This window comes from Bos mutus, chromosome 9, assembly GCF_027580195.1.
Source record: "Bos mutus isolate GX-2022 chromosome 9, NWIPB_WYAK_1.1, whole genome shotgun sequence".
In the NCBI taxonomy this organism is placed as follows: Eukaryota; Metazoa; Chordata; class Mammalia; order Artiodactyla; family Bovidae; genus Bos; species Bos mutus.
In genome coordinates this window covers 80,073,646-80,650,361 of record NC_091625.1, presented here as the reverse complement: position 1 = coordinate 80,650,361, position 576,716 = coordinate 80,073,646, and the positions used below count along the sequence as shown (strand labels likewise).

Genomic DNA, 576,716 nt, shown 5'->3' with positions numbered 1-576,716 from the left:
TAAACAGAAGCTATGGCATGGGAAGGTCACTGGTAGCAGCAGCAGAAACCATAGCTGGTCTGGGAATAGAAGTCCAACCGGCAGACAGAGGAGCAGAGATGGAAGAGCTGAGTATTGAACTTGGGAAGCTATTAGAGTTGCTGTCGAGTTTCTAGAACCACCTGCAGATGAAGGAGCTACTGTCCAATCCTGGCCTTAACAGTGACCTATATTCGCTTCTCTGTGAGGCTGCCCACCTGGTTTTATGTCTTCCCTCACTTCTCCATGTAGCCTCCTACTACATCTATGTGAACTTCAGCAAAAGAACTTGAAACCCAGCCTGTGTGTCCCACTGGTGTCAACAAATACTTAATAACTAATTATTCCACCAGTGTCATACTGACAGTGCACTGAGGAAATAGCTGCAAACCAACCCTTGTCCCCAAGAAGAGACATGAGTCAAGGACATTTTCATGCCTAGCAGTGGCTTCAGGCTTTCATTCAGTTGTAGGCATTAACATCCAGTATGAAAACACTTTAAAAACGGCAGTGTATTTGTAAATGACAATTAAATTACTTTGTGGTACACTTGCCCTAATTTTAAAAATATGCATTACTATATAATTAAGTGCTTAACTTTCAATTAACATTAACAGCCTCTCTTACAAACCAAAATTAAATTAAGTGGGGATTGATCATTTCCCTTCCCTTTAAAGAATGAACCTGCTTTAGATGCTGAAAATGAATATTAGATGATAGATTGTCCTGTTTCACATATTTTGCAAATTTTTCAATGGTGGCATCCTTTTAGCTCTATTATGCTCTTGACATTTGTTGAGCCTAAGAATCTTTGTGGAACTTTAAATATTTTATTTTAAATTTGTTTATTTATTTTTGGCTGTGCTGGGTCTTCACTGCTTTCATTGCTGTGCGGGCTTTTCTTTAGTTGTGGCGAGCAGGGGCTACTCTCTAGTTGCGGTGTGAGGGCTCCTCACTGCAGGGGCTTCTCCTGTTGCAGAGCACTGGCTCTAGGGAGCATGGGTTCAGTAATTGTGGCTCCTGGGCTCTAGAGCACAGGGATCAAACCCATGTCCCCTGCACTGGCAAGTGGATTCTTTATTACTGAGCCACCAGGGAGGTCCTGGAACTTTAAATACATACTGTTGTTGATGTCTTACCCTGGGAGACTCTGATTAATGAGGAATTCAACTAACTGATGAGAGCTGTAGGAAGTGGGGGTGGGTTACATGTACTTTTTGCCTTGATTCAAGTTCAATCGACTGAACTCATATAGCTTGACCCCTAGCCTGGTGATGAGCAGGCCATGTACATCAGCACGGTTGATATCTGTGGGTGGGAGAGGCCCGCCCCTTTGGTTTTCATCAGTGATCCCTTTGTTTACAGTGGTTACTCAGGAAAGCTCTTCTCTGAGGGTGATGGAGTATGGCTGTCCTCCCACTGCTCCCTTCAAAACCCTCCAGGTCTGACAAGCAACTGAGATAGGGTTGAGAGGAACAAGCTTTAGCCTGGTATGTGTAACTACATCCTAAATTTCAGAGTGCTAGAGACTAAGATCATGGCATCTGGTCCCATCACTTCATGGCAGCAGATGGGGAAACAGTGGAAACAGTGTCAGACTTTATTTTTTTGGGCTCTAAAATCACTGCAGATGGTGACTGCAGCCATGAAATTAAAAAATGCTTACTCCTTGGAAGGAAAGTTATGACCAACCTAGATAGCATATTCAAAAGGAGAGACATTATTTTGCCAACAAAGGTCCATCTAGTCAAGGCTATGGTTTTTCCAGTGGTCATGTATGGATGTGAGAGTTGGACTGTGAAGAAAGCTGAGCACCGAAGAATTGATGCTTTTGAACTGTGGTGTTGGAGAAGACTCTTGAGAATCCTTGGACTGCAAGGAGATCCAACCAGTCCATTCTAAAGGATATCAGTCCTGGGTGTTCATTGGAAGGACTGATGCTAAAGCCGAAACTCCAGTACTTTGGCCACCTCATGCAAAGAGTTGACTCATTGGAAAAGACTCTGATGCTGAGAAGGATTGCGGGGAGGAGGAGAAGGAGACGATAGAGGATGAGATGGCTGGATGGCATCATGGACTCAATGGACATGAGTTTGGGTGAACTCCGGGAGTTGGTGATGGACAGGGAGGCCTGGCATGCTGTGATTCATGGGGTCGCAAAGAATCGGACACAGCTAAGCGACTGAACTGAACTGAACTGAGAGACATCAAACTGTGACCTGAAGAATACAAGAGGAAGCATGCTCTTACATGTGCCACTGTGATGCATTATATGCAAACAGGTGGCTCTAGCACAGCTTTCATGAAGACACTCATAGCATATGACTAAAACACCTTCCCTACTTACATGCATACATGGGTCAGTTGGTAAAGAATCTCCTGCCATGCACGAGACCCAGGTTTGATCCCTGGGTCGGGGAGATCCCCTGAAGAAGGAAATTGCTACCCATTCCAGTATTCTTGCCTGGGAAATGCTATGGACAGAGGAACCTGGTGAGCTACAGTACATGGGGTCGCAAAGAATGAGACACGACTAAGGGACTAAACCACCACCACTGGCAGCACATTTTTTCCCTGTAGAAATAACACAGCATTATTAGCTTCATAGATTATATTATTTTTAGGGCTCATAAAAACTCCGTTGACTCTTACTAGTCATAAGAGCGTCCCAGGAAACCACGAAGGTGCACTTTCCCCTGAGCCAAGCACAGTTGTACGTGCCAGAAAAAGAACCCAGGGAGGGGTGCTAGCAACTTCACTTGCCTTCAGGGGTATAAGGAGCCAAAGAAGAGTCTTTTAGGTCAGTGGGGTTCTCATGTTTTTGTAAGGAAAAGTCAAAGGGACATGGTGAGACCAAGAACTTTTGAATCAGACCCACCTAAGTACAAATTTAAATCCTACCATCTATCAGCAGTCTGATCTCAGTAGTCAGTGAACACAGCAGCAGGCAGTGAGGGGTAATGTTTACAGATTTCAGGGAGAGACTGCCTGGATTTGAATCCTGGCTCAAGTTTCTAAACCTCCCTCCATTTCAGTTTCTTCATCTATGAGATGGAAATATTCACAATGAAGAATTAATCTACCCAAAGAGAGGTCTAGTCTTTGCTCTCAGCTACTAAGAGGTGCTCTCTAGACCCCTGGAATATCCTACCTCTGGGGGAGTGTCTTTGCCTGGGAGCTTTGGCCACCAACCAATCTAAGAATGTGATTTTATGATGATGGCTTTGGCTCACATGGTAGCAATTGTGTCCCTGGGAAGGACTAGAGACTGAAGGTCAACCATGCAGGCAGCATGTGATTTGAGCCCCAGTAAAACTCTGGACACCGAAGGTTCTGGGGAACTTCCCTGGCTGGCTGTCCATCATGCACAGGGTCACACACCCTCACCAGGAGGAATGAATGCTGTTTTACTGGAAACCACCTGTGGATCTGTCCTGGTCTCCATTCCATACCTATTCCTGTGGCTGATTTTTATCCCTATCCTTTTCCTGTGATAAATCATAAGGATGAGCACAGCATCATTCAGTGAGTTCTGTGAGTCCTTCTAGTGGATTTTTGAACCTGAGGATGGTTTTGAAAACCCCTGAACTTGCAATTGGTGCCAGTAGTGAGGCTAGTCTGGTGTAATCTTGTAACTGGCTAACTCTCACATGAGTTGAAACTCCTGCATTCCCTCATATAGCATCAGTTTTGACATGCAAAACATGTAGGACAATACATGAAAGTGTAAGTAAGTGAAAGTGTTAGTTGCTAAGTCATGTTTGACTCTTGCCACCCTATGGACTGTAGCCTGCCAAGTTCCTCTGTCCATGGGGATTTTCCAGGCAAGACTACTGGAGTGGATTGCTATTTCCTTTTCCAGGGGATCTTCCAAACCCAGGGATTTAACCCAGGTCTCCTGCATTGGCAGGTGGATTCTTTACCATGGATAAGTTGCTCTGTAAATGCTGGCTATTATTTTATACACTTTACACACATTTACAAATCACTTTAAAAATGAGCATGTATTATGTGCCCGTTTCTGTGTTGAATGGCTCAAATGGATCATCTCATTTATTTCCCAACTAACTCTATGAGGAAACTGAATGACACTTACCTAAGTTAATTCAGTGAGCTGAAGCCAGGACTTAAACCCAGACCTTTCTGCCTTGAGGACAGACCCAGATTTCATGAAAGTCTACCCTACTGGTTGATAGGCTAAACTGCCCCATAAGACACCTCTGTTGAGGGTTTTCACGGACTGCATTGCTAGGATTACAGATGATGTTTGCAAGTCCCCAAGCAGACTGATCAATAAGTGGACCCAAAGCCATCAAGTTTCACAGTTTGTCCTTCCTGCATAGAAACACACAAATAGTTCTGCAGGAAAAATCTGGAAGAGCCACACTTTTGAAATTGCTTCATTGGCCAATAGCAGAGAATAGCACCGGAGAAGGCAATGGCATCCCACTCCAGTACTCTTGCCTGGAAAATCCTATGGACAGAGGAGCCCGGTAGGCTGCCGTCTATGGGGTCGCACAGAGTCGGACACGACTGCAGTGACTTAGCAGCAGCAGCAGCAGCAGCAGCAGAGAATAGCACCCTCATCCCAAACTTGTTATTTCTTTTCCAAGCAATTATCATTTTGTATATTTGTAGCTCTGGGAGGGGCAATCTCTATTCTTGATTGGATTCTGTACTGTCATATGAAATGAACAAACATTTGAAGTTTCTGAATGTATCAAATTCTATTATAGTATCGATAAAACAAAAGAAGCAATAAATTTAGCGTAGAACCCTCAGGGGGAAAATCTAATCACTATGAAATTCTACACACTTAAAATCTCTGGAAGCTGTGTTTTTCTTTCCCACTCTTTTTTTTTTTCCTACTTTTGTATGACTAGGTGCCATTCAGTACACTTTGCTGCTGCATATATCCAATGTTGTCTAGAAAAAGAACTGACAACAAACCCTGCAGCAGCTTCTCTCCTTTCGTGGGTCATACGGATGATACAGTCATCATTTCACCTCTCCTTGGCAACTAGAACCCCGCCTCTTTCTCCTTTCCAGTCTTGTTCATTTCAATTTCCTTTTTCTTCAGTTTCTTAAAGATTTGACTTTGTTTTTCTTGCTTTCCAGGGTACACTCTGTGCTTATGAAAATGTGCTATTAATAGCAATGTTTCAAATTGGGATAATTCCTCAAATTGCATGTTGCCAGGTTGCCATGGGACCCAATTTTTTATTAGATTCACTTGGTTCATCTTTTGGGTGCCTACTCACCTTGACAAGTGTTAAAGAGTTCTTAAAAACCCAGGGTAACCCTCCTATGATTTAACTGGTATGGGGTGGGAAAGGACCAATATACCTAACTGTCCCCAAGTTCTCACTGAAGATAATTATTCAATCCTCTGTTTCATTCTGTTTATATAAGTATTTGGTAAAAAATACAGACCTAGGATAATGGCAATACTTATACTGCTGATACTAAAATATGCTTAATACCTTTCCATCCACCTTGAATGGTACTGTCAGCTTCAAATGATATAACGTACATCAGAGAAAAGTCCTTTGCCAACTGTCCTTTACAAATGCAGGAGATTATTATAACATTAACTTGGGTAATGAGGGCTGGTTATTCGATATTTTGACAAATAAACTGAAAGCTTTGTTCATTAACTGGATTTTGAGAGGTGTGAACCCCAACTAAATTGATAATGCTTGCTGATCCTTAACGCTGCTAATTTAGTCATAACAATGTTACAGACTGTGTCTTCTTTCAAGGTTGAACTATTTGGCAGATTAATGGCTGAGCATATTTCCTCTATAGTATTTATTTAAATATAATTACTTCTCGGAGAATGAACCTAAGTTTAAGAAAAGGCTTTAGTGGGAACACATGCTATGAGCTTGTGAACCCAAAGTAAATTTATGTATTTGTCAAAAAAAAAAAAAAAAGAATTAATCTGATCATGTAAAATACCATAAAAGCACTTGAATAGATGTCCAGGACTCCCAAGCTCTTCATATTTCCCAGCTTGCACAGGTAGTGCATTTTCACAATTAAACTGATTCTCCAAGTCAGAACCCCTTAGGTGCACAGAGTTCGGTTTGCGGACTTCAGACTAAACTCTTGAGGGTGAGAGCCTTCTTTCCCTGTGTCTTCTGCCTGTAGCATATGGTGCTTTCTTAGCAGTGATGTTATGAGTACATACTCACATGACGCACTTACTGCTAACGCAGGCTATTCAGTTTGCTGTGAATTCATGGAGCCCTTGTAATAATTCTATGGTCCCCAAGGGGGCCACATGCTGCAAACTGGGAATTTTTCTGCAAGAAAGTCCTCCGACATCTTATTTGGCAATTGAGGAGGGACAGCCCCTGACCTGTGGCTGCCCCCATCCCACAGCCTTGGCATTCCCCAACTCGGACCCAAGGCTGAGAAAGCACCGTCACAGATGAAGCTGTCCAGAGCCCCCATGCCCATCCCGTTTCCTGGGAACTGAATCTCTCCTCCTTTCAGTCTGACTCATGTTCCTTTCCTCAGGGAAACACTCCTTTAGTTAAGACAGTTACCCCTCCTTCCGTGTTGCCACACCACTGAAATATAATTCTATCATTTCATCTCAAAATACTGTAAGTCCCTGTTGCCAGATCTGTTTCCCTTAACAGCCTGTGAGCTGTCTGAGGTCAGTTGCCACGTTTTATTCATGTTTGCATCACCACTGTGTGTGTGCTGAGTTGCTCAGTCTTGTCCAACTCTTTGTGACCCTATGGACTATAGCCCACCAGGTTTCTCTGTCCATGGGATTTTCCTGATGAGAATACTGGAGTGGGTTGCCATCTCTCCAGGAGATCTTCTTGACCTAGGGACAGAACCCATGTCCCTTGCGTCTCTTGCACTGCAGGCAGATTCTTTACTGCTGAGCTACCGGGGAAGCTGACTGAGAAAGTAAACAGCTTTCAAGTGCCAGCTGTCATGGCACACGAGAGGATCTGCCTGGAGCACTGGGGTGTGGAGGATTTTGATGCCAAATCCTGGCTCGGCAGGGAGAGTGCTATGATTGATTAGCTATGTCTGTGCTGAGAGCAGGAGGGGAGAGCTAAGAGCTTTCCCATAGAGGTGTGAGTGCGATAATGTCTGTGGCATGGATGGAGAATGCTTTCTGGTTCAAACTCAGTAGATATCTAGTCACAGAGAAGCCTGGCAAGAACAGATTACAAATACTTGTTTATCCCTCTCTTAACCTCAACTCTCTCCAGAAAATCTCCATTTATTGACTCTTTCCTGCCCCCACACCTTCCACAAGGGATTTCTCTTCCTACTTCACCCTCAGTGATAGTATGGCACTGAAAGTGAAAGTGAAAGTCGCTCTGTCGTGTCCAACTCTTTGCGACCCCATAGACTATACAGTCCACGGAATTCTCCAGGCCAGAACACTGGAGTGGGTAGCCTTTCCCTTCTCCAGGGGATCTTCCCAACCCAGGGATCGAACCCAGGTCTCCCACATTGCAGGCAGATTCTTTACCAACTGAGCCACAAGGGAAGCCCAAGAATACTAGAGTGGATAGCCTATCCCTTCTGCAGTGGATCTTCCCAACCCAGGAATCGATCCGGGGTCTCCTGCATTGCAGGCGGATTCTTTACCAACTGAGCTAATACTTCTGAACCATAGCCAGGTGGAAATAAGAAAATTACTTCCCTTCTTAAACAAGCTATAGGAAGTCTCCTTCCTCCACTGTCCTGCATCAGTACTTTAATAATACCTATGTCATCAAGTAAAATGTACAGGTTGATCTGGGGTGACTTAACATCAGATACCTTGAAAGATGAGACTTCACCTGGTCAAAAGATTCCTGGCATTTTGGAATCTAGGATACTTTATCTGCTTATTTATAACTGGGAGGTCATTCAAAGAGAGAGAAGACTAAGGCACCAAGCAAGTATATAATTATTGGGATGCACCCTGTCAATTCCAAAAGTGCATGACTTTCTTACTTTCTTTTTGAAATGCCTATCAGTGCTGTTTGCACAATTTCACTTGGCATTCCGAGAACATCACTCCTGATGACCCATTCTGGAATGATTTGGCTTTTATTACCTTCTTGAATTGCCTTAGATAAACCATGGGTGTCCGAGCTAGAATTCCAGTTCTGCACTCAGTAAGGCTTTAGCATCTATGTATGTGACTGTGAATGTTCCCACACAATCAACTGATTGTTTATCACAAAGACTGAAAAGAAGCTGGAATGAAGATTTCTGTAAACGGAAGGGAATAAATTTATACAAGCCCCATGGGGTAATGAAAACACCCACTAGTCTGGTCTCAGGGACCAACTCTATCTGCCAACAAACTCTATGTAGATCTAGGATGGAAATAACCTTGGCAGAACTCCAGACCTCCAGTGGGTCACCCATCCAGGGCATCAGATTGGAGTCAGGCTCAGTAACACTTCACCTTCCACAGACCACACACAACTCTGTGTAGGGATAGGAGACAGATCCCCTTGGAGTTTCCATGAGGTTGTTGGGGGCACAAATTCTCAGTCATCATGTGGGATAGTCCTCTTGCTAGAGGCTAAGATGTTCCACTTCTAGGAAATAGAAGTGTTCTGTCTCCAGTTAATGGGGGCCTATGCTTATCTTTCACGGATTTTTCCAATTGAAAACAAACAAGCAAGCAACTGGTTTAGATTTATCTTCTGAGACTTGGACACATGATGACTGGGCACACAGTGCTAGGGGTCCTCTGTTCCATCCGCTCATGGAATGGGGGGCGGGGCGTTACTCAATCTGGTGGTGTGGCTGAGTAACAGCGACCTATGGTTTGGAGTCAATATAAAACCAGATAGAAATTCTGACTCTACCAGTCAGTATCTGTGAGATTAACAGCACGTTATTGCATCTCTTTTTCCCTTTATCAACTTTGGCATTTGAAAAAATGGGCATAATACTGTTTTTCTCATAGGATTGCAAAATTAAACAAAGTTACATACATAACTTGCCATATAGTGGAGATTCTAAATAGCTAACACATATGTGGAATCTAGAAAATATATGATCTTATTTGCAAAGCAGAAACAGAGACAGAGACATAGAGAACAAATATATGGATAATAAAGGGGAAAGGGGGGTGGGAGGAATCGGGTGTTTGGAATTGGAATATCAGTGACATACATACACTACTGATACTATGTATAAAATAGATAATATAAGAATAATATATAGCACAGAAAACTCTACGTAATGCACTGTGGTGACACAAATGGGAAGGAAGTCCAGAGGGAGGGATGTATGTATATGTATAGCTGATTCATTTTGTTGTACAGTTGAGACTAACACAGCACTGCAAAGGAACTCTACTCCAAAAAAATTTAATTTAAAAACAAAAAGAAAAACCAAAACAGCATAGCCATTTTCTTAGTATTGTTATTGCTACAGACGTGTCACCATATCTTTGATGTGAGTTTGGTTACGATATACACAGGATTTTGGTGCTACTTTCTCATATTACATCCCAAACCTGCCACTCAGACAAAAGTTTGTTTTCCCTTCCAGTGACTAGAATCCCTTTTTGTTATTTCTGAGACATGGCTGCTTTCTCATGGCAAAAAGCCTTGTTTCTCCTGGACTGAGGCTCACTTCTTCTCACAGTGCCATTACACCCACTTGTTCTAAACTCTTCCATCTACTTTCCTTCTTGGGCTTCCCTGGTGCCTCAGTGATAAAGAATCTGTCTGCCAATGCAGGAAATTCAGGTTCGAGCCCTGGGTTGGGAAGATGCCCTAGAGAAGAACCTGGAGGGCTACAGTCCATGCAGTCACAAAGAAAAACCTGGAGGGCTACAGTCCATGCAGTCACAAAGAGTCGAACATGACTGCTGCTGCTACTGCTGTTAAGTAACTTCAGTTGTGTCCGACTCTGTGCGACCCCATAGATGGCAGCCCACCAGGCTCCAACGTCCCTGGGATTCTCCAGGCAAGAACACTGGAGTGGGTTGCCATTTCCTTCTCCAATGCATGAAAGTGAAAAGTGAAAGTGAAGTCACTCAGTCGTGTCCGACTCTTAGCAACCCCATGGACTGCAGCCTACCAGGCTTCTTTGTCCATGGGATTTTCCAGGCAAGAAGAGTACTGGAGTGGGGTGCCATTGCCTTCTCCAAACATGACTAGTGAGTGACTAACGACACTTTCCTTTTTACACTAGATGAGGAGATTCACTGACGCGAATAAAAACCTGGCTGTGTGACTTTGAGATATTGCTTAAATGATCTGTGCTTTAGTTTCCTCATTTATGAAATAGGAAGGATAGCAGAACCTACCTCATAAGATTGTCATGAGGAATTTGTTTGTAAATTCCTTAGAACAGGGCCTGAAACACAGTAAGCACACTGAAAATATTTGTTACACAAAAATACAAGGAAACAAAATAGAAGTAGAAATCTTGATAGAAGGTGTAACTGTACAGCTGCAGGGAATAAGCTCTTTTTACCTGGCTCCTTTCTTTCTGTTTGTCTTTTAATACCCCCATGCCAGAACTGGGAAGACGGTGACAGCCAAATTTGAGTTTGAATTTGAAGCAAGTTTGACTTGAGTCAGGGGTACAGGCTGCGAGGTAAAAGGTGCCTCATAGCCCTCATTTGGCTCAGTCTCACTCGTGAGGCCTGGGCTTCATGGGGGATTTGCATTAATTCAGAGTTAAGATGGTAAAGAATCTGCCTGCAATGCAGGAGACCCAGGTTTGATCCCTGGATCAGAAGGACCCCCTGGAGAAGAGAATGACAATCCACTCCAGTATTTTTGCCTGGAGAATCTCACGGACAGAGGAGCCTGGTGGGAGATAGTCCATGAGGTCGCAAAAGAGTTGGACACGACTGAGCCACCAAGCATGAAGGAAAAATAAAGGCCCTAAAACAGGGTTTCTGAGTACGCCCAGGGCCTGTCTCTTAGCAGCTCTCTTGAACGTGCTAAACATGACTTTACCTTGTGCCCAGCACAGGCAACTGTAGAGTTTGTGGGGTTCTTGTTTTTGCTGTTTTTCAGATCATTTTTCTCATGGCCTGTGAGGATGGACAGAAGTTCTCTGGGTGGCCTTGCCAACATCAGGTCAATCAATGTACATATAGGAAAATCTAGAGATCTGAGGAATGTTGCCATGAAGAGCAAACAGGAACGTAAAACATTTCCGCCCAAAGAACGCAATGGCACCCCACTCCAGTACTCCTGCCTGGAAAATCCCATGGACAAAGAAGCCTGGTAGGCTGCAGTCCATGGGGTTGCTAAGAGTCGGACACGACTGAGCAACTTCACTTTCACTTTTCACTTTCATGCATTGGAGAAGGAAATGGCAACCCACTCCAGTGTTCTTGCCTGGAGAATCCCAGGGACACTGGAGCCTGGTGGGCTGCCATCTATGGGGTCGCACAGAGTCGGACACAACTGGAACGACTTAGCAGCAGCAGCAGCATGGAAGTTCTTTTAATCAGACACTCAGAGTGTGGTCTCTGGACCAAAGATGGCTGTTGGTATGGATCCACAGAGATGTAAGCACAAAAACAAATGCCACACTAGGGAGAAAGGCATGTTCTCCTATGGTTTCCCTTCTGCTCGAGACACAATTATAAGAAAATAATTCTGGAAACAAGAGGAACTATCCTGTAACCACAAGGCACTAACTTTTAAGGCCAACATAGTAAGGGCGGCAGTTCAGAAACTTAGAAGGAAATGAGGTCCTTGGTGACATCATTGAACAACTGAAATAACATCAGAAATACTTCTTCTTTGACCTCTTTATGTGAAAAAATAAATTCCTAATTTTTCAAGTCATTGGTCATGTTTTCTGTTACTTGAAGTGAAAAGTTTTCTGATTAATTCACTTCTTGACGTTTTTTCCTGCTTTTCTCATGAATCTAGACTTACCCCTTTTCTCTTTCCCCACCATTCTAAACCCTAGCTTTCCTGCAAAGCTAAGTTCAGTCAGAGAAGAGATTCTTTTCCCAGAGCTGAAGGTAACTTTACCTTGTCTCTCTTTAATAGATGAAGGAATCAAGGGAGGGAGAAGTTCAAAGATTTTTCCAGAACATATATTGACTGAGTGCCAGAACCTAGTTCTTCTGATTCCTAATCCTGGAATTGTAACTCCCTGAGAGTTCTGCTATATGGGAAATAACTCTGAGTGAAATACGTTGAGGGATCGTATCATTTTTTATTTTATAGGCCCAGTCTCTAGCACAGTGACTATACACCAAAGGTTTGTTAAATAAATGCAGCCCCAAGTATATCATAAGCTCCATGAGATGACTTTTCCATAATTGGCCCCTCAGGACCCAGGATGGTGCATGGCACACAGTAGATGCTCAATAAAACATTTGAGTAGATGAATGAAATTGCTAATGAATGTGATGCCATCTTTAAGGAATGAGGCAAGACCTCCCTGGCGGTTCAGTAGTAAAAAATCCACCTGCCAATGCAGGGGACATGAGTTTGATCCCTGGTCTGGGAAGATTCCACGTGTCCTGGAGCAACTAAGCCAATGAATGCACTACAACTACTCAGCCTGTGCCCTAGAGCCTGGGAACCGCAGCTACTGAGCCCAGATGCCCCAACTACTGAAGTCTGTGTGCTCTAGAGCCCGTACTCCACAAGAGAAGCCACTGCAATGAGAAGGTCATGCAGGGCAATGAAGACCCAGCACAGCCGAAAATAAATAAATAACATAAAAACAGAGTGAGGGGTTAACTAGTCAAAGGCACTGAAATTCAAAGCATTAGATACTTAAAATCAAGAATGGGGCGGTACACACAAAAAGTTAAACTCTTGCACTCAGGAGCTAGTGGGTGGGGTTTAGATTTCAGCATGGTCACTAACTAGCAGAACAGTCATGGACAAGTTACATCACCTGTCTGAGCCTCAACTTCCTTACAGGCAGAAGCAGAAATAGGAACAGTATCTCTATCATGTTTTTGTTTTTTTCTGAGGATAAAATGGAATCATGTGAACATGAAAGATGTAGCATGGTGCCTGGAATGTAGAAAAACATTAATACATATTCACTATTATTATTGTCTATGCTTTTGGTGAAAATAACATTGCTTAAAGAGGTGTGAGAAAGCAATATAGTTTAGTACAGACAAAGCAGCGCCATCCGGGTTGACTTGATGCAAATGGGTTATAATGAGGGCGTGCTTTTTTTGGTGTAGGTACCTCATTTTATTTACAGTTTGAAGAGGGAGAAAGCTAAGCAGATGGCCTGGTGACACAAAGGGCTGCAGCCTACTGTTGCTGGAGCTTGTAGAAATGGAACCCCATGGCTGCCAGCTTGGACGAACTTCAAACAAGTCCCACAAAAAGCGTAACTCACCCAAGAGGGGGTGAGGAACTTGGTGTGAGGCTCTCGAAAGTGCAAAGAACACGATCATTACGCTCATGGCAGCTTGACTCAGCACTGGGGTCTGGCCCGAGACCGGATGGGAAGCTGGTGTCAGAAAACTGCAGTCGGACAGCGACTGCACCCCGTGGAGGGACTCCAGGGATGGAAGTCTTTGAAAACCCCTGACTCCAGAATAACGACAAATTACCAACAGATGGCGTGAGTCACGGAAGCGGAGTCCTAGTGGAGCATCTGCAAACTCACGGCCAAGGTCCTGCCCTGCTGGGCTGAACGGGCAGACGTGGTCCCGGCCCAGATGGCCACGAAGGTCACCGGGAGGGACACCAGCCGTAGGGAGGGAGCTGGTACAGCCTGTAGGGCCCACAGAGGCTTGCCAGGGTCAAACACACCAAAATATCCTGGCCAGGTAAACTTGACAGTTTGGGGGGTACTTATTGGTTCAAGAAAAGAAAAATGTATCAGGGGAGGAAGGAAGGAAGATGGAGAGTCTGGGGAGGCATTTGGCAGAAAAAAAAAAAAAGCTCCTGGTCATCATTCTGGGAGCTTATGGGAGACACTTTGTTTCTCACACATAGGCTTAGCTTCCAATCGGAATCGTCCTGTGGATGGATATGTCTATTTCCTGCCTATTTTCCCTGCCATTATTTTATAAAATAAAGCCAAATGCAAAACCCCATGCAAAAGTATCCAAGTAAATCATGAGAATTTTTCTCTTTCCAACAACATAGAAATGCATAACGTGTGCCCGGATGCAGACATGCAATGATGAAAAGAAAATACGAAATTCTATTTTAAAAAACTCTTGCACGGAATAAAGTCCTCACAGAATTCCATCTGAAGACAAAGCCTGTAATCTGGGGTGCCACCTTCTACATGTTCTACTCCATTGCCTTTTCTGTGACCATTCCCTAACCCACTTCTGCTACTTGAATTTCAGCTCCTCTAAAGTCAGCATCATATACCACCTACCTAACATTTAGTGGGTCCTCAATGAATGACTGATGAGTGAATGGATAAATGCATGTACACAGGGCAGTGGAGTAATCATTAACTTATTTCCGCAGAAATGGCAGCGGAGTTTTTAAATTTTTTATTTTTAATTGGAGGAAAACTGCTTTACAGTATTGTGACAGTTTCTGCCATACATCAACATGAATCAGCCAGAAGTTTACATAAGTCCCCTCCCTCTTGAACCTCCTTCCCACCTCCCTCCCCATCCCACCCCGCTAGGTGGTCATAGAGCACCAGCTTTGGGTTCCCTGTATCATATAGCAAATTCCCACTGGCTCTCCATACATATACATATGTTCATGTATATGTTTCAATGCTACTCTCTCAAATCATCCCCCCCTTTCCTTTCCCCACTGTGTTCAAAAGTCTGTCTCCTTTGCTGCCCTGCAAATAGAATCATCAGTATCATCTTTCTAGATTCCACATACTATGCATTAATACATTGCAGAAGTCTTTCTCTTTCTGATTTACTTCACTGTATAACAGGCTCTAAGTTCATCCACCTTATTAGAACTGATGCAAATACATTCCTTTTTATAGCTGAGTAATATTCCATTGTATATATATAACCACAACTTCTTTATCCATAAATCTGCTGATGGACATCTAGGTTGCTTCCATGTCCTAGCTATTGTAAATAGTGCTGCCATGAACATTGGGGTACATGTGTCTTTTTCAAATCTGGTTTCCTTGGGGTATAAGGGTAGTGCTTTTGAGCTCAGCATGAACTAATCCTTTTGCCATGTTCTCAGCCAATCTGATTGCAATTAATGTCATTTTTATCCCTCAACTATTAAAAGCTGTATGTATCACAGAACACTCACCCCCAGGAGTGAAAGGCCACTTTCTAAATTCATGGTTGAAGTTTTTCTGTTCTATCCAGTTATCACTGGTGTTGGTTTTGGCTCTTGAGTCTAGTTTGGTCTATTCTTCCTTGATTAAAGGATCTTAACTGGGATTTATCTGAGGAATCCTCACTTACCCCAATCAAAAAAGAACATGTGAAAACCTACCTGAAGAGAAAGGAGGATCCTGAGAGGTGACACTAGTTGGTTTAATTCTTTTTTTCCCTTCCTGTGATATTTCGCTAGCAATTAACATTCACCTTCCCCCACTATATAATGAAGAAGGAAATGGTAAACCACTCCAGTATCCTTGCGTGAAAACCCCATGGACGGAGGAGCCTGGTGGGCTGCAGTCCATGGGATCGCAAAGAGTCAGGCATGACTGAACAACTATCAGCCCACCAGTTCAGTTCAGTCCAGTCACTCAGTCATGTCTGACTCTTTGCAACCCCATGGACTGCAGAACGCCAGGCCTCCCTGTCCATTACCAACTCCTGGAACTTGCTCAAACTCATGTCCATCAAGTCAGTGATGCCATCCAACCATCTCATCCTCTGTCGTCCTCTCCTCCTCCTGCCTTCAATCATTCCCAGCATCAGGGTCTTTTCAAATGAGTAGGTTCTTTGTATCAGGTGGCCAAAGTATTGGAGTTTCAGCTTCAGCATCAGTCCTTCCAATGAATATTCAGGACTGATTTCCTTTAGGATTGACTGGTTGGATCTCCTTGCAGTCCAAGGGACTCTCAAGAGTCTTCTCCAATACCATAGTTCAAAAGTATCAATTCTTCAGCACTCAGCTTTCTTTATAGTCAGAATCTCATATCCATATATAACTACTGGAAAAACCACAGCTCTGACTAGACGGACCTTTGTTGGCAAAGTAATGTCTCTGCTTTTTAATATGCTGTCTAGGTTGGTCAAAGCTTTTCTTCCAAAGGAGTAAGTGTCCTTTCATTTCATGGCTGCAGTCACCATCTGCAGTGATTTTGGAGCCCCCCAAAATAAAGTCTCTCACTGTTTCCACTGTTTCCCCATCTATTTGCCAAGAAGTGATGGGACCAGATGCCATGATCTTCGTTTTCTGAATGTTGAACTTCAAGCCAAATTTTTCACTCTCTTCTTTCACTTTCATCAAGAGGCTCTTTAGTTCTTTGCTTTCTGCTATAAGGGTGGTGTCATCTGCATATCTGAAGTTATTGATATTTCTCCCAGCAATCTTGATTCCAGCTTGTGCTTCATCCAGCCCAGCATTTCGCATGATGTACTCTGCATGTAAGTTAAATAAGCAGGGTGACAATATACAGCCTTGACGTACTCCTTTTCCTATTTGGAACAAGTCTGTTGTTCCGTGTCCAGTTCTAACTGTTGCTTCCTGACCTGCATATAGGTTTCTCAAGAGGCAGGTCAGGTGGTCTGGTATTCCCATCTCTTGAAGAATTTTTCAGTTTGTTGTGATCCACACAGTCAAAGGCTTTGGCATAGTCAATAAAGCAGAAGTAGATGTTTTTCTGGAACTCTCTTGCTTTTTCAATGATCCATCACCACCCCCCCAACATAAAGACAAAACCTCCAGGTCAGCCCTCAATCAATATTTTCTTCTCTTTTGAGACAAAGTTCCTAAAAGGTCTCAGAGGCTCCAAAGCAAGTAGGAAAATCTCAAGGATTTTCTCTTTTTTGGGGGAAACTCCTTAAGAATACCATCTGATTATCACTAATCACTCCAATCCACCTTTGTAAGAAGACTAGTAGGTGACAAAGCAATAGAAATAGAGTGCATGCAGTTTTCCAGAACATAACTACTCTTTCTTCCTTTTACGAGTGAGCAGAATGTGTCAAGAGATCATAAAAAGAAATCTTTTACCTTTAAAAAGGCGTATTGCCTAGTGTTTTATTTATAGTAGGAAAAACTGTCACTGTCACAGCCCAGGTTTTCCTCTCCTCCCTGTTACCCACTTCCACTAAGCCCCTGGCCACACCGGTCCCACAGGACTGGGCAGAGGTGTGCTTTAGGAGGGCTTTGGTGTGGTTAGAACATCATCCCTGTTGCTTGAGCACCATGGACAGATGCCAGGCAGGCACTGGAGCTGGCCTCCAAGAACATCCAACTCAAAATGCAGATCATTAGAAAAAGCCTGTTCTAATGATTCATTGACCTAATAAACCATGGATATGATAAAGAACAGCAGTTATTCACAACTAGTCTGGCAAGGCTGAAGAGGCTCCCTGAGCACCCAAACAGGGTTCACTCCCCTCAACCTCTGTATTATCTCCTCAATTTCCTGGGCTCCCATTTGAGCAAAATCAATCAACCACAGTCACGTGATCCAAGGCCTTGGATTTGAAATTTAAGAAACTGTACATGTTAAAATTTAGGTTTAAAATATAAGATTTGAGAAACGGCTGCAGCGTCCGGCAGAGTCATTGCTATGGTCCAAACCCCAAGGTGTTATACTGAATGGAGTCAGGCAGACAAAGACAAATGCCATATGAAATCTAGAAATGGGTACAAATGAACTTACCTACAAATCAAGAACAGAGTGACATTTGTAGAAAACAGACTTACGATTACCAGGGGGTGAGTGCTGCGCTATGCTAAGTCACTACAGTCATGTCCGACTCTTTTTAACCTCATGGACTGTAGCCCACTAAGCTCCTCTGTCCATGGAATTCTCCAGGCAAGAGTACTTTATGGGTTGCTATTTTTCTTCTCCAGGGAATCCTCCCCACCCAGGGACTGAACCTGGGTCTCTGGCATTGCAGGCAGACTCTTTACCAACTGAGCCACCAGGGGAGCTGTGGACATTAGGGATCCTTTAAAGGATTTTAAACCCAGAAGTGACACCATCAGGTTGACATTTTAGACTTCAAGAAGCTGATCTTCTAGCCTGAGAGGGAAAGGAAGGAAGGTTATTGGGATGGGGACTCTATCGAACAGTAAGTTAAGAGAAGTTATGTGAGTTTGGAACCACATTTTTAATTACCTTTAAATAAAATAGACACTAAGTTCATGAAATATCAAGTAGGATCTGATGCCATATCATTTTCTACCTCTGAGTGAGGCTCTGTAAATGGGGGCAGGCTGCATATGAATTAGTACCACAATAAACCAGCAAAGTTCTTCCACAACTGCAGTCAAAAGTCATTTATTTCTGGGGATGCCAATCCCAGAAGCACCCAAATAATGAAACCATTATAAAAAGATTAAGAAAAAATTAACCAGTGGCATTGGCTTGATCACTTTCTGTGGAGGGTGGTTTGCAGAGATGGTGCTATCTGCTGAAATGAGAATGACAAGTTGGCGAGGCCATGGTGGCCCAGGCCATGTGAGTGACCCAATCAGTAACACCACAGTAGTCTCTCTGTGAGGCAGGGGTGGTGGCACGGGGGGTCATCTATGTGTTCTGGTGGATTTTAAGGCACTAACTTGCAAATGCGAAAGGTATATTACATCATACAATATCTTTTTTCCAACTGCCAACAAGTACCCCCTATGTATTCAGGGTAGAACTGCAGAGATGGTGGAAGAGAGCTGACAGCAGGTTGTGGGAACACTTTGGTGGGATTCCCAACCTGGGAAACATTGCCTGTGGGATGTCTCTTTCACAGAAAGAGAAAACAAGAGGCTAGGCAAGTGGAACTCCGTTACACCATAAGCCGGTGCCAGTGCCAGAGTTAGAACTGGAGTCTCTTCAGACATTCTGTTCTGGAGGCAAAGGTCTTCAAATGTGAGTAGTTAAGTACCAATGGTTTTTAAGCACTTTGTTCAAATTGCAGGAAACAGAGCTGCTTTCTTCACAGTGCCTTCTCGCCAAGTCCAAGGGCACTCCTGGAGTCGGGCCTTCGCTCCGCTGGAGGTGCTGGGCCCGTGGAGGGCCATGTCCAGCTTCCTCTGGCTGAGATCACAGTTCCTCCACCTGGTTCTAACCTAGTGCTGGTGTAATCCAACCGCCAGAAATATCTCAGCCTGGTATCCTTTAAAATAGTGGCTCTTAGGGCCACAAAAGCAACTTTTGACTTTTTCCCAGGAATAAGAATTGAACTCTTAAGTTGAGAGTGAGTTGGTGTTTTTATATTTGACATGAACACATTTAAAAAAGCTGGCTCCACACCTACATAAAGAGGCAGATGAAAAGTTACCTTTGTTTTCCCTGCCCCCCAGATCACACCCATCAATTTGGTGACAATCTTTTCTATATTGGTTTTGAGTTTCCAAAAGTTCCCTGAGTCCAGAGCCCTCTGAGTCTCTCATCTGTGTAAGGAAAGGAGTTTCAGATCCCTGTGATGGCTGCCCAGACCCTTTATTGCTCCTTAGCTCTTCTCGCCTTCATGTTGGCCAATGACTGTTCAATGTTTCCACCTTCCCACATAATCTGCTGGTTCGGGTGCCAGCAAGGCTCCACTCACACCGTGCACTAGAGGGCAGTCATGGTGCTCGCCACACACACAGTCCCTGCCCAGGGTCACCATCTTATCTGTCCTTGGTTGGAGGGACAGACCCTCATAGCCACATTTGGTACCACTTAACCCATGACTGAGCAACTTCACTTCACTTAACCCCACCCCTACCTTGGCCTCAAATGATTGGTGCAAGGATGACCACTTCATTCTAGAACAGTCTGCTCTGTAAACAGGCCTAGTGCAAAAAGTCTTGATACAGCCTATTAGCTTCTCTCTTGGGGACCTACAGTGGTTATATTAGGTGATGGGGAAAAGTAAACGATGGGACCTAAGGATGGGGGGAGGTCTGAGTGGGAGGGGCCAAGCCCATACCCACTTTATTTGGAGTATTTCCACTCTCATCTGCTTTAAATATAAGATGCTACTTGAAGACAAGAAAGGTTTTTACTGCTTAAAAGTGTTAGCAAAATCATAAAGAAGAGAAAAAAACAGGACCACAGAAGCTTACGGAAGTTAGAAAATAGTTATCTAACAGGTGAAAGAGGAGGTAGTAGGTCCTGGGAGAAAGACAGAGCCCATTAATGTAGACCACGGACTCAAAACCCAGGCACTTCTGTTTTTCTGGGACCCCAGCTCTTCCTGGATGCCCTGGGGCCCATGCATGTGTATATTTACAGTAAACAGCCATGCCCTCCTCCACCACTCCCCCACTATCCAATCCCTTCAGGCGGCTGAGTGTTTGGTTCTGTGTCTGAAGGGCTGTTATTAAAAGAACCCCTAAAAACCCAAGAGGGTGGTCCACAATGAAAAAGATTTTAACTCAAATAGATCATAGCTCTTGGCCTATACTTAAAGGACTTGATCTCTGCATCATTTTTCAGGTATTTTAGGCCTTAAAGTTGGCCTATTTTTTGTTTTTGTTTTTTTTAGTCCCATAATCTCTGAGGTCAAAAAGTTTAGAAGTCTCCAGATCCCAGATTGGAGGACCCTTATCAGATAGCTCTCAGTGTTGCTTTTTAAAGTTCTCCTCCTGCTGCCAGGATGGAATAGGATGGAGGTGAAGGAAGGGCCTGGGGCAGAGGCACAGATACTGCTGTGACAGCTCCTTTCCACTAGTCAGCATGCTCCATGCGACAGGGCAGCGCCTGGCTTCCCTCTGTATGCCAACACCTAGCTCGGCGCCTAGCATATGGCAAGTACTGAATATATATTTACTGACAGGCTGGCTGACTAATACACATTTACCGACAGGCTGATTGACTGACTGACTCCAGGTAAGATTCCTGCTTTCTGGGACAACCCTCACACCTCTGAGAAGTAAGTCTAGATTATCTTTCTTCAAGAGTCTTAATTCAATGGCAGAAATTCAGACAGTTAATTATTTTCCATGGGGCACTAGGTTATCTTTGGAAATAGGATGCTTGGTGGCCTGTCCTGACATCCCAGAGTCTCCTCAGAGGGAATGTGAATTAACCACTCCTTTGTAATTCCATTAATTTTTTAATGGTTACCTAAGTTAAGTAGTTTCTACATAATTTTCATAAAATTATGCAAATTCTGAGACCTAAGCATTTCAAATTCAATGAAAGTTAACTGCCTTTATTTTCATTTCTGAAAACTCATACTGAGATAAAAGTCTTGGGTAAAAATATTCACAGCAGTTGGCAGAATTACACGAGCAATTATTTAATGCAAAGAAAACGATCTCGAATTAAAAAGTTAATGGAGAATGGAATCGAGAACTGTCATTTTAAGGTAAGCTTGTACAGGTGTGACTTTTTTTCACTACACCAGAACACTTTTGTAAGTCAAACAAGTGGATAAATATCAGAATAGAAGTCAGAAACTTATGACTGAGCTCCTGTTACCACTATTCCAAAGGGTCTATTTTCAGACAAGCTACTTTCTCTTAAAGAGAATTCGAACAAAAATTTTAAAAAATTTTTGGGTGGATAAAACCAATTCTTCCCATTCTTTAAACTACAGGTGCATGCTTTTATTGATTATAATATAGTTATACAAACAAATATGCCAAAAGAGATAGTAAAGCCACGTTACCTTAGAATAGATAAACATTTGCTTCCCAAATTGGGACAGAACAAGGAAAAAGCAAGACAAAGCTGTCCCACATATTTTGGAGTCTGGAGACAGGCAGTCAAAAAGATTGATTTTAAGTATTTCACAATGTCCAAGTTGTAAGCAGATACCTGACTTTTACAATATGCATGTGTAAAATTTCCTTCTTTGGCCAAAAGTTTAAAAAAAAAATCAAATAATCTCTTTCTGGGCAAATCAGACTAAACGAATCAATATGAAGAGTCAGGGGAAAGTTATGTGCAGTTTTAGAGTCATTACTGTTACAGACTTAATGGTTTTAATCTCCCAGTTCTTAAAAAAATAGCAAAGTCAATGGGAATTTCTGCCATATAGTTTAAGGAACTTTTGACTCACTGAGGAGGCAGTGGCATTATTTAGCTATTGGCAGGGCAAAAGTGACTTTCATTCAGTCAGTTATTCATTCAAGCAGCATTTACTGAGTTCCTCTTCTGTGTAGATCATCTAAGGGAAAGAGGTCTGAACCAGATATAGCTGCTGCCTCCTCTCCCCGCCCCCTACTGTGGGATGCCTAAGGCATAAACCTTCAATACAGACAGAAAGCACCTGAGGCTCTAGAATCAGAGGAGCTGGAAGCAGAGGCATGAGGGAAGACTGGGCAGTTGGGAAGATGCTTGGGTTTGCCAAGAACCGGGTATAAATAAAGGACGGGGCTTGGGATTAAGTCTGAACAAATAGACTGGACCCCAAACAGGAAAGCTCTTCAACGCCATGCTGGGCAGTTTTACCTCCATTAGGTGGGCTGTGGGGGAAGCTGTTACAGGGTCTTGAGGCAGAGAATGGTTTAAGAGAGGCAGTTCGAGAAGATTCATCTGGTAACAGTACATAGAATACAGCAGAGGGGAGAAATGCCAATCGAGACAGCATTACTACTCTCAGAGACAGGGACTGAGGACAGCTGAGGATACAAGTGAAGGCAGATCCAGAAAACACTGAAGGAAAACGATGGGATGACGGGAAGGGCAAGGGAGCTAGTATTTATAGGGGACACACCACACGTTACTCTAACACATAATAACAACACATGACACAGGATGAACACATGTCCTGTTTTTCTTGGCACAGTCTGAGTTTATGCCTTTCTTTCTTTCTCTCTTCATTCTTCCCTTCCCTTCCTCCCTCCCTCTTTCTTTCTCTCTCATGGAATAATTATTAACAACGGCCTCTTTCATTCTCAATATGTTCTGGTTTGGATAATATGTTACACAGCCATGTTTCATATACTTTTCCTTCTTGATTCCTCAAAAGAATTCTCTGGTTTACACATGAAGAGACTGAAGATTTGAGGCATGGAGCCTCCCAAAGGCATGGAGCCAAAAAGTGGTAGAGCCTGGATTTGACCTCCGATCTACACAGTCCCCAAACCCTTGAACTTTCTCCTGTGTCACAACTTTCCTGCCCCGAATGGGCTGCAGAGGGCAGGGCGGGGGGAGGTTGATTAAAATAAACAGGGACATCAGAAAGAGTCAAATTCAGGTAAAAGATGACGTGTTCTGGTTTGGCTGTGTGGTCTTGTTAGGTCTTTAAGGTGCTGGAAGGATATGGAAGCAGTTGGAGGTATTGGCTGAAATTTGGGAACAAAATCACACTCCAGTTACAGATCTGTGAGCTTTCCAAATCAACAGATGCAGGGCCCTGGGATTGCATGACGTCGCCAAGCAGGAGACTGCAGGACAAAGGTCACAGCTCAGATGCCTGCAGGGGCCAGGCAGGTAACACGAATGAGTGAGGTGGCAGTGGCAGAAGGAGGCATTTGTGAGGATTATCTTAATTTCTTCCAGAAAGTATTTGCAATTTTATAGAAATGATACAATCCTTAAAACAGTAGTCCATTTCTTCATTGAAGTTGGCAACTAGAGCAATTTCTAGTACTTTCATTAAAATCACAACTTATTTATAAAAAAAAACAGTAATTTTGTTAACCATAAGACTTAACAGAACAGAAAACTATAAATTGTAGTCATTCAATTTTTGTCCACAGTTTTATGCTAGGAGAGGCCTTAAATGAGAAGGTTTTTTTTTTTTCTTAAGTGCAGTTAGTCCTTTATCAGAATCACGAGCTAAATGCCACATACGTTAAAACAAAGTGCAGTGCATTTTTACCATCCTAAGTAATAGCCAAGCGTAACTTAAGCCACTATTGTTAGGAACCTGTGAGTGGAGGTTGGGAAGAGGGTAGAGGAAGATGGGGAGAGAAGAGGCGTGGGGTTAAAGAGTAGAGCGCATTTCAAAAAGCGATATGCCAAGGTTTCAATTTACCAGTTCGTTTATATTAGAAAAAGAATGATTAATAAGAAGTTACCAGTCTTGTTATTGCTTCATACCCTTAATTCAGAGCTAACAAGCCCTGTAGCCTTCACGGGCCTCACCAGTGGTTCTCAAACTCTTCCCAGCATGAGATTTCCCTGGACTTGTTTACTGGGAGGACTCATTACAACACAGACTGCTGGGCCACCTCTGAGGATTTCCTGATTCAGTAGCTCTGGGATGGGTCGTGAGAGTTTGCATCACGACCAGCTGCAAGGGGATGGCAATGCGGCCGGTCCGGGGACCACACTTTGAGAACCTCCGGTCTACATACCAGTGAATATGCTAGACAGAGACTGGCTGGCTTCTGCCCTTTTCAGAATTACCGTGGAGCACAAACATGCACTCAGGCTCTGTTTCTCATGGCACTCTGGAAAATGATTCAACGACATGGCTTCAAACTGAGGTCCAACTTTTTGCCTCATTGTCTGTGTTCTGAATCCAACCTAGTTTAATATTTTGGAAAATGTTACCCTTTTCTGTACTGAGCAAAGTAAATATTTTGTCAGTTGTTAAGGATGAGCTGCAGAGTAAGACCTAAAGATGTATCCAAATTCAGCAGGAAGGCTTGGAGCTGGTTCGGAACTTTCTCCAGATTGTGATTTGTAATGTATTTCAGAAGCCAGCAGAAATACCAACCACTCGATCTATTAAGAAAAGGCTGAATGAACCTTTTCACAGCACATTTTTTTTTTCCACGCCAACTCTCATTATGCTTGGCAAAAAAAAAGAGAAAGGAGAGACAAATGCTTTTCTGCCCATAGGATTTCATCTGAGTATTGTCCTCATATAAAGAACTTTATAGCAGAGTTTTAGAATCAGAAGAAATTTTTAACAATCCCTTTGCAACGGTTGAAATAACTAAGGCCCAGGAAACGTAAATGCCATTTGCCCAAGGATCAGACAGCGTAGAACTGGAGCTGGAATTAAATTCAAAGGCTCTTGATTCCTGGGCCAGCACTTTTCTTATGACAACATACCACCTCCATGCAGACAAGTTGTAAGAAACTGATTTCAAAAACACAATACTACCAATAATGTGTTTTGCACTGCACTTTCCCTGACAACTCCTAAACTAAGCGGTTACTGATGGCTTCACTTATGGTGAGAGGGCTGGGGGGCAGACAGAGGACATCTTGGGGGGTGCTCTTCTCACCTTCCTGCCTAAGAATTTCCAGAAGCATCTCCCATTATAGTGCTTCCCTGGTAGCTCAGCTGATAAAGAATCTGCCTGCAATGCAGGAGACCCTGATTCAATCCCTGGGTCGGGAAGATCCCCTGGAGAAGGAATAGGCTACCCACTCATTTTCTTGGGCTTCCTTGGTGGCTCAGAAGGTAAAGAATCTGTCTGCAATGCGGGAGACCTGGGTTTGATTCCTGGTTTGGGAAGATCCCCTGGAAAAGGGAATAGCTACCCTCTCCAGTATTCTTGCCTGGAGAATTCCAAGGACAGAGGAGCCTGGCAGGCTATAGTTCATGGGGTTGCAAAGAGTCGGACATGACTGAGTGACTTTCACTTTCATGGGCTAAGATGGTAGAAATATATAGCCATTAATATGGTGACATTCACATTTTGACAAAGAAATATGTCGGTGGAGGATTACAGAGGGCAAGGGATCTTAGAGATCATCAGGGTCACATATCTTATGTGTAGATGTGAAATCAAAACTCTCAGGACTTGAGGAACTTGCCTGGGTGCTCGGTCTATTGAGTGGCACAGCTAGGACTTCCCTGGAGGTCCAGTGGTTAAGAATCCACCTTATAATGCAGGAGAGGCAGGTTTGATCCCTCGTGGGGCAACTAAGATCCCACATGCTGCCAAGCCACTAAGCCCTCGCAGCACGACTACTGAGGCTATGTGCCACAACTAGACAGTCCATGTGCTGCTATGACAGCACATTTCTACAATGTCAGCTACACCAGGCACACTGTTTTAAGAACTTTACATGGATTATTGCATCTAATCAGTCATGTCATTGAGGAAGTTAGAATACCATAGGGTAACAAATGGAAATGAAGGATGAAATGAAGTAATGAATGTGAAGTACTTAGCACAGAACCTACGCTGTTTTCCCAGGACACATGACTGTCTATTAAATGCAATAATCCAAGGTAGGGATTTAGAACAGCTCTTGGCTCACAGAGCACACTAATACTAGCTGCTATTATCACATTTTCTCCTATTTCTTCATATGGAACAGACCACAGAAATTGGATCTAGATGAAAGTTATGAGCCATGCAAGATTCAAACATAGGTAATATCCCTGGGAACCAGTTGCCACCGGTGAAGACCACAGAGACCACAGGGTAGCTTGGACCAAAATGCTCCTGAAGGCCAAATGCTGAAGCCAGAGACCACAAAAGAACAGAATTAAACAGGTTTGTATTGGGCACTGGTTTCAAAGAGCTCAGGGGGTTTACCGCCCATCTCCTCATCAATCTTAACCGCACTCAAGTTGGAGAGGAAGGCGAACAGGATGAAAACCTCTTTCATAGGAAGGCAGTTGCAAAGACAAAACTAATCACTCAAAGCTGGTGGGAAGGACCCAATTTCCTTAACAAGAATGTACTGATCTACCGGTGAAGGATAAGAATATCACCATTCATTATGATGAAACAACACTACTCATTAAAGCACTCACAGCAGGTAAACTGCCTTGTTAATTGCCCACTTGAGAGTGTCTGACATACCAAGTGCTTGCACACTGGCGAGAAATGGAGGGAAATCCAGACGGAGTCCCACTACTGCTACTTACTTCTCTCCACCCCGGCAGTTAGAAAGGATATGCATCTGGTTTTGTTACAGAGGGATAAATGGGGATCAGTGAATGGAAGCTGCATGCAGGCAGATTCTGGCTCAAGATAAAAGAGAGAACTTTAAAAAAAAAACCTAAAAGTATCCAACAACGATCATGCTGCCTGCTCAGGTGGTGTGTGCTCTGTGGGTGACTAAGGAGAGGAAGCCCCAGGAGACACTCACAGGGTGTACCGTTATTGGGACCACAATTTCTTTTGTCCTTGTGATCATTATCTTGTCAGCATTCCATCACATAGATAAGGGCACTGATTAGAGTTGAAAACATTTTCACCAAGAGAGGCCAAAAAACAGGTGAGTTGTTCTTAGGCCAAATTTGAGTCTGAACCCAGGTTCTGTTTTTTACTATTAATAAATAGTTATGTGGGTAAATAGTTACATGGGTTAATATTAAGTGGTTAATTACCCACTTCTGGTTAATTAATTTTGAACACTATAGGATCTATATTCAGTGACTTGCAGTTCACAGAGGTTTCCTCAGAACCAAAAAACATGTACCTTAGGTTGAGGAGTGAAATTTGACGGAATAAGATTAAAGTAGCAACTTCTGAAAAGATTTTTAAAAGGCTGAATTCATCTTTCCACCTGAGAGAAAACCAGAGCTGACATTGGTAAAAGAGTAAACAGAATCAGGGGTCAGGAAGCACTGGTGGTTTAGGAAAACAAGAAAAGACGTGATTTGCAAAATACTGAGAATGAATAAGGGAGCCTTCAGAACACCTATTTTTTAGAAATCACTCCCTGATGTAAAGGGAACAGTTTATGTCCTGTTTAGACTCAAGTTTTTGTACACAGGGGGAACACCTGGCTACTTTAAAACACTGGAAACAGGTTTAGCAGAAGGCAGAAATCTGCAAAGATTTGTAAAGACATGCATCAGACACCTCCTTCAAGGACAGGAAGTTGGGCAGGAGAGATGAACCGTGCATGCATGCTAAGTCACTTCAGTCGTGTCCGACTCTGTGTGACCCTATGGACTGTAGCCCGCCATGCTCCTCTGTCCATGAATTTCTCCAGGCAAGAATACTGGAGTGGGTTGCCTTGCCGTCCTCCAGGGGATCTTCCCGACCCATCCCCATAAGAGATCAAACCCACGTCTCATGTCTCTTGAATAAACAAGCAGGTTGTTTACCATTAGTGCCATCTGGGAAGCCTGGAGATGGGTCAAACAAAGGCACATTTCCTAGCTGGAAGAGGACAGTAACACTGGGAAAACATAGGATACTTTATTCTACTTTTGACCATGGAAAGCAATACTGGGAGGTAAGAAAAGGTAATTTAAGGTGTTTCCTGGATTGGCTGACAGCAGTCATGGATACAACAGAGGATGAGATGGTTGGATGGCATCACCGACTCAATGGACATGAGTTTGAGTAAACTCTGGGAATTGGTGATGGACAGGGAGGCCTGGCGTGCTGTGGTCCATGGGGTCGCAAAGAGTCAGACATGACTGAGCGACTGAACTGAACTGAACTGAGTCAGTTAATGCTGACAGTGAAGGCAAGATGACAAGAAAAGGCTCACAGGCTGCAAATTTTAGAGCTCAAGGTACTCTCAGAAGAAGGCTAACAGGTTCAAAGGAGAGTAAGGATGTTCCAAAAAAAAATCCCACAACTGCATAGAAAAAAAAAACATAAAAAGTGAGAACAATACTAAGCAATAAATATGTTACCATCTTCACTCTATAGAGAGTTCCTTCAAGTAGCTAAAGTCAGTGAATTCAGGAATAAGAAAATGCAATTAGTGAAGACACATGTGAGAAAATATTTACACTAAAATCACTGTACTTTTGCTGCATGAGTGCTGACAAGGATGTAGTGAAACTGTGATCTCACACATCACAGGGGGCTCTGTAAATCAATACAGCCCTTCTAGAAGAAAAGCACTTTGGCAATGTATTGAGCCATAAACATGGTCATACCATGTGACTGGTAATCCCGCCCTGGAAATCTATCTTACATTAAAAAAATATGTGAAAAGCTATATCTGTAAAGGTGTTTGTTGGAATAGTGTTTAAAAACATTACAAACTCAGAATGGGCAATGGATTTTAATTCAACAAATGATAACTAAATACTTCTGAGTAGCTGGGAATAATAAAGCAGAATTTCTTTGCTCTAGAGCCTATGATACAGAGTGAAGCGAGTCAGAAAGAGAAATATAAATATCGTATACTGATCCATATATATGGAATCTAGAAAGATGGCACTGATGAATTTATTTGCAGGATAGCAGTGGAGAAACTGACATAGAGAACAGACTTATGGACATGGAGGGATGGGAAGAGGGAGAAGGGGAGATGTATGGAGAGGGTAACATGGAAACTTATATTACCATATGTAAAATAGACAGCCAGTGGGAATTTGCTCTATGACTCAGGGAACTCAGACAGGGGCTTTGTGACAATCTAGAAGGGTGGGATGGAGAGGGAGATTAGAGGGAGGTTCGGGAGGGATGGGACATGGGTGTACCTATCGCTGATTCTTGTTGATGTATGACAGAAAACCACAAAATTCTGTAAAGGAAATGTCCTTCGATTAAAAAAGTAAAGTGGAAAAAAATAAAGAAAAAAAATTCACAATCACAACTTAATGCCTGTACTCTTTTCAATATTATGAAACCACTGAAAAGAAGGCCATGGAAATACATTTTAAGTGATTAAAATGTGTGTGATATATTAAAGTTTAGAAGTTGTACACCAGCATTATATTTACCACAATGTTTAGGAGAAAAAAAGCAAATGAAAAAGTCAAGAAGGAAATAAACTAAAATGGTAACAATGATGGAATAATGGGTTTTCTTTTTCTTGATTCTAATGTGGCTATAATACTTTCAAATAAAGGACAATTATAAACAAGAAGAGAAACAGAAAAATAAGGTGGTGAGTGACTAAAGATGAAGATTAATGAAAAAAAGTACTAAGTACAGTCAAGAATTTTTATTTATTTAAAAACTGCTTTTAGTTGTATATCTTTAGCAGTTATTAGCACTAATGATTTGTTAGTTCAATAAGCTGTTTTATTTTAGTAGAAAAATTATGAGGATTCTAAATCAGGGATTTATTGAATCTCACTCATGGAGGTCTTCAGAATTTCACATAAATAAAAGTTACTATAAGCCACAAGCTTACAAAATTCTGCTACCTAAAAAATGAGAGGCCAAAATTCACTCCAAAGTGAAGAACAGATAAGATTCTGGTGTCCTAACCAAGGTGGGAGAGGTGGATTCCTCCTGGAAAAAGCTCCTGCAGGCAATGTAGCAGAGCAAGGAAGAGAAGCTATGTCCAAGGGTGATGGAGGCCCATGGGGGCAGGGGTCTCCCACGCATTCTGAGTCCCCAAATAACTGCTCTAGTTCCTTGGACTCTGTTCTTTCCAGGACTTGAACACACTGAATTCAACTAACACTGTGATTCAACCCCACAGCATCAGAACTTGTGGGAATTAAAAAAAAAAAAAAGCTCTGATCTGAGGCTCCAGAAAAATCTTTTTTCATGGCTACTGAAAGTTCTTGGATTTTTCTTGAACTTGATTCAAGTCCATTTGGATTTGCACCCAGAATTCTACTTCTCACCTCATGGCCCTTGAACCCCTCAGATCCATTCTGCTCTTCTATGACAGTAATAATCCAAAAGCTTGCCTTCTCTCCATCACCTGATGCCAGCTGCTCAGGTGAGCGCAGGTGCATTTAATTCATGCCCTGGCCACTGGGTGCCATGAGCTATTGGAATCACATTCCTGTTATCACTAGGACTTCTCTGCATTTTACCTAATCTAGGTTAGATAAGCAGTTCCCAATTCTTCCTGTTTCCTGAATGCTTCCTGAACCCCACTCCCAGGATCCATTTCCATATCAACCATAGTTCTGGTCTGCAGGCAATTGAAACTGACTCTGATCATCATTAACCTAAAGACAACAAAAAGCAATTTTTGGAAGGTAATCAGGGGCTCCCAGGACTAAATGGAATCTGAAGAATTAGGCTCGTAAAGTGCCAAGAACAGGAGGTCTCGATATGCACGTGGTCACGGGAACGAAGCAAGATCCCACTGACAAGCTGGTTCAAGTTTTATGTTAGAAAGAAATTACAAAAAATTAGTGAAAAGTGTAAAAAGATCTTAGTTAAACATGTGTGAAGTGAAGTGAAAGTCCCTTGCGACCCCTTGGACTACACGGTCCATGGAATTCTCCCGACCAGAATACTGGAGTGGGTAGCCGTTCCCTTCTCCAGGGGATCTTCCCAACCTAGGGATCAAACCCAGGTCTCCCCCATGGCAGACAGATTCTTTACCAGCTGAGCCACAAGGGAAGCCCAAGAATACTGGAGTGGTAGCCAATCTCTTCTCCAGCGGATCTTCCCGACCCAGGAATTGAACTGGGGTCTTCTGCATTGCAGGTGGATTCTTTACCAAATGAGCTATCAGGGAAGCCCATAAATATGTGTAGTACTGTATAATGAAAAAGTCCACTGTTGACGAGTAATTGTGGTGTTACCACTAATTAGCTGTGTAACACTACATGAGTCACTTTACATTTCTAAGCCTAATATCATCCTCTGCAAAATAAAGAACCAGGTTAGAGGTAGTTTAAACTATGACTTCCTTCTAGCTTTCATGATCCTTGAGTATATTTCAAGAGAAAGAACCTATCTAGCCCCTCCTCTCCAGCTCCCATGCACCTGAGGAGAACCACTATCAGGGAAGATGCAGAGACCACTTCTACTAAAACACTGAACAACCACAGAAGCCTTCTCAATACTGCAGATGTCTACTGCCCATGGGCTGGAATCTGCATGGAAGGGAAAATCAATCTGCCATTCCTTGTCTGTAGTATATTGTTCTACTTTCACAGGGTGAGCTAACCCAGAAAAACCAAGATATCCTAAGAACATCAGACAAAGTCTTTGCTCAAAAGAATCTTCAAGACCAGCTCTTGTCGTGCTGCTAAGCATCAGTTCAGCTTGTATGATCTCCCTGGTAACCAAGTACAATACGGTATCATCCCGTCAGCCTGAAAGTTTTGTTGTGTACTTCAAACATACTTTAGGAGCGCTCAGCATGATATTTCTCATTCAGTTCCTACAGGCCTTGCCTTGTCTTCCGTTCTCCTTGTCCACACACCTGATGACTGTCTATTTTTATTCCACTGGAATCCTCTAAACGGAACACAATGAAATTGAGGGAAGCCCAGAAAAGCCCTGAGTCCAATTCAGTTGGTCTTTTTAAAAAAAAAATTTTTTTTGACTGCACCGCCTGGCATGTGAGATCTTAGTTCCCTGACCAGAGATTGAACCCACGCCCCATCCCCACCCCATACTAGAAGTGAGGCGTCTTAACCACTGGACCGCCAGGGAAGTCCCCAGCTGGTCTTAATAATCAAAAGAGTATGGAAACAGCAATGTCAGAACTTTGTATAATTCAATCAGGAGAAGGGAATGGAGAAAGTCTTCTGAAAGAAAACATTAAAAAAAAAAAAAAAGGGTCATGGCAATTTCTCTCCTCCAAATCAAATGTTTCATCTCACCCAACAGGATGTATTAGTTAAGGTTAGATTTGGCTACACATATCATAAAGACTTAACATCTCAGTGCCTCAGAGCAGGGATTAGCAAGCCGCAATCTCTCTAATTATGTAAACTAGAATTTTATTTGAAGACAGCCACTCATCTGTCGGTGTGTTGTCTAGGGCTGCCCTGGCACTCCAACAGCAGAAGTCAAGCAGCTGTGGCAGAGGTTACACGGGCCACAAAGCCTAAAACACTTACTGTCCCTTCACAGAAAATGTGTGCTGACCACTGCTTTCCAGCATCAGTTTAGTTCTCTCTCATGAAAAGAAGCCCACAGGCCAGGACAGCGGATTAACAGTGTCTTCAGAGAACGAGCCCACTCATGTGAAGAGATGACTCATTAGGAAAGACCCTGATGCTGGGGAAGATTGACGGCCCAAGGAGAAGAGGGTGGCAGAGGATGAGATGCCTGGATGGCATCACAGACTCAATGGACATGAGTCTGAACAAACTCCAGGAGACGGTGAAGGATAGGGAAGCCTGGCTGCAGTCCATGGGGTTTCAAAGAGTTGGACACGACTTAGCCACTGACCAACAACAGAGAACGGACTCTTTCTACCTTTCTACTTTGACATCCTAATTTACAATGTCAAGTGCACCTCGTGACCCAAATGGCTTCTGAGACTCTCATGACCATTTCTAAAGTTCAGGCCAGGAGAAAAAGGACAAGCAGAAAGCCAAGGGAGAACCCCCTCCCCTGGTGAGTCAGCTCTTACTAAGAATCCTTTCTGGAAGTTCCACAAAACACTTCCACTTCCATTTTATTTGTCAGAACCTCACCATGTGTCTTATCTAGCTGTAAAGAGGACTGGGAAACACAGGTTTTGTGCTTTTTAAAAATTTCTGGTGGCCCTGTGTGCAGCTAAAAATAAGAGTCTCTTATTTTGGAAAAAAGTGAGAGTGGATGCTTGGAGCAACAACGTTCCAAGCATGTTGTGAGGCAATGGCCAAATGCGATGGTCCCTGGTCCCTGCCTTTGAAAAGTCTGAGTCAGCAAGGGACATGCATGAGCTCGCGGACAGTAGTATTTCAGGGAGAGAAGTTTACTAGGGAGGTAGATAATGGCATATCATGAAAAGCACAAGGGAAGGTGTTAAGACTTGAGCTGAATGTTGAGGAACTCATTGGAAGGAATTTGTTAGTGAAGAAGCAGGGTCAAGGGCACTCCAATATGAGGGAACAGCATGTGTAAAGACATGGAGGAGGAAGAGAGAATGAACACGGTGAGCCTGGCTAAGCACTGGGTGTGCCAGGGGCCACCAGAGATCAGCTGGGGAGATGGGCACACCTCATCCCCAGAAAAGAAGGGACCTGGGCTCCAAGGTGCTGGGTTTCCTCTGGACAGTGGTGAGCAGACACCTTAAGTGTGTCACTTGGGAGAGTGATATGATCCCTCTGTGTTTTATAAGATCATTTTGGTCATAGTGAGGATAGATCAGGGTGGGGTGAGGAGGTAGGAAGAGGCAGAAGGCTTCCATTTACATATTTTGTAATTATGCTAAAGTTAGAGTATAATCTTGAATTGATGCATGAGAAGATCCATTCACCCAAAAGCTAAATAATAGATATAATGGCTAAAAATAACCTGTACTTCATTGAGTCCTCACAGTCTTCCTGTAAAGCCCCACCTTACATAGGAGGTACCTGAGGTTCAGAAAGGTTAACTGGCTCATCTGAAATCTTGGCAGCTAGTAAGCAGCAGAGCAGAGCCGGCAGTAAGGACCCAAGTCTAGAGCTCTTTTTACTGCATGTTGAGAGCAACAAGCATTCCAGACTCAACCTGTCACCCCTAAATCCAGGCCAGGCAGGGCTATTTGCATATCTTGGCAATAACATATCTTAGTGGCATTAAACGTATGAAAACATGGAGGCATTTCCCTTCAGTTACTTTATGAGGCAAGATATCAAGAGGATTTTATTAGGTTTTGGCAAATTCTCTTAATAGGAAAAATCAACTGTATATTTTATTATTCTTTGTTCAGTGCTGTGGCAATTATTCAAACATTCATGAAAGAGCTCTGTTGCTCCACAGTCCCCACTTTCTATTTGATTATACCGCATCTTTCCTCATTTATGTGGGGAGCTGAAAGCATTCTTTAAAAAGACTTGTTCAAAGTCCTGAATCAACAAAATTAAACCATTATTTTTATTTTTTAAATTTGTCTTCTCAGAAGGAATTTTCCAGATACTGTTCTCATACCGCACTCTGTCAAGACACTAAAAATCGGCATTGTGACTGTTAAGTTTCCTGGTCTTTTTTTCCACTAGACAATAAGGGCCTTGAGGTCAGCAGCAGAGTATTTATTTATTTGTATATCTCCAGGCACAGTAATTGGCACTTGATGGCTCACAATAATTGTTTGTAGATTAAGTGGATCAATGATGTAATTAAACACATACAATTATATTTTAAATGTATTCTACTAAGAGATGGGAATACCAGACCACCTGATCTGCCTCTTGAGAAATTTGTATGCAGGTCAGGAAGCAACAGTTAGAACTGGACATGGAACAACAGACTGGTTCCAAATAGGAAAAGCAGTTCATCAAGGCTGTATATTGTCACCCTGTTTATTTAACTTCTATGCAGAGTACATCATGAGAAACGCTGGACTGGAAGAAACACAAGCTGGAATCAAGATTGCCGGGAGAAATATCAATAACCTCAGATATGCAGATGACACCACCCTTATGGCAGAAAGTGAAGAGGAACTCAAAAGCCTCTTGATGAAAGTGAAAGTGGAGAGTGAAAAAGTGGGCTTAAAGCTCAACATTCAGAAAATGAAGATCATGGCATCTGGTCCCACCACTTCATGAGAAATAGATGGGGAAACAGTGGAAACAGTGTCAGACTTTATTTTTCTGGGCTCCAAAAGCACTACAGATGGTGACTGCAGCCATGAAATTAAAAGACGCTTACTCCTTGGAAGGAAAGTTATGACCAAGCTAGATAGCATATTCAAAAGCAGAGACATTACTTTGCCAACAAAGGTTCGTCTAGTCAAGGCTATGGTTCTTCCTGTGGTCATGTATGGATGTGAGAGTTGGACTGTGAAGAAGGCTGAGTGCCAAAGAATTGATGCTTTTGAACTGTGGTGTTGGAGAAGACTCTTGAGAGTCCCTTGGACTGCAAGGAGATCCAACCAGTCCATTCTGAAGGAGATCAGCCCTGGGATTTCTTTGGAAGGAATGATGCTAAAGCTGAAACTCCAGTACTTTGGCCACCTTATGCGAAGAGTTGACTCATTGGAAAAGACCCTGATGCTGGGAGGGATCGGGGGCAGGAGGAGAAGGGGACAACAGAGGATGAGATGGCTGGATGGCATCACTGACTCGATGGACGTGAGTCTGGGTGAACTCCGGGAGTTGGTGATGGACAGGGAGGCCTGGCGTGCTGTGATTCGTGGAGTCGAAAAGAGTCGGACACAACTGAGCGACTGATCTGATCTGATCTGATAGTAGAATATCGAGCACCTTAAAAAGATCTACCTTCACTGTAATTTTACTGCAAGAAATCAAAATCTCTAGGTAAAACTTCAGGAGTGTGGAATTCAGAGGGGCTATTTAGGGGTCTATTTTGCTATTTGTTAAGACTTAAGGTCACAATGCCTTTTAACAAATTGATCTGGAGATGGCTGCTTCTGGGTTCCTTCCCTTAGACCCTCCATCACACCATCCACACGAAGCCTTGGCTTTACAGATTAAGGCTGCTTTTCTTGGTTTAAAAGCAAAGCCTTTCTGCTTTCTCAAGTTGCTGTCTTAGGAGACCAGATGTTATGATGGGCATATATGCCTTTAAAATTCACTTTGATTTCTATTCTCTGTCTGCTCTCCATGTTGGTACTCTACAGTAGGGAGTCTCTGAAGTTTTGGTCCAAATGGGAGCTAAATGCAAGGAATCTCTTGTCCTAGATGCGTGAGCTCTTCTCGACTCACACAGAGGAAACTTCTTTCCACAAGAGCACAGCACCATAGGGTACCATGCTTTCATTTCACAGTTCAGTTTTGAGGACCGAATAGGTATAATGACAAAGTAATGAGACATTTTCATCAACAGATCACAATTCATCTTCTGGTCAGTCCTTTGCTCAGCACATGTCTGGAAGCCTTCTTTCAGAACTGTGTCAGACCCTGTTCATACCCGTACCTTCAAACAGCCTCTAAATTTAGAATGGTTCCTTCCCATCCTGACTTTTCTCTTTCCTTCCATTTGCTTTGTTAACCTCGTGCTAAGTTGCTTAAGTTGTGCCCGACTCTTTGTGACCCTATGGACTGTAGCCCATCAGGGCTATCCATGGGATTCTCCGTGGCAAAAGTGAGTTGCCATGCCCTCTTCCAGGCGATCTTACCAACCCAGGGATCAAACCCGTGACTCTTATATCTCCTGCATCGGCAGGCAGGTTCTTTACCCCTAGTGCCACCTGGGAAGCCCAAAAGCCCCTCACTGTGTAGCTTTTATCCTTAAAACAGAATTCATAAAGTCTCAGATTTGTTTTTACCCACCTGGAAGGGAAGAATCACCCTCCAGAGAATGCCAGGAAATATAAAGAACTTCAAAGAGACTAGAATTACATTCACACTTTCTGTGAAAGTAGCCATGATGAGCACTCATTTTTTTCATATATACCAAATTAAGTTACTTCTTGAGCCATGTTGCCCAATAAGAGCCAATGAAACTGGTATCAAACTGGAAGCTATTTTTCCTTTCCTTTTCTCAAAAATCATTAACCTCAGTTTTCCCATTTTCTTCTGCTCTTGGGCCCCCAAACCTGCACACCTTCAAAACCCAGGGAGGCAGAGGGGAGAGTCTGTGGGGCAGAGTGAGGAGGAAACCCCAAATTAAGCCTTGAGTGGCGCACTGGGGAGATGAGGGCAGGCTGAGTGCCCTGGGTGATGAGGTCCTTCCCATCCTCAGGCAGCAGGTGTGGAGGCTGGGGATGGCTGGATATAAGAAATGTAGCTGCTGAGTTTCTCAGACTATCCAGGGTTGCTGAGAAGAGAGGGTGGTAAGGGGAATGGCCGAAGCATTCAGCCAGATAGATGGTCTTCAAGGACTGGTGGGATCTGAATTACCAGTGCTTCTCAGAAGTGAAGTGAAGTGAAGTGAAAGTCACTCAGTTGTGTCTGACTCTTTGTGACAAATTTTCCAGGCCAGAATAGTGGAGTGGGTAGCCTTTCCTTTCTCAACCCAGGGGATCTTCTCAACCCAGAGATTGAACCCAGGTCTCCTGCATTACAGGGAGATTATTTACCAGCTGAGCCACAAGGGAAGCCCAAGAATACTACCAATGCTTCTCAACCAGGGCTCTTTTGCTCTCCAGGGGACATTCAGCAATGTCTGGAGACATTTTTGGTTATCACACTTGGGGGTGGAAGGGGTCATTGCTAAGCATCTGACACAGCACTCCCTCCCCCACAACCAAGAACTATCTGCCTCAAATATTCAATACTGCTGAGGCTGAGAAACCCTGAGCTAGACAAAAGACATTCAGAACAGGTGTCATACTGTAAGAAGGGAAAAAAAATGTAGAGAATTAACTTACTGTTGGAATTTAAAAAAAATCATTCAGTGTGTAAAGTTTATGTAAATTTATATAACATGAATGTAAATTGCTAAGCATGTATTTGACTTGTACATTCCTTAATAATCTATTTTCCTTCCAAAAAAACAACAACAACCCCACAGAGTATCTGTGAAGTGCAATAAAATGAGGCAAACCTGTAAAAAAACATCATTCAGATCACATCTCATCAACTTCCACCTCACCTAACATTTGCATATGAGGCACTTAAGGCTATATTTTTCATTACAAATATTCATTTGCTCTTGGTACAGAGTAATACTAGCAACCTGCAGTGTGACAGCCCCTGGTGCTCCCAGAACTGGGTCTGTCTACCCTGGTGTTCACTCCTCAGCATGCTGTGCGATGGTCTCCTTCACTAGTGATATGCCTCTCCTCCTAGAGGGTAAGTCACGTGAGGCCAGGGGCTGATACTCGCCTGTCTATTCCAGGACCCAGCCCAGTGTCTGGTGGGAAGATGGGCTGAGGGGCAGCTAAGAAGTGGTCTGGACTCTCAGCTAAGAAAGTGGACTGCCTAGGCAGAAACCTGTGCTCCACCACTGACTCACTGTCTGACTCACTTTTGCAAAGACCTTGTCTATAGAAACAGGGCTTCCCTGGTGGCTCAGCTGGTGAAGAATCCGCTTGGAATGCGGGAGACCTCGGTTTGATCCCTGGGTTGGGAAGACCCCTTGGAGAAGGAAATGGCTACCCACTCCAGTATTCTGGCCTGGAGAATTCCATGGACTATAAAGTTCATGGGGTAACAAAGAGTCGGACACGACTAAGCAACTTTCATAGAAACAGGGATACATGGTACCTACCTCACAGGCAGAATTAAATAATTTAATCATTAATTATTAAATAATTTAATATTGAAATTTAATGTTTAAGTGCAAAGTGATTAATATTTATTGATGGGTGAAGCATCAAAAAACAAAGATAGGGTTAAAAATCTGCCTGCAGGGTGGTTGGGGGAAGGAGTAAATTAGGAGTTTGGGGTTAAAATACACACATTACTACATATAAACAAGATAACCAACAAGGACCTACTGTATAGAATAGGGAACTACATTCAATATCTTATAATAACTTACAATGGAAGAGAATGTAAAAAAGAATATATATACATATATACACACATATGTATGGCTCGGATGGTAAAGAATCAGCCTGCAATGCGGGAGACCTGGGTTCGATTCTTGGGTCAATAAGATCCCCTGGAGAAGGGAACAGTTACCCTCTCCAGTATTCTTGCCTAGAGAATTCCATGGACAGAGGAGGCTGGCGGGCTACAGTGCGTGGAGTCACAAAAGAGTCGGACATGACTGAACGACTAACACTTTCACTTTTCATTGTTCAACTGAATCACTGTGCTGTACACCTAAAACCAATACAACGTTGTAAATCAACTGTATTTCAATAAAAATTTAAAAAAGATGTGCCTACAAACCACTAATGAAGAAAAGCACGTAAAACACCTTGGCTTTTACTTTCGGGAGCTTTTAAACGTAAGGTTTTTCTTCTTTCTGATGTAACAAACATGGAAAGCAGTTTGTTAACATTTACAGGCAAAGGCAGTGAAAGCCTCAGCAGGATATACATTTCTGACATATTGATTTTGTTTCACAATTAATGTTCTACCCAGTTTCTCTGCCACATCTAGTTTTTCTCTCTGTATTTATTGCCATAGGTGAATTTCATTTTCTATTGTCTCCTGATAAAAATTGATTTACAGCACTATGGTAAGTCAGTCTCAGAAAGGGTTTTAACAGTTTTCTGTGGTTGAACACCACCAGTCTTCTTCCTGTATGAATGCTGCTTCTTTCAACAGTCTTACATTCTTCTGTAGCATGGGACTCTCTCAAGCACGGAGGATTTAAATCTTAACTGTTTTCAAATTGATATTTTCTGCTCTCCACATCTACTCTTCCTCCGGGTCTCTGATCCCTCGCTACTCTTTCATTTTCCTTGGTTATTTCATATGTATATATCTTGCAGAAGCTCCAGAGAGAGGCATGATTTCTAAGCATCTTTTATGTATGTAATCATTCACCAGACAGTCAGGAAGCATTTATGGAGCGCCAGTGTATTCCAGGCTCAGCGCCCAGCTCCTGCGTACAGCTGGGCCAGGTACGCCAGACCCTGTCCTCCTAGAGGGTGCATTCTTGAGCATGAAAGGAGACCAAGAGAAAACAAAGAAGCATACGCAAAAGGCAATTTATGACACAATACAAAGGAAATCAGCAGCATAATGGCACTATTTCTCTATGCCTCCTATAGAAAATTATCATAAACTCGGTGGCTTAAAACAACACAACTTTCTTATCTTCAGGAGGTCAGAAGTCTGACATGAGTCTCGACAGGCTAAAACCTAGATGTCATCAGACTGCTGTTCTTCTGAAGGCTCTAGGGGAGAATCTATTTTCTTGCCTTGTCCAGCATCTAGAAGGGGTCCACATTCCTTGGCAGGTGGCCCCTTCCTCCATCTTCAGAGTCAGCAGTGGCCAGTTAAGCCTTCTAAAATCATCTCTCTCTGACATTCACTTTTCTGTTTCCCTCTTCCGCATTTAAAGGACATTTGCATCTACCTGGATAAACCAGGATAATCTCTTTATCTTAAAGTCCACCCATTAGCCATCTGCACTCCGTCTACTCTCTTAACTCTCCACTCTAACATATCCATAGGTTTCTGAGATTAGGGTATAGCCTTTCTTGTGAGGGGGCACTAGTCTGCTTAGCTTAACTGTATGCTGCTATGGCTAAGTCACTTCAGTCGTGTCCAACTCTGTGCGACCCCATAGACGGCAGCCCACCAGGCTCCCCCATCCCTGGGACAACTGTATAAGGAGGGACTACAATTTCAGTATCCTCTTTTCTATCTACATAGAATAGCTGTTTAACAAATTCAATACTTAGTAAATGAATCATAACTACACATGTTTGTTTCTTGTTAAATGAACACAAGATCTGTGTTTTCTGTGTTGCAGGATTGAGACATGAGCTGTGTTTTTGGTTCTAGTGAACTGAGGTATTGCAGAGGTGAAGGGTGGGTGGTTTCAGTCAACCTTCCGGATTACCCCAAAGTCAATGCAGACAGACCCCTGCCACATCAGACATTGGAGGAGAAGCTCCCTCTGCGTTTTTCTCGCTCTCCTTTGGGGCTTGCCCCTCCTGCACCACTAGGGCAGGACCCCTGGTGGTGATCTTCCTCTCCTCCCAGGAGTCTTCTTTCTGCAGTTTCCTGAGAGCACCACTTTTATTTCTGTTGGCTGTGGCAATTTTCTTGAATTATAAAATGCAGGGGGTTTTTTTTTTTTTTTTTTTAAGGATCCTAGGATTCAGTTCCAGGTAAGGAAACGGAATTTTAGAATCGCTGGGGAAAAATCTTAAATGATTTAGAGGGACGTCCCTGGGGAAGCCTGGTGTGCTGCAGTTCATGGGGTTGCAAAGACTTAGCGACTGAACAACCACCCTGGTCGTCCAGTGGTTAAGACTTTGCCTTCCCATGTAGAGGGTGTAGGTTCAATTCCTGGTCAGGGAGCTAGGAATTGGCCACACGCCCTGTGGCCAAAAAAGCAAAACAGAAGCAGTACTGCAACAAATTAAATAAAGACATTAAAATGGCTCACATTAAAAAAAAATCTTTAAGAAAAACAATATGATTTAGAAAGACTTTTGCTTGGTGGCTGTGAGATGAGACAGTTTTAAGGGTTTGCTTTCAGGCAGTATGGATATGGTGAGTTTAATTTTTGATTTCTGCAGAGTTACTGATTTTATGATGCCACTATTTTGCTGGATGAAGCCAAGGCATGCGATTCTTCCTCTCACTAAATTATACCCTTCATTCCTCAAAATGTCTCGTAAGAATTAAGCCTTGACAACCTAACAAGACCATGCATCAGTGACCCTTCCTGCCCCCTGATTATATAACATAGTTGGGTGAACACGTGTCACTTTGCTTCTTTTCTTTGTATCCATCTATTTCACTCTGGATTCAGGGCTGTATTCTCCATGCAACTGTAAGCTCTCAGCAGGAAGAGAGGAAGTGGTACATTGCTCTTATTTTGCTTGTCCTTCTGCACAACGGCTGCAGAGTTCTGTGGCCAAAAGTTGCTATGGATTATTTTAGTAAAGAGCACTGCTTGAAAATGCTACAGAAAATATTAATTTTCTTTCCCAGCTAGGTTTTTACCTGTAGAACTGAACACAGGCCACATCTATCAGAAAGATTTTGGAATGCATTTTTCAGAGAAAATCTATAATGCCAAGCCACATTCGGACACTTTGAGGCCAACCCAACTCCCATGAAGATAAAAACTCAGCAGTGACTTTCTTAGCATCGTTTCTCTAAATGTTCTCATGTCATTTCATGCCGAGTGAGACAGAATTAGAAATGACCATTCATACAGACTTTTTTATTTCTCTATAGAACAGTCACTGAAATCTCTGACCTAGAAGACAGTAAAGCAAATCTGAGGTCTCCTAAATTAAAAATATGGTTCTACCAACTGAAATCCTGAGAGCAAAAAACCTTTTAGGCAAAATAAATATCATAAGGTTTATGCTGAGCAAAATGAGCTGCGGAAATCATGATTTTTTTCTTTGTTTCCTATTTTTTATTTTCCTTAAATCCACCCTAATGCTTAAATATCAATACAAACTCATTTATTTTATATTCTACTCCCACTTAGAATAGAGAGCAGGAAAGAATCCACCTTGCAGTTAAGAATGTGAGTTGCCTGACCTTTTATTCTGTTACAGAAACCCAAAGAGCTAGTTACATCTCAGTTCCATGGACAAGAGGATTTAGCCAATTATACTGTGTTTATAACATAAATTGGAAGGGGTGTATGTGTGTTTTGTGTCTGTGTGTGTGTGTGTGTGTGTGTGTGTGTGTACTGTAATGGTTCTAGGAAATCTAAACTGAAACTCTGCTACATGGAGCTATAATGTTCACTTAGACAACTGCTTTTTTGTAAACATAGTTTCTTGCAAAATCTTAGCTCGCTGCTATGGAAGCAATGACATTAACAGAAATAACAGTGGTGCCACAAATCTTCGGGGATTTTTTTTAATGGAAAGGAAAATTCTAAAACTAAAAATACACTTTTTATTTGCAACTATGGGAATACAAACACCAGAAAAACACAAGAGAACTTTATAATTGGGACATGGGAGGCACTCGATCTGGTGGTTTTAGGGAAAGGACAGTCATGGGATGGAATCTATGTCTTAGGTCATTACAATTTGGGCAACAGAAAAAAAAAAAAAAAAACCTGCGTTAACAAAAGAGATGATATCTAGAAGGGAGTGACAATTTCTCCACTCTCCTCCTGCACCACTTTACAGAGCAGGGGATGCCTGCCCCAGCATCTTTTGGGTTTATATTACTTATGACATCCTGAGCCCTGTCCCTTGGCATGTAGTTTTATTTATTTATTTTAAAGAACACTTCTAGAAATTTATTACAGCTAAACTCTAAATGAGAAGCATTATTTACCAACAATAAACTTGTATTCAAATGTTTACTTCCATTAAACAACTCTTCAATACTAAGAAGGTTTTTAATTTTCTTCCCTATAGAACTCACCCTCCATTTTCATTTGTTTCTAGTAAACACTTTTGTAGCTACAAATTTTGCATGGAATATCACTTTAAAGTGCCACATATCCCAGCTGTTAATATGCAGTGATCTCAGTGTTATTCACATTTTAAATTTTGTAAGTTTACAATTTAATCTTTATCTGAAAAATAAAAGATGTTTTAAAATTTTCAAGGTAGGCTCTTTTCTGTTCATCCTTTCCCAATTATTTTCTTTTATTTATTTATTTTATTTTTTAACTTAACAGTATTGTATTGGTTTTGCCATATATCAAAATGAATCCACCACGTAGTTTTAAAACCCAGATAATCACTCACCAGAGGGGCTCTCTAGTGGCTCAGACGGTGAAGAATCTGCCTGCAGTGTGGGAGATTTGGATTCGATCCCTGGGTTGGGACGATCCCCTGGAGGAGAGCATGGCAACCCCTCCAGTATTCTTGCCTGGAGCATCCCCATGGACAGAGGAGCCTGGTGGATTACAGTCCATGGGATCACAAAGAGCTGGACACGACTGAGAGACTAAGCACAGCACAATCCCTCACCACAGAGATACCATCCCCTATTTTAATTTTTAATTCTCAATCTAAATTGATATCTTATAGAATCAACTGAATAAAAAAGTCCAGATCTAAAAGTATACAAATATAAGAGAAATACTCTCTTCTTTATTTCAGCTATGACCATCAACAGCAGTTGGACTTGTAGGCGTGTTAAGACCAGTTATCTACCTCATTTCAATTGGCTTCTGTTAGCACTATTAGCAAACAGCAGGATGTTTTCTGCATGCTTGTACTTAATGATCTTATGATCATATCTGAAAATTATTCGTATCAAGTGCTGATTCATAAAACTTGCTTACATAAAAACTGTCTTTCTGTTAGGGAGCAATCATACTTTTCCTCATTGGTTTGTTTTCACATTGTTTGCTTTTGTGCAGGTGTTAAAAAATTTTAGGGGGTTTAAACGAGAGATGATACCTTCTGTATTTTACATAGGCTGTAAGACTAAAATAGGTTAACACTAAAAAAGCAAACCTTGCTGTGTTTCTTTTATCAAATTAAGTTTGGAAATTATGTGTGTGTGTGTGTGTGTGCATACATGCATGCGCTCATTCGTGGCTGACTCTTTTCGACCCCATGGACCCTAGCCCACCAGGCTCCTCTGTCCATGGGATTCTCCAGGCGAGAATACTGGAGTGGGTTGCTGTCTCCTCCTCCAGGGGAAACAACAATACCCCGGGGTCAAACAAAAGAGTGGAGTTGGATTTATGCCCTCTGTTACAGGCAGGACGCAGTAGCATCTTTATTTACAAAGTGGAAGATATTGTATCAAGAATATTTTTATTCAGTTAAATTTTACATCAGTTAATTGATTTAGAAAAATACTATTCCAGATTTTGTGATAAGAAAAAATGATAAAGATCGAAAACTACCTTGAGAAAGAAAAAGATAGTTGTTACTTATAATAGGTACAGAATGACTCCATGCCAGAGTTACATCAGCTCTGCAGTGAAGAAGGCTGTCTGCTAGCTATTTACAATGAGCAATGAAGAATTCCATTGTAATTTTTGTATTTTGAGCTCTGTTGCACATGTGGCTGTCAAGTCCTCATTGAAGTTTTGGATCCAACAATAAGGATTATACAAACACTGGAGCAAGTGGAAACATAAAAATATAAAGAGAAGTTGTGGAACAATGTTGTCAGATATTTGGGTCATTTAAAAACACATGCAATAAATGAATAGATATAGATAATGTCTAGTGATTTAGAGGAATGAAATTATATAACAATTACACTGTATTTCCATTGGCAAGTCCACCAAAAGTTGATTCTTCAAGTACTTTTGCTATCCATAAATTCTCAATGTTGATTTTTTCCTTTTGCCCTGCAATCTGTATTTTATTAAAAACTTTAGTCTGGGGAATTCTTTACTGCTGTCTAAAAGAACTCATGCATGCCTTAGGGTGTTGTAACAGCACATTAATGCAATATTACATTAATCAATGGCACCAGAGACATATACTATTTTAAAAAGAAAGCAACAGCAAAATCCACATGTGTGTTGTCTGGGCAAGTGAGATATTGACTTGGCAAAATGTTACATTCCAAATTCAGCTATCCTGAAACAAATCCAGTTTGTGGACTTGAACATCAACAACAGCAAACACTGATTGAGCAAAGGTAATGTATTTATGCATCCATCATTTATCACTGGAATATATAATGTGAAAAGAATGAGACACGATGCCAAAGAGAAATACTCCTTTAAAATTAATTAGCAAGCTTCTTAAAAAACTTATTCAAAAGTTACATACAAGCAGACCTGCATCAAACAACCCAATCCAACTGCTCTGTGCATACAGCCAAGCCATGACCACTCCCGCTTTGAATACCTGCCAGCATGTCACCCTCATGTGGCTCTGCTTTTTATCCAGAAGGGGCTTGGGAGAGATTATCTGGATAATTTGTAGAGAGCAGATTTCATGTTTTGTTACACGAGCCTGGGTTCACGGCTAGTCTGCTCAATCCCTTAATAGTGGACTGGGAATGAAGCCACAGATGGGCTTGCTTTCCAGGGAGACCAATTTACCTGTCTCACAGCCCTGGACTACAACAGACTTTGGTGTGTTGGATGAAGAGCAATGAAAACATGAGCTCCCAAATCTTGCAGTTAGTGGCTTCAGATAGAAGTCTCTGTGATACATGCTTGGTAAAACCAGTGAAGATATATTATTAGAATGAGGAATCCCAGAGGTAATATATAGAGAGAGTGGGTGGAAGGTGTAATCTCCATTATGTGAAACTCCTCTTCAGCTAGATAGCCTTGGGTTACTTATTTCCCTGAGAAAAACTCTTTCTACCATCTCTTGTTTCCATCTCAAAGTTTCTATCTCCATGCCCTGGAAAGCTTTTTTATTAATTAAAAATTTTTTCTTAAACTAATTTTTATTGGAGTACAGTTGCTTTGCAATGTTGTTAGTTTCCACTGTACAGAAAAATGAATCAGCCATATGCTCCCTGGAACGCTTATTTCTGGTCCTTGTCACCAAGGCAGACATGTCCCCCTGCTATTCTAAGGAGAACCCTTTCACTTTTGCTGTTAGCTTGAACTCCCCACATGGTTCAGAATACTGAGTCATTTTCTCTATGAGAGATTAAAGATGGCTATACATTTTTTACTATTCCTCTCATTGAGAGGTGGCATGAAGATCCTTTCCCCTTGAGTATGACCTGGCCTTAGGAACATGACTGAACAATGGGATGCGGCAGAAGTGATGCTTTAGGCTCCTGAGGCTAGGCAGTAAGAGAACTTGTAGTTTTACCTGGACCTCCTAGAACACTTCTCTGGGAGCATGGAACTGCCATGTAAGAAGCTAGACTACCAAGAGACTATGAGGTCATATGCAGATGCCTTGGTCAACAGTCCCAGCAGAACACAGCTTTCCAGCTATCCCTGCCAGGACACAGGACCATGCCAATTGAATACACTGAGTGACTTCTGCAGATACCATGTAGAGCAGAAAAACCACCCAGCTGAGCTCTGCCTCAATTCCAGAGCTACAAAATCCCGAGGGAGAGTACAGTGGTTGTTTAAAGCCACCAAGTTTAGGGGTTCTCCTGGTAGCTCAGACGGTAAAGTGTCTGCCTGCAGTGCGAGAGACTCGGGTTCAATCCCTGGGTTGGGAAGATCCCCTGGAGAAGGAAATGGCAACCCACTCCAGTACTCTTACCTGGAAAATTCGGTGGACTGAGGAGGCTGGTAGGCTACAGTCCATGGGGTCGCAAAGAATCAGACACAACTGAGCACCTTCACTTCACTTCACTTCATGCAGCTGTAGATACTAGAACAGAACTCTAACTTGAAATTTTTCATGTTTACCAGTTTGTTACCTTCTCCAAGAAACCTGCTCAGTTCTTTCCAGTGTTATAATCTTCCCTCAATCCTACCAGATTATACAATAAAGCACTGCTTCCCTAAATGGTAACCAGCTCCAAAAGACCAGTCTACTGTCCATGTCCTCTTTTCACTCTTTAAATATAGAGCAATCTGGCGATCACAATCTCCATTCTAAAATGGCAAGATTCCAAAGTTGGAAGGGACCTTAAAGACTGCATCAACTGACATATGTTCTCCATTGAATTCCCTTCCATAAGGTCCCATCCTAGCAGTAGGCGTCTTGATGATGCTCTAACATCTCAAGGGATGTGGTGCTTGGTGCCCCTCAAGGATACTCCTTCTGTCCTTGGATAGCCGAGATTACAAGGAAGTTCCCTGATTCTGCACAACATTCTGTTTAACATTTTTCATCCAATTTCTAGTTCTCTCACTCCTCATTATATACATAACGCCTCATATCTCTAGTGTGGAGGCACTGGGCAATCACCAAGGTAAACACATGGATTAGGTGGTGGTAGCAGAGATGGAGAGGCGAGAGTGTATCTTATACCTCTTCCATCTTAGAGTTTATGAAAATGTGTATACATCTTAAAACTGATGTCTAACATCACAGGGTGAGTGTCACAATCACCCTTCACGTTTCTATCATGTAACTTAATGTAGGTCTTGAGTCATCATTCCATTTAGTTATGGTAAACATGGAGATAGTACAGAATGATACGGCATAGATAGTGGTAGAATCCTGATTGCAGTTCTTTCTTATCTCTGTGACCCTGAGTAATTCAGCTACTAAAACCACAGCCACGCCTAGGGATACTCAGCCATGTTCACTTATGTCAATCAGATTCAGAACTTAGACTCAAATTAGGGTTCTGTCCTTCCTTCTCTTTTTCCCTGGGCTAGCATCTGCATTCTAAGAAGGCTCATAAATGCCATGGCATCAAGGAAGAGACATCCAATCCATTAGTTTTCCCCCACCCATCCCTAATCCTGCTAATCTGTTCCCCCACCTCCCCACACCAATCCCTCACCCAACCCCACCAACTCTGCTAATCTTTTCTTGGGACTTTGACCCACAATGCTTCTGCTGCTGATTTTGCTTCTGTTTCCACAGACTCTGAAACGTGGAACCTGCATCAAATATGCTCATTGGTGTTCCTTCCATAAGACACCAAGGCCTTTTGGATCCCCTCCCAGGGAAACCTCTAGGGACACCAGGAAATTTTAAGATACTTTCCATGTTGTGTGGACATCTCAACCAGCAGCATCTTCCCCTCCACCACTGAACTGCTGCAAGAGATGCTATTGGGTGTGACTCCCCCTGGAGAGTACATCATGAGAAATGCTGGACTGGATGAAGCATAAGCTGGAATCAAGATTGCCAGGAGAAATATCAATAACCTCAGATATGCAGATGACACCACCCTTACGGCAGAAAGCAAAGAAAAACTAAAGAGCCTCTTGATGAAAGTGAAAGAGGAGAGTGAAAAAGTTGGCTTAAAACTCAACATTCAGAAAACTGAGATCATGGCATCTGGTCCCATCACTTTCTGGAAAATAGATGGGGAAACAGTGGCTGACTTTATTTTGGGGGGCTCCAAAATCACTGCAGATGGTGACTGGAGCCATGAAATTAAAAGACACTTGCTCCTTGGAAGAAAAGTTATGACCGACCTAGACAGCATATTAAAAAGCAGAGACATTACTTTGCCAACAAAGGTCCATCTAGTCAAAGCTATGGTTTTACAGCAGTCATGTATGGATGTGAGAGTTGGACTATAAAGAAAACTGAGTGCTGAAGAATTGATGCTTTTGAACTATGATGTTGGAGAAGACTCTTGAGAGTCCCTTGGACTGCAAGGAGATCCAACCAGTCTATCCTAAAGGAAATCAGTCCTGAATATTCATTGGAAGGACTGATGCTGAAGCTGAAACTCCAATACTTTGGCCACCTGATGCGAAGAACTGACTCACTGGAAAAGAGCCTGATGCTGGGAAACGTTGAAGGAGGGAGGAGAAGGGGATGACAGAGGATGAGATGGTTGGATGGCCTCACCGACTCAATGGACATGAGTTTGAGTGAATTCAGGAGTTGGTGATGGATAGGGAGGCCTGGCGTGCTGCAGTCCATGGGGTCGGAAAGGATCGCACATGACTGAGGGACGGAACTGAACTGAACCCCCTGGAAGGATGGCTGGGATCTCAGCTGGTGCTCTTGTACTGTGAGATTCCTCCATGTGCTCCTGGGGCTCCATTATCTCCCATCTCCAGAGGCACTGGAGTGTGGATCACCTTCTAAGAGTCCTTCAGCATCTTAGCTGCAGATTCCTCTCCTGCCAACAACTAAAATGCTATCTCCACTGGGACACGAAGCTTCTTAGATACCATCCTTCATTCTCTGCAACCTACCAAATTGTCAGGCTTTGGCTCTTAACATGCAAAGCAAACCTTGAAGACATTTTTTTGAAGTCTATCTTAAAAACATTGTATCTTGTAATTAAACAAAACTATGTATGGATGTGAGAGTTGGACTGTGAGAAAGCTTAGTGCTGAAGAATTGATGCTTTTGAACTGTGGTGTTGGAGAAGACTCTTGAGAGTCCCTTGAACTGCAAGGAGATCCAACCAGTCCATTCTAAAGGAGATAGGTCCTGGGTGTTCTTTGGAAGGACTGATGCTGAAGCTGAAACTCCAATACTTTGGCCACCTCATGCGAAGAGTTGACTCATTGGAAAAGACTCTGATGCTGGGAGGGATTGGAGGCAGGAGGAGAAGGGGACAACAGAGGATGAGATGGCTGTATGGCATCACCGACTCGATGGACGTGAGTTTGAGTGAACTCCGGGAGTTGGTGATGGACAGGGAGGCCTGGTGTGCTGCGATTCATGGGGTCGCAAAGAGTCAGACATGACTGAGCTACTGAACAGAACTGATCCTTTATGAATATCCAAATTATCCTTTATGAATCAGAAGGCCCAATCTTAGAACTCAGTCACCAAGAATTTGCCTCTGTTTTCTGCAATTAGTCTGTGTATAGGTAAAACGGAATTACCAAGGATAAAAAAAAATTGGTCAGGCTTTTAAAAGATAGTCCTACTACAATGACACTTGATTTGGTAGTGCTTACTTTATTCCTGAAAACTGATATTAAATTAAGATGATGGTACATCTTACATCAATGGCATGATACGAATGAGGGGAAAATGTAATTCAGAGGTAGTTTAGTTTCCATGCAGTTTGGTATAACAGAGTGGTTAAGAGGATGCAAGCTTCCGTGATGCCCTAGAAGGGTGGGATGGGGGGTGGGTATGGGAGGGAGGTCCAAGAAGGAGGGGATATATATATACATATAGATGATTCACTTAGTTATACAGCAGAAACTAACACAGCATTGTAAAACAATTATACTCCAATAAAAAAGAGAGGGTGCAATTGGACTCGAATATCCTGAATTTAAGTCCTAGAGTCACATTAGCTGGGTGTCTTTAAGCGATGTATTAACTTCCTATGCCTCACTTTTCTCATACATTAAACAAAGACAGCTAGCTCCTAGACGGCTGTGCAGATGAGATGAATTCATACATGTAAAGCATTGGGACAGTGTCTGGCACAAAGGAAATACTCAAGGAGTGTTATTTATTGTAACATGTTGGATATGGAGGGAGTGTATAGGAAAGAGATAAGGACAACTCTACTAACCAGACTTACAACTAATTTTCTGGTCCTAGAGCTGGAATTAGAAGGTTCTCTTTCCTGCAAATGACTGTGCTTTTCCACAGAGAACATGGACTCATAAGGCGAAGATAAAACACAAGCTGCCTTTAAGTTCATCTTCTCGAGCCTTAGGTGGGAAAGAAAGAAAAGTGTCCCCAGTTCTTCACCACAGAGGATTAGAGATATTGTTTTTCACCACTTGGGGCAGAATAAAGGATGGTGAAGAGGTCCACAGCCTACAGATTTCTGCTCTGGTTGAGAAAGGCATGTCTTGGATGCTTTGTGGGGTCCTATCTACTTAGGACGGAGAAGGCAGTGGCACCCCACTCCAGTACTCTTGCCTGGAAAATCCCATGGACGGAGGAGCCTGGTAGGCTGCAGTCCATGGGGTCGAGAAGAGTCGGACATGACTGAGCAACTTCACTTTCACTTTTCACTTTCATGCATTGGAGAAGGAAATGGCAACCCACTCCAGTGTTCTTGCCTGGAGAGTCCCAGGGACGGGGGAGCCTGGTGGGCTGCCGTCTATGGGGTTGCACAGAGTTGGACATGACTGAAGTGACTTAGCAGTAGCAGTATCTACTTATGGAACCCCCTGGAACCAGTCCTGAGTCTAACCAAATGCGGTCAGCTCAGAGAGCTTGGCTGCCCAGTATAAGCAGCCCACGAAATCCTCTAAAATATGTAACTTAAAGTCAGCACAAGTTTAAATTTAAAGCTAGCACTGGTGCCTGAATCAAACTGCTCTGTTACAATGAAGCTATGTGAGAAAGCTTTATTTTTTACAGCTTACACACTTTCACTATTTTAGGGAACAGTCTGGGGATCAAAGGGCATTTCATAAAGAGGTCGTGTTTACTTGGGCTTCCTAGTGGAACTGTCCTGTGGATCTTTTGCAGACAAAACGATTCACTTTATCTGCTCGAACAGCAAAGTAGATGGTGGTGATACTGAGATGTACAACAGGTCTGGGAGGAAGGTAGGGGTCCCAATTTCAGTCTGAATCTGTTGTGTACGAAACATCGAGAAATCCGAGTGGAGGTATGAGGTAGGTGCAGGACTCAGATGAGACACCTATGTGAGAGCCTTGCTGATTTTTGATAAGTAAAACAGTGGAACAGGAAGAAACCTCTTTAGGAGAGACTGTAGGAAGAAAAGAGAGTCCAGCATTATTGGTCCCAAGGCAACACAATACATAAACGTTCTGGAGAGGAGATGCCTGCACAGAAAATGAGAAGCAAGAGCCAAGAGAAAACCAGGGGCCAAGAAGAGAGAGGAAGAGGGAGTGGCTGGTTGAGTCAAAAACTGCTCAGAGAGTCAAGGAAAGTGAGGAGTAAACGATGTCGGTGGACCCAGAGGTGACTGCAAACCCTCAGTGTGGAACTGAAAATGGTTTCAGCAGAGTGGTGCAGCAGGCTTCCGGGTTAAAGGGTACATGGAGGTCAGGGGTGCAGACATCTTGAGGGGACAACTCTTTGGGGAAGCTTAAACTAAAGGAGAGCAGAGAGATTAAGTAGAGATAAGTGGGCTCTGGGAGGGTAAGAAAGTGCTGAGAACTCAATGGGTGGGAGGTTGCGAGGGGGGAGGGGGGCAGAGAGGAAGGACATGGATCTTGTTACTCCAGAGGCTCATTCTGATTTCGTATCAACTGAAATCATCATGTAGTTTTCACAGTGATGTTGCTGTCACAATCACCATCCTTTACTCTACTGAACTAGTCTTTAAAAAAAAAAAATCTTTTTTCTCCTCTCTTTAGCAGTAAAGTCATTATCTATCCACAGTTTCAACTATCCGTTCATGCAGCTGACTACCCACACAAACCCCTCTGTGTACCCCAACGCTGTATTTGAAGATGGACACCTAGCATTTCACCAGGGTCTTGAAGACAACGTGCAAGTGTGCTCACATCGCTTCAGTTCAGTTCAGTCGCTCAGTCGTGTTCAGATCTTTGCGACTCCATGAACCACAGCACGCCAGGCCTCCCTATCCATCACCAACTGCCAGAGTCTACCCAAACCCATTTCCATTGAGTCGGTGATGCCATCCAACCATCTCTTACTCTGTCATCCCCTTCTCCTCCTGCCCTCAATCTTTCCCAAAGTCAGGGTCTTTTCCAATGAGTCAGCTCTTTGCATCAGGTGGCCAAAGTATTGGAGTTTCAGCTTCAGCATCAGTCCTTCCAATGACCAGCCAGTACTGATTCAGTTGTGTCCAACTCTTTGCGATCCCATGAACTATAGCCTGCCAGGCTCCTCTGTCCATGAGATTCTCCAGGCAAGAATACTGGAGTGGGTTGCCATAGCCTCCCCCAAGGGATCTTCCCAACCTAGGGATCGAATCCACATCTCTTATGTCTCCTGCCTTTGCAGGCGGGTTCTTTACCACTAGAACCACCCGGGAAGCTCCTCAAAGATAAGATGGCTCTATAAAGAATATAAATTTTCTTGGCCAGGTCCTCTTTACTCCCTGATTTCCTTTAATGGGACATCCAGAGACTCAACGCCCAAAACTATTTCTGTCTTTCCTGTCACAGGGAACCATCTCACCATCTCTGGCTTGGAGCCTCGCTCGTGGTGGTCCCCTGTCTAGACCATTCTACCCACCACTCCCATCTGCCAGAAAGCTTACTCTTGTCTTTAAAGCTTATGATAGCAGATTCAGGAAACTTTTGCCAATCCTTCCAAGTTGGTGTGACCTCCTAACTTTTAAACCTCTTTGAATACTTCTCTTAAATTAGATTTATTTGAGAGACTATCTTATCTGCTCGATTAGACTTTAAACTCATGGGCTTTACCTTATTCATTTTTGTGTTCCTTGTGTTACTAGATGCAGCAGGCACTTGCCAGAGTTTTGTTTAATTGGCTCAAATTATTAATGAATTCTTTAGATGAAGTGAATTTTTCCAGTTGCATGCATGCAAAATAAATAATAATTCACTGAAAACTTAAGAGTGTACTTAACTGGAGTACAGAAATGAGCTCATATATGAATATCCGGGCACGGCCAAAAATTGCTTTTCTTTCCTGGAACAAGTATTTATTTAACTTTTTATTGTAGTATGGAATATTTCAAATATACATAAAAGTAGAAAGAATAGCATAATGAACCCCCATGAACCCATCATCCAGCTTCAACAACTCATAACATTTTCCCAATCTAATTTTATCTATTCATCAAACTTACTCCCATTTTTCTTTCCTGGAGTATTTTAAAGCAAACTCCAGACATCATACCATTTCACTTATATATCATTCCACTTATATATCTCTAGCAGATGAGGTTTTGCTTTATAATTCAACCAGATGTCAGACCTAATGAAATTCTAATTACCTCACATGATTTAACAGCTAGTCTTTGTTCATATATCCTCCATTTGTTGTAATCATTTTATTCAAAGAATGCTTGATTTAATAGTTATAGCCTATTTTAAACAACTTAGTGCAAGACATTAACTCTCGATTCTTTTAGCATATGTGCTGGAAGAGGTTAAGGAGAGAGGAGATATTCAATTTCTGAATTATACTTCGTTTGCTTGATTCATTTCCTTCTCTGTTCCAGCCACTGCTGTTTGGGATCCTTCTCATTAGCATGTGTGTCAAAGAATGGGAAGGGAAAGGAGGTGGGGCAAAAGCTGTGACTTATCCCATCAACCCTCCTGTCCCTTTTTTCTGTAAGAAAAGAAGCCCTGGCACAAGGCAAAGCCCTTAGGGATGACATTTCCTAGACTCTCTTGCAGTCAGATCTCTTGCAGTCAGCGACTTTTTGAGCAAAAGTGATGCGTACCATTTCTGGGTCAGACCTTTAACTGAAAAGATGTGTGCCCTCTCCTCTCTTGGACCCACTTCTTAAGGGCTTATATTCAGATGCTGTGTGGTAAGCCATCTGCCACCAAGCCAATGAAGAAAAGCCCTAGAAGATCCCAAGGCAACCAGGTAAAAGAGCCTGGGGCCTGAGTTGACCTCATGAGGGAGAGCTAGCCTGCCAACTTCCAGACCATTGTCTTTAAACTACAGTTATTTTGGTATCTGTTACAATAGCAGTTCTGATATCTTAATTAGGATAGGAGGTAAAATTCAACAATGTCAGTATTATAATTTTCTAAAAATCTAATAAGCGTTTCTACAGCCAGCATCACAGATAATCCAGGATTCTTTGCATATGTTTTCAATTATTGCTAGCTGTCTGTTTTGGAGTATGATGATTGACTGACACTAGTTAACTGAATATACACCATGAAAGTCCAGTGTGGCTGGATTTGGTTCCCGAGGACCTTTTATTTGAATCCTCCCTGGCTTCTCCCTAACTATAAAGAAATTGTTAAAACTATATGACACTTTTAAAAATGAGAATAACAGCGTTCCCTAGAAGATGAATTATAGAGAATAAATAATGTATATTAAAGGACACACAGAAGTTTCCAGAAAAGGTTAATTCGATTTCTTTTTGTTCTCTGTGCACATAAGTCAGAAGGATCTAATGATGTTTTGTAATTCTCTACAGCTGCAGCCATTCAGGTAGCACTTGCTCAAAACAGCAAAGTTATCACTGGACACTAATTAGAGACCCCACAGCAGTGGAAGAAGTTGTAGAAAAACTTGTGGATGAAAAATCAAGGATTCTATGACTGCTTAGAAGAAGTGTTGATTAGCAGTATATTAGTTAGAGTAACACGAGCTGATATAACACACAAACCTCACATCTCACAGGGTCTGTCTCTTTTCCAATAGATGTTTCTGGTTGGCAGGGAGGCTCCGCTCCATCTAGTTATTCAATGGTCCAGATCGGCAGAGTCATCAACCAGCCTGATAACAAGTGATGGAGAATAAGGGGGAGGTACTTATGAACCACATCTGGAAGCTGATATATATGATTTGAAGCTGATGTATGATTTCCACTGCACCATGAGTCTTATGGTCAGACCTAACTGTAGGAGGTGCTGGGACATGTAGTTGGCTGAGCACCCAGGAAGAAGAGAAATGAATGTGGGATCGGCCAGCAGCATCTACCATCAGCAGCAGTTAGCCTGAAAAATGATTTACTGAGCTATTATATTTAGCTTCAACTTAAGTAGTGGGAGAATATCCTTGGAAAATCTTACTCAACACCTCTATTAACAGCGTCTCACAAAAACCCTTCTATGATGTACGAAACTAATTTAGGAAAGATAGTATTTTAAAGAATTTATCAGAAAAAAAATTTCCTGAAACCTCCAAGTGACTTTAGTAAGTAATAATAATTACTTTAAAAAGTTTTAATGTCAGAAACACTAAATTATTTTAGTTAGAAAAAGACTCAAGCCCTGGATCATTCTCCTTGAGGAAAAAATAAGCACTTTTGTTTAGGGAAGCATTTAAACTTTCAAAGGATTCTCAGAGTCATTAACTTCAAGTTGTCTTTTCCTAAACAATGATGTCCTAGTTACTGAGTCAACAGCACACAGGTGGCCCAGAAACCACACACACATTCATCACAGCTACTGTCAGAATCTCTGAGATATGTGGTGAAACTTGCTAAGAGGCTGCAAACTATTGTGTTTTGCGATAATGATCTTTCCAGAAATAAAGGGGATTGCACATTAATAAAGCAATGAAACTATGCAGGTAACCATGACAATGGCTACAAATTCATAACATTTTATACTCCTGGAAAGTTTTTTTTTCTTTTTCTTCTATTGCCAGAAAGATTAGGGAAATTATGAGAAAGAACTGAAAAGCATTTATGTCTCATCTGAACTATCGTACCTCCAAGGATGTCATGCATGCTCAGCCCATTCTAACGTCAACTTCACAGCAGCAACCTGAAATGCCCACCCCGGTTCATGACTACACATTTATCTTGAGAAATGGACAAAGCAAGGAGTCTCAAGTTCAATGTCTTCAAATGACATTGGTCAGCAAATGATTTCTCCAATTCAGGCCCAATTTTATCTATTTTTTAAAACACATTTCTCATTTTGAATTCTCACTGAAACAAATGGCTTATCTCTAGGTGCATGTCTACAGAAATTTCTGAAGATTCTTAAATATCTGAGTCAAATTTCAGAATATTTTAAAGAAAGACATAATCTAAATCATTCATGCTTCCAATTAATCAAATTAAGTTTTTGTTTTTCTGGTTTCTGATGTGTTGACAACTGAAACATCACAAATGGGAAGGATTAAAGTTTCTCTTCCCCACCTCTCAAGAAGTGCACAAAACTAGAAAATTCTTTTCATCAAAGTTTCTCATATTCTCCTATGATTCCTTCTTATTATGTATATACTGGTGTATATATTTTGTACACCTTATTCATCCTTATTATGTATATACAAGGTGGTGCTAGTGATCAAGAACCTGCTTGCCAATTCAGGAGACGTAAGAGACGTGGGTTCGATCCCTGGGTTGGGAAGATCCCCTAGAGGAGGAAATGGCTTCCCGCTCCAGTATTCTTCCCTGGAGAATCCCATGGACAGAGGAACCTGGCAGGCGTCCATAGGGTCGCCAAGAGTTGGACATGACTGAAGCGACTTAGCATGTATGTATAGATTAACACTGAGATCAATATAGGAAAAACGCTCTGGATGACAATACATTAAGTGGTAGACAAAGACACCGAAGGCCATCATCCTCTAGCCAGGAAAACTGACCTGCAGTGGGGTCAGAAATAGCACCTCTTTCACCTGGAGGAAGTGCAGACTCACAAGAAGGTGAGGCCAGGAATGGAAAAATTTCTACTCAAATGTTGATCTGCCCTTATTTCTGGCTCAAGAGGAGGACAAAGTGATCTAGCTTCCCTCACCTAAAGAAATGCTACATGGATAAAAAAAATTTTTATTGCTTTTTGCATTTCAGGCAGGCTCCTCTTATCTCCATCCTTTGATCCCTTGTGATCATTTTGCCACTGTCAGCACCCGTGTGGTTGCTGTCCTTGTCTGATGAGACCTCCATGTGGCCCAGGATGCTGCCCACCTGTCATCTCTGGAAGTGCCCAGCAACATCCTGGAAGTGCTTTCCTCTCTTGGTTCTTCATCTCCACCTTCTCCCACAACTATCCCTCCACCTCTGTGACGGAGCCTTCTCAGTTTTTCCCCAGTGTAGTGTGGGCATTGGCCAAAGCTCCACTCTCTCTTCTTACCTCCTAAATGCAGGCTGTCCCTATCAATTCTTCTCCCTCAACCCCAAAGAAGGAAGTAGCTCTCTGACTCCACTTTCCCCCTGAAATCCTTCAGCCACTCCCCAAAGCCATTAGAATCAAGTTCGGTCCCCTAGGCCAGGGTACCTGGTGTTTCTGGCTTGGCCCTGGGTGAACCCATTGCACCTTTTCTGCAGTCAGATTACTCTGCATGTATCAACATAAGGCGGCATATCCTGCCTCCGCTGCTCCTCTAGCTCAGACACCCTTCCTTTCTGTTCTCACCTTTCCCATGTGTAAACCAAATCATTTTCTTAATGCAAAACTTTGCCCTGCTTCTTGTTTCCTAAGAGATAAAACCAAAACTAGTGTTTGGTATGGAGGCTTTGCCCACATCCGAGTCCCTGCTGATTTCTCTAACCAAAGCTCCAGTTATGCCCATATTTTTGACATCACTTTCAGACACATCCAATTACTTCAAGTTCCTGAAGCTCAGTGTGAAAGGAAATTTTCCCCAAATCACTGCATCTACTTCCAATGTCAGCTCCTGAAAACTGGTCCCTGGATCTCTTTCATTCTCTTTCCTTTCTTGGAGCTTTAGTTTTTTCCCCATGATTGGCTGCATTCTTTCTCAAGAAGAACAAAATCAGTGCCCAGGACAGTCCCAAGCAACAGCGTGTTGAGCAAATATGCACGAATGGGTTCATCTCTGACTTCTCCTCATTCCCTGAGGAAGCCCCAATAATCCTGCCTCTCCTTCTTTCCTCTTTCTTTGTCCTTCTGCTATGAAGCTCCACACAGGTCCCTGAGGACCTGAGCTGCTGCTCCGGGGGCAAGAATGACCGCAAGAGTCTTGGGGTCACTACCCAGAAGGTAAAGAGATCAAGCAAAGCACACATTCAGTTTCTCCAGAGACCCTGAGGTTATAGCAGACTGGGGGCCCACAGAAAAGCAAGGACCAGCCCAGAAGGCTACAGAAGACCTTAAGGTTTCTGTCCTACATTAAACTATATAACTTGAAGCTAACCAAATAAATAAGTGGATTAAAGAAATTTCTAAGATCAGCATCCCACCAAGTTAGGAGAAGAGAATGTCTCATATATAAAAACAGCCATTTGCATGTGACTTCTTCCTCCCCAAGGTTAACAGAGAATGGGATGGGTGGTAAGAATAATTCTCTTCTAAATAACTTACATTTCTTCCCGGCCTTCTACATTTGACTAATCATGCAAGCATGCTAAGTCACTTCTGTCGTATCTGACTCTTTGCAGCCCTATGGACTGTAGCCCGCCAGGTTCCTCTGTCCATGGGATTCTCCAGGCAAGAATACTGGAGTGGGTTGCAATGCCCTCCTCCAGGGGATCTTTCCAACCCAGGGATCAAACCTGTACCTCTTCAGTCTACCTGCATCAGCAGGTGGGCTCTTTAATACTAGCACTGCCTGGGAAGCCCCTGACTGATCATATCTGAAGCAATTTATTGATATTTCTCTTGTATAATCCTTTCTCCTTCCCCATTCTTTTCTCCCATCTCTTGCTGATTTATCAGGAGAAAGGTTATTTCCCTGTTACCCATTTAAATTCTCTAGTCCTCAGTTTCTCCTTCTATAAAATGGGAATAATGATAAGGTTGGGAGGATTGAGTAGACAATATCTATAAAGAGCTTAGCACAGTAGGAGTGGGATGAACGCTGGCGGTGATCATTGTCCTTTATATTCCATTTATGAGTGACAAACACAAGACAATGCAAGAGACAAGTCTCAATTAAGACAAAGGAAAGTAGGAAGTCTTATGATACAGTTAAAATATACGGCCAGAGCCATCAACTTCTTCAAGCTCTTTAAAATAGCCAGAGCTGGCCTTAGGAATTGCTATGATCAGTTAACAATGAATCAACACTTATTTCTCACTCCTAAGTGCAAGGCCCTATTCCAAGTCATGTAGAGGATACCAAAAAAAAAAAAGCACTGAGGAATTCCAGAAGTCATAACAATTTCTTTTTTTGTGTTTCTCAAAAGGACAAGGCAGCTTGCAATGAAACACTCAGGGTAGTGGAAATCCACACACAATAAAGAATGAGACAAAAATACAGTGGGAAAAGAGAAAACCATCCTGGAAGCCATAGGTGAGCTGGCTATGGCGTGAGAAGATAAAGTGTGGCATCAGAGAAGTGGAAATGGCTCACATTAATGAAAAGCACCAGGACAGACAGCACCGTTTCCACTATTAAATTCTAGGAGGGAGATTATTGCATGGATACCTATATAAAAAATACTGAGTTGAACAATAGGAAATATCTCCAGAGTCATTTTGCAGAACAGGCAGCTGAGACTGACATAAAACGCCTGGAGTCAGACACACTTGGTTTGCATCCAGGCTCAGCTGCAGCATGTCCTACCCTCTTTGACACGTTAGCTTCTGTGAATCTCAGAGATGGTGATAATGATCCCTGCCCTTCAGGGTCACTCTAGATGAGACAGTGTCAGTAAGTGGCTGGTCCATGGCAAGTATATGACAAAGACTTATGTCCCCCGCCCCCTATACAGGTATACCCTATATGAGTCATCATTCCTTATAAATATGTATAGACTTCAAAGCTCATATATAATTCTTCATAAAAACAGGTGAATCAAAAGTCATCTATTTGAAAAATTATTTGTCTCTCCTAATAGATTACAAGCTCCACAATAAAAGAGGTACTTGCGGTTTCTGCTTCTGGTACAAGTGGCAAGTATTTAAGCACACACAAGTATGTGATCCACTAGTATCTACTGCTTCCCTGATAGCTTAACTTCCCTGGTGGCTTAGACGGTAAAGTGTCTGCCTGCAATGAAGGATACCTGGGTTCGATCCCTGGGTCAGAAAGATCTCCTGGAGAAGGAAATGGCAACCCACTTCAGTACTCTTGCCTGGAAAATCCCATGGGCTGAGGAGCCTGGTATGCTACAGTCCATGGGGTCGCAAAGAGTCGGACAGGACCGAGTGACTTCACTTTTCCCTTTCTGATAGCTTAGTTGGTAAAGAATCCACCTGCAATGCAGGAGACCCCAGTTATACTCCTGGTCAGGAACATCCCCTGGTGAAGGGATAGGCTACCCACTCTAGTATTCTTGGGCTTCCCTTGTGGCTCAGCTGGTAAAGAATCCACCTGCAATGTGGGAGACCTGGGTTCAATCCCCAGGTTGGGAAGATCCCCTGGAGAAGGGAAAGGCTACCCACTCCAGTATTGTGGCCTGGAGAATTCCATGGACTGTGTGGTCCATTGGGTCACAAAGAGTCGGACACGACTGAGTGACTTTCACTTTCAATATTTGCTGCAGGAAGGAAAGAAGGCATTTTCAGTGAGAACTTACTAATAAGGTCTAAACGTGTTGGTTTTTGGTGGCGAATGCATGGCTGCAGAGACCATCAAGAGAGAATGATTTCTGCTCCTTTGACTGTCACTCTCAAATATCCATGTTAAATGTTCTGAACATGCTCCTGCTGCTCCAGCTAAACCTGTTTTCCCTCTAGCATCAATCAACATCCAAGTGAAAAGAGAAGGCAATTGATTTCATTGCTTTTAAGTTCTGTAGCTGTACACGTTTCCAACAGTACAGCTGTCTATTTATTACTGGGAATGCACAATCAGTTTTCAAACAGAACGAGGAGTTTATGAGCTAGCTACAAAAATGAATTACCACTTATAGAACAAAATCTTCATGTGAAAATATGTTCCCAGTTCCAAATGACTAGCTCATGAATAAACTTCTGAAACCCAAACCCAATTGTACTTCAGGGGGTCTGATAGACACAATGAAAGTTTCACCTGTATAATGCCATGAAGTTAAAATAACATAATCTAAAGTATTTTGTACCTTTCCTTCCTTTTCTCCTCCCTCCCTCCATCCCTTCCTTTCTCTTTCCATGTTTCCCAAACACATCTCTACGAAAATTCCCATATTCCAAGCTGCACGGGCAGAAGCTCCAAAAAAAGTGTCAAGACAGCGTGACTCACCTCATTGGAATTCTCCTTGTAGGATTTATGGAAAAGGAGTGAAATCCAAGAGAATACAATAAAACTTAAAAAAATCCCACTGACAAGTACAAATCCATTTTGTAGGAAATAGAGTTATATAAAAGATTTATATTTTGTCTCATAAAATTCAAAGGAAACTAATATCCCCTGTTAACTGCCATCTCTAATTAGTTACAGACCATTTAACTCCATAAATATTTTCAAGGATTAATGATAATTGACATGTATTATGCTTTTAATCTTTTAAGTAACATTAATATTGGTTCATTTTTCTTAGAGTCTTGGGGTGGTGCCAACCGAGGCACCTTGTGACCAATCCATAATGGTTAAGTTGATTCAGTTATGCATGTTTATCCAGGTTTGTCTCTTTGCCATGCCCTCTACTCAGCTTAGCTCCAGTCATCATCACGGTGATGTGGTGATGTTTGGCTTCATGTTCTTCCATCAACCACTTTCATCAAGCCCCCCAAAAGCCTAGAGACCCATGGATTCAAGGATTCTCAAACTTGGCTGTACCTCAGAACCATGTGCTGCTGCTGCTAAGTCGCTTCAGTCGTGTCCGACTCCGTGCGACCCCATAGACGGCAGCCCACCAGGCTTCCCCGTCCCTGGGATTCTCCAGGCAAGAACACTGGAGTGGGTTGCCATTTTCTTGTCCAATGCGGGGAAAGTGAAAAGTGAAAGTGAAATTGCTCAGTCATGTCCGACTCTTCGCGACCCCATGGACTGCAGCCTACCAGGCTCCTCCGTCCATGGGATTTTCCAGGCAAGAGTACTGGAGTGGGGTGCCATTGCCTTCTCCCAGAACCATGTGAGGTGCATCAAAAAAAAAAATTACAGATGGTGCACGTGCAGACTGAATCAATCAGCAATGACTGGTTGGTCTCTGAGCCTGAGATCTGAGCCAACCTGGTTGACCAACTTTAATGCAATTTTGATGACATGGAAAGAAGGAAGCATTATTCAGACCTCTATACATGGAGCAGTTTCTAAAGGGAAAGAGGAATTCTCAGTGGGAATCTGTAATGGTTAATTATGGGTCAACTTGACTGGATCACGGGGTGTTCAGGTATTTAGTTAAACATTCTTCTGTGTCTGGAGGATATTTCTGGATGAAATTAACACCAGAAGGCTGAGTAAAGCAGATTGCCCTCCCCAGTGGGGGTGGGCCTCATCCAAATCCACTGAAGGCCCAAACGGCCTGGCAGGCTGCAGTCCGTGGGGTTGCAAAGAGGTGGATGCAACCGAGCATGCGCACATACACAGAATCAAAGGCTGAATAGGGGAAAATCTGTGCCTCTGCCCATCTGTCTTCTGGCTGGGCCCTTGGTCTTCTCCTGCCTTTGGACTCAGACTTGGACTAGAACCTACACCATCTGCTTTTCGGGTTCTCAGGCCTCTGGATTTGGACTGAAATGATTAATAAATGACTGGCTCTCCTGGGTTTCCAGCTTGGTGACCTCAGATCTTGGGACTCCTCACCCTCCAAAGTTACGTGAGCCAATTCCTTATTACACTGTTGTTGTTATTTTAGTTGCCAAGTTGTGTCCGACTCTTTTGCGACCCCATGGATTATAGCCCACCAGGCTCATCTGTCCATAGGATTTCCCAGGTAAGAATACTGGAAAGGGTTGCCATTTCCTTCTCCAGGGGGTCTTTCTGACCCAGAGATTGAACGTACGTCTCCTGCATTGTAGGTGGATTCTTTACCACTGAGCTACAGAGAAGTCCTCCTTATTACATACATACATCCTATTGACTCTGTGTCTCTGAAGAACCCTGACCAACACAGGATCATAGTTCTTTCCACTGTGTATCCTAGTATAAATATACATGAAGGTACACCAAAACTATTTGAGAGAAATTTTGCAATGAGCACAAAGTGTTCATTTTTTTTCTTTGTGCAATGAACACAAAGAGGACAAAGTGCCATCACATTAGAATAAAGGTTATGAAAATCCCTACCTTTGGAGAAAATGCCCCTGTTCAACTGAAGGGAGCTATGAGAGAATGCAGAATAAATCAATACATTTTTGATAAGAAAATGCATTATATTCTATTCACATACACATAAATAATCTCATTTGATGCTAAAAAAATAGGATGGTGAGATTGTGAATATAGCTTAAAGGTGAAGGTATTGTCTGACTATATTGAATGATGATAAGCTCCTACTTCCTCAGATCTAAAATGTTTACTGAAAAGATAAATGAAAAATATTATCAGGAGGAGAACAGCAGAGCTACGTGCTGAATTCAGCAAGACAAAAAGGACACAAGATTTCTTAGGGGTCAAAAGCTCTTTGGCCTTGACCTTCTCTTTTTAATTCTGGCTCTCTGTCCCTGTGGTCTGCGATCTACGATGCTGAATGCCACAAGTCACAGTGTTCCTTACATTTGATGCTCCCTGCTGCACTTCCCTCTCCTTTTATCATTCCTCCTTCAGTCCTTTATTCATTTTTGTCATCCCTACTTTATGTAAGAAGTTGAGAGATGTTTTAGGAAGCACATTAAAAATCAGTCATGTTAATATGAGACAGCATAGGGGTTAGGGCTATTGGAAAATGATGTCCTTTATTTTAAACTTTTAAAAGTGAAAAAAAAAAAGTGTAGTAGCTGCAATTTAAAGCAAACTATCCTAAATACAGACAGATAAAGAAAACAGGATAAGATAATGGAATCTTTCTAAGTTTCCTATGCCAGAACTTTTCAAGCAAACTTTCCAAATACAGGCAACTGGGGAGAAAAAAAAAATTCACAAGCAAATAATTTAGCATATGACACTAAGCAAAATCTAATGAAAAATCACCAAACATGATTTCAATATAAACTGAAATCATGCAAAAACTGTTTTGCAAATATATTTCTGGTTTTAACATTAGTTGGATATGTTGCAACTGTTATATTTTATAATTTACTTTTAGCTCAGTTGCATGGCTTACTTATGTAACTGTACAAAATGATGAGTCTGGAAGGTTTGAGCTTATAAGGAAAAAATGCCTTCATTTTAGTGATTCCAGTTTACACTTGCAGAAATATCAAATTACTTATTGAAAAATCCCAGATGAAGTAAGAAGGAATGTTCTGGGAAGTTGCTGTTGACAGTATGTTGCCCTGATCTTATAGATGTATGTTTCCCAGGATTACTTAGTGAGGATTAGCAGCATTTTAAAAATGAGACTGGCCAGAGGTTTTTTACAGTTTCCTTAGAGCATTCTAAAGGAGTTGAATTGATAGTCTTTTTTCTTTTTTTTAATAGAAGTGTAGAATCTGATTTTGCATAAAAGTCTGAGAGCTAGCTTCAGAGAAGTCATGAAGAATTAAGAGAATTAATTAACAATGCATTAAGAGAAATGACTTGCTTCCCAATGCCCTTCCAATAGCCCATCTTGACTGCCCTGCCTTTTGACTGTCATAACTGTTCCTTGCTGAAGTGAAGTCACAAGAGGAGAAGCTGAAGGGGACCTTTCCAAGTTGTACCAGTACAGCAGCTTGATCACTGACTTCCAAATAAGGTGAAAGCACAGCTTCATTATCCAGACCTGAAATGTCAGCCAACTGCACCAGCATGAGAAGCGCCATCTAGAGACACTGGGCACTAAGATAAACAGATAATTCAGTAAAATGGAAGCCATATAGTAACAACTGATGTCAACATCAAGGAACATTTTCAAACAACTACAACAGATTACTATATGGATGTGTACTGAGATCAGAGAAACACTCCCCGCCTGGAGTCTAAATCCCAATGAAATGAAATCCTATCAACTGGGCATTTTTCAAGCACACAGTTACTTCTTCCTACTGTCTTTTCTCTATCCACCACCTGCATCTTCACCCTTGTTTGCAGGTTACCCTCCATTTTAAGCTCCCATCTCCCCACTTACAGTTGGACCTTTTGAGCATCTCCTTTCCTTCAGCAAGTGTTTGAAAGGGAAAAAAAAAAAACACCTAAGAGAAACAATAGTGGGAAGCTGATTCTCAACATTACCTAATTTTTCCAACCTGTTACAAACTGCAACTAATAAAATCAAGAGGGAGTATTATTCCTTAAACACTCATGGTAAACCAATACCAAATGAAAAGGCCAGGTTTTGACAATGCAGTGAAGACTGCATTGGCAATGGCTGGTGAAATGGGCACTCCTTGAAGGCCCATATTTCACTAACTTGGCAAAACTTCGTTTCAAGGTCATTTCCAAATGCTTGTCTTGTGCAGAGCAGCATGCGTGGAGCTACACTAGCGTGGCACCAGGTCAATCCATTAGTCATTGCTGGAGTGAGCCTTCTGTGGAGAGGCAGCCTGCTTCACAGTCAGATGGGCTTCAGAAGAGCATGCCAAGAAAACTTTAAGATTTGAAATGTTACAGAAAAGAAGGTCGCAGCATCTTTTAATTGCCTACTATCTGTGCAGACGGTGGCTTTTCATATTTTTATGCAAAGATTACACATTACCCAGTGTGAAAACCGGGTTAAAAAATGTGGTAAGTGAGTCTGTGCATATGTCTTCAATTGAGTACAGTGCTGAGTGCCAAACTTTGACCAAGCTGATCAGACTGGAGGTCTGTGTGAGAGCCTAAAGTGGTGGAATCTAGTTGCTATAGCTGCAAATTAAACAAATAAATGAGACACCGTGGAATGCAGCAAAATAGCTGTGGTCTGATGAGTTCATATTTGCCATATGTGTGAATATTAGCAGTCACATTCTGAGTTTCAGCAAAGTTCTTTTCAAGAAGTGCAACAGAGGGCACATGCTTTAAAATAAAGAAAGAAGACCTGAAGTCTATGTCCAAAGATAAATATTTTATGTTTTGTAGGAGCTATTAAGACATATCATTAACTTTTTAGGTTAGGAGTATACACAAATTCTGTGTTGCTATAAATACAAGATTTCCACCCAGGCACTTTCCCTGGATGCTTTAGATAGAGCTTGACACTAACTTATTACTTAGTATTTGATAATGAATTAAAATCATTAGCTAAAGAATATTTTCATTTTAATATTTTATCTTATCCCATCCTATTTTATTTTTTAATTGGAGTATAATTGCTTTACAATGTTATGTTAGCTTCTGCTGTACAACAAGGTGAATCAGCTAAATGTATACATATGTCCCCTCCCTTTTGAGCCTTCCTCCCATTCCACTGGATTTCCCTTGTGGCTCACCCATCAAGAATCTGCCTGCAATGCAGGAGACCCAGGTTCAATCCCTGTATCAGGAAGATATCCTGGAGAAGGGAATGGCTACTCCCTCAACACACCCCCCATCCTTCCCCTCAAGGTCATCAGAGAGCAGCAAGCTGAGCCCCCTGTGTTATACGGAACTTCCTACCAGCCGTCTATTTCACACATGGCAGTGTATATATGTCAATGCTGCTCTCTCAATCTGTCCCACCCTCTCCTTTCCCCACTATGTCCGCAAGTCTGTTCTCTACTTCTGCATCTCCTTTCTTGCCCTGAAAACAGGTTCACCATTTTTCTAGATTCCATATATATGCATTAATAAAGAATATCTTTCCAACTTACTTCACTCTGTATGATAGGCTCTAGATTCATTCACATCACTACAAATGACCAAATTTTGTTCCTCTTCATGGCTGAGTAATATTCCATTACATATATGTACCACACCTTCTTTATCCTCCATCCTATTTTAGAGGATTTGCATTTGTTTGGCCTACTGTGTGGTAGGCACTGGGGCTCTTTCCTTCCGCTACCATCTTATGAATTCCCACAATAAGTTAAACATTCCCTACTAGTGGAACTCAACAGAGAAATATAGACAGACTGTTAAGCAGAGAATTCTATTCTCACTAGCCTCTTAAATTATGTACACTACACTGTGGCAACACTTTACAGAGAAAGGTCTGCATAGTCAAAGCTGTGTTTTTTCCAGTAGCTGTGTATGGATGTGAGACTTGAACCATAGGGAAGGCTGAGTGCTGAAGAACTGATGCTTTCAAACTGTGGTATTGGAGAAGACGCTTGAGAGTCCCTTTTACTGCAAGGTCAAACCAGTCAATCCTAAAGGAAATCAACTCTGAATATTCACTGGAAGGACTGATGCTAAGCTGAAGCTCCAATACTTTGGCCACCTGATGCGAAGAGCCAACTCATTGGAAAGACCCTGATTCTGGGAAAGACTGAGGGCAGGAGGAGAAGGGAGTAACAGAGGATGAGATGGTTAGATGGCATCACCGAATCAATCACTGACATTTCAACAGACATTTTGAGTCAGTGATGCCATCCAGCCATCTCACATCAGGTGGCAAAACTATTGGAGCTTCAGCTGCAGCATCAGTCCTTCCAATGAATATTCAGAGTTGATAAAAGGAATTGATAAAAGGAATGCTGATAAAAGGAACTTATAAAGATTGATAAAAGGCATGTTTATCAATCTTTTCACCCCACATATATAGATAGTGGCAATGTGAACAGCAGGACTTGGACATATAAGATAATTGGATCCATTACCAGGTCACATGAATTAATGTATTTGATAAGGATGAAAAAGTTTGCATTAAAAGGAAACATTTCCACCAATCAGGGCTAATCTTTGCACTTGGGTTAAAACATACTTTAATTAGATCATTAATTACAAGCTTCTTCTCTGAATATGGATATGGCAGAACAATGGGGAAAAAAATCACTCTTGCTCAGATGAAAAGGAAAATAATTTAAAATGCCAGATATGTTTACCAGTGTCTTGATGAAATATGTTTGTGAGTTATAATGACAATGCATGTTGAAAGACATCTCTTTAACTTGTTGTTGACGCTCCATGGGGAGAGGCTCTGGGGCCAGGAAGTGCCATGGGGTCGGGCAGCTCAGCATTCTACCCCTAGCTAGTCCACTCACCAGTGGTTAGCCTGGACAAGTGGACACCATTTTCAGTAAGTTACTGAGGCTTGCTCTTTCGTTCTGCCACAGGTATGGCAGTTTCATTTAAATACCTGTCTTGACCTTAGGAAATCAACCATCCTTTCCAAGCACAGTTACAATGTGGCTACAATTTACTGCTCTGGCAAATCAATTGCTTTGTTACTGACTTTACTCAGTGTTGTCTCCAAGGCAGCTTCAATGCAATGGCACAGACTTAGGCACTGCAACTCAGAACAAAGATTCCATCATTTTTATTAACTCCCAGTATGTCCGTTCAATGATCCTCAAGTTCTTAGCCCTGTAGCCTCCCCTATCCTATAGTCACACTGCATTTAACAATAATAACTTTAAATCTTAGCTTAAGCACATAGCAGTCAGGTAAGAACGATGTGGAAGTTTTAGTGTAGAGTATACAGTGAAACTGGGCTTCCCAGGTGGCTCAGTGGAAAAGAACCCGCCTGCTGATGCAGGTTTGATCCCTGGGTCAGGAAGATCCCCTGGAAGAGGAAATGGCAACCTACTCGAGTTCCTGCCTGGGAATCCCATGGACAGAGGAGCCTGGCGGGTTACAATCCATGGGGCTGCAAAATGGTGGGACCCGACTTAGGGACTACACAACAACAACAGCAGTGAAACTGCCAAAAAAGTTAATGGAAGCATGGACAACACTAATAAACAAGGACTCACAAGCAAGCACTTGCAACTCATATAAAATTGTCAAAACAAATGTAGACGAGCGGAAGCCTGGTCACGGAAGACAGTGTGATAAAGGGCTTGTGTACCTCAATAAACATTGGTTACTGAGTGTGCCCTTCACCTCAGAGCCTATGCTAGATTTTGGAGGAGAGGATGAAATTTAAAAGTTGCCGTCCTTTTTGGCCTCATAGCTCATTGGAGGAGTAACAAGTGAGTGAACAGTAATCACACAATGTGATGAAAGAAACCACAGGTGTAGGAACAAGTGTTACGCGTGCAGTCAGAAGACCCACTCGGATGCCGAGGAGCCTCTGGACCACTTGACTCATAGGTGATGTCTGAGAAGGAAATGTATAAAGAGGGCTGCAGAACCTCAGTTCTCCTAGAAAATTAACAATATGGAGAGAGATGTGGGGAGGAGACAGTGGGGAGGCAGAGAGATGAACTGAGCTCGATGCCTCCATTCAGTGATTTGATGATGACGCCCTGATCTAAAGAAGGATGGTGGAGGTGAGAAGGCTGGAGCAGATAGGCAGCTACTTTGAAGGTACGGATGACATGGCTTGCCAACCTAGTGTGGTGGGTGTGGTAGAAAGAGGAATTTTAGATGTATCTGGCCATCGTTGAGAAGGCAACGTAAGATGCATTACAAGATTTAGAGGAGGGGTTACATGAGGTTGTTTCAACATATTTATATGGTTTAACATATTTATATGTTTTTCTCAAGGTCGTGATGTCAAATGCAGAGTGTCATTCCCAATGAGAAGTTGGACCAAGAAGTACAGACTTGGGAACAATCCATGTAGGGCACAGACTGAAGTCATGAGGGACAGTGACATCCTCATGAAAGGGAACATGAGGAGAACAGACAGGACTGCTGTTTTGATCTTAAATAATGGATGAAGGGACTGGGCAGATGGGTACTTAAAAAGAACTGAGTACCTTATGAGAGTTTTTCCTAAGCTAAAGACCCCAGGGTCTTGGTCCACTGTTAAAGTTTCATCACCAGAGATGCTCAAGCAGAGCCTGAATCTGCCAGGATATTGTTCAAGTGATTTAAATATCACATGCAGTATGGACCAGATGATCTTTACAGTCACTTCCCAAGGCTAAGATTCTGGAATTCTGTGCCTCTGTGATAGAAAATGCAGCTTTTTTCCACTTCACTTTCTTTGGCAGCCATCACTGATGCTTGCTGAGGTTGGAGCTTCAATTAAAAGGGAACTGGAAAGGATATAGGGATGGACTTCTGCCAAGGAGTTAGGTCTGTGGCTAATGAATGATCTGTCTGTGGTAGTGAAGAAGGAAGCCAGTTCCTAGGACAATACCTTTCCGCCTGTCTCCACCCCTCCCCCAACTATGAAGCGCTAAGGGCAAATGAATGGGAAACACATGAATGAAGTTTACTTTGAAATATCTATGGATTTAAGGATTAGGGGTAAAAACACTTGAGTAAACCACACGTTGGGTTTTGCTGACCCCAAAATATCTGAATATAATTTATAGACCTTTTGATGAACTCACACTACTGCTGGGCCTGCTCATCTATTAAATGTTGCAAGGAAAAGAGTAGGGTGTAAGCCAAGTAATATTAGCCTTGAACTCTACCCTTGCATGGAAAATCAGTTTTACAAAGGAATTTGTGATGGCAGGAAGTTGCTTTAAAAAGCATTGTCTGACTATTACCCTAGAGAAAAAATAACCAGTACCCAGATAAAATAATCAATATACTGAAGAGCTTTTCAATACATTTGATCCAAGCTATTATTTATCTGGCCTATTGCTCTTAAATGTTCCAAAGACCCATGATGTGTTCTTCAGACATCAATTCTGGCTATTTCAGGCAGGAAGAACAATATATGTACAACCAAGAAGACCCTCGGGGGGACAGCAGGCCATGAACATAAGATTTGGCTGCAGTGAAAATGAGTTTGAAAAGTGAAGTGAAATACAAGTTAGGAATAAAGTAAATGGTTTGGAATCATACTCTCTGTCAACAATTATGGAAGGGAAAAGAAAAAGAGTGGGATAAAAGAGAACAAGAGAAAGCATGGACATAGAATATTGATAAAGTTGATTCATTTATGCAACAAATCAGGCACTGTTCTAGGGGCCTGGGATAAATCAGTCCCTGAAACAAAGATCCCTGCCTTTATGGAAATTACATTCTAGCAGAGAGAGATAGACAATAAGCCATAAATACAACAAATAACAAAGCCATATAATATGTCAAGGACATTTAATGCCATGAGGGGAATAGACAGCAAGGTAAGGGGGTTCCGGGGGGTTGGGGGAAATTGCAATGCCTAATAGGCTGCTCAGAGTAAGTCTTACTGAGAAAGCGAGACTGAGCAAAGATTTGAGGGAGGCAAAGAAGTGAGTCAAGCAGATCTCCAAGGGAGAGCATTCTAAGTCAAGAAGGGTGTCTGGTGTGTTCTATCTGTGTGAACAGAATAGAGGCCAGCTCAGACTACAAACATCTATTGATTCATCAGATGATTACTGGGTACCTATACTATGCCAAGGGCTATGCCAGGTACTACAGAGAGAAAAATTAATCCTGAAATTCAGAAGCTATGAAGGAGACATGGTATAAAAAGCCATGTGATTTGGCCTTGCCATCGTGCCTTCTTTACCCTAGGGTATTTTTAACCCTCTTTCCCCTCGTCTTCCTCTCTCTCATCTCCTTACTCCATGGCCCCCCTTTCTGTAGCCATCTCTCTTCTCAGTCACAATGGTCCCTCCTTTCTTTTCTCTTCTCCCTATTCTGCCCCTTCCTCATCCTAGCCTCTGTCTCCTCCTTTCCACTTCTTTCTTGCTTCTTTCAGGATTTTTTTTTTCTTTATCTTTGATTTTCTGTAGTTTAACAATGATACTCCTAGGCATAGCTTTTTTGGCATTTATCCTGCTTAGTGTTCGCTGAGCTTCCTGGATTTGTGGTTTAAGGTCTGAATTTAATTTGAGGGAAATTCTTCATCATATTTCTTCTGTTTCTTTCTCTTTCTTCTCCTTTTGGTAATCCCATCATGCATCTGTTATACCTTTAGTCATTATCCCACAGTCCTTGGATATCTGTTTTTTCAGTCTTTGTTCTCTTTACTTTTTGGTTTCTGAGGATTCTATTGATACGTCTTCTAGGTCATAGGTTCTTTCCTCAGCTGTGTCTAGTCTACTAATAAGCCCATCAAAAGCATTCTTCATTTCTGTTACAGTGTTTTTATTGCTAGCACTTCTTCTTGGCTCTTTCTGAGGATTTTCATCTCTCAGTTTATACTGCCCATCTGTTCTTGCATGATGCCTACTTTATCCATTAGAATCCTTAGCATATTAATCATAGTTGCTTATTTATTTTAAAATATTTATTCGGCTGTGCTAGGTTTTCGTTGTGGCACCTGGGATCTCCAAGCTTCATTGAAGCATATGGGATCTTTAGTCGGGCATGCGAACTCTTAGTTGTGGCATATGGAATCTTCAAGCTTCATTGCAGCATAGGGGATCTTGAGCTGGGCACACGAACTCTTAGTTACAGCATGCGGGATATAGTTCCCTGACTAGAGATTGAACCTGGGCCCCCTGCCTTTGGAGTGTAGAATTCACTGGATCACCAGGGAAGACCCATCGTAGTTGTTCTAAATTCTCAGTCTGATGATCCCAATATCCTTACCATGTCTGGCTCTGATCCTTGCTCTGTCTCTAATTGTGCTTGTTGTCTTTTGGTATGCCTTGTGATTTTTTTTTTTTTTCCTGATAGGTGGACATGATGTACTGAATAAAAGGAACTGCTATTAAAGGCCTTTAGTAATATGGTGGTGAGGTGTCAGGGGAGGAGAAATGTTCTACAGCCATATGATTAGGACTATAGAACACTTCAATCTTTCAGTGAGACTGTGCTTCTGGATCATGAACTTCCCAAGTGTTTCTCAGGCTTCTCCCCTCCTTACCGTAGGCAGGACAGAAAGGCTAGAGCCAGCTGGAGTTGGTTATGTCCCTCCTCTCAGGTCAGTTAGGTTCTGATGATACCCCAGCAGGTTGCTGCTGCTGCTGCTAAGTCGTTTCAGTCGTGTCCGACTCTGCATGACCCCATAGACAGCAGCCCACCATGCTCCCCCATGCCTGGGATTCTCCAGGCAAGAACACTGGAGTGGGTTGCCATTTCCTTCTCCAATGCATGAAAGTGAAAAGTGAAAGTGAAGTTGCTCAGTCATGTCTGACTCTTAGCAACCCCATGGACTGCAGCCTACCAGGCTCCTCCGTCCATGGGGTTTTCCAGGCAAGAATACTGGAGTGGTTGCCATTGCCTTCTCCAACCCCAGCAGGTTAGGCTCTGGCTAACTAGTTTCTCTTGAGGTCAGGCTTTGTCAAGAGCTGAGTGTTCCGGTGTCTCTCACAATAGTTCCTTTTCTTTTCCATCTGCTGGAAGCATGAAGGAATGTTTCTCTGAAATTTACTGTGGGAATCTGGTTGAGCTCCTGCAGGTACATCTCAAAATACTGTGGGAACCTCTCTATACCCAGGCCACCCTGGATTTTTTCACTCCCAGGTTATCCTCACTGAGCCTCCAGCAATCTATCAACTAGAGTTCAGGTTTCCCTCCCACGGTACTGGTTCCTATGGTGGTTTCCACTCAGGAGACTCTGCTCCAGTTTATTTGCTATTCTTTGTATCTGATGGTTGGTCTCACTAACCTTGGGGCAGCAGCATGGTCTATGTTCTCCACTCTCACAGGGATCCCAGAAGAGTCGATGATTTCTCAATCTGTTCAGCTTTTTACTTGTTATGATTGAGTTGCAAATCCCAAGTTCCTCATACATGAAACCAGAAAAACCTCTGTCTCTCTACCTTACAAACTTGTTTAAATGTCTCAAATATCATTTAAAAGAATATATTCTTCTCAATTTACAATATTTCTGTTTGAAATGATAAATAATAAAAATAATGATAAAAGCTAAAATTAAATATCTTAAAATCCATTACTGATTTAAAGAGATGGAATAATCAAATCTTCAAGCCAAAATTTGGACTGACAACATCTGATACCCCAAGCCCAGTGGCCTGGCAGAACTAATGATCACAAATGAAATTCACAGTGGAAAAAGCTAAAATCAGTAACATTGGTTATGAAAAAAGCTTACACACAAAAACAGAATTTAGTAATTCTGTACCTCTCCTTGCTCTTAGGGGTCTTTGTTTTCTTTGGGAGGTCCACTGGGAGCCTTAGAAAGAGGTTCCCAAGAAATTTCTAACCTGTGCTTCAGTCTCACTTTTATTTTTGAAAATTTCCAGATATCTTCTAGTTACTTTAGAATATATTGGGAAAATTGAGAAAGGTCTGTTCTTTTTTATATGAAAAAGAAGGTATTCTTTCAATCAACAGCTTATTTTACGAAATATACAATGTCAGTGTGGCAGACTCTATGGGCAATGAAATGCATAATCCTTGTATCCCAGAAATGGAAAATTTCCATAAGCTTTATTATTTACCAAAAAGAAGAACATCAAATCTGAGTTTCTACAACACCAATGATCATCCAAGCAGTATTTAATGCCTTCTCTTCTGGGAAAGACAGATGTACAAGAACTTTAGTAATTACCAAATGTCAAAATTATATTGAAAAGAATAAACATTTGCCTAAATTAAGGTTCTCTTGAGGATCAGTTACATATAACAAGAACGACTGACAAATCAAGCATGAGGAGAGGTGGGACTTATTTTCTGTCTCCTGATAAATTATATAGGGAATGAATAACTCCCGCTGTGATGATAAGAGCATCCAGGTCATGTCTGCTTAAAGATCTGTGGGATAATAATAATATCCTAAACTTTTGCAGTGCTTGACATTCTCAAAGCACTTTATAAACATTCATTAGGTCTTCCATAAGCTAGGAGACTGTCTTATTGTTGCTTTTTCCTATTATAGCATCTCTGAGAGTCTGCAATCTTTCTAGAGTTTAAATATTTATTTATTGCTTTTAATGTATATTTACTCCATTGACAATACTTTAAAATTATTCTCAGCAAAAGAGAAAGGTTCACGGTTCTATTTTTGCATCCAAGAAATAAGCCAGAATCGCAACAGTGCTTCTCCTAGGGTAAGTGAATACAACCTACTGGGGACGCTCTGTTGGTCTGGGAAATCGTTTTCTTATTAATAAATACCTTCATCCACTTCAAACATGCCTTTCCCATCCTTTAAAATTGCACGTGTTGTTCTTGTCTGGTAACTACACAGTGCCTACCAGGGTGCTTTGCATGTGGAAAGTTTTCAATAAATGCTAGCTGCTGCTGCTGCTGCTGCTAAGTCGCGTCAGTCGTGTCCGACTCTATGCGACCCCATAGACGGCCTCTCACCAGGCTCCCCCATCCCTGGGATTCTCCAGGCAAGAACCCTGGAATGTGTTGTCATTTCCTTCTCCAATGCATGAAAGTGAAAAGTGAAAGTGAAGTCGCCCAGTCGAGTCTGACTCTATCAGCCTCCATATGTGGCAGCCATGAAGATCCTACCACAACATTACATTTTGGAAACTCTGATTCATTTGCTGATATCACTTCTGTTTTCTCTTTGTCTGATTATCAGTGGACTGAGAATAAAAGGTGATAGAAAGAAATAATTGTAAACTTGACATTCTTCTAAGTTTCAAAAGCAAATACACAAGCATCTTTTTTATCATCGACACTAAGTGAAGGTCTAATAGGCTGTTTGAATTGCTGGGAATACAAAGGGAAATAGGGTTGCAAGGACAGAAACATTTTTGATTTTGGATACTGAGCTGACTCTATTTGAAAGAGCCATACGTTATATGCTTGTATTTTTCGTTGTAATAAATTAAAATTCTTTGCGTGGTGTGCATGTGTGTGTGCATATACTGCTATTTAAATGGGCCTGGAGACAACCTAGTGTTTGCACAGCAAGGGTATATTACCCTTCCCATCAGCCATTTCCTCTTCTCTTCTGCAAATAAATTCTAGGATTGCTGAGAGCAAACAGAAAGACAATGGAAAAAAAGAGACAGAATATTTTCCTTTAGTTCTAATCACGTCTAACTTCTGGCAACTTCAGTGAAAATCAAAATTGAAACCCCTGTGAATTTCAGACCCTGTAAGTGTTCTCTTATGCCTATTTGAATGCTGTAAATTCAAGACTGACTTGATTCTCCTGAAATAGTGCCATGATAGACTTATACACTGCATCTCAGTTCTGTGGTACAGCACTCTGGATCCCTAGAAATGATGTTGAGATCCTTCGAACAATGAATCTGATTCTATATGTAAGAACACAGTACATTCTCTCTTGGAATTCTTGTAACAACCTAAGCAGGCAATAATAGCAAACAGGCCTGGAGGGCTGTAAGCCATTTGCAGAAATACGTGAAAGCTACAAATTAAACTTAGAAAGTATTAAACAAAATATATTCTATCCTTCAACGTTATTAGATATATTTTTGTAAAACAAAATTTAAAAATATGGTTGAGTAGTAAAACTTAATAATTACAAATATAAATATTCAGTACAATGCAAATACTCCCAGTTTTATTGTCTTGCTTTTATTTCAGCAAATTTGTGCATGTGTGCTAAGTCACTTTAGTCGCGTCCAACTCTCTGTGACCCCATGGACTGTAGCCTGCCATCCTCTGTCCATAGGAGTCTCCAGGCAAGACTACTGGAGTGGGTTGCCACACCCTTCTTTTTATAATGGAAATTCTCACAAAAGTTGAGCTCTACTGACAGTATTAACAAAAACATCAATTAAAAATAGAATATAATTGTAACTAAAGTGTATATAATTTGAATGTTTTCATCAAAATATGAACATCAAATAAATGTAAAAATTGTAATGAATTATTTTCATATTTTTATAATTAGATATTCAAAAGTAGCTATTAAAATTAAAGGCAAATACAAACTATAATTAATTAAATACAATTTAAACAAAGCTGAAAATGCTGACTTAATTTTTTGATGTTTCATAAATTGTATTATACATTTTTATAATAATCATGAATTAAATTATTCATTATTCCAGTATTTAATGTTCATATTTTAACTGCCAATCCAAAGAATCAGCATCATGTTTTATGTATGTTGTATTTACAGTTTCATCTATATATATTTAGAGTAATATAAATTGTTTAATATTACAAAATATTCCTTAGCCACCAGATGTAACTTCTCTGTTAGCAATTCTTGAACCATGAATTGGAACAAGAAAAAAAGCCAAGAAATGATCATGACTTTTCTGAGACAAAATTCATTGAGAAGAAATCTACTGAGCTTATGTCAAGAGGATTTGACATGTTCATTAATTTATCTTTTCTCTTTACTAAATATTTGTGTCACTCAAATCCTCCTTGCATTTCTAAGTAGTATTTCCTCCAAGAGTCAGAATTTTAACCCGTTAAGGTGAGTCAAGGGAAAATTAGAAGTGTCCAGCTGAAGTTCTAATAACTGCATACATATTGAACAAACCATTCACTCCAAACATTAAGCAGCACCAGGATCTGCAAAGACTGTGATTTATTCTCTGGCTAGAAGGTATCACTATAGTTTAGGGATGTAGACAACAGGCCAAATTGCCCAGGACTCTATTATACTTCCAAAGCCCTTCCGGTGTCAGAAACTTTCTAAGCTTCAGTTTCTTCTTCTGTAAAAGGGATAACTTCTTGTTCATAGAACCACTATGGAGATTAAATTATATAGCCTGGCACACAGTAGGTTCTCAAAAAATAGTAGCTATTAATATTTACTGGCAAAGAATTGTGGGCACTGGCTGTACTGAATTAGTCGTCAATCTAATGAATATGTACTGGTCCTCCTATATGTCAGGTGGCTGGGCAAAGACTCAGGATTCAAAGGCTACCATTTTGCAGTAACCATATAACATATTTGTGGGGGATACAGACATGTACTATGGAGATATAAAAGTGCCAGGCAAGCACAGCTAATAGCATAGTGAACTTGGCTTGTGAGAGTGGGCAAAGGCTCCATAAAGAAAACAGTATACACGCAACATGAGCACATGAGCAGGAGATTCCCAGTGAAGAATGGGAAGGGCATTGCAGGCAGAGGATTGCAAAGACTTGGGAGTTATGAGAGTATTTCCATATTTAAGAAAAGAGACATGTTAGAGAGAGGAAGAGCAACCATGTCAGGCTCTGGAGATGCTTACATTCAATTGACAAGAAGCTCAAACTGGTTAATTTGTTTTTAAATAGACCTGAGGTGCCATGTTAATCCTTCTACAGTGTGGCTCGAATTGGACTCAAGGAAAATTCCAGTTCTCTGAGATGTGCTACTTTTGAGGAGTTGGCTTACAAAAGATTTGATCAACGCTCGCTCCACAGTACAATAATGTTTGTTCGTTACTACACACCAGTTTTCTTAAAATATACCAAAACTGGCGGGGGGAGGGAAACACTTATTTTGAACCTCAGACACATGATTTCCAGTTCTTCATTCCCCTATAATTTCTGCCATGGGTTGCCCTTTTCACTAGGAGCACCCAGGGACATATTCTAAAAACTGATGCAACCAAGAAATGTGAGCTTCTTATGTTAATAAATGAAACAGCACTCAATTCCAGAGCTGGATAGGGAAGACAACACAAAATTCCTCTGCAGAAAATATATCCTCAAATTTTGTCAAGTGATGTGCAAACTGCATGAAGTATTTTATTTGAAACTTGTGAAGGTAATATCAAGTCTAAAGTGTTCAAAACAATTAGACCGTGAAGAAGGAAAAGACGTCACAGCCATAGGCAAAAACCTGGGATGAACGGAACCCAACAAGACACCTCCAATGTCTGTAGCAGCCCTCCCAGGGAAAGTAACAGCCTGCCACTCCTCCAGGGGGAAATTCTCCAAGTACATTAGCTACTTTCAACACAATCTCACTGATGTGATGTGGAGGAGGCATGGGCTTCCCTGATAGCTCAGTTGGTAAAGAATTGCCTGCAGTGTGGGTGACCCTGGTTTGATTCCTGCATTGGGAAGATCCACTGGGGAAGGGATAGGCTACCCACTCCAGTATTCTTGGGCTTCCCTTGTGGCTCAGCTGGTAAAGAATCCACCTGCAATGTGGGAGACCTGGGTTCGAGCCCTGGGTTGGGAAGATCCCCTGGAGGAGGGAAAGGCTACCCACTCCAGTAGCCTGGCCTGGAGAATTCCATGGACTATGGGGTATCCATAGTGGTGCAGGTGGGAATCAATCCTCCATCTCCAATAGCGGACAAGCCTTTGAATGGTACAGAAATTAAATCCATCCTGGAATGAGCCAACTGTATTATAACTAACACAACTGACACCTCTCATAAACCATGGATTCAGTTTCTACAGTTTTAATAGTGACTCAGTGTCATGAGAAAACATTTTTTAAATTTACATTCAATTTTCTTCTCTAACTACAGTCTCATTATAATTTCCATTTCACAGCTACTTAGCTAGATTTTATGGACAGCTTGAATTAGAAAACAGCTCTTCAGTAGATTTTTTTTTTAAATAAAAAGAAATCATTTGTTTTTGTTCACTTACCATTCCGTGATTCAGCCACCCTGGGATAAAATTATCAAGCAATTTCGGGTAAATCATCTCTCTGTCATAGGCATAAATGATCCAGAACACCGCTACAACGAACTGGAAGGGAAAAGAAATCCTTTTATTTCAAAGGCACCAACTGTCCACAGCATACAATTGGTTGGTTTTCTACTGTTCAAAGAACCCAACAAAACTTTAATTTACAATGAAAGATAAATCAGTAAGCCAGCTAATAACTGGAAAGATCATTCTAACTTCATCCCATTAGTGGTAACTGTTGGGGTTCTTCCTCTCTCCTTGATTTCCCAACTATGTTCTCAGGCACAGGGCTGTTTGTGAGCGAGACAGAGAGATGGTCTGTCTGTCATCTGGAACAGCTCCCTTCCAGGGCTAATTGTGTTGGTTTGATTCCCCTCAAGAGGGTTTAAAAGTTCATTGGTGGTTTTTTGGATCCCATTCCCCATTGTACATTAGAACACATTCAAGAAGCTGTAGTGTATTTTCCTTGAACCCATCATGTGGTTTAAATTAATCTTCACATTCTCAAGTTTCTATTTCACCACTAACAGCATTGAAATCACTGCTATAAAATGTCCTAAAGTCACATTTCCAGCAAATGTATTAATTTATATAGCTTAAAGCAGGGGCTTTAGTGGCACTGAGAAGCAGAGTGTACGGAGAGGAAAGGAAGATTCCTAATTCTCTTGGAATAGCTCATAAATTCATCTTGATGCCAGGGGTTTATTTTGACCCATCAGCAACCTCATCATCAAAAGTGCACTCAATTGATTATTTTACCTTTCCTCAAACTAATGGAGAGAGAAGAAGCTTAGATAAAATAAAGAAACAAACGGCCCAAGGTCTTAACTTTCACCATAGAATTTTTTTTTAAGTGAATGCTTTTGTAAATAGTCTTTAAATGTAGCATAGAAAAGAGAATGAACCATCTCAGAGGGAGGTCTCAAAGTCTCTTCAGAGTTATGTCTCAAAATAATAAATACTACAGAATGATAAAATGCAGCATGAATATTAAGTAGGAACAATTTTAACTCATTTCTCATAAGGCATCCATGCCCTGACATTTTATTAATAATATCTATTTTATTGCCACTTTGTATAAAACTCCTGCTGTTTATAGCTCAAGGTTATAAACCAGAAGGGTTCCAAAGTTTATTTCCAAGTACATCAGTTATCACATGGATAATCTTAGCTTGAAAAAGTTCACCCTTAAAATCCAGGATGTTATGAACATTTACTGTTTCATAAAACACACTGAATGATAATTACAATAGTAATTGTAGATAACACACGTAGTTTAATACCAGATTAAGACAGTTATTTATCTTGCTTTTGGGGCAACTGTGTTTATTCAGTGGATAAATGCACAAAAAGAAAAAAGAAAAAAAACCCATGTATTATTAGCTTAATGCTAATTATCATCAGGAGCTTTCCAAGTACAACAAACAATTTTAGAATTATCCACAATTTGGGTTTGTTCACTCCACCAGTAACTTCATGTGTACTGAATATCAGGGTTCCCTGTCCTCAGATCTGGGTGGGTGCCATGCTTTATAGCTTTGTTACTCAAAGCGTGGCCCCTGGATCAGCAGCACCCATGCCACCTGAGAGCTTTTTAGCAGAATGCCAGGTCCCAGCCTGATAGGTTTTGATCGTGGATTTTGATAAGATCCTGAGGTCACTCCTGTGCACATCAAAGTTTGAGATGTTCTGCTTTGCAAGGGTCTGCTCCAGCCACCTGGAACCTTCCTCTCTCCCCGTGGAGTGAGGCAATCCCAGGTCCACATGGCTGGTCTACCCAGAGCCTGCAAGCCCCTCCTTTGCTAAACCACATCCTGGGAAGCCATGACCCTGGAATTTCCTGCCTGAATAGGCACGAGTATGCCTCAGGGCCTGTGTGGGTCTCTTTCTTGAGTCTGACCCTGGAGGTAAGACTGTGCAATAAATGTGTGTACTCTTGACCAGAGAGATGGTTAGAGGTATTTGTTTCTGTAGGGTGAGAACCAAAGTTTGACAACTGCCCGGGCGATCCATACCATCCGTACAAAACCATTTCAAATCCTGGATGGAGTCATAGGTGGAAACCTCTTTACTTTTGCCACATAAGGTACTTTAATCAAGACAGTGACATCCCATCACTGTCACAGGGCCCCTCCCACACGCAAGGGGAGGGGACTGTACAGGCCTGTGTAGAAGGGAGCAGAATTTGGGGGCCATCTTAGATTCCTTAGATTTCCATTTGCTTTCTACTCTTCTTTTCCAAAATTGTTTTGGCTATTTTAAGTCCTTTGCTTTTTCACTTAATTTTTCAGAATCTCAGCTTGTGAATTCATATAAAAACATTGTCCTCAAATTCTGACTAGAACTGTACTGAATCAATATATTCAATATGAAGAGAAATGATGACATCTTAACTGTAATGAGTCTTCTATGAGCACAACTATGTCTCCATTTATTCAGATTTTTAATTTCTCACTGCTTATCATTCTGGGTATACAGCTCTTGCACATATTTTGTTTTATCTATCACTAAGCATTTCATGTTTTTTCTGCTATTGTAGATAGCTTTAAACTTCTTTTTTACATTCTTTGTTGGTGGCATATTAAGAATTCCCTATTCAAATTTCTCTATTCTATACAAATGATTTTTGTATATTGACATGGTATCCTGTGTGTATTCAAAATTCACTTAGTAATTTGAGTAATTATGTCATAAGTTACTTTCAGTTTTTATATGAACATGATCTGCAAATGACAGTTTTTTCTTCTTTCTTTACAATTTGTATGCCATTTTACTTCTTTTTCTTTTCTTATTGTACAATGTTGACTAGAAGTGATGAAGACTGAGCATCTTTGCCTTCTTCTCTACTTAGGGAAAGTGTTCAGTTTTTCAGCATTTCAGCTTGATATTAACTGCAGGTATTGCTTAGATGTCTTTTATCAAGTTGAGGAAAATCTCTTCTATTCCTAATTTATGCATGTAATGAATGAGTGATGAATTTTTTCAGATAACTTTGCTGCATATTTTCAGGTGACCATATTTTTTTTCTCTTTTATTCTGTTAATATGATGGATGATAGCAATCGATTCTTAATGTTAAATCAATCTTTAATTCCTGGTCATCATGTATGATCATTTTTATACATTACTGGATTTGACTTGCTGCTATTTCGTCCATCTTTATTCATAAAGTATATCGATCTCTAGTTTTTTTTTAATTTCTCATAATGTCATTTTTTAAATTTTGGTTACAGGATAATCCTGGCCTCAAAAAATAAAGTGGAAAAGTGTTCCCTCCTTTACTTTGTGAAGGACTTTGTGCGAGATTGGTATTATTTCTTCCATACCTATTTGATATACTTTCCCAGTGGCATCATCTGGGCTTGTAAGTTTTCTTGTGAGAAGATTTAATTGTGAATTAAATTTCTTTAACAGATACAGATTTTTCTGCTTTTCTAATTTTTTCTTTAGTTATAGTCATTTGTGCCTTTTGTAGAATTTCTCTATTTCATCTAAAGTCTGAACTTAAAAAGTTGCTCTTAATATTCTACTATGGAAATTAGCAAATGCTACACATCAGATAGCTTATCTTTAGAGAGCCAGCTGTTAATGTTGGCCAGCACACCACTGTGGAGAGCTCCTTTCCGTCACCAGGAACGATCATTTGCGGTGTCCCTATCACATAGAAAGCACTGTGGGGTCAATATTTAATCATGCAATTCGGCCAATCCTCTGACCCCCACCATACCTGGAGGGAATTATATGGGTTATTAAAAACAAAGTGACTTTTAGGAAAGGGTTAGTCCCCTTCCTTAGTGTAACACTAGAAGGTCAAGAGGTACAGCTAACTGAGTAATCAGCCTTCTAAATAATTCTTGAGATTAAAAACACAGCACAGATGGTAGCTTCTTGGCTTCCTGCACTGACATCCTCCTGATGGTATGGTCATCAGCAAACCCAAAATAAGCTTGAACTCTACTAGCAGGGCATGGATACGAACAAAAATAGGTTCTCTTGGACAGGCGAAGTGATTCTGAAATGTCCTACGGCTGTGAAGCTTCTTCCCCAGCCAGGCCCGGTGGCCAGCTCTTCCTCAGCACACACCTGCTGGCACTGTGCTGCCAGGACCAGAACACTGTACTTGGACTGACAGGGGGAGCACCACAGTCGCTGTCCAGCCCTTCCAGGTTCCCAGACAAAATACTTGTGTTACAGTGGTTCCTGAGACCTCATTTGAACCCCTCAGAAGGATTAGAAACCAACACAAAAGAAAACTGGATTCACGCTCTCTTTTTAGAAGGAATTTCTCATACGGAGTCCAACAGAAGCTGAAGCAAATGTTTTAGTTCACGTCTATGAAGAAGCTTTACTGACCGGTGATCAACTAAAGCTGATTAGAGTTTAGTAACACCAATTAGAATGCAAAGCAAGTTGCCAAGACATTTGCCCTGAAGGATGAGAAAAAGTCACTGATCTGTTCAGTTCAGTTCAGTCGCTCAGTCATGACTGACTCTGAACTGCAGCACACTAGGCCTCCCTGTCCATCACCAACTCCCGGAGTTCACCCAAACCCATGTCCATTGACTCGGTGATGCCATCCAACCATCTCATCCTCTGTCATCCCCTTCTCCTCCTGCCCTCAATCTTTCCCAGCAGCAGGGTCTTTTCACATGAGTCAGCTCTTCACATCGGGTGGCCAAAGTATTGGAGTTTCAGCTTCAGCATCAGTCCTTCCAATGAACATCCAGGACTGATCTCCTTTAGGATGGACTGGTTGGATGTCCTTGCAGTCCAGGGGACTCTCAAGAGTCTTCAACACCACAATTCAAAAGCATCAATTCTTCGGCACTCAGCTTTCTTTATAGTCCAACTCTCACATCCATACATGACCACTGATCTGTAGATTGGTTCAAAAAGGCCTTTTATCACGATCTCAATTATCCACCATTAAAGAAGGGAGGGAGGAACTAAATGAATGCATCTTTAAGTCTTCAGCTTCAACATGACATGAGCCTATGAAATTGCTTTCCCCCTTAAAACTAATCTATTAATACTAAGACTTGACCTTTTACTGATTGGAAAACATTTAGATTCTCTTTTGGGCTCAACTGCTGTGCTTCTGGGACTTCCGAGGTGGTGAAGAATCTGCCTGCCAAGCAGGAGATGAGGGTTTGATCTCTGGGTTGGGAAGATCCCTGGAGAAGGAAATGCCAACCCACTCCAGTATTCTTGCCTGGGAAATCCCATGGAGAGAGGAGCCTGGCAGGTTACAGTCCATGGGGTTACAAGAATCGGACACGACTGAGCGACTGAGCAGCAGCAGCAGCAACTCTGCTTCTAGATTTCCTTTTCATGATTTTCTTTCCTATCGATTCTTTCCAAGGTCATACTCTTGCTGAGCGGTAATATCTAGACATGTTTCCAGTTGTGATTTCTCTTTGCAAACACACATAGCCTGGGAGTAAATTGTGTGTTCCGGATGATAGCTGGCTTTATCCCTGATGGCCTCCAAGCAGTGAGTGAATGTCTCATTTTGAAATGGCTCTTGTCTTCCTACTTCACACATCTAGGAGATCCTGGGTGCTCTCTTTTTGCCTGACTTCCCTCAGCCATACCTTTAACTTCAGCAATGCACAGTGAAGTATAAGCACTCTGAAATGGTGCAGCATCTTTTGTTTCAGTGTACAATGTGTTACTAGTACTGATTCAAAGAAGTGTGATAAAGAATTCCTCTACTGTAATGATGAGATTGTGAGTTACCTTATATATATATATATATATTTTATATATATATTTTATTCTGCTCAAATTACTTTAAAACCAGAATCTCCATTTAGAGTTTGTAAAGCACATGTTGATGTTATACCTTTTTCATGGCTTCCATCTTTCTGATAGAATTTATCATTTCTCCATATTTATCCACACTTAGGCCTTAACTAATAGGCTTCCCAGGTGGTGCCAGTGGTAAAGAATCCACCTGCCAAGGCAGGAGATACAAGAGATGTGGTTGGATCCCTGGGCTGGGAAGATCCTCTGAAGGAAGACATGGCAACCCACTCCAGTATTCTTCCTAGAGAATCCCATGGACAGAGGAGGCCAGCAGGCTGCAGTCTATGGGGTCACAGAGTTGGACACGACTGAAGCAACTTAGCACAACACAGCACACAGGCCTTAACTATCTTTTCTGAGTAATAAATGTGAGAATAAAAAAACCCAACTCCTACAAAATCTATGAGTTGATGCCTGCCTTGATTTCCAACCTTCATTTATACCATATTCTTTCTTGCTCCCTAAGCCAACTGGCAATTTGATTGTTCCTAAAATTCTTTATGAGTTTTCCTGCCTCAGAGCTGTAGCATTTTCCACTCTACACCAGGAATGTTCTTTCCTTGTTTTCATGTGGCTGGATTCTCTGTTCCATCAGCCTGAGGTAAGCCACCACCTCTACATGGAAGCCTCACCACTGGTGCATTATTTTCTGTCAGAGACCCTGATAGAAAATAAGCTCCTTTTGCTGGTGTTCAATTGTTCACTGTCTGGATCTTTTATGAGAAAGTGAAGTCTTAGGAAACAGGAACTTCTTTGTCATGCTCACTGCTGTTTCCCCCTGCCTGGTACCTAACATGTTAGTGGTGTAAAAAAAAATTGTTGAATAATGAATAAAAGTGGGTTGCTGCTTGTATGTATCAGACCACATCTTCCAGAGAAGCAAATACCCTTTTACTCCTTCAATATTCTTACTGACCTAAAATTTTTCTATGTTATCCACAATTTTTGCCCTCCTGTCTGTAAGGAGATAAGCCTTTCTTTCCAAGGTTTTTCTTCTAGCCCATCTCTTCTCAGATCTTCTATCCATTAGCTCCTCTTTACCTGTTTAAGTCCTTCTATTATCTTGAAATGATCTTTCCCTGAACTTCAAAATTAAGATGGAAGACTAAAGGCTCTCTTTCTTGAAATCAACCAAGAATAAGAGGAATGAGAAACAAAGAGACCAACGGGAGAAGGAAACGTCCCTAATCCAAACATCACTCTACTCAACAGGCTGCCAAGTGTTAGGAAACTTGAACTGGGCCAGGAAGAGACTCTGACGTAAGAAACAAGATCAGAGGGCTCTGTGGTCCAGTGAGCAGAACAGAGAGATCCTACAGGTGGCCCACTGTAAGAGACATGCAGTGACCTTTGCTGGGAACCGGAGGTCTGAGGTGCATGGGAGCCCTGGGGAATGTTCAGGGGTCAGAGGTGATGATGTTCAGTGTGGAAGTGGGCCAGTATGGTATCTCTGCAAGAAGCAGGATGTGGTCATGGGAGGTAAACAAGACAGGATCTGTGATAACCAGCCTGAAGGGAGTGCTCCTGCTCACCTGATGAAGACCAAGCTTCCTATAACCAACCACGCAGCAGGACTGGGAGCAATATGCGTCAAGGAGAGAGAAATGACTCTGGCCCAGAAAGAAGCCATTTTCCAGGGGACAGCAGTGGTGGGAAACAGAAATTCAAGCTGCCCTTTGTAAGTTCCTAGCCTGTCTCCAGTTCTAGCTTTTCATAAAAAGCTAGACAGGAAGGACAAACAGATTTACGGATGAGTAATCATTAAAAAAAAAGAAAAGCATGAAACATATTCATAGATAGCACAATAAAAAGGACAGAGATAAAGCTGAATATGAGCAAAATGGGAGAGGGCACCTGAACAATGCAAACCAGAAAATGTATTCATTAATTTATGATCAAATAATTCTGTTTAAAAAAAGCAGTTAAAGAGGAAAAATTGGGACTTTATAAAGAAGAGATGTTAGAGCAAGAGGATAAAACCGAATAGATAGAATTATTGAAAGAAATAAAATATAAAAATTAAAACCACATAAAACTGAAAGTCGCATTATAAGCAGTAAAAGGAAAAACTGCCTTTGGTGTAGACAGTGGGGGTTTAGCTCTCTGCAGTCTAGAGGACTAGATACACCGAGAAACCTTTCTGCTGTGAAACGCTAGGTCCTAAATAAATTATGACAAATATACTTTCAAATATATTGCTGAGCAGACAAGAAAGGAAGGGAAATCACTAGGAGCCGAAAAACCCATGCAGACAAAAAAAGAACAGGAAAAACCTGAACAGTAGCAAACACAGAAACTGAGCCTGCCCCAGAGGCAAATGGCAACACTAAAATCTGAGCGTTCCGTGAACTATGGCCACAGAGACGGATGACAGTGGCCTTAGGCCCATGCAAATCTGTGGAGTGGGTCTTGAACCTGAAAGGCCTGGCCCACAGAGGGTCCATACCTTCTATGAAGGGATAGGGTACAGAAAGTGCCCTTTATCAGTTCAGTTCAGTTCAGTTGCTCAGTCGTGTCTGACTCTTTGAGACCCCATGAACCACAGCACACCAGGCCTCGCTGTCCATCACCAACTCCTGGAGTCCACCCAACCCACGTCCATCAAGCCAGTGATGCCATCCAACCATCTCATCCTCCGTCGTCCCCTTCTCCTCCTGCCCTCAATCTTACCCAGCATCAGGGTCTTTTCAAATGAAGTCAGCTCTTTGCATCAGGTGGCCAAAGTATTGGAGTTTCAGCTTTAGCATCATTCCCTCCAAAGAAATCCCAGGGCCAATCTTCAGAATGGACTGGTTGGATCTCCTTGCAGTCCAAGGGACTCTCAAGAGTCTTCTCCAACACCACAGTTCAAAAGCATCAATTCTTCAGCACTCAGCTTTCTTTATAGTCCAACTCTCATATCCATACATGACTACTGGAAAAACCATAGCCTTGACTAGACGGACCTTTGTTGGCAAAGTAATGTCTCTGCTTTTTAATATGTTGTCTAGGTTGGTCATAAATCTCCTTCCAAGGAGTAAGCATCTTTTAACTTCATGGCTGCAATCACCATCTGCAGTGATTTTGGAGCCCAGAAAAATAAAGTCAGCCACTGTTTCCACTGTTTCCCCATCTATTTGCCATGAAGTGATGGGACCGGATGCCATGTCAGGGTTACATAAATTACTTTCTAACTGCTAAGATTGTTTTAATCAAAAGGCTTCATTGAAATTTATTCTGCACCTAGATCTTCCATTTACTTCCTTTATCTTTGTATTCATGGAAGCTACATGCGGTAACTAAGCAAGTTTTGCAAAGTCAGAAAACAAATTTTATACTTATATCAATTAACTGTAGTGGATACTGTAGTACTTCTCCCAGATTCCCTCTTCAGGGCCTGTGCATCCACCCTGCAGATGTTGGGAATATCCATTGCTGGCCGCTGTCAGCTGCATCCCTCATTAGAATTGCCCTCAGCTGCAGGGAAAGGTCTTGCCTAAAGCCATGACCCCTTCCCAGGGGCCTCAATTTAAGGCTGCTCTAGAGCAGGGATGACCCTTCAGAGTTGCCTTAAATTGAGGCGAAGCGGCTGGATCTCTATGTCCTTGGATTTAAACTGCCCCTGGGAAGAGAAAAATGGATCAGAGATGGAGAAAAATTGCCAAAAATCATGGATCTAACACGACATATATGTGATACTACAGGACAGTAGAATGGAACAAGTTGGAAGACTCATTCTTCCCTTCAAAGTTAATAAGCACATTCATGGAACTTCAAGCATCTCAACAAGGTTGATGTGACCAGGTACACCTTCCTTCTGGCAAATTCACATCCAAAGGCCAGAGAAGCAATACTTTTTTAGAATATTGGCTGGTCCTAACTGATAATTGGGTCTTATCTTGCCTCATGGAGCCATGCTACCTTCCATACTCAAAGTTTAGTTGACAGGATCTCTGATTCTTATGTCATCTTTGAGATGCATGTTTTTCCCTACAACACCAGCTTGTGGGGCTGGGGCCCTCTGACCTAGAGTCTCCAGACTCTCTATCCAGGGTCATGCCCTGTATAACCCCTGTGCCTACAGGCTGCAATGGCACCAATCACATGGTTCCCTTGATTCCGGCTCTTCCCCCGCGACTCAGGCATCTCTGCCTGGCCTGTTTGAAACATGAAAATGATCAGTTTTTTTAAAGTTTGCTTTTCTTTCCCACCAACAGAATCCAAATTGCCTGGGGTTGGCCCCTATTCGTGGCAGTCTTCTTTTGTGAAGAGTGATGTTTGGAGGCTTATTATCACATTGGATTGAGAGCATCCTAGAGGTGGTGGGCCTGGCAGGAAGGTGGTGTGCACTGTGAGAGGGCAGGGCACAGAAAAAAGGAGGCTCTGTGGGCAGACACTCTGCGTATCCCACTTTGTGGTCATCTGCCAAACTTACAGAAATAGGGACAAAACACAGATCGCCTTATAATTGTGAAATCAGGTCAGAAGTTGAAATCTTCCCATAAAGAGTATGAAATAGACATAGATGGATCACTGATGGTCTGTCTCCAGGCTCACACTCTTTTGCTATCTGGTCACCTTATGCCTTACGCAGGTGAGGTGACTCCAGAAGGTGGGTCATTTTAGCATTCTAATAACTAATCCTCCTTTACGGGGTTCAAAGTTGTAAATCGATCCATTTTAAACTGAATTCCATACCTAAATAAACTGAGCAAGGCTTCTCTTCCTCTCTGTCAAGTGATGGTAAATAGGATAATTAAACAATCCAGGAACCTCACACAAGACTACCTTATTATGTTAGAAAACCACTGCCAATCGATTAGCATTGATATGCGTTTCTTTCTTGAAAAACAATTTGGACTTTTTGTCATAAAATCCAACTCTTGCCATCTCTCTCTTTTTAATAAAAGGGGATTATAGTCTAGTTATTTAATGATTATATTAAAATGAATATTCACAGATAGCTATTAGTACATAAGAGAGACAGCCAGCTAACTGCAACTTGAATTTAAAGTTCCACCTGAGAATAAAGAAACATCTAAAGTAATCTAATTGAATGAAAGTTAATTATGTAAGTAATTAGCACATCCTTTTGCAGAAGCATCCTAAGTTAGGTGGCTATGCGTCAATGATTGCCTGTATTCAGTGTCTCGGGTATAGTATCAGAATGGCCTGACCAGAACACTACTGAACACTGGAAGACAAAGCCTGAACAAGCAGATTAAAGATGCCCAAGAAGAATTTGTTAACAGGAGCAAACTGGTCATCATAGTGTTTAGGCTTATGGGTATTAAAGAATAAGAATTGTCTTCACAGGGCACCCAAAGCTGATGCTCTTAGACAATTCACATAGAGTGAAAAGGGAGGTGAGAGGCGGGTTAAGGATGCAGGGGGCACATATATACCTGTGGCTGATTCACGTTGATGTATGGCAAAAACCATCACAATACTGTAATTTTCCTCCAATTAAAACAAATTAATTAATCAAAAAAAAACTAAGTTAAAAAAAAAAAAGACTTGTCTTCAACTCTGTATAGAGGAGGGGGTCCTCTGGCCACCCAGGCCAGCATTCCAGTCTACCTAGCAAGTCAATCCTTGGGATACAAAAGGATGGCTCAGATCATAGTAATTTGACTACCCACCACTATCATCATCCAGTTATCCCCTGTGCCTTGATTTTGAGTTCGCTCAAGATTCTTCTGGCTACTCTTTGTTATCTTCAAAGTTGTTCTGCCCCTAGGAAAAGCTTACAGAGACTCCAGTTGGCCTGACAACCTTTTATAAGTATAAATGACTTAATTACCTTTCTGAGCTACACTTCAGTCTATATTCATTTAGTTAACATAAGTTCATTTACTGAAAGAAGAATTCCTGTAAAATAGACTCACAAAATTGAGTGTCTGGGTCTTTGGTCCCTGGCTATAATGGTATTGGAGTACTGTCCCAGCTGGGACACCCACAAATGGCCATTCACTGCCTTTGAATTGCTATAGAGATAAGAGAGGGAGGAAGCCAAGGTTTTCTGTGTTTTGTTTATTTTAGATTTATGCATGAACAATGAAAACATGCAGCAAGTTCTATCCACAGTTTGCAATGGGAAAAGACCCTTTGCAGAGGTTGGTGTGTTTGTTTTTTAGTATCATAACAACATGCCAATGTTCCTTCATTTTCCTGCTATGAACAATTTATCCATTAAATTCAGAGCATGACCATCCTAAATGAGAATATATCTGCAAATGAGAACACATGTGCAGCTTTCCTATTACAAAAGCAACAAATGCTTGTTGTGGCAAGTTGTGTGGATTTTCGTTTTCACCTTTAAATCATTCTGTGATGATCTATGCTGTATAAACAAAGAGGAAGGAGTCAAAAAGCAAATCATTTTTGGAACCGAAATGGCTCAAAGATGCTTGCATGCAGCCAGAGCGTCAGCAATCCATCTGCCTGACAGCACTTCAAGAGTTTTTTTTCTTGGCATTTGGTCTACCTGAACTCCCTGTCATCTGCTAAGGCCCTCCTCTAGCACAGCTGACCAATTACGGACTTTTTGCCGGGGGCGGTTCAAGAACCCTTCTCGTCAATTAAGAACCAGGAGGTTCTACTAAACTAATTACTTTGAGGATCAGCATCTCAGGAAGGTGCCAAGACTGGGGAGAAACATCTGTTTTGATGCTGATCTGCTCACAGAGCAAAGAGACCCAAAGAAAATCTACTTCATATGGATGATCCCCCAGCCTCAGAGCTTTCTTTCTTTCTCCTCCTTACTGTCATTTTTGCTTGAGACTCTTCAGGCACAGAGCATCAGACATTTCTGACCGGATCCAATACGACAGGCATTATTCTCTAGACAGGACTGAGCAAAACGAGAAGGGGCTCTGAAGGCCAGCACGGCAGCAGCTTCCCCTCCTCGGTGCTCCAGTCCTCTTGCCAGCATCACTGTCTGTAGGGATGAGGGCATGGCAACTGTCTACTGCCGTTTGTTTTTATGAGATCCCCTAATAGAGTAACGGCTTCCCAGGTGGCTCAGTGGTAAAGATTCTGCCTAACAATGCAAGAGACACAAGAGACGCAGGTTCAGTTCCTGGGTGGGGAAGATCCCCGGAGTAGGAAATGGCAACCCACTCGTGTTCTTGCCTGGAGAATCCCATGGATAGAGGAGCCTGGCAGGCTACCGTCCAGGGGGTTGCAAGACATGACTGAGCCTGCAATGCATTTATGCACTAACAGAGTAAGTGAAATGGTGTGAGAGCATTTAACATAGTATCTGGTGTATAGCACTCAATAAATGTTAACTGAATTTGCCAGAAGATCTAGTTTCTCCCCATTTTCCTGGCTTGCCTCATTTTTTTCAAGAGAAAGTACATAAGTAAGTTGCTCTGTGTACCCTGCAGCGTAACACAGAAGACACTTATCCAAATAGGCAAAATGATTTACAGGTGGCCTTGCTGAAGGATGCCGAGGCCGAGAAGACTGGGCCGCTTTGACGAAGTGATTCGACTCAGACCATCTCAAATTCTTGTTGAAAATAGGAGGGGGGATAAATCATAAATTTTAAAAAGGAAAGCAGTTTAACCAAAAGCTCTTGATGAAGCTGAACAAGATGGCCCTTAGGAATCCTTAGTCAAATATTTCACTGGGTAGGCGCAGTTGATTCATTAGGCTACCCATGCAGAGTGCATTGGATCATTTCTTCTCAAAAATATTCTTTTGCAATTGTGTACCTCTGAACTACATATGCCTTCTTAGAAACCCAGAGATGGTTTACAGATGCTAGATATATTTAATAGTCATTTTTTTAATGTAGCTAATTCTACTGACAAAACCTTATTTTCACATATTAAAAACAAACATATTGGGTAAAATATATGGTAGCTTAAATCTGGGTCCAATTGTTGAAACAAGAAGACAAGGCAGGAAGACGTTCTTTCCTTGCCAAAATTTATACTTTATAAATTAGCCCATAAAACCGTATGAAACCATTGGCTCTATGGTGCCAAGGAAATAATATATCACAGGGAAACAATAATAAGCACAAATGAACAGGCTTTTGTCAAACAGCCTCAAAGAAAAGGATAAACAGTGATTTCTGAGTCACATAATGCCTAAGTCCCTTTCTCATTTTTGATGTATTATCCTAAATGAGAAACTGTGGCCAGCTTGGAGTTCACGTATATAGCTGAAAGTGTCTATCAGGTGAATGATAAAAAGCAAGATTGGGTCTGGATTGTCAAAAAATTTAGAGTACTTGCGAAAAGCTTCACGATCAGAGTGCTTGTGTTCAAGCCCAGATGGCACCATTTCCTAGCCATGGACTTCAGGCAAGGGACCTAGGAAATGGGAACCCTGTCGGTCAAGCTGTACGACAGAACCCTCTTCTGTGGAGTAGGAATGACAGACATTCCTACCTTTGGGGACTCTGAGGATTAAATAACAGACTACAGCCCTTAGTCTGGTCCACAGCAGTACGTAGGAGAAGCAAGTTCTCATTCATAGACTTTTCAGGCTCTTGAGTTGCTATGGGTTTTGTCACTATGGGAAGGGAGACGGCGAGAAGTTTCAGAAGGTAAGCTATAAATGGAACTGCTGGTCCCCAGCAACTGAACAGCTGGAAACAAAGAAGAAAGGCGACAGCAAATGTCTCCAAGTGTGCGGCAACTTCTTTAGAACTCTACGGTAATCTGAGAGGGAAATCTACATTCTACAGGTAGAATTTCTCTTTTTTTTAACTTAATGAAAATGATTTTTGGTGCTTCCCAGGTGGAGCTAGTGGTAAAGAACCTGCCTGCCATGCAGGAGACATAAGAGATAATGGGTTTGATTCCTGGGTTAGGAAGATATCGTGGAGGAGGAAATGGCATCTCACTCCAATATTGTTGCCTGGAAAATCCCATGGACAGAGGAGCCTGGTGGGTTACAGTCCATGGGGCCAAAAGAGTCAGACATGACTGAGTGACTGAGCATGGCAGCACAGCACAGAAAATGATTTTATTGTAATGATTATATGTTTATTTCAATGTGCAGTAGAGAAATATAACCAGCATGTCAGTTCCCATCATAGATATTATGGTTAGGACAAAGCTAACCCTGAGTATTTAAAGCATTTTTCAAATGCAAGTTGATTAAAGGTAAACAATGCAGGTCCCAGTTGAGACTCTGGTTCATAAGTGATGGAGGTCGGGGAATGCCAGGTAGGGGCTTTCACCTGCCTGACAGTGCTTTGGGCTTTTGTTCGGGGGCTGGGGATCCTCAGGATTCAGGGCAGGTAGACATGCAGGGACTAGGGAGCGAGAGTGTCAGGAGCAGCATGGGAACCTGAAGGATGCTCTCTGGCCCTTGGACCACTCTTCCGTCTCTGCAGTCAGAGACAGCAGCCTGGGCTGCAGGTGTGATTTAGGAAGTAGCACGGCCCAGGATGTGACCATGGGGAGTGGTGGACCAGTCAGACAAAAATATTACCCTATCAATGATTCTAGGGACCATCTTCTTTTGTTGACTCCATGCTAATTTTGACAGCCATCTCCTGGGCGTGAGCACTCGTGTTATTTTCTTGGCATGGGAGCGCTGAGGCTGTTTCTGTTAAGTTATTTGTGTTTGTAGGAAGGCTATCATTCTAATTTCATAGTTGACTGTGAAGGTGAAGAAAGGGGAGGGGCCCTTCTTAGGATTAAGAGGTGAGGTGATAAAAATGGGCCCAGAAAACTCTTCTCCACACGTGCCTTGCTACCTGGGCACACCACTCATCTATGCTGAGGATTCTTTCCTATTTCACGTCCCTCCCCAGCCTTTCCTTGGGAAACAACACGCAGTGGTGGGAACTCAGAGAAGCAGAAGAGCAGATGGGATGGAACGGCCTTTTCTGGTTCCCTCTGGGACACAGCTCCCTTCATTTCCCTCATGTTGCACCAAACCTCTGGGGCCACCACAGCCCAAACTTCTGGTACATATTGGTCCTCATGGGTAAATGAAGCACAGACCTAAGCAACAGGGTAAAGGGACATTTTGAAGAGGGAAACTTCTTGGGAAAGTTTTTTCATCAGTGCTTAGCAGACAGAGGGCAGGGCCACCTGTGAACTGTGGGTACACACAATCTCTCCCCTCACCATCTCTCATCTTCCCACCTTCCCACCTGTGTCTCCAGGACACATCCCCCTAAAGCCAGAATCATGCCTCCACTTTTGTTCCCAGGAAAGTTTGAAAAAGGCAGGATGAATGAAAGTCCTATCTGGGACTGGCTTTGTGGCAAAATAAGCAAATCATTAGCATGGTAATTGCACAAGGAAAAGTTAATACATTTTGTGTAGGTGGAAAGTCTACTAGCTTCTTCCTTGGGGGGAAATGTTCCTTTTCATATTGGCTGATTTAACCCAGCACATTTTGATCCAGCTAAAACAGGTAAGAGTTACCTCAAAACGCCCACAGGGGCTGTGTAGTAATTTCAGGAACACCCACACAGCAAATTGTTGTTTCTTTTTCTACAAACAAGGAGATGGTTCTGAGGCAGAGGATGGCGGGGAAGGGTTAAGAGAGAAACTGAACTAGAGGGGTAGGGAGGGAGGGAAATATGCAGAGAAGGAAGACAAAAAATGAAAGTGTTCCTTTTTTCTTTCCTTAAAAAAACAAAAAAGAAGATATTACTGCATCTTGTTCTTGGTCTCCCAAACAACAGCATACAAAAGATCCTGGTTTGGGGCAGGGGGGCTCATATTTTTGAGAACAGGAATCATATACATTATTAGTGTAACTGAATTAACATTAATTATGATAATTATTTGGAGAAGGCAATGGCAGCCCACTCCAGGACTCTTGCCTGGAAAATCCCATGGACAGAGGAGCCTGGTGGGCTGCAGTCCATGGGGTCGCAAAGAGTTGGACACAACTGAGCGACTTCACTTTCACTTTTCACTTTCATGCATTGGAGAAGGAAATGGCAACCCACTCCAGTGTTCTTGCCTGGAGAATCCCAGGGACAGGGGAGCCTGGTGGGCTGCTGTCTGTGGGGTTGCACAGAGTCGGACATGACTGAAGCGACTTAGCAGCAGTAGCAGCAGCAGCATGATAATTATTGGGCTTCCCTGGTGGTTCAGATCGTAAAGAATTTGCCTGCAATGCAGCAGACCTGGGTTCAATCCCTGGGTTGGGAAGATCCCCTAGAGAACGGAATGGCCACCCTCTCCAGTATTCTTGCCTAGAGAATTACATGGACAGAGGAGCTTGGCAGGCTATACGGCCCTTTGGGCTGCAAAGAGTTAGACACGACTGAGTGACTAACCAGAGAAGGCAATGGCACCCCACTCCAGTACTTTTGTCTGGAAAATCCCATGGACAGAGGAGCCTGGTGGGCTGCAGTCCATGGGGTTGCTAAGAGTCGGACAGGACTAAGCAACTTCACTTTCACTTTTCCCTTTCATGCACTGGAAAAGGAAATGGCAACCCACTCCAGTGTTCTTGCCTGGAGAATCCCGGGGATGGGAGAGCCTGGTGGGCTGCCATCTATGGGGTTGCACAGAGTCGGACACGACTGAAGTGACTTAGCAGCAGCAGCAGCAGAGTGACTAACACAATCAATGTTAATTATTAATAGCATAATTAACTAACAATTCTACTTTTTCTCGATCATATATTTCAAATCTATATTTTGCTTATGGATATAAGTATGAGAAAAAGATATCTTCATTTTCTAAGATATATCTGTGGCCCTTTTGCCCAGAGAGAGTGGGAACTCTATGAGTTGGTCCAGAGGACATGATACTTCTCTATAATTTCTAGGGGACTATTATTTCTTTTTAATTGGAGGATAATTACTTTACAATGCTGTGTTGGTTTCTGCCATACAACAACATGCATCAACCATAAGAATACATATGTCCCCTCCCTCCTGAACCTCTCTCCCAACCTCCACTCCATCCTATCCCTCTAGGTTGTCACAGAGTACCAGGCTGAGCTCCCTGTGTTATAGAGCAACCTCCCATTAGCTACGATTAGAGGCAGATTTTACTCACTGAACCTGGTATCTACATATCTGAGTTGCTGGACTAAAGCAGGGCTACCTGTGACGAATTTTGTATGGACTTTCAGAAAATGAACATAAGCCATTTAGTCAATCGTGTAACATAAGTGATTTTCTTTGAGAAGAATTTCAAATGTCAGATTTAGATAACTGTTCATGATAATACTGCTGAGACTGCACCCAAAAAAAAATGGTATTGGCAGAGACTGAATGGAAAAAAAAAAATCTGCCTTTCTTGGCTCAGAAAATATCCATGATTAGTTGCATTGGTTTTATAGTATATATTTTTATATCAACACAGATAAACAATAAATTACCTGAAATTCTATTAGTTTTTACCTATTTTACATGTAGTTATTAGTCTCAACAATTGTTAATTCTATTTCTTGAAACTAGCGATTTTGTTTCGGCAGCAGTATGACTAACCCATAAGGCACATTAAGATAAATCATGAATAAGCCCTCATGGTGACCTCATTCCTTGCTTCTCCTGCTTGCTTTCCCAGCATTCTATGCAGCTGGCTCGAGCCACATGACAGTCCTCACCAATGAGACCTATGGGGATGCTGGCTGATGGAGCTTCTGAGAAAGGTTTATTTGTACGACGAAAAGACAAACCCTTTGAGGAGAGCTCCCTTAAGAGTGTCTTCCTCTCTCTGCCTTGAGCATGGTTGCAAAGCATATAGTATGTGGTGGTTCATCAGCCCAGAGATTGAAAGTAGCAAGTTCAAAGAAAGTCAGCACTCCAGAGATAGAAAAGTAGAAAATAGAAAATACATAAGCTTCAAATGATAATACTGAGCCATACTACCCTAAAACTTCCTGCTTACAGACTTCTTATTTTATGAGACCCTGAATATATTTATTGTTTAAACCACAGTTGGTTGGATATTCACTCAAAAAACACTAAATTATTTAGACATTGCTTCTGATGCTTGGGTTATAGCAGTAAGCCAAACAAACAAGCTCTCTAACCTCACAGAGCATGTACTAAGTCAGAGAAGACAAACCAAATAAAATAAACATATAATGTGCCTGGCAGCAGGAATCATGATGGAGAATACAAAGCAAGTTAAGGGGACAGAGAACGACAAGGGCTAATTTATAAAGTTTATTCATGGGAGCTGTTCTGAGGTGAAATAATTTGAGCAGTCTTGAATGATGTAAAAAAGTGAGCCAGGTGAGTATCTGGCAATACTCTGTTTCTAACAGCTGAAAGCATCACTAACTTACACGTCCAGTAAGTTTTTAGTCATTATTCAAAACAGAGCTCTGATATCATCGTTTCTGGGAAGTCTTTCAGGACTTTCTACTCACTAAAATAAATTCCTTCTTCTTGTAGGTTGCTGCTGCTGCTACTAAGTCACTTCAGTCGTGTCTGACTCTGTGCGACCCCACAGGCGACCCCACAGACAGCAGCCCACCATGCTCCACCATCCCTGGGATTCTCCAGGCAAGAACACTGGAGTGGGTTGCCATTTCCTTCTCCAATGCATGAAAGGGAAAAGTGAAAGTGAAGTCGCTCAGTCGTGTCCGACCCTCCGTGACCCCATGGACCGCAGCCTACCAGGCTCCTCCGTCCATGGGATTTTCCAGGCAAGAGTACTGGAGTGGGGTGCCATCGCCTTCTCCATCTTGCAGGCTACTTCTATACTTATATGTATTGTTATACTCTTCATGTCTTCTTTTAATTCACTTGTTGAGATAACTTATATAAAGTCACCTTCTCTAGACTGTGAGACCCTGAAGGGCAAAATCAGTCACTACTGTCTTGGCTCCTAGCACTACCTGGGAAGCTCCATACACCCATAAATAACTACTGATTTGAACAGAACTTCCGTTCTTTGAATGCTCTGCCTATAAACGAGTGGGTTATAGTAAAATTTTGTTAAAAGTGAAGTCACATTTTGTGTTGAAGGAATTTGTTTTGCAAGCTGACTTTGCTGTGTTAGCATGAATGTGTACAAATTAAATAGTTCAACTACGCAGAAAATCTTTGGTTTTCATTTAGCAGAGAATATATAAGACGGTTAAGAAGCAACTCAGTTCCTTATCAGGTATATCTGACTGGTCATATTACGTCCTTGGTCTTTTGAAAAGACTATCAAAAAGGTGATCATAGGCAACTAACCTAGGTTAGGTAATGATCGTCTTCTGAGCATTTCTCCTGGAATGGGAGGAAAATGCTCCTTTTGCTTACTGATCTTGAATGAATCCTCATCTCTAAACCTTCCCCCTTGCACCACTCAATGCACACTCATTTCAGCACAGGAGTAAAGCCTAAGACTGGCTCAACATCAAAGAACAAGGTTTAACCATAAAATATGACCTAGCAGATATTATGGTTAAACCTAGTTCTTTGATGTTGAGTCAGTCTTAGGCTTTACCCCTGTACTGAACTAGGTTTAACCATAAAATATGACCTAGCAGATATTATCGGAGAAGGCAATGGCATCCCACTCCAGTACTCTTGCCTGGAAAATCCCATGGGTGGAGGAGCCTGGTAGGCTGCAGTCCATGGGGTCGATAAGAGTTGGACACGACTGAGCAACTTCACTTTCACTTTTCACTTTCATTCATTGTAGAAGGAAATGGCAACCCACTCCAGTGTTCTTGCCTGGAGAATCCCAGGGGCAAGAGAGCCTGGTGGGCTGACATCTATGGGGTCACACAGAGTCGGACACCACTGAAGTGACTTAGCAGCAGCAGCAGCAGATATTATATTCTTAACTTCAAAGTTGACTAGAAAGGGTATTGGAAGAAACTTAAAACATCAATGAAGGCTTAAAGAAAAAATAGAAAAGTTTGATTTTAGGTATTTGTGTGAAAATTTAATACAGAGAGGATCAGGAGATATTAAGTGTATTTAATCCCAAGTTTTCCCTTAATATCAAAATAGAAGAAAAGACATTTGCTTTTATTTTCAATCTCAAATGGAACCAAATTTCCTTCCTTTGTGTTATGTTAACATACATTGATATTAGTAACTAATATTCATTAATAAGTTTGTTTTCCATTTAAGCCAATCTCTTACCTCTGAAAATCAGAAATGAACATTTTTTTAAATTGTAGAAGTATTACAATCTAAATTCACATGCATCAAAAAATTTTTCTGAAGGATGGCTTAGTTAGCTAGTGTATCAATAAATGAAGAATTTGAAGAATCTTGTTTTGAAAATAATTTCTAGACACTTTTTCTTTGAGTATGCACCTAAAATTTCAATTTCCATTTTCCATGTTTCCCAAAGAAGCAGGTACCATACAGTTCCCATCATAAGCAAAAGTGAATTTTACAGGGATCTAGACTAGGTTGTTCCATGTCAAATCTTCATAAAATCTTTATAAAAACATGATTATAACACCAGAAAAGAGTTACTTAACAGCTCTAAAACTAAACTCCAATGAAAGCCTCAAATTCCAGTAAAGCTCATCCAGGCACATGCTGGTTTGCTCACAATATCTTGGATCCCACCCTAGGTTAGACCAGATTCAAATTTACAGGACTTTCTCAGATGGTTCCCTATTTTTTGAGACTGGTACATCCTCATCGTCACCCACCTGCAAAAATTAGTTAAGCAGCAATCTCACATTGGGTAGAGCTACCTAAGTGAGGCCAGGGACAAAGGTGTACCAAGAAGGTGGTGAGAGTGGATTATGTGCATCCTGCATGCGGAGCAGCTGTGGATGAATGGGATGCACAGACTTGAACTGATGGAAAATATGATTGTTCTTCATCATTAAATGAGCTGCTTAGGCCTACAGCTGGGGACCTATTTAGGACTTTTGAAAGAGGCAATTTAATACTCATCATACTCATTTTTTACTACTCTTATTTTCTTTTTATTTTTGGTTGAAAGCCTTAGCCTGTTCTCTTAACTAGAAGAGTATCTGCCAGCATGAAAGTCAACGGAACTCACGGGAGACAAAAGACATTCTTGGTTTGATTGCTCCTAATAAACTTCAGTGCTTCCAGACCACATAATGTCATAGAATTATTTGTAATGCTTCTTTAAAAGGGTGACAGGGTTCAGAAATGAACTGCACATGGTAAGATGAGCCTCCCAGGGGTTGTCCCTGCAAAAATGAGCTGCAAGGCTTTGGGAGTGGTGGTGGTTTCCGGCCATTAGCATCACTAATCAAGGCCAGCTTTGCATTTATGGGAATCTACACAAATCAGGATGATACATGCTTTGTTCACTCAAGCAACCCTGCCTGGTTTCTTCAAGGTTATGCTGAAACAAAGCTTCACCTCAGTTATCTTGGGTTGGAATGCTTCATTACTTTTATATATCCTTGAGAGAGACAGACTGCATGAAGTAGAGGCATCAGGTCCATGGGTCACAGAATCATACTTAGCGCTTCATGCGCACATAAAACAATTACTGTAGGCTCTCAATTAACCTCGTTATTGGAGGAAGCATTAGTGGAGAAAATACAAGTCCTAGATAACCTACCCGGGTCTTTCTTGCTGCCACATTTGCAGCTGAGGTGAGAGAGACAGAAATAATGGAAATGTCCGGAAAAGCCTAAGGTGGAGAGGTCTCTTTGGGAAACTTTGAGCAGCAGTAATACATTCAGCTGCCATTCTGCCCTCTTTTCAGGCCCACTGCCTTTTTGCTTTGTATGCTAAAAGTCTCTTCAGTTTCATGTCCAACTCTTTGGAACCCTATGGACTCTAGCCTGCCAGGATCCTATCCTCTGTCCATGGGATTCTCCAGTCAAGAATACCAGAGTGGCTTGCCATGCCCTTCTCCAAGGGATCTTCTCAACCCACGTTGAGATCGAACCCATGTCTCTTATGTCTTCTGCATTGTCAAGTGGATTCTTTACCACTAGCACAAGGGAAGCCCTTTTGCCCTGCACCAAGAAGCAAAAATGACATTGCTTTCCCCTTCAAACTTGTGGTTGACAAAAGTGTGGAGCTGAGAAAGCTGGAGAAGGCAGCAGAGGAGGTCTTCTGTGAGGCTGGCAGTCACCTGGCAGTCAGAGCCTGGAGGCCCTGGGGACTGACCACAGACTTCTAAGTGGAGTCTCTGCATCTTCCTTCTTCAGAGGTTCAAGCCACGTCCCAGGCTTTCTGGGTGCAGGGAGAGTGCTGGGATTTTCCCTTTAGCATTTTGACTGTGTCAACCAACATGATACAAGGTGTTCAATTACAAACGTTATAACCAGTCATTTGCATACATAGGCATTCTTACACTACAGATTCCTACAAGTCATGGGCATCACTGCTATTTCCATCTGTCTGATGTAACGAACCCTTTGGGTTGGTTACCTCCCTCTCAGGCCAAGAGCCACAGGAAGAGTAAAGATGACATCTCTTCAAGTGATTCCCAGTGATGCTGCTTCAGGAAGGGCTCATATGTTAACAAGGAAGAAAGTCTGAAACTACTGTGGAATTCCAGATCCTGGGGGAGATATAGAAGGGCAAGGGAACCTCTGAAGTCACAGCAGAGACTAGGGCTCATTTGAAAGGAAAGTTGGGAAGTAGAGAGAAAGACAAGGGAAATATCATTAAACTGTATGTTTACATGCAAAAAAAATTGGATAAAAATGATTGTTAGTGTCTCATTGCTCAGTTGTGTCCAACTCTTTGCAACCCCATGAACTGCAGCACGCCAGGCTTCCCTGTCCTTCACTGTCTCCTGGTGTTTGCTCAAACTCATGTCCACTGAGTTTAAAATTATATAAAAATGGTTATAAAGAGTCAAATTCATATCCTCTGAAAATATGACTTTATAATAAAATTAGTGGAATCTAGGAAGAAGGCATTTATCAATCTTTTTTTTTTTTTGGCCTCAAGGAATTTCTGTGTGTTAGTTCAGTTGCTCAGTCGTGTCCAACTCTTTGCGACCCCACGAATCACAGCATGCCAGGCCCCCCTGTCCATCACCAACTCCTGGAGTTCACCCAGACTCACATCCATCGAGTCGGTGATGCCATCCAGCCATCTCATCCTCTATCGTCCCCTTCTCCTCCTGCCCCCAATCCCTCCCAGCATCAGTCTTTTCCAATGAGTCAACTCTTCACATGAGGTGGCCAAAGTACTGGAGTTTCAGCTTTAGCATCATTCCTTCCAAAGAAATCCCAGGGCTGATCTCCTTCAGAATGGACTGCTTGGATCTCCTTGCAGTCCAAGGGACTCTCAAGAGTCTTCTCCAACACCATAGTTCAAAGGCATCAATTCTTCGGTCTCAGCCTTCTTCACAGTCCAACTCTCACATCCATACATGACCACAGGAAAAACCATAGCCTTGACTAGACGAACATTTGTCGGCAAAGTAATGTCTCTGCTTTTGAATATGCTGTCTAGGTTGGTCATAACTTTCCTTCCAAGGAGTAAGCGTCTTTTAATTTCATGGCTGCAGTCACCATCTGCAGTGATTTTGGAGCCCAGAAAAATAAAGTCTGACACTGTTTCCACTGTTTCCCCATCTATTTCCCATGAAGTGATGGGACCAGATGCCATGATCTTCGTTTTCTGAATGTTGAGCTTTAAGTCAACTTTTTCACTCTCCACTTTCATTTTAGAGTGTGAAATTAGGTAAAGAGACACAAAAAATCAAATGCCAGAGTAAAAAACAATGGAAAATGCAAGGCAATTACAGGCCAGGATTCTTCCTTATATTAAACAGAGAGACAGAAAGAGAACAAGAGAAGGGCAGAGGAGAGGGAGGCTCCAAAAAGCTCAGGAAAAATAGAATGCTAGTGACTATGAAAAGGAAAGTGGCTCATTTTAACAAGGAAAATTATGACCCAAATATTGACTATAAAGTATCAGCAGGCAAGAAAAAAATAAGAGTTAAAGAAATTAGTGAAACAGCACATCTCTGATTCATTATTTATTCTTTATATTCCTCTGTGAAGTTCATCGGCTAGGAAAGGTGTATACATTATATCATGAAAATATGATATTACGACTTTTGGCTCAAAAAGGAGCATAATAAAGGCATTATGATGTCTCCTCTGTCTTTTAAAATACAGAGAAAACAACAAACATAGTGAAACACGGGAGAAAATATTGGATATACTCAAATCAAACAAACAAGCAAACAAAAAGACTCCCATTCTTTTTACAAATCACAAAGCATGCATGGACTAAATTCAGGAAGGACATTGAAAGTGGACAAATATCTCAAGTCTCAAACAGGATAAAATGTTTTAGGCTAAAGTAATGTCAGAGGCCTATATGCAGATCAGGAAGCAACAGTTGGAACTGGACATGGAACAACAGACTGGTTCCAAATAGGAAAAGGAGTTCATCAAGGCTGTATATTGTCACCCTGCTTATTTAACTTCTATGCAGAGTACATCATGAGAAACGCTGGGCTGGAAGAAGCACAAGCTGGAATCAAGATTGCCGGGAGAAATATCAATAACCTCAGATATGCAGATGACACCACCCTTATGGCAGAAGGTGAAGAGGAACTAAAAAGCCTCTTGATGAAAGTCAAAGAGGAGAGTGAAAAAGTTGGTTTAAAATTCAACATTCAGAAAACTAAGATCATGGCATCTGGTCCCATCACTTCATGGCAAATAGTTTGGGGAAATAGTGGAAACAGTGTCAGACTTTATTTTTTGGGGCTCCAAAATCACTGCAGATGGTGACTGCAGCCATGAAATTAAAAGACGCTTACTCCTTGGAAGGAAAGTTATGACCAACCTAGACAGCATATTCAAAAGCAGAGACATTACTTTGCCAACAAAGATCTGTCTAGTCAAGGCTATGGTTTTTCCAGTGGTCATGTATGGATGTGAAAGTTGGACTGTGAAGAAAGCTGAGACCGAAGAATTGATGCTTTTGAACTGTGGTGTTGGAGAAGACTCTTGAGAGTCCCTTGGACTGCAAGGAGTTCCAAGCAGTCCATTCTAAAGGAGATCAGTCCTGGGTGTTCATTGGAAGGACTGATGCTAAAGCTGAAACTCCAGTACTTTGGCCACCTCATGTGAAGAGTTGACTCATTGGAAAAGACTCTGATGCTGGGAGGGATTGGGGCAGGAGGAGAAGGGGACGACAGAGGATGAGATGGCTGGATGGCATCACCGACTCAATGCACATGAGTTTGGGTGAACTTCAGGAGTTTAGTGATGGACAGGGAGGCCTGGCATGCTGCGATTCATGGGATCGCAAAGAGTCGGACACAACTGAGCGACTGAACTGAAGTGAACTGAATGTTATAAATGTCTAGAGGGCATATGCAATGAGCCTTTGATTAGAGTAGCAAGACACACAACTTAAGCTCATAGAGACACAGTCTGACACCACATAACAGAAGCGGGCAGAGCAAAGAGGAAAGGATAATATTGTATTTCTATTTGACTTTGTATTTTGTTACTACTGTATTCCTTCTAATCAAGGAGGATCCCCAGAATTAGTGACATGCCTATAGAAATTCCAAGGCAGTAAACTGGAAAAGGGAATGCCTAACCACTCCAGAATTTGGTGGATAGGTCCATGGGGTTGCAAAGAGTCAGACATGACCGAGTGACTAACACTTTCACTTCAAGCAGGTAAAAAGTAACAGAAAACACACAAACTTGGATTTTCTAGATAATTCTTTCAAGTAGAAAGTGTAGGTCTTTATAGTTTATGGCATTGGAAATTTTCTCTTAGATAAGTATTCTCATAGAAGGTGTTTGAATTTTATAAGGCAAGTCTAAAGAAGGAAATATTGAATAATATATAAGGTATTTAACTCTGTTATGTTAAGTAACCAGTTTTGAGAGATCTGCTAGATGGCTTTAACCTGAGCAAACATCTAGATTTTTGGAGGGTAAGGATGAATGAGGAGACATACAACCAGATCATACTACTTTCCTTGTCCTGTTGTTAAGAGTTTAAGGGTTACTTCATTCCAAGAAGACACAACTCAGTATGCAGAAAAAGCAATTCAGTAATAGTCTTGGTGCCCACTAACTGGTCTTAGAACAAGTGTATAGAGGCTTCAGCCAGGTATAAATGTGGCAAATATGAGTAAGAGCCATTGGAAAGATTTAAAAAGCAACTTTCTGAGCCTACAAAGGACCGTGACTTGGTACACGGGTTTCTATTTCTCCGCCTGATTTCTATCAGGTGGCCGATGAAAGTTCTGTATTTGAATTACACAAAATGCTCTTAATTGTTATCACAATTTACAAGTGTTCTCTCATTCTTCTGGCTCTTCACAGGTTAAAATCTATAGAGTCTCATGGTGCCCTGGCCCTCTATGTAGAGATGATGGGCGATTAACAAATCAGTGAAGGAAGTTAAGCTAGGGAGGGAATCTAACTGAAAACAATGGAAATCAATGGAGCCAGAGTAGAATCAAACATTAAGCGGCATTTACTTAAGTGATATTAGCTAATGGCACCACTGAGTAAGTGAAGAAGTATGAGCTATTACTGACTTCCTCTCCCAAGTTCAAAAATACAAGAATGATCACAGACCCATACATTTTAAGTCTGGGCTGCTTAAGAAACCATTACAGGTTGAATTGTGTCCCCCTAAAATTCCTCTGCTGAAGTCCTAACTCTCAGTATCTTGGAACGTGATTTAAAGAGGCAACGTCTTTAACGAGGCAAGTGAGATTAAATGATGTCATTGAGGGCCAGTATGACTGTGTCCCTCTAAGAAGGGGAGATTGGGACAGGGATACACAGAGGAAAAAGCATGTGAAGATACAGGCGAAGGAGGCCATTTGCAAGGCAAGGAGAGAGACCTCCGAAGAAATCAACCCTGTGGACACCTGGATATCAGACTTGCAGCCTCTAGAAATGGGAAAAACTAAATTTCTGTTGTTTAAGCCACTCAGTCCGTGGTGCTGTGCTATGGCAGCCCCAGGGCAGAAGCCTATAATTAGCCGTTTTCCCTCTGAGAAGTCTAATATAAGACTCATTTCTTTTGTGGTTAAATGCGATTTACTTCATACTCACAACCCCAACAGGAAAGGCCAATACAGCTAGCATCCAGTCCCGGAGAGAGATGAGCTTCTTGAGCTGTCTTTCCTGTTCTTGGTTCCCACTTCCTCTAGTCAGAAGACTGGAAAGATCAGTCAGCACACAGATGCCAAAAAAGACAGCTTGGATAACCTGGAGGGAGACAATGATTGGTAGTAAGTCAATAAGATAGAAAGAGACCCAACCTGGAGAAGAGCAAACCAGCTATACCTCTGCAACATGACATAGGGTAAGAGAGGATGAGAAGCATATTTAAAGACCTGGCCCTGCAAACAGAGAAAGACTCAGATATTTACAACTTGCTATCGTAGGTGAGAAAATCCATCTTAAAACACTACTTCCATTTTTGCTAAGGACAAATGCAAAACATGCGCGAGCAGAAACTGGTATCAGTTCTCAAAATGACATATTCCTTATTTTAAAACATCACATCTGTGGTTTAGTAATATTGACTAGTGCAATTTAACAAACATCTAAAAAGTGCAAAGAAAAAGATATAATAAATGAGACAATTAAGTCTGAATGTGAAGAAACCTTCCTATGATTTAGTCTCTTAGGGTCAAAATTTTTTCTACCAAAGGAAGTGGTAGAAAGCTTCTAGTCCTTGAGTCACAGAGAAATCAACTGAAAGCAATCAACAAGCCTGAAACAGAGCAATTTTCTGTTTTCAAACTTGAACTAAATGACCTCCATCTGAAGTTTTCAATCTTTATGAAATAAGATCTTTCCGAAGTAAGGTAAACTTACCCATTTTCCCCCAAAACGTACAACAACTTGTACATTCCAAAATCAATTACAAATTGAATTACTTGCATAGCTATGTTTACTTGGACCATCACAGAGACCATTGAAATGCTAGAGCCCAGATATTCGTGAAATTCCTAAAGTGAGGGTAAAAGTGTTGGTGATCCAGAGGTACGAGTGAAGGCAAGCAGAATACTGTAACATAACTTGGCAGATGGTAATTCTAATTATGCAAAGGGCAGAAAATATATTCCATGGGCTCAAAGTCATACCCATTTAGCACCAAGAACATATTCAGGGGAATTTTTCTAGTTCCATTTACAAGAAATAATTTACTGATGATGTATTTGTACAAGATACAATTTTGTTCATTATGGTTAGAAAACATAACAAAATAATTTTCTTGGTGGATTATCATCTTGGCAGTGGAACGAATCTGTGAAAGTTCTGTTCCTCATTGAGGCACAGGACAAAGGGGGAGAAGGACCCTCAAAATTACTTGGTTCTATCTCTTGGAGAAGCACAGACACACTCAGTTTTGTTAACCATTCTGGTTAAATTTTTATCTAAGCTGCTTGAAAAATTCCCAAATATGAAGATTCCATCACCAGGTAATATACCAGGCTCTTTTGAAATCAGCAAACCCTATAGTTATTAGTCATTCTTAGCCAGAATAATGTTCTATTCTTCTTCATAACTTGGCCTACTTTTGCCTTCAATGACTTAAGATTTCTTGCTTTTCTACAAACGAGAAAAACCAGAGAGGGAGAAGCTAAGACTGCCATATTGAGCATGGCACAATTAAAAGTGTTGGCAAGAATCATGCTATGATGACCAGAAATAATTTAAATGACTCAGGGAATAATTTGCCACTTGGGAAAATTTTCCATCGCACATCTTAATGACTTTAGATGTTAGACCTTTATGTCAACCCTAATGGGGTTTGAGAAATTGGGGAATAATACTGGAGAATAATAATTTCTATTATAATCTGGTAGTGAACATATTAAAAAGTGTCATCCCTTATCAATAATCAGAGAAATGCAAATTTAGATCACAATGAGATAGCATTTTTCTCATCCATGTAACTATCGACTACTGTAATTTAATTCTGACAGTACCAAGGGTTATAAGGATGGAGAATAACCAGAATTCTTATGGTAGGAATGAAAATTGGGAAAACCACTTTGAAGAAAAACTGTTAGTGGCTAGTGATCTAAAAATTCATTTACTCTTTTATCTAGTGACTTCACTATGAAGTCACATCTACAAGAAAGTTAATTTCAGCATTCACTGCTTCAATAAATGAATACAATCTAAATCTCTTAATAGTTGACTAGATAAATCATGCTAGTCATACAATGGAATTCTAAGCACACATCAATTTTTCAGTCTCACAACAAAATACTAAACAAACAAAAAAGGAAACAAAAAACGCTGCATATTGATACCATTAAAACAAATGTCAAAAAATGCAAAGATAAATTCAAAGATGCATGCATATGAGGTAAAATATGAAGAAACACATGGAATTAATAACACGAAAATTAAGTACCTCTACAAGGAGGATGAGATTGAAGGAAGGACAGAAGGGCCTCAACTATATCAGTATTTTATTTCTTAAGTTGATTATTGGATACGGAAGTTTATTATAGTCTTCTCTATATATTTCATTATTATGAAACATTTCCAAATAACTTTAAAAAGAATGGTTTTCTTACTTTTGGAATATGGTTAACTAGTTTCTTTCAATTCCCTTCCTTCCAAATCAGTTTCCTCTAGTTTTAAAGATCAGCTAATAGTAGCAGAATTTAGTGAGCTCCTACTCAAGTGAGTTAGGTGAATTTTAAAATTCCATGGTCAAGTAACAGGTACCATATTTGTCTCCTACCATAAACTAGACATTTGTACTAAATATAGAAATCAATTTTTCATATATTGGGCTTTTCCCCTCTGTAATCAGCCAGAGGAACCTGTTTCTTAAAGGGCTCACATGATGAGATCAGGCCCACTGTGGCTAATTCTCCTTGGTCATATAAAGTAATGTAATTAAAGGAGTGATCAAACTCACAGGATCTTCCAAAACCCAGTGGGAGGAGATTATGCAAATGTGAGTATCACTGAGGGTCATTTGAGAATTCTACCCCCCATAAACCCATTCTCAAGAGCCCAATTAGGATATACAGGTATTCAAGTTCTGACCAAACACAGAAGCCTTATAGACTACAACAGGCATTCAGTAGAGACCCAAGACACTTAATACTTAAACAGCAGTGCTAAGATGGCCCTGGAATAAAGGTGACTCTAGATCTAACCCAGCAATATTTAAAAACAAGCCTCAAAGAAAAAACAATCAGGCTGATCTATGAATAACTTAAATACTTGCAAATATAAAATTCTATACTCCTTAAAGGAGGAGAACAAAATCCAAACATTTAACAATATCCAACATCCAATCAAAAATTACTAGACATGCCAAGAAACAGTCCTTTAACCAGGAGAAAATGAATTAAATAAAAATAGGTATAGAAATGACAGAAATATTGGAATTAGAATACAAGAACATTAAACAACTAAATTAAATTAAGAAGTTAAATGAAAACAATGAGAGGAAAAAAATGTAAAGAATCAAACTGAACATTAAAAGTGAAGAAGATATTACCTGAAATTAAAAAGTCACTGCATGGGAATAATAGATTAGCTACTACAGAAGAGAAGATTTAAAATTGAATACACAGCAAAAATAAACCATCCAAAATGAATCAAAGAAAGAAAAAAAGACTAAAAATTAACAGTACCAAAGACTCTTGAGAGTCCCTTGGACTGCAAGGAGATCCAACCAGTCCATCCTAAAGGAGATCAGTCCTGGGTGTTCATTGGACAGACTGATGCTGAAGCTGAAACTCTAATACTTTGGCCATCTGCTGCGAAGAGCTGACTCATTTGAAAAGACCCTGATGCTGGGAGGGATTGGGGGCAGGAGGAGAAGGGGACGACAGAGGATGAGACGGTTGGATGGCATCACAAACTCAATGGACATGGGTTGGGTGAACTCCAGGAGTTGGTGATGGACAGGGAAGCCTAGTGTGCTGCGGTTCATGGGGTCACAAAGAGTCGGACATAGCTGAGTGACTGAACTGAACAATGAACTGTGAGAAAATATCAAGCAATCTAATATACATGTATTAGAGCCCTGAAGACACAAAAGGTCATGTAGAAAGAATATGTGAAGAAATAATGGCTGATGTTTTTCCAAATTTATTGAAAACTATAAACCCACAAGTACAAGAACCTAAGTAATGGAGCATGTACAAAGAAAACTACATAGGCATAGTGCAATAAAATGCTGAAAATCTGTGAAAAAAGAGGAAATCTTAACAGTCACTACAGAAAATGGCATCGTGTACAGAAAAATAAAGATTAAAAATATCTCAGACTTCTAAAACAAAACAAGCCAGAAAACAGTACAATGATATCTTTAAAGTTCGTAAGGGGGAAAAACCCTTAAGTCAAAGGTGAAAGACTTTTTCAGACAAATAGACAAATAGTCAACAGACTTTCACTAAAAGAAATGTAAAAGGAATTGAGAATATGATACCAAATATAATTTCAAATTTAAACTAAGCAATGACAATTGCTAAAATAGTAAATATGTGGATAAACATAAAAAAATCTTATCTTCTGATTTGTTTTATTTTTAAAGATAAATGACTACTTAAGGCAAAAATATAACAATATATTGTGAGGTTTTAAACATATTTGGAAATAAAATTATGACAATCATAGCACAAAAGATAAGAAGGGAGGAATGGAAGGCATACTGCTGTTCAATTCTTAGTTACATATAAAGTGGTATAACATTATTTGGCAGAAGACAGTGACAAGTTAATGATGCATATTATAAACCCTAGAGCAACCTCTCAAAGAATAAAATGGAGATCTTCAGCTAGTGTATTGGTTTTCTGTGCTGAAAGACAAATAACCACAAACTTAGTAGCTTAACACACAAATTATTAGTTTACAGTTCTTTAGGTCAGAAGTCCAGGTAAGTTAGTCTGGCTTCTATGCTCAGGGTATCACAATAGCAAACTTACAGTATTGGCCAAGTTGGGCTTTTATTTGGAGGCTCAAGAAAAGGATCTACTTTCAAGCCTTGAGCCTTAGCTCTTTTACACTATAAAACTGAAGTTTATATTCTCTTGTTAGCTGCCAGCCAGAGTCACTCTCAGCTCCTTGTATCTGCTCTCCAATCCATGTACGATGGCTCCTTCCATACTCAAATCCAGAATATCAATTACTCTTTATGCTTTGCTAACTGCTAAGTCACTTCAGTCGTGTCCGACTCTGTGCGACCCCACAGACGGCAGCCCACCAGGCTCCCCGTCCCTGGGATTCTCTAGGCAAGAACACTGGAGTGGGTTGCCATTTCCTTCTCCAATGCGTGAAAGTGAGAAGTGAAAGTGAAGTCGCTCAGTCATGTCCGACTCTTAGCGACCCTATGGACTGCAGCCTACCAGGCTCCTCCGTCCATGGGATTTTCCAGGCAAGAGTACTAGAGTGGGGTGCCATTGCCTTCTCTGCTTTATGCTTTAGATCTTTTTAAATCTCTCTTCTGTTTTCCTCTTCTGGCCAGAAAAAGCTTTCTAATTTTAAGGGCTCGTGTGATATTAAGATCAGGCCCACATGGATAATATTCTTTCTTAAGGTCAACTCTTTGTATATCAGTGTAATCAGAGGAGCAATAGCTCATTCATTCACAGGTTCCCAGGATTAGAGTGGGACATCTTTGGGGGCCAATTTAGAAATTCTAAATTCTATCTACTGTAAATAATAAACAAATACTAGAAATAAAATGGAATATTAACAATATCAAAGTAATCTAAAAGAAGTCAGAAATTGGGGGAAAGAAACAAAAAACAGATGATACAGAGAAAAGAAAGTAAGACAGCAGACTTTAATCCAACAATGCCTATAATTACATTAAATACAAATGGTTTAAAGTTTCCAATTAAAAGGCAGAGATTGACAGATTGCATTTAAAAAACAAAGAGCACTCCAAGAATAAAGATGTGGACTTGTTAAAAGTAAATGGATATGAACACTAATCATAAGAAAGATGAATAGCTATATTAATATCAAAAGAAGGTTTCAAGATAAGCAATATTACCAAAAATAAATCATGATAAATGGATCAATTCACTAAGAAGGCATAATGATCTTAAATGTGAACTACCATAGTTGAGCTTCAAAATGGAGGGAGCAAAAACTGATTTAACAGAGGTTTAAATTGCTCAATAAGTTTTTTAAAAATAAATAAATGATTCACTTGTTCTTGGAAAACATATGCTTTTATGAAGATTTAAAGTGCAAATGAAAGGAGAGAGATAGAATCTCATATTCCAGAAGAGAAAAACAAAAGTTCTGCAAATATAAATGTAATAGTCTAAACATTTTGCCAAATTTAGATTAATGGTATTATGAAATCTTATACATCTCTACAGCTGATTCCTCTTCTTAGCCACTGGTGTTGCTAACACAGCAGTGCCCTTGCCATTACCTGGTGGCCACCTGTCACTGTCTGTAGGTCTCTCCAGTGGCTCTCCCCTGCTTATGACCACACTATGGCTGCCATGCCTTAACTGCTGTGGAAGACCTCCCCAAAGAATGTGGGAATCAGAGAGAGGAGATACCACAAAACAATTTTCTCCCAATTTCCAAACATCGGGAGACACAGAGGGATGTTGGGTATTGCTATCTTTTTTTTAACTCACACTGGCTAATACTCAAAAGATAATACCTAAAAATTATGGAACAGTCCATCATTTCCTGCAGAGAAGCAAGGATTGACTTTTGGTTATTTGTTCATTTAAGAAGCAGTTAGTCAATATTGTTAAACTATTTATATTTCTGCCACTTTGTTAAAATCTGACTTGTGCTGAAAGCTAACAAATCACATTAGAAACATTTCACTCTGCTGCCTATATGTATCATGCTGTCCACTGCAACTTAAAATTCATGAAGTTAAGAATGTAAAAGTCACATAAAGATGCACAAGTGAATCTTAAGTAGGATTCCCTTGAAGCATTATTCAGCTCCAGCCATTCTGCAGAGCTGGCATTTTCAAACCATCAGCTCAGCATGACATACATATACACCATCTGGCTTTGAGTTCTTAGCAGGCTGCTTGATCTTATTATTTTGTATCACGTGTAGAAATGAAGTGGTCAAATGTATCATATCTCTCCAAAAAATATAAATAGAAATCTATCAGAATGGGGAAAAAAAAAATCCCAGGATATTTTGCAGTCATTCCAGCATTTATTCCTCTAGAATGTTCTCTACTGTTTAATTCGTTCTGCATCTTCCATCCAACTCCTCAACTTTCCCTGGCAGAAAATCACAGCTTATTTACTGAGTCATTTTATGTTTAGGATTCACTTCCACAAGTGTGGAAATGTACCCAAATTCCATTCATGTCTTCATCTTTCTTGACATGAGTATCTTTATTAAATTAACATTATTTTCCTTTTTCTCTGGAATGCACTAAACTATTACAATTCTGTTTGTATTAGAGGGAAAATTCATTAGACTTTTAACATTTATTCCCAAACATATAGGACATAGTTTATTGAGAATGGATTTTATTTCATTTCACTAGGTCAACTTCAATATCCCTAATTACATGTAATTGCACCAAAGCTATAGTCTCTATATCAGGTTATGTCATTACTTCAGTTGCTAATTTTTACATTTCTGAATAATTGGCCAAACTCAGGCAAGAACCAAGGATGCACCAAAACAGGAAAAGTAGCATAAGAAATGGAATCATATGAACTTTAAGACCAGTAAAGGTGTCTTGACCTTTGGGAGTAAGATTCCTTATAAATCAACGTATTGCATTTTTCTCATATTTTACTTTCATAAGATTAATGCAAAGAGTACCATAGTGCTTGTTTTGAATATTTTGCTTATTTTGAAGTTAATTTTTAGACACAGCAGACAGAGGAAACAAGAAGATGGAACTCTGAGGGGTGGCAATGAAACTGGAGTGATGTGGATCATGGAATGAAGGAAAACTGTGGAGAGAACAGATGGAAAGAAGGCAGTGAGATTTATAGGTGTCATAAGGGAAGGCCTGGAGGAGTCCTCTATATGAGGACAAGAGCATTAATTAAAGGGGAGATGATAAAGAAGAAGTGAAAAATCTATCTAAGCTCTTCAGTAATCAGAGAATAACATTACGTAAACTCTAGTAAACCAGGAAAGAATGGAATAGACAGACAGATGGAACATGCCTATATAACATACATGGCACGTGGTGTGTTTGTGTAACTTCTCCTATGCAGAAGGGTGAATGACACATTTGGAGAAATGGTGCGAGCTGAAGGCCTTTCAGTTTCTCATACATCATGTGGCACTGTATAGTGAAGAGTGAAAGTCGCTCAGTCGTGTCCGACCCTTTGCGACACCATGGACTATACAGTCTGTGGAATTCTCCAGGCCAGAATACTGGAGTGGGTAGCCTTTCCCTTCTCCAGGGGATCTTCCTAACCCAGGAGTCGAACCCAGGTCTCCTGCATTGCAAGCAGATTCCTTACCAGCTGAGCCACAAGGGAAACTCAAGAATACTGGAGTGGGTAGCCTTTCCCTTCTCCAGGGGATCTTCCTAACCCAAGAATCGAACCCAGGTCTCCTGCATTGCAAGCAGATTCCTTACCAGCTGAGCCACAAGGGAAACTCAAGAATACTGGAGTGGGTAGCCTCTCCTTTCTCCAGGGGATCTTCCTGACCAAGGAATCGAACCGGGGTTCCTGCATTGCAGGTGGACTCTTTAACAACTGAGCTGTCAGGGAAGCCATGGCACTGTATAGCATAAACAGTTATTCTGTTTTCAGTTCATAAAACTTTCAATGTAGTTCTTGCTCAAAACCAATCCATGGCAATAAATGTATTCAATAAAGAGTGAATCTGAAGGAGTGAAATACCATGTTGAAAGAATACAAGAGGTACAAAATAGCAGTACCATAAAACACAATCTTCTAAGGGACTCCCCCTTCATTCCACAAGTGCCTTACTTTTTAATAGTGCATAACTCCTTCTTATTATCAAGAGTGAATGCCAAAAGTAGTTTGGCACCAAGGGACAGTGACTCAATATGAAATCAGATGAGTGAATTCGGCAAGGATTTCTTCACACGGGTTTCCAGTGCCTTCCTTGCTAGAGACATCTGAACATCTCTGGCAATTCTACAGAATGGAGCCCATCAGGTACATGGAAGGCATCATTAGTTACATGTTTGAATGCTACTCTGTAGAGAAACCAATGCATTAAAAGGTACCACAAGCTCCTTCTGCCTCCTTCATCCTCTGAGACTATTCCCATCAGACGTACTGCCTGGTGAATTTTCCGCCATACCCTTGGAGAGAGTTAGCCTGGACAAGCCAAAATGGTTCTCTCACTCTAATGACTGTAGCTCATTTTTCTAAATCCGCCATTTAAGTGATGTGCTTCAAGCCCGAGTATTTTCAAGGAATCTTCACCACAAACATTTTTGAGGAGATGGACTCATTGCATCATCAAGCCCGTGGTTTTCAGAATGCGATTTAGAGCCCTTGCCCATGTACACAGACATTGACCTCATACTGCTCTATCTCATTACTGAAAATCGATGAAATCAGCTGAAAGTCACCACTGGCAAGCAATCTATTCAGACGGAAAGAAAAATAAGCTTTTCAGTCAGAAATAATGCACTTAGATAAGCTACTTTGGAAAGGAAATCTTGTCCACAAAATTTGTTTACAAACATCACAGAATTGTTTTCAATAAGTAGCAAGGAGAGCAGTCATCTGAAGAAAGCCTTGCATGCCCCTTCACAAAGTAATGGGTGCAATCATTCCATGTTCTAGCAACATCCTGATAAGAGCACTGCAGGGTTCCTTCTGGGGATTCCATTGTAATCTGCAAATAAGGACAGAAAATTCCCCCTGGGTGTTTCCTGTGTTCCACTGACTTCAGAAGCTACCCCAAACTTTTTACAGGCTTAAAGATTTTTTTCAACTATTAATATTAGCATGAATCTGAATTAAACACACTATTGATTCATTTAACAAATATTTATTAACTACTACATACAAAACACTTAGTAAACTATTAATGCAGCAACACAGACCATTAAATGATTGCACGCTGTGAGCAAATGTGAATGTACCTGGAAATGTCTAGCCTCTAACTTAGTGGCATCTGCGTTTACTAAATGCACAGTAACAGTGGTGAACAATTATTTAAAGAAAAAAGATGTTGTATCTTTAATAACACAAATTTGTTTCAAAGTGCATTAGTTTTCTAACACTGTAAAACTGGCTTTATCCAAGTAAATGTTTACTTGTGCAGCAAAATATTATTAAGTGGCAAACATAATCATTAAAGAACTAGATAATTCTGAAATCTAAATAAAAGGAACTGAATTAAGATCAAACCAGATGCTAAGTTATGACATGAAAGTGTTAGCTACTCAGTCATGCCCAACTCTTTGTGACCCCATGGACTGTAGCCAGTCAGGTTGCTCTCTCCATGGAGATTTTCCAGGCAGGAATACTGGAGAGGGTTGCCATTCCCTTCTCCACAGGATCTTTGCGACCCAGAGGCTGAACCTGGGTCTCCTGCATTGCAGGCAGATTCTTCACTGTCTGAGCCACAAGTGATGACATAAAATCAGATAATCATACATAACCCATGCGCAATCTATATATAACAAGCTAAACTATGTGCATTAAGAGCACATACTTCTGCAGGTAACACTGTATTAATTAAGCCCATTAGAAAAACATGGTCCCTGTCCATAGATGTTTCTGCTTTAAATACTTATCAATCTATTGATTTTGGTCTAACACTGAGTCTACACAAAGACTATGTCTGCATAATTGTAGACAAATACTTGACAGGAAACTGAATGGTTAAAATACTTACGAAAGTGGTTCACTGTGTCAAGATGCTGACTTCTGCCTTCAGAAACAGGGTCTTCCTAGACAAAAGCTTCTAGATGGGCTCTGAAAGGTCTTATTCCCTATCAGACAGCATTTTCCATTTTAAACCCAAACTGGCCACTGTTCTACCACTTTGAAGTTAACTGCTGCAGAGCATAAGAGGTATGATGAACCATTCTTTTCACTTCTATTCTCTACTAGTTCATCTATGACTTCATAACATTGTACCTCTTTGTTAAGAGTATTATAAAATCCCTGGGTTCTTATAGCTTGAGACGGTATGAAGCTAGTGCTGGAAGGGTCCTACCAGTAATCAACTTAAGTGACAATGTAAAATCTCAGAAAAAATGACAGGTCCCTGAGACATTTTAAAATTCATTAATGATTCAGAAAAATCTGACAATACCAAGTGAGGAAGATGGTGTGGAACAATGCTAAAGGGAGCATACTTTGGTTCAATCACTTTGGAAATAACGGCATAGGAAAGCTGAGGATGCATACACATGTTAGTGGTCTTATGCCTGTCTCCTGGCACCTAGAGTGCGTAACCTGAAATGAGATTGTTGCTTTAGGTATATGCTTCTGTCCTTTAGACGAGTATGAAATTTTTAAAAAGTCAGAAATGGTACTGCAATTTATTACATTAAGAAATTAAGAAGTACATTACAGTTCTCAATTACTCAGGTAACAAATTAAATACAACCATTACTTTCTTCACAAAGTTATCACCTTAAGTTTCTACTAGGAAACAAGATATTCTTATGCTTAAAAATAGAGTTGACCCTTGAACAGCACAGGTTTGAGCTGCATGGTTCCACATACACATGGATTTTTTTCAATAGTAAATACCATGCTACTACATGATCTGTGGTTGGGTGTGTACACAGATAAGGAACCTCAGATATGAAAGGCCAACTATAAAATTATACACAAGTTTTTCTACTGAATGAGGGTCTCTAACTCCCACCTATTCAAGAGCCAACAGTAACTTAATGGACATAATTTTGAGTCATAACTAAACTGGAACATGATTTTCTTGTGCTTAAAAACTGGTGACAGAGCAGCTTCTCACCAGCTATCATTTTACACACAGCGGTGTACATACGTCGATGCTACTTTCTCCACTCGTCCCACTTTCTCCTTCCCCCACTGTGTCCCCAAGTTCATACTCTGTATCTACATCTCCATTCCTTCCTTGCAAATAGGTTCATCAATTCCATTTTTCTAGATTCCATATATATGTGCTAATATACGATACTTGATTTTCTCTTTCTGATTTCCTTCACTCTGTATAACAGCCTCTAGGTTCATCTACCTCATTAGAACGGATTCAAATGCTATATAACACAGGGAGCACAGCCTGGTGCTCTGTGATCAGGAGTGGGATGGGGGCAGAGGAGGGACTCAAGAGAGACCTGACGTATGTATAATTATGGCTGAATTGCACTGTTGTACAGCAGAAACCAACACAATGTTTTAAAGCAATTTTCCTCCAATTAAAGAGTAAATAATAACAAAATAAATAAACCAAGACTTTAGATCATGCATAGAGAAAAAGAAAAAAATTGGTGACATTTAGAACACTGGATGTGTAAGTTTATGTTAGGTTTTAGATTTCACTTTTTTTTTTTTAAGCAGGGTACATTTAATACAAAGATTGATTAGGTTATGATAGGAGAGTAAGTATTACATGTAAAGAGGATGCTAGATGGTGCCCTGGGGCTCAGGGAGAGCAGCCAAGGAAAGAAGAACTTGGAAGAAGTCCCCTACCCAAGGATGGGCTTCAGACCTCACTGAAGACGGTATGCTGGCAGTCAGGGAGATGATGGAGGTACAGGTGAGCCTCTGCCAATGGGCAGGTACACAGAAGGAGTTGAGTGACCATTGTGGGCAGGAGACCTGGAGCAGGTGGTGGGTGCCCAGGTTGGGGGGGAGGGGCTGCAGGGACTGTACACCCCCTGCCTGTAGCTGGGGCTGAGCAATACTAAATGTTCTTCTACCCACACAGCTGACCACTGGGACAGCAGCTTGAACCAGTAAGTGACGCCCTATCCTTCTGCAATGTCCCTTCAGTGTCCTTTACTGAGAAAGCTCAACATCATCTTCAATGTAAAGGAGAAATGCTTAAAAGGTTATGGAAGAGCAAGTGTTACAGGGTGAATTTGAAGCTGAGAGACAACAGCTATCTCGTTTAACTCACAATGACTTAACTGATATTTTAAGAGCACCGCTGACAATACTGTAATTATTCTAATGAAATGCTAAGAAAGAGGGAAGGACATTTGCAGACAGACAGTCTGACCTGTCTCTTGACTTTGGGTCATTTGATTATTTTATGCCACCTTCTATAGATAGTATAACAGGAAAAGATGATGGAGATATTATCATAATATTTTAAATATGATGCAATATTCAAAGTGGTCAAATTTGCTGCTACTTTGTGGTTGCTGTTGTTTAGTCACTCAGTCATGTCTGACTCTCTGCGACCCCACGGACTGTAGCCAACCAGGCTCCTCTGTCCATGGGATTTCCCAGGCAAGAATACTAGAGTGGGTGGTCATTTCCTTTTCCAAGGCATCTTCGTGACCCAAGAATCAACCCCTCATCTCCTGCATTGGCAGGCAGATTCTTTACCACTGAGCCACCAGGGAAGCCCAATTTGTGGTACTTGTGTTAGATAGATAAGGCTGAAGCGAAAGACCTAAACTAAAATTTGCATGCGTATTGAAAATTAACCAATCTCTATCACACCTTTCCTGTTTATATCTGAATTGTTTATAATAACAGAAAGTACAAAACAATCCAAATGTGCACAAAGCAGACTCAACCATGGATAAACAGAGGTATAAAAGAGTAACATGCAGCAGTGAAAATTAAGTACCTAGAGTTACATAGATGAATACAGATGATCACACAAGTGTAACACTGAACAATAAAAGCAAGTCTTAGAAGACCAAAAGAGTATCACACCATTTAAATAACGTTCCAAAAGAAAGGGAAAAAAAACCCCACAATATCAGTCCAGGCACACACATGTGGTAAAACCATAAGGAAAAGCAAGACAATAATCACAATAAAATGCTACCTAGAGCCAAGTTAGAGTCTCCTTCTCCCTACCCCAGTATGCATTTTAGGTTATCTCTTGTTTTTTCCCCCTGGATTCAAGTGTAATAAAATCATCATTAGTGCTGCTATTTTATAAAGGCCTGACTCTCTTGCAGGCACATGGGGGCAGAGAATGGTTTTTGTTCGATACTGTATCTCTAGAGATTGGCACAACATCTGGGGTGTAGTATCAACACATATCTATATTACAGAATTAATGACATCTAATTGCAGAATTAATGACAGTGGCAAAGACAGCTGAGTAGAGGAGGGCTGGTAGGAGGATGGCCAGCAGATGCAGAGGGCCCTGTTACGAAGGTGACTGCACAGACGTATTTCAACTGATCCGCACTGTGCAGGGTTCCCCACTCTCCAGCAGTAGAGCATTCCTATGAAACCCTTCACAAGCTGGTAAGGGTAAAGCAGAGAAGCAAGGACCTTAGGACATATCCTGCTAACAGATGCACAAAATAAACTGACATAAAGCATTAAGCTGCCACAGTTTTCAGCTGAGTGTGGTTCCCAAGGAAGGAGCGTGGTGACATCCCTGTCACTGCGCTGAAGCACATACACTTCACTATAAAGCAGAAGCTGAACTCCATCTTTTCCTTTCATCTTTTATCCATGTAAAAGTGAAAATCCTCTATGGATTTCTTTCAGTTGGCAAAAAGATACTAATGTAGGTCTTTTATAATAAAAGCCAAGTGGTATATAGCAAGCTCTGGAAAACTGGGGTGTGTGTGGGGGGTACCTGCATTTGCTTCCAGTCGTGCTCAGCGCCCTAGTGAAGGGCATGCAGGTAGACCTAGCGGGTGTGAGGGTCAGCAGGGAAAACCCACGAGGCGCTAGGACAGTGATGGCATCAGGAGGTGAATGACTACAGAGCTAGATCGTGGGGTTTAGAGTGGCTAGAGAAGAACAGGAAGTCAGGAGAGTGACAGAGAATGAGGGGTTTTTTTTTGGGGGGGGGCGGTCACAGATCTAGTGGGAGCAAATAAACTGAATGGTGGGAGCCTGTGGTCCAAGAATGGCCTAGAGAGGTCAAGCTGTTCTCAGCAACCATGAGATCCAGGGGTGGCTACGGCAAGCAGCTCCTGGGAGGCTGTGATAAAAGTCAGCAGAGTTGGGGAGAAAAAAAATATCATGAGGAGTGAATTTTATGTACTAATGGGATTGTAAACTTCTGGGGCAAAAAAAAAGTTAAAAAAGAAATTGGAACCAAAAATACAAAGAAGCATAGGTTCTGAAACATTATCACAGATATTTTAGAAACCTGTCAATTAAGTATATCAATATAAAATATATATTTATAAACGATGAATATTGAGTGCCTTGCATCAATAGAAATACAAAGAATACCATTTTTCCTTTCAATTACATTAGAGTAATTCATCTTCTTTTGACCCTGCCACATTCCTGTTCTCATAGACACACAAAGTATGTTTAAAAGCCAATAAATAGCATACACACACATACACACACAAACCCAATGCTGTCATGGACAGAGCAATTAAAAATGATAAATATATTCCACAAAGGGATAAATCTCACCACTTTTATTATGGGTAGAATAAAGAGGGAAAACCAAAAATCCTGTGAAGTTCCAGAAGATATTCATTTAAAATATTCATTTCTTCTTCAAAATACTATTCATCCAGGAACTTCTAAGAGACTCTAATTTAATACTACCCATTATGAAATCAAAATACATTTGAAAGTATAAACTCAAGAAGAAACAACCCAAGAGTTCTAGAACCTCAGAAAACAAAACAAAAAAATACATATTTTATGTTGCTTCATAAGGTACATTAACTTTTAAAGCTAGCAATAATTTTCTCACCAGGATAACAAATAAATGAAAATAATCTGTTGTTGGTTAGAAATCAGAAAGTATACTAACTTTTATATTAGGAAGCATACTAAAATTTATACCAAATTTTAAAGACAGCTGGGAAAGCCAACTTTATGAAAAACTGTAAAAAAATTTTTTTAAACTTTATAAATTTCTAAGTGATTCCAAATAAGATTTTTCTGAGCTTTCAAAAATCAGAACGACTAAAAATAACTCTATTTGAAATAAATACCACAGGTTTTAGAAAAATCAAATGTTTACTTATGTTTCTAAGAGTTAAAACGTGAACAGTACAGCCTTAGCCACTTGCCAGTGAGAAAGCCCAAACTGAAGACCACACTGGAGTTGATCCTAAGAAAGCGGTTTTAATAGCTTCTCCAAATAACTAGTTGTTTAGTCGCTAAGTCGTGTCCAACTCTTTTGTGACTCCATGGACTGTAGCCCGCCAGGCTCCTCTGTCCATGGGATTTCCCAGGTAAGAATACTGGAGTGGGTTGCCATTAGTGATATTTTAATGGCAATTCTGGTAGGTGAAGAAGGAAGAAAATAGGGGGTGGGGGAAGAAGGGAGGAAAACAAAAACATGTTAAATTATCTTTGGGAGAAAAGATTTATGTAATGTTGTCTCTGTCTGTTTGGGCTCTGTAATAGAAGCAAATAGATGGGGAAACAGTGGAAACAGTGTCAGACTTTATTTTTGGGGGCTCCAAAATCACTGCAGATGGTGATTGCAGCCATGAAATTCAAAGACTCTTACTCCTTGGAAGGAAAGTTATGACCAACCTAGATAGCATATTCAAAAGCAGAGACATTACTTTGTCAACAAAGGTCCATCTAGTCAAAGCTATGGTTTTTCCAGTAGTCATGTATGGATGTGAGAGTTGGACTATACAGAAAGCTGAACGCCGAAGAATTGATGCTTTTAGACTGTGGTGTTGGAGAAGACTCTTGAGAGTCCCTTGGACTGCAAGGAGATCCAACCAGTCCATCCTAAAGGAGATCAGTCCTGGGTGTTCATTGGAAGGAATGATGTTGAAGCTAAAACTCCAATTTTTTGGCCACCTGATGTGAAGAGCTGACTCATTTGAAAAGACCCCGATGATGGGAAAGATTGAAGGCGGAAGGAGAAGGGATGACAGAGATGGTTGGATGGCATCACCAACTCAATGGACATGATTTTGGGTAAACTCCAGGAGTTGGTGATGGACAGGTAGGCCTGGCATGCTGCAGTTCATGGGGTTGCAAAGAGTCAGGCACGACTGAGCAACTGAACTGAACTGAACTGAACAGAAGCACCATACACTGGGTGGCTTGTAAAGCAAAATTCATTTCTTACAGTTCTACAGGCTGGGAAGTCCAAGACCGAGGTGCTGGTGGATTTGGTGTCTGGTGAAGCCCCGCCTTCTGGTTCACACATGGCAGTCTTCTTGCTGTGCTCTTACAAGGCAGAAGGGTCAAGAGACTTCTGTGGGGTCTCTTTTGTAAGGGTATAATCTCATTCACTAGGGTTACACTATCATGACCTAATCACCTCCCAAGGGTTCCACCTCTTAATACCATCATCACCTTAAAGATTTTAACATATGGATTTGGCTGGAGGGGGGCACGGAACACAAAAATTTACTCCACAGAAAACATAAAGTTGTAATAAGCTCACATGTTCTGAAGGAAAAGTTTATATATGCACTTCATCCTTAATATTGCATGGATGTTAAACTTAGAGTCAATAACTCTCTTGATCAGAATGCAGTAGCTGAAGGTTAATGTTTCAAACTAGTAAATGCTAGAAGAAATGACGTAGCTGAGAATACAGGGTGGGCAAAGAAGACCTAATCTAGCCATCTTTTCTATCTTAATTGACATCAGATGCTACGATTGAACTAGTATCTAGAGATGTTCATCAGATTACCTCAGATTTATAGATTGACCATGAGGAATATATATATATATATATATAAGCTTGCATGTGTGCTCAGCTGCTTCAGTCATTTTTGACTCTGAAATGCTATGAACCTTAGTCCTCCAGGCTCCTGTGTCCATGTACTGGAGTGGAGTGCCATTTCCTTCTCCAGGGGATCTTCCTGACCCAGGGACGGAACCCATGTCACCTTTATCTTCTGTACTGCAGGCAGAGTCTTTACTCAATGAGCCATCTGGGAAGCCTATATATACATATATATACATACTTATATGTGTGTGTGTATGAGGAGGTCATGGCAACCCACTCCAGTATTCTTGCCTGGAGAATCCCATGGACAGAGCCTGGCAGGCTACAGTCCATGGGGCTGCAAAGAGTCAGCCAGGACTGAGTGACTAAGCACACACACACACACACACACACACACACACACACACACACACACAATATTTGCCTCAGCTATTGTTTTAAACATCCATTACTGATACTGAATCCAGGACAAATGTTTTGGTCAATACACTTTTGTGACATCAAAATATCCTGAATCAAATCTCCCCAAATGCTGGATCTGAAAACTCTCTCCTTTTAGTGGCCTTCTTTTCCTTCCTTATGCTGTGATGGTGCTAGTATCAGTGCACTGACGAGGATTTACAGAAAGGGATAAAGGCTTCTGTCCAAGATCCTTTATCCAGGTAGAAGCCCCAGATCCCAAACACTGGAGGAAGAAGGGATAAGCCACTTAAATAACTAAGTTCGAAGTGTTCCTGAGCTACTGCAAACACTTAACTGCTTATCTCTTTATCTTAAGTGAAGGCTCCACTTCCAAAACCCCACCTTCCATTGGGAGTATACGAGGTACAGGGCTTTAGCATCATTCTCTTCCACGCCCAGCATGTGTATCTATTATGATATGGACCAGCTGCCTGTGTGTTTTAGATCCAGTGGCTGTTACCCATGCACAGAACTGGGCTTTACTCCACTTAAGTATTATTCTACACACGGATACCTCTTGAGAGTGGAGCATATTATGAAAATTATTCCCTACTTTTGAATTTCTTAGTCTTCAAAACTCTTTGACTTAAACATATATGTGGCAAAGTTTATGATGTGTTTGATATTTAAATTGAGCACATCTGGGAAAATATCTTAACGTCTTCTGGTAGCCAGAATGCTTCCAGACATGAGCTTAGAGACGTGTTAGTAAGTGATAAAGTGCTATGAAAATTCTTTCTTAGGAACACTCTCTAGAAGTTCCCTATAGGAGCGTCTTTGGCAATGTTTTTACTTAAGTCTCTCAATTCCCTCTTTGTTATAAAACTCTTAACAGAATATTATGATTTGCTTACTTATTAACATAATGCAACATAAATTATAGACCTTAGGCTATGTCATTAAATTCGTTTCTTTAATTCATTTTTATTTTTTATTTTATTGTAGTAAGAACACTTAACATGAACTCTACCCTCATCAAATTTTAAGGGTATCATACAGTATTATTAACTATAGGCAGAATGGTATAAAACAGGTCTCTAGAATTTATTCACCTTACGTAACTGAAACTTCGTACCTGCTGATTAGCAACTGCTCATTCCCCTCTGCCCACCCCCTAGCAACCACCATTCTATTCTGTTCTCTGAGTCTGATTATTTTAGAAAGCTTGTAAGTGGAATCATGCAATATTTGCCCTTCTGTAACTGGCTTCATTTCATTTAGCAAAATGTATTAAACTACTAAATTCTTTAAATTGAATAAATCTAGTCAGATGTGGAAAAGCTCTCTACAGATACCTGATGATAAAAGCATGTTTACACAACCATTTTGTGGAAGGTGTCATTAACATAAAAAAATTGGTCCCTGTTTTAAGTCCAATCAACAGGTCTGTCTTACCTTAATTTTGAAAGCACATTGTAAATAATGTATATCTCTATTTTAGTAATACTGTAATTATGGACCCAAATCCTTTGGTGTTTTTCCAAATCACTGTGTTTTTAGGTAGTAAATTTAGAAGCTAAGGTTACTATTTCTACTTGAACATTATCACGAAATATTCTGCACGGGGTTGCACGTAATCAGCTCCAGTGATGCCCAGATCATCTTCGTGCCTGAATAAACCCCTGATGAGAAAATTCTTTAAATCTTTCAGGCCATGAGGACAACATTTAAAAAAAAAAAAAAAAAAGCTTTTGGTAGTCACCACAGTGTATAGGGTATAAAGGCTATACTTGAAATACACCCCAATGAATTCGTGCATTAAAATCATGATATATTCCATTTTTCCAAAAGGATGTTATAGCAATGATCATCCAGTCTAGGCCTCCTCTGGTGGCTCAGCAGTAAAAATAATCCACCTGCCAATACAGGAGACGTGGGTTCGATCCCTGGGTTGAGAAGATCCCCTGGAGAAGGAAATGGCAACCCACTCCAGTATTCTTGCCTGGGTAATTCCATAGCAGGCTCTAGTCCATGGAGTCACAAAAGAGTTGGACATGACTTAACAGCTAAACAACAATATATGGTCATCTACGACATGTAATGTGTGTTTATGTAGTTGTTCTGCAAGTTGGTTTGTCCCCCTTTCCCACTGAATATTCCGTCTGTCTCTTCGCTGGTTTCTTCCTACCTCCTCTGCCTCTAAACTCTGCATACCCCAGGGCTCAGACATTGGAGTGCGTCTGTTTTTCCAGCCTCATCCACTACCTTGAAGATCTGATCCAGTCTGCGGACTTTGGATACTATCTCTGTGATAAGGGCTCCTATTTACATGACATCTTTAGCCAGACCTCTCCCTTGAATTCCAGCTATCTATTCAACGTCCTCATTTAAACATTTCAGATAGGAATCTCCAACTTCACAGGTCCAACACAGACCTTCCTGCATTCCCTGTCAAATCTCCTCTCACAGCCATCCTCATCTCCATGGATGGAAATTCTGACTTTATAGTCATGCGTCCCCCAGCTCTGCTTGTGCCATTCATGTGCAGGTCCTGATGGCTCTCTGTCTAAAAATCATGTCCAGAATCTGACACTTTGTACCACTTCTCCTGCTCCCTCCGTGGTCCGAGTCACCACCAACTTTCCCCTTGGTTGCTGGCAAAGCCTCCTGCCTGACCGTCTGGCTTTTCTGCTTGACTCCACTCTGTTCTATGCAGCAGCCAGAGTGAGGCTATGAAAAGTCAGATCACGTCACCCTGCTCAATGCCCTTCAAAAGCTTCCTATCTCATGTTCAGTAAAAGCCAAAGAGCCCTTTGCAGCACATGCCAAGAGGCCCTTTGCTGTTTCCTGCCACTGTCCCCCTAGCTCGCCCTGCTCCAGCCCCACTGGTCTTCTGTTTGGGGCCTCTAAATTTGCTGTTTTCTTAAACCACTTTCCCACTGTCTTCATGCAAACCTTAGCTTGTAAGGAGGCTCCTCCCCAGTGATACTCCCTAGCTCCTATACTGCCTTTTTTCCCTTCCCAAGCAACATTTTAAAATATACTTATTCATTTTTAATTGGAGGATAATTGATTTACAATTTTGTGTTGGTTTCTGTCATATATCAACATGAATCACCCATAGGTATACATATGCCCCCTCCTTCTTGAACCTCCCTCCCACCTCCCATCCCATCCCACCCCTCTAGGCGTCACAGAACACTGGGTTGAGCTCCCTGTGTCATATAGCAAATTCCCACTGGCTACCTATTTTACATATGGTAATGTATATGTTTCCATGCTACTCTCTCAATTCCTCCCACTCTCTCCTTCCCTGTGTGTCCACAAATCTATTCTCTATTTCTGCATCTCCATTCAGATCAGATCAGATCAGTTCCTCAGTCGTGTCTGACTCTTTGCGACCCCATAATCGCAGCACGCCAGGCCTCCCTGTCCATCACCAACTCCCGGAGTTCACTGAGACTCACGTCCGAGTCAGTGATGCCATCTAGCCATCTCATCCTCTGGCATCCCCTTCTCCTCCTGCCCCCAATCCCTCCCAGCATCAGGGTCTTTTCCAATGAGTCAACTCTTTGCATGAGGTGGCCAAAGTACTGGAGTTTCAGCTTTAGCATCATTCCTTCCAAAGAAATCCCAGGGCTGATCTCCTTCAGAATGGACTGGCTGGATCTCCTTGCAGTCCAAGGGACTCTCAAGAGGCTTCTCCAACACCACAGTTCAAAAGCATCAATTCTTCGGTGCTCAGCCTTCTTCACAGTCCAACTCTCACATCCATACATGATCACAGGAAAAACCATAGCCTTGACTAGACGAACCTTTGTTGGCAAAGTAAGGTCTCTGCTTTTGAATATGCTGTCTAGGTTGGTCATAACTTTCCTTCCAAGGAGTAAGCGTCTTTTAATTTCATGGCTGCAGTCACCATCTGTAGTGATTTTGGAGCCCAGAAAAATAAAGTCTGACACTGTTTCCACTGTTTCCCCATCTATTTCCCATGAAGGGGTGGTACTGGATGCCATGATCTTCATTTTCTGAATGTTGAGTTTTAAGCCAACTTTTTCACTCTCCACTTTCACTTTCATCAAGAGGCTTTTTAGTTCCTCTTCACTTTCTGCCATAAGGGTGATGTCATCTGCATACCTGAGGTTATTGATATTTCTCCTGGCAATCTTGATTCCAGCTTGTGCTTCTTCCAGTCCAGCGTTTCTCATGATGTACTCTGCATATAAGTTAAATAAACAGGGTGACAATATACAGCCTTGATGAACTCCTTTTCCTATTTGAACTAGTCTGTTGTTCCATGTCCAGTTCCAACTGTTGCTTCCTGACCTGCATACAGATTTCTCAAGAGGCAGGTCAGGTGGTCTGGTATTCCCATCTCTTGAAGAATTTTCCACTGTTTATTGTGATCCACACAGTCAAAGGCTTTGGCATAGTCAATAAAGAAGAAATAGATGTTTTTCTGGAACTCTCCTGCTTTTTCTATGATCCAGCAGATGTTGGCAATTTGATCTCTGGTTCCTCTGCCTTTTCTAAAACCAGCTTGAACATCAGGAAGTTCAGGGTTCACATATTGCTGAAGCCTGGCTTGGAGAATTTTGAGCATTACTTTACTAGCGTGTGAGATGAGTGCAATTGTGTGGTAGTTTGAGCATTCTTTGGCATTGCCTTTCTTTGGGATTGGAATGAAAACTGACTTTTTCCAATCCTGTGGCCACTGCTGAGTTTTCCAAATTTGCTGGCATATTGAGTACAGCACTTTCACAGCATCATCTTTCAGGATTTGGAATAGCTCAACTGGAATTTCATCACCTCCACTAGCTTTGTTCGTAGTGATGCTTTCTAAGGCCCACTTGACTTCACATTCCAGGATGTCTGGCTCTAGGTCAGTGAGCACACCATTGTGATTATCTGCGTCGTGAAGATCTTTTTTGTACAGTTCTTCTGTGTATTCTTGCCATCTCTTCTTAATATCTTCTGCTTCTGTTAGGTCCATACCATTTCTGTCCTTTATTAAGCTCATCTTTGCATGAAATGTTCCTTTGGTATCTCTGATTTTCTTGAAAAGATCCCTAGTCTTTCCCATTCTGTTGTTTTCCTCTATTTCTTTGCATCTCCATTACTGCCCTTCAAATAGGTTCATGGAGAGTAGATTCTAGTAGGAGAAAGGAGAGGATTAAAAAAAAAAAATGTTGCTCCTTCACAAGCATCATTTTTTATATCCTACCCTTTCTCCCACTAGAATCTGATCTCAATGAGGCTAGTATTTGTTGTATAAGTTATTCACTGGTGATTCCCTGGTGCTCAACAAATACTTGCCAAAAATGAATGAATGATTAAATTTTACCTCTTTTTGTCTTCTCACTTAGAAGACAGGAGCCTGCCCTGCTCAAAATCATTCAACAAGTATGTTTTGAAGGCTGGCTGTCAACCCGGGTCTTTTGATGAAAAGATGAAAAGCCCATCCTCTTTCTATTAAGACTTGCTAACTAACTTGTAATATGACTTCCCTGGTGGCTCAGATGGTAAAGAATCTGCCTGCAATGCAGGAGACCTGGGTTCAGTCCCTGGGTTGGAAAGATCCCCTCCAGAAGGGAATAGCTACCCACTCCAGTATTCTTGTCTGGAGAATTTCATGGACAGTGGAGCCTGGCAAGCTACAGTCTATGGGGCTGCAAAGAGTCAGACAGGACTCAGTGACTAACACATTACCATAGTCTTATCATTTCAGATAAGGAGTACCACCTCAGGCTTGGTTTTCTTACTGAAATGAAGTGAAGTCGCTCAGTTGTGTCCGACTCTTTGCAACCCCGTGGACTGTAGGCCACCAGGCTCCTCTGTCCATGGGATTCTCCAGGCAAGAATACTGGAGCTGGTTGCCGTACCTACCAGTTCATGTCCCAGTGGAAGAGCATTAAAACATGTTCACTAAATATTGTAAAGTAATTAGCCTCCAATTAAAATAAATAAATTTAAATTAAAAATCAAAAAATAAAACTGACCCCCAAAAAAGAACTATAATAAAATAAATAAAAAGTACAGAGAAGAATTTTACCCAAAAAGGATGGTAACCACTTCTTGTCAAGACTGTGAACCCATCACGGATAAAGATTATATTTTATTCATTCCCCAGTCACCAGTGCTTGGTTCAGAGTTTAGAACTAGGCTGGAGCTAAACGTATGTTCAGTTAAGGAAGAGAACTGTATTAAGCTAACCCTAAGCAGGACCACTAGTTAACCAGAGATATTACTTTGCCAACAAAGGTCTGTCTAGTCAAGGTTATGGTTTTTCCAGTGGTCATGTATGGATGTGAGAGTTGGACTGTGAAGAAAGCTGAGTGCCAAAGAATTGATGCTTTTGAACTGTGGTGTTGGAGAAGACTCTTGAGAGTCCCTTGGACTGCAAGGAGATCCAACTAGTCCATTCTGAAGGAGATCAACCCTGGGATTTCTTTGGAAGGAATAATGCTAAAGCTGAAACTCCAGTACTTTGGCCACCTCATTCGAAGAGTTGACTCATTGGAAAAGACTCTGATGCTGGGAGGGATTTGGGGCAGGAGGAGAAGGGGATGACAGAGGATGAGATGGCTGGATGGCTTGATGGACGTGAGTCTAAGTGAACTCCGGGAGTTGGTGATGGACAGGGAGGCCTGGCGTGCTGCGATTCATGAGGTTGCAAAGAGTCGAACACAACTGAGCGACCGAACTGAACTGAACTGAACCAGGATCACTGAAGTGGCCAACTGAAAATGCTGACAGTGAAACTGACAGGTGTCATGGAATTCTGCCCTCTGCTCACTTGTGAAGTAGCCAGAGCGCCTGATGGGAACTCTACTGCTTTATGAATGAGGCAATAAATGAGGAAGGCTGAAGGCGCGTTCTTCAGCAAAAATTATATTCTTGGTCAGTAACACTGTGGTCAACCACAGGTGCTTACTTTGTGCCAAGACCTCTGCCTGGTGCTTAACAATCTTATTTAACCACCACAAGAGCCCTTTAAGATAGGACTGCACCACCATTTTACAAACTATAACTAAATAAATATGGGAGGTAGAGTGACTTCCTCAAACTCGTATACATTCCCGTATTATTGAGTCTTGGGATTAGACCTCTTGACTTCTATACAGTGCTTTTATTTATATACAAAAAAGCTATTATCTATACAAAAGATTCTTTTAAATATGAAAGATAATAGACATTAAATTTACCTTGCCTTCCATGGTATAAATGAATGCAAATATTCTGATTCTGAAATTCACAGCCTTCTATTACATTTCCCCACATTCTTTTACATTTACTTAATTCTTATTTCAACACTGTAATAAAATTCTTATTTCAATACTCCTCTGTTTGGGGAGTTCCAAACAGGTACAATATTTCAGGGGTATAATTTGAACAGATGAATCAAAAGTTTTTCAAATACTTTTAGAAATGCATCTTACTGGCTCACAGAAACTTACAGACAAGAACATTTATTTCACTGTAGTCCATATATTAACAATCTGGAAATGGTTAACCTGACCCAAATGACATATTTAAACCTTGAAGGAATGGGGGGATGTTTCTATATCCTTGAAATGTCATGTCTTTGAACAACAGTGAACAACTTGAGAAAATACTCACATAATCAATGTGAAAAACAAGTAACAGAAAGTAACCAGAGATGACTATAGTTAGTAATACTGTATTGCTTATTTGAAAGTTGCTAAGAGAAGGACATAACTGAGCAACTGAACTGAACTGAATTGAACTGAAGAGAAGGATCTCAAAAAAATTCTCATCACACACACACAAAGTAACCACAACCCTGAACACTGACTGTGTGCCAGGCACTGAGTTGAGCTCCCTCCTGACCCATCTCATTTAATCCTTACAAAAACCTCAGAAGCCAGAGACTCCAACAAACTTGATTTTACAGATTAAAGAATACTGGCCCAGAAAACTTTTATATACAGCATGATCTCAGTTTATGTAAAACATACAAAGAAATAATGACCTAAAAATATAGTTTTTAGCCAGGATACTTGAAGCAGTTGATGGACATTTGACGTCCATTGATGGACACTACAAGGGGATACAGTACACTGGGATACTATGTTCTAGTGATTGATAAGCAGGAAGCTGACATCCGCTGAAAATTATATCATAGTGTAACTAGCTTTTTCAAGTGGAAAAATACACACTTACAACCTGAACATTTTACTCAAATTATAACTTACTATGTCTAATCAGTAATCAAATAAAAACAGTGCTGGCTTCTTCCTATTTGCTTGTATTCTCTTTCCCTCCCTGCCACCACTTCCAATTTTGTGCATTTTCTTTCCCACATATTTTAAAGTGGAGTCAGAAAAGTTTTTTCCATTCATATTTCTGAGAACTTGCTGAAAACTTTTAAAGAAAACAGCAAGCTAAAGCATAAACAAGCATTAATATGTCAAAGTTTCTTGAAGTATTTCCCCTTAGGAATTACCTACCATTATTTTATACTACTTTTGCTGTTTTTCAGGAGAAAAAAACAAGCATTAAATTTAGTATCCCTAGAAGAGTTTTGAAAATGATATGTTTTGATCGTTTAATTTGAAAATATACTTTCTATGAACTTCCCTGCTATTCAGGGCCATGAAGTAGATGAAGCAGTTACCTGTGTGTTTGGGTTAGTTGTTAAGCTGAGATTTTGTTTGCATCTAGATTAGGTTAGGAAAATGTTTACAGTGGGTCTCTGTCCTAAGAGAACTTACAGAATCAAAAAGTCCTAAGTACATACAGTGTGAAGGACACACATATTGAATTAGCCATGGGGGAAAAATTCTTAAAAAAAGGAAAAAAGGCATTTAAAATTGTGGCTACTGTACAGCCTGGACTACTACTTTCTGGAAGGAAACTGTAGATTTGTTAATATATGTAGAAACACATAGGGTAGAACCTGATTCTCCCACTTACCTCTTTCTAAAAGCTGTGATATTTATTTATGTGTTCACTGTTTCAAACCACTGTCATTTCATTGCAAGCAGAAAACTAGCTCACATCTATGTTTTGTAAATGTTTTTCCATCAACCTGGTATGCTTTTTAATTCCAGTCCACCGAGTCAACTTATCCTTGCATTTATGTCACTGGATTTAAGTATCTGTTTCTATCTGGCTGCCCCAGAAGACTGTGAGCTTAAGACTGGGAGCATAATGTTCTATCCATCTTTAGATCCTTAGGTTCAGTTCACCTGCTTGAGTATTCAGTTGCCCTTAGGAAAGTATTCTTTACACTCTGAACTTGTTCTCTTCTGTAAAATGGTCATAAGAATATATACCACACAGATTTACTGTGAAGACTCAGTGAGATCTTGCACATGGAAGTGCCTGCAACCTAGGTTGTCATGACCACTGACTAGAATCTGAACCACTCCATCAGTTCAGTTCAGTTCAGTTCAGTCACTCAGTCATGTCTGACTCATTGTGACCACATGGACTGCAGCACACCAGGCTTCACTGTCCATCAAAAACTCCCAGAGCTTATTCAAACTCATGTCCATCGAGTCAGTGATGCCATCCAACCATCTCATCCTCTGTTGTCCCCTTCTCCTCCCGCCTTCAATCTTTCCCACCACTCGTGACCCCATGGACTACAGCACATGAGGCTTCCCTGTCCCTCACCAACTCCTGGAGCTTACTCAAAACTCACATCCATCAAGTCAGTGATGCCATCCAACCATCTCATCCTCCATCGTCCCCTTCTCCTCCCACCTTCAATTTTTCCCACCATTCCATGCATCGCTGCAACACATGTCAAAAGAGTAAGTCAGCAGGCAGCAAAATGCCCAAGACCTAGATCCTCCATACATGATTACCAAACGAATAAATACAATGAACAGAAACCAAAGGGTGTAGACCAGTGGTTATCTGAGTTACAAGAACTTCAAGGATACGATGAAAGCTATGGCCTTTCTCCCCCTATGCACACATACTCAATTTTATGTGGAATTTCAGGGACTCTGCAAACCTCCTGAAGTTTAGTCATGGCCCCTCAAGTCGACAGGCATCAGTACAAGGCATTCAGTTCAGTTGCTCAGTCATGTCTGACTCTTTGTGACCCCATGAACCTCAGCACACCGGGCACAAGGCACTACTGAAGACAATCCCATATACAGACTAGATGACTCTGGTCCAGATTAATTCAGATTCCTTCTCTGACGGCTAGTGTGAGTTCACCCTGCACTGCATAAGGCTCTGGTCATTACCCTTGGGTCTGGAAGAATACCTATGGAACACTCAACCATAAAGTGTCCTCTCCTGGGATGTGGATGCAGGGAAACCAAAATATAAAGATCCTGCTTTTCTGGATTGTTTTCTGTGATTTAACAGTATATCCGAAAAAAGAACCAGATGGAACCTTTCAAGGCTTTAGGTTTTTCTCATTGATTGTCAAGGCAAACATTTAGAAAGTCAGGGTGGACATCTGCCTCAAGTAGTGTTAGGGTTTTGGTCAGAGAGTTTCTGAGCACACAAAATAAGATGCTGATTTTCTTTCAAGTCTCCACTAATCTTAATGCATATACCTCTCCAATTAAAATACAGCTGAATGCATAGATCTCTGCATACAAACCTCATAATGTCTATTTACATGCTTCAATATCAACTGTAAATATTTTAACTCCCATACAGTCCTCGGATCCAACCAGTCCATTCTAAAGGAGATCAGCCCTGGGTGTTCTTTGGAAGGAATGATGCTAAAGCTGAAACTCCAGTACTTTGGCCACCTCATGCAAAGAGTTGACTCATTGGAAAAGACTCTGATGCTGGGAGGGATTGGGGGCAGGAGGAGAAGGGGATGACAGAGAATAAGATGGCTGGATGGCATCACCAACTCGATGGACGTGAGTTTGAGTGAACTCTGGGAGATAGTGATGGACAGGGAGGCCTGGCATGCTGCAATTCATGGGGTCGCAAAGAGTCAGACACGACTGAGTGACTGAACTGAACTGAACTGATACAGTCCTCTTCATGTGGAGACCTGAGGGAACACTCAAAGGAGAGCAACTGGTCACATAGGCTGCAGGGCTGTCAGGAATTTTCCTGGAGATGATCTTTACTCGGTGGACTATTTCTCCACATGTGATTTCTCTAGAGATCCCTTCTGTACACTTTAATAGAACTCTCTTGGACCCAGAATCAGGTGCTGCTTCTTCCTTGTTTTAAAAACACCTGTAACATGGTACACATCAAATCACACCATAACTATCTGTTGATGCTTCTATTTCTCCTTCTCTACTGTGGGAGCCCCATGGGCAGAGATAATGTCCTGCTCATCTGGGCACCCCCAGGGCTTAACAAAGTGCTCATTTGTAAAAGCAGCCATGGAGGAGGAACACAAACATGAAAGGCATGTTCCTTGCCTTCAAGAAGTTCACAGTGGGGTGACCAAAATAGATAATCACGATGTAATTTAACAGAGTCCAGACTGGCAGGGGAAAATGAGATAAGGTCTCCCTAGAGTGTGTCCTATCTTGAGTTCTGGAGAATGAGTAGGAGGCGGTCCCCAGGAGGAGGGCGATGGATGAAGACAAGGGTGTGCCTGTTTGGGCAGAAGCAGCAGCGAGTGATAGAAGGAACTGCAAGCAATTCTGGAGAACTAACATCAAGAGATGAGATAAGAGAAGCTGAAAGGAGCTCCAGTATGACTAGGTTTAGAACAACACGGTGAGGAGTTCGTCCTTTATGTCAAAGGAAAATCAGCGCCTCTGTACAATTTTCAATAGAGGAGCAGCATATTCAAGAGAGCTCACCCTAAGAGCAGATATAACAGACTAAAAAGTGAGAATACTGAAGGCAGAGGAGCCCGTGAGGAGGCTGTTTAGGAGGGCCACGTGTGAGCAAATGTGGAAACAAAAAAAAAGCAGTTGTTAATAATATTGAAGGAGTTTCCCAGGTGTCGCTGAGCTTAGTCGCTTCAGTCATATCCAACCCTTCGTGACCCCATGGACTATACAATCCATGGAATTCTCCAGGCCAGAATATGGGAGTGTGTAGCCTTTCCTTTCTCCAGGGGATATTCCCAACCCAGGGATCAAACTCAGGTCTCCTGTATTGCAGGTGGATTCTTTACCAGCTGAGCCACAAGGGAAGCCCAAGAACACTGGAATGGGTAGCCTATCCCTTCTCCAGGGGATCTTCCCAACCCAGGAATCGAACTGGGTGCTCCTGCATTGCAGGAGGATTCTTTACCAACTGAGCTATCAGGGAAGCTGGCCGTGTGCAAAATCAACATTTATGGGACAAAGAGAGCTTGGAAAATGGCCCAAGGAAGAATGTTAGAGAGGGAGGAGAAAGAGGCAAGGATGATGAGCATCAAGGAAGCCATGACAGAATAGTTCCACAGAGAAGGAATATTTCAATAACCTCAAATATTGAAAAGAAGCTGGAGGAATACAAATGTTTTCACTGAATCTGACAATGAGGACGTTTTGTGTCTTGAATACAGTAATTTCAACAGACTTCAGGAATCAGGAACCAGTGTGAGAAGTGAGCTGGAGTTGAGACACTGAAATCAGGGAATAAGAAATATTCTTTCCCAAAGAATGTCTGGGAAAGGGAAGAAAAATAGACGAATAATTACAGGGACCCTAAGAGACTTCAACTCTGAAACAGTATGCTTTCACTGACTCATGAATGATTTATGAAATTTTGAAGTATTTTTTTACTTAATGGGAAATCTACTTGATAGTAAATCCAATGAATTTCTCCCTTACTCAGTCACCTGAATATTTTAATCATTAACGGTAAAATGTTTAATCTCTGGCAATTGGTGAAGAGAAGTCAAACATTTAGGAAGGAAGGTCCAGGATGTAATTTATTTGTTTAGAATGGGCCTTTGTTTAATGTCAATGAATGTGGTCCAGATACTTAAAATACACATTGGTTTCTTCATTCAACTATGCAATTACCCAAGGCAGTAAGTCAGTATGCTTTTCAATTCTCTGTCATTCTTCCCACACCCATCTGCTGCTTTTAAGATTTCCAGAGACTCCATCTGGACAAGACATACTGCATCTCACCTACCTCAAACCACCACCCAAAAAAACCCCACACCTCCTCTTCAAGGCACAAGGGCACTTCCTCTTTTCAGCTTCAAAATAGTTTCTCCATAACATTTTGCTTAAGGTTGTGAGTCTAAAGGAAGATTTTGCTTTTATACAAATTAGAAGCAGCTCTCAAACTACAAAGAAGGCACATTACCGGAAAAAAGCTAAAGAAAGATGTGTAAGACCACCACATAGAAAAACCACAAAACTTTACAGAGATAAGGTTAAAAGGAGCCCTAAAGAAACGGAAGAATATACTACGCTCCCAGAAGGTACAATATTACAAAATGTGAACTCTCCCTAAATTGATGGCACTCAATGTTATTTCAATTAACAACCTAATGTTTTTAAAAAAAAAAAAATGGATGGCAAGCTGATTCTAAAATTAAATAGAAATGCAAAAGGCCAAGAGAAATCAAAACAATCTTTAAGCATAAAGTTGGAGGACTTACAGTATCAGATATCAAGATTTAATTTATGGCTACTGTAAGTGTGTGGCAAGGACAGATAAATAGACCAATAAGACAGAAGAGAATCCAGACACAGACCAACACATAACAGTCATCTAATATAGAACAAAGCTGCCACTGCCATTCTTTAGGTGGAAAAACAGACATCCATGTGAGAGAGAAGACTCCTACCTCACACCACACACCAAATTCACTACCAGATGGACCATAAATGTGAGATGTCAAGTGACAAAACTAGAATATAGAATAGGGGAATATCTTCATGATCTTGGATTACATAGCTATTTCTTAAAAGGGCAAAAGTAATCATGTACAGCAGTGGAACAGATTAATAAAATGGCTTTGTTGAAAATAAGAATTTTTTTTTTAATTGGAGGCTAATTACTTTACAATATTGTAGTGGTTTTTTGCCACACATTGACATGAATCGGCCATGGGTGTACATGTTTCAATTGCTCAAAAGATGCAGCGTAGAGTTATGACAAGCAATATTTAAAAATATATATATTTGTAATACATGTACTTCTGAAATAGTATCAATTCAGATCAGTTCAGTCACTTAGTTGTGTCCGACTCTTTGCAAACCCATGGACTGCAGTACGTATGCCAGGCTTCCCTCTCCATCACCAACTCCCAGAGCTTACTCAAACTCATGTCCATTGAGTTGGTGATACCATCCAACCATCTCATCCTCTGTCATCCCCTTCTCCCACCTTCAATCTTTTCCAACATCAGGGTCTTTTCAAATGAGTCACTTTTTCACATCAGGTGGCCAAAGGATTGGAGTTTCAGCTTCAGCATCAGTCCTTCCAATGAATATTCAGGACTGATTTCCTTTAGGAAGGACGGGTTGGATCCCCTCGCTGTCCAAGAGACTCTCAAGAGTCTTCTCAAACACCACAGTTCAAAAGCATCGTTCTTCAGCGCTCAGCTTTATCTTTAGTGCCAACTCTCACATCCATACACGACTACTGGAAAAACTATAGCTTTGACTAGATGGAACTTTGTTGGCAAAGTAATGTCTCTGCTTTTGAATATGCTGTCTAAGTTGGTCATAAATTTTCTTCCAAGGAGCAAGCGTCTTTTCATTTCATGGCTGCAATCACCATCTGCAGTGATTTTGGAGCCCTCAGAAAGAAAGTTTCTCACTGTTTCCACTGTTTCCCCATCTACGTACCATGAAGTGATGGGACTGGATGCCATGATCTTAGTTTCCTGAATGTTGAGTTTTAAGCCAACTTTTTCACTCTCTTCTTTCATTTTCATCAAAACGCTCTTTAGTTCTTTGCTTTTTGCCTAAGGGTGGTGTCATCTGCATATCTGAGGTTATTGATATTTCTTCCAGCACTCTTGATTTCAACTTGTGCTTCATCCAGCCCAGCATTTCCCATGATGTACTCTGTATATAAGTTAAATAAGCAGGGTGACAATATATAGCCTTGAGGTACTCCTTTTCCTATTTGGAACCAGGCTGTTGTTCCATGTCCAGTTCTAACTGTTGCTTCCTGACCTGTATACAGATTTCTCAAGAGGCAGGTCAGATGGTCTGGTATTCCCATCTCTTGAAGAATTTTCCACAGTTTGTTGTGATCCACACAGTCAAAGGCTTTGGCATAGTCAATAAAGTGCAGTAGATGTTTTTCTGGAACTCTTGCTTTTTCGATGATGCAGCAGATGTTGGCAATTTAATCTCTGGTTCCTCTGCCTTTTCTAAATCCAGCTTGAACATCTGGAAGTTCAAGCTCACATACTGTTGAAACCTAGCTTGGAGAATTTTGAGCATTACTTTGCTAGCGTGTGCGATAAGTGCAATTGTGCAGTAGTTTGAACATTCTTTGGCATTGCCTTTCTTTGGGAATGGAATAAAAACTGACCTTTTCCAGTCCTGTGGCCACTGCTGAGTTTTCCAGATTTGCTGGCATATTGAGTGCAGCACTGTCACAGCATCATCTTTTAGGATTTGGAATAGCTCAACTAGAATTCCATCACCTCCACTAGCTTTGTTCATAGTGATGCTTTCTAAGGCACACTTGACTTCACATTCCAGGATGTCTGCTCTAGGTGAGTGATCATACCATCGTGATTATCTTGGTCATGAAGATCTTTTTTGTACAGTTCTTCTGTGTGTATTCTTGCCACCTCTTCTTAACATCTTCTGCTTCTGTTAGGTCCATATCGTTTCTGTCCATTATTGTGCTCATCTTTGCATGAAATGTTCCCTTGGTATCTCTAATTTTCTTGAAGAGATCACTAGTCTTTCCCATTCTATTGTTTTCCTCTACATCTTTGCACTGATCACTGAGGAAGGCTTTCTTATTTTTCCTTGCTATTCTTTGGAATTCTGCATTCAAATAGGTATATTTTTCCTTTTCTCCTTTTCCTTTCACTTCTTTTCTTTTCTCAGCTATTTGTAAGGCCTCCTCAGACAACCATTTTGCCTTTTTGAATTCCTTTTTCTTGGGGATGGTCTTGATCACTGCCTCCTACAAAATGTCACAAAGCTCCATTCATAGTTCTTCAGGCACTCTATAAGATCTAATCCCCTGAATCTACTTCTCACTTCCACTGTATAATCATAAGGGATTTCATTTAGGTCATACCTGAATGGTCTCATGGTTTTCCCTACTTTCTTCAATTTCAGTCTGAATTTTTCAACAAGGAGTTCATGATCTGAGCCACAGTCAGCTCCCAGTCTTGTTTTTGCTGACTTTATAGAGCTTCTCCATCTTTGGCTGCAAAGAATATAATCAGTCTGATTTCAGTACTGACCATCTGGTGATGTCCATGTGTAGTCATCTCTTGTGTTATTGAAGGAAGGTGTTTGCTATGACCAGTGATAAAAAGTGTAATTTTATACCCTAGAGCCAGGCTCTGGTTCCCATCCAGCTGAAGTTGTTAAGTAAGAATTCTCTGAGCTGCCCTTCTAGTTGGTATTTCTAGAAACAGAGGTTAGATCAGTGAAAAGGGAAAGCAAGGAATTCTATTTCGCTTGTTGTGCTATCAAATAAACACCACGAATGACCATCACAGTCAAAAAATCTGTTAGCCTTTGACCTGCTTTGTTTTGTACTCCAAGGCCAAATTTGCCTGTTACTCCAGGTGTTTCTTGACTTCCTACTTCTGCATTCCAGTCCCCTATAATGAAAAGGACATCTTTTTGGGGTGTTCATTCTAGAAGGTCTTGTAGGTCTTCATAGAACCATTCAATTTCAGCTTCTTCAGCATTAGTGGTCAGGGCATAGACTTGGATTACCATGATATTGAATGGTTTGCCTTGGAAACAAACAGAGATCATTCTGTTGTTTTTGAGATTGCATCCAAGTACTGCATTTCAGACTCTTTTGTTGACTATGAAGGCTACTCCATTTGTTCTAAGGAATTCTTGCCCACAGTAGTACATATAATGGTCATCTGAGTTAAATTCACCCATTCCAGTCCATTTTAGTTCATTGATTACTAAAACATTGATGTTCACTCTTTTTTTTTTTTTTTTTAAGTCTTAATTTCAGAGTTTTATTGTATTGCACTAAAGGAACAGCAGGATGGTTATACAATGTTCTCTCTCATTTGGTTTTGAAAATCTGAAGTACTTGCAAATTCTTAAGAATACCTTTACCACCAGATTAGAACATTTAGTAACCAATTTCTTAATAAGTAAAGTCTCACAAATTAAAACATTTAAAATAGCTTTAAATGCATTCTTCACAAGTAAGTCAGCGTATATTTTTATATCATGTTCACTTATGCTTAAGAATTAAAGCAAGTATATTACTCTGGTGGAAATACGGGGAAGTCTCTCATTCATGCAATATACAGGGATAGTATTTCAAGTCCAAGGGGAAAAAAATCCCACTCATTTTTTTTAATGCATCCATATATAATCACCTACATGATAGATAAGGAAACCCATGAAGTTTCCCACAGGTCAGATACATATTTTCAGTTCATCAGAAGCACCTGATATCTATAGCTAATTTATAATTAAATGGCATTTCAATAAAACCAAAATGAGCCCTACAAGTTCCTATAAACGAAAGCTTCCAATGGACTAAGGACAGTCAATAATTAATGCAATCAATCATTCAAGGGATTATGGCTGTTCCTTAAGGAGTGCAAGTTCAAACCTGTCAACACCAGAGGTATCATTTTATATTAATTTATACGTAATTCCATTTAAATTCTTTATCCAAGTATAACATATGAAAACAGTCTTTCCACAAGCAAAAAATGTGGAAACATTTAAAAAATAAGGAGTCATTTTTAAAGTAACTGATCAGATTCCATAGGCTACTCTTGGAAACAGGATCTTGCTGGATAGAATCCCTTCATTGGTGGCTTTTTGCATGCACTTAACTGGACCATGATGTTCACTCTTGCCATCTCCTGTTTGATCATTTCCAATTTGTCTTGATTCATGGACCGAACATTCCAAGTTCCTATGCAATATTGCTCCTTATAGCATCAGACTTTACTTCCATCACCAGTCACATCCACAATAGAGTATTGTTTTTGCTTTGGCTCCATCCCTTCATTCTTTCTGGAGTTATTTCTCCACTGATCTCCAATAGCATATTGGGCACCTACTGAACTCCCACTGAACTTGGGAGTTCATCTTTCAGTGTCCTATCTTTTTGCCTTTTCATACTGTTCATGGGATTCTCAAGGCAAGAATACTGAAGTGGTTTGCCATTCCCTTCTCCAGCAGACCATGTTTTGTCAGAACTCTCTACCATGACCCATCCATCCTGGGTGGCCCTACACAGCATGGTTCATAGTTTCAGTGAGTTAGACAATGAAATGGATATATACATATATTTTTTAAGCTTCCTACAAATCAAAACAGAGAGAATATGCATTTTTTAATAGCAAAGGACTTTAACAGGCATTACATAAAAAAGGCTAGTGAAATTGTCAATAAGCAAATAAAAAACTTAACATTATTATTGATTAAATACATTAAAAGATAATGAAGTGTTAATTATAACCCTTCAGTTCAGTTCAGTTCAGTTCAGTTGCTCAGTCATGTCCGACTCTTTACGACCCCATGAACCTCAGCACGCCAGGCCTCCCTGTCCATCACCAACTCTTGGAGTTCACTCAGACTCACGTCCATCGAGTCAGTGATGCCATCCAGCCATCTCATCCTCTGTCGTCCCCTTTTCCTCCTGCCTCCAATCCCTCCCAGCATCAGAATCTTTTCCAATGAGTCAACTCTTCGCATGAGGTGGCCAAAGTATTAATTATAACACTTAGAATAGCTAAATTAAAATAATAAAATAATATTTTAAAAATTGACACTACAAAGTGTTGGTAAAAACTGAAAGTGAAAGTTGCTCAGTTGTGCTTGACTCTTTGTGATGCCATGGGCTATATATACAGTCCATGGAATTCTCCAAGCCAGAATACTGGAGTGGGTAGCCTTTCCCTTCTCCAGGGTATCTTCCCAACCCAGGGATCAAACCCAGGCCTTCCGCATTGCAAGCAGATTCTTTACCAGCTGAGCCACAAGGGAAGCCCAAGAACACTGGATAGGGTAGCCTATCCCTTCTCCAGGGGATCTTCCCAACCTAGGAATTGAACCAGGATTTCCTGCATTGCAGGTAGATTATTTACCAAATGAGCTATCAGGGATGCCCTATGTGTGGGTGAAGACACAGGATAACTATAACTTTTAAACACTGCTGGCAGGAATGTAAAAATTTAAAGCCACTCTGGAAAACTGTTAGGCAGTACCTACTAAGCTAAACATGGGTGTATTAACAGTTGATGTTAACCAAGCAATGCTACTCCTGGGCAAACACACTCATTCACCAAACACATGCACCAGCATGTTCACCGATGCATTATTCCCAAAAGCTTAAAATGGAAACTAACCCCAAAGTGTGCCAGCAACAGAATGGAAGGTAAATTTTTAAATACCTAAAACAGAATCTTACACAGTAATGAAAAAGAAGAAATCACTGCTACATGTAAGCACATGGATGAATCGTGTAGATTACAATACTGAGCAAGAAAAGCTAGACAGAAACCCTAGCACAAATGCATGATTCTGTTTCCATAGAAACCAAGAAGAGGCAGCACTAGTCCATAGTGATGGAGGCCATGATAGTGGTTACCTCTGAGGAGGTGATGACAGGGGGGTACACAGGCAACTTTGGACTGCTATCTGAGATCCTGATCTGGGCGTTGGTTACACAGACATGTTCCCTTTGCAGAAGTTTTCTGAGGTACTCACATAAGATCTGTGCATTTCTCAGTATACCTGTTGTGTTTATAAAATAAATAAATGAGTGAGTTAACGAGTGTGTGAATAAATGCATATATACATGGGATATATTAAGGAGGTGTGGTCAAATGTATGGAATTATAGCATTCCACACTAATACATCTATGTGTGTTAGTCGCTCAGTCCTGTCCAACTCTTTGCGACCCCATGGACTATAGCCCACCAGGCTTCTCTGTCCGTGGAATTCTCCAGGCAAGAATACTGGAGTGGATTGCCATTCTCTTCTCCAGAGAATACATCTATAGCCCCAGGGCTTAAAAGGCATTTCTAATAGTAAATATCTTAGAAAGTTAGATATCTATGAGTGTACCATATGTGGTGACTCCCAGGTGGCACTAGTGGTTAAAAAACAAACAAACTCACCTGCTAATGCAGGAAACAGATGCAGGTTTGATCCCTGGGTCAGGAAATCTGCTGGAGGTGGGCATGACAACCCACTCCAGTATTCTTGCCTGGAGGATCCCATGGACAGAGGAGCCCAGCAGGCCACAGTCCACAGGATGCAAGGAGTCAGGCATGACTGAGTGACTCAGCACACTTGGCACACACATACATACCACATATATGTGTCTGTCTGAAACCGGCAAAGGCAAGTGTTAATATCCACACATACAGTTAAAAGTGTAATTTTATACCCAAGAGCCAGGCTCTGGGTCCCATCCAGCTGAAGTTGTTAAGTGAGAATTCTCTGAGCTGCCCTTCTAGTTGGTATTTCTAGAAACAGAGGTTAGATCAGTGAAAAGGGAAAGCAAGGAGTTCTATTTCGCTTGTTGTGCTATCAAATAGACACCACAAATGACCATCACAGTCAGAAGATGTTTTTCCTTCCAAGTTCTTTTGCTTGATCTTAGGTTTCTCAAGATACTGTCTTAAATTGAGTAAATTTTTCTTAAATGCTGTGTAGTAAGTGGGAAATCTTGCAGAAAATTTTTATCTTAACCACTTTTGGTAGAGTAAATCTGAAATGTTTTTAAACTAGATCTGAGTCTAGAGCCTCTAATTCACATTACAATAATCTTACACAGCAAACATGGTAGACAAAAACCTTCATGGAGTCACCTGTGACCACATGGGATATGACCTTCCCTGTATTCTGAAACGAAACTGTAAATTGAGAGACACAATTCAGCGTGAAAGTTTTTGTGCAGCCATTGTGACAAGTCTAAACGTTTAAGCAAAATATATTTCTCCAGCTAAAACAACAATAATTCATGCAGATGAATTTTCAGAGGGAAGTCTTCTGTAAAAACCATGTTGTCCATCATCTATATATCCAGACCATGAACCTAATGAAAGTGTTTGTTCTCTATTTCCCTCCTTTAGAAGAAATACAATGAAACAAACACAAAGAACCACAGAAACCAAAACACACAAAAGATGTGAAGTAGAAACATTTCCAGGTTATCATGATGTAAGGATATTTTAGTGATTCCCAAGTTTTCAGAAAAGATTTGTAACTCAGGAGTTCTAAGAACTAATATCACAGAAACTATATGCCTCTGATTAAGAGTTCTTCTCCCCTTCCCTGTGTCCATCTGAGTCATCTCGTTCCCTCGGAGTCTTCAGTAAACCTCCTTCCCCTCTGCACTTTAGCCCCCTGAAAGAAAGGTTCAGTGCTAAGTAGATGGACGCTGGGGTGTCCATGCATGCCCAGTTGGCATAGTTTCATTGCTTGCACTTGGAAGCGGGCAAGTTTTCCAGTTTATTCTTGAGGACCTGCATTTTCACTTCTGGTTTGAAAATATCTCAGTTCTTCACATATCACTAGAAATCAGTATAGCTAGTTCCCACAATCTAGATGATAGATGTCTAGTCTGTGGCAAAGTTTTAGATAAGCTATCACTTTGCTCTGTCTAGATAAATTGTTCCTGCAGTTTATTTACTGATGAGACATCTCTACAATGTGTAGGCATCTTTACGCTGAAATGAATCTTTGACTTTATTTGTACATCAATAAAAAAAAACAAACTGCTTTTTTCCCCTCAAAAAAAATTCTTGACTGAATGTTTGACACAACCTATAGAAATTTTATCATAAAGGAAGGCTTTCTTATTGTTCAATCACCAACTTATGTCTGACTCTTCGAGACCCCATGGGACTATAGCACACCAGGACTCCCTGTCCCCCACATCTCCCAGAGTTTGCCCAAGCCACTGAGCTACGAGGGAAGCTACAGAAACTATAAAAATTGATATATTTAACTTTTAAAATAGAGAAATGCCTGAATTAAGTGCAGAAGTAGGATCTGGGGAGAAGCAGCAGCAATGAAAAAAAGCCACTCTGAACCTAAGCCAATGTCAAAAATAAACAGGAATAAGTTTGGGAACTAGGAGAACAGAATAATTTCTTTCCTAATTGAGAGTAATCCAAATGCTTATCAGTAGGAACCAGTATATTTACGTATACATTCAATAAATACTTCGGGCTTCTCTGGTGGCTCAGGTGAATTCCTGGGTTTGATTCCTGGGTCGGGAAGATCCCCTGCGGAAGGAAACAGCAACCCACTCCAGTATTCTTGCCTGAGAAATCCCATGGACAGAGGAGCCTGATGGGCTGCAATCCGTCAGACTGCAAAGAGTCAGACAGTGACTAAACCACCATCACTACCAAGCGTGCTGCTTGACACTGTGTTATGGGATGAGGTTTTGGAAATGCCCAGATTGTAGCCCCTGACCTCAGTGAACACAGGGTGAATTGGAAGAGACAGACAAGAAACAATAAAACATCTATTCATCTTCTAGTACCAAAAACGGAATGGCTTAAACAGCAAAAATATCTTGTCTCACAGTTCTGAAGGCTAGAAGTCCGAGATTAAGATGTTAGCAGCCTGGTTCCTCCTGAGGCCTGTGAGAGGAACACTGTATTATGCCTCTCCCCAACTCATGGTGGTTTCCTGGCCATCTCTGGCCTTCTTTGGCTGTAGAGGCATCACCCCAGTCTCTGCCCTCATCTTCAGAGTGCTCTCCCATGTGTGTGTTTGGGCAAAATTCTCCCTGTTTACAAGGATGCTGATCATGTTGGATGAGGGGCCCACCCTATGCTTCAGGATCTCAACTAATTACATCTTGCTGTTCAGTCACTCAGTCGTGTCCATCTCTTTGCTACCCCATGTACTGCAGCACTCCAGGCTCCTCTGTCCTTCACCATCTCATGAATTTCGCCCAAATTCAGGTCCATTGAGTCAGTGATGCCATCCAACCACCTTATTCTCTGTCATCCCCTTCTCCTCCTGCCCTCAATCTTTCCCAGCATCACAGTCTTTTCCAATGAGTGGAATCAGGTGGCCGAAGTCCTGAAGCTTCAGCTTCGGCAACAGATTTCCAATGAATATTCAGGGTTGATTTCCTTTAGGATTGACTGGTTTGATCTCCTTGCTGTCTGGTTTCATTCTTAGGTACTGGATGTTAGGACCTCAATATTAGAATTTGTGCTGCATGCTAAGGCACTTCAGTCATGTCTGACTCTGTGTGACCCTATGGACTGTAGCCCACCAGGCTCCTCTGTCCAAGGGATTCTCTAAGCAAGAAGAATTTAGGGGCGGAGTGGGGCACAATTCAGTCCCTCATTGTACAGAGAGAAAAGGCATTCAGTTTCACTGTACTCCCCTATCGGACTTTGAGGATCCTTGTAGAAAGGCTACCATTTCCTTAATGGCCTCCATTCCTACCACCTTTCCCCCAAAATCAACCTCCTGTTCCCACCATCTGCCCTGCTTGGAGGCTGGCTGCCTGTAGAGCTAAATTCTCAGGAATGACAACTACTGCGGCTGGTGTGCCCAAGAATTGGGAAGCTCTGTGAAGGTCCTCATGTTCTATTGAGGAAAGCTTCCAAAGCAAAGCCCTACGTCTGAACCCAGGCTACTGAAGTTTCAGAAAACAAATCAGAGAACTCAATAACACATTCCTCCACAGTAAACGATCCATTTCACTTGCATTGCCAATTCAAGGGTAGAATTGTGCTTGTGCACATGTTTTTTCTCTGGAGCTGTGGAAAGGATATTGACATGGTTTGACACTTTTCTCTCAGAAAAACTTACACTTTATAGTGTTTGTGGCCAACTTGAGGAAGCATTCCAGCTATCAACTCCTAGGCAAGTATTTTAGATTTAAGGAGGTAAGTGATATTAAAATTATGATACTCAACAGGTGGCTGTGCTTCCTGATTTTTTTTCTCTGAAGGTCTATGCTCTGATCGCTCACCATTCACAGCTTTATCAGTACCTTCACCTTGAACATGACTCACAGGTCATGCCTCTTCTGAATGGCATGGAGGACTCTGTCTTTCCCCCTCAAATGCTGCTCAGTACCTCTCACTCTTCATGTTATCTTGAATCTTCTCTTTGGGCAACCAAACTCCTTAAATTTATCTGGCCTGACCACATCCTCAGTATTCTGCTCTGGTCCTGTTGATCTGTGACATGGGCTCTTACTTTAAATGAAATTTTGTAAAATATAAAGATACAAAATGGAATATTACTCAGCCATAAAAAGGAATGGAACTGGGTCATTGGTAGTGATGTGAATGAACCTAGAGTCAAGTAAGAGTGAAGTAAAACAGAAAGAGAAAAACAAGTATCATATATTAATGTATATATATATATATATATAATCTAGAAAAATGGTACTGATGAACCTATTTGCAGGGCAAGAATAAGAGAGAAGAGATGCAGATGTAGAGAAGAAACTTGTGGACATAAGTGGGGACAGGAGAGGGTGGAATGAACTGAGAGACTTGCACTAACAAACACACTGCTGCTGCTGCTGCTGCTGCTGCTGCTGCTGCTAAGTCGCTTCAGTCGTGTCCAACTCCATGCGACCCCATAGGTGGCAGCCTACCAGGCTCCTCCGTCCCTGGGATTCTCCAAGCAAGAATACTGGAGTGGGTTGCCATTTCCTTCTCCAATGCATGAAAGTAAAAAGTGAAAGTGAAGTTGCTCAGTCATGTCTGACTCTTCGCAACCCCATGGACTGCAGCCTACCAGGTTCCTCCGTCCATGGGAGTTTCCAGGCAAGAGTACTGGAGTGGGGTGCCATTGCCTTCTCCACTACCGTGTGTAAAATAGATAGCTAACAGAAACCTGTATATTGTCCCCTGCTTATTTAACTTATATTCAAAGTACATTATGAGAAATGCTGGACTGGATGAAGCACAAGCTGGAATCAAGATTGCCGGGAGAAATATCAATAACCTCACATATGCAGATGACACCACCCTTATAGCAGAAAGCGAAGAAGAACTAAAGAAAGAACCTCTTGATGAAAGTGAAAGAGGAGAGTAAAAAAGCTGACTTAAAACTCAACATTCATAAAACTAAGATCATGGCATCCGGTCCCATCACTTCATGACAAATAGATGGTGAAACAGTGGAAACAGTGACAGACTTTATTTTTTGAGGGGCTCCAAAATCACTGCAGGTGGTGACTGCAGCCATGAAATGAAAAGATGCTTGTTCCTGGGAAGAAAAGTTATGACCAACCTAGACAGCATATTAAAAAGCAGAGACTTTGCTTTGCCAACAAAAGTCCATCTAGTCAAAGCTATGGCTTTTCCAGTAGTCATGTATGGATGTGAGAGTTGAACCATAAAGAAAGCTGAGTGCCAGAGAATTGATGTTTTTGAGCTGTGGTGTTGGAGAAGACTCCTGAGAGTCCCTTGGACTGCAAGGAGATCCAACTAGTCCATCCTAAAGGAAACCAGTCCTGAATATTCATTGGAAGGACTGATGCTGAAGCTGAAACTCCAATTCTTTGGCCACTTGATGCGAAGAACTGACACATTTGAAAAGACCCTGATGCTGGGAAAGATTGAAGGTGGGAGAAGAAGGGACTACAGAGGATGAGATGGTTGGACGACATCAACCATGCCATCATGACATGGGTTTGAGTAAACTCTGGAGTTCGTGATGGACAGGGAGGCCTGGCACGCTGCAGTCCATGGGGTCACAAAGAGTTGGACATGACTGAGCAACTGAACCAAACTGAACTGAACAGAAACCTGCTGTATAACACAGGGAGCTCAGCTCGGTGCTCTGTGATGACAAAGAGGGATGGAAGGGTGGGGGTGTCAAGGGAGGGGATACGTGTATACTTATAGCTGATTCATGCTGCTGTACAGCAGAAACTAGCACAACATTGCAAAGCAATTATCCCTCAACTTAAAAAAGTTTTAAAAATATAGAAATGTGGCCATGAGTTGAGAGGTACTGTAAGAATCCTATCTTAGCTGAGCTAAACTGCTAATATGCCATTTTTCTGCCCAGGATAAACATCCCTAGTTCCGGAGTTTACTTTCAGCTTACAAGCTGGAACTGTGGGACACACTCGGGATCTTCTATGGCTTTTCTGGTTTTCTCTCTGATGCAGCACAGAAAAACAAAAACAGAAGGGCTCAAACCTCGGACAGGCTAAGAGGTCTATGGTGAACCAAATGTCACATGCTCCAAGGTCTTTAAAAGTACAGAGCACCAAGCTGAGACAAAGGACCACTATGCTGCTGCAGATGGCATCTTCAGGATAGGGACAGAGGCCTCCATGGAGAAGAGTCCCTCACTAAGATGAGGTCAGAGCAAAGCTCCACCCTGAACATTAAGAGACACCAGAGTCCTACATTTATTACTATGAAGGGAGTAGAGGAATACAAGGCCAAGGGCTGTAAGTGCCAGAAATTTTCAGTGTTAGTACTTTTTATCTTGGAATCTTGTTTGTTTCCATGGAATGATTAGTTGTAAAACCCTTAACAATTCGAAAGAGGCATTAGAACGGCAGCAAAGAAGATTCTCAGAAATCACCATAGACCAACCCTCAACTCCATATTTGCTTATCTCATGGCTTCTCTGGAACACCTCTGGGGTTGATTAAAGTAACAGTTGATTCATTTCACTGTACAGCAGAAATTAACACTGTAAAGCAAATATACCCCAATTTTAAAAAATGCATTCCAAAATACATTAGGTACAGATGAACACTGTTGATTCCACTTATAAAAGTATTTACAAGAGTCAAACTCAGAGTCAGAATGTACACTGGTGAATGCCAGGGACTGTGGGGGTGGGTGGTAGGGGTGGGGAGGGGAGATGGGGAGTTAGTGTTTAATGGGAACAGTTTCAGTTTAGGAAGGTGAAAAAGCCAGGAGATGGATGATGGTGAGAGTTGCACGACAATGTGAGTATACTCAGTGCCACTGAACTATACAGCCAAATATGGTTAAAATAGTATCTTTTATATTATGTTATTTTTACCACAATAAAAAAAAACCGTCTCTCTGCATCGTACCCACAAGTGTCATCACCAGCAGCAGCAGTAGCAACAATAACAATCAGAAATACCATCAATTCCTTCCTTGGAGGGCACAAAGGGCTGGCAAAATCTTTTGATGGGGCAAGTACTTTTCATTCAGTTTTTAGTAAGAATCCTGGCTAGTGACCAAACCCCGTTCCATGGCCCTAGTAATTCTCCTTTAGTGAATAATTTCGGGTTTGAACTTATCAGAAAAAAAAAGGAGGTTCAGCAGCTTGTTTTTGAAGGCTTCTATATTTATCATATCTCCCGTTTTCCAGTATTATAAATGAGACCTCAATGTGCTAAGACAGTGTACTTCTAAACACAGTCATAGACTTCACCAGGCAAAGGAAGGATCATATATACTTTCTACCAAGCACTGGGGTTCCGGATGTAGGTGGACTTAACTTGACTAATCAGGGTCACCTTAGAAGCCAACCATGATGGTAAGGAGTAGACCTTTCAACCATTCACAAGATCCTGTACATCTCTTATTCACAATTCTTCTACAGTGTTTTATAAGTGTTTGGGTCTGATGCTCCCATTACACAGCAACATTTTTGAAGGCAAAGGCTGGGTGTTACTTATCATTGTATTACCACAACTTATCAGAGCAATGCATAGTAGGTGTTCAGGAAGTGTTTGCAGGTAAGTCAGTCCACTAATAAAAATGGCCAGTTTTCATTGCCTTTGTGTTGATTTTAAATGTACACTCCAGCAACACCCTCCAAAAGTATAGATTCACTGCTAATGGCCCAAGTCCTATTTGAATACTAGATACTTGTGCCTAAAGTGTACACAAATCTTCAGGACCTTGGTCAGGACTTTCCGACATTATAAAAGATAAAGTGGTGATCAGATGTATGGAGTTTGGGGTTTGTTTCTTTATTTAGTTTGGATTTGGCTTTGATAAAAATATCAATAATGACTTCAGCATGTCTACACCTGTCTGCTTCTAAGAAACTTTTGGATTCTACTAAGTCAGTTATCTGTTAACTAGAACAGGAGGTAAAGATGTATGATGTGGTGAAAGATATTAAATATCTTAATATCAAGCGATAATATTATTTTACCTAGAACGCTTTTACATGCAGGGATCTGAATGTTAAAGTGAATGCAACTAATGTAATTTCCCATTGGGTATGTTCTGTGTATGAGCTTTAAAAAATATCCAAAGAGACCTGAAATAATGACATTTTCATTTAACATGTCCTGGTTGCTTTAAGTCATTCTTCTGACTGTAAATGTTTCAGTTCAGTTTACTCGCTGACTTATGTCTGACTCTTCGCACCCCATGGGCTGCAGCATGCCAGGCATCCCTATCCATCACCAACTCCTGGAGTTTGCTCAAACTCATGTCCATTGAGTCCATGATGCCATCCACCCATCTCATCTCTGTCATTCCCTTCTCTTCCTGCCTACAATCTTTCCCAGCATCAGGGTCTTTTCCAATAAGTCGGTTCTTCACATCAGGTGGCCAAAGGATTAGTCCTTCCAATGAATATCCTGGGTTGATTTCCTTTAGGACTGACTGGTTTGAACTCCTTTCTGTACAATGGTTTACTCAGACACTAATTAGGAAGTCACAGTAGATGGTGTCTATGGTGATCTTGTCTGACAATCCACTCTGGATTTGTTCTTCCTAATTTTGGGGGCCCCACCCTTCACATGACCTCCAAAGACACCAGCCCCTGCAGACCTCTCCTATTCCATGCTCCATTCATGCCCTTGAACAAGGTCTTCCTCTCCCCAACCCTTCCAACTTGCTCCTCTTTCTTCTAACCAACAATTCCCTAGAAATTAGACTAAAAGGCTGGAATGCAAACAATGTATCACCTAATTAGAGTAATTCACACAATGTTGTCCATAACTGATCTGTACCACCCTATGGGCTATTTGTGCTTTAACTGATAAAATGTGCTCCCTGGGATTTTTGAGCACTGTGTTCAGTGGTCTCCCAGCTGCCTCCATTTGTACCATCTCACTATCATACTTTTTCATCTTATTCCACTAAAATAAAACTTGCAGAATGAAAGCCATCAACACAGCATCTCATGTTTAACTATGTCTGCTACTTAAAGCAGTCTGACATCAGTACAAGTTCAGTTCAGTTCAGTTCAGTTCAGTTGCTCAGTCCTGTCCGACTCTTTGTGACCCCATGAATCACAGCATGCCAGGCCTCCTTGTCCATCACCAACTCCCAGAGTTCACCCAAATCCATGTCCATTGAGTCGGTAATGCCATCCAACCATCTCATCCTCTGTCTTCCCCTTCTCCTCCTGCTGTCAATCTTACCCAGCATCAGGGTGTTTTCAAATCAGTCAGCTCTGCGCATCAGGTGGCCAAAGTATTGGAGTTTCAGCTTCAACATCAGTCCTACCAATGAACACCCAGGACTGATCCCCTTTAGGATGGACTGGTTGGATCTCCTTGCAGTCCAAGGGACTCTCAAGAGTCTTCTCCAACACTACAGTTCAAAAGCATCAATTCTTCTGCGCTCAGCTTTCTTTATAGTCCAACTCTCACATCAATACATGACCACTGGAAAAACCATAGCCTTGACTAGACGGATCTTTGTTGACAAAGTAATGTCTCTGCTTTTCAATATGCTGTCTAGGTTAGTCATAACTTTCCTTCCAAGGAGTAAGCGTCTTTTAATTTCATGGCTGCAATCACCATCTGCAGTGATTTTGGAGCCCAAAATAATAAAGTCTGACACTGTTTCCACTGTTTCCCCATCTATTTCCCATGAAATGATGGGACCAGATGCCATGATCTTCATTTTCTGAATGTTGAGCTTTATGCCAACTTTTCACTCTCCTCTTTCACTTTCATTAAGAGGCTCTTTAGTTCTTCTTCACTTTCTGCCATAAAGGTGGTATCATCTGCATATGAGGTTATTGATATTTCTCCCAGCAATCTTGATTCCAGCTTGTGCTTCCTCCAGCCCAGCGTTTCTCATGATGTACTCTGCATATAAGTTAAATAAGCAGGATGACAATATACAGCCTTGATGTACTCCTTTTCCTATTTGGAACCAGTCTGTTGTTCCATGTCCAGTTCTAACTGTTGCTTCCTGACCTGCATACAGGTTTCTCAAGAGGCAGGACAGGTGGTTTGGTATTCCCATCTCTTTCAGAATTTCCCACAGTTTATTGTGATCCACACAGTCAAAGGCTTTGGCATAGTCAATAAAGCAGAAATAGATGTTTTTCTGAAACTCTCTTGCTTTTTTGATGATCCATCAGATGTTGGCAATTTGATCTCTGGTTCCTCTGCCTTTTCTAAATCCAGCTTGAACATCTGGAAGATCACGGTTCACACATTGCTGAAGCCTGGCTTGGAGAATTTCGGGCATTACTTTACTAGCGTGTGAGATGAGTGCAATTGTGCAGTAGTTTGAGCATTCTTTGGCATTGCCTTTCTTTTGGATTGGAATGAAAACTGACCTTTCCAGTCCTGGGGCCACTGCTGAGTTTTCCAATATACTGAGTTTCAGTACAAGTAAAAAGAGTTATAAGGAAAACAAAAGCTTCTCAGATACACATATAAAAATGATACAAAATAAAATTCAAGCTTTAAAACCAGCAAGCTTAAATTAATTATTTAAGGCATTAAATTTCACTGTGACCATCTTATTCTACTCCCCATTTGTTGTTGTTGTTTAGTCTCTAAGTTGTGTCTGACACTTTTGCAACCCTGTAGACTGCAGCCCACCAGGCTCCTCTGCCCATGGGATTTCCCAAGCAAGAATTCTAGAGTGGTTGCCACTTCCTTCTCCAGGGGATCTTCCTGACCCAGGGATCAAACTCACAACTCCTGCCTCTTCTGCATTAGCAGCTGTATTCTTTACCACTGAGCCATCTGAGGAGCCCTATTCTCCACTAGCATCTTATAAAATCTTAGTATAGAGGCATGTATATATCACTTGCCTTTTAAAACAAAGGTTTAAAAGATTAGAATATTAAGGGACCCATTTTAAAATTAGGAAGCTTTAACCAACACATTTTTATAATACTGGCTCCTACTATTTCCTAAAGTAAATGAAAGCTTTTTTATTTTGAAAATTAAAGTTACATCCAACTTCAAGTTTCTTCTTTTTTTGCTTTCTTTATAAAAATAATTGATGATAGCATTTTCTACTCTAATCACATTGAGACAAACACTGAATTCAAAAGAGTATTTTTAATGAAAACAAAACTCCTACGATCTCTGAGACCAAGGTAAACACCCTGGCTCAATGAGTAGTACATGTTGTTCCCTAAGCAAAAAGGGAAGACATCTTTACGGAAATCTTATGGTTCAGAGGCTCCACTTGGCAGTTGATGTTGGAAGAACAGAAAGGCCTCGTATGAGCAGTGGTAAAAGCCAAGCTAGTGTAGTCAATGAGTGGGTGACATCAGGCCTTATGGGTTATATTCAGGCGTGCTCAAAGTTTCAACAGCACTGATCAAAACTATAGGAAAGATAAATCCATTTTAAAATCAGTCCAACACCACTGGCAAACAAACAAAACTGTACTTGAATGGAATTCAACTTTGGCTGAATTTTCTTAAAAAGCTGGCCACGGGGCTACCCTTGACATGCATGTTTCAGTTTGGCACTGGGCCTCCCAAACAACAAAGCAGGTGAAATTCCTCAAATATACGCATCTAATAAATCATTCTGTCAGTTAGACAGTAACATTTACATATCACCCTTCCAGTTCCTAACTGGCTAATCAGTTGCAAGACCAAATTACACAGCACTGAGGCAATAAGAAACACAGGCGTGTAAACATCACAATGGCTCATTGTCCTGTCGAGTTTACCCGACTTAAAACATGCCATTTCTATTTAGATGAAGAACGCCTCCATAACGACACCATTTTTGTAAAGGTCCTAATCAAGCAAAACTAACCAACACAATATATTGTTTAGAAGTACATACCATCTTTTAAAAAGAGGGAATTATAAACACAAAATTATAGCAGCTATCCCTTGGCAAGAGGCAGAAATATGGGATGGGAAAGGAACATGACGTAGAAAGCAACAATAGCAAAATCAATTTTAAAACTGTACGTAATAACTTTTGCACAGACCTATTATACCATTTTATGTTTGCCATTTTTTTTTCCATGATTGACTTTTGAAAAGTCTCTATCTTTCCTGGAATATGGAGCCCTCTGTGTAAGACAGCAGAGGCTGAGATGGTTACACAGCATCACCGACTCAATGGACATGAATTCGAGCAAACTCCAGGAGATAGTGGAGGACAGGGAGACCTGGCATGCTGCAGTCCATGGGCTTGCAAAGAGTCAGACACAACTTAGCGACTGAACAACAACATGGAAGACAGCATTGCAAGCCCAGATTATGCAGAGTATTTGTATTTACTGTTTGGAGAAGGCGATGGCACCCCACTCCAGTACTCTTGCCTGGAAAATCCCACGGACGGAGGAGCCTGGAGGGCTGCAGTCCGCTGGGGTCGCAAAGAGTTGGACATGACTGAGCGACTTCACTTTCACTTTTCACTTTCATGCATTGGAGAAGGAGATGGCAACCCACTCCAGTGTTCTTGCCTGGAGAATCCCAGGGACGGGGGAGCCTAGTGGGCTGCCGTCTCTGGGGTTGCACAGAGTCGGACACGACTGAAGCAACTTAGCAGCAGTAGCAGTAGCAGAAATTCCTTTGAAAGCTCCTTGATCTTTCCAATATTTCCAGCTGAAAAGCAAAATTTTCTGCAATAGTAGCATCATATAAGGACTTCCCTGGTGGCTCAATAGTGGAAATAGCCTGCCAGTGCAGGAGACGCGAGTTCAACCCCTAGGTTGGGAAGATCCCCTAGGAAGGAAATGGCAACCCACTCTAGACTGCCTGGGAAATCCCGTGGACAGAGCCTGGTGGACTACAGTCCACAGGGTCACAGAGAGTAGAACATGACTTAGGGACTAAACAACAACAACAAAAGAGCATATAAGAAGAGCTAATAATGTACTTTTAGTTCTTTGATATTTACCACTTCTTTTTAAATTTAGGACTTTAATTTTTGTAATTTTTATTTTATATTGGAGTATGAAGTGAAGTGAAGTGAAAGTTGCTCAGTCATGTCTGACTCTTTGTGACCATGGACTACACAGTCCATGGAATTCTCCAGGCCAGAATACTAGAGTGGGTAGCCTTTCCCCTCTCCAGGGGATCTTTCCAACTCAGGAATTGAATCCAGGTTTCCCGCATTGCAGGCAGATTATTAACCAACTGAGCCACAAGGGAAGCCCACACTGGAGTATAGTTGATTAACAATGTTGTGTTAGTTTCAGACGTACAGCAAAGTGATTCAGTTATACATACACATGTATCTATTCTTTTTTAAATTCTTTTCCCATTTAGGTTATTACACAATATTGACCAGAGTTTCCTGTGCCATACAGTAGATCCCTGTTGGTTATCTAGTTTAAATATAAAGGTATGTACATGTCAATCTTAAACTCCTAATCTATCCCTCCCCTCACTCATGCCCCCCAGTAATCATAAATTCATTCTCTAAGTCTGAGTCTGTTTCTGTTTTGTAAATAAGCTCATTCTTAGCATTTTTCTTAGATTCCACATAAAAGTGATATATGATATTTGTTTCTCTCTGACTTACTTCACTTAGTATGATAACCATATGATAATCACTAGGATCACCAATGTTGCTGCAAACAGCACTATTTCATTCTTTTAAATGACTGAGTAATATTCCATTACACATATGTATCACATCTTCCTTACCATTCATCTGTCAATGGATATTTAGGGTGCTTCCATGTCTTGACTATTATAAACAGTGCTGCAATGAAGGGGGTTCATGGATCCTTTCAAATCATGTTTTTCTCAAAATATATTATGCCTAGGAGTAGAATTACTAGATATTATGGCAGCTCTATTTTTAGTTTTTTAAGGAAACGCCATACTGTTCTTCACAGTGGCTACACCAATTTATATTCCCACCAACAGTTTAGGAGGGTTCCTTTTTTTCCACAGCCTCTGAAGCATTAATTATCTGTAGATTTTTCGGTGATGGCCATTCTGATCGGTGTGAGGTCATACCACATAGTTTTGATCTGCACTTCTCTAATAATTAGGGATGCTGAAGATCTTTTCATGTGCCTCTTGGCCATCTAATGTCTTCTGAAAGATGAACTCCCCAGGTCGGTCGGTGCCCAATATGCTACTGGAGATCAGTGGAGAAATAACTCCAGAAAGAATGAAGGGATGGAGTCAAAGCAAAAACACCACCCAGTGGTGGATGTGACTGGTGATGGAAGTAAAGTCTCATGCTGTAAAGAGCAATACTGCATAGGAACCTGGAATGTCAGGTCCATGAATCAAGGCAAATTGGAAGTGGTCAAACGAGATGGCAAGAGTGAACATCAACATTTTAGGAATCAGTGAACTAAAATGGATTGAATGGGTAAATTTAACTCAGATGACCATTATATGTACTATTATGGGCAAGAATTCCTCAGAAGAAATGGAGTAACCATCATAGTCAACAAAAGAGTCCAAACTGCAGTACTTGGATGCAATCTCAAAAACGACAGAATGATCTCTGTTTGTTTCCAAGGCAAATCATTCAGTATCACGGTAATCCAAGTCTACTCCCTGACCAGTAATGCTGAAGAAGCTGAGTTGAACGGTTCTATGAAGACCTACAAGAACTTCTAGAACTAACACCCCAAAAAGATGTCATTTTCATTATGGGGGACTGGAATGCAAAAGTAGGAAGTCAAGAGATACCTGGAGTAACAGGCAAATTTGGCCTTGGAGTACAAAATGAAGCAGGTCAAAGGCTAACAGAGTTTTGCCAAGAGAACGCACAGGTCATAGCAAACACCCTCTTCCAACAACACAAGAGATGACTACACATGGACATCACCAGATGGTCAACACCGAAATCAGACTGATTATATTCTTTGCAGCCAAAGATGGAGAAGCTCTATAAAGTCAGCAAAAAACTGGGAGCTGACTGTGGCTCAGATCATGAACTCCTTATTGCCAACTTCAGACTGAAATTGAAGAAAGTAAGGAAAACCACGAGACCATTCAGGTATGACCTAAATCAAATCCCTTATGATTATACAGTGGAAGTGAGAAATAGATTCAAGGGATTAGATCTAATAGACTGCCTGAAGAAGTTCGTGACATTTTGTAGGAGGCAGTGATCAAGACCATCCCCAAGAAAAAGAAATGCAAAAAGGCAAAATGATTGTCTGAGGAGGCCTTACAAATAGCCAAGAAAAGAAGAGAAGCAAAAAGCAAAGGAAAAAAGGAAAAATATACCCATTTGAATGCAGAGTTCTAAAGAATCGCAAGGAAAGATAAGAAAGCTTTCCTCAGTGATCAGTGCAAAGAAATAGAGGAAAACAACAGAATGGGAAAGACTAGAGATCTCTTCAAGAAAATAAGAGATACTAAGAGAACATTTCATGCAAAGATGGGCTCAATAAAGGACAGAAATGGGATGGACCTAACAGAAGCTGAAGATATTAAGAAGAGGTGGTAAGAATACAGAGAAAAACTATATAAAAAAGATCTTCATGACCCAGATAAACACGATGGTGTGATCACTCATCTAGAGCCAGACATACTGGAATGCAAAGTCCAGTGGGCCTTAGGAAGCATCATTACAAAAAAAGCTAGTGGAGGCGATAGAATTCCAGTTCAGCTATTTCAAGTCCTAAAAGATGATGCTGTGGAAGTCCTGCACTCAATATGTCAGCAAATTTGGAAATTTCAGCAGTGGCCACAGGACGGGAAAAGGTCAGTTTTCATTCCAATCCCAAAGAAAGGCAATGCCAAAGAATGCTCAAATTACCGCACAATTGTACTTATGTCACACATTAGCAAAGTAATGCTCAAAATTCTCCAAGACAGACTTCAACAGTACGGGAACAGTGAACTTCCAGAATTCAAGCTGGATTTAGAAAAGGCAGAGGAACCAGAGATCAAATTGCCAACATCTGTTGGATTATCAAAAAAGCAAGAGAGTTCCAGAAAAACATATACTTCTGCTTTATTGACTATGCCAAAGTCTTTGACTCTATGGATCACAATAAACTGTGGAAAATTCTTAAAGAGATGGGAATACCAAACCAACTGACCTGCCTCTTGAGAAATCTGTATACAGGTCAAGAAGCAACAGGTAGAACTGGACATGGAACAACAGACTGGTTCCAAATTGGGAAAGGAGTATGCCAAGGCTGTATATTGTCACCCTGTTTATTTAACTTATATGCAGAGTACATCATGAGAAATGCTGGACTGGATGAAGCACAAGAGGGCTGGGAGAAATATCAATAACCTTAGACATTCAGATGACATTGCCCTTATGGCTGAAAGCGAAGAAGAACTAAAGAACCTCTTGATGAAAGTGAAAGAAGAGAGTGAAAAAGTTGGCTTAAAACTCAACTTTAAGAAAATGAAGATCATGGCATCTGGTCCCATCACTTCATGGCAAATAGATGGTGAAACAGTGGAAACAGTGACAGACTTTATTTTGGGGGCTTCAAAATCACTGCAGATGGTGACTGTAGCCATGAAATTAAAAGATGCTTGCTCCTGGGAAGAAAAGTTATGACCAAACTAGACAGCATATTAAAAAGCAGAGACATTACTTGTCCAACAAAGGTCCATTTAGTCAAAGCTATGGCTTTTCCAGTAGTCATGTATGGATGTGAGATTTGGACTATAAAGAAAGCTGAGCACCGAAGAATTGATGCTTTTGAACCGTGGTGTTGGTGATGATTCTTGAGAGTCCTTTGGACAGTGAGGAGATCCAACCTGTCCATCCTAAAGGAAATCAGTCCTGAACAGTCATTGGAAGGACTGATGCTGAAGCTGAAACTCCAATCATTTGGTTACCTGAGGCAAAGAGCTGACTCATTTGAAAAGACCCTGATGCTGGGAAACATTGAAGGTGGGAGGAGAAGGGGACGGCAGAGGATGATGTGGTTGGGTGGTATCACCGACTCGATGGGCTTGAGTCTGAGTAAACTCCAGGAGTTGGTGATAGACAGGGAGGCCTGGCGAGCTGCAGTCCATGGGGTCGCCAGGAGTCGGACATGACTAAGTGATTGAACTGAACTGAACTTATGTTTTCTTTGGAGAAACGTCTATTTAGATATTCTGCCCATTTTTTGATTTTTTTAATATTGATTGGCATGAGCTGTTTGTGTGTTTTGGAGACTAATCCCTTGTTGGTCCCTTTTATTTGCGAATACTTTTCCCCTTTCTGTGGCTAGTCTTCTCATCTTATTTTGCAAAGCAGACATTTTTAATTTTAATACAGTCCATCTTATCAATTATTTCTTTCATGGATCATGCCTTTAGTGTTGTATCTAAACTGTCATCACCATAGCCAAGGTCATCTAGGTTTTCTCTTCTGTTGTCTTCTAAGTTTTATAGCCTGGTGTTTTACCTTTAGGCCTGTGATCCATTTTGAGCTAAGTTTTGTAGAGTGTAAGGTCTATGTCTGGATTCATTGTTTTACATGTAGGCATCCAGGAAAGACTATCTTTACTCCTTTGTATAGCCTTCGTTTCTTCACATCAAAGATCAGTAGTCTGGGTTTGTCTGGGTTTATTTCCAGGCTCTCTATTTTGTTCCACTGATTTACTCATGTATTCTTTCACCAATGCCACACTGTCTTAATTACTATAGCTTTACAACAAGTCTTGAAGTCAGGCAGAGTCAGTCCTCCAAATTTGGTCTTCTTCAGTCTTCTGTTAGTTTTCTGGGTCTTTGGTCAGAATCAGTGTTTTGATATCCATAAACTAACTTACTGGGAATTTTGTTTAGAATTTCATTGATTCAAATTGGGAGGAACAACTTGAGTCTTCCTATCCATGAACATAGACTCTCTCTCCATTTATTCAGTTGTTCTTTGGTTTTGTTTATCATAATTCTCTAGTTTTTCTCATATAGATCCTGTACATATTGCTTTATATTTATACCTAAGTATTCCATTTTGGGGCATCCTAATGTAAATGGCATTTTTAAATTTCAAATTCCGTCTGTTTAATGCTAGTATACAGGAAAGTGAGTGTATCCTGCAATCTTGCTATAATCACTTATTAGTTTCAGGATTTTTTTTGGTCTGTTTTTTCAGATTTTCTACATAATATTTACCTCTTTTTAGTCAAAAACAACCGTCGCCATCTTTGGTCAAATCAAAAAAATGATTTATGGTTATTTCTCTAAACAATAGGTAAAAATTGATTTTTTTCAGCTTTATTGAAGTACAATTGACAAAACTGTATATATTTAAGATTCATTACTTATATTTTATACATGTATACACTGTGAAATGATTACCACAAACAAGCTAATTAACATATCCATCACTTCACACAGTTATCATTTTATTTCCCTGCCTCCTTTTCTTCCTTCCTTTCTCTTTCTTTCAACGTGCTCAAGATCTACCTTTTTAGAAAATTTCAGGTGTACAATATAATACTGCTCCAGAACTTATTCATCTTGCATAACTGAAACTTTTCGTCCTTTAATAATCTCCCTATTTTCCCCTTCGCCCAGTTTCTGGCAAGTACCACTCTAGTCTCTGCTCCTTTAAGTTTGACTATTTTGGATTTATCACTGATTCAATGGACATGAGTTTGAGCAAACTCCAGGAGTTGGTGATGGACAGGGAGGCCTGGAGTGCTATAGTCCATGGGGTTGCAAAGAGTCAGACACGACTGAGCGACTGAACTGAACTGAACTGAACCTTTTCATATAACTGGGTTATTTATATGTCTTCTTTTAAGAAATGTCTATTCAGGTCCTTTACCCATTATTTTTTAAAAATTTTATACAATTCTTAAAGGTTACTTTCTACTTACAGTTACCTTAATTTTTATAATATTTGCTACTTCCCTAAGAACTAGGTTAAAAACTGATTCTTTTTTAAAAAATCAAAAACCCTTTGCTAAATAATCTCCAAGACCTAAAACTGGTTCAAGATTTTTTGGCATAATGTGTGTGCTTTGGCCAGTATGAAGATTATTCCCTGATTTACGGCAATTTCTCCAACCAAGGTATATTAGTTAGCAATTTTCATCATATTATTAGTATAGTAGCTGCTTGGTTCAGTTCAGTTCAGTTCAGTTCAGTCACTCAGTCATGTCCGACTCTTTGCGACCCCATGAACTGCAGCATGCCAGGCCTCCCTGTCCATCACCAACTCCCGGAGTTCGCTCAAACTCACGTCCATTGAGTTGGTGATGTCATCCAACCATCTCATCCTCTGCCATCCCCTTCTCCTCCTGCCCTCAATATTTCCCAGCATCAGGGTCTTTTCAAATGAGTCAGCTCTTCACATCAGGTGACCAAAGTATTGGAGTTTCAGCTTCAACATCAGTCCTTCCAGTGAACACTCAGGAGTGATCTCCTTTAGGATGGACTAGTTGGATCTCCTTGCAGTCCAAGGGACTCTCAAGAGTCTTCTCCAACACCACAGTTCAAAAGCATCAATTCTTCTGCACTCAGTTTTCTTTATAGTCCAACTCTCACATCCATACATGACCACTGGAAAAACCATAGCCTTGACTAGATGGACCTTTGTTGATAAAGTAATGTCTCTGCTTTTTAATATGTTGTCGAGGTTGGTCATAATTTTCCTTCCAAGGAGTAAGCATCTTTTAATTTCATGGCTGCAATCACCATCTGCAATAGATTGAAAATTTCAAGAGCTAGATACTGATGCTCAATTGTTTACTTTTTTAAGCCCATTATAAATAAGATGCCCACTGGGGAAAACACACAGAAGATGCAAATAAAAATTCACTTAATTCACAAGAACAATGTAACCTGGATTTTCACAACAGTGCAGTCCTGGGTGATGGTAATAATTACTGAAATAGAGAACAATGAGGTGAACACAGGTTTGGAAGGTGAAACCAGTCATTTTTTTTGAACATAGTTTGAAATGTATATTAATCCTCTAAGCAGACACACAAATCAGGCAGTTGGATATAAGAATAAGGTGCTCAGAAGAGACTGGGGCTCAAGATATAAATCTGGAAGATCATCAACAGAATATATTTAAAGTCACGATATTAGATGAGTTCCCCCAGGGAATGAATATGGACTAGACACAAAAGAGAATCTAGGGCTGATTTCTGCGGCATCTGAAATTGAAAGTTTAAGAAGAGAAAGAGAATTAAGAAAGGAAGACTGAGAAGAAAGAGTCAGAAATGAAGGTGGAAGGTCAGGAGAATGTACTTTCCCAGCAGCCAAGAGTTAAGAAATTATCACCAGGAAGAGAAAGTGACTGGCTGGAACAAATGTTCTTGAGAGTTTAAGTTAACTGAAGACTCAGAATTATTATTGCTACTGTATTTGTCAATGAGGTGGTCCCTGGTGACCTTACTCAGAATGGAGTTGGTACAAGAAACAATGGCGAAGAGGAAACTGGAAGCACAGACAGTTCTTTCAGAGTTTTGCTGGAAATGGAACAAGAGACACAGGGTGGATAAAAGACCGAGATACATTTTATTTGTTTTGTTTATGATAAGAGATAGCAAATGTTTGTAGATTGATGGAAATGAAGAAGCTGAAATGGAAAATTGAATAAAACAGGAAGGAGAGGAAATAATCTCAGTAATGGAATCCTCAAGTCGGCAAGGAGTTCTGGAGTCCAGGACACGCATGGAAGAGTTGTTCTTAGAAGTCCAGGCAGTCCACCCGGCCACCCTAGTAGGAGGGAACACGGAGTACCGCTTCAGATGAAGGTGGACTGGCAGATCCGACGGTGGAAGAATGAAGAGGTTTCTTCTGGTTGCTTTGTTTTCCTAACTGAAACAAACAGTGAGTTCACCATGCTCTTTGGCCGGTATGAAGACTTCTTTGAGTGAGAGGATCAGAGAAAGGGTGCCCAAGATCTGAAGACAAAAGAACACAGGGGAAAGACGTGCTGTGAGAACAGGAGAGTCAAATGGTTAGGGAAATGCATTGTTAGGCAGTACTGAGAGCCCACAGGATATCTGTGGTCACGCATATGAACGAAGACCATACAGCATACTTCCATGAGTTACTTTGTGTTCAACTGCTCAGGGGCAAGAATGAGTACGTAGGTGGTTGAGTTTAATCAGAATTACAGATTTTCTAGGCGAACGAGACTGAGGGCAGAAAAGGATATAGTAGCTGATGGTTTGCAAGGGTGTGATTACAATGTTGAACCACAGAATCTATGCTAAAAAAATGAGGAAAGGAGGGGGGCGTAAGGACTGGAAAAGATGCTACAGCAGAATGTCTCTGAGAAATTATCTTACTGCAAAGTAACAGAGCAATCCCAAATTCAGCAAAAAGCAAGGGATGTTACCTCCAACAGGCATTCCCCTAGAAAAAAAAAGTCTCACTTTTCCTTTATAATTTAGATCTTCGGCAACAGTGCTGCTCCCCTTTCTAGTTATGCCTAAGGTCATTGATGGCAATTTTTTAAATATCAAATGAGGTCACATCATAAATGGCTCCCTGTGGCAAACAGAAATTGGCTCAAATGTGTTTATTACAGTCAAGAGTTTAACTTCTTTAACGTATGAAGAAATTTTAAATATTAGAAGGAAAATTCATTTAGAATGATAATTCTAGGTTGCTCTTCAGTAAAAATGTAAAGTAGGAATGAAGCAATTGTGAATGTGTTACATAGTATCTATGATATAGGGCTTTTCACGTGACATAGTGGTAAAGAATCTGCCTGCCCATTCAGGAGACCTGAGTCAATTTCTGGATTGAGAAAATTCCCTGGAGAAGGAAATGGCAACCCACTCCAGTATTCTTGCCTGGCAAAATCCTATGGACGGAGGAGCCTGGCAAGCTGCAGTACATGGGGTTGCAGAGAATTGGACACGACTGAGCACATATGAACACATGTAATAAACTTAATTTCTAACTTATATTTGATAGAGACCATGTCTAGATTGAAGGATATTCCTTTTTAAAGTTACTTTTTGAAGACAGGGAAGTCATTAAGAAAACTTCCAATCAATTATTATTATATAGTATTTGTTGACCATTATATAGTATTTATAGTGCTATGGTAGTATGCACAGAGGTGAAATCTTAGTCCAAGGAAATTTATATAGTGAGGCTTCAAGATTAAGTTTTACTTACAGACAAAACAAGGATCTTCTTTTTTGGTTTGTTTTTTAATTCATTTGAAATCAGAATTTAAGAGTAAAGAGAGGAGCAATCTGGACAACAGAGGTCTCTCATTTTAGGAGAAGGCAATGGCACCCCACTCCAGTACTTTTGCCTAGAGAATCCCATGGACGGAGGAGCCTGGTAGGCTGCAGTCCATGGGGTCGCTAGAGTCGGACACGACTGAGCGACTTCACTTTCACTTTTCACTTTCATGCATTGGAGAAGGAAATGGCAATCCACTCCAGTGTTCTTGCCTGGAGAATCCCAGGGACAGGAAGCCTTGGTGGGCTGCCATCTATGGGGTCGCACAGAGTCGGACATGACTAAAGCGACGCAGCAGCAGCAGCAGCAAGTAAGACTATACTTATTTGCCTTTGAAACTGACCAATGGAAAGCATTATAAAGACTTAGAAAAGGTGATTTAGCCAGTTTAGGTATATCAATTTACATTCATTCGCATAAACTGCAATGGAAGCAGCAAAACCAACACTGCTCAGTTTAGCACTTTCAGGAGCTAATTACAATTTGGATATACTTATTAATGTAGTCTCTCTGCTTGGAGTATTTGTCCAGATTAGCATGTTCAAACCCTGGTCAGGGAGCTAAGATTCCACATGCTTCATGGTCAAAAAACCAAAACATAAAACAGAAGCGATATTGTAAAATAATTCAGTAAAGATTTATAAATGGTCCACATCAAGCTCCCTGACCAGGGTTCGAACATCCACCCCAGGCACTGGAAGGTGAAGTCCTAACCACTGTGCCACCAAGGAAGTCCCTCTAATGCTACTTTCTGGATTAGAGTGTCAAGAACTAATCTGGACAAATACTTCCAAGCAGAGAGACTACTTTAATAAGTATATCCAAATTGTAATTAGCTCTTGCCATTAAAAAGAACTCATTTGAATCAGTTCTAATGAGGTGGATGAAACCGGAGCCTATTATACAGAGTGAAGTAAGCCAGAAAGAAAAACACCAATACAGTATACTAACGCATATATATGGAATTTAGAAAGATGGTAACGATAACCCTGTATGTCAGACAGCAAAAGAGACACAGATGTATAGAACAGTCTTTTGGACTCTGTGGGAGAAGGTGAAGGTGGGATGATTTGGGAGAATGGCACTGAAACATGTATAATATCATATGTGAAACGAATCACCAGTCCAGGTTCGATGCAGGATACAGGACGCTCGGGGCTGGTGCACTGGGATGACCCAAAGGGATGGTACGGGGAGGGAGGTGGGAGGGGATTCAGGATGGGGAACACTTGTACACCCGTGGTGGATTCATGTTGATGTATGGCAAAACCAATACAATATTGTAAAGTAATTAGCCTCCAATTAAAATAAATAAATTTATATTAAAAAAAAAAGAAAAATATATAATTCAGACTTCATTAACTCAGGCTAGATTACTGGCCATGTCTCTCTTAGTGACATTTTAGCTTTTAACTATTCCACTACTCCTTGCTACTTTAGAAAAACTAACAAATTTTTTAAACTTTAAAATTCATCATTTTCAAGGACAAATTTTATACTGTGCCTACTTCATTCCTGAATTTTACATTTTTAATTCCTCTCTCAAAGGCAGCAATAAATAGAATTTAAAAAACAAGAAGAGGTAAATAGGGGTAGGATTTTATGAAATCTGACATAACTGATAATAAATGTCAACTGCCAGAACTTGAAAAGATAACTTGGTTGAACATGAAATTTTACATCACATCATTTTCTCCTCAAAATTCTGTAGGTGTTTCCCTGTTACTTTCTTTAATCCACAGTCTAAATGACAGACGCTAAGTTTAGATGACTCAGAGTATCGTAATATTTGCTCCATAGCAGGTAATTTGTTAAAAGTACTCTTTATATTTTATTTTGTTTTTCATGCATGGAGATTTACATGATAGTTAATAACTATCTTAAATCACAAACTTTGCCAGGATGAGTCCAGGTGTGTGTCATTTCTTACCTATTTCGCTTGAGAAATATGAACATTTCAATCCATATACTCAGACCTTTTTCCTCTCAGCTCTGGGAATTTTTTTTCTATTTTGCTTTATTATTTCTGTCCTAATTGCTGTGTTTTATTTTTCACAAATAACAATTGTTATTGAATTTCCATTCTTTCCACCTTATAGCCTCATTTTCATTATTTTAGTTCCTTTTCCTTTTTCTTTTGAATTCTGAGAGAATTTCTTTAGCTTGTTCTCCACCACACTGATCTGATTTTCCACAATATCAATTTTGGTTTTTACTGGCCCTGCTGTACATCTAATTTTGCCACTGCATTTTTAGAGTCTTGCAATTAATGTTCTGTCACCCACCTTCCTTTTCATTTCTGTTGTCTTTTCATTTCTCCATTCTCAACTTTCGATCTTGTACTCTGTTTCTTAGATACTATTCATTCTAATGAGTCTGAGGATTTTGAACAGTTTTATATTAACCACATTTTTGGTTTCCTAGCATAAAAAAACTTTATTAGCATGCTCCTCTTGTGAGTTTTTAGGATGATATTCTGTTTCCCTCGTAGCTCAGTTAGTAAAGAATCCGCCTGCAATGCAGGAGACACGGGTTCGATTCCTGGGTCGCGAAGATCCCCTGGAGAAGGGATAGGATAGCCACTCCAGTATTCCTGGGCTTCCATTGCAGCTCAGCTGGTAATCTGCCTGCAACGCAGGAGACATGGGTTCAATCCCTGGGTTGGGAAGATCCCCTGGAGAAGGGAAAGGCTACCCTCTCCAGTATTCTGGCCTAGAGAATTCCAAGGGGTCCATGGGGTGGCAGAGACTGAGTGACTTTCACTTTCACTTCTGCTTCCCATGTTGCTGCTAAGTTGCTTCAGTCGTGTCCAACTCTGTGTGACCCCAGAGACGGCAGCCCACCAGGCTCCGATGTCCCTGGGATTCTCCAGGCAAGAACACTGGAGTGGGTTGCCATTTCCTTCTCCAGTTTCCCATGTTACGCAATAATTTTCAAGGGTTGTATATAAGTTGTTTCTCTATTTACTCAGCTTGGAACAACAACAAAAAGATTTATCTAAGACTAATATTTTTCCAACAGATAATATATGTAGATTAATCTGAGGGTCACTCTTTTTCTTCAGTGCTCCTCTAGTCCCAGAATTATGGCCAAATACAATCTATAATTATTATTGTATTGATCCAACCAGTCAATCTTAAAGGAAATCAGTCCTGAATATTCACTGGAAGGACTGATACTGAAACGCCAATACTTTGGCTACCTGATGTGAAGAACTGACTCATCAGAAAAGAACCTGATGCTGGGAAAGATTGAAGGTGGGAGGAGAAGGGGACAACAGAGGATGAGATGGTTGGATGGCATCACTGACTCGATGGATATGAGGCTGAGTAAGCTCCAGGAGTTGGTGATGGACCGGGAAGCCTGGTGTGCTGCAGTCCATGGGGTCGCAAAGAGTCTAACACGACTGAGCAACTGAACTGAACTGAATAATGTATATGTATAATTTTAGCTCAGTTCAGTAGTATTTTGTAAGCCTTCCAAGTAGTGAGCATTTGCCCATTGAGAAGGCATTTTGCTGCATTCATGGGTTGGTTCTCTATCACTTTGAAGTAATGGAGTTCATGAAAAAGAAACTATAAATCCAAGAGCACACTACTGCTTATTAGTTGAAACCTATACCACTTGGTTTGTGTATATGAATTTCTCAGGATGCAATGCACTTCTGTTAGTCTTTCTCCTACTTCCTTCTTGCCTACTTATTTTCTGGGTTCTACAGACACCAGTTAGGCCTCACTTTGGCCACTTTTCAGATCCACACCACTGGAATAAAGAAGTCCTTCCAAGGTGCTTTCAAAACATTACAAACTGTATGCTTCTATTTCTATGACATTTTTGAAAGGGTAAAAATATAGTGATGGAGAAGGGAACAGTGGTTAGGAATTGGGGGAGGGTGGACTTCAAATAAATAGCATGATGGAGTTTATGGGACGATGGAAGTGTTCTGTATCTTGATCACAGTGGCAGGTACACAAATCTATGCATGTGTTAAAATAGAACTATATACACAAAAAATCAAATTTAGTGTATGTTAATTAAAAATAAAATAGAAAAAGTGAATAAAAAAAGAGAAATCTTTCCAGACACTTTTATCCCTGAATCAGAAACAGGAAAACAGCTTCAGTACTATTATCTTAGGTTTTACACCAGCAGATATGGAGGGCTATTGATTACATATTTGTAGATAATTTCACTAGCTTTCATGGGACTTACCCATTCAGATTGTGAAACCAGGCTGACTGTTAATTCTAAATTTTTTATATTATTATGAATTTTCATTATAGATACATATATATATATATAATGAAAATTGAGGATGATATACATATCATCCTCAATTTTCTGATGAAGAAATGAGGTCACCAAACGTGGCTTCTCCAAGGAAAGACTCAGAAGCAGGACTAGGCTGCCGACCCAGGAGATTTTACTCGAGAGCCTGTGCACTTAATCACTGAATTCTCTATTCTTTCCAAATGCTAAATTAAACAATTAGTGACAGATTTTATTTGCTTGGGCTCCAAAATCACTGTGGAATTTTGGACTGCAGTGATGAAATTAAAAGACACTTGCTCCTTGGAAGGAAAGCTATGACAAACCTAGACAGCATATTAAAAACCAGAGACATCACTTTGCTGACAAAGGTCCATATAGTCAAAACTATTGTTTTCCCAGTAGTCATGTACAGGTGTGAGAGTTGGACCATAAAGAAGGCTGAGCACTGAAAAATGGATGCCTCTGAACTGTGGTGCTGGAGAAGGCTCTTAAGAGTCCCTTTGGAATGCAAGGAGTTCAAACCAATCAATCCCAAAGGAAATCAACTCTGAATATTCATTGGAAGGACTGTTGCTGAAGCTAAGGCTCCAGTACTTTGACCACCTGATGCAAAGAGCCGACTGACTGGAAAAGACCCTGATCCTGGGAAAGACTGAAGGCAAAAAAGAGAGGCAGAGGATGAGGTGGTTAGATAGCATCACTGACTCAACTGACATGAATTTGAGCAAACTCTGGGAGATGGTGAAGGACATAGGAGCCTGGTGTGCTGCAGTCCTTGGGGTCCCGAGGAGTCAGACACAACTTAGTGACTGAACAACAAGAAGAGAGCATTTATTAACTAACTGATATGTGCCAGGCATTGGGTTGTGCAATTAACAAACATTAATACATTTAATACTCACAACTCTATGTGATGGATACTATTATCATTCCCATTTAATAAATTAAAACCAACAGCAATAACAATGTTAGGCCTTAGAGATGGGAATAAATTTACCTAGAGTCAGATAACCGGCACATGAAAAGGTTGGGATTCAAATTCAATCTGACTTCTAAACACAAGCACTCATCTCTTATGCTATAACACCTCTACTTAATAGGTATAATATGTTGCATATACTCCAGTAAATGTATGGTGTATTTTGCTAAGAAATTTCATATGTCAAGAATGATCATTTTCTATATTCAACTATAAATTAATACCTTCTGAGACAAAAATTTTCCTTCATTAAATACAAAAGGTTACATATTAACCTGAGACATCTGAATGCACTTGTGGTAGGGGGTTTAAATTCCATAATTTTTCCTATATGCACCCTGGTAGATAGCTGTACACTGCATCAAGAGGCTTTCTTACCCTTTGACTTCCTGTAGTGTTTAACCGACAAGGAGTACTGGCAGAAAATCAGACAGAGAAAGAAAAAGAACCTTGGGATATTTGTTCTGTTTTGCAGGCTGGATGAGAAACAAAGGTCACTGCTCAGGCCTTGCAGTGGTAACCTACCCTTATTACTAGGCCACAAGTTTTGTGCTGTTGTGTGTGACTTCGCTATACCCTGTCCACCCTTGTAAACCATTCCTTCCCTAAATTCACTTAAATTACTCAGTTTAAGCATCCCATCTCTTTTCTCTGAAGGGCCTGGGCTGATACAGAAGTTATCTATTCTGGTATAGAACAATGCTTTAATATTCTAGAAGAGGATATTTTCCCATTCTATATGAATTCTTAATGTTCATGTAGGGCTTCCCTGTGGCTCAGATGGCAAAGAATCTCCTACAATGTAGGAGACCCGAGTTTGATCCCTGGGTCAAGAAGATCCTCTGGAGAAGAGAATGGCAACGTACTCTAGTATTCTTGCTGGGAGAATTCCATGGACAGAGGAGCCTGATGAGCTACACAGTTCCTGGGGTTGCAAAGAGTCAGACAGGAATGTTTATATGTCTTTTTAGAAATAGCAACATTGTGTAAGTGTAATTACAAAGAAAAAGATGGGTAATGCTACAGCAAACACACTTTCCCCGGACTCCTAATGTTGACTTTTCAATCTGAATCTAATAAATCATTCATGACTCAGCTAAATTACAATTTCAAGGCAAGATGAATGGAATGCACAAGCAAACCCATGATTACAGTGTATAGAAAGCTATATTGCTCACTTCAGCCATGTCAATTCCATCCTAATTACCATGGAATCTTTAGGCACTTAAAGATTTATATTTGCCTTAAGCATTTATGCTGCTGCTGCTGCTGCTGCTAAGTAGCTTCAGTCATGTCCAACTCTGTGCAACCCCACAGACGGCAGCCCACCAGGCTCTCCTGTCCCTGGGATTCTCCAGGCAAGAACACTGGAGTGGGTTGCCATCTCCTTCTCCAATGCATGCAACTGAAAAGTGAAAGTGAAGTCGCTCAGTCGTGTCTGACCCTCAGCGACCCCATGGACTGCAGCCTTCCAGGCTCCTCCGTCCATGGGATTTTCCAGGCAAGAGTACTGGAGTGGGGTGCCATTGCCTTCTCTGTTAAGCATTTATAAGCCCATACTAAATGTATCTAATACCACTGGGTTTTATAAACAGTCAAAGACAATTAATCACTTATATTTATGAGATAATGTCATGAAATATTTGCAGAGCATCTCCTAGACAGGAAACTGTGGGGCTGAAGTACCTCCAGTGATCACTGGCATTATCTTTCTATTCATAAAAAATGTGTGAGCATTAATAGAGAAATAAATACTCTAAATATTGGAAAGACTATAAATTGATTGACCTAAAGTTAAGATACTCTTTTAAGGACTTTGAATATCAATTCTGCCTCTAAGAATTTATCCTAAGAAAATAATCACAGATGTATCTAAAGATTTATCTATCCATATATTCACCAAGACAATCAATAATATAAATTCCCATAGGAAGGAATATGCAGTCATTAAAAATGATGTTATGGAAGAACGTATGCTGACAAGGAATTATTTACAAAATATTCTAGGTGGAAAACAGGTAATAAAATGATACATAAGCTGTTTTTGGTGTCAGCCAAGATGAAGAAAGCTGATTGCAGCCCAACATTCCCACTGACTACAACTAAAGCGCCTCAGATCAGCCTCAGTCGTGTCCGACTCTTTGCAACCCCATGAATCACAGCACGCCAGGCCTCCCTGTCCATCACCAACTCCCGGAGTTCACTCAGACTCACGTCCATCGAGTCAGTGATGCCATCCAGCCATCTCATCCTCTGTCGTCCCCTTCTCCTCCTGCCCCCAATACCTCCCAGCGTGAGAGTCTTTTCCAATGAGTCAACTCTTCGCATCAGGTGGCCAAAATACTGGAGTTTCAGCTTTAGCATCATTCCTTCCAAAGAAATCCCAGGGCTGATCTCCTTCAGAATGGACTGGTTGGACCTCCTTGCAGTCCAAGGGACTCTCAAGAGTCTTCTCCAATACCATAGTTCAAAAGCATCAATTCTTTGGCGCTCAGCTTTCTTCACAGTCCAACTCTCACATCCATACATGACCACTGGAAAAACCATAGCCTTGACTAGATGGACCTTTGTTGGCAAAGTAATACCTCTGTTTTGAATATGCTATCTAGGTTGGTCATAACTTTCCTTCCAAGGAGTAAGTGTCTTAATTCCATGGCTCCTAACAAAATACAAAAACCAACTACCTGAAGACTTTGAAAAGTACACATACCAGATGTATCAGGAATTAGAGGGAAAACTTAAATAAAGATCCATAATGTGTCAGGCTCATGGAGCTTTACTGTCCTTTCTCACCTAGAATTGACTTGAGGGTAAGTTGAATCCGGGAATTATGCAGCAAGCACAGACAGCCAGAACTCCAGGAGAATCGCTTTTTTCCCAGCCAGAGGTCTGGGGAAATGACTCTTGTGTGCTGGAGACTGTGAATATTTTTTTTCACCTTTTATTTCACTCTCAGCTTTGCTCTGAACCCAGGCTCCAGATAGAGAGCTTCACTGTCAACAGCACAGGTACCTGAACCCCAAGAAAAGCCCATATTTCTTGCCAGAGGAACTGGGAAAAGAACTTCTTACAAAGGGCTCTCCTGCTGCTTGTCTATAAGAAAGTTCCAATTGTGTAGGCTGCACAACGGCATGGGAGGCTAAAATTCTGAGAGGACTCCATCCTTCTGACCAGAGGAACCAAGAAAAAGAGCATGTGAGAGTTGCAGAGCATGGGAGAAATCATGGAGAGAAGACAGATGAAAAGAAGCAATTCCTAAGCCTGTGTTATGAACTAACATAAGTCCTGGACCTGACCAGAACAAACCTAAAGAGGCTCAGCAGAGGTGTCAAGACATAAACTACCATAGAAACCATTACACTAGTTCTAGACTAACTCCTGAGCGGTATAAGCTCCAGTAAGATCCAAATATCCGGGCATAGTTTTTGAAATTTCAGCTGACATCAGAACCACTATGAGACAGAATATGAAGGTTGAACCTAAATTGATTGATTGCCTCCTAAACAATCAAACAGAAAACCATTTTCCAAAGGACATTAATCTGATCAATATTCAAGGAAAAAGACAATTAACAAATACTTATTCCAGGTTGGCAAAGATGTTGGAATTATCACGCAAGACCTTTAGAGCAGCTCTTCAACAATCCTGAATAAGGTAAAAGTGAACATTGTTTAAAAGAATAAAAGATAGAGATGCTTAATTGAGAAGTAGAAGCTATGAAGAAAAGAAGAAATTTTAGAGCTGAAAAAGACAAAAGCTGAAATTTAAAAGCTCACTGGATATTTTTAATAGCAGAATGTAGATAACAAAGGAAATAGTCACTGAATTAGGAGATATATCAATAGAAATCACAGAACCTAAAGAACAGAAAGGAAAAAAAGACTGGGGGGGAAAAAATCCCAAGTCCTCAGAAATTTGTGGGACAATAATCAAAAGGTATGATCTTTATATCAATGGAGTCTGAGAAGAGATAAAAGAGACAGATGGATGCAGAAAAAATATTTCAAGAAATAATCATTGAAAACTTTTCAAACTGGGTTAAAGACTGTAGATTCAAGAGGTTCAGTTCAGTTCAGTTCAGTCATTCAGTCCTGTCCAACTCTCTGCGACCCCCATGAACCGCAGCACGCCAGGCCTCCCTGTCCATCACCAACTCCTGGAGTCCACCCAAACCCATGTCCACTGAATCGGTGATGCCATCCAACCATCTCATCCTCTGTCGTGCCTTTCTCCTCCTGCACTCAACCTTTCTCAGAATCAGGGTCTTTTCAAATGAGTCAACTCTTTGTGTGAGGTGGCCAATTTTGGAGTTTCAGCTTCAACAACAGTCCTTCCAATGAACACCCAGGACTGATCTCCTTTAGGATGGACTGGTTGGATCTCCTTGCAGTACAAGGGACTCTCAAGAGTCTTTTCCAACACCACAGTTCAAAAGCATCAATTCTTCGGCTCTCAGCTTTCTTTATAGTACAACTTTCACATCCATACATGACCACTGGAAAAACCATAGCCTTGACTAGATGGATCTTTGTTGGCAAAGTAATGTCTCTGCTTTTGAATATGCTGTCTAGGTTGGTCATAACTTTCCTTCCAAGGAGTAAGCGTCTTTTAATTTCATGGCTGCAATCACCATCTGCAGTGATTTTGGAGCCCAGAAAAATAAAGTCAGCCACTGTTTCCCCATCTATTTGCCATGAAGTGATGGGACTGGATGCCATGATCTTCGTTTTCTGAATGTTGAGCTTTAAACCAACTTCTTCACTCTCCTCTTTCACTTTCATCAAGAGGCTCTTTAGCAAATTCCTAATAGGGTAAACTCATAAAAACATGGCCAGACACATCATAATCAAACTGTTGAAAATTAAAGACAAAGGGAAAAAACTTCAAGCAAGCCAGCAGAAAATAACACATTACATTCAAGGGAGCAATGGTTTGGATGACTGCAGACTTCGCATCAGAAATCACGCCAGATGACAGTGGCACGAAATCTTTCAAGTGATAAAAAATTAAACAGAATTTTATGCCCAGCGAAAATATCTTTCGGGACTGAAAACAAAATTAGGAGGAACTCTCTGATTAAGGAAAACTAAAATATATAATTTGTTCCCAGTAGAACCAATATTAAGGAAATACTAAAAAAAATTCTCAGGCTTACAGGAAATGATATCAGACAGAAATGTGGACACAAGGGCTGAAAGAAGAACAACAGAAATGGTAAATATCTGGGTCAATAAACAGACTATTTTACTCAACCAAGTTATTTAGAACGTTTGACTTGACAGCAAACTTATAACACTGTCTGTGGATTTCTCAAGTTATGTGGGTATACTTAATATGACAACTAAGTGGGGTGAGTGAAGCAATAAGGTTGGAATGTTTTAATTGAAATGGTAAACTATTCACTCTAGAGTATGTAAAGTAAGTTGTGTATTCAGTAATCCAAAGAACAGCAACTATAATAATACAAAGAGATGATCCAAATAGCCAATAGTGAAATTAAAATGAATATTAAAAAATAAACTAGTAGAAGGCAGGAAATGGGGAATGAGGGAACAAAAAAAAAAGGTCAGAAAAAGAAAATAATAAATGGCAGATCTAAATCTAATCATTTCAATAATTAAATGTACATGGTATCTACTAAAGTACAGAGATTATCAAATTAAATTTAAAAATAAGACTCAATATGTTGTCAACAAAACAATCCACTTTAAATATGTCACTATAGATAAAAAAGTAAAAGGATGAAAAATATACAATCCAACATTTATCAAAAGAAAATTGGAAAAGTTATGTTAGTATCAGGCAAAGCAAACTTTGGAACAAGAAAAATTATCAAGGAAAAAGAAGAATATTTATAACCATGAAACAAATAATTCATCAAAATATACAGCATTCCTAAATGTATATGTACTTAACAAAATATATGCCCCAAAATATGTGAAGTAAAACTGAAACAAGAAGTAGACAAACCCACAATTACACTCAGAGACTTCAGAGTTCCTCTCTCAGTTAATGAGAGAGTAGTCAAACAGAAAATCAGCAAGATGTAGGGGATCCGATCAACATTATTCACTAACTTAATGTAATTGATATTCAAGTGTACATGGAATATTTAACATGACAGTCCATATTCTAGGCCATAAAAACAAACAACAAATTTAAAAGAAGTGAAATTATGCAGAAAAAGATTTCTGATCAGAATGAAATTAAACTACAAAAATGACAGAAACATATCTGAGATATAGCCAAAAATGTATAAATTAAACACCACATGTTTAAATAACCCATTGTAAAATAGAAAGACTCTGGTGAGGGCAACGGGTATACAGGAAACCTCCCTACATTTCCTCAATTTTGCTGTGAACCTAAAACTGCTCTAAAAAAATGAAGTCTTAATCATTTTTTGAATTTCAAAGGAAATATTAAAATATTTTAAAATGAATGACAATGAAAATAAAGTGTATTAAAATTTGTAAGATGAAACTAAAGCAGTATTAAATACTATAAAAGAACTCAATTTAATAAATAACCTGTTTCCACATTAGAAAACTAATAAAAGAAGAACAAATTAAACCCAAAACAAACAGCAGGGAGAACGTAATAAAGTTTAAGAGCAGAAATCAATGAAACTGAAAAAAAGAAAAACAACAGGACAAAGCCAATGAAACCAACAGCTGATCTCTGAAAAAATAAACAAAACTGAGAAGTCCTTAGCCATACTAATGAAGAAAAAAGATACAGATTCCCAATAACAGGAATAAACTTTGGTTATCACTACAGACCCTAAAGACAATGAAAGAAAAGGAGAGAATGTTGACATTAGATGAAACGGATCAATTCCCTGAAAGATATAAACTACCACATCTCAAAAGAAAAGAAATAACCTGAATAGTCCTATGTCTTGAAATTAACCAAATTGAATTTTCAACAAAGAAAACTCCAGGCTCAGTGATTTTCTCTTGTAAATTCTATCACAAATTTCAGGAGGAAGTAATACCAAATTTACTCAGTCTTCTTCCAGAGCATCAAGGAGGAATAAGGCTAACCATTATATACTAACAAAGTCAGGCAAAAAAAAAAAAAACCCCAAAAACTACAGACAAATATTCCTCATTAACAGAGAGGTAAAATCAACATCTATTTCTGCTTTATTGACTATGCCAAAGCCTTTGACTGTGTGGATCACAATAAACTGGAAAATTCTGAAAGAGATGGGAATACCAGACCACCTGACCTGCCTCTTGAGAAATCTGTATGCAGGTCAGGAAGTAACAGTTAGAACTGGACGTGGAACAACAGACTGGTTCCAAATAGGAAAAGGAGTACGTCAAGGCTGTATATTGTCATCCTGCTTATTTAACTTCTATGCAGAGTACATCATGAGAAATGCTGGACTGGAAGAAGCACAAGCTGGAAATCAAGATTGCCGAGAGAAATATCAATAACCTCAGATATGCAGATGACACCACCCTTATGGCAGAAAGTGAAGAGGAACCAAAAAGCCTCTTGATGAAAGTGAAAGTGGAGAGTGAAAAAGTTGGCTTAAAGCTCAACATTCAGAAAACGAGATCATGGCATCTGGTCCCATCACTTCATGGGAAATTGATGGGGAAACAGTGGAAACAGTGTCAGACTTTATTTTTGGGGCTCCAAAATCACTGCAGATGGTGACTGCAGCCATGAAATTAAAAGATGCTTACTCCTTGGAAGGAAAGTTATGACCAACCTAGACAGCATATTCAAAACAGAGGTATTACTTTGCCAACAAAGGTCCGTCTAGTCAAGGCTATGGTTTTTCTTGTGGTCATGTATGGATGTGAAAGTTGGACTGTGAAGAAGGCTGAGTGCCAAAGAATTGATGCTTTTGAACTGTGGTGTTGGAGAAGACCCTTGAGAGTCCCTTGGACTGCAAGGAGATCCAACCAGTCCATTCTGAAGGAGATCAGCCCTGGGATTTCTTTGGAAGGAATGATGCTAAAGCTGAAACTCCAGTACTTTGGCCACCTCATGCGAAGAGTTGACTCATTGGAAAAGACTCTGATGCTGGGAGGTATTGGGGGCAGGAGGAGAAGGGGACGACAGAGGATGAGATGGCTGGATGGCATCACTGACTCGATGGACATGAGTCTGGGTGAACTCCAGGAGTTGGTGATGGACAGGGAGGCCTGGCGTGCTGCGATTCATGGGGTCGCAAAGAGTCGGACACGACTGAGTGACTGAACTGAATTGAAACAAGAAATAGTAGGAATTGTGCTCAACGTGATAAAGGGGGTATGCAAAAAATATATAGCTAATATTATACTTAAGTGCAAAAAACTGTCCCCCTAAAAGTGAAATGACAAGACTATCCACTCTCAACACATATGATGAATATCATTATTAGAAGTATTAAACAAGGCAATAAAACATGAAAAAGAAATAAAAGGCATGATGATTAGAAAGGAAGAAAACTGTCTCTATTAGCGGATGATATGATTGTCTACATAAAAAAAAAAAACTCCAAGAAATTCACAACAAAGCTCATAGAATAAGTGTGTTAGCAAAGTCAGGATATAAGGTCAGTATGTAAAAATCAATTATATCTCTATATACTAACAATAAACAACCAGAAAGTAAAATTTAACAAAAGAATACTATTTGTTTTACTAAAGAGGATACACACATGGCAAGTAAGACAGGAAAAGACGTTCAAGATTATTAGCCACTTGAGAAATGCAAATTATAACCACAATGAGAGGGCACTACACATCAGTTAAAATGGCCAAAATTTCAAAATATTGGCACCACCATATAACTGGCAACATGAGGGGAAAACGTATCACTCGTATATTGCTGGTGGAAATGTAAAATGGTATAGCCATTCTGTGGTCCTAGATAGTTTCTTTTAAAACTAAAATTGCAATCATGATAAAACCCAGAAATTGCCCTCTTGGACATGTATGCCAGAGAAATAAAAACTTATGTTCACATAAAAACCTATACATGAGTGTTCATAGCAGCTTTATACATAATAGCTCAAAAGTAGAAACAAGCCAGATTACTTTCAGTGGATGAATGATTAAACGAAGTGTGGTGCATCCAACCATGACAAACGCATGGTAAGGTGAAAATATTGCCTTAGCTGAAAAAGCATTTAATATGCACAACCTACCAAACAAACATCATAGCTGAGCCTAACCTGCCTTAAACGCGCTCAGAATATTTACATTAGCCTACAGTTGGGAAAAATAATCTAACCCAAAGCTTATTTTATAATAACGTGTTGAAGGTCTCATGTAATTTATTGAATAATCTACTGAAAGTGAAAAACCAAATGGCTGTGTGGATACAGAATGGTTTTAAGTTATCAGTGGTTTGCCTTCCTGACCCCGTGGCTGATTGGGAGCTGAGGCTTGCTATCCTACCCAGCATCACAAGAGCATATCGTACTACATATCACATGTTTATAAACAAAGCAAGGGGCGGCAGAGTAAAGCATCTTGCCCTGGCTTCTGCTGTCAATGCACAGTGTAGACAGGACGTGAATGCTGGTTTCCTGACTCTGCTCCTAGATGTTAACTACCTGCGTCCTGTCCCAACCAACTCTCTGAGCCCCTCGGGCTTGCTTGTATTTCCAAGTGGCTTCACATCTAGAATGGCGGGGTTCACTCTGGTGACATCCACCTCTATATGAGAGTGTTCCTTTCCCTTTTTCCCTTCTGCCTAAGCAAAGGAAGCTGCTATTGGAGAGTCTGAGCCCTTGATCATTCATAACTGCTCACTTATAAGTAAAATGAGGACTTTGCAGCTCAACTGGTAAAGAATTGGCCAACAACGCGGGAGACCTGGGTTCGATCCCTGGGTTGGGAAGATCCCCTGGAGAATGGAACAGCTACCCACTCCTGTATTCTGGCCTGGAGAATTCCATGGACTGTATAGTCCATGGAGTCACAAAGAGTTGGACACCACCACTGAGTAACTTTCATTGAATGTGTAACGCTTTCATACCATCAAAAAACTATAAAGTTGAACCAATGTAAATCGGGGACTGCCTCTACTAACAAAATGTAAAGATAGCCCCAGATAGCAAGAAAACGTTCGCAAATCACATATTTGACAAAGAACTTCTATTTAGCATACACAAAAACTCTCTAAGCTTAACAATAATAAAACAATCTTTTATTAAAATGGGCAAACGATTTGAACAAGTACCTGGAAAGAAGATATATATATGATAAGGATGTACAAGAAAAGAGGCTTAACATCATTAGTCATGCTGCTGCTGCTAAGTCACTTCAGTCGTGTCCGACTCTGTGCGACCCCACAGACAGCAGCCCACCAGGATCCCCCATCCCTGGGATTCTCCAGGCAAGAACACTGGAGTGGGTTGCCATTTCCTTCTCCAATGCATGCAAGTGAAAAGTGAAAGTGAAGTCGCTCAGCCGTGTCCGACTCTTCGAGACCCCATGGACTGCAGCCTACCAGGCTCCTCTGTCCATGGGATTTTCCAGGCAAGAGTACTGGAGTGGGGTGCCATTGCCTTCACCATCATTAGTCATGAGGGAGATGCAATTTAAAACCACAATGAGATAACACTGTACACCAATTAGAACAGCTAAAGTAGAAGACACTTGACAATGCCCACAGACGAGGACACAGAGCAACTGGAACTCTCATAAATTGCTGAAGGCAATGCAACATGACATAACCACTCTGGAAAACAGTTTGGTGGTTTCTTATCAGGCTAAACATATAATTCTATATAACCAAGTGATTCCACTCCCAGAAAAAATGAAAACTCATGTTCATACAAAACTTGTGCAAATATTTATAGCTGCTTTTCTTACAATCACTCCAAACTAGAAAAAAAGCCAAATGCACTTCAGTTTAGCAGTGAATCAACAAAGCAATATATCAATGCCATGAAATACTACTCAGCATTAAAATGGAACAAACTGTGGATACACACAGCAACGTGAAAGAATCTGAAATGCATTATGCTAAATGAAAAGAGCCAGATTCAAAGGCTATATACCATATGCTTTATTTATATGTATTTCTAGAAAAATCAAAACTATAAGGACAGAAAACAAACTTGTGGTTATTAAGATTCAGGGGGAGGGTTTGACTATAAGGGGATATCACAGGAAAATATTCTAATATTTTTAAGTGATTGTGGTGGTGGCTACGTGATTCCCAGGTGGCTCAATGATGAAGAATCCACCTGCCAAGGAAGGAGCCACAGGAGATACGGGTTCGACCTCTGGGTTGGGAAGATTCCCTAGAAGAGGAAATGGAAACCCACAACAGTATTCTTGCTGGGATAATCCCATAGACAGAGGAGCCTGGTGGGCTACAGTCCATGGGGTCACAAAGAGTTGGACATGACTGAGCATGCACGCAGGCTATGGAATTCTATGCACAGAATTGTACAAATTTTCTGGAATGCTATGTGTTGATCTGAAATTAAAGTGTTAAGTTGTAACACATCCTGACAGGTCTAAATATAAAGTCAACACGAAGGGGCTAAACCATTATCTCAACAACTTTTTAGAATTTCATGCTTCTAAAGCATTGTCTTGAACACATGCCATTTGCTCAAGATTCAAAATGACAGTATTCTTGCCACCTGGTGAATTCCAGAAATTTCTCTGATGATTCTCCATCAGCCTATTTGATCCAGCCTACCAAAGCAACATCCCATACCTTGCTGCCCTCCATGATGGATCTGCTCCAGGGGTCTTCTCATGTGCATAGAGAGAGCCCTGTACTCACTGTCCTCTGGCAGGACTACCAGGCAGAGGAGACAGGGCCCTTTAACTGTCTAGCCACAGACTGCTAGACACAAAGCAAGCTATGTTGTTATGGAATCCTAAGCAGTAAGATTTTTTCCAAGTGTGCTTGGATCACGGGGACATCTGATTCAATATGGAAAACTGTACTATTGTTCACACTTCCACAGAAACATGTGACATTTCAGGGGAACACAGAGAAACAAATGAAAGCCTCAAGAGCAGCTACCAATTTTGCTAAATGTTATACCAGATACGCGGAATGGCAGAGATGGGAAAAGAAGTGACCTCAGCATGGTCAGATGACTCTGTAATTTCAATAACATTTGCAACTAAGAAAGGGAATGAGTGATTATATCATCAACTATTTCCCCAACTCTGACAAATCCAGGCCCCTATTTTATGTTTGATCCAAAAGAAACACTTTCAAAGAGAGGGAAGAGAACTCTGTGCAAAGTATCCTACTCAAAATTCTTCCCCCAGGTTAGGAAAAAGCATTATTTAATCCTTGAAGTTTATATGCATTTAGGGTTAAGTCTGATTGCACTGAAAAAAAAAATTGCAATTTCACCCTCTTTGTATAATATTGAACAAAACAAACCTGACTAATTTTGTTCAGACTACTCAATGAACTACTGGCCTTCACATGGCATTATGTGGTTTTGACTGGCAAAGCTAAATATCATCGTTACATAATGGTATATAGACTCTCCTCTCAAGATATTTTATTTCCTATTTGAAATTAAGCCATGGACTAGAGTCAAGAATATTTTCTTACAAGTATATAAGAAAATGTAAGACAAACTCAAATGCATCCTTTAGTATTCTTATGCTGTTTATTCTCCCTTTTAAATATTTTTAAAGGTCAAAAATTCTTAGCATGTCTAAAAGAAAAAAATGTGTCCTCCAGGTATACTTGACCATTTCCTGTTCTTTGAACACCCCAAGCTTTTCCACATCTGAGCTCTTATTTATCCTGCTCCCTCTGTGGTTTTCTTAAATTCTTTTGCAAAACAGATTTAGATAACAAAAATAAGTATCCAGATTGTATTACCTTAAACCTCTGCAAAAATGCCTTCACCCAGTCAAAACAGAAGACCATGCCTTTGGCTTTCATAAAATCATAATATAAAAAAAAAAAAAAAAACTATAAGAATATTTCCATAGATAATCTGCTAGAAAATAATCAAAGGCATTATCTGCTATGCTACCCAAGGTCATTTATGACTAGCTGAGTGATAAAGAACCTTGCAAAGTCAGTTGTCTGGAAAGAATTGTATTTTTCCTGATAAATTTTTACACTTCCTTTATTCCAACAGTAGAGACAATGCAATCAAATGTGTATTCTTTTTCACTTGGTTTCCCTGAAGATTAGCCAAATTTGTTTCTCAGTTGCAACAAACAGCGGACCTTTGGTGCCAAATACATATTTTTCTCTTTCTCTTAAAGTTGTCATTTTTTTCACATCGTTTGAACCATGTCACAATAAAAGTGACATAATTAAATATATTTGAAGTATGCTTAAATGTTTTAAATACAGTAGGCAGAATTAATGCATGAAGGCTGTTTTCTACAAGCTATTCCATAGTAAATGACAAAACAGAAACAGTGTGGCCCAGAGCAGTATTTTTCAAACTGGAATGTGCAAAAGAATCACAGAATAATCTTATTAACAAGTAAATGCTTCTTCAGAAAGTCTGGGGCAGAGCCAGAGGTTCCACATTTCTAGGAGGCTCCCAGGTAAGATCACTTCTGGTCCTCAGACCACACTTTGAGGAGGTAGGGCTTCACTAACATTCTGCCTGTGCATGAATGGAAAGTCAGTGCAGGAGAAATGATGAATATAATGGAGCCCTAAGACATGACAGGGCTTCCCAGGTGGTTCAGTGAGAAAGAATCCCCCTGCCACTGCAACAGATGCAGGAGGTATGGGTTTGATCCCTAGGTCCGGTAGATCCCCTGGAGTAGGAAATGGCAAACCCACTCCAGTATTCTTAGTCCACGGGTCACAAAGAGTTGGACACAACTGAGCATGCACACACACAGGACATGATAACCCTCAGAACGCTGAGAACCACGAACTAGAGCAAATGGGACCAGATCATCACATTTCTGTTTCAATTTTTAAAAATCAAAGCGTCTTAAATCCAAAGTCTATAATAATTTTTTATAACAAATGTCCAGTTCATGTTTTTCAAAGAAGTTGATTCTCATTCATGGTTTAAACATTCTATCACATAGAGCTCAGTAAAATTCTGATTGATATATTTCCAAAAATCCACAGTATTTTGAATGGTTATAGGAGGACACACAAGGAAAGAATACTTACTGAACACATGGAAAGATTCCGTCTATTCAAATGTTTACTAAACCCCCACTGTATTCCAGTACTACTCTTAGGCTTCAACATCCGGCTTCTTTTTTCTTTTATTTATGTTGGTTTGATTCTGATTCTTCATTTCTATCATGTTGAGGGTCAATTATTATATAACTTGGGAAATTACTTGATTAGTGAATAAGTGAATGAATCTACATCATTTGAAGAAAATTCATCAGCTGTAATACTGGTTACGAAAATATCTGAACAGTAGTCAGTTCAATATTTTTTTCTTTCCAGTTTATTTCCAGTTAAGAGTATTCCTCCTGGCATGGCATGCTGCATGATGATAATTTCTAAAATACTTCACAGTAAAGAAAAGGGCTAGTTTTTCTGAAGCTATTCCACTTTTATAGATTCTTACATTGCCCGTTGTCACATGTATGTCTCCCCAGCGCAGTTTCACAGATGCAGAAGGGAAAAACCTGTATTTTGGTTAAAACTAAAATTAACCAATTGTCTAATATACATAAAGAACTAAGTCACTATCTTCTTGCATAAGTACAATAACATTTAAGGCTTTTTTTTTAGGTCACAGGCTTTAGAGCCAAGTGTACAAGCTTTCTATTGCTGCTGCAACAAATTACCATAAGTTTAGTGGCTTAAATGCTGATTTATTATTTTATGGTTCTGGAGGTCAGAAGTACAAAATGGGTTTCACAGGACTAAAATCAGGGTGTCAGCAGAGCTGTGTTTCTTCTGGAGGCTCTGGGAGAGGGGTTATTTCCTTGCCCTTTACAGCCTGTAGACACCTCCCACATTCCTTGGCTCTTGGCTCCTTCCTTCACCTTCAAAGCCAGCAATGTTGTATCTCTCTGTGACTTTCTTCCACTGTCACATCTTCCTTTGACTCATTCGTCTCTTCTGCGTCCCTTCACTTTTACGAAACCTTGCAGTAACGTAGATAAACTGCAATAAACTGTAGATAAACCTCCTTCTTTGAAGGTCAGTTGATTAGCAATCTTAATTTCTTTGCCATGTAACCTCACATACTTACAGGCTTCAGGGATCAGAATGCAGACTTTTTTTTTGGAGGGGGGGGTGGTCTATTATTCTGCCTGTCATGCCAAGTGTTCCATTTCCATTTACTAACTGAATTTTCCTGATGCACGTTCAGTTCTCTCACTGTTCTTTGATTCTAGGAAACGAAGCTCTTAAGGAATAACAATAATAGGATAAGATTACTGATAGCAATAATTTGCATTTCAGTTTTTAGCCATGAGCTCTGATTCTATTGGGATGACTCTCATACTCAAAGAAAGATACAGATATGGCTGGAATGGCCATTGCTGCATAACCATATTCTCCTGGATCCACGTTGCCTGAAATTTCTGAGCTACATTTTGGTAAACTGATGCCACCGATCACAGAATCAGGTGTGACCACCAGGATAAATGTCTTGGTTCTCTGTGATCTAAGTTGCCTACAAAAAGGGCCTTTTCCTTGAAGTTTTAAGAAACTAAATCTTCTTTCAGAATTGCTCTAATGGGTTTAGAACCATTAAAAATGTCCAAAGCACTGAAGTAATAGTGTTTATTATTTTCTTAAACACACACAAAAATGAGAAATTAAATGAGTAAATTATAGTAGCCTAATCTTTTCATGCCATTACTAGGGATTGACAGGATGGTTGTTTAAACAGCTGTACAATGCTTAAGCGCCAAAGACTCTAAATCTCTAATAACAAAAAGAATAACACTTTGCATGAGTGTTTCTTTGAATATATTCTAGACTGTACTTTCTCACAGGAACTCTCGACTAAGGATTTATTATATTTCAATCCAAAGCCACAGAGATAGAGTTTGAACGATTGGCTGAAAGCCCTATGCAAACTGAATCTAAACGTGAAACAAAGTAAAAGTTTCAAATTTGAATCCATGGCCTGAATTCTGATAGACAAAAGCATGTTTGTGGTGATTATCATTATTTAAAACAGACAGGTCCAATCGCCAAATGCTAAAATACAAACTGTATGACAGTTTAAGCAGAGTCAGATGGGCTCTACTAAAGTTTGATGTCACACAAAGGTTATGAGAGATATATTGTTTCTTGTGAGTCTTCTTCTGTAACACACAGTAAGCCATGCCAGTGTGAGAAGGTGTCATCTCTTGCACGGGTTAATGACACCCTCAATATGTACCCCTCTCACCTGCTGATCCTCTCTCCTATGCCCTCTAAAGTACATCTATTACTTCTGAGAACTGTTCACAGCTCCTATGGTTCTGGTGGGGTTTTCATCAGTGTATCAACTCAATGCAGTTCCTTGGGCCAGCTCTAAGGGAGATCAAGAACAGGATAAGGTAGTGATCCAACAGATTTTCTTCATATAGCCAGTAAAGAAGAATTCTGAAAATCTATGCACATATTTTTAAATAACATCCAAATGTTCAAACATCTAAATAACTTAAGTTTGCACAGTTGAAAGGGGACATGATTTCTAATGCTCTGGTCCATATTTATTAGAACCTCAGGACTGCAGGTTTCACTGAGTCTATGGAAGATTAGAAAAGGTAGGGCCCGTGGATGAGCTAATCAACCCAAGACGACTTTTTGTCAAGACAAGCCTGACTTCGTTTTTCAAGCAAATATGAAGATAGTTCTAGTAACACCAGTCCATCTTCTGAAAGGTAAAAGGAACAGATAAATACAACACAGAGCCTTGTCACGTGCTTGGGCCTTGGATGAATGGGGCAGAAGAAAGGAGAACTGGCAGGCAATAGCCATGTTCAGAGGCAGATCAGTTTCAAGAAAGAGCTGGAAGTTGAGGAACTGAAAATTGAAACCCCTGAAACACCATGTCCTGGGCAGTCTTTGTGCCCAGTTTAGAGAGTGCTGATAAAAAAAATGACTTAAATTCCTCTCAGAACATATCTAACACGATACAGATTTAAAATGGTATTTCTACACAAAACTCCCGCTAACTGCGTTTCTTTGAAGGATCCTCAGCCTTTGAAAGTATCTCAAAACAGGTATCAAGTTCTCTTCATCAAAATGAAGGGTCAACAATAAGAGATTACAATCTCGTTTGTGCAGTGAACCTCGTGTATCGGTAGTTCTGGCGACTGATTTACTGGGTTCTACATTTTCTCTAGTCCCTAGAACTTCTCGCTTTTGTTTTCTCTGTTCGTACTTGACCATCTTTTAGTGTGTGTTTGAGCTCATCTTAGTCACCTATCACCTTGAAGTTCCTAGGTTCCACCCCATGTCCTTATTGAGTCTTATGCTCAGGCTGATTCTCTGGCCCTTTTAGTGCCAGAAGTGGTAAGCTGTCGATAAAAAAGGGAACAAACTACAACTTCCAAGGCCATGATGTTGTGCCAACAGAGGAGTTGCTTATGCAAACTATTGTGAACTTTTACACGGTAAGATAGGGAGAAGTGTAGCGTCACACTGAGAATACATTTGGAAAATCTTTCTCTTCTAATGTTTCTGAGGACAAAGTTTGGAAGTAAATTAGTGACATGGGGCAAAAAAAAAAAAAAAAAAAAACAGATAAAAGGAAGACAACTTTATTAGGCGATTTCTCTTCTTTCTGAGGAGCCTTCTCTTCTTTGTGAGGACAACTCTGGTCCTTTCAGAGGAAGCTCCAAGTCATTCGAAGATACCCAGTATCTTCCAGCTGCTGCAAATTGATCCCACGGTGGGTGCTCTGGAAAGCATCTTGGGGGTCGAATGGGTCTCAGGCCGCTCCTGATCAAGGTCGTCCGATCCATTTGCTAAGAGGAGAATCTTCCCAAGGCACCTCTTAGAAGCAGGTGTGTGTTCCCCTCCAAAGAGCCCACCACCTGGCTTCGACCCATCTGCACTTGTGCCCCAGCTACCAGGTAACGCTGGGTGCTTCCGAAGGTACTGCTGCGGGGGCTGCGGGGCCTTTGAGACGCAGTCACTGGGGAAGAAGGGAGGACGCGGCTGGATGCCGGCGGCACGCGCGCAGATGCCGGCGCACCCACAAACACACGCCGGTTCCGGGTGCGGGGAGGAAGGGGTAGGGGAGGGGGGCGGCCTTACCAGATCAATGAACGTCAGGAATTTCCAGCTCCCTCCGTAGGTCTGATGCGAGGGCATTTCGATGGCCTTGTAGTTGCACAGGATAGAGCAGTAGGACAGCAGGATGGCCACCCGCAGCACCTGGCAGGGGACAAGCGCCATGTTCGCCAAAGGCCTGGGCGGCGGGGAGGACGGCGCCGGGCGCGGGCGGGCGCCGTGGGAACCCCGGGCGGGGCGGGGCGGGAGGAGGCGGGGCGCGCCCCGCGGGACCGGCGCGAGCGCGAGCGCGCGGGCGACCTCGCGGGCGGGGCGGCGTGTGCGGGCTCCGGCGGCGGCCGGGTGGGCGGCGTGGCGTCAGCTCTTTCGTCATCTCCGTCATTCTGCTGCTGCCTTCGCCAGCCCTGGAGACCTGGCCGGGGACACCCCCCTCGGAGTCCCGGGAGCGGGTGGGCGGCCTTCGAGGGCGGCCGGGGCTCGGGGAGCGCGCATGGGGCTCCGGGAACCGCGGCCCGCGGCGTCTGCCGGGTGAAGACGGAGCGCGGCCCGGGCTGGGTGGCCGCGGGGCCGGGCATCGGAACCTGGAAACCCGCTCGGAAGGAGGGGACTCCAGTGTGGACCAACGGTCCGGCTCGGGGACTTGCTGGCCGAGTGGCACCGTCGGAGGCGTGCACGTGGGGTGTAAACCCTTGCCCACCTCGCATCCCACCCGCCCCCTGTGACTTGCTTGCGTTTGGACCCAGTTGGAATTTTAGTGTTAAGACTACCGTTAATAATTGTGAAATTCCCTTGTTAATTCTATTCCAGTGGGCAGACTGCCCTGCAGTTTTCCACTGAAGGTGTATATTAATAAATATCCTGTCAATATATAACAAGACAGACTGGACAAAAAGTTTATAAATAAAATATTATAAAGCAAGCATTGTCAGACAACAGTTTTATGCATGAAGGGCAAATCATACTGAGTCTGGATGTAAAATTCCTGTATGTAATTTAATACTCATCTTTTGAGAGTTAAACTGGTTTTGCCCTTTTCCTTATTTATTTTTTCTTATGCTACAATGCCAGGTCTTAATAGAAGGAAAATAAATATAAACTGGATTCCCTCCGCCTTCCAGTAAATGCTGTCACACTGAAGTTGCTTCAGTCCGTGGGCAGCGTCACATTTCAGCTAACCAGATGCAGCATCAGATTATGAAAAGACAACATAGGTATTTCCTGTTGGTACATTTAAAACAGGTGTCCTCTGCAAATAGTCTCTGAGTCAGAGAATGTGGAGTCGGGGCAGGGTGAGCAGAGTGCTGGAGGTGAAGCAGCAACTCATGAATGTTTTCCTGAATTTTTCCAACCGAGCTCTTAACCAAAATTGAGAAACCCAGTATATATTTTCTAATTGGCCTTATAATTATGCTAATAGAAATTATAGTGTCCCGCAAATCAAGATAATTCCAAGAAGATTCTACTAGCATAGAACTATTCATTATTGACAAAGCCTGATTTTATCTTCATGTAGAAGTTGGGTGCATTTTTAAAAAATTGTGTGTCCATGCTCCATGGTCATAAAATTGCAAAATTAAAAAGCAGATCTATTGAAAATCTAAGTAAGTCCCTAATAAAGATTTTTAATCACTATAAATACACTGTAATGACTGCATATTTAGTTGAGAAAGCCATTTTTCAGGGATTATTTGTAGCTCAAAAACCAAAGAAATCACCCTTTGGCAAAATAATGTGTATATTTGTTCACATACATGTGTTTATTATGGACTGAGTTTCCAAGGAGAGCTCTTTTGCTCTAGAGGGCAATTGGGAAGATTAAGAAGCAGGTAAAAATCACTCTTTTTCCCAATAATTGATGCTCATTACAGATTTTTTAAAAAATTGCTTTAGATATGAAATATAGTGCCAGTGCCTTTCATTAGCCAGACTGTTTTTTTGCTATTAACCAGGAATGGTTGTTACTTACAGGCCAAAAGAACAGCAGCAACTAGCAGCTGTGCTGATGTAGCTGATGGAAACAGTTATTTTCAGGTTTAAAAATGGACTCTATTTGCTATAGAGAGTTCTACTAAGTTATGAGATTTCTGAACATCAAAGGGAGTCACTGAAAAGCTTCAGAAAGTGTAGTGTTGAGATTAGGTGCAAGTCACTGGCTAAATCTCACGCAGATCTGAAGCACCCCCTCACTCCCGGAGATCTGTCGGTAGATTTGCCAAAGCTACTCGTCTTGCCAGAAATGCTCTCGATGTGAATGTATTCAGACCAGCACATCTCGAAGCACATCCACCTTCCCAGTCCCTCTTCATCGTGTAAGATGTCATTCTCCTGCTGTCAACAATCCATGCAGATGGCTCAGTGGTGATTCACATTCTACCTGTGCTCGTTATTTCCTTCTCAAAAACTGCCCCCTCTGCAATGTCCCCACTGTCTGGAAGCATCACCAGTGTACTGGGTTAGAAGAACCAGATGGCCTGGGGGTGCCAGTCTCTTTGCTGTTGTTTAGTTGCTGAGTCGTATCCAACTCTTTTGTGACCCTATGGCCTGTAGCCCGCCAGGCTCCTCTGTCCATGGAATTCTCCAGGCAAGAATATTAGAGTGGATTGTCACTTCCTTCTCCAGGGGACCTTCCCAACTCAGGGATGGAACCCACATCTCCTTCATTGCAGGCAGATTCTTTACCACTGAGTCACCAGGGAAGCCCACAGTCTCTTAATGGTGCCAAAATATCCCTGGAAGTGTGGCACACTGAAGGTAATTCACTTACCAGAATTGTTCTCGCAGAGGAAACAGTGTGTTGTTAGAAGAAACGTTCATATAAACTGCTTCGATGGATGGGTGAATGAATGGTAAAAGAACCTTCTAAATGCATTTTAGAATGACAGTAAGTCATTGCTAAATTGCCTCTCCCCAGTGGGTGTCAGGGTAATTGCAGAGCTTTTGTTTTGCTGAGTGGACCATATACAGGAGTTTGGAACTCGAAATCTCTTGCTCTGGGCAGTAGAGAAGAGGAAGACCTCCGTCACCAAGGGGTCTTTTTCCCCCCATAGTCTTCAGCCTCTAGTCTAAATAAATGTTCAACAGATATTTTTAAAATATTTCAGAGATCTTAAACCCAAATCATTCAGAGACCAGGCATATATATAAGTAAAGCTAGATATAAGATAATAGGGTAAAATTGGATCTATGAAAAATGAGTAAATGGCCTATGTGGGTGCATTTTAATTCAAATTTTTAAAAGTTAAGTCAGCCAGAACACCACCACCATCACCACACTGGTGTGGTGACCGTTTGCTAGGGTCACTCAGCTGGAGGTAGCTGCAGGTTGGGACCTTGAAAGAAGGCCGTGTTCACACCTTACCCAGGATATCCAAAGACCTCTCTCAAGCCTGCTTTAGAATCATACCCCATCTGCCTCCTCCTCTGTAAGGGTTGAGATTACTTTGGCATCCCTATTCCTTGAAGTAGGATGAAGGAAAACACAAAGTCAGGTCAAAAGGACATATGCACGCTGTCTGTTAAAGGATGTTTACAGAAGCTCCCACATCACACTTCTGCCTTCATGTCACTGGCCAGGGCACTTCCATGTGGCCAAAGCTCGGAAAAGCAGCCTCCAGTATGGGCCTTTTTATAACTATTAAAAAAAATTTTTTACACAGATTTTTTTAAATTCACAAATGAAAAACACTGTTTAAAAAGAAAAGATGGTGAGTTGAAACCTTGTCTTCATCCCAGCTGGGCTTGGCTTGCCCTGGAGCCCTGCCCCTCACTCAGCCCTTCCTTGCTTTCCTGCCCCTGAGTGGCCCCCGCTTATCCTCCATGGCAGCTGTCAGCCTCCCCTTGTCAGTCAGGTGAGATTAGAACTGCTGATCTGGTCTCAAGGTCAGGAATGGCTGCAGCAACTTGCTTGGGTTGGATGCCTGATGAAACGAGATACACAATTCTCCACCCAGAAAGGCAGCCTCCATCTGGGCCGGGCCCCACATCAGGGCTCCATTTGTAAGGAAGGGGTGGGAGAATGTTACAGGTTGAAATACGTCCTCCAAGAAAATATGTGAAAGCTCTAATCTCCTGGACCTTGGAAAGTGGCCTTCTTTGGAAACAGAGTCATTGCAGATGTCATTAGTTAAGGTGACATCATCCTAGTGGATCCTTAATCCAACATGGTGTCCTTATAAGGAGACAGAGACAGAGAGAATGCCACCGGAAGATGGAGGCAGAGATTGGAGTCGTGACAAGCCAGGGAATACCAGGGACTGCAGACTGTCGCCAGAAAGTGGGAGAGGCTCAGAACCAATTCTGCCCACAGATCTCAGAAGGAACCAGCCCTGACGACACCTCCATTTCTAGCCTCCAGACTCTGAGACAGTAAATTTGTTAACTGTTTTAAGCCATCAAGTTTGCGGTACTTTGTCAATGACACCTCTAGAACACTAATATAAGGAGAAAACAGACATATTGGGAGACCACTAATGGTTCCTCTCTCTCCCAACATCCAACCAGTAGTCAAATTACAGGAATCCATTATCTGCCACATTTCTCAATTCTAAGCCTTTGTTTTTATTTTTACTGCTGTTGCCTTAGTGCATAAGCTCTGTGACTGCTCTTCCTACCACCATCCTTGCACCTTCAGTACCCCTTATCACGGCCACTAGAATTATCTTCTTGGAACGATATCTTCAATTATGTCATTCCTTGCCTCAGAAATAGTCAGTGGCCTACAACCAACCGACTCTCTTGATTTGGTGTTCAGTGTCTTCCATTTATCTGACCTTAACACAATGTTTCAACTTCTGTTACTGCACCTTTTAAAATAATTATGTATTTTGTTATCATAGGAACACCCCCCCAAAACTCAACATTTGCTCTTCCATGCCCCTTAAGCACTAATGATTCATGTCATTTTCTCCATCTCTCAAATTTCTACTCATCTCTCAAGGCCCATCTCTGGCAAAAAATTCTCTAATAATGCCTATATTTGCAAATATTTTGCCAACTAGGGAGCACTTTCACATTAAACTAAAAGGCATCTTTTCCTGATGGGGCAGCCTATGAGCCTCCAAAACAACCACCATTACCCTCATAAGGGATTGCTTTGAGATGCCCTTCAGGTGGAAGTAAGCAACTTGAAGGGGGCGTAGTTGCCAAAGAACACTGTCTGTCTTTTGTAAGATGGAAAATGTATTTCTCAGCAGTTTGAAATTATGTGAAACAGCTAATTAAACTATAAACTTGGGTCCCAAACTCTTTGTCCATAGAAGGTAAGACATTGGGCAAGCTGGTAGCATCTGCAGGAAGGCAATATCACAGAAATGTTGAATGCCGGGATGGTGGGATTGATCATTCTTCTTACCATATTAAGGAACTTTTCCCCATAGTTAAGGGCAGTTAAATGTCTGCAGTCCATTCACTAGCCCTGTGTGTTAGTTATCCTCAGAGCTAGTTAAAAGTTCATTTTAGAACCTAGTGTAACAAACATCCAACACTAAAGAGGAGTTAGACAAAATTAAACAATTTTGTTTTCATTTTGTTTTCAGGAAACATATGATTTACCATGAGACGTGGCAGTGTCAAGCAGTCCTGCCAAGTGCCAGAAGCCAGTTTAAATTATCTGTGAAACTGGCCAGTTGAGAGCAGAGAGAACCCCAGCTTCCCTTGTCCCAAGGGAAGACTGGTAGCCAAGCAGACACACTGGAACCCAGGCTAGTTTGGACACCTCATCTCCCATCCCAGGAGCTGAGCATCCACTTTGCCTTCCTCTCAAAACTTCATGTGTCCGGACTTCCCTTGCAGTCCCGCGGTTAAGACTTCACCAGGGGTGTGGTTAAGACTTCAGCAGTGGGTGTGGGTTCTATCCCTGGTTGGAGAGCTATGATTCCACATGCCCTGGGGCCAAAAAGCCAAAACATAAAACAGAAGCAATATTGTAATAAATTCAAGAAAATACTTTTAAAAATGGTCCACATCAAAAAAACACTTTAATAAAAAAATTTCATTTGTCAGAAAAAGCTGGTGAATTACTTACTTCACTGACAGCTGGACTCTGAACACAGAAGAACACACCCAAAAGGGTGTTTGGAAATTCACCTGGGAATGCAATGATGTATCTGGACCAAGCCATGATTCTATGGAATCTGCTGAAAGGACTTTTGAGAAATGCTGCAATAGTACAGCCCCTACCACCGCCATCCCTATTTTTCCTGTTTCACTGTATATAGGATGATTAAAGCTTCAGTAACCACTTGGTAAGCTCAAAGAAAAGAAGCAGAGAATCTCAGAGCTCTTTGCCCTGACATATTTAACCTGCTGAACCTATGCCAGCTGTGGCCTCCTTCCAGACTTCTTGTGATGGGAGAAAAATAACTCCCTGTATTTGTTTAAAGCAACGTAGCAAAGTGTTCTGTTACATGCAGCTAAATGGTGATACCAGGAGATACTTGTGATTTCCTGGCAGGCTTCAAAAAGTGCTGAGTCATAGGATAGTAGGCTAGCACTAAGGAGACCAGGGTTCTAATGCATCTATTTTTTATTTAATAAACACATAACACTTACTGTGGGCCAGGCTCTGATCTAAGAACTTTGTAAACATTAACTCTTCTTACCCTCACTGAGAAGGGTTACTATTATTATCTGCATTTTACATAAAAGGAAATGGAGACATAGAGAAAATTAGGTAAACTGCCCAAAGTCACACAACCAAGGAATGGCAGAGCTGGGAAATAAAAACAGGTGTTTGGGGTTTTTAATCACAACACACCGATGCTGTCGGTCGGTGCACCTCAGACCCGGGTGTGATTCCTCTTCTGGTTCGGATGAGCCATGTGCTTTGGGTTGTGTTTTCTCGTGTTACAGTTCCCACCACCCCTCACAGGCACCTGCCTGCTCCACCCACACTAACATCTGATGGAGACATATCATATAAGGCAGAAACAACATCTGTATCTCAGCATCTCTGTGGACATTATTGTCTGATTCATGATGATGAGAAATTTTTAGGTAAGAATTTCCTGAGCCACAAATCATTTTTTAATATTTTTCATAGGTTCCATTACTGACAGTCTTTTAGTTATCATTTCATGGCACCTGAGTCATTTGAAGTTATCCTTTAAAATCTTGAGATGTTTTATTTAAATGAATGCATTTCTCCATTATCCCTTTTCTATAAACTACATTTCATCACCAGATTCATCCAATAATTATATTGTTTCTTTTATTTTTCAGAACTGCATAATGATATTCCTTTACCTTTTACTTAAACTGACAGATTATCTTTTTCCACATACTCTTTTCTCCCACCTTAATATGTATTGGAAAATATACACTGTGGAAAATAGTATAAAGATTCCTCAAAAAGAAAAAAAGAATTACCATATGATCCAGCAACTGCACTGCTGAGTATTTATCTGAAGAAAACAGAAACTGCTGCTGCTGCTGCTGCTAAGTCGCTTCAGTCATGTCCAACTCTGTGGGACCCCACAGACGGCAGCCCACCAGGCTCTCCCATCCCTGGGATTCTCCAGGCAAGAACACTGGAGTGGGTTGCCATCTCCTTCTCCAATGCATGAAAGTGAAAAGTGAAAGTGAAGTCGCTCAGTCGTGTCTGACTCCTAGTGACCCCATGGACTGCAGTGCACCAGGCTCCTCCATCCATGGGATTTTCAAGGCAAGAGTACTGGAGTGGGGTGCCATTGCCTTCTCCCGGAAGCAACCTAAGTATCCATCAAAAGATGAATGGATAAAGAGGATAGAATACTACTCAGCAATAGAAAAGAATAAAGAATAAAACTTTTCCATCTGTGACAACGTGGATGGACCTGGAGATTATCATACTAAGCCAAGTAAATCAGACAAAGACAAATATCATATGATATTATATGTAGAATCTAAAGAAAAAACAAATCAAGTGAACAAGTATAACAAAACAGAAATAGTTATAGATACAGCAAACAAAGAGATGATTGCCAGACAGGAGTGAGGTCAGGGGGAGGAAAGAAATAGGTTAGAGAGATTAAGAAGTACAAACTTCTGGTTATCAAATAAATTGGGCACAGACATGAAATGTACACTGGGAAATATAGTCAATAATTATGTAATATCTTTGTATGATGTCATAATTAGACATCATAACTAGACATTATGGTGATCAGTTTGAAATGTATAGAAACGTTGAACCACTGTGTTGTGAGATAGGAACCAACATAGGGTTGTAGGTCAATTATTCTTCAAAAACAAACTCATTTATAGCAAAAGAGGTCAGATTTATGGTTAGCAGAGGTGGGGGTTTGGGGGAGGGAAATTGAATGAAGGTGGTCCAAAAGTAGAAATCTCCAGTAATAAAAGGAATAATCACTGAGGATATGATATACAACATGATAAACATAATTAATATTGCTGTATGTTATACATGAAAGTTGTGAAAAGAGTAAACTCTAAGAGTTCTCTTTAGAAGAAAAAATTTTTTTCTCCAATTCTTTATTTTTATATCTTTATGAGATGATGGATGTTCACTAAACTTACTATGATAATCATTTTGTGATGTATGTAAATCAAATAATGGTACCATACATCCTAAACTTACACAGTGCTACATGTCAATTATATCTCAGTGAAACGGAAAGAAAAAATATATGTAGTGGCAGACAGACATCTTTATATAGACAGTCAGAATGATGGAATCTTCTATTCAGAGGAAAAGGTAGAGATCAACCAGTCTACGCCCCTTATTTCATAGACGAGGGAACTGAGGCTGAGGAGGGTTAAATGACTTTTTTAGTGTAATTTTTTTTCTTTTTATTTTGTTTAACTTAATAGATTTTATTTCTTAGAGCAGTTTCAGGTTTACAGAAAAATGGAGCAGGAAACAGAATTCTCATATATTCTCTCTTCTACCACAGTTTCTCCTATTACTAATATCTTGTATTAGCTCGGTGTATTTGTTACAATTGATCATTATTACTAATAAAAGTCCATAGCTACACTGCTGCTGCTGCTGCTAAGTTGCTTCAGTAGTGTCCGACTCTGTGCGACCCCATGGACTGCAGCCTACCAGGCTTCTCCGTCCCTGGGATTCTCCAGGCAAGAACACTGGAGTGGGTTGCCATTTCCTTCTCCAATGCATGAAAGTGGAAAGTGAAAGAAGTCACTAGGAATCACTTTTTGTGTTGTCTAGTTTGATATGGGCTTGACACATATATTATGTCGTATATCCAGTGTTGAAAATATGTAAATTTAATGTTCAGATCAGATCAGTCGCTCAGTAGTGTCCGACTCTTTGCGACCCCATGAATCGCAGCACACCAGGCCTCCTTGTCCATCACCAACTCCTGGAGTTCACTCAGACTCATGTCCATCGAGTAAGTGATGCCATCCAGCCATCTCATCCTCTGTCGTCCCCTTCTCCTCCTGCCCCCAATCCCTCTCAGCATCAGAGTCTTTTCCAATGAGTCAACTCTTTGCATGAGGTGGCCAAAATACTGGAGTTTCACCTTTAGCATCATTCCTTCCAAAGAAATCCCAGGGCTGATCTCCTTCAGAATGGACTGGTTGGATCTCCTTGCAGTCCAAGGGACTCTCATGAGTCTTCTCCAACACCACAGTTCAAAACCATCAATTCTTCGGTGCTCAGCCTTCTTCACAATCCAACTCTCACATCCATACATGACCACAGGAAAAACCATAGCCTTGACTAGACGAACCTTTGTTGACAAAGTAATGTCTCTGCTTTTGAATATGCTATCTAGGTTGGTCATAACTTTCCTTCCAAGGAGTAAGCGTCTTTTAATTTCATGGCTGCTAGATGCTAAAAGGACAAGTCCAAAATCTCAACATTCTTTCTTTTTTTAATATTTATTTATTTGGTTTATAATTTATTTATTTGGCTAATATTTATTTATTGTATACCAGGTCTTAGTTGCATCAAGTGGGATCTAGTTCCCTGACCAGGAGTTGAATCCAGTCCCCCTTGCGTTGGGAGCATGCAGTCTTAGCCACTGTACCAGGGAAGTCCCTCGACATTATTTCTGATTAAAATTCTTAGTGAGCTATGAAAGAAACAAGCCTTCTTAATTCGATAAGGAGTATTTTTCAGAAATCCAGAACAAATATGATAGTAATTAAATATCAAAAATAATTACATTGAAATCATAAATTAATCTTTCTGATAATACCACCATTGGCCAACAATATTTTGGAACTTTTAACCAATGAAAGAATATAAGAAAAAGAAATGAGGTAAGCATATTAGGTGAAACTGTACCATCAGTTAACAAAAATTATATAACCTCCTTGGAGCAAAACCAAGAAAATTATTTGATGCATTAGTAGCAACAGAAAGTAAGAACAGGAAAACAGTCAATTCCAGAGAAATATACCAAAAATTAATAACAAGTTAGAAAATGGACTGAGAAAGAAGACTTCTTAATAACACTAATAAACATACTTGGAAATAAATTCAATAAAAAAGACACAAGGCTTTAATGAAATACAAAAAGCAGACAAAAATAAAGAATAAACATAACCATATTGGGGAAAGAGTATAAGGTGAAAAATTTTACTAAAGTTACTGCAACTGCAATTGAAAACTAAATGTAGCATTTTCAGAACACTGAAATATTATTTTTAAATTTCATTTGGAAAAGAATAAGTAAATTAAAAGAGCCAAGAAAAATACACAAAGGATTAATGAAGTCTAGACCTGTAGTTTATTAGAACGTATTACAAAAGTAATAAATGTCCAAGGAGAAAATAATTTTTATGTGAGGAACACCTTGCTAAATAACATCATGATAGAAACCATAAAGAAAAAGATGAACAGAAAGGACTATATAAACAAAGATAAAAGACAAATGACAAAAGAGGGAAATATAACAGTCACAAATCCATGAGATAAAGGAAAACACCACTATGGAAAATATTCAAAAAATATGAACATAAAATACACGAACTCAGATGGGGCTTCCCTGGTGGCTCAGTGGTAAAGAATCTGCCTGCCAGTGCAGAGGACGTGGGTTCAATCCCTGGTCTGGGAAGATCCCACTTGATGCAACTAAGACCTGGTATACAATAAATAAATATTAGCCAAATAAATAAATACAGCAGAGTGACTAAGCCCATGCACAACAACTGCTGAGTCTGTGCTCTAGATCCCAGGAACTGCAACTACTGAACCCATGTGCCGTAACTACTGAACTCTGCATGCCCTAGAGCTCAGCTCTGCAGCAAGAAAAGCCAGCACAGTGAGAAGCCCATGCACCCACAACGAGGGAGTAGCCTCTGCTTGCTACAACTAGAGAATGCCCAAGTGCAGCAAGGAAGACCCAGCACAGACAAAAATAAAATTATTTTTTAAAAAGAACTCAGATGATGACTGAACATTTTTAAAAAAGCTACCCATGCTCATTTCTAAGAGTAAATTTCAATTAGGCCAGCAAAGAATGAAAAGGATTAAAAACTTACAGTATTAGGTATGACCATTAGAAAATAAACGTTTTCATACATTCTTAATTTGTTGTTCAGTTGATCAGTCATGTCCAATCCTTTGCGACCCCATAGACTGAAGCACACCAGGTTTCCCTGTCCTTCACCATCTCCTGGAGCTTGCTCAAACTCACGTCCATTGAGTTGGTGATCCAACCATCTTGTCCTCTGTTGTCCCCTTCTCCTCCTGCCTTCAATCTTTCCCAGCATGAGGGTCTTTTCTAATGTGTTGGCTTTTTGCATCAGGTGGCCAAAGTATTGGATCTTCAGCATCAGTTCTTCCAATGAATATTCAGGATTGATTTCCTTTAGGATTGACTAGTTTGTTCTCCTTGCAGTCCAAGGGACTCTCCAGAGTCTTCTCCAGCACCACAGTTCAAAATGATCAATTCTTTGGCACTCAGCCTTCTTTATGGTCCAACTCTCACATCCATACATAACTACTGGAAAACCATAGCTTTGACTATATGGACCTTTGTTGGCAAAGTAATGTCTCTGCTTTTTAATATGCAATCTAAGTTTGCCATAGCTTTTCTTCCAAGGAGTAAGTGTCTTTTAATTTCATGCCTGCAGTCACCATCTGCTGTGTAGATAAGTATAAATTGAAATTATAAATTTCAATTTATAATTGAAGTATAAATGGAAAGCTATATTTCACCTTAGTAATTTCTCTTCTAGGAATTTATCCTGCAGAAATATTGTCCAAAGTAATCACAGGTAAACGAATAATGCTGTTACCTCCAGCAAAAATATAATCTAAATGTACGTCGTTGAGGGAGTGGTTAAATAAGTTATGAGATAACTTCACATAACAAAATAGAATACTATGCAGCAATTGAAAAGAATGGGATGATTCAATGTGTATTGTATAGAAGGATGCCCAATGTGTATTGATAAGTTAAAAAGTAAGTACAAGTCACACACAATATGATGTATTTTTGGTAGCATAAACAGTTAAAAAGCTGGAAGGATATATGCCATTAGTAGTTTTTTCTAAGGGTAGGGTAGAGGTTTTCACTATTTTCTTCATTTTAAATGATCATGATACCTATATTTTTTGAGGCTTCCCTGGTGATGCAAACAGTAAAGAATCTGCCTGCAATGCATGAGATACGGGTTCAATCCCTTGATCGGGAAGATCCCCTTGGGAAGGGAATGGCAACCCCCTCTAGTATTCTTGCCTTGAAATCCCATGGACAGAGGAGCCTGGTGGGCTACAGTCCATGGGGTGGCAAAGAGTCAGACACAACTGAGTGACTAAGCACTCACTCACTCATGTTATTTTTAATTAGAAAATAGAATAGAAAAAAAACATGAAAATTAAGGAATCTATGGTACAAATGGGAACGCAAAGCTAAATTTGTGCTTTAGCTGTAAATACCTGAAGGGAAGAAATTTTGGAGGAAAATTACTTATACTAGTCCTAAACCTCTGGAATCAGATTGATTTTGCAAAAGTGTTTACCTTACCTTTTCCAACGTCTCTGGGTATGATCTGCGGCACTTACTGATGGAGAGTCCGAAGGGATTTGCCTGTGAGCAGGACACCAGTGTGTGGCGCCAGAGAGTCACCTAGCCCTAAACCAAACTCCAGCACTATAGCAGGGTAGGGTCTCCCATCAACAAAACCAGAAACCCACACCTGCTGAACCAATAATCTGACCTCTCCAGCCATTCTTTTAAACGTCTCTAAATACTCTTGCATCGTTCCATGCACCATCACTGAAAGCCAAGTGGGAAGATAGCAATCACTCTCAGGTAAAACCGCCTGAGGCAACTGCTGTTTGGGCAGAAGTGCCCTGAGGACATGAAAACATATCTTTCATGAAGCAGGACATTGACTTGCAGGAAATAAAGAGAATATTAGAAATTAACTCGGGTAGCTCTTCTTGAACACAGACCATTTGTTACAGAAGCAGAAATTCCCTCAGACAAGCTTACAGCAAATAGACCACAACTACAAAATAGAGAACAGCCCAGAATATATAAATGAGTGTGCCTTTCTGAACAAGTAACTATATATCTTTACAGCATCACCTTCAAGGCTAATAACTTTCATCTACTTTACATTGAGATAACTCTTTGGCAAGACAATTTAAAATGCAACACCACTCTTCATACTATTAAAATTTCAGCCCATATTTGTACTTGTAAGAAAGGTTTAGATAAGAGGGAAATCCATATGGTTGTAAGTTAATTTTATTAATTATTAAGTAGCTGATAGTTTCATCTAAGTAAGAGAATCATGAATTTTTCTCAGCGTTTCCTTTTAGAGAGATAATAAATTTAGGCTGTAAATGGATTCACAGCATCCTGCTGGAACAATAGATGACAAAGTCCAGGCAAATAGTTCATGGCCCAGGCTTGTCCTTCTCTTACAGGGAGGGAAATTTCAAGAGTGCTCTGCAAACAAAGTAATTTTTATAGAGTGAAGGCAATACTGTGCAGTAACACGTGCATTTGACTGGAAGGTAGATTGATGGATTTAGGCCCAGTTCTGCTACTTATTGGGTTTCCCTAGTGACTCAGATGGTAAAGAATCTGCTTGCAATGCAGAAGACCTGGGTTCAATCTCTGGGCCGGGAAGATCCCCTGGAGAAAGGAATGGCTATCCAGTTCTGTATTCTTGCCTAGAGAATCCCATGGACAGAAGAGCCTGGTGAGCTAGTCCATGGGGCTGCAAAGAGTTGGACATGACTGAGCTGCTGACACACACTGCTACTTATTAATCTGTGGAATTACATAGCTCAGCTTGGCCAACCTCTCCAAACCCTAAACCTCAAGTTTTTAATCAAAAGATGAGATTGAACTAGATGTTTATAGTTATCAAATATAATTGAAGATTTTAACAAAATACTTTAGGTATATATATATATCCTAATTCACAGGGAGTTGCTGAATAATGTTAGAACACGGAGAGATCCAAAGAAGACTTATCTAAATAAGGATTTCAAGCCTATTAAAATGAAAAATAAACTAGGCATGAGAGAAAGAAGGAACAGAAGGAGGGAGAGGGGGAAAGAAAAAGGAAAGTGAGAGATGAAGGAAAGAAGGAAAGAGGTGAAGAAGTAAATTTAGAAAGATTTCAAGTTTTAATCTAAAAATTCATCTTTGTTGACAGATGTTGATTCTGTTTTTCAACGATACTGTTCTTAAAATGTGTTTCTTCCAAATGTATTTTTTCAAATGAATTATTACACTTGAAGTCACCGTATGTTTGTTCTTAAAATGATACACAAAGTAGTATGTAGGCAAATTGGCTAGCTTTTGTATATGAAATACACAAAATATGTACATGAATATCATATTACTGGGAAGATATTTTGAGTTGTAAAATAACAAAAACATCCCAATCAAATTAATTAGAAATGCTGTTTTCTCACTGAACAGGAAAAATGTTTACAAGAAAAAGAGACAAAAGAAGAGGAAAATGATGAGAAGCCTGATTTTTTTTAAGTGAAACTTTTTTATTTTTTAATTGTTTCGGATTTAAAGAGAAGGTTCAAAGATAGTACAAAGTTTGCTAGATACCCTGGACCCAGGTTCTCTTATGGTTGACCTCCACACTTTTGTAACAAATATGTACTATTGATACATTATAATTAACTTAAGTCCATAAATTATTCAGATTGTTGTTGTTAGATTGCCAAGTCATGTCCAACTCTTTTCGACCCCATGGTCTGCAGCACACCAGGCTTCCCTGTCTTTCACTATTTCCCAAAGTTTACTCAAACTCGTGTCCATTGAGTTGGTGATGCCATCCAACCATCTCATCTTCTGTGGTCCCCTTCTCCTCCTGCCTTCAATCTTTCCCAGCATCAGAGTCTTTTCCAGTGAGTCGGCTCTTTGCATCAGGTGGCCAAAAGATTGGAGCTTCAGCTTCAGAATCAGTCCTTCCAATGAATATTCAGCTTGTCTTCATTTTTACCCAAGGATCTTTTTTGGTCCCAAGATCCCGTTCAGGTTGCCACGTTATGTTTAGTCACATCTGTAGATTTGAACCTCCTGTGTTTCCTGGTTCCCCACAGCTGGCCTCTTGCCTTCCCATTTTGTAGAGCAACTCCAGCCCTATGTCAGGTGACAATTAATCTGCTCTGGTCCATCAGAAAGAAGCCTTCTCCTAAAATCCCATCATCATCAAATTAACCCCATACAATCAGCTCCTGATGAGGTACCAGATCAGCCCTAAAGCTCTCCATGGTGCTCTGTTCCAGCATCTGATTTGCTGAGACCAAGACATTTTGGCATTTATTCAATCTGGTGTAGTGTCTCCAGCTGAATTTTTACTTCTGCATACATGCCCTAGTCACAATCTCCCTTGGGTGCCATGTTCTTCAAAGGTGGTCTTGTACCCCTACCCACTCTGGCTAGGTGCCTCTGATCCTAAACAACTGTAGCCCAACGGCTTCTGCTTTAATCCAGTTCAAGACCTTTGTTCAATGATCTACCTGGGGACTTGCAGAAAATGAGTAACCTGTTTCATTCCAGGCAGATGCTCTACCAGATGTTGGCATCTTGTTCCTGAAGCCCAGCACCCCCACGACACCTGACTCCCCTGCAGGTGGGACTCCCCACTTTCACTGAGACACGGGTGTTGTGTCATGGATCTCCACTCTCAGACCTGGCCTGTAACGCATAAGCCAAGGACTCCCTAAATGAAACTAACGATTGTGAGGAGGTCCCCATGGCTCCTGATATGGTAATGTACTCAATTTTGTCTGAGTAAGCGCCCATGAGCTTAAACCCAAGGATATAAGTCTTAGATGCTGGTCAGCTTTCCCAGTGGAAAGAATGGGCCCCTCTGTCATGCCAGGCTCCTCACTGCCTGCCTTGGCCCACTGTAAGCCATTTTTCACACTGTCCAAAGGAAATTTTCTTTTGACTGAACAACTCAGCAAAAAGGGGAAACTCAGTTTTTTGTGTTAAATTGTGTTAACACAATTCAGTTCAGTTCAGTCACTCAGTCACGTCCGACTCTTTGCAACCCCATGAACTGCAGCACGCCAGGCCTCCCTGTCCATCACCAACTCCCAGAGTTTACTCAAACTCATATCCATTGAGTCAGTGATGCCATCCAACCATCTCATCCTCTGTCGTCCCCTTCTCCTCCTGCCCTCAATCTTTCCCAGCATCAGGGTCTTTTCAAATGAGTCAACTCTTCATATCAGGTGGCCAAGTATTGGAGTTTCAGCTTCAACATCAGTCCTTCCAATGAACATCCAGGACTGATCTCCTTTAGGATGGACTGGTTGGTTCTCCTTGTAGTCCAAGGGAAACTCAAGAGTCTTCTCCAACATCATATTTCAAAAGCATCAATTCTTTGGCACTCAGTTTTCTTTATAGTCCAATTCTCACATCCATACATGACTACTGGAAAAACCATAGCCTTGACTAGATGGACCTTTGTTGGCAAAGTAATGTCTCTGCTTTTTAATATACTGTCTAGGTTGGTCATAACTTTCCTTCCAAGGAGTAAGTGTGTTTTAATTTCATGTCTGCAATCACCATCTGCAGTGATTTTGGAGCCCCCAAAAATAAAGTCTGACACTGTTTCCACTGTTTCCCCATCTATTTGCCATGAAGTGATGGGACCAGATGCCATGATCTTAGTTTTCTTAATGTTGAGCATTAAGCCAACTTTTTCACTCTCTTCTTTCACTTTCATCAAGAGTCTTTTTAGTTCTTCTTCACTTTCTGCCATAAGGGTGGTGTCATCTGCATAACTGAGGTTATTGATATTTCTTCTGGCAATCTTGATTCCAGTTTGTGCTTCATCCAGCCCAGCATTTCTCTTGATGTACTCTGCATGTAAGTTAAATAAGCAGGGTGACAATATACAGCTTTGACATACTCCTTTTTCTATTTGGAAGCAATTGTGTGTTAAATTCTACACTGCATTTTGTGATTTTTACTAATCAAGATTATTATAATAGCTATTGTCTTTAACAGTGATCTTTCCTTATTTAAGTCTACACAAGTCATGGTTGGTAGATTTGATCAAAGTAAACTATTTGCTTTAGTTCTTTTTTCAGACATGAAATTGATGTAAGAAAAATTTGAAAATCAAATAAAAATACCTGGAAACACCAAAACCACGTGTTTTATAAAGTAAGAATTCTACTTATTTGAGGGATCCTTTTTCTAACAAGTATGTTTATTTGAAAAATCTGAACAAGTATTTTTTTCATCTAATTTACAAATCAGATTCAGCAGGTAACAAAAACCTTAATCCCTTGAACAGTTTCACAGAATAGGCTGTGTCAATAAGCACAATCTAGAAGGTGTTTTTCCTTATATTTCATTCATTTTAATTTATAATTACTGTCTATTATTATTCAACAAAGTTATTCTCTATTTGTACTTATTGACACCTTTGTATTTGAGTGCTTCTGCAGTCTAGACAGGATACACTTATCTGTATGATAAATAATAGATAAATGATTAGTGTGCCATTTGCTGTTAATGTGATTGATGGATTCCCCATTACACTACTTCTCTGTTCTTATTTTAGCTCTGATGCCAGTGGCCTCTGTCACTGTACAATGCCTATAATGCCTGCATAAAAATGAATGGGGCTACTCATGTTTCTTAAATCTGTTCTTTTTGTTTTGTCATTCCACAAACATGGTGTTAAAAATGGAACGGTACAAAATGGAATTTCGAATCAGGGTGTATTTTGCTCAGCTGCCACTTTGCCATATAAAATTTCTTTTTCAGAGGCAGAATCTTGGGGCTCTGTAGTGGGAGGTGAAGAAAAAGCAGAAGTGCCTTTTCATGGCTGGGTTTACTGAGCTGATGAAGAATGGCAGAGCGGACAGTCCCCTTCGTCCTCTGCAAGTTCACAAGCCTTGTAAACTTCAGATGAACCTCAGTAAGGCTGGAAAGGCCTCTGCCGCCAGCAAACAAATATCCATGTATCCCCCTTGCGTGCATGCTCAGTTGTGTCTGATGCTTTCTGACCCCATGGACTATAGCCCACCAGGTTCCTCAGTTCACAGGATTCCCAGGCAAGAGTACTGGAGTGGGTTGCCATTTCCTATTCCAAGGGATCTTCCTGACCGAGATATCAAGCTCCGTTTCCTGCATTGGAAGGCAGGTATTTTACCACTGAGCCTCCTGGGAAGCCCTATACCACTCCTATTCATGTTAAAATTAGAAGAAACCTAATGCATGTTTGGAAAAATCCTTTATTTCTATCAAGAATAGGACACAGAGAATTAGCTTAAATTGAATATATATATATATATAATGAAGAGAAAATTAAAACTGAAGAAAATATATTCATTGATTATAAGATGTAACGTCCTAAACAAACCCAGTGTCCGGAGCCAGGTTTCCAATTCTCTGAAAGAAGAAACTTTTTGGAGAATAGGTTGATTCCACGACTGAGGCAGGCAACATACAAGATAAGCCTGAAGCATTTTGTGGTATCACGAAGTAAGGATGTTCATCGACAACAAAACCAAAGGTGGAATTATGCCAAAGGAAACAGGAGCCAACAGAAAGAGCTCCCAGTGGCCAAAACTGGAACCATTTGAACAAGAAAAGATACAATGTAGTATTGCGTTATATCCCAAAGTGTTTAACAAGCATCCATGAGTTTCTCACTAGCATAAATGAATGAATTAATAACTAAGCCATGTGGAAGGACCCAAAACAGTTTATGTAGGTTGTTGTTGTTCAGTCACTGAGTCGTGTCTGACTCTTTACAAGCCCACGGACTGTAGCACACCAGGCTTCTCTGTCCTTCACTGTCTCTTGGAGCTTGCTCAAACTCATGTCCACTGAGTTGGTGATGCTATTCAACCATCTCGTCCTCTGTCACCCCCTTCTCTTGCCCTTGATCTTTCCCAGCATCAGGGTCTTTTCCAACGCTTTGGCTCTTTGCATCAGGTGGCCAAAGTATTGGACCTTCAGCATCAGTCCTTCCAATGAATATTCAGGGTTGATTTCCTTTAGGATTGACTTGTTTGATCTTGTAGTCCAAGGGACGCTCAAGAGTCTTCCCTAGCACCACAATTTGATCTTGAGCGTAACCTTACTAGCATGTGAAATGAATGCAGTTAACGGTGGTTTGACCATTCTTTGTCACTGCCCTTCTTTGGGACTGGAATGAAAACTGACCTTTTCCAGTCCTGTGGCCACTGCTGAGTTTTCCAAATTTGTTGACATATTGAGTGCAGCATTTTCAGCATCATCTTTTAGGGTTTTAAATAGCCCAGCTGGAATTCCATCACCTCCACTAGCTTTGTTTGCAGTAATGCTTCCTAAGGCCCATTTGACTTCACATTCCAGGATGTCTGGCTCTAGGTGGGTGACCACACCATCGTGGTTATCCTGGTCATTAAGACCTTTTTGTATAGTTTTTCTGTGTATTCTTGCCACCTCTTTTTTCTTCTGCTTCTGTTAGGTCTTTCCCGTTTCTGCCCTTTATCATGCCCTTCCTTGCATGAAATGTTCCCTTGATACTCCCATTTTTCTTGAAGAGACCTCTATTCTTTCCCATTCTATTGTTTTCCTCTACTTCTTTGCGCTGTTCATTTAAGAAAGCCTTCTTATCTCTCCTTGGTATTCTCTGTAACTCTGCATTCAGTTGGGTATATCGTTCCCTTTTTCCTTTGCCTTTCTCTGTCCTTCTTTCCTCAGTTGTTTGCAAAGCCCTCTCAGATCACCACTTTGCCTTCTTGCATTTCTTTTTCTTTGGGATGGTTATGGTCACTGCCCCCTGTACAATGTTATGAACCTCTGTCCATACTTCTTCAGGCACTCTATCAGATCTAATCCCTTGAATCTATTTGTCACCTCCACTGTATAGTCATAAGATATTTGATTTAGGTCATACTTGAAATTCCCAACATCCACTGGATCATGGAAAAAGCAAGAGAGTTCCAGAAAAACATCTATTTCTGCTTTATTGACTATGCCAAAGCCTTTGACTGTATGGATCACAATAAATTGTGGGAAATTCTGAAAGAGATGGGAATACCAGACCACCTGATCTGCCTCTTGAGAAACCTATATGCAGGTCAGGAAGCAACAGTTAAAACTGGACATGGAACAACAGACTGGTTCCAAATAGGAAAAGGAGTACGTCAAGGCTGTATATTGTCACTCTGCTTATTTAACTTATATGCAGAGTACATCACGAGAAATGCTGGGCTGGAAGAAGCACAAGCTGGAATCAAGATTGCCAGGAGAAATATCAATCACCTCAGATATGCAGATGACACCACCCTTATGGCAGAAAGTGAAGAGGAACTAAAAAGCCTGTTGATGAAAGTGAAAGTGGAGAGTGAAAAAGTTGGCTTAAAGCTCAACATCTTCAAAACGAAGATCATGGCATCTGGTCCCATCACTTCATGGGAAATAGATGGGGAAACAGTGGAAACAGTGTCAGACTTTATTTTTGGGGGCTCCAAAATCATTGCAGATGGTGACTGCAGCCATGAAATTAAAAGACGCTTACTCCTTGGAAGGAAAGTTATGACCAACCTAAATAGCATATTGAAAACCAGAGATATTACTTTGCCAACAAAGGTCCATCTAGTCAAGGCTATGGTTTTTCCAGTGGTCATGTATGGATGTGAGAGTTGGACTGTGAAGAAAGCTGAGCACTGAAGAATTGATGCTTTTGAACTGTGGTGTTGGAGAAGACTCTTGTGAGTCCCTTGGACTGCAAGGAGATCCAACCAGTCCATCCTAAAGGAGATCAGTCCTAGGTGTTCATTGGAAGGACTGATGCTGAAGCTGAAACTCCAATACTTTGGCCACCTCATTCGAAGAGTTGACTAACTGGAAAAGACTCTGATTCTGGGAGGGATTGGGGGCAGGAGGAGAAGGGGACGACAGAGGATGAGATGGCTGGGTGGCATCACCGACTCAATGGACATGAGTTTGGGTAAACTCCAAGAGTTGGTGATGGACAGGGAGGCCTGGCGTGCTGGGATTCATGGGGTCACAAAGAGTCAGACACGACTGAGCGACTGAACTGAACTGAACTGAACTGAATGGACAACAGAGGATGAGATGGTTGGATGGCATCATCGACTCAATGGACATGAGTTTGGGTAAACTCCAAGAGTTTCTGATGGACAGGGAAGCCTGGCATGCTGTAGTCTAAGGAGTCACAGATAGTTGGACATGACTGAATGACTGAACTGAACTAAACTGGATGGCTTAGTGGTTTTCTCTACTTTCTTCAATTTAAGCCTGCATTTTACAATAAGGAGCTGATGATCAGAGCCACAGTCAGCTCCAGGTCTTGTTTTTGCTGACAGTGAAGAACTTCTCCAGCTTCGGCTGCAAAGAATATAATCAATCTGATTTCGGTATTGACCGTTTGGTAATGTCCACATGTAGAGTTGTCTCTTGTGTTGTTGGAAAAGGGTTTTGCTATGACCAATGTGTTCACTTGACAGAACTGTTAGCCTTTGCCCTGCTTCATTTTGTACTCCAAGGCCAAACTTGCCTGTTACTCCAAGTGTCTCTTGATTTCCTACTTTTGCAGTCTAATCCCCTGAGATGAAAAGGACATCTTTTTTGGTGTTAGTTCTAGAAGATCTTGTTGGTCTTCAACAACATGCAACTTCAGCTTCTTCAGCATCAGTGGGTGGGTCATAGACTTGGATACTGTGATATTGAATGGTTTGCTTTGGAAACAAACCAAAATCAGGCTTTGTTTTTGAGACAGCACCCAGTTCAGTTCAGTTCAGTTCAGTCGCTCAGTTGTATCTGACTCTGTGACCCCATGGACTGCAGCACACCAGGCCTCCCTGTCCATCACCAACTCCCAGAGTTTACTCAAACTCATGTCCATTGAGTCAGTGATGCCATCCAACCATCTCATCCTCTGTCGTCCCCTTCTCCTCCTGCCTTCAGTCTTTCCCAGCATCAGGGTCTTTTCAAATGAGTCAGCTCTTCGCATCAGGTGGCCAAAGTATAGGAGTGTCAGCTTTAGCATCAGTTGAAGTACAAACTGTGGAATATTTTACAAAGTACTTGACCAGTATTCTTCAGAACCATTAAGACCATGAAAAACAAGGCAAGTCTGAGAAAGTTCCACAGTCTTTCTTAAAAGGATCCTTAGAAGACATGTTAATACATGATATTCTAGATAGGACCCTGGAACAGAAAAAAGACAATAGGTAAAAACCTAAGAATATATGAATAATGTATGGACTTTAGTAAATAATAATGTATTGATTTTGACTCATTAGTTGTGACAGGTGTTCTCTACTAGTGTCAGGTGTTGACAATTGGAGAAACTGGGTGCAAGGTTTATGGGGAGCCTTCTTATGATCTTTGCAATTTTCCTATAAATCTAAAACTATTCTAAAAAGTTCATTTAAAAATAAAATTTTTAAAAAGCTTTTAACTTAAAAAAGTATTAGACTGCAACATCAAAGTAGATAGAAACCCTCATTCATAGAATAATAAGCCAAGATTCAGACAAAACATTACACCTAAAGCTGTTCAAAAAAAAATTAATTGAGATAGCAAAAAGGGAAAATTGGGGAAGATAAGAATAAAATCATCATATTAGGCAGCCATTTGGTGTCAATTTTTTAAAAGTAATAATGGCATGGGAAAATGTATATGAAATAATTTTAAATGAAAAGACAATGTAAAATATATAAAATATGAGCAACACATATAACAAAAATACTCAGAAAAATAGAATACAGCTGGGCAAAAAAATTGTAATGATAAAGAAGATACATTTAAAACTGTTTTTCCAATTAATTTAAAATTATTTTAATTTATTTTAAATTGGGAGATAATTGCTTTACAGCAATGTTAGTATTGGCTGTTCAACAAGGTGAATCAGCTATATGTATACATATACCCCCTCCGTCCTGAGCCTCCCTCCCATCCCTCCTCCATCCCACTCCTCCAGGTCATCACAGAGCACCAGACTGAGTTCCCTGTGCTATACAGGTACTTCCCACTAGTTATCTATTTCACATATGGTAGTGTAAATATAGACTTCCCTGGTGGCTCAGATGGTAAAGCGTCTGTCTACAATGTGGGAGACCTGGGTTTGATCCCTGGGTCAGGAAGATTCCCTGGAGAAGGAAATGGCAACCCACTCCAGTACTCTTGTCTAGAAAATCCCATGGATGGAGGAGCCTGGTGCAGGCTACTGTCCACAGGGTCGCAAAGAGTCAGACACGACTGAGCGACTTCACTTAACTTACTTACTTAGTGTAAATATATCAGTTCTACTCTCTGAAACTATTTTTAAAAATTAAAAAAGACAAAATTATAGGGCAACTATATAAAGGGCAACTGATACCCTCTAGCATCGCTGGTGAGAATGTATTTTGGTCTAAGCCTTCGGTGGGGTTGTGGGGCTGTGGGTTTTTGCATTGTTTTTAAAAACTTCAAATAGGTATACCATCAGTTACAAACCCTGAGCCTGACTCCAAATTCAAGGTTCTTGTTCCTGCCTTTCCCTATTACAGAATCAGGAATTGGGAAAGCAAAAACAGTCACCTCTCCTGGTAGCAAGGGATGTGCTATGATGGAATACAGGTAGATGTCCCCAGGGAAGTCCTTCCCAAACAAATGATGAAGGTCCACATGGAGAAATCCTGTGCTTTTCCTTCTTTGAATCAGCATTACTAACACATGCCTGTAAGTACAACAGCTGTTTTGCAATACGGGGATACAAGCCAAATGCCAAATATGGCAAAGCTGAAAATCTGAAAAAGACAAGCTTTCTGGTGCTATTCTTGAGCATCTGTATTAGGCTGACCTTGACTCCTGGTTTTTTGTGGCCTGAGACAACTCTTCCTACTTTTGAAAACCACTGTGGTCAGACTTTTCAGTTGCCTGTCACCAGACGCAATTGTAATAGTTACAACAAAGAGGGAAACAGACAGTGCTTGAAGGGTATAACTTAAAGCCGACTTTTTACAGGCAATGTAGAGATGTGTGACAAAATCTTTTAAACTTTCATATTTTACCTATTTGTATTTATTCTATAGGAAAAATATGAGTAGGCATAAGGATTCAAATATATGAACATTATTTGACCACTGTCAATAGTATAAAAAAAGGCTCTAAGTCCCAACAATGTGTTATTTATGTAACTATTATAAAATACTTACATAAATTATGGTATAATTATCCAAAAGAACACTTCACAGTCATTAAAACTCAAGTTGTTTAAGTTCACAGGTAAAGTTTCATAATAAATGTAAGAAGGAGTATTTTTAAAAGAAGTGGGAGCCAACTGATTTTTAAATAAAATAATAATTATTTAATTAAAATTGTCTTATGTGTTAGTCTCTCAGTCGTGTCCGACTCTTTGCGACTCCATAGACTGTAGCCCACCAGGCTCCTCTGTCCATGAGGATTCTTCAAGCAAGAATACTAGAGTGGGTTGCCATTCCCTTATCCAAATAAAATAATAATTATTATTTAATTAATATTAATAGTGTATAATAATAGATGGGGTAGATGGGGCTTCCCAGGTGGTGCAGTGGTAAAGAATCTGATTGCTAATGAAGGAGACAGAAGAGACATGTGTTCAATCCCTTGGTTGGGAAGATCCCTGGAGAATGAAATGACAACTCATTCTAGTATTCTTGTCTGGAAAACCCCATGGACAGAGGATCCTGGCAGACTACAGTCCACAGGGTTGCAAAAGAGATGGACACAACTTAGCTTCTAAACAACAACAGATAATAATAATAGATACTAATATATATTCTAGAATATGTTGATATGTACCACATGTATATTATTATTATATATAATCTATATAATTGTAAAAATAAATGTACTTATATAATATAAAATATATAAAAGTATAATTATATTTACATGAACAGAAAAGTTTTGGGTGGAAATCATATTGCAATACTTAAATGCATCAAATCACTATGCTCTATTCTTTAAAATTACACAATGGCATATGTCAATTATATTTCAATTAAAAAAAGAAAGAAAAAAATTGGGGGGATTTACTAACTGAAATAATAATGGTGTCTTTAACAATGATTTTTATTTTTATTACATTACACTTCACATTTTTTACATTACATTTTTCCTACATTTTCAATGTTTACATTGTTCCTATATTACTTTTTAAATCAGAAAAAATGCATATGATTTTTCAAAAATTTAATCATGCTTAAAAATAGGCTGCGATATGAATGTAAATTCAATAAAATCATTTTCAAATGGTTAACTTACCCTTCAGTTCAGTTCAGTTCAGTTCAGTTGCTCAGTCGTGTCCGACTCTTTGCGACCCCATGAATCACAGCACACCAGGTCTCCCTGTCCATCACCAACTCCCAGAGTTCACTCAGACTCACATCCATCGAGTCAGTAATGCCATCCAGCCATCTCATCCTCTATCATCCCCTTCTCCTCCTGCCCCCAATCCCTCCCAGCATCAGAGTCTTTTCCAATGAGTCATCTCTTAGCATGAGGTGGCCAAAGTTCTGGAGTTTCAGCTTTAGCATCATTCCTTCCAAAGAAATCCCAGGGCTGATCTCCTTCAGAATGGACTGGTTGGATCTCTGTGCAGTCCAAGGGACTCTCAAGAGTCTTCTCCAACACCACAGTTCAAAAGCATCAATTCTTCAGCGCTCAGCTTTCTTTACAGTTCAACTCTCACATCCATACATGACCACAGGAAAAACCATAGCCTTGACTAGACGGACCTTTGTTGGCAAAGTCCTTGCTGCTGCTAAGTCACTTCAGTCGTGTCCGACTTTGTGTGACCCCATAGACAGCAGCCCACCAGGCTCCACCGTCCCTGGGATTCTCCAGGCAAGAACACTGGACTGGGTTGCCATTTCCTTCTCCAATGCATGAAAGCGAAAAATGAAAGGGAAGTCACTCAGCCGTGTCCGACTCTTAGCGACCCCATGGACTGCAGCCTACCCGGCTCCTCCATCCATGGGATTTTCCAGGCAAGAGTACTGGAGTGGGGTGCCATTGCCTTCTCTGGGCAAAGTCCTTACTCCTCATTAAATGCATTCCTCCATGAGAAGAATTACTGTGCCTTGAGCTTTATAGTCTAGAAAGCTGCAATGTGGTATAACTATGAAGCTGAATCTTGCATGTGTTAATACACCTTTCTTATGTGTTCCATGAAGTAGAGAGACAGTAGAGTTTTAAACATAGCCCTTGGAAAATCTGGAAATTTGAGTTCTAAATTTGGATTATTTACATCTTCAATTGTGTTTCCTCTAAGTCTCTCCATTCCTTGGGAATTATACCTTCCTACATGTAAAAGGACACCTTCTGTTATTAAATCAGGAAGCATTCTGGGAAAACGACGTGTTCAGGCACTCTATTCCTGGCAAACAGTGAGCTGAAGTGCTTCCCTTTCAGTTTAACACACATGACCTCACTCATCTCCACAACCTCCTAAAAGGCCGAGAAGCCACAGATGTTACCATTAAAAGGATCGTCAGATGAAGTCGCAAACAGGCATAGTGAGGGGAGGATAAGTTGATTTGCAGACCACATGGGAGGAGAAGCTTTCAGAGCCAAGGAAGAATCCAGGGTTACAGTGTCAGGTAAAAATGTGCTTGTTTAACATTCCAGAGAGGGAGGTGCTTGAGAGCTGCCTGACTTCTTCAGGCTATTGAAGGCCAACTTCTGGGGTGGAATGAGGGATGGCAGCTCACGTAACTACCTTATGAAGTAGAAAATGGCATGCTACACAGAGGAAAACCCAGAAAAAGACCCACATTAGCACACTCTTAGTCCCCTTATAGATTTCGTAGTTCCCACATAAAAACAGTTGCTATCAATACAATTCAGGGGCCTAGTGAGTTCTTTCTTTATACTTGGCATGGCTAAGTTAACTCCAGTCTGACTGGCAAGGGGATAGAAAAGATTCCTTCTATCTCTACGTTAAAAAAAAATAATAAAGTATTTCAAGAAAAACATTTGACTAGAGGAAAAATATGGAAATGTAGAAAGGGATACCACGTAACCTGAAAAAGATGTCAGGACTCCATTTCCTCTCTATTTATGCCAACCAGGATGGTAAACTATGGCAGCATACACTTTCTGAGGGTTTTTTCCCTTTTATAAAAGCCCGGAATTTTACTTGAGTAGGTTCAAGATGCGGGCTACTCTTCAAGTATTGTGATAATGCTGCTGCCGCTGCCAAGTCACTTCAGTCGTGTCTGACTCTGTGCGACCCCATAGATGGCAGTCCACCAGGCTCCCCCGTCCCTGGGATTCTCCAGGCAAGAACATTGGAGTGGGTTGCCATTTCCTTCTCCAATGCATGACGTGAAAAGTGAAAGTGAAGTCGCTCAGTCGTGTCCGACTCTTCGAGACCCCATGGACTGCAGCCTACCAGGCTCCTCCATCCATGGGATTTTCCAGGCAAGAGTACTGGAGTGGGGTGCCATCGCCTTCTCCGATTGTGATAATAGTTATATGCTAATCATATCAATTTTTCACTCGTTCTGAAAAATTCAGAAAAGTCATTTTGAAAATTGAGTTTACCAAGTGAAATGGCTCAGTTGATAATCATGTCTTTAAAATTGTGTTTGAATTTCGCCTTTTCACAGAAATTCCAATGGAAAATGTCTTTTAGTGCCTCAATCCCATTTCTCAGAAGAGACTGAAGTTACTATTTTGGATTCCCGCATAGACTGCTTATTGAACTTCACTCAGTGCTCAGTCAGACTGTCTTTCTGTGAGTTATTCCCTAACTAGTAAGTCATTCGGGACATCAAGTGGCTCATTCATTGACACTTTAAGCTTAGTTCCTCTTTGCCATACTCTGGGCCCAGAATTTTATGATGACTCAAATATTAGCTCCACAGTCTTGGTTATGACCCATGTTTGTGGCGTTCTGTGTGGCACCAGAAAGATCTTGAATGGTAATTTCACACCCTCCCCATGCCATTATCACCTTCTGACTCCAGTATCAGTTTGATATTATGTAAAATCCCAAGGTATATTTCAGCTGGCAAAATTGAAAGACAACAAAAATTTTGAATTTAAAGCCAATCACTTGATGAAAACACAAGCTTCTGCATGTCTTTTTTCTATTTCCATCCACTACTCATACTGTTTCCCAGACTTATATTTTAAGACTGATTAAAGAGGTGGGATATGAGCCTTCATTTTCATTACTAAGAAGGCAGAGCTCCATAGAGAAATGTCTGACTCCAGAACTGAGACCAAAAAAAGTGCAAGATAATATTTTGTGGCTCTAGATAATAAAGGAGGTGTGTGGTGTTGGAGAAGACTCTTGAGAGTCCCTTGGACTGCAGGGAGATCCAACCAGTCCATCCTAAAGGAGATCAGTCCTGGGTGTTCACTGGAAGGACTGATGTTGAAACTCCAATACATTGGCCACTTGATGCGGAGAGCTGGCTCATTGGAAAAGATCCTGATTCTGGGAAAGATTGAGGGCAGGAGGAGAAGGGGATGACAGAGGATGAGATGGTTGGATGGCATCATTGACTCGACGGACATGGGTTTGGGTGGACTTCGGGAGTTGGTGATGGACAGGCAGGCCTGGGGTGCTGCGGTTCATGGGGTCACAAAGAGTCAGACAGGACTGAGCAACTGAACTGAAATGAACTAAAAGTAATCAGAATGGGCTTCTCAGGTGGCCCAGTGGTAAAGAATCTGCCTGCTGAGCAGGAGACATGGGTTCGATCTCTGGGTTGGAAAGATCCCCTAGAGAAGGAAATTACAACTCATTCCGATATTCTTGCCTGAAAAATCCTATGAACAGAGGAGGCTGGCAGACTACAGTCCATGGGGTCGCAAAAGAGTCAGACACCACTTAGTGACTAAACAACAACAAAAGTGATGGGAAAGTGTCGAAAATACACAGGAGTCAATTTGAGTGGAATTCCAATGGCCACGTCTGAACAATGTGAGCAAAAAGCAAATGAATTAATCATGATAATAAGGAATTAAAACGCAGAGGCTAGAACAACAAGCCATGAGTGTGTACTGATGTAAATAGATAACTGAAACAAATAAGTGGAAAGTGGAAAGCTCATCCTCCTGATAGAGTTCTAACAAATAGAGAAGAAGGGGTGAAAATGGAAAATCATCACTTGATAACAAACATGGTAGCAATTGTTCCAGGCAAGAATCACCAACAGATGCAAAAATTACTGGATGAAAAATACCATGAGGAATGGTATATTTATGTAGTCTTAAAGTATCCCTCTGGAGAAGGCGATGGCACTCCACTCCAGCACTCTTGCCTGGAAAATCCCATGGACGGAGGAGCCCGGTGGGCTGCAGTCCATGGGGTCAAGAAGAGTCAGACACGACTGAGCGACTTCACTTTCACTTTTCACTTTCATGCATTGGAGAAGGAAATGGCAACCCACTCCAGTGTTCTTGCCTGGAGAATCCCAGGGACGGGGGAGCCTGGTGGGCTGCCGTCTATGGGGTCACACAGAGTCGGACACGACTGAAGCAACTTAGCAGCAGCAGCAGCAGCAAAGTATCCCTCTATAAGCTACCTATTGATTAAAACAGGGAAAATAGTAACTACAGTAAAGAAACCTAGAAGATATCACCTTAACCAATTAAAATTAACATCACCGGTAATGAGATGATGGTTAACAGCAGGCTGTGCTACACTGTCAAGGACATAATCTCATTTTTGTGGAATTTTTACCCAAAATGAGTAACCAGAGTTTAATCGGGAGAAAATATCAGATAACCTTAAATTTAGGAACATTTCTAAAAAATACCTGACCAACACTCTTCAAAAGTATCAAGGATGTGAAAGATGAAGAAAGATTGAGGGATAGTTCCAGATTAAAGGAAACTAAAAATACGTGGGAACTAAATGTAACATGTGATCATGAATTGGATGCTGGATTAGAAAAATGACCATCAATGGATAATTCATAAAAATGTGAATAAGATCCAGTGATTGTGCTGAACAATATTAATCTCTTTATTTTGATTATTTGGTTATGCAAGATGTTAACTTTTGAGGAATTTGGGTGAAGTGATATGGGTAATGTTATCATATATAAATCTGAAATTACATGAAAATCAAGTAAAAATTTTTCAAAAAACATAAAAATTGATTGGAATACAATCTCACAAACAATTCAGAGTACTTTTGGAGTAACAATCCTATGAGGAATTATCCACATGTTAAGGAGAAAGTTAAGGAAGTTGAAGTTATTTGCTGTAAGATCACGGGATTAATGAATATGGACTTTAAGGCCTGACTTAAAAGATAAGTGGCATGTTCAATTTCATCATATAATTATGCCAGTGTTATTTTGCTTTGAAAATCATCTTTACTGAGAAACAGTTTACATCCAATAGTGTGTACCTGATTTAAGGGTGGGCTTCCCGGGTGGTGTGGTGGTAAAGAACCCACCTGCTAATGCAGGAGATGCAGGAGACGTGGGTTCAATCCCTGTGTCAGGAAGATCTCTTGGAGGAGGATATGGCAACCCCTTCCAGTATCCTTCCCTGGAAAATCCCATGGACAAAGAAGCCTGGCAGGCTACAGTCCATGGGACCACAAAGAATTCGACACGACTGAGTGACTAAGCACACTGCACACACTTAAAAGGTATGGTTTGGTGAGCTTTGAAAGATATAGATAACCAACACCACAATCAAGATATAGAACTTTCTGTCAACCTCCCAAATTCCTTTATGTACCTTTCTAGTCATTTGCTACCATTCTCCCCATCCCAAAGAGTCATACCTGTTCTCTGTCCATTTAAATTGAATTTGTCATTTTAGGATCTCATATAAATGGAATCAGTTGCTGTAAATTCTTTTGCGTCTGACTTCTCGTGCTTAGGATCATGTTTTGAAACTCATTCATGTTGTTGACGATGTCAATAATTTGTTATTTTTTAATTGTAGTCCTTTATGCACATCTGTGTATAAATAACATGTTTATCCAGTCACCACCTATTGATGAACATTTGAGTTATTTACAACTACTATAAATAAAGTTGCTGTGACATTAATATACAAGTCTTTTTGTGGACATGTGTTTTCATTTCTTTGTGTAAATATCTAGAAATGGGACTGCTTGGTTGTATGGTAAGCATATGTTAACTTTACAAGAAACTGTCAAGTGGTTTTCCACAAAGGTGTACAAGTTTGCATTCTCTCCACAATGAATGGAAGTTCCAGTTACTAGTCCACACCCTCACCAACATGGAATATAATCTATCTGGATGTATATATATTGTGTGTTTTTAAATTTAAAATTTTAATGTTTATTAATTTTTTTAAATCACAAAATAGTGTTCTAATCATAGAACATTTAGAAAAAGGTGAAATACATAAATAACAAAAACAGCCAAAACCCCTTGATCCCAACCTGTCGGACACAACCACTTTTATAATCTGGGGATTTTCTGTTTTTTTATTTTTCTATATATGTTATATATACATATAATATAACAGGATCATATTGTATAAAAGTCTTTATATCCATTATATTTCCACCAACTATATTTTCTTAGCTCTTATTTCTCTAGTAGTTTGGAAGGTACAATTACAGTTTTACTATTAGTGATTATCTTTTTGTTGTTAAGAGCAGTTTGAAATATTTCTTATCAAGCCTAAGAATGTAACGGTATCTAATAATTATCATCTGTATAAAATGAGAAATCTTTTAGGCTTTTGCTGTCCTTGCGGTTTCTCCCCCACTTCACAATTTTGATTGATGTAATCTGGAATTTAGATCTAAATTATTATTATCTTACATTGTTAACTTTTCTCTGAAGACATTTTTGAAATTTTCATCAAATTTCCAACAGTTTAGTTCATTATTTCCTCAAATAATCTTACCTTTTCCCCAATACTCAATATGTTAAACCAGCTGGTATTGTTCCACAGGTTACTGATGCTTGATACACAGTTTAAAAAAAGTTGTTTTTATCAGAGATCACAGACATGCAGACATCTAGAAACATTTGTTTCATTTGCTTGACACACATTTGTTTGTCCAGTGTTCTACCAGTTTATGGTGAGAAAGTGAATGTGGGTTCTGTTACTCCATTAAGACAGAATACAGAGGACTTATATTTTTCTTTTGATTTGCTGTTACATCTCAAAGAGTCACCATTTTCTAAACCCAGTTTCCCCCAGATTGATCTGTATTTCAAAGGCTGCAAAGGGCTTACTGCTTCACTTTTATGATTCAGTTCTTTAGAGTAGGACATAAAACAAGCACTGAGACCATATCAAGCTCATGAAATAATGAATAAAACATTTATATGCTTTCAAGGTCAAGGTGATGTTAAGTAAGGATAAAGATGGGCTGCACCGTGATAGCCCAACAGCAGGATCTTTTCCTACAAGGGAATGCTTTCCTTTCATCAAGAAAATTTTATGAGTGCTCATTAGGCACTTGGTGGGGGAGAGTAAACCAAACAAGAAATGACTGAATCATTTTTAACTGCCAAGTGTTTTAGTATCAATAAAGTCATACCTAAAGATAATAGCCAAATTAAATAAATAATAACCTAACATTCTATGCCAGAAAAAAATAACACATATATAATGTAGAGACAGTTATGACTTTGTGTGTTTATTTCAGTATATGATTGATAATTCCCCCAGTTCCTCAAGATGATTGGAATGTAGACTCTTTAGTATCTGAGTTCTATTTTTCTAGACTCCTCTTATTTTCCAGCTTTATTGAGATATTATTGACATATAACATGTATGTTTAAGATGCAAAACGTGATGATTTGATGCATGTGTATATTATGAAACAATTATCACAATAAAATTAGTTAACACCTGTATCCTCACATATCATTATCATTTTTTGATGATAATAATATGTAAGATACACTCTCTTGACAACTTTCCAGTATACAATATGGTATCGATAATGATAGTCACCACACTGTGCATTAGATCTATGGAACTTGTTCATCTTATAGCTGGGAGTTTGCACCCTTTGACCCACATGTGCTGACACAGAAAGGACAGATATCTGTTCTATCAATACATCTTTTATACCAAACCAGTCATGTATTTCTTAGAATGTAAAAAGGAACATCTGTAATTGTTATATTACTGTGTATCAATAGTTACCTTGATGAGCACATTGGCCAGCTTTAAATTCTTTAAAAATTTAGCAAAAACAATTTTAAGGTATCTTAATATAGCTTTCTACCATATTCAGATTTCTACTCTGTCTCAACCCCAAATACCTTTTCATATTTGGGGGGTGGGGTTACATTTTATTCATTTTTTAATTGGCGAAAAACTGCTTTACGATTTTGCTTTGGTTTCCCTTCACTCCTGAGTGGAAATCCTTCCTCCAGTCCCATTTGTCTGCATCATCACAGAGCACCAGGATCGGCTCCCTGTGTTTCATAGCAGCTTCCCACGATTTTACGCATGCTTGTGTGCTGGGTCACTTCAGTTGTGTCCAGCTCTGTGCGACCCTGTGGACTATAGTCTGCCAGGCTCCTCTGTTCATGGGATTTTCCAGGCACGAATGCTGGAGTGGGTTGCCATGCCCTCCTCCAGGGGATCTTCCCCACTAGGGATCGAACCTGCGTTTCTTACATCTTTTGCATTGGCAGGCGGTTTCTTTACCCCAAGCACCACCTGGGCATCCACACATGATCCTGCATATCTGTCAGTGCAACTTTCTCCATTCGTCCCACCCTCGCCGCTCCCCTCTGTGTCTACAAGTTCTCTACTAGGTTCACTGGCACCATTTTTATAGATTCCATATATATGCATTAATATGCAATGACTCCAAATACCTTTTCATATTAAGTCTAAATAGAAATACAGGTTTTCTAGAATACTAATTTATAAATATGATAGAAAAAAATAAAACACACATCCCAATGATTTCAATATTGTGGCTAACATGTTGAGTTTTTAAAATATTTTTTAATGTTTCTAAAAGACAGGAAACTCAGTTATAGAAACTCAGTTACATACATATGTGAAATATATATATATATATATGACAAATACCCACCTCTAATTATATAAACAAAGCACAGCATCACACAATTTTGCATTAGAAGCACCAGGGAAATTTGCTGTTCTCTGATCAAACATTACACAGTTATCACACATTGTGACTTTATATCTTGTCTGAATTTGATACAGTTTTCACCTAGAATGAAGAAGTGGATATTTTTTAGCTGAATGATTACCATTCATTGACTGTGTCAGAAGTTGGTGAGTTTCTTGGACATAGAATAGCAGAGACAGCAGGTGTGAGTAAAGGAAAGAGCTCCGGTAAGGAAAGGAGTCTCTGTTAGTAATCTGAAACTTCTCACATGACATCAGGAACTTTATGGGATTAGGCAGCAAACTAAAATGGACTCTTCGGTCAGCACATCCAGCTACAACTGCTCACAGTCAAAATGCAATTCAGTAGTCAGGGCCGAAACTGGGGAAATGCAGGAAGTAACATCCAAATGCCAAGATCGTATTTAAGAATAAAATCTTTATTGAAAGTACTTATGATAGTGATTGATACAGAGTAGATATTTAATATATGTTGGCTCAACTTTTGGGAAATAGGAACTGTCTCATAGGAGTAACATGGCCACTGGCCAGCTTGTATTTTCTTGAGCAGGTCACTTAAACCCTTTGATCTTTAATTTTTTATGTAAAATTTATACAATGAGAGCCCTTTAATGCTAAGATATCTACAATACAAAGCACTACTCTTTCTAAACACTACAGATGAGCAGTGAAGTACAATCCTCAAGAGTGATTGAAAGATATCTAGATAGGCTGTTTGTGTTTTCCTTTGAGAATTCAACTTGATAGTCATAAAGCACTGTGTTACAGGAGTTTCAAGTTGAATAGGACACAATCTCTCCTCTTATAGAGAAACTTCTTGAGAATAAGATCAAATTTATTAAGCACTTGTGTTATTCCAGGCCCTGGACAACATTGTCTTATTTCATTACATTCTTACAGCAACCCAATGCTTAAGTTACTAGCATCACAACAGTAAAGAATCCATTCAGAAAAGTTAAAGATGACTACGGTCATCCCTTATGTAACCAACTAATATCGACCACGAGCACTTCTCCAATGCAGCAGTGTCTTTTTCTCAGGCACTGGTTTAAGGCAGAAAGTGATCATTATTAAGCTGCTCCTCTAGAAAAATGCTCAATAGTCCATGATAAAGAAAGGAAGACTTCTTTCATTTTAAAGTAGCACTAGATTTGCAGTTGTAACATGAGTAGTGATGTCAAAAAAGTTCCATTTCCAAATAGCTTGGTCAGATTGACTGTAACAATATGTTGTATATCTGCCATCACAGGCCCAGGAAGAAAACCAGATCCACTCGATGGGGACAGATAGTCTCCAGGGGAACCAGGTTGAGTGTTTCATAGACAAAAGTTTGGGATATGATGCAAAATCCTAGGTCTAGTGATTGGTCCCCCATTTCTGAGGCTAGAAGGGAAATGGTTCTAAACCACACTTAGAACCACTTAGCCAGGGAGCTCTCACGTTTGACATTTTATGGTGAGTCAGAACTGTACCTCCTTGCTTTTGAAAATGTTTTTGCCTCTGCTTGGAATGCACCTCCTCTTTTGCTGTTGTTGTTAGTCCTCAATTCAGTTCAGTCGCTCAGTCGTGTCCGACTCTTTGTGACTCCATGAATCACAGCACACCAGGCCTCCCTATCCATCACCAACTCCTGGAGTTTACCCAAACTCATGTCCATCGAGTCGGTGATGCCATCCAGCCATCTCATCCTCTGTCGTCCCCTTCTCCTCCTGCCCCCAATCCCTCCCAGCATCAGGGTCTCTTCCAGTGAGTCAACTCTTTGCATGAGGTGGCCAAAGTATTGAAGTTTCAGCTTCAGCATCAGTCCTTCCAATGAACACACAGGACTGATCTCCTTTAGGATGGACTGGTTGGATCTCTTTGCAGTCCAAGCGACTCTCAAGAGTCTTCTCCAACACCACAGTTCAAAACCATCAATTCTTCGGTGCTCAGCTTTCTTCACAGTCCAACTCACATCCATACATGACAACTGGAAAAACCATAGCTTTGACTAGACGGACCTTTGTTGACAAAGTAATGTGTCTGCTTTTGAATATGCTATCTAGGTAGGTCATAACTTTCCTTCCAAGGAGTGTCTTTTAACTTCATGGCTGCAATCACCATCTGCAGTGATTTTGGAGCCCCCAAAAATAAAGTCTGACACTGTTTCCACTGTTTCCCTATCTATTTCCCATGAAGTGATGGGACCAGATGCCATGACCTTAGTGTTCTGAATGTTGAGCTTTAAGTCAACTTTTTTACTCTCCACTTTCACTTTCATCAAGAGGCTTTTTAGTTCCTCTTCACTTTCTGCCATAAGGGTGGTGTCATCTGCATATCTGAGGTTATTGATATTTCTCCCGGCAATCTTGATTCCAGCTTGTGCTCCTTCCAGCCCAGCATTTCTCATGATGTACTCTGCATAGAAGTTAAATAAGCAGAGTGACAATATACAGCCTTGACGTACTCTGTTTCCTATTTGGAACCAGTCTGTTGTTCCATGTCCAGTTCTAACTTTTGCTTCCTGACCTGCATATAGGTTTCTCAAAAGGCAGGTCAGGTGGTCTGGTATTCCCATCTCTTTCAGAATTTTCCACAGTTTATTGTGATCCATACAGTCAAAGGCTTTGGCATAGTCAATAAAGCAGAAATAGATGTTTTTCTGGAACTCTCTTGCTTTTTCCATGATCCAGCGGATGTTGGCAATTTGATCTCTGGTTCCTCTGCCTTTTCTAAAACCAGCTTGAACATCTGGAAATTCACAGTTCCCATATTGCTGAAGCCTGGCTTGGAGAATTTTGAGCATTATCTTACTAGTGTGTGAGATGAGTGCAATTGTGTGGCAGTTTGAGCATTGTTTGGCATTGCCTTTCTTTGGGATTGGAATGAAAACTGACCTTTTCCAGTCCTGTGGCCACTGCTGAGTTTTCCAAATTTGCTGGCATATTGAGTGCAGCACTTTCACAGCATCATCTTTCAGGATTTGAAATAGCTCAACTGGAATTCCATCATCTCCACTAGCTTTGTTCATAGTGATGCTTTTAAGGCCCACTTGACTTCACATTACCCACCTGATATAACCATGGAGTTTTTTCCTATGTACTTCCTCACTCCAGGTCTTTCTCATCTCAATCTCCAGACTTTTTATTTATTATTTTTTTTTGACTCTGCTGGGTTTTTGTTGCTGTGCGGCTTTCCTCTAGTTGCTGCGAGTGAGGACTACTCTCTAGTCGTGCTGTGCAGGTTTCTCATTGTGGTGGCTTCTCTTGTTGCAGAGCACAGGCTCTAGGGCCTGTGGGCTTCAGTAGTTGCGGCTCCAGGGCTCTAGAGCATAGGCTCAATAACTATGGCCCATGGTCTTAGTTGCTCTGTGGCATGTGGGATCTTCCTGGATCAGGGATCAAACCCATGTCTCCTGCACTGGCAGGCAGATTCTTTACCACTGAGCCACCAGGAAAGCCCTCTCCAGATTAATTTTTTTTTAATGATTTTAGATTTTCAGAAAAATTGCAAAGACATTACAGAGGATGCCTATAGGCTGTTCACTCAGCTGTTAACTCTTAAATAACAATATCATTATTTGTCCAAACTGGTAAAATAACAAGGGTACAATACTATCAGCTAAATCACAGACTTTATTCAAATTTCACTGGCTTTTCCACTAATGTGCATTTCTATTCCAGGATTCAAACCAGGATACCACACTGCACTTAGTTACTACATCTTTAAAATCTTATACTATTGTCTCTAACTTATTTATTACTCTTTACTTTGCATTTCAGTGATTTGTAGACATTCATCTATCTACTAGAGTGGAACCACCTTGAAGGCAGGATTCATGGCAAGTCTGATTCATTTTATTACCCTGAAGTGACTCGCACTAATCATATGCTTAGTAAATATCTATTAATTATATATAAAATGTGTAATTGAGGATATATCATTTCTTCACATTCCTGGATTTTCTTCACTGTTGTTGCCCCTTCATTTGCCAGTTCTCTCTCCAATTACCCACTTCTAAATGATTGCCTTCCCAGATCTCAAACTTGGTTTTTATCTATGCTTAGATGACAGGTATGTCATCTCATCCAGTCCTGAGGCATTAAATGCTCCCAATATGCTAAGGGTTCTAAAACTGTACCTTTAGCCCAGACTACTCTCCTAGTATCTAGACTCTATACTAAACTGCCTTGCTGACCTCTAACTTTGCATGTCTGATTGGAATCATGAAATTAACACATCCAACATGTAGCTGTCAATCTTCTCCCCATTTTATGCCTACTACTCCAATGTTCGGGCTTCCTTTGTGGCTCAGCTGGTAAAGAATCTGCCCGCAATGTGGGAGACCTGGGTTTGATCCCTGGATTGGGAAGATCCCCTGGAGAAGGGAAAGACTACCCACTCCAGTATTCTGGCCTGGAGAATTCCATGAACTGTATAGTCAATGGGGTGGCAGAGAGTCCAATGTTCATGTCATCTCAGTAAACATAGCTCTGTTTACTCAAATCAAATACTAGAGGATCTCTTTTTTCCTTTCTTTTACAGCCCACACCGAGCCTCTCAGAAAGCACATCGGGTTTAATGCTTTTAATGATTTTCCCCAAAGTCACAGAGTGGCAGGAGTTGTTGTTGTTCAGTTGTAAGTTGTTTCCAGCTCTTTGCGATCCCATGGACTGCAACACACCAGGGTTCCCTGTCCTTCACTGTCTCCTGGAGTTCACTCAAATTCATGTCCACTGAGTGAGTGATGTCATCCAACCATCTCATCCTCTGTCATCCCCCTCTCCTCTTGCCATCAATCTTTCCCAGCATCAGGATCTTTTCTAATGAGTTGGCTCTTCACATCAGGTGGTATTGGAGCTTCAGCTTCAGCATCAGTCCTTCCCATGAATATTCAGGGTTGATTCCCTTTAGGATGGGCTGGTTGGATCTCCTTGCAGTCCAAGGGACTCTCAAGAGTCTTCTCCAACACCACAGTTCAAAAGCATCAACTCTTTGCCACTCAACCTTCTTTACGGTTCAAGTGTCATATCCATATATGACTACTGGGAAAACCATAGCTTTGTCTTTATGGACCTTTGTTGGCAAAGTGATGTCTCTGCTTTTTAATATACTGTCTATGTTTGTCATAGCTTTTCTTCCAAGGAGCAAGCATCTTTTAATTTCATGGCTGCAGTCACCATCTGCAATGACTTTGGAGCCCAAGAATGGGATCAGATGCCATGATCTTAGTTTTTTGGATGTTAAGTTTTAAGCCAGCTTTTTCACTCTCCCCTTTCACCTTCATCAAGAGGTTCTTTAGTTCCTCTTCACTTTCTGCCATTAAGGTGGTGTCATCTGCATATCTGAGTGGCAGGAGAATTGGACTTAAATCCAGACTTTTCCCATTTGTTCCACAGCTCCCTTGAGCATGAAAAGCCACAGCAAGAAATGAAATGCACATTCGGGTCAAGGTAGGGCCATTGGGCAGGGAGACACATGTCAAGTGGAAGCACCAAGGTAAGAGGACATGAACACCACACAGTAGTAGACACACGCAGGAGGCTTTGTTATGTTCTGGAAAAGTGCTTGTTTTATTCTCAGGGCAATGTGAGCCATGATCTAATGCAAAATGTATGAGGAATGTATGTTACTTTATTGACATTTTGCAACTTGAGCAGAACATCTGGTTGAAATGGGGAATAGAGGGGCTGAACTAGATCTTACTGCTAACTAGGATACCTACCATAAAAAGTCACGAGAGAGAGAACTGATGGTAGTTCAGTCTCCCTTTATCCAGCAGAGAAATTAACTTCAGCAGAATCTTATTTTAATTTTCGAATCATAACAAAGAACCAGACTTAAAGTTCCGTTCTTTAGTGCTGATATTTACCATTGGTAATGTGGCTAACATTCACTTTGTAATTACTGGCAAATAAATACTCTACAAATACTTCTTAAATGGATACATGAAAGTAGTTAGCTAACCTTAGAAGAAGGAATCACACTTTATTCTACTAAGATGGTGGGAGCGTACCATGAAAGCCAAGACAAAGTGACTCAGACGTCTGCTCTGAACTGGTGACTACATGCAATCTACTTAAACTGCTAGCATCTCTCTCTCTCTCTTTTTCTTTCTCTCCCTCTCTCCCCTAGTCTCCTTCTCTATTAGTCCTTCAGTGAAACTGAGCCTTATAAAGCTGAAATGCCAACCTGCGCTTGTCAGAGATTTGAATTCCGGAGACAAGAAATCTGGAAGGTAACACTCCATAGCAGACTTATTTCACTGCTACTTTAAATATGCTGCTTCAAATTACTCACATTTCAATATCTTCGTTTTCTCTTTGGCTTGCAATTACCATTAGGATTCTATCCACAACAAAATTTTGGCCAATTATGCTACTGAGTGATGTATTTTAAAAGAAACAATTACAGATGGCAATCTACTTGGCAAATCTCTTCAGTAGAAATAAAATAATTCGTTAAGTTGGTTTGCTGGTCAGACAAAAAATTAAGGCAAAGGAGTTTGGGGTTTGCTTCTTATTTAGCATGGGTCAGTTGCGCACAAGAAAACAGGCAGCAGACGCTGCAGCACTTTCCATTTTGTGAAGGATGCCAAGTAGAGTCAACTTATTTTCAGAATAACTTCAAAAACATTCTTCTAGTTTTCAGCAAATATGATTTTGCTGAAAAGATTTTGGCTTTTAATTGGGGTCTTTCATCAAATATCTTTGCTTTTTTCCTGTTTCATTTTAGAGATTATGGTCTTTTTATAAAAATGTGATAAAAATCTCAGTTTCTACCAGGGATCAGCACATACACAGCCACTTGATTCTATAAAGGATCTGACTCAGCAGGAAGAACAAAAATACAACACAGTTGTCATCTGGAAGGCCCACTGAAAGCAACATCATCCACATCTCTGCAAGTTTTCTTCTAGAAGCTCATTGTTACTTTCGACCCAAAATTGTTCTTCAAAAGAGTCATAAGGGGAAATGAACAAAACAAAGTGAATGAAGGAGCAGCATGTAGGAGGCTTGGAACATCTGGATCGTGAAGGACCGTTTTTAAATAGCTTCTTGGTGGAAGTCGTGTTTGTGTGCACACGTGTGCCTGCGGGTGTGCAAATACTCCAGTTTCGTGTGTTTATTAATTCACAGTCATAAAGTAGAGTGGACCTCAAGGGGAATACCAGTCATCATTTACCCAAATACAGCCGAAAAGAACTATCCTTGAGGTAACATAATTTGGTATTGTTATAACTAATCAGTTACTGACAGATTGGGACATTTAAAATTGTAAGACTAGTTTTCTGTAACTAAACACATTTTAAAATCACTTATGTATCACGCGACACCTTGAATTTAAGAATTTCAGCAATCACAGGCAATTTAATCGACACTCCTTGATCAATGAGCTCCATATTCTCTGTGTTGGGACATTGATGTGACAATGAAAGCTTCCCACCTCTTGTTCTAAGTCACGCGAGGGCTCCATTTCAGGTGGAGGTTTCCAGAAATAGTGTTAAGAAGATTTTAAATGAACACCAAACGCATTATTTGTTTTTGAAAAGTCACACTGAAGTTTGTGGAGGGAAAATCAGGCAGCATTTAATGGATGGAACAGACAGTGGAAACATCTGACAGAACAGTAGGAAACTTTGTACTGTTTTGAATGCCTCACTACTCCTCACACCATCTGTCATGCATTTGTCATGAAATAAACAATGTTCAGAAATGTTTTGTCCGGGAAAGAGACATTTTACATTTTATGGATTGATTTATTCCACGTGGACTTAATGTAGGGGCGTGTAAGAAGATCACTTGTGAAGGAGGTACTTTTTTGCTAATAGCTACTAGTTCTTTTAGTTATGGAGCGTGTGAGATGTGGATACAGATTAGAACAGATAGATCAAATAGGAAATGTGGGGGGTGGCCTGAAGAGAGAGGCAGTGCTGCCAAGAGCAAACGCTGAATTTCCTGCCGTTTCTATTTCCCCAAATCAGAGTTTCTGAGAAAGATCTGGCTGGAAGAAAGAACTGGGGGGAAGGGAGAGGAAAGATGACTCTTCTCCAGGAGTTGGGGGGGGTGGGTCTCTCCTTTATAAAATTCTTGAACTGTTGCCACAATCTGGCCATCTTTTTCTGCCAGAGGAAACATGACAGTCTCTTCATTATTTACAATTTTCATACTATGTCTCAGTTGATTACAAAGTCTCTTCCCACTTCTCCATATGTGAAAATTACATTTTATTAAATAGCTCCTGTCTCCTTAATAGTTCAGGAGCATTTTCCACAACAGTTCAATGACTGTGACCTTTGGCTCGACTTTGACCATGACTTATTAGAATATTTTTAATGTCATCTCCCTAAGATTTTTTTCTACTTAAGAATTTTCAGCTTCAACTTTGTTTCTTCAATTCTACAAATGCCATTTTTTCTGTATTGAGGAGACATGTGTTGTGACAGGAGACTCTGAACACAGTCTCAGCTTCATTGGAGCTGTATGTTCTTGGACAAGTTATCTAACCTCCTGCTTTTTGGATCCTAAAAGGGCCATGGTGACTCCTCAGGACTGTAGTGAAGGTTGAATGAGATAATGTGTTTAGAGCATCTGGTTCATATCAGGAAATAAATGTTTATTCCCTCCCCACACTTATTCCTTCCGTCTCTTTAGCCATTATTCCCACTACTGTATCTGTCTTTCATCCACCAGATTCTCCTGCTCCTCTGTGTTGATGGCACCACTTTTGGCTTTCTCAGGGATGAATGACAAGGCAGAGGCACTGCGGGCTGAAGCCGTGCTCTCTCCCATCTATTATGCTATGTTAAAAACAATTTTAAGGCTCCACAATTCATACTTCATAGAGCAATAAAAAGTAGCGGGAGTTCTAAAATGACCAGAACAATTCTGGCTTTTACTCATGCTTTTCAAATTTATCTCTCACCTCTATACTTCTGAGGTCCAGACAAATTTTGTTGCTTTTTCTCCTCCCACCCTCTATCTCTCTTGGTAATTTCGTGATTGTTTTGCCTTCTATTAACATTTCCCCCTCCTTTTGCACTATCATTTAACTGGGTATCCTCTTGAGATGAACAGTGATTTCTTCTGGTTAAATCCAGTGGCCTTGCATCTCTGATTTAGTTGCCCTGTACTGGCCTTAACACTAATGACTGGCCTTAATGCTAATAACTCATCTTGCTATTTCATCTGTTCTTCTGTAGTAGCACTGATTTCCTCACATTTCTCACATAGTTCCTCATTTTCACACGTGGTGTAGCTTCAAATAATAGTACTTCCTTATCTAAAATATCATTATAACCACTTTTTCTTTTCCCCTTTTCCAGGCACTAAAAAGAACTGAAAGTCTATTTTCCATTTTATTTGCCATGATGATTGTTAGGGATCTCCAGAGATGCAGTGCCAACAGGATAGATAGATAGACACAGATAAAAGAGATTTATTATAGGATTTGGCTTACGTGATTATGGAGGCTGACGAGGTTCCCAATCCGCTGTCTGCAGGCAGAGGTACCAGAAAAGCTGGGGGTGTGATCAATCTGAGTTTGAAAGTCTGAGAAGCGGGGAGGCTGCTGCTGTAAATCCTGAAGTCTGAAGGCCCGAGAACCAGGAGCTCCAATGTCTATGGGCAGGAAAAAATGGATGTCCCAGTTCAAGAAGAGTCAAAGAATTCACCCTACCTTTGCCTTTTTGCTCCATTCACATTCTCAATGAATTGAAAGATGCCTGCCTCCAACGCTGGTGAGGCTGCATCTCTTCAGTATTCTAAACCACGTTAGTCTCTACCAGAAACACTTCACAGACCTACCCAGAAATGTGTTGGCTATTATCATGAATGCTTATAAGCCCTGTGGAAGTGGGGACAGTGAGATACTGGAATTTTTGTCAATGTCACTATTCTTCAGTTGAAAGCATTTAATTGTGAACCCCCCTACTTCACAGGAGAGATCTTCTCTTCCAGGTTTTTGGCTTCAATTGAAAAAGTTTATGGTCTTTTAGACTCTGCCACGTCTTCTTTTTGTAATACCTATTTTGTGATGCTACCTTTATGATTCCAAAGCAAAAGTCATGAATAATGTAAGCTACATACACAAAGTTTCAAAAAAATCAATAAAATGCACAAACCAATACAGGAGAGAGGTAAGAGAAAAATAATTTATAATAGATTAGCATGAACTTCATTATGTAAATGATTAAGACTGAGCATTCTAAAAGATACCATAGTGTAGTCATATGATTGTACCTATGTACCAAACCAACTTGTGACAAACACAGAGGCAGATGGTTCAGTTCAGTTCAGTTCAATCACTCAGTCATGTCCGACTCTTTGCAACCCCACGAATCGCAGCACGCCAGGCCTCCCTGTCCATCACCAACTCCCGGAGTTCACTCAGACTCAAGTCCATCGAGTCAGTGATGCCATCCAGCCATCTCCTCTGTCGTCCCCTTCTCCTCTGGCCCCCAATCCCTCCCAGCATCAGAGTCTTTTCCAATGAGTCAACTCTTCGCATGAGGTGGCCAAAGTATTGGACTTTCAGCTTCAGCATCAGTCCTTCCAATGAACACCTAGGACTTATCTCCTTTAGGATGGACTGGTTGGATCTCCTTGCAGTCCAAGAGACTCTCAAGAGTCTTCTCCAACACCACAGTTCAAAAGCATCAATTTTTCGGTGCTCAGCCTTCTTCACAGTCCAACTCTCACATCCATACATGACCACAGGAAAAACCATAGCCTTGACTAGACAGACCTTTGTTGGCAAAGTAATGTCTCTGCTTTTCAATATCCTATCTAGGTAGGTCATAACTTTCCTTCCAAGGAGTAAGCATCTTTTAATTGGCAGATGGTTAGAGGTATGTTTATTTGGAGACTCAAATAGCATACATAAGTGGTGCTCCTGTCAGAATGGGATCTTCAGAAATAGTAGTAAAGTCCAAACAATACAAAATACAATCCTTCCCCTGAAAAATAATAGTGTTGTTATATAAAATGGAATTAGTTTCTAGACTCAGATAATATTAAACAGGGTTTTAACTTATATGAATACTTTGTGGGACAATGATAAGTTATGTATGATGCTATTAATAGATTTTATTGTCTGGATTGTCTCATGTATTCCAGGACACCTAGTATTCCTGGACCCTGCCTACAGATCTAGTGAAAACCAGTAGCATCTTCACTGTGGGGACAACCCAAAATTGTTCCTCTGCCCCCATTTAGAAAATGCCACCAAGAAGGTGAGAGTGTTTCCATTGAGAATCACTGCTTTAAGTTATCCATCTGCCAGTGAATGTGAGCAGGGAGAAAGGAGGATGTGTCAACACTCACGGGGGTATGAACTGCTATTTATTATACACCTACTAGGGCTTCCCAGGTGGCGCTAGTGATCAAGAACCCTCCTGCCAATGCTGGAGACCTGGGTTCAATCCCTGAGTTGGGAAGAGCCTTTGGAAGAGGTCATGGCAACCCACTCTAGTATTCTTACTTGGAGAATCCCATGGACACAGGAGCCTGGCAGGCTACAGTCCATAGGGTCACATAGAGTAGGACACGAGTGAAGCAACTTAGAATGCACACATGCACACACCTACTCATGGCAGAAAGCAAAGAAGAACTAAAGAGCGTCTTGATGAAGGTGAAAGAGGAGAGTGAAAAAACTGGCTTAAAACTCAACATTCAAAAGCTAAGATCATAGCATCCAGGGCCATTACTTCATGGCAAATAGATGGGGGGAAAGTGGAAACGGTAGCAGATTTTATTTTCTTGGGCTCAAAAATCACTGCAGATGGTGATTGCAGCCACAAAATTAAAAGATACTTGCTCCTTGGAAGAAAATCTATGACAAACCTAGAGAGCATATTAAAAAGCACAAACATCATTTTGCAGACGAAAGTCTGTACAGTCATAGCTATGGTTTTTCCAGTAGTCATGAATGGATGTGAGAGTTAGACCATAAAGAAGGCTGAGCACCAAAGAATTGATGCTTTCACATTGTGTTGCTAGAGAAGACTCTTGAGAGTTCCTTGGACTACAAGGAGATAGGAACAGTCAATCCTAAAGGAAATCAACCCTGAATATTCATTGGAAGGACTGATGCTGAAGCTGATGCTCCAGTACTTTGGCCACCTGATGTGGAAAGCTGACTCACTGGAAAAGATTCTAATGCTGGGAAAGATTGAGGGCACAAGGAAAAGAGGGCAACAGATGAGATGGTTGGATGGCATCACTGACTTGTGGACATGAGTTTGAGCAAACTCCAGGAGATAGTGAAGGACAGGGAAGCCTGGTGTGCTGCGGTCCATGGTGTTGCAAAGAGTCGGACATGACTTGGTGATGGAAAAACAATGAACAACAACAACACATTTATTATGTTGCAATGTCTATGAAAGTATCTCACATGTTTTTCAACTTTATCTTGAAAATCAATTTCTGAGGTAGGCACCCTCAGTTCAGTTCAGTTCAGTCACTCAGTCGTGTCCGACTCTTTGCAACCCCATGAATCACAGCACGCTAGGCCTCCCTGTCCATCACCAACTCCCGGAGTCTACTCAAACTCATGTCCATCATCAAGTCGGTGATGCCACCCAGCCATCTCATCCTCTGTTGTCCCCTTCTCCTCCTGCCCCCAAACCCTCCCAGCATCAGGGTCTTTTCCAATGAGTCAACTCTTCGCATGAGGTGGCCAAAGTATTGGAGTTTCAGCTTTAGCATCAGCCCTTCCAATGAACACCCAGGACTGATCTCCTTTAGGATGGACTGGACCATAGAGAGGTTAAATAATTTACTCAAAGTCACACAGCTAAGAAGCAGTGATCTAAATGGAGCTTGGTTTCAATGCTCGTAGCATTCTTGGCGCTCTGGTTATGCAGAAAACTAAGAAATGGTCAATATCACACACACAGCGGGAGAGGCCCCTTCATGGAAATTTCAACGGGGTTCCCAGCTGAGCCATGCCAGATGCATGAAAGCCCAGGCCAGGAAGAGAATGTCAATCAAGCTATGCACAAGCTCCAGCTGAGTAAGGTCCTGTCCACCGCTGTGCAGCAGAGTCTAAACCTTGGCCCAAGACTCAGACCTGGAACAACGCTGCTTTCTGTGAGATTTTCCTTTTTTTCTTTCAAAAAAAAAGAGATTAAATTACATTGTTTCCCTCTTATAATAGAAACAATAGATGCTCATTGTAAAATATTTCTACAATGCAGAAATCTATAAAACAGGAAGTGAAAATTCTATAATATCATCCCTCAGAGATAATTGTTGCTACCCAAATGGTATACATCCTTCAGAATTTTTTGTCTGGAGTGTATAAAAACAGTAATTTTAAATGAGATCACACCATACATAATAGTTTAACTTACTATTTTTATTTGACAATATATTGTGGTCCTTATCAATATGCAGGAAACAATCTCTTATTTTTAGTGGTTACATAATATAGACTTGTTTACTCTTTCTTGAACTAGGTCCATAAGGAATCTTTGCTGAGGGAAAATAGACCACAAAAAAAGTAACTTTTAAAACTTTTCTGCTGTCACAAACAATGCTATAATGGGCACCACTGAGCATATATAACTTTGCACAAGGGTATAACTACTCCCACAGGATAAATTCCTAGAAATTGAATTATCAAATTGCCCTCTAGAAGGCTCTACCAATTTACAATTATACCAGTGGTACATGAAAATCTTAATTCTCTACACCCCGGCAAACTCTAGTTGTTAACAATTTTTTTTTCTACCGGTTTTGGGAAATAGTGTGTGTCCCTTATTTTAAAAATACAGTTAAGTATATGAAAAACTAATAACCTTTGAAATCACACCCTTCAAGAAATTCTATTGAAATACTGAGTTGGCCAAAAATTTTGTTCATTTGTTGCATAAGATCTCATGGGGAAACCGGAATGAACTTGTGGCCAATGAAATATTTCAGTACACATCTGTAGTGTGTTGATGGGTGCTCCCACAAAGGTAGGTTCCCCAGGACCTTGTGAATGTAACTTATTAATATATGGAGAAAGATATGAATAGAAATACTTGTATTAGAGTTCCTCAGAGAAACAGAACTAGTGGGATATACAGGGAGATAGATAAGAGGAGACTTACAGGAACTGGCTCATGCAATTATGGAGTCCAAGGAGTCCCAGAGTCTGGAACACCAAGCTGGTGGCATAATTCAGTCAGTCTGTCAGCCTGAGAATCAGGAGAGTTGATGATGTAACTCCTTCTCCAAGGCCCAAAGCCTCAGAATTACTTGGTCTGAAAGCTGGAGAACCAGGAGCTCCACGTCGTAGCAGGAGATGTGAATGTCCCATCAAACCTCTCTCTCTCTTTTTTTCAATCAGGATCTTCTAATGCACATTTTCTCAATCTTCACAAGAACCACACAGGGTAATTGTCACACGTCCTCTGCCCTTTTTTCCTATGTAAGCCTCAGCGGACTGGATTGGATTGAACTGTACTGGATGATGCCTATCCTCATTGGGGAGGCAAGTCTTCTTTCTCAGTCTACTGATTCTCTTTCAGAAACACTCCCACAGACATATCCAGAAGTATTGTTTACCAACCATCTGGGCATCCCTTTAGCCTAGTCAAGTTGACACAAAATAGTAACCATCACAGTACCTTGTTCTTTTCCATGGTTGTCTCAGTCCTTCATTCCCATTTATTGTTGAATAATACTTCATTGCATGAATACACCACTTTTGTTTACCCATTCATCTATACTCAGATTGTTTCCATTTTGGGGTTATTATGGATAATACTGCTATAAACATGCATGTACTGGTTATTGTATAGACATATGTTTTCAATTCATTTGGCTATATAAGTAAGCGTGGAATTGCTGAGTCATATGGTTATCCTATGTTTAAGCTTTTGAGGAACTGCCAAACTGTTTTCCATGGCAGCTGCACCATTCTACCTTCCCACTAGCAATTGATGAAGATTCCAATTTCTCCATATCCTCACTAGCACTTTTTAAAAACGAATTTATCTTTTAAATGATGAAAGTATGATACCATATTTATAGGAGACTTGGAAAATACAGAACAAAGTTACACATCATTCCACTATGTATTACAATAATTTCTTAAGTAGATAAACCTAAATTTTTAGTTGTAGTTTCAATATCAAACTCAGAAATTAACAGAATGAATAGACAAAAAAGTAGAAGGATGTAGTAGACCTGATAAGCACTGTGAATCAATTCAACATAATCAAGATTTAATTATAGTTAGCCTAGTGGGTATGAAGTGGCATCTCATTGTGGCTTTGGCTTCTATTTCCTTCATAAATGATGTTTTGAGCACATAATCACTTCTAATGCTTCAGAATAGTTCATTGTATGTATATACCCTGGTTTATTTCATAATTTATTCAAGCAGTTTCCTACTGAGAAGCATGCAGAATTTTCCAAAATCTTTTCAGTATTATAGCTAATTTTGCAGTATATCTATTCACTTTGCCCAGTAAATAAAGTTCTTTAGTGTAAAGTCCTAGGATTAAGATTGCTCATCAAAAAAGTGTTCATTTTTTATTTCAATATGTATTAACAAGTGGCTCTCCCAAATAGTTTATGCTTGTTTTCCAGTGGTGCCTCTTTTTCCACATGCTAGTTAACCATGTCGCAACTAAGCCACTGAAACTTGGTACACAAGAAATGTCATATTCCCTTATTTACTTAAAAAATTTTCAAATTATATTTGGTGGTCTATCCTCTTGACGTGAGAAAAGGGATTAAATTACAACCTTAACTGCGGATCCCCTCCAAGCCTCTCTTCCACCGAAGCCACAAGATCTTGCAAAACCTGGGGATTCTTAAACTACTCCAGTGCAGCAGAGAGCTCCCTGAAGCCTGCTGTCCATGAGGTTACAATAGGCATGCTTATCCTCCAAGGCTCATGTCCCCTGGCATCTGATGACTCTGCTGTGTCCATGCCATACTTGGGGATCTTTAAAAAGCTGTGAACCTAGACCTGGTCCCCAGACTCCCCAGGCTGCTGCCCCTGGGAATGGCATAAGTCCTGCTGCCTTCAGGACCTTTGAATCTCAGCTTTCTTTTCCCCTGTAAGTCACCCTCTGTCTTCATCTGTCTCTGTCTCTCTCTCTCTTTCTACCTTCTCCCCACCTATCTATGAAACCAGACAATTTGGTCAATGAGTTCAGTTGTGCACAAATGATAGGCAAAGCCGGGCAGATTTTGTCTGCCAAAGCTGGAAAAATCCATGAGGTAAGAAAACAGAAAGGCTGGAGGTAGAACATGCTTACAGGAAGAATAAACACAGATTATTCACTGTATTCTACTTCATTGTGTCTTTTTCTTCTCTCTTAATCTAATATACAAAAATTGTTATTCTTTTCTTGGCTCATTTTTCTCTTGAGGTGTTTCTTGTCTTCCACACTGATTAGAAATCTTTTTAATCTTTGTGAACCTAATAGGTATTAGATTATATTTTACTTTGTTTGAATTTCTGTGTATTTTATTTAGTGACATTGGTCACCTTCTCCCATGTTTTTCTTCATTTATTAAGTCTATTCTGTGAGTCACTTTTTCATTTCTTTGCTTATTTCCTAATGGATGATTTTTTTTCTTAGTGATGTGTAAGCATTCCTTTTTTCTGAATTGGAGTAAGTTTACACTGTTATGTTAGTTTCAGATGTACAGCAAAGTAAATCAATTATATATCTACACATCCACTCTTTTTGTTAGATTCTTTTCCCATGGGCTCCCGTGGTGACTACGACTGTAAAGGATCTGCCTGCAATGCAGGAGACCTGGATTCGATCCCTGGGTTGGGAAGATCCCCTAGAGAAAGGAATGGCTACCCACTCCAGTATTTCGGCCTGGAGAATTCCATAGACAGAGGAGCCTGGCAGGCTACAGTCCATGGGGTCACAAAGAGTCGGACACAACTAAGCGACTTTCACTTTCCCATGTGTGGGCACTCTTTATAACAAAACTATTCAACCTTCAAATGTATCACAAGTATTTCCTCTTAGTGTGTTATTTACTGGCCAAGTTTTCTATGATATTTAAGTTTCTAATTTTATATAATCAACTGTCGATATTTTCCTTTTCAGTTTTTGTATTTTTTTCTGAGGGTCACAATAGGCTTTTCTACACCATGAAAGATTTTTGTTTTGTACTATATTTTGTTTTGGTGCTCTCATATTTTATTCTTTATTTGCATATTTAAACCATCTGGATTGTGTGTGTGTTGTATGAAGAAAGAATATAATTTTTTCCCTATTTTGACTAGCAAAATTTTCCAAACTATTGATTAATCTGTCAGTTATTCACTGCTTTGAATTGCTTCCTTTTCTTCATTATATTTTCTGATTATTATTGCTTATGTATACAGTTAATTCTACATATTTTCCTTATTTCTAACTATCTTACTGAATTCTAATGTTAAATTATCAGTTATTTCTTTGAGTTTTCTATATCAGTTCAGTTCAGTTCAGTCACTCAGTCATGTCCGACTCTTTGCAACCCCATGAATCGAAGCACGCCAGGCCTCCCTGTCCATCACCAACTCCCGGAGTTCACCCAGACTCACGTCCATTGAGTCAGTGATGCCATCCAGCCATCTCATCCTCTGTCGTCCCCTTCTCCTCCTGCCCCAATCCCTCCCAGCATCAGAGTCTTTTCCAATGAGTCAACTCTTCACATGAGGTGGCCAAAGTACTAGAGTTTCAGCTTTAGCATCATTCCTTTCAAAGAAATCCCAGGGCTGAATCATCAAAGAGAGATTTAATATTTTTAGTTCTCATGTAAACACCAATGAATTTATACAGTTTTCATCATAGGACTTTTAGGTATTTCTTGCTAAATTTAGTTCTTATTTCTGTTGGGAATAGAGTATATAGGTGAATGTGGGTCTGTGTCTTATTGCATAAGTAAGACATCTTGAACAATATTAAATAATAGAGCTTCTTTCTTTAAAGATTTTTGCTGCTAGTGAATGCCCAGGTGGCATAGTGGTAAAGAATTCACCTGCCAATGCAGGAGACATGGGTTCAATCCCTGGGTTGGGAATAACCCCTGGAGGAGGAAATGGCAACCCTCTCCAGTATTCTTACCTGGAAAATCCCACAGACAGAGGAGCCTGGTGGGCTACAGTCCATGGGATCGTAAAAGAGTGGATACAACTGAGCGACTAAGCACACATGCATGCTAGTGAATGCACATTTAAAATATTTGAGAGAATTGTCAATTTTCCCTCTTAAAATCTTTTTCAATTTATATTCCCACTCAAGTATCTAAGAGTGTCTACTTTCTATATCCATATTGGAAAAGAGTCATAATGTGTCACAATTCATCTGGGCATGAAATGAACATGGTCCCTGAAGCAGTAAATTAGATCCAACCTAGCAATCGTTTGTCACATTTCTCTCCTAGTCTTGCTTTTGCAGTGCACCAACTGTGGGCTCAGATTCTTTGCTTTGCTGCTGGCACTTTCTCCACTCAGCTCACAGCCTCCTATCTCGCCTCTATCTTGGCTCTAACTGAGCTGTTCCTCCCTCTTGTTTGGTTTGCTAACTCATCCCTACATGTAGGAGATGGAGTTGGCCTGGTAAGTCAGATACTGGCCAAGTGGAGCAGAATGTGTCAAAGACTGGGTTTCCCGGGGATTGGAGCTGGAACCAAGTCAAAGTCCAGAGGTTGAAAAGCAGAAGTTACTCTGTACAAGCAAAATGAGGACCAAATGCAAATACTGGACTTGAGCTTTAAAACCCAGACACAGTTGGATCACTGCTGAGCTTATCAGCCTCTCTCTGACTTGGACCTAGGAAGAAATCTTTGTGCTGATTTCAAAGCTTAAATGAAAATGAAAATGAGTGCCAAGTGAAGGTTTACTATACTCATATATTAATATATAGTGAAAATTCATTTTTTTCCTGAGTGTGCAGCAGTAGTATTCTAAGGCTGGTATCATGACTTTGTTTTACAAAGTCTTCAGGGACCTAGACTATTTGAAGCTTTCACTTGACCATGCCTTTTCCTCAAGAACCAAAATGGAACTTTAGTTATCAAATCCATGTTCCAAAAATAGACTGAAAGAAGAGAAGAAGAAGGGTCAAAGAGGGCGTCTTTATGTTGGCCTAAGGTGCTGGCCAGGTTACTATCTTCTGTACATCAAGACAGCTGTCCCTGATATAGAGAACAGGATGGAGGGATAGACTCAGAGTTTGAGGTTAGAAGATAAAAACTACTGTATATAGAAAACAGAAGAAATTAATACAACATTGTAAATCAACTATACTTCAATTAAAAAAGAAAATAGGTCACCTGCCCCCAATGGAAGCTTCTTGAATGCTGGCCCAGGACACTTGCATTAGATTCATTTTCATTTGATCAGAACTCAGTCACTTAACCACACCAAGCTGCAAGGGAGACTGAAAATGTAGACTTTATTCTGGGTGGCCATGTGCCCAGCTAGCAGTTCTATTACTGTGGAAAAGAAGAGAATGGATGTTGATGAGGCATTAGCAATTGTTGCCACAAGACTCTACTACATTAGGGAATGAATTAGGCCTCATGGCTTAATGGAGAAAGACAAACATGTAAATGAACAAATGTAATAAATTCGTATATTACAGCTGTAATTGGATGAAGTATACAAGAGGAAGCTGGGGTACAAAGGAAGAGTTGATCAGTTGTACAGGGAAGGGAGATGATGGGGAGGTTTTATAGAAGATGCTTCAACCAAGTCTTTAGAGTTGGGTAGGTTTTCACCAAGTGCTCTGTAAGCTAGGATATTTGAAATTGTAGGAGCAGCTTAAGCATAGAACAGAAAATTATGGGGTGCCGTCAAATATATGGAAGTGTTTCCATCTAGCTGATAAGTACAAGATAAGCGGGTAGTACAGGCAAACATTAGTCTGGAGAAGTGGGCAGGTCCAGAAAGTAAATAGCCATGTTTACCCTACTTAAGAGTTTGGACTTTAATGTCTAAGTAATAGGGAGAATATTTGAGTTATAGAAGTATGAAATCAGATCTGATAATTATTTTGAAAAATAATTGGAAAGGAGTATGACTGGATGAAAGCTGTATGGAGAATGTGTTGAGGAAGTCTTGTAGGTTCTTAGTGTGGATGTCTAGATGACTGAGGCATCACTTTCAGATTATTCAAAGGAACAGAAACAGTTGGATGGTGGGGTGCTGGCTAGTCTGGAGTCAATAGGGAAGACTGGTAGGCTAGACACTCTCAAGCAGGAGCTGAGCTGATGCTGCTGTCTTCAGGCCTAATATCTTCTTCTCCAGGAAAGCCTCAATTTTGCTTTGCAACTGACTGGATGAGATCTACTCAGATTACAAAGATATTCTCCTTTACTTAAAGTCAACCGATTGTAGATGTTAACCACATCTACAGAATACTTTCTCATCAAGACCTAGATTAGTGTTTATTTGATAACTGGGTACTACAGCCTAGGCAAATTGACATGTAAAACATTACACAGACTTCCTTTGTGGTTCAGTGGCTAACGCTCTGTGATCCCAATTCAGGTGGCCCAGATTCTGTCCCTGGTCAGGGAACTATATACCATATGCCTCAACTAAGGGTTTGCATATGGCAACTAAGTTGCATGCTGCAACTAAGACCCAGCACGGCCAAATACATAAATATTTTTTTTAAAAACCTGACCTCTATGGATGGTGACATTATTAATTATATAGAGACTATAGGAAATGGCAACCCACTCCAGTATTCTTGCCTGGAGAATCCCAGGGATGGCAGAGCCGGGTGGGCTGCCATCTATGGGGTTGCACAGAGTCGGATACGACTGAAGTGACTTAGCTTAGCTTAGAGACTATAGGAGAAGCAAATTTGGTGGCTAATGAGAAAAAAATCTGTTTGGTTTTAGACACGCTGAGACTCAGGAACCTACAGTCCCTCTAGAGGGAGTGGAGATACTATAGGGCATTTGAGAATATGTTCTGGATTAGAACTTTAGAGTGAGGTAGTTCAGACCACAAGTGTGGGTAAGACTGCACAGGATGAGTTCAAGGGGTCATGGAAGTGAGTTAAGGGGATGGGCCAGAGATTCAAGGCAGCAGGGAGTGCTGAGAACTATGGCAAATGTCCAGCAACATCTATTTAGTTCCAACTAATTATGCTTTTGAACTGTGTGTTGGAGAAGACGCTTGAGAGTCCCTTGGACTGCAAGGAGAGCCAACCAGTCCATTCTGAAGGAGATCAGCCCTGGGATTTCTTTGGAAGGAATGATGCTGAAGCTGAAATCCAGTACTTTGGCCACCTCATGCGAAGAGTTGACTCACTGGAAAAGACTCTGATGCTGGGAGGGATTGAGGACAGGAGGAGAAGGGGATGACAGAGGATGAGATGGCTGGATGGCATCACTGACTCAATGGACGTGAGTCTGAGTGAACTCCGGGAGTTGGTGATGGACAGGGAGGCCTGGTGTGCTGCGATTCATGGGGTTGCAAAGAGTCGGACATGACTGAGGGACTGAACTGAACTGAACTGAATTAGCTATGCAGAAGTGTTGGTCTAGTGTTGTCAAATCTTTCTATGTTTTAAAAGAACCTGGAAAATCCAAATGAATAAGTGAAAAGTTCTACTTTTAAATACTGTTTCTTAAATTTGCCTGAAATACTGTTGAGCCCAAATTGAATATATCTGTGGATTGTATCCAATGTGTAGGCTCCTACTTTGAGAACTCTGAAGAAGAGTGAAGAGTGAAGAGTGAAGAAGAGTTTTAACAGTAGATAAAACTCTGGGAGCTCCAATACTTAAGGGTCAATATGAGAAGGTGTCACCTGCATGATGTAAGGTCTAAAATGAGGTCATAAAATATGACCATTGAAAGTCAGTTGGTGAATTAGCCTGTGAATTATTGTAATAGTAGAGTGGAAGTAAAAGTTGGATTATACATGTTGAAGAACGTTGAGACTATTTTTCAAGACCAGCCTCATAAATTTTTTTTTTCACAGAAGCAAGGTAGTAACTCCTACCTCACTTTTAGTTTTTGAGAACACAGTGTACATTTCTTGCTCCCTTCATGGGTCTGTGCTCAAACTGAGGGACTATGTGGTTCTATGGTCCTCAAACACTTTGATCTTCCTGCTTCTTAGAGTTCAAGGGGTGCAAACAAAAAATATCAAATAAACAATAAGCATAATTTATTTCTACCAATTATATGTAAGTTTATGCAAAGCAATCAATAAAAAGAATACATTGCAACAATTTATGAACAGTGCCCCAGACAGACTCACTGCAACTTCACATATTCAGCAAAAGAATAAAATTTACACAAAACACTCGTTCTTCCTAAGACTCTCTAAGACCTTCAGAGAGGAAGTTCATCAAAGGCCAAGAAAGCTGGTTTGTAGCATCTACACTTGTCAATTGACAATTCAGTAATTAATCACCAGTCACACCTGTATTTTTCTATGTTCTAAAACCAGAAAGATGAAAAAGTGTCCAATGCAATTGAAATTGTTTCTGACCATGAATGGAAAAGAAGTGCTGCTTTGTGTGTGTGTGTGTGTGTGTGTATGTATACACGTGAATGAAAAACTTCATTTCCTCATGGGTTTATGCCAATCAGCAGGACTCTGCAAGCTGCTTTCATGCTCCATGAACAAAGCTGCATTCTCAGCATCAAGCTTAGATGGCAGTCAGAAGTAACTCTTCTCTGGAAATAAATGCAGAGTCTCTAGGGACTCACCCAAGCCAAAGCACGGGGGAAGCATCCCATATGAGTGGAAAGATAAAGGAATGAAGAAAAGTCTGTTGCCCATAGATGTCTCCACCCTGTAACCAAAATCCCCTTTAAATTCCATGTGGACTGGACTGTGTGCTCAGTCATATCTGACTCTTTGCGACCCCATGGACTGTAGCCTTCCAGGCTCCTCTGTCCATGGAATTTTCCAGGCAAGAACAAGAAAAAGAACATTTTCTTCTCCAGGGGATTTTCCTGACCCAGGGATCAAACCTACATCTCCTGCATTGGCAGGCAAATTCTTTACCACTAGGCCACTTGGGAAGCCCCCCTAAATTTCATCAGTTCAGTTCAGTCGCTCAGTTGTGTCCGACTCTTTGCGATCCCATGAATCGCAGCACGCCAGGCCCCCCCGTCCATCACCAATCCCAGAGTTTGCCCAAACTCATGTCCATCAAGTCGGTGATGCCATCCAGCCATCTCATCCTCTGTCGTCCCCTTCTTCTCCTGCCCCCAATCCCTTCCAGCATCAGGGTCTTTTCCAATGAGTCAACTCTTCGCATGAGGTGGCCAAAGTATTGGAGTTTCAGCTTTAGCATCATTCCTTCCAAAGAACACCCAGGACTGATCTCCTCCAGAATGGACTTGTTGGATCTCCTTGCAGTCCAAGGGACTCTCAAGACTCTTCTCCAACACCATTGTTGAAAAGCATCAATTCTTCAGTGCTCAGCTTTCTTCACAGTCCAACTCTCACATCCATACATGACTACTGGAAAAACCATAGCCTTGACGAGACGGACCTTTGTTGGCAAAGTAATATCTCTGCTTTTGAATATGCTATCTAGGTTGGTCATAACTTTCCTTCCAAGGAGTAAGCATCTTTTAATTTCATGGCTGCAGTCACCATCTGTAGTGATTTTGGAGCCCAGAAAAATAAAGTCTGACACTGTTTCCACTGTTTCCCCATCTATTTCCCAAGAAGTGATGGGACTGGATGCCATGACCTTAGTGTTCTGAACGTTGAGCTTTAAGCCAACTTTTTCACTCTCCTCTTTCACTTTCATCAAGAGTCTTTTTAGTTCCTCTTCACTTTCTGCCATAAGGGTGGTGTCATCTGCATATCTGAGGTTATTGATATTTCTCCTGGCAATCTTGATTCCAGCGTGGGCTTCCTTCACCCCAGCGTTTCTCATGGGATTTCACTAACTGTAGTTGAATATAGGTTAACAAGCTTAAAATACAAAATCCCAGTCAGGAAAAAGCAATGATTCACACTTCGAGTTTGCTTAGGTGGTTTTTCTGTTTACACTTCTTTGAGATCAGCAGATACGACAGAATGTGAGTTTCATGGAAAAGGAAACTGGAGAAAAAACAGTGATCATCTTGGAAGTGGGGAGACTTCAGAGCAGGCAGGGAGAAGTCAGTCAGCAGAGAAGACAGCAGACTCCTGGGGAGCAGGGAAGGGGAGATCTGGGTAAGGAAGAGAAGAGGGTTAGAAAACAAAGGATAAGAACCAAGAAACTGAAGTGAAATGCTGAGCAGTGAAGATGAATTTTATTTATGATCCATTGCCACATGACTCTCCTTGTGATTAGGTGATGAAGTGCTTTTCCTGGTGGCAGTTTAACTGGCTGCTGCCTGGGTTGGGGTGGGGGATAGTGAGGATAGGAGAGGAGAGTGATTGATCCCATCCAGAGGTGCTGGGCTAAAGTGAAAGTGAGGAAGAATCCAATTAAAATATCTCAAATTAATGAAGAGACCATGGTAGTTGAAGGATGAATTATCAGAGTACTTCCACAGAAGTCATTTCATTTTTTTAATTTTATTTTTAAAATTTTATTTTTAATTGAAGGGTGATTGTTTTACAGTATTGTTTTGGTTGCTACCAAACTTCAACATGAATCAGCCATAGGTTTATCATTTCTAACATCTTCACTGGAGAGGGATGTTTCTCAGACCTGATTGTTCCATTTGACTAACTTAAATTGAAACTCTGTATAAGTTGTTGCTATTCAATTGTTCAGCCATATTTGACTCTTTATGACCCAATGGACTGCAGCACGCCAGCTTTCCCTGTCCTTCACTATCTTCTGGAGTTTGCTCAAACTCATGTCCATTGAGTCGATAATGCCATCCAACTATCTCATCCTCTGTTGCCCCCTTCTCCTCCTGCCCACAATCTTTCCCAGCATCAGAGTCTTCTCTAAGGAGTCAGCTCTTCACATCAGGTGGCCAAGGTATAGGAGCTTCAGCTTCATTATTAGTCCTTCCAATGAAATTCAGGACTGATTTGATCTCCTTGCAGTCTAAGGGACTCTCAAGAGTCTTCTCCAACACCACAGTTCAAAAGCATCAATTCTTGGGCACTCAGCATTCTTTATGGTCTAACTCTTACATCCATACATTACCACTGGAAAAACCATAGCTTTGACTATGTGACTCTGTGTATGTACATCCATCCATATAAATATATATATGGGTTGCCATTTCCTTCTCAAGCAGATCTTCCTGACCCAGGGATCAAAGCCGGGTCTCCTGCATTGTAGGCAGACGCTTTACTGTCTGAGCTACCAGGGATGATCTAAATATATATATATATGATAGCTGCTGCTGCTGCTGCTGCTAAGTCACTTCAGTCATGTCCGATATGATAGTTAATACAATGTAATTGTACAATTACTCTCACTTGTAACCTGACTTTAATTTATCAGAGGTTATTTTTTATAGGTGACTATAGTTGTGTTAGTTTTTGGATTTTAAACATATTTACTATAATTTTTATGTCAGGGAAGGGGTTGAAAACTGGTGCTCAATTATCTTTAATATCTTATATTCACATACAGATTTACAGTGCTTTTTTAAAGAACTGAACAGTGAAAGGACATTTAATCTCAATCTTTACAAATTCCCTGAGGAAAACATTAGTATTTCTATTTTATTACGAGAAAAAGAAACTGAGGATCAGATAAGTTGAATAATTAGGTTGCCTAACCCCAAATGCAGTGCTAGCCTCTGAGCCAAAAATCTGGGCACCAGTATGAGGATATCTTTTTGTTGGGCTTTAGGATCATTCTCATCACTGTAGGAAAGAAAGAACGACTTCCCTCTCCACTCTGTTTGTGACTCTGTTTGAGCTATTTATTCCCATGAGATGTTCAGAGGGCACCCAGAGGAGGCAAGCAATTAGTAAATAGTCTTATTAAGGTAAACAAATACCATATAGAAGGCCCAGAGGTTGATTAAAATTATAACTACTGGAACTTTCCTGGAGGTCCAGTGGTTGAAATTTCAGCTTCAAATACAAGGAATGTGATTTCAGTCCCGGGCAGGCAGCTAAGACCCCACACACCTTGTGGCCAAAAAAACCAAAATGTTAAAAAACAAAAAACACAGAAGCAATATTGTAACACATTCAACAAGGACTTTAAAAATGGTCCACATCAAGAAAAATCTTCTAAAAGAATAAAATTATAACTATTGACTTGTAAAAGAGTAAAGTAGAACCCTGGATTTCTGACAAGTTGGCTATGCACGTGCTTCTGTAGTACCTATGGCTGAGGCCTGTCAAATCTTGTCTTCACATTTGTTGTGAAAGAGAAAATTCAGCTCACTGTCTTGCTCTGAAGATTCAGTAAAATGAAGTAAAGAGTGTGACTAAATATGATAAAAATGGAAAAACTGTGTCAGATATGAAAACTCAAGGAGACCCATGATATTCTTACATTGCTGTTTCTCTTAAGCTTCTCAGGGCATGCTAAATTTTTGCAAAAAAAAGTCAGGAGGTTTAGAAACCACACAGAGAAACATTCCTTGGAAAGAGGAACTCTTCAATGGTCTAAGATTACAGATCCTTGAATTGGAATGGTATGCAGTTGAGTTTTCCATTCACAGTTCCAGGAAAAAATGGGATTTTTTTCCCATTAAGAATACTGTTATTTAGTTATTTTGAAGTATACAGTACATACATGGTTTTTTTTTTTTTTTTTCTAAAACCACTAAATTTCACAAGAAGCACACATTTGAGTATTTCAAACCTTCTCTGTTGACTTTAGATTAGACCTGAGACAACTGTAGAAAAAATTTCAAGTACAGAACAGAAGCAGATACATCCATCATATTGCTCATAAAGTGCTTAAATTTACTATTTACTTCTTGAGAATGACTCAGCATTCATATTTATAATAAAAAATGCTACACAAGAACTGCCAATAAATATTGAAAAGGCTGAACTTTCTAGATACAGTTCAGTAATTATTCTATCCTGAGGAAACTTTTCTTAGGTCTTGATAGCAAAGAGAAAAGTGCTTTAAACTTTAAAAGAATCTTAATTAAATAAAAATTAATTAGAGCACTGCCTTTTAAATCAATTTTCCTTTTGCTCTACCCAAGTGAATTGCTTAAGTTCTCAAATCTCAGTTTGCTGTTGTTTTAGTTGCTAAGCTGTGTCCAACACTTTGGCGACCCCATGGATGGGAGCTTGCCGGGCTCCTCTGTCCATGGGATTTCCCAGGAAAGAATACTGGAATGGGTTGCCATTTCCTTCTCCAGGCGATCTTTCTGACCTAGAGATCAAACTTGTGTCTCCTGCTTGGCAGGCGGATTCTTTACCACTGAGCCATCTGAGAAGGAAACTGGTAACAGCCCAACCAAAAGCATATTCAGTTGCAAATAAAAAATACTCAGCTCAAAATGGTAAAAGGGAACAAAAAGAATGCATTGACCCTCCAGGATTAGCCATGCATTTGTGTGTCTGGATTCTGGTTTAAATGTTGTCACTGCTACAGACTAAGTTTCTGTCCCCCCGCGAAAACTCATATGTTGAAATTTAATTCTCAATGTGATGGTATTTTGAGGTGTGGTTTGGGGGAGGTGATTAGGTCATGAAAGTCAAGAGGTGACCTCATAAAAGAGACTGCAGAGAGCACCCCTGCCCTTCCTTCCAGGTAAGGACACATCAAGGAAATGACGTCCATGAACTAGGAAGCAGGTTCTCACTAGACAGCAATCGGCCAAGCAACTTGATCTTGGACTTCCCATCCTTGAGAACTAAGAGAAAATTAATTTCTGTTGTTTATAAGCTACCCAGTTTATGGTGTTCTGTTATAGCAGCCGAGATAGACTAAGAGACTATGCCAAGACTAATGCCTTGACTCTGCTTTCTCCTGTTAGACCCAATTCTCAGGCAGGTTCTCCTCATGGGGTGAGATGGCCTCCAACAACTCCAGCTTATATCTAGCGAACTTCAGAAATAGGTCTATTTCTTAACTGTTGCAACAGTAGTCAAATCATCAGTTGGCAATGACTCTGATTAGTATGATTTGGATGTTGTGATTGTTTCTGAACCACTCCTTGCAATAAGGAGTTTTGAAGTGTTATTGGCCAGGTCTAGGCCTTGGTGAGGGACAGGGACAGGGAGGCCTGGCGTGCTGCGATTCATGGAGTTGCAAAGAGTCGGACACGACTGAGCGACTGATCTGAGGCCTTATGCCCTTCCCATAAATTAGAGATAGAGCCAACTCCATCCAGCAGTTCCTCATAGAAAATCTGGATGGTATGATGATACATAGAGAGAATATGTTAAGATGATAACATAATATATGTACATAAGATATTATGCAAACATAAGGATTCTTATTATGCCAGATGTTGATATCTCTAACAGACTGTTTATAGTTCAATAATGACATTTGAGATTTTGTAACTTGAAACATCTGAGTTCTACATCTCTTGAAGGTCTCTGTTTCACTTTGCCAAATTCTCCCCTGTAATTATGGTGGCAAATTCTCATAGAGCTGAGAAAGAAGAAAAGAACCACTAAGTATTATTACCTTTTGCATAAGGATCTGAATTTCTCCAGAAGAATTAGCAAGCCTTTGGCATCCACATAACAGAGTGTCTTAAATGAGTAGGAGAAAATAGTATGATCTTATTTTGCTGTTACAAAATACTATAAATGATTCATTCTTTGAACAGTAAATCTGCATGGAAGCACAAATGCTGATGACTGGTATTGTCTATTTATTTATGCACTTACCTGAAAACTAGCTCTCTGTGAATTGTTATATAGACTGGCTAGATGGTCATCAATCCTCCTTCCCATTTCTAGGCAGACATAGGATCAGATTTAACAGCCTCTTTGTATTGGGCTGAGACCACATGACTCTGTTTATCAATGGAATGTGGGCAGAGGTGATTTAATCTGCTTCTAGGCCTAATCCTTTGTTATCTCTCCTTGCTATTCTTTGGAACTCTGCATTCAGATGCTTATATCTTTCCTTTTCTCCTTTGCTTTGTGCTTCTCTTCTTTTCACAGCTATTTGTAAGGCCTCCTCAGACAGCCATTTTGCTTTTTTGCATTTCTTTTCCATGGGGATGGTCTTGATCCCTATCTCCTGTACAATGTCACAAACCTCTGTCCGTAGTTCATCAGGCACTCTGTCTATCAGATCTAGTCCCTTAAATCTATTTCTCACTTCCACTGTATAATACCTGAATGGTCTAGTGGTTTTCCCTACTTTCTTCAATTTAAGTCTGAATTTGGCAATAAGGAGTTCATGATCTGAGCCACAGTCAGCTCCCAATCTTTTTTTTGCTGACTGTATAGAGCTTCTCCATCTTTGGCTGCAAAGAATATAATCAATCTGATTTTGGTGTTGACCATCTGCTGATGTCCATGTGTAGAGTCTTCTCTTGTGTTGTTGGAAGAGGGTGTTTGCTATGACCAGTGCGTTCTCTTGGCAAAACTCTATTAGCCTTAGCCCTGCTTCATTCCATATTCCAAGGCCAAATTTGCCTGTTACTCCAGGTGTTTCTTGATTTCCTACTTTTGCATTCCAGTCCCCTATAATGAAAATGACATCTTTTTTTGGGTGTTAGTTCTAAAAGGTCTTGTAGGTCTTCATAGACCTACAAATAGCTTCTTATAAATAGCTGTGAAAAGAAGAGAAATGAAAATCAAAGGAGAAAAGGAAAGATATAAGAATCTGAATGCAGAGTTTCAAAGAATAGCAAGGAGAGATATGAAAGCCTTCCTCGGTGATCAATGCAAGGAAATAATAGAGGAAAACAAAAGAATGGGAAAGACTAGAGATCTTTTCAAGAAAATTAGAGACACCAAGGGAACATTTCATGCAAAGATGGGCTCGATAAAGGACAGAAATGGTATGGACCTAACAGAAGCAGAAGATATTAAGAAGAGGTGGCAAGAATACACAGAAGAACTGTACAAAAAAGATCTTCATGATCCAGATAATCACGATGGTGTGGTCATTCACCTAGAGGCAGACATCCTGGAATGTGAAGTCAAGTGGGCCTAAGAAAGCATCACTACGAACAAAGCTAGTGGAGGTGATGGAATTCCAGTTGAGCTATTTCATATCCTGAAAGATGATGCTGTGAAAGTGCTACACTCAATATGCCAGCAAATTTGGAAAACTCAGCAGTGGTCATAGGACTGGAAAAGGTCAGTTTTCATTCCAATCCCAAAGAAAGGCAATGCCAAAGAATGCTCAAACTACCACACAATTGCACTCATCTCACACGCTAGTAAAGTAATGCTCAAAATTCTCCAAGCCAGGCTTCAGCAATACGTGAACTGTGAACTTCCAGATGTTCAAGTTGGTTTTAGAAAAGGCAGAGGAACCAGAGATCAAATTGCCAACATCTGCTGGATCATGGAAAAAGCAAGAGAGTTCCAGAAAAACATCTATTTCTTCTTTATTGACTATGCCAAAGCCTTTGACTGTGGATCACAATAAACTGTGGAAAATTCTGAAAGAGATGGGAATACCAGACCACCTGACCTACTTCTTGAGAAACCTATATGCAGGTCAGGAAGCAACAGTTAGAACTGGACATGGAACAGCAGACTGGTTCCAAGTAGGAAAAAGAGTACGTCAAGGCTGTAAACTGTCACCCTGCTTATTTAACTTATATGCAGAGTACATCATGAGAAATGCTGGGCTGGAAGAAGCACAGGCTGGAAGAAGCACAAGCTGGAATCAAGATTGCTGGGAGAAATATCAATAACCTCAGATACGCAGATGACGCCATCCTTATGGCAGAAAGTGAAGAGGAACTAAAAAGCCTCTTGATGAAAGTGAAAGTGGAGAGTGAAAAAGTTGGCTTAAAACTCAACATTCAGAAAACTAAGATCATGGCATTTGGTCCCATCACTTCATGGGAAATAGATGGGGAAATAGTGGAAACAGTGTCAGACTTTACTTTTTTGGGCTCAAAAATCACTGCAGATGGTGATTGCAGCCATGAAATTAAAAGATGCTTACTCCTTGGAAGGAAAGTTATGACCTACCTAGATAGCATATTCAAAAGCAGAGACATTACTTTGCCAACAAAGGTCCATCTAGTCAAGACTATGGTTTTTCCTGTGGTCATGTATGGATGTGAGAGTTGGACTGTGAAGAAAGCTGAGCACTGAAGAATTGATGCTTTTGAACTATGGTGTTGGAGAAGACTCTTGTGAGTCCCTTGGACTGCAAGGAGATCCAAGCAGTCCATTCTAAAGGGGATCAGTCCTGGGTGTTCATTGGAAGGACTGATGCTGAAGTTGAAACTCCAATACTTTGGCCACCTCATGCACAGAGTTGACTCACTGGAAAAGACCCTGATGCTGGGAGGGATTGGGGGCAGGAGGAGAAGGGGACGACAGAGGATGAGATGGCTGGATGGCATCACCGACTCGATGGACATGAGTTTGAGTGAACTCTGGGAGTTGGTGATGGATAGGGAGGCCTGGCGTGCTGTGATTCATGGGGTCGCAAAGAGTCAGACACGACTAAGTGACTGAACTGAACTGACTGAGGCCTAATCCTTAAAATATCTTGAGCAATCTTCAGCCCTATCACCAAATGTGACACCCTCAAAAGTCATATCTCTAAGACAGCCGGTTTTTAAGATTGTAGGAGCCTGAATCATTGAGCTAGCAGGAGCTCTGACAAGGGGAAACCACTAGATCAACTTTGAAATGTTTCAAAAGAGTGACTTTTTATCATATTAAGTCTATGATTTGGGTTTGTTTTTTTTTTTACAACTTGCTTAATAGAATGAGCAAGTCTAGAAAAAAAAAGTCAATGTCACTAATAATAACACTGCTCCACATCCAGCAAATTTGTGTACAAGAATATGAAATTTACAATAGCAGCAATTGATTCAGCCTTCTCCAGACCTTAGAGGAAGTTTTCCTTGTCTTTCTATCTTCAGAATTAAAACAGCTGCAGAAATTGTTACCAAATTTGACTCCTTTATTTATGCATTTTTTAAATCATAAAAATACTATGCACCAAGCTTTTGCCAAAAACTGACATTGCACCTACACACTCTCAAATACAAGATATACAAATTGAATCCATTATCTTTCCCTATACCTTTGAAGGACATCATCATCTATCTAATCAGCCAGGCCAAAAATACAGGATCATTCCTAATTCTTATTTCTCTTTAACTGCCCTGTAGACCTTGATGTTGTTGTTTAGCTGCTCAGTCATGTCTGACTCACTTGCGACCCCATGGGCTGTAGCCCATCAGGCTCCTCTGTCCATGGAATTCTGCAGTTAAGAATGCCGGAATGCATAGCCATTCCCTTCTCCAGGGGATCTTCCCTGACCCAGGGGAAGACTCCAAGTCTCCTGCATTGTAGGCAGATTCTTTACTGTCTGAGTCACCAGGGAAGCTCTCCATAATTCTTTAATCTGTATATTTCTCTCCCTTCTCATCATCTCTCTTTGGAAGCCTTTGTGACTTTGGATTAGACAAGGATTTCTTAGATACGACAAAGGCATTATCCATAAAAGAAGAAATGGAAACGTTGAACTTCATCAAAAGAGAAAGAAAAACAAACCACAGACAGAAAATATTTGCAAATCAAATAACTGATAAAAATTCTATTCAGAATATTTAAAGAACTCTCAAAACTCAACAATAAGAAATAATTCATTTTTTTAATAAATGGGTCAAAGTTCTCAACAGACACTTTACAGCTAATCACCATATGAAATGATGCTCAGAGACATAATTCATTAGAGAAATGCAAGTTAAAACCACAATAGCGTGCCACTACAGACCTATTACAATGGTTAAAATTAAAGAACTGACCATACCCAGTGTTGGCAAGGATGTGGCAGAATAACAATTCTCATAAACTGATAATGGGAATGTAAAATATTTGGAAAATATTTTGACAGTTTCTTAAGAAGTTAAATGTATACCAACCACACGGTCCAGATATTTTAGTCCTAGGTATTTACTCAAGAGAAATAATATCATGTATTTCTTCCAAAACCTCTACATGAATGTTCATAGAAGCTTTATTTGTAATAAATCAAAAAGTACAAATCATTTAAATGTCCATTAACAGGTGAATGGATAATAATGAAAATACAATCAGCATTGACAAATAATGAACTACTGATGTATGTGATAACACAAAACAATATTTATATCCAAGGAAAATGCTTTACAGTTTGCTAGTAGTCTGAATTTCCTGAATATATGGTGCTGTGAACTGAATATATCCTTCCCCAAATTCACATGTTGAAGCCTTTTAGAGCCTTTGGGAGGCAATCAGGTGAAGAGGGTAGAGCCCCTATGAATGGTATTAGTGCCTTTATAAGAAAAGACACAAAGGAGATGACCTCTCTCTCTATCATGTGAGGCTAAAGTAAGAAGGCATCCTTTGCAAAGCAGGAACAGGATGGAGCCAGGAACTGAATCTGGCAGCACCTTGATCTTGGACTTCCCAGCTTCCAAAACTGAAAATAAATTTTTTTTTAAGTCATCCAGTCTATGGAATTTTTGTTGCAGCAGCTGGAATTGACTAAGATATATGGATAGACTCATCTCATGATAATGTCACTGTCATATTGTAATGCTTACACAGTCTAGACCAGGGAATGACAATCTCTCTAGATGAAGGGCTAGAGAGAAAATGTTTTAGGCTCAGAAGACCAGATTGTCGCTGTCACAACTATTCAGCTCTGACTCTGCAGCACAGAGGCAGCCACAGACAATACATAAATGAATGGGGGTGGCAGTGACCCAACAAATCTTTATTTACAAAAACAGACAGTGAGTGGATTTGGCCCTCTGGTTTAGATTATTAGCACTGATGTGAGTCTTTGAAAGTTCCCCTTCCTTGATGAGCTGGATCCTATGGGCCATTTGCCTGACATTGATCCTGGGTGTCCAGAATGACATAATGGATCTCAGCCATCTCTGTGGTGCCAAGAAGCCTGACTTATCTAGGGACTTTTCCAGTGTCAGGGAACAGGTTCTTTATCTCACAAGATGCCAAAAGTCCATGAGAAGTATGGCGGATTAAATGTGACTGCAGTTTTCTTTGTCACCACCATGGACTGCTCCTCTTGAATCTGAGCTGGCCCTGTGACCACTTTAACCAGTAGAATGTGATGAAAGTGATACTGTACAGTTCTGTGCCTAAACCATAAGAAGACATAGGAATATTCTGATTTGGTAATTTGGGAGCCCTGAGTCACTATGTAAGTCACCTTTTTATCCTATGAAGATACCGTAAGGGGAGATGAGATGGTAAACACATGTGAGGAGCTAGAGGTCCTGAGACTAGATGGAAAGAGAGAGAGAGAGACGTCGAACCATCCTAGCATCCAAAGTTAAGTTCAGGTTTCATCCATCCTGATCGAGACATCAGAGTGGGGCGTCTGGGGTGTTCTAGCCAAGTCAAGCCACAGATAACTGCAGACTCAGCTAACATTATGTGGAACAGAACTGCCTAGATTATCCCAGTCAACCAAAATAATAAAATAAAAAGCTGCTGCTACTGCTACTGCTGCTAAGTCACTTCAGTCGTGTCCGACTCTGTGTGACCCCATAGACGGCAGCCCACCACGCTCCCCTGGCCCTGGGATTCTCCAGGCAAGAACACTGGAGCGGGCTGCCATTTCCTTCTCCAATGCATGAAAGTGAAAAGTGAAAGTGAAGTCATTCAGTCGTGTCCGACCCTCAGCGACCCCATGGACCACAGCCTTCCAGGCTCCTCCGTCCATGGGATTTTCCAGGAAGGAGTACTGGAGTGGGGTGCCATTGCCTTCTCCAAAATAAAAAGCTACTAAGTTTAATTAGCTGAAACAAGGGGATAAAAACACTGCATGAGACTTCCACAATTGAATGAAAGAATTAGAGTAGTTTAGTGACTCTTGAAGTAGATTCTGTAAGATGCTTGTAGGTATTCACAAAATAAAAGCATAAGCAGTTCATGTTCAAATAAGATTGAAAACCACTTTGGGCATCAAAATTAAACAGCTTTTTTTTTTTTTTTTAAACTGCAGAACTTCTCAGAGGTTTTTAAAGTGCGCATTTAATAATAAACATCATGAAACTCCCAGAGGAGGATGTAAAATCTCCCTGTGACTTTTTAAAGGCGTACTTATTCACATCCTGAGGGCTTCCCTGATAGCTCAGTTGGTAAAGAATCTGCATGCAATGGAGAAAACCCTGGTTTGATTCCTGGGTCGGGAATATCCACTGGAGAAAGGATAGGCTACCCACTCCAGTATTCTTGGGCTTCCCTTGTGGCTCAGCTGGTAAAGAAACCGCCTGCAATGCGGAAGACCTGGGTTTGTTCCCCGAGTTGGGCAGATCCCCTGGAGAAGGGAAAGGCTACCCACTCCACTATTCTGGTCTAGAGAATCCCAGGGACCATAAAGACCACGGTGTCACAAAGAGTTGGACACGACTGAGCAACTTTCACTTTATTGACATCCTGAGGAAGAATTCCCAGAAGATATGACATCTAAGCTGTGTCCTGACCAATAAATAAAGACCGGACCATAATGGGCAAGATAGTCTCAGCTTATTTCTAGCTCCAAAATGTCATTATCTAGGATCCATTATGCAATGGTCTCTTAGTATTATTAGGGCTCTAATACAAGCTCGCAGTAGAGCAAGCTCATGGAGTTCCTGATGGGTAGCCTCTCACACAGTCTTCACTGAGTTCCACTCATTATGGACAAAGGCTTCTGCTTGAAGCCACCCTAATACTTTTGACCTCCAATCTTAATCAATGCCTTGGAATGAAAATATGGTCACCTAGGATAGAAGATCGGAGAAGGCAGTGGCACCCCACTCCAGTACTCTTGCCTGGAAAATCCCATGGACGGAGGAGCCTGGTAGGCTGCAGTCCATGGGGTCGATAAGAGTCGGACACGACTGAGCGACTTCACTTTCACTTTTCACTTTCATGCATTGGAGAAGGAAATGGCAACCCACTCCAGTGTTCTTGCCTGGAGAATCCCAGGGACAGAGGAGCCTGGTGGGCTGCCGTCTCTGGGGTCACACAGAGTCGGACATGACTAAAGTGATGCAGCAGCAGCAGCAGCAGCAGCGGATAGAAGATAAAACCCAAGTCATGATTTAAGGTGTGAGACCTCAGTAAAAACTTTATACAAACTAATTTTTATCATTTGCTATCATATTTCAATGGCTCAGATGGTAAAGAATCTGCCTGCAATGTGAGAGACCTGGGTTCGATCCCTGGGTGGGGAAGATCCCCTGGAGAAGGGAATGGCAACCCACTCCAGTATTCTTGCCTGGAGAATTCCATGGACAGAGGAGCCTGGTGGGTTACAGTCCATGGGGTTGCAAAGAGTCGGACATGACTGCGTGACTAACACTTTCACACTTTCAAAATAATATCTCTCCAATGACTCTGGTCCCTCAATTTGAAAATAGGCTCAATCGGCTTTTCTTTTTTGAACAAATAAAACAAAGATGAAAACAGCATAATACTATCCAATCTCATTTACTTGTTAGGATATTCTTTTACCTGCTTTACTCAACATCTAAGCACGGGGACTTCCCTGGTGGTCCAGTGGTTAAGAATCCTCCTTCCAATGCAGCACATGTGAGTTTGATCCCTAGTGGGGAAATTAAGATCCTAAACACCGCAGGCCATAAGGCCACACACCACAACTAGACAGAAGGCTGTGCACCACAAGGAAAGATCCTGCATGTTGCAACTGAGACCCAATGCAGTCAAATAAATAAAATATTAAAAAAAAGAGAGAGAGAAAATCTCACCACCAAATTTTTTGAGTTAGTTGTCCACACAGTTTGCATGTGTCTTCTCTCTTCCCATTTATTCCACAACCTACTACAATTTGGCCCTCTCATCTCATTTTCAGCTACTTTTAAAAATGGCACCTGTCCTCAGGTGAGTTCATCCAGTTTGAAGGTTTCAACTCTTACCTACTAGAGCAATGAGTGTTCATATTATCTATACTCCACCCACCTCCACTCCAAACCTATATTGTCAACTATCTATTTCTACCTGAATATCACACAGGTATATAAAGAAACTTCTCCATCCCCAACAACCACATGAAACCTGTTCAAGAACTTATTCACTGATTCAACTAACATTCGCTGAGCACTACTCAGAGAAGGCAATGGCACCCCACTTCAGTACCCTTGCCTGGAAAATCCCATGGAGAGAGGAGCCTGGTAGGCTGCAGTCCATGGGGTCGCCAAGAGTTGGGCACGACTGAGTGACTTCACTTTCACTTTTCACTTTCATGCACTGGACAAGGCAATGGCAACCCACTCCAGTACTCTTGCCTGGAGAATCCCAGGGACAGAGGAGCCTAGTGGGCTGCCGTCTATGGGGTCGCAGAGTCGGACACGACTGAAGCGACTTAGCAGTAGCAGCAGCACTCAGATGGTAAAGAATCTGCCTGCAGTGCAGGAGACCTGGGTTCAATCCCTGGATCAGGAAGATCTCCTGGAAAAGGAAATGGCAACCCACTCCAGTATTCATGCCTGGAGAATTCCATGGACAGAGGAGCCTGACAGGCTTCAGTCCATGAGGAAGCAAAGAGTTGGAGATGACTGAGTGACAACCGCACATACTCTGAGTGAAAAACTTTGCTGGATGTTAGATTCTGACTGTGATCAAGACTCTATCCTTGGGGAGCTTATAGTCCAGTGGTGGAGACAGATAAATTGTTGCTGTTGTTCAGTCATTAAGTTGTGTTCCACTCTTCACGACCCCATGACTGCAGCACACCAGCCTTACCTGCCCTCTACTATTTTCTGGAGTTTGCTCAAGTTCATATTCATTGAGTTGGTGACACTATCTAACCATCTCATCCTCTGCCACCCTCTTCTCTTTTTGCTTTCAATCTTTCCTAGCATCAGGGTCTTTTCCAATGAGTCTGCTCTTCACATCAGGTGGCCAAAGTATTAGAGGTTTAGTATCACTCCTTCAAATGAATACTCAGGGTTGATTTCCTTTAGAATTGATGGTTTGATCTTCTTGCAGTTCAAGAGACTCTCAAAGAGTCTTCTCTGGCACACAATTCAAAAGCATCAATTCTTTGACTCTCAGCCTTTTTTATGGTCCAATTCTCACATCCATATCTCACCACTGGAAAAACCATAGCTTTGACTAGATGGGCTTTTGTTGGCAAAGCAATGTCTTTGTTTTTTAATATGCTGTCCAGGTTTGTCACTGATAAATAATCGAGTTTTCCACTTACAGAGGGAAACACGGGTTTTTATATGAGCACCAAGGAGGGACCATTCACTCAGCTTAGAGAGAGATTGTGGGGGACTAAAGAAGGGTGATATAAAGGCCTTCCAGGGATGAAGATAATTCTCATCTTTGAGGATAGATAGGGCAGATAAAGAAAAGAAGAGCAGCCATCCAGAGGAAGTATCTTGTAGGCAGAATTACAAGGAAGATACTAAGTCACCTACTCATGGAACAGCAAGTTGTTCTGCATGGCTGGACCAGTGAATGATGGTGGTGAGAAGCCAGAGAGGTCGTTTAGGTGGAGGATTAATTGCCTTTACAGAACCCCAAATCACTGACTGCCTTGTACCGTGCAGCAACTAATGTTTTGTTTTTGTGTTTTCCTTCCAGATGGAATAATTTAAACACATATGCGTGTTTCTAATAAAGTTAAATAGGCTTCGATCCTGTGACCCAGCAATTCTACTCTCACGTATTTACTCAAGAGAAAGGAAAACAATATATTATGTCCACACAAACACTTGTACAAGACTGTTCAAGGCAACCTTATTCATCAGATCAGATCAGATCAGATCAGTCGCTCAGCCGTGTCCAACTCTTTGCGACCCCATGAATCACAGCACGCCAGGCCTCCCTGTCTATCACCAACTCCCAGAGTTCACTCAGACTCACGTCCATCGAGTCAGTGATGCCATCCAGCCATCTCATCCTCTGTCGTCCCCTTCTCCTCCTGCCCCCAATCCCTCCCAGCATCAGGGTCTTTTCCAGTGAGTCAACTCTTCTCGTGAGGTGGCCAAAGTACTGGAGTTTCAGCTTCAGCATCATTCCTTCCAAAGAAATCCCAGGGCTGATCTCCTTCAGAATGGACTGCTTGGATCTCCTTGCAGTCCAAGGGACTCTCAAGAGTCTTCTCCAACATCACAGTTCAAAAGCATCAATTCTTCGGCGCTCAGCCTTCTTCACAGTCCAACTCTCACATCCATACATGACCACAGGAAAAACCACAGCCTTGACTAGATGGACCTTTGTTGGCAAAGTAATGTCTCTGCTTTTGAATATGCTATCTAGGTTGGTCATAACTTTCCTGCCAAGGAGTAAGCGTCTTTTAATTTCATGGCTGCAGTCACCATCTGTAGTGATTTTGGAGCCCAGAAAAATAAAGTCTGACACTGTTTCCCTATCTATTTCCCATGAAGTGATGGGACCAAATGCCATGATCTTAGTTTTCTGAATGTTGAGCTTTAAGCCAACTTTTTCACTCTCCTCTTTCACTTTCATCAAGAGGCTTTTGAGTTCCTCTTCACTTTCTGCCATAAGGGTGGTGTCATCTGCATATCTGAGGTGATTGATATTTCTCCTGGCAATCTTGATTCCAGCTTGTGCTTCTTCCAGCCCAGCATCTCTCATGATGTACTCTGCATATAAGTTAAATAAGCAGGGTGACAATATACAGCCTTGATGAACTCCTTTTCCTATTTGGAACCGGTCTGTTGTTCCATGTCCAGTTCTAACTGTTGCTTCCTGACCTGCATACAAATTTCTCAAGAGGCAGATCAGGTGGTCTGGTATTCCCATCTCTTTTAGAATTTTCCACAGTTTATTGTGATCCACAGTCAAAGGCTTTGGCATAGTCAATAAAGAAGAAATAGATGTTTTTCTGGAACTCTCTTGCTTTTTCCATGATCCAGCAGATGTTGGCAATTTGATCTCTGGTTCCTCTGCCTTTTCTAAAACCAGCTTGAACATCAGGAAGTTCACGGTTCACATATTGCTGAAGCCTGGCTTGGAGAATTTTGAGCATTACTTTACTAGCGTGTGAGATGAGTGCAATTGTGTGGTAGTTTGAGCATTCTTTGGCATTGCCTTTCTTTGGGATTGGAATGAAAACTGACCTTTTCCAGTCCTGTGGCCACTGCTGAGTTTTCCAAATTTGCTGGCATATTGAGTGCAGCACTTTCATAGCATCATCTTTCAGGATTTGGAATAGCTCAACTGGAATTCCATCACCTCCACTAGCTTTGTTCATAGTGATGCTTTCTTAGGCCCACTTGACTTCACATTCCAGGATGTCTGGCTGTAGGTGAATGACCACACCATCGTGATTATCTGGGTCATGAAGATCTTTTTTGTACAGTTCTTCTGTGTATTCTTCCCATCTCTTCTTAATATCTTCTGCTTCTGTTAGGTCCATACCATTTCTGTCCTTTATCGAGCCCATCTTTGCATGAAATGTTCCTTTGGTATCTCTGATTTTCTTGAAGAGATCCCTAGTCTTTCCCATTCTGTTGTTTTCCTCTATTTCTTTGCATTGATCGCTGAAGGCGGCTTTCTTATCTCTTCTTGCTATTCTTTGGAACTCTGCATTCAGATGTTTTTATCTTTCCCTTTCTCCTTTGCCCTTCGCTTCTCCTCTTTTCAAGGCTATTTGTAAGGCCTCCTCAGACAGCCATTTTGCTTTTTTGCATTTCTTTTCCATGGGGATGGTCTTGATCCCTGTCTCCTGTACAATGTCACGAACCTCATTCCATAGTTCATCAGGCACTCTATCTATCAGATCTAGGCCCTTAAATCTATTTCTCACTTACACTGTATAATCATAAGGGATTTGATTTAGGTCATACCTGAATGGTCTAGTGGTTTTCCCTACTTTCTTCAATTTCAGTCTGAATTTGGCAATAAGGAGTTCATGGTCTGAGCCACAGTCAGCTCCTGGTCTTGTTTTTGCTGACTGTATAGAGCTTCTCCATCTTTGGCTGCAAAGAATATAATCAATCTGATTTTGGTGTTGACCATCTGGTGATGTCCATGTATAGAGTCTTCTCTTGTGTTGTTGGAAGAGGGTGTTTGTTATGACCAGTGCATTTTCTTGGCAAAACTCTATCAGTCTTTGTCCTGCTTCATTCCGTATTCCAAGGCCAAATTTGCCTGTTACCCTAGGTGTTTCTTGACTTCCTACTTTTGCATTCCAGTCCCCTATAATGAAAAGGACATCTTTTTTGGGTGTTAGTTCTAAAAGGTCTTGTAGGTCTTCATAGAACCATTCAACTTCAGCTTCTTCAGTGTTACTGGTTGGGGCATAGACTTGGATTACTGTGATATTGAATGGTTTGCCTTGGAAACGAACAGAGATCATTCTGTCGTTTTTGAGATTGCATCCAAGTACTGCATTTCGGACTCTTTTGTTGACTATGATGGCCACTCCATTTCTTCTGAGGGATTCCTGCCCGCAGTAGTAGATACAATGGTCATCTGAGTTAAATTCACCCATTCCAATCCATTTCAGTTTGCTGATTCCTAGAATGTCGACATTCACTCTCGCCATCTCTTGTTTGACCACTTCCAATTTGCCTTGATTCATGGACCTGACATTCCAGGTTCCTATGCAATATTGCTCTTTACAGCATTGGACCTTGCTTCTATCACCAGTCACATCCACAGCTGGGTATTCTTTTTGCTTTGGCTCCATCCCTTCATTCTTTCTGGAGTTATTTCTCCACTGATCTCCAGTAGCGTATTGGGCACCTACTGACCTGGGGAGTTTCTCTTTCAGTATCCTATCATTTTGCCTTTTCATAGTGTTCATGGGGTTCTCAAGGCAAGAGTACTGAAGTGGTTTGCCATTCCCTTCTCCAGTGAACCACATTCTGTCAAATCTCTCCACCATGACCTGCCTGTTTTGGGTTGCCCCACTGGCATGGCTTAGTTTCATTGAGTTAGACAAGGCTGTGGTCCTAGTGTGATTAGATTGACTAGTTTTCTGTGAGTATGGTTTCAGTGTGTTTGCCCTCTGATGCCCTCTTGCAACACCTACCGTCTTACTTGGGTTTCTCTTACCTTGGGCGTGGGGTATCTCTTCACGGCTGCTCCAGCAAAGCGCAGCCATTGCTCCTTACCTTGGACGAGGGGTATCTCCTCACCGCCGCCCTTCCTGACCTTCAATGTGGGATAGGTCCTCTAGGCCCTCCTGTGCCCCGCGCAGCCACGGCTCCGGGTAACTCCTCTCGTCGCTACCCCTGGCCTCGAGCGTGGGTTGCTCCTTCCGGCCGCCGCCCCTGACCTCGGACGTGGGGTAAGTCCTCTTAGCCGCCGCCCTTCGGGCATGGGGTCCTCCCAGCTTCTGCCCCTGACCTCGGATGTAGGGTGGCTCCTCTCGGCTGTGCTATGGCGCGCCCATCGCAGCCGCAACTCAAATGTCTGTCGATGGGAGAATGAATAAACACATTGCGGTATGTTTATGTAATGGAATCATCAGATCAGATCAGATCAGATCAGTCGCTCAGTTGTGTCCGACTCTTTGCGACCCCATGAATTGCAGCACGCCAGGCCTCCCTGTCTATAACCAACTCCCAACTCACGTCCATCGAGTCAGTGATGCCATCCAGCCATCTCATCCTCTGTCGTCCCCTTCTCCTCCTGCCCCCAATCCCTCCCAGCATCAGAGTCTTTTCCAATGAGTCAACTTTTCGCATGAGGTGGCCAAAGTACAGGAGTTTCAGCTTTAGCATCATTCCTTCCAAAGAAATCCCAGGGCTGATCTCCTTCAGAATGGACTTGTTGGATCTCCTTGCAGTCCAAGGGACTCTCAAGAGTCTTCTCCAACACCAGGATTCAAAAGCATCAATTCTTCCACGCTTAGCCTTCTTCATAGTCCAACTCTCACATCCATACATGGAATCATAGTCAGTCATAAAACAGAGCAAATTACCAAGACATACAACAACGTGGCTGATTCTCAGAATCACTACGCTGAACAAAGACAGACAGACACAGACCCCATTTGTATAAAGTCCAAGAACAGGCAACATATATTATGGTGACAGAAATCAGAAAATGATTGCTCTGGGTGTCAGGGTGAATGGGGAAGGGAAAATTGATGGGAAAGAGACAAAGGGAATTTCCTGGGATGGTGGATATATCCTTCCTCCTGTTTTAGGTGGTGGTTACATGGGTTTATTGAAAACTCACTGAGTTAAACACTATGATCTGTGCATTCTACTGAATGGTAATTATACTTCTATTTTTTTAAAATGCAAACCAGAATATTTATTTCAAAAGTCTAAGAGTAACAACACTGTTTGCTCATAGAAAAGCTGCTCAAGTCTTGCAGTGTGGCTCATTACAATATAACAACACTAAAATAAAATTTCAAAAGCCTAGAAGAGAAATATAAATACAAACAAGGTGCAAAAAGTTTATTCAAACAGATGAAAAAGAATAAATACTTCATTCTACCTGAAATTTGATGTTTTGGAAATTTTCAATTAAAAAAATCTGAGAAATCAATGACTTTTGATATGGACATACAGAAAGAGTACTTCTTTTGTCACCTATGAATTAATTTATTAAAGCACTGAGAAAAAAATCCAGATGAAAATTAATGGACTATAAAATAAAACTGAGATAAAACTGAGTAATAAAATCAATAAAAATTCTTTTGTCATCAAGAAGTAAATTATAACAAAAACATTTTTTGGATAATAGAAAGAGTAACAATTTTTTAAGAAGAGACAGGTTTTAAACAAGCTCTTTATTCTTTGAAAATCTAAGGACCGAAGAGGAGTGAATCACTTGAACTCATTGGAAAAATATTTAAATGTCTTTCCAATTAAATACATAATACTGGCATTGATGGAGTCAAAATCAAGTTTACAATATACCATTATAAAAAGGACACGAATGACTAGCTGATTCACAAGTATCATCAACTGGAAGAGTATTTAAAATTATTCATTTATAGGAAAATTTTCAGTGCCTTGAAATCTTACAGCTCTTACAGTTTATGTAAGAAGGAAACTTGATGTTTTTCTCTACTTGACAACAATTCTGAAAATTTACTTTTAATTATGACTAAGTTGTGAACCAGAAAGTAAACAAATTTTGATCAAGATTATTAGAGGAGTGCATACCAGAGGAACTATTATTCTATTCTTTTGATGGGAAATGATATAACAAAATTCTTGTCGTGGTCAACAATATGCAACCAATATGAAAGACAAATAGAATTACAGATATGAACCACACAGTTAATTAAAAACAGTTTTTTCCCCTAGATTTTGAGATGGTTCTGGAATTTGTTGGAATTTTAAGACTTGTAATTTGTTGTGGCTTCTTTTCTCTCTGAAATAAATATTCACTTTCATTCTTAATTTTGTATTTGTAATTATGGATTCTTTGTCTTAAAATGCAGATTCAAAATTACACTAGCAGAACTCCCCACCACACCTGGCTCAACTGCTGTTTTTAAACTGTGTTATTCAAGGTCATGGGCTGTGATCTGTTTCTCCTTGTATTCCTGGCACAGTGCCTGATAAAAAGTAGGAGCATAACAAATATATGTGCAACTTAATGCAACAGGGCACATAATCTGGTAGCTTAGTATAAAGCAAAATATCAGGGATGGAGGGGGCGCTGCAGATATATCAGATCCCAACCCACACTCTCTCCAAGGAACAAATATCCTTTCACTTCTTGAAATACTGGCCTGAAAGACTGAAATTCTAATTAGGTTTATTCAATCCAGCCCTCCTACAACTTCACCCACCCCCCAAGTACTACCCAGTTAAAATTAAAAATTGAATACAGGATTCTGTACATTGTCTTATCCCTAACTTCTTTGTAAGGACATAAACTCAGTACCTTTCTGGTTTTGTAATGTTTGGGGAAAGTATTACAAATAGGTAAGTAAGGTTTGAGCCTTTGCTATAGGTTCAGCTATATGTTACGTGTGTGTGTGTGTCCTCAGTTGTGTCTGACTCTTGGCAACCCTGTGGACTGTAGCCTGCCAGGCTCCTCTGTACGTGGGATTTTTCAGGCAAGGATACTGGAGTAGGTTCCCATTTCCTTCTCCAGTGGATCTTCCTTATCCAGAGATCAAACCTGAATCTCCTGCGTCTCCTGCATTGTGAGCAGATTCTTTACCTGCTGAGCTCTCAGGGAAACCCAAATTCAGCTATACACTGAATAATTTAGTTATCTAGTTTTGCATGGAAAAACCCAAAGAAAACAATTTTGTAACACAATTAAAACGATAGACATTGTAAGTCCCAGTATGATAGGTGGACTGAAGTTATTTGTTACTTCTCAACAATCAGAAATAGAAACGGTAGAATTACCAGCCTCTGGGTTTGCTTGAGAAGCTGTGCAGTCAGGCAGTACCATTATTCCATTCCCACCAGATGTGATCCTATTTTTAAAGACTTCTGGGAAAGGGAGATTCCCTCACCTCCCTTAGCAACCCGTTCTGATGTTTAATAACACTTGCTACCAAGGGTGCTGGTTCCCTGAGCCTAACTGGAGTATTTTTAAGTTTCTATGTGTTGGTGTTTTTCCCTATTCCCATTTCCTTCTTCAGTATTTATTTTATCCCCTCCCTTCTTTGCCTTTTTTCCACTAATTTTCCTTGTAGACTTTTCTCTTTTTCCTTTGTAAATAAAAGTGAAATTGAAAATGGCCAACAACCTAAAATAAAAGCAAAACAGGTATAATATTAATTTAGATGTCACACATTCTTGGGATGAAAATGAGTTTTAACTTAAATTTTATACAAGTACCACCCAGGCATTTGATAGTCTGTACCTCTCTGCATCTATTGGACACCTGTGAACTTGGCTGAATTGGGGGACATATACCTTTTTATTGAAACACATTACATTTTGGTAGCTTTGATCCCATGGAGTAGGATATGGCAACCCGCTGCAGTATTCTTGCTGGGAAAATGCCATGTACAGAAGGAACCTTGTGGGCTACAGTCCATGGGGTTGCAAAGAGTCAGACACAACTGAGCAACTAAACCCACAAACATTTAAACGTATGTATAATTTTGTTTTAGTCTCTTTTGAATGCTCTCCAAATTTCCATATTTTTCCTTTTGTTGATGAGCTCTGAACTGGATATGAAACTCTAAGGTTTGGCTAGTGCTAAGGATCTTGGGCTTCAGCAATATGCGAACCGTGAACTTCCTGATGTTCAAGCTGGTTTTAGAAAAGGCAGAGGAACCAGAGATCAAATTGCCAACATCTGCTGGATCATGGAAAAAGCAAGAGAGTTCCAGAAAAACATCTATTTCTACTTTATTGACTATGCCAAAGCCTTTGACTGTGTGGATCACAATAAACTGTGGAAAATTCTAAAAGAGATGGGAATACCAGACCACCTGATCTGCCTCTTGAGAAATTTGTATGCAGGTCAGGAAGCAGCAGTTAGAACTGGACATGGAACAACAGACTGGTTCCAAATAGGAAAAGGAGTTCGTCAAGGCTGTATATTGTCACCCTGTTTATTTAACTTATATGCAGAGTACATCATGAGAGATGATGGACTGGAAGAAACACAAGCTGGAATCAAGATTGCCGGGAGAAATATCAATAACCTCAGATATGCAGATGACACCACCCTTATGGCAGAAAGTGAAGAGGAACTCAAAAGCCTCTTGATGAAAGTGAAAGAGGAGAGTGAAAAAGTTAGCTTAAAGCTCAACATTCAGAAAACGAAGATCATGGCATCTGGTCCCATCACTTCATGGGAAATAGATGGGGAAACAGTGGAAACAGTGTCAGAGTTTATTTTTGGGGGCTCCAAAATCACTGCAGATGATGACTGTAGCCATGAAATTAAAAGACGCTTACTCCTTGGCAGGAAAGTTATGACCAACCTAGATAGCATATTCAAAAGCAGAGACATTACTTTGCCAACACAGGAAAAACCATAGCCTTGACTAGTCAAGGCTATGGTTTTTCCTGTGGTCATGTATGGATGTGAGAGTTGGACTGTGAAGAAGGCTGAGTGCTGAAGAATTGATGCTTTTGAACTGTGGTGTTGGAGAAGACTCTTGAGAGTCCTTTGGACTGCGAGGAGATCCGACTAGTCCATTCTGAAGGACATCAGCCCTGGGATTTCTTTGGGAGGAATGATGCTGAAGCTGAAACTCCAGTACTTTGGCCACCTCATTCGAAGAGTTGACTCATTGGAAAAGACTCTGATGCTGGGAGGGATTGGGGGCAGGAGGAAAAGGGGACGACAGAGGATGAGATGGCTGGATGACATCACTGACTCGATGGACATGAGTCTGAGTGAACTCCAGGAGTTGGTGATGGACAGGGAGGCCTGGCGTGCTGCGATTCATGGGGTCACAAAGAGTCGGACACGACTGAGCGACTGAACTGAAGGATTTTGGGCAAAACACCTTTCATTTCTACCTTGTTAATTTACAGTTTTTACCTGCAAATTCCATCAATACATCTAGTATGCAGCTGATCAATAGTGCTTAAACACCGAGCAGGCTGAGTCTTATAGGAAAGATGTGATCTGACAGATGTCAGGAAAATACTGTTGTTTTGAAATAGTTTCCCTTATCTGGTACCTGACTACTTGAAATTCCACTGTTAGTGGTTTATTTGATTGAAACTGTTTCTCTGAGGGCTCACTGAAAATGGAAGACTTCCTAGAATTGTAAGACTTTAATCAATTTAGAGCAAGAACTCAGCACCTGACCAGAAACACTGGGTGTCTGGTAGATGACTGGAGTGGGAGAAAGAAGAGAGAAAGGTGACCAAACCTCCCAGTTGACCCTGGACTGTCTTGGTTCATGCCACTCGCCAAGATTTATTTATACATAGCTTCTTTCACTCTCAAATGTACAGTCATCTCTGTAGGGTCAAGCAAAGGTGGGATGTGGTTACTAAATGCATTTGTGAGGAGTCTGGGGCATTACTTTAGAGCCCTTAGCCCTGGACTTGAATCTCTGCTCTTACCTGATGACTGGGTGATCACGGGAAGACTATTTAACTTTCCTCCATCTCAGCCTCCACATAGACCAACTAAGACTTAATATCAATTATCTTTTGGATACATCTATTAATGAATGCTGCAGACACTAGCCTTGGAAACTCCTGTTTTTCCCAGGCTTGCCATTTCCACATTAGTCAAACCTACTAAGATAGATAGTACTCAAACCAAGTTTTCAACTCTAGAGGCACTAGCTAGCTTGCTATTTGCCTTTCATTTCTAATTGTTTTCCTAAATTTTACCTTCTTAAATGTTCTTTTATACGTACCAGATAACTGATTGCACTGATAATATGTACCATCGTGCTTAGCACTTTCACGTTTACCTATGTAACTGGCTATGGTTCTGTGTATGGCTTCCCAGGTGGCTCAGTGGGTACAGAATCTGCCTGCAATGCAGGAAACACAGGAGACATGATTTGCTCTCTGGGTCAGTAAGATCCTTTGGAGTGGGAAATGACAACCCACTACAGTATTATTGCCTAGAGAATCCCATGGACAGAGGAGCCTGGCAGGCTACACTCCATAGCGTCGCAAAGAGACACGACTAAAGTGACTGAGCAGGTACGTAAGCACTGTGTGTGTTCACTCTGTCCTTCCTCCCTCAAGTTTCTTGAAAGCAGTAAGATTCATCTAGCCTTTTCCCAGAACCTAGGACAATATGAAGAACAATAAAGAACAGCCAGATTCATGGGCTTCATTGAGTTAAAACCCTAGGCTATACAGCACTCTTAGCTTCAGCCTCAATTTTAGCTGAGGATGAAAAGCATTAAAATGATGACCATCTTGTAAACAGTGCCTAATAGCTTAAAAGAGGCCCAAATATTCTTAAAAAGTGTAGGAACTGCATCCTTCAAGATTGAGATTAAAAATAAAAACAGCTTTGATAGTGATAGTTTCTTTGCAACACAAGCTAAGAAAATGAGTCTGCCTGGAACTAGAGGAAACTTCTACAGAGTTTGAACTGTGTCTACATGGTTCAGTGGGTTCTTAGCCTCCTCACTGGGCCTGCCAATCAAGACTCTTAGCAGAGAGCTTTTTTGGCAGACAAGCCCTGACTACTTGCAACGAGGCAGACATCACCGGGGCATCTCAAAGGCCAGACACCAGATGGTAATAATATATTTCAACTATTAGAAGTTTGTATCAGAAAGCTAAAGGTGAAGGCCTTATCCCATTTGTCAAATGATGCAATTCATTATTAAATCAGGACAAACCAGTTAACATCTGAAGTATAATTTTGGTTGCTATTTATAATGCACTCACCGGTTCATTTGCCTGAACCGGCTTATTTAATTGTGTGTAGCTTTTCACAAAAAGGTTAGGGCAACTGAGGAAATGACCTATGCAAATCACAGTTCAGGATAAATCCAAACTCTTCTTCAAGTGCCAATGAAATGTTAGCATGCTTGAGTTATTTGATGAAATTATGTTTTATTTAAAATAATTTGAAGAGGAAACTCTCCAAGTAAATTTACTGAGCTCTGACAATAAGTGTAGAATTTTGGTGATAAAGTTTTTTATAACAAAAGTACACACAAAAAGTACCCATTTTCAGACTCACAAAAAGAGAGGGTGGTGATAAGTGAATCAATTAATTTTTTAAAACATTGTTACTAGATGAAAAAAAATGAAGATGTTAGCAGATCACGGTATCTGTCCTGGGAAATCTCTACCAATTTTTTACTGAGAAGCAAATAAGTTTAGTTTTGAAGAACCTTTAGAGGATAAAATCTTAGTAAATCTGGCACTTACTCTGGAAAGAAGAGATCATATAGTCAACCAGACACTAAATGTTTTAGAACTACCACACTATTTACCAGTGGAATTATTATCATCATTATCACCATCATGGCTAACATGTATGTGCCAGGCAATGTTCTAAGAATTTCTACCTGTCAATTTATTTTATCCTCTCAAAAATTCTGTGAGGGAGGTGCTCTTAGTATGCCCATTACAAAGATGAGGAAACTGATACCATATAGATAATAAGAATCATCAAATATCAGAATTAAAAGGAAACTTAGGGCTCATATTGTTCAACTCTCAGTTTATAAACAAGAATACTTAGACCCAGAGATTACTGTCTTGCTCAGAGTCATATAAAAATTTAGTGTCCAAGCCACAGATATTTATACAAATAACCAGCACATAGTAAGTGCTTGTTGCATGCCACGTACCTGTTGCAGTAACACTGAAATAAATACTATTGTCCCAATTTTGCAGGAGAATTTGCTCTCAGAGATGTTAGGTGCCAGCCTCTCTCCTAAGTTCGGAAGCACCAGAATCAGGAAGAACCTTTCAGTTTGTTCCACATAAAACAAAATCTCCATAATCATGGAAAATTCAATCATATAGCTTCATGCTTTCAGACATTTTGATATTTAAAATCATGCAAATTTTCTTAATTTCTGCTTTCATTTAGGCTTTTTTGGGAGTACATTTTCCCAATACTGTTATTAATACTTATATAAATGAACCCCGTGATGAAATGTCTTACAGAGAACTTCAACTCAAATGTAAGTTATCTTGATTTTTTTCCATCCTCAAATTTCACCCTGACCATGAAATTTAATGTTTCCCATCATGTATATGTCACAGTTTTGGCTTTTTAGTAACATCATGGTTAAAAAGGGATGTTTTAAAGGTGATAAGTGGCTATTTGTTTTTAGTATATATCTGTTTCTACATAGTTGGATAAGAAAATATTAGAAATGCTTTTTAAAATGAGAAATATATATTGTTTGCTAAAGAGAAGATATACATGTGCGTGTGTATATGCATACACACATATATATATATATACCTGAGATTTTACATAATCACTTACTTTTTATAATTAAATGCATATGAAAATGTTGGTTTTCTAAGCTACTTAGCCAAATATCACATTTTTCTGTGTAAAGGGGAAAAATGGAAAACTTAGATTTTTAAGAGCAAAGTGAATTTGGGAGTTGCTTCATTAACATGGAGACGTGATTTGAACTTAAGTATCCCCTAATAAGAGAAATCTAGATAGCATATTAAAAAGCAGAGACATTACTTTGCCAAAAAAGGTCCGTCTAGTCAAGGCTATGGTTTTTCCAGTGATCATGTATGGATGTGAGAGTTGGACTGTGAAGAAAGTTGAGCACTGAAGAATTAATCCTTTTGAACTGTGGTGTTGGAGAAGACTCTTGCAAGTCCCTTGGACTGTAAGGTGATCCAAGCAGCCCATTCTAAAGGAGATCAGTCCTGGGTGTTCATTGGAAGGACTGATGCTGAAGCTGAAACTCCAATACTTTGGCCACCTCAGGTGAAGAATTGACTCACTGGAAAAGACCCTGATGCTGGGAGGGATTGGGGGCAGGAGGAGAAGGGGACGACAGAGGATGAGATGGCTGGATGGCATCACCAACTCAATGGACTTGAGTTTGAGTGAACTCTGAGAGTTGGTGATGGACAGGGAGGCCTGGCATGCTGCGATTCATGGGGTTGCAAAGAGTCAGACACGACTGAGCGACTGAACTGAACTGACTGAATAAGAGAAAGCTACCCTTAATAGATATTCAGAAGGCTATTATTTTTACTCATCTACTCTGATAACACAATGCATGTTCTGAGACAAGCTGGAGGTGGTAACCAAGGGCTTCATTTATCTGAAATTAGAAGTGTCCATAATGGGTTGGCAGGGCGGTGGGCAGCATTGTGTGTTTCCCAGTTCTCTCTAATTAGCCATAGAAAAATGTGAAGAACAGCACCCACATTATCCAAATTCTCTTTAGGATTTGCTACCTTAAAAACTATTTTCCTCTGTTACATTCAACATGTATAATTACGCTTTCACAAAGTCCTCTGCTTTGGAATTATTTTCTCACTGACCTGCCATCCAGTTGCAAGTCGTCTCTAGCAGCCACTACTTATTTACTGAAGGCTCTTTATGGGAAAAGTTTTTACAGTTAATAATAGAGTATATCAGATACATATTTTTTAACTCCAAGGTCTCTCTCCTTGTTCCAGTTACTTACCCCATAAAGGCATGTTACTCTGGCTCCTGGTTGCTTCTCTTACATTATTTCTCAGGACTTTCTCCCCGACTCCCTACCTCTCAAGTCCAGCCACACTTGGCCTTTCAGTTCCTCTTAGTACTGAGCTGCTTCTTGTCTTAGGGATTCTACAGTTTCAGTTCCCTCTTCCTGGGGCTCTCTTTCCCTGCTCTTCGGTCAGTTCTTAGCCCAAATGTTACCTGGGCAGATACTCCCCACCCCCATCCAACACTTCTCAACCTTACCTATCTACTGTTTATCAATTACCTTGATCCATTTTTCATGATTTGGACTATCTTGTTAATTTGCCTATGATCAGTTCCCCAACCAGAATGTGAGCCCCACAGAGCCTAGAGGCCTCACCTGCTTTGTTTATTCCTGTGTCTCCAGCTACCAAACATTGCGTACCACATGGGCACTCAATAATTAATTTTTGGAACAAAAAACATAGATAGATGGATAGATGATAGATGTCTTTGCTCAAAATCTAATCTATGGAGATGGAAGTTAGAATGCTGATTACTTCAGGGGTACATTTACTGGGAAGAGTCATAATGGAGCATCTTGGAGTGTTAAAAATATTTTCCATTTTGGTCAGGGTAATGGTTACACATATGTACATACCTATATATATGGGCTTCCCAGGTGGCTTAGTGGTATAGAAGCAGCCTGCCAATTCAAGAGACACAGGAGACATGGATTCCATCCCTGGGTTGGGAAGATCTTCTGGAGAAGGAAATGGCAACCTACTCCAATATTCTTGCCTTAGAAATTCCATGGACAGAGGAACCTGGTGGGTTACAGTCCATAGGGTCGCAAAGAGTCAAACATGACTTAAGCAACTGAGCACACATATCTATCTATCTATCTAGACCCACATATACATATATACTGGGCTTCCCTGGTGACTCAAGACAGTAAAGAATCCACCTACAATGCAGGAGACGTGGGGTTGGGAAGATCCTCTGGAGAAGGGAACAGCTACCCACTCCAGTATTCTGACCTGGAGAATTCTGTGGACAGAAGAGCCTGACAGGCTAAAGTCCATGGGGTTGCAAAGAGTTGGACATGACTAAGTGACTAAGCACAGCATATATATGTATATATGCAAAAAGCAATCACACAATTTGTTCATTTTGTGTACCTAAATTTAAAGTAATACTGGCTGTTGTATCCTTCAAGGTCTGGTCTATGTGCGTGGTGTTCAGTAACCCTGGTACTTTGTCAGGCATGCCTAATATCCAGCACAAAATCTTTAATTGATGGAAAGTAATAATTGCCTTAAAGAACAGATCTAAGATCCACATCTGAACAAGCTGCTTCCCCAAAGCACATATAGTTCTTTTTAATGTAGATCTGTTTTAAATCTGACCCTGTCTGTGTCATTATATGAGATTTTATTTAGCTAAGGCTGTGCCATGGCTTGTACGCAGCGGCCAGGAAAAGTAAGAAGGCAGGGATAAAACCCTAACTTTAAAATTCATTGTATTTATTCACCCCAATGCATAGTTCACGCAGTCTCAACTAATTGAGGATTCCGTAGTCTAGATGAGGAGAAATGATTAGAAAACAATGGCAGATAAAATGAGAGGCACTATGGGGACATGGAGTATGTCAGTTTGCTGGGACAGAGCCTTCTGACATATTCATGTACATAGGTAAGAATGTCAATGGAAAATGACATACTAAATAAATACTCCTCCATGAAATTTTTTTTAAAAGATAGAAACCAAATAATTAGCTTTGTAATACTGCTATACCATATGAAAAATCAATGAGAATGGTCTTACCTATATACACAGACTTTTCAAATAATTGAATCAATCCTCTTAGATACAAAATATTTAAAAAATGATTTTAATTTTCTCTTGTGGAAATCTTTCTAAACAATCCTGGATTTCTTCTTTCCCTTACACAAAATGTATTGCTATGACACACTTCTCTCCATGGTTTGAGTTCATCAGGCATATTGATGGTTGCGTGAGACCAGTGGGTACCCCGTGTACTGTACTGTGATCAAACCAACAGCTTGGTGAATCCCTTTGCTGCACATCTATGTAATTTGGGAGTATTCTCCTTTGGGTCTCAGATAATATCCTCTACTAGCACATATTCTCTTTGACATAATGCTTTTTAACCGTATTTTACATAAAATTTCTAGATAAGGGCCTGAGTTACTACACAAGGTTTGACTTCTATTTCTCCTCTTAACTCAGAGTCCAAACTATAAAAAAAAGAGCTAGATCTGATCAGCAGATAGATTAGGAGTGGGTCAAGTCATTATTTTCAGAAATCGCCAAAGTATAAGGATTTAGGTATCAATAAAAGGCTTCATTGCACTTCCCTGGTGGCTCAGTGGTAAAGAATCTGTCTGCCAATGCAGGAGATGTGGGTTCAATCCCTAGTGGGACAGATCCCCTGGAGGAGGAAATGGTGACCCACTCCAGTATTCTTGCCTGGAAAACCCTGTGGACAGAGGAGCCTGGCGGGCTACAGTCCTCGTGGTCCCAAAGAGGTGGACACAACTGAGTGACTGAACAACAACAAACAACAAAAGACTTCACTGGATAAATTCAAGAAAAATGCTTTTTTTCCCTAACACATCTTAAGGCTGATAATGGGAAACAGTTCTTCTCATATCTGGGCATACAGTACAATGAATTTATGCATAGGTTTAACCCCAAATCTCTGTCCCCTCATCCTTACCCATTATTTATCCATCCTCCCAAATATGTCCATTTCCTTAAAATTGGAAATTGAGGTTTTCTCCTAAGAAACTACTCGCGAGCTTTCGAAGAATGCAATGGTCCTTGATAGGCTCTCTCCTCTATTTTTTCCTTTCTGCTGCCCTCCCCTCTTGTTCCCTCCCTTCAGGCCCTACTGGATTGTCAGGAGTTCAGAACTGTCAGAATCTGTGGTTAGAAGGCGATCTCCTTGTTGTTCGGATGAGGAAGTAGAGGCTTGGAGAGGGAAGGCAAGTCTCCCCTGAGCTCAAGGTCAGAGGGGGACCTACACTCTAGACTGCTGGAACCACCCCCTTCCCTCCTGCCTGAGAAGCCCAGATCATCATGGCACCCCCTTCACAGACCCTGAGCAGAGGCATCCTCAGTGGGTACCGAAGACCTTGTTTTGTTTTGCCTGTCTCTCATTTCCTATTTCTCCACCCTTTCCCCCATAGCAGTCCTGCCCAAGCTTTGACCTCTTTGTCTTATCCCCCTCCTCATATCATCCCCATCTTATGCTTTATCAAGATAAATCAGTCTGAGTCCTGAGCTAGCTGTCACTTTGGAAAGGCAATTTAATAAATAAATCCCTCATAAGAAGTTAATAACCTATTAAGAGCTTAGGATAGTAAGAGCTCACTACTTGTATCTGGCTTGTAATGGAAGATTTCGATAGATGCAAAGACTTAACCCCAAGTAATGTCTGTTGAGTGAAAGAATGTCAGTTATAATTTATTTTGGAGTGGCAGGAGCTGATGGAAAAGAGTAGAATGGGAAAGGGCTAATGTGCGTTTCCCAGGTGGCGCTAGTGGGAAAGAATCCTCCTGCCAACATAGGAGACACAAGAGATGTGGTTTGATCCCCCGTTTAGGAAGATCCCCTGGAGAAGAGAATGGCAATCCACTCCAGTATTCTTGCCTGGAGAATTCCATGGACAGAGGAGCCTGGCAGGTTACAGCCCATGGGGCTGCAAAGAGCTGGACACGACGGAGCATCCGAGCACCAATGTGATGTAGGTAAATTATTAGTGAGGTATTGTTAAGCCTCTGTGTCTCTATATCTAAGGTGCATTAGGATTTCAGTAATCCCGGTACTGACTGTTTCCTAATCTGAGTTTTTGTACTTTATTAAGAAGGTTTTCCATGAGAGGCCACTGAACTCGTCTTCTTAGGAAAAAGACCAGATGTACATATTTCCTGAGTGCTCTCAAGAATGAAGAAGTCAGTCTTCCTAGCAGCATGGACCCGATATGCATAGTACCCTTCCAGAAACTGTGGTCAATGATTGGTTCTGGTGCAAGGACTTGACTAGTAAGCCTGCCTGAGCTATCTGGGAAGGTCTTTTCCTACTGCGGTTGCTAACCTAGGAAAACAGTCACTTGGGACTACAGCCAGCACACCGCAGAATGCTGGTCTGAAGAGGGAAATGAACAGAGAGACACCAAGAGCTGAGAGAGGGGAAATGACTGAACCAGGGTAATATCATCTGAGTCTCAGGGTCCCACTGGAATTTAGTCCTTGATATTCTGGTTGTGTGAATCAATGAAGTCCTTTTATTAAGCTAGTTAGAGTTGAGGATTGCAACTTGCCAACTGCAAGAGTCCTGATTAACAACACGGCCTTGCCTGATTCTGGAAGCTTTATGTACAATGGCTCTTGGTACCCAGTTCCTACCTTACTGGGTGTATCAGTCACTGTGCTCTGTGGCAGTACCTCTTGAGATTTAGAATGGATAAGGATCAAAAACTTATTAAAATGCAGATTCCTGGCCCACAAAGTTTCAGATTAAGTGGGATTGGGTGGTAACACAATAAATCTGCCCTTTGTCAAGCTTTTTTTTTTTTTCTGAATGAGAAAAGTCCCTACAGTGGCCTGGGAGGCTATTTAATTCACAGGCAGTTACATTCTGTTCCTGTCACACTGTTTCTCTTAAGGTCCACAAACACGCCAGGCCTGCTCCGGTCTTAGAACTTAATCTTAGCTGGTCCCTCTACCTGAAAAGTTCTTTACTCCAGATATGTCCACTGCCAAATCATTTCCTTTTCAAGCCTCAGCAGAAATGTCACTTCTCAGTGAGTCCCATTCTGATCTTCCTATTTAATACTGAAACATGACACCTCTCACCCCACCCTTTACCCTATTTTTGTTTTTCTTTGTAATTCTTTGTAATTAATTTGTAATTTTATCTTCCAAAGTTCTCCACCATTTATATGTTAGGGCTGTTTTACATCCTGTTCCTCTTCCATCTCCTTTCCCCCTCACTAAAATACAAGTTCCAGGAGAGCAGAGGTATTTCGTGCGTTCACTGATCCTAAGTGTCTTCAGCACACAGTAGGCACTCAATAAATATTTTTTGAATGAAGTGCTTTTAGGGACTTCCCTGGTGGTCCAGTGGTTAAGACCTTTTGCTCCTAATGCAGGTGGTCCAGGTTTGATCCCTGGTTGGGGAACTAGATCCCACGTGTTGCAACTAAGAACCAGTGCAGTGAAAGTTTAAAAAAAAAAAAAAAAACACGCTTTCAGTTTGAAGTGATTTCTGACTCGAAAAAAATACCCTACTGCCATGCGGCATTATTTTACTTTCTTAATATCTCATAATCCAGATTACCAGATTTTCCTTTCCTTTGAACCTGAGAAGTAAGAAGAAAGACAAGGAATGAAAAGAAAGTTCCTACCTTGTTGTGATGCTCCATGTGGGTGTCCAGGCAGGGTCAAGCTCTGCCCTAGCCAACCTCACTTACTATAGCACTTCTCAGGGCTGAGTGCACAGTTTACCAAGGCCAGTTTTGGTTTTGACTTTGAAGTTCTCTGGGGAGAGGACTTTTTCTGTTGCCATATTGCCCTTAAATAGAAGTAACTAGACAGACATGTCTTAGCATTAGCGGCTGGAGACAGGGATGCTTTTACTTGAAGACAGTGATTCTTCCTACCAGAGGGGATGTCACCCAGTGTACACATATTCATAAGTATTTTTACTTGTGCTTCAACTCAGTTCAGGCTATCATCTTTAGTGTCTGATGATTTGGGGACAAAAGTTTGACTAAAGACTGTCTTTAGGGGTCCACTTAGGTCATCAAAACTCATGTGTATTTGCTTTAAAAAAAGTAAACTAATTACCTAAGTATCCTAATATTCACATTATACCATTTAATCTAGTCCTTTAAAACAGACTTTTAAGATTTCAACTAACATTTATTCTTGTGACGCAAAACACTGCTTGCTACTTTCCTTGCTTAGCTTCTGGGAGCTTGGGCAGCTGCTGTTGTGTGTGAAAGAAATTTGGATTCTTAAAGAAACTGCTTAATCTCTATTAAGCAATTAAATAAAATGGGTTCTGGGAGTATGTAGCAGGTGGGTTTGACAGTGAAAAATATTTTCAAAAATCATGTTTTGCGTATTAAACGGATGTCTAAAAATGCAATGGCATACATTTAAGAGAAAATGATGATCGGGAGTTTTTATTAGGTGCTTCAAGTTAAGTCAAGAAAGGCAGAACGTTAAAGAACTTATACAATGAAAGGAGAAGCCGCTTCAGTGGAAGTAGGCCCTGAATTTAAATGAACTCATTTTCAAAGGACACAGTGAAACTTTTTACAAATCGTTCAGATTTTTCTCCTTTAAAAAAATATCGATAAAAAAATGTATTACCGTTTGACGGTGCAGAAGCGGCCTTCAGGGCTATGTCGTCCTTGCACCGGAACCTCAGAAATGCACTGATTATACGTCGAAAAGAAAAACAAAACAAAACAAAAACGAAACCGGCAGTGCTTGCAGTCATTAAAGGGGCTGTCCTATTAATGCACTCTCTTTTAATGAAAAGGGAAGGGAATATTTGATATGCCTTGACATTTGGTCCCTTTCCGCGAAATCTGAAACTTGAGACGCAAAACAGTCCGCAGTTGTCGGTGAAATACCTGCCTTAAAAGCTGAACCACAGTGAATGTATTTGGCCCGGAATTCCAGAGACTAATTTCCACCCCTCCCACGGAGTCACCTGCTCAGGGGGAACCCCGGCCAGAAATCCGGGTCGCGCCAGGTCAAATCTTGCGCGTCTCTTGTTTACTCCGCCCGGGGCAGGGCGGCGGCGCGGCCGCGGGGTGGGGAGGGCGGCTGGGGCCCGCGGCGCCCGGGCACTCGGCTCTGCTCGGCCGCCCAGGAGGGGCTGTGCGCGGTCCCCGCCGGGTCCGGAGACCACCCGGAGGAGGCGCTCGGGGCATCCGCCCGGCCCGACGGCCTCTCGCGGCTCTCCAGCCGCCGCGGCCTGCAGGGAACCTCCCCCTCGAGGATGTACATGAGTCCACACGAGCAGGCTAGCGGCTCGAGGGAGCCCCGGTGTCTCCCGGGGTGTCGCCGGGCCGGGGAGGAAGCCCAGAGCCCCGGCGCCTACTCGCCTGGGATTCCCCCGCCCCCGGCCCCGCTCTCCTTGAGCTGCGTGTGATTTCACTCGCGTCCCTTCCGAGGAAGGGACTCGCGCAGGCTAGGGGCGGCCGCTCGCCCCAGGTCCCAGCTCGGCCCACCAGGAAGCCGCCAGCTGCTCCCTGCGCCGCTGCCCCAGCCGATTTGAATACCCCGGCGGGGCGGGCCGCGTTCCCCGAACTGGGTGCGCCCAGGGCGCCCTGGTGAGTGACCTCAGGGAAGGCAGTTGGGGCATTTCGGGCGCCTGAAAAGTTCGTGCTTCCGCGGGGGGTGGGGGCGGGCGGGCAAGGAAAGTGCTACTAATACATTTTGCTAAGCTCCAGAAACGCAGCCAGCAGCTACAGTCTGATTTTGTTTTTCTTGACCGATAACAGAAATGTGAGTAGCAGAGGCGGGGTGAGGGAAAGGGATCAGAGGATGGAACCGGCCAGAATCGTCCAAGACAATACTCATTATTCTGTAAATCCCGTGCGTGTTCAAGACCGGGAACCAGCATCTGGGAAATAGGGAAGATGGGGGTGGGGAGAGGAGGTTTCCACATCCCTAAAGGAAATTCTCAGGCTCCCAGAGACGCCCAAGTTTTTTTTCTGCATGACAAGTAGAGACCAGCCCTCCGGGGGAGATCCCCGATCCAAGCGAGCAAGAGCGCGGCCGCGGTCTTCCCGCCCGGAGCGGCCGCGCGGGGGCCCGGCCCTGCCCTAGCGGTCGCCTCCCTGCCCCGTCGCCCCGCGAGCCGCTCAACCCACTCCGCTCGCCGGCTCCAGACTGGTTTTTCTGGTTCAGCCTCCCTCCCTGGGACGCGCTGGGGGATCCGATGACGTCGCTGGCTGAGTCTCTCCCTCTTCCTCCCTCCCTCTCTCCGCCTCCCCCCCCGCCCGCCCTCGCCGCGCACTCCTCCTAGTAACTTCTGTTCGGGGAGGCGCTGCCAGGAATAACCCGGTGCGTCCACAGACCGGGAGGGGAGGCGGCCGCTGCGGCTCCCGCACGCAGACGGCTGCGGCCCGGGCCTCGCGGCTCCCTCCCGAGCCCGGTGGCCCCTGCCCCGGGCCCATCTCCGTACAGTGTCAGAAAAATAAATAAAAGGAAAGAGGAGCCTGGGCAGGCGGTCGGGATCGCTTCCCTCCCTCCGCACCCGCCCTCCCTCTGTCCTTAAGGAAATGCTACCAGACACCCCCCACCAGACACGCTCAGCCTTGGCGAGGAGCGGCCGCCGCGGCAGCGAGAACAAGGGCACCAGGGGGGTTTCCTCCCCCTCCTCCTCTCCCTCCTCTTCCTCCTCCTTCTCTCCGTCCTCCTCCTCCTCCTCCTTCTCAGCGGTGACTTTCCAGGTGAGCGGCCGCCGCTGCTGCTGCTGCGAGGATCCCCCTCGCCCGCTCGGGCTCGGGCCGCCGCGTCGCGCCCTCCACCCGCCCCTGTCACCCGGCGGCGGCCGGGAGCTGACAGCCGCCCGAGGGGCTAGCGGCCCGGGGGCGGGCGGCCGGCCGGAGGCGGGCTGGAGGTGAGGGGGTGGAGAGGAGGCGAGCGGGGCGCCGCTGAGCGCTGTCTCTGCCCGCCCGAGGAGGGTCTCCGCAGAAACATCTCCGGTGACTGTGGCACAAGTCTTGGCCAAGTTGTGTCTTGGACGTTGAGGTTCCCGGGAGCCCGGAGCAACTTGGAGGGTCTCCTGGCTCCTTAACCATATTCCTACACGTCTCGACTTTTGGGGGTGCTGGGTGCAGCCTCGGGGTGCGTGGAGGGCGGACCGACCGTTCGGGCGAGCAGAGCGGCGGGAATCTAGGTCCCTCGGCTCGGTAAGTGGCCTCGGCGCGGTGTTTTTTCCTGCCTTCTTTAGCATTGGGAGCTTGTTTCACTTTACACCGTAATCGCCTCGGCCGGACCCCTCTGGCCCCTCCCGGCGCGCGCCCCCGGCTCGGGACCGGCGTCCGGAGGGTGAGGGTCGGAGGGGGCGGGGATGGGGGAGACCTCGGGAGGGGGGTCCGGCGCGTTGGGAAATGCGGGGAATACCCTGGCCGAGGATCTATGCAGATGAGGGGAGGCTGCTTTGCGTAATGTCCTGGGGGGAGGGGGCGGCGCGGGAGCGCTGGAGGCAGGAATGTGCCTGGTTACTAATGAGGGACGTGCACCGGCGCGCACCGCCGGGCCACCGCTGCGGCTGCCGCGGCCGCCGGCCGCCCGTCGTCAGGTAACGGGGGAGGGGGCCGCGCGGCGCGGGCCGGGGCCGGGGGCGGGCGGCGCGAGGGCCGGGCCGCCGGCCTGCGGCCGAGCGAGCGCAGCGGAGGAGCCGGCTGTTGGCATTTCGGCGACTCCTTTCTCCTCCCCAGCGGGGAAGGAAGGAAGGAAGGAAGGAGAGAAGGAAGGAAGCGAGGAAGGAGGGGACTGTCTCGATGGAAGGTTCAGGCGGAGGCGCCCTCGCCTTGCGGGTGCACCGACCGCAGAGTGGCTCCCGGCGCGGCGGGCTGGCCGGGGGCGCGCGAAGACCGGTGGGGGCGTCTTGCATGCGTGTTCGTCTGTGCGTCTGCCGGGGGACCGGGAAAGGGACATGTGTGTTTGGGCTGTGCACTGTGGGGAGCTGGGTCTGCGCCTTTATGTCTGTTCCCTGAAGTGGGTGGAACGTTGGCCCGTTCCGGGAATGTTCCATGACGTGGTACAGCCACAGGAAGGGGGTTAACGAGGGGCTCTCTGCCGCGGCGGCTCTGCCGGCTGCTATCAAAGCAGACGTGCGGCCGCTCCTCCTCCTCTCTCACCTCCCTTCACCCCTCCCCCCGCCTTTCCTTTCTGTGCGTCTGGTTCTGGTAGGGGCGAGACAGGAAAACACTGCTGGGGGTGGGGGGGAGCGGCGTGGCGGGGGGGAGGTGATGTGTGTGTGTGTGTGTGTGGTGTCTGTCGTATTTGGTGGGGGAGACTCCAGATCTGCTCTGCCACCCCAGCTGTTATCACAGATCCGTGCGCTTTATACGCATGTGCCTCCCGCGTCCTGTCCGTCTTACATAACACATCCAGTGCAGCAGAGGACACGAGAAAATGCGACCCCAGCCCTCCCAGCCGAAATCGGGCGAAGGGGTAGAAGGTCAGGAAGTGTCCCTTGGTGTTGTCCTTCAGGGACGTGGCTCCGGTGGGGGGAAAGGAGAGGGGGAGGAGGGTTTTCTTCAAGTGGCTCCTCTCTGACTTGAAAGCATCTAAGTAGAAAGGACTGCAGGAACTAGTCCTCTCTAATGGGAAAGCTTTTACATGCCACGCCAAGGAAAAGTGGGTACTTTAACCGCAGGAGTGCAGAGAAGAGAGAGGGTCCTTAATAGAGACGCTCGCAGGAAATGGGCAGTCATACGTGCGGGGTAGGGGGCAGTAGGGATGGCTTCGAGGGGACCGCAGGACTCCCTTGATAGTAGATCGGTTTCACTGGAGGGTTTAGGACACCTGTAATGGTTGAGAATTCGCACAGGAAGCAGAGTGTGCAACTGACATTGCAAAAGCCCTATTCTCTGCACAGTTACTTGGGCCTAAAATGAACATAAAAAGGCTTGTTTCCGGTACTTTCATTATAATGGAAAATTTGAACTGATTTTCCTCCTTCCTTTTTTTGCCGTGTTAAAAATAATTCAGTTGACTTCCAAATTGTTATTGGTACTCTTCCCCCACCCCCAAAGGCTAGACCTGGGTCAGGCAGGAGAGAACTGTGTTTTTCTAGCATACCCAGAGCCCTGGTCAAGGGCTATTGATTTTTCTCTTCAGTACAGTTGTTTCTTTTGTAGTGCCTAATCAAGCCCAGAAATTACTTGAAATATTAATAAGATCCATTTTAATTAAGTTTGCTATGATCTGTCCTCCTAGAAAAAAACAGTTTAACTTTATTAGAAACGTTTTCTCTAGTGATGTAGTAATGTTTGGTGCTATTTGTCTTTGAGGAAATCAAGTTATTTAAAATATTTGCACCTATGTGTTATATGTACTTAAATATATATTACATATATCATATATATAGCACATATATATTAGAATTTGTGAATGTCTTGTGCTTATTCTCCATATAACAGTGCCAAAGCAAAAATTTACCCAAGAAGATTGTATAATAAATAGACTGGTTTTGATTTTTAGGATATAGGCCAAATAATTTATCAAGACAGAAATGCCCTCCACCTGAGTAGAAAGAATATCATTTTCATTATTCAGACAAAATTCCTGTGGAACACTAAGAAGTCATGGTACCAGATGAAAACTGCATTTTTATTTTAAGGTGAAAGGGATTTACCTGTATCTCCTTAATGACAGTGTGCTTCAAGTGTCATAATCCCTTTTGACCACTAGGTTTGAAATGCAGTATATTTCTTAAATATAGGAAAATGTTGTATTACAGTGGTGAAGCTGTTAGAAAATTGTCTGAGTTTCTTGCTATGAACATCGGTCAGGTATAAAACAAAATCTGCTTGTTGGCACCTATATTTCTGTGATGGTGATTGTATTTTATGTAGTTGACTTTATTAGAGACTGCTTTTATTTATATAAGGGCATTTATGATTAAACCAATGTGAAATTAATTTGGGTGTAATTTGGGGCATGATAATATATTAATGATGCTACAAATTAAGATGTAACTGATTTTCAACTGGTTAGATCCTTGTAGCAGTCTTTGGAAAGATACCATTAGAGTAGATAAAACGTGTTTATATGTCTCTTAAACATGGAACATAAAAGTGAATTTACTGTGTATATTATCACGTAATGAGATCATGTTATTTGACTACCTTGAAAGATTAGCCAGCAAAATCTTTTGATTGATCAGGCTCCTTTTACGTGAGATGTGTTGATAAATGTTCTTGTTACTATGAAAACAAAACAGAAGCAACATGTTTGCAGGTGTTCCTTGTGGAATAATGGTACATGTGTCTGCTTGAGGTTTTGGCGCTTTGTCACTATTCAGAAAATCAGGCTGAATCTTTTATGCTGATTCAATCAAAATGAAGAATCTTTAAGAATTTGCCAATTTTTTTTTTAAGCAGGGTTTATTTCAGCAGTAGCAGCTACAAATTACATGTACTCTTTCTGTGTTGGTTTTAGATTTTTGAATTATTAGTACTTAGCTGAAATTAATCAGAAAGCTTCAACATAGGAAAAATAGTTTTAAAGACCTATAGAAAATGTAATTTAGCGAGGAAAGTGTAATCCATTAGGATGGGGAATATTGATAACCTGATGTGGTAAATATTATAATAAGGGGAAAGTGGCTAAGATCAACTGGATGGATGGTTGTGCATCCAACTAATTACCTATGTCTGTTAAACATGATTTTCACATTTGGGTTAATAGCCAGCCTCAGCAGTACTCTCTGTAGGTCCTGTAGGTGGAGAAATGGTTCACAATTTAAATTTCCACCTGAAGCTTCCAGTGATATGCTTCTGGTTAATGTATTTATATATTAATTCATTGTGAATCCATAGTTTGGCTAAAACTTGGTATGTAAGTATTGTGCCTTTTCAACTGATATTAGAAAAAGGAGCAGAGGTAGTTTGTTAAGTCAACTCAGCGGACTTCAGATTTCATAAGGAACAGACCATGTGTATGGCTTTGCTGTAACCACAGAGGCAGAGTCTTCATTAATCTTGAGTAAAACTGCAGTGAATCTTAAGTCAGTGAGTCAGTCTTCTTAATGTTCGAAGCTGTGGATGAACATAGAGGATGGAGGGAAAATGGGAAACTTTATGGAAATAATATTGTGCTTATTTGAAGGAAATTGTGTAAGTCATGTAATTTTCTGCTTGTTCCTGGTATTTGATCACAATCAAAAGCATTGCTTTCTATATGCTGTTTATGACAAAGTTAATAAAAAGGGAGGTTATAGATCAGTATTTGTAGCTATGAGATAGCTCTAAGTAATTTGGAAAAATATTTCAGCATTTCATCTATTGCTGTGAAGCAACACCAGGTCTTTGTGTACAGGGGGAGGACACAGCTTACTTGATCTGTGAAATCTTTGGTTTCTGAGGTAGATCATGGATACTAGCATTAATATAGACCTAGGACTATACTGTTTTAACCACTACATTTAGAATAGAATCAGAACTGCTTGATAATTTGTGTCATTTATTGTTCTGGGTCAAATAATGAGCCACTAATCTTAACATATACTTTCATTGCCCATCACTTGACATGTGACATGTATTAACTGTCATGTGATCTTACAAGTGTCCATAACTTTAGATTTCCTAACAGCTACAAATTTGGAATCTAACCATTTGATGTATTTGAGGAAACTGCTTGCTTTGGAGAGAAGCAATGAATGAAGGATTAGGCTCCAAATTTGTAGCTTTGGAAAGAAGCAATGAAAGTGATGTTTGTGTGCCTGAAGACAGTTCTGGGCAGAAAGCAGGTGGGGTTTGACCTGCTCCTTTGGTAACAAGATGGTTGGATGTAAAGTCAGGAAGTATTCAGGGCCCTCCAGTGTTTTGCCTTGTCATTCACTTAAAATCCTGGCCCTTTCTTTAGAGTATTATGACAGTATTATGACAGGTGCCCTGGTTGTCTTGATCAGTTGCAACTTATTCATCCATTCATTCAACAAGTATATACTAGGAGTCAGACCTTGTGCTGGATACCAAAGGTATAATGATGAACCAGATCACAAAAGGAGCTTGATCTGTTGGGGCTGACCGGTCCTAATCATTAGGTCTGTTATAAGTGCTATGGAAGAAACATAAAGGAATGTGTAACAAGAGGTCTGTCATCCCTGTCTGGGAGTGAGGAGGCGATCTCTCTGAGGAGGTGATATTTGAGCTGAGACTGCAGAACAAATAAGAGGAGAAAAAGATAGATGGGGAGAGGGAAATATCCTTCAATGAAGGAACAATGCAAATGAACCGAGGTTGGGGGATATACAGTGTTTTGATGAGTTAGAAGCAGGCCAGTGGGGCTGGAGGGCGGGTAACAGGAGAGGTAATGCAAGATGAGTTCAGAATATGTGGGCAGGTTGACTACATGAATGATTGTCCTTCTTGGCATAAATAGAGACTGTCCTTGGCAAATCCAGGCATATGATGAACCTACCATTGGCCATGTTAGAGACTTTCATTGGAGAGGGAATTTGGGAGGCAGGGCCTAGAACCTGGAGAAGGCTTGTGTGTAACCTGTGTCTTTTCATAGTACCTCCATATAAATGACTCTCCTGGAAATTTGTTATAATTTTATATGCTGACTTCAGTTTGAGGGGGTTAGTTGTATGAAAACTAACAGATTTTTTTTTTTTAAGGAATAAGTAGTTTGTTTTAAAATATACTTGTTTGGGGCTCCAGTTAACTAATTGGCTGGCATCATTGATTCAGTTAATGAATAACTGCAAATTCAAAAGTCTTTACAAGGTCACTGTGTGAAGTAACCGATTAATCTTTAGAGCTCTGCATGAGCTGGATCTACTATGATTTTAAATAGCTACTAAAACATTCATTTTCCCAGGTAATTTTTCTACATGTTTGCAAACTTTAGAAATTTTGGAGAAATTTGGATCTGATTTTTTTTTTTTTTTTCTTTCTGTGTGATGAGTGGTCAGTGTAATACTTACAAGAGAATATGAAGGCAAAGAGGTTCTTAAAATACAACATTCTTTTATGTAGTCTTGGACTCATGTTCCCTTTTGTCAGCTGTATCATTTAATTATTTGCTTCCTGTTTTAAAATTTATATAATGTAAAAATTTTATTTAGGTGGTAGAAAGATTCAGTATTTGGAGATATTCCAAGCTTGGTCTATGGAGTCATACTGGAGATCAGAATGAATAACTGAGAAATAGAAAGACAAAGATCCCTGACTGCAAGAATTGTACAGTCTAGAGAAGACAGATGGTTTCTAAGTAAACTTTATTAAGCTTACAAGTGAAAGCAATGTATGAATGGAAGCACTTTTTTTATTTTCCCCCAGCAGGAAAGATTAGAAAATATTTTTGGGAGGATATGATTTTTAATTGGGGCCTTGGAAAATTGGGTAGGATTTCAGTAAACAAAAGGGGAAGGGAAAGGCCCAGCATAATTTGATCTGGAGTTCCGGGGCAGAGTTAAAGTACTGGGAGAAAAAGAATAAGGTGAGCCTGGAAAGACACATTGGTTCCAGATCTGTGGGGCTCTACAGCCCTTCTGAGCTGGATTTCACTTAGGTTTTTGAGCAGAGGAGTGATACTATGATGTATATGTTTTAGAAAGATGATAAGGGTATATGGGATGGATATCTTGGTAGCTGAGAGGCAGTAAAATTGTTGTAATGGTCCAAAGAGAAGTAACAAAGATTGACACTACTGCCTAACAATATGATTGTGTCATCCTGTTAATGGACATCTGAAAAGCACCTTGTAAAATAGTAACAAGAGTGATTAAAATATTTTGATAAAAATGACCCAATAGGTATGACAGATTGTCAGTTTGAACTACATTTTAAATACAGCACTGCATTATTATTTTAACCTCCTGTAAAACTTTTTGCTCCAGAAAATACTCATAAATACTAATAGTTAAAGTTCACCAACTTATGAAAATGGTTATAACTGAGAATTACAAACTATTTATGTTTTTAGGTATAAGTATTTAAGAAATAAATAGATGATTCATTTCATGGTTCGTTAGAATACTGCTTTTAAATTTTATTTATTTATTTTTTGGCTGTATTCTTTGCTGCGTAGATTTTTCACTAGTTGTGAGTAGGGGCTACTTTCTAGTTATGGTGTGTGGGCTTCTCATTGAGATGGCTTCTCTTTTTGCTCTTGGGTGCAAGGGCTCAGTAGTTGCGGCTCCTGGGCTCTAGAACACAAGCTCAGTAATTGTAGCACATGGCACATGGGCTTAGGTGCTCTGCAGCATGTGGGATCTTCCTGGACCAGGGATCAAACCCATGTCTCCCGCATTGGCAGGAGGACTCCTTGCCACTGAGCCACCAGGGAAACCCTAAAATACTGCTTTTTCATTGATAACTTTTATACCTAATTCACAGCAATACTGAACAGGTAGCCTAGTGCAGTGTGTTTGAAAAGCAGTGTTTTTTTTTTTTTTTTTTTCTTGACAGATTTATTTGGTGGTTTTATTTTCTCTGAAAAAGAAAGCAGGAGGTCTCTGAAACTTATTATTTGCACTATGGCAGATTCACTACATTTCAGAAGCTCAACAGAAAGATGGGACTTTTGAAACTAGGCAATAAGTAAATGTAGACACACCCTCATTTGTATTTGCTTGGGGATCTGTAGGCATGCATATGTGTATGGGCATGCAAGTGCACAAACACCCTAATCTTAGAAAATCATATGTGTACAGTGAGAAGGAAAATTTGATACTTAGAATGCAGTGTAGTAATTCTCATCCTGATAGTTGCAGAGAGTATTTCTTTTAAAATGGAGATTAGGTCTAATTCCATATAAAGAAGATTATAGGAAAGGTAATTTAAATTGTAAGTAGCTTTGTTCACTAAAATGCTAGATTCATTTGAAACAGTGTTTTATTTCTTTTGGAAGCCAGACAACTAGTTTAATAGTGTACATATGAAACACTAATTTGGTTTGTTAATTGGATGCAATTAAACTGAGGTTATTTTATACTGCTTAATTGTCTGAAAATTACATGCATTGCCATGCCTGTGTAATGTGAGGCAAAAACTGGGGGGTTAGTGGGAGCCTGGGCAGAGGACTTAAAGTCTAGTTGTGTCTTTGCAATTAACTTTTTGTAAAAACTTGGAAATGGGTCATTTTATACTCTGGACTTGATTTGGAAATGGAAAAGATGGGAACAGATGGCTTCTAAAGGCTCTTCCAACTCATATTTTATCAGTTTATAAATTCTTTGTAGTTATAGAGAATGCAGTGTCATTATATTCTGTAATTATGGTATTACAGGGATGAACCAAACACTTAAAAAAATCAGCCCAGTGCCAATTTAGCAAATCCGTTAGAAGGAAGGGAATTTAGGTTTTTAAGAATACTTACTCTGTGCAGGCTTCAATGCAGGCACACTCCTCATGGTTACACTTAACGAAACCGAGACTCAGAAAGGGTAAGTGGTTTTGCAAGGATGCTCTGATAGTTGGTGGTGAAGCTGGATCTGAACTCAGGGCCGTTTGGCTCCAACAACCTGTGGTCTTTTCACCATTCCACACCACATAAGCTAGTGTTTGCACATCAACATTATTTCAAAAATTTAAAGAAATCATCAACCATTTTGTCTCTTTATTGCATTGTTCTCCCCAGTAGTTTATACACATCTGCCAGTGGGATACCCAGGTAGCCTAGGGGTTAAGAACCTGGTTTGAGGGCAGCTATCCTTGTGGCTCAGCTGGTAAAGAATCCACTTGCAATGTGGGAGACCTGAGTTCAATCCCTGGGCTGGGACCATCCCCTGGAGAAGGGAAAAGCTCCGCTCTACAGTATTCTGGAGAATTCCATGGACTTTATAGTCCATGGGGTCTCAAAGAGTCGGACATGATCGAGCGACTTTCACTTCACTTCACTTCAGACCTGGGTGAATTCCAGTTCCACGACCAGCTCGGGGAATTTAGGAAGGCCAGCTAGTCTCTTTGCAATTACAAAATGAGAATGGTAATCTCTGTTTAAGGGTCATTGTGAAATTTTTATGAGAATGTGGACGCTGGTATCAATGAAAGTGAAAGTGTTAGTCGCTCAGTCCTGTCCAACTCTTTGTGACCCCATGGACTATAGCCCACCAGGCTCCTCTGTCTATGGAATTCCCCAGGCAAGAATATTGGAGCCGATTGCCATTCCCTTCTCCACAATACACAGTAAACACTTGATACCTCGTAGCTATGATTGGGGCTTTCCAGGTGGCTCAGTGGTAAAGAATCCTCCTGCTAATACAGGAGACACAGGTTTGATCCCTGATTTGGGAAGATCCCCTAGAGGAGGAAATGGCAATCCATTCCAGTATTCTTACCTGAATAATCCCATGAACAGAGGAAACCTAGGGGGGCTGCAGTCCACGGGGTCTCAAAGAGTCAGACACAAATTAGTGACTGAGCATGCACACACGCAGGCAAGATTATTGTTAAGAAGGGGTATGTGTTAGTTGCTCATCTGACTCTGCGACCCCATGAACTGTAGCCTCCCGGACTCCTCCATCCATGGGATTTTGCAGGCAAGAATACCGGAGTGGGTTGCCATTTCCTTCTTCAAAGAAGGGGTTAGATCAAAAGAAAAGACAATAAAATTCTTAGACTTTGATTGAAATGGTTTAAGAAGTGATGTCAGAAGACACTTGTTTCTTCATAATTAACAAATGGAAATAGCAATTAAAATTTGGGATATTTCTCCTTTAACTCAGCCAGTGCTACACTAGTGAAGTGGACTAAATTATGTGGTTCTCTGTGTATCATCCTTCTTGAGTTTTTGATCTAAAAATAGCCTTTGGGGCCAGAATTACCCAACTTGAACTTCTCCGTAAATTGCAAGAGCCAGAGAACCAGTGTTTACTCCTGGGGCCTTGAGCTTTCTTAGGAGACCAGCTAAAGTGTTTATGAGACTGCTGACTTTTAAACAAACATTTATTAATTCAACAAAAATTTATTAGGCACCTACTCTGGAAAAAGTGCTGTACTGTACACTGGGGATTCATCAGTGAACAAAATAGTAAAAAAAAAAATTCCTGTCCTCATGGTGTTTATATTCTAGTGGACTAATTTAGAAACTTTTTATGGTATTCGGCCATTGTACTACTTTCTAATGTTTTTAGGAATCTCTGCTTTTATATTGAGTCACTCCATCCAAATAACAGTTAAAGAAACATTGTAAAATCTTACTAAATCAGTAATGAAAACATCCCATTTTATATATATATATATACACGGCTTCCCTGATAGCTCAGTTGGTAAAGAATCTGCCTGCAATGCAGGAGACCCTGGTTCAGTTCCTGGGTCGGGAAGATCTGCTGGAGAAGGGCTAGACTACCCACTCTGATATTCTTGGGCTTTCTTTGTGGTTCAGCTGGTAAAGAATCCACCTGCAATGTGGGAGACCTGGGTTCAATCCCTGAGTTGGGATGATCCCCCAGAGAAGGGAAAGGCTACCCAGTCCAGTATTCTGGGCTGGAGAATTCCATGGACTATATATAGTCCATGGGGTCACAAAGATTCGGACACGACTGAGGGACTTTCACTTTCACTTTTCTCTCTCTCACACACACACACACACACATACACATATTTGTATTTCTAGTAAGGTAGCTGCTAGAAATGTTTTTCACAGTAAGGTAGTTTTTAAAGAAGTACTGTTTGTAAATAACTAAATATTATAACACTAGCTCTTTAAAAAATTCCTCTTTAGCATTACAACCCTTCATACTTATAGAATCACGTCCTGGCTATTTTTTTTTTTTTTAATGGGATGGAGGAAAAAATGGTTTACAAATGACACATAACTATTGTAAAACACATTGATCAGTTTGTTAAAGTGATTACCACAAATAATATTTGGATTTTTAATTTTGTTTTTATTTTGTTTAAATGAATTTTTTAAATGTATTTTAAGTCTTGCTTAAATAAATTTTTCATTTTTAACGTGATTTTTCTTATGAAATTTCTAATGGGTGAGGATGGTTTCCGCTTTCACGAAAGCGTGGTAGACACAAGGCGTGGTGTGCAGCAGGTGCACAGTGGATACTTGGTGAATGCTTGAAGTCCTAATTCTCAAAGACGCTTACTGTTTGCCTGGTGAGAACAGACCTTTGACCCACTGTAAGCAAAGGCGTCATCAGAACCACATGAGGGATGAAATCTTGCTCCCACAGGCACATCAATCTGCTCACCCTTAACTGTTTCTTCAGTTTTTTTTTTTTAAGTCCTCCAGGAAACAGCTCCCTCACTTCTCCATGCAGCAGTCACAGACACTTCTTGCAGCCATAGTCAGCCTCTTCTCGGGTTCTGCACTTCCCGCTTATTTTTATAGCAAGGGAACAGATGGAGTCATCTTGAGGTAGTTTTTTTCCTGCGGTTGGATAGAGAAGTTTAGCATCGAACCCGGATTCCTCTCTGCAGAACAGTTTTCTTCGGCCATATTTTGTTAGCGTGCTCTGAGGAGGAAAGTTGTATGGAGGTGGTCATGGCTCAGGGCGGTGGGGCTTGAGAAAGACTTGTGTCTTGGTGGGCCTGCTTGGATGAATTAGGCAGAAAAGAGGGAGGATGCGCCTTTTCTCCACTGAAGACCCTTGCCCTATGCAGGCAGAGAAAAATGAAGAAGCTGGGGGTGAGTCTTTTCTTTTCACTTGAAGCGAGTGAGGAAATCTGTCTTTGCAACTCAGCGGTGCCCCATGGGACAGTCCTAATGGCTGGCCCCGGCACTTGATGGACAGGTCATGGGAAGTTCAGCTTCTCTTTTATCCATGGAACAGTTATCAGGCTTTATTATTATTATTTTTTCTCCTGATGCTTCCATTTCCAACAATCCCCATTTCTCTAAGCGAGGGAAAAAAGAATCCAGGGTTGGAAACATTCAATTAATTTTCTTGTCATTCAATGTATTTGCCATGTGTCAAGGTTGTGTTGGGAGAGATAGAAATCTGGGGGGTAAAATGAGGATTTCACATTTCTTTTGTGCCCATGTTGTGAGGATGTGCTCATTAGAGCTCACACCAGGGTTGCAGAGGACACCAGGAGGGCTGACGGTAAATCCTGACCCCACTAGTTCATTGCTTGCCTCATTATTGATTTTCAAAATGATTCAGGCCAAGTGGCTGTACCTCCGTTACATTTCATTGTTTCTTCATCTGTAAAAAATGAAGCGTTGCTTATAGCACTGCCCTACCTCCTGGGAACAGAGCAGGGTAACACAAGAGAACTGGAGTGGCTATTTTTAGGATGTGAAGCAATACTAAGTTTCGAGAATAATTCAATTGTTGGGGGAAAAAAATCTGGTGCACAGCAATACATTTGTGACAAGGGTGAGTAGAGTGTTCTTGAGATAATTGACTGCTATTGATGCAATTTATTACAGGCATATGTAATTGTTTTCAGAAAGATAATGGTCAGCAGCTCCACAGCTTAGTGTCATATCCCTAATGCATCTAAATTTTGGACGGGTCACAGATGAACATGTGTACCAAAATTTTGAGATAGTTATACCCATGTCAAGCAAAAGAAAAGGAATCCAAATTCATTTGTTTTTGAATTTATAGTCTGTTTACGTGTTCAGATGACCTCAGTGATACTGCAATGAACTTGTTGCCCAAATTTAATCAAGTGTAGCTTTTAAAATGGGCCAGGTGGCTGAGAGTACTCAAAATGACCTTTAAAAATAAATCACCCGGCAGTATAGAATATAGCAAAAAACTGGATACTATGTGGAGGTTAGATTTTTAATCCATAAACTCAAATTCGTTCCGTCATCAGTTGATTTTTGTCCATGTTTGGTGAGAATTTACTAATGTCAAACCTAATGTCGTCTGAGAATAGTTATGCTAAATATTAGTAACAGATTTGGAAGAATTGTACATTCTAGCTAGTAATCCCAGGAGCTTAGATTGTGAGGACATTATCCTGATAATTTGTCTTTCTTTTCCTATATTCTTCCTTTTCCTTATGTAGAATGGGAGCAATGAGAAGCAAAGAGAAGACATTTTGAAATTAATAACAAGTTTTCCTGGCTTTGAAGCTTGCTGTGATTATTTTAACCCTTCTTACAAAAGCAAACAGTGTCTAACAATATATTTAATGGTTGACATCTCCTTTAAGCCAACTGGTTTTGGTTTATGTTTCATAAAAGATTTTTACAATATGCCACACTGTTGTGTAAATCAAACTACTGTTCTTATGTCTGGCATGTAAGTGTTTCTGAAAAGTGAGGCAGTGAGCGGGTTAGGCGTGGGGAAATGGATTTCTGAGACTCTTTTGGAATTTGCAGATGGCCTGCTTCCTTGTTCAAAGGAACCTCTCCTAGTGCTAGTTTCCAGACAGGTCAGCTCTTGGGTGTGAACAAGCTGCACCTCCAGTACTAGTTTAGCATTTTGTGGGTAATTTTGCCTCTTCCTGTCACTCTGGTACAATGTGTAACACTGCAGTGATGACTTTTTTAGGGCATCCTTTAAAGTGTCTTAATTTGAATTATGCTGATTATCCTTAAGGGTAGGGTCTGATGTATTGATTTGTCCAGGGATGACAGAACACTTTGTAGTGTGAAGTTTTTCACTGAATTTCAGGCTTAGAGAAAACCATTGGAGGCATCATTTAATCTCCAACTGAGTGAGGAGCAATCACTCAGGACAAATCACCAAGGACTGCTTGCATTCACTCTACACACACAACTCTTCCTTTCTCAGGGAGGCCTGTCCACTCTTGGACACTTCAGTTCATCAATTGAGCCTTCTGCCGCTGTCCAGAGCAAGTTTGCTCATCGACTTGCATGACAATCATATCATAATTTAAAGATAGCAATCATGTTCACCCTAAGTATTCTTTTCTCCAGGCTAAATATTCCTGGTTCCTTCAATTAGACCTCTTATTATGTAGTTTTCATTTTTTATTTTATTAATTTCTTTAGGGATCAGGCTGTTCGTGTCTGAAATCTACTTCAGGCTATTATTTTTTTATGAATCCTCAGAAAAATTACTTACCTCCAGTTACTCTTCAGAATATATCCTCTTGCCAGCTGGTTTAGAAACATTTTACAGACAAGGTCTAGACATGCTTTTTGAGGCTTACAACTGGAAGAGAGCTGGAATGTCCAATAATATAATACAAATCTATTTTAACATAGATGATTATGGAGATACTCGTATGTGTAAAATGTATGGGAATATGAAATAAAGTATAAATAGTATATAAAATATAAAGAAGACGGACTATTCTCATCATCAAAACTTTTTTTAAGTGAAATAAATTAAAAAATAATGATTAAGGTAAGCTCGGTCAGTGAAGGTAGGTTAGAAGTAGAGGGGTTTTTAACAAGCGGATCCTTTACCTGCTGTTCTTTAAGACAAGCTCAAGACTTTCTTCTGTTAGTCACCAGTTCTGTTAACCCTATGGGGCATGATTTGAAACTGTTTACACTGTGGGACTGTCACGACAATCAAAATAGTGAACATAGTCCTTACTGCCAAAAGTTTTCTTCTGCCCTTGTGAGGCATCATCAAAACTTTTGTAGTTTTCTATATTAAGGAAAAGAACTATGCAAAGGAAGCTATAATTAAAAGAAACAGGTTGTGCATATATATGGAATTTAGAAAAATGGTATGCTGTTGCTGCTGCTGCTAAGTCACTTCAGTCGTGTCCGACTCTGTGCGACCTCATAGACGGCAGCCCACCAGGCTCCCTCGTCCCTGGGATTCTCCAGGCAAGAACACTGGAGTGGGTTGCCAGTTCCTTCTCCAAAGCATGAAAGTGAAAAGTGAAAGTGAAGTTGCTCAGTCGTGTCTGACCCTTAGCGACCCCGTGGACTTCAGCCTACCAGGCTCCTCCATCCATGGGATTTTCCAGGCAAGAGTACTGGAGTGGGGTGCCATTGCCTTCTCCGAGGAAAACGGTATAGATGAACTTATTTGCAAAGCAGAAATAGAGACACAGACAAGAGGACAAACATATGGATACCAAGAGGGGAAGGGGAGGTGGAATGGATTGGAAGATTGGGATTGACATATATACACTACTGTGTATAAAAGAGATAACTAATAAGAACCTGCTGTAAGCACAGGGAACTCGACTCAGTGCTCTCTGGTGACCTAAGTGGGAGGAAAATCCAAAAAACAGGGTGTTTATGTATAGCTGATTCACTTTTCGGTATAGCAGAAGCTAACACAACATTGTGGAGCAACTATAGTCCAATAAAAAATAAAATAATGTTAAAAATAAAATATTTATCACGAAAAATTTGAAAAAAGCAGGTTGAGATCACGTCAGGAATATATGAAATATTAAGGTGCAACATCACCCTTGGGTGGGGATATCGAGAGAGTTTCCTATGAGAATGAGGTGCTTTAGGTGGGCCTTGATTTTGATAGGTGCCAACCTGAAGAGGGGGCTTCCCAGGTGGTGCTAGTGGTAAAGAACCCGCCTGCCGATGTAGGAGACATAAGAGACATGGGTTCAGTCCCTGGGTCATGAAGATACCCTGAAGGAGGGCATGGCAACCCACTCCAGTATTCTTGCCTGGAGAATCCCATGGACAGAGGAGAGTGGCAGGCTACAGTCCATAGGTTAGCAGAGTGGGACATGACTGAAGCGACTTAGCACACAGCCTGAAAAGTGTCAAGGGTGCTTTCAGAGAAGCGTCTGATTTGAGGAGAGCACAAAATGCATATGAATTGAATGTTAGTGAAAAAGTTCGAAAGGTTGGGATACACCTTGTGAGGATTTGTATTTCAGCGTAAAGATTGTGAACTGAAAACAGTAGAGAGAGGATGGTACACGTCTGTAACACGTGGAGACTTTGGTCCCTGGTCTGGGCATTTCCATGCAAACACAGTTAGATGGAACAGTTGAAAGGCGTGTCTGTGAAAACTTCTATGCAGAAAATCCTGTTGCCTTTATAATTAGTGTGAAGTGTGTGTATTTTGCATAGGAGGTGTATTGACTTTGAATTAGCATATTATTATTGCTGTCTTTGTCCCAGGAACCCAGAAATCTCGAGGATAATGACTTTAATCATAAAAGTAAAGCAAATATATTGCTAGTGGACGCACTGTTATTCACACCTGTGCCAGTTATTCAAAACTTTTCTACTTCCCACTTTTTGGCCATAGGAATGACATGCCATACACTAAGTTTAGCGCAAATGGAGACCACTTTAACATAAAAAAATTTTTTTCCTTCAACTTATGTATTGTTAGTTAAAAGTGGGGATATAAAATGTTGGGAGATACTTCCATGCAGGTGTCTTACTTGTAAGAATGTTATTTAGATAGCAACTGAATGAGTTCTGTTGCATCTTAATCACAATTTGGAAAAATATTCTTACTTTAGGTCTGGATGGTCTTTAGTGTCCGTGAGAAAACTCTCTTCTTTTAATTTGCCTGCATGATTGCTTATTAATCCACCTAATAAATAGGAGAGAAGATAGGTACCTAGATGGTGGGCATATTTCATAGCACAAGAGGCCCTTTATGCAGAAGCGATGTATGAGACAATAACTGAAAGTTAATAAGTTACCAAAACAAAGGCTATCATTTCCTCAGTGGGCAGTTTGACCTTGCAACCCTGGTTATAACCACTGTGGAAAGTAGCCTATTTTAGATTTAACTCTAAGCGCACTTTTAGTCTCTGGAGAAGTACACAGGACGTTGTGAAGAACTAGGAGAGAATAAAAAATACCGTATCGTAATAAAATAATTTGTGCAGTTCATTAATTTTTAATCTCACTTTAGTGCATGTGGGAACGCTGATGTCTCAATAAAACGCTTGATGGTAGGCCATGGGGGCACTTGCTATTATTTAGACTTTATTGAGGGCCAATTCTGAAATATTAAATATAGACAGAGGGTGGAAAAGGAGGGGGTGTTCTTAAGCACTTGAGTGCTATACATAAATATGTTTCCATTGGAAGAAGACACTGACTTTTACCCAGAGCCTAAAGGGTATGAGGTGACAGTGCTTCCTCTTGTGGTCGTCTAGAACAGGGGTCCCTAATGCTCTAAGGTCTGGGATCTAATGCCTGATGATCAGAGGTGGAGCTGATGTAATAATAATAGAAATGTGTGTGTTAGTTGCTAAGTAGCGTCCGACTCTTTTCGACCCCATGGACTGTAGCCTGCAAGGCTCCTCGGTCCATGGAGCTCTCTAAGCAAGAACACTGGAGTGGGTTGCCATTTCCTTCTCCAGGGGATATTCCTGACCCAGGGATCAAACCCCTGTCTCCTGCATTGCAGGCAGGTTTTTTACTGTCTGAGTCACCAGGGAGGCCCCAGGGAATAATAATAGAAATAAAGTGCACAATAAATGTAATGCACTTGAGTCATCCTAAAACCATCCAGCCCTGGGGCCAAAGTTTTAGGGACCGCTGGTCTAGAGAGAATGAAGCACCTGGAGGTCAGGGCCTGCCTCAGTGACAGGTGCAGTTGCCCTTTGTATGGTGATCCAGCCTCCAAGAGATCAAGACACTCATCATTTGTGCTGAGGACCATTTGATAAAAAGAAGTTTATAATTTGGGAAGTGGTTTGTAAGAAAAATAAATCATGGGACTTGGAAAAGTGGAAATAGAAAAACGGTTTGACTGGAACCAGACTGTGAAGCATGGAAGTAGGTAGGTTTTTTCATGAAAAGTTTATTCATATTTGCACGTGTGTATGTGTGTGTGTGTAAATGCAGTTCTCCATTTATTCCTGTAGTTTCCCATTCACTCGGTGAGCTGTCTGTCATCCCTATTGAACTATACTTAGGTACTTCATTCTGAGCTGGACTGTGACCTGGGAAAGTTCTGGCTTTGGAGGAACCATGCAGCCCAACAGTGTGTCATGAAATAGGACACGACCAGAGAAGGAAGAGTGTCCTGATGATCTGGTCACGGCATTTCTTAGGAGCCGGTTTTCTGGAAACACAGCAAATGACTGGCAGATGCTCATTTCAGAAGAAAGACTCAATATTGGATATTATGAGAGAAGAATACAAACTTAGGAGGCTTGAGTATTTTTGGAGATGCCAGCTTGTGAGGCACACCAGTCTCTCACAGTCAAGTTACATCAAAGACTAGTCAGAGTCTTAAGAGAATGCGGAGCCTCTTGTGGTAGTGAATTGGGATCTCAGAAACATGGAGACCCAGATAATTACTACCGTAACTCACTACGACTCTCATATTGTCACTGAGCGTCTAAGGGAAACCAATCCTGAATAAAATAATGAGTCTTTAAAAGAATAACTTGGGGAAATTCAAGTCTCTATTCTTTCTGTTGAATGAAGTGATAATACGTTTTATTAAGTTGGAATCATGCACTCTCATAACATACTTCAAAGCACAAAATTGGAGCATTTAAATTTTTTTCCAGCACTTGTTAAAGAGAAAGTCTAAAATAGGCTATCCTGCAAAACATCCTTTCATCCTCACAGTTTACTTGTTCTCTTTCATAATATAAAAGAGATGCATTTGAATATAGCACCAGGAACCTGAAGAATTCATAGTTTATTATGATGATTTATATTTTCAATTATGTTTATTCACAAGTTGACTTATATTTCTGCTCTCATACTGGTCTTCATATTATCAGTTCAGTTCAGTTCAGTCACTCAGTAGCGTCGGACTCTTTGCAACCCCATGAATCACAGCATGCCAGACCTCCCTGTCCATCACCAACTCCCAGAGTTCACTCAAACTCATGTCCATCAAGTCAGTGATGCCATCTCATCCTCTGTCTTCCCCTTCTCCTCCTGCCCCCATCCCTCCCAGCATTAGAGTCTTTTCCAATGAGTCAACTCTTCGCATGAGGTGGCCAAAGTATTGGACTTTCAGCTTCAGCATCAGTCCTTCCAATGAACATCTAGGACTGATCTCCTTTAGGATGGGCTGGTTGGATCTCCTTGCAATCCAAGGGGCTCTCAAGAGTCTTCTCCAACATCACAATTCAAAAGCATCAATTCTTCGGTGCTCAGCTTTCTTCACAGTCCGACTCTCACATCCATACATGACCACTGGAAAAACCATAGCCTTGACTAGACGGACCTTTGTTGGCAAAGTAATATCTCTGCTTTTGAATATGCTGTCTAGGTTGGTCATAACTTTTCTTCCAAGGAGTAAGCGTCTTTTAATTTCATGGCTGCAATCACCATCTGCAGTGATTTTGGAGCCCAAAAAAGTAAAGTCTGACACTGTTTCCACTGTTTCCCCATCTATTTGCCATGAAGTGACAGGACCAGATGCCATGATCTTAGTTTTCTGAATGTTGAGCTTTAAGCCTACTTTTTCACTCTCCTCTTTCACTTTCATCAAGAGGATCTTTAGTTCCTCTTCATTTTCTGCCATAAGGGTAGTGTCATCTGCATATCTGAGGTTATTGATATTTCTCCCAGCAATCTTGATTCCAGCTTGTGCTTCTTCCAGCCCAGCGTTTCTCATGATGTACTCTGCATATATACTAATTTACAGTAATACTGATTTCCTCTATTCTGTAATTAGGATTATAAAACAGAATAGTTTTTAGTCATCCTTCTTTTGTTCTCTCCAAGTGCCATCATCAGCAATTAAATATAAACCAGAGAGCATGAACTTTGAATAAAATCTTCAGTAAGCTTAGACAGTATTTGGGCAGTCATTTGCAGCTTGTGGAGTGTTAATTATATACCACCGACAGATGATTTGAAGGAATAAGTAAAAGTATGTTCTAATCAAAAACACAAGAATCACCCAGGAGACAGACAATCACAGCAGCATTTCCTAGAATTGAACACATTCGGAATCACTTTTACAATCAAGAATCCTTTGACAGAACTTGGGAAGCCAAGGGAAGTTGTCTAAAAGTTGCTGTGTTCAGACTAAGTGAATAAAGTGGTAGGATGGGATTATTTCCCAGGCCCTTCCCAACACTTGTACTGCAGAGGTGTGGCTACTAAGCTAGCCCAGAGCATCGTATGTAGTACAGAAGGGGTTGTTTTAGTCTGGAGTTAGGAGTATGGGATGGGAAGGGTGCTGTTTTTTTTCAAACAGATTGGAAGGAGTCCATTTGAGGTTCACACATGTATGTTAGTCCTGTGTTTTCTGAGCTGATGTCTTGATAAGATGGGGACAGGGATATATGTGAAGTAAATGTTAATAACGCCTGCCTTCCCAGGTGGTTCAGTGATAAAGAATCCACCTGTCGACTCAGGAGACTTGAGAGATGTGGGTTTGATGCCCGGGTCAGGAATTTCTCCTGGAGGAAGAAGTAGTAGCCACTCCAGTATTCTTGCCTGGAAAATCCCATGGACAGAGGAGCCTGGCAGGCTAGTTAGATAGGACTGAGCACAAATGTTAACCTTAACAAACTATGCTAGTTTCATGTTATTACATGATAAAATATCCCATTGTGTTATTCAGAAGTTTAGGAAAAAAACAACAGAGGTTCTCAGGGGCTTTGGATCACTTGGAGTGGAAGCCAAGGTTACCTTAAATACTGCCCTTAGGTAGTAAATGCTGGGAGAGGACAAGAAGTATTTACCCGATTGTGAAGTCTTTTATATATGTTTAAAATGTAAAAAAAAAGAAAAAAGTTTAAAAATTAGTAAATTAAAAAAAAAAATGTAACTTCTGGGAGTTCCCCTGGCATGCAGTGGTTAGACTCCGGGCTCTCAGTGCCTTGGGCTTATGTTCAGTTTGTGATCTGAGAACTAAGATCCTGGAGCCAGCTACACAGTGCTACCCCCCTACCACACCCCAAAGTAACTTCTTTATCAAAGAGAGGTAGACTTGAATGATGAACTTCTTCAAAGCTTCAAGATGATGATTTCTTTATAATTCTTCAGGTGCATTTACTTGTGAATCCATAGGTTACAATGCACTGCATATTTTAAATATCATGATTCTTTTAGCAACCTAGAGTTAAAAGCAGACTTTATTTTTTAAGAGCACTTTTATGTTCACATCAAAATTGACTGGAAGAGAGATGTCCACATATCCCCAGCCCTAGTAAGCCTCTTCCACTGTTAAAATCTTGCATAGAGTGGTACATTTGTTACAATCAATGAACCTATGTTGACATGTCACTGTCACCCAAAGCCCATGTAAAGCCCTAAATATGTAAATTTCATGTCTTTTTGTGAGCCACTGCTTAGTTCAGTGTTAGAGACAGCGGCACAATGTAACATCTGGAACTTTGATTCACCAGGAGAAGAACAGAATCTATAATTTCTTAAGCTCATTTAGTTTTTATTTAAAAAATGATTATACAGTACGTTATGGTCTCATTTTTAACCCTTATTAACCTTAAGCCACTGCTTCTCTAGAATTACACATGGTTATAGTCTGGTTTATGGTTTCTTAACTAAATGGAAGGCTGGAAATTTAAAATAAAGGAAACTTTAAAAAATCACCGTTATTTTTATATGAATGGGTAATTTCAATTTTAAAACATTCTGGCCAAAATCCAGTGCCATTAAACTGGATATGTACAAGACTGATTCCTAAGAGACTCTGAGTTTTTAAAATATTAAACATTTGAGATATGTTAAATTAGGACCAAATAAGTAAAATGACTTTAATGTTGTGCAGTGGGTGTTTTAATAATGAAAATGTATAGAATAGGCTTTTAGAAACGTCTAAGGAGTGTCTTCTTGCCCCCTTTGTCCTTACTGGAGCTATGCTGGAGAGAAATGTCCTTTTTCCTCTTATATCTGACAGCTAAGGAGTCCACCGACAGGAGATGGCAAAGGAGAAAGCATAATCTCAACAAGACTGAAATGCTTTTTCACTTTTGATTGTTTAAAAATAATCCTAGGGGAGAAAAAGAGTCATCTTGGGGGAAATTACGTTAAAAATTAAGCAAAGAAACTTGCCCTAGGAAAGTGCTTCCTCTGACACCTGGAAATCCAGGCCTTTCCCCTCACCCCGGGGAAGAAGCCGAAGTAGGAGCGGCGGCCGGGCCGGCCAGGCTGACCCGGGCAAGCGGAAGAGCGGATCCTCGCGGCGACCCCCGGAATCGGGGGTCCTTCCAGCGCCGGGGAGCCCCGGGCCACTCGCCCGGGAAGGGGCTGAACCCTGGGCCCCGGGTCGCTGACAGCCGAGGGAGGGTGAATGCCGTGACGTCTCCGCCGGCTTCAGCTGCACAACAGGAAATGCTCTCAGCCTCCCCCCTTCCTGCCCAGAGAAAAGTGGGGCTCGTGCTCCCGCCGCGCCGGCCCAGACCTAGTTTCTGGGGCGCCCTGAGAAGACACTGACTTTTGCCAAGGCTCCCTCTGAGGAGCCTGCCGGGGGACTCCGTTGTGCTAGAAGGGCGGGGAGGTCGGGCATCACTGGCCTTGGGGAGATCACGGCGCTTGCATCACAGAGAAGCCCTGTGGACCCACCTACCCGAAGCCTTGCGGCGCAGAGTGCTGAATAATGCTGGCTGCAGAGGGCCTGAGCCGACTTGTTCATCGCTTGACAGACTGTACCAACTCTCTTTTCACAAAGCCCTACAGGAAACCTCTCCTTTCACCCTCCTTCTAACTGTCACCTGTTTACTTTGTTGTGGAAGCAAAGATGTGACTCTTCAGTGCAAAGCACGAGCATCCTGTCCTTACAAGACAACTCAGTATTCAAGATTTTAATCGTTGTTTTGTAGGTAGTGAAATCTTGTTTGAAAAAATGCTTATCATCTTGTGAATTTGGAAACAGTACTGTGTCCCTGGGTTTACAATGCTCAAATTATAGATGCTTGTTCCCCTCCCCCCCCCACTGTTTTTCTTCAGTTTAAAAAGTTGAATCCAAGCAAATCCAACTTTTTAAATAGCACGTGTTTTACTTTGCATTAATGATCTTTCAAGTTACACTTTAGAATCTATGTTTAGTATTAATAGTCTGTTATTTAGTAACATGAATGTAAATGTGTTTTATATACTAATGAGCATGATAAAGAAGGGTAATATCAGCCGGGTAGTCATCATTGAGATTACTTCTCTGCTTGACTCATGAATAGGCTTTGTAATGGAAGATTGTTCTTTTGGCTCCACAGCCAAAATGCCAGAGTTCACTGGGAGGTCTGCTTAGGTTTCTTATATCAAAGACTTGACAGAGAAAGGATTTAACAGATGAAAATATGATTTAGTAGTTCACAGTAAACGTAGAAAATCACTCTAAATGGGGACATACACTGTTAACATGTTTAAGTTAAACTGACTCACAAGGCTAATGACTGACCTATGCTTTTATAATTATTGCCTGAATATTTTCCTGTAAAAGAAGTCCCCATGGGGTCATTAGATGTGTATATAGTACAATGTCATTTCCCTTGAGATGCTTTCAGCTGATTTATGCAATAAGGAAACTGCAGAGTATTTGAGTACCCTTGGAAGAAGAGTGGTAGATTGCAACATTATATCTTTTTTAGATAGCTTGTTGCTTTGACGGAATATAACATAAATACCCTGTCTTTTTACCATGTGAACCTCATTCAAGTTGTTTTCATAGCACTCTTATTTGGTGGTGAGATGTGCAAAAATATTTGTACAGATATTTTCAATGACTCTGTAAAGGAAATAAAGTTAGAAGTTAAGAACAGAGAACTTGTGACTGTTCAGTATTATGCCAAAGAGAGTGGACTCCATTAAAATTTACTCTCAATAACTAAATGGATTCAAGGGGCAAACGAGATGGTGTGAGAGAAAGTGTCTTGTAAAACTGAAAAGCAATACATTAATGCAAGATTGGTTTTTTTATATGATTCTTTTTCCCTTCTCTCCCCAATAATAAAATTACACAGAAGAAAATTTTGATATAACAAAGACAACTGTTAAACGGGAAATTAGTCTCAAACTTTTGTGGCCACAATATAGTTGGGTCCCCTTCACCATGCTTATTTACTTTATAATAAGATTTAACAGCTTTAAAACCCAGCTTGGCCATTTACAGCACTGGTATTATGAATGTATTTATTTAGCACTATTAATATAAGGATCAATTACTCCAGATCTGTATTAAAAATAATCCTCAGTTTTTATTCAGCATCTCATTGGAGGTGCTAAGTCGGAACCTTAGACACATTAATTAAATCCTGTAACAACACAGAGGTTAGCCTGCTGTTTTCTAAAAACCACTGTGTGAAGAATTCATATGGACTGTACATAGAATCTGAATTTTTATATCAACACATCAAATCAACACGTCATCTGTGATTCTGATACAGATGTAAAACTTGATTCATATAGGAGTTATAAATAGATATACTTTGGGGGATACATTCTACTTTTTTTGTGGCAGAAGAATTTTGTGTCTGTATAGTAACGAAAACTATAATTCTGAGTAGGGTGGGTAGAAGAATAAATTGTTTCTCAGCTGAGAAGGTTGTGCTTCTTGGAGGAATATCCTAGATATAATGCGATCCATTATATCTCAGAATCATGATTTGAAATAGCTTGAAAAGTATTTTTAAAATAATTGGTTTTGTACTGTATGCTTTGCCCAGTGAATTTCACCAGCCAGGGCAGAGTTTGTCTTGTCCCCGCTGATTTCCTCAAGGCCTAGAGCAGTGCCCCAGTCAGGGCAGATGCCCAAGGCATGGGTGCCCAGTGAAGATACTAAGATGCTATCGCTACCTCTCATGTTTTAGACACTGTCTCCTGTCCCTGGGTCATAATTTCAGAGTCCTCTTTTTATTCAGTGGTTTGAATTCAGCAAATATGAGACAGTATTTGATTTTCTTTCAATGAATTAAAAACATAGAGTAGATGCACAATAGGCATTTAGGAAGTTGAAAAACGTTGAAAGAAGCATGATGTTTAAGCAATACTGTCTTCCTGCGTGCTTTGTTTACTGTTCTAATCATTTGCAGCTTTCCTTTTCCATCTAAGGGGAATCATTTTTTTTAAATGCTTATTGACTATTGATTTACAAAAGAAGACATTTAGTGAAGCAAAAGATCAGTCCACTTGAATTTGGACCATTTTTATTAGCCCTTATGGAAAAGGAAATAGCAACCCACTCCAGTATTCTTGCCTGGAGAATTCCATGGACAGAGCAGTCCGTGGGGGTCCGCAAAGAGTTGGACACAACTGAGTGACTATCACTCACTATTAGCACTTAACGCTAAGGCGCTACATACCAGTTTGAGATCCAAAGATTCTCTGAGCTCTTAAATATAATTTCTGTTTGACCATTCATTGCATAATAGGATCTTTGATATTGGGTTTGAACCTTTCTGGAAATGGGAATTGTGGATTAGAAGCCCATGGCTTTACTTTCAGTGCCTAGGATGGTGCCCAGCATAGACTCTATGGGCTCCAGAGGACCAGCTTTGTACGTAGGCATGTGATCTGTGCAGTCCCCAGGCCCCCGGCTTAGTTTAACACTCTGTTGTCTTAAAATTCTTACTTTTTGAACAAGGAACCTTGTAGTTTTGTTTTGCATTGGGCTTTGCAAATTATGTAGCTGATCTTGGTGCTTAATAAATATTTATGACAAAATGAGTGACTTGACTACAGGATTTGGAAATTTAGATATTTTAATCCTGAAAGCATTGGCTTGATGGTGAATTTTAGTTTCCCTGTCTGTCTGAGGTGCAGAGAATGAAAAACAGACTGGATTCCATCCAATAAAGTATCTCAACTAGAATATTAAAAAAAATGTCTTCTCCAAGGTGTTCAATATAACCTCCTGGTGGGGTTGAGCTAAGTAAAATTTCTGATAGAATGTGGAAATTGAAGCTCACATAATGGGAAATATAATAGGTAGTATCATCTCTGTATTTTATTCTTTTCTTTATAGTCTCAGCTATTTTTTGATTTGTGTTTTTTTTTTAACTCAGCTTTCTGTTGTTTTTTATTGTTTTGAAAGTAGCTCTTTGTGTAGTTTTATTTATTATTGTTATTATTATTTTTTGGCCACACCACATGACATGTAAGATCTTAGTTCCCTGACCAGGCATCGAACCTGTGCCTGCTGCATTGGAAGTGCAGAGTCTCTATCACTGTACTGCCAGAGATGTCCCAACTATTAACTTTTAATTATTTGTCCCTATTATCAATGATGCAATTATTCATGAGTATTGATTTATTGATAATACTCAGTATGTTAGATATTGGGCAGAGTTTATATTACAAGGTGCTTCTTTGTTCTCTGGCAGAGTATGAATGAGTATATAAGATACTGGAAGAAGGTACATCATAGTGGGGGGAACAGGCTGTGGTCATCTCGTCCTTCCTTTGCCTCCAGAAGCAAGTTGGTCTTAACAAAAACAATCTATATTTAAAGCTCTCCAGGGATGTAAATTGCATCATTTTTGTTGAGAGCCGGTTCTGTTGCTTAATCAGATTTATGGCTGGAAAAGAGGCAGTATAGAGCATGACCAGGAGTGGGGGTTTCAGAACTGGGCTGTCTGGGTTTGAATGTTGCCTCAGTGACTTTCTGTTTGTATGACTTTGGGCAAGTTGCCTCACGTTTCTTAGCCTCAGTTTTCCTCACCTGTACAACAAGGATAATTCCTAAAATGGATTTCAAATGTTGTTCTAAGATTAAGTGAATTAATATATGTAAAGTACTTGGTCTACAGGAGGAAATTTTAAAAAGTCTACTTATTTCCTTGTTTATTTAATGTTATTTACAATATTATCAAATAATAACTGAAAGCTTACATTGATACCCTCAAAGACATCCTGATCTCTGAGGGAACTGACTTATAATCTAAGGATGAGGATATTGTGGAATGAATGTAAAAATAGAAGGAAGTAGAGGGTGATAAAGTCTAGAAGGAGCCCTAAGCTGTCCTTGGGGCAGGGGTGCAGGGACTATTCTCTCAGCTGCTCTTCCGGGGGTCAGTAGGTCACTAGAACAGTATGGGGAGGGTTTGAGAATGCATGGGGGAGTGTGGGGAATCCCAAATAGTTTAGTGTGGCTGGAGTTTAAAGGACAATTGGGAGACCATGTAAAACATGGTAAGCTGAGCCAGGCCATGAAAATATGGACCAGAGATACAGGAGAGCAACCAGAAAAATCTCATTGTAGGAGCCAGGCTTTCCCCAAAGAGAGAGAGAGTGTCAGTACCAAAGGCTGTGGACACTCAAAGGAAGATAAAAACTCAAAAGTGATTTAATAACTATGAGATGGCTGGTGTTTATTTTTGTCTGTCATTTGCTCTATAGCGTGAATGACTATTTAAGCCCCTAGTATTGGTGAGTGTAGGGGAGACATTTAAATTAGACACAGAAGTTTCTGACTTAAAGAGGATTAAATCCTTGAATTACCAAAAGAAGTTTTACAATCTTTTTTTCTCTAATGTTTTCAAATTAGGATAAACCACAAGCTCATAGTTAATTCATGGCCCCACTCCATTGTCATCTTCAGCTGGGAGAGGGCAATAGAGCCTGTTTATCATTCTAACTTTAGAATCTAATCATGTTTTTAGTTCATATTGGTAACTAAAAAATAAAAATATTGAATGCCAGGCACTTTTCTAGGCACTTTTCTATGTATTAATTAATTTAATCTATTTCTATATATCTTTATCTCTTTTAGTTAGGCAGGGCTTTTAGTCTCATCATTTTATAGGCGATAAAACTGAAGGACAGAGAGATTAAATATCTTGTCCAAGGTCACAAAGTGGTGTGCTTTGGAGCTTCTGTTTAGCAGACAGTCTGAATTCAAACCTCAGACACACCCCTTTATCATGACTACCCCTCCTGCTTCCTTACTGTGGCTCGTTGCACAGTTTGCTGGATACATGGGTGAATGAATGAATGAATTACTGAAAAGGATAGATTGATAATTACTTTTATTTAGGTTAGTCAATCTGACTAAAAAGTCTTTCTTCCTGTTAGTGGTAAGTTTCTTTTCTTTTTCTAAGGGAAGTTTATTCTTTCATTATTTCAAACAATAATCTGTCTGGTAAAGTCTTGGAAGTTTAAGATGTACTTGGGAATTTGTTTCTTGGTAGTTGGGGAATAGCCAAATGAGTTCTCCTTCTGGTGTTGGGTCTTGGGGCGGCAGGGGGGGGCGGTGTGTCTCAGTTTGTTAGTGGTGGTAATCCAAAACATGATCATGCTATCTGGGTCGTGCAAGACTGGAACTCCCCGGGAAGTGGTGGTGCTGTGAGCTCCTGGCCTCAGGCCAGCTCCGAGTGCCCTGAGCTTTGGAAGTCAGGACTCTGGAGATACCAAGATAACGATGTGACAAATAAGTAGCAGAATGTGACAGAAGGGACATTATTCTTATGTTTGTGACTTTCTTTTTAGCTGTAGTTCTCTGACCTTATGTAGCAGTTATGCAAAATGGTCTATCATTCTTACTTTTGGAGATGAAATGAGTGTGAAAGGAAAGCATTTGCAGGACCCAACAGAAAATTTGCCTACTGTGTCTTTACAGTGAACAGAATAGTTTCACAGGATGAAACTTAATCTCCTACTATAGGAATACTTTTTAAAAGTTTATGTTTAAAGATATAAAAATGTGTTTGAAAGGTCTCTGATTTTTATCTAGAATAAAGAACACGTAGAGGGTTTTTTTTTTTGTCTGCAGGAGGGCATGGCAGCCCACTCCAGTATTCTTGCCTGGTGAATCCCACGGACAGAGGCGCCTTGGCGGGCTACAGTCAATGGGGTCGCAAAGAGTTGGACACGACTGAAGCGACTTAGCATGCACGGGTTTTTTTAACTCCTGTGATTTCATCTGTGAATAGATAATTCCTTCAGACATTTCTGCCTCCACTGAGGACCAAGATTCTTTCCTCTTTAACATTACTGACCAGTGTGGACCTGGCATACATTTATCGATAAGTTATTAATCTTAAGAATAGTCATTCTAAAATATGAAAGGAACAGAGTGAGGAGTATGGCAAGGTATTGTTTTTTACACTAAATCTGATTATCAATATTTAAAAATGTACCTTTACTGTCCTCACACAGATGATGGATATTGTGTTTTATTTTCTAAAACTTAATAGGTTTGAACATGGAGTTATTCATAGAAGGCAAATAAGAGGAAATTTATAAATTTGGGTCTTTGAATAGAAGAGTAATAAACTTATCCATCCTATAAACTGCATTATAACATGTGTTTTATTAAGAGCAGTGTGACTTAAAAAAAAAGACCTGTATGTGAGATTGTGAGATTACTGTGGACCTAGATTTACTTAGGAGATATTTGTAGACAGTTCCTGATTTGAGCTGCCACTAATAAAGTACATCCCTGACCTCACCGATGAGACTCTAGAAAGATTCACTTTTTGATTTTTTAAAGCACAATTATGAATCAACTCTTAAAACATAAAGCTCTGATATGGGTGAATCAAAGCACTGTCATCAGGAAGAGGATAGAGGATGTTTATATATTTCACACAAAGTGCATTTAATACTATTATTTTTCTACTTTTCCTTTTATTTACTTTATTTAGATCTTTCGTCATGAAAAAAAAAGAGTTGAGCTGATTTACTTTATAATTTTTGAGAGTTCTTTTTGCTTGTGTTTTTATAGACTTAAATTTTTTTTAAATATTGCAAATACACTAGAATTAAGAAATCCAGTGTGAGTGAATGAAAATGTCATTAAACTAGGTAGAATTTGGGATAGATCAGTGACTTGGAGTTAACAAAGACATTTCAATCAAAGCAGAAGAACATGTTTTAAAAATAAAGCAATCTAAATTGTATGACTTAAAAGTAAAATAGTATGTAAGGAATTATATACCCTGAAGAAACACATGAATGTGTTAACTACAGATATTTATATATATATTTTTAAATCATGGTAGGAATGACTTAATCTGAGACTTCAGGCTGTCTCAGTTAAACTGCTCTTATGCCATCATCGTTTTCAAAATTACTGCAACCTGTATGTGTCAGTTTGTTTTTACATCGCTTGGTCGTGGGAAAAAACATTTTTGTAGGTTAAGGCTCTTTCATTCATTTATTTCCCCCATACTTACAATATAAGAAGGTGTTAGTTCTCTAAAATTGAAGGAACATTGTGTTTATTGGTGAATAAGGACTTCTTATAGAGTGTTCTATTTTTACAGCTGTGCTTCATGGTATCATGTTCCAAAGAGGTCAGCTGGGCATGACCTCATGGGCATGAATCTTGAGGAGACGATTCTGAAACAGCTATAGGCCTGCAGAGTTGAAAGGCAGTGCAGAATGCCCAAATGCTATAGTCGGGAGGCATTGACTCTGTTAATGCTTTAGTAGTTTGTTTTTTAAGTAGCATCTAAATTCAAAACTGAATCCAAAGATAAGAGGATCAGGTAGGGTAAGACCCAGGAGGATGTAGCTAGTGGGAAGTAGGATTTGCATCTGTGAAAACTCTCAGTACTGTTGCAGTTTTAATTCTGAGTTTGCTTAAGAGAAGAAATAAATAGGAAGGTGAAGAGGAGGGCAGAGGGGGTTGAAAGAAGAAGGTATTGAAAAGGGGAGGAGAGAGACTATTGTGGTAGTTTCATTTCAGTACTATCAGTGTTCTTGCTAAAATTATAGAAGAATAGTATGGTTTTCAGAATGTGCATGAAGCTGTTTGAGAAACAGAATTTATTTGATGTGCAGATATGATTATTTGGGGGATATTGCTTAGCATTGTCCTTTGTACAGTCGTGGGCAAGGTTTGAGGCTGCTGTTGAGTACACATATCACTAGAAATTGTATCTAAGACTCCCACTAAATGAAGTAAAATCTGAATTACTAACATTTCCCCATCGTTTAGAAAAGATATGTTACATTCTCTTTTATCATCACTGTTAACAAGAGTGAAATTTGTCAGTTTGGAGTTCACACGCATTCATACTTGTTGCCATCTGCTGTGGGTGACTGTTACATGGAAGCCATTTCAGCTGGCATTTGCTGTCCCTTCTCAGCACCACATCAAGGCATGCACTCAGGAAATTTTGAGGAAAATGTTTTCATAGGGCTGGAGTGATAAGTCACTCATTTTGGCAATGTAACATCAGCACTTTATTTTTCTATTATTAAGCATATTTTATTTTTCATATAAAATAGATCAATAATCCTGGAGAAGAAAGAAATTGGTGGCAAAACTTAGAGTATTTCACAGACAGAACCGTTACTTTCACTTACTCATATGTGGACAATTAGAATAAGCATACGAAAGAAGTTATCAGCTAATTAGAGGTGAAATTTTTAGTGACATATATTAATCATTGTTTATGGCAGCCTAAGTGTTAACAATAGCATATTAGAACACTGGAGTGGGTTGCCATTTCCTTCTCCAGTGCATGAAAGTGAAAAGTGAAAGTGAAGTCACTCAGTCGTGTCCGACTCTTAGCGACCCCATGGACTGCAGCCCACCAGGCTCCTCCGTCCATGGGATTTTCCAAGCCAAGAGTACTGAAGTGGGGTGCCATTGCCTTCTCTGATATTAGAAGAAATATGTTTGAAATCTGGTTTACCTAAACTATTGCCCATATTTTTGTATGTCCACTATGTTAGAAGTTTTAGAAAATTAAAAAACACTGTATATGAAGAAAGAATTTGCATTAATATATGTTAGACAATTAAAATACAGTAGCTTCTTTCAACACATATATCATGTTTGTTTACTGTTTGTTATTTAGCCAATATTTTTGAGTGTCTGTTATATGCCAGACAGTGTTCTAAGAGCTGGAAGTACAGCAGGAATAAGAAAGGCATGGTTTCAACCTTTGTGGGGGACACCCATCCATATTAATCCAGTATTCATATGGATCTATAATTATATACTATGCTTAAGTGCTACGCTGTAGATGAGTAAGGTGTGAGGAGAGAGGAGAATGGGGCAGCTTTGTCTTTTGGGCAAAGTCAAGGAATGATCTTCTGAAGGTGGGGTGTGTTGAGCCCAGAGCGACTGATGAGGAGACATTTACTAAGTGAAGGAAGTTCACGGGTTATAGCTCATTCGGTGAAGAATCCGCCTGCAGTGCAGGAGTCCGCCTGCAATGCAAGAGACTCAGGTTCGATTCCTGGGTCTGGAAGACCCTGGAGAAGGAAATGGCAACCCTCTCCAGTATTCTTGCCTAGAAAGTCCTATGGAGAGAGGAGCCTCGGTGGGCTACAGTCCATGGGGTCGGAAGAGTCGGACATGACTTAGCGACTGAACCATCACCAGCAGGTAGAGGGAGCTGCTTGCACGTTGGCCCTGTGATGGCTGGGACCAAGGGTCCCCTCAGAATCAGTGAAGCACTGCCATGGCTGGAGCACCTTCAAGAGCAGGGCAGGTGAAGCTGGGAGAGTTGGTGGGGCCATTGTATGCAGAGCCTTAGTTTAAGATATTGGTCTTTATCCTAAGATGAATGGAATGGAAAGCCTTAGAGGGTGTTTGAGCACGAAGATGAAAGGGTCAGATTTGCTTTATGAATATTACTCAGTCTGCTGCAGAACAAACTGGAGGACACCATGAATGGACCTGGAACTAGTTAACAGGCTATTGCAGTAATCTAGGGAGTGTGTTGTTACACTGGATTAATGTACTACAGTGGAATGATGAAGATGGAGAATGGGGACAAGTGGGGAGATTTGAGAAATTTCCCTGGGGAGAAATAGATCTGATGGTAGTTTGGATATGGAGAATGAAGGAGGGGAAATAGACAAGAATGAATCCTGTGTGAGGCCCTTGCGCCTGAAGGAGCAGAGTTGCCATCCATTGGCATGAGAAGAGCCTGGTTTGAGGGAGCCATGACTTTAGTTTTGGGATTTGTTGAGTTTAAAATGGCTTTGAGTTATCTAAGTGGACTTGTAAGTAGCCAGTTGAATATGTAGATATAAAGGAGAGGATAGGAGACAGAAATTTGGGAGCCATCAGCAGGTAGACTGTAATTGAATTGGGGTAGATGAGAGGATATAAAGGAGGACATTTAGTAAGAAAACAAGTCCTGGGACCACCCCCTGAGAAACGCCAACTTTTAAAGACCTGAGACCAGAGGACAAACCCACAGAGAAGATTAGAAAGGGCTGGTCAAAGTAGAAAGACAGCAGTGTCACAGCCTCTTAAATGAGGAGAGATGTTAGTTTCCTGAATGTTAGTGAAGTGGCACAAACTAGGTGCCTGAAAATAGCAGGGATTTATTTTCTCACAGCTCTGCATGTTAGAAGTCTGAAGTCAAAGTGTGAACAGGATTGGTTCCTTCTGAGGTCCAAGAGGAAGAATCTGGTCCATGCCTCTCTCCTAGCTTCTGGTCCAGGCCTCCTGTTCTTGTGGGTCCTTGGCTGGTTAGATGCATCACTCACATGATGTTCTCTCAGTGCCTCTGTGTCTTCAAATGGCATCTTCTCATAAGACTACTAGTCATACTGGATTAGGGTCCCACTCTACTCCATTATCAACTCATCTTAACTAATTATATCTGTAACAACTCTGTTTCCAAGTATGGTTGCATTCTGAGATCCTGGGGTTCGAGCTTCAACATCTTTTTTGGGGGGGAGGGGTAGCAATTCAGATACGAACGTAGGGACCCCATGTAAGACCCTACAGGTAAGCCAGTGACCATCAAGACAGAGTGCCCTTTCTTACATAATATTTTGGTACAGGTCGTATTATTCTGTCCAGTGAGGTCCAAGTAAAGTGAATACGGTAGCTGAGGTGATGTGAGGGTGGGAATAGAAAGAACGGGGGATAAGATGGGGAAAGCGTCTTAGAAAAATGAAATTTAAGGTGCGCCTTGACAGATGGGGTTTAGGATTTATATTTGTGGACAGTTGAGAAAATCTGGGAGAGAATTATTGGGGACAAAATCTGCACAAAATCTTGATTTGGAAAAATGTCCCCAGCCTTTAAGAAGTAGGGATCTGTTATAATAACATAGCATTGAAGAGCCATGCACCTAGCTGTTTCCCTTCCTATAAAGTGTATTGGATGTTTTGTGTGTTTCAGGGAGTCTTGTGGCATGAATAAGGCTGGGTTGTACTTTCAGTTGCTTTAGTCAACAGTTATTAATACTTACCGAGAGAACTTACTATGTGCCAGGCACAGTGCCAAGTGCCTGCCTGTTCAGTTGCTCAGTTGTGTCCGAGTCTTTGCAACCCCGTGGACTCTAGCCCACCAGGTTCCTCTGTCCATGGGATTTTCCTGGCAAGAATACTAGAGTGGGTTGCCATTTCTTCCTCCAGGGGATTTGCCTGACCTAGGCATTGAACTTGCACCTCCTGCATCTCCTGCATTGGCAGGCGAATTCTTTACCACTGAGCCACCTGGGAAGCCAAGGGCTGGGGATAAATCAGATTTTAATGAGGTATTTCACCATCCCTTCCAACACCTCTGCATTAACCATCATTCTAACACATAGTTTTGGTTAATAATAGGATTTTATCTTATGACTGCATCCATTTCTAGAGTCATGAATTTAATAATCATAACTAATAATAATTGTACACCTTACTCAAGACCAAGCACTATTCTCAATACTCGAACCACATTTAAGGATTGAAACTTTACCAAAACTCTATGAATTAGGTTCTACAGTACTTCATAGACATTAAGGTGCCATTACTTGTAAGATGGCATTTAATGTACCTGTAAGAAAGAACATGGGTAGAAAGTGAAGAGGAACTCAAAAGCCTCTTGATGAAAGTGAAAGTGGAGAGTGAAAAAGTTGGCTTAAAGCTCAACATTCAGAAAATGAAGATCATGGCATCTGGTCTCATCACTTCATGGGAAATAGATGGGGAAACAGTGGAAACAGTGTCAGACTTTATTTTGGGGGGCTCCCAAATCACTGCAGATGGTGACTGCAGCCATGAAATTAAAAGACACTTACTCCTTGGAAGGAAAGTTATGACCAACCTAGATAGCATATTGAAAAGCAGAGACATTACTTTGCCAACAAAGGTCCGTCTAGTCAAGGCTATGGTTTTTCCTGTGGTCATGTATGGATGTGAGAGTTGGACTGTGAAGAAGGCTGAGTGCCGAAGAATTGATGCTTTTGAACTGTGGTGTTGGAGAAGACTCTTGAGAGTCCCTTGGACTGCAAGGAGATCCAACCAGTCCCTTCTGAAGGAGATCAGCCCTGGGATTTCTTTGGAAGGAATGAGGCTAAAGCTGAAACTCCAGTACTTTGGCCACCTGATTGGAAGAGTTGACTCATTGGAAAAGACTCTGATGCTGGGAGGTATTGGGGGCAGGAGGAGAAGGGGACGTCAGAGAATGAGATGGCTGGATGGCATCACTGACTCGATGGACGTGAGTCTGAGTTAACTCCGGGAGTTGGTAATGGACAGGGAGGCCTGGTGTGCTGCGATTCATGGGGTCGCAAAGAGTCGGACACGACTGAGCGACTGAACTGAACTGAACTGAAGAAAGAACAACAGAGCCTCCAGTTAATTGAAATATGCTCTTAATGATAAGTAAGACTACAGTCAGGTTTCAGAAATGTTGAAATCGTGAAATGTTTCAAATATGTTGAAATGACCGAGAATTTGGTGGATATCAAATTGGTTGGCATGTGGTGATCATTGTTAGTTGACAGCTGAGGAAATGGAGGCACCGAGAAGGTAAATAGCTTGCCCAGGGTTATACACGGATACGCAGTGACCCCGGATTCTAATGCAGGGGGCTGTGCCATCTTGCTCCGTTGCCTGTGCTGTGATCACAGAGTGTAAGCACCTCCCCAGTGTCTTAGTTTCTAAGCTGAGAGCCTGGTCGTGTTTCAGGGCCCCAGTTTGACCAAGTTTGGGGGATGCTGTGACAGGAAAGGTGTTTGCAGAGGAGCAACTTGCCGCTGGTGATTTGATTAGTCAAGCATTAGACGCGGAGTTTTTTTTTTTTGGTTGGCCCTTTTCATCCACCTAAAACGTGAACAATGAAGAAAGGCCATCATGGTGAGCAGTGGGGCCAAGGTTGAAGGTGAGGTTGGGGCAAGAGTGGGTGACTTTCTTGTGGAAAATGATGCGTCTCCGCGGGTTTGAAGTTTCGTTTCCTCTACAGGCCACCTCAGCGCCCCCTTCCAGCGCTTATCTCAAATCTCTTCGACTGTCATCACTCATGCTCTCCCCCTTCTGCCTACTTTCATTTCCTGTGAAGTTACCTTTCCTCGGGCCTAAGGTGGCCTCGAGGGTACCTCTAGCTTCCATGGCTTGTGGGAAAGTGTCCCTGAGCTTACTGAAGAAAGGGAAGCTGCGTTCAAGTTGGCCAAATAAAGCCCTGAGTGCTGCAGTACAAATGGAGTGACTTTTCTCTTCCTTTGTAATTTTTCTGTCTTCATAGACATATCCAGTGTGCCCTGATACATGGGTTTCCCCTTTGCCAACAGAGTTTTCAAAAATATCAGATGCTGTTTTTCATCTGTTGTTGTTTTCGGTTGCTTAGTCGTGTCTGACTCTGCGACCCCTGGACTGCAGCACGCCGTTCTTCCCTGTCCTTCACCATCTCCTGGACCTTGCTCAAACTCAGGTCCATTGTCATGCCATCCAACCATCTCGTCTGCTAATATTGTTCATACGCTGTATACTTTGAAACTATCCAAATGATACCATGAAGGAAATTTGCCTTCACTGGTCCAGAGAAAGTTCTCAGAGTGAAAGAAGGGGTCCTCATGTGAATCCCAAGGCTTGAGTGTTTGAGGACATTGTAATTGCATGAATGAGAATCAGAGTGATACAAACTTTCCTGAAGAAGCTTCTCCTGAGCTAACCGTCTGATTCCCACTGATCACCAGGAGCACTGGCTTTGTGCCCCAGCACAGGGCTTGGGGCCAGTCTCTGTATGCTGACTGATGACACTGTCATAGGGTAGGTGTCAGATAGCCCAGTCCTCCTCTGATGTATGTCAGCGAAGGACATTTTTGGACCTACTCCTAAAAGAATCTCATTCTTCTTCTAAATATGTGGCACAAGCAGCGTTTCCATCTAAGCAGTTACCTCTTGGTAGTGATTACAAAACTTTACTGTGCTTTGGACTTCTTTCTTTCTTCCTTTCATATCTATATCGTTATTCTCTTGATGTTTCCATCAGTATCATGTTCTACCTCGTTTATTTGCTGAGTTGTGTCTGGCTCTTTGTGACTCCATAGACTATAGCCTGCCAGGTTCCTCTGTTCTTCCTGGATTTCCCAGGCAGGAACACTGGAGCGGGTTGCCATTTCCTTCTCCAGGGGGCTCTTCTCGACCCAGGGATGGAACTCAGGGCTCTTGCATTGGCAGGCGGGTTATTTACCACTGAACTACCTGGGGAGCCGATATTCTACCTAGTAATCTTTTAATTAAGAATATACCTTGTATTTATGGAACTGTTACTGAATTAGGTAGTGAGAGTGCTCACATGACAACCATTGGTCTGGAGGGGCTTGCTGTAGGGAGGATGGTGTGCATATAACTATCAGGTTGTGATGAAAACAGCCATGAAAAGAGAAGTGTGATGAGCAAAAGGAGTTGAGATGTCTGAGGAGGAAGCCGTGTGTTTCTACTCAAGGGACTTAGACAGGCTTAGTGGAAGGGAACACATTTGATCACTGGTGTCATCATAGGTTTAGAAATAGAGGTAAATGATAGTTGTTGTTTATATTGAGATGTGTAGTTGTATTTTTGGGAGGCTTGGTTCCCTAGGACAGTTGTATCCAATTGAACTCTGCAATGATGGAAAAGCCCTGTATCCGCACCGACCATAGGGTAGCTACTAACTCTGTGTGGCTTTGGAGTACCTGAGGGACTGAGTGTTTAATTTTATTTACTGTTAATATTAATGTTTAACAGTCACCTGTGGTTGTCATATTGGAGAATATAGCCAGTGGAAAGATGTGTATCACTGACCCAGTATGGTGATTTGGGGTGGTTATTTTGATCACAAATCAAAGAGACTTTATTTTCAGTATAATTTGTCATAAATGCTAGCGCTGCTGGAGTATCTTTGAGGATGCCAAAATATAATGACTATTAAGAAAAATGAGTGGTTAGTTAAATTAGTCACACACACACTTGTGCATACATGTATGCTCATATATGGCCATACGCACACAGGTGCACACACATTTTTTTGGCTGGCTTTTTGAAATGGAGGGAGGGAGAGATACAATGTGTTGACTGGCTTGCTGTTTTGAAGGACATAATGAATTAATGACTTTTTTACTTGGGACAGTGTCAGGCGGGGCAGAGAATTGCTGATGGAAGGAAAGGACCAGCTCTGGAAAGAGCCTTGGCTGATTCTTAGTTTTCTCATCTGTAAACTGGGCATAACAGCACCTCTTTAAGGTTTTGCCAAACAATGTCTGAGGTTTTTTAATAACCCTGCATACAGGCATTTCTCTTTCTGTCTATGGCAGCAGGAGATATGATAATAGGTATTTTCTTCTTGATCTTAAATGCCCTCTGGCAACCTCCACACCTCTTCAGAGATTTGCGTTTGAAAAGCTCTCCTTTTTGATTCTGGCTTGTCTTGGGAGTCTTCCGTTACGAGTTCAGCGATACTTTGCTCAGTCCTGAACTCGGCTCCTTTCACTGTCTTTTTGCCCACCGTACAGGGGACTGCAGCATCGCCCCCATTCTCCCCCCTCTGAATGCTTCATGTGCCTATTTTAAAGCGTTTTCATTTGTCTGTTTTGTCTTCCTGGTTACAATGGAAGCTTCCGGGGCAGGGACAGCCTTTAAACTTTATTTTTCAAACTTTTTGAACTTAATTTTATCCAGTGTTTGGCAGAGGGTGGCACTCAGTAAGTGTTATAAGCTGATAGTGAAATAAGACTTGAGTCTTTGGGGCTCAGCCTGACATCTTCAGTAAACACTCTTTGATTATTTAGATTGGTGCTTTCAAGTTTTATCATGCTCAACAGGCTCCTAAGGTGCTTTTAAAAAGTTCAAGGTCTTAGGCTCTAAAAATATGATTCAGTACATCTGAGGAGGAGTATAGGAAATCTGCATTTTAAGAAGCAAATCAGGTAACTTTGATGCAGGTGATCTGAGGACCACTCTTTGGGAAACATAGTCTGTGTGTTATAATACCGTTTCCAAGTACTCTACTTAAAGAAACCTTTTTCTGACAGCAGGTGTATTTCTTTTAAGCAAAAATGTGGGATTTTTAATGTTTTTAAAAAATTTATTTTTAATTGGAGGATAATTGCTTTACAATACTATATTGGTTTCTGTCATACATCAACATGAATCAACCACAGGTATACATATGTCCCCTCTCTCTTGAGGGCTTTTAATGTTTTTGTGGTTTTTTTAGAAGGGCATGGGAGAAAAGGTGGGAAATTTTGTGGGTAGAACATTTGTTTTAACTGTCTTCTCAAATGTCTGCCTGGGTTAGTGAGATAATAGAAATATCACATCTGAAAAAACACCATAATTTCATCAAGCCACAATGATATGAAACACTTATTAAGCCATCACTCGGGGCTTGTTTGTCCTTATTTTAGTCTCAGTTTTTACCGGCTCGATGATCCAGTCCTCTAGAAATGATTAGGAGCTGTACATTAGATGGAAGGAGAAGAGTGTCACCAGTAGAGGATGGCACGTTGATTACAGAAGTGATAGCTGACAGCCTGAAAGTGAAGAAGGAAATAGACAAACTATAGAAATCAGACAGAAGATCTAAAAAGGCAAACAGAATGTAGGCCAGTGGGGAAGCCAGAGTGAAGGAGTAAGCGAATGCATGCATCTCGGTAGCTTAAAAGGCGTTACTGAGTTACCCCAGTTTATAGTAACTATTTGTTGATCTTTCTTCTTAGAATCTGAGTTCTACCAGGGTTGAGACCATGCTTGTTCCATCTGGTACAACATTTCCAGATAATGTATTCGTGGTCTTACAGGAGAGGCTCCGTGTGTGTGTGTGTGTGTGTGTGTGTGTGTAGCTATAAGTATAAAGAGACATTTGCTATAGTAATCTATACTTATGATAATAACTCTAGTAAATCTATATAAATAAATGCATAGTTTTTCTGGGTGATCCGTGTTCATGACAATGATCAATGAAAGTTTTTTGGCTGAAAGTACTTTTAACCTTTTAGATATATACTAAAAAAACCCCCAAACTCAAAAACGTTTGGTATGTGAAGTCTTATTCTACATGCTTGGTAAGTAATTCATTCCCTAGCTCAGTCTTCATATTGTTGGCTCTTTCCTCTGCCCTGTTCATGTTTAAATTGTCTTGAGCATATGGGTTTCTCAGATTATAAATGTTCGTATATGTAGATAGATACTAAAATATTTTGAATCATCAACCAGTGTACACTATACCAATGCCACATGAGCACAACATATTTTAAAGTCTTCAGAAATATTCAGATAGATTTCTGTATATAGATAGAAATCTGAATATACCATTTTGAAGATGTTTCTTTATATAGTTAATGCCACATCATATTTTATATGGCTAATCAGCCTTTGATATATCATAATGGTTTCCTTGGAGCATGACACATCTATTAAAATAGATATGGTAGCTTGCATACTATTTAAGAAAATGCATATTATGTGCTAGGCAGAAACATGGGCTCCATATACTAGCTGCTGCTGCTGCTGCTAAGTCGCTTCAGTCATGTCCGACTCTGTGCGACCCCATAGATGGCTGCCCACCAGGCTCCCCTGTCCCTGGGATTCTCCAGGCAAGAACATTGGAGTGGGTTGCCATTTCCTTCTCCAATGCATGAAGGTGAAAAGAGAAAGTGAAATCGCTCAGTCGTGTCTGACTCTTAGCGACCCCATGGACTGCAGCCTAGCAGGCTCCTCCATCCATGGGATTTTCCAGGCAAGAGTACTGGAGTGGGGTGCCATTGCCTTTTCCGCCATATAGTATAAAAAATTGTATTTAGATCCCTCTGAAATGGTACACCTGCTCTCCAGGTGTTTCAAATTTGCATTTAAACTTGCTCTTTAGTAGGTTTTTGTTAAATGAAGAAGGAAAATTATTTTTTGATACTATGTGAAATAGGTTAAATTGTGCTTAAATTGTGCTGGGTTACTTCGTATTTTGTTTCAAAACTGTGTTTTTGATTGGTTGTGTATAATTGGGAATTCATTTTCTTGGAAAGTTTTGTCTTAGAGGTGAGGAGGAGGTTGTTTTTTTGTAAGTGCAATACCTGTTTGGTCTTAGGCAAAATTTTGAAATAAGGAAAAGTGTGACTTTGATAGTGACATCCTGCCACTTAGTACCCTCTCAAGACCAGTGAGCCTGAAGGCATCAGGTTATCAGAATTTAGTCCTACATTTTCTGTGGCTATGTTCCTTTCCAGTCTAAACTACCTCCTCTAACATTTCTAGTTCCTGAATCATCTGTCTCCACCCCGTACAAATGTCCCAGCCAGTAGTTAAGTACCTGTTGTGATTTGGGCAATAGGCTTGGGACTGTATAGAAAGAAAGGGGAATTCTGTGCTATTTACGTTTTTGGACATTATGCATACAATCTAGGATTGGTTATAAGACATACATAATTAACTCATTATACTAGAAGACAGGATATACATAAATAAGTGACATAAACCAACTGAAATTGCAAAGAAAAAGATTACAACCAATTGTGGGAACCAGGAAAGGTTTCATGGAAGACACGGACTTTGAAAAACTACTAGCATCTTTAGAAGCAAAGTTGGGATTGGGAGATGGCATTCCATGCAGAGAGAGTGTTCCAGATGAAAGGAGGAGCACCCCAAATGGCTGCCTACGTGTTGAATACTTTTAAACTTTTGAGGGCACTGTTCACATAGACGGTGATATAAATGGTGCCCTCTATAGTTGTTCAGGCCTCCCTAGTGGCTCAGATGGTAAAGGATATGCCTGCCATGTGGTAGACACGGGTTCAGTCCCTGGGTTGGGAAGATCCCCTGGAGAAGGGAATGACAATCCGCTCCAGTATTCTTGGCTGGTGAATTCCACAGACAGAGGAGCCTGGCAAGCTATGGTCCATGGGGTCACAAAGAGTTGGATACATTCAGTATGGTGCCTGGGAGTGAAAGCCAAGGAGTCAAGAAATGTGCAAGGATAAGATCAGAGAATCATAAGGAATATGATTCCTTAGGCTATCTTGTGATAGATCTTCCATTAAAGAGTGAAGTTGTTTTACCTCTTTCACTGTGAGTTTAAAGGCCTTAAAACTCACAGTATCTTAGGCGTTAAAGTTCACAGTATCCCAAACTCTGCGATACTGTGATTTCTCTAATTCAGTTGGTAAGAGGAGCTGAGGAAGACTTTTGAGCAATGGAGTGGCTTAAAATTTCAGAAGATGACTATATGCAAAGGGTGAAATGAATTGATAAGTTACTAGACTTGAGATGTGTATAAAGTAGTCCTACTTCTGTAAGGTCATCTGAGTGAAGTGAATCATACATTAAACTGGGGCTCTGTGGAGCCACAACATTATTCCCAAACCAGCCCACCCTCACTTTGACACCATCTTTACTTCTTCCCTATCACATCTAGCCTTCATTTCTTTGAGCTCATTTGGCATCATTATTAATAACCTTTGCTGGACTTTTAATTTCTGTTTTCCTCTCACCATTTATGTCTTGTCTTGTCTCTCTGTGAATCCCGTACTCTTTGCCTGTGCTTTTGGATGCAGACTTTCCTGGGTTGGTCCTGGGCTTGGACTCTGTCCAGTGAACTGCCTTAGTGGGCAACCTGTTGATCACAGCTGTTTGTTACTGGGTTTCGATTCCCTTCTTTAGCTCCAGCTCTGTGAATCAGGAGCCCAAGAAAGAGGGCTGTTATCATCAGGCTATTGGAATAGGATAGGGGCCGAGTCATCAGGCTCAAACTGCAGGGTGTGGAAATTCATTCATTCATTCATCCGATGTTTATCGAGTCATGTGGAGGGTAAGCACAAGCTTTGTGTGGCTTCCCTGGTTAGTCCTGCTCTCATTCCTTCCACCCTTCCTCCCTTCCAATGCTCTAAGAAGCTTAAGATTTTTTTTCACAACAGCTGAGTCTCTCTGGGAGTATCAGCAAGACCTCTGGTAGTGTTAGAAGGCGACAGCCCGGGGACAGCAGCAGCTGGTTTTATTTTTGGTTTTCCTCAGTCAGGTGTTTGTAAGTTGAGAACTGCCTGTATTCAAACAACGTGATTTGGTAGCATGTCATGAACTCCTGTAGAAATAATGGATGTGATACAGTTAAAAGGATAACAGTGAACCATTCCTAACATCACAAGCTATATAGTAAATATTTAAAGGTCTGGGTGTGGATTAATGGCTCAGAGGGCATGTGCTGTGGATCCTTCATGGTCTCATTTTGTATAAAATTTTGAGACTTGCTTTGGGTACAGAGATCCAGCCGTTGGTGAACTTGTCTGGGGGAATAGTCGTTGTCTCGTGGTAGGTACTGACTGATGCATTTGGGAGATTTTATTTAGGGACTCATTAGATTAATGTGTTCTTTTGTTCTTGTCAAGCTTTAAATTTTATCCCACATGCACTATTATGACACAAATAAATAAAAGACATAACTATCTGATCACCTTTTATAATCTGTTGATCTGATTTTTAATTTTTTCTTGTATGTTCCTGATCTTTGCTCAAATTCACACATTTGAAATGGTTATAATCATGATATTGATGTAGCCCTTATTTTCAAAACATAAACTTTCCATTTTGCTCATTTCTGTACTCTTTTAATGGCCATATAATTTTGATTTATTTTAATGGTCACTGTTTCCTTAAAATTCTCCTATTTCTGAATATTCACAATTTTATTTGTTGAAGTACTTGAATATTTTTATTATACATGATCCCTATTTTCAGGTCACTTCCCATTTTCATCATAGCTGTGCGAAAGTGAAAGTCTTGCCTGCATTGTTGTTTTGGTTTGTATTTCTTTAATAATTAGTGAAGCTTCTTTATTAGTTATATTTCTTTTTCTGAATTGGTTTGTCCTATTTTCTAATTTATTTCCTAGGTTTTTTAAAAATAAATTTCTATGAACTCTTTATACATTACAAATACTAATACTTGTCACTTTATACTTGGTTCTAATATTTTTAAAATTTAATTTTGTTTTTTTTTATTTTGTAAGTTTAATAATTTTAGCTTAGTTTTATCTGGTTTATCTACTTCTGATTAGTATTTGATGAATGTTTCAAAAATTATTTAAAAATTATACTCATAAAGATAATTTTTAAATAGTGCAGTTCTCTGCTTATTCATCTTGCTTCTTGGTCTCCTGTTAAGCCAATTGGATTCTTATAGACATGTATATTTTAGAATCATACAATGATCAGCAAGAGGGCATTTATCAGTTTTTATTTTTAATATTTAGAGGATCTAACAAATCATATTTCTTATATCTATAGATAAATGTAGATTTACAGATGAGTGTTTAGGAGGTAGATGAAAATTACATTTAAGGCCTGAATATAGTGAAGGACTGGTAAATAAAGAAATACATTTAACTTCAGATTTTAATAGCAAAAAATTGTATCATATTTATAAAACACTTTAAAAATACTCTGTTTAGAAATCAGTTTTTCCATATGTTTTTGAACATTTATGATGTGTTCTTCCAATGTCTGAATATTAAAATTTAAATATAATTTCGGAAATGTTTCTTCAGATCATTGGTCCTTTGTGAGAATCACTTTATCAGTCTCTAAAAACTTTTTCTCCATTTTTACTTTTTAATTAATTAATTAATTTTTGGTAATTTTTGCCTGCACTGCTCTACTTGCAGGATGTTAGTTTCCCTAATCAGTGATTGAACCTGGACCCTCAGCAGTGAAAGCTAACTACTGGACCACCAGGGGCTCCTCTAGTGGCCTCTTATTAATTATCTATATTGTGCCTTGTTGTTAGTATTCTTCTTTTGAGGTTCAGATCCTATTGTGTATCTGGGGTATACTTTAGGATTTATAAAGCATTTCATCATTTTCTTTTCATTGGTTTAATTGATCTTGTATTCATTTAAAAATAATCTCAGTCATCTGGTACATATTTAGTTTATGGATAGTAGTTGAGCAGTACATTTCTCAACTGATTTAGAAATAGAGGTTCAATAATCTCCCATTATTTCATACAAGGAGGAAGATTTTAAAAAGCTAATGAAAGGTTGTTTCCTTTAATTAATTTTAGAAGACAAATTTTTGTATCAAAAGTAGTATATAATAAAAACAAACAAAAAAAAACTTAGCAGAAATCTCACCCTATACGAAGCTTACACAAACCACTGCACCAACCTTAGGGGGGCAGAAACCAAAAGGAAGAAAGAATTCAACCTTGAAGCCTGGGAAAAGGAGACCTCAAATACAATAAGTGTAAAAAAAAAAATAATGAAAAAGCAGAGAAATACTGCACAAATGAAGGAACAAACTAAAAACACAGAAGTTCAAATAAATGAAGAGGAAATAGGCAAACTACCTCAAAAAGAATTCAGAATAGTGACAGTAAAGATGATTAAAAATCTTGAAAACAGAATGGAGAAAATGCAGGAATCAATTAACAAAGACCTGGAAGAATTAAATTACAAACATACAGAGATGAACAACACAATTACTGAAATTAAAAATCTCTAGAAGGAATCAATAACATAATATCTGAAGCAGAAGAACGAATCAGTGAACTGGAAGATAAAATGGTGGAAATAACTTCTGAAGAGCAGAATAAAGTAAAAAGAATGAAAAGAACTGAGGATAGTCTCAGAGACCTCTGGGACAATATCAAACACACCAACATTCGAATTATAGGGGTCCCAGAAGAAGAAGAGAAAAAGAAAGAGTATGAGAAAATTTTTGAAGAGATTATCGTTGAAAATTTCCCCAACATGGAAAAGGAAATAGTCAATCAAGTCCAAGAGGCGCAAAGAGTTCCATACAGGATAAACCCAGCGAGAAACATGCCAAGACACATACTAATCAAACTAACAAAGATTAAACACAGAGAATATTAACAGTAGCAAGGGAGAAGCAACAAGTAACATACAAGGGAAACCCCACACGTTTAACAGCTGATCTTTCTGCAGGAACTCTGCAGGCCAGAAGGGAATGGCAGGATATATATATACTGAAAGGGAAAAATCTACAGCCAAGATTACTCTACCCAGCAAGGATCTCATTCAAAATTGATGGAGAAATCAACAGCTTTTCAGACAAGCAAAAGTTAAGAGAATTCAGTACCACCAAATCAGCTTTACAACAAATGGTAAAGGGACTTATACAGTCAAGAAATACAAGAGAAGAAAAAGATCTACAAAATCAAACCCCAAACAATTAAGAAAATGGCAATAGGAACAACAGCAAAAAAAGTATTATATAATAATGGGCAAACAAAATCATCAAAACAGTAATTAAGTCAGTTTTAATGTGTCATGGAGGAGAAAGAGTCATGCCGGTTGTGTCTTTATGACATATCAGCCTACTCTTATCCTGGGTCAGTAGATATGAAAACCACAGTTTACCCATGGTTACTTAACTGATAAATAATGGGGTGGGATGTGAAATCGAACCAATTCAATTAGAAAGACTGAGAATAAAGTTTGAGGCAAGTTAGGATTGACAGATGAGAACAAATAAATAATAAATTATGCTTACAGAATATTGTAGGTTTGGTTTTACATTTTTAATATTTTCAGTATTGGTAAAGATGTTCTTACTGTGGAACTTCCTTTTTCTTTTGTGGGGTAAGAAAGGGCAATTTATCCTCTTTAATCACATGATCAGTTTCTTTGGGTTGTCTTATTTTCATTCACAAACAGGATAGGACTAATATCAATAGTGACTTACTATTTAGATCTAAGTACACTAAAGGGAACTTTGTCAGTTCTGATAGTGTTTGGAATGAAATGCGACGTTCATCTCTGATCCTGCACCTACTGTATTTTCTCATAGGTTTTATTTTTTCATTTAAGTTTGCTGTCCCATTGCCCATGCTGAACAATAGATTTACAGAAATATATATCTATTATTGAAGGAAAGTATATGTGACTCTGTGACCTTCGACTCCAGTATTATTTTCAAATGTTATTTACTAAGTTTTCCATGACATTATTTTTAAGGAGAATCAAAGGGATATTCTGGCATAAAAAGGATTGATAAATCATACTTGGGAATGATCAGTATAACAGATGGAAAACAAAAGTAGAACATGTGTCTTCGAACTCATCTCTCTAATTTCCTAATTCAGCATTTTGAGGGTACTTGTCGAATACATCAGTTGAAATTCTAGCAGATGAATTGATATTCTAAGTCTAAAAACTGCGAGAAGCTCGCATTTTGTATTGATATAAGTGCTTATATTTATATCTAGTCTTCAAAGCTTGTATGTCTTGCTCCATTCTTGCTTCTCTCCTCATTCCCCAGCAGCCGGCCATCATCCTGTTTCCTTACTGTGTAACAAAATGACCAATCAGTGAAAGAGAGGCTCAGAGAACCATTTGAAGTAGCAAATTGTCACAGAGATGTGCTTTAGTTTTGGTAATTTTTTTTAACTTTTTTGGTGGAATAATCAGCAAGAAAGCAACAGAGGAGTTTTCACTCCTCTCTTAGAATAGATGAAAGAGAGAATACTGTGAACTCTAAGAAGGTATTGTTGGTTGATAACACTATCTTTAAAAAGCGAGCCCCAAAGTGTGCCCCCCATATTTGAGCTCTCTTTTGTTTTGTTGTTTAAATTGGTGTTGGATATCAGAATCAGTATGTGAGAAAATGGGAATGACTTGAATCATCTGCTTGAGTATGGAGACTCTGTACAAGTGAAGTATCTCAGTCTTTCTGCTGCTGCTGCTAAGTTGCTTCAGTCGGGTCCGACTCTGTGCGACCCCACAGACAGCAGCCCACCAGGCTCCCCCATCTCAGTCTTAGCCCTCTATAAAATGAAGCACTATTTTATTTCAAAATTTCTTGTATTTACTCTTGACAAGAATGCCCCTGAGCCTGTAAATTATTACTATTGTTGGTACTAAGTGGCATAAATGAGAGATTGAACTTATTAAATAATCATTTAAATTATATATTCAATCAATAGTAAGGGACAATCTATTAAAAGTGTTTTCTGGCCTGAAAAAAATTATATTTTCACATCATTGTTTGAATCATTTTCAAAGGACAATTTGAAGCATTCATTCAGTGTATAGCACTTATAGTTCAGTGGCTCAAAGTCTTAAATCCTGTGCCTGGGTGGATGTTGTATTGTACAGTAGTAATTTTGTAAATTATTTACAATAAAGAGGAAAACACGAGAGAAAAGATCTATCTGTGTACTGCTCCCAGTTTTACAACAAGGGAATACTGTTAAATTTCCAAAGTAGCTTCAGTAGTTCAGTAGTTGAGATATTCCATCCCTCTCCCCCTCCCCAACTTCCTGTTTCATCACAAATATTTATCATTTTATTCATCGGTTCTCCACCCGCCTTGTGGGCTGTTGCGGTTGCTGTCACCGAGCCAAGAGGCTGGGGAATGCCTATCCACAAGCAGCCTGGGGCGTCTGGCTAGGGCGCTTACGAGGCCCTGTGACTGGCTAACATTGACTGTCGACAGTATTGTGCCATTGAGATCAATGTAGAGTCAGCCTATTTAAATAATTACCAGGATCACCAATAACAGGCACGTTGTTACTAGTCATAGTGAAAATATACATACTATTTGTGGCGAGGAAAAACCTGAGGTCTCCAGCAGTTGGAGCTGTCATTCTGACGTGCTGTGGAAACATTAGAATTAAAGAAAAGGGAAAATGACTATTTAAACAAAATGACTACCTAAACAGGCTAGTCCGTTTGAGTGCTTGGTTAGTGGTTTTAAAGACTTGTCTGGGTTTCCTGAAAACTTCATTTGGTATTAATTGGGTGCTCATTTTTAAAAGATTTAATATAATCTACAGAATACAAATGCAATACGATATGTAATAACAGAGTAGCATACCATGGCATACTCCACTTGTTTCTGAAGGGATGGATATTTTCGAAGAGTATTGGACCAGAAATTTTGTAGGCTGGAATGATGGGTTTGGAGAGGAAGACTGCAGAGGTGCCCTCCTCGTTGCATTGTATTATCAGTTGTGTCCTATCAACATAACTGGTCACCAGTGATGCTAACCTTGATCGCTTAGTTAAGGGATAGTCTGCTAGGGTTTCCACTGTAAAGTTATGACTTTTCTCTTTCCATATTCTGTTCATTGGAAGTCAGCCCGCATTAAAGGGAGAATAATTAAGCTTGGAGGGAGGGAGTACCTACATGATTTATTTATTTTTGGTATGGAGGCATGGATATTTATTTTATTTTGGGGGTTATCATCCAATCTTTATTTTGTTGCTGGCAAGCTGATTTTAAACTTTTAAAATTGTATTTTGCTTAGCCATCTGATATCCCATGTACGTAGCTTGGTGCCACATTCATCGCCTGACATTTTGGCCTCTCTCACCTCCACGTGTTTACATTCTTTCTTCAAACCAATAGATTTGGTTTTGCTGCTCTGGTTAGTACTTAAGGTCACTTTCATAGTTACGTCTTAATGTGTGCACTGTGGAAGGAGAAGTCATAACACGAAACTTCTTGTCAGCAGATTGGCGAACTTACCTGAGAAACTGAGACTCAAGATCGTGAGGATGTGTGACTAGGACCGAAAGCAGATTTCCAGGTAGGAAATCAAAATGATTTTCTTGAACTCCTTGGCACTTGATTTTGTAGAAGTCAAATCACCATTTCTTGTGAGATGCAAAACTCCAAAAGGAGGGGTGGCATGAATATTGAGGTTGCATTAGCAAATCATGTTGTGTTCTTTTAGATTCTTTTATTTGACTTTTACACAGTAAGGTAATAGCTGAGCTTTGAAATGAAACCCAAGGGGACCTTGCAGAAGGCTATCTGTATTTACAAAATTTTTTTTCATATGATTTTGATGGTTGAGGCCTATTGAGAAGTACCCATTGGAGTAGAAATAATCAGATTTATCTTGTCAGAAAAGACAGCTACTGGTTACAGGAGGTTTTATTTCTTTCACAGAATATTTACTAAATAAGTGTTGATTTCTAGTTTGCATTTCTGATCAACTCCCCTAAGATGCAGTAAGGTCATAAACTCTGCTGGAAGGGAGGAGGAAGCTCCCAGTCACAAATGCACTCTACTTTCTGCATGCTGAGCTGATAAAAGGAAGCATCAGTTTGCCAGCAGCTTCCATTGCAGCAATCTTACAAAGAGTAAAAAAAAAAAAAAAAAAAAAATCAAGTTCATGAGAACAGGAAGAGAAACAACTGAAAAGCAGGAATACAAACAGAGTTAACATCATGTAGTGATTCTTACCTCTGCTGCTGGAAGTGTAAAAGCAGTGTGATTTCTCAGCTCCATGGCAACATGAAGAACCTGTTCTGTCGGAGGGTGTGTGTACACAAATGCATTCAAAGCATGTGCTTGAGAGTGAGTTTGGGGGAGGAGGGATGCGGGGCCCAACCCTCCAAGTCTTGCCCACACATTTTTATGTGTGTTTTATAATAAGGCCTTTGTGCAGGGAAGCCAGATAGAAGTTCGTGTCTGCTGCCCCCTGGTCTTTTACATGGTCTCACTGCCATCACCCACCTCCCTTCTCTCCTCAGAAAAGAAGCAAGAAAAGGCAATGAAAGAATGCTGCTGGAAGGGAAATGCCCCTCTCCTTTTCTCTTTTTGGAATGTCGACAGAGTTATTGCTTTTCTGTGTGTCTCTAGGGATCCTTGGCTGCTTCTGTCCACCGTCCTCTTCTAGGCAAAGCCTTTGAATCACAGTCTTCACATGGGGGCTCGTGAAAGCTGTAATCAGCTTCCCCCTTTGTGGGGAGGGGTGCTTTCTGGTGTGTGGTGTCCTGTCTTCTGAGGACCCAGGGGCAGCATGGAGTGATCGGTGCATGAAGTCTCCCGGCCCACAGTTACTGGCGTCTGTCTCAACTCTGAAACTTCAAGTCCCTTCTCTCACTCATACCTCACAGACACACTCATCTGCATCAGTTCCCCCACCCCTCACAACCGCCCCAGTCTCTTGGTTAGTTTTGTCACTTGAAGAGGTAACTTCACAACTGAACTATTTATCATATGTCCATGTCCCTGCCCTGTGTTTCGGAAATGATAGAACAGTCTGGAAAATGTTTATTTTTGCTTTGATTCAATTTAGCTGATCTGTGGGATAAGTCAAATGCTCTGTTCTCTGTTGGTTAGCTCTGAGAATATTCTCTAATAAGCCTTAGATGATTTTTGTGCCACTTAAAATTTGAGGTCGAATTTGGATGGTTATCCACACTAGGTTCAGAGATTAGGGAATCCAGGTAACACCCTCTTCAATACAGATCGTTACTCTTTTCCTTTCATTCCTGAACATCATCATGAGCCCAGCATCATGGATGGCTCCGTGGGGGTGCTTGTTGCTTTTCAGTCACTCAGTTGTGTCTGACTCTTTGCGACCCCATGGACTGCAGCATGCCAGGCTTCCCTGTGCTTCACTGACTCCTGGAGTTTGCTCAAACTCATGTCCATTGAGTCGGTGATGCCATCCAACCATCTCATCCTCTGTCATCACCTTCTCCTCCTGTGGTGGAGGAATGAGGCCCCAGGATTTTATGTGCCTGAGGACTTGGCAGCAAAATGTTTTCAGCTTAGACTTGGGGCCACACTTATCACTTCTTCATACAAAGAAATACTCGATCTCCCCCATTGTTTCTGCCTAGAACATTCTTTTTGGCTTTACTCTTAAAAATAAACGATCTGCAGCTCCAAAGACATATACCCACATAACATCAGTTTAATTTATTAACTAACATATGCAACTGCTTTTGACTTACTTTTGTGTGCTGGCTTAAGCATGCAAAACAGAACAGGCATGTATCTGCTCCTGAGGAACTAGTGTTCTAGAAGGAAAGTGCAGACTGTAAAATATTCCAATAGGTGGTGAAATGGGCTATAAGAGAAAAGGCACAAAACCCAGCTGTGACATAAAAAGGAATCAGTCAGCTCTGCAGGGGGCTTGAGAGGGGAGTAAATGCCAGGGCTGCATCTTGTAAGCTGAATGGCAGTTTGCCTGGAAGACAGCATAAGGAAAGGCATTCCAGGAAGACAGAGCCCTGGCATGCGGAGACCCAAAGACATAAAACCAACAAGTAAACCTTCTTATGGCTGGACTACAGGGTTAGGAAGAGGAGAAGTGGATGTCGCGAGGGAAAGATCTGGAAATTTTGGCAGGGACCAGGTCAAGGACAGTATGCCATGTTGCCATGTTGGAGCTTTATCCTGTAGGCAAGGAGGAGAGACACATTCAGATTTGCGTTTTACCAGGAACCATCAGACAGCATCATGAGAATGAATTAGAAGGACCCAAGCTTGTGTTGGAAGACATAGTTTGCAGACAGTTACAATAATCTTCAGGCTTCCCTGGTAGCTCAGATGGTAAAGAATCCACCTGCAATGCAGGAGACCCCGGTTTGATTGATCCCTGGGTCGAGAAGACTCCCTGGAGGAGGGATAGGCTACCCACTCCAGTATTCTTGCCTGGAGAATCCTATGGATTGAGGAGCCTGGTGGGCTACAGTCCATAGGGTCACAAAGAGTCGGACACAACTAAAGCGACTGAGCACGCATGCACACACAGTAATCTTCAAAAGAAAGAAACTGAAGGTTTGAACTCATGCTGGGATGTTCAGAACAGTGAGCACATGATGGACCCTCAAGCTTGGAAAACAGTGCTAGTCACTGAGCCAGCATGAAGGATGAGGGAAAGGGAAGGCAGTCTTCAGGACTCTAGCTGGACTATAAGGTAAATAGTGATGGCATTGCCCAGGAAGAGAAAGACAGGAAGATGAACAGGCCTTTGAGAAAAGCAGTGACTATGGTCATGTGTGGTCTGTGGAAGGATAAATGGTTTGGGGATCAGAAAGAACCTGAATTTCAATTGTATTTCTCTGATTTATCACCTGTGTAGTTATAGGTAAGTTAAAGCATCTGCCTGCAATGCGGGAGACCTGGGTTCGATCCCTGGGTTGGAAAGATCCCCTGGAGAAGGGAAAGGCTACCCACTCCAGTATTCTGGCCTGGAGAATTCCATGGACTGTATAGTCCATTGGGTCGCAAAGAGTCGGACACGACTGAGTGACTTTTACTTCACTTCTTCACTTACATAACCTCTGGGATCCTTAGTTTCCTGGTCTCTTAAATGGAGACAGTAGTTATTGACTTGAAGCCCTTTGGTGAGGGACAAAAGAGAGAATCTATGCAAAGCTCCTGACTCAAGCCCATTCTTAAATAAAGGGCAAATTATTATCTCTGCTTTGTTCTGTAGGCTGTACACGGGAGAAGTGAGATTGATAGAGGTGGAGACCCAGAGAGCATTTTTATATAGATGTGAACTTGTGTCAAGAAAGAGCCACTGGAGAGAGGAAGGTGGATGATGTAAAGGAAAGATGACCAATGATTGAGTAGAATCCCGAGCAGCCAGAGTGCTCCCAGCTCTAGAAAGGATTGATTGGGGCAAAAGGAGGGGGGATAGGAATGTCTACTACTAAGTTTATGGGAAAAACTATACGTGGATGAAATTTCTCCTTGAAAAACTCATTATTTTACTTAAAATGTATTATTTATTTTTATTTCTATACAATTTTAAAGGTTGTACTCCACTTACAGTTATTACCAAATATTTGCTATATTCCCCATGTGGTACAGTCCACCCTTGTGGCCTAACTTATACCGAATAGTTCGTACCTTCCATTTTCTCTGGGGTTTTTGTGAAGGAGAAGGCAAAGTCATTTGTCCGTAAAAACTGGATGATAGTGAAGAAAACTGGGAACATTTAGAGCTGCCTCTAGAGGAAGCGTGAGCTGACCTGCGTTCAGAGGTGATTATGTTCACCTGACCTGCAGAAAGCTCAGCAGAAGTAGCTGTGTCTCAGCAATTGACGTTTCTCAGCCACTCCAAGGAGGAGCTACAGGACCCAAAGGGACCATGATCTAAAGGAGGGTTTGGGGTTGAGCACGCTGAGGGGCGAGGTGACAGAGGATGCTGGCAAGGGCAAGGGCAAAGGGGTTCCCAGTGGGATCCAGCCAGGATGGTGAAAGGAGCCTGGAGGAGGAGAGGGAGGAGCTGGGAGGAGAGAGGATGGGGAAGAAGATGTCCTGAACTCCTGGAAGGGAGGGGCTGAGGAACTGAGGGTCTCTGTGAGGCTGGAAAACAGTAGTGTGGGAATGTGACAGCTTAGGTGATGTGGTGAGATTGACTAGAATACTTGTCCTGTTGACCTCCTTGTAAGGTGTTGTGGAAAATGATCAAACGCTTAATTAAGCAAAGTGCATTATTGTGTATGAGATGCTCATTGAGCAAGGACTCCCCCTTTAAGGTGGGGGTGGGTGCTCCTAGTCACATGCGCACATGTGTGTGCTCAGTTGTGTCTGACTCTTTGCACTCCATTCCCTATATAGCCCGCCAGGCTCCTTAGTCTGTGGGATTTCTCAGGCAAGAATACTGGAGTGGGTTGCCATTTCTTTCTTCAAGGGAACTTCCCAGCCCAGGGATTGAACCCTCTTGCATCTCCTGCATTATTGGCAGGCAGATTGTTTACCACTGGGACCATTAGTCAATAAATATTTTTCATTAAGTAACTTCATTAAATTTCGTTTGAGTGTTTTCCCCCCATACCAGTCATTGGTTCTTAATTGGTTCAATAAAAATGATTTTAGATAGGGTAAATATAGGGACTCAAGTGTCAGGTTTTACACTTAAGTAAAATGCTGAAAATAAAGACATTGCATCAGTAATCTCCACCAATACAGGGTGGGCATGTCATCTTAAGCACTTACATTGGGATCATTTGGAGTCCTCATTTGATTCAGCACTCATTTGTATTGTTGCCTCATAGCTACACATTGAAGTAAATAATAGAGTGTGCTAAAATATTTGATTTACATTTAGTTCAGTTCAGTCGCTCAGTTGTGTCTGACTCTTTGTGACCCCATGGAGTGCAGCATGGGGCGCCAGGCTTCCCTCTCCATCATCAACTCCTGGAGTTTACTCAAGCTCATGTTCATTGAGTTGGTGATGCCATCCAACCATCTCATCCTCTGTTGTCCCCTTCTCCTCCCACCTTCAGTCTTTCCTAGCATCAGGGTCTTTTCAAGTGAGTCAACTCTTCGCATCAGGTGGCCAAAGGATTGGAGCTTCAGCTTCAGCATCAGTCCTTCCAATGAATATTCAGGACCGATTTCCTTTAGGATGGACTGGTTTGGATCTCCTTGCAGTCCAAGGGACTCTTAAGAGTCTTCTCCAACACCACAGTTCAAAAGCATCAGTTCTTCAGTGCTCCACTTTCTTTATCGTCCAGCTCTCTCATCCATATATGACTATTGGAAAAACCATAGCTTTGAATAGATGGACCTTTGTTGGCAAAGTAATGTCTCTGCTTTTTAATATGCTGTCTAGGTTGGTCATAGCTTTTCTTTCAAGGAGCAAGCGTCTTTTAATTTCATGGCTGCAGTCACCATCTGCAGTGATTTTGGAGCCCCCCAAAATGGTGTCTGTCACTGTTTCCATTGTTTCCCCTTCTATCTGCCAGGAAGTGATGGGACCAGATGCCATGATCTTCGTTTTCTGAATGTTGAGTTTTAAGCCAACTTTTTCACTCTCCACTTTCACTTTCATCAAGAGGCTCTTTAGTTCTTCTTCACTTTCTGCCATAAGTGTGGTGTCATCTGCATATCAGGTTATTGATATTTCTCCCGGCAATGTTGATTCCAGCTTGTGCTTCATCCAGTCCAGCATTTCTCATAATGTACTCTGCATATAAATTAAATAAGCAGGGTGACAATATACAGCCTTGACGTACACCTTTCCTGATTTGAAACCAGTTTGTTGTTCCATGTCGTTTTAACTGTTGCTTCTTGACCTGCATATTGTATGATGCTCTTAGCTGAAGTTTCAGTGATGTTTACATTTTCCTAAAACTAGCAGAGAGATTTTGCTAAATGAAAAAGGCTTCACTAGAAGGACTATATCTAGGAATTGGCAGAGTGCAAATCCTATAATGTATTCCAGTATGTGTATGACTTACCAGGGCAGCTTGCTGAAAATGTAGACTTGGGGACCCACCTAAGAAGATAATGATGTCGGTTGTCTGCACACTCAACTTTGAGAATCCTATGGAAGAGTTTTTAGTTTTGGAAGATGGCTACAGTACTGGACAACACCCTAAGTCATGTGACAAGGAAAATAAACAACAAGAAAGGGAAAGTAGAACAGAAAAAGATAAGGAGATGATAAGCTTGATGAGGGCAAGAAGAGAGATAAGAATTTAAGTCCTGAAGAAATCCCTCTACAAATTTCTGTGTTTCAAAAGATAGGTTTCAAAGGGTAATAGAATCACAATGATTTTAAGATTATAAGTGGAAAGCAATGTGAAGTATGCAAGATTATGTGGGAAAAAAAATGTCAAAAGATATTGTTCATGGAGAGCCAAACTGGTTAGAAATTCAAACTTCAAGTATTAAAATGAAAATGTAGCAATAAATTTTAGTTTTCCAACAACTTTTTAAATTGTAATATGGTGGGTGTATTACTTGGGGTAAATTTTGGTCATAGAACAGGATTGCTATTATAAACAATTAAATTGGATTCTTTTATTTTTCTTCTGTGAAGTGAAAGTCGCTCAGTCGTGTTGCTCTTTGCAACCCCATAGACTATACAGTCCATGGAATTCTCCAGGGCAGAGTACTGGAGTGGGTAGCCTTTCCTTTCACCAGGTGACTCTCCCAATCCAGGGATCAAACCCAGGTCTCCCACACTGCAGGCGGATTCTTTACCAGCTGAGCCACAAGGGAAGCCAATTTTTCTCCTGATTATCAGTGAATCATCAGGGACAACCTTCAGTCTCCAAGATGATGAGCCTGGGGTTGTTGTGAAGATTACATGAGATCTGAACTCTGGTTGCCAGAATTGCTGGGTTCAAGTTATTGCTCTGCAACTACCTAGCTTTATGCCTTTGGGCAAGTTAATGTGGCTTAGTTTCTTTGACTGTAACATAGGATACTGATAGTGCCTACCTCTAGAAATGTTGCCAGGAATACATTAGTTAGTAAATGTACAGCACTTAGGACAGTGCAAGCCACGTGGTAGACATTGAACAAATGTTATTCTGAAACACAACATCTGTTGTCATTCTCTTGTTCAGAGCACCTACATTTTTTTAAAACGATTATTCAAAATAGGGATATACATAGGATTTTATAAAGTAATATTTATCTTGAGCTTTAGTTGATGAAATTATTGAACACCTATCCCTAAGACACTTCAAATTCTATTGTGACAAGTAAAACATGACCCTATACCCCAGCCACTCCAGCCTTGGGAAGTTATCCTGTTGACTGGTTTTCTCTTTGCTATGTTGGAGAGCAGCATAGATGTTAATTGAAACTATGTTTTATAGCATAAGTAAAAGGTAGTGCATGAAGGACAGAAGGGAATACTAATAATAGATCATACCTTAGTGTATTTCTCAGCATAGCAGATCATCCTGGTATTCTTTCAGAGACAGATATAGTAAAATGGACAGAACAGAGATAGGTCATCAGAAAAACTCGATATTCAAGTGCTAAGTATGCTATTTCCTGACTGTGTGACTCTGAGCAGTTGACTTAACCTGTGTCTCTCTTTCTTCACCTAAGAAACCGGCACGTAGCCACCTTGCTGAATATCTTGATTAATTGAGCCAATGCTTGTGAACTATGAGATGTTGGGCATTTGTATTTTTGCATGATTTATATTATATAGAGCTTGTGGATTTCTAAAGATCAATGGCTCAGAAACGACCACTTAGGATAATGTAGTTTTAATAGGATTACAGAGAACTTTATTATTCTCTGTAGAATTACCTGTAGATCAATAATAGATGGGTGACTTGCTGCAAAAATCAGATCCTGCCCCCCCCCCCAAAATCACAGCTGGAAGATGAAATGGGACAGAGAGGTTATGTGGCTGACCTAAGGGAATAGTTCACAAGCTGTGGAATAAAAACTGACCAGGAGGATCCTCCCCTCCTCTTTCCACACCGCTCCCCAACTATTTCTCAGTTGGATGGAAGGAGTACAGGCTTTGAAGTCAGACCTGAGTTAAAATCCCTGCTGTGTCACTTACTAGTTATGACTCAGGCTGGTTACGAAACCTCTGAGCCTCACGTCCGTCATCGGCACAGGGGTTAGCATCACTTGCCTGGCAGAGTTGTGGGCAACAGAGATTACGTCTGCAAGCTACCTGCCCGACAGCTAGCTGATACGTTATTTTTCTCATGATTATACGTGGCCAGATTTCAAGGCAACTTGAATTACACCCTTGCTGAATAGGAATACTAATGCAACTAATAATAGCAACTGTTTAACTGAAGGGTTCCATGTGCCAGGCGCAAGTCCAAGTACACTACGCCTATGAGTATCTTAATCTCCAAACTAGCCTGATGATGTGAGTATTACTGTTATTGCCACTGAGGCTCCATACGTGTAGCTAACATACCCAAGGTCACAGGTTTCCAAATCTGTGCACTTGTCAATCTGGATCCCACTTTACTCGTTACTGGATTATTCCTGTTCCTCCCTGGCCAGTTTAGGGATGTGGGACAGAGAATGAAAGGACTAGTTGTTTCACGAGAATTGTTTTATGAGTTGGGTGAGTATTTGCTTTCACAGTCTTCATTCAGGTAGACACTATTGGAAGAGACAAGCACTCACCTAACACGTAAATCACATAACTTGTGTGTGTGTTCCGAAGTCTCGTAGAGCGCCGCTTTCTTTCTTTGTACTTTTTTATACTTGTCAGGATTGTAGTGAACATTTAGGGGGATGATAACTGGAGAGCCCAGTCCTGGCAGCCATCTCCAGCTCTAATCTCAGGGCCCCCCCCTCCCTTCTTAAGTAGCAGTTTGGCACTGAGGACAGAGCCTTGGGGAATGCCTGCTTTCTTTTTCTACATTAAACCGATGGAGTTCTCTGTTATTCAGCACTCCCACGTTGTAATCCAATGATGTTATATCACAAGACATTACTACTGATCCCCTTGAAAGGGCAATAAAATATTTGCTCACATACCTTCTAGTTGAACGTACTTCTGATCAAATACCTTAGGTGAAGACAGGCACGTTGTATTGGTCTTTTCATTGATTTGCATCCTATGTCTGGATATGTGCATGCAGAGCGCAGTCCCTTTAAGAACCACTAGCCCTCAGCAAAAAATAACCTAGAGCAGCTCAGGTTACTGCTGGGCTCCAGAGACTCTTCAGGGGGTCAGGTTGCTTTTTTCTCTGGCACCTGCCTCAGCAGGGATGTAGGAAGAAGTTGATATATTCCAGCAGAGAAGTTCTGGGTGGATCTGGGCACTGGAATCCTCACCTCCAACTTCTGGATGTGACCCAGTCTTCATAGTAGAAAGGTTTTGATTGGGCCATTTAAATGGCATTCAATTAAGTGACCCTGTCCCTGGACCTGTCCGTAGGAGCCTGTCTTTCCTATCAACTGTGAATTTTATATTGTTTCTTTGAAAAATGAAAATGACATCAAAAGCCATCAGATGGGAATGCATCTCCCATCCCCAGATCCAAAGCGTGGCCCTGCAGTGAAGGGAGGTCGTGGGAGGACACACCCTTTTCTCCAGAAGCCCTGTGCGTGCATGTGTCTGTCTCACCAACCTTTCTTGAAAGGAATGTTTTTACTGGCTGTCCATAAGCCAGGAAACAAAGATTGTACAGGGTCTAAGACTCTGTAAAGATAAACGTACAAACAAATGGAATAAACTCCTTAATTGTGAAAAGCAGGGAGAGCTCCTCAGAGGTGGTACAGTATGGGATGAGGCAAAGAACCAGCCAGGACTTAGACCATCTGGGGCCTTGTCTCAGCCATGCTACTGAATTCTCTGAGTTGCAGAATAATAGAATTTTGTCACAGATTAAGTGGTATCTGTGAGTGACTCACAGTCTTTACTTTTCCTAGAAGGAAAGTGCAGCTCAGAGCATTTGGGTGACTTACCTAAAGTCACTCAGCTGCTTGGTAGTAGATCTCAACCCGCAGCCCAAGTACATATATCATTGCTCTTCATCATGCTACATAGACATTGTAAAGAGTCAAGTTCTCTCCACATCCCCATTTCCTTACCTGGAAATAGGAATTCTCCTACCTGGGATGTCTTCTTAGTAGGGTATTGTAAGGCTCTGCTAAATGATTGTGGATGGAAACACGGTTAAAAACTATTCAGTGATATGTTTATATTGATATCAATTAAAAGTAAATTATAGGGACTTCTCTGGTGGTCCAATGGTTAAAACTTCACCTTCCAATGCAGGGGGCACAGATTCTATTTCTGGTTGGGAGCTAAGATCCCACATGACTCGTGGTCAAAAAGTCAGAACGTGACAAAATAACAGAAGCAATATTGTTAACAAATTTGATAAAGACTTTAAAAATGGTCCACATCAAAAAATATTTTTAAAATAGTAAATTATATATTTATATGCACACACATATATGATGATGAGACATATGTATAATGTGATACCTAATATTTTGCTAAAATTCGTCATGTGGGAGATCTTAACAAAAATCTGGATTCTTCTTTGGAAATTTGAAGCACCATGAGTTTCCAGACATATAGTAAAAGTTCTATACTTCAAGTTATTAACCTGACAGTTTTACCTACTAGCATTACCATTACTTTACCTTTCTGAGAAATGGGAATAATAAAGTTATCTGGCTATCTTCAGTTCAGTTCAGTGACTCAGTCTTTTCCGACTATTTGTAACCCCATGGACTGCAGCACGCCAGGCCTCCCTGTCCATCACCAACTCCTGGAGTTTACTCAGACTCATGTCCATTGAGTCAGTGATGGCATCTAACCATCGCTTCCTCTGTCGTCCCCTTCTCTTCCCGCCTTCAATCTTTCCCAGGATCAGAGTCTTTTCAAATGAGTCAACTCTTCGAATCAGGTGGCCGAAGGATTGGAGCTTCAGCTTCTGCATCAGTCCTTCCAATGAATATTCAGGACTGATTTCCTTCAGGATGGACTGGTTGGTTCTCCTTGCAGTCCAAGGGACTCTCAAGAGTCTTCTCCAACACCACAGTTCAAAAGCATCAATTCTTCGGCGCTCTGCTTTCTTTATAGTTCAACTCTCACATCCATACGTGACTACTGGAAAAACCATAGCTTTGACTAGATGGACCTTTGTTGGCAAAGTAATGTCTCTGCTTTGGAATATGCTGTCTAGGTTGGTCATAAATTTTCTTCCAAGGAGTAAGCGTCTTTTAATTTCATGGCTACAGTCACCATCTGCAGTGATTTTGGAGACCAAGAAAATAAAGTCTGACACTGTTTCCACTGTTTCCCCATCTATTTCCCATGAAGTGCTGAGACGAGATGCCATGATCTTCATTTTCTGAATGTTGAGCTTTAAGTCAACTTTTTCACTCTCCTCTTTCACTTTCATCAAGAGGCTCTTTAGTTCTTCTTTGCTTTCTGGCTATCTTAAGTTGTCTTAAAGACTACTTTATGAATACATGCGAAAGTACTTCTTGAACTGTAAAGCACAGAAACGATTGATTATTGCCAAATATTGCTGAGGCCCACAAAGCCTGTCCAGGGAGCACATGAGGTATGATTAAGGAGATAAGTCATATATTCAAAAGCAGATTTCAACATTATCTGACCTTGGTGTCAGATAAAAACTTGATAGATAATGATTGCAGTGAATTAATAAGTATTTATTATAGCTTCCAAATGAAAGTGTGGTCACCCATTAATTATTACTCTTTTCCATAGATATTTGCCCAGTTTGTCAAGACATCTGGTGTCTCATATTTATAGGATATTAGCTACTGCAATAATATAGAAGGTGGAGATTTAAATGTTTATACAACTTTCTCAGTTACACTGTTTGCTCTAATATTTATGTCTGATTTATCTCATTTGATTATTAGAGAATATTTGTGGGTTGTAATTACTATTATCATTATCTGATGAATGAGAGGCCAAAAGATTTTCCCAAGAGCTCATGGAATGTGAATGGAAGATCTGGGATTTGAAGCACTGTCTTCTGGTCCCAAATTCTGTGTACTTGTAACTTGTCTCCTTGTGTTGTGTTGGGGGTTCTATTTTGTAGACTGTATTCTTCTTTGGTTTCTTTCATTGATACAGTCATTCATTCAGCATGAATATTCTATGTGGAACTCTGTCATATCATCTCCTACTCCAGGACTAAATTTCTTTGGAGAAAACTGTTTGTTATATGTCTGATTCCTTTAACTGAAGAAGAAGTAGTGACATAGATGCTTGAACCTTGCGTAAATACTGATTTGAGTAGGGAAGGGAGGATACAGTCCCTTAAATGGGGAAATACTGATGTCAGAGTTAAAATAAATCTTTGCTGTCCAGTAAAGTAGGCCTCTAGTGTCATAGGGGCTTCCTTGGTGGCTCAGTTGGTAAAGCATCCTCCTGCAATGCAGGAGACCGTGGTTCGATATCTAAGTTGGTAAGATCCCCTGGAGAAGGAAATGGCAACCCATTCCAGTATTCTTGCCTGGAGAATTCCATGGACAGAGGAGCCTGGCGGGCTACAGTCCGTGTGGTCGCAAAAGTCGAACACGACTTAGCAACTAAACCACCACCACTAGTCTCACAGGGCTATTTACTTTCAATTAAAATTAATTAATTAAAATTTAAAAATCAGTTCTTCAGTCACACTAACCAAATTCCAAGTGCCAATAGCCACCTAAGACTGGTGGACATTCTATTGGACATTATAGATATATAGATATGTGTTTGTCACTGATACAGATAATTTTGGTGTCTGATATGTGTGTCTATAAATTCACACTGGAAATGAAATTGTTCTGGTATACATTTCTACCTGAGACATAATAATAGCTACCATGTACTGAGCACCTTCTCAATAAGCAGTAGGCACATAATCTATGTTGCTTTATTTTATCCTCACACCATGTTTTATACTGGGAGTCTAAGGTTCGAGAGGTTATGTAATTGCCTGAGATGTGATAGGGCTATGGATTGACACCAGTTTTTTTTTTTTATTTCAAAGAGAACGCTGTTTTGCTCTAGTATGCTATCTTTCTACGTAGCCTAGTTGGATTACATCAGGAGTTAACATTCTCAATGCACTGTCTTATCATTCAGTCCACTTCAGTTCAGCAAGCGTGCCAGGCAGTCACTCTGTTGGGAGCAGGAGGTACAGCAATCAGTGCAGCCCTGTCTCTGACCATAGGGAGTTCCAGTCAAACAGAGAGTTCAGATCATAAAGAATAATTATGACAGTGGAGGATGATCTGTGGCCCAAGACCACGTGATGCATCCAGGAGCCACTGAAGGGTTCTATCCAATGAGTGCCATAGTCAGGTTTATATTTCGTAAACTCCACTGTAATCATGTAGAGCCTTGTTTTGAGAGGAAAGGGAGAACCTATGATACTTCTTGTATAATTTATTTGTAATCTTGTAAGATTTACCTAAGTGAAGGAATGTCGATGGCTAGAACTAAGATCATAGCGGTGGCGTTAGAAGGTTGATGAGAGAGAAGCAACTTGTAAAATTGTCAGGTTTCAGTGATTAAAGCTGAGGGTAAGGAGCAATTAAAGATGATTCTCATATTTGGGCGCTTGGTGAATGTTTGGCCTCTTTAAAGTAAAGGAGATTTGCTATGTGGAAAAAGTTGTACATGAGTGTGTGTTGTGTGTTGTGTTTATTGTGTATGTGGTGTGTGTTTTGTGTTTGTGTCTGTGAGCATGCATCCTTAAGTAGATGAACTGCAGGGTGGGAAGGGGTGAAGATAATGACTTAATAGACCACAAGCCCATAAAATATCCAGAAACAGTATTATTTGCCAAGTGGAAAAGTGTTGGTCACTCAGTTGGGTCCTACTCTTTGTGACCCCATGGACTATAGCTCACCAGGCTCCTCTGTGCATGGAGTTCTCTAGGCAAGAATACTGGAATGGAATACTGGAATGGGTTGCCATTCCCTTCTTCAGGCTGCTGTAAAACAATGACATATTTTAGGAATGTAATTTAAAAAATGAAAAATCAAACAGAATCCTGCCATAATACTGAGACTAAGACCCTGATGCTGGGAAGTATTGGGGGCAGGAGGAGAAGAGGACTACAGAGGATGAGGTGGCTGGATGGCATCACCGAGTCGATGGACATGAGTTTGGGTGAACTCTGGGAGTTGGCGATGGACAGGGAGGCCTGGCGTGCTGTGATTCATGGGGTCGCAAAGAGTCGGACACGACTGAGCTACTGAACTGAACTGACCTGAAAAGGGAAAACTTAACCTCACGGTCTAAATATGATACATCTGTCCTAGGCTGGGCACAGAATAGTGAACTAGGGATGTATTTTCCCATTTTTCTAAATAGTCACAACATGTAAAAGTACTTATCATCATGAGATTCCAGTAGTAACATAGACAATGGATTTAAGTATGGCTTCTAGGGAGCCTCCGGTTGAAAAGGCAGGTTTTTGCCACATTTTCTTTGGTTATGCCCCCCTTCTTTTTATATAATTAAATAATCTGTTTTTAATTTAGTGACCAGGTAATTATGTTATTTGACATTTCTAAAAGATAAAGATTAGCAAGTGTTCTCTAACATGGTTGTTAGCAGTCCTTAATTTTGAGCAGTGGTGTGTTTAATTGTGTTGTAGCAGAAAATAACCTCATAGGTTTAAATAATTATAATGATAGCATAGGTTCCAATCTAGAGTAAGGAAGTTCCATTTTCTTAAAAAAAATCAATTGTTCTGCTGATAGTACATTTAATAGGTGTGGAATTACCAAAACCAGGAATGCTGATGGAAATAATTTCTTCTGAAACTCAACCTGTAGTCTCTGGATTGATAGTCATATCTGTGCAATTTGAAACAGTGTCTGCTTTGGAGATCAGCATTGTTTTATAATTATCTGAGGATCCTCGATTCAGACCTGACCAGCATAGACCACCATGACAGAAGGCTGTCAAAGGTACGATGCCGGCTGAAACCTGATGACTTCTGGGTGCCTGGTTTTGTTTCAAGCTACTTAAAAGCAGGAGCTTCTGTAAAATTCGTGAAACATCTTTGGTTTCCAGTCAGTTAACTTTAAGTATTTCTTTCTTCTCGGACAAATGCAGACGTGTCTCATTATCTTGTGTTTTAGATTTTTTCCCCCCATTTTCTTAATGTTTTTTCCCTCTATTCATTTTCAAAATGAATAATAAAACCTTGTGAAATAAAACAGACTCTAGATTTAATGTTTCATTATCCCACATCTTATGTTAGGAGTTAACTACTCAACTGTTACGAATTAGGAACTTTGCCATCCTTCTACGAAGAGAGTGATGTGTGTGTTTCTTCAAAGCTGCTTAACGGTGATCAACTAGAGGGCACCAGCGAACATTTCCATCTGAGTTCTGTAAACTAGGCCACATACTGTTGACACATATGCACAGGAGAGAAACGTGAATGCTTTGCGAAATCTCAGTACTAAAAATAATTTCCACCTGTATTTATAGCAGTATTATCATACTTGACGAAAGTGATGTGGAACCTACCAGTATAGGAAGAAAAATGTCATCTTGTTACCATTCCTGGAGAGCTGCCCTCTAGAATTAAGCCCTTAAGTTTGTCCAGAGTTACAGCAACGCTGCTCACAGGTCTTTGCCAATTGCATGGGCTGGATAGTTAATGCCATTAAGTACTGAGATACCGTCTATCACAGAGAAGTGTTCTGTGGCTAATAATCAACTGGGTAACAATAAAAACCTGTCCACTATTAGGAAAGATTGGTAATTAAGACTTCCAAATAGGGCATGCAAGTAGGAAGTGTTCAGGTTCTGAGGCAGAATTTTGGGTTCTGTTAAATCTAGTTGCCATTATGGTTCCTTGTGTCAGCACAGTTGCTTAAATGAAACTGGAGACGGAACATTTTTAGATATCCAGATATTAAAATGTGCAAAAATCCAGCATTTTTTGATAGGAAAAAGCTATGTGAAAAGACCTTCCTTTGCAGGGTAACTGTGCATATGTTTGAGTGGGAGGAAAAAGAACAGATGATTTGAAAACTATTAAAATTGTTATACATGTAGAAAGTTATTTTCCTCCTCATAAAAACACCAGGATTTCAGTCTGAGTTAACATCTTACTTGTCACTTAATAAAAGTGTTTGCATATTGCATTTCATCTATTGATCAATTGATTGATTCACTTTTTTGGCAAACAGTAATATGCCTACTATGTGTAAGATACTGCAGTAGGTATATCTCATACATGGGAGATTTACTTCTGTAAATGATCAAACAATTCAGGAGAGATATAATTGCAAGTATGGTATGCAGAATGTCCATTTCTTGGGTGAAACTGATAGTTAAGCTTAATTCTACTTAAAAGCACGTTTTAAAAGAAGATAACTGCAGAAATGCAGTCTGTGTCATTTTCCTAACATTTATTTGGAAAGCAGCTAATGTTCTTTTTCTCTGGATCAATTAAATGTTAATGTTTGGGGAGCACACTTTGAGAAAAAGAAAAATGGTTATAGGTAGGAGAACGTGACTAAGAGGAGAGGTTATGTGGCATTTTATAAGATAGTTGGTGGTGCTGTTTAATGCTTATAAAGTTGTGTTAAAATGGACTAAATAGCCTGTTATTGCAGGAGCTTATTTAAACCAGCTCTTTGTGGTTATGTCTGGTGAGAAAGCTTAAACTTAAATTCTCTCCAGCCATTTAACTGCAGCACAGTGACTTCAGGTCTCTTGTAAGAAAGTCTAAATGTAGGCTGTTGAATAATCCCTTTGAGGGCCCTGTAACTATTTTTATGCCTGGATATGCGTCATCAGTGGGTATTTTCTCTGGTGACTTGCTTACATCAGGTCTCCTACCATACATTCTATCAGTGAGTGGCTTATGATTGATGGGAACCACGCTGTTGTTCAGCTTATCTGTGACCTCAGCGAACGGACAACAGGAATTTCCAGGCTGTTACATTCTCTGAATGCTTGAAGACAGGGGCTCACGGTGTTGATCCAGGCAGGTAGCAGTGATATTATTCACCAGCGGAGGATGGGAGGAGGGACAGGAGAAACACGGGGAGGGAGAAGGAGGGGAAGGGAGGGGGAATTCCTTTTGTGAAAGGAGGCAATTCTGGCTCAGCCGGCTGCTTCATCCTCGCCTTCAGAGGCTGTGCCCTGTGGGGAAAGGTGCATTTCCTGAACTGGAGGAAGCGGACAGTCAGACCCTTGATGGAGGCACCCAGTGACTCCTTGGGGTTGGCTGGGGAAGGCACTGAGTCCTCTTTCATGAGTTAAGATTTTGTTTTTCCAATCGATTGGATTGATCCATGAGCCACTGGGCTGCTCTGGTCCTGGATAGAAGTAGGGGCTTTGAATCAAAGGTGTGCCAGTGTTTGTGGTGATGCAGAGGAATCCAGTGCTGTCTTTCACCCAGCAATGTTTGGAGGTGATTTGGAAAAGTTAACCTGCACCTCGCATCAACAAGTTTTGGGGGAATAGAGGCGTGCATTATTGTATGTGTGTGGAAATGGATTATAACTGAATTCACAAAAATGTTTTCTGATTTCATTCCTTTTCCCTACCTCTTTTACACATGGTGAATAAGGTTTCTGAACCTAGAATGAAAGTTACCAGCATTTTTGCAGCTCCATTTGCTTTCGGATAACCGTGTCCATCTCCTAAACTTTTTTCCTCCTCTCTGCCTTGCCATCTCCTCCTCTTCCTCATCCTGTTTTTTTCTCTCCCTCTCTTTCTCTCCATGATGTTATTTTGTTTGTAAAAGCAGTTCCAGACCTTTTGCTGAGTTAAAACCAGGTTCTGCACAGATGAGTGAGGTGCACATGTGGATTCAAACCCATGCTGGTCTGCCCGTGTTTGCAGGCTGTCCTTTCAGTGCTTTTTTTTTTTAAGTGACACTTAAACAAAATTACACTTTTTTAGTGTAATGCAATTACGTCATTTAAGCATTTATGCAAAATTGGTTTTCTGATCTTTTAAGACTATATTCATTGTGGAAATATAACATTTATTGATTTGACTTTCTGACTTTTATTCCCCCTTTTCTTCCCCCAAACTGAAGCCACATCTCCTTAATGTAACAGATTACCAAGGTGAGCATTCATGTCACTACTTTCTTGACAGCTGGCCTCCTAGGAATCACATTCTGAGCTAGATCCTAGACACTAGTAGCCCGAAACAGGTGCTGTGTGGGGTAAAAAAAAAAATCCTAATGGAAAAAAAGAGATGTTTATTCTTGTCTTTCGTATCTCATCCAATGCTACCGAGTGAATATGGATATGCATAATTACTTTGATAGTCTCATTTCCAAATAGCTGTCCTACTGGTAAAAAAGTATTCAACTGTCAGGTTATATTGTTTCAGTTTTAAACATTGAAAATTCAGATGACTGAAGGAGAAAGACAAAAGAAAACCACTGTAAACCTCATCTACAAAAAAAACCCCACTTTTCTTTCAAAAAACTGCTTCTTGATAAGCAGTGTGACTCATGACAAGCAATTTTATAATTTGAAATTTGTGAAAGATTAAAATTCAGAACTCTAGGAATTTTGAGTCATTGGTAGTTGAATGAGTTAAGGCTCCATAATGTATCTCATTAGAAAGAAAGCATTAAAATATTAATGAGATTCATTGTTTATATCATTGTACTGTCCCCAGGAGCTATTAGTGACTAGCTTTACTTTTATAAAAGTAGCATTATATGAAAAAGATAGTTGTTCATTCAGATGCTGAGATTTTTTTATTTTTTTGGCCATACATCGCAGGGGATGTTATTAGAAGCTGTAAAATTCTTCTCCATCTCTTTAAAATGCATGTATGCTTTTATGTGGAGGAGTGTAAAAGAAGAACCAACATGTAGGAGGGTTATGCATTCTTCATTAAAAATATATTTCACAAAAGATTATAGTTTGTGTGGGAGGGAAATAGCAGCTTGTCTGTTGATTGCATTGTGCTTATTCCGTGTGAGAACTATTTGAGTTTAGAAAGGTTAACCTCATTTTGATAATCTGATGATGGCTTCTGCTTGAAGACGAGAATATAATTCCAAGGCTGCATGCTAATGGTCCACAGTAATTATTCTCTTTTTGGCAGAGCTTAGCATGGAATCTACTTTGGTATTTTTATAACTATGTATGTTCATCTTTTCTTCCAGATTTTCTCCTCTCCTCTCCATGTGTAGAGCTTTTTGTACAAGACTGTGAAATTCCAAAGGGGTACTATCTAATTATGCCAGTGTATGATGGTGTGTAAACCTAAGTTAGAGCAATATCTTGCCTCGAAGTCTTTTTGATAAGCAGATCCTTCACTGTGAGCGGATTCTGCTGTATACTTGGTTTCTATGGAAACACTTTTATTACTTATGGATGATCAGAACAACTTGAATACAGTAGGAGTGATTGGTGTGTTGGCTTGGGTCCATGCGGTTGATGGGGTTTTCTGGTTAATATGTGATCCTTTCACTAAGTTTCCTGTTATGTTGCAAGGGGATGATGCAAATAACGAAAACCCCACCTAAAACATTGAGGTGATATGATACTTAATTTTACCTTCTTATAGGTGTGTTCCTCCAATATTACACAAGGAAAAGATGTTGTGAAACCCTCAAAAGTGTGTAAAATTAGGATAATACCTAAATGGAAGTGTGAGAACAATTGAATGACCTACATACATAGCTCATTCTGGGAGGATGTAGAAAGAATTCATTCGGTAAATGATTCTTTGACTTGTTACCTATATAATTTAGTATGTTAATCACATTGAAGGAACTCCTTAGTTTTATGAATTCTTCTTAATGATTTACCAAGTTTTAAAAGGCTTTGTATTTTACTGTCATCATTTTTACAGATGAGGACCCTGAGGTCTAGTAAACTGATGAGCTTTATACCCCAAGTTACACATTGTATTGACAGCAGCTAAGCGACAGGCTCTCTTCATTGGAAGCTTTCCTACTGGGGCTTAGGAGCTGGAAGGCTCAGATCTCCTAGGTGTGGTGTCAGGAGAGAGCTTGGTGACACTCGGCCCAGTCCTCCTGCAGCCCTGACAAGGGTAACAGAACTGTGTTAATTAGGTAGGGCAATGTTTGCAGCTTTGAATGTCTTGTCTTGATTTCCCTGGAACAGAAGTTGCCAGCGTACGTCAGTGACTGCTGAGTGGATCCTGTCTGAGATCCTCAGGCGCCTACAGCAAGGCACCATCACCCAAGTCAGCAGGATGGAGGTTCCTGTTGAATGGCAGCTCGTAGAGCAGGAACAAGGAGCTCAGTGGTAAATGCAGATCACTGTGGACAATGGTGGATGGAGATAAATGTATTTTCTTGTGGAAATATTTTATTCTACTCTTTTCAGTTGGTGTGGAAGAAGATCTATTTGCTATAAAAGGAAGAACCCAGATGCTATATTTTTAGATACAAATGATGGAACTCAGGTCTAAGGATTTTCATCAAAGGCATTCTTCTAACTCACTAAAGTTAGGTGACACTGTCTGATTGCCTCCAAATTAAGGGATGGCTAGGAATGTCTTCTAAGAGCCCATGTAGGGGAATTCTTGCTGCCTATTAAACAGGTTGCTATCATTATCTACATTCACCTTCTCAGCATTCACTTGTGCAGAATTTTGTCTAAAAATATCTCCCTTTCCAGATATTTAGACTTTTTATTGGAGGTTTAAAAATTCTTGACATGGAGACTTACAGGTATTTAAATAACTAATTGCCCACAAGTGCCTCATTTTCTATAAAATTGCAGCCTAACTCCTGTGTGAACTAGGTAAGGTCATATTGAAAATAGTTTCTTTCTGTTATTTAAGTTAGTTTTATGTGAGTAGAGAGGTATTCGTAAGGTCACATAGCATAATCTAATAAATAACTTATTTTCCTCCTGAGGGAATAAGTTTAAGAAAGACCAGGAGTATATGGTACGAACCATGAGAAAGGCCTAACTGTAACTTATAAGATAAAAACCTCTGTCTTCAGAAGCTTGAGTCTAATATGGGAAGAAAGTGGGATATGTCCCATGCTTGATCCAAACAGAGTGCTGGACTCATCAAAGGTGACTGAGGTTTGAGTTGGGTGGACGAAGAGGAGGGGTCTTCACAACAGAAGGCAGACACATTGGGGTGAAGACATATATGACTTTATAGAACTGCTCTGTCCAATAAATGGGTGAGGAACCTGCCGTTTTGACTGTGACTTTGAGTTGTGCCCTGGCATTGATGGGAAAGAGAAATCAGGATGGAACCCAGTTGCAGGCTGAACTTTGCCTGGGGATGTAGTCAGAGTCAAAGCTATGTTGTCCTTACAGGTTTGGCCAAACAGGGAAGCGGAGTGGGTCCATGTTCCCAATTCGTAATGAAGTACCGAAGCAAACCTTTCTCTTTTATGTGGAAGACTGTCTTCAAGGAAGGGCAGCAAGTGCCTCTGAAGGTGTAGAATCCTCGGGCCTCAGAGAGCCTGGACTTGGAAAGGCAATAATGATCTCTGAGAAGAGAGGCTTCTTTGTCATTAATGTAGGACACATTGGTGACTGTCTGGTGGCAGAGGCTTGCCTGTCAGTCCCACTTGAGGCTCAGCTGTCCCCACTGGGAGGGTTCGATTCCTCTCTGACCTTTGTTCCTTCTCACTTGTTATTTTTTTCTTTTTTTTTGGTAAGGCTTTACCTCTTGGAGCTGTTGAAGTTATGGGAATCTTGGCAAGAGTGTTGAATTTGGGTTCTAATGAGGATAATAGTCTGAAATATCTTGATGTTCTCCTACGTTGGTGGAAATGGATCTCCGTTGGATAGAGAACAAAATGGGACTATAAGAGATCTGACTTTAGTTCCCAGGGAAATAGCCTTAAATGGAGGACAGGAAGACAAACAGAATCTAGTAAAGAGGAGCAGTGAAGGGGGTAGGTAGAAGCCAAGAAAAAAAGTAATAGGAGAGATGGATTATAGTGTTTCCAAATACTGTCAAAACTTGTTCACTGTGTATTGTGGCTGAGCTATGGGCTAAGTCGCTTCAGTTGTGTCTTACTCTTTGCAACCCCAGGGACTCCTCTGTCCATGGGATTCTTCAGGCAAGAATACTGGAGGGTGTTCTATGTACCAGGCCCTGTGGATATAGAAGTGAACCAGATATTGTCCTTGTCCTCAAAGAAGTCATCAGAAGCCAGAGACCTCTGCCTGAGGGGCACTGTTAAATGATTTTTGCTGATCTTTCAGTATAACCCAGGGGGAGACAGAGAAAGTAGCCTCTGGGGTGAGTCAGGTCGGGAGAGGTGTAGGAAGGAGAGGGAAGATGGAGGGATGTGAGGAGAAGAGAGTGTTACTGAAATGTCTGACTCTGTGGCCCATGATTGCCCAAATAGCTGGAGTCCAATGGCCTGGCAAGGGTGAGATTAAGAGGCCAGAAGTCAACATGAGGGCAAAGAGGCTCCTCAGCATTTGGAAGGAAGTGAAAGACATTTAGAGAAACAAGTCTGGCATGAGCAAGTGCAGATCTGAGTTTGAGATAGAGGAGAAAGAAGAAGATTTGAAAGTGTTAAATCTGAGATGTTAGTGGAGGGCTGAAAAGGTTGAGTGGCCGAGTTGATTTTAATGGCAACTCACGGACTACCCATCTATATTACTCCTGATGCTCAACCTTTGTGTTCTTCCAAAAAAAAAAAATCTCCTACTGTATATTTCAGCCACCACTACTCTAGAATGGCCTTGCCACATCACACCTAGTCTACTATGTAGCGGTTTAGGTGGTCATGAGTTTGTGCTCAGTTGTGTCCAACTCTTTGTGACCCCGTGGAGTCTTCCAGACTCTTCTGTCCATGGGATGTTCCAGGCAAGAATACTGGGGTGGGTTGCCATTTCCTTCTTCAGTTTTAGGTGGAACTCCAACTCAAATGATTCTATCTGTGATTCATTCCATGGTCCACTGCAAGGCTCATTTTCTTAAAATACCATTTTTAATAGGTTACTGTGAAGATCTAGAACCTTCACTAGCTACCCATTGCCTGCAGTTTAAGGATGCACCCCTCCATAAAATGAGAAATGTCCATTTTCACAAGACTTAATAATTGACCAAGAGCTTCATATACATAGCCTTACTGAGTTTTTACAAAACCCATATGGTGGACAGGACAGATATTGCTCTCTTTCTAAATTTATAACTGACATAACAGAGGATCAGACAGGTTAAAGACATGCCCAGAGTCACACAGTTCATGAATGGCCGAGCCAGGAATAGAAACCAGGGGCTTCTGAGTTCAAGTCCAAGGTGTTCTGTAGTATACCATGGCCTCACCTGGCCATGGAGCCCCATCTCCCTCCAAACGCCGTGATTTCTGTACTTAGGGTGATGATGTGGTTGGTGTGCTTTTACCAAGGCCCCTCGGCCTTCTTGCAGTCACTCTTCTATCTGCTGAGAACTGCTGAGAAGTTGTGATCTAGAGCTGTCGACGGAGACACATTTCCTGGCTGATTTTCCCCTAGATTGGGACAAGTCTGTCTCCTGCCAGGACATCTGAGGAGGCACAGAAAACACTCTGTACTCCCCTGATGTCACCCTCAATGCCTACTCGTCTCTTGGGATTTGGAGAAACTTGTTTTGCAGTGGTTTCTGGAGGGCTTTTGACCACTGGCAGGACCAACACTCTCTCCAAGAAGGTGTGGCCGAAACACACTTTCCTTTTTCACCCAGAGGAACTAATGGTCTAAAAACTTGTTTAAAAATGTCTCCTTATTTGTTATATTAATGAATATGTATAGATTTGTTACCATTTAGACATAAATAGTTCCCGGGAAATGCTGTATACAGAAGGAGGTAAAGCTGTGCTTTGAACTATTTGTTAAAATCAAGATCGTTTGTGAGCAATGCAATGATTAATGAGTCTGTGTTACTGTGATTTTAGAGTACACTTTGTTTCCATCATTTTCTCATTGTACTGAAGCCAGTGTGATTTGGTTTTTGACAGTTTGGGGAGGCAGTTTACTGTAGCAGAAGTTTAAATGACATAAAAAATATGTCTGACAATTGTCTAGAATATCAAGAATTGCCTCCACTCCTATAAAAATTGATGTAGGAAATAGATGCACAAGGATTAGTTAAATAATGTATTGCAAGAGTGTTGCATTGCCTTGGGGCTTCACTTTAAGCCACACACACACAAATCTGGCATCTGTTTGAAAATTGTGACCCTGAATCCTTTAACTTGGGTTTCTGTAATGAAGGGCGCATCTTTCCAATGACAAAATCTTTGGAAGAATAGTTGCAATACTCTTTTGTAAAATAAAAGAGACTTCCCCGGTGGCTCAGATGGTAAAGTGTCTGCCTACAACGTGGGAGACCTGGGTTCAATCCCTGGGTTGGGAAGATCTCCTGGAGAAGGAAATGGCAACTCACTCCAGTATTCTTGCCTGGAAAATCCCATGGATGGGGGAACCTGGTAGGCTACAGTCCATGGTGTTGCAAAGAGTCGGACACGACTAAGCAACATTTATTATTTTACTTTACTTTGTAAAATAAAGTATTTTTATAATCCTCATTATTTTTGACCCCCTTATAATAGTACATGCTTCCTGAGATGATAGAATATTTCTCAGGAGGCTGAGATATATATTTAACTTTTTCTAGTGCTTTCCATATGTTGGCGTTAAGGGGCCAGTAAGTGTATGGGGTGGTTTCCCAGGTGACTCGGATGGTAAAGAATCTGCCTGCCATGCAGGAGACCCGGTTTCAATCCTTGGGTCAAGGAGATCCCCATGGAGAAGAGAATGGCTACCCACCCCAATATTCTTGCCTGGAGAATTCCATGGACAGAGGACCCTGGTGGGATACAGTGTATGAGGTCGCAAAGAGTCGGACGCAACTGAGTGACTAACACTTTTCAAAGGTACAGGGTAGGAATACGAAGGATTCAACTGCCAAACTCTGTATTTTTTTCCTTTACTTTCTTTAATTTTACCAAAGGTATTATGATATGCAAATATTGGATTGAAGTACAATTTGGACTTGGGTAGTAAAACGTTTTAGGGAGGCCAACAAGGTATGTAAATTCTAAGTGGTGTTGAATGGAAATATTTCTGAAATGGAATTTGAATTCTGAACTCAATGTTGTGTTACTACCATCTGGGTAATTTTTTAAAGTTTTATTTATTAAGGTATTCATTGGAAATATTGATTTATATTGTGACCTTATAATCTTCATTGGTTCTTTATTATAGTTAACTGGCCAGGTAATAAAAACTGAATAATTAAAGAGGACATTCTTGGTTAAAAGTAATTAGATATGTATGTACTGTTAGAGATTGTTAGTATACCTATTGGAATGTTCAGTTCAGTTCAGTTCGCTCAATCGTGTCTGACTCTTTTCGACCCCATTAATTGCAGTACGCCAGGCCTCCCTGTCCATCACTAACTCCTGGAGTTCACTCAGACTCACGTCTATCGAGTCAGTGATGCCATCCAGCCATCTCATCCTCTGTCGTTCCCTTTTCCTCCTGCCCCCAATCCCTCCCAGCATCAGATTCTTTTCCAATGAGTCAACTCTTTGCATGAGGTGGCCAAAGTACTGGAGTTTCAGCTTTAGCATCATTCCTTCCAAAGAAATCCCAGGACTGATCTCCTTCAGAATGGACTGGCTGGATCTCCTTGCAGTCCAAGGGACTCTCAAGAGTCTTCTCCAACACCACAGTTCAAAAGCATCAATTCTTCGGCGCTCAGCCTTCTTCACAGTCCAACTCTCATATCCATACATGACCACAGGAAAAACCATAGCCTTGACTAGACGTACCTTTGTTGGCAAAGTAATGTCTCTGCTTTTGAATATGCTGTCTAGGTTGGTCATAACTTTCCTTCCAAGGAGTAAGCGTCTTTTAATTTCATGGCTGCAGTCACCATCTGCAGTGATTTGGGAGCCCAGAAAAATAAAGTCTGACACTGTTTCCACTGTTTCCCCATCTATTTCCCATGAAGTGATGGGACCGGATGCCATGATCTTAGTTTTCTGAATGTTGAGCTTTAAGCCAACTTTTTCACTCTCCACTTTCACTTTCATCAAGAGGAATGTACAATAAGGTAAAAGATGGTTAGGAAGACTTCTAAGTATTCGCAAAACTGAAAGGCTGATTATAATATTTAATAAGAAGAACACAATATGGAAAATGGATATTTTGTAGATATCTTTATGCCCATCTTTTCAAGTAGAGCTGTCATGTGACATATCCTATAGTAGCATTTTTCAAAAGTGCCTACTTAGCCTTTCTGTATTTCACACAGTATTTCCCTCCTACCTAGTAAAATGACTCTTGATTAGTGGCGCTCAGTTGAAAGTCATTCTCACTTGCCCTGGTGCTGTTCATTCTTTAGAGCTGTGGTCCATTCACCCCTGTTCTTGCCCCGCAGTGCAGGCTTTCATCACACAGCAGCTGGAGACCAGGGCATCTTCCACCTCAGACTGATCGTGTACATGATCTGGTTAATTTTGCTAGCCCTCACCTATTTTTTGCAATTCCCTGTAGCTCTACCTTAAATCCATTTATCTTCTTTATCTATGGTCTCTAGCAGATCTCAATAGTTGCATGGTTTCAGATATCATCTGTACATTGGTAATTTTCAAAGTTTTATATCTGTGAATGGGTCTTCTCCTAAGTTCCCAACTTAAATATTTCCATAGTATGTGCCCTAGGCTGTCTGATGAACACATCCAAGTTAGGAAAGTCAAAAAGCAGCCGTTGATGTCCGTCTGCAAAGCTCTGCTCCCCCACTGTACTCGGGCGATTTCATTAAGTAGAACTGCCATGCTCAGACCCAAATTCCAGAATTCAATCTCCTTCCATCTGGCCTCCCATTCCATGCAGCAAGTCCCTTGGTTCTGTCTCTCCAAAATGAATGCTGAAGGAGAAGTCTTCTTGCTGTTTCCTCTGCCATAGTCTCAGTTCAAGACCCCAGCATCTGGCCTAGTCTGCTGCAAAAGCTCTTAGCTCACTTCCCTGACCCCACACTCCCTAGAGTAGCCTCTTATGTATAAATCATATAACACATTCCCTTGCCACAGATTCTCCAGTATATTTTCGTTACGCTTAGACTAAAATTAAAATGCAAGCTTGTCATTGTGTTCCTCAAGACTGCCGTCCTGAGCACATCTCTCTCTACACTGCCCATTGCCTATCAGGCTCAACATTTCAGCTTTCATTCTGTTCCTTGAACTTGCTAAGCTGTTCTCCTCTTGCACTTAGCTATTTTTTTCCTGCTTGGAATGCTGTTAACCCACGTCCTCTGAATTATGGCTCCTTTTCCTTGTTCAAATCTCAATTCCAGCATTCCTTCTTCGGACAGGCCATCTGTGACCCAAGTTTGAGCAGTTTCTTCTCTCCTTCTTCAAGGCATCTTATAGCACACCATTGTGATAGAACTTATCAGAACCTGAAATGATCAATTTAATTGTTTTTGTGTTTGTTTTTTTGTGTCTGACTCTCCCTACTCTGGACTCTATGAGGTCAGTGACATTTCACCAAAGCCCCTCTGCATCTCAGAGCCCGGCCAATAGCTCCTAGTGGCTGCTTCAGAGTTTTTGTGGGCTCATTCACCACCTTAAGTCCGGTTTCTTATTTATTAAATGAAGGTGTCAGGACAGGTGACCGCCAAACCTGTCCTCCCCAGACAGTTTTAATTCTCATCGTGTCTCTAGTTCTCTGATGGAGTCCGCTTACCTCCTTAACATTCTGTGAATGGGCTGTGTTTTTTCAAGGCTTCAGGCCATTGCTCCCTCTCTTCTCTCCTCAGTGTCCTTCCCCCTTCTGTGCCTGCCAAATTCCTTAAGGATTTCCCTTCTTCTCCTTTTGTCTGTACGCTTTAGAGAGGAATGTAATCGTTTTGTGTCTGCATATCTTGCCTTTTGCTACTACATGGTTAGCTGTTAAGCATGGGATTATAACTTTAACTTTTGGATCCCATGGCAGCCGTTACAGTGCTAGCTCATGGTGCATACTCAGTACATGCCTTATAACTCAGTAATGAGGGCATCATGTCCCAAAACGTTGATTTCATAACAATAAGAATGTTTGAACTGTTTTACTAATTTACGTGAAACAAAAGAGATTTTGAAAAAGCAACCAAATAGGTGTATCTTTCTTAAGTCTGAACTGGAGAAGAAAATCTGAAAATGGAAATTCAGGCTTATGATGAGGTGGAATTTTGCAAACATTTGTAAGCAATCTTACTATAAAAAAAGTTTTGAAAAAATGTATAATCATATATATTTGAAAAGAGGAATAAATGGGTTTTTGGTTTTTTTTTTTTAATTATTAACTGAGGTTAAATCTTGAGCTGGGTTTTTAATTTGGTTTGGTTTGTTCAGGTATTAGGAATTTAGAGGAGCTCTATGAAAATACCCCGCCTACACGTTTTGAATATCCACTTCCTGCTTATCTTCGGAACAGCTTGGTTCTTTTAATAGCAAATGGCTGAGTGGAGGGGAACCAGTTGTAGTGAGTAAATTTAAGTACAGTGTGTCCTCCCATCCCATGCAGAAGTCATGCTAACTGCTCAGGGATTTGGTGCAAATGTGTTTGCTTTTTGCTGTTGTCCAGATCCTTGAAAACTCAGTATTTTAGAAGGATATTATCCATTGTTATGCAAGAAGAAGAATTACTGGTCAAAAATTTTTTTTAAATTCTGAACTAGGAAGCACCTCATCTATTCTTTTTATAAACATGTTGATTTATTATTTTTTTTTAGAGGCTGTTCTTCAAATTTCATAGGCTTGGACAGGAAGAGCTAGTGCTGGGGAGAATCACAGGCGTGTTTCTTCATTTCATGTGTGAACCTAATACTATACAGTGGTGTGCATACACAAATGGTAAATTCCTCAATCCAGAGTGGCTGGAAAATGTGTGCTCAAATTTAAGAGTAATCATCTATTCCATTCAGGGATTAACTGTTTTCAAACAATTCAGTCAAATACACCGACAGTATTTTAAATTTATTTTTAATGACATAAATAGCACTTAGTAGCCCATGGTAATCAGTGTGTACATCAACTATTGGTGAAGAGCATTATTCTAGATAATGCCTGCGATTGGATTAATTCTCAGTCTATCCCAGAATTTACTGTTTTGCATAAACGGCTTGTTTTCAAGGCATCCATTTCTTTTGGAAAAGTTGAGATGAGAAAAAAAGTCTGCTTCTATAAATATCTTGTTTGGGGCAAATAGCTTTTTTTTTTCTAGTGAATAACGCAAAGGATTTTCCAAAAGGTTGCTGTAGCTTTGCATGCAGAGAAGACAATGGCACCCCACTCCAGTAGTCTTGCCTGGAAAATCCCATGGACGGAGGAGCCTGGTGGGCTGCTGTCCATGAGGTCGCTAAGAGTCGGACACGACTGAGCGACTTCACTTTCACTTTTCACTTTCATGCATTGGAGAAGGAAATGGCAACCCACTCCAGTGTTCTTGCCTGGAGAATCCCAGGGATGGGGAGCCTGGTGGGCTGCTGTCTGTGGGGTCGCACAGAGTCGGACACGACTGAAGTGACTTAGCAGCAGCAGCAGCAGCTTTGCATGGGAGAACTGAGAGAACACTTGTTGGATGTACTGCTGAGCATTCAAGGCAGGTGAATCTTATTCTGTTGTTCTTACACAGCAGCCTCACGCTGGGTCCCAGCTGTGTGGTATCTGGAAAAAAGTTTGCTATGTAATGCTTTAGGATTGGCATTGCAAATTCTTCCTTTTAGGGGAGCATTGCTGATGTGAATGTTGGCAAGGTTGTGTCCTGTGGCTGCTGGTGTGACCCAGTTAGATCCCTCAGGAATTAATACCTACAGAAGCTGAGACTGGGGAGACTGAGAATATAGAGAAACAGTAGATTCAGGGTACCTCAATCAAAAAGGGTAGGAACCATCAGGGTAATATACTGAAAATGTAGCATGGGACATTTATGCATCACCATGAAAATCACATGGACAGAGGAGCCTGATGGGCCACAGTCCATGAGGTCACAAAGAGTCAGACACGACTAAGCGACTGAGCATGCACAAAGAAACACAATGCTGTATGAAATATTACTGCAACCCTTCAAAATTGACCATAAAGGGGCTGACTTCCATTTCAGGGAAAGAGGAACTATTTCATTCAGACCTGTGTGTTTAGGTAGGTCTTCCCTGATAGCTCAGTTGGTAAACAATCCACTTGCAATGCAGGAGACCCCAGTTCAGTTCCTGGGTCAGGAAGATCCTCTGGAGACTAGATAGGCTACCCACTCCAGTATTCTTGGGCTTCCCCGGCGGCTCAGCTGGTAAAGAATCTGCCTGCGATGCGGGAGACCTGGGTTTGTTCCCTGAGTTGGGCAGATCCCCTGGAGAAGGGAAAGGCTACCCACTCCAGTATTCTGGCCTGGAGAATGTTGTTCTTCCAGAGAATACTGGAGAACAGTATTCTGGGTCACAAAGAGTTGGACACAACTGAGCGACTTTCACTTTATTTGTTAATACCTTTTTAGTTATGTTTTGGTAGGATGACTTGGACTTTTCCCTTGTGTTTTCAGGTAAAGATGTCAATTCTCTTTAATTGATATCCTGTGATGCTCTGTGGTGACCCTGGCGAGGTCACTGGCTTGTCATCCCAATTCATCAGCAGCTGGTGTTTCACCAAGTAGTAGTGTGATTTTCACCACCCGTTTGCTTGCACAAAATAAGACGGCGTCGTTTTGTATTGTAAAATACAGTTTGAAAGACTTTATGAAATCATAGTTCATTTTGATTAATTTTTACCAGCAGCTGCCTGCAACTGGGGCTTTGTTCTTGGTTGGGTCATAACTGTTGAGGGAAGTTTGCTGCTTTTTGGACATGATTTCAAAGACTCATGGTTCCAGATCTCGGACATCTTTATGGTTTTCAGGTTCCACCATGCTTGGTCTAAAGCAGATTAATTACTAAACTCTCAGTGAATAATTAACCATCTGACTTGTTCCCAGGTTATATACTCACTGGGTTAGAAATGATTTCCCAAACTACTAAAGATAAGAGAAGGCTATTCCTGGTTTCACAATGTCCCCATTGTTACTGGCTTGTGTGTATGTGTGAGACCCATCAGCTGATCCCTCACACTGGTCCAGCTACTCAATCAAACCACTTCCTGGGGTTTTCTCGGGTAATGGCAGTGATTCAGAAGATACCACAGTAGTTTTAGAGGACTGCTCCCTGTGTGTAATGCTGGGCTGAATGACTAGGAGCTGTCAAATCCAAAAAGAGCATTTTTGTTGCACCTGCATTAAATCTGCCCTTTGCCTGGAGAATTCCATGGACGAAGGAACCTGGCAGGGAGGGGTACAGTCCATGGGGTTGCAAAGAGTTGGACATGACTGAATGACCAACACTTTCTTGCTTTTGCTCAAAGTTGCATTTCAGCTGAGTTTAGGGTTACTTCTCTGTGTGCTTTCAACAAGATATTTTTCTTTTTAAAAATTTATTTATTTTTTAAATTGAAGGATTATTGCTTCATAGAATTTTGTTGGTTTCTGCCAAACAACAACATGAATCAGCCATAGATATACCTATGTCCTCTTCCCTCATGAACCTCCGTCCTGTCTCCCTCCCCATCCCACCCCTCTTGGTTGTTACAGAGCCTCTGTTTGGGTTCCCTGAGTCACACAGCAAATTCTCATTGGCTGTCTATTTTACATATGGCAATGTAAGTTTCCATGTTACTGCCTCCATACATACATATATTTTTAAAGACTATTTATTTTATAGCAGTGAGTTAATGCCTAATTTCTATCAGTTAACCAGTTTGTGCCTTGGTTGAGTTTCCACTATGTAGCAAGTCCTATTGGAGGCTTGGGGGAGACAGGCAAATGTAAGTCATTTCTGGCAAGGTAGTCATTTGTACGCATTCAAGAGGATGTGATAATTGGCGGTGGGGAGGGGGCTATATGTATGAGCTCAATTGTGTCCAACTCTTTGCAACTCCATGGACTGTAGCCCGCCAGGCTCCTCTGTCCATGGAATTTCTCAGGCAAGAATATTGGAGTGGGTTGCCACTTCCTTCTTCAGGGTATCTTCCTGTCCCAGGGATCAAACCCATGCTTCTTGCATCTCCTGCATTGGCAGGTGGATTCGTTACCACTGTGCCACCTGGGAAGCCCTTGCAGTAATTGGGGAGATAGATCAAAATGGAGGGGCCACAAAGGATGTGAATGTAAGCATATTCAATTTTACTTTTATAAATACATGTTTCTGTGATTTTAGTTTGTGAATCTATCACATATTGTGTTCCATAAGGTAAATTTTGTATTTTTAGAATTTAATTTTGCAATATAAAGTTTCATAGAAATTACTTTTATAAAACCCTTGTTTTGTCTTCCTTAAATGAAAAATAAGAATTTTCAAAATTATCTTGAAATCAAAAGATATGTATTCTTTTCCAGCCTTTCAGAAGCTCCAGAATTGTACTTTTGACCTTGAAATAACCAAGGGCCTTGGAAAAATAAGATAGTAGTTCTCTCTTATTAGTTATGTTGACCTTTGAATTGCCTTTTTCTTTCCTATTCTTGCAAATGTTCTACCCTCATGTCTGGACGATCTAGATCTGTTGAGATAATATATATGGAAGCATTCTGTAAGCTGGGGGCTATTGTGAGTAAGCATGTGTTATTATTGTTGTTGTTGTTATCATTGTTACTGTTTTCATGTAGTCACTGCTTTGCATTGTCCCCCAAACACACCAGCAGTTTACTTCTGCTGTGTCAGAGATGATTGTGTCTGTCTCAATGGAGAAGCTACTTTCTGCTTGAATTTAAGAAAATTTGGTTCACTGGTGGGACCTTTGTTCTGTTGGTGTCCTGACTGAGAGTGTGAGATTGTCAGGGAAAAGAGGTGGTGGGGAGGTTGATAAAGAGAAAAGATTCAGTCTGTTTATGTCGGTTGTGCATTATTTGGCTATCTGCACTCTGTGAGGTTTACTATACAAAAACTCTCATTGATTTTATAAATCACTTTATTCTTAAAATGAGAGACTGTTCTTGGTAGTGGTCAAGAGTGCGGACTCGAGTTAAATTGTCATGCTTCTTGTCCTGGTTCCTTCATTTCCAGCTGGGTGAAAACTGGGAAAGCTTTTAAATCTCTTTGTGCCTGAGTTTTCTAAACTGTAAAATAGGGCTAATTTCATTACGTGGTAGGGCTGTTGGGAAGCTTAACTGGAATAATGCATCTGAGTTAGATTATATATGTTAGTAATTTTACTTACTAACTGCTAGTTTATCGACACAGCGACCCCAAAAAGGCCTGGGTTAAAGTTTGCAGTCAATCACAGATTAAAGAAATAAACATTCTATGTTGAAGTGATGACATGTACTGTCTCTTATACTCTTTCAGGCTCTATTTGATGGAATTTGTGGTTGAGTCTGATGCTCTGTCTCTTGAGAGGAAGAGAAAGGGCCAGGGAAGGGTGGTTAGAACAGAGCATGCATGTGGAGGGACAGGAAGGAAGGTGTGGGGCTGAGGTGGCCCTTCCTGGACACAAGCCCACATGCTCCACGGTGCTTGGCACCTTGCAGAGTTCTCCTAACACCTTTCTTTCCTTCAATCCTCACGACAACCCCTGTTTTACAGAAATGGAAACCGTGCCTCGGAGATACTCCTTGACTGGCTCCCAGACAAGAAGCCAGAGAGGGGCACAGCAGAACTCCTGGACTTGGGTGGTGATGTCCTTCCTTCCAGGACATGGTCCTTCTCTGCTGTATGCAAGCGTTTATGTTTATGATAACCTTGGTGCTGAATCCCAGACGAGCTGTGCGTCACATGCTGATTGGAAGGGAAGGGTGTTGGTGGAGATCCAGCGGGGCGGTGGGGGTGCACCTCCCATGACCCTGAGAGCACTAACCTGCTGCTGTTCAGGACTGGCCTGGCTGCTGCTGCTGGAGGGTGGTAAGCGACCCCAGGCTCTTCCTGGCCTTGAGTGAAGACTGTGTCTCATTTCTCTGAAGGGCCATTTTGGATCAGTGTTCTGTGGGAGAATTTGTCAGTCTGTCTTTTTTGTTGGGAAGGAAGTACACCTACAGTACACCTACTCAGTGGTCAGACACATGCGATGCGAGATTAGTGGTATGAATACCATTTAAGCCAGGCCTTTTTGGGGTCACTGTGTTGATAAACTTGAAATTAGTAAGTAAAATGACTAATATATATAATCTAAACCTTAGTTTGATTTATGTAAGTCTTCCCATTGTGAGTTGATTCAACTGTACATTTTAAAATGTTGGTTGTTAACATAATATGTATTTTACTTTGGGGGGTCGGATATTCTGAGATTAAACACAGCTTTAACAGTTTGATTTTCTCCTTATCCTGGTTGTCCTATTTGTCGTATTAAAAATCAAATGATCAGAGAAAATTCAGTATAGTAATTTGAAATTTTAAAAACATTGAGAACAAATTAAAATTGGAAGAATTATTTTATGCATGGAATGAGTAGAGATTGAATTGATTTTAGGATTATGTTTGAATGCATTATTTCTATGAAATCATTTTCTACTCTGAATAAGAAATTTTCATATAGTTAGTACAATGTGTTTGTCAAAGAAATAATTTTTTAATGCACTAAAATTTTAATTAGCCATAATACAATTGTCTTTTGTCTATATGCACTTTACTTTTTAGAGAAGAAGTAGGTAACAGTGCATTTTTTTTTCCAAAGCAACAACTAGACCTTGGCTTTTCTAAACCACTAAACTTGGTTTTTCTAAACAACTAAACCAAGGTTTTCTCAACCTTGGTGCTGTTGACACTTGAGTCTGGACTGTGCTTTGCTGTGGGCAGGCTGTTCTGTGTGTTACAGGAGGTGTAACAGCAGCCCCAGCACTCACTGATTGTATCCTGTCTCCTGTTCCCAGTCTTGACAATCAAAAATGTCTCCAGACATTACCAAACGTTCCTAAGAGAGCAGCCTTACCCCAGTTGAGGACCACTGATCTGGGGTTTTCAGTATATGCTGAAATCTTCTACCTTACCTAAATCTACATTATTCTGTCATTTGAGTAGATGTTCAGAATCACACCAAAAAAGGAGAAAATAATATATTTATAGAAGCAACAGACTTCTATAATAAGATTTTTCTTCAATATGCATTGAAATGTTTTTTATTAACTCTCAGTTACCATGACACATCCAGTTTACCAGAATTCCAGACATTTAGATTAATATTCTCTTTTTGTTTTCTTTCAAAATAGATGTATCTCTTTGATTCTGAATTAATTTATAAAAGTGACTTGATGATTTAACTTCACATAACAGGAAATAATACTGTAGTTTGCTGTATATTAAATGCTTCCTCTGATAAGAACATTCAGTTTGTTCCTCATGGACATACTGAAAGGCTTAATTGCCTTTAGAGATGGGCATGTGTCTTAGTGAAGCAGTTGTGCAAATGGTGCTGAAGTTAAGTTTCAGGAATCCCTTTATGGACTTTTTAGTAGCTATTTTAGCATAAGGAGGCAGATACACCTATAACTACTATATTAACTACCGTAGGGATAGAGACATTTTGCTTGGCATATGAATTACATGACTGCTTTTTAAAATGTGTTTTGTTAAGGATAGAGCATAGTTTTGTTCTTGTGAACTGTGGACTGAAGCTGTAGCCAATCAGAGGAAGGAATGGACTACAGGGTAAAGGAAATATTTGTTCCGTTACTGTACTCCATGGCCTCTCGCCATCGTTGATAAAGGATTGAAGTGTTGTGCACCCAAAGTCTGCTACCCTCTTGACCCTTCATCAGTCATCAGCCGCACTGTGAGGTTAGTGAACTGTGGCTCAGGAGGATAACTATTGTTTAAGCATTGTGTAACTCTTGAAAACGGAAATTACTGACACAGCAGTCTTGCAACGAGATGTCTTTCTAGTTTTAAGATTATAGACACATGTTTCCTTTCTCTTGCTAATTGTGCCAGTTAGAGGTATAAGATGATAATATATGAGACTTGAAGTAGGGTTATTCACATGGATGACCCTGAGACTATTGAGTTTCTTTAAAAAAAAAAAAAGAAAAACCAAAAAACTAAAGAACATAAACAGACAGAAAGGACCTAGCACAAAATTTCAAGAATTTCACATGGGATCCTTAAATCCCTTAGGGTGTCTTGCAGTTCTTGGATGCTGCTTCTCCACTATTTATGTGTTAGTTACTGAAAGCATAAAGTAACTAATGGCACATAAAAATCCTTTCATTGCGTACCTTTTTTTTTTTTCTTACTAGCTCAGGAAAACTTTTAAAGAGCTATATCTAGTATTCACAGCTTTATGTCATCTCATCTCTATATTTATGCCACATTCTTAAACAAGTCGAGTAATATATCAGCTGCAGCTGTTGCTGACCAAAGCTGTCACAGAAGTGGGTGGAGAAAGAATCAGAGATGCGGTGTTCACGTTCTGTGTTTCAAAAGCATATCTGTTGCAGTCAATCTGTGATGATAACAACTGGCTTGTAGAAGGCAGATAAAGCCAGATATTTGTTTTATCTTTGACCAAATGTATAGTAACTTGGATGCCTTAGCGATAAATACCACTGATAGCTTAAGGAAAAAAAAACTGAGTATATACGATTTTCTCACTTGTACAGTAGGAAATACTCATGAATGTGAGGTATTCATTAATTTTGGCTACAGCCTTTCTGTAAGGTTATTAACATAAAGCTTGATATTTAATAGCATGCAAAATTTAAAAAGAGGACAAATGAAAATCTATAATAGCAAATAAGTAAAATGTTTGTTTTTTGCTATACATGGGCAATGTGCTTTCTAATTAAATGTATTTTGATTCAAGTAAATATTTACACCAATTGCTAATTAGAAGTATGTTGATACCACACTTTACTAGAGCTGGTTAGGATACTGGACTTAGTATAGCCCTGTCCAAGATTACTCTTAACCCACTGGATCTCACTTGAATCTTCCATCATTCCCATTTTCCAGTTTAGCATGAGGTCAGAGAAGAAAACTGAAAATCCTCATCAAAACACTGTAGTCAGATTTTTATCTTTTTTTCTACTTTTTTATAAAGACAGTTCAAGGGAAAGAGAAACAATGTTTTAGCCATTAGGAAGGGACAGTTAGCCATATGAGGCTATCTCTCCTTGTTCTTTAACCCTGTTGGGCTAAAATAAAATCCTTATATGGTCAAATCAATTAAGGGACAGACTTATCTTAAAGATGCAAAGAAAGCCTTTTGTACAGCTTAACGTGAGACCTCCCAATAGTTCTCCTCGCTCTCATTAACATCAAGACACACATTGCTTTTGAGATTGTCCACATGTTTTGTAAGTACTTGATAGCATAGACAGATTCCTAAGGCTACAGGTGCCTTATGAAGACAGCCTCCTAGATATTATATAATACCTATATCATATAATATTAATACTTCATATCAAAGATTTGAATACACATGTTTATGTAATCACATACATATTCAAGATATGGATACTTGTACATTGGACAAAGATAATAAAGGACTTAGCTGTTACCTAATTCTGAAAGAAAGCTTCACAGTGGAGATGGAATTTCAGGAACTCTTTATTGCTGGAAGTCTCTGTGTGGCTGGGGGTTGGGGAAAAGGAAGTACGTGCCGATGGTTATGCTCGGTAATTATTAATAGCTAACAGTTACTGAGTACTCACTCTGTGCCAGGAGGGTGTCTTTATGCGTTCACTCACCCTTTGGGTATCCCTGGGGATTTGGTTCCAGGACCCCTGCAGATAGCAACATTTGTGGATGCTCACGTCCCTTATATAAAGTGATGTAGAATTTGCATGTAACCTACACAGAGTCTTCTACTTTCAATTAGCTCTAGATTACGTATAATACCTGCTGCTGCTGCTGCTAAGTCGCTTCAGTTGTGTCCGACTCTGTGCGACCCCATAGACAGCAGCCCACCAGGCTCCCCCGTCCTTGGGATTCTCCAGGCAAGAACACTGGAGTGGGTTGCCATTTCCTTCTCCAGTGCATGAAAGTGAAAAGTGAAAGTGAAGTTGCTCAGTCGTGTCCGACTCTTAGCAACCCCATGGACCGCAGCCTACCAGGTTCCTCCGTCCATGGGATTTTCCAGGCAAGAGTACTGGAGTGGAGTGCCATTGCCTTCTCCTCCTACAATACCTAGTACATTGTAAATGCTAGGTAAATCGTAAATACAATGTAAATGCCATGTACATTGTTGGCATTGCACATCAAATTTATGTTTTACTTTTGGAAACTTTCTGGAGTTTTTTTTTTTTTTTCTGATTATTAATCCTTCATTGGTTGACTGCCTGGGTGTAGAACCTACAGATATGGATGGCTAACTGGACCAACTTATTTAGTTCTCCAACAAGATTTTGAAAGTTAATCTTATCTCCACTTTCTAGATGAGGAAACTGAGGTACAAGGAGACTAGATAATGTGCTTAAGGTTCTAGCAGCAATAAGAGGCAGAACATGCCTCTTAACCAATGCACCCAACTGTCTATGTAGTTTAATTTCCACCATTGCCCTGCAAATGAGAGATTTTTCCTTACTTTCCACATTGAAGAAATTGAAGCCCAGAGAGGTTACCTTTGTCAAAGTCACTGGTGGCTAATGACAAAAGAAGGATTTCTGGGAAACTTTGAGGGCAGGAGGAGAAGAGGGCGACAGAGGATGAGATGGTTGGATGGCATCGCCGATTCAGTGGACATGAGTTTGGGCAAACTCCAGCAGGTAGTGAAGGTTTTCTGTAGTCCATGGGGTCGCAAAGAGTCGGACACAACTTAGCGACTGAACAAGAGCAAGAACTGGCGCTCTCAAAGGTCTGTGCCTTTTCACTCCAAGAGGAGGCCTTCTTGGGAAGGCTCAGTGGCCTAGCTGACACATACACACACAAGTATGGGAGGCCTTACTCCTTCTGGGTAAAGACGGTTGAGGTTATAGAGAAGCCTGTGTCGGTTGTTCATAACTCGTCGTATGGCCATAGAGCAGACGGGCACTGAAGCAAGACACACCCCTCTGGCTCAGCTCTTCCAGAATGGACCACCTCTGTCATCTGCCTGGGTTGTGCTTCGTTTTGTTTGGTGTGCCTCTTTTCAGTGTGCTGGGCTGTTCTATTCCTGTTTATAAATCTTTTAAGTGTGCACATTACAGAAGTCATTAAATTGTCATTATAATTTATAGTATGCCTGAAGTCAATCATCTAATTAAACTGTAAGAGAAGAGAGGTGGTAGCCTCATATGCATTTATTAAGTATTGCTGTATTAATTATTCAAGGATTTAGAACCAAGTGAAAGAGAAAACGAATGATACCAGTCTTTAAAAGTTTTCCTATTTCTGCTCTTCTCAGTTCAATAATTTGAAATTCTCACTAGTTAGTAGCATAACCCTAATTCCTTTGGGGAGGTAATTATTAATGAATTAGGATTTTATGTCTTTCTCTTAGCTTTCTCTTATAATTCTCTGGGTAGCATTCATACATGCCACCCCACATCCTAAATGAAGAAGCAATTAGAAATATAATAGAAAACAAAACTTAAATTCATGGGTTATATATAGTGGTCCAAGTTCTGTTTTAAATTATAAAAAATGGTAGCATTTTAGATACCTGGGATCATTTAGAGGAGATTTGGTTTTACCAGAGCAATAGTGACTATTAAGATGCTCATTTTCTTATTAAGGAATAATAATAATAAAAAAACCCCACAGCAACAAAGACCAAAACCAAATAGGGTATAATTAAACTCTGGTTGGAGGAAACTATTTTTGAAGAGTCTATTGTTCAACTCTAAGCTCTAGCTTAATATATATATGTATATATATTTATTCTGTGAGATGAGAATTGATAACTCAGACAGGTATCTCAGCCCCTTGGGAAGTTAACTGCAGTTTGTAATGGAATTGGCTGAATCTGTTCTTTTGGGATTTGGGTGTTCAGGAAAAGGAAAATACTGAAAAACATGATCAGGTGTCATTCATGTGAGTGACAGATTGTAAATGTGGTGAATTTTGCCCTTCTCATTTTAAATTTTGGGGGGCTGAGATTGAATTGAAGGCTATAATTCCAAAAGAGGCAATCCTTAAGAAAAGGTGATCAAGAGCACAATAAAGGCATTTAATTGAGCTATGTGTTAGCAAATGTATCTGTCTAGAAGTTACTAGGTTTTCCAACGACTCTTGGCTAAACAGAAATTAGTCACGTGTAAAGATTCATGTGTAAAGATTCCAGTTTCTTTGCCCCTCTATGTGCATATAAGAGATCCTCAACTTCTAAACAGTTTTCTTGGATAACATTTATATTCCTTTGCTGAGTCACAAAAGCTGAGTTGACCTGTAATGTACTTGAAGTATTAGTAACAAGAAGTTACAAACTGGGTATCGGTTTCTCTGCAAAAATCTGAGTGAATTGGGGATCACGTATTGGGGATCTACTCTTGTGGGAACAGTGTCTCTCTTAGAGTTCTTGGTTGAAGAGATTGAGGAGGCTCCTTTGCTGACACTCTTGTAGGCTGGAAAATGGGGGAGAGAACCAGTAGAGTTCGGTTTGGGTTTCAGGCTGCAGGTAACTAGGGGGAGAGGAAGGCAAGAGTGGTATCCCCAGTGTACGTAGTGGAGGGGAAAGGAACCCCCCCTGCAGTCCTTTTGCTGGTTTGGTTGCTTACTGGGTGGTCTTTCCAGGGCAAGAGCCAAAGGTGAATCATGTACTTTAAATTTGAAAATTGCTAACACATACATATCCTTTTAAAACAGTCTTTGTTTATAGCAGTATAAACATCTCTCCATACTGGAACAAAAACTGCATAAAATAATAAGAATGAGATTTAAATAAAGATTTTGTGTAAACATGTGTTTTAGGGACCTGTGGACTATAAATATTCCTTGAACCAATGCTCAGTGGAATGTGAACTTTTCCATAGAAAGATAGGCATCTGATAAGATCCTAGCTCTTGTCCCAGAGTTTGATAAATTGCAGGCCCTCAAAATGTGTGACATGTAAAAGCACGGTTAGATGAAGGTAAATGTGAGTTATTGTGAAAACTTTAATTTGATATTTTTCATGTGCGTTAAGTCTGGCATGACATTTACTGTTGAACTTGACCTCTTTGGGGAAAGACTTTCTAAACTTATTTCCTCTTTCCTTCTAAGAACTCAATTAAATCTTCAGAAGGATTCATAACTTGATATTTGCCATGTACTATCTTTAGAAGTATTTTGTAATGTATCTTATAAATGCTTTTAATTTATTTATTTATTTTGGCTGTGCTGGGCTTTCGTTGCCGCGTGGGCTTTTCTCAAGTCATGTTGCACGGGCTTCTCGTTGTAATGGCTTCTCTTCTTGTGGAGCATGGGCTTTAGGGGGCATGGGCTCAGTTGCTGTGGTTTCCAGGCTCTAGAGCACAGACTCACAGTTGTGACTTACAGGCCCAGTTGCTCTGCACCATGTGGAATCTTCCCCGCCCAGGGATCGAACCTGTATTTCCTGCACCGGCAAACAAAGTGTTTACCACTGAGCCACCAGGGAAGCCCTTTATATGCTTTTTCATTCTTCAAGAGAAAGCCATATTTTAGAAAGAATTTTATACATGATAACCATTAATAGACATTAATAGTCTAAAGAAGTTAATTCATAATTTCCAAAAAGACCTTAGGTTTTAAAATAAAAATAATGTCTGTGTTAATATCAGGAACAGTGACAAGGCTGAGAAAAAAACAATTTCGCCTGTAAACAATTTATATTAAAGAAAAACTAGTAGAATTCAGAGTTTATTTATCCTTTTATAATTCTGCTCTCTGAAGTTTCATGTTAAATTTTGTGGAACTATTTTATATATGGAGCTGTGGACAGAGCATTTATAAGAAAAATATAACCAAATCTGTTTTTGTCCTGTTTCTATATTTCATTTACTACAGTAGCAAATCCTTTGTTCAATCTAGTTAACTGTTGAAAGGATTAGAAATTGTTTGAGGAAGAAGTGACATTTGTCCTTCACATGTGAAATCTAGTACCATAAATTTGTTTCACGCTTTTCTTGTAATTATGTTAGACACACACATTTCCATTATTAGTGTTTCATTGTTATGAAGATTTATATAGTGGGAAAAAAGAACCTAGGGCTAGAAAAAGGTCCAGATATAAAATATTGATAACAGAGTCTTAAAGTGATTGCTGGACTGATGTGCTTCCTTAACTTTATAAACCTAAAATTTTCTGAAAAAAATTTTAAGTAACACTATAAAAATCTAAAAGCTGTTTCATTGTCAGTGGTGGTGGTTTTAATCACTACAGAAATCAATAGCTCTCAAACTATTCTCCGCATCTTCCTGCAGCTATCCATAATAACCATCTGCTCTTGCAGGTGGACTAAATTCTAGTCTCCAGTAAGGCTTGTCACACTGTCTGTCCTGCTTGCTTACCATTTCTTTTTTAGGAGTCCACTTTGAAATGGAATCCTTTTCTAAATAGAAGCTCCATACACTGAATTTTACCTATTTATACTTTGAAAGGGTGGGCCTGACAACTTAGAACCTAAGAAGACAGGAAATTGTTCAGAAGAAAAGGACTAATTTCCAGGGTATTTATGGACTTGGAAAGAAAGCCAAAACAGATCTTATGTTTTTTGTAATATTAAAATTTTGACATCAGCCTGACTGCAAAATGTGTACGTTTTGTGTGTCATTGTATCTTTTTTATAAATTCCTGTTATTTGTGTGGTGCTATTCTACTTTTTCCAAGAAACAGTAATTTTGTTGGGCTGACTGTGTTGCTCACAGTTCATCAGTGTTACTGCATTACATATTTGGTTTCCATGGGACATGGCCTTCCTTTTTTTCCTATGTAGAAACTACAGTTTACTCATCTCAAGCCTAAAGTACATTTGTTAGAGCGCACCGTTATTAGCGAATAGCTTCTTATAGATCAATCATGTGAGTGTTACCACTGGGGAAGGCCATTGTACATGATCTGTCAGTGAATAGGGAAGGATTTTGCTGCTTCATAATATAATACAACAGTGATGGTGTTTATCTCCAAACATGCAGAAGCAGAGAGGCTTTGTTATTCTAGCCAACATTTGCCGTAATGAATGCATTTCGGCATTTGCACATGCTGCTTATGCTGCCTTTGTTTGTCTCTTGTTGTTATTGACTCTGTTGGGGTGTTTTCCAGTTATCTGATGCAGATACCCTCTGAGTAGATTTTTAACTTCTTGGAAAATCGATCCAGTTTTCTATGAAATGTTAATTGACTTCTATTTCTCTTTTATTTTTTCCACAGTTTAACAAAGCTCCTAGGAATTAAAGAGGATTTACTTCATTTTAAAAAGTCTATTTATTACTTAGACAAGTTGCAAAATTTGTTAGGAATAAGGCCTTCTACCAGGGCCAGTACTGACAGTAATGGATAGCTTGCGGAACATTGTATAATAGGAGTGAACATATTTGTGATTTTTTAAAATCTTGAAACGAATGATAAGTGCTGTACGTGTTTCCCTCACATAAGGAGCTCATTTAAGTTTTTATCCTCTTGGTTCTTCTTAGTGGGATTCATGTGAATGAATCCCAAATGTAAAAGAGGTACATTTAAGCATAATTGTGGCTCAGAATTTGTCTTATCCCTTTTACAGTTCAGAACAATTAGAAGGTCTGAGAGGATCTTTATTCTCTTTGTTGAATAAAAGGAGAGTTTTAAAAGGAGAGTTTGGAGGAGCAGGGTGGGTGGGGGTAGGGGTATGTTTACACTTTCCCTATACTGAAGTTTAACCCAAATGATTTTAATTTTGGTTAGGATCCTTCCCTTTCAGTGACTTTCAAAGGATATTACCTCAACCTCTTGCCTAGCAGGACACCAATAAACATTTTATTTTCAACTTCCTTAAAAAAAAAAATTCTTTCTCTGCTCTTTGTTTTGACAAATTTGTATGGATTAAGTCTTACTGCCTTGCCTTTGAGAGGATGCTGTTGGCTGTGAAGATGCCTCAGACTTTTCTGGTCATGACCAAAAATTACAGAATCAGTAGAAGAAAAAACTATAGACAGAAATCTGTCTTTTACTCCTTTGAATATCTCTACGATATCTACGTGGTCGCTGGCACCAAAGTAGGCAATCACAAGTGATTCATTTAACAACTCTCAGCCGATGTTTTTCTGAGCACCTGCTACGTGCTTAGTGTTCAGCAGAGTTTCCACCTCCAGAAGCTCTGCGTTTAGAAGAAAGGCGGATGGAAAGGAACTACAGTGTAATAAGTGAGGGTTTCCACAGAGGCCAGCACAGAAGGGGGAGGTCATGAATAGGGAAAGGGGCATTCATTCTGAGCCAATCTTAATCAATTGCTTGCTGTTTTCTAAGCACTATTCAGGGTGTCCGGGCTACAGGGAGACCAAACAATATGACCTCTCTTGAGAAGCTTCTGTCCTAGTGTGGGGACAGATAGAGTAATATACCAACCTTCCTAGCATTTATGGGGTGTGTGTGTGTGTGAGAGAGAGAGTGATTGACTCAGGTAGGGAGACGAGAAGGTACGGGAGGAGGTGACACTGAGCAGGAACCTGGCACATCAGGCAGAGGAACAGCAGCTCTTGTAATAGTGTGGGCTGCATCCAGACACTTAGACCTCTCCTTGAAAGAGAGCAGTGAACGTTTCAAAGTGAGGAAGAAGGGCAGCTTAGTATAAATGAGATAATGTATCAGGCAGGACACTTGATGCTTTATGCCATGTTCAGGCCACCAGGTTCCATCTGTAGTCTTCAGCCACCCTGGAGGTGCCAGGTGCTGGGCAATGCTGTAAACTTGGGGTGTTGCCCAAGCCTAGGCTGTGATCCCCTTTCCAGAGGGGTGCCTCCCTTCCTCCCTAGGTCCTGACCCTTTGTCTCAGCTCCTCCTCCCACCCGTGGGCCTTGGTACAGGGGAGGCCCTGGCTTGGAAACCGTGCATGTGATCTAAAATTAAACCTGGAACTATTTTATTATTTTATATATATATATATATATATATATATATAAATGCCATGATTAGGTGTTTACAGCACGGAATCTTCAACAATTAAAGAGAAAAGGTGTGGGTGGGGTTAAAAAATAGCAGTACCCACACTCTGAAGTTTTTGAGAAAAACAGGAAACTAGTCTTTTTTAACCAGTGATGCCCAGAACTGGTTATTGCAGAGAGGGTTGTTTTTCTAATGCATTGTGGTCAGCGCAGCTGTGCCAGAAGTTGATTTCTGCTCATTATGACAGCCGTCTGTGGATTTCTTTAGCTGACAAACCTATAGACAGGCAAGCATAATTATCAGTAGTAACCTGGTCATTATGGCCGGATGGTGCTTGGAAAACAATTTGCACAGGTCCTGAAAGCCTGTGAGAACATAGAAAATAAGAGCATTTGGCCACCATGCAGTTATTTCCGGGAGCTGTGAATGACCCAGACCTGTGAACCATACAATAGCTTATTGTAGCAGGACTGTTTAAATTCTCTCTATACTTAGATTTTTTAAAAACTTGACAGATGACATTGGATGGCAAGTGACATAATATTTTTTTCTAAGTTGCTCGTTAACTCAAGCTCCCATTTTCTAACAATGTTTTAGACCTCTTTATTTTTTGCTTGTATTTGCTAGTTGGTGGCAATTAGATATAATTTAAAAAGTAAAATCATTGAGGTCATAGAGATGTCTCTTGTTCTCAGAATGTCACAAATGTATGCTTGCTGCTGCATTTGTGAAACAGGAAAAATGATTACAGAAGGGATTGTTTGAGCACTTATTGATTAGCTTTGTGTTCTTTGGAATAAGGTGAAATACTTATTATTTTAGAACCAGACTGAAAGAGAGCAATTCCCTTTATCTGCACTGTACACGGAAGACTAGGTTAGTACAGACTAGGCACTGAGGTTTCCCTTCACTTCCTGTGTGGGTTCAGTGTAATCGGGGAGCCCCTCTAAACCAGAGCACTCCCTTGCAGGCCGTTTCTTTGTGCACGTGGAGATGTCATCTTTTTAAGGAGAAAGGGAGGGCGTTAAACTTCTGGAAGTGGAGTAATGGAACCTAGATTCGATCGCTCATTGCATTTTATGGTCGCCAAGTCAAGCATTTGGTCTGTGCGTTGAAGGATTTACGCTTGTCTGTTTGTATCAGACTTTACAGTTATCTCTTTAATAAGTAAATTACTCACGCTTCTCTCCGGTGAAGCTTGTTTGCCGTGCTTGATCCAGGCAGTGTGCCTGGGCTTAGCAATGCCCCCTGTCCAGCTGATTGCCCAGGCTGCTCCGGAAAAGGCAGTCGTTACTGCTATTGATTTTTGTAGCATGCTGGTCCTATCAGAGTTATTTGCAACGAAAGGGAAGTCAGCCTCTTGCATCTGCCTTTTTGTTTCACCACAAAAGTACTGTCTACCGAGGCTTCAGTCTCGGTGGTGGTGGTGGTGGCAGTAACAGGACTCCAGGGGATTCTCAGTGGGGGAGGGGGGGTGTGCCTGGGAGCAGTAGGTAGAATAGGAGGGGTGTGAAAGTCACCCTATTTTTAACCCCTTGCTAGCTGTTTCCTAGTGTGATGGGGCGGGAGTAGCTGCCATCTCCCCTCTTGCCAGCATGTGGCCAAAAGTAATGAGACAACCATTGTCAAGTACTCGCAAATGCACACGACAGATGTTTCTGTAAAGTACCAGCTCTTACTGAGAAAAACAAGATGACAAACGAGCCCAGCAAACAAACATGCTTTATCAGAAAAGCTTCCTATTTCAAACATATATTAAAATACTCGTTTTAAGTTGGGAAAACATAGCCCTGGGAAGTTGTGATCATGTTGAAATGGGAGAAAAATGGCTTTTTATTTCTTTCTTCTTCTCATCTATCTCTCTAGCATGGTGCACTTTTAATTATGTATTCATATTCAGATTTTTTAAAAAAAATCTTGAGAACTAGAAATATAACCTTTTGCTTTTCATACTTGGTGGAGCCTCAATCTGTCCTTGACGTTATTTCTTTAAATAGCCTCACTAAGCATATGAACAGAAAAAAACACAGACTAGAAATCTCAGGGGAGAGACTAGGGGAAACCATATTCATTCTTGCAGTAGAGCGGTGAATGAAAACAAGCTCAGTAGATCAAGCAGCAATGCTGAGCGGTTCCCTGGAACTAACTTGGGCGCCTACCAAAAGAAGTAAAGTAAAGTAAAGTTATTAAGAAGTAAAGTATGTGTTTGCTAACTACTAAAGGGCCCTCAAATTCCTATTGCTGTGTCCCTCCCATTTTGTTTTCATTGGCAATGGTTCTGACAAAGACCCGGTTAAAAACACACTGTACTCTTCTTCCTAATGAGAAAGTGGTGCTCGGAGGTGATACTTATCTGTGCAGGAGACAGAGGCTGACAAGGTCAATGTGTAACGATTAGTCCTTTTTCACTGTGTACACGTGGAGGTTGTCCCTTGATGTCTTACCAACATCATCTGTAACGTGCGTGCACACTAAGTCGCTTCAGTCGTGTCCAACTCTTTACCACCCTGTGGACTATAGCATGCCAGGCTCCCCTGCCCAGAGGATTCTTCAGGCAAGAATACTGGAGTGGGTTTCCATGCCCACCTCCAGGGGAATCTTCCTGACCCAGCGATCGATCCTACGTCTCTTCCTGCATTGGGAGGTGGGTTATTTACCACCAGCACCACCTGGGAAGGCCCATTCCTAATATAGCTCTGAAATAAACAGAGACTCTCTCTGTCAAGCTTGGGCCCAAAAGAGTTCTCTTGTGGGGACTGCTTACTGTTTGGGTAGTTCGTCTGCTTCTTGTTCACAGGCACCCCGCCTTTTGGAGCCCTCACGGTGGAGGGTTTCACAACGTGGTTTTACCTACTTTTCTTTGAAGCAGCCTCCTCTCCTCATTACCATCTGGAGAGAAAACAATCATGGTGGTGAGAATCGAAAGGGAGGTTGGAGATGACTAAGTCAAACTCACTTAGTTGAAAAGAGAGCCAGAAAGAGGTTATGTTGCTTGCCCGGGTCGTGGAACTCTTTGTGCCCTGATTATTGGCTCTGCTTTCATTATGTTTCACATAGACAGCCCAGTGAGGCTTTTCCTGGGGGAGATGATTACTTTAATACTGGGGAGCTGTGAGCGTTTCAGGAAGTAGCTGATGCTCCTGGGTTGTCATCGGATGTTGGGGAGGAATACGGCTGCTATTCCTGGAAATGCCTAAGAAGCCGGATGTGGCACTGGTGGCAGGATTTACATTGACATAGGAGCGTGTACCAAACACCGCTCTAGAAAACGGCAGTGTGACCCAGGTGATATCTATCCCAAGTTTGTGCCAGACTCTTTCTGCCATCCTCTCTAAGTTTGGCTCTCTTACTCTTTTCTCTCTAATTGCTTCAGTGAAAAAACAAATGTCATGCTTCATAATGCTGAATAGCGCTGTTGAGTGTTTGCAGAATTTCTCTTAGTGGAAACGTAGTCTTCACACTGCAGTCTGAGTGATAGTGTAGTCGGCAGGATTTGTGTTAAGCATCACTTGCTTAAACACATCAGGGGTGCAGTTCACAGGTAACAAAAGTTACTGCAGCACAAAGTTTAGAGGGCTTTTCCACTTTGGCGCTGTTGACCTCAGAGTATGGATAATACTTACTGTGAGCGGACTCTCCTGTGCACTGTAGGCTATTTCCAGCGTCCTGGCTTCTACCCACTAGACGACAATAGCAACTCCTCCCCGGTCACGATAACCAGAAAGAACCCAAGACATGGCCCCTCTGTGTACAAGGGTTGAGAACCTCTGTAGGCTAACAGTCAGTCTGAAGAGGATGGCTTATCTACCAGACTGAAGCACACTGTCATGAACAACATACAGCTTGACTCTAAGAAGACAGTGTAAGAAAGTAAGGGCTGGGAGGGTTAAATTGCAAAATAATGAACATTCCTTGTCAGTGACACAGTGAATAGCAACCTAACCCGGGGATTTCCCCTGCTGGCTGTGGCAGGAATTCCCTTTCTCTTCCTCTCACCCTCAATTGTAGGGAGCTCCCTTTCAGGACTGCCCTTGCTTCCGATTCACTTATTTTCTGCGTCCTCCTTTCTCTTCCACTTTTCTGCCACGTCCTTTGCCATCAGCAACTGGTCCGCCCCTGGATCCTCTGTAAAAGCTTAGAGCCACTGAGACCTTCCGATGACCTTGAGCCATCCCTCTAATCCTGGGGAACATGTCTGGCTATTCGGTCTTCATTATTTACCTCTTTGCATTCTACTTAGATTTTCACAGCCTGTGTAGGGAACAGTGAGGAGCAGTTTTGTATCTAAGGACGCCAGTCCCCAGTGTGACTATTTTTTTCTGATAGAAGCTATGCCATACATGGTGAGCAGGCCCTAGAGTCCACTTACTACATTGCCTTAGGCTACTTCTCAATCAGGTTATATAAACTTTTGAAGGCTAGCCTGGAATGCCAACCACTGTTTGTGACACTGGTTACAAAGGGACACGTTCCAAATTTCAAATAGTAGGTTTCAAAGCAAATGTTCAGAACACAGTTTACTTTAAGTGGAACTGCTTTGACAGGCCGGAAGATGAGATGCAGTCATCCAACTTGCACCTGTTTTGAATACATTCTTCCCCCCAAACCACAAAGAGACCCTTGGGGAGGTGGCTCAGACTCTCCCTTCCAGCGGGACGGAACCTTCCCACCCTAAGTCCCAGACTTGGCGGGCAGACAAACTGAGCCAGCTAGGGTTTGCTTCTCTGATGTGGAAAAAATAGGCATCTGGCAATCTCCTTGGATTCCATTTGGACGTGCTGTTGTGTCTAACCTCTGCCAAGTGTACTTAGGCTGCCAAAGTTTGCCAAAAGAGGAAAAGAAGAACACCTTCATCTATAGGTTGAGATGCTAACTGAAGGAAATCAATAAGAAACCAGCTAGAATCTTAGCAAGCCTAGAAATGGAAAAGAAAGATATATGTTGGACCAAGTGATGTAAGTCAAACAGAGAAGGAGAAATATTAGATAACATCCCTTATGAGTGGCCTCTAAAGAAAAACAGTACAAATGAACTTACTTACAAAACAGAAACTCAGAGAACGAACTTATGGTTCCTGGAGGGGAGGACGGGACGAAAGGACAGTTAGGGAGTTTGGGATGGACATGTACACAGTGCTGTGTTTGAAATGGATAACCAACAAGGACCTACTGTATAGCACATGGAATTCTGTTCAATGTTATGTGGCCGCCTGGATGGGAGGGCAGTTTGGGGGAGAATGGATACATGTATATGTGCGGCTGAGTCCCTTTACTGTTCACCTGAAACTATCACAATATTGTTAATCCACTGTCAGTTCAGTTCAGTGCAGTCGCCCAGTTGTGTCTGACTCTCTGACCCCATGAATCGCAGCACGCCAGGCCTCCCTGTCCATCACCAACTCCCAGAGTCTACCCAAACCCATGTCCGTCAAGTCGGTGATGCCATCCAGCCATCTCATCCTCTGTCGTCCCCTTCACCTCCTGCCCCCAATCCCTCCCAGCATCAGGGTCTTTTCCAATGAGTCAGCTCTTCACATGAGGTGGCCAAAGTACTGGAGTTTCAGCTTCAACATCAGTCCTTCCAATGAACACCCAGGACTGATCTCCTTTAGGATGGACTGGTTGGATCTCCTTGCAGTCCAAGGGACTCTCAAGAGTCTTCTCCAACACCACAGTTCAAAAGCATCAATTCTTCGGCACTCAGCTTTCTTCACAGTCCAACTCTGATATCCATACATGACCACAGGAGAAACCATAACCTTGACTAGATGGACCTGTGTTGGCAAAGTAATGTCTCTGCTTTTGAATATGTTATCTAGGTTGGTCATAACTTTCCTTTCAAGGAGTAAGCATCTTTTAATTTCATGGCTGCAATCACCATCTGCAGTGATTTTGGAGCCCCCCAAAATAAAATCTGACACTGTTTCCACTGTTTCCCCATCTATTTGCCATGAAGGGATGGGACCAGATGCCATGATCTTAGTTTTCTGAATGTTGAGCTTTAAGCCAACTTTTTCACTCTCCTCCTTCACTTTCATCAAGACACTTTTTAGTTCCTCTTCATTTTCTGCCATAAGGGTGGTGTCGTAATCTACTGTACCTCAATACAAAATCAACAGTTTAATTTAAAAAAGATATATGTTTTACAGGAATGCAATTACACTAAGAAGAATTTGGATAATTAAAATATAAGTACAATAATGACCTTACTTTTTGTATCTATATCAAATCATAAATGTTTACACTAAATTTGTTAAAGATGGGAATGCTTTTCATTTTGAACAAGAAACATCCAATGTAAAATATGGTGACTCCAAGACTTGAAAGGGTCTTCCAATTCTGATAATCATATGGGCTTTTTTCACTTTCCCTCTAAATTTGTCAAGTTGCACATATTAATATGTTATCAGTTCAGTTCAGTCGCTCAGTCGTGTCCGACTCTTTGCGACCCCATGAATTGCAGCACGCCAGGCCTCCCTGTCCATCACCAACTCCCGGAGTTCACTCAGACTCACGTCCATCGAGTCAGTGCTGCCATCCAGCCATCTCATCCTCTGTCGTCCCCTTTTCCTCCTGCCCCCAATCCCTCCCAGCATCAGAGTCTTTTCCAATGAGTCTGAGTGATAAATCTATGCAACTAGAGTATGAGAATGGTGGCTGATGACGTCTCTGGGAAAGTTTCTAAACATCTATACCGGTGATTTTCAAGTTGGATTCAGGGTATCTGGGAACATATGGTTTAATATATAGTTTATATATATATATATATATATATATATATATATATATAGTTGTGGTGGATTTGACATGTGTCAGTTTTAATCGCCCCTAAATTTGAGCCTTCAGATCATGACAGGAGGGATGCTTGGATCCCCAATTTTAAATACTGTACATTTAGGAAAGAGTTGCCTTACTCCTGGAGAAGGAAATGGCAACCCACTCCAGTATTCTTGTCTGTAGAATTCCATGGACAGAGGAGCCTGGCAGGGTATAGTCCATGCGGTTGCAAAGAGTTGGACGTGACTTAGCGACTCTCACTCACTCACTGCCTTATTCCAATACTATTACATAGTGTCTTGATTACACAGCATGCCTTTTGTTAGGGATTTACCAGCAACAATCTGTTTTCAGTGTCTTTCCATCACTAGCCCCTGAGTTCCTTGAGGACAAGAATCATGGCTTTGGGAGGACACAGTTTTTTGTTGAATGAAAAATTGAATAAATGAGGGGGGAAAATTCACCATGAACATTTTATAAGAAAAGCATAGTTCTTTTCCTGATAGAAAAGTAAAATATAGACATTTTCCAATAATGAAGTTAAAACAAAATTGAAAAGAATGTCATGCTGTGACATTTTGTTTCCTTTTTAGAAATCTTGGCTTTTCTTTAAGAACAAAGAAATATTGTATTTTCTAGAGAAGGAGAGCATGGCATGCCCTCCAAAATTAATCTAGTGGAACATGGGCATATAAAGTCCTCTAGACCCATCAATTTTAGTCATCCTTTATAGTAATAAACACTTTTTAGTGCCAAAGTAAATTAGGACAATGATCTGGGTAAAAGAATACTCTTGAGCTGTATAAGAAAGATTTGGATTTTGTTGCCAAATTTAGAGTAATGACCTTCATTCTGTACCTGAAAGCATTTCCATCATTGTCATATGTAGATCTGGTTGACCCCCTTGAAACTCCTGTGACCATGTGATTCAGTAGTCCCAACATAGATAGTGAATAATTAGGAATGGTTCAATATATTAAACTTTTTTTGTTTGGCACTTATGATCCATTTGCCAGATCAAAATTATAAGTGGAACTGAAAATTGAGTGCAGGTAACTACAAGGTGGGCTTCTCTGGCGGCTCAGACGGTTAAGAATCCACCTGAAATGTAGGAGACCTGGGTTCGATCCCTGGATAGGGAAGCTCCCCTGGAGAAGGGAATGGCAACCCACTCCAGTATTCTTGCTTAGAGAATCCCCATGGACAGAGGAGCCATATAGGATATAATCCATGGGGTTGCAAAGAGTCAGATGCAACTGAGCAACTGAGTGCCACACACACACACACACACACACACACACACAATTACAAGGTGTTTGGGTTTCTTCAGCTCGAGAAACTTTTTATGTTGCCACTATATATATCTTTTCAAGAGCGTTGGTTTAGAGTCAGACTCCCTAGATTAAAAAGGCATTTTCAGCGTTTACTATGGGGCCACGGACACATTTCTTAAACTTTTGGATCCTTAAGCCCTCTCTGAGGGAGGCAATAATGGTGCCTGCCTCATGAAAAATTTAATGAGAAAATACACATGAATCATAGTACGCTGATGGGACGCAAGGACTCAGTAAATGTTGATATAAAATGTTTATATCATTCTACGTGATGATTGTTTCAAACTCCGTTACTATTTCTAGATCTTTTATTTTCTTAATGTTTTCAGCCGTGAGCCCAAACTTGTAAGTTCCTTTTTATGAAAGTCTGACTCTAAACAGAGTCTAGGCTGCCAAACCCGTCTGCTGCTTCTTGTAAAGAAAGAAGGTAATGCTCAGTGTATGCGTGTGCTTCCATGTGAAGGAACCACAGTCCTAAATCTTGCCAGACTGAGGGCAGGTGGATCCCAGTCTTTGCCGGGAGCCTAAATCCTATTACCAGGCCTTATTTATTTCAGGCCTGATAAAGATGCTTCCTCTGGGTGATTTTTTTTCTTTATCATCTCTTATTTAAAACATAAAGACTGAGGGAGTTGGAAAGCTATAAATTAAACTTATAAAAGAAGTACAAAAGCGCTTCTATTATTTTTTATGTTTCCCAGAAACTGACTTTATAAGTCATTCCCAAAGTTCTAAAGAAACTTTTTTTCCTGACTTTTTCATCACATGAATGAAATTGGGTTTTCAGTTATAGTCGTGCCACAACACAAGTCATCACATGGACACTACTGTTTTTTACCTTGGTATAAATTCTTATTTACTCTTTTCAGGATTTCTTGGTCATGTAGTAACTTTCAGAGTGACGACTGACCCCTGAGGGACATGACATCATTCTGAGCAGGATGAGTTAGTCATGAGGTGCTAGGAGTATGGGATGTCAGTGCACCCTTGAGGGAACCCTTTCAGAAATCCTTCTGATACACTCACTGGGAACTTTGAATCCTAAAACTGCCAGGTTTAGGAATTACCTCCTTTTTGTCATGACCAATTTCTTTCATCTTGCATACTTTAAATATGGTTTTGATATTTCCCAGTGGAAGTTGGTATTATTGCATGGAGTTAAAATCTGTTTTAAAATAAGTGATTTAAGTGGATATCCAATCTGTAAAGTTTTGTTCAGCTTGAAAAATCCTATGACCAACGTTTACCCTTGCCTTTTAGTGGTTTTACTTTTAAAATGTCTCCAGTTCAATTCAGTTCAGTTGCTCAGTTGTGTCCGACTCTTTGCGACCCCATGAATCGCAGCACACCAGGCCTCTCTGTCCATCACCAACTCCCGGAGTTCACTCAAACTCATGTCCATAGAGTTGGTGATACCTTCCAGCCATCTCATCCTCTGTCATCCCCTTCTCCTCCTGCCCCCAATCCCTCCCAGCATCAGAGTCTTTTCCAATGAGTCAGCTCTTTGCATGAGGTGGCCAAAGTATTGGAGTTTCAGCTTTAGCATCATTCCTTCCAAAGAACACCCAGGACTGATCTCCTTTAGAATGGATTGGCTGGATCTCCTTGCAGTCCAAGGGACTCTCAAGAGTCTTCTCCAACCAATTCTTCGGTGCTCAGCTTTTTTCACAGTCCAACTCTCACATCCATACATGACCACTGGAAAAACCATAGCCTTGACTAGACGGACCTTTGTTGGCAAAGTAATGTCTCTACTTTTCAAAATGCTATCTAGGTTGGTCATAACTTTCCTTCCAAGGACGAAGCGTCTTTTAATTTCATGGCTGCAATCACCATCTGCAGTAATTTTGGAGCCCCAGAAAATAAAGTCTGACACTGTTTCCACTGTTTCCCCATCTATTTGCCATGAAGCACTGGGACAAGATGCCGTGATCTTAGTTTTCTGAATGTTGAGCTTTAAGCCAACTTTTTCACTCTCCTCTTTCACTTTCATCAAGAGGCTTTTTGAGTTCCTCTTCACTTTCTGCCATAAGGGTGGTATCATCTGCATCTCTGAGGTGATTGATATTTCTCCTGGCAATCTTGATTCCAGCTTGTGCTTCTTCCATCCCAGTGTTTCTCATGATGTATTCTGCATATAAGTTAAATAAGCAGGGTGACAATATACAGCCTTGACGTACTCCTTTTCCTATTTGGAACCAGTCCATTGTTCCATGTCCAGTTCTAATTGTTGCTTCCTGACCTGCATAGAGGTTTCTCAAGAGGCAGGTCAGGTGGTCTGGTATTCCCAGTTTTGTGTAATTTCTTACTGATTCCTTTTGGTTCCCCAAAATATTGTAAGTCATTAATTAATTGTTGAGAATTTGAAATTTTACTTTCCCACAGTCAAGTTTTAACTGTCTCTCCACTGTGGCCAAAGTGTAATTCAGTAAAATCTTGTTAGAACACTTTTTCTTTTCAGGGCTATGGCTTCTAAATAGATCTCCCAACTTGAAAGATTAAGCATGTTCAAATATTTTACATTTTGGAAGTAAACAAACAAGCAAGCTGAAATCAATGATCTTAATGGATTTTCTACCTCCCAAGTTACCTCTCAACTGCATCACAGTTTTGACTACCTACTTTAGAAAGGAATCTCAGTAACCTCTTAATTTTGAAATTTGGTGAAATCTTTGACTTATTTGTTCTATTTTTTGGTTTGTATTTGGTACTATTTGTCATGTAATTGTTTCTCCACTTGGGTCTGTGATGCTGGTGACCTGGTGCCCACCTCTGTCCTCAACCCCTTCTCTACTCCCCAGTCTTTGTGGCTCTCCCCAGAGTGTAGCCCCTAGGCCTCTTGTGTCTATAGCTTCCCAAATCATGACCTGGCCCATGACCTCCCAAGGCCCATTGCTTCATATTACCGTAGATATCAATGATGCTAGTGGTCTTCCAAACTGAGTTTCAGCTCCCATGTTCTTGTGGGTTTTATATCTATATATCCTGCTGTCTGCTTGGACATATCTGTCTGAAAATTCTTTTTTTTCTCTCTGGCCACTCTGTGTGGCATATGGGATCTTAGTTCCCTGACCAGAGATCACACCTGTGCCCCTTGCATTGAAAGCGTGGGATCTTAACCACTGGACTACCAAGAAAGTCCCTATCTGAATATTCCTAAGGCACCTCAAAACCTCAAATCTAGTTTGTTCTAAAACCAAATATACTGCTTCCTCCCAAACCTGGTTTTCTGTTCATCTGCCTGACAAGCTTCTGCTATTACTCCAGGCCATTTCCAGTGTCTTCATGCTCAGCCCTTCTTTGACCTCTGTGCCGCACTCTCCTGTGGGTGCTGCTGTAACCCGGACTATGGCACTTTCCCTCCTACCTGCACACCAGGTGTTTGTTGAGGTCAGAAAACACATGTGTGGACCTTCAGATGTAGCACAGTGCCTGGTGTGTGACAGCTCCTGAGAAAATGGTTGCTGAGTATGTTAGCAGGTGACAGAAACTGCAAATTATAGATACTGAAATAGGAAACAGTTTTTATTTCACCAGGCAGAATAGTTTGTAAGTGGCTGGATATTAAAAAGACATTTCCTTATAGTTGTATAGAAAATGAAACCTTGTTGATTAGCTATGGCTCCTAGAACTAAAAGAAGAGAAGGGAAGCCTTTATTTCCTTCCTAGACTCACGGTCAACCAGGTATTTGGACTTGGCTTGAATGGAGACTCATTCACAGAGTCCTGGTAGCAGGTATAGTTTTTTGCGTGGGTTTTCCAGCTATTTCAAAAGGCTTCTGAATGAACAGTGCAGAACTCAACTGTCTGCCTGGAGAACATTTAGGTGTAATTGTTTCCTAGATGCACTTCCTCTCCACTTACTCTTCATTTCTAAGTGGAGCTATGTGGGTCAGGATATGGGGATGATATGTAGGCTTCTGTTTACTTAGGCAGAAGTAGTGAAAAATCATGATTTAATTTACAGAGTGATCACCCCTGCTCTGGTTTCCCTGGTGGCTGAGCAGTAAAGAATCTGCCTGCAATGCAGGAACTCGGGTTCCATCTCAGGTTCCCTCCAAGGGAAGATCCCTTGGAGAAGTAAATGGCAACCCCCTCCAGTATTCTTGCCTGGGGACTCCCATGGATAGAGGAGCCTGGCGGCTATATCCATGTGGTTGCAAAAGAGTTGGACGCGACTTAGCAACTGAACAACAACAATAGCAACCCTGCTGCATCCTCCTTCTTTCCCCTCATACACACACAGATAAGATTGTGTATCTGGGTGTGCTTGTCCTACCCACTTAAAATCATCTCTGCTGCTGCTGCTGCTAAGTCGCTTCAGTCGTGTCCAACTCTGTGCGACCCCAGAGACAGCAGCCCACCAGGCTCCCCCATCCCTGGGATTCTCCAGGCAAGAACACTGGAGTGCGTTGCCATTTCCTTCTCCAATGCATGAAAGTGAAAAGTGAAAGTGAAGTTGCTCGGTTGTGTCCGACTCTTAGCGACCCCATGGACCACAGCCTACCAGGCTCCTCCATCCACAGGATTTTCCAGGCAAGAGCACTGGAGTGGGGTGCCATTGCATTCTCCAAAATCATCTCTAAATACACTAATATTATCCTTTAGTACCAGTAGCTTTATCACATTGCCTTAAAGGAGTATTAAAAAAAAAGTTTGCTATTGGAATCTTATATTATTGGGATCAGCTTCTATCTAAATGGGACAGGTATTAATGGGTTAATCCATGTTAATTTTAAAACTAAAAGGTCCTAGCATTGAAGACTCATCTCTGACTGTCCTGTATTTAAGATTAAGTTCTCTGCACTCTGATATTGGACCACTGCAGAATTATGTTATGTAACTATTTCCCTTTTGGCATTCATAAAATCAAGAAATATGTCTCCAGAGGTCATCCCACATTCAGCAAAAATTTTAAATACACGAATAAAAATTCCATCAGGCTTCATAAATACTTCACATAGATTTGTCTTTTTGTTGTCTTTTGTAGCTTTATAACTGGTTTGGTAGTCTTTTATGAGGAACAACAAACAAAACATCCTGTTTTTATAATATCCAGCACAAATCCCAGTGGAATTATTACAGAAATAGCTAAGGTTCTTCCTATATCAGTTAGCAGTTTAAAAAAAATCTCCATTATTTAATGTTTCTCTTCGAAGTCTTAGAAGTGTAACTAAAACAAAATTGCTTTGTGTCTTCAGGCACCCAAGTCTTGCTAAGTGTTAATTGTTCAGGGTTTGTATATTGAGTTCCAAGATAGTAGAAGGGAACCACTGCATCCCAATGGTGACCATTTTAAATTGCAAATATTTGTAAAACTCTTTTAGCTTTTTTTTTTTTTTCCCTCTTCCATTTCACAGTTTCATCTTTTTTTGAAGTTCCTCAGGATTAAGTTGAAGGGTTTGCTTCTGTTCAAATAAGTTAAAATTGAATAGGGTTGTACTATGGCTTTAGGACTGGTAAAAGAGCCAGAGCGATGATTCAGAAGCTGAAAATAGCTCTACATTTTATGCAATCAAGTAAAACTCTGTACCTTGGCCTTCCCCACACCGGATGAGCAAGGAGTTGTAAGTTATTCCACCCCCAGCATGCCACTAGGGGTGACTCGCTGGGCCCTGACGAACTACCGCCTTAGTGGAGCATGTGTGGCTGGAAGGATCACCCTGATGTACAGGGTGGATTAGGGTTGAGTGACCTCAACTTGTATTCATTTCCTCTGGAGGAACGCTCACAAGGCCCTCTCTGTTCTAAGGAGGATTTACTCAGTGCGGGTTCTCACGGAGACACCCAGTCACTGGTTGGCCCATAGGTGCCATGTTCCCTTGTGATGCTTGCTTCCTTGAAAGGGCTTCCGTTCATTCACAGCATCTATCCTGGTCCTGAGGAATCACATTTTAAGATTACAGAAGGGAGAGTAATGGATATATTTTTCTTTACTCCCTTCCAGAGTTTTCTTTCTTACCTTATTTTCTGTATGTTTTTATGCAAAAAGCTATACAGTAAAGTGAGGAAGAGAGAAGATAATTAATTCCTGAATGAACTCCCATTTTTGTTGTGTGTGCGTGCATGCATGCTAAGTCACTTCAGTCATGTCTGACTCTTTGTGACCTCCAGGCTCCTCTGTCCATGGGATTCTCCAGGCAATAATTCTGGAGTGGGTTGCCAGGCCCTCTCCACCAGGGGAATCTTCCCGACCCAGGGACTGAACCCATGTCTCTTATGTCTCCTGCATTAGCAGGCGGATTCTTTACCACTGAGCCACCAGGGAGCAAGTTGGGTCAACTTTTCTGGGTAGAACATTCTAGGACCGAGAGCTGAGTCATCTTTGTGACAGAGTTCAAAGCCTCAATGTAAATTCTTATTCTTGTTACTTAAAATGAGACTCTATGCTGTGTCCTGTCAAATAAATAAAACTGTCAGGTTATAATTAACATGCGGTGCTCCTCTAATTAAACAGAATTGATGGGAAATATCTGGGAGGATATTAGCAATGGAACAGTGATGTTTGCATTTCAATGATCTTAATTACCCCTTCGACTTAATGCCCTGTTACGATGGACGGGAGAATGTCACATCTCACTTAGCCCTATTGTTTTAGACAGTGGCTGCAAGCTGAAAAGGACCAGAGTGCATTAACTTGCATTGTGGTGTCTGCTTTTGCAGACAGAAGGTTTGGGAATGTATATTCTTTTCTTTTTCTCCCTTTCAATTTTTCCTCAAAGGAAATTAAATCACATCCCTGACAGGAGAGGGTAAAATCTCTGAGCAGACCTCCCCGGTGCTTAGAATTCAGTCTCTACCCTGTCCCAGTTTGCTATTATCCTAAGGCAACACACTCTCCTGCTGCTCTTTGCGTCTTTGGCTGCTCGCCAGCCTCCCAGGGCCTCCAGCTTTGATGTAAGGAGCAGGCTGTCCTCAGGCCAGGCTGTTGTTGCTGCCCTGGCCTGGGCTTCATGCACCCACAGTGCCAGGAGGGACGACCTGTCTCATAGTACACATTTCGACAGCCCAAGTCATCATCAGGGCTTTCTAAGCCTCTCGAGGCAGAGGGAACTGCCTTTGTGTCGCCCCAAGTGGCTGCCCCCAGCCGCTCAGCTGGGCTCAGCCTCTGCCGGTTCTTGGTGCCCGTCCTTGGGGGAGGGCCTCTCTGCCCGCCCAGGGGAAGACACCAGCTCTGCCAGGTCGGCTGTCAGTCTGCAGGGCCTCCTTGGCAGGGCTCAGGGTAACCGACCCAACGAGTTGAACAGCCTCCTCTGGGGACTGTGCGTCGACCTTCATTTGATCTAGGCCTGGCAGCCCGGTTAGTGAGGACATCAGTTCTGGCTTGGGAAATCTCTCTTTCACCAAACCTTTTTCCACAGTGGTCGCAGGCTTGCAGTTAGAAGTCTGTGCTGCTGTAAAGTTAACTCTTAAAACTGCTGATAAATACGGGTGGGTGTTTCTAAAAGTAGGTGGACGCATAAACACAGAGCATTATAGGGAGAGATGTGAGAGAAGAAAACGCGGGGCTATGTCTTATGACTAAGCAAAAGGCCAGATCCAAACCAGAGGGCGGGGGATAGGGAAGAGAGAAGGAGAGGGCGAGGATATGTCTCACTGAGGAACTGTCTTCAGAAGGGCCAGTTCGGTTCAAAGAGCAATGGTCTCACAAAACTGAGAGCAGACCATGTCTTGTGGTGGTTTAGAGGACACGGTACCTTGCACACGGTCTTCAAGGTATTAATAACAGCATCTCCCAAAGGGATGGAGGGTTTCTTACTTTTATTCTAGTAAAATGCATTCCCCAAATAAACCTCATCACCAGCCATTATTTATTGGTTTGTAATAAGTTTTATCCTGTCCCAAGTACTTTTGTTTGTTTTCATAAAGTAAATTCTTTTTCTAGTGAGAATGTATTACATTTTCAGCAGCCAAGTATGAAAAAGATTATTAGCTCTTTTTTTTTTTTTGCAGTAGATGGGGAGTGCTGCTTTCACGATCCCTGACCTAGTTAGGGGAGGACACCTGAAAGGGTTCAGAATAGAAAGAGGAAGAGATTTGTAGAAGATAAACCTCGTGATCTTATTAGGGCATGTCCGTTTGCCTTCTTCTTAGTGTTTTGCAGCCATTCATGGTTAACAGTCTCATAGTAATCTCTTTTTTTTTTTTGTCATTATGAGTGTATGCCTATGTGGGTTAGGTTGGGGGAGTAGGTAACCACTGGTGCATCCTGAATGTGTGTGTGTGTGTGTGTGTGTGCGAGCATGCTTGCTCAGTTGCTCAGTCCTGTCTGACTCTGCGACCCTGTGGACTGTAGCCCACCAGGTCCATGGGATTCTCCAGCAAGAATACTGGATTGAGTTGCCAGGCCCTCCTCCATGGCATCTTCCTGATTCAGGAATCACACCCAGGGCCTTATTTAGCACAGCAGTAGTTATGAATGTATCTCACCATGTTCAAGTTTACAGATTTTGAACTTGGAAACTTTTGCCATAATCCATTACCTAAATTTCATCTTCCAGCAAGCACAGGGAAGTTTTATAGGACAGAAACAGAAGGCACAGTCAGTCAGTTCAGTTCAGTCGCTCAGTCGTGTCTGACTCTTTGCCACCCCATGAACCGCAGCACGCCAGGCCTCCCTGTCCATCACCAACTCCCGGAGTCCATCCAAACCCATGTCCATCAAGTCGGTGATGCCATCCAACCATCTCATCCTCTGTTGTCCCCTTCTCCTCCTGCCCTCAATCTTTCCCAGCATCAGGGTCTTTTTAAATGAGTCAGTCTTCACATCAGGTGGCCAAAGTACTGGAGTTTCAGCTTCAACATCAGTCCTTCCAAAGAACACCCAGGACTGATCTTTAGGATGGACTGGTTGGATCTCCTTGCAGTCCAAGGGACTCTCAAGAGTCTTCTCCAACACCATAGTTCAAAAGCATCAATTCTTTGAGGCTCAGCTTTCTGTATAAGTCCAACTCTCACATCCATACATGACCACTGGAAAAACCATAACCTTGACTAGATGGACCTTTGTTGACAAAGTAATATCTCTGCTTTTTAATATGCTGTGTAGGTTGCTCATAACTTTCCTTCCAAGGAGTAAGCATCTTTTAATTTCATGGCTGCAATCACCATCTACAGTGATTTTGGAGCCCAGAAAAATAAAGTCAGCCACTGTTTCCACTGTTTCCTCATCTATTTGCCATGAAGTGATGGGACCAGATGCCATGATCTTCGTTTTCTGAATGTTGAGCTTTAAGCCAACTTTTTCACTCTCCTCTTTCAGTAGTTGTAATTAAACCACAATCACGGCTTTTAATGTTCACATGAAGTGTAGTATTTGCAAGTAGCCCACATATCTTTTCTTGCTCTTTATGATAAGGTGATAAGGTTGAAGGGCTTCCCATCCTGCTAGTGGTAAAGAACCTATCTGCCAATGCGGGAGATGTAAGAGATGCAAGTTCGATCCCTAGGTTGGGAATATCCCTTGGAGGAGGGCTTGGCAACTCACTCAAGTATTCTTGCCTGGAGAATCCCATGGACAAAAGAGCCTGGCAGGATCCAGTCCATAGAGATGGACTCAACTAAAGTGACTTAGCGTGCACACACGGTAAGTTTGATAGTGCCAAAGACAGAACTGGAACTTGATGAGAGTGTTGACCTGCCTTGAGACTAAAAGACAGTTTCTCTTTCAAATGCTTTCTTCCCTCCCGCAGCTTACAGGTACCCTCATCTCCCTATAATTTTCTTCAGTAAAAAAAGTTTAGAGTTCGAATTTCCATGTTTATATCGACCCTTGTAATCCTCTGTTCCTTTTCTGTTGGATCAATATATCTGACCTACTGGGGGTTGGTGAGAAAATCTCTTTAAGGAGACTTTTTTGGAAAAAAAAAAAACCCAAAGCCCTCAGATATAATTCATTAATAATTTCATTCTGTTTCTGGATATGTTTTCTTCCCATTGTCAGCCAGTGTGGGAGAAAAAGGAAGAATATTGCTGGAAGTGGGGGTGTTGTGTGGGTATGTGCCATCCAAAAGTATCTTCTAGGAGAAAAAATTGTTTATTTTTATAATAAAAGTAGACTCTGAATAACAGGAAACACTCTGAATAACAGAAAATTATTAATTCTATTATAGTGAAAAGTTCTATCCTAATGCTGTTAAAATCATTCATTATTAAAGACATAGATTAATCAGAGGCATATATTATAAATAGGTGTTTAGCCACTCAGTCGTGTCTGACTCTTTGTGACCCCATGGACTGTAGCCCACCAGGCGCCTCTGTCCATGGAATTCTCCAGGCAAGAATACTGGAGTGGGTTGCCATTCCCTTTTCCTGGGGATCCTTCCAACCCAGTGATCAAACCCAGGTCTCCTGCATTGCATCTTTACCATGTGAGCTACCAGGGAAGCCAAATATATATACAAAAATGAGACCTTTGTGCTACCAGGCTTACACCTATCAAATGTCATTAATGACACATGGTATTGTCAATGAAGAAAATTCAAGACTAAAACAAGATTTCCTGTTGCTTTACTGTCCCAAAACAGCATTGTAATCCCAAGTGTACACATTTTAAACAAAGTCAGAAGTTCCCTAAACTTGGTTGAAAATGAATTCTGGTTAAAATTTCTAATGATGATATTTACAGCTAGAAAGCAAGTGATGTAGTTTTCTCTTATTGGAACTCCAGGCACATAGCTCCCTTCTAGAATGTCCTTTTCTGGTCCCCGGCTCTTTCTCTATCCACATCCTCCCAACCGCAGGCTCGACCAAGTCTACCTGGCTCTTTGAAACCCCTTGCCACTATTCCAGCCCTGTCTGATCTCTTCCTGTTTTCAGTTCCTATTGTTCTAGAATCATTACCACACTCTTTAGCATTTATCACTTAATTTTTTTTTAATCGTTTCTTATGGTTTCTTATAGAACTTCCCTGGTGGCTCAGATGGTAAAGCGTCTACCTACAATGTGGGAGAACTGGGTTTGATTCCTGGGTCGGGGAGATCCCCTGGAGAAGGAAATGGCAACCCACTCCAGTACTCTTGCCTGGAAAACCCCAGGAGTCCATGGGGTGGCAAAGAGTCAGACATGACTGAGCAACTTCAGTTTCTTTCTTATGGGTTAGCTTAGGGCTAATCATATGCACTTGGTTATCACCTCTAACACATAACGCATTGTTAGGTGCCTTGCAAACATTTGTAGTTGTTGATTATTATTTCTGTTGTCTGGCAGTTAGTAAGCCATTGTGATTGACTAGAGCCTTGCTTCTTAAAGTATAGACCTCAGGCAAGTGTATCACTATCTCCTGGGAACTTTAAGAAAGTTGGACCCCACCCAAACCTGTAGAATCAGGGTCTGCATTTTAACAAGCTCCCCTGGTGACTCGTATGCACCATAAAGTTTTCGTAGCCCTGTTCTTGAAGAAGATCCTTCTTCCTGGGTGTGGCAGCGACCCCCATGGTCCTTCAACTGACTTTCCCTTTCTGTCACTGCTGTATTTAGGGATCTGGTTGTAACTGAATAGAAACTGCACGCTCTTACTGTAACAATGAGGTTGTAAATATGATCTTTACATGGACACTGTACCATTTAAAAGTGGCCGAAGGGCTCCATTTACGTGTTCAGGACTGTATTTGTGTTCTGATTCCAGGCAGATGCTAGATCCAAATCTTTAAAATTCCTTTAAAGGACCTCTTTTAAAATTCTCAAACTGAGGAGCAAGAAGTATGACTTCCTTTTCCTTAGTTACCTTTTTTTTTTTTTTTTTCTACTTTGCACTTGAAGTGCTTACACCCACTCAGCTTGCTATTTTGAACTCTGGGAAAGAAAATTTGTGGGCATCTTGCAGTCTTTTAGGAAACAAGGCTCAGATTAAATATTTGCCACATTTTCTACGTGTTTTTTCTTCAGGAAAGTGGAGAAGCACATCATTCATGCTTTCACTCGATTTGACACGAAGTGTGTCTTTCTAAGTGTGGTTGGAAAATGGCTTCTGTCCTTATTTGCCTACCTTCACAAGACAGATGTTTCTGCCTTCTCCCCTCCCATTCCTTCTCCCCCCTTTTCACCATAGTATCTACAGTTCTAGATTTCATAAAATATAAGACTTTTTAAGAAAGTTTAGGTTCATTAAACCAAGGAAGATAATGTGTGGATTTAATTATGATGTATTAATATAACAACATGTGGACTATTCTCAGTCAAGTTTACATTTAAAATATTTTATTTAAGTCATTTACATTTCCCTATTTTTTTTTCTCTCCCTTTTAATCCAAACGTATTTCACAGAGAACAGAAATCAGAGATATTGGTTAAGATGGAGGGAGAAGAGGAGGATATTTGGTAACCTCAGTCATTCAGCTTCATTTTAAATGAACTCAGGACTTTGTCCTGTAAATATCCTAAGAAAATAAAGTGGCTGCTGGAGCTATTATTTTGTGGTGCTTGTCTCATTTACAGACAGGTTATTTTCATTTTTGTTGAGACAATTAAGATGTTTTATTTAAGATAGGACTTAAAATACTTGTCTTGTATTTCATCAGTGTTCATCTACACGTACAGGGTATTATTCAGGGGACTTTGTGAGGAATTAATGCAGCTTAGTAGCTGGACTTGAGAATGAAATATTTCCAAGCAAGTGAAGTGGAAATGAGGAAAGACACAACAGGAAAAGACATGTGAATGCTTACTGAATATAAGGGTTGAAAGGTAGTAGATGGAGAGGTGCATATAATATACTATGTTTTATTTTCACATGAGAAAACAAAATATTGAACAGATGTTTATATTTGTGATTCAACACAATTCTTTTCAGACTGCTAATGAGAATTGTTTGGGTATGGCTGAATATAGAGGGTGGAAAATGCACTTAACCAAAGAATATGATCTGGGAAAATAGGTGAGGATTTCTCAAGTATACGTGTTCACACAAGGAAATATCAAGTAATATTTGAAAAAAAGAGACTAGGGAATAGAATGTAGGCCTACTGTATATTCAAACATACTATGGAACAGTAACAATAATTAAAATTACCTAATGCACACACACACACAAGTTCATGGAATAATGCACATGAAAACTATATTGCTCAATGCCAATCACATAAGACTTGCTAGGTCTGAACAAACATTCCCTTTTAAATATGTAGATCAAGGTAACAGATTGAGGAAGCCAGAAATGAACCCATAATAATACAGTCTATACGTAAAGTATAACACACCAAGCTTAGTCAGCAGGATTATGGGAGCTCGGGATTTGTCAAAAATCTTTGAATATATACCTCACACTGAGAATCCAAATACACGCCAGACATATTAACTGGTGAATATCCAACAATAAACTTACAGGACAATTTGTAGACAATTAATGTGTTTATTATATTGAAGACCATTTAAATTCATATAAAACGTAGAACTTAAAAATAGTCAAATTATATGCATAGAATTAAATTTTATATTAAAGTTGAAATAATAAAATTATCTTAAAATATGAGATTAATAATGATTTCCATTAAAATAGAAAAGTAACTCTGAAATGCCATTTTATATTAAATAAATCAAAAACAATTAATCACATGCCACGGTGAGGAAGTTTGGTGAAAGTAGAATGCTCATATGTTGCTGGTGACTTTGTAGGTCATTTCAATCTCTTCACATCCATAAGGCTTTTGTATGAAGGCCATAAAACATTCATACCCTTTGCTTTAATAATCGTATTTTTGTTAATGTTTTAAGGGAAACGTTGTGTTGCTAGTGCTAAAAGTAAATGAGATGTATGTATGGCTGAGTGCCTTCACTGTCACCTGAAATTATCACAGCATCATTAATGGACTATAACCCAATACAAAATGTTTTTGGTGTTAAAAATTAAATAAAAATTAAAAAAAAAGCAAATGAGAATATTTAAAATACTCCCACACATAGGAATGATTAAGGAAATGGCTAAGTAAGTATGCAAACCCTATGGACCGTGATGTCATGTCCTACTCGATAGACATGAGTTTGAGCAAGATCCGGTGATGAACAGGGAAGCCTGGTGTGCTGCAGTCCATGGGGTCACAGTTGGTCACGACTGCGCAACTGAACTGAACTGAACTGATGGAATACTATATGGCTGATGAAAATGTGAACTTTGTGACTTATGTGGAAATATAGAATGTGCTTATGAAATGTTAAATGAAAAAAAAGAATGCGTAATTATGCGTGAGATGCATGAGAGTGTTAGGAGAGCATCTTTGTGAAAATATGCTTTGTTGTTACCGTTTAGTTGCTAAGTCCTGTTCAATTCTTTTGGGACCCGATGGATGGTAAGCTCTCCAGGCTCCTCTGTCCATGGGATTTCCCAGGCAAGAATACTGAAGCAGGTTCCATGGGGGAAAATAAATACTGGATTAGATTTTTTTTTTAATGAATATGATTGCATTTGCATGGTAGGATTAAGGGTGCTTCTCTGGTTGAAAATGTCTTCAATGTTGTTATGTATTTATAAGGAAAAATAATATTTATGACCCAGTAAGGCAGCTGTGCTAATAACTCTGGCTGTTAGGACACTGCTTTCTAAATGTTATTTTGGAGCTCTGCCAAAATATGCCCAAATATCTTGGGTATGTAAGAGTCTCAAGGTATTCTCAGTCTCTTTATTCTTCTTGGCCAGTTTTTTATTAAGTTTTCAAAGAAGTCGTTTGACTATAACTATGCTCAAGAGGGTAGTGTGACACCTGTGGTAATTGTGGGCCTATTCGCACTCACTTTGCACCCATTATCTTCTCTTCCTAAACTGAGAAGTGTCTTTACTGTCGTTGGTCCTCAGTAAGCTCCTGGTCAAGATTATTGAACTTTTGCTTACAGAAAGCAAAGAAGCTCTGTGATGTAAAGGGGAAAATGGTGGAGGAGTAGTCAGGAGACCTCCCTCCCGGCGGTGGCCCAGGACAAGTGTCTGCAACCTCCTGGGCCTCAGCCTCATCCTCAGTGCAAGGAGGAATCTCCATGACCACTAATCCATAGCACAGGGCTGTGAAGACATTACAGTTCACACACTGACTCCAAGGTACCCTTCATTCTCTTCAAGGGTAGTTTTCCATGCTCCTGAGAGAGTGATTTACTATGTTCACTGTGGCAACAGCTTGGACAGCTGAAGTGTTCTTAGAGTAGCCTTGTCAATTCAGGGAGCATGGTTCCTGTCTATTACATGGGGAACCATTCAACCAGAGAAAGTCACTCTAATCCAGCATTGTAGATATATGGATTTATTACACAAAAATGACTAAACTAGGCCAATTGGTGACAAGCACAATCAAATATTAGCTAATGATAAATTACTCTATTGTTTAGGCCACATACTTGACAGAAATACAAAGTTCAAATGTATTTAGATTTTCTGATGGAGCCCAAATACCACTGACTGAGGTGGGGTTGTTTTTTATTTTTGGTCTTGTTTTCCTTTTAAGGCAGGCAATAAAAACAAAATGAATGGAAGGAGGTGTAGATTCAACTGCTTTCATCAGCTTACAAAGTTATTTTAGATAGGTACTACTGCATGGTGTAAGAATTATAGGGAATCAACCATCATCTCTCAGTTGTTAGTCATTTCTAAGGAATGTTGTATCGTGGTTTGCAAACATGGGGCTCACTTGTTACACAGGCAACATATCTGTACCTTCTGTGTAAATTACGACAATCATTTAACTAAATCATCCATACATATAATTAATATATTTTGTACTTACTGCTTTTGAAGCTTGGTAGGGAGCACTCATGCTGAAAAATTCCTAAATAATTCGAAATCACTGACCACTCAGAGAGTCCTAGTTAGTTTGAAACTAGCGCATACTTGCTATATTGTGAATGAAAAACCTAAATAAGATTCTGGCTTGGTGGCCAATCATGAAATGATGCAAGAAGTGAAGCAAGAACTATGAATACATAATTTAAGAAAACAATATTTCATCTAAATAATGAACAGAGCGGTGGTAGATCTAGACACTTGTACAGGTCAGTTTCACATTATACATTGAAGCATTAATGAGGAAAGGATTCTTAGGGTCTTCAAGTCATTCTGTATCATGATGGGCAGTGCGCCAGATTTTTCCTAGAAAGCGACTAGCCTAAACAGTATGACAGCACAAAACCATCGTGTAAGAACCCAGAGATGATAGGACACTAGCTACTCAACGTTGTTTGAAAGCACCTTTGTATAACTAACTCTTTCATAAAGGGCCTGGAAAAGTGCCAAAAAAATATTGCACAGCTCTTAGATACTCAATGTGAAAATTATGTGCATTGTACCATTTTGCATTTCATTGTTTAGGTGCTCTAAACCTAAGCAATGTAATGGTCCAGTGTAATTAAAATAACCAAACTATTTGACATTTGTCTCGTCATAGTTATGGCAAGAACCCTAGAATAATAATTAAGGCTATTTATCACCATTAATGAGGACCATATCCACGTGAGTTTCCTAGATAACTATTTCTTGAATAGCAGCAAGACTAGCATCTAGACATTGGTTGTCTTGGAAGTGAAAACACATTTCCCATGGGAACTGGGGATTTCTACTTAGTATTATTATTACTATTTGTCTTCTCCATTAGCAGGAACAATTTTGTTTTGTTTTGTTGGAGCATCTACCTTCAAATAGTGGGTAACAAATCTATTTAAACCTTTTTTTTTTTACAACTGAGGTAACTCAATTTTTCTGTTAACAATATGTGTAGTGGGACTCGGGGAGTGACAGTATGTGGTTAATTCCAAATTGCATTATAAAAATATATATTTATGACCTTGCAATAGGTTTTTAACTTTCACTGGAATATAGTTGTGTCTTATGTCCTAGAACTTTAAAGTTACTTAATCTACCCTGGGAGGACCTGATTCAGAAGTAGCCAGAAGCTGTCCAGTTTTCTCACTCTTCTGCCTAGCCTCCCAGATTCCCATTTATCTTAGGTTCTCATCAATTGAGATATAGCTTTGCCTTCTGTCAAACTTTCTCTTGAAGCTAAGATAGCAAGTTAATATTTGAGCTTCAGAAAATACACATCTATGGGTAAGATGAATAGAATTAACTGATATTACTTATGAACCATAATTAAGCTGTTTATGGGTCTCTAGTAAACACTTTCTGTGGGAGACAGGGTGTAACAGTCTAAGAATGATTTGGAAATTTATGCTAGTGAATTCTCCCAAATGATCTATCTGGATATTCATTTATATTCCTCAAGAGAGATTGCCTATAACTAGGACTTGCCTGCTGTAAAGAACTGCAACCTCCACATTTTCATTGCATCAGTAAATTAATAAGAATCAATGAATAGAATTCCAAAGTAGTCAGTTACATCTTTTCCTCATCTCTAATTTTACTTATCCTAACTGACATTATATAGTCATCACTTCCGTGTGCCAATCAGTACTGAAAATAAACTCTTCTGCTCTCACACATTGTTATTTTATTGCTTTTTCTGTGCCTGAACATTCTTTTTATTTTCAAACTGGAAAATTTCATCTAGTTGCCAGATGCTTTTGTTGTTCTACAGTTTTAAGTAGCACAGTTACTTAGAATATATAATAATAATCTTGCTTTGATTTCCATGTTACTAATATATAGATGATATAATGCTCCTCTGGTTTAAATGCTATACTTTGTTGTGTTTTTTTCTCTTTCCTCAATAGGTGGAGTCTTTGGATTTTTTAAAAGACAACAGTAATTGGATCTACTTGAAAAATTAAGTGAATTGATTTGTTTGGAACACTCTTTGACCAATTCTTTAACGTTTAGCCACTGGGTAAGTTGAGTCAAGTACTTTCTATGTGGTTTGACTTCAAAATTATTGAAATGATCTCAAGCCAGGTATTAAGCTTTATGTGAAATTTTGAAACTCATAATTTGAGGCCCTCAAAACCTGTGAAAGATGTCTAGGATGCTATCTAAATGAACTTCACCACATCAGCAGAACCAACCTGATGAGAAAGATGAGAAGATTAGAAAATGTTGTCATTTATAGTTTGAAACCAGATCCTTTCATTTACTGTTCTAATCATTATTTGCTTGTTGCAATCTGAGGTAATGTGAGAATATCAGATTTTACTTTTAGTGACATATTCGGTACTGTATCGTATCAGATTCAAATCTAAGGTATCAGGCAGCAGTCCCCAACCCTTTTGGCACCAGCGTTCTGGTTTGGTGGAAGACAGTGTTTCTACAGACTGAGGACAGGGGATGGTGGTTTCAGGATGACTCAAGAGCAGTAGGGTTTGAGCTTCTATGAGAATTCAATACTGTTGCTTATCTGACAGGATGCAGGCCTCAGGGAGTAATGCTGGTGATGGGGAGCAGCTGTAAATACAGACGAAGCTTCGCTCACCTGCCTGCCCTCCACACACCTCTGCTGTGTGGCCCAGGGGTGCAGGGACGGTGGTTGGGGTCCCCTGCTACAAGGAACATTTTCCCGACCCAGGGATTGAACCTGTGTCTTCTGCATTGGCAGGCAGATTCTTTACTACAGCACCACCTGGGAAGCCCCTGAGAAAATTAGTAACTCTCCTTATTCTCGTTTTGCAGAAGGCTTGGTTTCTGTGATAAGAATAGCAATCTGAAGGACTTACTTAATCCAGCTTCCTTATTGCACTGTGTCACTTCAGAATGCTCTTAAGGTACAGAATTCTTAACCAGGAAGTTTAGGCTTTTAGCAAATTTTGGGGCTGCCAAGCCAAAATTTAGCGGGAACAGGACTTTGGTTACTATTAAGATGTCAGTGTAGTAAAGCCTGCTCTGTCAAACAGATTTTTAAAGTCAGAAATCTAAACAATACTAGTTTTAGGGTTTGGTAATTTTTGTTTTAACTGGGCAAATGCTTACTCTCTATACAGTAACAGAAAACAGGGAAAAAATTTTGTATTCCTAGTCCAGGTCACAAGATTTGACTTTCTGAAATTCTATGTTTTATTCATGATTCTAAATTGTGCAGCCTGGTACTTAATTTTCCTCTGGATAAACTGAAGGTATTTAAAAATCTGATGAATGATGGTAAATGAGAAGAAAGTGTCTAACCATTCAGGAAACAGACTTCAAAACCAAACTAACAGTGTCTGCTTTACCTGTGGGCATCTTCAGACGTGATGGGTCAGGGGGTGTTTCAGGGATACTGTCGAATACGGATTATGCATTGCTAACAATTGCTTTAGCTTTGTCTAGAATAATTTTCCTTTGGCAACTTCCCTGGAACTTGATTTGTTTGAATAGCTTTTGAGCATCCAGTGAGTGCAGAGATGTTAAGTGTGGAAACCCAGGGAACCTTTTCATGTGGCTTGAATGGGTTCATGGACCCAAGATTCATCTGTGACCAAGTTTTTACTGTTATGGGCACATGGTACTTTTGGGAAATTTTTTAGGGTAACTCAGTGGACATGAATTTGAGCAAACTCTGGGAGATTGTGGAGGACAGGGGAGCCTAGCGTACTGCCATCCATGGGGTCACCAAGAGTCGGACACAACTTAATCACTGAACAACAACAACAACAACAGCTAAGCAGATGAAAAACCCATCAGGAAGAGAAATGGTAAAGAAGTTTCAAAAGCAAAACCTTAATTTCTTCAGTAGCCATAATGGAAGATGAAAATTGATACTCTGAACTACTCACTTAAATGTCTTTGTCTGCCACATTTCATTTTCCATCTGCTCACAAGGATTGACTTATACAGTTATTCCCAAAGTACCCCAGAGTATAACAGTTAAATTTGGTTGGTGGGACCTAATTTAAATTATGTTTAGGAAACTGTTCTGTAGGTGCCTCGTGAGAATGGACGTTGGCCTTCCTGCTTATCTCACTGTGAATTCTGAGCACCTTTGGTTAAGTCAGATCTTTGGTTAAGTCAGTCACTGCATTTTAAAATAATTTTTCTTTTGAGTTACATAAGGACACAATTCGTAAGGTTACAGGAGGATTAAACTCTTGGCAGGTGGTAGAGACTCAGTAACTAGTAGTAATAATAACAATGGTGATTCACGGTGGTTAAGTCACAATCATGGTTTAAACGTAACAGTAATTGTATTTTATTAATCACATGACTGATTCTTTAGCCTGTCATTGTGGACATAGCTCACAGAGATGAGTACTTCTTCTCCATTAAATCAAATACTTGTTGAAATACTCCATAAAAACAAATGCTTGTTTTGGTAAGAAGCACAGCATATGAAACCAGTCAGCTTTTTTCATGCCATATATGACATTATCAGCAAGCTGTCAATCACTTTATCTGTGAGCCTGGTCTTGTCCATTGACTCAAGCAAGGATTTTTTTTTTTTTTTTCAAATAATAAATTTTTAAAATATGTCCATTTTCCCCCACTCAAAATTGCTAGAAATAGAAAACAGGGTAAATAAAAAGGGAAAGTTTGCATGAGAAAATTTTACATGATAAAAAAAGAAAACTGTCATCATTAGGATGGTCTTCCTTTTATGATATTTTTTGTAAAAAGATAATAAATATAGATTACTTTATAATAATGTGACTTTTCACGTCCTGCCATTGTCCTTCAAGAAGCCAGTGCTTTTGACCGATCTTGACCTTATTCATTTTCAGGTACTAGTAGCTGGACTATATAGACCTTTAAATCAGGTGCACAGAGTTATATGCTCTCATTGCATTGAATGCAATTATTTCAGAATTATGTAAGTAGTATGTCTTCTTTACGCTAAGGAAAGATAAGACGGAGGGTGAAAATTGTTAGCATTCACCAAGTATGTTCTGCAGAGTCAGGTTTTTTGCTATAGCTGCTTCATCTCTGAAAAGTAAGAATAAAGGATTCTATATTCATTTGAGGAAATCGGATTTCAGAGAAGTAATTAATTTGTTAAGAATTCTACAGTTATGATAGTAATTTTAAGAGTCAGAAGTTATCAAAATCTTACTTTGAATTAGAAAATCCAAACTATGTAATTCTATTTCCTGTAGAAATTGCTGTATTTTCTGATTTCCCCAGACTCAGTTTTCATCCATCCATCTGCTCCTTTATATGTTTTTATAGTTATTTTTGTCATTACTTATACCAATATGGAAAATAAAACGGAAGATTTTTAATCCATTTTATTTAGACACATTTTTCCTGGTGGCTCAGATGGTAAAGAATCTGCCTGCAATGCAGGAGACCTGGGTTCGATCCCTGGATTGGAATGATCCTTTGGAGTGGGAAATGGCAACCCACGCCAGTATTCTTGCCTGGAAAATTCCATGGACAGAGGAGCCTGGTTGGCTACAGTCGATGGGGTCGCAGAGAGTCGTACATGGCTGAGCATGCATGCATATACATAAAGATTTGATGAGGTTTCAAATAAGGTTTGCACTCTGTTCTCTATGGTTTGATACAGCTTTTCCTGCTATTATATATAATTCAGAGCAGACCTGATGAACTTCAATGTGTTGTGGCCTTCAGAGTATTTACTTTAAATGGAGCCATTTTTATAGGTTTTTCAGGTGCTTACAGTTCTGTTGGGTCCTTTATGTTTTAAGTTAGCTGAAGAGAGTTTTACTAAACCGATATGAAACCTATGGCCTTATAAACTCTTCCACAGACTGTGGTTTGTTTGGTCATTACAGTCTGTGTGAGTGGAGCTCATTACTGTTAGCTTCTCGGGCTACAGAATTTCACTTTTTCAAAATTATTTTTAACCTCTTGTATAAAATTTCAGTCTTCCTGCTTTGTTTTTCAAGCACGTCACTGGACTATGCCTAGATTCATTCATACATTCAGTCCCTTACCCTTCATTTATTCATCATCAGTAAGATTAATTAAACCAGTATTCTGAGCAGAGCACATTTTGTTCCTCGAACATTCTGTAGCCATTTGAAAGACTTGACTGATTTTCTCTCATTTTCTCTTGTTTCATGGTACTCCCTCCTGCCTCTCCTTTCTGCCCCTTCCTTTAACTTGCAGTGTAGGATGGCTGTGTGTGGCAGGACCCCTTCTCTTGTATTGGCCACACAGAACCTGCACAATGGAACTGAGTAGTCATATGCCTTGTTTCTAGGATGGCCTGAATAATTATTTGTGTAATGCCTTACAGTTTGCCAGTGGCTTCCACATTGGATGATCTCACTTAAATCAAGAACTATTGTGTGGCTACTACTTACATTTAATTTTGTGTGTGAGGAAACAGAGGCTCTGGGGGTTACAGTGGAATGGTTTGCTCCAAGTCACAGCATTCGTGAGTCATAAAAGCAGGATTCAACCCTGGTTCTCCCAACTTCAGACGGCATGTCATTCGATGCCAGGTCACCAGTCTGGTTGACGGTGCTGTGCTGTGTGCTGGGAGTGTTCAAATACCAGAGATTTGTTGATATCATCTGTATATTCTCTTTAGCATGAAACATGTGAGTAGATGCCATATGGAGGTTGGGGGAAGAACCACATCTCACAGTTTTAAGGAATCTTGAAGGCAATGCACCTTTACTTCCTTGATGATACTGTGAAAATCACCAATCACTCCCTTGCTCTGAGAATCTCATAGACTCCAGGCAACATCCTTGTAGATCAAGAATGGCTTTTGGAATTCTGGTCTTTTGGCAGTTATAGTTTTCACTGTGAATTACTAGATTGGATATTGGAGAGCATCACCCACGAGGGAAGTCGTCATGCTTTATCTCTTCTCTCTGAAACTCCTTGCTGTTGTTGTTTAATCATTCAGTGGTGTCCTACTCTTTTGCTACCCCATGGACTGCAGCCAGTCAGGCTCCTCTGTTCATGGGGTTTCCCAGGCAAGAATATTGGAGTGGGTTGCCATTTCCTTCTCTAAGGGATCTTCCCAACCCAGGGATTGGGTTCTAATTCTCCTGCATTTCAGGCAGATTCTTTACCGCTGAACCAGCTGAGAAACCCTGGAGTCCCATTAATACTTTGTATTTTTCTCCTGTCATGTTTTTGTATATATTTTTGTGTTTGTGCTTTTTAGTAAAGTGATACCTGTAGGACTTTTATCACACCTGCCACTCTGTAAGCTGCTTGAAGGCAAAGACTGCATCTTTATTTCATTGGTGTCCTCTTCAGCCTTAAAAAATAGTGGTTGAAAAACAAGTAGTAGATATTCCATAAATAAGTGTTGAATTTAATGAAAACATTTGATTATGAGCTTTCATCTAAGATTCATTTTGGGAGCTTCAAATTGGTACCTGGGCACAGATTTAATTTTAATCATAGTAGGGAGATGAATCAGCAAGTCTTTGTGTGTATGAGTTGCTCAGTCGTGTCTTGACTCTTTGCGACACCATGGACTATAGCTTGCCAGACTCCTCTGTCATAGAATTCTCCAGGCAAGAATACTGGAGTGGGTTGCCATGCCCCTTCTCCAGGGGATCTTCCCCAGCCAGGGGGGTCTCCCTCATTTCAGGCACATTCTTTACCATATGAGACACCAGGAAAGCCCCTGAGCAGAGAGCCATGAACAGATTTATATGCTTTGTAGGTGATCTTTGCAAATGCAAAAAATTTGTCTTGAAGTAAAATAACAACCCCCCCCTCCAGCCACAAACAAAACAAAACTCCATACATTCTCCTACAAAGGTATTTTATTGTCCCTGTCTTGACCATGAGAACAAAAATAATTGATCTCTGCAAAGACTTAATGAGATAAAATAACAGTGGGCTCTGTTTGGAGGCTTCCTAGAAGGTACAGGTGTAGCTGTGCTGTGAATGTGGAGCATAGCTGTCACAGGCTTAGCACTAAGGATGTGCATTTAACTTGGCCTGCGTTGCTGGGAAGTCCCTGAAAATTTTTTAGCCAGAGTGATGTCATCAGAGCTGCACTTTAGGAAACTGAATCAGGCTGGGTTGTGTTGGATGGCGTGGGGGTAGAGGTGAGGGTGGGGTGAGTGGGTGCAAGAGTCCCTGAAAGCCTCTTAGGCGGCACTTAACATTAATTCACACAAGAAGCTGTCACCTCCTGTTATGCCCTTTCCCTCGCCTCCCACACGTACATCACAGATGAAAGCACTGTTAAGAAAACCTTAGTGAACACTTAAATCCCAAGTTCAAGGAATTCTTTCTTTTTTATTGTATCAAAGTATAGTTGATTTACAATATTGCCTTCGTTTTGGGTGTACAGCATAGTGATTCAGTGTTTTTATTTTTATAGATTACACCCCATCTATCATGGCTATACTACCCTGTGCTGGAATTCTGACTTAACTTCCTCCAGTCTTTTCTTTAGCTTCTCACTTCTTGGTTCTGCATCCTCATGCCTTTGTGGCTACTTTCAGCTCAAAGTATTTCCTTTAAGACTCTGCTGATGCCTCCACAAGTGACTGCTTCTGAGAATTGTCCCTGGAGTCCATACACCCAATGCCCAAGGGCACAGTGCCTAGACCTGACCTATGAAAATGTGACAGTTGTACCAAAGCACCTTTGATCTGACTTTGTGCAGTGGAGGGTCAGATGGGTGTTGAGGGCCTGAATTGCAGTGACAGCAATATTGTAAATCAGCGGGTGGACAGGACACAGACAAGATGAGAGAGGATGTGCAGCAGGCCCATATAGGGCTGCCTGATTGGATGTAGGAGGTGTGTGTGTGTGTGTGTGCATGCACATGTGCTTCCGGGGGCGGGGAGCAGGAAGAAGCTGTCAGTGATGACACTGGGCTTTGAGTTTGAATAGGATTTTTAATAGAAAAAGGGAAGTGAATCCAGAAGCTGGCTTGGGCTGTAGGATGATGAATTTGTGTACCAGTTGAGTTTGAGATAAAAGTAGATAAAAACATGTACTTTCTACTACTCGACTTTTTTTTTTCCCACGAGGATTTATAGCTGGAAACAGGAAATCATTGGAAGACTTGAGTTTTCTTCCTCTTTTTGCTGTTCTTCCAGCTCCTTAAATATTTCCCAAGAGCTGAGGATGGTTTTAGGTTTTCTCAACCTTACCCCTGCCAAAATCCCCCACAAATTCATCTCTCCAGGAACATGTGTACTTGTCCGAGTACTCACAGCAGCCAGAAGTGTACCTTTCAGCCTCCTAAAAGAAAAACTTTTGGGAAAAATATAGTTGTCCTCTCCTTTTGACAAGCATGAACATTGTCACCTTACGACTTGCTGAAATTGCGCAGCAAAGAAGCACTTTCGTGCAGGCTGGAAAAGCAAGGGAATGCGAAAACACAGGCACTTCCTCTTCCCTTTGCTTGAGGCATTCAACTGAGACAGTCTAGTTCAGGGAAACAGGGGCATTTTTACTTGAGCACTAAACTCGAAGAAGTGTATTAACCATTCAAATCAGTGTGTATTAGCCATTCGAATCAAAAGTTGTTCTCTCAATTGGTGGTATTTCTAACAATAACATCCTTAGGCTCTTAAATTTGGTGGTAGCAGAGAGCCAGCTGGTCCCAGTGTAATACACTCCCATCCCCATCCACTGAGGAGTTTCTGAATTTCAGCAGAGATATTCTTGATTCAATCAGTTTAAAAGCATATAATGATCCTGTAATTATAATTTGTCATTACCTTGTGTACTAATGATTAAAGCAAACATTTAATAACCAAAGGGCAGTAAATATATTTTAGATCTTGAGCCATAAAAAGATTTCCATTAACAGAATGTTTTTTGCACAAATAAATTATTCATTGACTGTAGCAGAGCTTGAGCCTGTCATCAGCCTTAAGTGGAAATTTTGAGAACACCAATCATAACAGACGCCAACACTAAGTTGGCTTGAGCCTCCATCCTTCTTACATGGAACCTGAACTTTTTTGGCTATTTATAAGAGCTTTAATTCGGTTAAATTCAATGAATATTTATGGCATTTCTGCCATATGCAATTTAGTGTTCTGGTGGTTGGAGGACTACAATGATGAGTAAGTCTTCATTTTAGTCTTTAAGTTGTTTATACACCTAAAAGAGGGACAAGATTAGTAAATACATGACTTGGATATAAGAAGGCTTAAGTAGCAACCTCAGAAATGTATAAATAAAATTTGTTGCAAATTCAGGGGAGAAAGAAATCACATGCATTTTCTCATGGGAACAGGGAGGGAAGAGTTTGGAGATCAAGAAGTGTTCCCTGAGGAAGGCTTTTAAGATGGGCAAGGTTTTGACAGATGGAGAGAATTATAATGACATAGGCAAAAAGTTGGGATGTATAATGTGGATGTCATTGGAATGAAAAGTAACTTGGTGTGTTTGGAACACAACATTGGTAAGTGAAGAGACATGAAAGAAGAGGAAAGAGAGATACCTAGAGATTTAGAGAGTATAGAAGGCTTTCAATGAGTAATTAGCACATCAGTTTGGTAGACATTAAGGAACCACTTTTGAGCTAAGGAATGATGTGATTGGATTATATTTTTGAAATATACCTCACCTCATAGGTAAGACTTAGAAAACTTGGAGGTCAACAAGTTAAAGAGCCATTGGAATTGTCTCCATGAGAGGTAATAAATTTCTGAACTAAGTTGGTGGTAATAAGAATACAAAGGAGGGCCCAGATGGGAGAGATGGTACAATTATTTGTCTATAGGTTTCGCACATGATTGCCTACATGATGGGTAGAAAAGAGGAAAGAGTTAAAAATTCCATTCAACAACTTTAGGCAGTTTTTGAATCCAGTCAACATCTGTGGAAAACCAGAGTCGTATGCAAGACGTTGTACTCCGTGCTAGAGTTGTGTACTAAGGAAAATGAGAAAGCTGCTGTCTCTGAATGGCTGAAAATTTGATTGGGGAGATAAATGTACTCAACTAAAATCCAAAGCAGATCATGATTAGTATGATCACAGGAGATATGAGAGAGTGGTGCTTGTGTTAATTTTGATGCTGGAAAAGTGGAGAAACATCTAGGGGAGAGGACACTTGGGCCTGGAAGATCAGATAGAGGAATCCAAACTATTTTAGGTCTCAGAAACATAGTGGGAAAAACTAAGTGAGACAAGTATCAAAGAAGCTGAGGGGGAAGAACCTTACAGACAGAGGAGCTCTTATTGCCCCTGGTATGTCAGATTCTGAGCTGGGAGCTCTGTGTTTAAGGAGTGGTTCCACAGTGCTCACAGTACTGCAGAGAGTTAACAATGTTATCTAAGGAAGGGCCCCTGCATTCAGCAATTTTAGGATTAGGAGTGGTTTTTTGAAGAGGTTTCAGTTGGATAGAGATTAGCCTGGTGGCTCAGATGGTACAGAATCCGCTTGCAATGCAGGATACCTGGGTTCAGTCTGTGGGTTGGGAAGATCTCCTGGAGAAGGAAGTGGCTACCCACTCCAGTATTCTTGCCTGGAGAATTCCATGGACAGAAGAGTCTGATGCGCTACATATAGTCCATAGTCTCACAAAGAGTCGGACATGACTGAGCGGCTAACTCAGTTGAGTAGGGAAGGAAATATTCTGAAGGTTATTCCTAGTCTTGAAGCCCCAGTACTTTGGCCACCTGATGGGAAGAGCTGACTCTGGAAAAGACTCTGAAGCTGGGAAAGATTGAGGGCAAGAGGAGAAGGGAACAGCAGAGGAAGAGATGGTTAGATAGTATCACTGACTCAATGGACATGAGTTTGAGCAAATTCCAGGAGAAAGCAAAGGACAGGGAAGCCTGGCATGCTGCTGTCCATAGGGTCTCAAAGAGTTGGACATGACTGAGCAACTGAACATCAACAGCAATCTTGAAGACAGAAGTAAACTCTAGACTGAACTTTCCTCAGTGATTTATCCTTGACGGGTCAAGTTTACAGAAACAGTAGATCTGATTGCACCAGGTGGTCTTCGAGGTACCCCCTTGAGAATGTGTTAGTCCTCAGCGGTTTAGTTGCTCAGTGGTTTTGACCCTTTGTGACCCCACGGACTACAGCTGGCCAGGCTCCTCTGTCCATGGGATTCTCCAGGCAAGAATACTGGAGTGGGTTGCCATCCCCTTCTCCAGGCGATCTTCCCGACGCAGGGATGGAACCTGGGTCTCCCACACTGCAGGCAGATTGCTTACCATCTGAGCCACCTACTCCTGAGAAGTCTTTGCTAATTGTATATTGCAAGCGTCTTGGATTCCTAGATGATTTTCTCACAGGTCGGAGATTTCAACACTGACTCCCAGCCTCCTTTGCTCACTTCCTTCTTCCCACCCCTTCCCTTTAAGCACCCAGCTGGTTAGGGTGCACGCATTTGCCACACCCTTGGCTCAAGGTCAGGGAAGTCCTCGGGCTCTCCTTGGCGCTTTTCCCAAGTGGAAGGAGATTTCGACAGAGAACAATCCAGGGAAGTGCACGCTCACAGAGACACATACGCACACACACCAGTTCTTTTCCTGTCCTTCAAGATATTCATGTGCCAGTAAACAGACAAAACATACCGTCACTTACAGGCAGGTTGTGTCACATTCACCCTGAGAAAACAGGGCAGGAATGTAGTCATCTAGCAGGAGGTAATGGGGACAGCATTTAGGAACAGTGATAGAGAAAAAATTAAAGGAGTAACACATTACTATAGAATGTGAAGGGATGACATCGTGTCAAGGTTATGTTTAGTGGAGTTTTAAAAAATCAATTAGTACAGTAAATTGAACACAATAAAAGAATTTTCGCAGAGGCACTCATATTACTACAGAGGGGAATTTTAAATTGTATCAGGCCATCCTGTAATTTGAGAGGAACGAAAGGAGGGAATTTAAAAGGAGTAGGAGACTGGAGCAAGAAGCAATTGCTTCTTCACCCCTCAAACGTTGTGTGTTAATTATCATTCATTCATTCATTTATCCATTACCCACTTGATCACTCTATCAATAAACGTTTACCAACTTCCTATCGTGTCTTGAGCTGAATGCTGGGAAATGTAACTGAGTAGAGGGGGGAAAAATGTAACATTTTAAATACAGTACATCCTTCTTATGGGAAACTAGCCAATAGAAGTAGGTTTCCCTGTTTTATTAATATTAGTGTGTGTTAGTCACTCAGTCGTGTCCGACTCTTTGTGACCGACCCCATGGACTATAGCCCGCCAGGCACCTCTGTCCATGGCATTCTCCAGGCAAGCATACTGGAGCAGGTTGCCATTTCCTTCTTCAGGGGATCTTCCCAACCCAGGGATCAAACCTGGGTCTCCTGCATTGCAGGCGGATGCTTTACTGTCTGTGCTACTAGGGAATCCCACAGCTTGATAGAAGTACATTTATGAGGTGAGTATTATATACTCCTGATTTTACCGCTCAAAGCTGACTTTCTGCCATTGTAAATCCTAAAATGGGTTCAACTTGCTACAGTACAGTAGTCCAGCTCTATTCGATTAATGGTTATGGGACTTGTCAGAACTTCTAGAGAAACTGTCGTGTGTTCTCATCAGACTTTACCTACTACAGGAAAATTGGAATTTCTTTTCCTTAAGAATTCAGTCAGCAGGATGATTAATCAGGCTGCTTTTCCTCTGTCTTATCAAAAGCCTTGGGCTAGATAGGGTCAATAAGCTTTTTTGTGTCGCCATAGAAATGTCCTCAGGAAATTCCTCCAAACATAGGGTCACTATCTACCTTCTGAAACATGACAAGATCTTTACAACCAGCAGTCATTAAGTCTGACTTAGACTGGTCTCCTAGGGCACAGTAAACCTGAGAATGTTAGTGATATGTTCCTTGCCAGCTAATTCTTTCTCTTTTTACTTTTTTTAATTACCCCTCCTTGCCTCATTTTAATAATTTTCTGCTCTTTTTCCAACTGGCAACTGTAGCTAATAGGTTTGTGTCTGGCAGGACTTGTTTTATTATCAGCTTGGTGATGCATAAGAAAACAAGACCTTCATTTTCAGCATATATTCATGTTTTGAGGTCAGATATAACATGGTGCCATGTTTTAACTCTATTAAATGGTCAAAAATTTAAAGTGAACTAAGAAACCTATGGCACTTTTGTCCCAGAACTCTTAATCTTAGTTCTTTTGTTTTCAAGTAAAATAAAAAATATATATGTGTCATATTTTCATAAATGGCAATAATTTTCATTATAAGTGGCAGCAATTTTTTATTATGTCAAAACAAAATTTTGGGTTTTTGCAGTTGATTAACATTAACATAGATTTTTGCAGAGATACTAAAATATTGTAATTAAACTATGTTAACTTGAAAGTTTTATTATACATAAAGAATGCACTAACCCAAATTTGGGAGTATTTATTGACAAAAATAAAATGTTTAAGTGGACTTTTTTTATTCTAGAGAGAGAGAAAACAATCTCACTTTGGTATTATTTTCTAAATAGTATGCATTTATGACTGCCTATACTGTTTTCTAAATCTGTGGCCATGGAGAAGACAGGAACTGGTCTGATGTGTGTACCTAGATCATTCATTCATTCACTCATTTATTCATTCATCCAGGATAGGGATGGAAGGATGTTGATCAGTGACTGATATTTTCCATTTCAATAAATGCAAGTAAAATAAATGTTTTTAACTGGAAAATATAGTATTAATAGAGAGTGAAGAATTACATGTCACACTCTAGGTTGTTGTAAGTGGATGGAAAACTGCCATATGGTCAGGAAATACATAATAGCATCATTTTAATAAATTATTGATTAATTAATTATAAAATTCTCTTTGATCATCTACAGGTAAAAGGGATGTCTTCTTTTCAAATTATCTAGAATTGTATGCGTGCTTTTAAGTTTATGTGCTGTGAACTTTTGCCAGTGGCAGGAACAAGACTTAAAATACTTACAAGAAATTTTCTGCTGTATTAAAAAAAAAAAAGAACATTAAAAGAATTAGAAAGATAAATATGTACCTGGTGCAGAGTTGATACTCAATAAATATCTGTTATATGGAAAAAAAAGAAATTTTATGCTAGTTACAATAGAAGAGTTCTTCAGGGCCCTCATCTAAGCTTTTATTCTTAAGCTGTTTAAACATATACCTAATGGAAATTTATCCTTAAGAATTTTATGATAAGACATTTTATTTTACAATTAGCTACAGATATTAAAAATTTTCCATATCAGATATTTTATATTTGTATTTTTTGACACAAATAAGATTGTCTTATACAGTATGTGAGAAATAATATTTGTTCACTTTTTTTGTGATTTTACTTAGAATTTAGAGATGAGCCAGTGGACAAAGAAAACTTAATCTTTAATTGAAGATATACATATTATTTTATTTTAAACATTGCTAGGATTATAATCACATTTTTAATGTACCCCATTTTACATACATATGTTTGATGCAGTTTGGATATCTGATAAAAATTTAAATTGAAATAAATTAATTCCATTTTAAGGTTGGCACTGTGAATTATTCTTCAGAACAGATGTAATTAGTTAACATTTTTCTGAAGCACACATTTTAAAATCTTTTTACCCATAATATCATTATCACTTAAACCCTCTTTTAGAAATCTTAGAGAATTATGTTTGGAAATGTTCTGTATAAATTTTGTAATGTCTATTATAAATAGATATCTTTGAGTTTGTACATTTAGTAATAATATACATAACTTATGAGAAGGATGACTCTTGGTAACTCTGTGATATCTAAGTCTTATTTTGTAACATTATCAAAACCTTAATGAGTGATTTCTGAATTTAATAATACTAATGTTACATGGTAACACATAAACAGTATGTGGATAGTTAAACTGTAGTAGGGGCTTCCCAGGTGGCACTAGTGGTAAAGAATCCGCCTGCCAATGCCAGAGACACTAGAGATGCAGGTTCAATCCCTGGGTTGGTAAGATCCCTTGGAGGAGCACATGGCAATCCATTCCGGTGCTCTTGCCAGGAAAGTCCCACGGACAGAAGAACTTGGCAAGCTATGGTCCATGGGGTCGCATCTAGTCAGACATGACTGAGTGACTGAGCACACACGTACATATAACTGTGGTAGGTAGGGAACAGTGATTGGTTGGAAAATTCATTGGTTGAAATGTCAAGAAACTGTCGAGGTTCTTGGGGTCTCATAGACTATGTATCTTGTGCAAGTAATTCAACCTTCCCTTATTCCACTACCCACCCTCTTAATTTATATATATATAATATAATTGCATATTCATGTACATCTGCAAAACCTCTAAAAGTCTTCCTCTGTTTAAAATAATATTCTGTGAGATTCTAAAGAAGAGTTGGAAGGCAAAAACCCTTCATGGGTGGCTTGCTTTCATGACAATCTTGAGGGAGAGTTGATTAGAAGCCAGGCTTGGTTTGGACATAAGTACACACAACCTAGGATTCGGCTATTGCCACCAATACTTGTGAGGCCTCCAGGGCAGGAGTTCAAATGGATGCCCACATGCTTCTTCTTAAATGAGTCAGTGATTCTTTATTTGTCAAGAATGTGAATTTGCAGGGATTTTATCTGACCAGTTTAAGTTGTGGATTTGGTGAGAATAATTTTCTGGCTCCTCCTTGCTGTTTTGAATAGTAATTAAATCCTCATCAAATAATGAATTTGTAATACCCTGTTAGTGAATTTTATATGGGTCATGCTTAATAAAAGTTTGCTTACTTTCATTGTTTCAGGCTTTATAAAGTTAAGCAGATTGACTTTGTCTAACCCCACAGTTTGCAGTGTCACAGCTCACAAATCTTCAGGGCATTTGAACTCCTTTGATTATAGATTGGAGCACAGAGATTGGGCACAACATAAGGAAAAGGCATTTCCTGGGCCTAAAACAGCTGTAGTCAGGAGCTGGGGTGTTTAAGGCTATAAGACAACTGGATGCCAGTGACAGAGGCACCCATATAGTTGTTAGCACATTTCTTTTGTGTATTTGTGGTATGGGGGCTTTCTGAGGCATGGAACCCAAGGCAGGAACTCCTCCTGCCTTAAGGTGTGGACTCTGCTATTGTATCTGGGCATTAGCATCCTCTTGAGGGGCACTAGACAGCAGAGCGCCTCCTTCCTGAGGACACTAGGGGGAGCAGGTGGAGGAAGGCGTAGCAGATGCTGTTGTGACTTGCTGTCAGACTCCCCGTGGGCTTTTGTAAGTCCTCCTTGCTGGCATCCTAGAAATACTTGGTTGGGACTTTTCGAGGGGACTGGAGGTCCTTTATGAGCAAGTGGAGCTGGAAAAGGAGCTGTGGTTAATTGGTGTTGGTGCCCCTTCATCTGTATATGCCTGTAGGCTGCGAGGGTCTGGAAGTGTTTGGGCAGCTCATTTCCAAGTCAGTAAGTGCACCCTTCACTTCCATAGGGATGGGGAGAGACACTTCCATCCCTTAAATCCGTTTTCTCCACACATTTGGATAGGATAGTTCCATTTTCATTTTGTGAATATGCACTGTGGAGGGAGCTAGCTCCTGTTGTGCCTGCTCAGTTGTGTCAGACTTTTTGTGACCCCCAAGCTGCCGAAGGGAGCTAGGGAAACAATTAAATCATTGATCCTAGGTCATTGGAATGATGAAGGGATTTATTATTTACCTAGATTGGGAACCTTAACCACAAATAGAATTGAGAGGATCTGAGAAATTTGGTTGAGAAAAGAATTAAAACTTTATTTTCACAAACATCCAGTGGAATGTTGGCACTCCCTCCATTATTAATGTAGGCAACAGACAGTAATGTTAGCAGTTTCTGTGACTTTGTCACCAGTAGAAGTCACAGATATTTTCATGTCACCTTACTTTGTAGATAATATCTCACAGTATCTTTATAATTGTGACTACTCAAAATGATGGTGAATATTATCCTGCACTGTATCCTGTTTCTGATTTTTAATAGTCACATATATTACTGTCAACAGATGTGTTTAAAATCTTTTGAGGTAGTTGAATTTCATTTCAATTGGTTTCCTTTATAGCTCTGTGTATTTTATTTGACGTAGTTGGAAACACCATGTTAGGAGGGATCCCCAGGCTTCATCAGGTTGTCCAAGGGGTTCATGGTGATGAGAAGGTTGAGAAGTTCTGATCTAGATAGAATCTCCTGTTTTACTGCCTTGGAGAGGGTAGTGAGTTACTTACGGTTACCTGGAACAGGAATTAAAAGTAGTGTCCTTCCTGTTGTGTGTGGCCCCCTGGCAGCTCCATCCCCATCTTGGTGCCAGGGGAATGAATGCCTTAGTCTTATTCAGCAAGCCCTTTTATTATGATGGAGGCCAAGTCGGCTTCCTTCTTTCCCTGTTCTTCCCTGTTCTGTGGTGGCCTTCCCCTCACCTCTGACTTCCAGGCCTGCAGGTGGTGGTCATCTCCAGCTGAGCTTGGCCCTTCTTGGCCCTGCGGCCCACGTCATGACAAAGCATGTTGTCCCGAGACACCTGAGCAAGTCAACAGAAAGAATAGAAAATTTAATCCTGATTGATTGACCCCATTTTAGTGGTGGTATTTCAGGCAATGTTGATATCCACCCCCCAGCAAGGGAAATCTTTCGTCCAACCCAGTGGGCTTTGTTAAATTAATTGAGGAACTCTTGTCACATAGCTTCTTCCTCTTTTAGACTAGCATAAGGCTGAAATATCAACAGAGAAATAGAGATTTAACTACTAATATTTATGTTTCACTTCCTAGTGCCATTTCTTAGCACTGTATTATTCTCTTACCTATTATAATGTTATTATCATTATCCCTGTTCGACAAATGGGAAAACGAAGGCACGGGAAGGTTAGGTAACTTGCCTGAAGTTATCTATCTGTCTACTAAGAGTTGGAGACGGAATTCGAAAGAGGTTTTCTGGGTCCAGAGCCCCTGATCTGGGCTGCTGGGCCGCGTGTCCAGTTGCTATCCCAGTGCCCCACACCACCACTGCCCAATCTCTGTTCCCTTGGTTTGGGGTTATTTTGATGCAGTTCTAGGAGGGACTCTTTCCAGTTTCTCGGAGCTGTCTCTGAAAGGTACTGTGTCTTTTGGTTCCAAGTCCATTCGGCTTTAATCCCTTGCTTGTACGTATTCGGGCAATATGGAGAAGGAAAAACACATTCATACTCAGAAGGTTTAGCAGTGCTACAAAATGCTTAATTTGGATTGACTTCGTCTCCTTTTCAAGGACGTTGTCAGTGCTTTGATCTTTGCTTTTGTAGCCCTCTCGTCAGCAACATTGGCAAATACACCTTTGAAAATTTGTATCTGAATTCTTGTATTTTGAAAAAAAAAAAAATTGTTTGTTAGTGTTTCTCTTCTTGAACACTAGTTGATGTTTTGCCAGCTAGTTAAACGTCTGCAAATCTGAGTGTTGGCTGAGAAACTGAGCTTGCTGTAACCAGTTATCCCCAGATGGCCAGGTTCCGTTGTGTACCACTTTTATAGATGCTCACTGGTTGCATACTTGGGGTTATGAGGTGTACTGTTCCGCTTGTTTTTGCCAGCCATGCACAGCACATTATTTGGTAGGTTGAGACAGATGGTATAGCTTAAGCTAAAATGATGAGGGAGGGGAGAAAATGAAAAAAATAGAAAAAGGGCACTTGATTTTCTAACTCGCATTTTGGAAGTGAATTTTAGTTTCTGTGATTGACTAATAAATGCAGTGTTGCTCTAAGATTCGAATTCATTAACTTCTGTTTAAACAGATATAACTGAGTAATCAGCAGGAAGCAATGTTTTCCTCCTTGGATGCTTTCAGATTTTATGGGGTCTCCTCCAGATTTGAAAATGTTGGGCCATTGGAAGTGTCAAAAATAGATCTGGGCTCTTCAGACTAAGATATACCACCATCAGTACGAATCCAAACAGAAAAATCCCAAATCTTATTTTTAAACTGGGAAAAAAAAAGGTATATATATATAGCCTGGCGAAATAGCGGTGATAAGGACAATTAATCAGTTTTCATGCAGCTGCTTCCTGACATTTCTGCAAATTGTTGTGGAAAAATTAATGAAGGTTAGATCAGTAATGGTTTCAAGCTTGGCCAGTGGAAAGTATGACAGTGTTTCCATCAGCAATTAAGCTGGGCTGCTTTCTTTTTTCTATAGGGGAAGTGGTATGATGTGTGTTCTCCACAGGAAATGGAAAACGGCAGCTGAACTCTGTGAGCACAGGTATGGAGGAGCTCTCCATGGCTGCTCCACCAGGTGCTCCTTGGTGGGCATGACCAACCCATTTGCATTTTCTGCAGAAACGCTTTAGTTCTGCCATTCCTGAAAACAGAGAGTCGGGATTTGGGGATTTTCTTGAGCTGCCACTTCAAAAACCCAGATAGACTCTGTATCTAAACTTTGGGAACCAGAAAGTGGAACTTATGACAAACAGAAAGTGAAACTCACCTATCTAATTTTATTTTTCAAGCCAAAGGTACTTCAGTACGAGCCCAGTTCACATCCTGTGTAACCCTATGGGATTTTCCCCAGTATTAGTTAAAAAATTTCCCATAGGGTCACACAGGATGTGAATTAGAGTAAACACTTAACAAACATGATGAAAAGGAAATTAGCTTTCTCAATGATCCTTTCACTGTTAACATCCTGAGTAGCTATTAGAAACATGGGCAAGGGTGGCTTCATGTCTCATTATCAAGTTGTTACATTATTAATAAACTGTATTAATATTCTACTATATGTGAAATGCATTTCTTAATATATGAAACTAGATTTTACCTATATATTTTCCTCTTTGGAAAACATTAAAAAGCCTTGCAAAATGCTCTATGAACCTGAGGTTCTTAACCTTTTGCGGGGAGAGGTTCACAGATCTCTTTAGGACTCTGAAAAAACCTCCTGACACGTTCTCCCAGATAAATGCATATATTCACAACATTTTACATACGATTTTTAAAGTTTCACAGCTATCTTAAGTGAGCTTGGATGCCAGGATTTTTTTTTTTTTTTTAGTTCTAGTTTTATAAAGCTTTTTATGGACAGATAGAAAAATATAGTGAAAATGTTTATTCATTTCAAGTAAAGAATTTATAAGAGGCACTTTTTAAGAAATTTTAACTGTAGCAGTAATAATTCTTTTCTGTTTCCACCTGGAAAGTGTTTCCTTGTCTTTGGAAAGGAGTGCATACATTGAACAGAACTACAAAGCTGGCTTTGAAGCCTGAGGGGTGACATATTCCCAGGTGGCGCTAGTGGTAAAGAGCCTGCCTGCCAATGAGGGAAACATAAGAGATGCCGGTTCAGTCCCTGGGTCAGGAAGATGCCCTGGAGGAGGGCATGGCAACCCACTCCAGTATTATTGCCTGAAGAATCCCATGGACAGAGGAGCCTGGTGATCCATAGGGTTGCGAAGAATCAGACATGACTGAAGCGACTTAGCATACATGGGTGACATATTAGCAAGTGACCTGAGGTATCCTGCCTCTGTTTCGTCATCTCTAAAATGGTGGCAACAGGGATAACAAATAGTCCATTTTCAATATGTATCCCTCCCCTCTTCTTCTTTCCTTCCTCCTCTGAGAGGTAGCTTAAATGCCACTTTGTTATGCGTCTCTTTGCAATTTCTGAAGGCAGATTTTTTTTTCACTTTTCCCCTCAGTGTTTCTCTAGTGCTTTGTAAATCTCGTTACTCTTAAAATTGTGTCGTCATTCACTGGTTACAGCTAAAGATGTGTGTTTTGAGACTCTTCTGTCTTATTAGCGTTGTTTTATGTCTGTGCATGCTGCGTCCAGCCTAGTGCTTAAGACACAAAAGCATTCCCTATTTATTACATTAGTAGTAATCAGATCAGATCAGATCAGATCAGTCGCTCAGTCGTGTCCGACTCTTTGCGACCCCATGAATTGCAGCAGGCCAGGCCTCCCTGTCCATCACCAGCTTCTGGAGTTCACTGAGACTCACGTCCATCGAGTCAGCGATGCCATTTAGCCATCTCATCCTCTGATTAGTAGTAATAGTATAATGCTAATTAGAAATAAAATAATTTGGACTTGGGCTTATAATTATATCATGCTTATGTGACTGCTAGTCATCACAGAAGAGAGGTCAAATGATCCATGTACAGCTGAAGTGAAATTTAGTGAGAGGACAGAACCTTGAATGGAAAGTATGTCTTTTCCAGTTTTGGCTACCTCCAGAGTGTATTCTAAACCAGAGCCAGAGTGTTCAATCAAGTCAATCACCAGGTGATTGGGAAAAAAGAGATGTTATGACATTACTCAAATGTATTTCTTACACATTATCTGACTCTCAGAAGAAAATGTGGGCTCCCAAAGCCTTAGTTTTAGAAGTTTATTTGTTTATTCAAACTTTATTATTTAGGATTGGGGTTGAACAATAGCTTGAAGGACATCTGATTTGACTTTCTTTGGATTAAGTCCTCACATGCCCTTCCTAATGCTTTTCAATTCAAATTGAACAAAAATGTCCTGCTCTTTGAGGAGCTGATCATTTGTCAACTCCCATCGCTCCCGTTTCTCTCTCTCTCTCTGTAAACACACACACACACACACGTATATCCTGCAACTGTTACAAATATATTAAAGACAACCTAAAAAAATTTATATCAAACCACATTGTCTTAATACTTGAACAACTCATTAGCAGTCAGCTTTGTTCTTTCTATATGTGATGAATGGTTTCCAAGCAGTAAACTATGATTTAGAGCCTTGGGCATAAAGAATGACTTCATGAGCCCTGGGAGGCTTGGAAGAGAGCAGTGCCTAGTTGGCTGCTGGAAGTCTTGGAGCACACCAGTGTGGAAAGACAGCAATGACTTAGGATGGAGAAGGAGAAGAGAGTTGAGAGGGGAGAAGGAAAGATGCTGGAAGTAGAGGGTGATGTCTGGTGGTCTGGGGAAGGGTTTTGATGCAAAGAAAGAACCCTTCAGTTCAGTTCAGTCGCTCAGTCGTGTCTGACTCTTTGCAACCCCATAAATCGCAGCACGCCAGGCCTCCCTGTCCATCACCAACTCCCGGAGTTCACTCAGACTAGTCCTAACCTTTAGAGTACTAGTAAACTGTGGGTAGAACACTGGCTAGGGTAAATAGATGAAAATCAGGCCCAATGGAAGGAACTTCAGAAATGGAACTGAGGATCCATAGAGGTGCCTGCCAGTGGTGCTGAGTTGAGGAATGAAGAGGTTGTTGTAGCTGACACAGAATACGAGCAGAGGCTTGTGCCTGTGAGATATAGATAAGCTATGCTAAGTCGCTCAGTCATGTTTGACTCTTTACAACCCGTGCACTGTAGCCCAGCAGGCTCCTCTGTCCATGGGGATTCTCCAGGCAAGAATACTAGAGTGGGTTGCTATACCGTCCTCCAGGGGATCTTCCCAACTCAGGGATCAAACCCAGGTCCCCCACATTGCAGGCAGATTCTTTACCATCTGAGCCACCAGGGAAGCCCATGAGATATAGATAAAGAGTTGAATTTAGACTATAGGGAAGTACAAAATGTTTGTTGGCTATGGACTGAATTGGGAGCAAATACAGTTGAAGATTTTGCTAATAAATCATTGGCCATGAATTCTTGGCACTTGTGAGATGCACACCATTCCTTTACTGAAGCATTTTCACCTCCTGGAAAGCCTTGTCTCTGCCTGTCAGAATTTTCAAGCCCTTACTTAACTTCTACCAGCTGCATAAATATTTCTTTCCCAACACTAGCTCATAGCAGTCGCTCTTCTGCTAAGCTTATATAGAACTATTGTAAGTCCCATGGGCTGTAGCCTGCCAGGCCCCCCTGTCCATGGAATTTTCCAGGCAAGAATAGTGGAGTAGGTTTGCATTTTCTCCTCCAGGTGCTCTTCCCAACCCAGGGATTGAACCCACATCTCCTGGTTTCCTGCATTGGCAGTCGGATTCTTTACCACTGGAGCCACCTGGGAAGCCCATTGTAAATGCAGTGGCAGTTAATTGACATTTAAAGCTCGAATTTAACTTTTAACCTGCATGTCTTGTCTCTTGAGTGAGCTTCTAAACTTGTATAAAATTTGACAGTGTAAAAAAAAATCTTTTCTGTGGTCTAATATGAAGTCATGCCTATAGCAAGAATTCAATATACTTTTAAGAATTTTAAAAGGTACTGAGCTTTTGTACACATAACACAGTGCACAAATACTGCTGATTCTTCTTCCTAAATATCTCTTTGATCAATGCCCCCTACCTCTGCCCCCATTCAATTCCACAGGGTATGTCTTTGAGCTCTTACAAGAGCCTCTTGGCTAGGGTCCAGGCCTTCAGCCCCACCCACTTCCCTTACACCCTCTACGCTGCTTCCAATGCTATGTTTGTAAAAAAGAAATCTTCCTTCTGCTTTAAGATAAAGTTCAAAATCTTACCATATCATAAAGGTGCTTGATTATCTCGACCAACTCTGTAATTCCTATATCATTTCTCTCATCTCACTATAAAACCTCATGAAATTGATAATACTTCAGTAATACCCAAATTTATTCATTCCCAGAATATACCTTGTTTCTTCTTGCTTCTATGCATTTACAGTTGCTATTTTCTCTCCATGTCCATAGATACTTCTAGATATAAAGGTTGCCTGGGTTGTGGAGTTTTTTCTCACTCCCCCTTTCCCTTTCCCTCTTTTGTCACCCCCAGCACAGTTATTCACCTTCTCACTTCTGCTCCCATTGTGCTTTCTCCATCCTTGAAACATATGGTATAAGATTATTTTTCACCCGTCTGACCCTAGACCATAAACTCTCCAAAGGTTGCATCCTCAGTTCAGTTCAGTTCAGTCGCTCAGTCGTGTCCGACTCTTTGCGACCCCATGAATCGCAGCACTCCAGGCCTCGCTGTCCATCACCAACTCCCGGAGTTCACTCAAACTCATGTCCATCGAGTCGGTGATGCCATCCAGCCATCTCATCCTCTGTCGTGCCCTTCTCCTCCTGCTCCCAATCCCCCCCAGCATCAGGGTCTTTTCCAATGAGTCAACTCTTTGCATCAGGTGGCCAAAGTATTGGAGTTTCAGCTTCAGCATCAGTCCTTCCAATGAACACCCAGGACTGATCTCCCTTAGAATGGACTGGTTGGATCTCCTTGCAGTCCAAGGGACTCTCAAGAGTCTTCTCCAACACCACAGTTCAAAAGCATCAATTCTTCAGAGCTCAGCTTTCTTCACAGTCCAACTCACACATCCATACATGACCACTGGAAAAACCATAGCCTTGACTAGACAGACCTTTGTTGGCAAAGTAATGTCTCTGCTTTTGAATATGCTATCTAGGTTGGTCATAACTTTCCTTCCAAGGAGTAAGCATCTTTTAATTTCATGGCTGCAATCACCATCTGCAGTGATTTTGGAGCCCCCAAAAATAAAGTCTGACACTGTTTCCACTGTCTCCCCATCTATTTCCCATGAAGGTTGTGTCTTATTTATCATTATATTTCTGGTAACCACCATGGCCTGGTAAGCAGTCTGTAAAGTAATAAAGGAAAGGTTGTGAAGAGAAGCTGAAAAAGTTTTCGGTTATAAAATACCTGAACTGATGATGAGGCATCCAGATTTAAATGTCTTGTAGTTTATAAATTTTATTGCATTTAAATGGTTTAACAATATAATATTTATATTACACTAGAGGGACAAATTTAAGAAAAATTCATGAAATATGTATATTACCCATGTGTAGAGCATAATGAAACCATGAATGTGAATATTTTCAGAATCCAGAAGATTCAACAACAAAAACTAGGAGAGGTAGATGAACCAAAAGATGATCAGTTAGAAATTAGACCAGAAAAACAACATTAATCTTTCAAGTGAAATAAACTCTCCCAACAATTTTGACTGGATTAATATAATTGTCTGCAATTATGAAAAAATAGTGGCCTGCCCATGAATTTTTATTATCACCATGTATGCTAATATATATGTAGCTGGTAAAGTCAAGTTATTTAAAACTGTAAAGTTATTTATAAGTTTTGATAGTCCTCATTTAAGGTTTGGTAACAGTGGCAGGTCTTATTAAAAGTGGGTATAACCATCAACAGAAAGGTTATAAAGTGAGACAAGTCATAATGTCAAATACTTTTATCAATAGGCAAAATACCTTTCTTTTCACAGTGTTAAATAGATCTTCAACTATATAGTGAATTTTGTCTCAGCCTCAAGACAACTGCCCTCATTTAACTCTCAGACACACTTTTAGAATTGTGGACTTTGAGTAGGGCTGAGTATTTTGTCTCTCTCTTTCATTTTGGATAGTTTCTATTACCGTGTCTTCAAGTTCACTATCCCTTTCTTCTGGAATGTCTAATCTGCCACCCAGTGTATTTTCCCTTTCAGGTTTGAGATGGTCCTGTCTAGAGGTTCAAATTGGGCCTTTTAAAATATATCTTCCATATTGCTTCCACTTCACATATTCATTCTTAACTCTAGTTTCTTGAACATAGGGAATATAGTTAAAATAACTTCTAATGGCCTTTCTACTAATTCTGCCATCTGTGTCATTTCTGGGTCAGTTTTGATTCATTAATTTTTTTGGCTTTTTATGGGTCAGATTTATCTGTTTCTTTGCAGACTTGGTAATTTTTGATTGGATGCTAAAATTTTACCTTGTGGGTACCAAAGACTTTTGTATTCCTAAAAATATCCTTGAGGTTTTTATTATTATTATTATTAGATGTAGTTAAGATGCTTGACAATAGTTTTATTTTTTCAGATCTTGCTTTTAAGCTTTGTTAGGTAACCAAGGCAGTGTGTAGCTTAGGTTTAATTTTTTTCCTCCTACTAAAGCAAGACCCTTCTTAATACTCTAACTGATGCCTTGTAAATTATGAGGCTGCCCACCCTGGCTGTTGGAAACGGGCACTCTCCTTGGCCCTTTGTGAGTGCTGGGCACTGTTGTCTCTGATACTTTCAGTGGTTTTTCTCCTGACTGTGGGTGGTTTCCTCATATGCCTATGCTAGTCAGTATTCACCTGAGCACTTTATCTACAGGTCTTCCAAGTTCTGTCTGTCCAGTGCTGTCTTCATCATGCTCTGTCATCCCTGAACACTTAGGTTCCTTGCACTTCAGGGAGACGACTGGTCTCTGAGTTTCCCTTCCTGACATGGTGAAAATGTTCTCCAAGGTGTCATCTGGGGCAATTTTAGGGCTCCTCTCACTTGTCTGCTTTGTCTCAAGGATCACTGTCCTTTGTAGCCAGTTGTTCAGTTTCTTCGAGGCTATCATCATATGTGCGAGCATGGTAAGTTGCTTAGTCGTGTCTGACTCTTTGCAACCCTATGGACTGTAGCCCACCAGGCTCCTCTCTCCATGGGATTCTCCAGGCAAGAACACTGGAGTGGGTTGCCATGCCCTCCTCTAGGGGATCTTCCCAACCCAGGGGTCGAACCCATGTCTCTTTACATTTACCTGCATTGGCAGGCGGGTTCTTTACCACTACCACCACCTGGAAAACCCTATCATCATATATTTATTGTTTATCTTTACAGTGCTTTACTGGCAGGAGAATAAATCCAGTTCCTACTACATCATGTTGATCTGAGGTTTAGTCAAGGCCTATTTTAGTTATTATTTACTCATTTATATAATATTCATCAGCCTGAAGAATTCAAGGTACTGTTAGATAATTGCTAAATTCAAGTAATTTAACCCAACGTACGCACCTAACATAGGGAGTTAAGACTGTGAAATCTGTGTTGGAGAATGTGTTAGGAGGTGTTTTCATAGCACGAGGCAAAAGTACTATTGGCTATTCCTTTTGAAACCTTTGATCCATTTTAAAATAAACTAAAAATTGTGTGATTTAAGTCCAGTTGTGAATTTGTGAGATTTCAAAATAATGTCTCTTTCTTCTCCTTATTGCCAACCTGACATCCTTAAAAGTAGCCACATTGTGTGGCAGGGGAGGAGGAGAAAGACTTGTGACAGGAATGAAATTTTAGCCATTGCACAAAATGATAGGGTTTAGAAGATGTAAATAGCATGGTTTGGACCAATTCACCTACTTACTCCTGTTTGTAAGAAGCCAGGTTTCTTAAATTGATCTTAAGTGATCATTTTGCTTTCAGTAACCTCTCTTCATCTACAGTGGAAGAGAGTTTAGATGTGTTGCATTTTTCATGATTCGTCTTATAGTGCTTCTGAGGTCATTTTGTGGTGGAATGCTGTCAGACTGTCAGATCTCTCTCTCTCTCTCTCATACACACACATGCTCACACACACGAAAATAGAGACATCTTCCAGAGAACTTCCTGATGTACTGTTCTTTGAATGTGATGACATTTGTTTACACAGGAAGCTAGACACTGGATTCTTTTCTTTGGAGACTGTTTCAGAAATACATTTCCACGTTGTTTTTTCTCAATATGGCCTACATGTGAACCACTTACATATTTAATGTTTGGAAGACTGATGAAGAATTCCTGATATGAAGTGCCCTTATCGATCTACTTTAAATATTTAATGTTGAGAAAACATCCTCTTTCCTCCCCACTGATTTTTTTTTTTGTTTTAATTCTCCTTGGCAAACTGTGACATAGAAATCAGATTAAAGACAGGCCTTATAACCTGACTTCTTGTGCCATGTCTTTCACGTTTTTCTGTCAACTCAATGCGGCCTCTATAGATTCTATTATATTTTCTTTGTCAGTTGAATCAAGATTCTTATTAGAAACATGGCAAATAATTCATAGCCCCAAAGATATGGACTGTGTCTGCATGGGATTTATAGAAAGGAATTTTTATATATTCACTGAAAAAATAACATTTATTTTCACCTGTCCTTTTGATGTGGTACTTACAATTGCTGTCATTCTTGAATACTATCCAATTGCTGGGAACTCTGTTAGGTGACTTATGTACAAAAACTCTAGTCCTCACTAGAGCCTACCAGGTGGGTACTGTTATCCCCTTGGGAGACATGCAGGCATCAACTCAGAAGTATAAGTGATTTGTGCAAGACCACATCCCTAGTAAGAAGCAGAGCTGATGTTGGGCTAAGTTTTACTACTCTAAGAGATTAAGCAACATATCCCAGGCTCTTTCACAGTAGTGAGTATACTTGGTAGATAAAAAATCAGAACATTAACTAAATATTTCTAAAATAGAATATTATTAAGAAACTTTTATTGAGTGTCCAGTGTGTGTCAGATCCTGTTCTCGGGACAGTGGGTTATAGAGATGAGCAAAGCCTCTGCCTCTGCCGAGTGGAGAGACACAGGGGGCAGCAGTTACACGGTGGTGTGCAGCCTTGCTTCTGATGGTGTGTGCGCATGTGCCTGGGGAGCACGGAGAGGCGGACCTAGAATCTGGTGGGGAGTGTGGTGGAGAGAGTGTTCTCAGAAAGGCTTCAAGGAAGACATGGTGCCAGAGTGGTGTCCTGAAGGAGAAGTAGAAGGCCATGACCTTGATTACCTCTAATGTAAATTAATTTCCAACTATAGACCTCTGTCTTCTGTAGTATTACTAATAGTATTTAGGATACTTTTTCTGATTTCTTTTTCTTTTTTGGAATCAGTAAGTTTTATTTACTAGGCATAATATGTTTTAAGAATTCTTAAATTTTTACCAAATCTTAAATTTAAGATAATGATAGCTGTTCAGAAGAAAAAAATAATAATGTAATAAGTAGAGCCATATTAATGTTGATTTTAAATTAATAATTTTTGAAACTTCAAATTGTTGCTGGGGAAACAATTTAATTTGTGAGGGGAGAATATATTAGAATTGGGATGCTTTTAATTTTAACATTAAGGGGAAATGTCACTCTTGTTATAACATTGTTTTTATGGAAAAAATGAGATTTGATTTATATTATTTCAACTTACAAGGACTTCCCAGGACTGCATTCAGCCCAGAGTTAGCCCCCTACTTGTCTTTGGATGAAACGTGTGTCTGCTTGTTTTCCTTCTAGCTGTCCCCTCAGTTCAGCCTCATGAGGCACTCTGCCTACAAGATATCTATATCTGGATACACAGGTTGCCCTCAATGCAAATTAAATATGGAGTGTACTCTGGGCATGCAAACTGAGTTTCATATTTGCTTAAATTAAACATGAAGGCGATATCAGCCTCAGTTGACCTTTCTAGCCTTCCCACTCTCAATTCCTCTATACACAACTGCAAAGTACTAGCCAAGTACTTTGCCCACCAGCAGCAGGCTGTTAGTTCATTGTCTCGTGTCCCTGGGCTGCCCTCCCCTCTAATCTCTGCCTTTAAAATCCTTCTAACTCTTCAAGGTCCGTGTCTAATATCACTCTCCTTCATTTAGCCATTCATAATTATTCCAGCCATAAGTATATTTGTACTTCCCATGGATTTTTCATGTACTGCTTGTTCATAGGGCTTCCCAGGTGGCGCTGGTGGTAAAGAACCCAGCTGTCAATGTGGGAGGCATAAGAGAGGCAGCTTTGATACCTGGGTCGGGAAGATACCCTGGAGGACCCACTCCAGTATTCTTGACTAGAGAATCCCTGGGAGAGAGGAGCCTGGCGGGCTACAGTCCATGGGGTCACATAGAGTTAGACACAACTGAAGTGCTTAACATACACTTGACATAGTCTAAGAGCTGGGACATTGCATTGGGATGTACCTATTTCCAGTGCCAGCTCCTTATTTACAACCTGTATGACCCTGGACGAGTTACTTAAACAGTATAAACATCATCTATAAAATGGGATTAACACCACCTACCTCTGAGAATTGTTTTGATGATTAAATGTGATAATATATGTGCAAAGCTTAGCATCTGTCATGTGGTATGTCTTTCAGAATGTGTTAGCAGTTTTTGCATCTCTCCTCTCAGAGTAAGTTCTGAGGTCATGTTGTGTCTTACTTATCTTTGTGAATTCCTCTCCAAAGCCTGCCTTTACAAGAGAATGTCATAGTGCTTTGAATACAGCAAATATTCCATAAATATTTCTTTGAGAAGGAAATAAATGTGATTTTTAAATTGCAGAATTCACTGGCCAAGAAGGGATTTATGAAAAAGTGACCTTAGGTTCTGGTTTGCCAAAGAAAACCTGGTCTCACGTATTAAAAGTACCCTCTTTTGTGGTGATGGTTTGGATTATACATTTTATGGACACCCTATTTATGGAATATTTGCATGTTTGAATTGTCCATGGTACTTTTCCAACTGTGTTGTTTTTCACGTAGATAATTGTGTCTCTTAAAGGAGATTGTAAGCTACTTGAGGATGCATACCGTTTCATATCTTATTTCTCCAAATATACTAGGGCTTTGGGAGTTCTGACAGTGCAGTGGAACCAGAGCGAATCTACTGTGATCCAGTTCATGCTGTGGTCATATAGGCATTGACTGTGATCGAAATGCTGCTTTTTAAATGAAGATGTAAGCTAAGGTGTAGACGTATTAGGTTATATATAAGTGGAGAATAGTCGTTCTAATCTGTAGTAGGAGGGCTGTTCACTAGACAGAATTTCTCCAGGGCTGAGGTCATGTCTATTTGTTTCCCCACTCTAGACCTAGCACCAGGCACAGCACCCAAAACATGGTTATGTTCTCAATAAATATTTGTTGAATAAACGAGTGAATGGTGAGGATCTTGGCACCCCACATGTTAAGAGTTTCTTGAGTCTCTACCAGATTCCTTCTGGGTCCTTTGCAGATGGCAGAATACAGTATATATAGAGGCTGAAGCACTCTGGTATGCCTACATATGAGCTCAGAAAGTTTATGAGAGGGTAAACTTAGGTCAGGAGACAGTGCGCCTTCTCAGACCTTCTCTGGAAACTGTTTCCATGTAGAGTTTGTTTGTTTTCTGAATAAGCTCCTTTTCTAGAAGAAAAGTGGAAGGTTTATTTTTGTAAGAGTCTGCCTACTTGATAAGAGAGCAGATGAAAATCAGATGAAGGCAAGGTCCCTCTGCCTCTCTGCTCCTCTCTCCCAACATGCAGAAGAGTGAGTTCCGTGGTACACGAGGTTCTTGTATTAGGTGGAGAGAGATCTGACTTTTTCCCATTATTCTCTCTGAGGCTTGTTGGAATCTCAGAGAATGTGGAGGAGTTGGAGGGCTCCTTTCAAAGGAATGTTGGCAGTAGTTGCTTCTCTTTCCCTCCTGGGGAGCACAGGCTTGTGCCGTCTATGCTGGGGCAGCCAGGAGAAGTGGCCCAGGGTCATGGGCCATGTTCGTCTCACTCCTCTGGTTCTTTGTTTCTCTAAAGATGCCTGCTGTCCCAAGGGAATTCACGTAATTACCCTTCTTCTTACAGTTACCTGGTCCACATTTTCAAAGGGTAAGTTACTTCACAACTTAGCATTACACAAAACAAGATTCTGTTAGTGCAGTGTTAAGCAATTTGCTGAGTATGTGTTTTTGCTTTTTGGACATGGGCTGAAATTTTAGTGGTCATACCCTATGGAGTCAAATGTAAAGGACTGACATCCTCCCATTCATCTTCTTAAAAATCTGTTTAAAATATTAATCTAACACTTTTCCTGTACTGATTCTTTCAACCTTTCTCCAGGCTGAGGTGAAATGGCCTTATACACAGACACATGTGCTTATTAGATTGCCCTATTTTCTTAAAAGAACGTCAGCTTTGCTCTTTTTCCATTGGCCATCTGTCTTAATCATCTTGGGCTGCTATAACAGAAATACTATAGGCTGGTATACACACCAGACTTTTATTTCTCATAGTTATGGAGGTGATGGAAAGTTCAGGATTAGGGTGCCAGCATTGTCAAGTTCTCAGTGAAGACCATCTTCCTGGCTTACAATGGCCATCTTCTCAGTATCCTCACATGATGGGGAGAGAGAGGATGCAAGCATCCATGTGTCTCATCTTCTAAGGGCATTAATCCCAGCAGGAGAACTACATCCTCATGACCGTACCTTTCAAAGCCTCCACCTCCTAAAGCTATCCCACTGGGGGTTAGGATTTGAACATATGGATTCTAAGGGTGTAGGGGAAACACATGTTCAGTCCACTCAAGTGAAATTCACCTGAAATTCATCTTCATTCTTCAGCTGATTATTGGACACTACACCTCCTCTTGTCTTCACCAGGACACCCTGCTCATTTTCAATATCTGCTTGGCCCCAAAGGGACTAGAATTGTGAACCCTGATATTCTAAAATGTATCCTGGGATGTCAGGCTAGAACAGGAGAGTGTGAACATATTGTTGTACATACCCTCCAAAACCCCAATCTTTTTTTTTTCTTTCTTTCTTTTTTACTCTTCTGATCAAGACACATTTAGCATGTGGGATCTTAGTTCCACAACCAGACCAGGGATCAAACCCCCTGAAATGGAAGTGTGGACTGTTAACCACTACACCTCCAGAGAAGTGCCCCCAAACCCCAGTCTTTGTGGGACAGTAGATCTGGTTCAATACTGATGCAATTTTTTCTAACAGTGAATGAGGCTAGCCATGTGTAGTATTCATTTGTAATTATTCCCAATTTGTTTGAGCTCTTTCCCAATAAGATGTGGCTACTGAAGCTGTGAGCAAATTCTTCCCATTAGAATTTATACATTTGGGTAAAAGTAAACTGGTATCATGCTTCTGTAATGTTTGCTGTAGTGTATCATTGTACTTATTTGCAAGCTTCATAAAATAATTAAAGGAGATTGTGAAAACAGGTAAAAATAGCTTTTGATGTTCATGCTTAAGAGCTCCTTTGGCTTAGAAGTTGAAACGCTTTGGAGTTCAACAAAGGTTTATATGGAAATGAGAGAATTTGGCTCCTTTCCCAGTTCTTCTAGCCTGTCTTCCCTGAGGACTGTGGGTGCATGAATAGGCAATATTCCCACACCCAGGGCACCCAGAAGAGAGGTTTCTACTCTGTGAATTAGGCAAGTGTACTTGGCCTTGATTATAGAAAAGGAAGAATTACTTCACAGTTTTCCCTCCTCCTTTTGCTCCATGTTCTGAAATTTGCTTCACACCCATGGGTTAAAGGTGACCACTGAGTTTACTTTCAGTGCAGAAGGCTATCTTCTCTTCGTGTTCTGAGTTAGTTGTTACTGTGTGTGTGTGTGTGTGTGTGTGTCCATGCGTGTGTGTGTGTAGTTGTTGTTGTTTTTGCCTTAGGATTGGTTACAGCTGTGCAAGATACAGACGGCAGGTGTTCCCCAGCTAGTCCTCACTCTTTGTGCCCATGTAGTGTAGGTGAAGTCTTTTTTTACCCTCTTCAACTAATTATATGCCTTGTCTATGCAATTGTAATTATTTCTCCAGCATCTACAGAACCTATGTCATTTTTCTGTTAAAATACAGTCATAAAAATAGCAGAAATAAACCTATTTTGAGAGCTTGTGTGGTGAGGCAAATTCCACTAAAGTAAAGGGATCCTCTGGATTGGCATCGCCCATAGCCTTTCATCACCTGAAAGTTCCCCGGGGGTGATGCAGTGCTGGAATATACACCTAGTTTCCTATTGGAGCTTAAACTTATACTTGATAGATTTCTTTTAGTGAAGGTTAAATGTACTAGCGATTTTGACTTGGTCAAATAGACTTTTAAAAAGTACTTTATGTACTACAGAGTTTTCTATGATGCCTTTAAAAGACCACGCAGTCATTCTTGCTGTTCTTAGTAACTTTACTTAAATGAAAACCAAAAAAATTTAAGTATCTTTTTCATCTGTGCTTTTGGTCAACTTCTAAACTCAGTTGATTTTAAGACCAGTTAAAAGCAGTAATGTCAGAGTTTTATGATGTAAAGTCTAGCTTAACTATAGACACATGACAGGACCTTACCTCAAAGTATTATAAAAATGTAAAATTCTGCAGTAAGTAGACTCTATCACAGCAAGTAGACTCTGTCACGTTCTATCTTTTCTTAATGTATCGCTAGTAAATTTTGTCTCTGTTTATGATTCTCTCCTCTTTGTAATATCTCCTTCTCATGAGGTAATTCTGATTTGGGGAACTTTGGGCTTTGCTTGAGTGTGTCATTCATACATGAGGAAGCATCTCTGAAGATTCTAGTATGAGTGTAGCAGAGAGTGACTGGCCCTTCTCCAAACCTGGGTCCTGTTCTTCCAGGGCTCACAGTTAGGCTTGATTTCCCAGCCTCTTGTGTAGTTAGAGGAGCCACGTGGCTGAGTTCTGGTGAATGGAATGTGGGAGGAAGTGCTGGGTGCTACATCCATGCCTGACTCATAAACCCTCCCATAGGTTAACCCTCTGTTTTCCTTCCTTTGCCAGCTTAAGGCAGATAATCATGGTGGCCCTAGAGTCTTTGCTTCAGATGGCAAATCGTAAGGTTGAAGGAGCTTAGGTTCTTGAGTTGAAGGGAAGCAGCACCTGTGAGGGGCTTCCCTAGTGGCCCAGACAGTTAAGAATCTGCCTGCAATGCAGGAGATGTGGGTCAATCCCTGGTCGGGAGGATCCCCTGGAGAAGGGAATGGCAGCCCATACCAATATTCTTGCCTGGAGAATTCCATGGACAGAAGAGCCTGGCGGGCTACAGTCCATGAGGTCGCAAAGAGTAGGACACGACTGAGTGACTGACACACACATACCATCTGTTAGGATACTCATTTTAGATGGCTGCTGTGAATGAGCCATGCTGTGTTTTGGATTTTGTTTGTTGCAGCTTCCTTTAGTACATTAACAAATACAGATAGGATTCCTGCCTCCAAGGGCCTCCTACTGTAGTCTGAGAGATACACATGTCAAAACTATGCACAGTGTGATGGTCCATTAGTAGATGTCTGTCCTGTGGGACTCACAAAGGAGGGTTTGGGATACTTTCAGAAACACAGGACATCTTAGACTTAAAGATGAATAGGAATAAACCAGATGTGTCCCTAGATCCATGAAATATCAAAATCCCGTTTGAACTTGAGTCACGACACAGAAGGCCTGTGATGGGGTTATCTACTAAACTATGACTGAGAAGCGCCATGAATTTAACTCTCATGTCTTCCGACGATTTTTATCATTGCTTTCAAATGTACAGATTCATATAGTTTTTAAAATGCTAAGGAAGGCAGCAGGGTGGGAATTATTGTGTCCATTTTATAGGTGGGAAAATTAAGGCCCATTGATTTTAAGTGATTTATCTGAGGACACATAAGCAGGAGAGCTGAATTCATGGGCTGAAAGGTGCCATGAATGAGTGGAAATGTTTGGGGTTCTAGAGAAAAAGAGAATTAGCTTAAAATCCTGTGCCTGGTCTTTACCATCTGGGTGATCTTTGGCCTTATCTAACATTCTCAACTGTAAAAATGTTGTGTTTCAGTGTTATCATGAAAATTCAATGAATTTGGATATTATAAAGTGTACAGCTGCTTGCTTTAATCCAGGGTTCTTTTCATGTTATCGTGAGACCTCTAAACTACACCTGTGCCTCTCTGTACCCCTTGTTCCTGTTGTTTTTGATACTGGCCACTACTCGACCTCATCCATACGCTGGGAGGCCTCAGGGAAGACGCTGTCCATTCAGATCTGCTATCTGTGAAGCATGGAAACGGAGTGGCGGAACAGGCTGAGCAGCTGGATGAGCCATCCTGGCCCCCCTTCCCCATGCAGACTCTTAAGTGCACGGTGTTCTCTGTGCCGTGCATGGAGGAGGCTCCTGCCTTCCTTGATCTGTTCAAAATGCAGCGGTTGCTACACGATCGTCATTATCTAACCAGTCTTTGTCAAGCAAAGCCAGCATTCACCCATTAACACCAAGAAGCAGCAAAGAATAGAGTGGAGATGCTTCCAGGGCTGCCGTCTAGAACCATTTACATTGCCTGTTGTTCGCAGGGAGAAACACTCCATTCTAAACAAGGATATTTCCAGTTTCAGCAAAGAGAATCAGTTCTTTATTTCCATCGACGTTAATACTTTCCATACGTCTTCCTCCTAGATCTTCCCAATCCCCACCCCCCCGCCCCCGCCACCTTTCTTCTGCTCATCATCCCTCAAGATACTAAAAGGAAGCCATTACTAAGAGTTTTATCTTCTGGTTTCAAATGTTAATCTCCTTCAACAAATTGAAATCTTTCTCATCAACTAGATATCCTAAGTGGGAAATGTGTTCTTTTGTAAATTTTCATATATACATTTACTCATGCTAATCAGCCGTGCGTTTCGTGTTCCTCAGCATATTGGTCATATATAAAACTGAAGGGCAAATACTTTGAAACTTGAGGCGATTCACTTGGAATGGAAGCAGATTCTCGCCGAGAAGCATAAATCAAATGAAGATGCCATCTGGCAGTCAGAGTCCTACTTTATTAAACTTGAATTCTGCACTTTGCACAGAGGTGCTTAATAAGTGTTAACAGTGACTAATATCATATCATGGATGTTAATTGAATGTTGATAAGTATCTCAAAATGCAGTAATAGAGCCACACTTCAGCAGCTGAGCGCGGTGATGCTCTCGCTCCTCGGCTTCATGCCTCAGCTGTTTGTGAGCTTTAACAGGGTTTTTTCTCACCAGTCAAATGCAGACGTTTTCAGGGGTTTTTGCTGCCACCCAGCTGTGCTGCAACCCAAGCACTGAGTCTGAAGTTAAGGGGAAATATGTGCTGCTGCATCTAATTTCTGATGGAGGTTTTTGGGCAACAATATGGTTTGAAACATACAGGGATGGGGGTGGGGTGGGTGGGAGAGACTTTAGCCATGTGACCTGCATTTGAAGAGAATTCATTATTCACTGGTGTTCAGTGATATGTGGATTTTGAGGTATAAGTTGAATCGGATAGATTCCAAACTACTCAGTGGTGCTGGGTCACTGTCAGAGGCCAGCCCGCACAGGGACTATTTGCTTCCCCTAACTGGATCTCAGTTCACAAAGGTCTCCCTGCTTTTTTCTTTCAAACTAATTTTATTGATTTATTTTATTTTTGTCTATGCTGGGTCTTTGTTGCTCTGCGGGCTTTTCTCTAGTTGCAGCAAGCGAGGTCCGCTCTCAAGTTGTGTGCTTGGGCTTCTCATTGCCATGGTTGCTCTTGTTCCAGAGCGTGGGCCCTAGGGCGTGCGGGCTCCAGCAGTTGTGATGGGGGCTCGGTAGTTGCAGTTCCCAGGTTCTGGAGCACAGGTTCAGTAGTTCTGGTGCACAGGCTTAGTTGCTCCGTGGCATGTGGGATCTTCTCGGATCAGGGATCTAATCCACGTCCACTACATTGGCAAGTGTATCAATAAGAATGCCAGTACTTTACGAATGTTCATAAGTTTCAGATATTGTCTGGGAGTTTTATATGTGGTATCTCATTTAATATTCACAACAATCTTCTCATGTAAGGACTACTGTTAACCCCATTTTACATGAAGAAACAGATGTTAGGAGCATTAGTAATTGAATCAAGGTCTTGTAGCTGGTGGGTGTGTTACAATTGTGACCCAGTTCTCCAGAATCCTTGGACTTCATCATGCCAGTGCTGTCTTCATGGAGTCACCTGTGACGTTGAGCTCAGGAGCAGAATTACTTCTTTTTTTTTTGTCCTGAATCTCCCTCCCACCTCCCACTCCATCTCACCCCTCTGGGTTGTCACAGAGGCCCGGTTTGAATTCCTGAGTCAGACAGCAGATTCCCACTGGCTATCTATTTTACATACGGCAATATTTATGTTTCCATGCTACTCTCTCCATTCGTCCCACCCTCTCCTTCCCCCCTCCCCATATCCAGAAGTCTGTTCTCTCTGTCTGCATCTCCATTGCTGCCCTCCACATAGCTTCATCAATACCATCTTTCTAGATTCCATATGTGTGTGTTAATATACGATATTTGTTTTTCTCTTTCTGACTTAACTTCACTGTGTATAATAGGCTCTAAGTTCATCCACTTCATTAGCACTAACTCAGATGCATTCCTGTTTATGGCTGAGTAATACTGCATTGTGTGTATATATGTATACCACAACTTCTTTATCTGTTTGTCTGCTTATGGATATCTAGGTTGCTTCCGTGTCCTAGTTATTCTAAATAGTTGTGCTGTGTACTTTGGGGTACATGTGTCTTTTTAAGTTACGGTTCTCTCAGGGTATATGCCCAGTATTGGGATTGTTGGATCGTATGGTAGTTTTAGTCCTAGTTTTTTAAGGAATCTCCATACCGTCTTCCATAGTGGCTGTATCAATTTACATTCCCACTAACGGTTTAAGATGGTTCCCTTTTCTCCACATCCTCTCCAGCATTTATTGTTTGTAGATTTTTTTTTTGATGATGTCCATTCTGACCCATTTTGATAACTCGAAATGGATTAAAGACCCAAATGTAAGATCAGAAACTGTAAAATTCTTAGAGGAAAACATAGGCAGAACACTCTATGATATAAATCACAGCACAATCCTCTATGACCCAGCTCCAAGAGTAATGGAAATAAAAACAAAAATAAACAAGTGAGACCTAATTAAACTTAAAAGCTTTTACACAGCAAAGGAAACTATAAACACGGTGAAAAGACAACCCTCAGAATGAGAGAAAATAATAGCGAAACAACTGACAAAGTATTAATTTCCAAAACATACAAGCAGCTCAGTCAGCTCAGTACTTCTTATTTTGAGAGAATGAGTTGGGCAGAAAATTGCAACCCAGGTGAAAGACTACAACCTTCCTTGGCATCATGCCTTCTTCATGGGCAGGCAGGTAGATCTAGGAAGTAAGAAACAGGAGCCCATGTGTTTTAATCATACTATTTGTGTGGTGATTCCTTTGATAGCAAGGGACAGAGAACCTCACTCAAATTCTTTACAGCAAAAATGGACACATTATTGACTCACAGTCCCCAGTCGTTCAGGGGTCTTGTGCTTTCAGGCTAGGCTTGATCCAGAGATGTGCGAAGCCTCCAGGATATGGTTTCTTCTGTTGGGATTTTTTTGAATGAGCCTCCTGTGTGTATCAGATTTGTCACTGGGCTCACTCCCTTCATGGTAGTGTCAATGACAGAAGAGATTCCTGACTTCCTCTCCTCACCGCACAAATCAAAGGAGGAGATAATTTCGTGTGGCTTTTCAGGATGAAAATCTTCTTTTATGTTTGACAGGCACTACCTGCTATTACCTAGAAGCTCAATTCATAATTACTTATAATACTTTTCTTGACATAGTATCACCACATTAGAAACAAAGGGAAGGATTTTAGAGATGTGTGTACATGACATTTGCATACCAACCACATATGTACACAGCAGGAAAACTGTTATTCTAGAAGAATAGCTCTTTGTTTGCAATTTTGGATGACATTGCCTCCCTTCACTGTCTAAATGATGTGTGCCAATTTTCGCTTAAATTTCCTAATTGCTGTCTCCTTGAAGAAAGTATTTCACATTTATCGCTTTTGATGAGTTACACCTATTTTCTTTGTCCCATGAAGGAAAGGGCTGTGAAACAATGTAGAACTAAATATTTTATTTTGATTTGGGTTCACTTGTGTAGGTCAAGTTTAACTAATGCCCAATAAAAATAAAAATACATATTTCCCATCCAAAACTATTAAGTATAGCTATTTTACACCCTAACCTTATATCTCATGGAAATTAGACCACGTTGCAATACAGTCATTTGAACTTTTCTTTGAGATGTTTTTGTCAGAGAAAATAAGCTGACAAGAATACGGAAACCCTCCATTTATAGCAAACCCTTGGTGAGGAGGCAATATTTATAAATATTTTCCATATGATGTACTTGTGTTTTTTGGTTCTGAGTACTATGCCTATATTGTTTCTTTTCTCTTACTTTTTTTCTTGTGAGTAAAGAGTTCCATTCTCTGTGCCCCTTTCTCCATGAGGAGAAAAGAAAGGAAGATCTATTTTATGAAACAGGTCATGGGAACAGGTAATAAAATAAGGTTTTGCACAGGCTTATTTATTATACTGGTTCTGCCCTCCTGTTCACTCATTTCTAGGTTCTGAAAAATGGATTTTATTGTAACAAATATGAAGAGAAAGGACCATGATAGTCAAAAGGGTCATTGTCCAAATATAGAAAAGCATCAAGGGTGAATAGGCCATGTGTCTTCAAGTGCAGGACCCTGTCATTTTTATGGACGAGGCATCACTAAGCAGATGTACCTCCTGAAGGGCTTTTAAGGGTATCAGTGGTCCCTACGGTTAAGAACACCAGTGATGCTGATATTTGCTTTTTTCATGTGTCCCTTCCCATTTACTAAACTAAAGGTTGATGCTTCCTGTAGACTGTGCCAGGCACAGATGAAATTATGCCGTTTTTCGTTTCTGGGGTGAAGATGTTGCAGGGCCTGCACTAGACAAACAGTCACCCTCCCTCCATGGACACATCTTCCCACTGCCGCCCGGTAGGACTCACGTGTCTGAAGCCTTCCTGGCCTTTGCAGGTCCTTGTCATGGAAACTCACATTGGGTGGATGCTAAAGAGATTTCCCACCAATGCATACAATGAGTGTAAATTTCTTGCCGGTGGATGTGTACAGAAGGCTTTGGCTGGTCTTTCTTAACCGCAGAGTAGTCACATTATTGTGTAGAAAGCCTTCTGATGCATTACTGTGGGCTGACAGAACTTGCTCAGGGCCTTCAGGGAAATAGGAAGTATTAGTTAAGGCTCAAGCCTTTTAATTCCTTCTCTTTTTGTTTCTTTACCAATAAATTTGGTTTGGTCTTTGAGTATCTGGTGTCTCAAACGGTAAGGAATCTGCCTCCAATGTGGGAGACCTGGGATCAATCCCTGGGTTGGGAAGATCCCCTGGAGGAGGGAATGGCTGCCCACTCCAGTGTTCTTGTCTGGGAAATCCCATGGCGGGCATTTCCCATGGAGTCGTAGAGAGTTGGACACGACTGAGCAACTAACACACACACACACACTATTTGGTGACTTAAAATTGACATGTCAATTGACATGTCTCGTCATCTCAATTTTGGGCTCACCAACTGAGTGGTATATAAATAGGGCCAGCACTTTAATAATTCCCGTTTTATCTTGTTATTTTCTTGCAGTACCAGTTGACTTATATTTCCATTTTATATGTGAGGAAATTCAAGCTCAGAGAAGGTAAAGGAACCACACCCAATGTCAGTCCATGACAGAGGGGATCTTCAACCTGTGTCTCCTGCCCATGAATCCCATACATGCTTTCTAAAAACCTTTCTTAAAGCTGGCTTATAGCATCCTCTCTGGTCCACGGAAATAGCCTTATTCTAGGAGAGAGGAAGCCAGGTCACTCCTCACTGATTTGATTGTGTAATCTTGGAGAGATTGCTTTGACAACTACTTAACCTTTCTGAGCCTCTATTTCCACATGCTTTTCTCACATTATAAGGATTTTATGAAGATGAAATGGTAAGCTGTGAAAAAGAAAATAATAACACATACTCAAGGCATTATTAAAACATTTTCTTCTCTATATTGCTAGTTATCAATTTAAAAAAATATTATAATCTACTTGTATACCCATGTTAAAACCAAAGAGCAGATGCTGCAATAAAATTAGTTCTGGCACCTAGTCTAAAGGCCCTTAATGAAATCAGAGAAAGCCTGATAAATGAGACAATATGATAAAATATTTAATTTTGTAATCTTTGTATATCTTTTTGCTTAATTGTTTTTGCTTATTTTTCTCTACTTTTGTTTGTTTTATGAGAATCTGTGCTAAGGAAGAATCCTTAATAAGATTTCTAAACAAATTATTTTCCCTTCAGTGAAATATCAGAGAAAATGAAAGTGAGATTCCAAATAACTTTAGTATATGTGAAGTCAATGAATAGTGTGTGATGAAGACCATTCATGGGTCTGCAGATTTTGGCAAACTGCTTTAAAGCTGAAACCAAAGCATATTTTAAAAACTTATTCTAATTTTTTTCAGGGTGACTTATTGCTGGCTGCATTGTTTAAATTGTGTTCCTCAAATTATTTATATAGGTGTGAACAATATAGAAATCAAGCTAATATGCCCATATTGGATACTAGTCAATGTTGACTGAAACCCAAAATTATGGCTACAAATACACATTCTCCAGCATTTGGATTTATTTGAAAACAAAGAGAAAATTAAATCACGTATGATGGGCTAATCAAATCCTCACTGAAAATGGCTTTGGGATTCTAACTCATTGTTTAGAATTTTAGTAACATTTATGATAGATGATGCTTTTACCTTTAAAGTAGAAGTTGATTTGAGACTTGAAATGCTTTCTGATCAAATGGATTCTAAACTTGTTAAAGTACATGTGTTCAAATCTGATTTTATACCCTATGGATGTTCAGCAAATAAAAAACATTCATCCAACCCTTTGAATACTCTGCACAGGATCTGCGTGTAGGATCTGCCAGTGTAAGTTATCTGTGTCCAAGAATATGTCAGATGCATTTACCACGTCTGCTGCTGAGCCTTGACAGTAGCTGGAAATTTGACCATGTCTCAAAGATAATATAATTTGACCATATTATTTCCATATTATTCATATGCAATTTCTTAGAGAAGGAAAAACAATTAATGTTTTTCTTGAGTTGTGTTATATGTACCTTTTCAGTTGTATTTATGAAATCCTTTCTTTTCTTGGAATCAATACAGTTGGAGGCTGTAGGAAAGAAAAATATTTGGGGAGTTTCCACATTACTTTTTATGTTCCTGGAACCAGTTAGCTTTCAGAGTTGTGCTGCCCAAACACTATTGAAATATACAAATAGATTTAATTTTGGAAACAGTTCCCAGCTACATTTATTATGTCTTCTGTAATAGTCCTCATTATTGAGGTGTATATGTGTATAAATTAGTGAGTGTGAGCATGAGCCAATAGGAAACAAAGGTAGGACTAGTCCTTGAAGCTAGAAATGATGTTAATGATCAAAATACATGTAAACAAAGCCTAGAGACTTCCTAGAGAAAGGCCCCAAATGTAGATGTTAGCTTTCTAGCAGTCAACTTAAAAAGGGACACTAAATAGCTTACAATGTAATCTATACAGCCAGTTTTTAGGAAAAACAAAATTCTCCTTGATATTGATACCACATACATATCTCTGATATGTCCTCACTTTAAAAAGACAATTAAATATTGTAAACTGCACAGCTCCCTTTTAATTGCTAAATGAACTGAAATAGACACCTTGCTTTGTCCATAGTAGCATGCAATACATATTTTTCTTACCACTGACTTGTACCTAAATTTGTTACCTAAACCAAAACATGGCATAGGATCATCATCACTTTTTTTTGATAAATTGATTAAAACACTGACAAAAATCATCTCAATCACTAACAATACCATAAGAAATGAATATTCAGGCCATCAATAAATATATCCTTAACGTTAATGGGCTGAAGCACAGCATGACTATTGCAATATTCTGCTTTAGATAGTGATATATAGAATTACGAGATTTGATATCATTATCTATTATATTCTCTTCCTCACAGGATTCCCCCTTAATCTTATTATCTTTCAAAAATCAATTTATTGAGTACCTACTGTGACAGACACCTGGATACAACAACCTTGATTGGGAGGAATTATTGTTTTCATTTTCTCACAGAAGAAAGAAGTATCACAAAGGTTAAATAAATTGTCCGATATTATGCAGTTACAAGATTTAGATCCCTGACCTCCATCTCTTGCCTCTCCAGCTTGGCAGACAGATTCTTTACCACTGCACCACCTGGGGAGCCCTAGAACTAAGGCAGGGGTGTGAATTTCCTGAATTAAAATGCAGTATTCTTTTCATTTGCACATTTTCTCTCTCATCCTAACATGCTTCAGGTTCTAATCCAGGCATGACCTTTCTTTTCCCCTGGTTTTCAGTGCTTTTCACATCTACATGTTTGGCATACGTATACATAGAATTAGAGCTTCCCAGGTGTCACAGTGGTGAAGAATCCTCCTGCCAATGCAGGATTTGTTCCCTGGGTCAGGAGGATCCCCTGGAGAAGGAAATGGCAACCCAGTATTCTTGCCTGAAAAATTACATGGACTGAGGAGCCTAGCGGGCTACAGGCCATTGACTCGCAGTCTGACATGACTGAGCATGTACGTATGATAGAATCAGCATCAGACTTCACAGGTCTTTAGCAATTAAAATGACCACTCCAATCAGTACGGAGGCAGGAAAGAAAGAGTGATAAATTGGAGAAACCATGTTAAATTAATATTTTATTGTTTACATTTCAGTTAAAGAGATTTAAGCCTAACTCTTACTTACTTTAGTTACTGTATTGAGATGAGATTCTTAACAAACGATAAGGTGATTAGATGTTTAAAATTATTTGGTTAAAAAAAATACACATTTCTGTTAACTTTTTTTCTACCTAAACTTTTAAATAACATCTAACTTCTCTGCACCTTGCAACATTTGCAAAAAATTTCTCTTTGTGGTTAGTAGATGAAAAAGTGCCAGAAATTCAAAAACTAACCCTTTTTGGGGTTTTGGGATGCTCAACTTTCCCGAAGTCCACTTAGGTCTGTCACTTAGTCCTGAAGGGTTTCTGTGTCCTCAATTATTGGATATGGTGGTAGACTAACCAAGATCCCATCTGTGTTCTATGTCTGAGAGTCTATGAAGCTCTTTTTTATTCAGTAAGCAAGAACAGTGTTTTCTCAGGTGCTGGGCACACACATGTGGTATATTCACAGTCATTCATTATTTCATTCGCTTATTCACATTTATTTATTCCTCCATTCACTCAACTGAAAAATATCTATTGACTTTCTACTCTGCCAGCTACTGTCCCATGTCCTGTGGGACATTCAAATGACTTTTTAACTCTCAATATATTTCATTGTGGTTGAATATATATAGTTAATTCAATAAGGTAAGGAATCTATATCATAGATATTAACTAATAGTTCAGTCTTTTAAACTCAGCATTTCTAAAATCAAAATAGATAAGTTTTCATGTTTATAGTAAAAGATCTCCACAGCTATTCTTTTAAAGAAAAGATAAGAAATATATAAATTTTTAAAGATTGTTTTAGATCTACTATTCATAGATAATGGAGAAGGCAATGGCACCCCACTCCAGTACTCTTGCCTGGAAAATCCCATGGACGAAGGATCTTGTTAGGCTGCAATCCATGGGGTCGCTAAGAGTCAGACACAACTGAGTGACTTCACTTTCACTTTTCACTTTCATGCACTGGAGAAGGAAATGGCAACCCACTCCAGTGTTCTTGCCTGGAGAATCCCAGGGACGGGGGAGCCTAATGGGCTGCTGTCCGTGGGGTCGCACAGAGTCGGACACGACTGAAGTGACTTAGCATAGCATTCATAGATAATGTCTTAAATAGTTCATCATCTTTAGAGTTTTCCTGAAAAATAAAAGAAATTTTCATATTTTATTTGATATAGTATTTAGATATATTTATCCAATACTTTGGCCACCTGATGTGAAGAACTGACTCATTGGAAAAGACCCTGATGCTGGGAAAGATCGAAGGCAGGAGAAAAAGGGGACAACAGAGGATGAGATGGTTGGATGGCATCACCAACTCGATGGACCTGAATTTGGCCAAGCTCCAGAAGTTGGTGATGACAGGGAGGCCTGGCGTGCTGCAGTCCGTAGGGTTGCAAAGAGTCTGACACGACTGAGCGACTAAACTGAACTGATCAACTTAGATAAGTTTTGTGTACATTTTGGTGCAAAGTACTCTTTTTAAATAGCCTAATAAGAAACAGTGTTCTTAAGACTGTCAAGTGATTAATTACTCAGGGAAAATAGCTGTTTAAACTCTTTAAGCCCCTCAACGATTTCTAGCTCCTTCATGCCCGTCAGATGACCAGCATTCTACTTTTCTGAGTGAGTTAAGAACACCTTAAGGAAAATTCTCGGTTTCTTTTTTATCTAAAATGTTGATTTGCTTCATTATTTCTTCTTTTCCTCCAGTCTAATTCAGAAAAGTTGGACTTCCGTGGAGGTGGTTAAGGCTCCATATTCCCAATGCAGGGTACATGGGTTCCATCTCTGATTGGGGAAGATCCTGCATGCTGCTTGGTGCAATCAAATAAATATAGAATAAATAAATAAAACAAAAGTTTTCATTCTTTCTTCCAAAACTGATCTTTTAATCGATGCCTTTGAGTTCCCTTTTCTTTCCCACTTTTCCAAGAGTTTATTCCCTAATTCTCTTATCACTTCTTTTTCCCTTTAGCTTCAAGTCTTCTTTATTGTACAAACTTCTCAAAATTGATTCTTTTTCAGGTTATACATTTGTAGTTTGTCCAGGAAGATATGGAAAGAGGTGAAATATGTGTGAACTTTCTGTAGTGTCTCTGGGTTTGGGGTAGTCTGCTTGGAACTTCTGATGTCAGTCACTTCTACCAGAGTTCCCTTACCATCCCTCACGACCTTTCCTTCTCAGCCTCACGTCCATTGTCTCGATGTGCCAAGTGTTCTAGTCAGACCAGCTCTTTCTTCAACATCCCTTGGTCTTCTCTAATGCATAATGATGTGTACATATTAAATGCCTTTTCTCTGCATCTGTACTTGCCAAATCCTAGCATTCTTTTAAGACCTAAGAGAGTGTTTCCTAATCGCTGCATGCCCAATCCGTGTCTTGTTTCTGTACTCCCATAAGGCCATTTTATGCCTGTGTAGCTTTTACAACTTGTTTATATGGTTTTCTTACACACTAGACAGCAAGCTCTTTGAAAGAAGGATTCTTATCTGTCTTTGAATTCCACATGTGTACATTATTTTGAATTCATACTCGATGTCATTGAAATTGATATAAGTTAATAGATAAATGAGACAATAATATCGAGATTCAAACCTCATATGAAATTTGATTTTCAATACTATTTTATGTCATCACATTAGGATATATATGCTTTGGAAAATGTATCATATGATTGAGTGAATGAACCAATAGATGAAATTCTGGAATTATCTGACAGAGTTTGTCTATTAGGATATTATAGGCACCTGCTTGAAACTTGAACGTTTTTCTAGCCTTAAACTTTGCAGGTGATGACATATTCCAGGATGAGGCTGAAAATATGAATGCCACCCAGAGATTATCAAAGTGCCAGGGTAGTACCTGAATAACTACATAGCAGAAGTGATTATAAAGCTTTTCTTGTTACCTCACTTGGATAAGGGATTCCCTGGTGGCTCAGACGGTAAAGAGTCTGCCCACAATGCTGGAGGCCCGAGTTCGATCCTTGGGTCCAGAAAATCGCCTGGAGAAAGAAACGGCAACCCCACTCCAGTATTCTTGCCTGAAAAATTCCATGGACAGAGAAGCCCGGCAGGCTACAGTCCATAGGATTGCAAAGAGTCAGACACAACTGAGCAACTATGCACACTTCACTTGGATAAAGCATGACTTCCATTTGAACCACTTACCACTGTTGCCATACTTGGTTGTTCAAACCCTTCTTGATCATATACTTTGTTAAGCTCTGATAATAGCTGATATTCAGATTATTTGTCATTTCCTAACTTTATGTCTAATTCCAAACTCTTGAGGCTTGTACCCTGTTGTTGTTTTTTCTGTTTGCCTAATCAGTCCTTGGACAGTGTGGAATCAAGGTTTGAGGTTGTGTACCTTTACACTGGCACATGAGTCCCCATTTCCCCATTGACTGTAAAAATTTTCAAGAGAGACAGAATTGATTATTTCAGCAGCTCAGTTACTAACTGAATAGGGCTCATCTGATTAGATTGTAAGATATGCCATAGGCTTTGCCTTGATTTCTTCTTGAAGGATCTTTATTGTGTGCGGACCTAGAATATGGAGACTGAAAACAGTTTTATTCATTACATCTGAGAATCAGTTGTAGCATGAAATTTTGGAATGCCGTTCAAGTTTTCAGCTGTGCTTTCATTACTTTGGGTATTATTTCCATTGATGTGGGAGGCTCTTCCCTAAGAGAGAGATTTTCCTTCAGGCAAGGTCAGCTTGTTTATGCATACTTATGAATATAATGCATATTTTACCACTCTATTTCTCTGTTCTCTTTGTTTACAGAATCCAAAATTAAAATTGGCTTTTTTTTTATGCTAATCTTTGCACATCCAGGAGTAAAAGGAGATTTAGAGAAAGAGTTATGACCTTATTTAGATATACCAAAATTGTAACCAAATAGTAAACGTAAGTTCTGTAAAAGATGAGACTGGAGAAAACAATAACTTGGAGGTATGATTTTGTTATGTCATACTTCTCATTAGAGTACACTAGTCAAATAGTCCTCCTTTGGCTTTATCCTTCAAGTATTTAGTTAAAGAACAAATATTTACAATAACTTGTTAAGCCGTAGTTATTTACCTGCCATAATATTATTAAGGGATAGAATAGAGGGAATTGAAAAGAAGAGAAAGAAAACTTAAAGTGAGAATATAAATATAAAAATATCACATATGAGAAAACAAAAAATATTTAATTAATACAGAACATCTAATTGGCCATGCCCTTTTGCTAAAACAAAGCAGCAAAGAGCATTCTGCAAGCGAAGTGGTACCTGTGAAGGTGGGGTCCTGTATTTCTATAGGCTCTGGTAGTGGAATTTCGGTTTTATGAACCAAAGGACTTACCTCCGTTAACTGTCAATTAATGAGCTGTTCTTGCTATTGGATAAAAATTGATAAACAGTTTAATGAAACATTGGTTTTTAGCTACTGTAATTTTCTGTTCATTTGACTTATTAACTTTAAGGTATGGGTAGTAAATGTCATTGCTCATTTTAAGTTCAATATTATTTATTCCTCATTTTTATTCCTTTTTTCATTTAATCAATTTCTGCAGTGGGGTCAGGTTAATAAACTTGTAATAAGATAGTAATATGGATAGTGGAAAATAGTCGACTTGAATGGTTGAAGACCTAAACTATACATAGTCCAGGTCATCATAATGACCTACGAGTCCTTAAGCAAGTATTTTAACTTCTCTGGTTCTCAGCCTTTTTTCCCTCTGTTATTTGGCTGAGAGAGTCGATGATGTCTAAAATCTTTCACATTACTAAATACTCCCTATATGATTTAGAATAAGCTCAACAAATAACGGTGATAGAAGTGAATGGTTATGTATTTGCTCCTAAAATAAGTTAGTCTGGTGTCAAATATGTGGTCAAGAAAAAAGAAAAATCTCAGTTACAACCCTGATCTTGGAAAGCTTGACATGTATTTAAGAATACATGTGGGGCAGAAGTTTGCATTGCCAACACCAGACAATCATAGCCCAGATGCAGAGTAAGGACCAGAGAACACTATACTATCCTGAATCATCAAAGAAAGATTAAATTATGTTCAGGAGACTGTAATTAACTCAAGGAGAAGGCTAATGTACTTTGGAAAATAACCACTAGCAGATGTTAAAACAAAAATTATTTCTCTGTGGTCTTTACCTAACCATAAGATTGTATTAACTAGAACATATACCTTATTCCCTAAGCTTCCCCATGAACCAGACTTTGACCACAGTAAAATCAAATAGATGAAACTAGAGAGAAACAGGAATGATAGAGCCTTATGTTTTTATTTAATCTGATTATTTATCTCTAAATCTAACACTGGAAACTGCAAGTTTTTGTATGTTAGCATTCATACATGCTCAGTTGTGTCCAACTCTTTGTGACCCCAGGGACTGTAGCCTACCCCGCACCTCTGTCCATGGGATTCTCCAGGCAAAAATACTGGACTGGGTTGTCATTTCCTTCTCCAAGGGATCTTCCTGACCAGGGGACTGAATCCACATCTGTTGAGTCTCCTGCATTGACAGGCAGATTCTTCCCCTGAGGCCTCTGGGAAGTCCCATATTACTGTGTGTGTGTGTGTGTGTGTGTGTGTGTGTTTAGTTGCTCAGTCATGTCGGATTCTTTGCCACCCCATGAATTGTAGCCCGCCAGGCTTCTCTGTCCATGGGATTTCCCAGGCAAGAATGCTGGAGTGGGTTGCCATTCTATTCTCTGGGGGATCTTCCTGGCCCAGGGATTGAACCTGGGTCTCCTGCATTACAGGCAGATTCTTTACTGTCTGCTGCTGCTGCTAAGTCACTTCAGTCGTGTCCAACTCTGTGCGACCCCATAGACGGCAGCTCACCAGGCTCCCCCGTCCCTGGGATTCTCCAGGCAAGAACACTGGAGTGGGTTGCCCTTTCCTTCTCCAATGCATGAAAGTGAAAAGTGAAAGTGAAGTCACTCAGTCGTGTCCGACCCTCAGCGACCCCATGGACTGCAGCCTTCAGGCTCCTCCGTCCATGGAATTTTCCAGGCAAGAGTACTGGAATGGGGTGCCATTGCCTTCTCCGTTTACTGTCTGAGCCACCAGCAAAGCCCATTAGCACGTATAGTTTTCTTTAAAGACTTAGTATCATTGTGTCTCTCAAGCCTTTTGTGCTTGTCTTGATAGGATTGGCCATTTCCTCTTTTGTGCTGTGCCCAGTACTGTGCTTATATTTTTGTCAAAGCGCCTAAAACATTTTGCAGCACTTATTTCTTCACAAATGTTTCCCTTCTAGGCTCTATAGAGTTTGCTTTTTCATTTATGTATTTTGTAAACTTAGTTCATTTTCTGATGAGTATAGACATTCTATAAATGTCTAAAAGTGTCACAGAAATAGTCCAGAAACCCTAATTAAGGAGGCTTAAGTTATAATCATGAATTCACAGGTACTTACTCTTTTGTGTTTTTAGTAGTTCTGATTCACACAATGCTTTTATTTTGTATCTTTCCTACGCTCCAGCACTGACAACCTGCGAGAAGTGGCACTCTCAGATCATTTTTGCCAGCAGTTTCCAGAACCAGCCCCCTAAACACAATGGCAGAGTAATCGAATTTTGACTGTTTGTCCCATCCTCCTTTTGTGAAAACTCCCCTTTTTCAGACACACTTTTCAAAGCCTTCTGTGTAGTCGTCCCAGCAATGAATTGTCCCCTGCTCCCAAATTAGCACTCTTTCCTGTTCCTACTCTTTATCCCTTTTTTGTCTTTACATTCTGAACCCAGTTCCAACCTTTAGCTTCATATCATAACTGTTTCTAAAAATATGAGCTTGTAATCAGACTTATCTCTGTGTGTGAGTGTGTGTGTGTGTGTGTGTGAGTGTGTGTGTGTGTGTGAGTGAGTCTTCCCAGCCTTTAACTATCTTCTCTACCACCCCCCCAGGTGCCTCTTACTTTGCCCCTCTAGACACTCCGAGTGGAACAGTGGCCCCATTCAAAGTTCTTTTTTGTAGCAAGGAGAAGCTGCTGCTTCTGGTACACTTTTGGTACACTCTGATAAAGTATTTAAGCATACATTTATCTTTCAGTACCCTCCTCCCGTCTTTACCTACTACTTTTGAATCTCTTCTACTCCCTTCTATAAAATAAAAGAGGTATGTATCTCTTTTCTATGACTGAATATATGAAGAGTGGTATTCCTTCTTTTAAACATTTCTTTTAACCAAGCAATATAAGGATCATATCTTGTTTCCAGGTCCTATTTGCCACTTCTTCCATAGAGTTGAAGCACATAATAATTGTTTTTAATTGTGACAGCGCTCATCTAAAGTGTAACTGGTATATTTTATTGGCTCTTCTACTAAAATTATGATCTAGTGTGTATGTGTTTAACCTCAGAAAAAAGGTTGATAACATTTGTATATGCATGAGAAGTTTGCCAATGAAGTGCTAACCATAGTAAACTATTAATCCATAACTTGTCTTAAAATAATTTGGAAGAATAGAGAAATGAAATACTAAAGAATCTTACCAGGAATGGACATTTTACATACGTCTCCATGTCTGTCTATCTATCTAATACCTGCCTACCTATCTAATCATAGCTCAACATGACCCTCACTTAGCTTAGTAATAATAACCTGTAAGCTTCCAAGAATAAATATCTAATGTCAAGGATGATTTTTTTCTAAAAATAGTCTGAGAAACCACTGGATTAGAAACAATAATGTTCAAATTTTCCAAGTGTTTGTTACAAGTAGGCGACGGAGGTTTGGAAAATATTTTTAAGGAACTCTTCTGTAGGCCTATAAACGACGAAAAATCAGTCTTTACTTTGTTAGTAACGTGAAAGATAATTTTGCCTTATATTTAGGAAGGAATTTTAAATAACTTGGGGATATTTAACAAGATCTGTGAACACAATTTTCTGAAAACTTGTTAGTTTTATTGAATATTAATGTTTCATTGCAGAGTGGTTTCTTATGAATCCAATAACCTAGAAGTAAAGCTTAAAAAATGAAAAATCTCTCTTTACTTTATTCCATTGTTTACAAAATATACTGTGTGAACTGCTGATTTCTAGGAAATACAAGCATAAGTTGTAATACTACATTTTCAGGAACTGTTTGAGGAAATATTTTTCTTTTATTTCAAAGAAGATACTGAGGCACAAAAACTCAATTAAAATTAAAGCAAAAACAAATTTCTGAGATGGTTATCTCTATGTCTCTATTTTAAGAGTAACAACAATTGCCTCCCTTGTAGAGGCCATTACTGATTCCAATTGCAACAAAGCGATTTGCGCAAAATCTCCAAACTTGGTGTCCTATCTTTCATGTTATTATCATTTAGATCTTTGTTTTAAAATCACACTAATTACTTGGAAGTTTCTGTGAGGTAAAATAGCAGTACAATATTATGACCACTGTTTTTTGTTCTTTAAGGGCAAACCAATCATTGACGAGGGCACACGTAGCAGTTTCATATGATAGAAACAATTTTCAAACCTTCTTAATGAGTGAAAAAAGCAATCTTCTATCATCTAACATTCCAGTTACATGTGCATATCATGAGACGACTGTTTCCTGTTTCCCGTGGCCATAGTCCTGGAGAGCCAGACTGGAAAAGCAGGGTCAGAACTGGGAACACTGCCCCTGACACATCTGGTCTGGAGGACTCACATGCTCCCTTTCGCCTGTGGAAGCTCTTGGTGGGAATGACGCTTTCTGGGTTAGGGGATGGTTGGGTGCTTGTGTGCAGCTGCCAGATAGCTGGAAGGAGTGGGTGTCAGTGCCAGCGTTCTGAGGCTGAAGTTCTCCTTTTGTCTTTTAACTTTTAGTTCAGTGGCCATGGGGTCGCCAATCACAGGAAGTCCCTGGATGCCTCAAGTTGTTGTTCCCTGTAAATAGCTGTATCTGTAGAATCTTGGCCTGTTTCTATCTTGGATGAGTTCATCTCAGAGTGTGAATAGCTCAGTGATTTATTATTTTTTATCTGAGAGATGCCATGCTTTAGTTTAGGTCGTATTGCCCGTGTACAATTTTGTTTTTTTTTAGCACTTGAACTTGATTTTCTTTTCAAAAGAGGTGCTCTTTGGTTTGTTACTATGGATATGGTTTAAATATATAAATATATATGTATAATTATAGAAGCTATAATATTGTTGTTGTTGTTGCTCAGTTGCTAAGTCATGTCCAAATTTTTGTGACTTGGTGAACTGCAGCACACCAGGCTACCCTGTCCTTCACTATCTCCCGGAGTTTGCTCAAACTCTTGTCCATTGAGTCGATGATGCCAGCCAACCATCTCATTCTCTGTTGTCCCCTTCTCCTCCTGTCTTCAATCTTTTCCAGCTTCAGGGTCTTTTCCAATGAGTCAGCTCTTCGCATCAGGTGGTCAAAGTACTGGAGCTTCAGCTTCAGCATCAGTCCTTCCAATGAATATTCAGGGTTGATTTCCTTTAGGATTGACTGGTTTGATCTCCTTGCTGTCCAAGGGACTCTCAAGAGCCTTCTTCAACACCACAGTTCAAAAGCATATATATATATATATATATATATATAAGGATATATATACATATAAAATTATACCTTATATATATACTGTAATTTAATATGAAGAAAGTGAAAGTATTAGTCCCTCAACAGTGTCTGACTCCTTGTGATCCCATGGACTCTAGCCCACCAGGCTCCTCTGTCTGTGGAATTCTCCAAGCAAGAATACTGGACTGGGTAGCCATCCCCTTCTTCAAGGGATCTTCCCAACCCAGGGATTAACTGGATCTCCCATATTGCCAGCAGATTCTTTACCTTCTAAGCCAGTAGGGTAGCCTTATTTTATATGTATATATACATATACATTTGGAGAAGGAAATGGCAACCGACTCCAGTGTCCTTGCCTGGAGAATCCCAGGGATGGGGGAGCCTGGTGGGCTGCCGTCTATGGGGTCGCACAGAGTCAGACACGACTGAAGCGACTTAGCAGTAGCAGCATACATAGACATACATACATACATATATATCTTGAAGGACCCCATCACTATTCCCTCAGTGTTTAATCAGTCATGCTCTTTGGCTTTGATGAAGCTTTCAATTTTGAAAATGGTGGAGCTTGTCAAGAGTCATTTAAGTGCCAGAAAATGGTTGATTTGAGGCAAGAACAAAGTTTAGAAAGAAAATAAATCTAGCATTCGCTTAATAATTTGCCCTTTGCAGCAACAGAATCTTATCTGACCACCCACATTCATCTGGCTGCTGACGTGGTTCTTGCTTCAATTGCAGAAGCTATTTTTGCACCTTTTGTGTCTTTTGAGGAACCGAGTGGGCCTACGTGCTTATAATGATTCATGTTGCAAAGTGCACAGGGTGTCCTGAAGTGATATGCAAAGAGGAGGAGAAAATTAAAGCTAACTGCTTCCTTTAAGCATTTTGAACAGTCACATGAAATGGTACTGGATTAAGGCACATTTTAACTCTCATGTCTTGATGCTTTAGTCCTTTCTATGAGACATAACTTGTCTGGAAGAAAGAGCAATGTTTTTAAAAATGAACAAATATACAGTGGATATCTATAGATATGTAGTACTATTTTATATGGGTCTTTTATACTGGGAGATAAACCATCTAAAGATGGTGACTGATTAATCTATTTGGATTATGTACTTTGACTGATCTTCTATGCATTTTTTTTGGATCAGGCTTGAATAAATTAATTCTAAGTATGAGAAAGTTCCTTTCTTCGTTACTTTCCAGAGTTTGTTATGTCTCAGGATTTAACTTTGGTTGGTTTTGGCTTCCTATTTCAGAAATTAATTTTAGCATGGAACATAACATTGCTGAAATAAACTATAGAAAAGAATTTTCTATGAGGTTATCTGAGTCTTCATCCTGGGGAGTTTAGTTGCTGATGCACCAAAGAAGTTTAGTGGGAATCAGCTTTAAGTCAGATTTGTATCATGGATTGCAGTGGCATAATTTCTAGTTCCAATACATTGATTTAACTCTAGCATTATTTTCCACGTTGCTTCCATGTTTACTGTAACAGAATATTCTCTTTTAATGCAAGAACTTATTCAAAAGATGTGAAAAGACAGGAAATTTTTTCTTGAAAGAAAAAAAGTCTTGAAGGATCCAGTTCCAAATTTTATTTTCTCAAGGAGAGCATTTCTATGAGTAGTGTGTCGGTTAAATTGACTACAAGGTTCATCATTTTTAAAAGATCTTATTGTTTATTTTTTAGATTCCCAGAAGTTGTGCATGTGTTCCTGTGGAGGGAGTTGGCATCGTTGAAAGCAAAGACGGCTGTGATGCACTTTTTTGATATGAGGATAACAGGTTAATAGCTGACATTTATTATTTTATTCTATGAGTTTTACATTTAACTTGAAGAGAACTTTTAACTTACTGTGCATCCACCCATATGTGAATTGACTATCATCCAGTCTGGGAAGAAACAATGTATATGCTATTTAGTGAGTGAAGGTTTTGTTTTGTTTTTCATAATAGCCCAGTTTTAATTATAATTTGCTTAATTGAAGCAGCTTCATTTAAGAGAATTTCTTTCTGGCAGAATTTATTTTCATACAAAATTCTGCATAGTAAAACCTAATAACTTTTGTTATAGAATATGAAAACATTCCACCAGGAGAGCAAAATCACAATTGTAAAAAATTTGCAAAAAGCTTATGACAAAATATTAAAATTAGTAAGCTGTAGTCCTAAGTCATAAAAACTTTGGACAGATATGCAAACTGTACAACTGTCTGCAGTCATTGTAACCAACATGCAAAAAATACTGTTCAGTTTTCCATTAGGTTTGAAATGTCCAGTTAAATTTTAATGTATGTCAAACTAGATGGTGATCATCTCAATCTCTTTACTTTTTCTCCAGAAGTTCTCTTAATTGCTTGACAAGGTTTTATATAGTATACAGTACCTTCCTCATATTGGCTACTTGCTCCTTTTAAGGAGAACTAAGGTTGTGATGGGAATTTTGACTAATAAAAGAAGCATTTATAATGAATTTGGCTCTCAGAAAGGTGCCCTTTTTTAATCATCCTGTGGAAATAAGTCTGTATTCAGCTGGACTCTGGCACTGCTCTTGGTTTTTCGGTAGATCCTTTTTTCCTTCATCCGTACTCATAGGTGGTATGACTTGTGGGTCCGTCTGTGTTAAAGCAGCAGTGCTCTGAGATGCTCGTGTATTTCTTAAACTATTTTGCAGTTGATCTATGACATTTTGAAAGCAAATACATGGAAATGGCCTCTAAATTTTTGTCCAGTAATTATTATCAGAAGACATCTGTTTTATTTACAAGTGTAATTCCACCAATGCCTCAAAAAAGACCAAGTCACCATTTTAGTTTTTAAAAAATGTTCTATTATTAAAATATTGGAAGTAGAGAAGTAGTGTTTATAACCTGTCATTTTATACCATTATTATTTAGGATGTTATTATTTAATGCTCACTTGACTTTTGCCACCACTCAAGTAATGATTAATTTCCTGAGGTAAAGTTTTTTTCTAAGATACTGTTTTTCTAAGCAAAAGATCCCAGATTGACAACCCTGGGTACTGTAGGCCTTTATTCGTCTACAGAGCTGGGCTGCCCGGCTGCCAATCCCACCCAGCTGTTATCCTGAAGAGACCTCTGTGGAGGTCTACACGGGAGGCTGTTTCTGTGCCTTTCCTCGCAGGGCCTGTCTGAGGAAATTATTTAACTGGGTGCCAAATTTATTTGAGTGGGACTGAAGCATGGCCAAAGGAGTGGGCACACTTTTAGAAAAATGGCAACTCTTCCAAGTAATATCATTTTCCTTTCTTTTGCTCAATTACTTTAGTTCTGTTACCACTGAGACAGCATGCAGAAGGTAGTGTCTTTTTCAATATTACTCCACTCAGAAAAATGCACGGAGCCTGCAAGACAATGCCTGTCTTTCTTTACTAACCGAAGGACTCCTATGGGCTAGAGCACCATCCACAGGAAACCCCAAAGTCATATCCTCCTGCAAATTATCCTACTCCTTTCAGAGCACTCAAAGGCATGAGGGAAAAATTTCAATGTGAATGTGAAGCTGTGTTTGGAATACTGTTCCTTTGTTGGCGGTGGGTGCCAAAAGTGAATTTGCGTGGGTTTGGTTACCATAAAAAGAAACCTCAGAGAACGAAATGATAACCAGCTATTTTCTTTCCATGTGAGGATTGCTCTAATATTGCATTTTTAACACATCAATTGATTGGGGAAATTGGAGCTATACTTTTAACACATAATTAGAGAATTTGAAAAATGAAATCCATCTATACAATCATTGAGAAGTAATGTAGCTATAATTAACTATATTACTACTGATCTTCAAAGCTCCAAGTAGATTTCTATTGAGAAAATTATACTAAAATTACAGATATATACAATGATACATTTGATGGTTTATAATAATATTCTGAGATACAAAGAAGATATTTCTCTATCTTATAAGAATTTTCATACATTTAATTAATACAACACAAGCTCAAGAATTTCTACCATTGTTGGTAGAAGTAGATGGCTAAGTAAAAGTATCCTTTAAAAGTATCACCAAAAAAAGACAAATGTCATTATTAAACTTTGAAAGCCTTATGGATTTTCAAGTGAATTTATTTTCCTAAGTGTAAGTTCAGGAGAGCAGCAAAGAGACTTTGAAGTCCAGAAAGACATGCCATGTATGCCCAGGAATAGATCTATGGTGCAAACCATTTGCACTGCAGAATTTTTTCAGTCTCCAAGATAAAGCAATCGAAGACAAGAGATTAACGAAAAGAGTCCAAATGATTCATGAATAGGATCAGTAAATTCCCAAAGGATCCGTCACTCCTGTTTTCTCCCATCTACCTTTCAATGTGCCTCAGAAACTCCAAGAAGGAAAGTGGTTTTATGGATAGCAGTTAGTTGAAGGCTGTCCAAGGATGGGTTAGAGAGTTATATCCTCATATATGTTTAAAATCTCATGTAAACAGTACATGTGAAATAGGAGTGATTTCCAGTTCCCTAATAATAGTCTAATTACACAAAATTGTGTAATAGTCCCTAATAAGCTTGTAACTGAAGTGAAAAGTTAGACATTATAGTTCAAAGGAATGTAGACCAGAAGATGTCCCAAGTCCTACTGGGATCTTCAGTTCAGGCAGAAGGACAGAACCTCTTCTTGGACAGAAGTAGGGAGAATGATACTAGGTTTATCTAATTTATGATAAAATGGTAAGACATCTTGGGTGGGTTTACCTTAGAAATTTAAAAGGAGGAGGTTTTCCTGACTGATTCAGGGAAGTCTGGTGGCTCAGTGGTAAAGAATCTGCCTGCGGTGCCGGAGACCCAGGTTCGACCCCTGGGGGAAGATCCCCTGGAATAGGACATGGCAACCTACTCCAGTATTTATGCCTGGAGAATTCTGTGGACAGAGGAGCCTTGTGGGCTATAGCCCATGGATCACAAAGAGTCAGACATGACTGAGCAACTAACTTTCCTGACTGAAGCTATTTACATAATTGAGTCAATGTGTTTTTTACTGGGATCAAAGTTGTGATTTTTAAAACATTTTCTGAATAATAAATGCTATTGGAATATAGGATGTTCTTCTATTAGTATCAGCAAGATTGTTTTTTAAAAATAAAAAGTAGGTGTGACTTTTTCTGATTTGTCCTTTAAAATTTAAACCCATCGATAATTAAATAACTATTCCAGATAATATTTTTCTGACCATTAATGTATTATTTCTGATCTACTTTTGAATTTTGTGTAAATCACTTTTCTTCATCTTCTGGTCTGTTCTTTAATAGAAAAATATTATTACGTTTCCTTGAATTTTATTTGGTGCTTTTATTTTTATATGTCCTTAGTGGATAAGAATTGTATATAGCTAGTTTAAGATTTCAATTCAGTTCAGTTCAGTCGCTCAGTCATGTCCGACTCTTTGCGACCCCATGAATCGCAGCACGCCAGGCCTCGCTGTCCATCACCAACTCCCAGAGTCCACCCAAACCCATGTCCATTGAATCGGTGATGCCATCCAACCATCTCATCCTCTGTCGTCCTCTTCTCCTCCTGCCCTCAATCTTTCCCAGCATCAGGGTCTTTTCCAGCATCAGGGTCTTTTCCAATGAGTCAGCTCTTTGCATGAGGTGGCCAAAGTACTGGAGTTTCAGCTTTAGCATCATTCCTTCCAAAGAAATCCCAGGGCTGATCTCCTTCAGAATGGACTGGTTGGATCTCCTTGCAGTCCAAGGGACTCTCAAGAGTCTTCTCCAACACCACAGTTCAAAAGCATCAATTCTTCGGCGCTCAGCCTTCTTCACAGTCCAACTCTCACATCCATACATGACCACAGGAAAAACCATAGCCTTGACTAGACAGACCTTTATTAGCAAAGTAATGTCTCTGCTTTTGAATATGCTATCTAGGTTGGTCATAACTTTCCTGCCAAGGAGTAAGCGTCTTTTAATTTCATGGCTGCAGCCAACATCTGCAGTGATTTTGGAGCCCCTAAAAATAAAGTCTGACACTGTTTCCACTGTTTCCCCATCTATTTCCCATGATAAATGTAATTCTTTACTGTAAACCACAAAAGTTAAATCTGATTTTAAAAGTTATTGTTTCATTGCTACACAAAAATACTATATTGTATTTAATTATTAAATATAGTATCCCAGTCCTGTTTTTCATAAAATTTTATGTATGTGTTTAACTTCAAGTCCATGTTTTAAGCAAAATTATATATTCTGTGAAAACTGAGAAGTGGCAAGTGACCATATGCCTAATTTTCACTTGTGAGGTTCTTATTAATACTTTCTTAAAAGTAATGCTTTTCAAGGAACAAAGTCAAACAGTTGTATGTCATGAGACTTAATCATGGTCTCACAAGGGGCTGTCTTCATTAATACTTCAATATACAGATTTTAACATTGTTTAAATTGTGGATTTGTTTGAAATCCATACAGAACTCATATATTCTCTCAGGACTATGAAAAATTCAAGCACTGGAAGTATCAGAGTCAAGTGAAAATACTTAGAAGAAAGCGTTATTGCAGATGTATTTTTTTCTGTTATGTTCAGTTGCTAAGTTGTGTCTGACTCTTTTTTCGACCCCATGGACTGAGTCTGGTGGCTTCTCTGTACATGGGATTTCCCAGGCAAGAATCCTGCAGTGGGTTACCATTTCCTTCTCAAGGGGATCTTCCTCTCCCAGGGGTCAAACCCACATCTCCTGCATTGGCAGACAGATTCTTTACCACTGAGCCACCAGGGAAGCCCATGTTTTATTTTACATTGTAATAAAACTTAACAGTTGAGCTGGGAGTAGGGGATGCTGGTTGGGAAGGTGAGAACCCCTTATGCTTGGCAGTCAGCCAAACGTGGATTTGATTCTGGTTCTGATCCTAAGTATGGAAGACAGTCTTAACCATTGGGCCACTGGTGGAGTCCCCAGAAGGACTTCTTGATTACAGATATCTTGCTTCAGATACCTGGGGGCTTCTGATTTCTCATCCAAAAGATTTATTTATTCCATGTTTTTCCCCCTTTTCCAAGTATACCTATTATCTCACAGTAGCGTTCTATATTAGGGACCAAATTGGTCATGGAAATAAAATCAGTGTTTGAGTTTTAGTTTGGGAAATTACAGTACATTTACACAGTGGCATCTTTTTTAACAAATATTTTATTTAAAATGTGAACATCCATGAGTACATGCTAAATCACTTCAGTCGTGTCTGACTCTGTGACCCCCATGGACTGTAGCTGCCAGGCCTCTCTATCCATGGACATTCTCTGGGAAAGAACACCGGAGTGGGTTGCTAAGCCCTCCTCCAGGGGATCTTCCCAAATCAGGAATCGAACCCAAGTCTCTTATGTCTCCTGCATTGGACATACTCATGGTAAAAAAAAAAAAAAAAAAGAAATAAAGAAAAATAAAGATTACCAGAAGTCATAAGGTTAAAGGTAGAAATCCCTTCCTTTGTCCCTTCTTTTGACTCCCTGGCTCCACTTCTGTGATTTAACTAATATAAAAGCTGTTTGGCATCCTTACAGAAATTTTCTGTTTATTGCCTGTTTCTCTTTTACACAAATGGGATTATAAAATACATTCTAGGGCCCAATAAACTATTTTACATCCAATGTTACTACCTTCTGGATGAGCTTTTATATTAGTACTTATAGATACACTTAATTTTCTTTAAGTGGCTGAGTCTTATGACTGAGCCTTAATTGACCTAAGTAATCCTTGTACACACATCTTTGTGCTCTTGTGTACATCTGTAAGGACACATTTCAAGAAATGGAATTCCTGGACCAAAGAATATGAGCTTTCTTTCTACTATAAATACTGCTATATTGCCTATTAAGGAAACACATCAGATATCATCATAATTGATACAATTGAACATTGAAGTTCTCAAAATTCTTTGTGTACTACATTGGCCATTCCCTTATGGAAACTGAGTATTCACTTAATATCTAATAGTTTCTAAGTCGTCAAGTTTTCCTGAGCCATTTATAGTCATCTGGAAGACTTTTTCACCTTGCTGTCATGCAAATTTCCTAAAAAGGATATTTATTTAAAAAATTTTTAAATCTACAGGTTAAATTTTAAAAACCCACTCTTAACTTTTTATTATCTAAGGAATTAAAGCCAAGCCTTTCTGTCAAAAGTCTAAGATGTTTTAATATGTTAATCTTATATTTTAGAAAATATGACTGAAGTTTAAAAAATTTTTTTCTCCTTGAGTTATCCTTAGGCATAGTGACAATCAATATTATGTTTACTACTTTAGTGTTTTCTAAAGCAGTTACTTGCTGTATTTTTTAGAGCACATAATATGGTGGTGTTTGCTGTTCAGTCGCTCAGTCATGTCCAACTCTTTGTGACCCCATGGACTGCACCACACCAGGTTTCCCTGTCCTTCAGCATCGCCCAGAGTTTGCTCAAACTCGTGTCCGTTGAGTTGGTGATGCTATTCAACCATCTCATCCCGTCATTCCCTTTTCCTCCTGCCTTCAGTTTTTCCCAGCAGCAGGGTCTTTTCCAATGAGTAGGCCCTTCCCATCAGGTGACAAGAGTATTGAAGCTTCAGCTTCAGCATCAGTCCTTCCAGTGATTTTTCATTCAGGGTTGATTTCCTTTAGGATTGACTGGTTTGATCTCCTTCCTGTCCAAGGGATTCTCAAGAGTCTTCTCCAACACCACAGTTCAAAGGCATCAATTCTTCCATGCTCAGCTTTCTTTATGGTCCAACTCTCACATCAGTACATGACTACTGGGAAAACCATAGATTTGACTATACAGACTTCTGTCAGCAAAGTAATGTCTCTGCTTTTTAATATGCTGACTAGGTTTGTCATAACCTTTCTTTCAAGGAGCAAGCATCTTTTAATTTCATGGCTGCAGTCACACATTGATTTTGGAGCCCAAGAAAATAAAGTTCGTCAGTGTTTCCATTGTTTCCCCATCTATCTGCCATGAAGTGATAAGACCAGATGCCATGATCTTCGTTTTTTGAATGTTGAGTTTTAAGCCAACTTTTTTACTCTCCTCTTTCACTTTCATCAAAAAGCTCTTTAGTTTCTCTTCACTTTCTGCCATAAGGGTGGTATCATCTGCATATCTGAGGTCACTGATATTTCTCCCGGCAATCTTGATTCAAGCTTATGCTTCAGACAGCCTGGCATTTCATATGATGTACTCTGCATATAAGTTAAATAAACAGGATGATAATATACAGTCTTTATATACCCTGTTCCCAATTTGGAACCAGTCTGTTATTCCATGTCAGGTTCCTAATGTTGCTTCTTGAGCTGCATACAGGTTTCTCAGGAGGCAGATAAGGTGGTCTGGTATTCCCATCTCTTTAAAAATTTTCCACAGTTTTCTGTGATCCACCCAGTCAAAGGAATAAGCATAGTCAATGAAGCAGAAGTAGATGTTTTTCTGGAACTCTCTTGCTTTTTTTTTATGATCCAACAGATGTCGGCAATTTGATCTCTGGTTCCTCTGCCTTTTCTAAATCCAGCTTGTACATCTGGAAATTCTGAGTTCATGTACTGTTGAGGCCTAGCTTGGAGGATTTTTAGCATGACCTTGCTAGCATGTGAAACGAGTGCAATTGTGTGGTAGTTTGAACATTTTTTGGCATTGCATTTCTTTGGGATTGGAATGAAAACAGCTTTTCCAGTTCTGTGACCACTGCTGAGTTTTCCAAATTTGCTGGCATATTGAGTGCAGCATTTTCACAGCATCATCATTTAGGACTTGAAATAGCTCAGCTGGAATTCCATCACTAGCTTTGTTCATAGTGATGCTTCCTAAGGCCCACTTGACTTTGCAGTCCAGAATGTCTGGCTCTAGGTGAGTAATCAAACCATTGTGGTTATCTGGGTCATTAAGATATTTTTTGTATAGTTCTTCTGTGTATTCTTACCACTTCTTCCTAATATCTTCTGCTTCTGTTAGATCTATACTGTTTCTGTCCGCTATTGTGTCCATCTTCACATGAAATACTCCCTTGGTATCTCTGATTTTCTTGAGAGATCTCTAGTCTTTCCCATTTTATTGTTTTCTTCTATTTCTTTGCATTGATCACTTAGGAAGGCTTTCTTATCTCTCCTTACTATTCTTTGGAACTCTGCATTCAGATAGGTATATCTTTCCTTTTCTCCTTTGCCTTTCACTTCTCTTCCTTTCTCAGCTATTTGTAAGGTCTCCTCAGACAACCATTTTGCCTTTTTAGCATTTCTTTTTCCTGGGGATGGTTTTGATTACCACCTCCTGTACAATGTTTTGAACCTCCATCCATAGTTCTTCAGGCACTCTGTTGATCAGATCTAATCCCTTGAATCTGTTTGGCACTTTCACTGTATAATTGTAAGGGATTTGATTTAAGTCACACTTGAATGACTTCGTGGTTTTCTCTACTTTCTTCAGTTAAGTCTGCATTTTGCAATAAGGAGTTCATGATCTGAGCCACAGTAAACTCCCAGTCTTGTTTTTGCTAACTTATAGAGCTTCTTCATCTTCAACTGTAAAGAATATAATCAGTCTGATATCGGTATTGAACATCTGATGATGTTCATGTGTAAAGCTGTCTATTGTGTTGTTGCAAGAGGATGTTTGCTATGACCAATGTGTTCTTTTGGCAAAACTCTGTTAGCCTTTGCCCTGCTTCATTTTGTACTCCAAGGCCAAACTTGCCTTACTCCAGGTATCTCCTGACTTCCTACTTTTGCATTCCAGTCCACTATGATGAAAAAGACATTTTTTTTTTTTTTGGTGTTAGTTCTAGAAGGTCTTATAACCTTCTAGATCAGATCAGATCAGATCAGTTGCTCAGTCATGTCCGACTCTTTGCGACCCCATGAATCGCAGCACGCCAGGCCTCCCTGTCCATACCAACTCCCGGAGTTCACTCACACTCACATCCATCGACTCAGTGATGCCATCCAGTCATCTCATCCTCTGTCGTCCCCTTCTCCTCTTGCCCCCAATCCCTCCCAGCATCAGAGTCTTTTCCAATGAGTCAACTCTTCACATGAGGTGGCCAAAGTACTGGAGTTTCAGCTTTAGCATCATTCCTTCCAAAGAAATCCCAGGGCTGATCTCCTTCAGAATGGACTGGTTGGATCTCCTTGCAGTCCAAGGGACTCTCAAGAGTCTTCTCCAACACCACAGTTCAAAAGCATCAATTCTTCAGCGCTCAGCCTTCTTCACAGTCCAGCTCTCACATCCATACATGACCACAGGAAAAACCATAGCCTTGACTAGACGAACCTTTGTTGGCAAAGTAATGTCTCTGCTTTTGAATATGCTATCTAGGTTGGTCATAACTTTCCTTCCAAGGAGTAAGCGTCTTTTAATTTCATGGCTGCAGTCACCATCTGCAGTGATTTTGGAGCCCCAAAAAATAAAGTCTGACACTGTTTCCACTGTTTCCCCATCTATTTCCCATGAAGTGATGGGACTGGATGCCATGATGTTCGTTTTCTGAATGTTGAGTTTTAAGCCAACTTTTTCACTCTCTATTTCCACTTTCATTAAGAGGCTTTTGAGTTCCTCTTCACTTTCTGCCATAAGGGTGGTGTCATCTGCATATCTGAGGTTATTGATATTTCTCCTGGCAATCTTGATTCCAGCTTGTGTTTCTTCCAGTCCAGCGTTTCTCCTGATGTACTCTGCATAGAAGTTAAATAAACAGGGTGACAATATACAGCCTTGACGAACTCCTTTTCCTATTTGGAACCAGTCTGTTGTTCCATGTCTAGTTCTAACTGTTGCTTCCTGACCTGCATACAAATTTCTCAAGAGGTCTCTTCATAGAACTGTTCAACTTCAGCTTCTTTGGCGTTAGAGGTTGGGCATAGACTTCAATTACTATGATATCAAATGGTTTACCTTAGAAATGAACCAAGATCATTCTTTCATTTTAAGACTGCGGAGACATTACTTTGCCAACAAAGGTCCATCTAGTCAAAGCTATGGTTTTTCCAGTAGCAGTATGGATATGAGAGTTGGACTCTAAAGAAAGCTGAGCACCGAAGAATTGATGCTTTTGAACCGTGGTGTTGGAGAAGACTCTTGAGAGTCCCTTGGACTGCAAGGAGATACAACCAGTCCATCCTAAAGGAAATCAGTCCTGAATATTCATTGGAAAGACTGATGCTGAAGCTGTAACTCCAATACATTGGCCACCTGATGCGAAGAACTGACTCATTTGAAAAGACCCTGATGCCGGGAAGGATGGCTGGATGTCATCACCGATTTGATGGACATGAGTTTGAGTAAACTCTGGGAATTGGCGATAGACAGGGAGGCCTGGCATGCTGCAGTCCATAGTGTCACGGAGAGTTGTACACGACTGAGTGACTGAACTGAACTGAACTGCATTTTGGACTCTTGTTGACTATGAGGGCTACTCCATTTCTTCCATGGAATTCTTGCCCACAGTAATAGATATAATGGTGATCTGAATTAAATTTGCCGATTCCCATCCATTTTAGTTCACTGATTCCTAAAATGTCGGTGTTCACTCTTGCCATCTCCTTACATCTCATAACATTGTGAGATCTACATATAATGAATTTTAAATTGACATTTGTAATCGGCAATATTGTAGCTTAATGGAACAATATTTCCTAACTGTATTTATTTTCTACCCAGGAAGCGACAAGACAATCATGCCCATGAGAACTCTAAACCATTCAGGTAAACATTATATTTTTTAACTTTCCCCAAAATATATTTTGTCATCCATATTATGAAGATTTTATAACTATTTTATTTAGATGCACTTTTCTGCCTTTTCCAAAGCTCTGTGACAATCTTTAATTCTTGCAGCCAGCCTTAGTCTAATCAATGTTTTTAAGCTATAAAATATACTTATATTTTATGTTAACATTATATATAATACATATAACATTTTATGTTAACATTGTATTATATACTTGTAAATTATATCATATTATACATTTAACAAATCTAAATAGAGAAATATGTAGTACACTTAGCATGTAAGTCATAAAACTTGGTTAGCAACAGGTCTAAATTTATTTTAATGAAGACTTTTAAAATTTTTATGATTTTATAAGTACATATCAAAAGTTTTCCTTTAAATGGTCTTATTTTATCAAGATTATGGAGGGTTTAAAAGGGTGACCAAAAGTTAGGAGATTTATGCTTATGACAATATTAAATTTGTAATTAATAACCTTTAATTGTGGAATTAGTGTAACAGATATAAAAAGGATTTCTTGGAATAAACATATTTTCACTGTATCTAATTTCAGGCTGTATATTTAGGGTTGGTTTTAGTTTCTTACTTGATATCTGTTATTGACAATCTCTTTGTGTTTTATTCTGTTTTCTTTCAGACCATTTTGTCTTAGTGAAACTGACGGTTGAACTTTGCTCTAGTTGATGGGCAAAATTTCTCCTAGACTATTCATCATCCCAATTTCATCCTAGTTGAAAATATTCAAATGCCATAAGAAATCTTTATAGATTTGCACTTAGCTTTTGGATGGACATTTCTACAATGGAGAGAACTGTGTTATAGCCCCGGTCCAAGGACATTACCATCAAATGCCCACAGACTACGGGGTGGGTGTGGAAGGTTCTAAAGAGAAGGAGAACTCAGCAAGTTTGCAGACACCCTGGAACATGGAAGCAAGCAAGCTTTGAAAGGGACAGTTTGAAGACACTCCATGAGTCTGCACGGCTTTCAAGCAAACTAGCGCTTGAGACCTTGTGTGACAAAATGGACACTGGGGACACAGCTCTAGGACAAAAAGCTACCTCAAGGTCTGGAGAAACTGATAAAGCATCAGGTAGATGGAGACAGGAACAATCGGCTGTTATTAAGATGAGCACTTTTGGCAGTCAAGAAGGACAGCGGCAACCACAAATTGATCCTGAGCATATCGGAAACACAGCATCAGCACAACTCTTTGGTTCTGGGAAACTGGCCTCACCTAGTGAAGTGGTCCAGCAAGTGACAGAGAAGCAATACCCACCACACCGTCCAAGTCCTTATTCATGCCAACATTCACTCTCTTTCCCTCAGCACTCATTGCCACAGGGGGTCATGCACAGCAACAAGCCACACCAGAGCCTCGAAGGCCCTCCGTGGCTTTTCCCTGGCCCTTTGCCATCTGTTGCCTCTGAGGACCTATTTTCCTTTCCTATACACAGCCACAGTGGTGGTTATCCTAGAAAAAAGATTTCAAGTCTGAACCCTGCTTATAGCCAATACTCCCAGAAAAGTATCGAACAGTCCGAAGATGCTCACAAAAAAGAGCACAAACCCAAAAAGCCCGGCAAGTACATTTGCCCTTACTGCAGCAGGGCATGTGCCAAACCCAGCGTACTGAAAAAACACATCAGGTCCCATACCGGTGAGCGGCCATATCCATGTATACCTTGTGGTTTCTCTTTTAAGACGAAGAGCAATTTGTACAAGCACAGGAAGTCACATGCCCATGCAATTAAGGCAGGATTAGTCCCTTTCACAGAGTCAGCTGTATCAAAATTGGATCTAGAGGCCGGTTTTATTGATGTAGAAGCAGAAATACATTCGGACGGTGAACAGAGTACAGACACAGATGAGGAGAGTTCTTTGTTTGTCGAGGCTTCTGACAAAATGAGTCCTGGCCCACCCATTCCATTGGAAATGGCCAGCAGAGGTGGCTATCACGGGTCATTGGAAGAATCGCTGGGAGGTCCAATGAAGGTGCCCATTTTGATTATCCCCAAAAGCGGAATTCCTTTACCTAATGAAAGCTCTCAGTATATTGGCTCTGATATGTTACCAAATCCGACTTTAAGTACTAAGGCCGATGACTCTCACACAGTTAAACAGAAACTTGCACTAAGACTGTCAGAGAAAAAAGGACAAGATTCTGAGCCATCTCTGAACCTTCTGAGCCCGCACAGTAAAGGAAGCACTGACTCTGGTTACTTTTCCCGCTCAGAAAGTGCAGAGCAGCAGATCAGCCCTCCAAACACAAACGCGAAGTCTTATGAAGAAATCATCTTTGGAAAATACTGTCGGCTTAGTCCGAGAAATACACTCAGTGTTACAACCACAAGTCAGGAGCGCGCCACGATGGGTAGGAAGGGCACCATGGACTCATTACCTCACGTCAACACCAGGTTAGATGTCAAGATGTTTGAAGATCCTGTTTCACAGCTGATCCCAAGCAAGGCGGAAATTGACCCCAGTCAGACAGGCATGCTAAAATCCACCAAATTCAACAGTGAGTCAAGACAATCCCAGACGATTCCATCGTCTATCAGGAATGAAGGAAAACTTTATCCAGCCAATTTCCAAGGCAGCAACCCAGTTCTCCTCGAAGCTCCAGTTGACTCTTCACCCCTTATTCGAAGCAACTCAATGCCAACTTCTTCAGCAACTAACTTAAGTCTTCCTCCTTCTTTGAGAGGAAGTCACTCATTTGATGAGCGGATGACTGGCTCGGATGATGTGTTCTACCCAGGAACAGTAGGCATACCACCTCAGCGCATGTTAAGGAGACAAGCGGCTTTTGAGCTGCCTTCAGTCCAGGAGGGGCACCTGGAAGGAGACCACCATGGCAGGATGTCCAAAAGCATCACAGGTCCATCTTTGAAGGAAAAGAAATTGATTCCTGGGGACAGGGTCGGCTATGACTATGACGTCTGCCGCAAACCCTATAAGAAGTGGGAGGACTCTGAGACGATGAAGCAAAGCTACAGGGATGCTTCCTGCATCAGCCCCTTAAAACATGGCGGGGAGTATTTCATGGATCCCTCGGCCCCATCCCAGGGCGTGCCAACCATGTTTGGAACCACTTGCGAAACTCGAAAACGCCGGAAAGAAAAGAGCGTGGGGGACGAGGAGGACACCCCCATGATCTGCAGCAGCACGCCCTTGGGCATCGCGACTGCAGATTACGAGTCCAAGCTGCAGATGCAGGAAGGCGCGAGGAGTGGGTTTGGCCTGGCTGGACAGGAAAACCCTTCTCATGGGCACTCTGAGCGCTTTGACCTGTGTCGACCCCCGCTGCAATCTGGGAGTCCCTCTCTCGGGTTGGAGGAGTCACCCTTGTCGGCTGATCCGGACAAGCAATCGGATGGAGCGGGCAGGAAGCCTCCTGGAAATGTGATTTCTGTGATTCAGCACACCAACTCGCTGAGCCGCCCCAATTCCTTCGAGCGGTCCGAGTCCGCTGAACTCGCGGCCAGCGCCCAGGAGAAAGCCTCATCACCCTCCGAGACGTGCGACAGCGAGATCTCCGAAGCCCCGGTGAGCCCGGAGTGGGCCCCGCCCGGGGAAGGCGCAGAGGGCAGGGAAACCGTCCCCCGCGCCGCAAGTCCCGCCGCCGCCGCCGCCCTACCACGCACCGCCCGGCTGGTGCGCCAGCACAACATCCAGGTGCCGGAGATCCGTGTGACCGAGGAGCCGGACAAGCCGGAGAAAGAGAAGGAAACGCAGAGCAAAGAGCCAGAAAAGCCGGTGGAGGAGTTCCAGTGGCCCCAGAGAAGTGAGACCCTCTCCCAGCTCCCGGCCGAGAAGCTGCCGCCCAAAAAGAAGCGTCTGCGACTCGCGGACATGGAGCACTCCTCCGGGGAATCCAGCTTCGAGTCCACGGGCACCGGCCTCTCCCGCAGCCCCAGTCAAGAGAGTAACCTGTCCCACAGCTCCAGCTTCTCCATGTCTTTCGATCGAGAGGAGACCATGAAGCTTGTGGCTTCCAAGCCGGATGAGTTCGGAAAGCATTCGGAGTTCTTGACCGTCCCCGCCGGTTCCTACTCACTGTCAGTCCCCGGCCACCACCATCACCAAAAGGAGATGCGACGCTGCTCATCTGAGCAGATGCCTTGTCCTCACCCCACGGAGGTCCCAGAAATTCGGAGCAAGTCATTTGATTATGGGAACCTGTCCCACGCGCCCGCAGCCGGGGCGTCGGCCGCCTCTGCGCTGTCCCCATCCCGGGAGAGGAAGAAGTGCTTTCTGGTGCGCCAGGCGTCCTTCAGCGGCTCTCCCGAGATCTCCCAGGGGGAGGCCGGCGTGGATCTGGGTGTCAAGCAGGAGCAGCTGGAGCATCTACACGCCAGCCTCAGGTCCACGTGGCCCCACAACGCATGCTCCGTGCTCCCTCCCCTCCCGGCGGAGGACCCAGGGAAGCAAGTCGTGGGTCCCTGCCCCCAGCTGAGCTCAGGCCCCCTCCACCTGGCCCAGCAGCACATCCTGCACCTGGATAGTCAGGAATCTCTGAGAAATCCCTTGATACAACCGACATCCTATATTGCAAGCAAGCACTTGTCTGAACAGTCACATTTGTTTCCCAATCAGGAGGCTCTCCCGTTTTCTCCAATCCAGAGCGCCTTGTTTCAGTTCCAGTATCCTACCGTCTGTATGGTTCACTTACCAGCCCAGCAGCCCCCCTGGTGGCAGGCGCACTTTCCCCATCCCCTTGCTCAGCACGCTCCGAAGAGCTATGGCAAGCCTTCTTTCCAGGCAGAAGTTCACCCCAGCTACCCCTTGGAGCCCTTGGCCGAACACACTGGAAAGAAATCCGCTGATTACGCACACACGAAAGATCAAACCTACCCAGGTGGTTATTCAGGAACATCAGGGCTACCCTCAAAGAACCTCCTTCCAAAGTTTCCCTCTGGGGAGAGCACCAAGTCAACGGATACTCCCTCTGAGCAGGTTCTTCAGGAAGATTTCGCCTCAGCGAGCGCTGGGCCCTTGCAGTCCTTGCCGGGAACGGTGGTTCCTGTTAGGATCCAGACGCACGTCCCATCCTATGGGAGTGTCATGTACACAAGCATTTCTCAGATGCTTGGGCAGAACAGCCCTGCCATTGTCATATGCAAAGTCGATGAGAATGTGACCCAAAGAACCCTGGTAACCAACGCGGCCATGCAAGGGATAGGATTTAACATCGCCCAGGTGTTGGGGCAGCATGCAGGCTTGGAAAAATACCCCATCTGGAAAGTACCTCAGACTTTACCCCTTGGCTTGGAGTCCTCAATCCCCTTATGTTTACCTTCCACCTCTGACAGCGTGGCCACCCTGGGAGGCAGCAAACGTATGCTTTCTCCAGCCAGCAGCTTAGAACTCTTCATGGAAACAAAGCAGCAGAAACGAGTCAAGGAAGAAAAGATGTATGGACAGATCGTGGAGGAGCTCAGCGCCGTGGAGCTGACCAACTCAGACATCAAGAAGGATCTCTCCCGCCCCCAGAAACCCCAGCTGGTTCGACAGGGCTGTGCTTCTGAGCCAAAGGATGGCTTGGCGTCAGGGTCATCTTCCTTCTCCTCGCTGTCCCCCTCCTCATCTCAAGACCATCCCTCTTCCAGTGTGCCCTCAAGGGAGCCTGTCATGCCAGGCTCCCGAGCTTCCCCCCTGGGGCAGAAGTCATCCAGTGGGCAGTCAGAAAGCAAAGAGTCCTCAGATGAGTTGGACATTGATGAGACAGCCTCTGATATGAGCATGAGCCCTCAGACCTCCTCCTTACCACCTGGGGACAGTCAGCTCGAAGAGCAAGGAAAGGGCCAGAAGCTGCCTGCTGGTGTGCTGGTCCACAGGGCCTCAGGCCCAAGTGGGAAAGTGGCGAATTCAACTCTTCTTTTCACGGACATGGTAGATTTCCAGCAGATTCTTCAGTTCCCCAGTCTGCGGACAACAACAACTGTGAGTTGGTGCTTCTTGAATTATACAAAACCCAATTATGTGCAGCAGGCCACCTTCAAATCCTCGGTTTATGCTTCATGGTGCATTAGTTCCTGTAACCCAAACCCATCCGGATTGAACACCAAGACCACACTGGCTCTTCTGAGGTCCAAGCAAAAAATCACTGCAGAAATTTATACTCTGGCTGCGATGCACCGGCCTGGAACTGGCAAACTGACATCGTCAAGTGCTTGGAAGCAGTTTGCTCAGGTAACAAACTTTGTTTCTGAAAGTGTTCTGTGTTGTGGATTTGATTGCTGAGCAGAATAACTTAGTAAAGAATGTATGACCAAAAAGATACAAGTAAAGTGAAGGCCAAGGTGGGCAGAATCCTCCGTAGACAGGCCTTAACCACTGACGTGAACTTAGTTATGAGGGTCTTAGGACTGTCCCAAGCACAAAGCATCTCTCCGGCTAGGTGCTGTGAAATCCCACCTCAGGGGCTAATTCCTTAGAGTTCCTCCCCCTTCCAAACGACCTGGGTTAGTGACCTAGGAAATCAACTTTTTGGTGATGTGAGGAATTCAGGAAATTGTGAAATGAGGACATAGAACAAGGAGTGAGCACTAGAGAGGAAAGATCGGGAAGGTGTCAGTTACAAATTGGTGCTTGCCAAGGGCATTTACCATCTGCCTCTGCGGAGATTGCATCTGAACCTGTGCTTCTGTAGCTGTTGACCTTCGACATGCCCTGAAGGGTATTCAGGGTAGAGAGTGAAGCACTCTATACTCCAGGGAAACTGGTGGAACAGGTCTTTACATAGATATTTTTCAGGAACTGATTCCATGATTCCAGTCCTTATTGTTCAGTCACTCAGTTGTGTCCAGTTCTCTGCAACTCCATGGACTGTAGCACACCAGGCTTCCCTGACCTTCACTATCTCCTGGAGTTTGCTTAAACTTGTCCATTGACTCAGTGATGCTATCCAACCGTCTCATCCTCTGTCGCTCCCTTCTCCGGCCTTCAATCTTTCCTGGTATCAGGGTCTTTGCCAATGAGTAGTTTCCAATCCTTGCATCTCCTCATTTCTAGAAAAGTACTAAATCCCTTCATAGTGACATCAGCTCCTCGTGACTGGCAGAAAACCTTTTGTAAGAAGAGTGTTTGATGGCACTGAACTCCCCCTTCACCAAAATCTCATATATTGACCTTCCCCCACTACCACTGGGGCTTCCCTGGTGTCTCAGGCAGTAAAGAATCACCTGCAATGCAGGAGACCCAGGTTTGATCCCTGGGCCAAAGATCCCCTGGAGAAGGGAATGGCAACCCACTCCTATATTCTTGCCTGGAGAATGCCATGGACAAAGAGGCCTGGTGGGCTACAGTCCATGGGTTCACAAAGAGTTGGACACAACTGAGCAACTAACACACACATACACTAACTCTTTGGAGCAGTTTCTCAGGGCTATCTAAAGTGCTGTCTCCCAGGTTGCAGTTCTCAGTCAGTCAGTCAGTTCAGTTGCTCAGTCGTGTCTGACTCTTTGTCACCCCATGAATCGCAGCACGCCAGGCCTCCCTGTCCATCACCAACTCCCGGAGTTCACTCAGACTCATGTCCATCAAGTCAGTGATGCCATCCAGCCATCTCATTCTCTGTCGTCCCCTTCTCCTTCTGCCCTCAATCCCTCCCAGCATCAGAATCGTTTCCAACGAGTCAACTCTTTCTCATTTTGCCTCAAATTAAACTCAACTCACAACTCTCATGTTATGCATCTTTTTTCAGTCAACAAAGGAGACTGCAGGATGTCAGAACTGAACTCTGCAAACTTCTGGGGAAGGAGTTGTTCCCATTGACTATACTTTTTACTATAATTTATTTTATATTTATAATACATATTTTTTTCTCTCAACTCATTTTTCCAAGGATTAGTGGGTTTGCTTCTGCATGAACAATTATTGCCTTACATGTAAAATTATAAAAATATTAATAAGGGCAATTTTGGAATTTATGCTAATAAAAAAAGTAAATGGAGGATTTATAAATATAAAATCTATAAAATATACAGTATATTTCAGTTACCATTTCTTTTTAATAACTTTTGAGAATATTTTTGAAATGCATAGAGATTGCTTGACTTGCTACTTCCAAAATACAGCACTTGTTTTTAACATTTTTATTAGTGTTGCACAGTATATGTGCTAATGGGGTCTTGTTTTTAAAAGAATGTTGAATTTATTCTGTAGAAACTGTCATTCTTTTTTGATTTTATCCCCCTTGTCCCTTCTTTTATGTAGCCACCCTATGGCCTTTTAGTATGGAATTTAGGTTAATTTTCAGAGACCATGAAAGAGTGGAATATGTGGGCTTCCTCTCTGTTTTAGGGAATGCATACAAAATGATTCTCTCTTTTTCCTGCAGATGAAACCTGATGCGACCTTTTTATTTGGCAGCAAACTAGAAAGGAAGCTAGTGGGAAGTATCCTAAAGGAAAGAGGGAAAGGAGATATTCATGGAGATAAGGATATTGGATCCAAGCAAACTGAGCCTATTCGAATTAAAATCTTTGAAGGAGGGTAAGGAAACATAAGTGCAAATGTCAACTATTCTATTAGACATCAGAGTTAATGGTCCTGAGTGTCTGTGTGGAAAATATCATATCTCCTCTGGTCTGAAGCATAAAGCAAATTCTTTTTCTATACACATTTCTGAAGTCTGTTTGGTAACAGATAATGAGTTTATGCCCATGCTTTCATGACTTGCTTTTAATAAAAATGTCTTATTGTATATGGTTTAAACCTCTGCCTTAAATTTTCATACCTCTAATTTAAATTGCTGGACTTTTGATGTCATCTAAGTTTGTTCATTCTTTAGTATTATTTTTACAAGCACTTGTGTTACTAATGGACATATTTTTATTTTGCATTGCAAAAATGAAATCTTGCACACTCATGTGTGCACTTGGAATCTAGTTGGTTTTATTGCTTTTATTATTACCTGAACTCCAGATGTATGGGATTTCACCAGTTCCTGCACTGCCCTCTTTTCTCTTCCAGGACTCAAGCCAGAGCACCGTCTTGCATTTAGTTGTCATGTTTCCCCAGCCTCCTCTGATCTGTGATAGTTTCTCTGTCTTTAGGAATTTCTTTTTAAGAATTCTGAGTTGCAGAAACTCAAATGATAAGGTTCAATGACTTTGTTATCTAGCTAGTTAAGAAAAATTACACATGTGTGTAATGTGAAGTTTTAGATTTTGATAGAAAAGTATCTTCAATCCAGTCACATTGGAGAAAAAGCCCAGATATTTGCTTTAAAATTTTAAAAATTTAAAGGACATCAACCACATTTGGGGATTGTGATGTAATTACCTTATCTCTACAACAGATCTAATTTACAACTTTCCATGAGCATGAATTTATTCTAATTATATTTAAAGGACAAAGTAATGTTATCTGTTTGACTCTAAATTGTTAGTTCAGTTCAGTCCCTCAGTCATGTCTGACTCTCTGCGATCCCATTAATCACAGCACACCAGGCCTCCGGGCCATCACCAACTCCCGGAGTTCACTCAAACTCATGTCCATCGAGTCGGTGATGCCATCCAGCCATCTCATCCTCTGTCATCCCCTTCTGCTCCTGCCCCCCAATCCCTCCCAGTATCAGAGTCTTTTCCAATGAGTCAACTCTTCGCATGAGGTGGCCAAAGTACTGGAGTTTCAGCTTTAGCATCATTCCTTCCAAAGAAATCCCAGGGCTGTTCTCCTTCAGAATGGACTGGTTGGATCTCCTTGCAGTCCAAGGGACTCTCAAGAGTCTTCTCCAACACCACAGTTCAAAAGCATCGATTCTTTGGCACTCAGCTTTCTTCACAGCCCAACTCTCACACCCATACATGACCACTGGAAAAACCATAGCCTTGACTAGACGAACATTTGTTGGCAAAGTAATGTCTCTGCTTTTGCATATGCTATCTAGGTTGGTCATAACTTTCCTTCCAAGGAGTAAGCGTCTTTTAATTTCATGGCTCAGTCACCATCTGTAGTGATTTTGGAGCCCAAAAAAATAAAGTCTGACACTGTTTCCACTGTTTCCCCATCTATATCCCATGAAGTGATGGGACCAGATGCCATGATCTTTGTTTTCTGAATGTTGAGCTTTAAGCCAACTTTTTCACTCTCCTCTTTCACTTTGACCAAGAGGCTTTTGAGTTCCTCTTCGCTTTCTGCCATAAGGGTGGTGTCATCTGCATATCTGAGGCTATTGATATTTTTCCCGGAAATCTTGATTCCAGCTTGTGCTTCTTCCAGCCCAGTGTTTCTCGTGATGTACTCTGCATATAAGTTAAATAAGCAGGAGGACAATATACAGCCTTGACGAACTCCTTTTCCTATTTGAAACCAGTCTGTTGTTCCATGTCTAGTTCTAACTGTTGCTTCCTGACCTGCATATAGGTCTCAAGAGGCCGGTCAGGTGGTCTGGTATTCCCATCTTTTTTCAGAATTTGCCACATTTTTTGTGATCCACACAATCAAAGGCTTTGGCATAGTCAATAAAGCAGAAATAGATGTTTTTCTGGAACTCTCTTGCTTTTTCCATGATCCAGCAAATGTTGGCAATTTGATCTCTGGTTCCTCTGCCTTTTCTAAAACCAGCTTGAACATCTGGAAGTTCACAGTTCAAGTATTGCTGAAGCCTGGCTTGGAGAATTTTGAGAATTACTTTACTAGCGTGTGAGATGAGTGCAATTGTGTGTAGTTTGAGCATTCTTTGGCACTGCCTTTCTTTGGGATCGTTATGAAAACTGACCTTTTCCAGTCCTGTGGCCACTGCTGAGTTTTCCAAATTTGCTGGCATATTGAGTGCAGCACTTTCACAGCATCATCTTTCAGGATTTGAAATAGCTCAACTGGAATTCCATCACCTCCACTAGCTTTGAAGGCCCACTTGACTTCACATTCCAGGATGTCTGGCTCTAGGTCAGTGATCACACCATCATGATTATCTTGGTCATGAAGATCTTTTTTGTACAGTTCTTCTGTGTATTCTTGCCACCTCTTCTTAATATCTTTTGCTTCTGTTAGGTCCCTACCATTTCTGTCCTTTATCGAGCCCATCTTTGCATGAAATGTTCCCTTGGTATCTCTAATTTTCTTGAAGAGATCTCTAGTCTTTCCTATTCTGTTGTTTTCCTCTATTTCTTTGCATTGATCACTGAGGAACGCTTTCTTATCTCTCCTTGCTATTCTTTGGAACTCTGCATTCAGATGCTTATACCTTTCCTTTTCTCCTTTGCTTTTCGCTTCTCTTCTTTTCACAGCTATTTGTAAGGCCTCCCCAGACAGCCATTTTGCTTTTTTTCATTTCTTTTCCATGGGGATGGTCTTGATCCCTGTCTCCTGTACAATGTCACAAACCTCTCTCCATAGCTCATCAGGCACTCTATCTATCAGATCTAGGCCCTTAAATCTATTTCTCACTTCCACTGAATTTGATTTAGGTCATACCTGAATGGTCTAGTGGTTTTCCCTACTTTCTTCAATTTCAGTCTGAATTTGGCAATAAGGAGTTCATGATCTGAGCCACAGTCAGCTCCCTGTCTTGTTTTTGCTGACTGTATAGAGCTTCTCCATCTTTGGCTGCAAAGAATATGATCAGTCTGATTTCGGTGTTGACCATGTGGTGATGTCCATGTGTAGAGTCTTCTCTTGTGTTGTTGGAAGAGGGTGTTTGCTATGACCATTGTGTTCTCTTGGCAAAACTCTATTAGCCTCTGCCCTGCTTCATTCTGTACTCCAAGGCCAAATTTGCCTGTTACCCCAGGTGTTTCTTGACTTCCTACTTTTGCATTCCAGTCCCCTATAATGAAAAGGACATCTTTTTTGGGTGTTAGTTCTAAAAGGTCTTGTAGGTTCATAGAACCGTTCAACTTCAGCTTCTTCAGCGTTACTGGTTGGGGCATAGACTTGGATTACTGTGATATTGAATGGTTTGCCTTGGAAACGAACAGAGATCATTCTGTCGTTTTTGAGATTGCATCCAAGTACTGCATTTTGGACTTTTTTGTTGACCATGATGGCTGCTCCATTTCTTCTAAGGGATTCCTGCCCGCAGTAGTAGATATAATGGTCATTTGAGTTAAATTCACCCATTTCAGTCCATTTTAGTTTGCTGATTCCTAGAATGTCGACGTTCACTCTTGCCATCTCCTGTTTGACCACTTCCAATTTACCTTGATTCATGGACCTGACATTCCAGGTTCCTATGCAATATTGCTCTTTACAGCATCGGACCTTGCTTCTATCACCAGTCACATCCACAACTGGGTATTCTTTTTGCTTTGGCTCCATCCTTTCATTCTTTCTGGAGTTATTTCTCCACTGATCTCCAGTAGCATATTGGGCACCTACTGACCTGGGGAGTTTCTCTTTCAGTGTCCTATCATTTTGCCTTTTCATACTGTTCAGGGGGTTCTCAAGGCAAGAATACTGAAGTGGTTTGCCATTCCCTTCTCCAGTGGACCACATTCTGTCAGACCTCTCCACCATGACCTGCTTGTCTTGGGTTGCCCCATGGGCATGGCTTAGTTTCATTGAGTTAGACAAGGCTGTGGTCCTAGTGTGATTAGATTGACTAGTTTTCTGTGATTATGGTTTCAGTGTGTTTGCCCTCTGATGCCCTCTCATAAACCCTACCATTTATTTGGGTTTCTCCTACCTTGGACGTAGGGTATCTGTTCACGGCTGCTCCTTACCTTGGACAAGGGGCATCTCCTCATAGCCGCCCCTCCTGACCTTCAACGTGGAGTAGCTCCTCTCAGCCCTCCTGCACCTGCACAGCCGCAGCTCCTTGGACTTGGGGTTGCTCCTCTTGGCCGCCACCCCTGACCTCGGGCATGGGGTAGCCCCTCTTGGCCGCTCCTGCGTGGTTGCAGCCTGGCGCTCTCAGCCGCTGCCCCTGACCTCGGGTGTGGGGTAGCTCCTCTCGGCCATGCTTCTGCATGGTCCGTCGCAGCCGGCCTTGGTAATACAAGATATCAGTTTCTCACATAGATTTACCATTTGGAGATAGATTATGGAAGCTGGTTCCCTCAGAGGGTTGGCCCCCTTTGGGTGGATGCCTGAGTAATGTCACCACTGAAGCCACAATTGTTTATCGTCATGAAGCTTGTCTCAGTATTGTTGGGACATTCCTCATCTTTTAACACAAACAAGAGAAACAGAGACAATATCTTTCCTCAGAGACCAAGAAGTTCCTGTGACTGAGTCAACCCTTGTGTCTAGCAGTCTTCTTCAGAGCAGTGCACTTGTGCTAGATAAGCGAGACCTTCACAGGTCTGCGTGCTTTGGGGAGCTCCTCTCCACTAACAAAAGATGCAAATGAAAAGCATATGTGAACATTTTATTACTGTGTTTTGATGATCCAAAAGGACTGTGCCAATATTTCATTTCCTCTTCCTTTCATTGTCTCTTTACGGGCTATATATCTCATTCATTCCTTAATCTGTGATCCAACTTCTGCCTGGTGGTGACCAGTTGTTTATTCCAAGAAATGTGTTAAAACCTCTTATTTTGCCATTGCAAAGTGATAACTTCCAAAAAAAAAATTACTGACCAAATTTGTAAGTGTATATGTTTCCTGTATTGTCTAATACATAGACCTAATAATTTCATTGCTGTTGTTGTTTAGTTGCTAAGTCATGTCCAGCTCTTTGTGACCCCATGGACTGTAGCCCACCAGGCACCTCTGTCCATGGGATTTCTTAGGCAAGGATACTAGAGTAGGTTGCCATATTTTTTCAAAAATCCATTAATTCTTGTATCAAGTAGATTTATGGGTCTGTAAAACTTTTGAAGGGTAAATATTTTATTTGTACAGATTTTTCTAATACATTTATATTTTATACAGAACTTAATTTTCATTCTGGAAGCAAGTTAATCAGCTAAGGAATTTAAAATAGTATTATTTGAAAATAAAATGCATTTTCCATCAAGTACAATGATGCACCACAGAAAGCTTGAAGTACCCTTCCCTGAAGAAGAATTGCTGTCTATGAAATTATTTGTTTTATTCTGTAGTCCTTAGGTAGTTTCATCCAGTTTGGGGCAGAGAATATTGGTATTAAAAGGTGACATATTGTGCAACTTTAGGTTCCTTTCTGCTTTATCACAAAAGACAATGAGATAAAAGATAAATTTCAAATTAGTTTTGAAGAAAAAGTTGACTTTGGAAATTCTTTGTAAACGGGGAAAGATTTAAAGGACTAAAAAGTACATAAAATTGACTATTCATATTTTTGACTACTTAATTCTCACCTGGATTGATACTGACTGAAAAATAGATAATGTTAAGATCAAATAGTATCCATAGCAGAGCTGATAGGATGGATTTTCTATCTTAAAAATCCTTCAGTGGTTTGGACGAATAGAAGTGAATTTTATTTCTGATAATGGATTAGCTGGAACAAAATAGAGAAGTTTGCAATGCTCTTAGAATATTTAAAAACAAACAAACAAAAAACTAAATCTAAGGCCTTTAAGTCAGCCCACACTGAGTTAGGGTGTTTGTAGGTCACTCTACCTTTGGAAGTTATAAAAAGAATCCTCAAAAGAAATATCTTTGGCAGTAGACCCATAATTCTAGCCTGAGATTTAAGAGATAATTGTGTTCACTGAGTTATTCAGTAGAATGCTGCTATACGCTATGATGGGTCATCTTTCCTTAAATTCTGAAAAAAATGTGACCAATGGTGATCACTGGGTAGGTTTCTTCCAAGGATTATTACAGTGAATACCTAAGACTTTGTTCATCTTACTGATTTAATTAAATTGGATGACCTCAGACATCCTTTCAAACCTCTCTATAAACCCTTCCAGAAACAAAGGCAAATTTGATTGAAAAATAGAATCTCTAGTTTTCATTATGTAACAGTACCTTCCAGAAGCCACTTGAAATTTAGACTTCACTTCAGTACAGAATTACGGTCCTTGGGAAGAACAGATCAAATCTGCAGGCAACAGTTGGTGAGCTCAGCTCAGCCTGTGTAAGCTAGAAATTTCTGACTCTCGTGCCAGGATTGTAAAAATAGAGTAGAAACTTGCAGTGAAGAATTCTATAATCAGTTATATTTATTCTAGCAATTTAGAGGAGTATATGTGTTGTGAATGCACATCTTAGATGATGTAATGTTAACAAGTGATATGTGATGGTTTAAGTATGCTAGTATAACTTTTTGGATGTTTCTTGGTATCCAAATCTGGAAGCAGTAAGGCGCACAGTGCTGCAACTCTTTGCGGCTTATATAAGCCCATTTGAACTTCTATACAGAGTCCATATAGGCACATTTCATGGAAGAGCCAACTCCATTTTGAACTCCACATAGAAAAAAATTCCCTTTTGTTTACAATGCCTAATCTGTTACCAAGTTCTTTCAAGTACTGCATAGATTTCACTGGCTCTGTAGAAATAAAGTTGAATAATTGTAAAAGACCCATCTAAAATTTTGTCTTGCAAGTGATTAGCTTTTGATTTTATATATAACATGTATTTGGAAACATGTTAGTATTTGGAATCATGTAAAGTATTTGGAAACACACTGGATTTTCCCTCTTTTAACAGATATAAATCAAATGAAGATTATGTATATGTCAGAGGACGTGGACGTGGAAAGTACATTTGTGAAGAATGTGGGATTCGCTGTAAGAAACCGAGCATGCTCAAAAAGCATATCCGCACGCATACTGATGTCCGGCCTTATGTATGCAAGTTATGTAACTTCGCCTTCAAAACAAAAGGTACAGGTCTGATTTTTTTTTTTTTTTTAAGAGGGAAAACTTTTTTTTACTGGCGGTTCCAGATTCTGAATACCGTTTTGTAACTGTCATAGACAATTAGGTGGTTTTCTTTGTGAAACTGTGACACTCATGAAATGTGTTTTCTTTCTGTAAGTGGTCTGAGGATGTATGAGACAATGAGGCTCCTTTTATGACTGAAGTAAGAGCTATAGACTTAGGTCCAGGCTAGTAGTCTCGAAGGAAGTGGCTAAGAATTGCCTTCATAGCTATTACTTCTTGTTGGAAATGTTATGTGGTCTAGAGAATCTTTGCACCAGTATTGAAATTCTGCAGGGAGACAACCCATTCCGGGGCATTAGAAAAGCAAGGCAGCAGCTGGGAAGAAAACATGTGCCCATGGTCAGTTTCAAGATTATTAATAATGTAGAGACCCACAGAGTCCCGGGTGGGCCTCTCCATCCACACTTGCATTAATTATGTATAGAAATTTGATCGCTTGTGTTCTGTGTATTTATGAGCTCAGAGACAATTTCTTACTCTCGGGCCACAGCTATTAATCTCATAGAACTAAGACTTGCCTTGAAATGATATTCTGTCTTTAAAAAATAAGTCTGTTTTTAACAGATAGTCTTACCTGAAAATATTTTATACAAAAATGTTGCTTCAGTCATATTTCTATCATTTTGTAAAATTATTAAAATATTCATAAACTCAGTGTTTTCAGAATACAAATAGTTGTGGAATAGAGATGATTTGACTTCTATAGAAGTATATTTTACTACTTACTGTCAAAGTATGCAGGAGACATGGGTTCAATCCCCAGATCGAGAAGATCCCCTGGAGGAGGAAATGGTATCCCACTTTAGTATTCTTGCCAGGAAAATCCCATGGACAGAGAAGCCTGGTGGGCTACAGTCCATGGGGTCGCAGAGCCAGACATGACTGAGTATACACACACTCTTGCACACACGTAGAAGTACTAATGGAACCCTATAGACACCCCGCCACTAACCTTACACAAACATTTTCTGATGTTTTAACTTTAATTTGCATACTAATTAATCTGCTCCACTACCCATCAAGAAAAATAAATATCAAGTAAAACTATCTTTGGTAGGGAAATGTGTACCTACTTTCTTTTATACCCCAAATCCTAAATTGTCTTTATTGGTTTGTCAGAAATGTAAATGTGTTGCCTCTGAGCATATCTGTTTTTTCTTTATTAAAAAGATATTTATATTATAATTATGCCTCTTTGAAGCCACAAAAAGGGGGAGGGAATGTTCATTTGCATTTCAAAGGAGATAAATATGAGGTCCTTTAAACACCATCCACTTTTGCACAATCAAGCCTTTTATGTAGAACTTCAGTAAGAGACTCCCTAGGACATAAAAATATATAAACTTTGGTTTTAAGAAATAAAGCTGATCCACCGGTCATTACAACTGATATTTCCTGGCCGTGTGAGTTGACTGGGTATAGCCTCCTGAAACTGTACCTGAGGAAATGTCACATGGCTAGATATTTCTATCATGCTATATTTGGCTCTGAGCTATTGTCTTGGAGTTTTAGCAGAAAATAATTTATTCTTGATCATTATCGGAGTTTCCTTGTCACCCTTTGGAAAAATACAAATGTCTTAGGATCTTGAAAAGAGCAAATCATCCTGGGAAACCCCTTGCTGGTGTTCACTTCCAGCCAACTGCCTCTTGTCATATCATCTGAGTACAGAATCAGAGTGCTCTTGCAGGACTGGTACCTCCTCTTTGCCTGTGTCACTTCTCCAGACACCCTTTCCTGCCATTTTGCTGCTTTCTCTTTGCTCTAATTCTTCAGACGTTCAAGACTTCAATAAGCTAAAGTCAGGGCAGGGTCATTTCTGAGCCAGATTTCTAACTATAAACCTACCCTGAGGATGAGAGCCCAAAGCCTGAGTGCTTACTTGAAATAGGAAGAAAGACAAATATAAGAGAAGAAACACATATGAAGATCTAAATAAACTATCTGGACTTAACTAACTTCCACATCTATCCACATACACAGATTATTTGCACCCTTACAGAAGCAGATGATTTCTATTAATTTACAGATTTTTAAATTCTTGATAATCATGTGCTGTGCTTAGTCATGTCCAACTCTTTGTGACCCCATGGACTGTAGCCCAGCAGACTCTTTTGTCCATGGGGATTCTCCAAGCAAGAATACTGGAGTGGGGTGCCATGCCCTCCTCCGGGGGATCTTCCCAACCCAGGTCTTCCTCATTACAGGCGGAGTCTTTACCATTTGAGCCACCAGGGAAGCCCAAGAATACTGGAGTGGGTAACCTATCCCTTCTCCAGGAGAACCTCCCTACCCAGGAATTGAATCAGGTTCTCCTCCATTGCAAGTGGATTCTTAACCAGCTGAACTACCAGGGAAACTCATGATAATTTGTCCATAAGAATTTTTGAGATCTTTAGAAAAATTAGAGGTATAATTTTTTGGTATGTAAGAGCAATATGGGCCAAGAAATATTTCCATGTTTGGAGTTACAAAAATAGCACATTAAATTTGTAGGTATATAAGCAATAAGCCACATGTTAAGGATTCCTTGGTGGCTCAGATGGTAAAGAGTTTGCCTAAAATGCAGGAGACCCGAGTTCAATCCCTGGGGTCAGGAAAATTCCCTGGAGAAGGAAATGGCGACCCACTCCAGTATTCTTGCCTGGAAAAACCCATGGACAGAGGAGCCTGGGGGGCTACAGTCCATAGGGTCGCAAAGAGTCAGACACAACTAAGTGACTTCACTTCCCCTAATTAAAAAATAAAGTAATATAAACAAAATAATAAACAACCATGCCCCAGTTTAGAGTTGTGGCTCATATATTACATTAATAGTAAGCCAAAAACTCCTGCAAGAAGAACAAACTATTTTAGCAGGCTGGAGTTTCTGCCTGGATTCAGTGAGCCTACTCTTAAAGCATTTGCTGCTCTGTGACTAAAGCAGTGTCAAAGAACAAAGATACCAGGGCCCTTATAGCTGAATTAGTTCCTGAATTTCTTTTGATTAGTTATATATATGATGTGGAATGGGCTTTCCGTGTAGCTCAGCTGGTAAAGAATCTGCCTGTAATGCAGGAGACCCCAGTTTGATTCCTGGGTCAGGAACTTCCCTTGGAGAGGGGATAGGCTACACACTCCAGTATTTTGGGGGCTTCCCTGGTGGCTCAGATTGTAAAGAATTCCCCTGCAATGTGGAAGACCTGGGTTCAATCCCTGGTTTGGGAAGATCCCCTGGAGGAGAACATGGCAACCCACTCCAGTATTTTTGCCTGGGAAATCCCGTGGACAGAGGAGCTTGAAGGGCTGCAATTCATGGGGTCGCAAAGAGTTGAACACAATTTAGCGACTGAGCGTGCACACATAGAAACACACATACATACGTAATTAGGTACATGTATAATTATACAATCAGCCCTCCTTATCTATGAACTCTGAACCTACAGATACAGAGGGCATTATACTATACCATTTATACTATACATAAGGGACAGTTATATATAACTATCGGAGAAGGCAATGGCACCCGACTCCAGTACTCTTGCTTGGAAAATCCCATGGATGGAGGAGCCTGGTAGGCTGTAGTCCATGGGGTCGCTAAGACTCGGACATGACTGAGCAACTTCCCTTTCACTTTTCACTTTCGTGCATTGGAGAAGGAAATGGCAACCCACTCCAGTGTTCTTGCCTGGAGAATCCCAGGGACAGGGTAGCCTGGTGGGCTTCCATCCATGGGGTCGCACAGAGTGGGACATGACTGAAGCGACTTAGCAGCAGCAGCATATATAAGTATCTGTGTATGGAAGATGCAAGAGTTTGGGCTTGTGCTGTGTCGCTTCAGTCATGTTTGGACTGTAGCCAAACCCAATGGACTGTAGCCCACCAGGCTCCTCTGTTCATGGGATCTTCCAGGCAAAAATATTGGTGTGGGTTGCCATTTCCTACTCCAGGGGATCTTTCCCACTCAGGGATCAAACCCGAGTCTGTTATGGCTCCTGCATTGGCAGGCATGTTGTTTATCACTAGCAACCTGGGAAGCTATATCACCATCATAATACATTCTTTGTTCTTAGAACAATGGGAGTTTCAAGGTAAATAAGAAAGGAATTTTGCTGCTCTGGAACTTTAGAAGTTGCTGTCATAAACTCTGCTGATATATGTCAGATAGATAGAAGCTAAATACTAAGATTAATGTTCCCAATAAGTAGTTAGCTAAATATTTGTTTGGATCTTTGAATTTATTTACAGGATTGGCCCCAACATCAGTTTGCATTAATTTTTTCTTCTGACACGTGAGCATCCTGCCAGTTTAATCTGTATCTGATTGATGACAGAAGGTCTGGGGTCCAGGGACTATGTTGATTACAATAGTTTATTCTGAAATTGCTCAGAGATGTGTGACCCAGCTTGCGTCACCCTGTTGATGTGGAGCCCAAGAAGGCAGACCCAATTGGGCCAAAGGTATTAGGTCCTCTCTCAGCCAGAAAAGCCTGGGATTCTCAGTCATACTTGAGTCTACACTTGAAATAATATGAGCCTAGACTTCCACAGGTCTAGAACAAAGACAGCCTGAGACTAGGCTGAAGCTGTCAGGGGGTTCATATCTTCAGAAGCCAAATTGTTCCTCTTAAGTTTGAGGCAAGGAGCAGGGGGTGGGAACAAATTTGTGTTATCTCAAGTTAGTTCATTTCACACTGAATTTTGGAGCAGTCATCACATTTTGGTAACCAATTAATTGCTCTTTTTTTTTTTTTTTTTTTTTTGGCTGTATTTTCTAGGAAACCTAACGAAGCATATGAAATCTAAAGCACACATGAAGAAATGCCTGGAGTTGGGGGTCTCAATGACATCAGTCGATGACACCGAAACCGAGGAAGCAGGTATTCACACTTGAGTTGACCGACCTCTTTACTGTGCATGCTGGAGCTTTGCGGCCAAGGTGGTAAAATAAATATAGGTATTAAAAAAAAACTGATCACGTTTCATTTTACTAAATACTAAACAGAGAAGAGAAGTCTGACGCATTGAATTGCTTGAGACTTAATGAAAAGAAATGCATTTCAGTTTTGGCTGAAGAAGTAGAAATGCCTTACTGTGAAAATAATTTTATCATTATTAGAACAGAACCATAAAGGAAATCTAATTGCATTTAAGTTGTAATGGTGATTTAAATCTTATGATGATACTTTTTGGGAAATTTGCAAAGCATTTTAATGTCTTATTTTTTTGATCAAGAGGAAATCTAGTAGAAAAAAAATGTCCATCAATAACCTCAGTAGAAAATCTGGGAATCAGCTGGACTTCCTGACTTGTAGAGACAGGTTCTTGCTTTTCTTTTTCCTCTAATATCATCATTAACAACATTATGTATCTACTTATTGAGGGTTTTCTATGAGTGGTGTGATACCTGAGCTAAAAGTTCCTACTCTGGAGGCCATACTGTAGGTGGGAATGAAACCAGATAGCTACATAAAAAGATAAGAACCAACCAGTGTCACAGAGGTAAGTGCTCATGTTATAGGAGTTCAGAGATGACCACCTCTAGGGGCTAGAGGATTGAGGAAAGCTTTTGCAAAGAGATGGCATCTGAATGAGCTTCTAACCTTCTTGTTTGAATCTTGATGTTCACTCTCTTTGTTCAATCGCTTCAGAAACAATGGAAGATTTGCACAAGGCAAGTGAGAAGCACAGCATGTCCAGCATTTCAACTGATCATCAGTTCTCAGATGCTGAAGAATCGGATGGTGAAGATGGAGATGATAATGACGATGACGACGAAGATGATGAAGACTTTGATGACCAAGGAGATTTGACACCAAAAACAAGATCAAGAAGCACCAGTCCCCAGCCTCCTAGATTCTCCTCCTTGCCGGTGAATGTTGGCGCTGTGCCCCACGGGGTTCCTTCCGATAGCTCCCTGGGGCATTCTTCATTGATCAGCTATTTGGTTACGTTGCCAAGTATTCAGGTTACTCAGCTGATGACACCAAGTGACTCATGTGAAGATACTCAGATGACAGAATACCAGAGGTTATTCCAGAGCAAAAGTACAGACTCAGAACCAGACAAAGACAGGTTAGACATCCCCAGTTGTATGGATGAAGACTGCATGCTGTCTTCAGAGCCAGGCTCCTCCCCACGGGACTTCTCACCCTCCAGCCGCCATTCCTCTCCAGGATATGATTCTTCACCCTGTCGAGATAATTCACCAAAGAGGTGTCTGATACCCAAAGGGGATTTGTCACCCAGAAGACATTTGTCACCTAGGAGAGATCTGTCACCCATGCGACATCTTTCACCAAGAAAGGAAGCTGCCTTGAGAAGAGAGATGTCACAGAGAGATGTTTCGCCAAGAAGGCATCTGTCCCCAAGGAGGCCAGTGTCACCTGGGAAAGAAATCATGGCCAGGAGGGACCTCTCTCCCAGGAGAGAGAGAAGATACATGACCACCATAAGAGCACCATCTCCCAGAAGGGCTTTATACCACAACCCACCGTTGTCCATGGGGCAGTATTTGCAAGCAGAGCCAATTGTATTGGGGCCTCCTGTAAGTATCCTTAGTTTTCTCTTTCTAATATATAAGCCCAAGCTCATTGGAGCCTCTTGATGACACACTGGTGTGAAATTTATTATGACATGGGTATCTCTCATGGGGAGGAGTGAATTTGGTTACTGAAAATAGCAGGAAGGCATTTTTATCACATGCTATTGTCAATCACATGGCTATGGCGTTACCCCAAGTGTAGTATTGCATCAGAGAAGAGCATTTCAATCTGGTAATGACAGGTGAGATCTTTCCGAATGCTTTCTAAGCTTAACTCATTATATATAGGCAGGAGTTGAAACCTTGGCATGAGTGGAAAAGGTAAAAAGTCTTTGGAATGACATGACTGCCTAGACAGACAGTCTGAGGGATATTTAGGTATCATTTATCTAACTCTCTACCAGGTGAAAATTCTGATTCAGGCATTAGCATTGACTTTCAATCAAAAAAAATTTTTTAAATAAACTAATTACTTTGCTGATAGTGAGTGGATGTGTGAAACCAGTAAGGGACCAGGAAAGGGAAGAGTGAACCCTGTGGTATAAATGACAGGCATGAACATGCCTGCTTTTCTTGCTGGTCCCACCACCTCCTGTTACCAAGAGCCCTTGTTCAGTGATATTGTGAGCTCACAAAGTGGGCAGTCTGAAGAGGTAAGGGAGAAAGCATCAGAGGAGATTTCTGTGGACGCCCTCATTATAGATTAAGATAACAACAGTAGCAATCATGAATGAAATGTGGGCAGTAGGGCTTAATGCACATCCATAGAAGAGGATCAGCCCTGCCTCACTTCACCAACATGATAGATCTTGATGTCTTTTTCAACTTGTGTGAAAAAAAAAAAAAAACGAAAGAAGCAGGCACCTAGCATACCTAGCGTAGACAGAGGAAGGATACCTTTGGAGTTTGGCTACTTTAAATGTGCTTTTTGTTTCCTGGGCTCTATTCGTGGCCATTCTCTCTTTGCTCTGGATTTCCATCATGTGGGTCGTCACTGCCCTTCACAGCCAAGGAAGCACTACCAGCTGTCAGCTCTGCCGTCTTATCACGGCCCTAGTGATCAGCTTCCCCTCTCTCATCTTCTTTTCACCATCCTGAATTAGATGCTTAGATTCACATTTTGAGCTTTAGGAAAACTCCCTGCTGCATTCTACTCCCCAGCCCCAAGACCCTCTGTTTACAAGCCTGCCACCAGCATAGCCTCAGGGTACAATGACTGTAGAAACATGCATAGCAATCAAGACATAACTTCGCTGCTGAGCTAATAAATTAGCCAGCTAAGAAAAAGAGGGGCATTTCCTCAGGTTTTTGAGTCTTAGTGGTACCAAGTAGAAAGGAGGGCTCTTCTGAAGTTCATGCTATTGAAGGATAGAGTGAGAAGTCACTTTCATACCAGAATACCACATCTGGGGTGGAAAATGCTTTTTCTGGTATTTGTTGTTCAGTCACTAAGTCGTGTCTGACTCTCTGTGACCCCATGGATTGCAGCACACCAGGCTTCCCTGTCCTTCACTATCTCCAGAGTTTGCTCAGACTCATGTCCATTGAGTCGATGATGCCATGTCATTCTCTGTCATCCCCTTCTCCTCCTGCCCTTAGCTGTTCCCAGCATCAGGGTCTTTTCCAATGAGTCAGCTCTTTGCAACAGGTGGCCAAAGGATTGGAGCTTTGGCTTCAGTATCAGTCCCTCCAGTGAATATTCAGGGTTGATTTCATTGACTGGTTTGATCTCCTTGCAGTCCAAGGGACTCTCAAGAGTCTTCTCAGGCACCACAGTTCAAAAGCATCAGTTCTTTGGTGCTCAGCCTTCTATATGGTTCACCTCTCACATCTGTACATGACTACTTGAGAAACCATAGATTTGACTGGATGAACCTTTGTTGACAAAGTGATGTCCCTGCTTTTTAGTAATCTGTCTGGGTTTGTCATGGCTTTTCTTCCAAGGAGCAAGCGTCTTTTAATTTCATAACTGCAGTCACCATCCACGGTGATTTTGGAGCCCACAAAAATAAAGTCTGTCACTGTTGCCATTGTTTCCCCATCTATTTGCCATGAAGTGATGGGACTGGATGCCATGACCTTAGTTTTCTTAATGTTGAGTATTAAGCCAGCTTTTTCACTCTCCTCTTTCACCTTCATCAAGAGGCTCTTTAGTTCCTCTTTGCTTTCTGTCATTAAGGTGGTGTCATGTGCATATTTGAGACTGGTGATATTTCTCCTGGCAATCTTGATTCCAGCCTGTGATTCATCCAGCCTGGCATTTCACATGATGTACTCTGCATATACGTTAAATAAGCAGAGTAATAATTACAGCCTTGATGTACTCCTTTCCCAACTTAAACAAGTCCATTGTTCCATGTCCGGTTCTAACTGTTGCTTCTTAATCTGCATACAGATTTCTCAGGAGGCAGGTAAGGTGGCCTGGTACTCCCATCTCTTGAAGAATTGTCCACAGTTTGTTGCCATCCACACGGTCAAGGCTTTAGCATAGTCAATGAAGCAGAAGTAGATGTTTTTCTGGAATTCCCTTGTTTTTTCTATGATCGAATGGATATTGCCAGTTTGATCTCTGGTTAGACCCAATGGTGCTGTGGAGTGTGTGAGCTGAGGCTCCCCCATTCTAATTGGCCTAGTGGGTCAAAACTCTGATATTTGGGAGATGTTGGAGTATATCCAGTCATCTGTAGGCATAAAAAATAATGCTTTGGTGCCAACACAGTATTGTTATTAAAAAATAATAGCAACTCACAGTCACTTTGGGCAAAGGAAGCAAAGAAGTGGACTTAAAGACTTCATCTAATTTTTGGATCTCTGCCCAGAAAGTTGTTGTTGAAAAGAGATTGGTTTTATTAGTGATTGAATTTGTACTTTTTTTTCATACCAGTTCACCTGGATATTTAACAAAATTGTTGAACTTTACCATTTATGAAGCCCAAGTGTTGAGCTTTTGCTCTATTACCCAGTTTAATTCTCTGTAGACAGTTCTTAACATGCTACTTTGCTCATGTGATAGGAAAGAATAGCCCTTGGAATCCTTCCTAAAGCAGGGACGCTTGGTCTCTGATGCTTCCCATTTGATGCTTTAGCACTCTGTTTTTGAGGGGCAGCAGAGAATTTCTGTCTTTCTATGATGTATGGACAAGATTCTCATTGTGAAAAAGAACCAGTGATCCTTTAAGGAGTACTTCCCCTGACTGCTGTAGTAGATGAGTGCTTCCCTCTCTCTGAAGAATGTATGTTGTTCTTCTTCAGTCACTAAGTCGTGTCCAGCTCTCTGTGACCCCATGGATTGCAGCATGCCAGGTTTCCCTGTCCTTCACTATCTCCCAGAGTTTGCTCGGACTCTCATGTTCATTGAGCAGATGATGCTATCCAGCCGTCTTATGTATGAACGTATTAAATTGGAATAACCCTAAAGATAATTATTTTTGATAGAAATTCTGTTAGCAATACCTGTGGTTTAACATTGACCAAGCGCTCACAGGGCAGTTACTCTGGCATTGAAAGGACCTGGTAGCCAAGCATGGCACACTCGTTATCTGCTTCAGCCTGTAGTGGTAGGTTCCAGGGAGCAAGTTTGGAGGAGATGATATGCAGTCACTGAGATTCTAGAACCCTTCTATTTCTGCTCTAGTGTCCTTTGGTTAATTTTCATTTTAAAATAGATGCTAGGTAGGTAGGTAGATAGGTAGATGGATGGATAGATAAAGAGAAAAGCAAAGAAGAAATAAAGAGAGGGAAGAAAGGAGGGAGGGAAGAAGGACAGAAGGAAGAAAGGAAGGAAGAGGAAGAGAGAAAAGTCTTTTATTCATTCGTTCAGTAAATATTTTTTGAGGGTTTAATCATATGTGGCTCAATGATGATGGTGGAAAAATTGTATGGTTTCTGGCCTCATCCTTTTTAAACAAGAATTGTTCCTTTTCCACTTTTAAAGTTTTGGTAGATAAATAGCGAAGAGACAAAGAAAGTGCGTCCTGGTCCTCAGTGCAGAGCGTCCGTGGACACTGTCTAGAACAAGCGCCATGACTTGGTTCCAGCCCTTGCTCTCTGTGTGGTCTTGGGCAAGTCACTTAACCTCTTGGGCAGTTTTTTCATCTGTTTGTGGCAGCCAGGGAGGTGGGCCAAGTAGACTTCTGTCCTTGAAGGAACTTACCATTCAGCTGTAAGGAATGTAGTGAGCTAACAGCCTCCTGATGTTCGAACCTTCAGGATAGACCTCCGTTTTCAAGCCAAGGCCACGTTCTCCCCTGCAACCTCTATCAGTGGCTGAGCCTGGATCAGTTCCAGCTGACCCCCTGCTTCCTCTCCCTGTTAGCGCCACATACCTTATATCCCTGCTCCCCCATCACCAACCCCAGCCGGAACTCCTGTACCTCTACCTCCTTCTTATCCTCTGCTTCCAGAGGACCTACTGACACTGTTGAAAAGATGAGTTGGGGTAAATATTTGGTACATAGGATACAGATAGATATACACACACATATGCATACACTTAGCACAACCCACACAGGCATTCATTATTCATATTTCTGTGTCAAGATTTTTAAGTAAGATGGGAGTTTATTCATATTAAAATGGTAAGGCTCAAATTGTAAAACAAGATAAGGTTGCAAATGAAGTAAAAATTTGAGTAGAAAAATCTTTTGGAGAGTTATTTGGAAGGTGAAGAAGGGGTGAGTCTGAGGACAAAGAGTATGTGAAAGGCTTGGCAGTATCCGGAGCCATGGAAGTGGTTACATGATAGGAATTGTACACTTGCTTCTGTGGTTGTAATCATTTAATGTCTGGTCAGTAAAAGTCTGAATATAACACTTGTATTCTTAACACAAAATTCTATTGGCTTTTGAACAGATTGAATACATCCTATTTTTAGAGGACACTTCATCACTCGCTTTGTTGGACTTGAGTCAGAGATCTTATGAAATAGGACAGCTCTGTCTTTGGCTGCCTCACAAACCCCCATTCTGATTAGGTATATACCGTGGACATCACAGAATAGCAACCAGAGGCAAGATGGAAAAAGAGCCAAACTATGTTTTATTTCAGACTTTACATCTGTGATCATTGTGATCCAAAGAAGATTGATTTGGTTACATTCACAGGTGGTTACTGTAGGCATTATGATCTTCCACCTTACCTAGTGTTGGGTGAAGTAAACATGCCTTTTTTAAACCAGAGCAGATAAATGCAAGAGGGATTTTTTTAGTCGTATTTAATGATTTCTTTCTCATACCACAGAATTCTCCCCTTACCTAGCTTATGAGGTCCTTAGCTTATGAGGATTGATGTTTACATGATTTCTCCTGCACTTTCAGCACAAGTCATTTGTTTTTGGCTTGAATAAGGTGAAGCCTAGAACAGGGTAAGGGCCAAGAATGGTACAGAGTAGCAGAAATGATGGATAATTTATCATCCCTAACCTGGTCTCACAATCTAATTAGAACTGGATGAATCATTAATGTATAGAGCACACCTTGCATTTTTGACCTGAAACATTCTTAGAATGATGGCACAGTGGTAAAGAATCTGCCTGCAATGCAGGAGACACAGGTTCAATACCTGGGTTGGGAAGATCCTCTGGAGAAGGAAATGGCAACCCACTCTAGTATTCTTGCTTAGAGAATCCCATGAACAGAGGAGCCTAGCGGGGTACAGTCCATGGGGTCACAAAGAGTCAGACATGACTGAGTGACTAACCATGCATGCATTAAAAGGATGAATCTCAATTAATTGAAGCTTCGTCATCTCATTTAAACCCGATAATCTCACAGCTAGGGTAGGTTTTGCTATAGAAACAATTATACAAAATGGATTCTCCGTTTTCAGGACTGGGACCATGAAATCTGGATTTCTGGCCCAAAACCTTAAATGTCCTAATTTATTAATTGCCAAGAAGATTTTTAAGTGGAAATAATAACACAGAAAAATTAAAATACAGTTATTTCTGGTTCCCAGCCACAGTCTATTATAAATTATAACTATTTGAAATACTTAACATTAACTACTTTGATGCATAGTTTTCATACAAAATCTGGCCTTGAATTACGGTTTGATGGAGATGCTGGTGCTGATCTTCTGCCTCAATGCCTCCTGAGCAGAAATCTATTTCTTTAGAGCAGTGTCTTGCACATTGGAGGGACCAGTTTGTGTATCACCACCATTTTGTCATCTGTTCTGTAAAAGACTAAAAAAGAAAAAAAAGAGAGCTAATTTGCAAGCTTGTCACTCCATTTATATTCATCAACCCTTAAGAAAAATATTAAAAATCTGCCCAGTATATAAACAGATGGTAATCGTTTAACTTTCTTTTGGATTTAAAAACTTGTTATTAGTGTTTTTTGGCTCAGTAAAGTTTTTCTGGTAATTATCCATTATTTTCTTTTCATTCTGTCTTACAAAAAAAAAAAAAAAAAAAACACCAGAGCTGGACCATGTCTCTGTACCTAGTGGAAAACACACTGCAGGTTTTATCACATTCCTGTTTAACAACAAAAGCAACTTTCACAGACCTACCTGCTTCATTCAAGAATCCTAAAAGACTGCGGAGCAAACCTCTTTTGTCTTGAGAAATCAAAGAGTGATAGAAAGATTAGGGAGTCTTCACGTGTTTTAAAGGAATGAGTGAGTGAGTGAGTGAATGAATGAAACAGCTTGACCTAAACGTGAGGCATGCTGGGTCCTAAGTGTTGTCTCTCTGTTTCCCCGATGCAGAATTTAAGAAGAGGATTACCTCAGGTTCCTTACTTCAGTCTCTATGGAGACCAAGAAGGTGCTTATGAACATCCAGGCTCCAGCCTTTTCCCTGAGGGTCCTAATGACTATGTCTTCAGTCATCTTCCACTCCACTCTCAGCAACAAGTGCGAGCTCCTATCCCCATGGTGCCAGTTGGTGGGATCCAAATGGTTCACTCCATACCGCCGGCCCTGTCCGGTTTACACCCTCCACCCACATTGCCTCTGCCAATGGAGGGCTCCGAGGAGAAGAGGGGAGCCTCAGGGGACTCCTTCGCCAAGGATCCCTACGCAGTTTCGAAGCAGCACGGGAAGCGGTCGCCTTACGCTCCCCAGTCATCTGGTCCACCTAGCACGCCCTCCTCTCCGCGGCTCCTGATGAAACAGAGCACTTCAGAAGACAGCCTGAATGCCACAGAGCGGGAACAGGAGGAAAACATACAGACTTGCACAAAAGCCATCGCCTCCCTCCGGATTGCCACAGAAGAGGCCGCTCTGCTTGGGGCAGATCAGTCAGCTCGGGGGCAGGTGCCTCATCAGAAACCCTTGGAAAGTGCACAGGCTAGCATTAGACACTTTAGTGGACCTGAGCCAGGTCAGCCCTGTACCTCAGCTTCCCACCCTGACTTGCATGATGGCGAAAAGGACAATTTTGGTACATCCCAGACTGCATTCGCCCACTCCACGTTTTACAGCAAGAGTTGTCTGGATGACCAACAGTCAGGCTTTCAAGAGAGCAAGGAATTACCTTCAAGCACAGAGGCAGGCAAGGAACCGGCTTCAGAAAAGAGTCAACTACATTGATCTAAGATGCATGGAGACTTTCATTTCCACATTTTCCCATTTGTTTTTGTTTTCGTTTTTCTAGAAATAGAGGTAATCAAGTTTATAGCATGCCTGTCCTAAGTTACTGGTAGTTTGCTATTATATATACTTTTGTTATATCAAAAGAATTAGGTAAATTAACAAGTCATCATGAGCCTGACCAAAACAAAATTTGAAATTAACCTATTGGGTCTGGTACTTTTAAAATTGTACAGATGTTTGTGCCTTTTCTTTACTTTGCTTATATTCTTATAAGCATTTTTTAGCAGTAATTTGTACATATTTTAGAATTTGTGTATCTGCTTTGTAATAAATGTAATTTCTTTCCTTTTTTGGACACTTGGATCTAAATGATGTAAAGCAAAACAGCATCAATATATATGTGAGGTTGCACTAAAACATATTTTTATATGATTAAAACTGAACAGCTTTTATGTACAGCTCTGATTCTGTAATACTAATATTTATTTACTTTGTTTCATAAATTGTACATTTTTTCTTAATGTTGTGGATTGCTTTTCTATGTGAAGCATGGGGTTTACTGTTGCGTAACTAGAACAAAAAATGTATATTGTAAACAAGATATTTAAACTAGAGTATCTTATTCTGCACTTATGCATTAGTTAAAAAAAAAAAGATAAAGGATGTATCAGTCAGTTCTTAACTCTTGTAAATTTTTTGTCTCTTGTTTGCTGGATTGACTATAACTTAAGTGCTGATTGTGATTTTAAACTGATAGTACCGTAAAGCATTAAAGTAAACAATGTGCTATTGTGAGTTTTTTCAAAGCTTTATAAATCAGTTATAAATAATATTAAAAGTATTTGGTCTTATGTGAACATGTTGATCTATATACTCAACTAAAAATATGGGAAAACATTCCGCCCCATGTAAATATGTACAAGTGCATCACTGGTACAATTTTATGTAACTCAGTTGGACACTAGGTTGCCACAGACCTATGCTAGGGTGTCTTTAAAAATTAAAGTGACAAAGCACACGGGACTGTGTTGAGCTTGGTTATCGGCCGGGCCCGGTGGCTTGGCAGGCAGTGCTGTGCGCTGCCCGTGGAGAAGACCTGGGCTTATCAATCTCCTTGGTTCTTGCTGCACGAGATGGTGACTGGAACTAAGGCTACTACGGAGGGGTCGCGCTTGGACTGAGAGGTGGGTGTGGAAGCGGGGAAGGGTGTGGGGAGCTGCTCCCCAGCCTTTCCCGTCAGCCAGTCTGCACGGTAACAGGGTTGACATCAGCTCTGGGGGAAGCCACTTGACCCTACTGCAGAAGGGAAGAGTGTCAGACCCCTGGCTATCTCAGGGGGAATGGAAAAGAAGCTTACCAGGGGGAAAGAACTTGTGGGAGGATGCTGTCTTTTGTATATAACATTCAGAATGGGCTTTGGTTAGCGTTGACGATGGGCAGAGCCTTTGTAGGTTCCGAAGAGTGGAAGGAAGGGAAGGGGTACAATACATGGGCACACACAAACACGTGTGTGCACACACACACACACACACACACAATCTGGGTTATCTTTGTGCTATATAGTGGATTATAATTCTGTGAAACCAAGTTTGTATATTGAATTACATTAAGGAGTGTTCTTTAAAAAGAGAAATAAATATACGATTACATGCTTGAGGTGTCTAGTTTTTATGTGTTGTTTGACATTTTGATTTCCCAATTTTGTTGCTGGAGAAATGTTGATGCCATCTGTGCTTTTCACTCCTAGGCTCTGCCCATCCCAGGCTGCGCAGAGTATGAATGCCTTGAACAAGTGAGAAGGCAGTCGTTGGTTTCAGCATGTCACCTGATTAGAACAGAGTGGTCAGCACAGTGTGAGTTCTAGAAATGGAGTGCTTAGAACCTGGACATGGCAATGGGTGTCTGAAAAGAGTCGTGAAGAAATCAAATCATCATTTCCCCTCTGCTTCCCTCTCAGCATGCATACATGTCTGAAATTCTACTACCCAGGAAGCCTCCTGATTTTTGCTGAAATGAACGAAGGTAAAAGCCAACTGAAACCAATACACCATATAATGTCCACAAATCACAGTTCTTTTATTACAAAAGAGTAGAATCTTAAGTAATGGAAGTAGCTCATTAAAGGTCAAAATCTATGGGTATTTCCATTCCAGAAATCTCAAATTGGCGGATTTACAACTTACATATGATGTTTTATAAGCCAGGCTGTCTCTTTAAAACTATGTTTTACAAAGGTGATTTAAAGGCCACCATGGCCAGCCTAATATCCATCTCTCACAGAGAAGAATCTTTGAAACATTTAATTGCATAGGGTGATTTGTGTGTTTTACTCCTCACTTATGTGTGTGTGTGTGTGTGATCCCAGGTCAAATCAAATGCTCTGCTTCTTCCTCTGATTCATTGCATGTATTCACTTGCTCATAAAACAGTTTTTGAATCCCTACTATGAACTGGGTGCTATAATGCGCATTTAGGGTGGATAAGAGTATTCCTGCCATCAAGGAGACCAAATAGAGAAATGATATGTGAATAAATGTGTGCAGTATGCTATTAGTGCTAAAATAATGGTACATTTGATGTATTTTGCAATCACAAAGGAGCAACCACCCTGCTGAGAATGGAAGGAGGGATGGAGCAGGCTTCTTTGCAGAGGTGGTCCTGGAGCATTACCAACCAGGGTTCTTGGCCTTCTTAATCAATAGAAATTGCTGAGTTCAGACAAGAAATCCTGGCAAGGTTTCACTGGGGACGCCTGCTGCAGCACAGAGAAGTGAGAAGAACCAGCAGGTGCCTGTGCTTGTCCGCTTGCTGGGGGGGAGCAAGCTGGTACCTTGTACGAGGCGAGGGTAGGTGTGGGTCCAGGGGGCGGGCTGGAGTGGTGGCTTAGTTGGTTTGCCCACCCTTTCCGTGGTCATGTACAGAGGGTATGCCCAGTACTCTGCTTTGGCTCCCAAATCCCTGCTTTTGTCCCAGCTCTTCAGAAGTGACCACTGGGCTTCTTGGTCTTTCTGCACCTTGTTCTCCATAATTTGTCCCAACTGTCTATTTTTAGTCCTTTATAACTTCATTGTATTTCATCGCTCAAGGAGACGTTTGCTTAGGTGCAAGCACTGGAGCAAACAGTCCCAGGTCCCAGGTCTCATCCTAACAATTTATTGACTTATTCAATAGATAAACTTCACCATGGCCACTGGGACACTGTTCTGTGTGCTAGGTGCACGGTACTACGCAAAACACAGCAGGTCCTTGCCTTCATGAAGTTTACATTCCAGTAGAGGTGGGGCATAAAAATAAAGTGCAAAGCGGCATGTTAGATAATCATGATCATGTTGTGTAAGACTGAATGGAGGAAAAGCCAGATGTAGCTGGCTGCCTAGGTCTATGACAGGGTGGATGTAATTAAGCTGGAAAGGCAGGTCAAAACCCAAGATCCTAATCCAGCCCAAGGAGCTCAGATCTGGCCCTGAAAGCACTGAGGAGTGCAGCCAAGGGGAGATTGAAGCAAGAAAGTGGCATTGCCATTGTTAGTGTCATTGTTATTATTTAGAAAAATATCAATGTGGCAGCAAGGAAGATAATCGAGTTGAGAGGGAGTGGAGGCAAGCAGACCAATTGGGAGAATTATGAAGTCATGTATTTTCCATGGAAATAGGGCAGCAGCAATCCAGACAGACAATGGGGTCATGGAGGTAGAAGGGACAGTTTTGCTTAATGAAAAGGAATTGATCATAACTAGTGACTGATTTGCTGTCAGGGGGAGAGAGAGAGATGGAGGACCTAAAGATGACCAGAGTTTTAACCAGGGCAGTGGAAAGAGGTGGTCTTGCTAACCAAGAAAAAGCCTGGGTTTATACTATATTTGGAGAAGCAGGTAAGGAAATGAGCTTCCCACTACAGTTCATAAGGAATGTGGTCTCAAGAAAGGCCCAAACTGGAGGCTGATTTGTCCCTTCTTGTCACTTAATGGTAGCTGAGCCTTAACTGGATGAAATCCCTCAAGGTGTATGTGTTTGGAGAGCTAGAAAGAGGAAGTTTGAGGACTCTCATAGGAGAGAAGTTAATTCATGACATAGGATGTCTTAGGGCATCAGGACTTACTCTTCTTATGGAACCCTATTTGTAAAAGGATGTGCTCAGTTGCTCAGTCATGTCTGACTCTTTGCGACCCCATGAACTGTACCCCACCAGGCTCCTTTGTCCATGGGATTTTTCAGGCAAGAACACTGGAGTGTGTTCCCATTTCCTTCTCCAAGGTGTAAAGGGATGGACTGTAGTGTATTTCCCAGTTCAACTCAAGCCCAGTCACATTGTCAGACCTGGTTACCAGAGAGTATATACTGAGTCTCATAGCACAGCATAACATCGTCTCAAATTGTACTTGAGATGTGGCTGGTCCAAAGTGATAAGTGCTATAAATATAAAGTACATGCCAGACTTTGAAGACATGGCAAAAGGAGGAGGCCACATGTCTTTTACAGTTGACATGATTAGCATCTGGATATCGTAAGTTAAATAAATTGTTATTAAAATTGATGGCTCACATTTCCTTTTCTAAATGTTGGTCCAGAAAATTGAAAATTGCATATATGCCTTGTTGTGTTTCTCTTGGATGATGGTGAAGAAAGGAGAGATCTGAGGAGGTAAGAAAGGAAACTGAGCTTAGCTCGGAGGCTATTTCCATAGGAGATGAGGGTAGCCTGAAATACTGTGGTGGTAGTCAGGATAGAGAAAAACAGATAGGTTTGAAATATGCAGAGGGACTAGAATTTACGGGAAAGGGAGTTTATTGGATATAGGCCTCTCAGAAAAGAGAAGAGTCACATATAATGCTCCATGGCTAGCTGGCTACTACTGGGTTAAACATGACGCCTTTTCACTACAAGGCTAAATCCAGATGGGAGCAGGTTTGGGGGAGTAATGGGCAGTTACCGAGTTTGGTGACCCTGGTCTCCTGAGTTTGGGGTCCCTGTGGGGCATCCATAAGGAAAGATTCAAGGAGTGACTGGATATGTCATTTATTTAAACCTATCATATGTTCAAGAATATCCCATTTAATCCTCTCATCTATTCATGGATACTCTAAATATGCCACCTTCCCTTTCTTTTTTATTTTTTAAAGTTTCTCTATATCAGGGGTTCACAGTCCTGTTAAACCCAGTGCCACTCTCATTTCCTGATACATGTTTTATCATGCCCCTTTTATATAACATAATTGGCCTTTACATAACATTTCAAATTTTTCAATATAATATTCTAGCTGTATGTAAAGGGAGAAATGACAGAAATGTAATCTCTAAGGCAATTTTCTTTCTTTATTCATTAGATAAATGCTCTTTATTCCAGTTAAAGGTTACAGTAGAAGATCTAATGACGTTGTTTGGTACCTGCACCTCTACACAGATCACCAGGAATATGACAGCTGCCAATGCAGGCTCATACCAGTGCATCGTGTTGGGAGTTCACGGACCACAAGTCTTATTGCCCAAAGGATATGATGTTCTGAAATGGTGAACAAATCTTGGAAAATTCCAAACAAAACAAAACCAACATTTTTCTTGATGGTAGCTGCCTTCCTAGAACAAGTCATAGTTCTCCTCTAACATTTGCTTTCAAATTTGTTCCAAAGCAATTGATACATTAAGAAACAATCTAAACATAATACGTTTGCTGATTATGCAGGACATTTTCTGCGAGAAACACTGGGCAGACCCAGAGAAGTGCACTTCTTCTGAATGATCCATGTTCGGGACTACATACACATACAAATTAACACACCAGACACAGATCAGCTACTTCATTTCATCACACCTGGACACGTAGTGAATGGGGCTATGGCTTTCCATCCAGTTTCAGATAACCCTCCACCACCTCACAATTACTCACAAAGGTGGACTCCTCTGTTACCCACTTCCACTAGTGAACTTTAGGGGCTTCTTCCCCCCAGTACTTATTGTAGTTCTTGTATATTTCTTAACCATTTACCATGTATAAAACTATGCTGCTATTTTTATTGGGATTCCATCTTTTTATTTATGTGTTGAGTATAGTGTCCCTAACTGCATTTTTCTCATAAGCCCTGTGTTTTTTGGCATGATTTTGCATAGCATGATGATTTTTAGAAACACTTCTTATAGCAGAAACGACTTATTAAAGATCTATTCCATCCCCAGTTTGTCTTTAAAATAAAACAGATTCTAGATTCATATAAATCATAAATCTAAATAGATCTTTCACTTTCATGAATGTCTCCTCTGGGATAAAGAAAAAAAATGAGTATCTCCTCTGGAGGAACATTAGCAAGTTGTCCAGAACTGTCCTACACACTGCTGGGACCTCAGCGTCCCAGAAGCTGGTCTACTAAATGTCAGTGTTACACTGCAGTCATGATATCCTGCAATTATAGCAGTAATGGACAAGTCTTCATATATTCCTAAAAGGCTCTGGGTGTTTATGCGTGTGATACTGCCCCAATTAAGAACCACTGGTCTGTTTGAAGCTGGGGGAAATAAATAGAAATTCATCAGACAGAAATGTACATATTTATTCTAAAATTCTCATCCTCAATATCACAGAATCAAACATTTTGAGCTTTATATCTGAAATGATTTTTCAAAGCATTTGACAGTTTCTAGAAGTCTATTCTGATTATAGTTGCTGACACATAAATTCACCCATGGTGTGGTAAGAAGATTACTACTACTTAAGTGATGCCAGGAAATTCCCTGGTGATCCAGTGGATTGCACTCTGCAGTTTCACTGCCAAGGGCCCAGGTTAGATCCCTAGTCAAGGAACTAAGATTCCACAAGCTGCTAGGTGAAGACAAAAATTAAAAAAAAAAAATTTTAGTCCTAAAAAAAAAAAAAAGATGCCAGTAACTACTTTTTTACTACTTTATGTCTGCTGTTACTAAAATGATGAAGTTCAAATCCAAGTTAGACACCAAGATCACTACTATATCTATCACATTATTGTCATCCATGCAGTCTCCCTATTACTATGTTTATTCAGTGTGATAACATAGATTTGTAAAATTTACAAACATGCAAACAGTACTTTACATACATATTCAAAGGTCTTCAAATTGACTTCTACCTATAAAATCATAAAAGTAACATTTCTTTACTCTCTTCACAAACCAAGCTGAATGCTCAAAGCTGTTCCCAATATATCTGAGCATTTTTGCTGTTACCAGTTGAATTACATGCGGTTGAATTTAATCCCAAACCAGTTTATGCAAGTTTTGTGGATTATTGAAGTTGCATAATTTAAATGTCCATAAAACTATGAAGTATGAGTACAAAAAGGGAGAGTACTTACAACGACAAAGTTAAATGCTTTAGAAAGATTTAATAAAGATGAGTCACTAAAATTTGTCATTGAATTATATGTGGTTGATACAACTATAAAAGAGTCAAAAAAGAAAATAAAAACTAAAAATGATTCTGCCCTCCAACTGATTCTTGAATGTCTTTGAATTCTCACTCCTCTTTAAATAAAGTTGGAATTTTAGTTTATTATGGTTGGGTTTTATTTAAGCTACCTGATTAGATTTACAACAACAGACTCATACTCGAAAGATGGTACATTTCCATATGCTAAAAGAAGATAAATGTATGAGCGTTTTTAACTAAGTTAAAAGGAAATATTTAAAGGTGTAATTATTAACTTTTATAATCCTTTGACTTTTTAATTTAATTTAATTTTATTTTTTAACTTTACAATACTGTATTGGCTTTGCCATATATCAAAATGAATCCGCCACAGGTATACATGTGTTCCCCATCCTGAACCCTCCTCACTCCTCCCTCCCCATACCATCCCTCTGGGTCATCCCAGTGCACCAGCCCCAAGCATCCTGGCCTGGCGATGACTAATGAGAGAACATCTCAGCATCAGTCATGTACTCCTTTGACTTTTTAAAATCAAGCAATCAACTACTAATTCTGGTTGCATTATATAAGACAATTTACTGTATATTGCATTTCTAGAGTTTGGTGTAAGAGAACCAAACCACAAGAACCAATAATGGAGGATTCACAAATAGAACAAATATAGATCATCATTTGTTTCTCTTTATAACATTGGGGGTCCAGGATGAAAAAAAAATAACGTCTTTCATCTTTGAAAGTAAAAGTCTAAGGGAAAAAAAAAAGCAGTGTCTAAGGAAAAAGCAGAGTCTAAGGAAGATTCCAAAATAAATACTTATTAACTCTTTTCTAACAACCTCTTTTTTCATATTAATCATTCTCTTTTTCCCGAGATGGACAGGAGAGATTAATTAACTGCACCCTTAATTTTAAAATGCAAACATCACCACAGAAACCTCCTTTTTGCATTCTTTATCCATGAGCGAGATCTCAGAATTAAAATATCTATTTTGAGGCCAACCGGTAACTATAAACTCCAGTGTAAACAAATCCTGCTTGGTGGAGAAAGATGGCAAGAATGAGCAGGAGTGGTATTTTGGAATGCCTGTTTCTTTCTTTCCAAACTTATACCAGGAAGACTTGCCAATTGTTTAGGTCCACTATGCACCATTCAACATTTTGGACATGGACATGTTTAGGATAAATTATACCAGAATGCTCCCTTTTCATTTTTATTTTCTGTAAAGTTCCAGGAAAAAAAATTTATTTTTTTTTTTAGTCATATTAAATAAGGTGTCAAAAATCTCTAAGGAATGTAAACCTTGGAAAGTATAGAAGGCCCCAAAGCCAACCCTTATACTTCTTGCCATCTCACCTCCTCCCAAGAAAAGTATAGCATTGCTTCCAGATTTGGTAGGCTCTGTACTGGGGGACCCTCCTGAGAAGGTGGCAGGGAGAGAGTCGGAGTTTGGAGAAACAGCACTTGCGGGGTATTTGTGAGATTCAAAATATTAGTCCTACTCTTAGAAGGAATAGAAACAAGCCATCATCCTTGCCACCATCAAGCAAGATCTCTGTTAAATTGGGTGAAAAGTGAAAATGTTAGTTACTTCTGACTCTTTGTGATGAACTGTAGCCCACAAGGTTCCTCTGTCCATGGAATTCTCTAGGCAAGAATATTGGAGTGGGTTGCCATTCCCTTCTCCATGGGATCTTCTTGCCCCAGGGATCCAACTCTGGTCTCTTGCATTGCAGGCAGATCCTTTACCATCTAAGCCACCAGGGAAGCCTGTGGTGGGTTTTCAAGGCACAGTTGCGTAACATATAACTCTTACTGCTTGTCTCTGTGCATTTCTGTCTGACTCAGGATTTAGAACAGGGTTGACAGTATGAAGCATGTGAGTCTCCTCAGCTCCTTTCCAGTTCTTGATGGATGTCAGTAGTCAGGCTTGTCCTTTTTCTCAAGAGGCAGCAATGTCAGCAAGTTCAAATCTGTGCTTTGCTACTTCCTAGTTCTGTGGCCTTGGATAAGTTATGGGAGGATAACTGCTGGAACAAACAGCCCCTAAGTTTCAGGGGCTGCATGCACAAGTAGTCTATTTTAAACTCATAGCAAGTTTTCCAGATTAGTAAGTGGTTTTCCTTTAAGCAACGATTTAGGGTAAGCTTGGTAAACTAAGGTCTGTGACTGAATTTGGCCTGCTGCACATGTTTTGTACAACCAATTAGCTAAGAATAGTTCTTACATTTTCCTTTCTTTTTTTCCAATCTTATTTATTTTAGACTGAAGGAAAATTGCTTCACAATATTTTGTGTTGGCCTCTGCCATACATCAGCATGAGTAAATCATGTTTTTAAATTACCACATTTTAAGTGTTTGTAGACATAAATAGCTACATAATATCTGCAGTTATGTGCTTCTTGGTCCTCAAAGGTATTCACTTTTTGGTATTTTACAGAAAAAGTCTGTTGTTCCTAGATTTAGGGCCCAAAGCGCCATCTAACTTATGGCTTCACCATCTTCAACAGGAAGCTTCCAGAGCCCGCTCATTACACAACAAGGATGGATGGTACATGGGAGAATTTAATGAGCCAGGCCCAGAAGTGCTGTGCACCATTCCACAGCCATGCTCTCACAGCCAGAACTCAGACACTTGGCCACACCTAGCCTCAAAAGGGGCTGAAAAATGTAGCCCAGCTGCCTAACCAGGAAGCAAAAGAGAGGAGATGGATATTAGTTGGCTAGTCTCTGCCACCGCAGATTACATAACTTCTCTATGTCTCTGATTCAGCTTGTGTGAAATGGGAATAATAAAATTTTAAAGAGAATTGAATGAACAGGGCCTGGAATAACACAAATGCTGTGTAAGCGTTTACTATTATTTCTCTCTGCCTGCAGGTGAGAAATCTTGATTTCCTTCTTGACATCTACTGTTTGGAATATACAATCAATCACATCAATGTCCAATTGATCAGTAATACTTTCAGATGTGTCCTCTTCTCTAATATGCCACTGTTTTAAAATGTAGTTTTACTGTTACTAAGGTTCAGCAAGGCCAAAGGATCAGGAGACAATTGCCAGAAAAGATTAGCTTGCTATACTCATAGAAGAGGGGCATACCACTGCATGGGGAGGCCACACAGGGAAGCTCCAGGGTTTGTCAGGAGGCAAAGGAGAGAGGATAGAACATGGTAGAAGCCTTTATTGTGATTTCCACTGGAAGGAATGGGCAAAGCAGGGTTAGCAAGTTTAGGATTAGCTAGTTGCAGAATCTCAGTGGGCCCTGGGGTTGTCTGGTTGTATGGTACCTGGCCTTGGGGTGACTAAGGTAAGTGGATACTGGCCCAGACTGTAAGAGTTTGATTTAAAAAAAAAAAAAAAAAAGGCAATTTGGGGCATTGGCTCTGAACAGTTTGGTTTTCATATAAAGCTATGCTTGAAGGCCAGTTGTTGACAATCTCCAGGGATTAACTAGTCCTGGGAAGGGCAATCCCCCAGGTCAACCAGCACCAGATGCCCAAGTATCAGAATATAGAAAGTGAAAAGACCTGGTTAACACAGCCTCAGTCTTGAACTGGATGGCTTGCAATGCTCTTCCATCTCTCTTACCCATGTGAATAAGCCTTTCTCCCACAGGCAGAGTGACCTTCTGAAAGCCTATGTTGTACCACCAGACAGCTTAAAATGATGCAGGAGTTTCCCAATGCCCTTGGAAGGAAGGTCAAGTTCCTTCTCACTGCCGCAGCGCCCTAGTGTGCAGACCCCTCTTCTGGTCTCTTCCCCTGGGCTCCGCTCAGGCAGACTGGCACATCAGTTTCCCCACTGTTCCTTGTTCCTCCACCTACTGGGCCTTTGCACCTGCTCTACTTTCTGCCCCTAAAGCTATTCCTTGTTCTGTGGCTTCCCCTCTATCTCTGTTCAATACATACTTCAAATTTCATTCCAGATTCACTTCCTTAGAAAAATGTATGATCTTCCAGACATACACATGCATCCTGTGATTAATTTCTTGGGTGCAAAGTGGCAAAGTTGATAAATATTAACCTTTGGAATTTGACTAAATGGATTCAAATCCCACCTTCATCACTTCTCCCCTGTTAGAACTTAAGTTATTTAATCGCTCTAAACTCAGTTTCCCCTCTCATGGCATAGGGATAACAGTAGGAACATTCTCCTGGGCTTCTTGGTAGGATTAAGATAATATATCTATAATGTTTAATAATCTCTAAGACTTAGATGTTTCATATTAAAATTTCCTATTAAGCCTCAGAATTCTTTGTAACCTACAATTCTTGGCAGCTACTAGCAATTAGTCAGGACTCAAATTGAGACCATTTTCATATCCCTGATTAAGAGAATGGTTTCTTAATTAGTATCAATCACTTCAGAAGGTTAATATAAGCTAATTAATAATTTAGATACTGTTATGGAAATGACATTTGCTCACCACGGGCACCAAAATGGTTTTTTTTTTTTTTTTTGCTTATCTATCATGGCATATAAATTATCCTTTTTTTTATTAACTGAGTTCTGCATATTGAGAATAGAGAGAAAATAAACATAACATATGATGAGAACATAACTTGCCTTTTCTCACTTTCTGCAGATGAAATTTCATTTTGACCCTTGAATTCCTTCTAATAAAGTCTTACTTCTGTTAGGGTGAAAGAGTGAGGTATGATGTATGTGTTCATGCGTGAGTGTGTGCTAAGTTGCTCAGTCATGTCTAACTCTTTGCGACCCCGTGGACTGGAGCCCGCCAGGCTCCTCTGTCCATGGGGATTCTCCAGGCAAGAATACTGGAGTGGGTTGCCATTCCGTCCTCCAGGGAATCTTTCTGACCCAGGGATCAAACCCATGTTTCATGCAGCTACTGCATTGCAGGCGGATTCTTTACAGCCACAGGGGAAGCCTGAATGTATTCATATATCAGTACAAAGACTAGATTTGATCAACGGTTGCCCAGAGCTAGGAGTGAAGGGAAGGCCTAATTTCAAAGGGTCATGAAGGAGTTTTTGGAGGTAATTGAATGGTTCTATATCTTTATTGTGGTGCTGCTGGTGCTCACTATCTCAGTTGCGTTCAATCTGTTGTGACCTTATGGACTGTAGCCTGCCAGGCTCCTCTGATCGTGGAATTTTCCAAGCAAGAATACTGGAAATGGTTGCCATTTCCGATTGCAGGGAATCTTCTGGACCCAGGGATCGAAACTTTGTCTTTTGAATCTCCTGCATTGGCAGGTAGATTCTTTACCACTGTGCCACCTAGGAAGCCCATTGTTTATGGTAATAGTTAAACAACTATTAATACATACATTTGTTAAAATTCATGTTTTTATACATTAAAAAGGCAAGTTTTACTACATACAAATTATATCATAATTTTTTAAAAAAAGAAAGATTAGTTTGACAATTCAGTGTTTTCTTAAGCTTAGGAAATGTTAGACATCCCATTATTGAAGAGACTAAGATTAGTATATTTGTTTCCTCACAAAATCATGATCCAATGATAATTTCAAGTTTTAAAACTAACTATGAAATAGCTTAGTTACAGGTAAGTAAATGTTGTCCTTGCCATGGAGACAGTATGGGATGCTGCAAAGTGAGGAGCAGGGGAGTGAAATATGCAGGACATAGAAACTAAAGAAGACCTCCCAGAAGCTACACTTTTACCTAAATGCGTGGAACTTGGAAAAGTCTAGACTTTTTGTGAAATCGGTGAGAACCCCTTTATATTGGTACAACTACTGCCATGTGAAGACTCGTGAGAAGGTGCAAATTGACTCATCACTAGGTGCTCACTACACAACAGAGTGCATGCTTTCAGTACTGAAACGACTTACAGCCTGCTAATTAAAGCATGCTGAAATTGGAATTTTGCTTTTATTTTTGATGGGTAGAAGAGGATTTTGTTATAATAGCGTCCTTTTCATTATAGGAGACTGGAACGCAAAAGTAGGAAGTCAAGAAACACCTGGAGTAACAGGCAAATTTGGCCTTGGAATATGGAATGAAGCAGGGCAAAGACTAATAGAGTTTTGCCAAGAAAATGCACTGGTCATAACAAACACCAACTTCCAACAACACAAGAGAAGACTCTATACATGGACATCACCAGATGGTCAACACCAAAATCAGATTGATTATATTCTTTGCAGCCAAAGATGGAGAAGCTCTATACAGTCAGCAAAAACAAGACCAGGAGCTGACTGTGGCTCAGACCATGAACTCCTTATTGCCAAATTCAGACTTAAATTGAAGAAAGTAGGGAAAACCACTAGACCATTCAGGTATGACCTAAATCAAATTCCTTATGATTATACAGTGGAAGTGAGAAGTAGATTTAAGGGCCTAGATCTGATAGATAGAGTGCCTGATGAACTATGGAATGAGGTTCGTGACATTGTACAGGAGACAGGGATCAAGACCATCCCCATGGAAAAGAAATGCAAGAAAGCAAAATGGCTGTCTGGGGAGGCCTTACAAATAGCTGTGAAAAGAAGAGAAGCGAAAAGCAAAGGAGAAAAGAAAAGATATAAACATCTGAATGCAGAGTTCCAAAGAATAGCAAGAAGAGATAAGAAAGCCTTCTTCAGCGATCAATGCAAAGAAAAAGAGGAAAACAACAGAATGGGAAAGACTAGAGATCTCTTCAAGAAAATCAGAGATACGAAAGGAACATTTCATGCAAAGATGAGCTCGATAAAGGACAGAAATGGTATGGACCTAACAGAAGCAGAAGATATTAAGAAGAGATGGCAAGAATACACAGAAGAACTGTACAAAAAAGATCTTCACGACCCAGATAATCATGATGGTGTGATCACTGACCTAGAGGAGACATCCTGGAATGTGAAGTCAAGTGGGCCTTAGAAAGCATCACTATGAACAAAGCCAGTGGAGGTGATGGAATTCCAGTTGAGCTATTCCAAATCCTGAAAGATGATGCTGTGAAAGTGCTACACTCAACATGCCAGCAAATCTGGAAAACTCAGCAGTGGCCACAGGACTGGAAAAGGTCAGTTTTCATTCCAATCCCAAAGAAAGGCAATGCCAAAGAATGCTCAAACTACCGCACAATTGCACTCATCTCACACACTAGTAAAGTAATGCTCAAAATTCTCCAAGCCAGGCTTCAGCAATATGTGAACCGTGAACTTCCTGATGTTCAAGCTGGTTTTAGAAAGGCAGAGGAACCAGAGATCAAATTGCCAACATCTGCTGGATCATGGAAAAAACAAGAGAGTTCCAGAAAAACATCTATTTCTGTTTTATTGACTATGCCAAAGCCTTTGACTATGTGGATCACAATAAACTGTGGAAAATTCTGGAAGAGATGGGAATACCAGACCACCTGACCTGCCTCCTGAGAAATATGTATGCAGGTCAGGAAGCAACAGTTAGAACTAGACATGGAACAACAGACTGGTTCCAAATAGGAAAAGGAGTTCATCAAGGCTGTATATTGTCACCCTATTTATTTAACTTATATGCAGAGTACATCAGGAGAAACGCTGGACTGGAAGAAGCACAAGCTGGAATCAAGATTGCCAGGAGAAATATCAATAACCTCAGATATGCAGATGACAGCACCCTTATGGCAGAAAGTGAAGAGGAACTCAAAAGCCTCTTGATGAAAGTGAAAGTGGAGAGTGAAAAAGTTGGCTTAAAGCTCAACATTCAGAAAATGAACATCATGGCATCTGGTCCCATCACTTCATGGGAAATAGATGGGGAAACAGTGGAAACAGTGTCAGACTTTATTTTTTGGGGCTCCAAAATCACTACAGATGGTGACTGCAGCCATGAAATTAAAAGACGCTTACTCCTTGGAAGGAAAGTTATGACCAACCTAGATAGCATATTCAAAAGCAGAGACATTACTTTGCCAACAAAGGTTCATCTAATCAAGGCTATGGTTTTTCCTGTGGTCATGTATGGATGTGAGAGTTGGACTGTGAAGAAGGCTGAGCACCGAAGAATTGATGCTTTTGAACTGTGGTGTTGGAGAAGACTCTTGAGAGTCCCTTGGACTGCAAGGAGATCCAACCAGTCCATTCTAAAGGACATCAGCCCTGGGATTTCTTTGGAAGGAATGATGCTAAAGCTGAAACTCCAGTACTTTGGCCACCTCATCGAAGAGTTGACTCATTGGAAAAGACCCTGATGCTGGGAGGGATTGGGGGCAGGAGGAGAAGGGGACGCCAGAGGATGAGATGGCTGGATGGCATCACTGACTCAATGGACGTGAGTCTCAGTGAACTCCAGGAGTTGGTGATGGACAGGGAGGCCTGGCGTCCTGCGATTCATGGGGTTGCAAAGAGTCGGACACGACTGAGCGACTGATCTGATCTGATCTGATCTAACCCTAGGGAATGTATGGAGGGAGTGCCTTCTACAGAAACACACGGCTTCTTGAGAAGTGTGAGTCATCATCGAACCATAGGTATGGAAAAAAAAAACCCAAACCCTCCCAAACTAAATCAAAATGTTAAAAGTTGGTACCTATCCTGAGGCAAATGCTGTCATTGTTATTTCTAACGATATTTCTATTCCTCTGAGGAGACCTTACCTCTGACAATCATGAGCTCTTTTTCCGGTGAAAAATAAAGGACCTGTTTTAATGTTCGAAAGTGCGACATCAGCCCCTTCTCTCCAGTTTCCCTGGAGCGATCTGTCTATGAACTATTGACAGGTTATTTCTGGCATTGTTAAAAATTTATCGGCACTTTACTAGTTTCCAGGTATTAAACTAGATATTTGGAATTGAAGGACCTGTTACCAAGAGGTTTTCTTACTACTACTATACCTATTGGATTTTTTACATTAATTAGGTCAGCCTAATTTAATTTTTGGATGGAAAGAATAACTTTAAAAATCTTTCTCTTTATCCACTAGAATTGCTCTTAACTTCTCTGTTATAACAATCTATATTTGATACTCATCTGTAACATTGTAATATTTACCATTGAAATTCTTGTCACAAACTAGAAAAGCCTATGTAATATGAATGAAAAGCAAATCACTAATAAGTTAAGAATTTTACTTTTAAAGCTTTGGGTGCTATAGGGACTTAAACATTTATCCATTTACGCAAAACTTTTTTAGGAACAGTTACCATATGCTAGGCATATAACTTACACATAATTTACCATATGCTGGGCAGTGTTTTAGATATCAGAGTTAGAGGAATAAACGGATGCACGAGGCCACTGCCCTTCTCAAATGTATGTCCCAGTGAGGTGTAATAAACAAGTAAAGGAGTAAGTAACCATGGTTCGGTTCCGAGAGAAAAGTGAAATAGAGCAACATGACTGAAGATGGGCTCCTTCAGGAAGAGGAACGCTGAGGAAGTGACATCTGATAAAAACACCTGAGCCATGAGAGGGCGTGGCCGTGTGGAAAGTGTGCAAGTGTGAGTTCTGTGGAAAGAATGCACTTGAATTTTTTTTTTTTTTTATTAAAATTTTTTTTTAATTGGAGGATGATTGCTTTACAATGAGTTTACAATAACTTCTGCTGTACAACAATGTGAATCAGCTATATGTCTACATATATCCCCACCCTCTTGAACCTCCTTCCACCCCACCCCATCCCACCCCTCTAGCTCATCACAGTACTGAGCTGAGCTCCCTACAGCAGCTTCTTACTAGCTATTGATTTTACACATGGCAATGTATATATGTTTCAGTGCTTTCTCTCTCAATTCGCCCCATCTTCTCTTTCCCCGTGTCCACAAGTCAGTTCTCTATGTCTGCATCTCTATTCCTGCCCTGCAAAGAGGTTTTTCTGTGCCATTTTCTAGATTCCATATATATGAGTTAATAGGCAATATTTTTCTCTTTCTGACTTGGACTCCTCTAGGAGCTTCTAGGAGCGGCTTCCTGCCCAGCAGGCCAAGTGAGGAAAGTAAGATTCATCCTGAGTGCAGGGGAAACTATTTTGGACACAATTTCAAATTTACAGGAAATTTAGGTTAAGAAGTTCAAGGAATATGCATTTCACTCATTTATTATTGACATTTTGCTCAATTTCCTTCCTTTATTATTGATTATCTCTCTTCTTTTCAAAAACATTTTTATTTGAAGTATTTGAGAGAAAATTTCATACATCATGGCTCTAGAATGCTGCAATGTGTATTTCCCAACAAAACGGCTATTCCCTGTTGTGAGGACTAATTTTAGGTGTCAACTTGACTCAGTCATGGGGTGCTCAGATATTTGATCAAACATGATTCTGGGTGTTTCTGTGAGAGTGCTTTGCATGAGATTAATATTTAAGTCAATAGATGGCATAAAGCAAATGGCCCTCTCTAGTGTTGGAGGGCCTCATCCAATCAGTTAAGGCCGCTATAGAAAAGAAAATGGCTGACTCTCCCCAGAGTAAGAGAGATTTTTCCTGCCTGATGGACTTTAAACGAACATTTTCCTGCTTTCAGACTCAAACTGAACTGTTAGTTCTTCCTGGGTCTTAAACCTTTGGATTGGAACTACCCCATCAGCTCTTCTGGGTTTTCAGCTTGCTGACTTGCTCTTGGGAATTGCCAGCTTTCATAATTGCGTGAATAAATTCCTTGTCTATCTATCAATCTATCAGCCAGGTATCTCCTATTAGTTTTTTTCTCTGAAGAATCTTGACTAATTCTCCGTACAGAAAAGACCCTGATGCTGGGAAAGATTGAAGGCGGGAGGAAAAAGGATGACAAGAGAATGAGATGGTTGGATGGCATCACTGACTCAATAGACATGAGTTTGAGTAAACTCCGGGAGTTGGTGATGGACAGGGAGGCCTGGCGTGCTGCAGTCCATGGGGTCGCAAAGAATCAGACATGACTTGAGCAACTGAACTGAACACAAAATAGTTATCAACTTAAGTAAAGTTTAGCATTAATATAGTACATTTATCCTAACTACCATCTGTATTCCAATTGCATTAGTAAAGTCAGTGATAACATCTTATTGCATATTTTCTCTTCCAATACAGGATCTAGTCTAGGATCACATATGTACTCAGTTTTTACATCTTAATTCCTTTGATTTGTAATACTTCTTCAGCCTTTGTTCTGCTTTTATGACTACTGACAGGTTTGAAGCAGGCATTCTCCCAACCTGTGGTCTCATCCCTACCCCAACCACCCTTTTTTAATAGATCAATCCCCATTTTAAGGTTTGTCTAACATTTCCTCATTATTAGATTCAGGTTAAGCATTCTTGGCAGGAATGTCACAGAACGGATGCTGGCTCTTCTCAGAATATCTTATTTAAAGATACTCAATGTCCATCTGCCTTGTTCATGATATTAATTTTAATCACTCAGTCAAGGTGTTATACAGTTTTCCATTGTATAGTTACATTTTCTCATTGCTATTAACAAGCAATCATGCAGATATACTGATCCTTTAAAAATTTTTAATTTATTTATTTTAACTGCAGGCTAAAAACTTTACAATATTTAGTGGGTTTTGCCATACACTGACATGAATCAGCCATGGGTGTATCCTTATCAAAATTTATTCCCTAGATTTATCCTTTCTTGGTGATCCAGAATGATCTCTGTTCATTTCCAAGGCAAACAATATCACAGTAATCCAAGTCTATGCCCCAACCAGTAGTGCTGAAGAAGCTGAAGTTGAATGGTTCTATGAAAACCTACAAGACGTTTTAGAACTAACACTCAAAAAAGATGCCCTTTTCATTATAGGGGACTGGAACGCAAAAGTAGGAAATCAAGAAACACCTGGAGTAACAGGCAAATTTGGCCTTGGAATACGGAATGAAGCAGGGCAAAGACTAATAGAGTTTTGCCAAGAAAATGCACTGGTCATAACAAACACCCTCTTCCAACAACACAAGAGAAGACTCTATACATGGACATCACCAGATGGTCAACACCAAAATCAGATTGATTATATTCTTTGCAGCCAAAGATGGAGAAGCTCTATACAGTCAGCAAAAACAAGACCAGGAGCTGACTGTGGCTCAGACCATGAACTCCTTATTGCCAAATTCAGACTTAAATTGAAGAAAGTAGGGAAAACCACTAGACCATTCAGGTATGACCTAAATCAAATCCCTTATGATTATACAGTGGAAGTGAGAAGTAGATTTAAGGGCCTAGATCTGATAGATAGAGTGCCTGATGAACTATGGAATGAGGTTCGTGACATTGTACAGGAGACAGGGATCAAGACCATCCCCATGGAAAAGAAATGCAAGAAAGCAAAATGGCTGTCTGGGGAGGCCTTACAAATAGCTGTGAAAAGAAGAGAAGCGAAAAGCAAAGGAGAAAAGAAAAGATATAAACATCTGAATGCAGAGTTCCAAGACTAGCAAGAAGAGATAAGAAAGCCTTCTTCAGCGATCAATGCAAAGAAATAGAGGAAAACAACAGAATGGGAAAGACTAGAGATCTCTTCAAGAAAATCAGAGATACCAAAGGAACATTTCATGCAAAGATGGGCTCGATAAAGGACAGAAATGGTATGGACCTAACAGAAGCAGAAGATATTAAGAAGAGATGGCAAGAATACACAGAAGAACTGTACAAAAAAGATCTTCACGACCCAGATAATCATGATGGTGTGATCACTGACCTAGAGGAGACATCCTGGAATGTGAAGTCAAGTGGGCCTTAGAAAGCATCACTATGAACAAAGCTAGTGGAGGTGATAGAATTCCAGTTGAGCTATTCCAAATCCTGAAAGATGATGCTGTGAAAGTGCTACACTCAATATGCCAGCAAATCTGGAAAACTCAGCAGTGGCCACAGGACTAGAAAAGGTCAGTTTTCATTCCAATCCCAAAGAAAGGCAATGCCAAAGAATGCTCAAAGTACCACACAATTGCACTCATCTCACACACTAGTAAAGTAATGCTCAAAATTCTCCAAGCCAGGCTTCAGCAATATGTGAACCATGAACTTCCTGATGTTCCAGCTGATTTTAGAAAAGGCAGAGGAACCAGAGATCAAATTGCCAACATCCGCTGGATCATGGAAAAAGCAAGAGAGTTCCAGAAAAACATCTATTTCTGCTTTATTGACTATGCCAAAGCCTTTGACTGTGTGGATCACAATAAACTGTGGAAAATTCTGGAAGAGATGGGAATACCAGACCACCTGATCTGCCTCTTGAGAAATTTGTATGCAGGTCAGGAAGCAACAGTTAGAACTAGACATGGAACAACAGACTGGTTCCAAATAGGAAAAGGAGTTCGTCAAGGCTGTATATTGTCACCCTGTTTATTTAACTTATATGCAGAGTATATCATGAGAAACACTGGGCTGGAAGAAACACAAGCTGGAATCAAGATTGCCAGGAGAAATATCAATAACCTCAGATATGCAGATGACACCACCCTTATGGCAGAAAGTGAAGAGGAACTCAAAAGCCTCTTGATGAAGGTGAAAGTGGAGAGTGAAAAAGTGGGCTTAAAGCCCAACATTCAGAAAACGAAGATCATGGCATCTGGTCCCATCACTTCATGGGAAATAGATGGGGAAACAGTGGAAACAGTGTCAGACTTTATTTTTCTGGGCTCCAAAATCACTGCAGATGGTGACTGCAGCCACGAAATTAAAAGACGCTTACTCCTTGGAAGGAAAGTTATGACAAAACTAGATAGCATATTCAAGAGCAGAGACATTACTTTGCCAACAAATGTTCGTCTAGTCAAGGCAATGGTTTTTCCTGTGGTCATGTATGGATGTGAGAGTTGGACTGTGAAGAAGGCTGAGTGCTGAAGAATTGATGCTTTTAAACTGTGGTGTTGGAGAAGACTCTTGAGAGTCCCTTGGACTGAAAGGAGATTCAACCAGTCTGTTCTGAAGGACATCAGCCCTGGGATTTCTTTGGAAGGAATGATGCTAAAGCTGAAATTCCAGTACTTTGGCTACCTCATGCGAAGAGTTGACTCATTGGAAAAGACTCTGATGCTGGGAGGGATTGGGGCAGGAGGAGAAGGGGAGGCCAGAGGATGAGATGGCTGGATGGCATCACTGACTCGATGGACATGAGTCTGAGTGAACTCCGGGGGTTGGTGATGGACAGGGAGGCCTGGAGTGCTGCAATTCATGGGGTCGCAAAGAGTTGGACATGACTGAGCGACTGATCTGATCTCTGATCTGATGATCCTTGTCTGAATTTCTTTTTACTGCAATGTTTTCAAAATGACGGTTTTCCATTTCTAGAACTCATCATACATTTACAGCATTCTACTGTTAGTAAAACTCCCCTTCTCCTTTATTCCTTGATTCATGGTTTATCATCAGTATGGACTTGTGGATTCCTATTGTTTAATGGTTTATGGTTAATCACAGCTCTGAATTATTTTACTATTTCTCAAATTGTCCCAGGGAAAGTTCCTTCAAATTTTTCACTTTGTTCTTGTGACAAGTCTTTGTCACTTTTGAGGCAACATTTCCTTAATCTTTCATGTAAAGAGAAAACTTGTATCTTGAATTTCCCTTGCCCAGCCCAGTAAACAATCATTTCTCTGAGATCCCTGATTCCTTTGCATGGAGGTGGTATCAGAAGTCAGGTTCTAGCTGGGAAATGTGATCATTTTGCTACTGGGAGTGTCATTGCTCCCAAGGTTCTTTCAGCAGATAGAACCAGGAAATGTGTATATTTGTCCAAATCCATGCATGCATACAATACATACATATATTCAAACATGAACACATTTTAGAAATCACAAGTTCACATCAAAATCTCCAGATATCCATTTTCTCAAGGTCTCTCCTGCTTTTAGCAGGGTAATAATAAGAGGTCAAAATATCTTTGTATGTTTCTGCAGACAACTCCATAGACTATCCTCCAGGGCAAGTGTGGAAGCAGGGAGACCAATTAGGAGCCATTGTAGCAGTTCAGGGGACGAATGATGGCGACTTGGACTAGGTTTAGGGAGGAGTAGTCAAACATATTTTTAAAAATTATTTATTTATTTATGTTTGGCTGTGCTGGGTCTTCATTGCTGTGCAGGTTTTCTCTAGTTGTTGCAAGCAGTAGCTACTCTTCGTTGCAGTACGCAGTCTTCTCAATGTGGTGGTTTCCCTTGTTGCAGAGCATGGGCACACGGACTTCAGTAGTTGTGGCTCCCGGGCTTCAGATCACAGGATCAGTAGTTGGGACATGGGCTTAGTTGTTCCACCGCATGTGGGATCTTCCCGGATCAAGGATCAAGCCTGTGTCTCCTGCATTGGCAGGAGGATTCTTTACCACTGAGCCACCAGAGAAACCCCAGACTTATTCCAAAGGTATAGGTTGTGCTGTAAGGACACACTGTAGCAGCAGAGAAATGGAAAGAAACCATGCATTACTCTGAGAGATTTAATCTCAGCTGTGGATATGATTTAATTGGCTCAGCAGCATTGATTTGACACTTAAAGAGTAGAAAAATAGCCTTTATTAGTATATCCATACAGGATGCGGAAGTGAGAACACATCTCTATGACCAAAGAAGGCCCCTCAAACCTTGAGTCTATCAGTGGGAAAATATTTTTAAAAAGCTAACATTTAAATACCTCCTTTACCCACTTCAGGGAAGTGTTTGGGACACAGGAATCCTGGAGCGGGGCGCTGTGTGGCTGAGGGAAATATGCTGATATTCCCAATATGAACAAGTTTCAGAAGCAAAGCAAGAAAACCAGCCTGCTTCCCAGGTATTCCTTCAATTTATTTTTTTTTTTTAATTAATTTTATGTGGTAGTGGTAAAGAACCCATCTGCCAATGCAGGAGATGTAAGAGGTGGGGGTTTGATCCCTGGATTGGGAAGATCCCCTGAAGGAGGCATGGCAACCCACTCCAGTATTTTTGCTTGGAGAACCCCATGGACAGAGGACAGCACTTAACATGAGATTTACCATCTTCAGAAATTTAAGTGAACAACAACACAGTATTGTTGTGTCTTGGTATAATGTTGTACAGCAGATTGCTAAATGATTCCATAACATCAGAACACACTCAGTGTACAATCCAAAGAGATTACAAAGAAAGCAGAAGTTGCATTGTCCACTGTTTCAACAGCTGTGTCTCCTGAGTATGACAGTCCTGTGGGACCTACTATTCTCCAAGAATATAGCTACTTTCATTTCTTGTGTTTCCCTTCAAGCCACATTGACAAACATACAGTTTCTAAAGTGAACTCATCATTGCATGCTTTATGATATGTTTAACCCCCATTTTCTGCTTTTATATTTATTGAACATTGTTATAGAGGCAGTTTAACTTTCTGAATATCCCATTTGAGACATTTCGTGTCATCTTCTCATAATGTAGGTATTCAGTCCTGTCCCCACCCATCCTCCCAGCCCTGCCCCCACAATAACTCTCCAAAAAAAAAAAAAAAAAAGGTTCCCAGAATGCAGTCATTCCAACTCTTATCATCATGCTTTACCTTATTGCTTATATCCTTCCTCGCTTCAGGGTGGGAATGTGTTTCAAGTCACAGAAAGAAAAATGATTAATAATTTATCTACTGATTCATTTGATCCTCTAACTAGACGCTGAGCTGTCAAATCTAAGCCTGCTTTCTTATCTGCAGAATAAACCAAACACAGTTTGATCTGCTTCATTTAGTGTGGGCATTGCTCCCATGAATGAAATTCCACAGCAATGGCCAGATAGGCACATCCATGTCAGTTATCTATACAAACACACCACAAGCCCGGGGAGGAATCCCAGCTATCCATGTTTCCCAAGTCCTGATAGGGAGTTCCAGTGGGTGATGACATCTGAAGAACGACTTCTTGTCTGGTAGGTTTAGGACCGCCTACTCCTCTTCTCGTGCAAAATTCCAATGGTCTTTCTAAAATCCTGAGTAGTGCGGAACCTGCCTTATCTCTGAGTGCACAGGGGCCTGTGGAACCAGTACTTCCTGCACTACGGGAACAGGAAACTCAGTGCAGATGATTTATTAAAGATGCTTCATGCACAGCCTGTGCATCATTATGCCCCCTGATGTTCTGTGTGGCTGCTGATCTCCTCTGCTTCCGGAAACACTAAGGTCCAGGATGGACTCACCACAAAAACATCAAGAGAGATTCTTTGGGTGTCAAATAGATGCTGACATGTTGACCTTCCATCACTTGAGAACCCTGATTCGGGTTTACTGATATGAGGAGGAAGTTAAGGCAAAGGAAACAACACAAAACTTAAAGCCAATTGTTTTAAAACTGCAAAGTCTGTGGGAATGTGAGTTCATACTTGTTTTCCCATTATAGCCTGTTCCTTGCATGCTCCCCTCAATGCCCTTGCTCAGGAGGTGATATGTTTATATACGAGGCAAAGGATTTTAACATTTATTCTGAGAGAATTCTACCAAACAGATCAAAAATTGAACCTCTAAATCCAAGATAGCACACACGTACGGGAATAAAAAATAAATTTCTTACATTGGAGGAAAGAGACTGCAACTTGCAACTCACAGCCACTTTTTCTTGGCATTTTGTTAAGCAATTTCCTGGTAGCAGTTCTCAGTGAGGTGTTACCTGGAATTCTGCCAAATGAGTCTTATGCAATTTGTTACAATGACTGTAGGTCACAATCTTTAACTGTTGGCAGGTGTTCTGGGCTTGCCCTCACTTGAGGAGCCCCAGTTAATCCAGTTTGGTACAATTCTTTTCTGCTTAGTTCTCAAAGATCCTCTTATATACTCTCTGAACCAGAAAAATTAGTGAGCATGAGCTCACCCAAACCAGTCCTCACAGTGCTTAGAGCATTGATTTCTAAGAGCTGAGGGAATCTTTCAAGAGCTCTTCACATATCTCTTTCTAGTCTCAAAAGAATTTTCAATGGATCTGTGAAAATAAAAGGAATGTAACAGATACCAACATATTGTCAAGAGTTACCTGACCTACTTCTGTAACTGTATATATTAGTCCGTTTGTACTTGTGTGCTCAGTTGCTTCAGTCGTATCTGACTCTTTGACACCCCATGGACTGTAGCCCCCCAGGCTTCTTTGTCCCTGGGATTCTCCAAGCAAGAATACTGGAGCGGGTTGCCATTTCCTGCTCCAGGCGATCTTTCCGACCCAGGGATCAAACCTAAGTGTCCTGCTGCTCCTGCATTGCAGGTGGAAGTTTTACTGCTGAGCCACCGGGGAAGCCGTTAGTCTGCTTGGGGCGCTATAATTGAATATCATAGACTGAGTGGCTCAAACCAAAGATACTTATTTCTCATACATCTGGAGGCTAGGAAGTCCAAGATCAAGGTTCCAACTGATTCTGTTCCTGGTGAGAACCCTCTCCTTGGCTTGCAGAGGCTGTCTTCTCACTGTGTATTTACAATACACGGTAGACAAAGATCTCTGGTGTCTCCTCCTCTTCTTACAGAAGTCACTAATCCCATCATGAGAGCCCTACCCTCATGACTTCATCTAAACCTAATTATCTCCTAAAGGATCCATTTGCACATACCATCACATTGGAGTTAGTGTTTTGTCACATGAACTTTAAGGAAAACACAAACATTCAGCCCATAACACTGTGTGAGTAGAGAAAATAAATCCTGGAAGGAGCCTGGTTGAAAGCTGGATAAAATAACTTGACAAAAGAGGACCTGTCATCTGGGAAGGTAACCACCCTATGCACTTAGGGTTTCAAGAAGTTCAAGAGCAGTGGAACATTTTGTTGCTCTTGGCTGAGAAGGTGTTGGGAGTTTCCCTGACATCCAGGATATTCCAAGACCCAGTGACAAAATACAGCTTCAACTGCAGAAGCTGTACTTGTGATTTAATGCCCTGGGGAAGCTCGGCCCATGAGGCACCTTTTAGAGTTGTGTCTGCCCATGTTTCAGGAGTGGAGGGCCAGGAGAACAGGATCCTTATCCTCATCATCTGGGGCTTCTGGCTCTCTCTTCTGTTCAATGGACCAGTCCACTGACATGAGTTGTTGATCAGTTGCTCAGTTGTGTCCGACTCTTTGCAACCCCGTGGACTGCAGCAGGTCAGGCTTCCCTGCCTTCACCATGTCCTAGAGTTTACTCAAACGCATGTCCTGTGATACCATCCAAGCATCTCATCAGGATTCCTATAGTCTCCCTTTACCTCACACTTTAGGGATGAGCTCAGTCTTCTGGCTGTAATGGTGCCTTTCCCTCCTGCCTCCTGAGAGGATGGCCTTCAACTAGTTTCATAGTCATTACCCAGACTATAAGTGGAGATTAAGAACAGCAGGAAAAAAATTCCATTCATGAAGATTCTGCCTTTCTGATTTAAGTGAAAGTGAAAGTGTTTGTCACTCAGTCATGTCCAACTCTTTGTGACCCCATAGATTTTAGCCCTCCAAGCTCCTCTGTCCATGAAATTCTCCAGCCAAGAAGTCTAGAGTGGGTGCCATCTCCTTCTCCAGGGGATCTTCCCAACCCAGGGATTGAACTCTAGTCTCCTGAGTTGCATGCAGATTCTTTACTGTCTGAGCCACCAGGGAAGTTAGAGGATGGTATGGTTGCACCCCAGGGAAGCTAAAGGGTGGTATGGTCATGCTGGGAAGATCAGTAGGTGGCAGGGGCAGAGAAAGAAGAAAGGCTTTCCTGACTGGGAATCAAACCTGGGCCATAGCCGTGAGAGCACTGAATTCAAACCAGTAGACCACCAGGGAGAGATTCCTGACCTAATCACCTCCCAAAGGCCTCTCCTCCAAATTCCAACACATTAGTGCTAGTTTTGAAACAGGAGGGAAAGGGGCAGGGCACAAGTTTTGAGAGAAGAACATAGCCCAAGGACACAACATAAACTGATTAGGATCAAATGGGTCCAAGATGGCCGACAAGTTGACCAGGGTCAACTAGACCCTGGTCCTCAATCAGCAAACTAAATGACACACTCAGAGGCCCAATGACAGTTAAGGCACCATCAAAAGACCAAAAAGTGAGCAGTGGCCCAACTCCTGGAAATCTCCACCCCTTCTCCCAAATAATTGGAATAATCCTCCTACTCATTAGCCTATGAAATTTCAGTTCAGTTCAGTTGCTCAGTCATGTCTGACTCTTTGTGACCCCATGGACTGTAGCTTCCCTGTCCATCACCAATCACAGAGCCCATAAAAGCTACCCAAGCCACATCTTCAAGGTTACCAGACTTGCCCTCTGCAATGGACCACACTGTCTGTGGAGTGTGCTTCTCTCAGAATCTGAATAAATCCACCTCTTATCATTTTATCTCTGAATTCTTTCTGTGATGAGACATCAAGAACCTTTGCTCCATTAGGTCCTGAAACCAGGTATGGTGGGTTTTGTCTGAGTCCGAGTCCCAGCCTGAGGTAAAAGATTTCAGTTTACGAACTTGGGAGGGGGTTGGGGACACAAACATTCAGTCTATAGCGGTGATGATGGTGATGAATATACTTATTTGGGGAATTTATGGCCTGAATTTGTCCTTCTGAGCCCATGAGCTCTGTGCAGTGCAGAAAAGGTCAGAGGTGGTCATAGAATAAGTTTCTTCCTGCCATGGCGAAGTCATCATCTGTTCTCCTTATGGAAGAGCCAGATAAAGATTTCTGAGAGCCTTGAATTACCCCAACTCATCTGGCACTCCTGGGAAGCTGAACTGTTCATATTTCCAACAGATTCCTTCTCCTCTGGGAAAAAAAGAAGAAGAAAAAAAAAACCAAAAACCTAGTTTTCCTGCTAAAAATGAGTTTGGAGGTCCTTTTTCTACCATTATAGAACTCAATATGTTCAGTCTCTGCAGCTACAAACAGTTTATTCTGAAATCTGTTGTAGGATTATTCTCTGCAGCAAAACTCACTCCAGCCTTTGGTTTCTCTTCACTTCCAGGCTTTCACAAAAGAGAGAGAGAGAAAAAAAAAAAAACTACCTACCTTTAAATAGCCATATTATTGTTGCTCTTTTTGTTAATAGAAATAACAAGAACATCATGCAACAAGCAAAATATTTTTCACATTCACCTACATTGATATTCATGACAACCCTGGGAAGAAAGTAAAACAAATCCATCAGAAAACTCACTTTGTTTTCTCAGCATCTTCAAGTATTAAATCTTCGTTTCAGGTTCTTTTCAATAATGTGACATGTGGGACCATCAATGACATTTTGCTAAATCTTTCTGCTTTAGGACATTTGACCTTTGAATCTTTTTGTCTTCCCCATTCCCACTGAAATTGCCTTAATTAAAGCTGTCATGTCTTCCAAGAGTCTCCAATAGGTCTTTTAAGCTTAAATCAAAACCAATTGTCAAAAAAAAAACAAAAAAAATAAAGAAAACCAATTGTCACTCATGGCTTTCAAAATCCAGCTCAGCCTTCAGTCGTATTCCCTCTTAGAGGTCTATCAAATTCCACCATCAGAATCAATGTCTCTGTTACTAACTCCCATTGTCCTTTACTTAAGGCTATTCTCATAATAATTTAAAACACAACTTAGTTGTCTACTTAACGGTTGGCAAGCTCTTTCAGGGCAAAGAGTTGATTTATTCAAGGGTGCAGTGCTCACCCTCTAGCCTAGACCTTCCATTTGGTAGTACTACACTGTTGAAAGAATGAAAAGATGATGGCACTAAAGTGCTTTAAGACAGTCTATGAAATTTATTAACATCAGCTACTCTTATTGTATAGTGCCCGGAACATTTTTTCAATGCTGGTTCTTCAGCAAACAGTTTTTTGTTTGTTTTGCACTAAGATAACTTTAACAGATCAAGTGACAAAAACTCTTTCTTGCTCATAATTTCACATTGGCTCCTACAGAAATCTGCTTGTAAAGTAAATATAGAATTCAAAAGTCCCTGAACTTGAAAGAGATGTTTAGAAAGAAACAAGGAAGTTGAATCTGAATTGTGGACAATTTTATTCATGAACGTCCTCAAATTAAGCAAGCTATGGTTAACTTGGAAAGTTCTCAAAGGTCATACTTAAGAATCAAGATTTGGAAACTCGAGTTAATAAGAGGATAATGTAACTCCAATTAGTCAGGATAAAGAGAAATCTGTCTTTAAAACTACACATTAGAGAGCATAGGTTATTGTTTTAAAGTTGTGTAGATGAAATTTTAAGAGGTGTTGACTTTAAAAAAGTCAGATGAAGTATTACTTGATAATTGGCAAGATATTACTTTATACTTGGTAGAGAAACGTATCAGGAAGACATCGTTAGGCTCTAATCTCTCCTCCTTATGATTATATGTACAATTTACCTACTTGATACCTACAAGTGAATGCTTGAGAGACATCTTATATGTAGCAGGTGAAAGTGAAAGTCCCTCAGTCGTGCCCAACTCTTTGTGACCCCATGGACTATACAATCCATGGAATTCTCTAGGCCAGGATACTGGAGTGGGTAGCCTTTCCCTTCCAGGGGATCTTCCCAACCCAGGGATTGAACCCAGGTCTCCCTCATTGCAGGCTGATTCTTTACCAGCTGAGCCACAAGGGAAGCCCTATATGTAGCAAGCTCATTGCTAAATGCAAAAAAAACCACCTAAAAAAGGAGCATACACAGTGTTTTTCCTTTTGTATATGAAATAAGAGGAAAGAGTAAATCAAATAAGAATATATGAATTCTTTTATATATGCATACTTGCTCATGTTTTCAAAAAGAAAGGAAAAAATAAATCAGCAATTTAAATGGTTAACTCTAGAAGTTCAGGAGAATGAAGTAGAAGGGACTGGGATAGGAGTGAAATTTCTCTGATGATTTTGATTTTTGCACCATATAAATATTATATATTATCAAAATAAAACTGAATTAAGCATGGTGAAATAAGAGTAAACATTTAATATTACATTTTAAAAACTTACCTATATATCAAATTTTTAATGAAGTCACATAGAAAAAATTAATCCAAATAATTTTGAACACAATGCTCTGGCTGTACATCTTACTGGTAATGGTTTAAAGAAAAAAATAATTGTAAAAGAATCTCAAGTTTTATTAGTTTTGTTGTGGCAATGGTTTTGATGGAATAATTATAAAGTTTTCTTTGTGTATGCTGAGCTATTGAGTAAGTATATTAACGTTTTATGAACTGGGGTTCTGACTGTGGTAAAAGACAGATATATACATGAAGATGATATGTTCAGAGAATGCTGTTGGATTTGAATTCATGGTATCAGTATGAAGTAATAATTTTTAAAGTTATACAGATCCAAATATTATTATTCATAAATTACAAAGAAAAGGGGGGCTTCCCAGGTGGCTCAGAGGGTAAGGTGTCTGCCTGCAGTGCAGGAGACCCGGGTTTGATCCCTGGGTCGGGAAGATCCCCTGGAGAAGGAAATGGCAAGCCACTCCAGTACTCTTGCCTGGAGAATCCCATGGATGGAGGAACCTAGTAGGGTATAGGCCATGGGGTCGCAAAGGGTCAGGCATGACTGAGCGAGTACACAGATAGATAGATACAAAGAAAAGAAGTTCCTTTTAGTAGAGGATTCTGGCAGAAACTACCTTAAATAAGTAATCAAATTTAGTATCGAATCCACTTGATGCTTTGCAATAAGAAGTATGCACCAACTTTGTAGTATTCTTGTCAAAAATTTTTAATATGAACCTAATCATGAGGAAATCATGGGACAAATGCAGAATGAGGGACATTCTCCAAAATAATTGCCTTGATTTAAAAAAATGTCCATATCAGGGGAGAATGGGGAAAGGGATAGCTAGGGAGTTTGGGATGGACACGTACACACTGCTATATTTAAAATGGATAACCAATAAGGCCCTACCATATAGCACAGGGAACTTTGCTCAGTGTTGCGTGGGAGCCTGGACGGGAGGGGAATTTGGGGGACAGTGGATACCTGTGTATGTGTAGCTGAGTCCCTTTGCTGTCCACTTGAAACTATCATGACATTGTTAATTGGTTATACCCCAATAGGAACTGTAAAGTTTTTTTTTTTTTAAAGAAAGACAAGAATAAATACCATTTTAAAAAATACAGGGGAATTGTTGTATATTAAGAGACCAAAGAAATATGACAATCAAAGGCAACGTGGGAACTTTGATTGGGAAATTGAGGCTACGCAAGTATAAAAAACTTGGTCAAAGTCACAATGTAGTAAGAGGCAAAAAGAGTAGACCAAGCTGATTGTGTTCACCTCCAAAGCCTGGACACTCAACTTTCTGTCAATATTTATGGGTTTTCACAAGACCCCGACATTTAGCTTGTTCAAAGCTGGAGATGAAATAAACATCACTTTTTCAGAAGCTCCATTTTCACAATTCATCCTTCCATCTCATCAACTGGTCACAAAACAACAGGTGTCTCAAATTTCAAAAAGCATGTTTGTCTTCGACCACAGAAGTGACAGCTGATTTACTCCATCCTAATGGGAAATTACAGATCAATAGAGGCACTCTTTATACCTAAAGATAGATCTGCAATATAGAGTCTTGCTCTTGACCTCCAGGGCTCCAATCATAGGCTCCTACCTTTTAGAGGCTGGGAAGGAAGCGAGTTAAAGTGAAGCAGAGAAGATAATAGCACAAGAAGTAGAACATTTAACAGGAACAAAATGTGTCTGTAACCCCTGTCTCCACATTTAGCTCAGCTACCAACCATCATTTGCCAAGGAAAGCATGAAAAGCATCATGTTTGTGTTGAAAGGAGGAAAATGTGAGTGGCATACTTGGTAGCAAGGCTTGGAAGTGGGAGGCAGTGAGGAGCTATATATTATACCTGGAACTCAGGCATACTGGTGCCAGCTTCAAAAATGGATTTGAGAATAAGAAAGAGCTAAAATTTTAACAGAATCTGGAGCCTTTTGAAGTGTGAATGAATGAAATGAGATGTGTGAACATGCACAGACCCGTCCTTCTGTTCATCCTAGGAAGCTCCCAGTCTGCAAATCCTCAGATACCCGCAGAGGAAGAGCCCTTCCGGATGAGGACACACTGCGGGGTTCCCTGTGAGATCAGTGCGGGGCACTTAAGGGTGTGTGTCAGCTTGCTCTCTGGCCAGTTTTGGGTCTCTTAAGTGATGGGGCTTCCTTGGGTCCATGATGGAACAGCTTGTGCTGTCAGGGACATCTTTAGACCCTCACTGGCACATTCACAGAGTGGATGTATCTGTGAAACGCATTTGGCTCTCTGTCTCTTCTTGATGTTTGCCTGTCGTTCTCAGCATTACTGAGGGAGCTCTGAAAAGCTGGGCTGGCATCCTGTAAGCTTTTCCTGGGGTGGGGGGGCTTAGTTTGGACTAAATTTCCCTTCAGAATTTCATTTCCCAGGGGATGCAAATTGCAAGCCAAGTTGTTAGATGCAAAATCATCCCAGTTCTCCAAGATCTAGGCATTTTGAGTACTTCTGATGAGAACAAGTGCATGGAGTAAAAGTACAGCATATGGAGAACAAAGGCTCTGTGTATTCAGGAAATGGGAACATTCAATTCTTACATATGCAGCAAGTGATCAAGATATTAATAATTGTGTTTCTTCATGAAATGCAGTATCCTCAATTCTTGTTTCACATACCTCTCCTTGAATATAACATTCATTTCTTAAGGCACTGAAGACAGTACTTTGAAATTTTGAATATGTTGTCTGGGAATTTCTCTCAAATAATTTCCTTTGTGCTCCAATTGTTTTCCTATTCAGATTTCTAACTACAGAAACACCGAGCCTTCCATTCCCATTGTGCTTTCCTTAGAGCTCATTGTGGAAATGGACCTTTGCCCTTAGTCCCAAGCATGTTAGCAATGAAGCTACGACCAGACTTCCTAACTGTTGACTATTGGAAGTATTATCACACTGCCCCTTCTGCCTCAGAAGAGCTTTAATTCCCCTACTTCTCACATACACAGTACAGAGGAGACTTTCAGGAAGCTCCTGCCAGCTAAATGAAAACAGAAGTATCCAGGAGGTTGGACAAATTTCTAGTTCTCCTACCTCGGAACTCCAGTCTCCCTCCCTAGGACAGAACTTCAGGCTGTCAGGAATCTCCTGGGGGAGTCGGACAGGAGAGGCTTACCAGAAGGCTGAGCAGTCCCAGTCTGAACTGAGTCAAGCAGCCAGGACACATTATAGAATGGGCCATTCCACTCCCACATATTTCGTTGGCTATTTAAACTCTAGATGATCATCAAGACATATCCTAGCCATTAACACATGCGACAGGCACATAAATATCGTTGCTTTCCCCTTTCTCCTTACAGTGAGATGAATGGAAAATGCATAGTTGGGTAATCAAGCAACTTCAGTAGTTCTAGTTCCAACTCCAGCTAAATAGCCCTGTGACTATGGGAGAAACTTTTCTTCTTTTTTTTTCATTATTTATTTTTAGTTGAAGGATAATTTCTTTACAGTATTATGTTGGTTTCTGCCAGACATCAATATGAATCAGTCCCTTCTTGATTTATTCATTTGTAAAACAAAGGGGGTTGAACTAAATATTTGGTTTTCAGAGCAGATATTTTTTGTAGAGTGAGAGCAACTTTTCTTCAAAAGCATGCTTACTACAAATGTCTGTATATACATCTGGCGCTGAGAAAGCTGCACCGATTACGGGGCTTTGGGGTCCTGAGGCATTTCCTCATCTCCTCCACTAACCTTGAAGGGATTTTACAAAATCCCTGGGACATAAAGAAGAAAGTCTAAAGCGTATGTACTGTGACTTCCCTAGTGGTCCAGTGGTTAAGCCTTTGTTTTTCAATGCAAGGGGTGCAGGTTCAATCCCCGGTTGGGGAGCTAAGATCGCACAGGGCTCACAGCCAAAAGGTGTGGTCACTCAGTGGTGTCTGAGTGACTCTTTGCAACCCCGTGGACTGTAGCCAGCCAGACTCTTCTGTCCATGGGATTCTCCAGGCAAAAATACTGGAGTAGGTAGCAATTTCCTTCTCCAGAGGATCTTCGTGACCCAGGGATCAAACCAGGGTCTCCTGCATTGCAGGCAGATTCTTTACTATCTGAGCCACCAGGGAAGCCCATATGTACTAATTAGCAAAGGACTTTTCTACTGTGTCATTCTCTGAGTAATATGCACATACACGTGAACATGTACACTGTACATGTGCTCGTATATAACATGCACACAGAGTTTGATGGGTCAGACATAAGAGGCAGTAGATAGAGGTTTACAGTCAGTCTAGGAGTGATTAGGACTTGGACATGAGACACATTCATGGGGGTGGTGGTGTCCAGGGGGGGACCCAGGCCTTGGGAGTTCACTTTGCATGCTTCTGGAGACAGCCAGGCAGTGAACTGTCTGTAGAATTTGGTTACTGTCAGGAGCTCATTGGTCTGGAGTCCCATCATGTGTGGCAGGTGGCATCCCCGTGGTGGAGACTTCATGAGTGAGAGTCTGGGAACAAGACTAGACTTGGTGGAGAAATTGATGGAGAAATTGATGAGGAAACAGGCTGAACACAGCTGGGGTTATTTAGGAGGCCCATGGTCATTCAGCTCAGTTCAGTTGCTCAGTCGTGTCCAACTCTTTGTGACCCCATGAACCTCAGCACGCCAGGCCTCCCTGTCCATCACCAACTCCCGGAGTTCACTCAGACTCACGTCCGTCGAGTCAGTGATGCCATCCAGCCATCTCATCCTCTGTCATCCCCTTCTCCTCCTGCCCCCAATCCCTCCCAGCATCAGAGTCTTTTCCAATGAGTCAACTCTTCGCATGAGGTGGCCAAAGTACTGGAGTTTCAGCTTTGCATCAGTCCTTCCAAAGAACACCCAGGACTGAGCTCCTTCAGAATGGACTGGTTGGATCTCCTTGCAGTCCAAGGGACTCTCAAGAGTCTTCTCCAACACCACAGTTCAAAAGCATCAGTTCTTCAGTGCTCAGCTTTCTTCACAGTCCAACTCTCACACCCATATATGACCACTGGAAAAACCATAGCCTTGACTAGACAGACCTTTGTTGGCAAAGTAATGTCTCTGCTTTTGAATATGCTATCCAGGTTGGTCATAACTTTCCTTCCAAGGAGTAAGCGTCTTTTAATTTCATGGCTGCAGTCACCACCTGCAGTGATTTGGGAGCCCCAAAAAATAAAGTCTGACACTGTTTCCACTGTTTCCCCATCTATTTCCCATGAAGTGATGGGACCAGATACCATGATCTTAGTTTTCTGAATGTTGAACTTTAAGCCAACTTTTTCACTCTCCTCTTTCACTTTCATCAAGAGGCTTTTTAGTTCCTCTTCACTTTCTGCCATAAGGGTGGTGTTATCTGCATATCTAAGGTTATTGATATTTCTCCTGGCAATCTCAATTCCAGTTTGTGGTTCTTCCAGCCCAGCATTTCTCATGATGTACTCTGCATATAAGTTAAATAAGCAGAATGACAATATACAGCCTTGACGAACTCCTTTTCCTATTTGGAATGGTCATTAGATGTATTCAGTGTCCACTGAAACTACCCTAGGTCTCCTATATCCCAGATACATGCGCAATTTCCAAATAAGTGATACTGTTTTTCACTATTAGAAATGAAAAGCAGCACATCTCTTCATTTCCTTTGGTTCTCCTGGATATCTCCATAACTGACTGCTTACCTGACAGACAGCTGCTCAGCTCTCAACTGATATATTTTTCTCAAGATTTCATAGGACTTTCTTTGCCCTAAAGAATGTGTAGTCTTAATTCAGAGGTGGTTTCTAAAAAAATAAAGACAGTATTTGGGGTTAGACGTCTATTTCCTGAAAGCAAACATACTTAACTCTAAGAAGGAAAGCTTGCTGGATCTTAGACATTAGTATTTCTGGGGACTTCCTACCTCTACATGGAGAGGTCCATAATCTCCCTTCTCCTGCCAAGAAAAGGAGAGGATTCAACTTTCCTCCTATTTCTTAACTAAAATCCAAAGTCGTCTCAGGATTATTTCTCTCAGGACCTAGATATTAATCATGCTTTGTAGTCTGCAGATGGACCATGGCATTCCTCTGATGAAACATTGATCATTGGTATCACTCAGATAAGTGAGATATTAGTCATCAGTGTCTAACATAGTGCCTGGCACCCATAAAAACAACAACTAAACAAACCAACTGGCTTCAAGCCAATGACAGTCTTGGTGGTTTGCGTCATTGAGGCCCCAGGTGAGTGAGTCGAAGTCGGTTGCCTGCCAGGGACCAACTAGGTGGTGACTTACCAGTGTAATTTGAATGGCTCTGACCTTTCAACAGCAATGCTGCCTGATTTGCCTGCTGTAGCCAGGGGTTTGGAGTGTCTGCACTGGCATAGGGGTAACAGGGTGTGTACCATTACTTTGGTATACTCTCTCTGAATCCTTGTGAAGGTAGGAGGTTCATGAATGACCTCCTACTGGGATACTGTAGCACTAGGCTTCCATCAGTCACTGTAGAAGTACTGAGTGGGATGGTATGAGTCAAGTGGGTTGAGTTGTGGAGGGGTGATGAATAAGATACATGGGCGAGTGCTGAATAAGGCAGAGGGCAAACTTAGATTATCTCCTTGCTAATTCCTGGCAATTGCTTTGGCTCTTAGTCTTCATACTACATGGAAGGAGAAGGCTGTGCTTGAAGTGTGTGTGTGTGTGTGTGTGCGCGCACACGCGTCCCTCAGTGGGGGAAGATACAAAAGAAAGGGCAGAGGTGACACCTAGCCTCAAATGGGGTGTTATTTAGGTGAGGAGACAGAACACACAGGAAACAGCTGGTGCATTTCTAAGCTTGCAGCCTGCACTGGTTGATCTCTTGCCTGGTGTCAATTTTGGTTTGACCGTGGTACCGGCAGAATTTTTGGTGATAGAGGGTCATAATTTTATTTCGCACTGTGAGGATTCCCTTTTGAGAGATGGGTATATGGATGTAGGTAAAGAGGAAAGTCTTATTTTCTTCATGGAAAAGAAAGAATGTCGTATCCACGTGCTATTTCTTTTTAGAACAATAATGTGATGCCTTACCCGATGGCAAAACACAGGCCAGTGTGCTCCTTCACCTCACCTTTCACATAAACTCCTGAAAAAGAGAAAGGTTAGTTCTCTGTCACAGCCTCTGGGAATCTACAGATATCATCATGCAGATAATAGCTGCATAAAATGGAGTTTTAAAGTCCCTCAGCATCAGAATGACCTTGGAACTGGGAGCTGGGAGTTCACAGAAATGCAAATCATCTTCCCAATTGTCCAGTATTTGAAGGATGTTCCCCGGGAATCTGTGTTTTAAGAAAATCTTCAAAAGCCTCTTCTACAAGATGAAGGCAGAAGAAACTGTTCTAAAACACAGACAGCTGACCAAGAATAGAACTGCCTCATTTTGTTGATCATTTCCTGCTATATAATTTTTAATCAAACCAATACTGTAAAGCAATCATCAATCAATTAAAAATAAATATAAAAAATCTAATTGCACTTAACGGGAATATTTGTCTCTTAAAGGGAATATTTAATCCTTTTGCATTTAATATAGTAACTGATATATTTGTGTTTATATTAACTAATACCTTACTATTACTGATTTTCTATTATATCTACCTACATTCCTTTTTTTCCCCTTATAATTCTTAATTTTTGGATGAATCAACTATGCTAAATAGTCCATTTTTCCTCTTCACAACATTTTTAGTTACACATTCTTTGACTCTTCATTTAGTCTTTATCCTAGAGATTACAGTTTGTATCCTTGACATATCAATGTCTAACAAAAATTAATAAATTTATCACTTCTCCTATATATAAAGTTTTATAATATTGAAACTCCAGTTGCTTCCTCCTGCTGTTCTTGCTGTTATTTAGTCTCTCAGTCATGTCTGACTCTTTTGAGACACCATGGTCTGTAGCCTGCCAGGCTTCTCTCTGTTCATGGGATTTTCCAGGCAAGAATACTGGAGTAGGTTGCCATTTCCTCCTTCAGGGGATTTTCCCAACCCTGGGATCAAACTCGCATCTCTGAGTCTCTGAGTCTCCTGCATTGCAAGTAGATTCTTTACCACTGAGCCACTAGGGAAGCCCTTATTTCCTCTGACCTTTTGATTAGTGTCCGCATGTGCTTTAATTTTACGCATATTTAAAACTTTACAAGACATATTATTGTTTGTACAGCTAACATTTATTTATATTTGGCCAAATATTTGTCCTTTCCTTTGCTCATTATCCTTATTGCATTTCCTTACATCAAAGTTGCAATGTTTTCCTTCTGTGTGAGCAATTCTTTAATATTTCCGTTATACAGAACTATTGTGACAAACTTTCTTGGTTTTTGTTTTTTTCTAGAAGCTTACTTTTATTTATTTTGCATTTACTTCAGAAGTGTACCTCCACTGGTTATAGAATTTAAAATAATCACTATTTTATACTAGTACTTTGAAGTTATCAGTACATTATATTCTGATTTCATGCTTCTGTTGAGAAGTCAGCTGTTGGTCTCATTGATACTCCTTTAAAAATAATATGTTTTATCTAGCTACTTTTAAGATATGCTATTTTTTCTTTTTCTTTTGTTATGGTGACATAGGCTTTCCAGGTGGCTCAACGGTAAAGAATCCACCTGCAATGCAGGTGACCTGGGTTCTATCCTTGGGTCAGGAAGGTCCTCTGGAGAAGGAAATAGCAATCCACTTCAGTCAGTATTCTTGCCTGGGAAATCCCATGGAGATATATTTGCCATTTAAGCCATATTTTTGGCCTTGCCACTGTGGGATCTTAATTCCCTGACCAGGGATAGAACCCGTGCCCTCAGCAGTGAAAGTGTAGAATCCTAACCACTGAACTGCCAGAGAATTCCCCATTTTAACCATTTTATACAATTCAGTGATATTAATTGCATTCATAATGTTGTACAGCTATCATCACTATCTAGTTTGAAAACTTCTCTATTACCATTGTTATAGACTGAATATTTGTTGAAAATTTGTAAGCTGAAACTCTTCTACACAATGTGATGGGATTAGAAGGTGAGGTCTTCAGAAGGTAATTTTAATCAGATGCAGGCATAAGGGTAGAATTCTCAGGGGTGGGACTAATGCCTGTGTAACCGTCTTGAGAGAGCTTGCTTCCTCTTTCGGCTCTCTCCCACCTGAGGAGACAATGAGAAGCCGACAGGATGCAACCTGGAAGAAGCCTCCCACCAGAATATGCTGACAGCTCAGACAGTAAAGAATCTGCCTGCAACTGGGAGACCTGGGTTCGATCCCTGTGTTGGGAAGATCCCCTGGAGGAAAGCATGGCAACCCACTCCAGTATTCTCGCCTGGAGAATCCCAGGGACAGAGGAACCTGGCTGGCTACAATCCATCGGGTCACAAAGAGTCGGACATGACTGAGCAACTAAGCGCAGCACAGCACCAATCATAAACTACTTGCCTCCAAAACTGAGAAATCAATTTCTATTTAAAAAATTACTTTATATTGGAATATGTCCTGACCTCCGTGTGTATGCTCAGTTGTGTCGATGCTCACCTCTTGTGTCTCCTGCATTGACAGGTGGATTCTTTACCAGCAGAGCCACCAGGAAAGCCCATTTTGGAGTATAATTGATTTATAATGTTTTGGTGACATTCTGCTTTCTATACGCCAGCAAGTCTATGATATGTTTGTTTTAGCAGCCTAAGCTGACCAAGATAACCACAAACAAAGCTCTGTACCCATCAAACAATAACTTTCCATTACACCCTCCCCCTCAGTCTCTGGTAACCTCTATGCTACTTTCTGTCTCTATGCTTTTGCCCATTCTAGATAATTCATATAGGTAGGGTCATACATTATTTATCCTTATAAGTACTTTAGTCATATAATAGCTATCCTTTAACATAGCATAATGCTTTCAAAGTTTATACATGTTGTAGCACGTGTTAGAACTTGATTTCTTTTTATGACTGAATAATACTCCATTGGATGGGTAGACCACATTTTATTGGTCTAATTATCTGCTGATGAACATGGGTTGTTTTCATTCTTTAGCTATTGTGAATAATGTTGCAATAAATATTGGTGTACATGTTTGAGTCCCTGTTTTTCATTATTTTGTGTACATACCTAACAGGGAAATGGTTAAGTCATATGGTATTCTATGTTTAACTTCTTGAGAAACTGCCCGACTATTTTCCAAAATGGGTGCACTATTTTATACTCTCAGCCAGCAATATACAAGGGTTGCTGGTCTGAATTATGAGGTCATTGGTGTTTCTGTTCCTTAGCTTGTGTTCAGAAAGTGTTTTGATGGGATTTCCTTGTTTGCCAGGAGTGGTTTTTTTTTTTTTAACATTGCCTTTTTCTTAATTAAGCATTTGTTCCATTGCTGTATAACTTAAGTATTTTTCAGTTTTGAAACAGTTGGTTCTGACATTTCTGCTTGTTTTGATGTTTTTTTCAGGAATATGGGAGCTTGGAGCTACCTAATCCACTCTTTTGCTGACATCACTCCCAAGTGATACTTTTGTTTTTAACAGTGTTGCTATAATGTGTCTTGGTATGGCTTTGTATGTATTTATTCTCTTTGGTATTAAAAAAAAAAAATATTTATGTAGTTGGCTGCACAGGTAGTCATTGCAGTATGTGGGATCTTTGATCTTGGTTGCAGCATGTGAGATCTTCAGTTGCAACAGGCAAACTCTTAGTTACAGCATGTGGGATCTAGATCCCTGAATAGGGATTAAACCTCAGCCCTTTGCATTGGTAGCATGTAGTCTTAGCCACTGGACCCACAGGGAAGTCTCAATTCTCTTTTGTACTTATAATGTTTCTTGAATCTGTTGTCAATTCTTTTCATCAAGTTTTGAAAATACCACTTGTATTGTTGTCGTTTAGTTGCTAAGTCGTGTCTGACTCTTTTGTGACCACATGGACTATAGCCCTCCAGGCTCCTCTGCTCACGGGAATTCCCAGGCAAGAATACTGGATTGGATTGCCATTTCCTTCTCCAGGGGTCTTCCTGACCCAGGGATAGAACCCATGTCTTCTGCATCACCGGTGGATTCTTTACCACTGAGCCACCAGGGAAGCCCAAGAAGCCAGTATATCTTCAAGTATTGTTTCTTTCTCATTATCACTCTCTCCTTGTCTTCTACATTTCATTAAGCTATATATTAAGCCATTTTTCCTGTGCCCACATGTCTCTCATGGTCTGTATTAGTCCAGATTCTACAGAGTGACAGAACCAATGGAATATGTATATGTACAGCGAGATACAGAGAATTGGTTAATGTGAATATGGAGCCTGGGAAGTCCAAAAGCTGCAGGGTAGGCCTGCAGGCTCAAGACTCCCAGAAAAGAGCACTGATGATACAGTTCATGTCCAAGGACCATTCACAGGCAGAATGCATTCTTGCTCAGGGGAAGGTCAGTCTTTGTTGTACTGAGGCCTTCATCTGATTGAGTAATGCCCTCCCATGTTATGAGGGCAAATTGCTTTACTCAAAGTCCTCTGATTTAGATATTAATCACACACACATACACCCTCACAAAAACATCCAGGGTACTGCTTAGCCAAATATCTTGGCCTACCATAAAATTAACCATCACGTTTTCCTTTTAACATTTTCCATCCTATTTGCTCCTGTTAGCCTACGTGGATTTCCTGCTGGCCTATTTTCCATCACTAATCCACTAGCTGCTGAGTCCCAACTGCTGTTAAATCCAGCCATTTATCTACTATTTAATTTAAAATATTATATTTTTTCTGATCTATAATTTTCACTCGATTCTTTCTAAAATGCCAATAGAGAGCCAGAGATGTAAAAAATTTTCCATCTCTGAATTATTTTTATTGACATATTTACATTTGACTTTTTCTTTCTTAATTTTGTCACATTTAATTACATCTTTCAAAATCCAAGTATTATAACTTTGATAGTTAAAATATTTGTGGGTCTGATTATATTACCTATTGTTTTTTATCTTGGTTCTTTCCTTTAATATGACCATAATTTTTGGTTGACTGATGGGTATATGGAAAATTGTGGAGGCAGCCTCTTCCTTTGAGAGGGTTACGCTATCCTTTGGTATGTGGTCAGAAAGGAGGCAGATCACTTTGATTCAATTAGTAACTAAAATGACTGGAGGCCGGATTGAAGTTTCAAAAGCCACATCTACTTCTGGTTTGTTCCTCATCGCTGATATAGTTCCCAGGAGCTCCAACCGAAAGCCTTGAGTGTTGGCTGGGGCCTCTCTTCCAAGTTAGGTTCTGAATTCCAATTTTTGTTTTTCAAACTCTGTGAGGCTCAAAACTCTGCTCCCATTTTTCTGTGACTTCCTGTTTAGCTTCTTGTCTTCTGCAGCTTAAGAATTTGGCACATACTTCTAGGAGAAAATGAGGTATCTCATTTACTGCCCTATGCTTCTCTTTTCTCCAGAATTCTGCTCCCTCAAGTCTTCGATGCTTTGGCAAACCAACCTCTCCTTCTTTCCCAATCTTTTTTTTTTCTCCTTTCCAGTCTGCAGCCTTGCAATATTTTCACAAACTTTGTTTCTCTGCTTATTAGCCAAGATCGCTAGGTGTATTCTTAGCCTCTGATTTCAGGCCCCAAACTAGCTATTACCCCAAGTGGAAATTTTGTGTTTTTCGCTTGCAGAATATCAGCTCGGAGCGCTATGGTCACTTTTTCTCTTCTTTCCCGGGTCTTGGCCCCTCAAATCCTAGTTGCCTCAGACACTTTCCAATGCTTTCAACCAGAGGGCTGTTGGGTTTTTACATTTCAGCTGATTTTTCGATTTGTTCTTACCAGAACAATTGGTTTGGTGCAAGCTACTTCACCTTATCCAGAAGTAAAGATCTAACACAGGGGTTTGAAAATATCACTCAACATATCTTTGCTTGTCTTTTGGCCTGCTACTTGAAAAAAAATACCAGCATCTTGCCTTTCTATTCTTATGAAATAATTCACTCAAGGAAATTTGTAATGTGCTTGGTAAACATTAAAAATGATGTAAAAAAAATCATTACCTTGAGATGTGCATTAGAAACACTGAGATTTGGGGAAAACAATATCACAAATAAGATTATATATGTGATTAGTGCAGGTATCAGTTATCTTTGCAATAAAGACAATGTCTATTCTGCTCTTATTTTAATACACTAAGCTTTCCTCAGATTCCCTTGGGGAAACATTTTGCATCTAGACACTTGATATTGAGTCTGGATGTGTTTCAGGTCTGACTGCACCTAGACCAGCACCTGCAAATTCAAAATTTATTTTTCATCACTCTTGTTTATAATTCCTACATTTCACTTCAGTAATTATTAAGGCAAATTATAGGTAGCTAATTTTTTTCTAATGTTGAGCTGTCATTAAACTTTTTTATTTTTGCTTGCTGGCATCATTTTCCCTGAATTTCACTCTGTGTGAGTCGGCACATTGTCCCGACATTGTCTGGTATTTTAGAAGAAAGTTTATTTCTTCTTACTTAGACCCCTGCCTGTTTCATTACTTGTATCCCCAAGAAACCCTGGGAGTACCAAATACAGAAGCAGAATGCAGGTTTTCCAACTTTTAGACCTGAACTCAAAATCAGAAAACCAAAAGGCCAGATCCCAGATGGATTGCTTTCTCTTTTATTCCTAGCATTAGGATAACCTCAGCAAGAAGTGACCTACTTTCTTATAAGCCATTACTCTTATATTTTGACCTATCTACAAATACATTGCCCTCAGTCTCTGTGATTATTCTAAGCCTATAAATATGATCTTCTTAAAATCACCTCTCCTTTTTCTTTTACCTACTGACACAACATATGAAGAACAATTATATTATATTGATTATGTACCTGTGTAAGTGGTAAAAGCACTAAGTGCTCAGCTGTGTTGGACTCTTGGTGGCCCCATGGCTTGTAGCCCACCAGGCTCCTCTGCCCATGGAATTCTCCAGGCAAGAATACTGGAGTGGGTTGCCATATCTTCCTCCAGGGGGATATTCCAGGTAAGTGGTAAAATGTTATAGGTGTTTATCATCATACAAATGAGACAAAGTTGGCTGTTTGGTGAACGGAAACTGAAGGTAATTAATTCACTTCATTTTATGCTTGGTCATTTCTATAGCAGCCAATGAGGTCATACTGTTATTGCTAATTCTTTGCTTAATATACTTTACCCACCTGAAGGGGGCTCCAGGCGTTGTAATGTGATTTACAAGGATATCATAACATCAGGGCAACAACACGGCTAATTGGGTGAAATAAGTCTGGCCTCTGAAATCACAAAAAGGAACAGAAATAAAGCAGCTAAAGGAAACAAAGAAAGGAGAAATAGTTTAGGGATTTTTCTCCAGCAGTTAAAGCTGTAGAAAATTTCCATGAAGTGACCATTTTGATGTAAACAGTGGAGGTTGAGTTGTGAGCTGTAGATGAAGGAATAATTGAGGTCTTGTTAACTTGGGGCTTCTCTGGTGGTTCAGATGGTAAAGAATCTGCCTGCATTGCAGGAAACCTGGGTTCGATCCTTGGGCTGGGAAGATCCCCTGGAAAAGGGAATGGCAACCCACTCCTGCATTCTTGCCTGGAGAATTTCATAGATACAGGAGCCTGGCCAGCTACAGTCCATGCTACCCCATGACTGGGGGTAAAAACACTAAGTACTCAGTCACCTCTAGCTCTTGGTGGACATGACTGAGCAACCAATACATTACCTTGACTGAATAAGTGGATTTTGCATGTCACCAGAATACCAAATATTTCTTTGAAGAAAAGGTTTTGTGGAAGCAGCAATAAAATTAAAACAATAGAGAAAAAAGAATGGGGGCGCTGGCTTAGCAAAAACAACATTATTTTCTTACCTGATAGAAATGTTGAGTTAACTGTAACTCTCAGTTGTGACATGTAAGTTCAGGTCATGAGTTCCTACTCTTTCAAGGTTCTCAGGATGCCTCATTATAAAAGGAATTAATTACTGGCTGATGGAAGCCACACTAAAATCAAGGAGAATTTTGTCAGTTTCCTCTTTGCTCATCCTAGAGAGGGAAACCAGTGGCCCTCTCTATGTGTGCTCTGGGGAGACCCATACTTGGGATGGGGAAATCTACTGATGATCTAAAACTGGACCCACCAGTTACAAATCCATTTTATTTAACTCTTAATGTTGTCTTTGAACGTATTTCACACTCAAGAAACATGGGTAATAATGAATGAAATCATTGAAGTCCCTGATTAAGGAGTAGGAAAGGTGCTCTGGCTTTCACCATCTCTCACCTCCGTAAGTCTGGGCAACTTATTTGAACTTCCTTAGATTTATCATCCAATGAAGAAGAAGAATAATCCCTTTAAGGGATTAAATGGGATAGTGAATGTCAGATGCTTGACACATAGTAGTTGCTCACTAAATGATAGGATTTTTATTAATGTAGTTTTTTACAATTTCATAAATAAGTGTAAATACTGAGTTGGCCTGGTGGCTCAAATGGTAAACAATCTGCCCGCAATGCAGGAGACCTGAGTTTGATCCCTAGGTTGGGAAGATCCCCTGGAGAAGGAAATGGCAACCCACTCTAGTATTCTTGCTTGGAAAATCCCAAAGATAGAGGAGTCTGGCAGGCCACAGTCCATGGGGTTGCAAAGAGCCAGACATGACTGAGCAACTAACACATACATACTGAGTTGGCCAAAAATTTAATTAAGGTTTTTCTGTAAGATGTTATGAGAAAACCCAAACAAACTTTTTTGCCAACCCAATAGAAAGAGGAAACATAAAATTGCTTTTCAAGATTATATTCAAGGGTAGATGGGGAGAGGAAAGAAAAATCACTTTTTCAGTATTTGAGAGGGGACATGAAATGAAACACTGATGGAAAGCATCAGTTACCATGTCACTTGCTGAAAGGCTCTTGGCCAAATCTGGCAAAGCTTCTTTTTGTATTGGAAGGGCACTAAGTCATGTTTTCTCTACTCAAAGGGTTTGGTGATTAGACTTTTCACAGTTGTCAAATGCCATGATATAGGATGCTTAAGGGTCTACAGGCAAGTTCTTTAGACTCTATAGTGAGCTGAGATAATAGAAGATGCTCTGATGCTAGACGATCTCACACATTCTCAGTATCCCCTTATGTCTTTCAGACTTTAGGAAACAAAACATATAACTCTGCAAATTACTTTATAATCAAAGAAGACATTACTTCTTTATATTTATGTTAAAGGCTAACAGTTTGCATTGAAAATTATCTCAAGGGTTATTGTAGATCAGTCTATGTCTTACTTCATTGGTAGCAATATATATCCCTACCTAGCCTGAATAAGGTTGATCCTTTACAATTTTTCTTTCTTTCTCAAAATTTCTCTTGTCCAATTTGGAGAAGACTTTGACACTGATGTTAATTATTTTTTTATAGGTGCTTTAAGAGTTGCTTATTGATAGGTGACTGTCAGTTGAGTCATTTGCTACTATTTAGTCCAACAAAACTCTGAGAAGACAAGGACTTTGAGCCACCTGGCTCTTTTTTTCAGCCCCTGTATATTTTCTGTGACTGCCATAACAAATTACCGCAAACTATGGTTTTAAGCAGGCTTCTTAAGTAGAGATATGCAGATGACACCACCCTTATGGCAGAAAGCGAAGAAGAACTAAAGAGCCTCTTGATAAAAGTGAAAGAGGAGAGTGAAAAAGTTGGCTTAAAGCTCAACATTTAGAAAACTAACATCATGGCATTGAGTTCCGTCACTTCATGGCAAATAGATGGGGAAACAGTGGAAATAGTGGCAGACTACTTTTTGGGCTCCAAAATCACTGCAGATGGTGACTGCAGCCATGAAATTAAAAGATGCTTACTCCTTGGAAGAAAAGTTATGACCAACCTAGACAGCATATTAAAAAGCAGAGACATTATTTTGCCAACAAATGTCTGTCTAGTCAAGGCTATGGTTTTTCCAATAGTCATGTATGGATGTGAGAGTTGGACTCTAAAGAAAGCTGAGCGCCAAAGAATTGATGCTTTTGAACTGTGGTGTTGGAGAAGACTCTTGAGAGTCCCTTGGACTGCAAGGAGATCCAACCAGTCCATCCTAAAGGAGATCAGTCCTGAGTGTTCATTGGAAGGACTGATGTTGAAGCTGAAACTCCTATACTTTGGCCACCTGATGCAAAGAGCTGACTCATTTGAAAAGACCCTGATGCTGGGAAAGATTGAAGGCAGGAGGAGAAGGGGACAACAGAGAATGAGATGTTTGGATGGCGCCACTGACTCAATGGACATGAGCTTGGGTAAACTCTGGGAGTTGGTGATGGACAGGGAGGCCTGGCATGCTGCGGTCCATGGGGTCACAAAGAGTCAGACACAACTGAGCAACTGAAGTGAACTGAACTGAAAGAACCCACCCTCCAATGCAGGAGACACAGGACAAGCCGGTTCAATCCCTGGATCAGGAAGATTCCTTGGAGTGGGAAGCGGCAACTTATTTCAGTATTCTTGCCTGGAAAATTCTACGAATAGAAGAACCTGGAGTGCTACAGTCCATGGGATCACAAAGAGTCTGACATGACTGAGCACTCAGGCTTGTGTTCTGAGACAGCACCAATTAACTTTCTTACAGTTGTAAAGGTCAGAAGTCCAAAACACATCTTCCTGAGGTGAAAGTGATGTATCTTCAGGGCCACGTTTCTTCTGGAGGCTTTAGAGGAGAAGCCATTGCCTTGCCTTTTCCAGCTTGTGCAGATGGCCCAAATTCCTTGGCTAGTAGCTGCTTTCTCTGTCTTCAAAGCCAGCAATGTGTCATCTCTGTTACCCTCTCTCTGCTCACGACTGGGGAAGGTTCTCTGACTTTAAGGACCCATGTGAATAAATCAAACACGCTTGCATAATTCAGGATAACTCTCTCCACCTCAAGATCCATACCTTAATCACAACTGCAAAGTTCTCCAAGCCAGGTAAGGGCACATATTCACAGGTTTCAGGGACTAGAATGTGAACATCTGAGCAGGGAGGCAATTATTATTCTGTCTACATTGAAACAAAAAAAATACAATTGCTATTTTGACAAAAACTGTACATGAAACTTCTAAATGTTGTCTGATCCTAGGTCCCATGTAGATCAGTCTACCACTGGAGGAGAGTTTGGAGGTGGCCTGTTAGAATCCTACGGTAAGCAGGTCCTTGATGGAATACTGTGGGCAGAGAGAGCTTACCTTTGTGTTTCATACCTTCCTATTACCTGGCATGAAATGGGCTCTCCTTCACACTCAGGACATTATCAAGGACATAAAATCGCTCCTAACTTTCTCCTTTCCTTGGGCAAGGTCTGGAGAATGGAGTTTTACCTAGGAAGTCCCTGGACAGTCTGGGTAGGCAAGGGAGTTCAAGCTACCTCAGAAAGGACTCTCTTGAGAGACATGAATTTGCCAGAATGGATGAATATCTTGTGTCTGGCAATTGGAGCATGATGATACCAGAAACAGGACACTGTAGCTCTAATTGGATTAAAGGACTTGTAGGCAGCTGCGGAAGCTCCAGAGAGGGTTAGCGACAGAAAACACCCCCTGCCAGGCAGTGTGGCCCTGGATGGTGGTGCCAGGGTGGCTGCAGCTGTCTAGCAGAGGATGGCATCATCGATCCTTCTCCTCTGAGCTGGAGAGACCGACAGTGATCTTCTGGGCCCAGAGGTGATTGCTCTCTTCACAGAAAGTAAAATGTATGGTGTATTTTAGGATTTGTCCTGTATTTGTTTCTCCCCTCTCCCAACACACACACACACACCCCTTCTCAGGCTGCAGATGAGGAAGCAGAAGAGCAGAGACAGAGTTTGGAGTAAAGAAAGGGGATCTTGAAGGGTGATGGGCTTTCTGGAGTGGTTTAGGGCAAGTTCATGGCCCTTCTCTCTCCAGCTACTTTCTGTAACAGAGAACATTTCCAGGAGCTCGTGGAGTTCAGACAGAGCTTTGCGGGAGGGAGCAGAACCGTAATGACAATGATGAAGATGCTATGATTGAAAACAGAGCATAGTGGGGAGGGAGGGAGAACCAAGAGAGAAGGGGATGTATGGAGACTTGTAGCTGATTCACGTTGTTGTACAGCAGAAACTAGCACAACAGTGTAAAGCAACTATACTCCAATTGAAAAAAAAAAAAACAACAAACAGAGCACGGAAAAGTGAAGCAGAAATTGCAAGCTCTCGTCTTGGAAAAGTAGAGAAAGCTCCATCATCAGAGAGGGTCTTCACCGGTTGTTATTTTCTGTGTTTACTGAAATTACAGGGGCTAATCATATGAAAGGAGATACGAGGAAGCTGTAGATAGGCTGTAATATGAAGAGCTGTGACTGTTAAATGAACATTTGTTAGGAACAACCCTAAGGTGTTGGATGGTGTCTGAGCCATGGGGGTCACAAAAGACCACAAGGGAATTGAAATAGAGAAGTTCATTATTTACAGATCCTGGAGGAGGTATGTGGCATGCCTCCAGGGGCCACAGAGAGACTTCAAGGCCAGGTGTGGGCAGGACCTGAGGCATATGCCTTTATTAGGGCCTAAGTGTTTTGAGGCTCCCAGGCTAAGGCCAGATTGGTCAATTCAATCTAAAAAGAACAGGGTTTTTGTTAGCATCTTGGGGCTCTTAGCTAAGAAGAAGGCCCTGGAGATGCAGGAGATGGTTTCTCACAAGGATGGTTGGGGAAGTCATGTCAGAAAGTTTCATTTATGTGTGACCCTGAGGGCTATTGTCTCGGGCATACCAGGGGGAGGGGCTATTGTCAGTTCAAGACCCCTGCAGGCCACTTGACCATACGAAACGATGCCAAGGCAGCAATACTATGAAGTAGTTTAATTAAACTCTCAACATGAAGGCTACTGAAAGGGGATTGGATCAGAAAGACCGCATCTTATGTTATTGGGGAGATGAGTAATCACAGACATTCATTTATCATTGTCTTTGTTGCTGTCTTTACAGCAGCCACAATTCATGGAGTAGCTGCAGCACTCCAGGCCCTGTGGTGAAATCCATAGTCTTTGAATTCAAACAGCCTGGACTGAAATTCCAGTACTGCCGCTTATTAATAGTATGATGTTTAACACTACAGATCTCACATTCCTCAACTGAGAAATGGGAATAACATAAGGTCTATCTTGTAGAATTGTTTGTCATACTTAAATGAGACCATGTGTTTAAAATGGTTGGTGTAATGTCTGGCTCTTCATACTCAAAACGTTGGTCTCTATTTTTTGGTGCTATTTTGTCGGAAAATATTTTACAGATTCACTTTTATTAAGATGTTTTCAGGACTTTCTTAGTGGGTCAGTGGTTAAAACTTCGCCTTCTAATGAAGAGGCTGTGGGTTTGATACCTGGTTGGGGAATTAAGATCCCACATGCCTTAGGGCCAAAAAACAAAAAAGCATAAAACAGAAGCAATGTTATAATTCGCTTCAGTCATGTCTGACTCTTTGTGACCTTATGGACTGTAGCCCGCCAGAACCCTGTCCCTGGAATTCTCCAAACAAGAATACTGGAGTGGGTTGCCATGCCCTCCTCCAGGGGATCTTCCCAACCCACGGATTGAACCTGCTTCTCTTATGTCTCCTGCATTGCAGCAAGGTTCTTTACCACTAGTGCCACCTGGGAAGCCCCCAGAAATTCAATAAAAACTTAAAAAATGGTCCACATCACAAAAAGAAAAGATTTATCATATCATATGTGAACATCTTGGGTAAATGGGTTTATCAGACCAGTTCTCACCCATCAGAGCTCTGATAACAAGGAATATAATAGGGAAATTTGATGAAAGGTAAGAGAATGAAGAATGAAGAAACAATGGAAGAAAGATGGAAGGAACAATGGAAACAGTGGAACAATGGAAACAATGGAAACAAATGAAGAAACTATGGAAACAGTGAGAGATTTTATTTTATTTTATTTTTGGCTCCAAAATCACTGAAGATGGTGACTGCAGCCATGAAATTAAAAGATGCTTGCTCCTTGGAAGAAAAGCTATGACAAACCTAGACAGCATATTAAAAAGCAGAGACAGAGGTCTGTCCAGTCAAAGCTGTGGTTTTTCCAGTAGTCACGTATGGATGTGAGAGTTGGACTCTAAAGACAGCTGAGCACAGAAGAATTGATGCTTTTGAACTGTGGTGTTGGAGAAGACTCTTGAGAGTCCCTTGGACTGTACGGAGATCAAACCAGTCAATCCTAAAGGAAATCAGTCCTGAATATTCATTGGAAGGACTGATGATGAAACTCCAATACTTTGGCCACCTGATGCGAAGAACTGACTCATTGGCAAAGACACTGATGCTGGAAAAGACTGAAGGCAGGAGAAGGGGACGACAGAGGATGAGATGGTTAGATGGCATCACTGACTTGATGGACATGAGTTTGAGCAAGTTTCGGGAGTTGGTGATGGACAGAGAAGCCTGGCGTGCTGCAGCCCATGGGGTCACAAAGAGTCGGACACGACTGAGCAACTGAACTGAACTGAAGGGAATGAAGACACTGATCCCAAGTAGGGAGCACTGATCAGGAGTGCCCCATGATGGGCCCTGAGCATGATGGGGGCTGTACTATGAAGTACGATACTTTGGGGTACAGAACACAGTCCATTTTGTTTTTCTGCCTCGGTTAAGCATATTACTCATACAACAGAGACTACAGTCTATAATTTGGCAATATAACAAAGCTGTTGAATCTAATTATGTTTGCTTATGAAATTTAAAAGACAAATATCCCAATTGAGGACTTCCATTAAATAGCTCTGCAATGTCCGTCACTCCTCATCTAAATTTAAAGCACAGGTAAGAAATTTCTAACATCCCTTTTGTGTCTAACATTCCATGAGTCAAAGTGAGGACCAATGTTACCTAATTCTTTTTATAGGAATTTGCTTTGCCTTGGGAGAGCAGAACCATATGCCCCCAACAATGTGTAAGTCAGGTCAATTAAGAAGGATGGCTCCTTCAGCCCTGAGTTTGCTTCAGCAAATCTTTAGAGTTGGCTCTTTATTTATAACTCTGTAGAGGACCAAAACAAGCCTACATCTGACTAGGGCATGGAGAAGCAAAACACAGTTCAGATGCATTCCTAAATCATGAATTTTTCTCATTGACATACATGGCATCACAGACAGTGCAGCTGCATGGCATAGATTTTCAGGGCTTGATTACAAGCAACCTCTGACAGACATCCCTGGGAGCACGATGAGCAAAGTTGTTTCTGTGACACGGTTGATCCTTCTCCTCTGCAGAACTGAGTCCAGTGATCTTAAAGGCAAATATCAGCACCAGTCTTGGCACCTAAGGAATAATATAGGTTCTTTAGAGATGGGTTGAAAATTAGGAGCATTAACCATCAATTCTCCCATATTTTGGCTCTAGTAATTTTTTCTTAAAGGCGATCCTGAGCATGCCTCATTTCTATTTGTCAAGAAATGGTAAGACTTGAGGCCAGAACTTCTGTAGCATTTTAGGCATCATTGTTTGTGTGTGTTAGTCGCTCAATCATGTCCAACTCTTTGCAACCCCATGGACTGGGGAAGCATAGACCACCATGCTCCTCTGTCTATGGAATTCTCCAGGCAAGAATACTGAAGTTGGTAGCCATTCCCTTCTGGGATCCCTGGGATCTTCCCAGGCTGGGGATCGAACCTGGGTCTCCTGTACTGCAGGCAGATTCTTTACCATCTGAGCCACTAGGCATCATTAGATCCTGTTTGTTTGAATGCTTGATGTAAGGCTGTCCCCTAACTTGGTGCTCCAATGCCCTCAGACTCTGTTCTTTCACTTCTGGAACCTTAAAAAATGGGCTCTATTCTCGGTGGGTCATATACTAACAGGTCTTAAAATTCATTCTCCTATCTTCCCACAACTCTCTCCAAATTTTAGTTGTAAAGTTCTTTGTACCCTGAGGACTAGGATATGTGCTTCTAGATGGGCCTATAGTAATCTGTGCTTTTACCTTTGGAACTACTCCAGTGTGTTAGTTTCTCCCTTTATAGAATAAGCTCCTTGAGGAAAAGAATGGAAGCTGACTCTAACTGTAGAGAAACAAAATATGTTTGTGAAATGATTGAGTGATCACGTCTCATCTCCAATATCAAATAAAGCACATGGAGGGATTTCCCTGGTGGTTCAGTGCTTTCCAATGCTGTGGACGTGGGTTCTGTCCTTGGTTGGGGAACTAAGTTCCCACATGCCATGGGACAACTTAGCCTGTGAATTGCAACTAGAGAAGCCCATACATGGCGACTGAGACCTGACACAGCAAAATAAATAAATATTTTAAAAATGAAAAATAACTAAAAATAAAACACATGGAAATGTTCAAGCAATGGCATGGCCCATAGTGACTCTTACACTTATCCTTATCCAGCTACTCAGTCATGGTGGCCAACATTACCATCTCCTTCAATCCTCACAAAAAATCCTCAGAGCAATCATAATTCATTGCTCTGCTTTGTATACATACTTCATGCAGCTGGTTTTTCTTTTTTAACTTCTTGCATATTATGTGCAGAATAACACATATATTTAGAAAATCTGTAACATCCATTTACATCCTTTTGTCAAGTGGAAATGTAGAAGTAAATGATTGCAATTACTCCTCCGTAACAAAGTCATTTACCTGTTTAATGGGTGCTTAATTGTTGGTCCTTTATATTACGGTAGCCACATGATTTATATTCCAAACTGTGACTGCTTCGAGAGTGAACGAGAGCACTATTAATAATTGCACAGGTCGACAGGGGTAAGCTTGGACTCTACAGGACATAGTGGGACATATGGTCACACTATTTATAGATGAAGATGCTGCTGAACTAGCACCAACAAAGCATGCCCCTGGGACCGTCCTTCCCTAATTGTGACGTGTTCATGATGAGCCAGTTACATCTGTTTACCAGGATAGCCTTGTAGCTAATAGGATAGATGTGGGCAAGGTTGATTTGTGCCTGGATTTTAATTTATAAAGGTGAATGTGTGATGATGCAGAGAGGCTAATGCTATTGAAAGAAAATTTTTATTACTTACAGTTACTTACAGGAAGGGGCTTACAGTTTCCCAGAGAGGGTATGCCATGTCCTATAGGGCCACAGGGGGAAGCACCAGGTTTTCTCAGGGGATAGATGCAAGATCCAGGGAAAAACATTTATTGCATTTTCCATGGGAAAGGAAAGGTGGGCAGGGGGAGTGGCTTAGGACTGGCTAATTTGAATGCTGTTGGTGGGCTCTGGGTTATATGGGTGGGCTCTCTAGTTGCTTGGGTGATTTGGGGCGGGAGAAATATTGGCTTGGTGTGTCAGTTAGAAGAGGTAGTTGGGGACTTCCCTGATGGTCAAGTGGTTAAGCATCTGCCTGCCCATGCTGGGGACAGGTTTGATCCCTGGTCCAAGAAGATTCCACATGTCTTGGGGAAACTTCTGAAGCCTGTGTGACTAGAGCCCATTCTCTGCAACAAGTAACCACATTGAGAAGCCTGTGCACCCCAACTAGAGTAGCTCTCACTCACCACAACTAGAGAAAGTTCACACACAGCAATGAAGACCCAACACAGACAAACATAAAGACATCATTTACTTTTTAAAATAGAGGTAGTTGGGGATTTGGACCCAGAATTGATTGGAGGGTTTGTGATATGACTTTTGTGCTCTTACAAAATCTGCATCACAAGGGGAGATGTACGGAACTCTGGCCATTAGTTTGACCCTGTGATGAATGAACGCCAAATAACTAATGAATGCCTCTGAGAAACTCACTGCCCCAGTGGAGATTGAAACCTCAAACTTCATGTCATTAGTCTGAAGCTCTAATGCACACAATGCGCTGGCCCATTCTCAGTTTAGGAATAACGGCCCTGAGGTGCCTGGTTGGGCGACACAGAACAAAGGGGGCTGCATTGAGGGTAGGTTGAAGGTCTGTCTTCAAAACCAATGGTTTGAAGAGGACTTCTCTCCAGGTTTTGCATGAAGATGTAAAAATTAAACACATTCTACTGCATTTCAAGGAAAACCATAGCAGACTGGCTTTATCTGAGGAATGATGTGAAGTCCTCTTTTTTGATATCAGGGAGGGATTCACAGCTGAGGAAAGGTGACCCAGACTCAGTGTGTCCAATGGTGTGGCAAGAAAGTGGGAGTCATTCAGGGAGGCCATGAAGCCGTCACTTCTTGAGCTCTCCTGTGACCCCAACCCAGAGGTCACAGGGAAGTTCACATGTTATTGTACAGCTGAAGGCACTGAGAGGGGTTGAGGAAGTGTCCTGAGTCCTTCAGCTTAGATGCAGAACTGATAAGAGAAGGCAGGTTTGTCTGACTTCCCCAGACTCAACTGGGAACTCCCCTCTGTGGGAGAAACAGCAATACTTTGCATACAAGCCTGCTCTCTCCTGGTTTAAACCAGGGTTTAAAACCTGTGCCCTTGGAAGGGGTGGCCCTTCCTCCTGGAGATCCAGCCAGGAGCAGGATTTTGCTTATCTCCCGGTGTGTCGCCATTTATGGATTTGGGCAAAATAACAGAATTGCAAAGCTTTAGACTCCCAGACTTCTTCCCCCCACCCCTTTCCTTCCACACTGAGCTTCCTGTTTCTATGGCAATGAATAGGATGTTTTGCACCAAGAAACACTTTAAATGCCACTGGGGGAAGGTAAGAACCCCACACAGCTCTCTGCAGAGCAGAAAGGTGAAATGAGATGCTAAGAAGAGCTGAGAAGCGGAAAAGCTGGAATAGAGGTGGGAGGAGGGAGGAGGGAACTAGAGAAGTATCTGCTGGTAAAGAAAAATAAAACCAAGGCAGCAGCATGGCAGGCAAATCGGGTCCCTCAGAGCCGCAGCCATTGGTACCCGAGCATCCATGAGTGCTCGGAAATCCACGTGGAAACTTCATAAGAACCACAGGGGTGGGTGGGGGTGGTGGTCAGGCAGTCTTCGCTCAGAAGCAGTTGGGTGGCTGGAGCCAGGATCCAGGACACATCCCTAGACAAGCTCATTACAAAGGACCCTCTGAAAGGTGACTTCCTGTGTAAACTGTAAGGTGTGTGTATGCACGCTCAGTTGTGTCCTACTCTTTGTAACCCCATGGACTGTAGCCCACCAGGTTCCTCTGTCCATGGAATTTTCCAGGCAAAAATACTGGAGCAGGTTGCCATTTCCTCCTCCAGGGGCTCTTCCCCACCCAGGGATTGAACCCGCATCTCCTCTGTCTCCTGCATTGGCAGGTGGATTTTTTACCACTGAGCCACCTGGGAAGCCCAGCCTGTAAGATAAAGAGGCTCAAGTATTCTACCCTGTGAATGCTCACTGGGCACACATAGGCTGACACGAGGCCACTGGAATCAAGCTCTTCCACCTACAAGGTTAGACCCAAGATTTTGGTTCTAATCAGATGCCCCAGGATGGACTCTAGAAGCTTCTGTCATCTCCTTTCTTTTATTGCCTGGAGAAGGCAATGGCACCCCACTCCAGTACTCTTGCCTGGAAAATCCCATGGATGGAGGAGCCTGGTAGGCTGCAGTCCATGGGGTCGCTAAGAGTTGGGCACGACTGAGCGACTTCACTTTCACTTTTCACTTTTCACTTTCATGCATTGGAGAAGGAAATGGCAACCCACTCCAGTGTTCTTGCCTGGAGAATCCCAAGGACGGGGGAGCCTGGTGGGCTGCCATCTATGGGGTCGCACAGAGTTGGACATGACTGAAGCAACTTAGCAGCAGCTGATTGTTTAATTGTTTGGGTAGGGTTGTCCCACATATGCTTATACGAAGGCAGTTATTTATAACAACACAAAATAAAAGGGATACAAAAGAGATCCTGGAAAATTAAAACAGCAGTAGGGAAAAGTTTCTTTCCCTCTTCCGCTGTTTGACTTTCCCCAATCCATACACAAAAATATATGACCAAAGCAGCATTCTAAGAAACGCTTTAGAACAATTAAAATGTTCACCTGGTAGAGCTCTAAGTGGCATATCAAGTGGTTCTCACTTTTGGTTTTACTAATTCCTCCACTTGAGCCAAGCCAAATCCAATCAAACTCCATCCAACTTGAGGTTCCTGTTATATAAGGTTTTAAGAGCTATAAGCTGGAATTAAAGGCACAGTAACAGCAAGAGCCAATCAGAGGGAGCCTCAAAATAGCCTGGTCCCCGTGGAAGGCCAAGGCAGATGTATTTGTCCAGCTGCTTGATGGAGAAGGCCCCCAGGCCTCCCACTCACTCACCAGAGGCCCGTAAAAGGCTCACCTACAGCTGCTTGTGAAATTGGTTCCTTGTAAATGAAAGTCGACCAGGAGTCATAGGAGCCTATGGCAGCTGGACAGGGAGGGCCGGGGTGCCAAACAGAGCAGGAAATGGCCAGGGGCCAGGGTAAACAACCGGGGGTGGGAACTGAGGTGAGTATCTGTCCCAGGATAGCTCAGCGAGGTCCTGCTTTCCAAGGGTTTGGCCAGAGCCACCTGGTTTATTTTCAGTGCATCCGGGTATACCCTCATTGACTATGGGAGCCTCACATTTGCATGTCTGCTTTAAGAGAGACCCTAAGAAGTACGCATAATAAAATGTTAATTTATGCCTTCTGCTAGGGTTGGGATTGAGTGTGGCTTGATGCAAACTGCAAAACAGAACAAATCTGGAAATTCTGGCAGGCAGCAGAGGAGGGTGGAGAGAGAGCGCGCTCCTCCGAGTTTGGAGGGGAGGCCGAGAGGAAGCTTCCTGGCCTCAAGCCCCCTGCAGACCCCAGCCGGGTCTTTCTCCAGCAGCTGGGCCCAGTTTCCCCAGCACAGCTGGGGACACACAGCGACAGCCTTTCTGTCTCGAGAGCCCCGGGACCCCGCAATGCGATAGTGACCAGCACTGGGCACGAGCAGGGCCTTCATAAATCCTGGGGGAATTGATGAATAACACTGGGAAAGCCCTGAAGATGAACGCTCCCTCCCATATTTTGAAAAATATCAGGTCTCACTTAGCTCTTTAAGAACTCCACATCCATCTCCACCTTAGAGGAGAAAGCCAGCACACAGAGATGTTCTGAGTTATCCTTAAAAGCAGTGCCCGGTGGATCTCCAAATGCTTCTGATCCTAGACCAGTGCCCGCTGCCTCTGGCCATCTTGTATGAACAACTCTTGCCATTCAGCTGTGCCCAGACCTCCCTATCCTGGTCCCAACCCCATAGCCAACACAAATATATGTCCTAAATTGGCCCTGCCCCTAGGAATAAGACAGAAATTTCTTCTATTTATCCCTTTCCCCCATGCTTATTAACATCAAGCTGATACCGTGCTCGGTCACTCAGTCATGTCTCTTTGCAACCCTTTGGACTGTGGTCCGCCAGGCTCCTCTGTCCATGGGATTATCCAGACAAGAATACTGGAGTGGGTTGCCATTTCCTCCTCCAGGGGATCTTCCCGACCCAGGGATTGAACCCATGTCTCCTGTGTCTCCTGCCGCCTTTCAGGCAAATTCTTTACCCGCTAAGCTATTTGGGAAGCCCAAGCTGATATCAGTGCAGGATTAAAATACACCAGCAGAATTCTGGCCAATCACTGTAAACACCTTTGGAGTTCCCTCCCAGGCCTGTGACACTATGTTTCCCTGGGAAACACCCTCCTCTCCACAAAAGAGACCCTCAAGTGACTGTTCTCCAGGAGCCCTCAACTTCCATCAGAGATTGCATCAGAGTTTCAAGCTGGACAATCATATTCTTACTTTAAGTGATTTGGAATTAAAGAAAGCTAGTTAGCATGTAAGTCTGGCTCATATTTTGGAGCAACGGTGGTCATCTGTGGGGAGACTAGGAACAAGTCAGTCTTGGGAGAGGGGAAAAAAATGCAAATATACAAAGTAAAGCAGAGTCATAAGAAGCCTGCTGACATGTCCTTCTGTTGGGTCCTAAAGATGACATTGCATCTTTATAATAAATTCCTGTTGATTGATCAGTCTAACCCTACTGCTTTCTGATATATGTTACCAAAAGACTTTAAAGACAGTGACAAGTTTCACCACAGACCTCTGTAACTCTAATTCACTGTATGTTTTAACCACATAATCTTACCCTTTTCCATCAGGTCTTGACTCTACGAATTTGACCTACTCAAAGCCATGGTGCAATTCCCATTTGCCTATGTTACCATGACAACAAAGCTTTATCTAGCTCTCCATGAACCCTCTGCCCTCCCATCCCAAATGATTTCCTCTGCCTCTGCTAGGTGTGGCTTGGCTTGAGTCTCATCATTTTTTCACACCTCTCTGAACCCACTCCTCTGGTTTCTTTCCTATTTCCACTGGGATTGCTCGCTAGACTTAGAATGGGTCTCACTCTCCCCGTGGCCATACAAATGCATCTAGACTGGATACTAGATGCCTTTGTTGTTGTTTTTGTTCTTGGCAAATGCAATGGTTTCTATGTGTTGATCTATGTTATGGGAACAGAAATTATCGTGATAAAAAAATTAACTATAAATGGGGCACAGCACCTATAGGCACTTGGCTTTCATGTGCCTGGCATAGTATCTGGTCCCTGCTAATATTTGTATCTATGGTAATAAAAGAATTACCTAATTTAAAAATAGATCTAAACTCCTGAGGAAATGAATAAGCTAGATGGAATTGTTGCTTGTGTCCTGGGCTCACCCAGGGAGCCAGATTCTCCTCCAGCAGAGGAAGCCTTGAGGGGTCTCTGGCCTCAGGGAAGTTAACTGGGCAATTTCAGTGTTCTTTTAGGGGTAAATGGGAGAAGAGATTTGGGGATGAACACACAGTATATACATCATCTAACTTCTTTTTCTGTTTGATGTCAATAAAATACATCATGAAATGAAAGCCCATGAGATGGGAGGAAAGACCCATGCTGCTTAACTATCTAAAGAAAATATAACCAAGGAGCTGCTAAAGATGCCCTGTTCATTTGTTCACGGACCCATCAGCTGAGTGGAAATGCTCTCTTCACACAGAGCAAAGCTGAAGACAGAGTGTTTCAGGACCCAAGGGACTATGCCATGAGTGTGGCTCATACAGTACTGCACGAGAAATTGATGATGAGGAAGCTAGTTCTGAATTTCTAAATGTATGGAAAAGAAGTGTACTCTGTGTGACAGGCATGCCTCCAGTCTACTCTTGGTGATCCATCTGCATTTACTGTGTGTCTATTGAGTGCACTGTTTAGCCTTGGGTCTTTTTTTCTTTTTATGTTTCTTGCTTCATTATACTCTTTTTCTCTATAAGAAATGCTGCTTGGTAATATCTGCAGGAATTGGCAAAAAAAAAAAAAAAAAAGCCCATTTTTATTGTGAGATAGAGTTGTCTCCTGCACATGCAACATAAGGGATGGGAATAATTTTTTTAATGGCCACACATATGGAAAAGGTCTCTCATCACTTTACACTCTCTACTGGATTTCTCCTCTATTCCTTCTGGCTTCCTGTTGTTCCTGCCAAAAAGATGTTTTCCTGTCATTCTTTGAAGCCATTTTAATTTTACTTTGGAGTGGGCTCTCATTTGTCAACGTGTGGGGTTGCACATGGACACAAATCATCCCAATTTTTTATGTTTGATATAGAACTCTATTAGGAGTAAATACAGTTAAATAATTGTTTAAAGGATCCCACTAGGATGAAAACTTTGAGGAGGTGGAAAACCCATGACAAGTGAAAGTGCGAGTCAGTTGGTTGTGTCCAGTTGTTTGCAGCCCCATGGACTGTAGCCTCTGTCCATGGAATTCTCCAGGCCAAAATACTGGAGTGGGTAGCCATTTCCTTCTCCAGGGGATCTTCCCAATCCAGGGATCGAACCTGGTTCTCCCACAGTGCAGGCAGATTCTTTATCATCTGAGCCACAGGAGAAGCTGGGAAAACCCATATCACATTGATTATTTACAATCATTTCCAAAATGCATCTGTGAGTCTCTGGCTGCCAACATGCTGAGGGCATGGAGATTTTAAACACTGTGGCCTCAATAAATGAGCTCAACCAGAGATCTTCTAAAAGACTACTCCAGAGAGTAATGGGTTCCACTGGAGAAAAAGGAAGGCCTCTGAAAAGAATGAAACATTAAATTTTCTAATTAGGTTTCAGGTCAAAGGTTGAGTGAGTAGAGTAGCTTAGCGGGGAACCCAGAGTCGTCCCTGGGATTCTCATCCTCATACCACTTAGATGCTTTCTCTCTGGAAGTCTCTAACATAGCTAAATAAAAGAACAGAGTAGAGCAGGAGTTTTTAAAAGATTGTGATCTTCTGAAACATTTGAAACCTGGGACTCTGAGGAGAGGAAGATGTGTGTCAGAAACCCTCAAGACTGCATAACCATATAAAACAAGAAACTCAGAAAAGAACGTAGCAGTATGTGCTATAGTCTTCTGACCTGTCCTGTGTTTAAAGCAGTGCTTCTCTTTTCTTCTGTGGGTCCCCAGCTCCGGGCAGGATGCCCCAGAAGTGCTGCACCCTGTGGGTAGGTCACGGTGTGCCTGATCTGTGGTGAGGAGGACAGAGCAACCCGGTGGAGGACACGCCTGCTTTGTGAAGTAGGGGAGGTTCCCGGTAATTCTTTTCCTTCTTCCAAGTCATGACACTGGAAAACCAGTTCTGAAGAAAGGGGGCAGTAGCTGACACAAATCACTGTGGAGAAGATGGCCGAGAAGATTCTGAATCTTAGTCTTCATGCACCCCCTAGTGTAAGAGGAAGGGTAGTTCCTTGATTATTGAGTTGAAGCTGAAAATCCATCAAGCCATTACCTCCTTTGATGAACAGGAGACGTTGAGGGGAAATAAATGAGAAATAGATTAAAGATTAGTAATGAATTAAATTCACAACTGTGACAATTGCAGGCTAAAAATTAACAACCTGTTAAAAAATTAAGTAGCTTTGATATACTCAGGACTCAATGTGAAGAAAGTAGGCAGAGTCTCCATTGTTTAGATCAGCTTCTCAAACGTGTATGTGTGTATGTTAGTCATTCAGTCATGTCTGACTCTTTGTGATCCCATGGATTGTAGCCCACCAGGCTCCTCTGTCCATGGAATTTTCCAGGCAGGAATACTGGAGTGGGTTGCCATTCCCTTCTCCAGGGGATCTTCCCAACCCAGGGATTGAACCTGGGTCTGTTACATTGCAGGCAGTTTCTTTACTGTCTGAGCCACCAGGGAAGCCCTCTCACACGTTAATGTGCACACAGATCAGCCAAGGATCTTGTTAAAATACACAGTTTTGATTCAGTAGCTCTGGATGGAGCTCTCAATTCTGCATCTTTAACGAGCTTCAAGTGGTGCAGAGGATGCTGGTCCACAGACCACACTTTGATAGCACTTCAAGAAGCAGGCAGGGCTGGTTTGTGCCCTGGGATTGGCTTGTTTGTTGTACAGTATTCTGAAGTTCCTAAAGCTTCCATCTCTACCAACCCTGTGATCAAACCTGTTGGAACATGGCAATGATTCCCTCATTCATTTGCTGGCACTGTAAATTTGTCAGTTCAGTGATAATTATTTTTTATTTTCTGAAATTAAAAGAGTATTTAACAGACAGATTTTATTTTGGGGGCTCCAAAATCACTGTGGACAGTGAATGCAGTCATGAAATTAAAAGATGTTTGCTCCTTGGAAGGAAGGAAGGAAGTTCAGGTGCTCAGTCATGCCCGACTCTTTGCAACCCCTTGGACTGAAGCACACCAGACTTCCCTGTCCATCACCGCTCCCAGAGCTTGTTCAAACTCATGTCCATCAAGTCAGTGATGCCATCCAACCAACTCATGCTCTGCTGTCCCCTTCTCCTCCTGCCTTCAGTCTTTCCCAGCATCAGTCTTTTCTAGTGAGTCAATTCTTCACATCAGGTGGCCAAAGTATTGAGCTTCAGCTTCAGCATCAGTTCAGTTCAGTTCAGTTCAGTCTCTCAGTCATGTCCGACTCTTTGCAACCCCATGAATTGCAGCATGGCAGGCCTCCCTGTCCATCACCAACTCCCGGAGTTCACTCAAACTCATGTCGAGTTGGTGATGCCATCCAGCCATATCATCCTCTGTCATCCCCTTCTCCTCCTGCCCCCAATCCCTCCCAGCATCAGGGTCTTTTCCAATGAGTCAACTCTTCGCATGAGGTGGCCAAAGTACTGGAGTTTCAGCTTTAGCATCAGTCCTTCCAATGAATACCCAGGACTGATCTCCTTTAGAATGGACTGGTTGGAACTCCTTGCAGTCCAAGGGACTCTCAAGAGTCTTCTCCAACACCACACTTCAAAAGCATCTATTCTTCGGCGCTCAGCCTTCTTCACAGTCTAACTCTCACATCCATACATGACCACTGGAAAAACCATAGCCTTGACTAGACAGACCTTTGTTGCCAAAGTAATGTCTCTGCTTTTGAATATGCTATTGAAAAGTTGTTGTTGAATCACGTGAAGACACCGGGATTCTTGGCCCCCAGAGGAGAAGAATTCAATCTGGAGCCAGAGACGAGGCTTGATCGCTCAGAGCTTTTGTGTAATAAAGTTTTATTAAAGTATAAAGGAGATAGAGAAAGCTTCTGACATAGGCATCAGAAGGGGGCAGAAAGAGTACCCGCTTGCTAGTGTTAGCAATGAAGTTATATACTCCAAAGAATGGAGGTTGTAAAGACCTCATCAGACCTACTCCCATAATTTACATTTTAAGATAACAGAATTAGCCAGAAGGTTTAATCCAAAGACTGTCCTCAGGCAGGATACATTATTGTTATATAATCCTAAGGAATGTGGAGAAAGAAAAATAGTTTGTCCTTTCTTCCTCCTTGAGAATTCCAGACCCCTCTCTCCTTGGGGACCCCTAGACTCCCTATCAACCTGCCTAGGAAATGACTCTCTCACTATCTAGGTTGGTTATAACTTTCCTTCCAAGGAGTAAGCATCTTTTAATTTCATGGCTGCAATCACCATCTGCAGTGATTTTGGAGCCCAAAAAACAGAGTCTGACACTGTTTCCACTGTTTCCCCATCTATTTCCCATGAAGTGATGGGACCGGAGGCCATGATCTTAATTTTCTGAATGTTGAGCTTTAAGCCAACTTTTCACACTCCTCTTTCACTTTCATCAAGAGGCTTTTTAGTTCCTCTTCACTTTCTGCCATAAGGGTGGTGTCATCTGCATATCTGAGGTTATTGATATTTCTCCCAGCAATCTTGGTTCCAGCTTTTGCTTCTTCCAGCCCAGCGTTTCTCATGATGTACTCTGCATGTAAGTTAAATAAGCAGGGTGACAATATACAGCCTTGACATACTCCTTTTCCTATTTGGAACCAGTCTGTTGTTCCATGTCCAGTTTTAACTGTTGCTTCCTGACCTGCATATAGGTTTCTCAAGAGCATCAGCCTCCCAATGAATATTCAGGACTGATTTCCTTTAGGATTTGCTGGTTTGATAATTGTTGATATTCAAGGGACCCTCAAGAGTCTTCTCTAACATCACAGTTCAAAAGCATCAATTCTTTGGTGCTCAGCCTTCTTCATGGTCCAGTTCTCACACCCACACATGACCACTGGAAAAACCACAACTCTGACTTTGTGGACCTCTGTCAGCAATGAAATGTCTCTGCTTTTTAATATGCTGTCTAGGTTTGTCATAGCTTTTCTTCCAAGAAGCAAGCATCTTTTAATTTCATGGCTTCAGTCACCATCTACAGTGATTTTGGAGCCCCCCAAACATAAAGTCTCTCACCGTTTCCATTTTTCTCCATCTATCTGCCATGAAGTGATGGGATCAGATGCTATGATCTTAGTTTTCTGAATGTTGAGTTTTAAGCCAGCTTTTTCACTCTGCTCTTTCACTTTTATCAATATGCTCCTTGGAAGGAAAGTTATGACAAATCTAGACAGAGTATAGTGAAGGACAGGGAAGCCTAGCTTTCTGCAGTCCATGGGGCCACAAACAGACATGACTTAGCAACTGAACAACAACAAATCTGCATTTAACAATTTGTGATGCTGGATTGTTAATGACATATTACCTTGTGATCTCCTGATTCATGAGTTTTCCCCAAGTAAGTTGTCTGCTCCTAGGAATAAGAACTGTCTTATATCGTTTTGTTTCTTCCATGCATAGTGACAAATTAGAAGAGACAATGACAAAATTAGTGGATGTCTACTGTTATCTTTGATTTGAGAAAATTTCAGATCTCTTTCCTAAGAGTGGATTTTGATTCTGAGGTCCAGAGAGAGAAAGGGTTGAAAAGATATCAGGTCCCTGTAAGAAGTGAACAGAAGATGCTAGGGAAAATTTGGACCTCTTCTTGCAATCAGATAAATATATACTAGTCCTCAAAACTTTACCTATGGCTTTCCTTAGAGTTAGATGTCTTGTTTTGATTTCTATTTAGGTTTGTACTTAAGATGACTCTATATAAAAATGTTCAGACATCCTGAGCAGAGGAAATAAAAAGTAGATTTGATAATAGTACACATGACATGATTAAGGAAAAATATATGTGCTTTGAAGAAATATAGGATGAAATTTTCAAGACAGGAAGAAGATAATGTATGAACAAGATAAGTACTCTTTTCTAGTTTCATTGTGAAAGATCACAGAAAGTTTATAATACTGCAGGCTTGAGTGCAAGCCATATTCTCATGCTTGAGAAATGAATAGATTAGGTGACTTCATACACCTTTGGACTGAATGTTGTCAAGACAGAAATGTCTCACACCTTCTAGAGTAGACCATGCTGAAATGGACAACAAGAAATGATGTGAGTTCCTGCCGATCACTTACCTGCACTTTTTGCCTGGAAGTTTTTTAATACCTCCTGGATGGGCTAGAAAAGATGACTTTTGAGTTCTCTGACAAACTGAGAGTTTGTGATTTTTAAAAATAATTAATACCTATTACTGATAACTATATAGTATATATTAATAATTATAATAATTATTCATAAACATTTTGTATAATAGACTTTCAGAATGCAAAGGCACTCTAGAAGTTGATAGAGACAATGGATATCTTCTTTTTTTATCAGAGGAGCTCTGCTTCCACACCCTGGAGACTTACAACATTTATAGGTTCTGCTCAAACACTTCCAGCTAAAACAAACTGTGTGTGAAGACAACCATTTTTGTGGGATAGTATTTTTCTGTCACTAGAAAAATAGCTCATCTTTACCATAATAATTTTATAAAACAGCAAAAAGCACAAAATAAAAATTAAAAATATCTATAATATTCAATACTAACACTCAGAGATAACCACTATTAACCTTTTGATGTATATGCCCAGGTGTGTGTGTGTGTGTGTGTGTGTGTGTGTGTGCATATGTATAGTTTTATTTTGAAAAAAATCAGACTACCCATATTTTAAAACCGGCTTTAACCATCCTTTGTCATTAGTATTTTTCCATAACATCACTTTCAAAGGCTGAATAACCACATTAAGGGTTTTAAAATAGCTATAATTACTAAAGTTTTTTTCTTCTATCAAGTCAAAACATACCTTTATAATTTACATGTACTTGTCCTTTCTCTGCCCTCCAGACCTACGTGCAATAAATAGTGTCATTCTACTCTTTCAGGCCAACACTTGATATATGTGAAGACTGCCTGCAGATCACCCTGAGTCTTATTTTTGGGTTTCAATCAGCCTCAGGTTTTCAAGCCTCTTTCATGGCTCTCAGGTTCCACTATCATGAAAGCTTTCCTCTGGGTTCATTTCAGTTTGTCATTTTTCCCCCAAAATTGGATAAAATATTTCAGGGAAGTTTAGAAGAGAACCATCATCTCTTTTTTGGTGGAATTTGGAATTTATTTATGTAGCCAGTATCCTGTTTAATTTCTGCAGTCTTGCCTCACTGTTGACCTGCTGAGACTTCCATGTCTTGCTCTTACACCTGCTGTTCTTGAGTTCCCACCATCTCCACCACCACCCTGCTACATCTCCTAATCCTGCACTCAGATGGCTGTGAACCTGAATGCATGACCTTTTGTGTATTCTTTCATTAATCCAGCACATATTCATTGAACACTTGCTATGTGCCAGGAACGGCTGGGGGCACCAGGGATATGACGGTGTTCTTTGCTTGTCAACAGACTTAACAATCTGTGATAAAGAAAGGGACAGAGCAAGATGCTATGGAAGCTCACAGCAATCCTTATGTGGTTAAGGCTTGGGTAAGACCTTGCTGAAGAAATGTGATTTAGGTGAAGACCTGAAGGAATTCTTGTGAGAGTCGGTCCATTGTCCCAGCCCCCTGAAATAATTCTGGGTCTCTATTTTTTTTCTTTCAGTGAATGATAGAAATGGCACCTACACTATCATGTGAATTGTCAAGAAATGGTGAACACAACAGAGCCCAGGACAGGTCTTTGTCACACTATATACCTTTCCCCAAACTTTTCCAAATCCACCTAGTTGTGTTTTGCATAAAGAAATTTTTTCCTATATGGGAAAAGAATGTAAAAATAAAAAAGAGTGGATATCTGTACATGTAAAACTGATTCACTTGGCTGTACCTGAAACTAACACAACACTGTAAACCAACTATACTTCAACAAAGATTTTAAAAATATAATATATGGAATCTAGAAAAATGGTATCAGTTCAGTTCAGTTCAGTTGCTCATTCGTGTCCGACTCTTTGCGACCCCATGAATCGCAGCACGCCAGGCCTCCCTGTCCATCACCAACACCTGGAGTTCACCCAAACTCATGTCCATCGAGTCAGTGATGCCATCCAGCCATCTCATCCTCTGTCGTCCCCTTCTCCTCCTGCCCCCAATCTCTCCCAGCATCAGAGTCTTTTCCAATGAGTCAACTCTTTGCATGAGGTGGCCAAAGTATTGGAGTTTCAGCCTTAGCATCATTCCTTCCAAAGAAATCCCAGGGCTGATCTCCTTCAGAATGGACTGGTTGGATCTCCTTGCAGTCCAAGGGACTCTCAAGAGTCTTCTCCAACACCACAGTTCAAAAGCATCAATTCTTCGGTGCTCAGCCTTCTTCACAGTCCAACTCTCACATCCATACATGACCACAGGAAAAACCATAGCCTTGACTAGATGGACCTTTGTTGGCAAAGTAATGTCTCTGCTTTTCAATATGCTATTTAGGTTGGTCATAACTTTTCTTCCAAGGAGTAGGCATCTTTTAATTTCATGGCTGCAATCACCATCTGCAGTGATTTTGGAGCCCCCCAAAGATAAAGTCTGACACTGTTTCCACTGTTTCCCCATCTATTTCCCATGAAGTGATGGGACCAGATGCCATGATCTTAGTTTTCTGAATGTTGAGCTTTAAGCCAACTTGTTCACTCTCCTCTTTCATTTTCATCAAGAGTCTTTTTAGTTCCTCTTCACTTTCTGCCATAAGGGTGGTGTCATCTGCATATCTGAGGTTATTGATATTTCTCCTGGCAATCTTGATTCCAGCTTGTGCTTCTTCCAACCCAGCGTTTCTCATGATGTACTCTGCATGTAAGTTAAATAAGCAGGGTGACAATATACAGCCTTGACGTACTCCTTTTCCTATTTAGATATACTTATTTGCAAAGCAGAAAGAGAGACACAAACAGAGAGAGCAGGAAGATAGCAAGGTGAAAGGGAGGGTGTAATGAACTGGGATATTGGGATTGACATACATACACTATGCTGGGCTGTGCTTAATCTCTCAGTTGTGTCTGACTCTTTGCAAAATCATGGGCCACAGCATGCCAGGCTCCTCTGTCCATGGGGAGTCTCCAGGCAAGAATGCTGGAGTGGGTTGCCATGCTCTCCTCCAGGGGATCTTCCCAACCCAGAGATTGAACCAGGTCTCCTGCTTTGCAGGCTGATTCTTTACCAACTGAACCACCAGGGAAGTCCAAGAATATGGAAGTGGGTAGCCTGTCCCTTCTCCAGGGGATCTTCCCGACCCAGGAATTGAACTGGAGTCTCCTGCATTGCAGGCAGATTTTTCACCAGCTGAGCTATCAGGGAAGCCCTATGTATAAAATGGGCTTCTCAGGTGGTGGTAGTGGTTAAAGAATACACCTGCCAATGCAGGAGACATCAGAGGAGCCTGGCGGCTACAGTCCATGAGGTTGCAAGGATTTAGACATGACTGAGAGACTGAGCACACCTGTATAAAATAAACTAATGAGACCCTACCGTATGGCACAGGGAATTACTACTTAAAGCTCTGCGATGACCTAAACAGGAGGGAAATCCAAAAGAGAAGAAGGATATAAAAAGAGGATATATAAAAAAAGAAGGGATATTTCTAAACATCTGATAGAGCTGATTTCCTTTGCTATACAGCAGAAACTAACACAATATTGCAAAGCAATAAAATAAAATAAAGATCAATTAAAAAATAAAATTTTCTCCATAAATCTATTTGCAGTGGATAAAGAATATGGTTAATATGAATTTACTCTTCATGTTAGAATTCCTTGCTTTAATCGATAATGTGCTTAAAGCCTCCAAAGTCTTGTCCTGGATGGAGTTTGGGCATGACACTTCACACCAGCTCCTGATGCTCTGGAAGTGGGCTATTGATCATGTGCTCTGGCTTGTGAAGCTAATGTGTGCCATTAAAGTGTCTTGGCTCTCTGGGTGGCGTTCTTAGAAATTGCTCTTTGTTGGATGATGAGTGTGTTAAAGCATGTTTTCCTTCACATACTGAACCTTCTCTCCATGATTCTTGTCCACGTTTCCCTGCTCCCTTTTACTCTTTTAAATGATCATGGACTCATCATTCTTTCAAGTCCTACTCTGGCTCTGTAATATCCAAAGGGACCCATTTGTTTTCCAAAGAGCCAAGTTTTGTTTACACCCCACATCGAACTGAGGTCTTCTGCATTGCAGGCAGATTCTTTACCAACTGAGGTATGAAGGAAGCTGTTTACACCCCACATACAAACAACTGAAAAACAATCTTTCATTTGCCAACCTATTTTGACATTGCAGAGACACATATTAATCTTCCTTATTCTCACCCACCTTGAACAACTACCTGGATGGAAAAAAAGTAAAGCATTGTTTTCTAATAGCAACATAGATATTTCTCTTCCTGAATTGTTGCCTCATTTTATCATGTTGATGTGCGTCTGACACACTGATGGGAAGCTCCCAGAAAGAGGGAGTGGCTTGCTGTAAAATGTAGTGAGTGTCTGGGTACCAAGTGCAACTCAGGGGCTGCGGTGACTATTAGCAACCATCTCAACCCCTGTGGTGGGCCAGGGACACAAGAAGGACTCTCGTCTTATGTGCAAAGTAAACTGCTGTTGAAAAGTATATGGCTAACACATTTCTTTATGTGGAACAATAATTCTTTTTGAAATTACCTCCAAGCTTGGTTTAAGTACAGCCTTGCTAAAAAATGCCAGACCGTCCTTCTCTGTTCATAACTCTGTGACTTCATTCAGTTAAAGAAGGCATTTTTCAGGGACCATCTCCTCTGTTTTGCTGGAGATGTTATTTGATATTATCTAATGTTCTTCCATAAACTTACTGGAAAATCAGGCCATTTTCTTTTTGGATTTATGTTGTAATGCCATCATTTATACAAATTCATTGCAGGCCTGTTTTGAGAGTTTTTTATTCTTAATTTTAGCAATAATATGTTAACTGAATTTCTGGGCAGAGAACACTTTTTTTTTTTTCTGTCTGGCAGTGAGTCACGGTTTTAATACCTTGAAAGGCTTGCCACAGGCTCCTTTCTCACATGTGGGTTGCACTTTGAAATAACAGTGGGTTGAACTGGCTGATGTGATTTTTAGGTTAGCTCGTTGGCAGAGAGCTTAGAGAGCAGAGGTACAAGGGTATTATGTTGGAGGTCTCAGGCAAGGTGAAAGTCCACCTCGATCTCCCCTGCCGACTTTGATGATATATAGAAAGTGTTTCTCCCAGATACCAGGCATGAGGCAGACCCTCAGCGTGAGACAGGGCAGACTGTCAGGTTTTCACATTTAGCAAGAAATTTTTTTTTATGATACTTTGATGTCATTCTTGGAGCTATCAGACACACAGGGATCACTGAATATTTCTGCACTTCTCTAAGCCTGTGATGTATAAACTAGCAACTATTTTCAGGTCACATTTCTTAGCATAGGGTGCTACATTTAATTTGCATCTTAGCAATGACTGAGTTCCTCTTGCACATTATTGAATGTTTTACTCATTTAGGTACATAACTCTGGCCAGTCAAAAATATAAGATTCATTCAACTGTTCAAGTGTGCTATTTATTGATTCTCTAATATTTAACAAGTGCTCGGTTAAGACATGAAAGCATTATGAGCAATTAATAAATTCTTGATAAAGTTTATTTATCCTTACATTATAAATCAGATGATCATTGAAAAGTTGTTCTGTACCATACATCAAAGCTGTAACGATGAATAAGACATTGATTTGCCTTCAGTGAGTTCACAGTCCACTGGCACATCCAGGAATGTCAGGAGAAAATTACATTCAGCATGAAAACTATCCTTCTAGAGGGGCGAAGAGGGCGGTAGGGGATCACAGAAAGGGTTCATTTTAGTGTTTTAGGGACGAGACAGAAGACCAGGTAAGACTCCAAGAACGAGCTACAGGTACACAGACTTGAGGAAATGCCCATGTAATTGGTGAGACCACAGCACCCCAGACAGAGCAGCAGGCATCAATTTGACACTAGATCTGATTAAGCACTAACCGTGGGACACAGGGCATCGGTCTGTGGGACGGCAGAGAAGGTGGTGATCCGTGAAGTGGGAGTCACGAAAGCGTCCACACAGGAGCTTGTGTTGAGCATGAAAGATGGTTAGTGCTTTGATAGGCCTTTCGCTTGTATATCTTAGGTAAGGCAATCCAGGACAAGAATCTAACTTACTGTAGGAGATGGAGGCCGCCACATATGTTTCCTGGAGATTATCGAGTCTATGGCACAAAGCTGTTTTTTCTTAGGTGATAAACCCTCAGGTAAGGTTAGGGGGGGCTTCCTAGGTAGCTCAGTGGCAAAGAATCCTCTTGCCAATGCAGGAGATGCGGGTTCAGTCCCTGGGAGGAGAAGGGGGGACACCTGGAGGAGGAAATGGCAATCCACTCCAGTATTTGTGCACCTGTCTGTGCACCCACCCCACCCTGCTACGCCCCAACCACAACTCACCCAGGTGTCCATATCTGGCTCCAAGGGGAACTGCAGTGGCAGAGGGGAAAGAGAGAACCAAGGCCTTCCCCCTCCTAACCAGCTGCCAGGCAGAGCCCTGGCCAAACACCAGGACAGGAGTTCCTGGAGGAGGAAATGGCGACCCACTCCAGTATTCTTGCCTGGGAAATCCCATGGACACAGGATCCTGGTGGGCTACAGTCTATGGGGTCACAAAGAATCAGATACGACTGAGTGACTGAGCACACACACGCAAAATTAGGGGGAGTCTACATGCCCCACAAACAGATGCCTCCTGAGGTTGAAACGGAACAGTGAACGTACCAGAAATGGTAAGAATAATGAACTACAGTCACATATTTTGAAGGGAATGAACACGGAATTGCAAGTTGTGAGGAACTGCTGAGAATGGATCAGTTTCTCAACGGAAATAAGAAGTAGCCTTTCACAGTTGCACAATCATTTATATATTTTTGTTGATCACATGCAAAGCACAGATGGAAATTCAGGAATGCTGAGATGATATATAACTTTCCGAAAAGGGAATTTAAGGATCTCTAGTGCATGGAAGGGGTCAAGGGATATGGTAAGAGAGAAAGAGAACACGGACTGCAGTACTCACAGACGGTACATCTGCGCCACAGGTAGTGAACAGATGAAACGAATTAAAATCATCTGTTTCTACTACTCATTTCAACCCACTTGCATCATGCTGGGCCAACTTTTGAAAGCCAACTTAGCTGAACTTCCTCTTCTGTAATTCCCGATAAATGGCAATACATTGGATACATACAGGTAACAATGAGTTCTGAAGACATGAGCCAAGGAAGACAAACTCCTGACAACCAAGATGGTATCCTGTGGAATAAGTCAGGTTTAAGCAATTAAACAAGAAAACCCCTGTGACCAGAAAGTTCATGGCTTTACTCACAGCTGTTATCTTTTGGGGGCCATTGGCTGGTGGGATTCAGGAAGTACCTTGGGGTAGTGGCTTCTGCTTAGTGGGGAAGAATTCTTTAGGCAGCACTCACTCGTTCAGATGTTGTTTTCTCTCCAAAAGTCAGGGTGGTCTGTCCAAGTCCTTCCATGGCTGGGGGACAAAGAAGAGAAGGTATTCTGGAGCAGGCAATTGACAGCCCCTCCCAAGTTGTAGAGTGGGCCCTGGAGACAAGCCATGCTTTCCACAGTTCTTGCATTTGCGTGAGTCTGTGCATTCACAAGTAGGAATCGAAATAGCTAGAGTTATATAAAGACAACTGATGCAGATTCTGAACTTTAATGTGTGAATGTTGTGAAATCATAGAAGATACTAAGAATTCTCCAAATCAGTCTATAAAGAAGGTCACATACAGGCTGGTATAGAATACAGAAGGACCTGTTCTGAACAAGGCTTACAAAAAGAAGGCAAGGACAGGGTGATGATAGAAATACTTGCCTTCCTTGTATCTGTCTAAAGGGTTTTATCAATACTTTAGGGAGAAAAGATTGGGGGTATTACAACAAACTACATTGAAGCTGTATATTAGTTGTTATAACTCTGGATTTTTAAGTGTAGTATTAATAAATGATACATTTTATGTTTATAACATCAGTTCAGGATCTGTCAGTCATCTATCTAATCTAATCTAAATAAAAAGTAATGCTATCTGACTTGCTACAGATGACATCCTAACTACATGGTTCCAATTGGTAGTGGCAAAGACAATAAGCAGCAAACTTCACTAAATGGTGCCTGAACAAGGCAAATTCCTCTTTGGGTGTGCCAGATGAACATCCACAAGCTCATGCT

At 40.8% G+C, this 576,716-nt stretch overlaps 2 protein-coding genes across 17 annotated transcripts in view; one reads left to right on the top strand and one right to left on the bottom strand.

Annotated features, from left to right (window-relative positions):
* AIG1 (androgen induced 1) overlaps window positions 1–192,328 on the bottom strand; it is a 272,128-nt gene extending 79,800 nt beyond the window's left edge. Inside the window, exons 1-4 of one of the 7 annotated variants that reach the window (XM_070376791.1) lie at window positions 192,258–192,328; window positions 191,956–192,115; window positions 108,192–108,347; window positions 80,446–80,547 (exon numbers count right to left, since the gene is read on the bottom strand). In XM_070376791.1, coding sequence (XP_070232892.1) covers window positions 80,446–80,547; window positions 108,192–108,347; window positions 191,956–192,115; window positions 192,258–192,313 — 474 coding nt within the window. In that variant the 5' untranslated portion in view covers window positions 192,314–192,328. Of the gene's footprint in view, window positions 1–80,445; window positions 80,548–108,191; window positions 108,348–164,583; window positions 166,029–166,094; window positions 167,246–183,989; window positions 191,834–191,955; window positions 192,206–192,257 lie in introns of those variants that run through there. The other 6 variants (XM_070376786.1, XM_070376785.1, XR_011465396.1 and 3 more) reach the window with 6 other exon arrangements.
* Window positions 192,329–285,259: 92,931 nt separating this feature from the next.
* On the top strand, window positions 285,260–504,424 carry HIVEP2 (HIVEP zinc finger 2). 10 transcript variants are annotated; one of them, XM_070376779.1, is made up of 11 exons: window positions 285,260–285,759; window positions 336,467–336,541; window positions 407,622–407,734; window positions 461,923–462,017; window positions 472,862–472,906; window positions 473,572–479,129; window positions 481,279–481,433; window positions 488,473–488,648; window positions 493,466–493,567; window positions 494,339–495,234; window positions 501,943–504,424. In XM_070376779.1, the coding sequence occupies exons 6-11, from the start codon at window positions 473,958–473,960 to the stop codon at window positions 502,765–502,767; spliced, it is 7,326 nt and encodes a 2,441-aa protein (XP_070232880.1). In that variant the 5' UTR covers window positions 285,260–285,759; window positions 336,467–336,541; window positions 407,622–407,734; window positions 461,923–462,017; window positions 472,862–472,906; window positions 473,572–473,957; the 3' UTR covers window positions 502,768–504,424. The 10 variants fall into 10 exon arrangements, with proteins under 10 accessions (XP_070232880.1, XP_070232883.1, XP_070232877.1 ...); XM_070376776.1 differs by lacking the exon at window positions 285,260–285,759 and adding an exon at window positions 286,743–286,884; XM_070376775.1 differs by lacking the exon at window positions 285,260–285,759 and adding an exon at window positions 287,205–287,346.
* The last annotated feature ends 72,292 nt before the right edge of the window (window positions 504,425–576,716 follow it).

What these genes read in the sequence shown, in the direction of transcription:
- HIVEP2 (XM_070376782.1), top strand. Translation starts at nt 473,958, where the DNA reads ATGGACACTGGGGACACAGCTCTAGGACAAAAAGCTACCTCAAGGTCT. An exon ending in CTTGGAAGCAGTTTGCTCAG is followed by an intron (nt 479,130 to 481,278) that starts GTAACAAACTTT and finishes TTTTTCCTGCAG; the next exon opens with ATGAAACCTGATGCGACCTT. An exon ending in CAATTGTATTGGGGCCTCCT is followed by an intron (nt 495,235 to 501,942) that starts GTAAGTATCCTT and finishes TCCCCGATGCAG; the next exon opens with AATTTAAGAAGAGGATTACC.